Source organism: Ranitomeya variabilis, chromosome 6, assembly GCF_051348905.1.
Source record: "Ranitomeya variabilis isolate aRanVar5 chromosome 6, aRanVar5.hap1, whole genome shotgun sequence".
In the NCBI taxonomy this organism is placed as follows: domain Eukaryota; kingdom Metazoa; phylum Chordata; class Amphibia; order Anura; family Dendrobatidae; genus Ranitomeya; species Ranitomeya variabilis.
In genome coordinates this window covers 319,360,677-319,874,482 of record NC_135237.1, presented here as the reverse complement: position 1 = coordinate 319,874,482, position 513,806 = coordinate 319,360,677, and the positions used below count along the sequence as shown (strand labels likewise).

The following is a 513,806-nucleotide window of genomic DNA, read 5'->3' as shown; positions in this document are numbered from 1 at the left end:
TGGAATCGCAATCCGCCCGCGCCCAATAACTAGTTAAATGCCGCTGTCAAACTTGACAGCGGTATTTAACAAGCCGCGCGGCCGGAAGTGCACGCACCGCTGACACCCCCCGTCACGTGATCGGGGGTCAGCGGTGCATTGCCATCACAACCAGATGTCTCCTCAAAACCTCTATGGTTGTTGATGGCAGATTGCTATGAGCGCCACCCTCTGGTCGGCGCTCATAGCAAGCCTGTAATTCTGCTGCATAGAGGTGATCTGAGCATCACCTCTATGTAGCAGAGGCGATCGAGTAGTGCATGCTTCTAGTCTCCTATGGAGGCTATAGAAGCATGCCAAAATTTAAAAAAAGACTGTTTAAAGGGAACCTGTCACCCCCAAAATCGAAGGTGAGCTAAGCCCACCAGCATCAGGGGCTTATCTACAGCATTCTGGAATGCTGTAGATAAGCCCCCGATGTATCCTAAAAGATGAGAAAAACAGGTTAGATTATACTCATCCAGGGGCGGTCCTGGTACGATGGGCGTCGCGGTCCGGGGCCTCCCATCTTCTTGCGATGACGTCCTCTTCTTGTCTTCACGCTCCGGCGCAGGCGTACAGAGCAAAGTACTGCAGTGTGCAGGCTCCGGGAAAGGTCAGAGAGGCCCAGCGCCTGCGCACTGCAGTACTTTGCTCTGCCCTCAACAGGGCAGACAAAGTACGCCGGAGCCGCAGCGTAAAGAAAAGAAGAGGACGTCATCTGATGAAAATAGGAGGCGCCGGACCGCGACACCCATCGGACCGGGACCGCCCCTGGGAGAGTATAATCTAACCTCTTTCTCATCTTTTAGGATACATCGGGGGCTTATCTACAGCATTACAGAATGCTGTAGATAAGCCCCTGATGCTGGTGGGTTTAGCTCATCTTTGATTTTGGGGGTGACAAGTTCCCTTTAAAAATATAAAAAAATATAAAGGTTCAAATCACTCCACTTTCGCCCCAATCAAAATAAAACAAAAAAAATTAAAAAAAACACATATTTGGTACAGCCGCTTTCAGAATCGCCCGATCTATCAATAAAAAAAGGATTAACCTGATCTCTAAATGGCGTAACGAGAAAAAAAATCAAAACGCCAAAATTACGTTTTTTTCGGTCGCAACGACATTGCATTAAAATGCAATAACGGGCGATCAAAAGAACGCATCTGCACAAAAGTGGTATAATTAAAAATGTCAGCTCGGCACGCAAAAAGTAAGCCCTCACCCGACCCCAGATCACAAAAAATAGACACTACGGGTATCGGAAAATTGCACAATTTTTTTTTAATTTTTTTTTTAAGCAAACATTGGAATTTTTCTTTTACCACTTGAATAAAAGAGAACCTAGACATTTTTTGTGTCTATGAACTTGTAATGACCTGGAAAATCATAATGGCAGGTCAGTTTTAGCATTTAGTAAACCTAGCAAAGAAGCCAAGCAAAAAATCAGTGTGGGATTGCACTCTCTTTGCAATTTCATCGCACTTGGAATTCTTTTTCCCTTTTTCTGTTACACGAGATGCAAAAACCAATGATGTTGTTCAAAATTACAACTTTTCCCGCAAAAAATAAGCCCTCACATGGCCATATTGACGGAAAAATAAAAGTTATGGCTCTGGAAAGGAGAGCGAAAAACAAAAACGAAAAAAGCTTCGGGGGTTAATGAGCTTGCAGTAATCAAAATACAGCTCCTTGCCCAATAATGCAGTCCCTGAGAATCTGCTTGGGGGGGCCTGATAAACGGTCATCGAGGGCTGTAAATGGCCTTGGGGTCTGAGGTTCCCCACCCCTGGCCTAAAAGATGTGAGTGAAGCGGCTGCTGATTGGTTGCAAGGCTCATGTGTCCTAATATCCTGCGCACCCTAGAAGACCGGGTGCTGACATTGCTGGAACGGCTTTGGCACCAGACTGGAGTGGTTTTACGCTGGGAAACATATAGCAATTGACAAGGGGTTGACCAATTAGTCCAATTTTGTGTAGTTGAAATGTTTTGGACATGGCTTTCTCTTTTACAGACTTTCACATATGTCATTATTATGCAATAGTATTAATCTATTAGGGTATGTTGACACTACTTTCTTTTTATTTAGTTTATTTTTCTCCGGTGGTCAAAAATGCCCTTTTTATTTATTTTTTTATTTATTTATTTTTTTTCCCAAGCTGAAGACACTGCAGAAATTGCTCCTATTCAGCTTCAGCTTTTTTTATGCTTTTTTTTTTAAATCCATTAACCAATGAAAAAAAATATAATAACTTTTAAAGATTCCTGACAAAACGTCTGGGTGTCTTTTTAGCCTTACCATTGACTTCTGTAACAAAGAATTGAACGTCGACTAAGTGTAAAATTCCAGAATAATGTGCGTGTTGCTTTATTTTAAACACTGGACGTCTTTGAAAGTCTGAAGCATTTAAAAGATGTTTTAAAAGCCTAAACTCATTATTTTTTTTAATCTTTTTGTTAGTGTTTATCCCGTTTGTTGTGTTTTGGGTTTTTTTCAGCATGCGTCCGCTTAAAAAAATGACAGAACGAGATGCAGTTTGAACATACCCTTAGATACTGTAGCTTTCTACCTCTATGCACCCTCCAAATACCAAAGTGGTACCCCAGTCAGACTTATAACATTGATGACTATAGAGTACGTTTTAAATGTTATTTGTTTTTTAACGATTCGTAGAGGAGTTGGATAATTCAGGAAATTTCAACTACAATCATTATTTTAAAAGTTTGATAGTATAGCATAATACATGACTAGTGTTTGATAGTTTTCCTTACTGATATGTCTCGTGTAGTGTAATAACAAAGCGCAAATGCCTTTTTAAAAAGTTTGTAATTACCTAAAAGAGAATATTGCTTGGTTGAAATGAAGGGTTTTTTTTTTAATTTTGTTTAGTAATCTATAGTATATTGATGAATTCTGCATCTGCACAATATTTGCATATTGACTTTATTCAGGGACATTTCATACTGTCTGAAATCTGAAGTTGTTCAGGAATGCCAAGAGCGCATGCTTTGTTGGAGATTCTGCTATCTGTATTAAAATTTCCCCATTTTGACTCATTGCAACATTTATACTGGTGGCTATGATGAATTGGCCTGCTAGGTATTCCAAATTAGACCTGACCCTGATGGGCTGTTTTTCTCACATAAGAGAAAAATTGACTGCTTATTTTGATTAGTGCGTGGCCTAAGTGTTATCAGCCAACTACAGTCCAATGGAAGGTAATGCGATTTTAACCAGAATAATTTGCAAATGATGCAAGCAATCTGCTGCAGATACTAGACATGCTATACATTTTTCAAATTTAACCAAAACCTAGAGTAAAAGCAATGAGTAAATACCCTGCAGTAAGTAAATAGCTAGTAGTAGTACATGTAAATAACGGGGTACTTTTTGACATTTTTGATCAAAAGAGCGTGAAGGCCACCCTAACGAGATAAGGTTTACCCTATCAGACTGGTCCCTAACCTTCACATCACACCTCACCTCATCAGGCCTCAAAATAGACAGGGACAGAGCAGGACTTTAACATGACTCATGGAAAGCCAAATTGACGAGATGCACAGCCATAAAAAAGATCACATTTGTAACAGGCTAGGCTAGGGCTACAAAGCAACCTTCGCTGCAACACATGTCTCACTGCAAAAGCTTGCTAGGTGTTGCTAAACTGCAGTGTAAAACAAGTGAATGTAGCCCTAGCCTAATATGGGCTTAAAAAAAAACAGCAGTTAATTACGGCACAATAGGTAACATAAACCCAGACATATGTTATATGTGAGCCAAGCTTTGGCATATAGTCATACTTTGTCATTAATCTTGGGTGATCTATTGGGGTTCTCTGACTGCATTAATAGCTGTTGTCTGTGTGCTCCTTATATTGTCAGAGTTGATGGCAGTAGCTCAGAACAATAGTATGGACCTGGTGCATTTGTTTTTCCTTGTGAAAATTTTGCACTCATTATGTAGAATTATTCCCAGTAACAAGTGCTGTGGATTCGGTATAAAATGGAAAGACTCCTAAAATGATATAATACATTGGGTACAGTAGTTGAATGCAGGAGGTGCTGAATATTTTTGCATAATAATTTGGTAAAGTTATAAAATGTCCTATAAATGTCTGTTCTGTTCCTGTTCCAAGGATCTCTGCTTTTAGTTGAGATGAATCTGTGCTGCACTTTATGTCCATGCTCAGTAGTGAAGCTCCTCCTCTACAGACCAGAGGAAAAAGACTCTGGGAAGGAATGCCTGCACTCATCTCAGAACTGTTGTACTCCAATAAATATATTTTATGTTCTATCTAAATAGCTTGATTATTGTATCATAATAGTGATGCAAAGCCCGATGTTACCATTTCACTACAGTAAATGTGTCACCTAAACATGAGCCATGTATGAGGGAGTTGGAGTCGGGGAAACAGAGTCTGAGTGGGATGTTTGGTTTACCGACTCCATAGCCCTGCCAGTAACCACACAAATTGTTGCTGAAAGGTAGTTTGTCAGCACAAAATGACTGTTCATACTCAGCCAAGATGCTTGCTCTCTTGGTATGGCCAAGTAGTTTAGTTCATCTACCCAACTACTTGCTTTAAATGAATCTCTGCTCTTTCTTCCTTAATTGATTGACAGTTTTAGCTTTACATGAGCCAGAGGAAGGTGACATAGGTGGGAAGTTGGAACTACACCCACTGTACAGAGCACCTGTGCTTTGTTTGAACAGTGCCAAGACTCCCTTGAAGGATTAAGGGACAATGTGAAGTACATAAATCTAACTCCTTCCAGGTTTCATTCTTTTATCGTATACTTTATTAACCTGTATTAGATGTTTTCTATGTTTTTTTTTTTTTAATGCTCATTAGATTTTGGGAAGTCCGCTCATAACCACTTCCAGCATTCCTCTATAGAGTTGCCATTACTATACTGTCTTACTGTGACTGTAAACGGAAGCCTTTTTTAATTGTCACTATAAATTTTGTTGTTGAGTTCATTTGCCGTTTATTGCCTAAAGTCTCTGCAGCTTCAGTTCATTCCTCCCAAGGTCACAAAATGGAATAAATTAAATAAATTAAAATTTAAAAAAAACATACGTTTAGGTTTGAATATATTAGTATTTGCATTGATTACCATAATACAGAAAGGCTTTTTTTTTTTCTTGTTCGATGAGCCTGACAGAACTGATTAGCTCAGCATTTGGTACATGCAGTAGAAAAAAAATGATCTGTATCTCTAGAGAATTGACCTTTTACTGATATTGTTGAAATGCAGATTGAAACCAATAGTAAGTATTACATTGAATAGCTGTACTAAGTGATATAAGGCAAATTTAATTTTACAACAATGACTGAGTAAAAAAAGGGTTCACGTAATGTCATAAATATACATAGCACCGCAAGCTACATATAGTAATTGTTTTTTGTGTGGACACATTTTCATATGACAGCTACATCTAGTTTATTGGGTAGTTGTACGTTAATGCTGCTCCCTCTTACGATATTGATGCAGTATACCCAAGTCATACATTTCTGGCATATCCATGGGACTAAGTTTCTATGGCCACATACAGAAGAAGACTGTCGATATGGCTGCATGTCTTCGATATGTGGCTGACATTCACTGCGTATCCTGTGAATTTCCATAAACTTTTAATGTAAGAATATCCGAGAATGCCATCTCTTCTTCTTTCATTGTTTTGTACATTTTTCTCATGCCAAAGGTCATGTTAAATGCTTTTGCACCTTACTTTTGATATGTGATTCACTGATATTATGGATACACTTTTTTTTGGGGGGGGGGGGGGGGCAGGTAAAATACATCATCCCTGTGATAGAATCACCTTTTGTAATTATGGGGGAAAATGCTATGTGATTTTACTTTAACTGATTTGATATATGGAACATTGTAATCTGAAAATAAAATGGTCTTCGTGTCATCCATACTAAAGGAACAACATTATAATTATCATTCACATTTTTTTTTTTTTGCGCTACCCCATGTTCCAAATCCTCTTTTATTACCCCACCGTCCACATAGAACACATATCCATTGTGTTTTTCATGGACTTGTGCAAGGAGAAGCTTAGGAAACCTCCATTTCAGAAATGGATGACACCAAGATGTTTAAAAAGACACCTGAACCAAACAATAATATAACTGGTCCATTATCATTATTTTTGTAAGTGAGCGAAAAATTGTGTGAATCGGCCCTCAGGGGGTCTGTATACGAGTTGGAATTTTTTTTAAAAAAGTGCGAGTTTGCAGAGAATTTGGCCATGTCCCTGAGACATAGTAGTTCACTTTTTCTTTGTGATACGTTTTCAGGCTGCATATTTTTAGTCCGTGTGCAGTGCCGGTGAACAATATATTGCATGCAAACAGCACATTGAGCAGTGTTTAGTAAATGTGCAACTGCACAGGGATTTATTGGCAAAGATCTAATGTGTGTATGGATAAGAACTGAGCATCCATTGGTCCATGATGCGTCCGAGCGCATTGAGCTACAAGCTGACTGTCTTGTTCACACTTGGTAAATGCAGTCTTAAAGGGAATCTGTCACCATGTTGAGGCTATGTAATCTTACAAGACCATGGTGTAGTGGAAGAGAGACTGATCACAGTGATGTCACTTACTGGGCTGTGTTTTTCGGTTTCAATCAATGTTTTATCACTAGGAGACTATCGCTACAGGACAACTGGCCTCATGCCTCCTAGTCCAACCATGTATACCCCACTGCTTAGCATCTCTCTCTGTCGCTATACAATGTACACAGAGCTGTGATGTGTGCGGGGTTATACAGTTTAACAACTGAGCTAAATTTTGGGCAGAGAAAACTATGATTGTATCATAATTGCTGCACCCAGTAAATTAAGTGATATGTTCCTGGAATCAAAGTCTATCACTACCTCATGCTGCTGTCAGATTTCATAGCAAAAACATGCTGATTCCATTTAAGATTACTGCTGTGTTAGTATTGTAATATTGGTGTACCTGTGAGAGAAATGAGCTGATGTCATGATTATTTAATTACCGTATTTAACCCCTTCACCCCCGGAGCTTTTTTCGTTTTTTGCTCCCCTCCTTCCCAGAGCCATAACTTTTTTTATTTTTCCGTCAATATGGCCATGTGAGGGCTTATTTTTTGTGGTACGAGATGTACTTTTGAACGATACCATTGGTTTTACCATGCCATGTAACAGAAAACGGGAAAAAAATTCCAAGTGTGACAAAAAAAGTGCAATCGCACACTTGTTTTTTGTTTGGCTTTTTTGCTAGGTTAACCAAATGCTAAAACTGACCTGCCACTATGATTCTCCAGGTCATTACAAGTTCATAGACACCTAACATGTCTAGGTTATTTTTTATCTAAGTGGTGAAAAAAAATTCCAAAGTTTGCTAAAAAAAAATAAATAAAAAAATTGCGTGATTTTCCGATACCCGTAGCGTCTCCAATTTTCATGATCTGGGGTCGGGTGAGGGCTTATTTTTTGCGTGCCGAGCTGGCGTTTTTAATGATACCATTTTGGTGTAGATACATTCTTTTCATCGCCCGTTATTGCATTTTAATGCAATGTCGCGGCGACCAAAAAAACGTAATTTTGGCGTTTTGATTTTTTTTCTCGCTACGCTATTTAGCGGTCTGGTTAATCCTTTGTTTTTATTGATAGATCGGGCGATTCTGAACGCGGCGATACCAAATATGTGTATGTTTAATTTTTTTTTAATTGTTTTATTTTGATTGGGGCGAAAGGGGGATGATTTAAACTTTTAGATATTTTTTATTTTTTTTATATTTTTAAACACTTTTTTTTTTTTAATTTTGGCATGCTTCAATAGCCTCCATAGGAGGCTAGAAGCATGCACTACACGATCGGCTCTGCTACATAGAGGTGAAATACAGATCACCTCTACGTAGCAGAAAGGCAGGTGTACTTTGAGCGCCGACCACAGGGTGGCGCTCAAAGCAATCGGCCATCAACAAACATAGAGGTCTCAAGGAGACCTCTGGTTGTTATGGCAATGCACCGCTGACCCCCGATCATGTGACGGGGGTCAGCGGTGCGAGCATTTCCGGCCGCGCGCCCGGGAGCGCTAGTTAAATGACGGCGGCATTTAACTAGTTAATGGGCGCGGGCGGATCGCGATTCCGCTCGCGCTCATTGCGCGCATATGTCAGCTGTACAAAACAGCTGACATGTCGCAGCTTTAAGGTGGGCTCACCGCCGGAGCCCACCTTAAAGCAGGGGATCTGCCAGCTGACGTACTATTCCGTCAGCTGGCAGAAAGGGGTTAAATACATTTTGACAAACATTAGTTCATGGTCTAAAAATGTGTATAATATATCTTGGAATCACCTTCTTAATGCACTAAAGTTGCAGTTGATGTCAAATTGTAGACATGTATAAAGCTATATAGATATTGGCATTAAATGGAACCTGTCAGCAGGATTGTGCACAGTAACCTACAGTGTTAGGTCGGCGCCATTATACTGATTAAAATGATGCCTGGGGTGATGAAATCCATCTTGTGGTTGTTGTATACTCTTTATTTTCTGTTTTTAGTTAATGATATGCCCGTGCCCCAGGGTGGGCCTGTGTAGGGGAGATCCTCATGTCGTGCGCTGATTAGGTATTCATAATGCAAACTGCTGACAGGTCGCTGATCCCTCACTGACCTGCCCTCTAGTTTACATAATGAATATCTGTACATAATCGCATGTTTCATGTGCCAATAATTCATGTTCTTCATGCTAATCAGCTAGGAAAAAAAATAATAAATCAATTTGAAAATGGCGCCCGCACAGTAGCGGGTATCAGTGTATATAGCTGTGATCCGATAGCTGCTACTGCACATGCGCACCATCTTACTGGTGAAAAAAAAATCCTCCAATATGGTGCCGCTTGTGCAGTAGCAGCTCTCGGAGATATTGGATCACAGCTATATGCACTGATGGCTGCTACTGCGCAGGCACGGCGGGCGCCATTTTCAGATTGACTTTTTTTTTTTTTTTTTTTCTAGCTGAATGAGATGAAGAACATGAATTATTGGCACATGAAACATGCGATTATGCTGCAGAGCACCTGCCTGCAGAAGGTTTTTGTTTTTTAAAGTATGTACATATATTCAGTACTCAAACTAGGGGGCAGGTCACAGAGGGATCAGCGACCTGTCTGCATTATGAATAATCAGAGCACCATATTAAGGCCATCCCCCCCACAGGCTGCCCCCGAAGCACGAGCATATCATTAAACCACAAGATGGATTTAATCGACCAAGGTATCATTTTAATCAGTATAATGGCACCAACCTGATAGTGTCTGTAGGTTACTGAGCACAATCCTGCTGACAGGTTCCCTTTAAGTTTGGCAGATTATATGTATTTGGGATTATACAGACCTCTTTAACCCCTTAAGCCCCGAGGGTGGTTTGCACGTTAATGACCGGGCCAATTTTTACAATTCTGACCACTGTCCCTTTATGAGGTTATAACTCTGGAACGCTTCAACGGATCTTGGCGATTCTGACATTGTTTTCTCGTGACATATTGTACTTCATGTTAGTGGTAAAATTTCTTCGATATAACTTGCGTTTATTTGTGAAAAAAACGAATATTTGGCGAAAATTTTGAAAATTTCGCAATTTTCCAACTTTGAATTTTTATGCCCTTAAATCACAGACATATGTCACACAAAATACTTAATAAATAACATTTCCCACATGTCTACTTTACATCAGCACAATTTTGGAACCAAATTTTTTTTTTGTGACGGAGTTATAAGGGTTAGAAGTTGACCAGCAATTTCTCATTTTTACAACACCATTTTTTTTAGGGACCACATCTCATTTGAAGTCATTTTGACGGGTCTATATGATAGAAAATACCCAAGTGTGACACCATTCTAAAAACTGCACCCCTCAAGGTACTCAAAACCACTTTCAAGAAGTTTATTAACCCTTCAGGTGTTTCACAGGAATTTTTGGAATGTTTAAATAAAAATGAACATTTAACTTTTTTTCACACAAAATTTATTTCAGCTCCAATTTGTTTTATTTTACCAAGGGTAACAGGAGAAAATAGACCCCAAAAGTTGTTGTACAATTTGTCCTGAGTACGCTGATACCCCATATGTGGGGGTAAACCACAGTTTGGGCGCATGGCAGAGCTTGGAAGCAAAGGAGCGCCATTTGACTTTTCAATGCAAAATTGACTGGAATTGAGATGGGACGCCATGTTGCATTTGGAGAGCCCCTGATGTGCCTAAACATTGAAACCCCCCACAAGTGACACCATTTTGGAAAGTAGACCCCCTAAGGAACTTATCTAGATGTGTGGTGAGCACTTTGACCCAACAAGTGCTTTACAGAAGTTTATAATGCAGAGCCGTAAAAATAAAAAATCATATTTTTTCACAAAAATGATCTTTTCACCCCCAATTTTTTATTTTCCCAAGGGTAAGAGAAGAAATTGGACCCCAAAAATTGTTGTGCAATTTGTCCTGAGTACACTGATACCCCATATGTGGGTGTAAACCATTGTTTGGGCGCAGGGCAGAGCTCAGAAGGGAAGGAGCGCCATTTGACTTTTCAATGCAAAATTGACTGGAATTGAGATGGGACGCCATGTTGCGTTTGGAGAGCCCCTAATGTGCCTAAACATTGAAACCCCCCACGAGTGACACCATTTTGGAAAGTAGACCCCTTAAGGAACTTATCTAGATGTGTGTTGAGCACTTTGACCCAACAAGTGCTTCACAGAAGTTTATAATGCAGAGCCGTAAAAATAAAAAATCATATTTTTTCACAAAAATGATCTTTTCACCCCCATTTTTTTATTTCCCCAAGGGTAAGAGAAGAAATTAGACCACAAAAGTTGTTGTGCAATTTGTCCTGAGTACGACGATACCCCATATGTGGGTGTAAACCATTGTTTGGGCGCATAGCAGAGCTCAGAAGGGAAGAAGCGCTATTTTACTTTTCAATGCAAAATTGACTGGAATTAAGATGGGATGCCATGTTGCGTTTGGAGAGCCCCTGATGTGCCTAAACATTAAACCCCCCCACAAGTGACACCATTTTGGAAAGTAGACCCCCTAAGGAACTTATCTAGATGTGTTTTGAGAGCTTTGAACCCCCAAGTGTTTCACTACAGTTTATAACGCAGAGCCGTGAAAATAAAAATTATTTTTTTTTTTCACAAAAATGATTTTTTAGCCCCCAGTTTTGTATTTTCACAAGGGTATCAGGATAAATTGGACCCCAAAAGTTGTTGTCCAATTTGTCTGGAGTACGCTGATACCCCATTTGTGGGGAGGGACCACTGTTTGGGCGCATGACAGAGCTCGGAAGGGAAGGAGCGCCATTTGGAATGCAGACTTAAATGGATTGGTCTGCAGGCGTCACGTTGCATTTGCAGAGCCCCTGATGTACCCAAACAGTACAAACCCCCCACAAGTGACCCCATATTGGAAACTAGACCCCCCAAGGAACTTATCTAGATGTGTTGTGAGAACTTTGAACCCCAAGTGTTTCACTACAGTTTATAACGCAGAGCCGTGAAAATAAAAATTATTTTTCTTTTTCACAAAAATGATTTTTTAGCCCCCAGTTTTGTATTTTCACAAGGGTATCAGGATAAATTGGACCCTAAAAGTTGTTGTCCAATTTGTCCTGAGTACGCTGATACCCCCTATGTGGGGGGGAACCACTGTTTGGGCGCATGACAGAGCTCGGAAGGGAAGGAGCGCCATTTGGAATGCAGACTTAAATGGATTGGTCTGCAGGCGTCACGTTGCATTTGCAGAGCCCCTGATGTACCCAAACAGTACAAACCCCCCACAAGTGACCCCATATTGGAAACTAGACCTCCCAAGGAACTTATCTAGATGTGTTGTGAGAACTTTGAACCCCCAAGTGTTTCACTACAGTTTACAACGCAGAGCCGTGAAAATAAAACATATTTTTTTTTCCCACAAAAATGATTTTTAGCCCCCCAAATTTTTATTTTCCCAAGGATAACAAGAGAACTTGGACCCCAGAAGTTGTTGTTCAATTTGTCCCTAGTACGCTGATACCCCATATGTAAACCCCTTTTTGGACGCACGGGAGAGCTCGGAAGGGAAGGAGCACTGTTTTACTTTTTCAACGCAGAATTGGCTGGAATTGAGATTGGACGCCATGTCGCGTTTGGAGAGCCCCTGATGTGCCTGAACAGTGGAAACTCCCCAATTCTACCTGAAACCCTACCCCTAACCGTTTACTGAACATTTTCTGACAGTCATAAGTGCCACGTATATAAGTGCCACGTATTTAAGTGCCACGTATTTAAGTGCCACGTATTTAAGTGCCACGTATTTAAGTGCCACGTATTTAAGTGCCACGTATTTAAGTGCCACGATATTTCAGTGCCACGATATTTCAGTGCCACGATATTTCAGTGCCACGATATTTCAGTGCCACAATATTTCAGTGCCACGTATTTCAGTGCCACGTATTTCAGTGCCACGTATTTCAGGCACTGAAAAATACGTGGCACGTAAATACGTGGCACGTAAATACGTGGCACTTAAATACGTGGCACTTAAATACGTGGCACTTAAATACGTGGCACTTATATACGTGGCCACTGAAATATCGTGGCACTTATATACGTATATACGTATATAAACGTATATTTCAGTGCCACGTATTTCAGTGCCACGTATTTCAGTGCCACGTATTTCAGGCACTGAAAAATACGTGGCACGTAAATACTTCAGTGCCACGATATTTCAGTGCCACGATATTTCAGTGCCACGTATTTCAGGCACTGAAAAATACGTGGCACGTAAATACGTGGCACTGAAATACGTGGCACTGAAATACGTGGCACTGAAATACGTGGCACTTAAATACGTGGCACTTTTATACGTGGCCACTGAAATATCGTGGCACTTATATACGTATATAAACGTATATTTCAGTGCCACGTATTTCAGTGCCACGTATTTCAGGTTAGGGGTAGGGTTAGGGTTTTTTGTTTTTTTCTTGTTTTCTTGTGTTTTTTCTATAAAAACGCATGCGTTTTACCGCGTTTACATGCATTTTTTCACACATGCGGTTTTTTTTAAAAACGCATGCAGATAAAAAACGCAAGTGTGAAACCAGACTAAAAGACGCTTTTTATAGCAAAAAAGTTTTTGCGTCTCCACATTTTGAGACCTATAATTTTTCCACATTTTGGTCCACAGAGTCATGTGAGGTCTTGTTTTTTGCGGGACGAGTTGACGTTTTTATTGGTAACATTTTCGGACACGTGACCATTTTTTATCACTTTTTATTCCGATTTTTGTGAGGCAGAATAACCAAAAACCAGCTATTCATGAATTTCTTTTGGGAGAGGCGTTTATACCGTTCTGCGCTTGGTAAAATTGATAAAGCAGTTTTATTCTTCGGGTCAGTACGATTACAGCGATACCTCATTTATATCATTTTTTTATGTTTTGACGCTTTTATACGATAAAAACTATTTTATAGAAAAAATAATTATTTTGGCATCGCTTTATTCTGAGGACTATAACTTTTATTTTTTTGCTGATGATGCTGCATGGCGGCTCGTTTTTTGCGGGACAAGATGACGTTTTCAGCGGTAACATGGTTATTTATATCCGTCTTTTTGATCGCGTGTTATTCCACTTTTTGTTCGGCGGTATGGTAATAAAGCGTTGTTTTTTGCCTCGTTTTTTTTTTTTTTTTCTTACGGTGTTTACTGAAGGGGTTAACTAGTGGGCCAGTTTTATAGGTTGGGTCGTTACGGACGCGGCGATACTAAATATGTGTACTTTTATTGTTTTTGTTTGTTTTTTTTAGATAAAGAAATGTATTTATGGGAATAATATTTTTTTTTTTATTATTATTTATTTAGGAATTATAATTTTTTTTTTTTACACATGTGGAAATTTTTTTTTTTTACTTTTTTACTTTGTCCCAGGGGGGGACATCACAGATCGCAGATCTGATAGTGTGCACAGCACTCTATCAGATCCGTGATCATACTTTCATCGGAGCAGGCTGCAGCTTTCATCTGCAGCCTGCTCCGACCCGGAAGTGCTCCCTGCAGGACCCGGATACAGCCCCTCGGCCATTTTGGATCCGGAGCCTGCAGGGAGAAGACGTTCGGTACGAGGTGAGTACATCACCTTGTACCGATCGTCTCAGGGAAGCCCGCAGGGAGCCCCCTCCCTGCGCGATGCTTCCCTGTACCGCCGGTACACCGCGATCATGTTTGATCGCGGTGTGCCGGGGGTTAATGTGCCGGGGGCGGTCCGTGACCGCTCCTGGCACATAGTGCCGGATGTCAGCTGCGATATGCAGCCGACACCCGTCCGCGATCGGCCGCGCTCCCCCCGTGAGCGCGGCCGATCGCGTATGACGTACTATACCGTCACCGGGAATTAAGGCCCACCCCACCTCGACGGTATAGTACGTCATATGGGATTAAGGGGTTAATCTCTCTGTAGCCTATTCTTTATGTAGGTGTTTGCTTGAGTTTCCCATAGCATTATACTGAGGTATGATTCAGTCCTATAGAAATGCTGTTCGTATGAAGTGTGGAAATTACAAATTTTTGCTCTGAACAAAGGTGAAGGTTTTATACATTGTTTGATTATTCCTATACAGTGGGGCAAAAAAGTATTTAGTCAGTCAGCAATAGTGCAAGTTCCACCACTTAAAAAGATGAGAGGCGTCTGTAATTTACATCATAGGTAGACCTCAACTATGGGAGACAAACTGAGAAAAAAAAATCCAGAAAATCACTTTGTCTGTTTTTTTATCATTTTATTTGTATATTATGGTTGAAAATAAGTATTTGGTCAGAAACAAACAATCAAGATTTCTGGCTCTCACAGACCTGTAACTTCTTCTTTAAGAGTCTTCTCTTTCCTCCACTCATTACCTGTAGTAATGGCACCTGTTTAAACTTGTTATCAGTATAAAAAGACACCTGTGCACACCCTCAAACAGTCTGACTCCAAACTCCACTATGGTGAAGACCAAAGAGTTGTCAAAGGACACTAGAAACAAAATTGTAGCCCTGCACCAGGCTGGGAAGACTGAATCTGCAATAGCCAACCAGCTTGGAGTGAAGAAATCAACAGTGGGAGCAATAATTAGAAAATGGAAGACATTCAAGACCACTGATAATCTCCCTCGATCTGGGGCTCCACGCAAAACCCCACCCTGTGGGGTCAGAATGATCACAAGAACGGTGAGCAAAAATCCCAGAACCACGTGGGGGGACCTAGTGAATGAACTGCAGAGAGCTGGGACCAATGTAACAAGGCCTACCATAAGTAACACACTACGCCACCATGGACTCAGATCCTGCAGTGCCAGACGTGTCCCACTGCTTAAGCCAGTACATGTCCGTGCCCGTCTGAAGTTTGCTAGAGAGCATTTGGATGATCCAGAGGAGTTTTGGGAGAATGTCCTATGGTCTTATGAAACCAAACTGGAACTGTTTGGTAGAAACACAACTTGTCGTGTTTGGAGGAAAAAGAATACTGAGTTGCATCCATCAAACACCATACCTACTGTAAAGCATGGTGGTGGAAACATCATTCTTTGGGGCTGTTTCTCTGCAAAGGGGCCAGGACGACTGATCCGGGTACATGAAAGAATGAATGGGGCCATGTATCGTGAGATTTTGAGTGCAAACCTCCTTCCATCAGCAAGGGCATTGAAGATGAAACGTGGCTGGGTCTTTCAACATGACAATGATCCAAAGCACACCGCCAGGGCAACGAAGGAGTGGCTTCGTAAGAAGCATTTCAAGGTCCTGGAGTGGCCTAGCCAGTCTCCAGATCTCAACCCTATAGAAAACCTTTGGAGGGAGTTGAAAGTCCGTGTTGCCAAGCGAAAAGCCAAAAACATCACTGCTCTAGAGGAGATCTGCATGGAGGAATGGGCCAACATACCAACAACAGTGTGTGGCAACCTTGTGAAGACTTACAGAAAACGTTTGACCTCTGTCATTGCCAACAAAGGATATATTACAAAGTATTGAGATGAAATTTTGTTTCTGACCAAATACTTATTTTCCACCATAATATGCAAATAAAATGATAAAAAAACAGACAATGTGATTTTCTGGATTTTTTTTTCTCAGTTTGTCTCCCATAGTTGAGGTCTACCTATGATGTAAATTACAGATGCCTCTCATCTTTTTAAGTGGTGGAACTTGCACTATTGCTGAATGACTAAATACTTTTTTGCCCCACTGTATATAGTCCATTAAAATTAAAACCCCTTTATTAAACTGCCTGCTTATTCTCCTCCTCTAAATATAAAGGCAGAAAGAGAAACATTACAAAAATAAGACAAGTAATTCTTTCTCAAAAGGGTCAGCTTCACATCCCATTCTCTGAATACGCTGCTACAGATGTATTACTGCATAGGAAGCAGAGACTTCAATGTGTAAATAATGTTTCTGCTACACCCCAGTTCCCAAGATCAGATCTTAGGGGCCAAATGTTGAATTAGATATTATGCGAGTATGTTCAATGTGTTTAGTACAATTTTTAAGTTTTTTTTTTGTTGTTTAACCCCTTCACTCCCAAGCCTGTTTTCACCTTCCTGCCCAGGCCAAACTTGACAATTTTGACAAGCGTCACTTTACGTGGTGATAACTCTGGAATGCTTCAACATATCCCAGCAGTTTTGAGAGTTTTTTTTGTGTGTGACATGTTGTATTTCATGTTGGTGGTAAATTTTGGTCAATATGATTGGTGTTTTAATAAAATATTGAAAATCTGATTAAAAGTTGAACATGTCACAATTTTCAAGCTTTTAAGTATGCCCTTAAACCGGATAGTTAGACCACACAAATTAGATAATGCATATCAGTACAATTTTTTTTAAAAACTTTTTGTTGTTCGAAGGGTTAAAAATGAATAGCCAATTTTTTTTCAACAAGATTTAGAAAACTAAGTTTTAAGGGACCACATCACATTTGAAGTAAGTTAGAGGCCTTTGTAACAAAATTCCCAAAAGTCACACCATTTTAAAAACTGGACCCCTCAAAACCACATTCAAGAAGTGTATTAACCCTTTAGGAGCTTCAGAAAAATTTAAAGAAACCTGAAGGAAAACATAATATTAGTTTTTCCCACATTAATGTTGCTTTGGCTCCAAATTTTTCATAAGAGTAACAGGAGAAAATGGACCATAACATTTGTTGTGCAATTGCTCCTGAGTACGATGATGCCCCATATGTGGTAGAAAATTACTGTTTGTGCTCACTGCAAGGCTTGGAAGGAAAGGCGCAGCATTTAATTTTTGGAACTCAAAATTAGCTGTAATAAATAACAACAGACGCCATGTTGCAGAGCCTTGATGTGCCTAAACATTGGGTCCCCCACCGACAGTGACCCCCATTTTGGAAACCACACCTCTCAAGGTACTTATCTAGAGGTTCCATTGTTACAAGCTTTTCACTGTTTACTAATGTATTTCATTTTTCTTTATTGCTACAATGCTTCTCTGTCCAAACCCCTTAGTTTACAGTAAACAGTATTTTGCTCAGTAAAAATACTTAAACCAAATGGGGGCAGTAAGAGGCTGGAGGGCTTACATTATTTAATTTTCATTTATAGTTTTCCCAGAGGACTTAAAGGGAACCTGGCACCATGTTGTAGAGCATGGGAAGCTGAGTAGATACTGTATATAGTTTTTTCTCATTTAAGCCTCTGCTTTTTCTGGGATTTTCAAACAGTGGCTAACAGCTTTCCTTGGGTAAGTGTGCATACAGAACATCTGATGTGCCTAAACATTGGAAACCCCTCTCTCCCCACCAAAAGTGACCCCATTTTGGAAACTATAGCTCCCAAGGAACTTGTCTAGAGGTGTGGTAAGCACCTTGAACACACAGATGCTTCACAGGATTTTATAACGTTGTTATGAAAATAAAAAAAAAAATTCTTTTAAAAATGTTGCATCAGCCCCAAATATTTAATTTTCAAAAAGGTAACAAAACACCCAAATGACCCTGATCAAAAGTTTGCATACCCTGGTGATTTTGGCCTGATAACATGCACAGAAGTTGACACAAATGGGTTTGAATTGCTACTAAAAGTAACTTCCTCACATGTGACCTGTTTGCTTGTTATCAGTGTGTGCATAAAAGCTGAGTGAGTTTCTGGGATCCAGACAGACTCTTGCATCTTTAATCCAGCCACTGACATTTCTGGATTGCGAGTTATGGGGAAAGCAAAAGAATTGATAACGGATCTACGGGAAAGGGTAGTTGAACTGTATAAAACAGGAAAAGGATTCAAAAAGGTATGATGGAAAACCATTTTTTTGCCACTTTTTTAATTAATTTTTTTGCAGGGTTCACTGAAAGGGTTAAATATTGTGTGACTGTTTTATAAATCAGGTAATTCTGGACATAACAACAAATGAGTACTTTTTTTTTTACATAAATTGCGTCGTGTGGTTGCTAACCAGGTTAGAGAGACCCTCTCCTAGCCTTTTAAAAGCTGCAATTGATGGCGTCATTTAAGTGGTTAAACAGTTGGGTGTGGGGCGGGCATTGCTCTGGGTGTGACAGACGGGGCTTAGGCTGGGTTCACACTGCGTTAAATAGCGTCCGTTAGATGGACTACGTTACACCGCCGCCATTAATTCCTATGACAGACGCATCGCTAGCGAACTCCCACAATGGGCGTGCACTAGCTATGTGCCATCATTGAGTGACGGACCCTGAGACGCGGGCTGCAGCGTTTCCGGGTCCGACACTGCTAGCGCAGATAGAGCTACCAGATGCTCTATCTGCGCTAGCGCAATGACAAATTGGCACTTGGGTTAACAGCAGCCCGTTAACGCATGTGTTGAACGGGCTGCTGTTAACGCAATGTGAACCTAGCCTTAGCTATCACTTAAGCTGAACTCCAAATGCCGCTTATGATGAGGGCAATCTGAACACGAGCTCCCCATGGAGCCTCACCCCCATTATCTGGCAACAGGCCAGATTGCCCCCATTGTTACTGTCCTGCAAAATACAGTGACCCAGAGCAAGAGTTTTTATTGCGCCCCACACACACACACACACCTCTACAAAATACATACTTTTATATTTTTTTTACTTAGATGGTGATAAATATATCTGTTAGGATGTGTTCTGCTGGTTCCAGTGCAGCCATACTTGCAGACCAGTTAAGGGCTTTGGTGAGTTGCTTGTTGTATTGTCCCACGTAAATCTTCCCAATGGAAAGACCCCAGCGTGTAGTTTTCCCTCCAAAGACAGGAAACTGATGCATTGGATAGGCTTCTCCCTTTTACTCCGTAGGTTTCCTGTCCTTGAAGAGCAAATCCTCTCTCTGTGGGTGCTGTCATAAGCAATAGGAACATATTTATACAATACCAAAGCCACAAAGTTCAGAGCACTGGACTATAAAATGCAAACAAAAAAAATGCTGCACCACACCAAACATCTCACTGTAAAATTATGCAGGGGGCTGTTTTCTGTAACAGTCATTGTAAGGCATGTAGAAGGTAAAATTAATTTGGGGTATTATTGGAGGAAAGTATGAGAGGACAGTATTAAAACACATAGCAACAGTTTAAAAACCCTAAACTTCTCAGCTAATGAACCAGACAGAACATGGAAGGCCCGCGGTTGTGTAACGCCTATGCTTATGCTACATTTAGATCATAAGTACTGTACAATTGTTAATTGCAATTGAACAATGCCTTGTCATATCTTGCTGCCTAATTTATAGTTCAGCACGCCGTCACTTGCCCAAGCTACTATTGGATTTGTTTTGCTGATGAGGTGGGACTGTATAATTACTGTCATTGCATATAATTTTTGTTTTTCTATGAAGAAATGTCTACTACACTCATTTTCGATCATTAATATAGGAAGGCTCCTTGGGAAATGTGTTAATTTCATGTACTGTCACGACACAGCAGTCGGGTGACTCGGGACCAGTTGCTCTTTTCCTGTCCCTCATACTAACTAGGGGGTTCCCTAGCCCGCTCTGCTCCCTGGGATACTTCAGATGGCAAAGAGGCCGGGGCCTCTGCCCTTGCCTTATCTCCTAAGTTAGCCCTCCGTTTGTTCTCTTCCCCCACTCAGGGAAGAGGGGGCGCTACTGTGCACCACAGTACACCAACCCGACAAACAGGGCAACACACAAAGGTTAACTGAAAACTGCAAATGTACAAAATATTCACTCACAAAAAACAGGAATCCACTGGGGTGTGCAGGAAGGGAAAATAAACAAAATAGAGAAGAATAAGGAATTACCATGTGTACAAACCAAGCAACAGTCACTAATAAAGAGAACACCTGAGTACAGGGATTTCCAACATGACCGATTAACCCCTGTTCTGCCAGAAGAAATAAACACATTTAATATGATGGAGAAGTGCTTCTTCTCTGCGCCGTAGTAGGAGTAATCAAACGCTGCAGTCTTCTGGCTCCACACTGTTTCGGTAACCCCATCACAGTACCCCCTCTTCTACGAGGGACCTCCAGAATGTCAGGACCAGGCTTATTAGAGTGTGCCACGTGAACATCAGATGCTGGTGCCCACACCCTCTCCTCAGGACAGTACCCCTTCCAATGTACCAGATACTGAAGCGACCAACGAACAAGACGAGTCCAAGATCTTCTCAATCTGAAAATCCAGATTACCATCGACAGTGACAGTACTAAAGATGCAACGAGAGGAGAGAACGATGAAATACATTATGGATCCTAAACCTAGACTGTTAAGCAAGGCAGAATGCTACATTATTGATGATGGCTATGATCTTTTAAGGACCAATAAACCAAGGACCCAGTTTCCAAAACGGAACCTTCAGCCTAATGTTCCTAGAGGACATCCACACCAAATCACCAACACACGGGTCCGGACCCACCAAACGTCTCCGATCAGTCACACTCTTATATTTGGATCCCATCTTTCTCAAATTATCCATAACCCCCTGCCATATGTTAGTAATTGAAGATGACAACAGTTCTTCCTCCGGTAATCTAGAATGACGATTACCATTAAAAAAACTAAACTGAGAATGGAACCCATATGCCCCGAAAAATGGGGACTTACCGGTTGATTCCTGACAACAATTATTTACAGCGAATTTGGCGAACGGTAAATAGGTTACCCAGTCCTCCTGATTTTCAGAAGCAAAACATCTGAGACACGCCTCTAGATTCTGGTTAACCCGTTCAGTCTGCCTATTAGACTGCAGGTGAATAGCAGAAGAAAATGACAAATGGATCTCCAGACAGGTGCAAAATGCCCTCCAAAACTTGGAGACAAACTGCACCACCCGATCAGAAACAATATCGGTTGGGATCCTATGAAATCTAATTATTTCCCTGCAGAAAACTTTCGCCAAGGATTTGGCGTTTGGTAACGCTGGTAAAGCGACTACATGAGACATTTTACTGAATCTATCCACCACAAGAATTACAGTATTCCCCACAGACAGGTCTGTAATAAAATCGACCAACAAGTGAGTCCGAGGTCTGCTGAGAATCTCCAATGGTTGGAGAGCCCCTGACATGAGTACATACTCCTGGACATCCTTATGAGCACCTGGCCAAAAACGCAGAGTAAGCAGATCCGCCGTGGTTTTATTACCAGAATGTCCGGCCAACACTGAATCATGATGTTCACTGAGGACTCTAAGATGGAGATTAACAAGAACGAACAGTTTACCAAGTGGACAGGCAGCAGGGGCGTCCCCCTGAGCATCAACAAACTCTCTTTCCAGATCGGAGCATATAGACGCCTGTCATGATCTCCATGGCCAGAGAACTAGCATAAGCCTCTATAGGAACAAGCTCTTGGAAGATGTAACTGTACTGACCATGAACTAAACCTACCGCATCATCTAGAAGTAGCCAGGTAGCATGTCCTACTTTTTATCCCTATATGCCCAGCGCCGGCCGGAGAACTAAATAATGCTAGCAGAGGGAAATATAAGACCTGACTCACCTCTAGAGAAATGCCCAAAAGGAGACAGAAGCCCCCCACATATATTGGCGGTGATATGAGAAGAAACAACAAACGCAGCAGGAAAATAGTTTTAGCAAATTTGAGGTCCGCTTTCTAGATAGCAGAAGACAGAAAGCATACTTTCATGGTCAGTAGAAAACCCTAACAAAACACATCCAGAAATTACTTTAGGACTCTGGCATTAACTCATAATACCAGAGTGGCAATTCCTGATCAACAAGAGCTTTCCAGACACAGTAACGAAACTGCAGCTGTGAACTGGAACCAAAATACAAAAACAAAACATGGACGAATGTCCAACTTATCTAGTAGATGTCTGGGAGCAGGAACAAGCACAGAGAGGCTTCTGATAACATTGTTGACCGGCAAGCATCTAACAGAGAAGCCAGGTTATATAGCGACACCCAGATCTAATCAGAACAGGTGAACAGGGAAGATGATGTCACAAGTTCAATTCCACCAGTAGCCACCGGGGGAGCCCAGAATCCAAATTCACAACAGTACCCCCCCCTCAAGGAGGGGGCACCGAACCCTCACCAGAACCACCAGGGCGATCAGGATGGGCCCTATGAAAGGCACGAACCAGATCAGAGGCATGAACATCAGATGCAGTGACCCAAGAATTATCCTCCTGGCCGTATCCCTTCCACTTGACCAGATACTGGAGTCTCCGTCTGGAAACACGGGAGTCCAGGATTTTTTCCACAACGTACTCCAACTCACCCTCAACCAACACCGGAGCAGGAGGCTCAACGGAAGGCACAACCGGTGCCTCATACCTGCGCAATAACGACCGATGAAAAACGTTATGAATAGAAAAGGATGCAGGGAGGTCCAAACGGAAGGAAACAGGGTTAAGAATCTCCAATATTTTATACGGACCGATGAACCGAGGCTTAAACTTAGGAGATGAGACCCTCATAGGGACAAAACGAGAAGACAACCACACCAAATCTCCAACACAAAGCCGAGGACCAACACGACGGTGACGGTTGGCAAAAAGCTGAGTCTTCTCCTGGGACAACTTTAAATTGTCCATCACCTGCCCCCAGATATGATGCAATCTCTCCACCACCGCATCCACTCCAGGACAATCCGAGGATTCCACCTGACCGGAGGAAAATCGAGGATGGAACCCCGAATTACAGAAAAACGGGGACACCAAGGTGGCAGAGCTGGCCCGATTATTGAGGGCGAACTCCGCCAATGGCAAAAAAGCAACCCAATCATCCTGGTCAGCAGACACAAAACACCTCAGATATGTCTCCAGGGTCTGATTAGTCCGCTCGGTCTGGCCATTAGTCTGAGGGTGAAAAGCAGACGAAAAAGACAAATCTATGCCCATCCTAGCACAGAATGCCCGCCAAAATCTAGACACAAATTGGGTTCCTCTGTCAGAAACGATATTCTCAGGAATACCATGCAAACGAACAACATTTTGAAAAAACAGGGGCACCAACTCGGAAGAAGAAGGCAATTTGGGCAGGGGAACCAAATGAACCATCTTAGAAAAACGGTCACACACCACCCAGATGACAGACATCTTCTGAGAAACAGGCAGATCTGAAATAAAATCCATCGAGATGTGTGTCCAAGGCCTCTTAGGAATAGGCAAGGGCAACAATAATCCACTAGCCCGAGAACAACAAGGCTTGGCCCGAGCACAAACGTCACAAGACTGCACAAAGCCTCGCACATCTCGTGACAGGGAAGGCCACCAGAAGGATCTTGCCACCAAATCCCTGGTACCAAAAATTCCAGGATGACCTGCCAACGCAGAAGAATGCACCTCAGAGATGACTTTACTGGTCCAATCATCAGGAACAAACAGCCTATCAGGCGGACAACGATCCGGTCTATCCGCCTGAAACTCCTGCAAGGCCCGCCGCAGGTCTGGAGAAACAGCTGACAAGATAACTCCCTCCTTAAGAATACCTGTGGGGTCAGAGTTGCCAGGTGAATCAGGCTCAAAACTCCTAGAAAGGGCATCCGCCTTAACATTCTTAGAACCTGGTAGGTACGATACCACAAAATTAAACCGAGAAAAAAATAATGACCAGCGCGCCTGTCTAGGATTCAGGCGCCTGGCGGTCTCAAGATAAATCAAATTTTTGTGGTCAGTCAATACCACCACCTGATGTCTGGCCCCCTCGAGCCAATGGCGCCACTCCTCAAACGCCCACTTCATGGCCAAAAGCTCCCGATTCCCAACATCATAATTCCGCTCAGCGGGCGAAAATTTACGGGAAAAGAAGGCACAAGGCCTCATCACGGCGCAGTCAGAACTTTTCTGCGACAACACTGCCCCAGCTCCGATCTCAGAAGCGTCGACCTCAACCTGAAAAGGAAGAGTCACATCAGGCTGACGCAACACAGGGGCAGAAGAAAAACGGCGCTTAAGCTCCTGAAAGGCCTCCACAGCATCAGGGGACCAATTAGCAACATCAGCACCCTGTCTAGTCAAATCGGTCAATGGCTTAACGACATCCGAAAAACCAGAAATAAATCGACGATAAAAGTTGGCAAAGCCCAAAAATTTCTGAAGACTTTTAAGAGAAGAGGGCTGCGTCCAATCACAAATAGCTTGAACCTTGACAGGATCCATCTCAATGGAAGAGGGAGAAAAAATATATCCCAAAAAGGAAATTCTCTGAACCCCAAAAACGCACTTAGAACCCTTGACACACAGAGAATTAGACCGCAAAACCTGAAAAACCCTCTTAACTTGCCGGACATGAGAGTCCCAGTCATCCGAAAAAATCAGAATATCATCCAGATACACTATCATAAATTTATCCAAAAAATCGCGGAAAATATCATGCATAAAGGACTGGAAGACTGAAGGGGCATTAGAAAGACCAAAAGGCATCACCAAATACTCAAAGTGGCCCTCGGGCGTATTAAATGCGGTTTTCCACTCATCCCCCTGCCTGATCCGCACCAAATTATACGCCCCACGGAGATCAATCTTAGAGAACCACTTGGCCCCCTTTATGCGAGCAAACAAATCAGTCAGCAACGGCAATGGGTATTGATATTTAACCGTGATTTTATTCAAAAGCCGATAATCAATACATGGTCTCAAAGAGCCGTCTTTTTTTGACACAAAGAAAAAACCGGCTCCTAAGGGAGATGACGATGGACGAATATGTCCCTTTTCCAAGGACTCCTTTATATATTCTCGCATAGCAGTATGTTCAGGCACAGACAGATTAAATAAACGACCCTTTGGGTATTTACTACCCGGAATTAAATCTATAGCACAATCGCACTCACGGTGCGGAGGTAGTGAACCCAGCTTGGGTTCTTCAAAGACGTCACGATAATCAGACAGGAACTCAGGGATTTCAGAGGGAATAGATGATGAAATGGACACCAAAGGTACGTCCCCATGAGTCCCCTTACATCCCCAGCTCAACACAGACATAGCTCTCCAGTCAAGGACTGGGTTGTGAGACTGCAGCCATGGCAATCCCAGCACCAAATCCTCATGTAGATTATACAGCACTAGAAAACGAATAGTCTCCTGGTGATCCGGATTAATACACATAGTCACTTGTGTCCAGTATTGTGGTTTATTATTAGCCAATGGGGTGGAGTCAATCCCCTTCAGAGGAATAAGAGTTTCCAAAGGCTCTAAATCATACCCACAACGATTGGCAAAGGACCAATCCATAAGACTCAAAGCGGCGCCAGAGTCGATATAGGCGTCAGTAGTAATAGATGACAAAGAGCAAATCAGGGTCACAGACAAAATAAATTTAGACTGTAAAGTGCCAATGGAAACGGATTTATCAAGCTTTTTAGTACGCTTAGAGCACGCTGATATAACATGAGTAGAATCCCCACAATAGAAACACAACCCATTTTTCCGTCTAAAATTCTGCCGCTCGCTTCTGGACAGAATTCTATCACACTGCATGCTTTCTGGCGTCTTCTCAGTGGATACCGCCAGATGGTGCACAGGTTTGCGCTCCCGCAGACGCCTATCGATCTGAATGGCCATTGTCATGGACTCATTCAGACCTGCAGGCACAGGGAACCCCACCATAACATCCTTAATGGCATCAGAGAGACCCTCTCTGAAAGTAGCCGCCAAGGCACACTCATTCCACTGAGTAAGCACAGACCATTTACGGAATCTTTGGCAGTAAATTTCAGCTTCATCTTGCCCCTGCGATAGGGACATCAAAGTTTTTTCTGCCTGAAGTTCCAAATGAGGTTCCTCATACAGCAAGCCCAAGGCCAAAAAAAACGCATCCACATTGCGCAACGCAGGATCCCCTGGTGCCAATGCAAAAGCCCAGTCTTGAGGGTCGCCGCGGAGCAAGGAAATCACAATCCCAACCTGCTGTGCAGAGTCTCCAGCAGAACGAGATTTCAGGGACAAAAATAGCTTACAATTATTTCTAAAATTCTGAAAGCTAGATCTATTCCCTGAGAAGAATTCCGGCAAAGGAATTCTCGGCTCAGATACCGGAGCATGAATAATAAAATCTTGCAAATTTTGTACTTTCGTGGTGAGATTATTCAAACCTGCAGTTACACTCTGAAGATCCATTATTAACAGGTGAACACAAAGCCATTCAAAGATTATAAGGAGAGAGAAAAAAAAGAAAGACTGCAGCATAGACAGACTGGCAAGTGATCCAATTAAGAGCACAGAGGAAAAAAAAAAAAAAAAACTCTCAGCAGACTTCTTATTTCTCTCCTTTCTCAGCCAAGGATTTTAACCCTTTAGTGGGCCGGTCAAACTGTCATGATCTCCATGGCCAGAGAACTAGCATAAGCCTCTATAGGAACAAGCTCTTGGAAGATGTAACTGTACTGACCATGAACTAAACCTACCGCATCATCTAGAAGTAGCCAGGTAGCATGTCCTACTTTTTATCCCTATATGCCCAGCGCCGGCCGGAGAACTAAATAATGCTAGCAGAGGGAAATATAAGACCTGACTCACCTCTAGAGAAATGCCCAAAAGGAGACAGAAGCCCCCCACATATATTGGCGGTGATATGAGAAGAAACAACAAACGCAGCAGGAAAATAGTTTTAGCAAATTTGAGGTCCGCTTTCTAGATAGCAGAAGACAGAAAGCATACTTTCATGGTCAGTAGAAAACCCTAACAAAACACATCCAGAAATTACTTTAGGACTCTGGCATTAACTCATAATACCAGAGTGGCAATTCCTGATCAACAAGAGCTTTCCAGACACAGTAACGAAACTGCAGCTGTGAACTGGAACCAAAATACAAAAACAAAACATGGACGAATGTCCAACTTATCTAGTAGATGTCTGGGAGCAGGAACAAGCACAGAGAGGCTTCTGATAACATTGTTGACCGGCAAGCATCTAACAGAGAAGCCAGGTTATATAGCGACACCCAGATCTAATCAGAACAGGTGAACAGGGAAGATGATGTCACAAGTTCAATTCCACCAGTAGCCACCGGGGGAGCCCAGAATCCAAATTCACAACAGACGCCATAACCACTCCTTTTTGAAGAATAATTACTGGTTCACACTTATTTCCTCCCCCAGGAAAGCAACGGGATAAGGCATATGCCTTAACGTTTTTGTTCCCCGGCCTATAAGTGACAAAAAAGTTAAACCTGGTAAAGAACAATGCCCATCTTGCCCATCGAGGTGCTACATGTTTCTCTGATTCCAAGTATACCAGATTCTTATGATCTGTGTTTACCATCACTGGGTGAACCGCTCCCTCAAAAAAATGACACCACTCCTCAAAAGCCCATATGATTGCCAAGAGTTCTTTGTTACCAATGTCATAATTTATCTCAGCCGGTGACAGCTTTTAGAAAAACACGCACATGTTGCCATTTACCAGAGAGACACACCGTGTGATAATACATCCCCCACTTCCACCTCAGATGCCTCGACCTCAACGATAAAAGACTGAGAGAGTCAGGCTGATTAAGAATCAGCGCAGAAGCAAAACACCTTTTCAACGTATGCCTCACTGGCAGAATTGGACCACATGGAGAAGTCTGTCCCTTTCCTGGTCATATCTGTAAGAGGTTTGACTACTACTAAAAAGTTTTTTATGAACTTACAGTAGTAGTTGGCGACACCTAAAAATCATTGTTACACCTTCAAATCCTTTGGACGATCCTAATCCAGTACCGCCGGACTTTCACTGGATCAATGCAAAAACTGGTGGAAGACAACACATATCCTAGGAAAGGGATCTCCGTAACCGAGAACCTACATTTCTCGGGTTTGACATATAATTTATTGTCTTGGAGTATATGTAAGACCTGCCTGCCATATACCTGGTGTGACTTAAGGTCAGGTGAATAAATTAGTATATTGCACAAACAAGAAGAAATGGAGCACTCACCCAGTCTTTATTTTTGAAATTCCTTTAATCCATCTTAGATGATATCAACATCTCAATAAAGTGCATGGTGCGGTGTGCAGGAGACAGAGGAGTGAGCAGGTGAACAAGCTTGATGGATGACGGCCGTTTCGCAAAATTACTGCACTTCTACGGGTCTGTGCAGGAGATGGGAGTGCGCAGCTGAACAAGCCAGATGGACAACGGCCGTTTCGCGCTATTACTGCGCTTCCATGGACCCATAAAAAAGCAGTAATAGCGCGAAACGGCCATGGTCCGTCAAGCTTGTTCGCCTGCTCTCTCCCCTGTCTCCTGCACCATGCACTTTATTGAGATGTTGATATAATCTAAGATGGATTAAATTAATTTCAACAAGAAAGACCGGGTGAGTGCTCCATTTCTTTTCTTCTTGTTTGTGCAATATACCATTACTCTATGTGTAAGCACCACCCAGAAGAGGACTTTAACACTAAAAGTGTGAGATATCACTTGAAGTGAAAGAAGTAATCAGCTGATATAATTGGTGCCTAATCTTCCAAGTGGGAATAAATTAGTATGTCGCCCACATAAATCACAACGAATCTGCCTACCAAGTGACTAAAGATGTCATTTATAAAGTGTTGAAAGACGACGGGCGCGTTCGTCAACCCAAAAGGCATCACCAAATTCTCATAGTGTCCCTCAGGCGTATTGAATGCAGTCTTGCATTCATCCCCTTCTTTAATGCGGATGAGATTATATGCCCCCTGAGGTCCATCTTAGAGAACCTTTTTGCCCCTTCAATTTGATTAAAGAGGTCAGGGATGAGAGGGAGCGGATACGGATCACGGACAGTGATTGTACTGAGTTCCCGGAAATCCAGGCAAGGGCGTAACCCCCCTTTTTTTCTTTACAAAAAACCCCAATGGCAATGGGCGATGAGCATGGTCTGATATGACCCTTAGCCAGGCTTTCCATGATGTAGTCCTTCATGGCCTGTCTCTAGACTAGAGATATTATAGAGTCTGCTCTTGGGCAGCTTGGCACCAGGAACAAGATTAATGGCGCAATCATAAGGACGATGGGGAGGGAGTTCTTGGCTCCCCTGCTCAGAGAACACATACCCAAAATCCAACAGGTAACTAGGCACAGACTGGTATCCACTCCAGACAACCAGGTACCCAAGCAGTTGCCTTGACAGTGCATACTCCATTTAACTACTTCCTGAGTCTGCCAATCTATTACAGGATTGTGCAGAGCCAGCCAAGGAAGTCCCAGTACCACAGGTGAAGGCAGACCCTCTAGCACATAACAGTCCAACACCTCAGTGTGCATGGCCCCCACCTGAAGCTGCAACTTTCGGACAACTTGAGTAAAGTGCCCCTGTCTTAAGGGGGTGGAGTTGATGGCAATTATGGGTATTGGTCTGGATAGAGTATGTGGGATGACGCCTTAGACCTGGACGAACCTAGGTCGATCAAATTAAACCCAACCTCACTGTCCAGAAATGCATACATGTCCACCATAATTCCACCCACGTGTATTACGGCTGGTAGAAAAAAACTGTCCTACACACAGAGATGATATGTACACCTAGGTTGCTAACCTCCCCACAACCTGGGCCCTCTAATTTTCCAGCGGTTTGTTTACTAAGTGGTCGGGAAGAACACGTGCCCACAAAGTGTCCCTTTTTACCACAAAAGAAACACATAGCCCCTTACGCCGGACAACACACAATTTACCAGAATGTGACACTGCACCCACCTGAATGGGTTCCTCAGTAGGCTCAGTGCTGACCTCCCACGATCCCAAACCTCCCGCACCCAGAGGTGACTCCCTATGTTTCTGGCGAAGACGGCGATCAACTCTGATCACCATAGACATGGCTGCCTCAAGGGGTCTCATATAGAGGCATATATCACTGATACTGTAAGCCCCTCACAGAAATGACAACGGAGTTCAAGGTCATTCCAATTGGTATCCATGGCCCACCTCCAGAACTCAGAGCAATATTTCTCCACTGAGCGGTCTCCTTGCTGAAGTTGGCACAGTGTGGACTCAGCTAAGGAGACGCGATCGAGGTCGAGATTGGATCCATCATGGATCAGAGAAAATGGTAGCGGTCAGAGCTAATGTCACTGCATGTAGAAAAGCCGCGGAGACGCATCCTTATGTTTATAGTCTTTTCACTAGGCACTGCTCCTAATAGCCAGTTTCCTACTCCACACTGATGAGGGGCAAATACCCCGAAACAGCTGTCTGTGGATGGATACCATGTTTCGGCATAGGTGGTTTTCCTTTCTTGGATGCTGCCCTTCCCGTGGTTGTTCCTTCCCGGTGAAAGACCTGGCTATTCATTGCTTGCATTGAGAAACACGTGATGGTGTCTCCGCGGCTTTTCTACATGCATTTGCATATTTCCCCTTAGGGATGGGGGCAGTGTTCTGGATCACTGCGTTGAGAAACACGTGATGGTGTCTCCGCGGTGTTGGATGTTTTCATCTCCCCGAGGTCATTCATCCTTATGTTTATAGAGCTAATGTCACGACACAGCTGTCGAGTGACCCAGGACCAGGAGCTCCTTTCTTATCCCTAATACTAGGGGGTGTCCTAGCTTGCCCTGCTCCCCGGGATACTTCAGATGGTGAAGATGCTGGGACCTCCGCTCTTGCCTTATCTCCTAAGTTAGCCCTCCATCTGTTCTCTTCCCCCACCCAGGGAAGAGGGGCGCTACTGTGCACTGCAGTACACCAATCTGACAAACGGCAACACAGACAAAGGTTAACAGAAAACTCCAGACATACAAAATATTCACTCACATATAACAGAGGAATCCACTGGGGTGTGCAGGAAAGGGAAAAAACAAAATAGAGAATGATAAGGAATTACCACACATACAAACCAAGCAACAGTCACTAATAACTCCTCCAACTCTCCTTCTAATACCAACTCCTTTCCCTCAGTTAGCCATGCAGCAATAAAGCTAGCTCTGACAAAGATTAGCAACAGAGCCCAGATTATAAAGGGAAAAGGAGTGGCTAACCGAGCACACCTGAGCAAAGGAATTTCCAACATGGCCGATTAACCCCAGCTCTGAAAGAAGAAATAAACACAGTTAATATGACGGTGAAGTGCTTCTTCTCAGCACTGGAGTAGGAGAAATCAGATGCTGCAGTCTTCTGGCTCCACACTGTCATGGTAACCCCTTGACATGTACTATAAGGATTCCATTGGTATTGTCATTAAGATTTTGGGCAAATATTGAAACTGCAAAGAAACTGTTTCTATGTCACTAATAGCTCCGACATGACAAGATTTTCCACCAACACGGAAACTTTACAAAGTGCAGTTTTGAAACATTCCAATATTATAACTTCCCTCTAATGTGCTGCTTTTGATATAAATACTTTGTGGCTTTTTTTTATGTTTTCACCATACAGTATTTGCGAGGGTTTCCTATGAGTACTCCGGTTTCCTCCCACACTCCAAAGAGTGTGAACTCTAAGGGGACAGTAATGATAATGTTTGTAAAGTGCCAATGAATTAATGGAGCTACAGTGGGTACAGAAAGTATTCAGACCCCTTTAAATTTTTCACTCTTTGCTTCATTGCAGCCATTTGGTAATTTTTTTTTCTCATTAATGTACACTCTGCACCCAATCTTGACTGAAATAAAAACAGAAATGTAGAAATTTTTGCAAATTTAAAAAAAAACTGAAATATCACATGGTCATAAGTATTCAGACCCTTTGCTCAGACACTCATATTTAAGTCACATGCTATTTCCTTCTGATCCTCCGTGAGATGTTTCTACTCCTTCATTGGAGTCCAGCTGTGTTTAATTAAACTAATAGGATTTGATTTGGAATGGCACACACCTGTCTATATAAGACCTCCCAGCTCACAGTGCATGTCAGATGAAATGAGAATCATGAGGGCAAAGGAACTGACCAAGGAGCTTAGAGACAGAATTGTGGCAAGGTACAGATCTGGCCAAGATTACAAAAGAATTTCTGCAGTACTCAAGGTTCCTAAGAGCACAGTGGCCTCCACAATCCTTAAATGGAAAAAGTTTGGGACCACCAGAAGTCTTCCTAGACCTGGCCATCCAGTCAAACTGAGCAATTATGGGAGAAGATCCTTGGTGAGAGAGGTAAGGAAGAACCTCAAGAACACTGTGGCTGAGCTCCAGAGTTGCAGTAGGGAGATGAGAGAAGTTCCACAAAGTCAACTATCACTGCAGCCCTCCACCAGTCAGGCCTTTATGGCAGAGTGGCCCAACAGAAGCCTCTCCTCAGTTCAAGACAAATTAAAGTCCTCATAGAGTTTGCTAAAAAAAACTACATGAAGGACTCCCGGACTATGATAAATAAAATTCTCTGGTCTGATGAGACAAAGATAGACCTTTTTGGTGATAATTCTAAGTGGTATGTGTGGAGAAAACCAGGTACTGTTCATCATCTGCCCAATACAATCCCAACAGTGAAGCATGGTGGTGGCAGCATCATGCTATGAGGGTGTTTTTCAGATGCAGGAACAGGATGACTGGTTGCCTTTGAAGGAAACAAGAATGCGGCCAAGTAAAGAGATATCCTGGATGAAAACCTCTTCCAGAGTGCTCTGGACCTCACACTTGGCCGAAGGTTCACCTTCCAACAAGACAATGACCCTAAGCACACAGCTAAAATAACAAAGGAGTGGCTTCAGAACAACTCTGTGACCATTCTTGACTGGCCCAAACAAGACCCCTGACCTAAACCCAATTGAGCATCTCTGGAGAGACCTGAAAATGGCTGTCCACCGACTGGAGAGGATCTGCAAGGAAGAATGGCAGAGGATCCTCACATCCAGGGGTCAAAAAGTTGTTGCATCATTCCCAAGAAGACTCATGGCTGTACTAGCTCAAAAGGTTGCTTCTACTCAATACTGAGCAAAGGGTCGGAATACTTATGACCATGTGATATATCAGTTGTTTTTTTTATAAATTTGCAAAATTTTATACATTTCTGTTTTTTTTTTCCAGTCAAGATGGGGTGCAGAGTATACATTAATGAGAAAAAAAATGAACTTTTTTGAATTTAACAAATGGCTGTAATGAAGCAAAGAGTGAAAAATTTAAAGGGGTCTGTATACTTTCCGTACCCACTGTATATAAGCGAGTAAAATTAATAAAAAGTAAAAATATATATAATTTTTATGATGTAAAGCCGGTTGTGTCTCCTAATAAAATGGTGCTCTCAAAATAAATAATAATAATATATTCAAGCAAAAACTATTAGGAAAAAAGATAAATTATTTTAAACCCAGTGTACTAAAAGTCTGGTGAGAATATAGCTTAAGATTCTAAGCGTTGTGATGGTATAGAAAGCTCACAAATTGGTTATGTTGATTTTCTTAACTTTTCTAATACTTCTAAATTTATTCACAGAATTATACACTTTTTACAAAATACCCAGCTGTACAATAAAATTCTCAAACCCAAGGACTATGGCTTCTTTACCAACACATAAAGTGACTGTTCCACTTGTCATGGCACATCAGTGTTGAAAGAGTTAGACTGTGCAGAAACACATACCTTTGACAATAGGAATGCTAACGCCCAGTTGTAATTTTATTTATACATTTCTAGGAAGTATAACAGAGGAATGCAACAATACAGATTAGGGCTCATACTTGGGTGAAATACAACCGACTCTCGCATGGTAACACCCGGCTCTGCCGCCGACACTTGGGAGCGGAGCGTGCAGCTCCATGTATTGCTATGCGGCCGCTCTGGAGAGCCGGCAGCAGAGCCGGGTTTTAACATGCAAGACTCGGCCGTATTTCACGCAAGTGAGTATGAGCACTTACTGAGAAAACATGATTCAGAATGATTTCTTGGGGAACACAATATGTACTAAAACAGAAGTGTCAGTAATGCTCTGTGATTGGATATTGTCTCATTTGGGTTTATGTTTGGTTCTATTAAGGTGCTTGAATGTTGTTGCTCTCACAGATGCTTTTCAGGTGAACAATTTATCACATTAAAAGGAACTGTTTTTGTGTTGCCGTGCATCACAGTTGCCGAATGATACAACAAGAGATTTGGCACGCTGGCGTCTAACACGTCTTCTCCGCACCGCCCTAATAACTGCATTCACCACTCTGTTTCCCCAGCATCAGACCATCTTCTTGAGCTGCCTTGTGCTCACAGCCAGCTCTGCTCCTAGAGAATCTCCACCTGCCTTTAGAGGGGTACAGCCAGACCCTACAGGAATTTAACCCTGCTGTGTCCTGCATGGTATAGCTTCCCCAGCCTATCCCTACGCAGCAGCGGATTTAATAAAAAGCTCTTCCCACCACTCTTGGCTCCATCGTTGGTTCCCAGTTGCTTGTGGAGCACCCGCCAGGGACTAGGGGATACTCGGGCTGGGTGGAGTAGTCATTAAAGGGGTGGTCACGATGGCAGCAACCCTGTCCATGGCCCTGGGGGTCCAAGTAAAAGAGAAGGTCTTTAAAGGGGTTATTTGAAATTAAGTTTGTTCGTGACATCTGGTGATGTTACTTCTGGTGTTAGGACTCCCATATCAAGGTCAACAGGTAATTTGCTAGGTCTTCCTCTAATTAGGTAAGCAGGAGTACAGTTGGTGGAATTCACCGGGATATGGTTATACAGATCTACCAAGTCCGGCAACTTCTCTGGCCATAAGTTTCTCTCTTCCAGGGGCAAGTGTTGTGAATTCTGCTTTTGGGTTCCCTCCGGTGGTAGTAGGTGGTAATGCAGTTGTCCCTGGGTTGCAGTCCTGGTCAGGTGTGTCTGCTGATTGCAGTTCTGACTGGGGTATTTAGGTGTGCAGGATTCATTAGTCCTTGCCAGTTGTCAATTGTTGTTGGGAGGTGTTGGACCTCTGCTTGGTTCCTCCTGCCTTTCTGCCAAAGCAGCAAAGATAAGTGTCTGGTTTCTTTTTCTGTGGCACACATGCAGTGTGCTTCACAATTCAGGGCTATTCTTGCGTTTTCTTGTCCAGCTTAGATTGTGTCAGTATTTTCTCAGTCTTGTTGGATTCTCTGGAATGGCAGATATACATTCCATGTCTTTAGTTAGATTGTGGAACTTTTTGTATTATCTGCTGTGGATATTTTTGGAAGGATTTTAATACTGACCGCCTAGTAAGCTGTCCTATCCTTTCCTATTTAGCTAGAGTGGCCTCTTTTGCTAAATCCTGTTTTCTACCTGCGTGTGTCTATTCTTCTCCTACTCACAGTCATTATTTGTGGGGGGCTGCCTATCCTTTGGGGGTCTGCTCTGAGGCGAGGTAGCATTCCTATTTCCATCTATAGGGGTATTTAGTCCTCCGGCTGTGTCGAGGTGTCTAGGGTTTGTTAGGCACACCCCACAGCTACTTCTAGTTGCGGTGTTAGTTCAGGATTTGCGGTCAGTACAGGTTCCACCGACTCCAGAGAAAGTTTCATGCGGCTCCAAGGTCACCGGATCATAACAGTACAACTGGCCAATAATGAGTTAAATGCATCTCAGAAGAAGGGAAGAAAGGTGTTGAGCCATTTTTTTTCTGCAGTCTGTTTTGTCTTTTCTTCCCTCTTTATCTATGGGTGGCTGAGGAGTCTTGTGCCAGCATGGATGTTCAGGAATTAGCTTCTCGTGTAGACCAGCTTGCTGCTAGGGTACAGGGTATTTCTGATTATATTGTTCAGACTCCTGCTTTAGAGCCGAAGATTCCTACTCCTGATTTGTTTTTTGGTGATAGGTCCAAATTTTGGGGTTTTAAAAACAATTGTAAACTGTTTTTTGCTCTGAGACTGCGATCCTCCGGTGATTTCGTTCAGCAGGTTAAAATTGTCATCTCCCTGCTGCGTGGCGATCCTCAGGATTGGGCATTTTCCCTGGAATCTGGGAATCCGGCCTTGCTTAATGTAGATTCCTTTTTTCAGGCTTTAGGATTATTATATGATGAACCGAATTCTGTGCATCAAGCGGAGAAAACCTTGTTGGCCCTGTCTCAGGGTCAAGAGGTGGCAGAATTGTATTGTCAGAAATTTAGAAAATGGTCTGTGTTGACTAAATGGAATGATGATGCTTTGGCGGCAATTTTCAGAAAGGGTCTTTCTGAATCCGTTAAAGATGTTATGGTGGGGTTTCCCACGCCTTCCGGTCTGAGTGATTCTATGTCTCTGGCCATTCAGATTGATCGGCGCTTGCGGGAGCGTCAACCTGTGCGCGCTGTGGCGTCGTCCTTAGAGCAAAGTCCTGAGCCAATGCAGTGTGATAGGATTTTGTCTAGAACGGAACGACAAAGATTCAGACGTCAGAATAGGTTGTGTTATTATTGTGGTGACGCTTCTCATGTCATTTCAGTCTGCCCTAAGCGGACAAAAAGGATCGCTAGTTCATTTACTATCAGTACTGTACAACCTAAATTTCTGTTATCGGTGTCCTTGATCTGCTCATTGTCATCATTTTCTGTCATGGCGTTTGTGGATTCAGGCGCCGCCTTGAACTTAATGGATTTTGAGTTTGCCATGCGTTGTGGTTTTCCCTTGCAGCCTTTGCAGAACCCTATTCCTTTAAGGGGGATTGATGCTACACCTTTGGCTAAAAATAAGCCCCAGTTTTGACACAGGTGACCATGCACATGGCGCCAGCCCATCAGGAAGATTGTCGATTTCTGGTGTTGCATAATTTGCATGATGTTATCGTGCTGGGTTTCCTGTGGTTGCAGGTACATAATCCTGTGTTGGATTGGAAATCTATGTCTGTGACTAGTTGGGGTTGTCAGGGGGTTCATAATGATGTTCCTTTGATGTCAATCTCCTCTTCTTCCTCTTCTGAAATTCCAGAGTTTTTGTCTGATTTTCAGGATGTATTCGATGAGCCCAAGTCCAGTTCCCTTCCACTGCACAGGGACTGTGATTGTGCGATTGACTTGATTCCAGGCAGTAAGTTTCCTAAGGGCCGACTTTTCAACTTGTCGGTGCCTGAACATACCGCCATGCGGAGTTATGTTAAGGAGTCTTTGGAGAAAGGGCATATTCGCCCATCTTCTTCACCGTTGGGAGCAGGTTTTTTTTTTTGTTGCTAAGAAGGATGGCTCATTGAGACCTTATATTGATTATCGCCGCTTGAATAAGATCACGGTCAAGTTTCAATACCCTTTACCTTTGCTTTCCGATTTGTTTGCTAGGATTAAGGGGGCTAGTTGGTTTACGAAGATTGACCTTCGGGGGGCATATAATCTTGTTCGTATTAAGCAGGGTGATGAATGGAAAACTGCGTTTAATACGCCCGAAGGCCATTTTGAATACCTTGTGATGCCATTCGGGCTCACTAACGCTCCATCTGTTTTTCAATCCTTCATGCATGATATCTTCCGGACTTATATTGATAAATTCTTGATTGTATATTTGGACGATATTTTGATTTTTTCCGATGATTGGGAGTCTCATGTGGAACAGGTCAGGATGGTATTTCAGATCCTTCGTGACAATGCTTTGTTTGTGAAGGGGTCTAAGTGTCTGGGGTGCAGAAGGTTTCTTTTTTGGGCTTTATTTTTTCTCCCTCATCTATGGAGATGGATCCGGTTAAGGTTCAGGCCATTCATGATTGGATTCAACCCACATCTGTGAAGAGCATTCAGAAATTTTTGGGTTTCGCAAATTTTTATCGCCGTTTCATTGCTAACTTCTCCAGCGTGGTTAAACCCTTGACTGATTTGACGAAAAAAGGCGCTGATGTGGCGAATTGGTCCTCTGCGGCTGTCTCTGCCTTTCAGGAGCTTAAACGCCGATTTACTTCTGCTCCGGTGTTGCGCCAACCAGATGTTTCTCTTCCGTTTCAGGTTGAGGTTGATGCTTCTGAGATTGGGGCAGGGGCCGTTTTGTCTCAGAGGGATTCTGTTGGTTCTTTGATGAAACCGTGTGCCTTCTTCTCCCGCAAGTTTTCGCCTGCTGAACGCAATTATGATTGTTATGATCCGGTGGTAGGATCACCAAACTGACCTGATAGGTAAACCAGAATATTAGGACGAGCTTTGGGGATGTGGAAACTATACTGACCGCAACACTGAACCTATCCAAAACACACTAAAGGCAGCCGTGGAGCGTGACCTAAAAACCTAGACGCCTCGTCACAGCCTGAGGAACTAACTACCCCTAGAGAGAAAGCCAAGCCTCACTTGCCTCAGAGAAATGACCCCAAAGTTTAGACAGCCCCCACAAATAATAACGGTGAGTTAAGGGGAAAATACAAACGTAGTAATGAAAAACAGGTTTAAGCAAATGAGGCCCGCTAACGCTAAATAGACTGAAGATAGCAAGGGATCTGTGCGGTCAGTACAAAAACTATCAAAAACTATCCACGCAGAAAATACAAGAACCCCCACACCGACTCACGATGTGAGGGGTGCACTCTGCACCCCAGAACTTCCAGCAAGCAAAAAATCACATATAAGCAAGCTGGACTGAACTCATCATATAATGAAACATATTTTCAAGAGAAAAATGAGCAAACATGAACTAGCAAGACTTAGCTTCTCCGGATGGAGACAGGTCACAAGGAAGTCCAGAGAGATCAGAACCAGTACTGAATACAACGACAGCAGGCAACAAACAAAGGTGCAGGTGGAGTTAAATAGGAACCAGCATAGCAGGAAATGAGGCAGCTGAGCCCAGCTCCAGACCCGCAGTATCGCTAAAGGCCACCAGAGGGAGCCCAGACGGAATTCACAACATATGATGTCGGAAATCGGGAGTTGTTGGCTATGAAGTGGGCGTTTGAGGAGTGGCGACATTGGCTTGAGGGAGCTAAGCACCGTATTGTGGTCCTGACCGATCATAAGAATTTGATTTACCTCGAGTCTGCCAAGCGGCTGAGTCCTAGACAGGCTCGATGGTCCTTGTTTTTTTTCCCGTTTTGATTTCGTGGTTTCGTATCTTCCGGGTTCTAAGAATATTAAGGCTGATGCCCTTTCTAGGAGTTTTTTGCCTGATTCTCCTGAGGTTCTTGAACCGGTTGGCATTCTGAAAGAAGGGGTGGTCCTTTCTGCCATTTCCCCTGATTTACGGCGGGTTCTTCAGGAATTTCAGGCTGATAGACCTGACCGCTGTCCTGTGGGGAAGTTGTTTGTTCCTGACACATGGACTAGTAGAGTGATTTCTGAGGTTCACTGTTCTGTGTTGGCTGGTCATCCTGGTAGTTTTGGTACCAGAGATTTGGTTGGTAGGTCCTTATGGTGGCCTTCGTTGTCACGTGATGTGCGTTCTTTTGTGCAGTCCTGTGGGACTTGTGCGCGGGCCAAGCCTTGTTGTTCCTGTGCTAGTGGGTTACTTTTGCCATTGCCGGTCCCTGAGAGGCCCTGGACGCATATTTCTATGGATTTTATTTCTGATCTTCCGGTTTCCCAGAGGATGTCGGTTATCTGGGTTGTTTGTGACCGGTTTTCTAAGATGGTTCATTTGGTGCCTTTGCCTAAATTGCCTTCCTCTTCAGAGTTGGTTCCGTTGTTTTTTCAGCATGTGGTTCGTTTGCATGGTATTCCGGAGAATATTGTGTCTGACAAAGGTTCCCAGTTTGTTTCTAGGTTTTGGCGGGCCTTTTGTGCTAGGCTGGGCATTGATTTGTCTTTTTCTTCTGCATTTCATCCTCAGACAAATGGCCAGACCGAGCGAACTAATCAGACTTTGGAGACTTATTTGAGATGCTTTGTGTCTGCCGATCAGGATGATTGGGTGGCCTTTTTGCCATTGGCCGAGTTTGCCCTTAATAATCGGGCTAGTTCGGCTACTTTGGTTTCGCCTTTTTTTTGTAATTTTGGTTTTCATCCTCGTTTTTCTTCTGGGCAGGTTGAGCCTTCTGACTGTCCTGGTGTGGATTCTGTGGTTGACAGGTTGCAGCAGATTTGGGCTCATGTGGTGGACAATTTGGTGTTGTCTCAGGAGGAGGCTCAACGTTTAGCTAACCGTCGGCGGTGTGTTGGTTCCCGGCTTCGGGTTGGGGATTTGGTTTGGTTGTCTTCCCGTCATGTTCCTATGAATGTCTCTTCTCCTAAGTTTAAGCCTCGGTTTATTGGTCCTTATAGGATTTCTGGGATTATTAATCCGGTGTCTTTTCGATTGGCGCTTCCGGCCTTTTTTGCTATCCATAATGTCTTCCATAGATCTTTATTGCAGAAATATGTGGTGCCCGTTGTTCCCTCTGTTGATCCTCCGGCCCCTGTTTTGGTTGATGGGGAGTTGGAGTATGTGGTTGAGAAGATTTTGGATTCTCGTTTTTCGAGGCGGAGGCTTCAGTACCTTGTCAAATGGAAGGGTTATGGCCAGGAGGATAATTCTTGGGTTTTTGCTTCTGATGTCCATGCTGCTGATTTGGTCCGTGCCTTTCATCTGGCTCGTCCTGATCGGCCTGGGGGCGCTGGTGAGGGTTCGGTGACCCCTCCTCAAGGGGAGGGTACTGTTGTGAATTCTGCTTTTGGGTTCCCTCCGGTGGTAGTAGGTGGTAATGCAGTTGTCCCTGGGTTGCAGTCCTGGTCAGGTGTGTCTGCTGATTGCAGTTCTGACTGGGGTATTTGTTGTGATCCTAATGGCAGAGGATCTCAGGGTCTTCAGCAAAGTCTGCAAACATAAAAACTAGCTCTTAGGGAGGTGGTAACTGAGCTGACCACATACCTGATCCTAGCCCACAACTAATAGCAGCCGGGGAACGTACCTACGTTGGTTCTAGACGTCTCGCGCCAGCCGGAGATCTAACTAACCCTTTCAGAGAAAATACAGACCTCACTTGCCTCCAGAGAAAGGTACCCCAAAGTAGATACAGGCCCCCAACAAATAATAACGGTGAGGTAAGAGGAAAGGACAAATGTAAGTATGAACTAGATTCAGCAAAGAGAGGCCCACTAAATAATAGCAGAAATATAGAAAGCGGACTTATGTGGTCAGCGAAAAACCCTACAAAAATATCCACGCTGAATATCCAAGAACCCCCGTACCGACTAACGGTATGGGGGGAGAATATCAGCCCCCTTAGAGCTTCCAGCAAAATCAGGAATCACATTATGAACAAGCTGGACAAAAACAGAATAATACAAATAAACAAAAAACAAGAAAGCAGGACTTAGCTTATGTTGCAAAAATCAGGACCAGTAGACAAGAGCAACCAGACAAGGACTGATTACATGGATGCCAGGCAATGGACTAAGACTCCGGGAAGTTTAAATAGGAACACCCAGAGTCTTAACGAACCAGGTGACTACCAACCTGGGGAAAGAGTATCCAAGAGCCATACCGCGAGTGACCACCAGAGGGAGCCAAAAAATATAGTTCATAACAGTACCCCCCCTTTAAGGAGGGGTCACCGAACCCTCACTACGACCACCAGGGCGATCAGGATGGGCAGCGTGAAAGGCACGAACCAAATCGGCCGCATGAACATCAGAGGCGACCACCCAGGATTTATCCTCCTGACCATAGCCCTTCCATTTGACCAGATACTGAAGCCTCCGTCTAGAGAGACGAGAATCTAAGATCTTCTCCACCACATACTCCAACTCGCCCTCAACCAAGACCGGAGCAGGAGGGTCAACAGCAGGAACCACAGGCACAATGTACCGCCGCAACAAAGACCTATGGAACACATTGTGAATGGCAAACGACACAGGAAGATCCAAACGAAAAGACACCGGATTAAGGACCTCCAAAATTCTATAAGGACCAATAAAGCAAGGCTTAAACTTAGGAGAGGAAACCTTCAGAGGGACAAACCGAGAAGACAACCAAACCAAATCCCCAACACGAAGTCGGGGACCCACACCGCGGCGGCGGTTGGCAAAACGCTGAGCCTTCTCCTGTGACAACTTCAAATTGTCCACCACATGATTCCAAGTCCGCTGCAAACTATCAACCACGGAATCCACCCCAGGACAGTCAGAAGGCTCAACATGACCCGAGGAGAAACAAGGATGAAAACCAGAGTTGCAGAAAAATGGCGAAACCAAAGTAGCGGAACTAGCCCGATTATTGAGGGCAAACTCAGCCAATGGCAAGAAGGTCACCCAATCATCCTGATCATGAAACAAATCATCTCAAATAAGCCTCCAGCGTCTGATTAGTTCGCTCCGTTTGGCCATTAGTCTGAGGATGAAAGGCAGACGAGAACGACAGATCAATGCCCATCTTAGCACAAAAAGATCGCCAGAATCTGGACACAAACTGGGATCCTCTGTCAGACACGATATTCTCAGGAATGCCGTGTAAACGAACCACATTCTGAAAAAACAAAGGAACCAGATCGGAAGAGGAAGGCAACTTAGGCAAGGGCACCAAATGGACCATCTTGGAAAAACGATCACACACCACCCAGATGACAGACATTCCCTGAGACACCGGAAGATCTGAAATGAAATCCATGGAAATGTGTGTCCAAGGCCTCTTCGGGATGGGCAAGGGCAAAAGCAACCCGCTGGCACGAGAACAGCAAGGCTTAGCCCGAGCACAAGTCCCACAGGACTGCACAAAAGAACGCACATCCCGTGACAAGGAAGGCCACCAAAAGGACCTAGCCACCAAATCTCTGGTACCAAAAATCCCAGGATGCCCTGCCAACACCGAGGAATGAACCTCGGAAATAACTCTGCTGGTCCATTTATCAGGAACAAACAGTCTATCAGGTGGACAAGAGTCAGGTCTACCAGCCTGAAATCTCTGCAACATACGTCGCAAATCAGGAGAAATGGCCGACAAAATCACTCCCTCTTTAAGAATACCAGCCGGCTCTGAGACTCCAGGAGAGTCAGGCACAAAGCTCCTAGAGAGAGCATCAGCCTTCACATTTTTCGAACCAGGCAGGTATGAGACCACAATGTCAAAACGGGAGAAAAACAATGACCAACGAGCCTGTCTAGGATTCAGGCGTTTAGCAGACTCGAGGTACATCAGATTTTTGTGATCAGTCAAGACCACCACACGATGCTTAGCTCCCTCGAGCCAATGACGCCACTCCTCAAATGCCCACTTCATGGCCAACAACTCCCGATTACCAACATCATAGTTCCGCTCAGCCGGCGAAAACTTCCTGGAAAAGAAAGCACATGGTTTCATCACAGAGCAACCAGAGCCTCTCTGCGACAAAACAGCTCCTGCACCGATCTCAGAAGCATCCACTTCAACCTGAAAGGGAAGTGAGACATCAGGCTGGCACAAAACAGGCGCCGAAGTAAACCGGCGCTTCAGCTCCCGGAAGGCCTCAATGGCCGCAGGAGCCCAATTAGCGACATCAGAACCTTTCTTGGTCATATCCGTCAGAGGTTTAACAACGCTAGAAAAGTTAGCAATAAAACGACGGTAGAAATTAGCAAAACCCAAAAACTTCTGAAGACTCTTAACAGACGTGGGTTGAGTCCAATCATGAATAGCTCGGACCTTGACTGGGTCCATCTCCACAGCAGAAGGGGAAAAAATAAAACCCAAAAAAGAAACCTTCTGCACTCCAAAGAGACACTTTGAGCCCTTCACAAACAAAGCATTATCACGCAAAACCTGAAACACCATCCTGACCTGCTTTACATGAGAATCCCAATCATCAGAAAAAACTAAAATGTCATCCAGATAAACAATCACAAATTTATCTAGATACTTCCGGAAGATGTCATGCATAAAGGATTGAAACACTGAAGGAGCATTAGAGAGCCCAAAAGGCATCACCAAGTACTCAAAATGACCTTCGGGCGTATTAAATGCAGTTTTCCATTCATCTCCCTGCCTAATGCGCACAAGGTTGTACGCACCACGAAGATCTATCTTGGTGAACCAACAGGCACCCTTAATCCGAGCAAACAAGTCCGACAATAGTGGCAGAGGGTATTGAAATTTAACCGTGATTTTATTCAGAAGCCGATAGTCTATACAAGGTCTCAAAGATCCGTCTTTCTTGGCCACAAAAAAGAATCCCGCACCAAGAGGGGAAGAGGATGGACGAATATGTCCTTTCTCCAAAGACTCCTTTATATAAGAACGCATCGCGGCATGCTCAGGTACCGACAGATTAAATAATCGTCCCTTAGGAAACTTACTACCAGGAATCAAATCTATAGCGCAGTCACAGTCCCTATGAGGAGGAAGAGCACTGGACCTGGACTCACTGAACACATCCTGATAGTCAAGCAAATACTCAGGAACTTCTGAAGGAGTGGAGGAAGCAATAGACACCGACGGGGAATCGCAATGAATTCCCTGACAACCCCAACTTGACACAGACATAGCCCTCCAATCCAGAACAGGATTATGAGCCTGTAACCATGGCAGACCCAAAACGACCAAATCATGCATCTTATGCAGAACAAGAAAACGAATCACCTCCCGATGTTCAGGAGTCATGCACATGGTCACTTGTGTCCAATACTGTGGTTTATTCTCCGCCAATGGCGTAGCATCAATTCCTCTAAGAGGAATAGGATTTTCCAAAGGCTCCAGGACAAAACCACAGCGCCTGGCAAACGACAGGTCCATAAGACTCAGGGCAGCGCCTGAATCCACAAACGCCATAACAGGGTAGGAAGACAATGAGCAAATTAAAGTCACAGACAAAATAAATTTAGGCTGCAAGTTACCAACGGCGACAGGACTAACAAACTTTGTTAGGCGTTTAGAGCATGCTGATATAACATGTGTAGAATCACCACAGTAAAAACACAACCCATTCTGACGTCTATGATTTTGCCGTTCAGTTCTAGTCTGAATTCTATCACATTGCATTAAATCAGGCGTCTGTTCAGACAACACCGCCAAAGGATTAGCGGATTTGCGCTCCCGCAAACGCCGATCAATCTGAATGGCCAGCGTCATAGAATCATTCAGACTTGTAGGAATGGGAAAGCCCACCATCACATTCTTAATGGTTTCAGAAAGGCCATTTCTGAAATTTGCGGCCAGAGCACACTCATTCCACTGAGTAAGCACGGACCATTTCCGAAATTTTTGGCAATACACTTCGGCTTCATCCTGGCCCTGAGAAATAGCCAGCAAAGCCTTCTCTGCCTGAATTTCAAGATTGGGCTCCTCATAAAGCAATCCGAGCGCCAAAAAAAACGCATCAATATTCGCCAATGCCGGATCTCCTGGCGCCAATGAGAAAGCCCAATCCTGAGGGTCGCCCCGCAAGAAGGAGATAACAATTTTAACTTGCTGAGCTGAGTCTCCAGACGAACGAGGTCTCAAAGATAGAAACAATTTACAATTATTCCTAAAATTCCTAAATTTAAATCGATCTCCAGAGAACAGCTCAGGAATAGGAATCTTAGGCTCTGACATAGGACTGCTAGTAACAAAATCCTGAATGCCCTGCACACGAGCAGCAAGCTGATCCACACTAGTAATCAGAGTTTGCACATTCATGTCTGCAGCAGAGTTTCAAGCCATTCAGAGATAAAGGGGAAGGAAGAAAAAAACAAAAAAAAAAACTCAGAACTTCTTTTCTTTTAATCCCACTTCTGCAATGCATTAACTATTCACTGGCCTGGCATACTGTTGTGATCCTAATGGCAGAGGATCTCAGGGTCTTCAGCAAAGTCTGCAAACATAAAAACTAGCTCTTAGGGAGGTGGTAACTGAGCTGACCACATACCTGATCCTAGCCCACAACTAATAGCAGCCGGGGAACGTACCTACGTTGGTTCTAGACGTCTCGCGCCAGCCGGAGATCTAACTAACCCTTTCAGAGAAAATACAGACCTCACTTGCCTCCAGAGAAAGGTACCCCAAAGTAGATACAGGCCCCCAACAAATAATAACGGTGAGGTAAGAGGAAAGGACAAATGTAAGTATGAACTAGATTCAGCAAAGAGAGGCCCACTAAATAATAGCAGAAATATAGAAAGCGGACTTATGTGGTCAGCGAAAAACCCTACAAAAATATCCACGCTGAATATCCAAGAACCCCCGTACCGACTAACGGTATGGGGGGAGAATATCAGCCCCCTTAGAGCTTCCAGCAAAATCAGGAATCACATTATGAACAAGCTGGACAAAAAACAGAATAATACAAATAACAAAAAACAAGAAAGCAGGACTTAGCTTATGTTGCAAAAATCAGGACCAGTAGACAAGAGCAACCAGACAAGGACTGATTACATGGATGCCAGGCAATGGACTAAGACTCCAGGAAGTTTAAATAGAAACACCCAGAGTCTTAACGAACCAGGTGACTACCAACCTGGGGAAAGAGTATCCAAGAGCCATACCTGTTGTGAATTTGGATTCTGGGCTCCCCCGGTGGCTACTGGTGGAATTGAACTGGTGTCTTCATCTTCTCTGTTCACCTGTTCCCATCAAGATGTGGGAGTCGCTATATAACCTTGCTGCTCTGTTAGTTGCTTGCCGGTCAACAATGTTATCAGAAGCCTCTCTGTGCTTGTTCCTGCTCCTAGACAACTACTAGATAAGTTGGACTCTTGTCCATGTTTGTGTTTGCATTTTTGTTCCAGTTCACAGCTGTAGTTTCGTTACTGTGTCTGGGAAGCTCTTGTGAACAGGAATTGCCACTCTGGTGTTATGAGTTAATGCCAGAGTTTTAAAGTAATTTCTGGATGGTGTTTTGATAGGGTTTTTAGCTGACCATGAAAGTGTCCTTCCTGTCTTCTGCTATGTAGTAAGTGGACCTCAAATTTGCTAAACCTATTTTCATACTACGTTTGTTATTTCATCTTGATTCACCGCCAATACATGTGGGGGGCCTCTGTCTCCTTTCGGGGTATTTCTCTAGAGGTGAGCTAGGACTAATATTTTCCTCTGCTAGTTTTATTTAGTCCTCCGGCTGGTGCTGGGCATCTAGAATCAACGTAGGCATGCTACCCGGCCACTGCTAGTTGTGCGTTAGGTTTAGTTCATGGTCAGCTCAGTTTCCATCTTCCAAGAGCTAGTTCCTATATATGCTGATGCTATGATCTCTTGCCATTGAGATCATGACAGTTTGACCGGCCCACTAAAGGGTTAAAATCCTTGGCTGAGAAAGGAGAGAAATAAGTAGTCTGCTGAAATTTTTTTTTTTTTTTTTTTTTTCTCTCCTTTGAATGGCTCTGTGTTCACCTGTTTGCAATGGATCTTCAGAGTGTAACTGCAGGTTTGAATAATCTCGCCACGAAGGTACAAAATTTGCAAGATTTTGTTTGTCATGCACCTGTATCTGAGCCGAGAATTCCTTTGCCGGAATTTTTCTCGGGGAATAGATCTGGGTTTCAGAATTTTCGAAATAATTGCAAATTATTTTTGTCCCTGAAATCTCGCTCTGCCGGAGATCCTGCACAGCAGGTCAGGATTGTGATTTCCTTGCTCCGGGGCGACCCTCAAGACTGGGCTTTTTCATTGACACCAGGGGATCCTGCGTTGCTCAATGTGGATGCGTTTTTTCTGGCCTTGGGGTTGCTTTATGACGAACCTCATTTGGAGCTTCAGGCAGAAAAAACTTTGATGTCCCTATCTCAGGGGCAAGATGAAGCGGAAATTTACTGCCAAAGATTCCGTAAATGGTCTGTGCTTACTCAGTGGAATGAGTGCGCCCTGGCGGCGACTTTCAGAGAGGGTCTCTCTGATGCCATTAAGGATGTTATGGTGGGGTTCCCTGTGCCTGCGGGTCTGAATGAGTCCATGACAATGGCTATTCAGATCGATAGGCGTTTGCGGGAGCGCAAACCAGTGCACCATCTGGCGGTGTCCACTGAGAAATCGCCAGAGAGTATGCAGTGTGATAGAATTCTGTCCCGAAGCGAGCGGCAGAATTTTAGACGGAAAAATGGGTTGTGTTTCTATTGTGGTGATTCTACTCATGTTATATCAGCATGCTCTAAGCGCACTAAAAAGCTTGGTAAATCTGTTTCCATTTGCACCTTACCGTCTAAGTTTATTCTATCTGTGACCCTGATTTGCTCTTTGTCATCTATTACCACGGACGCCTATGTCGACTCTGGCGCCGCTTTGAGTCTTATGGATTGGTCCTTTGCCAAACGCTGTGGGTATGATTTAGAGCCTTTGGAGACTCCTATTCCTCTGAAGGGGATTGACTCCACCCCATTGGCTAATAATAAACCACAATACTGGACACAAGTAACTATGCGTATTAATCCGGATCACCAGGAGATTATTCGCTTTCTGGTGCTGTATAATCTACATGATGATTTGGTGCTAGGATTGCCTTGGCTGCAATCTCACAACCCAGTCCTCGACTGGAAAGCTATGTCTGTGTTGAGCTGGGGATGTAAGGGGGCTCATGGGGATGTACCTGTGGTTTCCATTTCATCATCTATTCCCTCTGAAATTCCTGAGTTCCTGTCTGACTATCGTGACGTCTTTGAAGAATCCAAGCTTGGTTCGTTACCTCCGCACCGAGAGTGCGATTGTGCCATAGATTTAATCCCGGGTAGTAAATACCCAAAGGGTCGTTTATTTAATCTGTCTGTGCCTGAACATGCTGCTATGCGTGAATATATAAAGGAGTCCTTGGAAAAGGGACATATTCGTCCATCGTCATCTCCCTTAGGAGCCGGTTTTTTCTTTGTGTCAAAAAAAGACGGCTCTTTGAGACCATGTATTGATTATCGGCTTTTGAATAAAATCACTGTTAAATATCAATACCCATTGCCGTTGCTGACTGATTTGTTTGCTCGCATAAAGGGGGCCAAGTGGTTCTCTAAGATTGACCTTCGTGGGGCGTATAATTTGGTGCGAATCAGGCAGGGGGATGAGTGGAAAACCGCATTTAATACGCCCGAGGGCCACTTTGAGTATTTAGTGATGCCTTTTGGTCTTTCAAATGCTCCGTCAGTTTTCCAGTCCTTTATGCATGATATTTTTCGCGATTATTTGGATAGATTTATGATTGTGTATCTGGATGATATTCTGATTTTTTCGGATGACTGGGACTCTCATGTCCAGCAAGTCAGGAGGGTTTTTCAGGTTTTGCGGTCTAATTCTTTGTGTGTGAAGGGTTCTAAGTGTGTTTTTGGGGTACAGAGGATTTCCTTTTTGGGATATATTTTTTCCCCCTCTTCCATTGAAATGGATCCTGTCAAGGTTCAAGCTATTTGTGATTGGACGCAGCCCTCTTCTCTTAAGAGTCTTCAGAAATTTTTGGGCTTTGCTAACTTTTATCGTCGATTTATTGCTGGTTTTTCTGATATTGCTAAGCCATTGACCGATTTGACTAAGAAGGGTGCTGATGTTGCTGATTGGTCCCCTGATGCTGTGGAGGCCTTTCGGGAGCTTAAGCGCCGTTTTTCCTCTGCCCCTGTGTTGCGTCAGCCTGATGTTGCTCTACCTTTTCACGTTGAGGTCGACGCTTCTGAGATCGGAGCTGGGGCAGTGTTGTCGCAGAAAAGTTCTGACTGCTCCGTGATGAGGCCTTGTGCCTTCTTTTCCCGTAAATTTTCGCCGGCTGAGCGGAATTATGATGTTGGGAATCGGGAGCTTTTGGCCATGAAGTGGGCTTTTGAGGAGTGGCGCCATTGGCTTGAGGGGGCCAGACATCAGGTGGTGGTATTGACTGACCACAAAAATTTGGTTTATCTTGAGACCGCCAGGCGCCTGAATCCTAGACAGGCGCGCTGGTCATTATTTTTCTCTCGGTTTAATTTTGTGGTGTCATACCTACCGGGTTCTAAGAATGTTAAGGCGGATGCCCTTTCTAGGAGTTTTGAGCCTGACTCGCCTGGTAACTCTGAGCCCACAGGTATCCTTAAGGATGGAGTGGTATTGTCAGCCGTTTCTCCAGACCTGCGGCGGGCCTTGCAGGAGTTTCAGGCGGATAGACCTGATCGTTGCCCACCTGATAAACTGTTTGTTCCTGATGATTGGACCAGTAGAGTCATCTCTGAGGTTCATTCTTCTGCGTTGGCAGGTCATCCTGGCATTTTTGGTACCAGGGATTTGGTGGCAAGGTCCTTCTGGTGGCCTTCCCTGTCACGAGATGTGCGAGGCTTTGTGCAGTCTTGTGACGTTTGTGCTCGGGCCAAGCCTTGTTGTTCTCGGGCTAGTGGATTGTTGTTGCCCTTGCCTATTCCTAAGAGGCCTTGGACGCACATCTCGATGGATTTTATTTCAGATCTGCCTGTTTCTCAGAAGATGTCTGTCATCTGGGTGGTGTGTGACCGTTTCTCTAAGATGGTCCATTTGGTTCCTCTGCCCAAGTTGCCTTCTTCTTCCGAGTTGGTTCCTCTGTTTTTTCAAAATGTTGTTCGTTTGCATGGTATTCCTGAGAATATCGTTTCTGACAGAGGGACCCAATTCGTGTCTAGATTTTGGCGGGCATTCTGTGCTAGGATGGGCATAGATTTATCTTTTTCGTCCGCTTTCCATCCTCAGACGAATGGCCAGACTGAGCGGATTAATCAGACCCTGGAGACATATCTGAGGTGTTTTGTGTCTGCTGACCAGGATGATTGGGTTGCTTTTTTGCCATTGGCGGAGTTCGCTCTCAATAATCGGGCCAGCTCTGCCACTTTGGTGTCCCCGTTTTTCTGTAATTCGGGGTTTCATCCTCGATTTTCCTCTGGTCAGGTGGAATCTTCGGATTGTCCTGGAGTGGATGCTGTGGTGGAGAGATTGCATCAGATCTGGGGGCAGGTGGTGGACAATTTGAGGTTGTCCCAGGAGAAGACTCAGCTTTTTGCTAACCGCCGTCGTCGTGTTGGTCCTCGTCTTCGTGTTGGGGACTTGGTGTGGTTGTCTTCTCGTTTTGTCCCTATGAGGGTCTCTTCTCCTAAGTTTAAGCCTCGGTTCATCGGCCCGTATAAGATATTGGAGATTCTTAACCCTGTTTCCTTCCGTTTGGACCTCCCTGCATCCTTTTCTATTCATAACGTTTTTCATCGGTCATTATTGCGCAGGTATGAGGTACCGGTTGTGCCTTCCGTTGAGCCTCCTGCTCCGGTGTTGGTTGAGGGTGAGTTGGAGTACGTTGTGGAGAAAATCTTAGACTCTCGTGTTTCCAGACGGAGACTCCAGTATCTGGTCAAGTGGAAGGGATACGGCCAGGAGGATAATTCTTGGGTGAATGCATCTGATGTTCATGCCTCTGATCTGGTTCGTGCCTTTCATAGGGCCCATCCTGATCGCCCTGGTGGTTCTGGTGAGGGTTCGGTGCCCCCTCCTTGAGGGGGGGGTACTGTTGTGAATTTGGATTCTGGGCTCCCCCGGTGGCTACTGGTGGAATTGAACTGGTGTCTTCATCTTCTCTGTTCACCTGTTCCCATCAAGATGTGGGAGTCGCTATATAACCTTGCTGCTCTGTTAGTTGCTTGCCGGTCAACAATGTTATCAGAAGCCTCTCTGTGCTTGTTCCTGCTCCTAGACAACTACTAGATAAGTTGGACTCTTGTCCATGTTTGTGTTTGCATTTTTGTTCCAGTTCACAGCTGTAGTTTCGTTACTGTGTCTGGGAAGCTCTTGTGAACAGGAATTGCCACTCTGGTGTTATGAGTTAATGCCAGAGTTTTAAAGTAATTTCTGGATGGTGTTTTGATAGGGTTTTTAGCTGACCATGAAAGTGTCCTTCCTGTCTTCTGCTATGTAGTAAGTGGACCTCAAATTTGCTAAACCTATTTTCATACTACGTTTGTTATTTCATCTTGATTCACCGCCAATACATGTGGGGGGCCTCTGTCTCCTTTCGGGGTATTTCTCTAGAGGTGAGCTAGGACTAATATTTTCCTCTGCTAGTTTTATTTAGTCCTCCGGCTGGTGCTGGGCATCTAGAATCAACGTAGGCATGCTACCCGGCCACTGCTAGTTGTGCGTTAGGTTTAGTTCATGGTCAGCTCAGTTTCCATCTTCCAAGAGCTAGTTCCTATATATGCTGATGCTATGATCTCTTGCCATTGAGATCATGACACATACCGCTAGTGACCACAAGAGGGAGCCAAAAAGTATAGTTCATAACAGTTCCCCCCCCCCCACATATGGGGTATCAGTGTACTCAGGACAAACTGGACAACAACTTTTGCAGTCCAATTTCTCCTGTTACACTTGTGAAAATAAAAATTTGGGGGCTAAAATATCATTTTCGTGGAAAAAAATATATTTTTTATTTTCACGGCTCTGCGTTATAAACTTTAGTGAAACACATGGGGGTTCAAAGTTCTCACAACACATCTAGAAAAGTTCCTTGGGGGTCTAGTTTCCAATATGGGGTCACTTGTGGGGGTTTCTACTGTTTAGGTGCATCAGGGGCTCTGCAAACCCAACGTGATGCCCGCAGACCTTTCCATCAAAGTCTGCATTCCAAAACAGTGCTCCTTCCCTAACGAGCTCTGCCATGCGCCCAAACGGTGGTTCCCCCGCACATATTGGGTATCAGCGTACTCAGGACAAATTGGACAACAAATTTTGCAGTCCAATTTCACCTGTTACCCTTGGGAAAATAGATGATTTTTAAATTTTCACGGCTCTACATTCTAAACTTTAGTGAAACAATTGGGGGTTCAAGGTGCTCACCACACATCTAGATAAGTTCCTTAGGGGGTCTACTTTCCAAAATGGGGTCACTTGTGGGGGTTTTCACTGTTTAGGCGCATCAGGGGCTCTCCAAACGCGACATGGTGTTCGATCTCAATTCCAGCCAATTTTGCATTGAAAAGTCAAACGGCGCTCCTTCCTTTCCGAGAACTGCCATGCGCCCAAACAGTGGTTTACCCCCACATAGGGGGTATCAGTGTACTCAGGACAAATTGCACAACAACTTTTGGGGTCCAATTTCTCCTGTTACCCTTGGGAAAATAAAAAATTTGGGGCGAAAAGATTATTTTTGTGAAAAAAATATGATTTTTTTTTTACGGCTCTATATAATAAACTTCTGTGAAGCACTTGGGGGTTCAAAGTGCTCACTACACATCTAGATTAGTTCCTTAGGGGGTCTACTTTCCAAAATGGTGTCACTTGTGGGGGGTTTCCACTGTTTAGGCATATCAGAGGCTCTCCAAACGCGACATGGTGTACGCTCTCGATTCCTGCAAATTTTACATTGAAAAGTCAAGTGGCGCACCTTCACCTTCCGTAAACTGCCCTGTGCCCAAACAGTCGTTTACCCCCAAATATAGGGTATCGGCGTACTCAGGACAAATTGTACAACGACTTTTGTGGTCCAATTTCTCCTGTTACCCTTAGTAAAATAAAACAAATTGGATCTGAAGTAAAAATAAGTTAAATGTTCAATTTTTTTTAAACATTCCAAAAATTCCTGTGAAGCACCTGAAGGGTTAATAAACTTCTTTAATGTGGTTTTGAGTACCTTGAGAGGCGCAGTTTTTAGAATGGTGTCATTTTGGGGCATTTTCTGTCATATAGGCCCCTCAAAGTCACTTCAAGTGTGAGGTGGTCCCTAAAAAAAATGGTTTTGCAAATATTGTAAAAATGAGAAATCGCTGGTCAACTTTTAACCCTTATACCGTATATACTCGAGTATAAGCCGACCCGAGTATAAGCCGAGCCCCCTAATTTTGCCACAAAAAACTGGGAAAACTTATTGACTCGAGTATAAGCCTAGGGTGGAAAATGCAGCAGCTACCGGTGAATTTCAAAAATAAAAATAGATGCTCCATACCATTCATTATTGCCCCATAGATGCTCCATATAAAGCTGTGCCATATATAATGCTCCATACCATTGATTATTGCCCCATATATTATCCATATATAGCTGTGCCATATAGAATGCTCTGCACCGTTCATTATGGCCCCATAGATGCTCCATATAAAGCTGTACCCCATATACAATGCTCTGCACCGTTCATTATGGCCCTATAGATGCTCCATATAAAGCTGTGCCATATATGCTCTGCACCGTTCAGTTTGGCCCCATAGATGCTCATTATAAAGCTGTGCTCTATATGCTCTGCACTGTTCAGTTTGGCCCCATAGATGCTCATTATAAATCTGTTCCCTATATGCTCTGCACTGTTCAGTTTGGCCCCATAGATGCTCATTATAAATCTGTTCCCTATATGCTCTGCACTGTTCAGTTTGGCCCATAGATGCTCCTTATATAGCTGTGCCCTATATGCACTGCACCGTTCATTTTGGCCCCATAGATGCTCCTTATATAGCTGTGCCCTATATGCTCTGCACTGTTCAGTTTGGCCCCATAGATGCTCCTTATATAGCTGTGCCCTATATGCTCTGCACCGTTCAGTTTGGCCCCATAGATGCTCCTTATATAGCTGTGCCCTATATGCTCTGCACCGTTCAGTTTGGCCCCATAGATGCTCCTTATATAGCTGTGCCCTATATGCTCTGCACCGTTCAGTTTGGCCCCATAGATGCTCCTTATATAGCTGTGCCCTATATGCTCTGCACTGTTCAGTTTGGCCCCATAGATGCTCATTATAAAGCTGCCCCATATATAATGCTCTGCAGCGTTCAGTTTGGCCCCATAGATGCTCCACATAAATCTGTGCCATATATAACGCTGCTGCTGCTGCAATAAAAAAAACAAAACACATACTCACCTCTCTTGCTTGCAGCTCCCCAGCGTCCGGTCCCGGCATCTCTCCGCACTGACTGATCAGGCAGAGGGCGGCGTGCACACTATATGCGTCATCGCGCCCTCTGACCTGAACAGTCAGAGCGGAGAGATGCCGGGAAGATGGAGCGGCACCCGGCGTGTGGATCGTGGACAGGTAAATATGCGATACTTACCTGCTCCCGGCGTCCCGCTCCTTCCCCCTTACAGCTGGTCTCCGGGTGCCGCAGCCTCTTCCTCTATCAGCGGTCACCGGCACCGCTGATTAGAGAAATGAATATGCGGCTCCACCCCTATGGGAGTGGAGTCCATATTCATTTCTCTAATGAGCGGTCCCACGTGACCGCTGAACAGGGGAAGAGCTGCGGCACCCGGAGACCGTGTGATGGGCAGGGGGAGCGTCAGGAGCGCCGGGACTAGGTGAGTATGCCTCAGCGCCCTCTCTCCCTCACCCGCCGACCCTGCCACAGACCGTGACTCGAGTATAAGCCGAGAGGGGCACTTTCAGCCCAAAAATTTGGGCTGAAAATCTCGGCTTATACTCGAGTATATACGGTAACTTCCTAACAAAAAAAATATGTTTCCAAAATTGTGCTAATGTAAAGCAGACATGTGGGTAATGTTATTTATTAACTATTTTGTATGATAATAGGGCATAAAAATTAAAAGTTTAAAAATAGCAAAATTTTCAATATTTTCGCCAAATTTCCATTTTTTTCACAAATAAACGCAAGTTATATCGAAGAAATTTTACCACTATCATAAAGTGCAATATGTCACGAGAAAACATTCTCAGAGTCACCAGGATCCTTTGAAGCGTTTCAAAGTTATGACCTCATAAAGTGACAGTGGTCAGAATTGAAAAAAATGGCCTGGTCAGGAAGTTGAAAACAGGCTTCGGGGTGAAGGGGTTAAAAAGATACTTATCAGAACAAAACAAAGTTGTTGCCTATTAAAACACAAAAAAACTGTTTATTTCTCATTCTATAAAATATTAAAAAAGCTGAATGTGAATAATCTTGAACACACAAAGCAACTACACTTCCATTTCAGCTCATGCCTGTGCCTACTTGTATGCCTCCTTACTGTATAGCGATTGTTTCTTGGTGCTTGATCTGGAATGACCTTGAAGACCGAAGGGTAGAGTGGGTAGTGAAAGAATTGTTAGCATGTCATTCCTCCATCAAACACACATGCTGAGTGGGTAGCTTTGTTGCAGGATTCTATCACAACATGATTTGACACTACCCACATGTAAAATGATCAGCCACCCATGCTTGTCGTTCTCTGTTTACATCAAGAAGTGTGAGAGGCACCGAACATTCTGTCAGTTTATTCCGTTAGAGTCTCTGCCAAGAGCACTCACATCAGGCAGACTTTGCAGGTCATAACTCTTCCTCCTCCATGAAATCTTTAGCTGGGGGCTCTCTGGGAATTACCGCTCATTCATAAGTGCTGGATAGATTTTCTACACTGATCCTGCACATACCCACACAACAAATCACAGATCTGTGCTTGGTGTTCAGACTTGAACTGTATCCTCTTTATTTTCTTTAATGAATGCTGAACTAAGATTGATGGAATGTTCTGCAATGAATGCAAGGATCCTGTGTCTTCTAGTTGCCAAGTGACCATAATTCCCAGGGACGGCCCTGTTCTAGAAATGTTTCTGTAGTTAAAACTGAACATCTGTCAGTTTCTGTTTCTGTTATCTCAAATAGAAGATGCAATTACATTTGTTCTCTGTTAGTTGGAGTTAATATTTATCAGATGGATTATTGTTTAGGGTATGTCAGGAAAATCATTTTTCCTTACTAGATTTTTATTTTTTTTTACTATACAAATAGAACATTAGTTCAAAAAGAAATGTACATGTATAGTTTACAAGTGTAGTTAGTAACAAAGTTACGGTGAGATATGGTGAACAGAACGTTTGGTTAATAAATATCAAGTACTTGGGTACAGGGACATAATATTGAGGTCCTGAAGGCCTGCCCAAAGTCCGCAGTGAGATATTACATATCAAAGTATTTAGGGCAGTCCCTTTGAAGTATAGGGTAGGAGGAACAGAATGCTACTAGCAAACATTTGTTGCTGTAGTAAGACTAAATATTCAAAGTCCTAGGTACAAAGTTTTTGCAGTTGACGTAGGCACTATGGGGTGTATTGGTACATGGAATAAGATTACTGAGAATGCAGGAAACATCTTGGCATTAACATTGCAATACAAATATTCTGTAGGATGTTGGCTGTATAGAAAAATGGACATATCCCAGGCAGGATACCTTAACTATTACTAGTTAGGATGCCACAGGGAATTTGTGTAGCTTTAGATTATTTCCCAAAATGAATACAAAATATAGGACAATTAAAATGAAAATAGAAACAAGAAAACCCTATGACATAGTCAGGTGCAAGCTTACACTTACTCTTTTAGGCCGGTTTCACACATCAGTGGCTCCGGTACGTGTAGTGACAGTTTTCTCACGTACCGGAGACACTGACACACGTAGACAAATTAAAATGAATGTGTCTCTGCAGATATCAGTGATTTTTCCCGGACCGTGTGTACGTTTGCAAAACACGGAGACATGTCAGTGTTCGTGGGAGCGCACGGATCACATGGACCCATTAAAGTCAATAGGTCCGTGTAAACACGTACCGCACACGGATGCTGTCCGTGTGACATCCGTGTGCTGTCCGTGTGCTGTCCGAGTGCGTTTTTCCTGTCATAGGGTTAAAATTGTAAAAATTGTTGCAATACACGGACACGGACACAAGGACAGCACACGGACAGCACACGGACCTTAAAAACGTACTCACGGACATCACACGGATCCCACACGGATGGCCTACATAAGCACACAGACACACGGACACGGATAACTCCGGTACCGTTTTCTCCAGTACCGGAATTATCTGGACGTGTGAGACTGGCCTTAGTCAGAGGCAAGCGTATACTATTTCTATACAAAGACTAATTATTATCACCATATAGTGGTCATATAACAGTCCTGCACTACAGGTCTGTAAAGTATAATCAGATTGCAAAATATACCAGGGATTACAGTACTTATAAGTCAGCCCAGACCACCATGAAGGCTTCTTCGAAGGTTTATTACAGAGATTGTTGGCCAGACTTCTTTGGTATCTCTCTTCTGAAGCATACCCATACTCTATACATCTACTGCATACTTCCATAAATATATACTGTGAGGCAATGAGGGGGATCATATGCGAGGATTGATATGTATCCCCCAGGATGCGCATAGAAATGGATTAAACCCGCTGGAGTGCATAGCAGTCACAGATATAGCTGTGGCTGCAGTGCAAAATAAAAGTAAGTGTGGACCTGGTCAAGTTATTTGACCAAGGCAAAGTTTAGGAAAACCCATTAAGTGCTTTTATTTTTGAAGCGGACTACAGGATGGTAGAGATGTGGTCCACTCCCTCCAGACCGGATCTTACAAGTGGCCCATGGCCACAGATTCCATTTAAAAACCCTGCAGCAAAGAGTTGGGTGTGTCAGAGTTTGTTTGCAAACTGCAGAGCAGGTGGCTCTGCAACATCCAGCTTAAGTGTGCAGTAACAAAGAGCCAAGAGCAGCAAACGCCTGGCACCCCTCAACGTGACACGGTGGTGCAATCGCCCCCGGCAATCGGTCTCGAATACGGACTGTGGTGACGTCCCAGCTGCAATCCGGAGAAAACCGTGTGCTGTTCATTTTGTGAGTTTTTTTGAACATTAAAAGACATTTGCTTTCAACTTTCCTGAGTCTCTGCCTGTCTGTCACACTACACCAACCCTGCTGCACTACAATACATATTCCCAACCCCATACATCCATAAATGTCCATGTTTTTGCACATAAGTTCAAACTCTGATTCTCTTGGGTGAAGAGTAGATGTAGAAGGAAAAATGTCATTGGAGTGCAGTCCAATGTTTTCCACACACTCATTGATAAGGAAAAACCTGGCATCTCTGGTCAGTAGGTGCCAAAGTGGAATTTTTCCCAGTAACAATGTGCATATAAAACATGGCACTCAGATGTGATGAAAAGATGAAAAATGTATGGAAAAACAGCTATCCAAAATGTTTGACCTTTTGGTCTATACAATAAACCTTCATCAGTACACGGATTACCCAGTAAGAATGCTTGATCCAAAGAAACAGCGGTGGATACAGCTTATCTGCCTTTGCATAGTTTCTCTGGATCAAGCATCATTACTGGGCAATCTGTATACTGCTGAAGGTCTATTCTATAGACCGAAACGTAGAAAGTTTTGGATTGCAGCTTCAGCATTGCTTACATACAATAAGGACTAAATACATGTATTTGGAATGAGAGGACAATGTAAAAAGCATGACTACTGAATCATGATTGGTTGATAATTATTTATTTTTCAAACCCCATTTAAAGAGGACTTGTTTGCTCTTTGGACATGTTTGTTTTTCTTCATAATTGTATTTCCCATAAAATATTATTCTGAAGTCCTTTCTTAGTACTCTTCATTGGACAGCCAGTGTGTGCAGGTACAGACACTTTTCTTTCAAATAATTTTTATTGATTTTATAAATTTAATAGAGGTGAAGGGTAAAGGGTAAGGAAAAACACGGTGGAAGGGACAAAAGGAAAAGAAAAGACAGGCATACATATATATACTACTGTAGCTTACTCAAACATAAAAAGACTGTAGCTTACTCAAACAGATTACCGTATTTTTTGGAATATAAGACGCACTTTTTCCCCCCAAAAATTGTGAGGAAAATGGGGGGTGCGTCTTATATTTGGAACGCAGGCTTACCGGCATTGTGGCGGCGACAGAGGTGCGGGGATGATGTGGCGCGGTGAGCTGTATGGCGTGAGCAGGGTCTTGTGCACATTTGAGGTGAATCCGTGGCCCGGTATTGATGGAGAGCAGCAGCGCTGGTGAGTTACGGTATTTTCCGGTGGCGGCGGCCATCTTGCTGAGGCCACGCGTGCGCAGATTCACTACTCTGCGTCCCAGGGCTTCAGGAAAATGGCCGCGGGAGGCTGCGCCACCGGAAAATACCGTAACTCACCAGCGCTGCTGCTCTCCATCAATACCGGGCCGCGGATTCACCTCAAATATGGAAGGGACCCTGCTCACGCCATACAGCTCACCGCGCCACATCATGCCCGCACCTCTGTCGCCGCCACAATGCCGGTAAGCCCGCCGCCACCAGGAAAACCACCCAGCTCTGCAGCTCTCCTTCACTACTGCTGTGGCGTCACCTCAAATGTGGAAGGGACCCTGGCCGCTGCCACCTGAGGAAGTGACCGCACATCTGCCGCCGCCACAGCAACCTCCCCATGGACACCAGGCCATGGCATCGCCCACCTAAGCAGGATGGGACCCTGCTCAGGTGCACGCCGTTCCGCCCACCGCACCTCAGCATCACCTCACCTCTGCCACCACCATGCCTCCTGTGACCCTGCTCTGCCACTGCCTGCCCTCAGGTAAGAGATCTTAAATTGGGACAATAAGACGGACCCCCATCTTATAAAAAATCTTTTTTTCTGCAATTTTCACCCCAAATTTGGGTTGCGTCTTATAGTATGGTGCGTCTTATAGTCCGAAAAATACGGTAAATGTAGCTCAGTATTAAACCTAACACAACTGTCGCTTCTTAATAACAAAAAAGTAAGTATGATGTATATAAGGGCCTGTCCTGTCTGGAATCACCTACGGTGACCCTAGGACTTTGTGGGGGCAAAGTACGGTTCATTTACAAGCTACAATTGAGGAACAAGTGGAAAACAGCTTTTCCGGGCCTTTGGATATTAAAGTTACTATTTTCAGTAAAATGTTGATTGTAGAACTATTTCACTTGGGATGAAAGTTTAGGTACAGACACTTTTAACAAGAGGACCCAGTTGCGAAATTATTCATAATTTTCTAGGAGAAATAACAGAAGAGCATAGATTTAAGAAGAGATGCTCCAGAATTAGAAATGATTGCGAATAAAATTATTTCTAAAAACAGGCATGTCATGGGAGCTGACAGGACATCTTTAAATAATACTTGGGATGCACTCACATAATATGACCAAAAATAACGCTTAATTCTCACAAATTAACAGTGCCAACAGACTTAACTATGTCCTATCTCTAATCTAATTTAGGAATAGTACATAAACGTTGTAAAGTAGTAGACATTACCTGTCAGGTGATTATTTTGTCCCAAAAGCGGTGTGAAACAGCAGTAGCAGAGCTCTGTGATATGTGGTTATACATCATGTAGAACAGGATTGCAGAGCGGTGCAGAGTAAATCCTGATCGGACTCCTTTAAAAGCACAGTGTTTTGAGTCTTAGGACGTGGACCACCACAGATCTGCTGGATGTTAGGGACATACCTTAAATTATAAATAAAAGATATAAAATGTAGGTACAGTCAGGGCCGTCGTTAGGGGCAGGCAGACTAGGCAGCTGCCTAGGGCCCCCACTGCCCTAGGGGCCCCCAGCCAGGGGCGGACATACTGCTGGTGCCACTGCTCTGGGGCCGGGAGGTGGAGGGTGGTCTCTGCAGGCAGGCCCCGTATCATGTAGCATCGGCCCCTCTCACTCCCTCCTGTAATCATGCTAACACCCTGTGCCATGGAGAGAGCGGCGCACGGAGTGCAGGAGTTCAAAAGGGGGGCATGTCATGCAGGGAGAGAGGCTGGCCAATGAACGCTTTCCTCACCAGACTGAGCAGAGAGAGTCTCTCTGCTCTCCTACATGGCGCGTCCCAATGGTGACTGGTTAGTACTCACCTACAGTCAGGGGCCCCGCCGCACAGCACACAGGGAGTCAGGGACAGCAGTGGAGGAAGAGCAGGACTTAAGTTGTATATCTGCTCCCTCCACTGTTCTGTTTAAATCACCCCCCTTTTGCCCCATTCAAAATAAAACAATAAAAATTAAATCAAATATACACATATTTGGTATCGCTGCGTTCAGAATCGCCCGATCTATCAATAAAAAAAAGAATTGACCTGATTGCTAAACAGCGTAGCGAGAAAAAAAATCAAAATGCCCGAATTACGCTTTTTTGGTTGCCGCGACATTGCATTGAAATGCAATAACGGGCGATCAAAAGAACGTATCTGCACCAAAATTGTATCACTAAAAAGTCAGCTCGGCACGCAAAAAATAAGCCCTCAGCCGACCCCAGATCACGAAAAATGGAGACGCTACGGGTATCGGAGTATGGCGCAATTTTTTTTTTTTTACCAAAGTTTGGAATTTTTTTTCACCACTTAGATAAAAAAATAACCTAGACGTGTTTGGTGTCTATCAACTCGTAATGACCCGATGAATCATAATGTCAATTTTAGCATTTAGTGAACCTAGCACAAAAGCCAAACAAAAAACACGCATTGGATTGCACTTTTTTTGCAATTTCACCGCACCACTTGGAATTTTTTTCCCATTTTCTAGTACATGACATGGTAAAACCAATAATGTCGTTCTAAAGTACAACTCGTCCCGCAAAAAATAAGCCCTCACATGGACATATTGACGGAAAAATATAAAAGTTATGGCTCTGGGAAGGAGGGGAGCGAAAAAAGAACACGGAAAAACGGAAAATCCCAAGGTCATGAAGGGGTTAAATAAGCACTCCCATTAATATTTTTTTACATTAAATTTCTGTATATGCGTGTTGTGTGTAGCGTGAGTTTGTTAATAAACTCTTCAGGATCTATCACTGTTCTGCTCCTCTTCTGAGTGACGTCACCACTCTTCAGACTCTCTGGGACACACTGCCCTCTGCATGAATGGAAAGTGACTTTTACAATGTAAGCTTTGGTGTGTCAGAACGAGACTACATAAACTACTTCCATTTCACACATAGAGCACATAGTGAGCCGGCTAATCTGAATTGCAATGACATCAATGAGAAAAGGAACGGGACCACACTGTATCCCAGAGAGAGCAGCGGTAGGCGAGTATTTTAATACACTCACACTACATTACATGTATATATGCACACATTTAATGAAAAAAATAGCAATGCTGGGTTTGCCAAAGGTCGGCCTCCACTAATAGTCAAGTATTTGGTATAGTTGAAACCAGAAGTTTACATATACTGCACTGCTCAAAAAAATAAAGGGAACACTAAACTCCCTGTCAAGTACTGCCTTGGTCACAACTGGTGTATTCACAGATCATGGCCGTTTAACCCCTTTCCGACATTGAGCGTAATAGTACGCCCATGTCAAACTCTCCCTATTTGGTTCGGGCTCCGGCGCTGAGCCTGCACCTTTCCGGGCACATGAAAGGTGATCTATACAGCTGACATGTGCCCGCAACAGCCGATCTACCCACTGCTGTTAAGTAGTTGAATGACACTGACAGTGACGTTTAACTTGCGTTTATTGGAAGTGCATCGCTAATCCCGCCCATCGGTGACCCCGTCACTGTAGCAGACCTCTATGGTTGCAGACCTCTATGGTTGTCATTGCCATGGGGCCATGGCTGCCCCATGGTCGGCGCTCATAGCAAGTGAGCATTTCTGCTACACACAAGTGATCTGATCATTGCCGTGTGTAGCAGAGGCGATCAAAGTATTGCAGCTTCTAGTATCATATAGACACTATTGAAGCATGCAAAAAAAAAAAAAATTTTTTTTAAATATTTAAAAAAAAAAAGTTCAAACCACCCCCTTTCGCCCTATTCAAAATAAAACAATAAAAATATCAATATACACAAATTTGGTATCGCCGCATTCAGAATCACCCGATCTATCAATATAAAAAAATAATTAACCCAATCGCTAAATAGCGTAATGAGAAAATAATTCAAAATGCTAGAATTACGTTTTTTTGGTCGCCACTACATTGCAATAAAATGCAATAACGGGCGAGCAAAAGATCATTTCTACACCAAAATTGTATCAATAAAAATGGCAGCTCGGTGCTCAAAAAATAAGCCCTCACCCAGCCCCAGATCACGAAAAATGGAGATGCTACAGGTCTTGGAAAATTGCACCTTTATTTACAATTTTTGGACTTTTTTTCACCACTTAAATTAAAAAGAAACTAGACATGTTTGGTGTCTATGAACTAGTAATTACCTGGAGAATCATAGTGGCAGGTCAGTTTTAGCATTTAGCGGACATGGTTAAAAACAAACAAAAAACAACTGTGGAATTGCATTTTTTTTGCAATTTCACCGCACTTGGATTTTTTTCCCCATTTTCCAATGATGCTGTTGAAAAGTACAACTTGTCCCACAAAAAACAATCCCTCACATGGCCATATTGACCAGAAAATAAAAAAGTTATGGCTCTGAGAAGGAGAGCAAAAAACGGAAATTAAAAAACTGAAATACTGCTGGTCGTTAAGGGGTAAACTCCTTGATGCCACTGTCAATAATGCCAACACTATCAGGAGGCTTAGCCCCATTGTAAACCCATGATCATGGGGTCATGATGGTTACTATGGTAACCCCAAGGCTCTATAATGGTTTTGGGGTGTGCCTGCTGTGGTGGTCAGTTGCATTAGGTCACATTCACACATTCAGTATTTAGTCAGTATTTTACATCAGTTTTTATAAGCCAAAATCACGAGTGGAACAAATAGAAACACGTGCACCACTTATGCATTTTTTACCCACTCCTAGTTTATTTACAGATTTGTAAATAAAAAAAATATGGCTCTCAGAATATGGTGAAAAATCAAAGAAAAAGTCCAAGAATCAGCACGCCATCATTTTAGTGCAGAAAAAGCTATTTTATTAGCCCATTTGTGCATGACGTTTCGGCTCTGTGTGTGCGCCTTTTTTCTTTATATACGTATATAAATAAAAGCAATTCTTATATTTCTGTTCTGAATATGGACCACAATGCACAGAGACCGTCCCCAGGTCTCCTTACCTAAGCTGCACAATCCTCTAAGTTCTGGTTGAAAGATCAGCGGACAGTCTATGTATTGCTATCAGAGCTCATACCGAGTATCACGGATCACTGCATGAGCCTTAATGCACAGTTCAAATTTATCACGTGTTCAACACTGACATAACGGTTTCTGTCATAATATCCACAAATAAACATGATTCAGAGCAAATCCCCAACAGAACCACTCACTGTGATTAGGTTGATGGAGTCACTTTGGTCTCCATCTGACTTTTGTTCCTGTGGTGTCGTCTTACTTTATACATCTTTTTTTATCACATTTATGGCATTACTGTAGAGAGAAGAACTCCAAGATTTTTCACGTGCTGCGCCAATTCTTTGGAGTGCCCTACCCAGGTTAATTTGATTAATCCCCAATACCCTCAGTTTTAAGCGTGCCCCAAAACCGCATTTGTTTAGCCTGGCCTACCGCCTAAACGCATTAACCTAACCATCCCTGTGTGGCCCATTCAATATTTTTACCATAACCAGGTTCCTCGCATCATGTTCTCACATGCTTTCTGCATTTAATAGCCCTCTGTGTCTGTACTGCTACATACTTAGGCTGATGACTGGTTCATGAACACCCGAGCCTTACACTATGGCTGGTCCGAATAACTAAAGCAATTGTTACCATCCACCTCTCGTGTCTCTCCTTTTCCTCATAGATTCTAAGCTTGCGAGCAGCAGGGCCCTCATTCCTCCTGGTATCTATTTTGAACTGTGTTTATTGTTATGCTGTAATGTCTATTGTCTGTACAAGTCCCCTCTAAAATGTAAATTGCTGCGGAATATGTTGGCGCCATATAGATAAAATTATTATTATTATTTAACAATCTACAGGATGCGTGTTTCCAGGACAAGCTGGCACAATGCATTGGAAGTAAGCTGGTATATTTTAAATTTTCCCTCTGCAACATCTAGTCCATGTGAAACAATTGTGAGACCAAAATAATCACTGCATCCATAGATGAATTCACTGAGGGGTGTAAATTCCAAAATGGGGTCACTTTGTGGTTGTCTTCCATTTTGGCATGTAGGGGACTCTGCAAATGTAATTTGCAATCTATTCCAGCCAAATCTGCACTCCAAAAGTCAGTTAGCGCCCCTACCCTGCCGAGCCCTTCCATGTGTCCAAACAGTAGTTTCCGAGTACTTATGGGGGTACCACTGCATTCAGCAGAAATTGTGCATCAAATTGTGGGTTCATCAAATTCTGTGAGGCACATGTGAGTTCAAAATAGTCACTATAACCCTGGATGAACTTCTTGACTGGTATAGTCTCCAAAATGTGGTCAGTTATGCTTGTTTTCTCACCATTGTGTCACCATTGGGGCTCTGCAAAGCAACATGGTGTCAGCAATCTATTCCAGACAAAATTGCATTCCATCAGCCAAATAGCACTCTTATCCATCCAAGCCCTGCCAAAAGACCAAAAATATTAACCAGCCACTTATGGGGTATCACGGTGTTCAAGAGAAACTACATAAAAAATGATGCGGTCCACTTTCTTCTCTTACCTCCTGTGAGAATGAAATACTTGAGGCTGAAGGAACATTTTAGAGGAAATAAGTTAAGCTTTAATTTTTATGGCTCAATGTTATAAAATGCTGTGAAGCACCTGTGGTTAAAAATGCTCATCACACCTCTACATGAATTTCTTGAGTGTTTTTCTTCGAAAATGGGGTCACTTGTGAGGTGTTTCTGCTGTCTTGGCACCTCGGAGATTCAGACAAATGTGACATTACGAGCGCTGCCATGTGCCTAAACAGCCATTTTTGACTACATATAGGATATTGCTATGTTCAGGAGAAACTGCGTAACCAATTATGTGGTTCATCTTCTTCTATTACCTTTTGTGAAAATTACAAATTTAAGGCTAAAGCAACATTTTTGCATCCCAATGTTATAACCTTTTATGAAGCACCTGTGGGTCCAAAATAGTTACTTCACCACTAAAAGAATTTCTTGAGTGGTATAGATTCCAAAATTAGGTCAATTTTGGGGGGTTTATAATGTTTTGGCACCTCATGGACTCTTCAAAAGTAACACAGAGTCTGTAATTTATTGTAGCTAAAATTTCTCTCCAAAAATAAAATGTTGCTTCTTCTGTATCGAGCCCTGCCACATACCAAAACAGTAGTTTTCAATCACATACTGTAAGTGTATTACTTCATTTGGGAGAAATTGCGTAATAAACTGTGGAGTTAATTAAGTCCTATTACCTCCAGTGAAAATTAAAAATGCATGAGTGAAGCAATATTTTAGTGGAAAATATATATTTTTTCATTATTTTATTCCAATTTGCATTAATTCCTGTGTAGCACCTAGAGGGTTTTGTCATGGGTTTACCGCGACAGAGAGGAGCCAGAAGACTGCAGCATCTGATTTCTGCTACTCCTGCAGTGATTAGAAGCACTTCACCTTCATAGTAAATGGTGTAAATTTCTTTTAGCAGTGCAGTTAATCTGCTCAGTTGAAAGCTCCTAGAAGCTTTCCTGAGTTAAGGCTTTCAGCTGTGCACTGTTAGCCACTCCCATCTCCTATATAATCTGGGCTCTGGCTAGCACTCATTGTCAGAGCTAGGTTTTGCTGCATAGATGGTGGTTGTTAGTGGTTATTATTGGAGAAGGCATTTGGTGGATTTACTGTGACCGTTGCTAGTTTTTGAGTGTGTGGTAATTCCCTTTCTTTTCCTACATTGGTTTAACCCCATCTTCCACTCCCCGATGCATTCCTCTGTTGTATGTGTGAGTATATTTGTATGTTTGGTATTTTTGGTTACCCCTGTTCTTATTACCTTGCGAGTCTTATTGGTGTATTACAGTACACTACTACTCCCCTCTTCCCTGGGTGGGGGAAGGGCACATTCCAAGAGTGGATTCAGGAGCTAAGGCAAGGTACGTGGCCCTGGCGTCTTCACCATCAGAAGTAATCCGGGGAACAGGGTGAGCTAGGGCGCCCCTAGCGTTAGGGACAGGGAAGGAGCCCCTGGTCCTGGGACACCCAACAACAGAGTCGTGACATGTTTACAATCTTTCTGACAGTAGCCTTGGATACAATGAGAGGTACATTTTTAAAACAGTATCACTTCTGGGGTTTTTCAATAAATAGACCCCTCAATGTCAATTCAAACATTAATAGATTGGTAAACAAAAAAGATTTTTTTAATTTTCTTGAAAAATTTAAATTTGCTGATAAATTTTACCCCTTCTAACATCCTAACAAAATAAAAAAAATTCCTGCAAAAATTATGCTGACGTGAAGAATACATATCGAAAATGTTATTTCTTAACTATTTTGTTTGGCATGACTATCTGTCATAAGGGCATAAACATTCAAATTTTGAAAATTAAGAAACATTAAAATTTTTCACCAAATATCTGATAATTCATAAATATTTGAAAACTTTATTAACCTGAATTTACCAATAATACATTGTATTTTATATGTCATGGAAAAATATTCTCAGTTATGTAGAAGCAGTTATTAGCAAATAAAATAACACATCTCAGAATTGTAAAATGGGGCTTGGTCATTAAGGGGTTAATAACCTCATTGATAAAATGCTGAAGCGTATAAGTGCGTGTATTTCTATGCATGGTGCTCATACGCGATATTGAATAAATCGACATGTTTAGAAAATTTCATTTCCATTTTTTCATCGTTAGCATATCATTAAAATGTCTATCAATCATGTGGTATCCATCATTTCACTATTTCTCCTTCTTGGTGTTGCAATTTCAATGTTGAGGAGTGTAGAAAGTTTGAAATGGGTAATTAGTGGGGGGGGTTTTGTGCTTACTTTTGTTTTTTTATTTAACGGAGACCTTGCATCAGTTTCACCAGTTAAACTGATCACACGATGGGGTAGTGGCTGCTAAACTGAATAATAGGGAGATTTGATGGTGCAGCATGAGAGAAGTCTTGGAGACAGGAGTGGAAGATTCGGATTATACAGGATGGTAATCTTAGGTTGTAGATACAGAGAGGGTGAGTAGGATGGTAGACAAAGATGAGAGAGGAGATGTAGGGCACGCAAGGACTGTGGAGAACTTTGTGGGTTAGAGTGGTAAGTATAAATGGTATTATGTAGTGGATGGGCAACTAGTGCAATGACTGGTACAGGAGTGGTGGCATCAGTGTAGCAATTGTGCAGAAATATGGTCCTGGTTGCTGAATTCAAGATAGGTTGGAGAAGGGAGAGTTCAGTAAAAGGTTGGCCGATTAGTAGAGTTGCAGCAGTTAAGAGGAGAATGCATCAAAGAAACAGTAAAAGTTTTTTGCAGAACCAAAGGTGAGAAAAGGTCAAATTCTAGAGATGTTTTTGAGGTGCAGGTGACATGAGCGAGCAATCGAATATTGGAAATGAATGAAAGATCTGAATTAGAAATAACCCCAAGACAGCAAGTTTGCTTCTGGGAAGTTATAGTAGAACCACAGAAATTGCCTTTTCAGTTTTAGGTAGGTTAATGGAGGAGACAATCACCAGGAGTTCAGTTTTTGACAGATTCAGCTTTCAATAAAGGGAAGACATAATGTTAGAGACAGCGGACAGACAATCCCTGGCATTTTATAGTAGGATGATGTCAGGAGAAGAAGAGTTTAATTGGGTGTCATTAGCATAGAGATGGTATTAAAAAACAAATCTGCTGGTGATTTATCTAGAATGGGCAGTACACAGAGAAAGGAGGAGGGGACCTAGAACTGAACCCTGAGGAACCTTGATTGAAAGGGGAAGAGGAAGGGAAGAACAGTCTGCAACTGACACACGGAAAGAGCAGTCAGAGAGATCGGAGCAGACTCAGGAGAGAATCGATAGCGCATTGCATAATGATGAGGAGCTGGTGGTCTACAGTGTCAAATGCTGCAGAGAGATCGAGGAGAATCAGCAGGGTGTAGTGACCAATAGATTTTGCTTTTAGTAGATTATTAGAAACTTCATAACGGCAGTTTCTGTAAAGTATAAAGTGTGGAAGCCAAATTGTAAAGGGTCAAGATGGAGTTATGGCAAAGACAGGGGATTAGATGAGAGTGGACAGAGCATTCCAGGGGTTTAGAGATAAAGGGGAGATTAGAGACAGGTCTGTAGTTGGCAACAAAGTTCTGGTCGAGGGATGCTTTTGTTTAATAAAGCGTTTATGAAGGCGTGATTGAAGAAGGAGGGAAAGATTGTGTAACAAAGAGAGAGGTTAAATATTTTAATTTGGTGGGTGGCAACAGATGGGGAGAGGGACTGAGGAAGATGAAAGGGAATAGGGTCTCTGTTGCATGTAGCAGGATGAGAAGAAGCGACAAGCCTGGTAACATCTTATTCTGTATCTGGTTCAAAGACGGAAAGTGAACTTGGTGAAGTGCAGGAGGGAAGGGGAGTCATGATATTGGGGGATTGGGAGACAATTTCTTGTCTCATATGATCAATTTTTTCTTTGAAATAATTGGCCAAATTGTCAGTACTGAGGTTGGTGATTGAGGCCTGCACTTTAGGACTAAGGAGGGAGTGAAAAATGTGAAATAGTCATTTAGGATTGGTGGTTAGTGAGATGATAAGGGTGTTAAAGTAGGCTTGTTTGGAGAGGTGAATGGCAGAGTTATATGTTTTAAGCATAAACTTAGAATAAATGAAATCTTGGGCAAAAATACATTTTCTCCACAAACTTTCGGCATACCTGGAGCACTGTTGGAGAAAGGGAGAAAATGTGCTTGCAGTGTGTGCCACTGTTGCCACTATCTGTGCCAAGTGGTTCTGGGTGTAGGGAGTGCAGCTTTATTAAGCGCACTTTCCAGTGTTTTATTGTGATGTTTCAAAGCTGAATTGGGACATAAGAGGGAGGAGATTGGGGCCAAGGATGAATGCACATTCTTTATAAGTTGCTGGGTATTGATAGCATGTAAATTTTGGTAAGTGTGGTAAATATGGGTTTCCAGAGCGGGGCTACAGGTCTTGACAGAGAAGGAGAGAAGGTTCTGGTCAGAAAGTGGGAGAGGGACAAGCTGGTAAGATTATGCACTGGGCAGAGCTGGAAGAAGACAAGGTCCCATGTATTCCCGTCCTCATGTGTAGGAGAGTTAGGCTTCTGTCACATTTCCGTCTTCTGGGGGCTGTCGCAATCCGTGGTTATGGCAAAAAAATGGATCCTGCAAATGTGCCCTCAGGATCCGTTTTTTTTGCCATTGACTTGAACTAACGACGGATTGCGACGGATGGACACACGTCGCATCTGTCGCGTGTCGTGTTTTTGCGGTCCGTCGAGACGAAAAAACGTTCAATGTAACATTTTTTCGTCCGTCGAATCCGCCAGTTCCGACCGCGCATGCGCAGCCAGAACTCCGCCCCCTCCCCCCCGGAACTCACAATGGGCAGCGGATGCGTCGTAAGACTGCATCTGCTGCCCACATTGTGCACAACGTCCGTCGGTACATCGGGCCGACTGTTTGTGACCCCCTGTTTGTGACTGTTTGTGGCCCCGTACCGACGGGAATGTGAAAGAAGCCTTAGTAACCATTCCTAGAACCACTTCTTTAAGGAGGACCTGTCACCTGGCCAAAAAAGGACAGTTTGGGCTCTTATTTCTTTCCCGCTGCTCCCGAGTGTTCCATGTTTTGTTTTTATGAATCCACCATACAGGTCCAGAGATTTGGTTATTATGGCCGTTCCAAGGAGGCCGGGCTCACAGGGTAATAACAGGTCAAATACACGCCCACAAAGAATCCAATGAGTCACACCCCCTTCTAAAAATCATTAAAAAAGCAATAAATAAAAAGTGTCATATCTCTGGAACTGTCAGATTCCTAAAAAAAAAAACCAAACATGGGAGAAGCAGGAATCTGATAAGAGCACAAACTGCCCGTATGCGACCTGGTGAGCGGTGTCAGCCGCTATGGAATCGGAAATAATCGGTGCTGCCAGCAGTTTCTGCGGGAAGACTGCAGAGAACACACTGCCCACTAGAGGGCAGTCATCGCCATCATGCGCATAAGAATACAGAAGGAAATCAAATCCAGTCCGCCCAGCACTAGCTTGTCCCTCACACTGCACACAATTCAGCGGGCGAGCTGCGTCCCGCCTCCGGCTAGCCTCTGGGAGTCAACATGACTGCAGGAAGCACAACGTAGGGAGACTGAATGACACACGGCGGCAGACAGTGCAGCCTGCAGCGGATACCGAGCCGAGGCTAGTGCGGCGGCTGCAGCCTGTGTGTGCGGGGATCACACGAGTGCACGGGGAGCGGGCTGCGCTGGTGGCCTCCACAGAGATGCTGCCGCCGCCGCTGCCGCTGTGACATTCACTGATGCGCTCAGCTGCCCCTCAGGAGGTGAGTGCTGGACGGAGCCCGCAGGTCCCTGGAACTTCTTACATGGAGGCAAATGAACGGGGAAGTCCGACATCATCACCGCCTTATTTGGGGAAGCCAGTGAGTAGGTTACATAATTCATGGCTGTGTGCGGAGTGTCAGGACTGCTGTGCTGTCTAGGTAGGGAAGCGTGTGTGTGTGTGTGTGTGTGTGTGTGTGTGTGTGTGTGTGTGTGTGTGTGTGTGTGTGTGTGTGTGTGTGTGTGTTATATACATGTATATCTGTACAATGTTGGGGGGTGCGTTATATGTATCTGTATGTCTGTTGTGTGCGTGTATTATGTATGTAAGTGTGTATGTGCAATGTTGTGTGTATTATGTATGTGCAATGTTGTGTGTGTGTGTGTGTGTAATGTATGTATGTGCAATGCTTGTGTGTGTATTATGTATGTATGTGCAATGTTGTGTGTATTATGTACAGTATGTATGTGCAATGTGTTTGTATATATTATGTATGTATGTGCAATGTTTTGTGTGTATTATGAATGTGCATTGTGTGTATGTATATATTATGTATGTGCAATGTTCTGTGTGTGTATTATGTACAGTATGTATGTGCAATGTGTATGTATATATTATGTATGTGCAATGTTTTGTGTATTATGAATGTGCATTGTGTATGTATATATCATGTATGTGCAATGTTTTGTGTGTGTATTATACATGTGCATTATGTGTATGTTTATATTATGTATGTATGTGCAATGTGTGTCTGTATGTATATAAGATGTATATGTGCAGTGTGTGTGTGTGTGTATGTGCAATGTTGTGTGTGTATGTATAATGTATATATGCACAATGCTGGTGTGTTTATGTATATATTATGTATGCATGTGCAATGTTGCGTTTGTGTATATATATCATGTATGTGCAAAGTTGAGTGTGCATTGTGTCTCTGTACATTGTGAATGTATGTACAATGTTGTGTGGGTGTGTATATTACATATAATGTACATTCGATTGTGTGTATGCATATGTAGAGATATGTATATATGTATGTGTGTATATATATATATATATATATATATATATATATATATATATATATATATATATATATATATATATATATATATATATATATATATATAAATTTTACACATACACATATTATAGCCTTTATTTTATAGTGTATTGGGCTGGGGCAGCAGTAAGTTGCCACTTGATGTAATTATTTTTGGAAATGTTCCAACAGGAGCAATAATCCTATAAATTTTAAGTGCCATTTCTGGACTAGGCAAAGTAATTTTTTGGAAAACTATATTTGTATAGCAAATAACCGTTGCATTCCATATTACTTATCCATTAGTCTCCTGGCCGGCATGCAGTGGGCCACTTAGTTGGTATACAAGGCTTTATTTCTCTGCTACTCATACCTCTATAATTTGTATCTCTTCACATTCTCTCCTCTTTTTATTCTTACTTGTAAAGTTTTGCATTGCACACGGGAAACCCACATGTGTTTGTGTTGCAGCGTGAAGAAGGGAATGTCCCTTGAAATCTGATAATGAAAACACCTATAGGAGGGAAATTACAGTAAATGTACAGAACTCCACTGAAAGAAGAGGAGGGGGATCCACAGCTTGAAGAATGAGAGAGCATCTCAGAGACCCAGCGCTCACAACTAAAGTATAACGCTTGCCGACGGTTTCTGAGACCTGGGTAGGGTTAGATTTATTATATTTTTATATTTTATATTTCTTTTTGGCCACTGTTTTCATCATTGGGTGATATGGCTCATCATAGGAGAGGAGGCTATGACCATCGGGACATTGTGGTGAAATACATCCATTATAAGCTGTCACAGAGGGGCTATGAATGGGAAGAAGGAAGACAGGTATCTTCTGGTCACCCAGCTGCTTCTGCTGCTAACAATAATCTTACTGATGATGGAGAGGTGTCTGCCGTACCTGGTGGTCCAGCTGGACAACCTCTTGCTTCAGATTTGCCTGCTGCTTCCTCTTCAGATATTGAATCTCCAAGTAATTCTCCATTACCACTTCTCGACAATGCACCTGCTGCTCCCAGAAGCTGTACATCTGCTGCGTCCCCCATCCCTTCACCACAGGCAGACCTGGATGTTGCCCAGAGAGAAGGAGATGTTGAAGAAGATGCTGTTCAACCACTAGATGAAGATAATGCTGAAGATGGTCCATTACAACCTGTTCCCCCGGCATTATTCCAGACACTGAGTCGAGCGGGAGATGAGTTCTCCAATTTGTACCAGCAAGACTTCAGACATATCTCAGGGCTCCTCCACCTAACCCCATCCACAGTCCGTCTTCGTTTTGCCGCAGTGGTGGAGGAGCTATTTCATGATGGGGTTAATTGGGGCAGAATTGTGGCTTTCTTTGAGTTTGGAGGAGTCATGTGTGTAGAGAGTGTGAATCGTGAGATGTCTCCTTTGGTGGATTCCATAGCTGGATGGATGACGGAGTACCTGAATAGACATCTACAGAACTGGATCCAAGAGCAGGGAGGATGGGTATGTTAGCCATTTTGTCTGTCTCATGCGGCATGTCCTCTTGGTGTTTTTACTGTTTGTTTTGCCTGAGTAAAATATTTTGCTTAATGTAAATAGGATTTGAAAAGCGTAGATTTTAAGTCTGATTGTACGTCATGTAACTGAGGAAATAAAGCATGGAAAGTTTGTGGTCCACATCCGCGCTGCCAGCTTGTGAAGAAACGTCAGACGCCAGAAGTATTATAAAATAATGTTTTGGTTTTTTTTCTACGCTTTTCAAAGTGTAATCCACTTCGTCAGGTAATTTAAAAAAAAATGTTTTTTTATGGTCAGAGTGGATATTGACCACAAACTTTCCATGTTTTATGTGGTCTTCTGGTGAAATCACCTGTGGATCTGCAGCAGCTTATCAACCCTGGATCAGGTCCGCATATAACGATACAATTTCTGATATTTATCTACCAGATAAGACCCTATCCTTACCCTATTTTTTTCTTCTCTGCTTTTTTTGCATGCAATTGAGGAGTTAGCATCGATGATAATACAAGAGTTTTCTCCTTGTGTGGTCCAAGTCCTGAGTAATGCAGTGATCATAAAAGCGTGTACAGAAGAGCGCAGCGCCGCTCAGCAGGCAGAGGCGATCAGAGCAGTGAGTGAAGTCTGGAGTATCTTTTCTCCTAACTCTATGATGTGGGGTTCTTCTATATCCACTCCTTTTAGAAACTTATGAATAAATTGACAACTGGGTGTTACCAGTTAGGGATGGGTCCCTATACAGTTTTACACAGTCCCAGCGGTAATGACCCACTGTGTAGGGACACGCCAAATCCGTCTGTCAGTTTATTCATACATTCCTAGGAGGAAAAATAAAGGAATGACACAGAATTCTGGTTCAATTTGTGCCATAAATTTTTTTCATGAATTGCACTATGTTTGTTGTAAAGAGATGTGGCTTACTGGAAAGGGGCATAGTATAAAATGTGACACCTTGTACTATTTTTTTTTGCAAAATCTATGGCACAAAGTAAGCCAACCTTAAACTTAGACTAGACTGTCTAAAGTTGTGCCACATTTATCAAACAGTGCAAACTACTATGATAAATCTGGTGAATTTTAAGTTTTAGACCGTATAGTAATTATGTCCCAAAGTTCTGTGAAAAGATACTCCAGAATTGGTTGTTATGGGGAATACAGGTATTTTCTATAAAACAAATTATAGTAGTTATGACTAGGGTTGAGCGACCTTTACATTTATAGGATCGGGTCGGGTTTCACGAAACGCGACTTTTTCAAAAGTCGGGTCGAGTGAAATCGGCCGATCCTATAAAAAAGTCGGGGTCGGCCGAAACTCGAAACCCAATGCAGTGCATTGGGTTTCCAATGGTTCCCAGGGTCTGAAGGAGCGGAAACTCTCCTTCAGGCCCTGGGATCCATATTTAAGTGTAAAATAAAGAATTAAAATAAAAAATATCGCCATACTTACCATCTGATGTGCCCTGGTACTAAGCGGGAACCTTCCTTCCTTAGAATCGGCCTTCCGGGACCTAGCGGTGACGTCGCGGCTTGTGATTGGTCGCGCGGCCGCCCATGTGACCGCTCGCGCGACCAATCACAAGCCGCGACGTCACCGTGACGTCACCGTGACGTCACCGAAGGTCCTGGAAGGGCTGATTCTTAGGAAGGAAGGCTGCCGGAAAGAAGCCGAGGGTGAGTATATTCCTATTAGGTATATACTCACCCTCGGACGCGCCCTGCTTCTTTCCGGCAGCCTTCCTTCCTAAGAATCAGCCCTTCCAGGACCTTCGGTGACGTCGCGGCTTGTGATTGGTCGCGTGAGCGGTCACATGGGCGGCCGCGCGACCAATCACAAGCCGCGACGTCCCCGCGACGTCACCGCTAGGTCCTGGAAGGCTGATTCTAAGGAAGGAAGGTTCCCGCTTAGTACCAGGGCGCATCAGATGGTAAGTATGGCGATATTTTTTATTTTAATTCTTTATTTTACACTTAAATCTGAATTCCGATACCAATTCCCGATATCTTAAACATATCGGGAATCGGTATCGGAATTCCGATTCCAGATTCAGAAGATCGCCGACTTCATGGCCGACCCTACACAGGGGTCGGGTCGGGTTTCATGAAACCCGACTTTGCCAAAAGTCGGTGGCTTCTGAAAATTGCCGACCCGTTTCGCTCAACCCTAGTTATGACACTTAGACCCAGATCAAAAGGGCATACAAAAATCATCTGTTCTTCAGAAAGAATTGTCAATTTTTTTTCATCAGTTATTTGAAATTCATGTTGGTTTTTAACATCCTTATATCTGTTTAAAACACCAACACTTGATTTATTTATTTTTTTAATATGGACTATTGGTTTGCATGTGAAAATGTTCTACTGTACTCTCCGTTTGATTTGCACAGGTGTATGTGGTCCATTTGGCCCCAGATGGCAGACAGTCAACTTGTCTGAATGAGTCCGTACTGTTTTTTAAATGTTATACTAAATACCATCAAGTTCGTTTTTTTTATCCCTAACACCAGGGCTCTGTAGTCAATTTCCCGGTCTCCGACTCCCCAGCACTGGTCACTGCTGAGCATGGGTATAAAGTGCAGCACAGATTCATCTCAACTAAAAGCCCAGATCCTTAGATCAGGAACAGAACAGACATCTATAGGACATTTTATAACTTTCCCAAATTATTATGAAATTGTACTACTGTCCAATTTATAATACAGGGTGGTCCAAAAGTAGGTGGACACTATGTGTAATAGGGTTTTGAAGGGGGAGATTTATCAAACATGGTGTAAAGTGAAACTTTTCTGATTGTTTGCCCTTAGCAACCAATCAGATTCCACTTTTCATTCTTCACAGACTCTTTGGAAAATGAAAGGTGGAATCTGATTGGTTGCTAAGGGCAACTGAGTCAGTTTCACAGATCCAGTTTTCACAGATAAATCTCCCCCAAATCTGTTTTCTTTTCAGATAATTCAGATAACCCATAATGGCAAATAATTTTAAATAGAGATCAAAGAAAATGGATTTTAAAAGAGTATTGGAAATCTCAAAATGCTGAAAGAGTTAGAGCAAATTAGGTTGAAACATTTGGTACTCAAGCTCCAAAGAGACAAACCATTTACCGCATTCGTGACAAATTCGATGCCACTGCCTCAATCCTTAATGCTCCAAAAACTGGTTGACCCAAAGCAGCCTGTACAGAAAATAATAAACTTGTTGCTGAAACATTTGTTCAGAGTCCAAAAAAGTCCACCAGAAGAGTCTCTTTAGAATTGTGAATTTCACGAGCTTCTACCATGCGAATCCTGAAATCTATTGGGTGGAAAGCTTATCATCCACGTTTAATTCATGGTTTATTGGAGGATGATCCAGACAGGCCCGTTCACCAGACTTGACCCCAATGGATTTTTTCTTTTGGGGAGTAATCAAGGACAAAGTTTATAGTCGAAAACCTAAAAGTGTCAGTGATTTGAAAAAGTACATAAGAGATGCATTTCAAGAAATTAACACCCAAAGAGACTTGTGCAAAAATGTTTGTCGAAGCGTAAGAGGCAGACTTCAAAGCTGCACAAATTGTGATGGAAAACAGTTTGAGCACTTGTGTTGATAACATTTAAGGGCTTTTGTATTATTGTTCAGAATAAAATTTAATTGTCAATGTTATGCTTGTGTTAGTAAATATAAGTTTATATATAAATCAAAATAAATGTTATTTTCTGTCCACCTACTTTTGGACCACCCTGTATATTGTCCGATTCGGTCCATTTGATACCGACTCCACCAAAATGGACACCGACTTCGACTCCACAGGCCTGCCTAAAACTCTATTTGGTTTGTGAATTTGACTATACTGGTTTTTGCAGATTATTGATCCAACAATAAATATGAATTTTAATGCTCACTATCACCACTTTTATCAGTAACATAATTGTGTCAATTTACAAAAAAAAATGGGATTCAAATTACCCCAAATAATCAAAGCATAATACATATAGGCTAAGTGTGACATACTACAAACAGTGGCCCTACCATCTATATTCAAAATGTTGTGTAAAAAAAAATTGAAACTCATGAAGAAATTTGGCATACTTGGCAACTTGTTGTCAAAACACTCCCTCTCTGACCGCCCACTTTACAGAAAATACTGTTTTAAGGGAACCTGTTGCCAGGTTTTTGCCACCTAATCTGGGAGCAGCATAATGTAGAGACAAAGACACTAATTCCAGCGATGGGTCACTTACTGGTGTATTTGCTGTAGTTTTGATAAAATAAGTTTTATCAGCCAGGGATTATTACTAGATGACTAGTAAACCTGCTGCCATGTAGTCCCCCATATTAATGAGCTCTGTATAACCCCGCCCTCACGACTGACTAGCAGCTTTCTGTGTGCACTGTGCAATCGGCGGTGTGGGCAGGGTTATAGAAAGCACCGCTATACAGAGCTCAGCATTCAGAGAACTGGTGGATCTGCAAAAAGCAGCCCGGTAAGTGACACATCACTGGAATCGCAATTTGTACTCCTACATTATGTTGCTTCCCGATTGGGAGGTAGCAAAACCTAGTGACGAATCCACTTTTAACATTTCGCTAATGTATATTACGCCGCCTTTTTTTGTGCTTATAATTTGATGGGTTTGTTCCATAGTCCTAGAGTTGGAAAATTATGGGACATCGTAGACATTTACTGATAATATGAGTGAAGAAATAGTCTTACAAGATAATAAGATGCCAGAAAACGCTACCAATACTAAGTCGTCCTTGCTGTTATGATTTATTAGAGGGCGCCTCCTAGATTTGGCAGGAGGAGTTTGTTTTGTTGCGTAAAAATCCTTTTTTTTTTGTAATGGGCTTAGATCACTCTGTGTATGACTGAAAGAATAGAGATATTTACTCGCTTTTGTCTCGTTTTTGATGTTCTTTGCCTGTGTTATATTTGCGCCTTATTCTTTTAAATTACGTTTATTTCAATCTATTTTATGTGTTTGCCTGTTTTGTTTTTGTTGCTTTTTCAATGTTCGCCATTTTGGTCAGGGTTTGAGGTGTGTAGATATTTTCGACTTATTCATCAATTGTGTCTTTTTAAAAAGTCTCAAAATATATGCGACAATGTACTCTCCTGGAGTGATTTTATGCATGCTTTGTATTTTTGTGCAAATTTTGCATAGTTTTAGCACAAAATGCGACTACAAAGTTGCAAAAAAAGTTAAAGACAATAATAAAGTGCATTTTTTTTCTGTTTAGTGTAAAATTCTTTACATGTGCCATTTTGAGGAATTTGGTGCTCAAAAAAAAGAAAAAGAAAAAGATCAATGATTACCAAAGAAAACCTATTGCATTGGGCTTTAAGTGTTCCATTTGTTAGATTATTATATGCACTGATCTTATATCTGATGAAGCTCATCTGTTAGATGGCAGCTGACTCTCACAATATTCGCTTACCGCTTGTGTTTCGGAAGGAAGTCACAACACCTTACATATTTGTCTCCTGAGATTTTTAGCACTAGTAATATTTATATAAAAGTTATGTGTTAACCATTTTATAAAAGTTTGCAATAAGGTAAATTTCAGGCTTGGGGGACCATTTTTAGCAGATGCTTTATTTTTTCCGGTTGCTGCATACACATGTTTTTGGTGCTGGGCAATTAAAGCATTAGATTATTAAATATACCGGCACTAAACACAACATTCATACCTTAATGGTTCCACGAGAGCCTGGCAGCACGTTGCTTCACGGATATAGCTGCAACACCTTAGGCATGCGGTGTCGTGTAGAATTCAAACGAAGAAGTGAAGAGGTGTCACTGTCATCCAGTAAGAAATCTTATTTACTGTAGTTCATTATGATTAAAAATGTGGATGCGGGGTAGTCGGTTCTATGGTAGACGACGGCCGTTTTGCGTAATCCTTATTCTTCAGCGGGTCCAAGTGAAGCCTAAGGAGTACGCAAAACGGCCGTCGTCCACCATAGAACCAACTCCCCCGCATCTACTTTTTAATCTTAATGAATTAAATAAGTATTAGTTTTTACCACATAACCGAGTGCCGCCTCTTCACTTCTTCATTTGGATTCTTCACAACAAAGCATTTAGGTTGGTCCTTCAACTTCTCTACTTGGCTCACAAATTCCACAAGTTCTTTTTGTCCATCTTTGAACTTCATCTCAACAGTGACAATAGAGAAATTGAAAATCTTTTTATGGTAAAGCAATACTTTGATAAGGGGACAATTAGGCACGTGCCACACACTAACTTTATCATAAAAGTAATTTAGAAAAATCTACTCTATAATTTTCACTGCAGTTTTGAGGACCCGCAGCTTTTGGATTACCTGTTCTTTCCTAGCCATTCTGCTGTGAAAGATATCTCCAGGAACACGCGTTAGTTCTAGGTAGTCACTGTCTACGGTCAACACTTACTAAAATCTGAGATCCCTTAAACGGGTCTTTTCAAGTTGTCTCTTGGGCAGAAAGATGAGATTAGCAGACCTGCGGGTTGGTGATTTATAGCTGCATCGCTTCAGTGATGACAGGATGGATGGGAGTGAGATGAGCAGCTTACTGCTGTTTCAGTGGGCCGCAGAGCTTACTGGGATGTTAAGAGTTAACCTTTCTCTTGTAATGTAACTACTGTGCACTTTGGGTCAGGGTTTGGAGGCCAAGCTCCATGGAAACTAGCTGTACACTATAAAAGATAAAAACTCATTGCTGAATGAATGACAGCAGAAAAAGCAAGTTAATTGCAAACGCGCTTATTTTCCTGCTGTTAAACTAATTAAACCAATTTAATAACTTGAGAATACCCCTTTAAATGGGAAACTCCATTTTTAACAATTTCCCTTCAGGGAATATTTATTTGCTTTTGCTATGTTATGTTTTGGATGTGTGCAGTATAGTTTTAGGGCATTTATCCACCTACATTTTTTTCTGAAGGTTACAAAAAGTGCTTTGTTCTTCCGTCATCATAGACATTTCTCCTGTTAGCAAAGAAAACTCTCATTGATTATTCTTTCCTCACAAGGGAACAGCTTGCCATTCTGAATGTCAAAATAATGTAGACAATTGCCGAATTGCTTCCTCCTCTTTCCAATAATGTGCATTAGAACAAGCTTGATATGTGGCTCTTCTATTCCAGTCAGATCGGTTGGATGTTAATAGGGACAAGCTGTGCTGAAATAAATCTTATTAACCTGTCAATTCTCTAAGAAGAAATACCTTTCTAAAATCTAATTGTACCATCTGAGCAGGCATGCAGTGTCGTCATGTTGTCAGGAGATCCTCCAGGTTTAATCTATATACAGATGTTTCCAAACCAGTCTCTGTTACCTCTACAACTAGACCACTTGTGAAAACTGAGATTTATTTTTCTATGTTGAGAACATTTGCTGACCTAGGTTTGCTCTCTAATTTACGGTACTTTCTCCTGTAAATTAAAGTAGATTTACTGATCTGTGGGGGTCACTTTCTCTTCCATTAATCCTGCCTCCTTTTTGGTCATGTGACTTGTCAGGAGGGGAGAAAAATATAAAGCATTCATGATTTTACACACGTGACATTTAAGAAATATGACTAGGGCTGGGCGAACCCGAATTGTAAAATTTGGGCTCCGTACTGAACACCTAGTTTCCGAGAACGGACCCCGAACACTGACTTCTCCCTGAAGTCCGTGTTCCTGTTCGGGTTCGGCAGCCCAAATATTTTCTATGCTGTAAATGTGTGACGGCATGAGAAATACCGGGTTTCATCGGTGGTAAGTTCGTTACCAGCAGCCAGAGTGCTGCCGTTCCCATGTACAGATGACAGCTTGTGAGCTAGCAGCTGTGACTGGCGGTAAAAAGGTTACCGCCGGTCACAGGCGTCAGCTGATGAGTACTACTCTCATCATCGTAAGCCCTATCTCAATGATAGCAGTGAGAGCAGGCATAAGAAGATAAGAGTATTTATCAGTCGGTGCCTGTGCAATACATAAAATAAAAAAATTTGCATGGGATCCCCTCAATTTTTGTTAACCTTCGCAGGCAAAACTGACAGCTGCGGGCTGCATCCCACAGCTGTCAGCGCTATCTTGGCTGACTATCAAAAATAGAGCTGTTCCCATGCCGTTTTTTTTTTTTTTTTTTTAAATAATTCTGGTACCCGAAACAATCTTGGGTTCGCCCATCACTATATATGATGCACGTTATGTCATATTCCAGCTCCGTGACTTTGATGCAAGCTCGCACCCCAAGCCCGCATTTTTCCCACCCACATGACTGCTTCTTTAAGAGGCATCATGTGCGTCTAACAGCTGTGGGGACTATTAACTCCAGTAAAAAGTTATTAAAAATATGAAAAAAACCACACACAAGTTCAAATTATTCCCCATTTTTCCTGTGATGTAGTTTGAGGACTGAAATAAACCCGCTGAACTTTAAATAGAAATGGTTCCTGTGATACCTCAGATTGCTCCCAAGTGAGTGGCATTGTTAATTGTTAAAATAACAGTTCACTGCAGGCCCAGTGGTAAATGATGTAGGTAGCACAGAGGCACTGATGCACATCAGCTTAGTATTCTAAATGTACCCAAATAATGCTCATACAAAGTGTCAGTCATTAATTCACCATGCTGGCTAACACACTATTGGTCATGCCCATACTAATAGATCAGGCAGGCTGTCATGCACGTCTGTAAGTATACTCCACAAGCAGGTACGGACTGGGGCTGAAATTGAGCCCTGGCATTTGAAATCGCACTAGATGAATTCCATCAGGTGATGTGAGTTGAAGGGCAGCGCAAACGGTGCATGCCCGAAAAAGAAAAGCACAGCACAGGCGCCGGGTACGTTACTGAAGACAGAGGAGGTGGCGCCAGGCGCACGAAGGGGCTGAGTGATGGCTGGGAGGCGGTTGTGTCCGGGGGAGAAGACGTGCCCCCTGGACAGATTAAAGGTATGGCCCCAAAATTATAAAAATAATATTGCTGCTTTGGAATGGAGCACAAAAAGAAGAGCCACCTTCACAGAATGCAGCATTAGTGCTGCACAGGGTGGCTCTTTTAGTTAAAAACGCCAGAGGGGGGGGTGACAGGTTCCCTTTAAGCAAGCTTAAGGAAGTTGTCCATTACTGGACAACTTCAGCTTAATAAATCAAGAACCCTAATTAAAATAAAATCAGTGTATTCTTGCCTCCTGCAGTGGCGTTGCTTCAGCAATGTCAGCACCACTGTTCCCAGAGAATGATGTGACATGTGCAGGCTGCGGCAGCCTTTTACTATTTCATCAGAGAGGACGTCCAACCTGCCGGAATATTGATGAGCTTCAGCCAAACAGTGGGTTCTCATTTGCTGAAGTCTACATGTGACACAAGTCACGTCACTTTCCGGGAACAGTGGTGCCGACATCGCTAGAACGACAGGAGGTGAGTGTAAAAACCATGGACATGTCAACCACATCATAGGGTATAATGGGTACATGTTTTATCTGCAAAATCACAGAACATTTATGTGAAAATAGACATCTGAATGTGGACTAAGACTCGCCTCCAAATGTGAACAAGGAATACAGGGGAATCATGATGGCACATGCATTGCACACCGTCAGTTTGGCAGTCTGCCTCACATAGCGTTTGCAGAATTTTCTTTTTAGAGCGGACAAGACTTAAAATGTTTAATCGTAGTGATACAGGAAAAATATATATCTTGGTACCATGTTAGCCAGTAGATAGAAAAATATTTAGAATTCAGAGTCCTCAGTGGTTGATACCTTTTAATGGCTAACTGAAAAGATAGTAACAAATTGCAAGCTTTCGAGACTACACAGGTCTCTTCATCAGGCAAAGACTAAAATAAATTCTGAAGAATCACATATGTATGCACAACATAGCACAGAAAAAAAACAAAAAAAAACATGGATAAGACAGGTGACATGAAGCAGAATTACCATGAGTGATAAACAGTTATGTCCATAAATATTGGACCAGTTCTTAGATAAGGAATGTTTTATTGTCCTCTGATTGGGGTCTGGTTCTATTGTGATGACCCCTCATAGTCTGAGGGGCAAGTTCCTTAGTTGATGTAAAAGACATAAATCCATGCGACACATTCATTCCTGCACTAAGACTGTCAAAGGTCGTCATCAGTTTATATTCCCAGACTCTTCTGTCTCTCTTAGATTTGAAGCTACCTTTTAACACAAGTAATTTCATGTCCATAATGCTATGATTTGGGAGAAAAAAATGTATTGCCACAGGTAGATCCATTCTTTTTTCTCTTGTTGCGTGGCAGTTAGAATTCATTCTTGTTCTAAGCTTTTGCCCTGTCTCCCCCACATACAAACCCCCAGTTGGACATTTAGTACAAATAATTAGGTACACCACATTAGAAGTGTCGCAGCTGAAAGTACCTGGTATCTTGTAGTCCTGATGTGAAATGGGGATCTTTATCTTGTCCGTGGTCATTATAAATGGACAGGTTTTACATTTTTTCTGATTGCAAGGAAAGGTACCTGCAGCTGTTGGAGAGGACAGGGAGCTCTTGACAATGATGCTTCCTAGATTTGGGGGCTGCCTAATCGTAGTGAGCAACCCCTTTAACCATCGCATGTTGGTATCAGCTCTTCTTATTGACATTGAATGATGTTTGCGCTTTGTTTTGTTTTTTTTACTTCCATAAGTAGCCATTAAAAACAGAAATGATCGCAAATCGTGATTTTCCAGGGAGCTGACACACACGATGTCCAGACAAAGTACATGTGGGCTCAATAAACAGGGAACATTTGGTGATCACGCAGATTACACGTTTTTCTGGCATCTCTCATCTATGACAGGTGGAATTGGTCAGTGTTGTTTTCTTTCCCTCCAGGCCAAACCGTCATACACCTTCATTAGCTAATCTGTCATCTGCACAGTGATGGGACAGCACGCACTTTAGGGTGTCTTTAGAAACGATGCTCTTCTCTGTTTTATTGTTTGGTTACTCAGCGTCGCCTCTGGCCTGTTATTGTAAATAATTTTTATTTTTTGCCGAGGCTTCTCTGCTTTTTAATATGAACCTATGTGGAATACTATGATAGGAGTGACTTCCGTTATTTCTCAAGATCAATTAATGAGCATTAATCTCCAGGTGTTCAGGCACGCAGATATGGCGGTGCGATACTGTTCGGTGGATTTAGTTATAACAGTCGAATTGTTCAACACACAAAGTAAAAATATGATGGAAAAGTATTCTAGGGAATTACATCGATTGCATGCAAAATCTTCAATATTAGAGAGATGTTTCTGTCTTAGTAACGTTCCTTTCAATGCTGGGGTCACATCTACATTATTAATTTTATTTCTGTTTATTGAAAAGCAATAATCCTGAAGGAGACCGATTCATCACATGGTGGACACAAATAACGACCAACAAACAATTATTAATTATTGGATACATTGAGTTTCGGTGTTAGTGTCATTTTTTTTTTCAGAAAAATAGTGCAGCACTATGTTGTTTTTTTTTGTTTTTTTTTAACTGTTACTAATCCTTAAGGTGGCTGTACACATCAGACCAAACTCATTTTATGATTGAACAATCATTAGCTAAACAATTGTCTGATGAGCGATTGTTCTGCTTGTGTGGCTTTATGCATTTTAGTCCAGTTTGGTTGTTATGTCGTTCATCTTGATTATTCATATTTAAAAGGGACTTTTTCAGGGGATTTTTTTTTTTTTACATTTACCTTAAACAAAGTGCCTCTTTAATTGTCACTGCTCCACTGATTTTGGAACAGTTTTCTTTTTCTTCTGTGCCCCTCAGTGCCAAAAAAAATGCAACTTGCCATATGCCACAGAATTTTACTCTGGGTGGCTGTTTTCTTTTTTCTCTCCTCTGACGCTAACCAATCGAAACCCCTTAACGTCCAATGACGGATATCTTCGACATTGGACTCCTCCCCCTGTTTAGTGCCGGCTCCTGCGATGAGTCCGTACCTTTTCCAGCACATGACAGCTCATCTAATCAGCTGTCATGTGCCCCTAACAGCCGCCGGTGTAATTGCGATTCATTCGAGGCTGTTAACATGTTAAATGCTGCTGTCATACTCTGACCTGCATTTTACATGCACACGCAGGAAGCCCGTCATTACCTCCTCCCATCGGTGCCCGTGTCACATGACCGCGGGTCACCGATGGGTTGGCCTGACAACTCTGGGTCAGCAGGAAACCCCTGTGGTTGTCATAGCCGGATAGCTATGAGCACCCAGCGGTCGACACTCATAGCAAGTGAGCATATCTGCTATATAGAGCAGGGCTGCAGCCCTGCTCTGTGTAGCACAAGCGATCAGACGATCGCATCTTCTAGTGTCCCATGGGGACTACTGAAGCAAGTAAAAAGTAATAATAAAAAAAAGTTTTGAAAAATATTAAAGTTAAAAAAAGTTCAAATTACCCTCCTTTCGCCCCATTCAGAATAAAACAATAAAAAAACAAACATACACATATTTGATATCGCCGCGTTCAGAATCACCTGATCTATCAATATGTAAAAAGAATTAATCTGATCAGTAAATGGCGTAGCAAGAAAAAAATCAAAACGTCAGAATTATGTTTTTTTGGTCGCTGCAACATTGCATTAAAATGCAATAAAAGGCATTCAAAAGATCATATATGCACCGAAATGGTATCATTAAAAACGTCAGTTTGTTAGGCAAAAAATAAGCCCTCACCCAGCTCCAGATTATGAAAAATGGAGACGCTAGGGATCTCGGAATATGGCAACATTTTTTTTTTATCTTACAAACTTTGTATTTTTTTCACCACTTAAATAAAAAAGAATCTAGACATGTTTGGTGTCTGTGAACGCGTAATGACCTGGATAATCATAATGGCAGTCTTAGCATTTAGTGAACATGGTAAAAAAATCCAAAAAACAATTGTGAAATTGCACTTTTTTTGCAATTTCACCACATTTGTAATTTTTTTCCGGTTTTCCAGTACACAATATGGTAAAATCATTGGTGCCATTCAAAAGAACAACTCCTCGCACAAAAAAAACAAGCCCTCACATGGCCAAATTGACCAAAAAATTAAAAAGTTATGGCTATAGGTAGAAGGGGAGTAAAAAATTAAATACCCCTGGTCCTTAACCCCTTCCCGACCTGTGACACAGCGTATGCGTCATGAAAGTCGGTGCCAATCCGACCTGTGACGCATATGCTGTGTCACAGAATGATCGCGTCCCTGCAGATCGGGTGAAGGGGTTAACTCCCATTTTACCCGATCTGCAGAGACAGGGGGAGTGGTACTTCAGCCCAGGGGGGGTGGCTTCACCCCCCCCGTGGCTACGATCGCTCTGATTGGCTGTTGAAAGTGAAACAGCCAATAAGAGCGATTTGTAATATTTCACCTATGAAAATGGTGAAATATTACAATCCAGCCATGGCCGATGCTGCAATAGCATCTGCCATGGCTGGAGACCCCGATCTGCCCCCACCCCACCGATCACCTCCCCAGTCGTCCTTTTTGCCCCGATCTCCGTTCCGCTCCCCTCCTCCCTCCTGTCCGCTCCCCAGGTCCTCCGAACCCCCCCCCCCCCCCGTGTTCCAATCCCACCCCCCTATACTTACCTAGCTCCGATGTCCCTCCCGGTGTCCGGCCGTCTTCTTCATGGGCGCCGCCATCTTGGAAAATGGCGGGTGCATGCGCAGTGCGCCCGCCGAATCTGCCAGCCGGCAGATTCGTTCCTGCACATTTTGGTCGCTGTGATAAGTTCTATCACAGCGATCAAAATAAAAAAAATAGTAAATAAATCCCCCCCCTTTATCACCCCCATAATAAAATATAGAAAATATAATTATTTTTGTTTTTCCATTAGGGTTAGGGGTAGGGTTAGGGGTACGGTTAGGGGTAGGGTTAGGGGTAGGGTTGCACTTGGGGTTGCACTTAGGGCTAGGGTTGCACTTAGTGTTGCACTTAGGGCTAGGGTTGCACTTAGGGTTGCACTTAGGGCTAGGGTTGCACTTAGGGTTGCACTTAGGGTTGCACTTAGGGCTAGGGTTGCACTTAGGGTTGCACTTAGGGTTAGGGTTGCACTTAGGGTTGCACTTAGGGTTAGGGTTGCACTTAGGGTTGCACTTAGGGCTAGGGTTGCACTTAGGGCTAGGGTTGCACTTAGGGCTAGGGTTGCACTTAGGGCTAGGGTTGCACTTAGGGCTAGGGTTGCACTTAGGGCTGCACTTAGGGCTAGGGTTGCACTTAGGGTTGCACTTAGGACTAGGGTTGCACTTAGGGTTGCACTTAGGGCTAGGGTTGCACTTAGGGCTAGGGTTGCACTTAGGGCTAGGGATGCACTTAGGGCTAGGGTTGCACTTAGGGCTAGGGTTGCACTTAGGGCTAGGGTTGCACTTAGGGCTAGGGTTGCACTTAGGGCTAGGGTTGCACTTAGGGCTAGGGTTGCACTTAGGGCTAGGGTTGCACTTAGGGCTAGGGTTGCACTTAGGGCTAGGGTTGCACTTAGGGCTAGGGTTGCACTTAGGGCTAGGGTTGCACTTAGGGCTAGGGTTGCACTTAGGGCTAGGGTTGCACTTAGGGCTAGGGTTAGAATTAGGGTTAGGGTTGGAATTAGGGTTAGAATTAGGCTATGTGCACACGGTGCGGATTTGGCTGCGGATCCGCAGCGGATTGGTCGCTGCGGATTCGTATCAGTTTTCCATCACGTTTACAGTACCACGTAAACCTATGGAAAACCAAATCCGCTGTGCCCATGGTGCGGAAAATACAGCGCGGAAACGCTGCGTTGTATTTTCCGCAGCATGTCAATTCTTTGTGCAATTCCGCAGCGTTTTACACCGGCTCCATAATAGGAATCCGCAAGTGAAATCCACACAAAAAACACTGGAAATCCGCGGTAAATCCGCAGGTAAAGCGCAGTGCGTTTTACCTGCAGATTTTTCAAAAACTGCGGAAAAATCCACACAAATCCGCAACGTGAGCACATAGCCTTAGGGTTAGGGTTGGAATTAGGGGTAAGACTAGGGTTAGGGGTGTGTTGGGGTTAGGGTTGGGATTAGAGTTAGGGGTGTGTTGGGGTTAGTGTTGGAGTTAGAATTGAGGGGTTTCCACTTTTTAGGCACATCAGGGGGTCTCCAAACGCGACAAGGCGCCACCATTGATTCCAGCCAATCTTGCATTGAAAAAGTAAAATGGTGCTCTCTCCCTTCCGAGCCCCGATGTGTGCCCAAACAGTGGTTTACCCCCACATATGGGGTACCAGCGTACTCAGGAGAAACTGATCAACAACTTTTGGGGTCCAATTTCTCCTGTAACCCTTGGGAAAATAAAAAATTGCGGGCTAAAATATTATTTTTGAGGAAAGAAAAATGATTTTTTATTTTCACGGCTCTGCGTTATAAACTTCTGTGAAGCACTTGGGGGTTCAAAGTGCTCACCACACATCTAGATTAGTTCCTTGGGAGGTCTAGTTTCCAAAATGGGGTCACTTATGGGGAAGCTCCAATGTTTAGGCACACAGGGGCTCTCCAAACGCGACATGGTGTCCGCTAATGATTGGAGCTAATTTTCCATTCAAAAAGCCAAATGGCGTGCCTTCCCTTCCAAGCCCTGCCGTGCACCCAAACAGTAGTTTACCCCCACATATGGGGTATCACCGTACTCAGGACAAACTGGACAACAAAATTTGGGGTCCAATTTCTCCTGTTACCCTTGGGAAAATAAAAAATTCTGGGCTAAAAATCATTTTTGAGGAAAGAAAAATTATTTTTTATTTTCACGGCTCTGCGTTATAAACTTCTGTGAAGCACTTGTTGGTTTAAAGTGCTCACTATGCATCTAGATAAGTTCCTTGGGGGGTCTAGTTTCCAAAATGGGGTCACTTGTGGGGGAGCTCCAATGTTTAGGCACACAGGGGCTCTCCAAACTCGACATGGTGTCCGCTAACGATTGGAGCTCATTTTCCATTCAAAAAGTCAAATGGCGCGCCTTCCCTTCCGAGCCTTGCCATGCGCCCAAACAGTGGTTTACCCCCACATATGAGGTATCGGCGTACTCAGGAGAAATTGCCCAACAAATTTTAGGATCCATTTTATCCTGTCGCCCATGTGAAAATTAAAAAATTGAGGCTAAAATAATTTTTTTTGTGAAAAAAAAGTACTTTTTCATTTTTACGGATCAATTTGTGAAGCACCTGGGGGTTTAAAGTGCTCACTATGCATCTAGATAAGTTCCTTGGGGCGTCTAGTTTCCAAAATGGGGTCACTTGTGGGGGAGCTCCAATGTTTAGGCACACGGGGGCTCTCCAAACGCGACATGGTGTCCGCTAAAGATTGGAGCCAATTTTTCATTCAAAAAGTCAAATGGCGCTCCTTCCCTTCCGAGTTCTGCCGTGTGCCCAAACAGTGGTTTACCCCCACATATGAGGTATCAGCGTACTCAGAACAAATTGGACAACAACGTTCGTGGTCCAGTTTCTCCTTTTACCCTTGGGAAAATAAAAAAATTGTTGCTAAAAGATCATTTTTGTGACTAAAAAGTTAAATGTTCATTTTTTCCTTCCATGTTGCTTCTGCTGCTGTGAAACACCTGAAGGGTTAATAAACTTCTTGAATGTGGTTTTGAGCACCTTGAGGGGTGCAGTTTTTAGAATGGTGTCACTTTTGGGTATTTTCAGCCATATAGAACCCTCAAATTGACTTCAAATGTGAGGTGGTCCCTAAAAAAAATGGTTTTGTAAATTTTGTTGTAAAAATGAGAAATCACTGGTCAAATTTTAACCCTTATAACTTCCTAGCAAAAAAAAATGTTGTTTCCAAAATTGTGCTGATGTAAAGTAGACATGTGGGAAATGTTATTTATTAACTATTTTGTGTCACATAACTCTCTGGTTTAACAGAATAAAAATTCAAAATGTGAAAATTGCTAAATTTTTAAAATTTTCACCAAATTTCCATTTTTTTCACAAATAAACGCAGAAATTATCAACCTAAATTTACCACTAACATGAAGCCCAATATGTCACGAAAAAACAATCTCAGAATCGCTAGGATCCGTTGAAGCGTTCCCGAGTTATTACATCATAAAGGGACACTGGTCAGAATTGCAAAAAACGGCAAGGTCATTAAGGCCAAAATAGGCTGGGTCATGAAGGGGTTAAGGGTATGTGCACTAGTTGCGGATTTGCCTTCGGATCCGCAGCGGATTGGCCACTGCAGATTCGCAGCAGTTTTCCATCAGGTTTACAGAACCATGTAAACCTATGGAAAATCAAATCAGCTGTGCCCATGGTGCGGAAAATACCACTCAAACGCTGCGTTGTATTTTCTGCAGCATGTCAATTCTTTGTGCGAATTCTACAGCGTTTTACACCTGCTCCTCAATAGGAATCCACAGGTGTAAAACTGCAGATGAAATCCACACAAAAAAACCCAGTAAATCTGCGGGTAATCCTGCAGATTTTTCAAAAACGGTGCGAAAAATCCGCACACGAATCCGCAACGTGGGCACATAGCCTAAGGGGTTATTGACACCGGTTAAGAAGAAACTATCTTTCTGGAAATATACTTTGAACAAAGATCTTTTAAATGACCAAAATATATTTTGTCCAGATTTCGGTGCAAAAAAAAAAAAAACACTGCTAACTTAATTTTAGACAATTGGCTAAGGCTGGTTTCACACTTGCGTTTTGATCTGCAGCGTTTTAGTGCTAAAAAACGCATGCGTTTTTTTTCTATACTTAACATTAAAAAACGCATGCGTTTTTTAGTGTGCGTTTTGACGCATTTTCGGCAACGCATGCGTTTTTTGACGCGTGCGTTCATTTGCAGAAATGCAACCTGTAGTAATTTCTAGCGGCGTTTTTTTGCTGCAAAAAAAGCATGCGTTATTCGCGGCAAAAAAATGCATTGCTGTCTATGTAAACGCATGCGTTTTTAAGCACGTGCGTTTGCTTGCGTTAAAAATGCATGCGTTTTTATAGAAAAACACAAGAAAAAACAAAAAAAACCTAACCCTAAACACAAGAAAAAACAAGAAAACCCTAACCCTAGGGTTACTAGGGATCCTAACCGTAACCCTAAGGTTAGGATCCCTAGTAACCCTAGGGATCCTAACCCTAGGGATCCTAACCCTAACCCTTAGGTTAGGGTTAGGATCCCTAGGGTTATTAGGGATCCTAACCCTAACCCTAGCTATTTCTGTTTTTAGCGGGTTTTCTAGTTGATTTTGATTTTTGATTTAAGGAAAGGGTGAATCAAACACCTGAAAACCCCGCCCATATGACCCAAAACTGGTCCCGCCAAATTCAGGTGACAGGTTCCCTTTAAGTTTTACCCCAAAACAATTGTTTTGATTGGTTTTAGTTAATTTTCATCTTGTGGCGTCTTTGGGCACGTTTTTAAAATCCAAACAATTCAACTGAAAAAGCTCAGAAATAAACTATTGTGTTAGTAGGTGAAATCCTAGATGTATCCCACATCAGAAAGTCACATTTTCATACAGCAGCCCATTGCGATTCATTTTGGCCAAATTTACAAGGGACTTTTCTAGAGCTCGACATTATATAATGCGTTGTACAAAGTATTTATTTTTAGTATTTGGTTTACAGTGTGCTTAGATGAGGAGAGGAAGGGTACATGATAATATAAGAAATACAATTTAGAGGCTGATTCATCAAAGAGTTGGCACCAGAAATCTAGCATAAAATTTTGTGGAATGTCCCAGTTTTTCCGCAGCTCACAGTAGGGAGCAAAAATTTTAGGACTTTTGCTGGTTTTAAGATGTCTTTGTTAGCCTTTTAAAAAGAGGAGAGAGTTTAGCAGGAGAGGACGTGGCCAAGCACAGCCTGTCAAATTAATCTTAATTTACACCATTCATGCCTGTTAATGAATTGGATGCATCTTATTCTAGTGGATCCTTCATCAAGAATGGAGTGCAAGACATCAGTCTTAATGAAATGGCCCCTTAGACTTGAGAGTTGGAGCATGCATTAAGTGGTTGTCTTTATGTTATTAGTTCTTTCCAGGGTTGGCAAGATTTAAAGTAGTTGTCCATTACTTTTAATTGAATAACATATCTTCAGAGCAGGTCATCGGCACTGCCACCGATCAGCTGTTCCTGGTGCCGGCTGGATGTTATAACTTGTAGAGCTGCTTATTACAGTCTCGTTAACTGTATAAGAGTGGTGGCCTCATACTACACATCCACCTCTATTCAAATGAAGATTAGTGGATCTGAAATACCCCACTGTGGCCAAACGAGGCTGCACGGTGAGGCATTCCTACAAACATGTATGAGAATATTAATTTACTGAAGCTTTATTTCCATACAACTGGGAACTGCTTTCCTAACTTGGTTGGTCCATCTTGTACACTTATGGCATATAGATAGCATTTGTAAGACAGTCATATCATTGGGGGTCCAACAGTTGACTCTCCACTTCTATAGCAGATCCAAAAAATACCTACATTATCATAATCTGGTTATGCAAATTGCCTCTTCTGAGAAAAAAAGGACTTAACTCTATAGCGCCACCTGTTGGAAGTAGCGATCCTACAAGTCACAATCGCAGACACTGCGAATTGAGATACTGATTTGGCTTTTATCCTAAGTCATATTGCACGACTCGTTAGAGGGTTGATTGTGACTTGTAGGATCGCTACTTCCAACAGGTGGCGCTATAGAGTTAAGTCCTCTTTTTCTCAGAAGAGGCAATTTGCATATTTAATTTCCCAGAGGAGCATTGTACGGCAAATAAGCCTCCTTACCTTGACAAGCCAGAGATGGTATGTTACTCTCCATAAGGAGAAACGATACCCCTTAGACCATAATCTGGTTAAAAGATAAATACATTTTTAGATTACTTTAAAAAAAATGTTTTCTTTTTCGTTAAAAGAAAAACTAGTGCAAGAGTTTGTAAGTTTCCTAGAAATGATGCACGTGATCCTCTGAACAGATGGTCAGATTTGAAGCTGTATACATGTGCAGAAATCTGAATATGTATAAGGGTAAAGAACTCTTTGCTGGATGGTAGAATTACATATATTCCTGGTATGCTTTGTACAATGACGGTGCGGCTCAGCATGAGATTTACTATTTATACGAAAACACTATGTAGTTGTGGACAGTTTTGAAGTCTTTTGAGGTCATCATGGAAGACTAGCATTAATCCCTATTAACTCCTGGGATTCAATCCATACTGTGGAGCTGGGACAGTTGCAACCAGGTCAGCAAGGTTGGTGGCTGAGAAGAGTGCAACTAGAGCGAAGGAACTATTCATTATATTCAAAGTACATTTCAGCTTCCTCTTAGGAAATGATGCTTCATATTGAAGAAGTATTCATTTAACCTATATTACACAACAATGACAGAGTTGTGTGTGGTTATTTTAAGGAGCATCTGTCAGCTGCACAATAAACACCATAGACAAGATTTATCAAGTTAAACGAATCAGAAATCGGTCTTTAATGTCATGTGCAATATTTATGTTGAGTTTGGCATTTCCGTGATATATGTTCAACAAGGAATATGGCTTTTTTTGAAAAGTGGAAAGGGGTTTAGCTTGTCATGCAACACTGTGCGCCAAAATTGTGGTGCAAATTCTTGGCACAAAGCAAGCTAGCGAGTGGTTAAACTTAGACTAGGCAGTCTGAAAATGTCAGATTTATCAAATGGCATGAGCCACTATATTAAGTCTGATGCATTTTATGACTGTCTAGTATAAAACTGGCCCATATATTTTAGATGGCTGTCAGCTGAATGATCCTTGGGCTGATGGTTTGTCTGACTCTCCTATATGCAAGGGTGCTGCATCGGCCGATCACACCTTTGTTTTATTACAATGCGATTGGCAGTCCAAAATGCGATATGCCCGAGCGACATCTCTCCCAACCATCAGTCAGCCAACATCCCCATAAACATTAGACCATCGATATTGGCAGGTTTAGCCCACATTAGTCTAATATATATGTCAGACTTTAGTTTGCAATGTCTAAGCATTGCACAATATTTATAAATATGTCCCTGTGTGGTAGCAAACCTCCATATAAATCTTCTTGTCACTGATTTTGTTGCTCCAGCCTTGCCTTTTATTTTCCCCCTATAACATGCAACTATATTGTTTTATCTTTATTTTCCCCTCCAAAATCATTTCAGTGTATTTCTCAATTAATTTGTCCAGATTATGGGAGAAATTGAATCTTGTGAAAAGTTCTGAAATCATTTTTCTTGGTATGATTTTTTTTTTAACATGACTAAAACCTGGCATTTTAACAGGGGTGTGAAAAAAGTTGTGTTTTTTTTCTTATTTTTGGTAGACTGTATGCTATCCTTTCATGACGTCTTTTCTGTATTTACTTTTATTCCACTGAGTCACAGGTAAGGGCTCTCTTCTGGGCATTATGAAATATTCATCAATGTTAATGTCTTGAGAGCTCCGTCCATGTACAACTTGAAGTCCTTGTAGTACAGGAAGTGGTTTGTTTCCAGAACAAGCACATGGTTTTATGAATGATTACTGCAGATTACGCACTCTTCCGATAATAAATTTGTCCTTTGGTGAAGAAGGATGAGGAAGTGAATGCATTTACAGATACTTCTCCTATTAGAATTTACAACCAGTCTTTACTGTTAATGTCTCTGTGTTCAAATATCTTATTTTCCCACTTTACCAGTTACATTTGCAGGTAACCTTTCTGTCTACAAGTAATAGGTACAATATCCATGGTCACCAGTAGTTGAGCACTTTCTATATAAATTAGTGGGGAGATGAGATCAGTGGTGATCAGTTGCCATAGCTAGCTCGGCCGCACCTGCTATCTAGGACCGAACATAAGAGGGGTTTCCGACTAACCTTGCCCAGGCAAATCAACTTTTTCTTTTGAGTAGAGTTCTGTAAGTCTGGCCAAAAGCTACATTTATCATTTTTTTTGCCCTGATTTAGATCGTAAAATATTTATGTTTGTTGGCAGGATAGAGGTGTGTATGTGCGTGTTGTATTATATATGTGTTACAGCATATATATTAAGCCCACTTGCCTATTATCATATTAAGATCTGACAAATTTTTACTTTTTAATATTCTTCAAACCATTCCTTAATAATAGTCATTTATAGAGTGACAAAGCTCCTTATTCTGTTAAAATGAGACCACTGTGAATAGGAAATACTGTTGCCTGAAGGGGTATATTTGGTTTGCAACAATGTTTAGGTAGGTGGAATATGTCAAAGTGACATAAATGTCAGGACCTAAAGTTTCCTAGCAGAACACTGCCTAGACCATTACGCTGCCTTCCCCAGATTGCCTTTACATACTGCATCCTGGTGGCATGGCATCTGATCTCCAGGAAACTGATGCATACAAACTTTGCCGCCCACGATATGTCAGACAACCTTTTCTATTGCTCCATTGTCTAGTTCTTGTGCTCATTGTAGTGACTTTTGGCTGTGGATGGGTGACAGTATGAACATTCTGACTAATCAAAACATTTAGCACTGCATCCCTTCTATGCTCTGTATCAATATGGGTCCCAGAGGTCAGACCCCCTCCAACCACCATGACCATAAATTGATGGCTTATCCTAGCAATGTGTCATTACTTTAAAAGATAGGAAAAGTCCTTTAACTCTGACCTCATGGGAAAGCAAATGTCAGAGAGGAAAGAATAATAAACTTGTTTGTTGGGAGCTTTACTATTTCTCCTTGGGCATATGTTCTTATGAGGAAAATCATGATCAAAACACTGAATTTGAGTGAAAAATACAAGCTATTGTCCCTTCTCTATAATGTCTTATCCACCAAGACAGTTTGGACGGAGTGCTCACTGATGTGGTGGGTTTATATCCAATTAGTACAGACATATTGCATTGTCTAAAACAATTCATTATTGCCTGCAGACCTCTAATTCCGCAACATTTTCCTCACTGACTTAACATGTTGGAAGTTCTAGTCCAGCATATGTTTGAATGTGTTTTACTTTATTTTTTTAAATGGATTTTTTAATGCATACATGTGAACATTTGCTCGTTTCAAGGGCTGCTGTTATATATATATATATATATATATATATATATATATATATATATATATATATATATATATATATATATATATATATATATATACAAATATTTTGTTTCCATTACCATGTCACAACCTTAAGATCTTAAAGGGCACATTTAGGGTGTTTCTGTGCATATCGAGCCATCAGCCAGTCAGGGACTCATCCCTCATTGCAGACAGCAATGAATTACTCTGAATTGCAGTATTACAGAATTAAACATAGTGTACGAACTTGTCAGCAATATCGAGACTTGTCATTTGGGCAGGTACCTTGACTGATGGGTCTTTCCCATTACACACATATTGGTAGATACCCGTCAATCAAGCTAAGCCTGCAGAAGAAAAGCCAGTAGTGACTGGCCCAGTTGACTAGTCTCCCCATGATACCTTTTTGATAACTCCTTTAGGACCGCCGATTCATCCTTTTACATCTTTGAGCAAAAAGTAAATAGCTTCCCGATGGTTAAAAAGGCAGCGACTGTTGCTGTATATTATAGCTGACACCCACCTGCAATAGCCATGACTGGTGTTGGCATTGATCATGGCTGTTAAACCCACTGACTTGGCTTCCACTTTCAGTAGACTCAACGGAATCTAGATAGTTTTAGAGGGAGTCTATTTGCAAAATATTTGCAATAACTAAACGTTTCTCAGGATATTTTTTTTTTTCAACTTTTTTTTTTCATTAAACCTGAAAGTTCCCACTTCAATTGCATCTCAGTTGTTTCATTAGAAATATTTTAAATAAAAAATAGTGGCATACAGATCGCATGCAAATCACAGAGATTCGGTTACTGTCCTAATATTTCTGAACCTGAGCTGTTAAAATCGCCATGTCTTTTTTCACAGACCGTGGCTTCGATTTGTCATGGTGTTTATGTAAACACTTTAAAAAGTCACTATTTTTTGGCTCCACACGAAGTTGCCCAAAAATGTTACGACTTTTGGCTCGCCAGTTTCGGACAACATTGTGAAATTTGGGTGAAACTGGGGAGAAGCGGGGACAGATTGTGGCTACTCTCGCCTGTCAAAGTAATCAGAAGAATCACCAGATATGTTCTGTAGACTTGAGTAACATTTTTGGTAAGGCACACAGAGACAGAAGCCTCTAATAAGATGTGATAAATTCATTAAGTGAATAAGTTAATGAATCTGGTGCATCCTATTCCTGCTCTGTCCTCTTAATGAATTTGGCACATCTAATTACTGCATACCTCACGAAGAATGGCGTACGAGATGTCAGTCTTAATGAATTGGGGTCTGTGTGTCCATTTTTTTTTTTATTTATACAAAATTACCTATTTGTTAAAAATGCTCACTACAGCTCTAGATGAATTACCTTTAGGGGTCTAGTTTCCAAAATGTAGTCACTTGTGGGGTGGTTTCTGCAGTTTTTAGTACCTAAGGAACATTGTGAATGGTGTCCGCAATCTGTTCCAGACAAATTTGTCTCCAAAAAGGAAAAAGTGCTCCGTGCCATCCGTTCTTGTCGTGTACATACAGTTATTTTTGACCATCTATAAGTTATTGCCGCATTCACGCGAAGTTACATAGCAAATTACAGTGCTCATTTTTTCCTGTTACCCCTTGTACAACTGAAACATTTGTGCTAAAGTAATATTTTAGTGAGAAAAAAAAGTTAATTTTCATTTTTTCAGACCACTTTCTTTAATTCCTGTGATGCACCTGAAGTACTAACAAATTTGCTGACAGCAGTATTGAATAGTTTGAGGGGTGCAGTTTTTAAATATCACTTTTGTTGGATTTCTAATCTAATTCTAATTACTGCTAAACGTGACTCCTAGTAAAAGGACATTTGAAAAATGATGCCAATGTAAAGTAGACGTTGTTTTTTTATGCGATGTGACTATCTGGTTTAAGGGTATAAACAGTCAAAGAGTACAAATTGCTAATTTTTCTAAATTTGTTAAATTTCAGATATTTCCATAAAAAAAGACATCTTGAAATTATTTCATCACTAAGAAAGTAAAATTTTTCATGAAAAAGAATTCTGGGATATGTGGAAACATTCTAAAGTTACTTCCACATAGTGACGCATGCATTTAGGTAATATTTGGCTCCTGCTACAAAATGTGATAAACTGTAAAACACAAATGCCTGCAATGAGGGGTCCTGTCCCTGATTCATGCTGCCTATTGATCAGGTAGCATTAAAGAATTTGTCTGGTCAAAACCTTGATGACTTATCCATAGGAAAGGTCATCATCTATTTGAGATTGGTGGCAGTTAGATACACAGCACCCCCACCAATGGGCTGTTTATTGCTTCGGGTGTAAGGACTTGGAGTGTAGCTGCTTTGCAGTATGGGGCTTACTAAGGCTGCTACCCACTAAGTGGAGCTGCCTTTTGTATCTCTGTTCAAAGTTTTTACATCCGGTGTCTGCAAAGAGGAAACAACTACTTATGGATGAGGTCCGACAAGCAGCACCCCACTAATCTGATATTCATAACATATTAGTCTTCAATATTTTGTTATTGAAAAATCACTTGACAAGTTCCCGTGAAGGGTTTATTTCATCTTCCTACTGTAGGAGCATACCGCTACCCAGTCTCCCAGTTTCCTGATTGATTGGACACTGACTCTTCTGCATGGTTAACAGTTCAGGCCAGAAGTTTTGTCACATTGATGGCCTGAGCTGTGTGTGCTCCGATGGTGCTATGAGACACCTATCCTTCAGTATGGGAAGCTCAGTATGACCAGCAGGATAGGGCATTCTATCTAGCAAGATGAGTTGCTGGAGATGGGGTCCATGCTTGTTGGGTATGCCTTGTTGCAGTGGGATGCTTTTGTTTTTTTTTTTGAGCATGGTAATGTCGGCTAAGTACCTACCCCGTTTTTTTTTTGCTTATGTTACCCTGCAATAAGTAAATAGATAGTAGTATCTATTCATTGTTTTTTTTATATTTTATTTTAGGTTATATTATGCTAAAAAAAAAGTAAAAAACTCTTTAGACTGGGACTAAATTGTAATCAGAAAAATGTAAAGTAAAATGCCGAATTGCAATCCTTGATTTCGATATCCTAACCCTAACTCTCAAAGCCAGAGTACACAAAGCAATATTGGAGTTTGGCACCATCTTTCATGACCAAAATTATTGACTCTGGTTAATTTTTGTGATCTAATTACTCCTTTATTGTAGTTCCAAAAAAATAAATCCCAAGGCCGTGATCCAGCATCCAAATCGTAAACTGCAGCTGACCTGCAGAGACCTGTGAACCGCTTCTTTTTGTCAACATAGAATCATAGAGTTGGAAGGGACGTCCTGGGTCATCTGGTCCAACCCCCTGCTCAAAGCAGGATTCACTAAATCATCCCAGACAGATGTCTGTCCAGCCTCTGTTTGAAAACTTCCATGGAAGGAGAACTCGCCACCTCTCGTGGCAGCTTGTTCCACTCATTGATCACCCTAACTGTCAAAAAGTTTTTTGTAATATCTGTGTCTCCTCCCATTCAGTTTCATCCCATTACTTCTAGTCTTTCCTTGTGCAAATGAGAATAAAGATGATCCTTCTACAATGTGACAACCATTGAGATATTTGTAGACTACTATTAAGTCTCCGATCTGGCTTTTTTTTTGCAAGCTAAACATTCCCAAATCCTGCAACTGTTCCTCATAAGACATGGTTTGCAGACCGGTCACCATTCTGGTTGCTCTTCTCTGAACTTGCTCCAGTTTGTTGATGTCTTTTTTAAAATGTGGTGCCCAAAACTGGACATAGTATTCCAGGTGAGGTCTAACCAAATAGGAGTAGAGGGCAATAATGACTTTGCGTGATCTAGACTGTATGCTTCTGTTAATACATCGCAGAATTTCATTTGCCTTTTTTGCTGCTGCATCACACTGTTGACTCAGGTTCAGTTTATGATCTCTTAGTATAGCCAAGTCTTTTTCACATGTGCTGTTGCTTAGCCCTATGCCTCCCATTCTGTAAATGTTTTTTTCATTTTTGTTGCCCAGATGTAGGACTTTGCATTTTTCCTTGTTAAAAACCATTCTGTTAGTTGCTGCCCACTGCTCCAGTTTATTTATATCTTTTTGAATCCTCTCTCTTCTCTAGTATTAGCTATCCCTCCTAGCTTTGTGTCATCAGCAAATTTAACCCCTTCATGACCCAGCCTATTTGACCTTAATGACCTGGCAGTTTTTTGCAATTCTGACCAGTGTCCCTTTATGAGGTAATAACTCAGGAAAGCTTCAACGGATCCTAGCGGTTCTGAGATTGTTTTTTTTCGTGACATATTGGGCTTCATGTTAGTGTTAAATTTAGGTCGATAATTTCTGAGTTTATTTGTGAAAAAAATGGAAATTTGGCAAAAAATTTGAAAATTTCGCAATTTTCACATTTTTCATTTTTATTCTGTTAAACCAGAGAGTTATGTGACACAAAATAGTTAATAAATAACATTTCCCACATGTCTACTTTACATCAGCACAATTTTGGAAACAAAATTTTTTTTTGCTAGGAAGTTATAAGGGTTAAAATTTGACCAGTGATTTCTCATTTTTACAACAAAATTTACAAAACCATGTTTTGTAGGGACCACCTCACATTTGAAGTCAGTTTGAGGGTTCTATATGGCTGAAAATACCCAAAAGTGACACCATTCTAAAAACTGCACCCCTCAAGGTGCTCAAAACCACATTCAAGAAGTTTATTAACCCTTCAGGTGTTTCACAGCAGCAGAAGCAACATGGAAGGAAAAAATGAACATTTAACTTTTTAGTCACAAAAATGATCTTTTAGCAACAATTTTTTTTATTTTCCCAAGGGTAAAAGGAGAAACTGGACCACGAACGTTATTGTCCAATTTGTCCTGAGTACGCTGATACCTCATATGTGGGGGTAAACCACTGTTTGGGCGCACGGCAGGGCTTGGAAGGGAAGGAGCGCCATTTGACTTTTTGAATGAAAAATTGGCTCAAACCTTTAGCGGACACCATGTTGCATTTGGAGAGCCCCCGTGTGCCTAAACATTGGAGCTCCCCCACAAGTGACCCCATTTTGGAAACTAAGACCCCCCAAGGAACTTATCTAGAAGCATAGTGAGCACTTTAAACCCCCAGGTGCTTCACAAATTGATCCGTAAAAATGAAAAAGTACTTTTTTTTCACAAAAAAATTATTTTAGCCTAAATTTTTTCATTTTCACATGGGCAACAGGATAAAATGGATCCTAAAATTTGTTGGGCAATTTCTCCTGAGTACGCCGATACCTCACCACTGTTTGGGTGCACGGCAAGGCTCGGAAGGGAAGGCGCGCCATTTGACTTTTTGAATGGAAAATTAGCTCCAATCGTTAGCGGACACCATGTCCCGTTTGGAGAGCCCCAGTGTGCCTAAACATTGGAGCTCCCCTACAAGTGACCCCATTTTGGAAACTAGACCCCCTAAGGAACTTATCTAGATGCATAGTGAGCACTTTAAACCCCCCAGGTGCTTCACAGAAGTTTATAACACAGAGCCGTGAAAACAAAAAATTTTCTTTCCTCAAAAATGATTTTTAGCCCGGAATTTTTTATTTTCCCAAGGGTAACAGGAGAAATTGGACCCCAAATATTGTTGTCCAGTTTGTCCTGAGTACGATGATACCCCATATATGGGGGTAAACCACTGTTTGGGCGCACGGCAGGGCTCGGAAGGGAAGGAACGCCATTTGGCTTTTTGAATGGAAAATTAGCTCCAATCATTAGCGGACACCATGTCGCGTTTGGAGAGCCCCTGTGTGCCTAAACATTGGAGCTCCCCCACAAGTGACCCCATTTTGGAAACTAGACCTCCCAAGGAACTAATCTAGATGTGTGGTGAGCACTTTGAACCCACAAGTGCTTCACAGAAGTTTATAACGCAGAGCCATGAAAATAAAAAATATTTATTTTCTCAAAAATGATTTTTTTAGCCCACAATTTTTTATTTTCCCAAGGGTAACAGGAGAAATTGGACCTCAAAATTTGTTGTCCACTTTCTCCTGAGTACGCTGATACCCCATATGTGGGGGTAAACCACTGTTTGGGCACAAGTCGGGGCTCGGAAGGGAAGTAGTGACGTTTTGAAATGCAGACTTTGATGGCGTGGTCTGCGGGCATCATGTTCCATTTGCAGAGCCCCTGATGTGCCTAAACAGTAGAAACCCCCCACAAGTGACCTCATTTTGGAAACTAGACCCCTAAGGAACTTATTTAGATGTGTAGTGAGCACTTAGACCCCCAAGTGCTTCATAGAAGTTTACAACGCAGAGCCGTGAAAATAAAAAATAATTTTTAATTCCTCTAAAATTATGTTTTAGCAAGCAATTTTTTATTTTTGCAAGAGTAACAGGAGAAATTGAACCCCAATAGTTGTTGTCCAGTTTGTCCTGAGTACACTGGTACCCCATATGTGGGGGTAAACCACTGTTTGGGCACACGTCGGGGCTCGGAAGGGAAGCAGTGACGTTTTGAAATGCAGATTTTGATGAAATGGTCTGCGAGTGTCACGTTGCATTTGCAGAGACCCTGATGTGCCTAAACAGTAGAAACCCCCCACAAGTGACCCCATTTTGGAAACTAGACTCCCAAGGAACTTAGATCTGTGGTGAGCACTTTGAACCCCCGAGTGCTTCACAGAAGTTTATAACGCAGAGCCGTGAAAATAAAAAATAATTTTTCATTCCTCTAAAATTATGTTTTAGCAAGCAATTTTTTATTTTCGCAAGGGTAACAGGAGAAATGGGACCCCTATAATTGTTGCCCAGTTTGTCCTGAGTATGCTGGTACCCCATATGTGGGGGTAAACCACTGTTTGGGCGCACGTCAGGGCTCGGAAGGGAGGGCGCACCATTTGACTTTTTGAACGCAAGATTGGCTGGAATCAATGGTGGCGCCATGCTGCGTTTGGAGACCCCTGATGTGCCTAAACAGTGGAAACCCCTCAATTCTAACTTCAACACTAACCCCAACACACCCCAAACCCTAATCCCAACTCTAGATATAACCCTAACCCCAACACACCCCTAACCACAAGCCTAATCTTAACCCTATTTCCAACCCCAGCCCTAATTCCAACCCTAACCCTAAGGCTATGTGCCCACATTGCGGATTCGTGTGAGATTTTTCCGCACCATTTTTGAAAAATCCGCAGGTAAAAGGCACTGCGTTTTACCTGCGCATTTACCGCGGATTTCCAGTGTTTTTGTGCTGATTTCACCTGCGGATTCCTATTGAGGAGCAGGTGTAAAACGGAATCCGCACAAAGAATTGACATGCTGCGGAAAATACAACACAGCGTTTCGACGCGGTATTTTCCGCACCATGGGCACAGCAGATTTGGTTTTCAGTAGGTTTACATGGTACTGTAAACCTGATAGAAAACTGCTACGAATCCACAGCGGCCAATCCGCTGCGGATCCACAGCCAAATCAGCACCATGTGTGCACATAGTCTAATCTAACCCTAACTCTAGTTCTAACCCTAATTCTAACCCTAATCCTAACCCTAACCCTAGCCCTAACCCTAACCCTAGTGGGGGAAGAAAAAAAAAAAATATTTTCTTTATTTTCATTATTGTCCCTACCTATGGGGGTGATAAAGGGGGGGTTCATTTACTATTTTTTTTATTTTGATCACTGTGATAGGTTTTATCACAGTGATCAAAATGTACCTGGAACGAATCTGCCGGCTGGCAGATTCGGCGGGCGCACTGCGCATGCGCCCGCCATTTTGGAAGATGGCGGCGCCCATGAAGAAGACGGACGGACACTACGAGGCTCGGTAAGTATGAGGGGGGGGGGGAGATCGGAGCACGGGGGGGGGATTGGAGCACGGGGGGTGGATCGAAGCACGGGGGGAGCTGACAGGAGGAAGGGGGAGCAGACCACAGTACAGGGCAGAAAGGAGGACTGGGGAGGCGATCGGTGGCGGTGGGGGGGACAGATTAGGTTTTCCAGCCATGGCCGATGATATTGCAGCATCGGCCATGGCTGGATTGTAATATTTCACCATTTTCATAGGTGAAATATTACAAATCGCTCTGATTTGCTGTTGAAAGTGAAACAGCCAATCAGAGCGATCGTAGCCACGGGGGGTTGAAGCCACCCCCCCTGGGCTGAAGTACCACTCCCCCTGTCCCTGCAGATAAGGTGAAATTGGAGTTAACCCTTTCACCCGATCTGCAGGGACGCGATCATTCCATGACGCCACATAGGCGTCACAGGTCGGATTGGCACCGACTTTCATGACGCCTACGTGGCGTCAAAGGTCAGGAAGGGGTTAATTAGTGTACCCTCAATTTCTTAATCTAAATCATTGATAATGTTGAACAATACAGGGCCCAGGACCGAACCCTGTGGTACCCCACTTGAGACATTCTTCCAACTGGATGTGCAGCCATTTACGACCACTCTTTGGGTCCAATCACTAAGCCAGTTATGAATCCACTAACAGTTGCCTTGTCCATTCCATACTTAGTCATTTTTTCAATAAGGATGGTGTGAGATGCTTTGTCAAATGGTTTGCTGAAGTCAAGATATACTATATCTACAGCATTTCTCTGATCCACCCAGTCAGTTATCCTGTCACAGAAGGAAATTAAGTTAGTCTGACATGACTTATTAGTTACAAACCCATGCTGACTCTGGTTAATCACTTCATTCTTATCCAGGTACTTAAATATATGTTGTTTAATAATTTGTTCAAAGATCTTTCCTGGTATGGAAGTCAGACTCACAGGCCTATAGTTCCCTGGGTCCACCTTCTTCCCCTTTTTGAAGATAGGAACTACATTTGCTCTTCTCCAGTCTTCTGGGACTTCTTCTGTTCTCCAAGAATTTTCAAAGATTATGGAGAGTGGTTCAAAAATTTCTTCTGATATCTCCTTCAGTACTCTGGGGTGTAATTCATCTGGACCTGGAAACTTGAATTCATTTATGTTAGCTAAGTGTTTCCTCACTATCTTTCTGTTTATAGATATCCTGGATTCTTCTACTCCTTTAATAGGACAGTGAAGATCAGTTGATGTTACATTTCCTTTCTGAGAGAAAACAGATGCAAAATAGGAATTTAAAAGTTTGGCCTTCTCAACATCCTTTCTTACCATTTCATCATTTTCATCCTGTAAAAATCCTATAGCATCTTTTGACTTTTCTTTTACTTTTGATATGTCCCCAAAATCCTTTTTTACTGCTTTTGACGTCTCTTGCAAGCCTTAATTCATTGTCAGCTTTAGTTAATCTGATTCGTGCCCTGCAGGTTCTGCAGACAGCATTATATTCTTCTTTAGATATGCCTCCTTCTTTCCATTTGATAAACATGTCTTTCTTCCTTTTTAGCATGTGTTTAAGTTCTGTGTTCATCCATCCTGGTTTCCTTAAATGCTTTGTATTCTTCCCTCTTTTTGGAATTAACGATTGTGCATTGAGAATCTCATTTTTCAAGATTTCCCATCCTTCCTGGACATTTTGTCCTTAAGGATATCCAGCCATTGGATCGCTCCGATTCTCTTTCTGAGTCACTTAAAATCTGCGTTTATGAAATCTAACCTTGACGTCTGAGTCTTCACAGGTCTTCCTCTTCTAGTTATCCAAAATTCTAAAATAGCATGGTTGCTACCTCCTAGGGTCCCAGCCACTCTTGCCTCCCCAACCATTTCCTCCTTGTTTATAAGGATTTGATCCAAGATAGCAGATCCCCTTGTTTTCTCCTCTACCTTTTGGAAGATAAAGTTGTCAGCAAGAGAAGATAAGAATTTGCTTGACCTGTTAGTTTTACCTGAGAGAGATTCCCAACAAATGTCTGGATAGTTGAAATCTCCCATGATCACTATGTCATATTTTTTGGAGAACTTAGCATTTGATGCATAGAGTTCATCCATATCTTCAGCTTGCACAGGCGGCCTGTAGTAAATGCCTACAATGGTGTCCTTTCCGTTGTTCTCTCCTTGTATTCTTACCCAAACAGTTTCCACAGAACTCCCAGTCTCTGAAGCCTCAATCTCTGTGGAGATATACGCTTTTCTAACATACAATGCAACACCTCCTCCTCGTTTATCAAGTCTGTTTCTTGCAAATAAGTTATATCCTTCTAGTCTTGTATTCCAATTATGTGTATCGTCCCACTAAGTTTCAGTGATTGCAATGACATCATACTTCTTTTTCTTTGTTAGTAGTTCCAATTCTCCTTGTTTGTTGCCAATGCTTTGTGCATTTGTATAGAAACATTTTAGTTTGTGATTGGTTTCTCTTCCTACAATATTTTTATTATTTAGATTTTTTTTGTCTTTGTTCTTCCGTTCCACTTCTAATAGCTGAGTTCTCAATAGTAGTTGTCAGGTGTATGGCTTTCTCTGGCCTTTTGCTTCCCTTCCCACATTGTTCGAGTTTAAAGCTCTCCTGATGAGTGTAGCAAGGCAACTTCCAAATATATGTTTTCCAGTCTTCGTAAGAGTCCTGATATCCTGTCAGACAGGATTCTCTGAATAATAGGACAAATGAGAAAATGACGTACGGGTCACACTGCAATGATGATATTATGCAGTATTGATTAATCAGAAGAGATGTTGGAGATGCCAACAGATAGTACGTATATAGTAGGCCTTTGGTCCAGTGTCTACCAGCATGGCCGTTGGATCGAGGTCCTGAAAATCTTTTTGGTCTTCGCTTTATTTACTCCTAGTTAACAGGCATGAGGCCCATTTGAAAAAGGTATAATTATTTTCCAAGCAGTACCTTAGATCCTGTGCAGGAATAATTTTGTCGTTATTGACAGATTAGGGCTTCCTGTAGACATACTGCAGTTTCCAGACTTTTGAGTATAATTATTCTTATGGTAATTTCAGAAGTAGAGCATCATGTCTGGGTAGACAAGGTCATGTTGGATGGCCTATATGCATCACATGGGTCACTCAGCACAAAATTCTTGTAAACACATGGCACAGATATTATTTGTTAAATTACACAGACATATACTTGTATCTGGCATTTGTTAAATGTCGGTTGACCATTAGATGAGAAGCTAATTTCATTGTGTTTTGGCAGGAATTGCTATAGAATAGGAAAAAAACTACAGAGAGCAATTAAGATTAGTTTTTTACTCCTATAAATCCTGATTCTTTACATCTGTGTTTGCAACAAGATGATTTGGCCGAATCCACAATTTAGGGGGTTTCTTCCTTTTTAGCAGTTCCTCAAAGAGCTAGCTAATATGTGAAATCCTCAATCTGTGCTTCTCTGATCTGGGAGTGAGGGCTCCCTACAATTCTTATAGATTGTAATAGCCTTAGCAAAAAAGAAACTTGAGAAAGTTAAAAGCTGTGAAAAGTAAAATCATCCATGTTATTGTTTACTGGTTCAGAAAACTGGTACACTAATTAAACTGGGTACCGTACTAATTACCAACAAATAGCTAAACTGCTTGACTGGCTCTACGACTACTGCCTTGTAATATCACCTTTTACTGCAGGAAAGGAATGTTCCAACTACAGATGAGAATCTTATAAATCTCACTTTACCACTGATTTCACAAATTGACCTTTAAATGTGTCCTGCGCCAATTCACATCAGTGACTTGTAATAACGTGAATAATCTAAAGGTCGTTCACTGCACATATTAATTCTGCCCTAAATGTCTGGGGGTTACCTTTGGCTGTCACATCATGTAAGTAGTAGCATAGCTTGAAGTTACCTGGTAATAACCCCTGGTCATTCGTGGAATGCTAATAACCAAGTGTAAGGCTAGGGTCACACGAGTGTTTATTCTCTCATCAGAGAGAATCTAGTCGATTATGCAAATTACACACTGATCAAACTCTTATCAGAGTGTGATCTGATTTTCTCTGATGAGGACAAGATGATGAAGAAAAAAAATCTTAATCTTCTCCAATCTGTCAGTCCATGTAAATGCGGAATGCACACGTGTCATCTGAATTCAGTCCGATGTTTTCCACTGTCTCAATGACTTCTCAATCCGATAATCTGATTAAGCTCGGGTATGTTTTTTTTTTCTGACTTAAGACATGTGCATGGCCCCATAGAATAACATCGATTCAGGAGCAATACAATGTCTCACCAGTTCCCACTTGGACAGAAAATACAATCGTGTGCACGAGCCCTTACCATGGGTTGGTTCTTGCAGTGGGACCGATGGTCATTGTTGCACTTTTTTCTCATTAGTCAAATTCTATGTGATCTATAGTTCTGAATTCATGGATACATTATTGTTTCCCATGACTCAGTCCAATATTTAATATTATACTTGCATTCTGTTACCACTGTCATACGATTGTAATTTTGTCAAATGCTAATCCTAAAAGTTAGTCTTTTTGTTTAATTCTTCATAGCTTTGTAAATTCTCTGCTCCTTTTACTACTTATGGTCTTAGAACTTGTAACCATATAAAATGGCACACCATGGATAATAAACACACCATTAGTTGTAGGGCTTTACAACCCATTTTAACAAAAACATATGATAAAATCATATATATCATGAGAATTGTTAACTTTCTGAGGCTTGCATAAAAACTTGATTATTCTTATGCGCCAAAACACATCTTCTCAACATCTGTATTACTTCATTATATCTATATGTTTATGTTCTTGTAAGGCTTCAGTGTACAAATGGAAGCTGCTATGAAATTAGTGCAGAATTACCAGCTGTGGATCCAGAACCTCTCCTGTTGGATGATGCCTTGGTTTATACTACAACACTTAGTTTCTGCTGTCTCGGCCAAGGAGTGCACATGGGGACACCTAGAACATACTGTGTGATCATTCTGGGTTTCTACTTTTATGGATTATTTCGGAATTCAAAATATAAACAATTTCTAACAGGCTAGACCCATAGATAGGGCTTCTTGCTGGATGTTAATGCTGAAGTTGCATAATTTGATGAGCTTTTCAACCATCTTATGTCTGTTGTCATGATACATTGCAACCACTGGAAAGTCGCCATGTAAACTGTATACGAATATTTTACAGCCTTTTAAAAAAAAAAAAAAATTTTAAAAAAAATTTACTATTGTGTTAGAAATATGCCGAGAGTAGTTGATGATGCAGAAAACCTCCTTGCCTGCTGCTATTCAACATTTGTATTGTAGGACCTCTAAATACATTTTGGTTTATTTTCCCCTCTAGTTTTATTCTTCTATACAAAATATGTCTATTTAAAGATGTATATGGTAATATATTCAGGTAAGTAATTTGTAACCTCTGCAAGTAATGAATGGTTTGTTTTTCTTGCTCTGTAAAATATTGAATCTTCGTGTCAACAAGTGAAGAATAATCTTGATAATTGAGACTCTATTGTGACTCCAGACTATAAATTCCTTGGAAAGTCACCAAAATCTCCTATACCTAATTTTCTTGTAAAGTACCTATTTTTTATGACCATATTTCCTTTATATAAATGGAACACAATTGTGAAATGTTACTTGATATTAATTTCTAGTATGATTTAGTAAAACAAAACCTCAATTAAGTGTTTGTTTTCCTTATTTTTTCATAGTAGGACTCTGAGAACATTCACGATGTCCATTAGTGATATGTTTTCCTTTTTCCTTTGAAATATACTAGCTAATTTGTGATCTTTGGTGCAAAATATGTGACATATGGGATCCCTGCTTATCAACAATCTACCAGCATGGTTAGCCATCATGGAGTATCCTGTGCCCTGGACTGTGTAAATATGTCACTTCCTTTTCTTTGATTGAAATGTGATCTCCATCTGGTAGATATCAAATGTTTTATGGTACGTTCTGAACAAATTTGTAATGAGCTGCCTTATCATCTGTTCTAGAATTAAATTATTGGGCAGGTGCCAAAGAGGTGCATGGCTGCAAAGGAGTCCGCACATCTCTGAATTGGCTTGAAGTAACCAAAGTTCTAGATTCTAAATAAATCTTTTAAGTATCTTGCTATGAAGTTTAAAGAGTACCTAGCACCATCCTGGGGCATAATAAAATAATGGGCAGCCTCAGATTGGTGAGTTCTATAATATCATCTGTTAACAAAAGTGTTTAGAATGGTCCCTAATGTCCTTCAAAAGGGATCGACTTCATCAAAAGTCTTGCTTGAACTTCTGGGTTGTGGGATCTCGTTTGTCCATGGACACTTGTGGCCGTTTATCCATTTGGTAATGGCAATCAGGCAATGGTTTGTTGTTTTCGAAGGTTTCTTTACACGGTGGTTGTAATTTTAAGATGTGAACAGTGTGAAATTATGGTTTCTAACATAAACCTAGCTAAATCTAGAAGCGCAAATAGGTCATATGAGCTTGCAGTGTAATATTGAGTCTCTTAATCAGAAAATGTATGTTAATGGTCGATCTTGGAGAATGAAAGTTTGATGGTAATTGTGTAATGCAGATATTTCAGCAGCTAGTCCATGCAGCAAAGCACTGATCATTGCCCATCTTCATGTGCCACTCATCCCTTTCTCCCGGGAAAATGCTCACATCTCGCATGGGCACAAAATCATGCTGATTTCTTGTCTCCTTAGTTGTTGTGACTTGTTCCAGAGCTGGATGGTAATCGAGTTACATAACCACATGTATGGTACATTCACTCCTAGTATTATATAGTGGGGACACCTGGAAGATGCTAAAGGATTGAATGTACAAGCTGCTCCACTAAGCCGTGCTGCCTGCGTGGAATGCTGCCATGTTACCATGGATATGACTTTCACACCAGAAGGACGTTAAGTCAAGCACTTGATTTGTTGTGAAGCAGAAGAAGAGGTGTATGGAGAAACACAATACGTACGGTTTTGGTCTGATGATTCTAGGGCTCCAAAACACAGTCCAGATAATGTTGCCTGGAAAGTTATAGCTTGCTGCTTTATAATACACAAGACATTCTGCTGGAAGGGCTTGTTTTCTAATTGAGTCAAAAATTCCATCAGATGAACTGACATCCACAACTATTTCTATCTGCTTAATGAGCGTCGAGCTACACACCTGCAAGGAAATAGATCACCCAATGATTTGGCTCAGGATCTGCCTAAAATATCACTCGTTTCCTAAAGATAAAAATGCTTGCAGGATGAGAACAAGACGCTGTTACTTTTCCTGTCTGTTTTCTGCGTTACAGCAAGCTCCTGGCTGGGGTTGTCTGACTGTACGCAATAAAGTTAGACGAGGGTCACTATACTGATTTGGGGTGGGGGAGGCAAACAATGAAGAAGAGCTACAAAAACTAGAGCAACAGTAGAGCAGATGTCAAAAGCAACTTTTTTTATCACCTTCTAAGCCCATAAGATGCGTCATTTGATTTTCTGGTGTGGGATAACCTCCACTATTGCTTTGTATTACTTTTGATAAATCACTTCTGATTGTACTAAAATCTGTTTTTTAAAGAGGGTATTTTAAAGTTTGGAAGTTGTCCCCTATTCGTGGGATAGAAGAGAGAGGGGTGACAAATGTGTGACTGAAAATGGCAATTCTTGCGTTCCAAATTTCTTTCTTTATTGCTTTTACTGCATGATCAATCTACATGCATGGTGAATGGTGACATTTAAATGCTGCTGTCAGAAATCCACAGTGGCAATTAAATGCTTAAACTCCAGCGACAGGCTCAAACTCCAGTCGCTGAAGTTCCAAGCAGGTGATGGCTACTTAACACAGCCGGCATCTGCCTGGTATGAAACGGATTCAGCACCTCAGCCGACTTCATACTTTCCTTCACTACCTGTGGTGAAAATGTCCATCATATTTATTAAGGAGTTATTGCACATGGGAAAAGATTAACACACTAAGGCCAGATTCACATGTCCTAATACATGACGTGATGAACAGACTGTCCGCAGGTCTCTTGACCCCCAACTTGACAGCCTCATATGTGTCCAGTTTCCAAGGGTATGTGAAGATCAGCTCATAGATCAATAGCAGAAGGTGGCCTTTGCCCGGGAGAAAGATAGCATCAGGGCGCACTCTGAGAGGAAGGAAAGCCAGTGGAAGCGGTGTGATACTCTGGGCAGCTTTTGCTGGGACTCTTGAGTCCTGGCATTCATATAAACATGTTTTCTTTTATATTCCTATCGATCCTATGACAATAGCAGAGGAAATCTCATTGGTTCCCTTTTTCTTACATTTTCATAAACTAATTTGTGTTGTGTTATATGCTAGTGAAAACTGCTCTTAGTTGTCAACCTTGCTGTACATGAGCAAAGTGGAATGGAAACCGTACCATTACTCTGCTCTCCTCATGTGTATTTCACTTATTATTTATTTATAAAGCATCACTTCTTCCTCTGTGCTACAAGAAAGTAATTATAGCTCATTCCTTTGACCACTTACCGTATATATTTTTACTTATATTCTTTACATACAGTGTATCCTTATGTTGTACAATAATATTTTTGCATGAAAGTGGTTTGACACTGCTGTTTTGTGCACTCACATAATTTTCACTGACTCACCGCACACGTGCATTTTTTTTTTTATGCTGTATTCACAGTCTTTGGCATATTTAAAGGGAAATTGTCACCTAAAAAACTCTTATTAATCTGCAGGTTATTACCGTTCTGAACCTGCCCTTCGCTGGCACTTAGACCCCCACTGCTGGTAGGAAATTAACTTTATTACTCCTGGTAGCATTCGAGTTTGTCATGGGGGGGGCTCCTGCATGAGTTCAGTCACTGCTCTGTGTATGGAGAGCGGTAGCTGTAACCACGCCCCCAACACTGACTGGCAGCAGCTCATCGTAAGGGTTGGCTGTCAGTCAGTGCCAGGGGCACAGTTACAGCCACTGCTCTCTATACACAGAGTGGTGTCTGAACCCGAATGCTGCCGGGGTGGAATAAAGTTAATTTCCTCCCTGCGACGTGGGTTTAAGTGCTGGCGCCGGGCAGGTTCATAATGCTATCAACCTGCATGTTTACCCTCATATCTGCAGGTTAAGCGTTTTTTCAATTGACAGGTCCCGTTATAATATGTTCAAAAAGACTCATAAAAATGTTTTAGTGTGCCACTTCATATTTATTGAATATTCCAGATTTAGGATTAGGGGAATTGGATTTTTTTCATTATATTTTCTAGCCCTAGTGCCCGATCTTAAACTATATAATTTATTTGCATTTAAATATTGGATTGTCTTTTATTATCTGCAGACTGGCATTGAGCAATGCTAATTAACTTAGCGATAACTAGTAGGGATGAGCAAAAAGAACTACCCTGGTCCAGCATTGTGTACTTCTGCACAGGTAATTCTCTGGCCAGCATCCTGGGTGCCTCTGCTGATTACTAGGCCTCCATGGGGTAACGTATGTCATAATGTTGCATGAGGCCTAGGAGCTAGCCATCAATTAATGTGATGACCTTGCAAAACATTTTAAGCTAAAGTGGCACCCTGTAAAACAGGCTGAAAATTGTGGATGAAAAAGCGGTTCAGGCTGCCGTGGCGGACCAAACTGGACACCCATCCAGGTTAGTTTTAATCTTTATGCTCATCACTAGTAAATTATATGCCAAGTTCTTTTTCCTGTTGTGTTTAAAACCCTATTTGCAGGGAATCTTGTCAGCAGGTTTTTGCTGCCTCATCCGAGAGCTGCGCGATGTAGGCAAACAGAAGCTGTATCCAACGATGTATCACTTAGATTACTGAGTGCAGCCGTTCTGACACAATCAGAGCTTTTAGATTTAGAATGAAGCAGAGCTGAGAAAGCTAACCCCGCCCACACCAGCCAAGCCATTTATAACATCTATAGACCATGAGCTGGTTATCACGGGAGTGGCGCAGCCGGACTAGTCCAGCAATTCTAATCTCTCAGTGATAAATCCTTCACAGTTAGTAAACTACATAACACACTTTGACAAGTGACACATCCCTGAATTCTGTGTTTTAGCCTTTATCTCCTGATGTCCTGTGATTACATAGCAAAAAAAAGGCTGACAGATTCCTTTTAAGCTGACACAGTGTAGATGCTCACTACATCTTGTCTCATCCTTACAATGCCTCTGCTAATTCGACCATTACTTCTCATACTGTGAGACTGGCCCCACCAATGATCTATTAAGCTAGCTGTAGTTGAAGTGTAGCCAGGGAGGCAGTTTTTATATAAGTGGCCAAATTTTCAACATGAACAATATGTTGGACTCATTTTGTGCTTATTATATTACGTTGTGTTCCGGAGTAAAAAAAAATATTTTATTTTTCTAATTTTATTATGGATTTTCACTAAAGATGGTGAGACCCAAACGTTATTGTAGTCAGATAAGGTCCCAACGTTGTATGGGGGGGGGGGGGGGGGGCACAAGTAGAAAACAAATGGATCAATCCATAGAGTACTGTAGTAGAGAGCTGTATTTTTTTTGTAGGTAACTAGAACAAAATGTTCATGTCATTGTAATAGACGACTATAGCCGAAGTTCAGAGATCCTAGTGCAATCTATAAATGGTGCTTCAGTGATTAAAGTTCCTGCGTTTAACCTCTTAATTTAATGGTCAGAGACTGAATGCTACATGAGCAGCAATGCTGTAAACTATTCTTATTTGCTGTGAGATCATAAGGTCTGTGCCCTATTTGACAGAAAGGCCAAGTGCCACAGTGTGAATTTGTCTTTTATTTACAAGATTAAGAAAATGAGCACCTGCTTTGCCAATGCATCAGAAGAATGACCTTCTCTGAGCCCAGTTGCCACCACTATGCTCATGAGTAGCGTAGTGAGAAGTATGAGAGTAATGCAGGACTATGGGGTTAAACTACACCTAGTTTATTGTTCATCCATAGCCATATCATAGCAGCTGCCTCAGCCTGGTACAAATAGGTCTGCCCAGGAGCTGTATACACATATAAGGACTGTTTACATATATATAGTTACATAAATTGAAAAAAGGCCTAGATTCATCAAGTTCAACTTTTCTTCATCACTTATACAATTTGTCACTAAATGATCTATAACCCACAATGTCATTTGTACTGAGGAGTTGGTAATCCAATCCTCAGACTCCTAAATTTCCCGGACTCCGACTCCACAGCACTGGTCACTACTGAGCATGGCCATAAAGTGCAGCACAGATTCATCTCCACTAAAAGCCCAGATCCTTAGATCAGGAACAAAACAGACCTTTATAAGATATTTCATAACTTTCCCAAATTCTTATGGAAACATTTACAGCACATCCTGCATTGTACTGTACCCAATTTATTATATATTGCTGGAGTCAGAGTTGGTCCTTTTTATACCGACTCCAACTTCAAAGCCGTGTGAGGAAAAGATTAAGCCTTTTTTAAAAGCTGTTATAGTGTCTGTCATTACTACCTCTTGTGGTAGGGCATTCCACAGTCTGACTGCTCTAACTGTAAAGAACCCTTTCCTATTTAGCTTCCAGAATCGCCTTTCTTCCACCTCTGATGAGCGCGCCCTGTTTCTTTAAGTATGCTCTTTGGAAGGAATAAGTCGTGTGCCAGTCTTTTTTTGTATTGACCAAACATACTTATATGTATGTATAAATAAATATATCTCCTCTGAGATGTCTTTTTTCTAAACTAAACATCTACGGTAATTATGTAGTTGCATGGAATCCCACAATCCTGAAAATGAAGGTGACAGTGGGAGCACCACAACCCTTTAACATGAGAATACATGGATCTTATCTACTTGGTGTAATTGTCAGTTTGTAAAAGTTTTTCTATATTTAGTGTTTCTGGTCGGTGGGTGTCCAGGTCCTGAAACCCCCATCGACCAGTCAAAACACCGCTTTCCTGTTTGGGCTACATACACTGAGCAATGTACAGGATCATTAGTAAGTCTATGGGTCTGTGGTGTAAGGTGTTCCGAATGGAAACGGAGGCACAGAAGTTGAAGTTCACATTCGTTTTTATTAGGTTTTAACGTGGAACCTCGGGACCATGGTCCAGGGGGCTCTGAAGGGGGCATGACTATGTGAGCCCCAGACACCCGTGGTAAGTCCCCTCGAACAGGGTCAGAATGGAATGCCTGGGGGACACGGGTGCTACCTCCAGTTAGACCCCGAACTCGTAGCAGCTGTCCCAGCGGGACAAACTGACAAAAAGGGTTAGCGGGAGATGTGGAGCTAACCAGGTGATACCGGGTGGACGGGTAGAAGCAGGTTCCAGCGGTACTGGCATCCGGAGATGAGGATGGCAGATTGGCGGGACAAGACTGATCTGGCGTAGACAGATAGCTGGATAACCGGTAGCTGATGATCTGTGGAGACAGAGTATAAGCAGAGCACTGGCAGAGAACTTCAGAAACAGAAGTACATGCTGACAGGAACCGGAAGAAGCAACAGTGGATACTTGTTCCTCCGGCGCACTCCTTATGGTGGAGGAGCTAGAAATAGCAATGAACAACACGCCATTGACCAGAAGCATCTTTTGAAAAATGTGCGCTGTCTCTTTAAGAGACCGGGAGTGAGCGTGCGCGTGACCTAAGCACTCTGCCTGAGAACCTGTTGGCAGCACGCCAGGAAGCAGGAGAGGAGTCAGAGGCTGCAACCTGACAGCGTGGAGCCAGCACAGAGCGGGAGTCCCGACGGGGACCCCGCAAAGGTACAGAAACCGATCCGGGTGTAACATAAGGTCCCATAGATGTAATATTGAACCTATACACCTCTCTGTGCATACAGCTCATGGAAGATCTGTGGATTTCAGAGTGATATTTTGACCAATCGAGATCTCAGGAATTGGACCTCCACCAATCAGGAACACTGACTACGTAGCTCCTATAATATGTAAAAACTTACAAGCAGACAGTCACACTTTAAATGGAGTCATGCTGATGTTCCCTGCACAGTAGGGGTCTAAAGTGCCACTCCATAACGAAGAACTAAGAAGTGGCCGCAGGACTAAACGAGCACTGTAACCCCTTCATTTTTGGATCACACCAAAAAATATTTCATAGGTGCACTTTTTAAACCTTTTACATATGACACTACAATGAAGAAAATGTGAGTTTTTTTTAAATTTCCAAAGGATTGACCCTGTACTACTCACTGCTTTATGTGAAGCACAGCTGGTAAAAGCTCTGATGCAATTTAAATTATTAGAATTTAGAATAATTGGGAAATCGAGCACGTGATCACGGCTAGAATGGTTTACATGTAAAATTAATTATAGCTCAGACTTCTTAAAATAAATTAGAATGTCTAGACTGTAAATGTGTTTAGCTGTTCATTGTATAACAGCAAAATACAAGATATTTGCTCTTGGATGAGTCACTATTTTTATTCTTTCCAGTTTTTGCTGTATGAAATAGTCCTAATATTTACCACAGTTAACTAGTTTTGATATAATATTTAGTCTTTGTCCAACATGGTGCGTCACCTCGACTTCCTTTGTTATGGAAAGTGTGCACAACATTTAATCAAAAGAAGCACATTGTTTGAATGGTTCCACTGACCGTTTACATACCATAAAACAGGTACAACTGCTGTGGAATTTAGTTGCAAAAACTAAAATTAAATATTTTTTTATGCCTAGTTAGTGGGATATGACCATTCTCCATGCTCATATTTGTCCCTTATAGAGATATTGTGTTCAAATCATTGAGTGTCTACAGAAAAATATTTTTTCTGGTGGAAGAAGGTGAGGTGAGTATAAAATAAAAGCCTAAAAACAACAAAAATTAATTAATCTTTAAAGGAATAATATTGTTTTTACCTATTCCATTTCACTTGATGAATAAACTTGATAAAATAGATATTGTGGCTAGATTAATAAATTAAATTACAATTAAATTTTATCAAGACAAATTGTTTTGAAAGATGGAAGACATTTAGAGATTACCATGTTGAAGTTTTATGATCTATGTACTATCCAATAACCTGATGCTTTGTTTTACTGGATATTCTTTACTTTTTCCCATTTTTATCATGCATGTTACCATATGACTAATTTCATGATCACAACTGATGTTCTTCTCGTCTCCCTACAAAACATGGCCTTTATGTAATACATTTATGCTTTGCTAAAAGTCCCAAGATTGATCCAAGGCTATCACCAGGCAATTCATCAACATACCAGCATCCTTTGGCACAGTTTCAAATAGATTGTTGCTGCTTTATTAGTTTAGCTGAATTGAATTTACAAGGTATAAATTACAAAATTTAGTGCATTTAAAGAAGCACAAGAATTAATCAAAGGCACGCTAATTGTCAGAATGATACATATTGAGTCTCGTTAATATATGACCCTGCACATTGAATGGCACTGCTTACACATACAGTGGCATGTAAAAGTTTGGGCACCCCTGCTCAAAGTTACTGTTATTGTGATCAGTTAAGCAAGTTGAAGATGAAATGATCTCTAAAAGGGTTATAGTTAAAGTTGACATACTTTTTCCCCCTAAAATACAAAGTCAGTGTAAATTTTTACATTTTAAAAGTTATAAAAAGAAAAATGGGCCAATGCAAAAGGTTGGGCACCCTTGGCAATTTGTGCTCAGATAATTTTGACCAAGGTTTCAGACCTGAGTTAGCCTGTTAGGGTTATGGCTTGTTCACTATCATCTTAAGGAAAGGCCACGTAATGCAAATTTACAGGCTTTATAAAAAAACAACCTCCTAAGGCTACGTTCACATTTGCGTTGTGCGCCGCAGCACCAATTTTTTTGGTTGATTTTGGACGCAGCAAAAATGCAACTTGCTGCGTCCTCTGCGCCCGGACGCGTGCGCCGCAGTGACGCATGCGTCGCAAAACGCAAGTGCAACGCATGTCCATGCGCCCCCATGTTAAATATAGGGGCGCATGACGCATGCGGCGACGCTGCGGCGCCCGACGCTGCGGCGCAGACCGCAAATGTGAACGTAGAGTAAGCTTGTGCCAAAAAACAGCACCCATGGGTTCTTCTAAGCAGCTGCCTAGCACTCTAAAAATGGTGGGACCACGAAGCAAAAGAAGGCTATAAGACTATAACAAAGCATTTTCAAGTTGCCCTTTACTCAATTCAAAATGTAGTTACAAAATGGCAGTTAACAGGAACAATGGAAGTCAAGATACTGTCTGGAAAACCAAGCTGAATTTCAGTGAGAGCTGCTCATAGGATTCCTAGAGAGCCAAATCAGAACCCCCACTTGACTACAAAAAAACCTTCTGAACGATTTAGCAGACTCTGGACTAGTGGTACATTGTTCTACTGTTCAGAGACACCTGCACAAATATGGCCTTCATGGAAGAATAATCAGAAAACCTCTCCTGCATCCTCACTATAAAATTCAGCATCACAAGTATGCAAAAGAACATCTAAACTAGCCTAATGCATTCTGGAAAGAAGTCCTGTGGACCAATGAGGTTAAAATAGAACTCTGGCGACAATGATCAAAGCTATGTGTGGAGGAAAAAAAGCACAGAAGTTCAGGAAAAGAACATCCCGCCAACCATTAAGCGGGGGGGTAAATCAACCAAGCATTGGGGTTGTGTTGCAGTCAATGGTAGAGTGGAGAATGTATAGCAAATTCTTGATACAAACATAACACCATCTGTAAAAAAGCTGAAGTTGAAAAGAGGATGCTTCTACAAAAGGAAAATTTAAACCCAAATAGATGTCAAAATTCACAATAGACTACCTCCAAAAAGCGCAAGCCGAAGGTTTTTTCAATAGATCTCACAGTCCCCTGATATGAACAACATTAAATATCTTTGGCTATACCTCAAAATAGCAGTGCATGCAAGATGACCCAGGAATCTCACAGAACTGGAAGAATATTCCAAAGAAAAATGGATGAAAATCCCTCAAACGAGAATTGAAAGACTCTTGGCAGGCCAATGAAAGCATTTTTAAGTTTTGATACTTGCAAAACGGGGTGCTTCTAGGTAGTAACCATGTTGAGTGCCCACATTTTTGCATCAGACCTATCTGTAATTTTTAAAATGTAAAAAATGACATACTTGGGGTTTGTTTTTTTACCAAAAATACGAAGGAAATGTGTCCTCTTCCACTTTAGCCCTTTTAGAGATCATTTCATCTTCAACTTGCTCAAATGTTCACAATTTAACCAGAGGAGCCCAAAGTTTTACATGCCACTATTGGTGGCATAGTTTTGGGATTCTTTGTTCTTTTAGGCCTGATAATGCTGGATGACAACACTGCTGCTATTGACTGCTCTTCATCATACGTGTTACTGACTCCATTGTCTGAGAATGTGTAATGCTGATATCTCTGCATGCATCGCACATTTACTGCATTCTTACATGGAGCATTTTATATCACAAATACAATATGTAAACATGGAGATCTCAAATAGTTTTCTGATGGTCCGGGTTTCCTATTTACAGCCTTGATATTGCAACATCAGCTGTGAAGAGTGTGATATTGTTGATGTAGCTTCCCATCATTCATCAGGTTGATGCTATTGTGATATGTTTATACTTTGATACAATTCGATGTATCTTAGCATCCTGTAATCAGTTTTACAACTGGAGAAAAGGTCATGCTAAAAATATATAAATATATTCACGCACAAATCAGGTGGTGTAGATCATAGTGGTTGTTTATTTGCACTCTCTGGTTTCTCATGACTACTCTTGGTGTATCCTCATATACAAAAAGGAGATCTCCGAGGTGATGCTGATCAGCAAGTTTCTGTACATGTAATGCTAATTTTTTTTTTCTAAACTGTAATTTTGTTGAAAAATGTTCATAGTTAACAAGAATTAGACTGGGGGGAGGAATATAAATTAACAGGTAATAGTGAAAATAGACTGAACCAGTTTTGTGTTAGAGATGTAATAGGTTATAGTGATATTCAAATTTGCTATATGTATATAACACTAAAAAGAAGGGGGTACACATGAGACAGACAATAGACAGAGGGAAGGGTATAAGTAAAGTTGTTAGGGTTTGAAAAGAGAAAAGAAATATGACCTAGTGATCAAGATTCTTAAATATTTAAAAGTGCCTAAAAGGTGTCCCAAGGAGACCAAATAAGGTTGAATATTTCGACTTCCATCATTCAAAATTGTGTCACATCATAAATTTTGAATATCTTTGATCCTAGTATATACGTCCTATAAAGACGGAGAAGTTTGTTTCCAGTGAGAAGTGTTATGGACTGGTAATTTAGGAGCGACATGCGACTAGCTCTGAGCAGGTGGTAACTATACAGACCGCAGTTCCTGATCTTAACACAACACTAGCAGTAGCCGTGGGATGTTCCTGTCACTCCCTGGACACGTCACAGCCGGAGAACTAGCTACCCCTAAAGGTAGAAACAGGAAAGCTATCTTGCCTCAGAGAAAATCCCCAAAGGATAGGACAGCCCCCCCACAAATATTGACTGTGAGAGGAGAAGGAAATGACATACGTAGTATGAAACAAGATTTAGCAAAGGAGGCCACTTCTAGCTAGATAGACAGTAAGGAAAGAAACACTGTGCGGTCAGTAATAAAAACTAGAAAAAGTCCACCGCAGAGATATGCAAAAATCTCCACACCTGACTAAAGGTGTGGAGGGCAAAAACTGCAGCCCAGAGCTTCCAGCTTAGCTGAATAGATCCACACTGATAAGCTGGACAAATGAGCAAAACATAGAATGTGCTGAACCATAAAGTCCACAACAAGTGGACTACAAAAGGACTTATCTTTGCTGAACTGGACAGAGTATCAGGGAAATCCAAAAGAGCAGTGGCTCCAAGCAGGAACAATTGACAACTGGCATTGATTGAGGAATAAGGCCAGACTAAAATAGCCGAGCCAGAAAGACGATCAGTGGGAGCAGCTGCTGATGCTAAATCCAAGAAGCAGCTATACCACTCAAAACCACAGGAGGGAGCCCAAGAGCAGAATTCACAAAAGTGCTACTTACAACCACCAGAGGGAGCCCAAGAGCGGAATTCACAACAGAGAAGCTATCAGACATTTGTGCAGCTGTCAATATGTGTAGAAGAAGTCTAATAGTTCTCTTAGACATGTTCTACGGGAAGATACAGTATTATATAGGAAGGGCTGATGCTCTGAGATGTCTAAATCAATGGCCTGTTTAATCAGAGTTTATACATTTGTCCAGAGCGGTATTATTAGGGAGCAATCCCTAAATAGTTGAAATCTAGACCTTCTCAACACGGTACACAAGGGAGGGATAGATGGGTCTGATTTATGTAGACGCTCAGTAATGTGGTTCCATGAAGTAGAGGATTTTGTATTTGTTCTCTTTATAAGTAATACAAGAAGCCGAAATGGCTGCTCTCAACTGTAGAAATCTACAATCGTTGTCTGTGATAGTAATTTAAATTGATTCTGAATGAATTTACAAGGTGCAGCACACTCCTAAATTATATGGTTATATTGTCAAGTTACCAAAACTAGAGATGCAGGTAATACACTTCTACCCAAATAATTTTCAAAGAAAGAAAACATTTCTTCAGGAATTACTTTAATGTATGTTTTTATTTTAAACAGTTTTAAAATTACACCTGTATTACCTGTAAAAACTTGCGCTTATAATAACACATTAATATAGATGTGCCACTGCCAAAGAAGTGTTTACTATGTAATAAAATCTGAATGTAATGTTATTATCAAACACCCTTATTCACTTGTCTTAATATCTCTTTAAGTGACCACATATAGTCAAGGCCATTTATGTAATCATTCAGTGGCTTGCAGTTAGATCAATAAGCCAATATCAGATTTATATAGTAATAAGTTCACGTTTTAGATTAATGCACACATAATGTAAGTCTAATTCTTCATGAAGCTGTAGCACATTTTCTGCCTTCCTTGCCTGATTGACAGCTGATCATTGCCCCTCCTGATACTGAGGTCTCCCTACAAGGTGAACTGTCAGTCAGGCTGGATGGGTGAAGACTGGATACTCTGGAACTCGTTAGCCATTTCATTCTATAGCTGGGCTAATAAAATGCTCATCTTAAAAGGTGAGCAATTTTAACATGAATTTTCCAAGTAAATTCACCAATCTCATCAGGTCTAGTAGATCTGTTTAATAATGTATAAAGTTTGTATCGTGAATTCTGGTGACTCACTTTAAAAAGAAGTTGGGTAACCAGATCATCCCCCTACCCTTTCTTAACATCCTCTACCTATCTTATGGTAATGTAGCCAATGTGAAGGATCCAAAAAGTTATTCCACTTTAGCATAGTTTTTTCATCCATAGTTCGCCTGCTATTTGAGGTTTCCTTTAGCTGGGCTGGCCACCACTTTATAATACCTTTCATGTGCATTTCCTGCCATAAATAAGCTCTTTTGTAAATGCCTCACTTTTACAAATCTTTCTATAACCTGAGCTGTTCTTGTATTCACATTACCTTTTTCTGAGAATCAGTTGACTTCCTGTGATGTCACATCAGTGTCCCTGACTTCCTGAGTCTGGACTCTGACATGACATCAGTCATTTGCCTTTCATACTGTATTTGGGCCTGAACTCTATTCAGCTGAGTTCACTTCTGTACATATGGCTACAGACACAGATCTCCCATCTCCGCACACATTTCTCCCTCCAAAGCTCTGCTTTGTATATGTATGTATACAACAGGGGGTATATACGTGTGTGTGTGTGTGTGTGTGTGTGATATATATACACTGTACTGTATTCCCTCTGTTAAATACATTCATCTTTCTCTCCCCATCCATCCATCCATCCTGTTACAGTCGAACATTACTAATCAGTGAGGGGCAGCAGGGAATAGTCTTTATTGCCAGAACTGGTGTAATGGTGCTTTGTGCTTCTATGCACTGTACCAATGACCTGCCTACTGCAGTGTCCAGGACAGGATGTTATGGTGAAGCTATGTTTGATGTTGGGGTTTGTGGACGAAGTTTAGGTGTAGTTACGGGTGGATAGGGGGGTTCTAATGGATGGAAAGGAAGGCGATGGAGTGCTAACAACTGACTTGTAGCCCAGCACAAGGGTTGATGGGAAATATAGCTGGAAGAGAACAGAGGATCCCTAAGAGAAAGTGATGGCTGTGACAGTAGAGCTGTTGTTGGGGTACAGGAAATAAAGCAGAAATGTATAAAACATCATAAAAGTTGGCACAAAATGTATCTGGGTTACTTTATGGGCATTATCCTTAGGCGTTCATGGCAAACCAGTAACTGACTTGGGGTAGGTCTTTAAATAGCAGCTATATTCTTATTTATTTTTTCATAATTCTAATTCACTAGTACAAGTGAAGATAAGCAACATTGTGATGTCTTATTATAGAAATGCCTCTTTTTGGCTATCTCTCTGCAGTGCGCATTCTTTCTCAAAACATGCTCAAATCTATCTACAGGTCTGTCTTCAGTTCAAGATCAAAATTCTATTGCTCCTATAAAACTGTTTGGAGAGGGGAGGTTAGCTGGAGGGAGAAAATGTAAAAAGGCAAGTACTAACTACTTAGGCTTTTAGTGCAGATGTGAAACATGGCGTATATAAATCAATGACTTTTCTATTTTATTATTGGTTCTTCATGATGGGAAACATTCTTGAATTCCTTCCTAGTAGTTTTGTTTAGTAGTTTGTTCTATGTAATCAATAACAAGTTTAAGAGTTTAGATTACCATTCCTACTGTTGGATCATACATCTGATCCACTTCAAGGTCCGGAACTGAACAATTTTGTACTTAAGGATAACTCCATCAAGAATATTCTTCTAATCCATAGAATTCTTGAAGGATTAATCCAGTGCGAAAGCAGAATTTTAACTTTTACACACCAAGCTCCTTTCATATTTAGCCTTTTGCTTTTGGCCTCTACATCACTGATTTCAATATGAACCTTGCCCATTCTCATGTTTTCTGTTGTATTGTTTTTTTTCAATTGTAAAGGGTTAGGTAAACTCCCTTTACTAGTTTATCGTCTATATAATTTTTGCTGTTCTTGACCTTACTGTATATCCTGACCCAAATTTATGGTTGCCAAAGCATCCATAATTGTTCTCTGTCGCGAGAGAAGAACAAAAACTAAACACTGCAATGCTGGATCCATCATGTGCTGAACAGGAGCCCAATAGATCCAACTAACCATAATGGAGTCCATTGGTTTTCTGTCATGGTCACAATCCTTTTTTGAGATTTGTAGTTGAACCTACAATTAAAGATGCAAATAGAGACTTAACACAAATGTAAACAAAGCCCATTAATTAAAAGCCCCCAAAATACTAATGACCACTTCATACAAATCCATTTTTACCACTAGGTGGCAGTGTATACAACTCTTGTATAAGAAAAATATTAGGTTTTAAAATTTGTAAACTATAGTAAGGAATGATTCGTGTAATTACATGTCTTGCAGAAAAATGGATAGATCTTGACGGGGGAATTTCTTATCCCCTCTATTTTAGATTTCTTGCGCCATAAAATTTGCTGCAAATGATATTTGTGCAAAATTGTACAACTTTTTGCTTTTTTTTGTCCGCCCCTGGCACTTTGTAAAGAGTGGGTATGATTTGTAATAGGAGTCATGGGGTTTAAGCTTGTGACAAATTCACAATAATGTATTTAAGTCTACATCTCAAAGCTATAGAAAATTGTGGGTGAAATCTTCACCAGCTCATATCAACCACTATGAAAAAATGGTCACAGTATCTAAGAATGTGCACAACGTTGAGTGTGTATTACCAGCCAGAATGATTTATTCCTTCTCTTTTTTTCAGTAATTAAAATATAACTACCGTATATACTCGAGTATAAGCCGAGATTTTCAGCCCAGTTTTTTAAACCGAAATTGCCCCTCTCGGCTTATACTTGAGTCATTGTCCCATGGGGGTCGGCGGGGGAAGGGGAGCAGCGGCTGTGACATACCTGCTCCTGGTGAGGTCCCAGCATCTCTGGTCTCCGGGCGCTGACAGCTTCCAGCGTTGAGCGGTCACGTGGTACCCCTCATTACAGTAATGAATATGGACCCGACTCCACTCCCATAGGGGTGGAGACGCATATTGATTACTGTAATGAGCGGTAACCATGACCACTCAACGCTGGAAGAAGCTGTCAGCGCCCGGAGACCGGAGATGCAGGGACCGCTCCACGAGCAGATGAGTATAATGGGGAGGGGGAGCACTGTGCAATATTCACCTTTCCTCTGCAGTGACGCTCAGGTCAGAGGGTGCGATGACATGGTTAGTCCGCACCCTCTGCCTGAATGTTAGTGCAGAAGATGCGGAAGACACAGCGGTGCAGGAACGAGGACCGGTGTGTATTGCAAGTGCCGGGGGCCTGACCTGCCGTCACTCTTCTCTTCAGGGGTGATGGTCGCCGCCCCCTGAGCGCTGTTTCTTCTTAAATCCGGCGCCTGCGCTGTGCGTGCCTGCCTGGGGCAGGCGCAGTCTTCATTGTCCGTCATAGGTCAGATGCAGGGTGCCTGACTGCGCCTGTGCGGGCAGTGCGGCCACCCTGTTGCTGAATCCCTGCCCCGCACTGTGTTATTCATTATGCACAGTGCGGGGCTGGGGTTCCTGGGCATGCGCACTGCGCTGTTTAGACGCTCCCCAGCTCAGACGCTCCCCAGCTCAGACGCTCCCCAGCTCAGACGCTCCCCAGCTCAGATGCTCCCCCAGCTCAGACGCTCCCCCAGCTCAGATGCTCCCCAGCTCAGACGCTCCCCCGCCTTCCCAGGAACCCCAGCCCCGCACTGTGCATAATGAATAACACAGTGCGGGGCGGGGATTCAGCAACAGGGTGGCCGCACTGCCCGCACAGGCGCAGTCAGGCACCCGGCATCTGAGCTGTGACTGACAATGAAGACTGCGCAGGCCCCAGGCAGGCACGCACAGCGCAGGCGCCGGATTTAAGAAGAAACAGCGCTCAGGGGGCGACGACCATCGCCCCTGAAGAGAAGAGTGACGGCAGTTGGGAGATTCATAGAGGACGATTCGGACCGCCTCCAGGTACAAAATCTGGTATTTGTGGCCAATTTTTAAAACGCTTTATTGAGGTAATAACTGAATCAAAAACTAAAAGAGTCACCTTGTTAGACTGCAGCATTACTGCTGCACAAGGTGGCTCTTTTAGTTTAGAAAGGCTGGAGGGGGTGACAGTGGCCCTTTAACCTTTATGCAGTACTGTATGGGGCAAATGTGTCTATGGAGCATCCTATGGGGCCATTATTAACCTTTGTGCAGCACTATATGGGGCATATTTTATTATGGAGCATCTTATGGGGCCATCATGAACTGTATGGAGCATAATATGGGACTCCTGATTCAATATGGATATTCAAAAACACTTAACCTACTGATATCTCAATTAATTTTACTTTTATTGGTATCTATTTTTACTTTTGACATTTACCGGTAGCTGCTGCATTTTCCACTTTAGGCTTATACTCGAGTCATTAAGTTTTCCGAGTTTTTTGTGGCAAAATTAGGGGGGTCGGCTTTTACTCGAGTATATACGGTAAGTATAAAAATATGTAAATTGTTTGAAAATGAAATATGTTTTCTAAAAGTAAACCGTCAGAGCAGATAGACATTATAATTACTTGGATAACAAGAGTTCTTCTGTTACTTATACACCATCTAAGGTGTGTTCATTCAAAAAAAAAAAAAACTTGAAAAATCTCATGAAAGCCTCATTCTATTTATTTCTCTTGTAACCACTTTGTTGTTCATATGTTCAGTGTCTTAGGTTGGGTTTTTTCTGCTTCAGTTCTGGAGAAATAAATGTTTTTTAAAATCTTTGCTAGACATTGTCCATTGAAAACGCTACAGAGAAAGCCTCAGAAAAGAAGTCTTCAAGAAACTAAAAGAAGGATTTCCTGGGGTGATTTCTACTTAAACTCTAGTTTTTTTAATGCCTCAAAAATATTACCATATTTAGAGATTTTGAAGTACATTTTACTTTAGTATAAGGCAGGATTTTATTGCTGAATTCCATGTCCAGTATGAGAGATTAATAGTTTTTTTCCTGATTTTAGGTGATCTGCAATCCAACCAGGGACAAAAACCTATTAGGCTACAGTTGTGGCCAGAAGTATTGACACCCCTGCAATTCTGTCAGATAATACTCAGTTTCTTCCTGAAAATGATTGCAATCACAAATTCTTTGGTATTATTATCTTCATTTAATTTGTCTTAAATGAAAAAACAAAAAAGAGAATGAAGCAAAACATTGATCATTTCACACAAAACTCCAAAAATGGGCCAGACAAAAGTATTGGCACCCTCAGCCTAATACTTGGTTGCACAACCTTTAGCCAAAATAACTGCGACCAACCGCTTCCGGTAACCATCAATGAGTTTCTTACAATGCTCTGCTGGAATTTTAGACCATTCTTCTTTGGCAAACTGCTCCAGGTCCCTGATATTTGAAGGGTGCCTTCTCCAAACTGCCATTTTTAGATCTCTCCACAGGTGTTCTATGGGATTCAGGTCTGGACTCATTGCTGGCCACCTTAGAAGTCTCCAGTGCTTTCTCTCAAACCATTTTCTAGTGCTTTTTGAATTGTGTTTTGGATCATTGTCCTGCTGGAAGACCCATGACCTCTGAGGGAGACCCAGCTTTCTCACACTGGGCCCTACATTATGCTGCAAAATATGTTGGTAGTCTTCAGACTTCATAATGCCATGCACACAGTCAAGCAGTCCAGTGCCAGAGGCAGCAAAGCAACCCCAAAACATCAGGGAACCTCCGCCATGTTTGACTGTAGGGACCGTGTTCTTTTCTTTGAATGCCTCTTTTTTTCTTCTGTAAACTATGTTGATGCCTTTGCCCAAAAAGCTCTACTTTTGTCTCATCCGACCAGAGAACATTCTTCCAAAACGTTTTAGGCTTTTTCAGGTAAGTTTTCGCAAACTCCAGCCTGGCTTTTTTTATGTCTCGGGTAAGAAGTGGGGTCTTCCTGGGTCTCCTACCATACAGTCCCTTTTCATTCAGACGCCGACGGATAGTACGGGTTGACACTGTTGTACCCTCGGACTGCAGGGCAGCTTGAACTTGTTTGGATGTTAGTCGAGGTTCTTTATCCAACATCCGCACAATCTTGCGTTGAAATCTCTTGTCAATTTTTCTTTTCCGTCCACATCTAGGGAGGTTAGCCACAGTGCCATGGGCTTTAAACTTCTTGACGACACTGCACAGTAGACACAGGAACATTCAGGTCTTTGGAGATGGACTTGTAGCCTTGAGAAAACAAATTGTGAGGAAGCATGAGCAATCTCAAGTCCTCAGACAGTTCTTTGGTCTTCTTTCTTTTCTCCATGCTCAATGTGATACACACAAGGACACAGGACAGAGGTTGAGTCAACTTTAATCCATATCAACTGGCTGCAAGTGTGATTTAGTTATTGCCAACACCTGTTAGGTGCCACAGGTAAGTAACAGGTGCTGTTAATTACACAAATTAGAGAAGCATCACATGATTTTTCGAACAGTGCCAATACTTTTGTCCACCCCCTTTTTTATGTTTGGAGTGGAATTATATCCAATTTGGCTTTAGGACAATTCTTCGTGTTTTTTCATTTAAGACAAATTAAATGAAGATAATAATACCAAAATTTGTGTTTGCAATCATTTTCAGGAAGAAACTGGGTATTATCTGACAGAATTGCAGGGCTGTCAATACTTTTGGCCACAACTGTATGTGCACACCGTTTTTCAAGGAATTTTAGACTATGTGCACACGGCATCTTTTTTTTGAGCTTTTGGAGCGTAAACTGAGCAGAAACTAAAATTTGTGAGGATTTATGCCTTTTTAAGGATGATTTGGAGAGTTTCTGATCAGTTTCTGCTCCAAAGATTCCTTGTAAAACTACACATTGTCTTTGGAGCAGAAATTGAGTGGAAACTTCCCAAATCCTTTTCCAAATATCAAAACTCCTATATAAAAAAGTTATGTTTCTGCTCCCAAAACTCCATTCCACTGATCTAACATCAGCTGCAGGGATGTTTGCTCGTACATCATAGTCTATTTGGTCTCCAATGCTCAATAGCACAATGCATTACACCTACTAACTTGTATATGCAAAGGACAAACCGTTTCCTGATGCAAACAGCATTTCAGAATGCACAATTCTTTGTCCTGTGAGGTCACATGTGTCATTGAACGATAGTCCCTGTCTTTCCTCCTACATAAATTTGGCTTGGTCGAGCATGCATGTCTGCGAGTAGGTCAGAGGAAATAGCTGTCTGCTGAATGAGTATTGGCTGACGGCTATCTGATTTGCATTGCTTGCCTAAAACAATCCGGCCTATGGACTTTTTTAAAAGAGAAAAATCTTGAAAATTCCTTAGAATAAGAGGTAATAAAATATTCTTGCATATGGTCTGGTTGTTCTCTGCATCGTGGTCATTCTGCTGTGTATCAGTTACAGCATTTACAGATGTACATGTCCTTCTGTCATTCTACAACCTGCTTGCTGAAGATGCTGGGGAGTGTTCTCCTTCCTTCCCTAAAGATCCATGTGTTTAAGAGCTTTGAGCTGATGCAATGAAACATCAACACCTAAACCCGGTGAATTCCAGTTCCTGATTCTGTGTCATTTTTGTGTAAGCGACATGCCTCATTTAGGTCAGATCGCTAAATGTACTGCTGATGCAGCTCTGAATCATTGCTGTAAATCACGTGCCGATTTCCCAGCTCAGATTTCTAAACTATATCTCACATGAGCTGGGAGAAAAAGGCTTTGATCATTCCATTAGTCCTCTGAGATTGAAGTCTGATCTGTTTTCTAACTGATTCTTTTACACCGGCCATATTCCGTGCTGAGAGAACAATCATAGGAGTTGATAGGTTTCCATTGTAATTTTTTTATTTGAGATCCACCTGATTCAAATGTTATTGAGTAAGGATCCATGTACGCTTGCACAGTAATCTTGCAGTGTAAAATGCTGCCAATCACCTGAAATGATCTTTTTGTTCTGCACAGCGAACAATGGCAGCCTATGCACATCAGTATGAACAGACTATTAATTGTCCACTAGTCCTCAGTTACTTCTACTCCTCTCTGAATGCTCTTAGAGGTAATATGTCAGCATTTGTTTGCTATGTAATCAGAGCAGCATGATTTTGCAGCAGAAATCCTGATTCCAGCGATGTATCCCTTGCTGTCATTTTGATGTAATCACTGTTTTCTCTGCTGCAGATCTTAGGGCTCTGAATGCTGAGCCTTTTATATTCCCACCTATACCTTTAATTGGCAGCTTTCTATGTATAACTGTACATTGATAGAAAGCTGCTAATCAGTGGTGGGGGTGAGGTTAAATAGAGTGGTTGACTAGGAGGCACCAAATGCCTAGTGATGTGGTGATAATCTCCAGCTGTTTTCTTTTAAATGGCAAACACAGCCTAGTAAGTAACCCATCACTGGAATCCGGGTCTATACCCCTACATCATGGTGTTCTTAGATTACATAGCAAAAATCTGCTGACATATTTCTTTTAATACGCATCTCTTTTTATCATTCACTTACAGTAAGACAGCAAACGCCTGTGTCATTTCTGAGATTTTCTAAAATTAGAAATCAGGGAAGGAAGCATAATAATCAAAAGATAAAAACACAAGGACATATCCTGACAAGCTTCATATTGTACTTCATTACGTGAGCTTTTACACCATAGGCAAAGCGTTTTACTCAGTGGTGTAACTACAAAGTTATGGGCTCCGGTGCGAACTTTCAAATGCCCCAACACCATGCCAAAATGTTTTCCACCCAAATTCATATTTTCCCTATTCATTTTTTACACTATAGCTTTATTGCAAAGTTGTATAGTGTGACCTCAGTGGTGTAACTATCCGGTGCCCCATCCTAGTATATATTTGTCCCCCGTATACTGCCGTTGTTACGTAATGTATAAAAGAAAATAAACCATTATACTCATCAGGGGCTTACATAGAAGTCATGGGTATCCATATAAGAAGTATAATGCACCCCCATAGTCCTCATTATAATATAATGCACCCCCATAGTCCTCTATATAATATACTGCACGGTTCATAGTCATCCATATAGTATAATAAACTCCCCATAGTCCTCCATATAGTATAATACACTCCCCATAGTCCTCCATATAGTATAATATACTCCCCATAGTCTTCCATATAGTATTATACCCTCCTCAGTCCTCCATATGGTATAATACACTCCTCATAGTCCTCCATATATTAAAATACACTGCTTAGTCCTCCATATAGTATAATACACTCCTCATAGTGCTCCATATAGTATAATATACTCCCCATAGTCTTCCATATAGTATTATACCCTCCTCAGTCCTCCATATGGTATAATACACTCCTCATAGTCCTCCATATATTAAAATACACTGCTTAGTCCTCCATATAGTATAATACACTCCCCATAGTCCTCCATATAGTATAATATACTCCCCATAGTCTTCCATATAGTATTATACCCTCCTCAGTCCTCCATATGGTATAATACACTCCTCATAGTCCTCCATATATTAAAATACACTGCTTAGTCCTCCATATAGTATAATACACTCCTCATAGTGCTCCATATAGTATAATGCACCATCATCATCCATGTCATACAATTCACTTCCCATAGTATAATGCACCTCATAGTTCTTCATATAGTATAATGTATTCCCCATAGTCTTCGATACAGTATAATGCAGCCCACATATAGTATAATGCAGACCACCCCACAAACGTACAATACTGCCCTGCTATACAATATAATGTAATCCTCCTAGAATATAATGCAGCCCCCCTCATAGTATAATGCAGCCCCTCCATACAGGGGCAGTGAGAACGACATGGGCAAATGGTGACTACGGGGTGGGGAGAAAGACACAAGGGGGCTAGGGGAGACAGGCACAAGGATGACACAGGGGGGCTAGGGAGCAAGGAAGACAGGCACAAGGGGACATACGGAGGCTAGAAGGCAGGGGAGAAGGGGACTAGTGGGCAAGGGAGACTGACACAAGGGTACAAGGGAGACTGACACAGGGGGGGCAGGGAGACTGACAAGGGGACACACGGGGACTAGTGGGCCATGGAGACTGAATAGAGGACACACAGGGACTAGTGGGCAAGGGAGATTGACACAAGGGGCCTAGTGGGCGAGGGAGACTGACAAGGGAGCTAGCGGGCAAGGGAGACTGACACAAGGGGATACACGGGGACAAGGGACACAAGCACAAGGGGACACAGGGACCAGTGGGCAAGGGAGACTGACACAACGGGACACAAGCACAAGGGGACAAGGGCGACAGGCACAAGGGGATACATGGGGACTAGGAGGACGGGGAGAAGGGCACAAGGGGGCAAGGGAGACAGGCACAAGAGGAAATAAGAGGACTCCTAGGGCAGAGTAGATGGGGACACACGGGGAGACGGAGCTGCAAGTGGACAGGGGAAAAAGGGGGGAGACATGGGAGCAAGGAAGAAGGGGGGCACATGGATTATGAGGACAGGGTAGATGGGGAACACACAGTGAGAAAGGGGACAGGGGAGACTTAAGAAGAGGGCAGACAGGTCACACGGGGACAAGGGGTAGGGAATGCATGGGGGTGCAGGAGGACTCAGGGCATGGGAGATGGGGAGCATTGGGGACCAGGGGAGGAGGGACAAGGTGTGTACAGGGGTACAGAGTAGCACAATGACCTGAATCTGGGGACCTACGAGGACATGTGGCGTGGGAGAGCAGGGAGGTAAAAGGGCTGGTGTCACAGGGCAGCAGACACACCTCACTGCCGCCGGTCCAGTACACCTCCATGTTCTGATCCTCCACATGGCTGAGCCGCTGCGGCATCCCCCTCCTGGGCGGTTTGGTCCACACACCCCCCGCCAGCACTGGAGCTGCCTGTTCCCGGTCCCAGCAGCCTCCACATGCTCCACCAATATGGCGGCCGAATATGGCGGACGCCATAACCTGTGCAGATGCTGCACTGCCTGGACCCCGCACACTGCGGGTGCGAGATGAAGTGATGTCATCGCGCACCCGCAGTGTAAGAGGGGAGTGATGGGAGAGGGAGCATCAGCTGACGCGCTCTCCTCCATCATTGCTTTCAACTGTACCTTTGTCATAGACGCCGGTATAGTTCAATGCGGCGGCAGCGGCGGGGGGAGTTGGGTGCCTCTGACCTGCCGGGCCCCTGACCTGCCAGGCCCAGTACCAGCGGCGACTGCTGCGACCATGGTAGTTACACCCCTGCCCCTTCTGTTTTCTCACATGTGTGTGGCACAGCCCAAAATCTGATCCAGTGCAATTCACTATTGAATAAGCTGAACCATAAGGTTTTTACATGACTATATCCAATAAGATAAAGGGTCAATCACTATAGAACTAATTTGTGCTGAAAAAGGTGATTTGACAGATGCGTATCATAAGGGCAGCAGAGCAGGGAATGACTGAAAGCAATGCGGAAGCCTCCTGCCACTTCTCACATACAATGTCTGTGCGCAGCTCCTGGGACCGAGCGGCCTTTTAGGTTTAGACACTCAGCCACTCAAGCATTAAGAGACCACCACATCAAAACCCTGTCATGGGCAGCCCAATCTCCAGACCTGAACCCCATTGAAAACCTCTGGAATGTAATCAAGAGGATGATGGATAGTCACAAGCCATCAAACAAAGAGCTGTTTACATTTTTGCACCAGAAGCAGTGTGAAAGACTGGTGGAAAGCATGCCGAGACGCATGAAAGCTGTGATTCGAAATCATGGTTATTCCACAAAATATTGATTTCTGAACTCTTCCTGAGTTACAACATTAGTATTGCTGTTTCTAAATGATTATGAACTTGTTTTTTTGCATTTTTTGAGGTCTGAAAGCACTGGGGTTTTTTTTAATTTGACCATTTTTCTTTGTCAGGAAAAAATACAAAATTTATTGCTTGGAAATTCGGAGACATGTTGTCAGAAGTTTATAGAATAAAAGAACAATTTACATTTTACTCAAAAATATAAAGCGAAAAATCAAACAAACTGAAAATTTTGCAGTGGTCTCTTAATTTTTGCCAGAGCTGTATATTTGAAAAAAGTTGAAGTTTTTGCACTATTATTATTGTTATTTATATAGCACCATTAATTCCATGGTGCTGTACATGAGAAAAGGGGTTACATACAGGGTTATAGATATCGTTAACAGTAGATAAATTTAAAATGACAGACTGGTACGGAGGGGAGAGGACCCTGTCCTTGCGGACTTACATTCTTCGGGATAATGGGGAAAAGACAGGAGGTCGGGGTGCTGCAGCACTGGTGGTGGTGAAGCGGCAGCTCAGGTGGTTGGTGAGGCAGTAGCTCTGGTGGTGGCGACGTGGCAGCTCGGGTGGTTGGTGACATGGCAGCAGCTCGGGTGGTTGGTGAGGCACTAAATGGCTATGCCATCAGAAGATTGGTGCAGATGGTGGGATATCTGCCCCATGCTGAATTTGAAAAGAACTTTGAATTTCTGCAAAGAAAAGATAAAATAACCATACAGTAAAGTTACAGTATACCAATGCGAAGTGCCAGCAGCCATCTAATTAAGATGACATGTATGCCTTGTTAAATCTTCCCTACAAATTTAATTAATCATTTATGAACCGATTGGTATCCGACCTGGGTATTCAGTATTCTCATTAGGTAGCATCTGTTATGTCTACCATAAGGATCTGCAACATGGCTAGATTGGAACTTTCATGGCAAAAAATTCCAGTAAAATGCAAGCCGGTCTTGGTAAAAGTCATACTAATGGTTTTCCATTTGTAAAATACACTTATGTTGTAACGCCGACCTCGTTCGACCTCCTAATTTAAGAACTGTGGTCATTCATTCGGCTGTGTTATTCGGTCATCAGAATGGGTCTAGTCAACCCGTGGCAATGGATATTTCATAATCCCAGATTTCAGGGCTTTGAGTACTAAATAGACAAGGTGTTCTTTATTATCTGAAGAAAAAAATCCATATTTGCATGTGGCCATAATGCATTCTGTTATACTGAATTTTGTAATCGTGAAGCTACAGTGGTGTGTGGATGAAATGGAAAGCTTGAACAATATGGTTTAATAAACGCTGATGTGATGGCACATTATTTTTTTCTGTCCCACTAGTAAAATTGTCTTGACAGGTTTCCTTTAAAGGAATTGTGTCCTAATTTAAAAGGTCATCCTTAATAGTCCCTCCTCACTAGGTATTCTGTCCCCCCCCCCCCCACTTCAATAACAGAGGTCTGTTTGCTTTAATCCAGCGGTGGATAGCTGCGGCTGATCAGTTGCAGCCTTTTCATTTCATCTAAAGAGGAAAAAAATATCTCTTTCCATTTTAGATAAATGCAATGGCTTTGGTTCCCTTTTTATCATTCGATGTTGATGCCAAGAGACCATTGGGAGACACAACACCAAGTGCAAAGGACTGCCACCTGCCCGAGAAATAAGTATTGCTTTTTCTTTTTTCTTTCTTATACCTCTCTGGCCTTTTTAACCTTTAACTTGGGGGACAAACCATTTAAGACCAACCAGAGAACATATTTGGCTTTTAAAAAGCAAAATGCAACTTGGAATAGGATCTATAATCAACTTGGCATGATGACATCCTCGAGAAGAACTCCTTCACTTGCTATGACATTGTCACAGTTCGTGACCAGCGTGCAACTGTTGATCCACAATGTAGGCAGAATTAGGAAGCCACTGAGAGCAGAGGTCCGCTGTGTTCGAATTGTGTATGAGCCCCCAAGTTATGTAGGCAAAGTGCATACATCAGACATGTTGTGTAAGCACAATACTCTACCAGACATCTGACACACCACGCTAGCATAAAATTTATCATATGAGCACAGCACACACTTTGCACATGATTATGTGAGCACATCGCACAAGAACTTTAGTGCACACAGTCATGTCATCAACCGCACGCTTGGTCACACAAGCATATGTCAAGTCCAGTTTACATATTAAACATATCAGACAAGCAATGCAAGGCAGACAAGTGCAGGACAAACCAAGGAAATATACATCCAGTGCAGATATCCAAGAATGCCAATCCCGCAAATTGAAAGCCCTGCCCCCACATAAAAAGATTTCATCGGCGTCACTGCTAAGCCAAACCTCCAAAGTTGAAACCTCCCCATCGGAAAAGTGGCAAGAGCGCAGTCCAGAGAGCGGAAGTAATGTATCTGGGTGGAACGCTGTTATGGGGTCTGTCACATGTTAAGCACATCTGTGTTCGGGCATTCAACAGGATGAATCCCTACCCATGTCTAACTTTTGTGACACCCTACCCATGTCTAACTTTTGTGACCACTTGGTGGTCTGCAGCAATGAGCCGCTGTATTCCAAGACGACCCACACTAGACTTCCACCACATATTGATGTCCGTGTTCCCACTGCCCCAACTTTTCCCTGTTTCCAAATAAAAAAAGCACAGTGCAGTGCAATAAATGAATACACTGGAATTGCTCCCTTCTTGTGGCTTCTCTTCCTCTTGGTGCTAGCTCGGTGATGTATCCAGAAATTTCCATAGCTATGTGGGTTCCAAGTGCAGATGCATCAGCTGTATATCCACCCCTGACTACTAATACAGTGATGTTAACGTATGCATTTACTATAATTTATAAAGAATTAAAGATTTCTGCCATGCCTCAGTAATAGACAAACATTCCTACATAAGCAAGTCTCACTTTTTAATAAACTACTTGAATATTTCCACTAAAAAGCATCAAATGTACAATGAAGATCTTCAGGAACTGCTCCATTTGACCAGTTAAACCATTATGATCCCATTTCGGTAAGACTGGCTAATCTTGATGTATGTTGCACTGGGAAGATCGGCCAAATTCTTAGAGGCGAGCATGTCTTAATGATTTTGGTGTATCTTACAGCTGCCGTGTGCCGCTGCATTATATGTACTCCCATCAGGGACTAGTGTACCTTTTTCTTTGTGGTGTAAATTATAGTATTTGTCGGGGGGATGTCAGCCATGCCCCCTACAGGCTCACTTCACCATACTTATCAGAGTTAGCGGAGCTGGCTAATAAAATGAAAAGTACCAAAAGTTGCAATTTGTTTTTTTTTGCAATTTCAAGCAGTTTTATAACTGAAAACTATTTGAATCGACCCCCTATGTGCCTAAAAGGGAAACTTTAGAATAAAAACTACAGTATCATCATCCAGGGGTCTTGGTATTTTTCTGTAAGATGATGTTTTTACATGGTGAATAATACGTGATGAAGTAAATTGCAGCCTTCTAGAGTCTTCCAATAGTCCAGTAAATGATTTTTTCCGTATATTGCATTGGAATGTAAATTGAGTAGTAAGTCAGAAGAAAGGGACACAGTAAAGGACACACATTCACAAGTCACATTAAATTTCCATGGTACAATTTTCATAATGAGAAATTTCTAAAACCGCTGCTTTGGTTTGTAAAGCTTTTACTGAAAATTGGCAGGTTACCAGGCTTCAGTAAGAGCCAGGGAGATGCTACAGTGTATCAGGCTACCTGGAAGAAGAAAAATGGATGTCTGAAATGTTGGGGCTTTCTTGTACTGCAGGAAACTTGAGAATGCAGCTACATGGTTCAGTGAGCGAAAAAGAGGATTTGCTCCAGTTTTACCAGTCTTCCTTTTAGATGGTCCTTAGGAATGTTGTGTTTCTTCAGTGAATGCTGCTATGTTAAGTGTTTCATTCACTTTACGTAAATCTATTGTTTAACCCTCCTTTTTTATGTTCGCTTGCAGTACATGACGCATGTTTCCATTCCCACTAGTGTCAGGTTGTCAAATGTTTTCTTCTTATCACAGATTTACAGTGCAAAATCCACACTAATTATCTGTGACATCATTAATATCTATATCGTGTGAGACATCTCCACAGATTCTGGACCCATGTCCATTTTCAGATGCATTTCGAGGTAGTAGTTCATTGCATTAGAAGGTCTTCATATTGCAGTCGTCCAAGCATGGTCCACTAATACAGGGACTGGCTAAGGGTCTCCTGACCCGAGCGAGAGTGCTTTTTGTATTTCTGAGGCTGTCGTGCTTGGGTTGGGAGAGCCGCAACCAGTCTGTGCAGTACGGGCCAATCTTGGACCAACTTGCACGGACGTCTGCAAAAGCCTTTAAGGGAATGGAACACATACCCAATTCAGTGTATGGATATGTGTGCATGTCAGGGTTTCTTTATATGTGGATTGGTGTCCATAAAAATACAGATGTGTCCGATCTTGATCTGATTTGCAGATCAAACTCGCCCATTGACGTCAACAGGTTTGTAAAAAAAAAAAAAACACAGACGACATACGGATGTCATCCATATGTCATCCTGGTGCTGTCTGTTCTCACTGTCTAATGGGTAGGAGAAATGCGGAAAGTGTTTTACTTAAACCTCCTGCTTATAATTGTTCAGTGATAGTCAACATCCCCAAACGACAAATCTCTGCTAATGTTGCCTTAGTCTTTACAAAAAGTATTTTATTTAGATCCGCAGTCACTGTTCCATGATGTGGCCTGATTTAACATGCCAAAATCATAAGTTTCGTTGAGCGGGGGCGCCAATACGTTCCCCCCTAGGGCGTCTACCTCCGCAGCCAGGTAGGGGCGATATAGGTGCCTTCAACAGGGTGAACTAGATATCCCCATCAGTTTTTGGTATGTTTGGTTTTTGAGCACTCGTTTTTGTTTGTCACATTAGGTGGTTATAGTTTGCCTTTTAATAATAAAATTGTTTTTAGTTTTAAGGGAGTTACTTATGATTTTGGCTTGTTTACTCTCTGATTTATATTGATTTTTTGAGGACAAGCCTGATTTAACATGCTCAAAGTGGTGAAGGGTCTTATTTCGGCAATTTATATACAATGTCAAGCCATAATATATTTATTTATTTGACTCACTTGTATAGCACCATTAATTCCACAGCACTTTAGAGACATTATCATTTCTTTAATTTGCTCTCAATCTACAGTAGTTTTCCTATCGGTATGTCTTTGGAGTGTGGGGGGAATCCGGAGAACCCTTGGTTGGATTTGGACTCTGGACCTCAGTGCTGCAAGGCTGTAGTGCTATATGTCAGTGCTATATACAATGTGTCAAAGTTTTGAGTAATTATTTAAGATCATCCGTAAGAGGCGATTTTGTTTTATCGGAGTATCTGAAAAATTGCGTGTTAAGTGGTCCAGACTACTTGTCTCAGCAGTAAATGTAAAATATGTATACTCCAGACAGTGTTTTCATATTTTCAGTTATGTTGCTAAGAAACCACTGCTACAACATAAGTGAAGAAAAGACAAACGATACGGAAAACCTGTCAAATCATATGAACAAATAGAATAATCTGCCAAACTATTCAATCCGCTCAGGAAAGCAATTCCCGCTAGTATAAATTCATTAGCCATATATAAACCTGAAGGATTTTGTGATATTTGCTTAGTTTGAATTTCTTAGATACGTTTTCCGCTAAAACCTGGAATAAAAGAAATCAATATATTTTTAAATAAAAACACATGAATGCAGACTTGTGATTATTCCCCTAATTTTTGATTTACGAATAAGGCTGGCTTTGCGTTTCATACATGCCATGTGGTGCCAATTCATAACTTAAGATAATATGCTAAATATAAGGGAATGTGCACACAATGTCTTTTCAAGGCGGTTACGCTCGAACCCAGTTGAATACGCGCTAAATAAATGCTAGCATTTTTCTCCACAAATACTCGGTGGGTTTGTCAACGTCATGTCGTTTGGGAGTGGAATATTCGTGAAAAAAGGCTATATCCTTTCTAGTACAAATTTCACACATTTGAAGAATAAAGCTTACCACAGTATAAGTCTCATCAATCTTTAAAAAAGGATATCTTTACTGATAACCATTCAGCTCTGGTAAAGTAAGGTAGAGATTTCCTCTACTGGTCCAATCAGAAGGGCTAGTCCTTGGCCAATAACAGCAAACTGCTCCCTATTGATATCTGCACTTCCCCATTCTCATTGCCAGGTTCTGTATATTCTGTGCTGCTCTGGTGCACTCTATATAGGATTGACCTGTTATTGACCCAGCTTTGTTCCTGTTTATTTTGCTGATTAACCTCTAAAGGTACCGTCACACTGACCAACTTTCCAACGAGAACGACAGCGATCCATGACGTTGCAGCGTCCTGGATAGCGATCTCGTTGTGTTTGACACGCAGCAGCGATCTGGATCCTGCTGTGATATCGCTGGTCGGAGCTAGAAGTCCAGAACTTTATTTCGTCGTCAGGTCGGCGTGTATCTTTGTGTTTGACAGCAAAAGCAACGATGCCAGCAATGTTTTACAATGGTAACCAGGGTAAATATCGGGTTACTAAGCACAGGGCCGCGCTTAGTAACCCGATATTTACCCTGGTTACCATTGTAAAAGTTAAAAAAAAACAAAAACACTACATACTCACATTCTGATGTCTGTCACGTCCACAGGGTTAAAACTGCTTTCGGCAGGAGCGTTGCTAATGCTGCGCTGCTGCTGAGAGCTTCCCTGCACTGACTGTCAGTGCCGGCCATAAAGCAGAGCACAGCGGTGACGTCACCGCTGTCTGCCGGCGCTGACACATTCAGCGCAGGGAAGCTCTCGCAGCAGCGCAGCATTAGCAAGCGCTCCTGCCGAAAGCAGTTTAATCCTGTGGATGCCGGCGGGGGACGTGACAGACATCAGAATGTGAGTATGTACTGTTTGTTTTTGTTTTTTTTACTTTTACAATGGTAACCAGGGTAAATATCGGGTTACTAAGCACGGCCCTGCGCTTAGTAACCCGATGTTTACCCTGGTTACCCGGGTGCTGCAGGGGGACTTCGGCATCGTTGAAGACAGTTTCAACGATGCCGAAGTCTTTACCCTGATCGTTGGTCGCTGGAGAGAACTGCCCAGCGACCACACAACGACTTACCAACGATCACGGCCAGGTCGTATCGCTGGTCGTGATCGTTGGTAAGTCGTTTAGTGTAACGGTATCCTTAATGTTGCTCAGAAATTAACCATTAGACTGTCTCCCTTCTCTCTTTTGGACTTGCATTAGTGTCTGGGATGCTGTACTTGTTGCAAAAAAGTAAAACTCTAATGGAAAAACTGTCCCGTTGACCAAGGACTGCTGAAAATCTTATCCTAAACTGATGAAATTTGGTCCGTTTTGTGCATACATGAAAGATCATGAAGTCTGGATGCGCCCCTTTGCCTTTGAATTTGTCATTATCCTCATCTTTTGGTTCTGACTGACGTTTATAAGGTTTTCCCTCAATTAACTCCATATGCTAGCAGCTAATTCATTCAGATTCCTGTATATCAGGGAGAATTGTTGGATATCTGGGGGCTCATGGGATTTCCTAAATGGACTTGCATACAGTCTGCACATGGACATCTATTTTGAGTTAAAAAATTCCTGACATACAGCTCTGGCAAAAATTAAGAGACCACTGCAAAATATTCAGTTTGTCTGATTTTTCTCTTTATATAGGTATATTTTAGAGTAAAATGTAAATTGTTCTTTTATTCTATAAACGTCTGACAACATGTCTCCGAATTTCCAAGCAATAATTTTTGTATTTTTTTTCTGACGAAGAAAAATGGTCAAAATTTAACAAAAAACAGTGCTTTCAGACCTCAAACAATGAAAAGAAAACAAGTTCATAATCATTTAGAAACAACAATATTAATGTTTTAACTCAGAAAGAGTTCAGAAATCAATATTTTGTGGAATAACCATGATTTCTATTCACAGCTTTCATCCGTCTTGGCATCCTTTCCACCAGTCTTTCACACTGCTTCTGGGGCAAAAATGTAAGCAGTTCTTCTTTGTTTGATGGCTTGTGACTATCCATCATTTCTTGGTTACATTCCAGAGGTTTTCAATGGGGTTCAGGTCTGGAGATTGGGCTGCCCATGACAGGGTTTTGATGTAGTGGTCTCTTAATTTTTACCAGAGCTGTATATGCTTTCAATAAAGTGTTGCCATTGTTAGTTTAACATTTTTTAACAATTTTACAAAGTTTACAACCCAATGACTGGTATTTAGAACTGTACTTTCTATACTTTTTGTTGTAACAAATATGGTTCCTTATATATTAAAGGGGTACTCTGGGTAGATAAAACATTTTTTGAACCCTCAAAATCTATAAAGATTAGATGTCTAGTGCACTTTTTTTTATGTTTAGAACACTTGTAATTCAGTATGATAGCAGCTGCTTCTCACTGCTCCCACCTCCCGTCTGGGAAATTACGTCCCACACCAGTGTTCAGCTCCCTGCTGTGAGTACCAACCAGTTCAAAGCGAGAGGGCATAGCCACACCCCCTGTTCTATGCAGAGAAACATCTATTATCAGGAGACTGACTGATGGTAACAGTGGGGGAGCTGCACATTGCTGTTATGTATCAGATAGAGGGGAGAGCAGTGTGGAGCAGTTGCTGTCACACCAGCCTCCTGATAATGTCTCACTGTCTGCAGTCCAAGTTGAGGGAGCGTGATGGGGGCATGGCCTGCTTCCTGCTAGCAGCACTGTAATGAAGGAAACATCAGGGGACTGGCTGCTGCTAGAAGCCACGCCCCACGACGCCCACTCACCTCGGACTGCGGACAGGAAGACATTATCAGGTGACTGCTGTGACAGAAGCTGCTCCTCACTGCACTGCTCACCCTTCCATCTGGACTCATTACATTAGTGTGCAGCTTCATGCTGTTACTATCAGCCAGTCTCCTGATAATAAATGTTTCCATGTAAAGAACAGGGAGTGTGGCCACACCCCCTCTTCTCAGGCTGGCTGTTACTCACAGGGGTGAGCTGAACACTAGTGTGACGCGTTGTCCCAGATGGGAGGGGGGAGCAGTGAGGAGCAGCTCCTGTCGCATGGAATTACAAGGGTTATAAGGATAATAGAAGTGCACTGTGCATCTCATCTTTATAGTTTGAGGACAGGGACAGTATATATATATTTTTTTTAATTTCCCCAGAGTACTCCTTTAATGAGAATCATTTTGCAGAATGTGTGACTCTCCAACGGCACTCAAGTATATGAAACTGTTGGGGAAATGCCTGCAACAGTTACTTCATGTGTAAGGGTATGTGTCCACGTTCAGGATTGCATCAGGAATTGGTCAGGATTTTCAATCAGTATTTGTAAGCCAAAACCAGGAGTGGGTGATAAATGCTTAAGTGCTGCATATGTTTCTATTATACTTTTCCTCTAATTGTTCCACTCCTGGTTTTGGCTTACAAATACTGATGGAAAATCCTGACCAAATCCTGATGCAATCCTGAACGTGGACACATACCCTAAATATATCCAAGGAGTACGTTACCGCCCATAAATACAAAAGTTAAATGTATTGTTAATTCTCAATTAGTATTTCCAATATTATATAAGTCTGGGATATACAGTACCTGTCAGTAAACCTAGTCAGAAAATGTTTCAAAAATATGAATTCTAAAAATGACAGCTTGTTTGTGGAAATACTTTAAGACCTCACAGTCCTTATTTGCTGGAAAATGTATAAAGAAAGATTTAGAACTGTATAGCAGTAGTTTCTCAACCTTTTGAAGCCAAATGCCCTTTAGTGACTACAAGTTCCAACCATGAACCTGAAGGAAGTAATCAACGCCATCCCGAGCCTCTATCAACAGTCCTGCTAAACTTGACTAGAAGAATAGCATAGCATGAAGCACTGTTCTTCCTGTCAAAGCTACAGAAACCTCAATAAAATTTTGACAGGCTGCCTTGTAACTCAGTGGTGTCTACTTGGACGCTGTTGATGTCCTTCATATGACAGATCCAGTACTGTGATATAGCTTCAAGCCCAGTAAACCTTTTTCCTACTGCCCCATCCATTTATATACAAGCCCCCATCCTTTGGTATAAGTTCACATTCTTTCAACAAACCCAAAAAATAATACCATGCATGAAACTTCTAAAAATAAAGACCCGAAGCGAAAGATCTGTGTACACAAACCCCAGATAGTGACTCCAAACTTGTGGCCTCTGGTGAGAGAGGGTCCTTATAGTAGCAGTGTTTTCTGTACTGCAGATCTCCTTGAAGCCTTTGCTGTCTGACCAAACAAGCTGAATCCTTCACAGCTCCCTCTATTTGTAAGTGGATGCAAGTTTTCTTATCCTGCTTGCCTGCAAACACTTCAGCATCTTCCTCTATGAACTGACACCTTTGCAGTAGCTTCTCTGCTTCTCACAACACTCCACTCTTTCTTTCCAGCCACTGCCTCTACACTTCCTCTACTCCTGCAAACACTTACACTGCTCATCATGGATTGTCATGGGAGATCAAGGGAATCAGTCCTTAGTAATAGACTATGGTTTTTGTGCCTGAAAAATGTATGAACACGCTGGGCACAATAAAAGTTGGTTGACCGGGCAAAATAAAACCTGGGGCCTGGATGCAGGAAAAATTAACAAACTCAATCATACCTATTTGCATCCTCCTGGATCTAGGACACTCTGTTGTCTGTGCAGAGACTGGAAGTGGTGGTATCACCATTTTACCAGCCACCAGACCACTGCAGCTGTTATTGACCGCTGCAATCAGGTGATTTGAGCTGGGCATCATAACAGAGGTCTGGCGACTGGTGAAACTGTGTCATCACAACTTCCTGCATCTGCGCGGACCACAAAACTGCCTAGATCCAGGTGGGTGCTGGTGAGTATGAGTTTATTTTTTTCTACATATGCTTTTGCCGTTGAGCAAATTTACTAAACTTAGACAAATGTTTATAAAGAGCAAACTAGACAGTCTAAAAATACTTCAAACTTATTATCAAATTGGCTCATGCTGTTCAATATGATACATTTTTAGACTATCTAGCCTAGGTTTACACACCCAGTGTCTTATGTTGCGCCAATATTTTTGTGACAGATTTTAAGTCTCTGCTGAAAGAATAAAAAAGTGTCTAGTCTAACTTCTACTCTAATTGTGCCACATTTACATTTTTAAATGGTCACGAAGTTTGTGCCAAAATCCTACCTCAATTTATGGTCAGAACTTAGTGTAAATACAGTAGTGAATGTCCCACATCCACTAATTACAGTCTAGTCTCCATTGATCCATTGTCCTTTCGAACTTTCAGTGCCTGCAGTGAATCTCAACTGTATTTTGCCTCCTGTATATGTTCTTCATGGGGTCTCCATGTATGGCCTCAATAAGAGGCCACCACATGTATCCATGATTTGGCCGAAAACTCTGCTGTCTTGCAGTTACAGTGAGCTTTAACTTGTTAGTGGCCTCAAAAAGTGACTAAAACTGCGGATTGCCTGAAGAATCATGCTGCTATTAACAATCAGTTTAAATACCTTGCCCACCTCAAGACAGCACAGTAGTCATAGATAACTGGACTGGTCCCTAAAATGAGTCTCTGCAGAGTCCTAAGGCATTGGTTGAGCATGAACATTTTATTCTTTATTGGACTGCTACAGAAAGCCAATGATTAGCAGCATGATTTTTCAGATACAGTGGATTGTGAAAGTATGTATCCCCCTTGGCTTTTTACCTGTTTTGTTACATCACATTACAAAATATTTCAACACAGGTTGTAATGTATCAGCACTAAATTGTCTTAGTGAGGTGAGAAAAATATAGACAAATTTATGGGATGACATAACTAAAAATTGGCATGTGCGTATGTATTCACACTCTTCTATGAAACCCCTAAAAAAAAATTCTGGTGCAATTACTTTCATAAGTCATATGCTTAGTGAAAGGAAGTCTCCCTGTGTACAATCTAAGTGTCACATGGTCTGTCAGTATATATACCAAAAACAAAACAAGAGTCTGCCGCGCTCCAACACAGATGGGTGAACAAATGTCTACGTAACACTGCTCACCTGATTATGCTAGTGTTCAACCGTGTTAGCACAGTCCCGGAGCTGAAGTAGCAACACCAGATCGGTGTGCCCAAAGTCACCGGTGTATCCGCTGCCTTGGCTGGGTCTGCAGATGGGGAGCGTCCTCCCTGAACACCGGAAGTAGCTCCTGGAGAGCTGGAGTGTGCTGATCGGCGGTGTGCCTCGGCCGAAGGCGCCGCCGTGTGTGAGCAAGGTGTACGAGGGGCGTGGTAGAGCGGTGACGTCACCTGTCCGTAGAAGACGGGCATGTACAGGGGCCAATGACCGACGCGTTTCGAGGGAGACGTCCCTCTTCCTCAAGGTTGTGGTCCCTGTACTAACGCTAAACCTATATACCCCTCGTCATCCTCCCTGCTCCTGAGCCAATTTTCCTAATGACCTCGCCAGCACCCTGCAATTAGTGGCATGCAGTATATGACACATGAAAACACCTATACTGAATTGCGCATGACCGCTAATCCCTATTATTCCACGGATAAAACGACCTCCTGTTTTCCAAATTAAAATTAAAATTTATTTATTATTTATTGATCCCCAACTAATATATAAAAAAATATAACATGTATAAATATGTATAAATAAGTAAAATTTTTTATTCAAATGCTAAAATGACCCCACCTTACCCTTTGATAAACTTGATCCTAAAAAATTATTATTGCCCGAACAGAGCTATATTTAAAAAGAATTATCAGTGTGCAGTATGTAATTGCATCGATAAAAACATACCTCCATTCGTATTGAAATAAAAATACCACTCTGAAATCATACACTGAAATGGTGGTACCCACTGTTAATATATTAAAGGGCATACAGTTCAATTTCATAATTGAGTCCCTTTGGGGCCAGACTGTTGAGTGTAAAAATCCAATTGGACTCAACCCTAGACATGCTCCTCAGATAATCCCCCCCTCTGGGGTTTTTTTGTACGATCTGGATGCCACAAAAAGATGTCCCATTGCACGTTCGTCCATGTTTTTCTGCATAATGGCGTGACAAAGGGTGGCCACCAAACCCCTTAGTGATATTATCCAGGTGTTCCTTTATCCTGTCTTTCAATCTCCTTTTTGTGCGGCCTACATATATCTTCTCGCAGGGGCATCTAATAATATAGATGACCCCCGTTGAATGACAGGAAATATTATCCTTAATGCTGAACATTTCGGTCCTATCTGTATTCCAAAAACTCGTTTGTACCGACTTTTTGCATTTTACCCGTATACAGCAGGAGCAAGTTCCACACGTGGTGAACCCCCCTTTAAGATTCGGCCATACTGTGCTTGTTGGTTTAGTGTGTCCATGAATCATTCCCATCCTGGCTGTTGGAGCTATCATATTTCCAATATTCTTAGCCTTTCTAAAGACAAATCTTGGTTCGTCAGCAATAAGTTCTCCCACCACCTTATCCTTTTTTAAAATGGGCCAATGTTTATAGATTATATTAGTGAATCTTTTACGATTCGCATGGTATTGCGTAATAAATGGTATTTTCCCAATTTCGTGTGCTATGCTCAAGAGTTGTGGTCGTTTTTCGATTGCATGAATCAAATTCCCTCTTGGCACAATCCTGACATCCTGCCTGATCTTTTCCAAGGATCTCAGGTGGGGTCATTTTAGCATTTGAATAAAAAATTTTACTTATTTATACATATTTATACATGTTATATTTTTTTATATATTAGTTGGGGATCAATAAATAATAAATAAATTTTAATTTTAATTTGGAAAACAGGAGGTCGTTTTATCCGTGGAATAATAGGGATTAGCGGTCATGCGCAATTCAGTATAGGTGTTTTCATGTGTCATATACTGCATGCCACTAATTGCAGGGTGCTGGCGAGGTCATTAGGAAAATTGGCTCAGGAGCAGGGAGGATGACGAGGGGTATATAGGTTTAGCGTTAGTACAGGGACCACAACCTTGAGGAAGAGGGACGTCTCCCTCGAAACGCGTCGGTCATTGGCCCCTGTACATGCCCGTCTTCTACGGACAGGTGACGTCACCGCTCTACCACGCCCCTCGTACACCTTGCTCACACACGGCGGCGCCTTCGGCCGAGGCACACCGCCGATCAGCACACTCCAGCTCTCCAGGAGCTACTTCCGGTGTTCAGGGAGGACGCTCCCCATCTGCAGACCCAGCCAAGGCAGCGGATACACCGGTGACTTTGGGCACACCGATCTGGTGTTGCTACTTCAGCTCCGGGACTGTGCTAACACGGTTGAACACTAGCATAATCAGGTGAGCAGTGTTACGTAGACATTTGTTCACCCATCTGTGTTGGAGCGCGGCAGACTCTTGTTTTGTTTTTGGTTGGTTATTTGGGCAGGTCCGCACATCCCACCTGCCAGGGTGCCAGCAGCTCACACAGTACAGTATTTTAGGACAGCGCCGGTGTACCTTTGTTGTTTTTAGCAGTATATATACATCTTTTCTGAAAGGCCACTGAGGCTGCAACATCATTAGGCAAGAGGCACCACTACTGCAACAACACCATGAAGACCAAGGAGATCTCCAAACAAGTCAGGGACAAAGTTGTTGAGAAGTACAAGTCAGATTTTGGTTATAGAAAAAATATAACAATGTCTGATGATCCCTCTCAGCCTGGGCAAGGAGGTCTAATTAGTGATGAACGAGTGTACTCGTTGCTCGACTTTTCCAGAGCACGCTCTGGTGATCTGTGTATTTGTAAGTGTTCGGATTTAGTTTTTATCACAGCTTAATGATTTATGGCTACTAGCCAGGCTGAGTACATGTGGGGGTTGCCTGGTTGCTAGGGAATCCCCACATGTGTTCAGCCTGTCTAGCAGCCGTAAATCATTCAGCTGAGGTTACGAAAATGAAATCTCCGAACACTTACAAATACTCGGAGATCACCCGAGCGTGCTCGGTAAAACCCGAACGAGTATATTCGCTCATTACTAGTCATTATTCATATAGGCAGCACAGAGACCAAAGGTAACCCTGAAGGAGCTGCATAGTTCCCAAGCAGAGATCTGTCCATATGACCACAATAAGCAGTACACTACATAAAGGCCATCTCATTTTGAGTTTGCCAAGAGACATGTGGGAGGCTCTTCAAGTGTATGGAGGAAGGTGCTGTGGTCAGATGAGACCAAAATTAAACTTTTTGGCCACCAAGATAAACACTATGTTTGGCACCAAACCAACACAGCTCATCAGCCCAAGAACACCATCCCCACAGTGAAGCATGGTGGTAGCATAATGCTGTGGGGATGTTTTTCAGCAGCAGCGACAGGGAAAATGGTCTGAGTTGAGGGGAAGATGAATAGTGCAAAATACAGGATTATTTTTAGCAAAACCTGTTTGTTAGTGATTTAAGACTGGGAAATTCGCCATTCAACAAGGTAATGACCCAAAGTATACAGCTTAAGCAACACTAGTGGTTTAAGGGGAAACATGTAAATGTTTTGGAGTGGCCTAGTCAAACCCCAAACCTTAATCCAATTGAGAATCTCGTCAGACTTGAAAATTGCTGTTCGTTAGAGGAAACCATCTAATTTGAAGGAGCTGAGCAGTTTTGCCTTGAGAAATGGGCAAAAATGCCAGTGGCAAGATGTGGAAAGCGCAGAAACTTATGAAAAGCGACTTGCAGCTGTAATTGTCTCAAAAGGAGGCTCTTTAAAGTACTGACTTTAGGGGGTGAATAGTTATGCACACTGAAGTTTTCAGTAATTTTGTCATATTTGTTGTACATGAACAGATGCAAACCCTCAAAAAAAAAAAAAAACAGTGAACAGGTTGTGAGGTAGCAAAATGCGAAAAATACTAAGGGGGTTGAATATTTTTGCAAGCCAGTGTAAACAAGTACATCTGCTGCACCATTCAGATGGGTTCCTGTAGAGCTCTTTCTTGAGATCACAGGGGGTCCCAGTCGGTCAGTCCCCCCCCTTAGCGATCAGCAACTATAACAACCCTTTTAAGAAAGAATATGATGTAGGGAAGTAGCAAAGGTTTTACCCAGTGTTTTTGATTAACATTTGTGGTACCTTGGCGCATTGCTTCAAGAGCTAATTGTGAGTGGGATGCTGTTTTGTTTCTGGTGAGCATCTCTTTCTAGTGTGTTTCATCATTGGGATGTAAAAAGAGAGGATAAGCAGCTGGAAAACGAGCAGAACCAATAATGATGCTGTTGTGTGGGAGGCAGCACGGCTGCGGTAACTGGATCCAGACTTTCTTTCTAATTAAATTAAATGGCCAATAACTTTCTGTAAGCTCTTAAAGCATGAGCTCCGAGATAATTCTGGAAAGATTGCAAACCTGAGCTAAAAGTAGACTATGTATCTGTTGTCTGTACATAAATGTTCTGTGCTCTGTATCTGAGGCGAACATTTACCCTTTTTACCTAGTATCTTTTATCTTGGCAAAACCAAATATACAGTGCAAAACCATAAATTTGTGTGATTTCCTATACAGGTACAACACGACTGGCTCACAGGTGCAAGATTGTGAATATCACACCATAATTTAGACGTGTGACATACAAAGGAAATGTCAGCACAATCTTCCCACACAAACTGTTTTATGTGGTCCTAATGCTGTCCTAATTCACATGCAAATGAGGCTTAAAGGGAACCTGTCAGCAGGATTTTGCTCAGTAACCTACAGACAGAGTTAGGTTGGCGCCGTTATACTGATTAAAATGATACCTGGGGTGATGAAATCCGTCTTGTGGTTGTTGAATCTTTATTTTCAGTTTTCAGTTAATGATATGCTCGTGCTGCAGGTTGGCCTGTGGGGAGTCTTTACGTGTTGCTCTGCTTACATACACAGTGTTCCAAATTATTATGCAAATTGGATTTAAGTGTCATAAAGATTTAATTGTTCTGTTTTTCAAATAAACTCGTGGATGGTATTGTGTCTCAGGGCTCACTGAAATTAATCTTAAACACATGTGATAATTAGTTTTACAGGTGATTCTAATTAAAGGAAAACTACTTAAAAATGATGTTCCACATTATTAAGCAGGCCACAGGTTTCAAGCAATATGGGAAATAAAAAGGATCTCTCTGCTGCTGAAAAGCGTTAAATAGTGCAATGCCTTGGACAAGGTATGAAAACATTAGATATTTCACGAAAACTTAAGAGTGATCATCATACCTTAAAGAGATTTGTGACTGAAACAGAGCACAGAGAGAGTTCATGCAGATAAAGGCATAATTAGGAGGTTTCTGCCAGACAAATTCATTGGATTAAATGGAACCTGTCACCTCAAATTGGCGGGATATTTAAATGAGTTTTTACTGTTCCGCAACACAGCGAAATACTCCCGGGACATAGTGCGCGGACGCATGCGCAGTAATGCTTTTCGGCTTTGCCCGCAGTTGGGCAAAGCATACTGCGCATGCACCACCAAAGATTGCATTACGCACGCGCCAACTATGGCGCATACGAACTCTAATTCACTAACGTATTGCGGACAACAGGGGTGTTGAAATGAAGGGGAAGCGCCACCCATCGGACCAGTAAATACTCATTTAAGTATCCGCCAATTTGAGGTGACAGGTTCCCTTTAAGAGAGAAGCTGCCAAAATACCATTACAAAGCAGCAAACACTTATTTGAAGCTGCTGGTGCCTCTGGAGTCCCTCGAACCTCAAGGTGTAGGATCCTTCAAAGGCTTGCAGAGGTGCATAAACCTACTATTTGGCCACCCCTAAACAGTGTTCACAAGAAGAAACTGTTGCAGTGGGCCCACACATACATGAAGACTAATTTTCAAACAGTCTTGTTTACTGATGAGTGTTGAGCAACCCTGGATGGTTCAGATGGATGGAGTAGTGGATGGCCACCATGTCCCAACAAGGCTGCGACGTCAGCAAGCAGGTGGAGGAGTCATGTTTTGGGCCGGAATCATGGGGTAACAGCTGGTAGGGCCCTTTTAAGGTTCCTGAAGGTGTGAAAATGACCTCTGCAAAGAAGAGTTTCTGACTGACAACTTTCTTCCATGGTCTAAAAAGCAGAAACGTGCCTTCAGGAGCAAAATCATCTTCATGCATGACAATGTGCCATCTCATGCTGCAAAGAATACCTCTGAGTCATTGGCTGCTATGGGCATAAAAGGATATAAACTCATGGTGTGGCCACCATCTTCCCCTGACCTCAACCCTATAGAGAACCTTTGGAGTATCATCAAGCAAAAGATCTATGAGGGTGGGAGGCAGTTCAATCAAAACAGCAGCTCTTGGAGTCTATTCTGACTAAAGGTACCTTCACACTGAACAACTTAACGATATCGCTAGCGATCCGTGACGTTGCTGTGTGACAGCTCTCCAGCGACCAAACAGCCATGCTGCAGCGATCGGCATCGTTGTCTAGATCGCTGCAGCGTCGCTTAATGTGACGGTACCTTTAATGCAAAGAAATACAAGCAGAAACTCTCCAAAAACTCACAAGTTCAATGGATGCAAGAATTGTGAAGGTGATATCAAAGAAGGGGTCCTATATTAACATGTAACTTGGCCTGTTAGGATGTTTTGGAGTAAAATAGCTTTTTTGTTCAGTGAATGTGACCTCCTAATGCTGTAAATTTCACAAATGAGCATTTTCAGTTCTTTAAAACATATCAAATGTTTAGAAATTCTACTGTGCCTAATAATTTGGTACAGTGCATTTTGAGTTTTCATTCATTTTGGAGATTATACTGTTATCATTGGGAGGTTTCTTCAATTAAATTCGATGTATACTCTAACGGGTGATGACTTTTATTAGACTGACTGTCATTTTCACCGACCATTTAGGAAAATCCGAGAAAAATATAATTTGCATAATAATTTGGAATACGGTGTATTCATCTGTATGGCTTATGACAGGTCACTGATCCCTCAGTGACCTGTCCCTAGTTTACATAATGAATATTATATATGCGTAGAGAAAAAAAAACTGCAGGCAGGTGCCAGCCGTGGCACCTGTGCTACAGCATAATCGCAAATGTACTGTATATGTAAATGTACTGTGTATATAAATCCCGTGCGGTCCGGTTTGACGGGTGTCGCATGTCCGGGTTCGGCGCCTCCCATCTTCTTTCAACGCCACCCTCCTGATCTTCATTGCTCCCCGGCATCGGCGATCCTGTTCAGACGTACTTCTCTGACCTATTGAGGGCAGAGTAAAGTACTGCAGTGTGCAGGCATTGGGAAAGGTCAGAGAGGCCCATCGCCTGCGCACTGCAGTACTTTGGTCTGCCCTCAACAGGGCAGAGTATGCCTGCACAGGAACGCCGATGCCGGGGAGCGAAGAAGAAGCAGGAGGGCGGCGTCGCAAGAAGATGGGAGGCGCCGGACCTGCGACACCCATCAAACCGGACCGCCCCCCGGTGAGTATGATATAACTTATAACTTATTTTTCTTCACTTGCAGGTCAGACTAGGGGCTTATCTATAGCATTATAGAATGCTGTAGATAAGCCCTGAAAGGCAGTGGCCGCATCTTATAGCGGCAAAATCTGCTGACAGGTTCCCTTTAATTGACAGATTAGTTATTGGACTGATCTGTCAGTCAAGCCGAATGAGATAGTGTGGGCTGGCAGAGGTGATGTCCGACACCGACTTGTGGTATCTCTGCTTCGGGTGCCGGAAACATGAGCTATAAACACATCCGCCACTGATTGGTGAGAGTTGCTATGAATAATCAATGCTGACACCCTCACATCACCCCTCCGAGGAAGCACTATGCGAAACGCACATCAGGGTAGCTCCTTTGGCTGTCACACAGGTTGTATATACCTTCTATTATTTTATACCCATTGCAGTCCTATTTTTTTTCAGCTTTAGTACATATCCACTGTTATATAGGGTTTTGCCCATATTAGGTCTGTAGTATCGCCAATTGTTGGTTTGACTTGAGCAGTAATCTGACTTTGTTTGCTGGACATAGACAACATATGACCTAACTAACGGCATCAGTATCCATATGCCTGTGAATATTGCACATCTTTCTATTTGATCTCTCTTTTTGAGATTATGATATTACTATTTTGTATGTGAGATTTTATTCCACAATATATATGTAATAATTTCCGTAATCCATATTCTTGGGTATGAATTGCTGATTGTATTTCACCTTTAGATATTCTTTTGTGCATGTATTTACAGTATATAAACTGGCTGTATATTTGGAGCTACCCTGTGTGGCTTATGCCTTTGTTTGACACTCTCCTTTTTATATTTTTTATTTGTGTCTTGATAATTGTTTAATAAAGCAAAAACTTTCTATGCATTCTTGGCTACTATTCCTATGTGTTTATGAGTTTTCTCAAGCCAAGCGAGATGTTGCTGAATGGGGCAGAGGCTTAAGAAGTTCTTTTACACTCTAAGGGTACTGTCACACAGTGGCACTTTGATCGCTCCGACGGCACGATCCGTGACGTTGCAGCGTCGCTTGATTATCGCTCCAGCGTCGTAGACTGCGGTCACACTTTGCGATGCACGGCGCTGGAGCGATAATTTCATGACGTATTTGCGATGTAGAAGCCGTTGGTTACTGTGCGCACATCGTATACAACCTGTGTCACACGATGCGATCATGCCGCCACAGCGGGACACTTGACGACGAAAGAAAGTTTCAAACAATCTGCTACGACGTACGATTCTCAGCGGGGTCCCTGATCGCAGTAGCGTGTCAGACACAGCGATATCGTAACTATATCTCTGGAACGTCACGGATCGTGCCGTTGTAGCGACCAAAGTGCCACTGTGTGACAGTACCCTTAGAGCCCTAAAGTCTCGTTTGCATATAAATTAAAAGATAAGTTTCAGTCAAGAAGCAAAATATTTAGAATTGATAGTCCTCAGTAGTTGATACCTTTTATTTTTTGGCTAACATAGTACAAAGATATATATCTTTCCTGAGTCAAAAAGCAATGAGGGGATGACTTCTTTTAGGCTGGTTTCACATTTGTGAATGGAGGTGCTGCGGAGGGCTGCGTACGTTCTCTGTGAAGCTCCGCCCACCACCGCACCTCCTCCGGTCAGCTCTGCCTACGTCGGCATGCAGCGTGCTTACCCTATCTTTACCATTTGGTATGCAGGCTATGCGGATGCCTCCGCATGCCTTGTTTTGACGGTGCGGCGACCTGCACTGAACGCAACGAGTTCACCTGTGTGGACTTGGATCTATTACATTGTTAACCAGCAGCACAGATCAGCCACAAATCTTCCTTTTCTGTTTTTATTAAAAGCCATGACACTTTAAGAGAGTGACACTTATCGGCACTGTCCCCATAGGGGCACACAATCTAAATTCCTCATCAGTATGTCTTTGGAGTATGGGAGGAAACCGAAGAACCCGGAGGAAACCCATACAAACTCCTTGCAGATGTTGTGCTTGGTGGGATTTGAACCCAGGACCCCAGCGTTGCAAAGCAACAGTGCTTACCACTGAGCCACAATGTATAGTGGTTACTTAGAGTTCTCCCAATTGTTGCTGGGAGAGGCGGATGCTGGCTGTTGAACACAGCAGGCACCATCCGTATACAAATTCCGCTTTGCTCCTGTACATCATTTGTTAATTCTGCAGCCAGTTTATGAAACCGTCTTAAAGAAAGCCACCTTTGTTGCCCCTAGCAACCAAATACAGTAGAACTTTTGAAATTTCAAGAGCAGAATAAGAAATAAAAGCTGTGCTTTAGTTGATATGCCTAAACTTGTGTTTTGTTTTTTTTAATTGCTTCTATCCCAGGAAAATGCATGTGTGCTATAACTTGCCAGAACAATCTACTTTGGGTTTAACACTCAACGTGCTTTAAAAATATATAAATCAATTATCCAATGAGATTAAATATAATTGCATGCCACATTTTACATCCCCAGCCATGACCACAGTTGCTATAATTGTAGCAGACAGCCACTTGACCACAAGGAGTCAGTTTTACAGAAATACTCCAATGAAGCAATGAGTTAAATATGAATCAGGAGGATTGCTTCTAAAACCCCAGAACCTTTTCTGTAAGGCCGGAGTCACACACTAAACGTATGAAAAATCTGTCCGAGTCTCCATGCCGAGAGTCGCATGAGTGTAATGCAAGTGTCATTAGAATACAATCCGATTTTTCACACTTAGCATCCAATTTACATCTGAATGCAGTGCGACTGCTATATGATTGCAATGCGATTTTAACATGAGCTTTTACATAGAGAAATTCTCTGTCATTTACATATTGTTTTCAAAGGAAATATTTGTCAAAACATAAACACATATATATGTATGTATATATAATAGAAAAAAAGCCGGCAATTAATGTGCCATGTACAGTAGAATCACAGAGTGACAGGTTAGAATAGAATATATACATAGAAAAAAAAAAAATATATATATATAATATATATATATATATATATATATATATATATATATATATATATATATATATATATATATATATATATATATATACATACATACATATACACATACACTCACCGGCCACTTTATTAGGTACACCATGCTAGTAACGGGTTGGACCCCCTTTTGCCTTCCGAACTGCCTCAATTCTTCGTGGCATAGATTCAACAAGGTGCTGGAAGCGTTCCTCAGAGATTTTGGTCCATATTGACATGATGGCATCACACAGTTGCCGCAGATTTGTCGGCTCAAAGTTCGACGCACTGTGCGTTCAGAGATGCTCTTAGGCCTACCTTGGTTGTAACGGGTGGCGATTTGAGTCACTGTTGCCTTTCTATCAGCTCGAACCAGTCTGCCCATTCTCCTCTGACCTCTGGCATCAACAAGGCATTTCCGCCCACAGAACTGCCGCTCACTGGATTTTTTTTCTTTTTCGGACCATTCTCTGTAAACCCTAGAGATGGTTGTGCGTGAAAATCCCAGTAGATCAGCAGTTTCTGAAATACTCAGACCAGCCCTTCTGGCACCAACAACCATGCCACGTTCAAAGGCGCTCAAATCACCTTTCTTCCCCATACTGATGCTCGGTTTGAACTGCAGGAGATTGTCTTGACCATGTCTACATGCCTAAATGCACTGAGTTGCCGCCATGTGATTGGCTGATTAGAAATTAAGTGTTAACAAGAAGTTGGACAGGTGTACCTAATAAAGTGGCCGGTGAGTGTATGTATGTATGTATATATATATATATATATATATATATATATATATATATATATATATATATATATATATATATATATATTCAATCTAAGAGACACAGCTGACCGCACCACCGCTTCTTGAAATAGCCGAGCCTGCTCACCTGCAGTGGAAGCTAGCCGCCGGATCACGGGTGCTGTAGCCGAAAACACATGCTGAACATTCCAGTGGCGAAGAACAAATAGGCAGCAGTCAAACTGACCCGTAGAAGCGCCCGATTGGCGCGAAACGGCAGTTGTCTGGCTTTGCGCACTCTGAACATTAACACCCCCGGCCGTGAAGATTTTACTGTAAGCTAATAAAGTTACCTGACTCGGAGGATCGGTGAGTGCTGCCTATTTGTTCTTTGCCACTGAAATATATAAATATATATATATATATATATATATATATATATATATATATATATATATATATATATATATATATAATGTCAGTGACACACACATAGATATATGTATATATGTATTACATAGAAGAAAAGCCAGCAATTCAGCATCCGCGTAGTGTAAAATCACAGCCGGAGCCAACAGCATAGAATAGATGTATTATATACAGCAAATACACATAGAATAGGTAGCTATAGTACTTTCAGCTGTGACAAAGATCTGTATAGATCGAAACGCGTTGCTTAGTTCTCTTTTGCTTGCATTACATTTACAAGGATTTTTCACCTATACTACCAAGTTTTAAAGGATCAATATAGCCTGTACATTTTGAGGAGCTAGAACAACCTCTTTTTTTCCTTTTCTCAATAGGTAGCTATACAGATGTTAGTGAAAAATACAATTAGTACAGTGTATGTCCAACTTACTGTAAAATTGGGGTGGGCTCCCGTGTAATTTTCATAGCCAGCAGAGGGAAAGCTGACAGCTGGTGCAGATGTTTCTAGCCTGGGAAGGGAGTAATACCCATGGAGCTTCCAAGGCTATTAATATCAGCTCACAATTGTATACTTAACCTTTACTGGCTATTAAAATGGGGGACCCTAAAAAAATGACATAGGGTCCCCCTATAATTAATAACCAGAAAAGGCTATGCAGTCAGCTGCGGGCTGATATTAATAGCCTAGAAAGAGGCCATGAATACTGACCCCCTCAGGCTAACAACATCAGTTCTCAGCCTCCCCAGAAAAGGGGCATCTCTAAGATGTGCCAATTCTGGCACTTAGCCTCTCTCTTCCCACTTGCCCTGTAGTGGTGGCAAGTGGGGTATTGGCTGGGGGAGTTGATGTCACTTTTGTATTGCAGGTGACATCAAGCCCCGAGGTTAGTAATGGAGAGGCATCAATAAGACGCCCCCATTACTAACCCCATAATAATATCGTATGAAAACAGACACCCAGAATAAAGTCCTTTATTTGAAAGAATGACAGTCTCCTTTTATGAATCTTAATTAAACCATACTTGACCTCGCCCATTCCACTGACGCCATTGTCGTCTGCAAAAAAGTTAAATAAAAAAACAACAATATTCCTCACCTTTCCGTAGAGATGATGATAATCCATTTGTCCCAAGATGGGTCTAGGGCTGCTACATATAGATGGCAGGCTTCCTGGTTGCATGATGCGATCATACAGCCTGTCATCCACCAGAGACACTGAGCGGCGTGTGCTCAGTGTCTCCCTGTGAACTCCTATTCCCTGTCTGATGGCACCGCGAACGTAAGAAAGTTCTCTTGCTTGTGGTGTCGGCAGACAGGTCCTGTGAGTTCACGGTCAATGAACTCACTTGTTTGTTTTTTAACTCTTTTGCAGACAACAATGGCATTGGTGGAATAGGCGAGGTCGTAAGTATGGTTTAATTAAGAGTTATTAAAGGAATCTGTGCCATTCTTTCAATTAAAGGACTTTATTCTGGGTGTCTGTGTTTTAATACGATATTACTATGGGGTTAGCAATGGGGGCGTCTTATTCACGCCTCTCCATTACTAACCTCAGGGCTTGATGTCACCTGACAATACAAAGGTGACATCAACCCCCCAACCATCACCCCACTTGCCACCGCTACAGGGCGAGTGGGAAGAGCGAAGCTAAGTGCCAGAATTAGCACATCTTAGAGATGCTCCTTTTCTGGGGAGGCTGTGAACTGATGTTTTTAGCCTTGGGTGGGGGGGAAGTTTCCATGGCCTCTTCCTAGGCTATTAATATCAGCCCGCAGCTGTCTGCATAGCCTTTTCTGGTTATTAATTATAAGGGGACCCTACTTTATTTTTTTAGGGTCCCTCATTTTAATAGCCAGTAGAGGCTAAGTATACAGTTTTGAGCTGATATTAATAGCCTAGGAAGCTCCATGGATATTACCCCCTTCCCAGGCTATAAACATCTGCACCAGCCGTCGGCTTTCCCTCGGCTGGCTATGAAAATTACGCGGGAGCCCACTCCATTTTTTTCTGATAAATAATCTTTTATTAATTAGATACATGTACGTAAGTAAGCTGCACACACTGTACTAATTGTATGTCACTGACGTCTGTATATCTTCCTATTCGATGTGTATTTACTGTATGTAATCCATCTATCCTACGCTGTCAGCTCCTGCTGTGATTTTACACTATGTGGCTGCTGAATTGCCAGCTTTTCTTCTATCTATGTAATATATATATATATATATATATATATATATATATATATATATATATATATATATATATATATATATATATATATATATATATATATATATATATATATATATATATATATATATACACACTCACCGGCCACTTTATTAGGTACACCATGCTAGTAACGGGTTGGACCCCCTTTTGCCTTCAGAACTGCCTCAATTCTTCATGGCATAGATTCAACAAGGTGCTGGAAGCATTCCTCAGAGATTTTGGTCCATATTGACATGATGGCATCACACAGTTGCCGCAGATTTGTCGGCTGCACATCCCAAAGATGCTCCATACAAGGCAGGATGGATCCATGCTTTCATGTTGTTTACGCCAAATTCTGACCCTACCATCCGAATGTCGCAGCAGAAATCGAGACTCATCAGACCAAGCAACGTTTTTCCAATCTTCTACTGTCCAATTTCGATGAGCTTGTACAAATTGTAGCCTCAGTTTCCTGTTCTTAGCTGAAAGGAGTGGTACCCGGTGTGGTCTTCTGCTGCTGTAGCCCATCTGCCTCAAAGTTCGACGCACTGTGCGTTCAGAGATGCTCTTAGGCCTACCTTGGTTGTAACGGGTGGCGATTTGAGTCACTGTTGCCTTTCTATCAGCTCGAACCAGTCTGCCCATTCTCCTCTGACCTCTGGCATCAACAAGGCATTTCCGCCCACAGAACTGCCGCTCACTGGATTTTTTTTCTTTTTCGGACCATTCTCTGTAAACCCTAGAGATGGTTGTGCGTGAAAATCCCAGTAGATCAGCAGTTTCTGAAATACTCAGACCAGCCCTTCTGGCACCAACAACCATGCCACGTTCAAAGGCGCTCAAATCACCTTTCTTCCCCATACTGATGCTCGGTTTGAACTGCAGGAGATTGTCTTGACCATGTCTACATGCCTAAATGCACTGAGTTGCCGCCATGTGATTGGCTGATTAGAAATTAAGTGTTAACAAGAAGTTGGACAGGTGTACCTAATAAAGTGGCCGGTGAGTGTATGTGTGTGTTTGTGTCTCTGACAACTTTATATCTATGTATTCTATATGTATATATCTATTCTATCTATTCTATTCTAACCTGTCAGTTTGTGATTTTACTAAGTGCGGCAGATGAATTGCCAGCTTTTCAAAGGACATCGGTACATAAAAGTCAGACAGCACTCGCATGGTGCTGTGCGATTATATTTATTTATGTATTTTTCTTACACCCATATTCTTGCATTGGTGAGTCTCTGCCTTGTCTCGGTGACAATTGCAGCATGCTGCGACTTTACATGCACACCGAATATAGCTGAGAAAATAAACATTGATGTGAGCTGCCCCAGAGATTAACACTGGGCCGAGTGCTATGTCATGTTTTCTCGCATAGTACTCGGCTATATTCTATGGTAGTGTGACTCCGGCCTAATCCTGAGGCCGTTGTAGCTGTGTAAATTGCTGAGTACATTGCATCTGTTGACTTATTCTTTGGTCATAGTTCCAATGCATGTGGATGTCTGTATATACCGTACAGTTGATAAATCCAGGTTGCTATGGCGAATTAAAAATACGATACCCTTCTTCCAGTCTTCGGATTTTATAACTGCAACCTGGGAAACAACAAAATCAGGTTGTATCACCGTGTAAAGTTCTGCAGAAGTGATGGCAAATTCTCCATCAGTTCTAACCACAGTAAATTGTTTCTTTTACAAGGTATCTACCAGTTCCACACGTGCATTGTATCATACAGGTGTAATGTAGATTCGGTTACAAAAGAAAGTAATATGTGTGGGTTTTAGCATTTGTACTTAAAATATAACCAGTTTTAGAGTAAGTTATGCAAGCAACACAATTGATGTAGTGATGCGCCTATCTCTCAGGAGTTTCCACATTACCTATGAAATTCATACTTACTACTAGAGAAAGCTGACTGACAATCGCATGTAATCATCTAATAGGAATGGAAACGATTCTGAAGATTTGATAACCGCTGACTGCACTGGTTGCTTACTGCTTTCTTGGACGGTTGCTAGGAAATGGCATCAGACATCATGTAGGTTACAATTCACACATGAAACAAGTTTTCATCTGAAGACTCCCGTGCACGTTACATTAAAGTTGACCAATTTTACCAATTTCAATGGGATTAGTTTGAAGACCTTTGAGGATTGGTTTCTGTGTTTTGTTTTTTTTTAATTGTAATTTTCTGGTCTGCAATTACTAAAAAACTTAGTATATTCATTGACTAAAGAGAACATTTATTGTAATCAGCATTATTTCTTTCCCCGTCGATTATATTAGTGTTGTTCCGCAAATAATGGAACCATACTAATTGTATTCTTGAAATGGCTCTTTTGGCACAAGATATGCTTTGAGCTGGACTCTGCTATACATCCAAAGATGGCGTAAAAAACAGTGATGTGCACAGTGTCCTGTGTACACAGATGCACACTGGGTGGAGGCTTACTTAAGATCATTTTCTCAATAACATTGTTGGAGGAAATTAACAAAATCCATTCCAGTTTTGACAAAGCTATGAAACAATTTCAGAACCGCAAAGTAGCAGGACTTCATTCAGCCATACTCGCTCTTTCATCCCTTATTACAAATTGTTCATTAGATTAATTGAATTAGTGTGTAGCTGTCTTCGTAAATCAATGTCTTGTAGGGTCAGAATGGCATAGGTTATCAACCTTGTGAAATCATTCTCCAGACATGCAATGCTATTGGGACATAGCATCTAAAGCTCGGTTCATATTTCCATTAGGAAATTCAATTTTTTTTTCATTCTAGGGACAGACAAACTGAATTCATGCTATGTACAGTGGTTCTTGAAAGTTAGTGAACCTTTCAGACGTTTCAATATATCTGCATTTATTTTACTTTAAAACTGCATCCGATTTTTACACCTGTCCAAAGAGTTGATAGTCAAAAATGTTAGACTTTGCCATTTTTTTTTTTTTTTTTTTTTGAGGAAAATGATCCAGTGTCCCATGTCTGTGAGTAGCAAAAGTATGTGAACCATTTCATTTCAGTATCTGGTGACCCCTTTGTGCATCAATAACTGCATCTAAATGTTGTCGGTTATTGTTGATTAGTTCTGCGTAGCGTCTTAAAGCATTTTTGCCCATTTCTCCTTACAAAACAGCTTCAGCTCTGATATGTTGGTGGATTTTCTCCACAAAAGAAAAAAAGCCAGTGCATATGAATCGTGCACACCTGAAGAACAAGGTACAAAAAATTACTTTACCACCAAAGCACAAACATGACTAAAAAACATTTCAAAACAACATTGCCAACACCACCATCTCTAGATAATGTAATGTCTATATAACTCTAGGACATGACACTATGGTAAATGAGCACCGACAGATGAAGTGCCATATGAACATACAATGCAGTCAGTAAAAAAATATATACCACAGAACAGTAACAATGCAGCAGCAAATGGTGTGAGAATAAACATATACAGTGCCTTGCGAAAGTATTCGGCTCCCTGGAACTTTTCAACCTTTTCCCACATATCATGCTTCAAACATAAAGATACCAAATGTAAATTTTTGGTGAAGAATCAACAAGTGGAACACAATTGTGAAGTTGAACGAAATTTATTGGTTATTTTAAATTTTTGTGGAAAATCAAAAACTGAAAAGTGGAGCGTGCAGTATTATTCGGCCCCTTTAACTTAATACTTTGTTGCGCCACCTTTTGCTGCGATTACAGCTGCAAGTCACTTGGGGTAAGTCTCTATCAGTTTTGTACATCGAGAGACTGAAATTCTTGCCCATTCCTCCTTGGCAAACAGCTCACGCTCAGTGAGGTTTGATGGAGATCGTTTGTGAACAGCAGTTTTCAGCTCTTTCCACAGATTCTCGATTGGATTGAGGTCTGGACTTTGACTTGGCCATTCTAACACCTAGATACGTTTATTTGTGAACCATTCCATTGTAGATTTTGCTTTATGTTTGGGATCATTGTCTTGTTGGAAGACAAATCTCCGTCCCAGTCTCAGGTCTTTTGCACACTCCAACAGGTTTTCTTCAAGAATGGTCCTGTATTTGGCTCCATGCATCTTCCCATCAATTTTAGCCATCTTCCTTGTCTCTGCTGAAGAAAAGCAGGCCCAAACCATGATGCTGCCACCACCATGTTTGACAGTGGGGATGGTGTGTTCAGGGTGATGAGCTGTGTTTCCTTTACGCCAAACATATCGTCTGGCATTGTAATTAAAAAGTTCGATTTTGGTTTCATCTAACCAGAGCACTTTCTTCCACATGTTTGGTGTGTCTCCCAGGTGGCTTGTTGCAAACTTTAAACAACACTTTTTATGGATATCTTTGCGAAATGGCTTTCTTCTTGCCACTCTTCCATAAAGGCCAGATTTGTGCAGTGTATGACTGATTGTTGTCCTATGGACAGACTGTCCCACCTCAGCTGTAGATCTTTGCAGTTCATCCAGAGTGATCATGGGCCTCTGGGCTGCATCTCTGATCAGTCTTCTCCTTGTTTGAAATGAAAGTTTAGAGGGACGACCGGGTCATGGTAGATTTGCAGTGGTATGATACTCTTTCCATTTCAATATGATTGCTTGCACAGTGCTCCTTGGAATGTTTAACGTTTTGGAAATCATTTTGCATCCAAATCCGGCTTTAAAGTTCTCCACAACAGTATCATGGACCTGCCTGTTGTGTTCCTTGGTCTTCATGATGATCTCTCTGCTTCAAACAGAACCCTGAGACTATCACAGAGCAGGTGCATTTATACGGAGACTTGATGACACACAGGTGGATTATATTTATCATTAGGCATTTAGGACAACATTGGATCATTCAGAAATCCACAATGAACTTCTGGAGCGAGTTTGCTGCAGTGAAAGTAAAGGGGCCAAATAATATTGCACCCCCACTTTACAGTTTTTGATTTTCCACAAAAATTTAAAATAACCAATAAATTTCGTTCAGCTTCACAACTGTGTTCCACTTGTTGTTGATTCTTCACCAAAAATTTACATTTGGTATCTTTGTTTGAAGCATGATATGTGGGAAAAGGTTGAAAAGTTCCAGGGAGCCGAATCATTTCGCAAGGCACTGTGTGTATATATGACTGGTTAAATTCATGAACAATAAACCAAAAAGTGGGCGTCCCCACAAGAGTAAGACAGTGTCAAGCAAAATAGCAAACGTCCTGATAAATAGCCAATGGCTATAAAAGCAAAACCATCCTAGTCCTCTAACGTGTGCAAAGTGGCACACCAAAAGATTGAGAAGGTGCAGATGGGAAGTATTGAGGTGATTGTGGTAAGGGGCTCACAGGATACTTACATGGGTTTCCCCTGTGACCACCTTCCTGCTTTTGTGGAGTGCAGTGTGTCGATCTGGTATTGAAGGTATTAGATATTTTCTCATTCTGGCTATCTTACCACATTCACCTCAATACTTCCCATCTGTGCCTTCACCTCAATCTCTTGGTGTGCCACTTTGCACACGTTAGGGGACTAGAATGGTTTTGCTTTTATAGCCTTTGGCTATTTATCAGGACGTTTGCTATTTTGCTTGACACTATCTTACTCTTTTTTTTTTTTTATTGTTCATGCATTTAACCAGATAGATAGATAGATATTCTCACACCATTTGCTGCTGCATTGTTACTGTTCTGTGGTATATATTTTTTTACTGACTGTATTGTATGTTCATATGACACTTCATCTGTCGGTGCTCATTTAACATAGTGTCATGTCGTAGAGTTACATAGACATTACATTATCTAGAGATGGTGGTGTTGGCCATGTTGTTTTTAAATGTTTTTAGTCATGTTTGTGCTATGGTGACAATAAAGTAGTTTTTTGTACCTTGTTCTTCAGGTGTTCACGATTCATAGGCTTTGGCTTTTTTTTCTTTTGTACTGTATCCCCCTTTTCCATGCATTTGTAGCACCCTGATTTCTACCGTATTTTACATTTAATTATATTTTGTGATGCACTCTGTTTTGCTGCTCCTGTGGATTTTCTCCGAATGAACTGCTAGCTTTAGGTCCTTTCACAACATTTCTATAGTATTAAGATCAGGACTTTGATTTGTCTATTCCAAAAACGTTATCTTTATGCTTCCTTAAGGGAATCTGTCGGTAGGATGGTCCCTGATGAGCCATTTATATGGGCATGCAGGTCATAGGAAACTGTATACATTGATACATTGATATCTGTGATCTGATATCATTCGCAATAATCCATATTTTCTTAATATCTTGATAAGCTGTTAAAAAGTAAAGGTACCGTCACATTAAGCGACGCTGCAGCGATATAGACAACGATGCCGATCACTGCAGCGTCGCTGTTTCGTCGTTGTGTGGTCTCTGGAGAGCTGTCACACAGACAGCTTTCCAGCGACCAACGATGCCGAAGTCCCCGGGTAACCAGGGTAAACATCGGGTTACTAAGCGCAGAGCCGCGCTTAGTAACCCGATGTTTACCCTGGTTACCAGTGTAAATGTAAAAAAAACCAAACAGTACATACTTACATTCCGGTGTCTGTCGCATTCCCCGGTGTCCTCTTCCCTGCACTGTGTAAGCGCCGGCCCTAAAGCAGAGCAGTGACGTCACCGCTGTGCTCTGCTTTACGGCCGGCCGGCGCTGACACAGTGCAGAGAAGCGGACGCCGGGGGACCCGACAGACACCGGAATGTAAGTATGTAGTGTTTGTTTTTTTTTACATTTACACTGGTAACCAGGGTAAACATCGGGTTACTAAGCGCGGCCCTGCGCTTAGTAACCCGATGTTTACCCTGGTTACCAGTGAAGACATCGCTGAATTCGCGTCACCCACACCGATTCAGTGATGTCAGCGGGTCATCCAGCGACGAAATAAGGTGCTGGCCTTCTAGCTCCGACCAACGATGTCACAGCAGGATCCTGATCGCTGCTGCGTGTCAAACACAACGATATCGCTATCCAGGATGCTGCAACGTCACGGATCGCTATCGTTATCGTTAAGTTGTTCAGTGTGAAGGTACCCTTAGAGTCTGCCTCCAGAGTTATTTTTAAACTATAAGGGGCATAGCCAGTGTGATGTGTAATGACTGACAGTCTGATCTCCTGATCTTCACATCTCACACTGGTAATGTCCCCTTTCATTTCACATAAGCTCTGAAGAAAGAGCCAATTTGCATATTGAAGAAAAATGTATATTTCTCTGGAATAAGACATCAGATCACAGATATCAAGGTATCATTTTATTCAACTTTCTATGACCTACATGCCCATGTAGTAGGGTTGCTTCTACTGACAGATTCCCTTTAAATATCAATTTGCACAACATTACTGTGCTTTGGGTCGTTGTCTTGATGCATTATCCATGTTTTGAGATTTAGCTCATGGACAGATGTCCTGACATTTACCTTAGATTTTTTTGAAAAAATTCAGGATTCATTGTTACATCAATGACGACAAGTTCTCTTGGCCTAGATGCAGCAAAACGGACAAAAACCATGAAAATACTACCGGGTCTATGGAGTCGGTAAGTAACACCTCCAACTCCTCAATTTTCCTGACTCTCCAACTCCATAGCACTGCCTCACTACTGAGAATGCACATAAAGTGTAGCACATATTCATCTCAACTAAAAGATTAGGTCAAGAATAGAATAGACCTTTATAGGACATTTCATAATTTTCCCAAATTCTTATGAAAAAATTTACAGCACATACTGCATTTAACTACTGTACCCAATTTATTTGTTATATTACATATAATTTTATCCCGACTCCATCAAAATGGACAGACTCCCACTTTACGACTCCACAGCCCTGAGTACTACCATCATGTTTCACAGATAGTACGCGGTTTTTATGCTGTAATGCAGTGTATTTCTTTCTCCAAAGATAATACTTCTCAATTAAACAAAAAGTGTTTGTCTCATCTATTCACACTTCATTGATCCAATAGCCTTCTGGCTTGTCCAGTTGATCTTTATTAAACTGTAGACAGGCAACAATGTTTTTGGCGAGCATTGTCTTTCTCCTTTCAACTCTGCCATGCGCACCATTGTTGTTCGGTGTCCTCTTGATGGTGTCCTCATGAACATTAACATCAGCTAATGTGAGAAGCCTTTAGACGGTAACTGTTTACCTTAGGTTCCTTTGTGACTTTGTGGTTGAATATTAACACCTTGACCTAAAAGTGATCTTTGTTGGTTTACTACTCCTATGGAGAATAATAGTGGCCTTGAATTTCTTCCACTTGTGCAAAATCTGTCTGGATGTGGATTGTTGAAGTCCAAACTTTGTTAGATATTTGTTTTGTATCCTGATACAGCCTGATCAGCATCAACAACTCTTCATCTGATGTCCTCAGAAACCTCATTTGTTTGTGACATGATAAACTTCCACAAACGTGTTGTGAAGTTCAGACTTTGATAGGTCTCTGCTCTTTATATAAATCAGGTTGTCCACTCATACCTGATTGCCATAGCATTAATTGAAAAGGTCAGACTCGACCCTAATTTCACTTTCAAATTATCTGCTATTTCTAAATGATCACAAACTTTTGCCACTAAAGCACATGCACATATGAAAGTAAATCGTTGACCTCAATAAAATGGTGAGTGTAATGTTTTTGACTCATTTTGATTTAGTCCTCTTCATCTACTTTTAGGACTGGTGTGAAAATCTAATGTAGTTTAGGTCAAATTTATGCAGAATTATCAAAATTCTGAAGGGTTAACAAAACTTTCAAACACTGTGTAGTTCCATCAAATGAAAAAAGCAAATGACTTCTGGAGCCAGACTCTATAATTTGAGTCAGTTTCCTTCATCATTTTCACAATTGAAAAGATAGTATAGCTGTATGATTTTTCTGTTATGATGACAGCATTTATAGCTGACCTAATTTTTCGGACTGTTTGTGTCAGTCATTTGATTGATGTCTACTGCTTCCTTTCAAATTTTCTGTTTCTAGTACTGGAACTTCGTAACACAAATGTGAATGTCCAATTTGTATGGGTACCCCTGACGGCTGATTCTTGAGAAAGATAAGGATCCATCATGTCAGATTTGGGACTGCTGATACTTTTGTTCTCGAAGAGATTTGACACTGTTAGAGATTTTGCACTTTCATAGAGGACACAGAAGCACTCGGCTGACTGAGCGCTCCTGTGTGTGGCGGAGTTGGGCAAGATACCTGCCATCTGAAAGATTGTTCAGAAAACAGTTATCTAAAGTCTATGGAGGCATTTAGAGTGTGCTAAAAATATAGATCTTTTGCCCCAAGCAGACTACTAACAGATCTGACATTTTGGATTTCAACAAGCCAAGTTCAATCCATTGTTCTCAAAAGGGAAAGCCCATTGCCAGAGGTGCTTGGCAGTAGCTTATTCACGTGTCGGCACTGTGAACACCTGCTTGCTCGGTGGAGTGTGTGTTGTGTGTGTGTTTGTGTGTTCTGTATGGGAGTAAGTTATGGATAAGAAATATGGGGGGAGGTTCAGCTGACTGATATCAAAGGAGTATTGCTAGCTTAATAAGAATTGTGTATTCCCCGTGACACATGCTTTTTTTTTTTTTTTTTTAAGAAAGCAGCAATGTTTTTCGAATTTGGGGCAATCCCTTTAAAATAAGATTATCGAGATTACAGGAATTTTTGTTATACTGCATATATTTTTATTGCTTATAGTAACCGCTATTAATTGTAAATAGTAGTTAACTACTAATATAAGACTAGACAATGACTGATTACTATTTATAAACTTTTACCTAATATCGAACTTAATAGTTTGCAAGAGAAAATATATCTACCATTATTAAAATATATTCACTCTAGTTATGTAAGTGTTCTAGTTCCTCAGTACGACGGCCTTGGGGTTTTGCTTATGTAATAGATAACGGAGAATTTCTCATGCATAAATTGTGTTAATTGGTGCTGCAGAAACCATTTAAACATTTCCTAGGTCATTTTTTTTGTTACTTCAAGGGCACCAAATAAAAAAAAAAAATGGCATTTTACATTAGATTATTGAAATAAAAGTAATTTATATAAATGATGGTAAAAGCACGTTTGTCTGTAAGAACAGCAGTATCTGGGGTAGTAGTCTTCACCAACGTAAAGTGAATATCCATCTTTTAACATTGTCATTTTAGGTCCAACATTCTGACTGATTGGAGCATGGATGACCGTTTTAGAACTGAGACTTCTGAATTTTTACAGCACACACACCACTCAGTGTCAGGATTCTCCAGTAATGTGGGCAAGAACAGGTTGTCACATATCCGCAAGTATGTGATTTGCATGCTTCCGGCCACATTGCGATGAGACGTGCTCGGCCTTGCTCATTACAAGTGAATTGTCTAGTCTGCATGTGACTGCAGCTATGCAAATTGTCACATGACCTCCCTCTCACACTGGCAACTCCGGAGTGTCCTGACTGCGTGCACTGTGCACACTGTAAGGATTCAGAAGTCTACAGATACATAGAGTAACTGCAGACTTTTAGCAAAAGACCGGACAATATTTTAAAGTGCAAACTGTTTCATTTTCTGTATTTATAAATCTCTGGCAGTAAGCTCCCCAGTGGAGGTTGCAATCAATCAGAATGAAATATATGAGAAACATGGGGCTCTAAATGCTCTAATGAATCACATGATTTGGATTAGTTGAAAAACCTTTTATTTATCATTAATAAAGTGTGTGTGTATGTATGTATGTATATGTGTGTGTGTGTATATATATATATATATATATATATATATATATATATATATATATATATATATATATATATATATATATATACGCTCCAAAAAGCATGTGATACAGATTTTTGTAACGCTTGGGCCATTTGTTATTCTATTTCTTTTGTGCACATTCTTAGTAAAGGGGTTAATCCCAAAACCACATTTTTCACAAAACACAGTAAATAAATAATTATTGGTAATGACTAAGCCTAACATAAATGTTCTTTCTTGTACCTTTTGGGTCTTTTTTCAACTCTATCTGTCCCACGATTCATCCAGCTTCACATAGCAGAATAGGTAATCCTATTCTTATCTGCTAAAACTACATTTTCCAGTACATTCTTACTTCTAAGAGTAGCAGACTCCTCCCCCCTTCTATTATGTGTACCTGACTAACCACAGCTTTCAACGTTACTATCAAGCTAAACAAAGTGAAACATTTACCTTATGCTTCTGTACCCTCTTTGGTCCTGTACAGTAATTTTCCTGGCCTATCTTATCATCTGCCACCTACATCAGAATAGCTGACTGTGGGGTTTTAGATCGTTAGTAGTTTCTTGCAGAGCTCACCTCACTTCTTCACAACGGCAGTGCAGAGCTGTGTTTCTTTCCTGATGCAGGCACTTCAGTGATGTGAAACTGCAAATGCTGCTCTATTGATACATGTGGCAGAAGATAATCTTCTGTCATATGTGTCAATGAAGCAGCATTTGTAGTTTCACACCACTGAACTCTCAGGAACAGGCAACAAAAACGAGCTCAATTAATCTCAGTCACTCTATACAGAGACTAATCCTGCAGTGGTTGATATGTGCAAAATTGGACATATTTAAAAATGAATTATATTGGCACAAATGATTAAATATTTGTGTACTTTGTTATAGGACAACATTGTGATTTTTTAGGAATAACTCTTTAAGATGATATTTGAAATTATCAGTTACCCTTCTCTGCACTTAAGTAGGGCCCATAATTGGTTTCATACCTATAATAGTTGGCTGCATCACATTAAGTTTTCTTTAGTAGACTACTTGCTGTTGTTAATTTTACACTGTTCTGTTCTAAAAGCTAATATCTTTATTTTTCACAGAACCATTTTGTATGTACTTGACAGTCAGACATATAAATAGAGGATGAACTGAGGTAGCTAACTTATTTACTCTGAATGCTATTAATGTAATAACGCCATGCATCATCAGGTTTGGCGCTAAGTAGGTGGAATGCTTATTTTCCTTTATTTTGACCTTGTGGTCTTTTGTGGTTCTTTTTAAATTGCATGTGAATTTGCTTTGTGACAGTAGCTATTTCATAGGATTGTCCTGGGATGTAGAGTATTCTATTAGTTTACAAAGGTAAGTTAATAAAATTACTAATATAGTTTAATTATGAAAGCTGCAATGTTTTCCGGATTTCAGTGCTGATCTAGGAACATTTACTGTCCTGCATTATCTCAGAAATGGACAGAGATCTTCCAGTTTCTTCCATTCTCTTGTGTCATGACATGCTTGAAGGGGAATGGCTATCCGACTTGGTTCATTAGCTAAGTCAGCCCCCCTTCTGTCTCTACATAACAGATAAGTGGATTGGTTTGGTTAAGGAATTGAGCTAGACAGTCCGTCGTCTTCATCATCAAGTGGCTATATACAGAGAAGAGCAGGAAATTTGTTAATGTTTTCAAACCAACCAATGATCTTTTTATTTTCCTCGGCACCCCTTTTGTGACTTACCGTAATCCCTTCACCCCCGGAGCTTTTTTCGTTTTCGTTTTTCGCTCCCCTCCTTCCCAGAGCCATAACTTTTTTATTTTTCCGTCAATATGGCCATGTGAGGGCTTATTTTTTGCGGGACGAGATGTACATTTGAACGATACCATTGGTTTTACCGTGCCGTGTAACAGAAAATGGGAAAAAAATTCCAAGTGTGATGAAATTGCAAAAAAAGTGCAATCTCACACTTGTTTTTTGTTTGGCCTTTTTGCTAGGTTCACCAAATGCTAAAACTAACCTGCCATTATGATTCTCCAGGTCATTACAAGTTCATAGACACCGAACATGTCTAGGTTATTTTTTTTATCTAAGTGGTGAAAAAAAAATCCAAAGTTTGCTAAAAAAATAAAATTGCGCGATTTTCCGATACCCGTAGCGTCTCCAATTTTCATGATTTGGGGTCGGGTGAGGGCTTATTTTTTGCGTGCCAAGCTGGCGTTTTTAATGATACCATTTTGGTGTAGATACATTCTTTTGATCGCCCGTTATTGCATTTTAATGTCGCGGCGACCAAAAAAACATAATTTTGGCGTTTTGATTTTTTTTCTCGCTACGCCATTTAGCGGTCAGGTTAATCCTTTGTTTTTATTGATAGATCAGGCAATTCTGAATGCAGCGATACCAAATATGTGTATGTTTAATTTTTTTTAATTGTTTTATTTTGATTGGGGCGAAAGGGGGGTGATTTGAACTTTTATATATATTTTATTTTTTTTATATTTTTAAACTATTTTTTTTTCTTAATTTTGGCATGCTTCAATAGCCTCCATAGGAGGCTAGAAGCATGCACTACACGATCGGCTCTGCTACATAGAGGTGAAATACAGATCACCTCTATGTAGCAGAAAGGCAGGTGTACTTTGAGCGCTGACCACATGGTGGCGCTCAAAGTAATCGGCCATCAACAACCATAGAGGTCTCAAGGAGACCTCTGGTTGTTATGGCAATACACCGCTGACCCCCGATCATGTGACGGGGGTCAGCGGTGCGAGCACACCCGGCCGCGCAGCCGGGAGCGCTAGTTAAATGCCGCTGTCAGCGCTTGACGGCGGCATTTAACTAGTTAATGGGCGCGGGCGGATCGCGATTCCGCTCGCGCTCATTGCGCGCACATGTCAGCTGTACAAAACAGCTGACATGTCGTGGCTTTAAGGTGGGCTCACGGCCGGAGCCCACCTTAAAGCAGGGGATCTGCCAGCTGACGTACTATTCCGTCAGCTGGCAGAAAGGGGTTAAAGAAAGCTTGTTCAGAACTTGCAGTCTTATGTAAAATCCCAGATCAGAAACTTATGAAAATAACATGTGAAAAGACAAACAGAACCTTAGTACATCTGTATGTAGCATAGACCTAAAATGGAGCCTACTAAAATCAACTGAACCCATGCGAATCTTCTGACTAGTGAATGACTTTCTATACTTTCACTTGTGCTGGCACATAAAACATATCCACAAGGAAGCATCAGTTTACAGATAATCTTATCATAGATATTACTGTCGGACGTGTACCATAGACACTGAACGTACATTTTCAGACTGTCAAGGACGTTTAACTGTCTCTGTGTGACACAATATATCTCACTGATGGTAAAGCTTAAAGGGAACCTGTCATGTTGAAAATGGTATCTGATCGGCAGGCAGGATGTTTTAGAGCAAGAGGAGCTGATAAGATTAATATAAGTTATTGTAGGTAAAGTGTCTGTAAACCTTGAGTTTTATTTATTGAAGTTCCTGGTGTTTTTTCATGTGTATGAGTCCTGTGGGCAGTCCTATCCAGTGATTGGCAGTCTTCTCTGTATGACTGTGCATGCAGAGGTAGCTGTCAATCAATGAGTAGGACCTCCTACAGACTCATACATGTGAACAGCAGGGATGTCAGTGAATAAAATACAATTTATACCAAATCTTTTCCATCAAACCTATATAATTCTGCTCCGCTTCTCCTCAGATTGGACTGCATGTTCAACATGATAGGTTTACTTTAACATCATTAAAAATGGAAGCCTGGAATAGCAGGACCAACTTGTGCTATAAGCAAAATAAAATGAGAATTTAGATTCCACTTAAAATGTTCATTTTCCTTTTTACTAACTTACTATGGTAGTTTGCCAGATGCCCATCATTGGGTTGCAGGTCAACTTTGCTTCCAATTCTCTGCTTGTAAGAGCATCTGACCAGAGCAGTGTTGGGAGGGATGGTGGACTGCCTATTTAAATTGCTAATCCAGCCCCTCCTATATGTCCATTGGCTATGACAGGCAAAGGTGCTAGTTTAGCTATTGAAATAAGAAGTGATCAAAAGTGCTCAGCTTCTGCTCCAGCATGAGCAGATCAATGAACTGTGACAGTAAAAAAAAATCTAAGGGTCATAGACTGCTATGCTTGTGTTCCTGCTGAGTGATTTTACTTTTTGTTTTACTAATCAGTGGGGCACATGACCTGGATTCCCTCCAATAAAGAGTACTGAGCAGGGATTCCAACTTCCAAAAATATATAAAAGTTAGGTTTCCTTTAAAGAGTAAACAAGTGATACACGCTGCCCAAACCATGGACAGCATGGATCAGACACTGCCTGTACAATCACAGCCATGTATGTTTGGCTTTAGAACGCTGTGGCATTCAAGCAAAACACCTACTTTTGATAGGTGCCATGGACTGAGCTGCACTGTGCACTAGTCATACAGGCTGGTCCCCGGAGGCTCCTCCCCCCCCCCCCCCCCTGACAGTGACCAAAAAGTGTCTGCCTTATATGTGTTTTGTCCCCGGGAGCTATTAAAAGTATGTAGGTTTCTGAAACACTACAGAGTTTGAGAGTCAAACATACATAGCCGTGATCGTACAGCTAGTGGCTGATACACGCTGCTGATAGTTTGGGCATTATGCAGCACCTGTCAAGTTCCCTTTCAATCTTTCTTCATACAGTTGAGAAATGGCAGTTTGAGAAATTAAATTGGCCGAATCTTTAATTTGATGCAAGAACTTTTAGTCATGTGTTCTTTATCTTCAAGGGAAGCGATCATCAGGAAACAAGTTATTACTTAAAAGGAACCTGTCATGTCCTTCAGTCATGGTCAATCAAATGCATTTTAAGCCACTGAGCATCAATGTGGCGAGCGGGAACGCACTGACGCTCAGCGCCTCTGGAGCATGTGCACATAAGATTTGAAGCTGGAACTTACACCCTGATTCAGTGCGCATGCACAGAAAGCTGAGCGTCCTTGTGCAGGTGCGGGATCTGCTGGGAGGTTGTGGTGATGTAGGGAGCAGTGATGGGATGGAATGCTAATACGATGGGCGTGGAATATTTTGAAACACATTTGATTGACCGTGACTGAAAAACTAGGGTTGCCCACCCCTATGCCTGAAACAGAATGTATATGGGACAATCATCCAAGTATAAAAAGTGATTTTTGCTCTAAATACTGGGATGTTTTGCTTGAGGCAAACCTGTTAGTGATGTTTCTTAGGCAATCCCTGCATGTGTTGTGGCTGACGAACAGCCGTGAGACGTGCAGCCCCAGCGCGACTTGAGCGTTAGTATTCAAGCACGCAGAAGATTCGCTATTCGGACACAAGCATGCTCAGATTTCGCCTTATCCAAGCACGCACACTCATCACTAATATTTAACACAAAATCTTATTTAGGGCTTGTTCACATGTTGCATTTTTCCCCACACAAGAAGTTTAGTGTTTTACAGTGCAAAAAAAGGGAATGTAATTTCTGAAATCTCATGCACACATTGATTACTTTTTCCTTGCAAATTTGAAGCTGTTTCAAATATGCGGCATGTCAGTACTTTGTGTTTTGGCCACGTCTTCCACCCATTGAAAAACATGGGGAAAAAAAATCCTAAAAAAAAGTCCTTATTTTACATAGCGTTTTACATGCCAACACTCCAGTATTTGCAGCAAAAGAAAATCTGCTACAAATATAGCTTCCCTTTCTGGATGTTTTTGGAGTTAGGAAAAAGAAAAAGTATTGAATCTTCCCTCACTTGCTGGGTAGGATGGGCGTTCTTTGCTGCACATGCTGTTGACAATGGAAACCTCTGTAATCAAATAATAGCACTTGATCAGGATGTGTGTTGTCTGCGACATGAATGAAATTAATTTTGAAGTTAGTGGATATTGGAAACGGATATGATCACATCTTTTCTTTTTTTTTCTAGACAGAAAATGTTAGCATATGAGTAATGGAGTCATTTTATAAATTCTAATTTACGTTAAGTTGATGATGGTCTGTGTCCAATCATTGATAGTCATCATTTTGTGCCTCCTTTAAAAGGAGGTTAAACAGATAAAGCCCTTCCTAACAAGACCAGAGGAAATGCAATACTGACGTTGCTATGTGAACAGACAGCGGACTGATAATGTCATGGACAAAATAAGTGGCCGTACTGTTCGCTTGCCGCTAAAGTGACTTTAAAAAGCTGCTTATAGCCATGTGTTTAACTTCCTTAAAGGTTACCTGAGAAGAGTGCACATTTGATGCAAAACAGTAACTGTCTTACTGAAATGATTGTTCCTGTCTAATACTATTTCTGGAGAGTAATTCGCTTTACTAAGAAACAGAACATCTTACAGTTCTAACGAAGCTTATAGAGGAACCTCCTCAACCGTAGACACTTGTCTCAATGTCTGAACCTCTTGCCTGAAAATCTTCATTACATCATGGTGGTTTAGTTGCTTTAGTTTCTAATCATTTAATCTTGGCTTCTGGCTGGGATTTTGGGAAGGTTTAGACAGTGATGTGACAGTCATTTCTATATATAATATCCGTGTCGGACAAGGGTACCAAGGGCCCACCAGTAAGATTGACTCTGGGGCCACTATTCATTTACATGTAAATATTACCTGACCTTCATTCAAAATTTACAATTGCTTCTATATAATAATAATAAACTGTGCAGTTTATTAAATACTTGTGCCAACTTCTACTCAAATAGTGGGGTTGGGAACCACTCCTGCACAGGGGCCCACCGGGGGATTCAACTGTTCCCTTGTGGGCCAGTCTGAGCCTTTATGACAGTCAGTTTGAATATGGGAGCTAATCTGCTGAAGCACCGCTTACTGCAGAGCTGCGTGAAACATGCCGAAGGACATGTATGTGACCCCATTACACCATATAAAGCAAAGCCGCTATGTTGGAAAAGCATAGTAGGAAAGTAAATAGCTGGTACACTGAAAAGGTTTGTTCACTACTCGAACAACCCCTTCTCAAATACTGTGAAATAAAAATAAGATATCCATCTTCCGTGCTGGCACTATTGCAGCTATGTCTGCCCCAAGTCACCCGGCACTCGCGTTACATTACCCACATCAGCACTGAAGCCAATCAGTGGCCACTAATGGGCCGCCGTTCTCTCACTTCCCTCAGGATGTTCTAGTTTTGTCCGAGAACTGATAATCAGGAGCAAGCTCTTCCTTTCTCTTTTTATTGGGTCATCTGATTGGACCATAATATTATCCATCAATATAGGAAACGATTTTAGAATAGCTAAATACAGAAACATACAGCAATTGTTAAAGGGAACCTGTCATGTTGAAAATGGCACCTTATCTGCAGGCGGATGTTATAGAGCAAGAGGAGCTGAGAGCAGAGGAGATTGACAAACATTTCCTACAAAAATGTATATAAAAGTTACATTTTCGTAATTGAAAATCTGGTGGTTATATGGATATGAGTTGAGTGGGTGGTCCTACTCATTGATTGACATTCTTCCCTACTTAACTGCATGCGGATAGAGCTGCCAATCATTGAGTAGGACCGCCCACTGGATTTATATGCACAGAGATTTAAATTAATAAATTACAAGTTATACTGAGTCTTTTCCATCAAATTTATATATCATTTTGCTCAACGTCTCTTTTTCTGTAACATGCTGCCCACAGATTGGACCGCATGTACAACGCAACAGGTTCCCTTTAACCATTTTGGATATTTAGGATAGCGGTCTTTTGTCATCTAGTCAGTTTACTTACCTTTCTCTGCGTGTCTGTTTCTCTTGAGCTTGTATTAGCAGACGTGAGGAACAGCTGCACCTTGAGAGTCAGAAATGCAAACTTATTCTATTGGGTTTCCTGCAAGTGTAATACGAGGGAATTTTGGTGTCTATATTACACTTGTATGAAGAGAGTCTAAGGTTTTCGTCGAATTTCAAGGAAGATGTCAACAGAAAGGAAAGGCATAAGACCAGTAAAAAAATGTGCAAGTTTGTATAGGAAAACAAACATTACCAATATTAGGCACATCTCAAGAAATTATGAGCTATCAGTTAGCCAGTGGGCAAGGCTAGGGTTTATGTTTAGGGTTTTGTTTGGAACTATGCAACCAGTGAAAAATAAACGTCACATTGTGTTGATGCAAAAAATCCAGTGCCTGTGTGAACGCTACCTACTGCCTACCTGAGTGTGAAACTCTACAGCAGGAAGAATTGTAATATTGGACTGGTGGGCAGAGGACATGTCTTCAGGCTTTATTACTGTATATCTAGGGATGCACAGTGTGTGGTGCGGTTATACTTAGGGACTCAATGTGTGGCTACCATATTTAGGGCACATACTGTATGGTACAATGGCAACATCTGTAATGTCACAGCTATATTATGGGGCTCTATGGAAAGAGTGAAAATGGCAAAATATAACGAATGTTTTAAAATATAGAAAGTGAAAATTAGAAAACAAAATTCACAAAGTTTGACAAACAGACTTGGTTTCAATAATGGGTCATTTCTGATTAATGACTACTTTTAAGACTGTGTGCCCACGTTGCGTTTTTTAAGCGTTTCTGCCGCTTTTTCGCCGCAGCAGAAACGCATAAAAATGCTTAAAAACCGCATTCCCATGCTATCCTATGGGATTCCACAGTTGCTGTGCCCATGCTGCGGATTTTCCACTGCGGAATCGCATAGCTGTAAAATCTGCAGCATGTTAATTATTTCTGCAGAATCGCGGCAATTCACCTCCATATGATTGCATTGAAACGCTCACTTTACACATGTGGCTATGTTCACTATGCGTAAAGTGAGCACTTCATGTGTGGATGGTACCCAGGGTCTGCAGGAGAGTAGACTCTCCTTCAGGCCCTGGGATCCATATTTCTGTAAAAAAAGAGTTAAAATAAAAATACTTACCTTCTGATGACCCCCGGAGTCCTCCCGCCTCTCAGCGGTGCACGCGACCGTGACGTCTCAAAGGTTCTTCTTGCAAAGCATCCCTGGGAATGGAACGTACCAGGAGCACCGCTGAGGCTTTCGGGGGCTGTTGGAAGGTGAGAATAACCAAATTTTTTATTTTTTTATTATTTTTAACATTCGATCTTTCACTATTGATGCTGCATAGGCAGCATCAATAGTAAAAAGTTGGTCACACTTGTCAAGCACTATGCTTGACAAGTGCTTTCAACCTGTCAATCACTTTTCCAAGCAATGCTTCAAATTGCTTGGAAAACGCAAGCATTCTGCAAGCAAAAAATGCTTGCAAAATGCTTGTGTTGTGCAGGAAACGCATGTGAATTCCGCATGCATTTTACCCACGGCAGGGAGTTGCGGAAATGTTACGGACATTTCCGCAGGATTTCTGCAACGTGGGCACATAGCCTAAAAGTTAAGACTTTTTGTAAATATGGTTACTTAACAAAGAGGTATAATTTGGGAGTAGAGTGCCCACTGCTAAAACGAAAGTGAAACTAACTCCCAGAGATGACTTCTGCTCCTGTCAGAACTTCAGCTGTGACAAGGGGCATCGTTTCTGAAACGCTGTCTTCAAAGTAGATAATTAACAACAATCCTCATTTAAGCTGCAAAAAATACATCTATGTATTACACAACCCAACTGGAGAAATAGGAAAACTGCTTGTACGGGAGTAAGGCCCTTTTACGTGGATCAATGATTAGCTGAAGGAAAATTCATAGGAATGTTCATAGACACATGTAAACACACCCACACAAATGATATCTTATACAAACCCTTCTCCCGATTATCAATGTGAATATGGGCTATACTGATGATGAATCGACTTCTGTGCTGACGATCGGCACTCGTATTGCATGTAAAGAAAATCTTACCAGTCTCCTCCTGCATCCTGGGCCCTTGTGCTTATGAGTAAAAATGTGGTGATCAGAAAAAAAATACTCTGTATAATAGTTTTATCTGGTGACCGCATCCACTCGAATTGTCCAGTGATAAAAGGGGCTACTGCTGTACAGAAAGGCCCCCTGCAAAATCCACATCACACCAGAGCGGTCCAGTAATGCCAGGTGTTATTGCTGTACAAAGAGGCCACCTATACAGTCCATATTACAACGAAGGGTTCAGCGATGGAAGGGGCTACTGCCGTACAGAAAGGCCACCTGCACAGTCCACATCACACCAGAGCAGTCCAGTAATGACAGAGATTACTTACTGCTGTACAGAAGGTCCCTTATGAAGTCCACATAACACTGATGGGTCCAGTGATGGCAGTGGTTCTGCTGCACAGAAAGGCCCACTGCACTATGCACATGACCACAAAGGGTCCAATGGTGGAAGGGGCTACTGACATACAGAAAGGCCACTCACACAGTCCACATCACACCACAGCGGTCCAGTAATGGCAGGTGTTACAGCTGTACAGATAGGCCACCTATACAGTCCATATTACAATGAAGGGTCCAGCGATGGATGGGGCTACTGCTGTACAGAAAGGCCACCTGCACAGTCCACATCACACCACAGTGGTCCAGTAATGTCAGGTGCTACTGCTATACAGAAAGGTCCCCTATGAAGTCCACATCACACTGACAGGCCCAGTGATGGTAGGGGTTACTGCTGCACAGAAAGGCCCATTGCAATATGCACATGACAGCAAAGGGTCCAGTGATGGCAGGGGCTACTGCCGTACAGAAAGGCCCCCTGCACAATCCACATCACACCAGAGCGGTTCAGTAATGGCAGGTGTTACAGCTGTACAGAGAGGCCACCTATGCAGTCCATTTTACAATGAAGGGTCCAGCGATGGATGGGGCTACTGCTATACAGAAAGATCCCCTATGAAGTCCACATCACACTGACAGGCCCAGTGATGGCAGGGGTTACTGCTGCACAGAAAGGCCCCCTGCACAATCCACATCACACCAGAGCGGTCCAGTAATGTCAGGTGTTACAGCTGTACAGAGAGGCCACCTATACAGTCCATATTACAACAAAGGGTCCAGCGATGGCAGGGGCTACTAAAAGGCCCAAATGCACAATCCAACTAACACTAGAAGGGTCCATTGTTGTCAAGGCAGCTGCTGTACAGAAGGCCCTATTGTACAGTCTCCTCTTACAACTCTGAGGGTGGATGCAGAAAAACATGCTGATGCTGACTCTTACATCTAGTTGGATCGAGACAGAGTACTTGGCGCTGTATTAAAAGGGTAAACCCTTCATTTTCTTAATAACGTGTTTGAGAAGCTGCTTATGTCATTTTCTATCACTTCCTAAGGTTTCTTCTCAAGTGATAGGTACTCTTTAAATGGCATCTGAAAGTGTCTATAGGTTTTTTATGCTTTAGAAACAGTAGGCTATCATTTATCTAGCATTAGCAGACTTTGATTCTTAAACTTTATACATGGCCTTATAGACTTGCTGAGCTGCTCTGCTGGGTAATCTATAGCAGCGAGAATCCCCCTTTAGCAGGGAGTATCACTCTTTTTACTGCCATTCTGAAGTAATTAAAACTCTCCAGTCAGCTCATAGATGCTTGGCAGACTTTTAGCCAGAGGAGAAATACAGCATATGCTTCAAAGAACAGTCTTTTATTTTCTCGTCTTTGATCAGTGCCTCACCAGTGCATCACTGCAGTCATGGTCCTCACGAGTGTCCTTTATTTTTAGGATGGATGATTAAATCATTGTTTTAGTCATTTGTGACAATCACTGGTTGATGGGAAGTGATGATGAGTAAATTATGTAATAACCAACTTCTCAGAAGTTGAAGCACTGGTAATTATATGTATTAACCATTGATTGCAGTACAGCTAAACACGCTCTTCAGTATGTACTGAATGCTCAATGTTTGCGTGGGGTGGGTCATAAGCATAGTCATATGCTAAACCCACATACATCACAATAAAAAAAATCATAATTAGATGACCTACCATGACATGTAAAAGTTTGGCACCCCTGGCCAAAATTACTGTTATTGTGAACAGTTAAGCAAGTTAAAGGGAACCTATCACCCCGTTTTTTTCGGTATGAGATAAAAATACCGTTAAATAGGGCCTGAGCTGAGCATTACAATAGTGTAGTTTGTGGACCCCGATTCCCCACCTATGCTGCCGAAATACGTTACCAAAGTAGTCATTTTCGCCTGTCAATCAGGCTGGTCAGGTCGGATGGGCGTGGCTTCTTCCCCCAGATATTGCGTAGTTTTCCGTTGGTGGCGTAGTGGTGTGCGCATGTCCAAGGTCCCCAATCCTGCACGGGGGGGTGAAAATAGCAGCGATGTCCGTTATTCCATTGGTGGTCGGTGGGCGCGGCCATCTTCCTTTGGCCGCGCGTGCGCAGAAGCGGCGCTCTGCTGGCCGCAGCTTCAGGAAAATGGCCGCGGGATGCCGCGCGTGCGCAGATGGAGATCGCGGCGGCCATTTTCCTGAAGCCGCGGCCAGCAGAGCGCCGCTTCTGCGCACGCGCGGCCAAAGGAAGATGGCCGCGCCCACCGACCACCAATGGAATAACGGACATCGCTGCTATTTTCACCCCCCCGTGCAGGATTGGGGACGTTGGACATGCGCACACCACTACGCCACCAACGGAAAACTACGCAATATCTGGGGGAAGAAGCCACGCCCATCCGACCTGACCAGCCTGATTGACAGGCGAAAATGACTACTTTGGTAACGTATTTCGGCAGCATAGGTGGGGAATCGGGGTCCACAAACTACACTATTGTAATGCACAGCTCAGGCCCTATTTAACAGTATTTTTATCTCATACCGAAAAAAACGGGGTGATAGGTTCCCTTTAAAGATGAAATGATCTCTAAAAGACCTAAAGTTAAAGGTGGCACATTTCCTTTGTATTTTAGGCAATAAAATATATACCATATGTTTTCATCTTTTACATTCTACAATTTACAAAAATGAAAATGGGTCGATGCAAAAGCTTGAACACCCTTCATTGTTAGTTTCTAGTATCACCCTGTTTTGCAAGTATCTTAGCTTGTAAACACTTTTTGTAGCCAGCAAATGGTCTTTCAATTATTGTTTTCTTTGTTTTTCAGCTTTTTTAGATATGGTGTTATGTTTGCATCAAGAATTTGTTAAAATTTCATTGAATCCGTTCTTCCTGCTACCCATGAAATGTTCCCCTTGCCATTGGCTGCAACAGAAACCCAAAGCAAGATTGATCCAATGTCATGCTTAATGGTTAGCAAGATGGTCTTTTCCTGATATTCTGTGCCCTTTTTTCTCCATACACACCATTGATCATTGTGGCCAAAGACTTCTAGTTTAACCTCATTGGTCTTGTTTCCAAAATGCACCAGGTTTCTTTAGATGTTGTTTTGCATACTTATGATACACAATTTTATGTGAGGAAGCAGGAGTGGTTTTCTAGTGATGACTCTTCCATGAAGGCCATATTTGTGCAGGTGTCTCTAAAGCAGTGTTTCTCAACTCCAGTCCTCAAGACCCACCAACAGGTCATGTTTTCAGGATTTCCTTAGTATTGCACAGGTGATAGTTTCATCACCTGCTCAAGCATTAATTCCATCACCTATGCAGTAGTAAGGAAATCCTGAAAATATGACCTGTTGGTGGGTCTTGAGGACTGGAGTTGAGAAACACTGCTCTAAAGAGTTGAACAATGAACCACAACCCCAGAGTCTGCTAAATCTTTCTGAAGGTGTTTTGCAGTAAAGTGGGGGTTATGATTTGCCTCTCTAGCAATCCTATGACCAGCTCTCACTGAAATTTTGCTTGGTCTTCCAGACCTTATCTTGACCTGCACTGTTCCTGTAAACTGCCATTTCTTAATTACATTTTGAACTAAGAAAGGGCAACTTGAAAATGTTTTTATATCTTCTTATTACCTTCTCCTGCTTTGTGGGCCTCCACCATTTTCATTTTCAGAGTGCTTGCCAGCTGCTTAGAAGAACCAGTGGCTGCTGTTTTTTGGCACAGGGTTAGAGGAGGCTGGGTTTCTATAAAGCTTTGAAATTTGCATCACCTTGCGTATCCGAACGATAATAGTGAACAAGCTATAACCCTAACAGGCTATTTAAGGTCTGAAACCTTGGTCAAGGTATCTGAGCACACAAATCTCTAAGGGTGCCCAAACTTCTGCATCGTCCCATTTCCCTTTTTGTAATTTTTTAAATATAAAACATGAAACAATATAAATATACAGCTCTGGCAAAAATTAAGAGATCACCACATCAAAACCCTGTCATAGGCAGCCCAATCTCCAGACCTGAACCCCATTGAAAACCTCTGGAATGTAATCAAGAGGAAGATGGATAGTCACAAGCCATCAAACAAAGAAGAACTGCTTACATATTTGTGCCAGAAGCAGTTTGTAAGACTGGTGGAAAGCATGCCAAGACGCATGAAAGCTGTGATTAAAAATCATGGTTATTCCACAAAATACTGATTTCTGAACTCTTTCTGAGTTTAAACATTAGTATTGTTGTTTCTAGATGATTATGAACTTGTTTTCTTTGCATTATTTGAGGTCTGCAAGCACTGTTTTGTTTTTTTTTTATTTTGATCATTTTTCTTGTCAGAAAAAAATACAAAATTGATTGCTTGGAAATTTGGAGACTTGTTGTCAGTAGTTTATAGAATAAATGAACAATTTACATTTTATTCAAAAATATACCTATAAAGAGAAAAATCAGACAAACTGAACATTTTTTAGTGGTCTCTTAATTTTTGCCAGAGTTGTATATTTTGCCCAAAATACAAAGGAATTGTGTCATCTATAACTTTAGGCCTTTTAGAGATCATTTCATCTTCAACTTGCTTATCCGTTCACAATAAGGCTAGGTTCACATTGCGTTAGGGCAATCCGTTAAGCGCATAGCGCTAGCGGATTGCGCTAACGCAATGTTTCTTTAGGGTTCGCGTTCATCGTTCCCGCTAGCGCAGATCCCCGATCTGTGCTAGCGAGGACCGGACCTCGGACGCTGCAAGCAGCGTCCGAGGTCCGTCACAAAAGAACGGCACATCGCTAGCGCGTGCCGAAAATGGCATGCGCTAGCGATGCACTACAGAGACGAATCACATTGCTGTCAATGGGTGCGCCAACGGACCCGTTGCACGGCGTTAATTGCGACAATTTCGCCGTGCAACGCAGTCCGTTAGCGTTAACCCATTAACGCAATGTGAACCTAGCCTAACAGTACTTTTGACCAGGGGTGTCCAAACTTTTACATGTCACTGTACTCTCATTTTCTTGAGATGTATTGTCCGCTTTGACACAGACTTTCAAAATCTGGACTCATTGTTTCTAAAGAATCATGGTTGACAGTATATTTACAATAAAATTGCTTGTTGGATTTATTGTATATTTTGGGGATGTGTGGGATATGGGGTGCTATTTTCGCAAATTTTGATTTGGACTATAATGTGGTATGTTTAGAGAGTGAATACACCATTACCTGTGTAACACAAACGAACTGTTCGATCCAATCACAAAATCTCCGTGCATCATTGCTGTTGCCAGACTGTTCATTGCAACTTCCCACCTCCTTATTTTCCATCCATCTCCCCCCTTCTCTGGCTCCTGTAAAGCCAGAGCTGGCAATCAAAGAAGATGGGGGTGGAGTTGGAGGAAAAGACTATTTGGCCATGCCAAGGCTGCTGCGAGTGCCTGTGCTTGGTTTAAATAGTAATAATAGGGCTGACAGACGCCATTTAAAAGGACTCTGTCAGCAAAGAATGACACTTCAAACTAAGTCTCGGTTCTCAGTCCTTTGCAGTTTTGCCGATCGTTTATATACACACTCCCCTCATTGATTGACAGCTCTGACGTAGAGCAGAGAAAGGGGGAGATGGATCTAAAAAAAACATCTAAAGTCACTGTAGTAAGACTATTTAATTAGAGTAGTATTTACATCTAATATATTGGCATATAGCTAGTATATGTTGAAAGAGGCCTACCAGTCCCAAAAAATCAAGGAACTTGGACCCCTTTGACACTATCCCTGCATAGAGGTGTTCCTGGCTCCTTCATTCTGAGAATAAGACATTCATTGATTAGGAAGAGTGCCACAAGTCTCAAATGGGCTCATCAGGAGTTACATACTGTGCAAGTTCATTGGAATGGTTAAGGCAGTGAATAAAAATAGATAATTAGCTCATGGAAATAGTGATGGCCCCATTGGTAAAGTGCCTCGTGCATACAAAGGCTATAGTGTTCAGATAGGTGGAAGTCCCGCTCAGTAGCACTGAAAAAATATGGTTTCCACCATGCAGCATGCCCTGAGCGGGACTTCCACCTATCTGGACACTTCATCCATTGTATGCACGAGGCACCTTACCAATGGGACCATCACTATTTCCATGAGCTAAGTGGTCTATTTTTATTCACTGCCTTAACCATTCCAATGAACTTGCACAGTATGTACTCCTGATGAGCCTACGGTATTTCTAAGAGAAATGCGTTGTCTAGCATACTATGTACGTTATTGAGAGTTGAGCATACTCAGCACATCATTAGGTGAAGCTCATGATGTACCAACACTTTTTAATGTCTCCAGTACACTATACAATTTTGTGAGTTCCTTTATGTAAAGTGATATCAATCTATTCTGTTTGCATTAGTATGGGTGTATCTTACCTTTTAGCCATGCAGACATTTTGGGGTGGTTTGGTAAGGCATTTGGCTGAAAATAAGTTTGGTTTGTCATGACGATTGTCCATGATACATTTATGACCATTGAGCATGTGTTTTTCCCTGTGTAACAGTTTTGTATATAGGGAATGCTAGTCCTATGTTTTTCGCAGCAGACTGCACGTATAGACTACTTGCTATCATTGCATATAGGTGTATTGGAGTCTAATTCTAGTCCTCATCTATGGAATTGAATTCTGAGTTTCGTGGATATGTCATCCGTGTAGGGTCTTGTAGGGACCTTTAGGGCTATTTGACTGGGAGCGGGGGCAGCATTTGCGTTTCAAGAGGGTTCCAATCTCTGCTGGCAGGCAGGGATGTAGACAGGACAGGGTGACTGTCCCTTTATTCCTGGCCACCTGATAAATAGGTTTTATTTGGTCTCTTTGGGTAGTATCACCTGTTTTTTGTGGGGGGGGGGGGGATGAGTTCACATTTGAACATTTTAGTTTTTTAATGAATATCAATAGTGTTTTTAATGTGTATGGCCTGTAAACCTATTATACTTTTCCTCACCCTGTTCCACTCCTAGTTTTGGCTTACAAATACTAATGTAAAATACTGACCAAATGCTCAATGTGTGCACATGGCCTAAGGCCTATTTCTTTCTTGGAAAAACTGTAGTTAAATTGTAGTGATCGATTATCAGTGCATGCTCGGGTGTTATCCGAATATCTTGGGCATGCTCGAATAATACGTTCCAGTCCCTAAGACTGCAGGTTTTGTGGCTGTTAGACAGCCTCAACACATGAGGGGATTGCCTGTTTGTTAGGTAATACCTGCATGTGTTACTGCTGTCTAACAGCTGCAAAACCTGCATCTGCATGGAGTCGAACATATTATTTGAGCATGCCCAAGATATTCGGATAACACCGGAGCATGTTTGCTCATCACTATTAAATTGACATCAATTTTGTAAGATGACAATGTATTTTTCATCCTCAAAAACATTTAAAATATGTCTCCGCAAGATAAATTGACATGCTGCTGTCTGGAATGACGCGCCACATGTTTGTCTCCATGGGTGATCCGCAGGCGTCGGTGCACACATAGTGGACATGGGATTTCTTGAAATCCCATCCACTGTGCTGTAACATCTGGACGCTGCAGGTTGGAAGCTGCGGATGTACACAGCGTCCAACCCGCAGCATTTACTGACTGTGAGAACATACCCTAAAGGTTCTATGCCTTTACCTTAACAGCTTAATGCACTGAGCATAACGTTGTATATAAGCCAGCATCACCTCTACGCCATGGAGCCATGTTTTTCTTTTCTGATACAGAGAATAGTTATATCTATAGACGGTCAGGAAACCTAAAGATTGGCATTAGCAGTGCTGGCAGTAAAATAGCACTGAGCATGAGCTAGATCGGGAGTGTTAGACTATGTTGCTCTTCCCTTGGGGAGATGTTTTGGAAGCTCTTCATTATAATTTTATCAAGACTTCGCTGTTCTGGCCATCGGCTCTCACAGATCTGATGCTGGGAGATTACAAAGCATTCCAGTGACGCTCACATTAATGGGCGATATCAAGACCTACATCTTTTTAATCACTTTGCAGTTCACCAAATAAAATGCATAAACATATTAGATGAGAAGTGCTTTGATTTCCTAAGCCAATTTTTTTTTTTGATGGATGTTCTCGATGTGAAAACGTTTGAGCTTTAATGGAGAAATATTAATGGAGAACGGTAACGTTTCTGATCCTTAAGTCCCTTGGTTAGTCAAGGAAAATAGAAATCGCAGCTCATTAAGAAGAACGGCCATAAAAGTCCTCATTTATATTCGTAAGGTCAGGCCATCTTTCTTCTGCAGAGAGGAAAACGCAAACCATATACGATTTGGTGCATTTGAAAGCCGGCGCATAGATGATCGCTGCCAGTCATCACGAGGTTAACCTGAAGAAAACAAATGTAAGCGCCTAAAAATAAATGTTCTCTATTCGGCTGCAAAATAAGCCTTAAACATGGTTACCTCATACAATCACATGCAAGCTCCCAGAAGTGTTTTGGAATTTTTCAGGGGAAGTTGTGTGTGGGTTGTAATGATCACCTTTCAGTGAGGTGGGTTTAACCCCTCGATGACTGGACGGCCCTAGCATCCCAGCTCCTTGGCCTTCTGTTTGGGATGTGTGCTGGTTTGGTTGTAATCCGTGCACTTTGTGACACTGTTGATTCCTACACCACTACATTCCAGGCATTCTTTATGCAGCCTCCCTCTAATCATTTGACAGCGGTCTGTGAGGCCAGCGCACCCTACAGCTCACAGGAAGGCTTTTCATAAAGAGATGCAGCAAATGAAAGTTTACCTAGAAACACATAAACAAGGCCAAATCCCGAGATGCACATCCCATGCTGATGACTTGTATGATACAAAATGCATTTCTCGCCTAATGATTTAGAGCTGTGCGCAGTCTGAATGTGATCACAGCCTTTACTGGGGCCCCACAGAGCAGTCACCACCCACACTGTTTGTTCAGACTCGGAGCTCTGCCATTCAGGAATTGGGCCAGAGAAGAAGTTTGAAAAAAAAATGAGAGAAAGAAAAAGACCACTTTTAAAATGGCCTGCGACAATCTTAATGATTTTTCATAGTGGTTTATCCATCCTGAAGAAAAAATGTCTCTATTCTGTGCCGTGAAATCATTTCATTCAGTATGCTGAAAGTTTTTATTTTTTTTACGTATCTTGTTCCTTCTTCTATCTGCATTGTTTGTACATCTTTAGTGATGTGGCTTGTTCTCTAGTGGTCATGTCCCATCTTGCTCCACATAATTGTTATACACTATAAATGGAGTAAAATATTTTACTTTGGGGCAATACCATATTAACACCACACCTGACTGATGTAATATCGCCTGTCATAACAGAATTAATCTTTTCCAGGCCAAGCAACTCATTATCCTCATATATAAAGGCCTAATATAAGCATCTCCTCCTCCCATATAAAGGCCTAATATAAGCATATCCTCGTCCCATATAAAGACCTAATATAGGCATCTCCTATATAAAGGACTAATATAAGCATCTCCTATATAAAGGCCTAATATAGGCATAACCTCCTCCTATATAAAGGAAGGCCTGATATAAGCATCTCCTCCTATATAAAGGCCTAATATAAGCATCTCCTCCTCCTATATAAAGGCCTAATATAGGCATAACCTCCTCCCATATAAAGGCCTAATATAAGCATATCCTCGTCCCATATAAAGACCTAATATAGGCATCTCCTATATAAAGGCCTAATATAGGCATAACCTCCTCCTATATAAAGGACTAATATAAGCATCTCCTATATAAAGGCCTAATATAAGCATAACCTCCTCCTATATAAAGGAAGGCCTGATATAAGCATCTCCTCCTCCTATATAAAGGCCTAAGGCTACGTTCACATTTGCGGTCGGCGCCGCAGCGTCGCCGCATGCGTCATGCGCCCCTATATTTAACATGGGGGCGCATGGACATGCGTCGCACTTGCGTTTTGCGCCGCATGCGTCCCTGCGGCGCCCGCGTCCGGGCGCAGAGGACGCAGCAAGTTGCATTTTTGCTGCGTCCAAAATCAATGAAAAAAAGGACGCATGTGGCGCAAAACGCAGCGTTGTGCATGCGTTTTGCTGCGTTTTTGTTTGCGTTGTGCGTTGCGGCGCCGACGCTGCGGCGCACAACGCAAATGTGAACGTAGCCTAATATAAGCATCTCCTCCTCCTATATAAAGGCCTAATATAGGCATAACCTCCTCCTATATAAAGGACTAATATAATCATCTCCTATATAAAGGCCTAATATAGGCATAACCTCCTCCTATATAAAGGCCTGATATAAGCATCTCCTCATATATAAAGGCATAATATAAGCATCTCCTCCTCCTATATAAAGGCCTGATATAAGCATCTCCTCATATATAAAGGCATAATATAAGCATCTCCTCCTCCTATATAAAGGCCTAATATAGGCATAACCTCCTCCTATATAAAGGCCTGATATAAGCATCTCATATATAAAGGCATAATATAAGCATCTCCTCCTCCTATATAAAGGCCTGATATAAGCATCTCCTCATATATAAAGGCATAATATAAGCATCTCCTCCTCCTATATAAAGGCCTAATATAGGCATAACCTCCTCCTATATAAAGGCCTAATATAAGCATCTCCTCCTATATAAAAGCCTAATATAAGCATCTCCTCCTCCTATATAAAAGCCTGATATAAGCATCTCCTCCTCCTATATAAAGGCCTAATATAGGCATAACCTCCTCCTATAAAAGGACTAATATAAGCATCTCCTCCTATATTCCTACATAAAAGCCTAATATAAGCATCTCCTCCTCCTATATAAAGGCCTAATATAAGCATCTCCTCCTCCTATATAAAGGCCTAATATAAGCATCTCCTATATAAAGGCCTAATATAGGCATAACCTCCTCCTATATACAGGACTAATATAAGCATCTCCTATATAAAAGCCTAATATAAGCATCTCCTCCTATATAAAGGCCTAATATAAGCATCTCCTCCTATATAAAGGCCTAATATAGGCATAACCTCCACCTATATAAAGGCCTAATATAAGCATCTCCTCCTCCTATATAATGGCCTAATATAAGCATCTCCTCCTCCTATATAAAAGCCTAATATAAGCATCTCCTCCTATATAAAGGCCTAATATAAGCATCTCCTCCTCCTATATAAAAGCCTAATATAAGCATCTCCTCCTCCTATATAATGGCCTAATATAAGCATCTCCTCGTCCTATATAAAGGCCTAATATAGGCATAACCTCCTCCTATATAAAGGCCTGATATAAGCATCTCATATATAAAGGCATAATATAAGCATCTCCTCCTCCTATATAAAGGCCTGATATAAGCATCTCCTCATATATAAAGGCATAATATAAGCATCTCCTCCTATATAAAGGCCTAATATAGGCATAACCTCCTCCTATATAAAGGCCTAATATAAGCATCTCCTCCTCCTATATAAAAGCCTAATATAAGCATCTCCTCCTCCTATATAAAAGCCTGATATAAGCATCTCCTCCTCCTATATAAAGGCCTAATATAGGCATAACCTCCTCCTATAAAAGGACTAATATAAGCATCTCCTCCTATATTCCTACATAAAAGCCTAATATAAGCATCTCCTCCTCCTATATAAAGGCCTAATATAAGCATCTCCTCCTCCTATATAAAGGCCTAATATAAGCATCTCCTATATAAAGGCCTAATATAGGCATAACCTCCTCCTATATACAGGACTAATATAAGCATCTCCTATATAAAAGCCTAATATAAGCATCTCCTCCTATATAAAGGCCTAATATAAGCATCTCCTCCTATATAAAGGCCTAATATAGGCATAACCTCCACCTATATAAAGGCCTAATATAAGCATCTCCTCCTATATAAAAGCCTAATATAAGCATCTCCTCCTCCTATATAAAAGCCTAATATAAGCATCTCCTCCACCTATATAAAGGCCTAATATAAGCATCTCCTATATAAAAGCCTAATATAAGCATCTCCTCCTATATAAAGGCCTAATATAAGCATCTCCTCCTCCTATATAAAAGCCTAATATAAGCATCTCCTCCACCTATATAAAGGCCTAATATAAGCATCTCCTCCTCCTATATAAAAGCCTAATATAAGCATCTCCTCATATATAAAGGCCTAATATAAGCATCTCCTCCTCCTATATAAAAGCCTAATATAAGCATCTCCTCCTCCTATATAATGGCCTAATATAAGCATCTCCTCGTCCTATATAAAAGCCTAATATAAGCATCTCCTCCTATATAAAGGCCTAATATAAGCATCTCCTCCTCCTATATAAAGGCCTAATATAAGCATCTCCTCCTTTATAAAGGCCTAATATAAGCATCTCCTCCTCCTATATAAAGGCCTAATATAAGCATCTCATCCTCATATATAAAGGCCTTGTAATAACATCACCCCCTCCTCCTATATAAAGGCCTAATATAAGCATCTCCTCCTCCTAAATAAAAGCCTAATATAAGCATCTCCAACTCCTATATAAAGGCCTAATATAAGAATTTCATCCTCCCTATATAAAGGCCTAATAGAAGTATCTTATCCTCATATGTAAAGGCCTAATATAAGCATCTCCTACTCCTTCATAAAGGCCTAATATCAGTATCACCTCCTGTGCCGGCACTGTTCCCGCAGTATCGGTACTCGCTGTCCCCTGGGCTGTGATGCGGTGTTGTGACATCGGCGTCCAATCAGAAGTCTACCTTTTCAGGCTGCAGCTCATCCCTGACTTCCTCTTCATGTTCTATTTGTCCAAAGGCGGAGACATTGACGCCAATGCTGATTGCGTGCCAGAATCATGTGTCATTCCACCGCATCACAGCCCCGAAACCATGAGTGCAGACACCGCTAGAATGGAGCCGGCACGGAAGGAGAATGGGCTTTATTTTATCAGGCCGAACATTTAGATAAAGAAGGGGTTGTCCAAGTAGTGGACAACCCCGTTAAGACTGCTTTATGAAATTCCAGTCTTTGTCAGTTTCCTCTATCATTGCTAGTGCTATATAGTCAGCAGAATACTAGTCTTCACTGTTTCTGGAACATCAGCTCTGTTATCTTAGTTTTTAAAGTGCGTATATGGAGCGGGGTGGTTAAAGTGAGAGCATTTTATTAAAATACCACTTGGTCCTTATTCATATATGGTTTTTGTAGGCGCACATACATGAGCATGGAAATAATAATTAGAATTTAATGTGTATTATTTATTCAGTATTGTAGCATTAATACATGTAGTGCAGTGTGTCTTTAATATTGAAAATTGCACACATTTGTCAAAAGCATTACAGGTGGATCAATGCTTGTCTCCCTTAGAGCAGATACACCTGGCTCTTTGACTCAATGACTGATGAGTGATGTTAAAAATATGTGGTATAGGGCATCTCTGGCATGCAAGGTCACATTCCCTACTCGGCTCCTCTGTGTGACATTTACAGTAAATGATGTGAACCAGATTCTGATCATTCTGAGCCTCATTTATTAAGTATCAAAAAACCCTTCTTATCTCCCGTGGAACCCAATCAAACTTCAATTTTTATTTTTTAAACTATACCAGTAAAACAAATGGTGATCTGTGGTTGATTGTTATGGACAACAAAAGACAGTTTTTCTGTTCGACAAATTTAGATATTTAATATAGAATTATCAGAGAAACTATTTGCTTACTAATGGTTTTTAAAGAGGATCTGTCACCAGGTCGAAAGTGGCCAGTTTTTGTTCTTATTTTATTCTTGCTGTTTTCCTGAGTATGCAGTGCATTGCCTCAGATCAGTGAAAGATCAAGTCCCATAGTAAAAGTCACATACTGGTACTAATTATTATTATTATTTTTTTTTACAAAGTACAATAACATTTGTAAAAAAATCAAATAAGCAAAATAAAGTGCAAATAAAAAGAAATGTTTCACCACTGAAAATGCTGTTTCCGGGTAGGACACAGCAGCCCCGTATATTGCTTATTGGCCACTGCCCTTTGCTGCCTTTTATCGTCCATTCTAGTGAATGTACTGCAGTACTCGGAGCAGCCACTGAGCGCTGTAATGGGCAGCTGTGTTCCGCCCATACAACGCTTAGTAGTGGTCACTGAGCAGATAGGTGGTCCGTATGCGTCTGAAACCCCCACCGATCTCATATTGATAACCTATCCTACTAATAGGTCATCAATTGTTAATTCTTGGACAACACCTTTAACAAGTTATGGGGTGCGAAACTTCAGAAGCACAAGGAGGGCACATTTTGTTGGGCATTAAAATGGCACATTTGCAATCTTCACTTTACAATATCCACTGTCGGCTAATTTCTGGAAAACACCTTTCAAAATGGTCACCACACCTGTGGATCAATTCCGCATGGGGTGTATTTTCAAAATATGAGGAACTTTTGGAGGATTTCTGCTGTCCATCTTAGGTCTCGGCAATGGGTACCAGCAAACTATTCCAGGAACATCTGCCCTCCATATATCAAATTAAGTTCCTTTTCTCCTGAGCCCTGCCGTGTGCCCAAGCAGCAGTATATGACTACATATAGGCGATTGCTGCACCCAGTAGAAATTATGTACTAATTTACATGTTATTTTTTTCTTATTAACCATGGTAAAAATATGATTTGGAGATAAATCTTCTTATTGTAACAAATTAAATTTTTTCTTTTAACCCAGTCCAATGGTAAGAGTTGTTGAAACACCTGTGTGTTAAAAATGATTACACCTTTTAGATTAATTTCCTGAGTAGTGTAATTTCCAAAATGGGGTATAGTCTGTGGCTTTTCTTCTTTAATGTCACATTGCGAGCTCTGCAAATGGTGGCCGCATACTATCTCAGTAAATTTTTCACTTAAAAAGGCAAATAGCGCTTGTTACAGTCTGAGCCCTGCCGTGTGCCCAAACAGTAGTTTCCAGCCACATATGGGGTAATGTCACAATATGTGGAGTCCATTTTCTCCTATTGCCCCTTGTGAAAATGAAAAATGTAGGCACCTTGTGTTCTCTGCAAATGTAACATGGCATGGCAAAGTGAAATAGCGGTTCTTCATTTCTAAGCCCTGCCGTGTGTACAAACAGTAGTTACCAACCATATCTGCGGTATTGCTGAGTTTGGGAGAGTTCCATAAAAAGTGTAGGGTCTATTTTCTCTCATTTGCCTTTAATTTAATTAACTTTAATTCTTTTGAAGGATTAAGAAACTTCCTAATTTGTGGTTTTGAATACTATGAGGGGTGTAGGTTTAAAAATGGAGTCTTGTTCAGAGGCATAAGTAACATAGGTACAAGGGTTACAGTATCATCTGTGCTTTTGATCCTAGTGGGCCCAGAAGAACCCTTTGGACCATATGAGGCCCTGTTGGAATTCTGCAATGAGGACCATAAGTTTCAAGCTACACCAATTGTCTTGATTGAGAGTATTCTGACATAATTGTCCCCCCAAATCACATGTGAAATGGTCTTTAAATCACTAGGTTTTTTACATTTCATGTAAGGAAGAGAAAATGCTGCTAAACTTTAAACCCTTCTAATACCACTTGAGAAATGATGCTGACAAAAAGTAGACATGGGGAATGTTATTTATTAACTGTTTGTGTAGTATGACTGTCTAATTTAAGTACATACAAATTAGTTTGAAATTTGCTAATTTAAATAGTATTACTCAATTTCTGATTGTTCCATTAATAAATGCAAATCTTATTGATCTGAATTTACCATTAACATTTGCAGAATCCCCCTTTTCATCAATTCCGAGTCAACCAAATGTTAGTGCATACCCTCATCATCTTCTGCTATGACTACTGGGATATTCACCTGTGTGGTCTCCCAAGCAACACTCACACCCTTCCAATCTACCCTCAACTCCATTACCCAATTATTTCACTTCTCCCCTCGATATTTCTTTGCCTTTAGCCAATACCTTCACTAGTTTCCAATTTCCCAGCAAATTCAGTTTAAAATACTAACACTCATTTAAAAGCTGTTCATAATCTGTTTCCACCACACAACTCCGAACTAATATCGCAACATGTAATTTCCAGTCCTCACAAAATCTCTTTTGCTACTCCTCCCTCTTACGTTCCTCACCCAACCGCCGCAAAGATTCCTCTGAAATTCAGTGTTTCAGGATATCTAATTGTCTCACATTTGAAACCTTCAGACACAACCTGAAAACACATTCCTTCATGAAGGTCTACAACCTGCAAAAAAAATATTTAAAGGGAATCTGTTAGTAAGATCAACTTTTCTAAGCCCTCTATATGTGCATGTAGATCGTAGAAAGTTGAATAAAATGACACCTTGATATCTGCAATCAAGTACCAAGAGAAATCCACATTTTTCTTAATATGTAAAGATATGTTAAGATCTATGAGCAAGCCACAGAGCTCCCTGAGAATTTGCCTCTAGAGAACATTTTAAAGGAAAAGGGGTTACCAGTGTGAAACATGTAGATCAGGAGCCAACAGTCAGTATATATATATATGTGTGGGTATATACACTGCTCAACAAAAATGAAGGGAACACTAAAATACCATGTCATAGATATCACTAAATGAAATATTCCAATTGCAAATCTTTATTCATTACATAGTGGAATGCGTTGAGAACAATAAAATATAAAAATGATCAATGTAAATAAATATTAATTTTCCATGGAGGTCTGGATTTGGACTTAAAATCAAAGTGTAAAATCAATTTACAGGCTAATCCAACTTCAGTGGAAATGCCTCAAGACAAGAAAATGATTCTCTGTATTGTGTTTGGCCTCCACGTGCCTGTATGACCTCCCTACAACAAATGGGCATGCTCCTGATGAGGTGGCAGATGTTCTCTGAGGGATCTCCTCAGACCTGGATTAAAGCATCAGTCAACTCCTGTACAGTCTGTGGTGCAATGTGGCATTTTTGGATGGAATGAGACATGATGGCCCAGATGTGCTCGATTCAGGTCTGGGGAACTGGCGGGCCAGTCCATAGCTTCAATGCCTTCATCTTGCAGGAACTGCTGACATACTCCAGCCACACGAGGTCTGCATTGTCATACATCACAAGGCACACAGGGCCCAGTGTACCTGTATATGATCTCACAATGGGTCTGAGGATATCATCTCGGTACCTATTGGCAGTCAGGGTACCTCTGGCTAGCACATGGAGGGCTGTGCAGCCTTCAAAAGAAATGCCTCCCACACAATTACTGACCCACTGCCAAACTGGTCATGATGGAGGATGTTGCAGGCATCCTCTGTTTCCTCTGGCAAATGCCAATCGTCTGCATGTTGCTAAGTTGTAAGCACAGCACCCACTTGTGGATGTCGGGCCCTCTTACCACCTTCCTGGAGTCCGTTTCTGACAGTTTGAGCAGACACATGAATGTTAGTGGCCTGCTTGAGTTATTTTTCCAGGGCTCTAGCAGCACTTCTCCTTTTCTTCCTTCCACAAAGGAGGAGGTAGCAGTCCTGCTGCTGGGTTGTTGTCCTCCTATGGCCCCCTCCACGTCTCCAGACACAGGTACCCTTCTTGCCACAGCTTGAATTGATGTGCCATCCTGGATGAGCTGCACTACCTGAACAACGTCTGTTGGTTGTACTGAAGACACCACCTCATGCTACTGTACCTCTAGGGTTGAGAGCAATGACAAAATGCAAAAGTGACCAGAATAGAGAAATGGTCTGTGGTCACCTCCTGCAAAACCACTCCATTATAGGAGTTGTCTTGCTAATTGCCTATCATTTCTACCTGTTGTCTGTTCCATTTGCACAACAGCAGGAAAAATCGATTCACAATCGGTGTTGCTTCATAAGTGGACAGGTTGATTTCACAGAAGTGTGATTGCCTTGAAGTTACATTGTTTGTGTTACCTTCATCTTTTTGAGCAGTGTGTGTATGTATGTGTGTGTGTGTGTGTGTATATATATATATATATATATATATATATATATATATATATATATATATATATATATATATACACATATATACACACACACAGAGTGTGTGGGTGTATTTGTAGAGCTGAGAACAGGAAATGCATTACAATAATAAAATAAGGATTGCTTAGCTATTCAAATCCTCCTGCCTATCATTGATGACATCACGTCCACAGCCATTCACTTTGCTAAGCCATACCTGCACGTGTCACTGGTGAGATTAATGATTGGCTGCTGTGCCCAGGTGACAGAAGTATGTCACATTACTGCTGCAGGACTAGTGGGGACCACTGGAGCAGCATGTTAGTAAATAATTGAATATGTATATTAGATCAGCTCATTTTATTTTAAATCAAGGATGACCCCTTTAAACTTTTGTGCAGAGCAGAACTAAAGAGCATAAATAACAGAGCAGCACCTCCTTCAGCCCTGGTAAAGGAATGTAGAGAATTTACTGGTATATGCTTGAGATCTCAGATTGTTTAAAAAGAAATCTAGTTCTGAATAACTGAGTGATGTAATCGTGCAACGTGTCCTGCTCATTACCCACCATTGTATTTCTGATACGGTTCTCACAGCAGCACTCAGCAAGCTTTTTTTGTCTATATATTGCCGTTGCATTAAGTCAGTAATAGAGCTCTTGCAGCACCTGTCACTTTTTTTGCACTGTGATATCCCATAAAGCTGCTATATTTCCATATGAAAAATCCCAAGCAGCACATGTAATATCAGGCCAAATGAGACCACAACATGGAGCCAACATTTCTTCCCTGACAGTCATTTGGGTCTCCTAGTCCATTTCTAACAAGAGATTGGTTTATCATATTAAATTCTGTGAAAACTTGATCACAATCAACTTGGCTGCCATTAATGCATCCATAAAAATACTGAGATGTCCACTTTGAACAGCAAAAATTAGGGTGAAATTATCTAATAGATGCCTAATGTACTTGAGACCCAAGGACAAACTTTTTACTTTCCCAGCTCTCACTTTGTGCATCACACACATAGTCATTCCGAATTTCAAGTTCTGATAGACGGCATGCCACTTTTCTGCACCTTCAGGCTTTTGCCGATGAAGAACACTAACAACCTCAGAGCCGTTCATTTTTGTAATGCGATCCCGCACGATGATCTGCAATCGGGTATCAGAAGTAGAAAGTTTCTACCTTCACCCTTCAGTGACAGGCACTGCTGCTCTGGGTCATTGCCTGAGCCCTCCATGTGACTTTTCTACCTGCCCTCTCATGTGTAATGGGGGTCTGCCACTCTTTACCTGCACTCCATCAATGTGTTAGTGGCAAATGTCACTCTCAACTCTGCCTCCCTCCATTTGTAGTGCGGACTTTCACTCTCTACCTGCTCCTCCCGCTTTCTCCATGTGCAGTGCAGGGTTTAACACTCTACCTGCCTTCCATGTGTAAGGCAGGGTCTGTCACTCTGTCCTTCCATGTGTAGTTCTGCATGTGTTTCTCTCTATCAGCCTTCCTTGTGTACTGTGGGGTCTTTCACATTCTACCTGCCGTCCATGTGTAGTGCTTGGTCTGTCACTATTTGTCCTCCCATGTGTAGTGCTGGATATGTTACTCTCTACCTGCCCTTCCATGTGTAGTGCGGAGTCTGTCGCTATTTGGCATTCCATGTGTGGTGCAGGGTCAGACACAATATACCTGTTCTCCATGTGCAATGCAGGGTCTGACACTAGCTGACCTTCATGTATAGTGCTGGATATGTTACTCTTTATCTGCCTGTCCCCCATTTGTAGTGCACCTGTTCTCAATATGTAGTGAAGGGTTTGTCACTCTCTACCTGCCCTCCATGTGTAGTGAAATGTCTGATACTCTGTATATGCCCTGTATGTGTAGTTGCCCAAACAACCTGGGAGAAGTATATAAGATTAAATATTTTCCCTGACCGTCTTCTATTTATCACAGGATGCTGAAACTGCACCTGTGTAATGATATAAGTCTCTATAGGTTCAATTTGCAACTAAGAACTGATAACGGTCTTGATTTTACAGGTGCTGAAGTGGTGTGAGGTCTGATAATGGACCCAGTGGAATACAGAGCAGTCATCAAGTTCCTTTACTTGAAAGGCCGCACACCAAAGGAGACGTTCGATGAGATGGAAAAGGTTTATGGCGATGATTCCCCATCATATGATGTAGTCAAGAACTGGCATCGTCAATTCAAATGTGGTCGGACTTCGATGCAAACAGCTCCAATTCCAGTGCAACCCATTCTGCTATTAATGAACAAACCATCCCTCAAGTGGAGGACGCCATTTTGGAAAATTACCGTGTAACCATTTGTTACCTAGCTCAAAATGCCAAGATTAGTGTGCGGTCCTTGGAAAAAATCATCCAAGACCATCTTCACATGCACAAGGTATCCGCTCACTGGCTTCCCCGGGCTGCTCTCCCCTTTCCAGAAGCAGGGACGAGTCGAATGCTCTCAGGCTCTATTGACGATGTGACACCAAGAAATCTCAAAATTAAGTATAATTTTGATAATGTGCCATGGAGACCAGGAGGACTTTTTCAACAGACTGATCACACAGGATGAAATCTGGGTCCATCACTATGATCCTGAGACTAAAGTCCAGCAGATGCAATGGAAGCATCATGACTCATCGCCTCCAAAGAAGGCACGTGCCCAACCCTCGGCAGTCAAGGTCATGCTCACAGTATTATGGGACCAGCTTTAAGTAGTATTGATGGATTTCCTAGCAAAGTGTACCATGATCACTGGGGTATACTATACTTCACTGCTGCGGAAATTGCGGGAGGCCATCAAAGCCAAGAGACGTAGCATACTCACCAAAGGTATCCGCCTTCTGCAAGGCAATGCACCAGTTCACAACTCACATGTTGCCCAAATCGAAGCATGCTCCTATGGCTTTGAAATTCTACCACATCCCCCTTATTCCCCCGATCTCGCACCACCGGACTTCCACCTCCACCAATGAAGTTATTTTTGAAGGGCAAGCATTTTCCAGATGAGGAGACTCTGATTTCCGAAGTCACAACGTGGCTTTTGGAGCAACGTGTCCACTTCTGCAAGCGAGGTGTTTACAGTTGCTTAAAGAGATGGGATAAGTGTGTGTTCCTAGTTGGCACCTATCTAGAGAAGAACTAATAATTGTGCCAAGTTTCATTGCTCTCACTGCACAGGAAGTGGGTCAGGGGACATTTTTAATGAACGCCCCTTGTATATCCCGGGATAGAAGAGAATCAAGCAATAGTAAATTAAAAAATTACATTTTTTATTGAATTCATACATATAACCAAATACTAAATTTAAAATCAAAGGGAAAACCTCCACAAGGACAGAAATCTACATATAGGAAAAACCAAGGGTATTAGATCCTAAAGTGCCAGTGCTGAAGCAAAGGATACACTTATCCGCACCCAAATGGTTAACCTAAGGTGAAGGTGATGCTAGGTTCCAGAATACCTCAGAGTGGATGTCAGACATGTAAAACATGAAATGGGTAAATTATGTATATTAAATGCCCCACGTAAGAGGTCTTAAGTTCAGTGTCCTACTACCCCGACTCTTTCACCTCACGTCTTCCGAGGATATAAGTATATTACTCCCAGGTTTTTTGGGAAATACAAATTTGGTGAAGTGTCTAACATTATATTTTTTTGGAAAATATTGTGATTTTCTGACACTCTGTACCTGACCTCCATGCGTAGGGCAGGGTCTGACACTGTTTACCTGATCTCCATGCGTAGGGCAGGGTCTGACACTGTTTACCTGACCTCCATGCATAGCAAAGGGTCTGACACTCTGCCTGACCTCCATGTGTAGTGCAGGGTCCGACACACTCTACCTGACCTCCATGCGGATTGTAGGGTCTGACACTCTGTACCTGGCCTCCATGCATAGCGCAGGGTCTGACACTCTCTATCTGACTTCCATGCGGAGTCCAGGGCCTGACACTCTTTACCTGACCTCCATGCGTAGTGCAGGGTCTGACACACTTTACCTGACCTCCATGCGTAGTGTAGGGTCTGACACTCTATCTGCCCTCCATATGTATTGCGGGCTTTGTCACGCTTTACCTATCTTCCCGGCCTTCAAATTGCAAACAGAGTTCTACAGCTAAAACCGTTCCACCATTTACGTTTAGCACACTGCAGTGCCAGATATTATTACCTTTACTTGTGTATGTAGAGATATATATAATGTTTCATTTTTTTTTTTCTTTTGACCGTGGGACTAGAATTCACAAGCTGATTGGTTGAAGGAGGCTGAAAACTGGGTGTCTTCTGAAAAACAGAGTATTAGGCTGCCGTCACGCTAGCAGTATTTGGTCAGTATTTTACATCCGTATTTGTAAGCCAAAACCAGGAGTGGGTGATAAATACAGAAGTGGTGCATATGTTTCTATTATACTTTTCCTCTAATTGTCCCACTCCTGGTTTTGGCTACAAGTACTGATGTAAAATACTGACCAAATACTGGTAGTGTGACGGCAGCCTTATTGTGTCTTTAAATATGCAGCGATGTATCCCACCCCAAATCACATAAAATTGGACACATATTATGACAATATCTGCAAGGAGTTTGTATGTTCTCCCCATATTTGTGTGGGTTTAATCCGGGTTCTACGGTTTCCTCTCGCACGCCAAAGACATACTGATAGGGAATTTAGATTGTGAGCCCCATTGGGGACAGCGATGATAATGTCTGTAAAGCGCTGCGGAATATGTTAGCGCTATATAAAAATAAAGATTATTATTATTAGATTATTAAGTAAAATAAATACAGAATTTCTAAATATTTCTGGTTATATGCTCTATTTTGTTATTTATGGGGAAATGGCCTTTAATTTTTGGTATTGTGTTTTAATATCTTCGCCTGTTAATGTTAATGTCACATCCTACACTTATAACCCATGTAAATAAGATACAGTAAGACGACAAGTAGCAGGAAACCAATGTTGTTCTCCTCACAGATGATCTGTGGTTTGCTAAGAATCACTAGTTTATACTTTTCTAAGAACCTTTATTCCTTGTAAACTATTATAGGCTATGAGCCAATATTTTTATCTGGTATTTCTAGTGGGACTTTGCCTAAACACTAAACTTTTTTTCTGTCAGCACTTACAGGATTGTTTTTGTTTGTTTTTTCTTCTGCTATTGTAATTAACACCCCTCATTTTCCGTATGTGATTTGCTAATTGTGCTTTGTGGTTGTCAGTGTTAAGTAATGCCTATTTTCCCATCATCTAATTTTCAATGTATCTATGCTGTATATTATTACTATTTATTTATATAGCACCATTGATTCCATGGTGCTGTACATGAGACGGGGGTTACATACAAATTACAGATATCACTTACAGAAAGCAAACTAACAATCACAGACTGATACAGAGGTGAGGACCCTGCCCCTGCGGGCTTACATTCTACAGGATGGTGGGGGAAGGAGATAATAGGTTGCAGGAGCTCCAGTGTTGGTGAGGCGGTAGCTTCGGTAGTGCTGAGAAGGCAGCGGGGTCAGTGCAGGCTGTAGGCTTTCCTGAAGAGGTGGGTTTTCAGGTTCTGTCTGAAGGATCCGAATGTGGTTGATAGTCGGACTTGTTGGGGCAAAGAATTCCAGAGGATGGGGGATATTCGGGAGAAGTCTTGGAGGCGGTTGGGTGAGGAGCAAATAAGTGTGGAGGAGAGAAGGAGGTCTTGGGAGGACCGGAGATTATGTGAGGGAAGATATCAGGAGATTAGTTCAGAGATATATGGAGGAGACAGGTTATGGATGGATTTGTAGGATAGTCTTAAGAAGTTAAACTGGATACGCTGAGGGAATGGGAGCAGTGAAGAGATTTGCAGAGGAGGGAAGCGGAGGAGTAGCGAGGAGAGAAATGAATTAGTCGGGCAGCAGAGTTAAGGATGGACAGGAGAGGTGCAAGGGTTTTAGCAGGGAGGCTACAGAAAAGGATGTTGCAGTAGTCGAGGCGGGAAATGATGAGGGCATGCACAAGCATTTTAGTTTATTGACGGTTGGGGAAAGGACGGATTCTGGAGATATTTTTGAGCTGGAGGCAACAGGAGGTGGAAAGAGCTTGGGTGTGCGGTTTGAAGGACAGGGCAGAGTCCAGGGTTAGACTATGACTGTATATATCATACAGCCATAGCTTAATTTTTGGCATCCTTTAAATTGTTCCAGAAAATTATTGCAATTGCACGTTTTGTTATACACATGTTTATTTCCATTGTGTGGGTTGAAACAACGCAAAAAACCCCAGAAAAAATGGAAAATTGGACATAATTTAACACACAGCCCCAAAATGAGCCGGACAAAATTGTTGGCACCCTCAACTTAATATTTGGTTGTACACCCTTTGGAATAAATACCATATATACTCGAGTATAAGCCGACCCGAGTATAAGCCGAGGCACCTACCTTTGCCACGAAAAACTGGGTAAGCTTATTGATTCGAGTATAAGCCGGGTATGCATTGTCCCCTAATCCCTATCGTGGTATGCATGGCTCACCAGTCCCTGTCATTGTATGCATGGCTCACCAGTCCCTGTCATTGTATGCATGGCTCCCCAGTCCCTCTGGTGGTGTGCATGGCTCCTTATCCATAAATATGATTCCTGTTATTAAAAAAACAAACAAAAAAAAAACATCCAATTTACCTGCCTGCTCTCCCTTAGTGGCACTGCATCTTGTTCCGGCTTCCAGCAGCTCTTCCTGCCGAGCAATCACGTGGCCCCGCTCATTAAGGTACTGAATATGCGCACCACGCCTATGGGAGTGGAGAGGTGTGCATATTCATTATCTTAATGAGCGGGGCCACGTGATCTCTCTGGAAGAGCTGCAGGCATCGGCGGCCAGAACGAGATGCAGTGCCAGCACTGAGCGCGCACCAGTAGGTGAGTATGATGAGTGCTGGCAGCCAGCGGCTGCGACTGGCACTGTGCGCTATTAAAGCAGCGGCACAGGCTTTAGCCACAGCCGTCGGCTCCGGCTTCTGTGACCCGCTACTCCGCCACTCCCCCCTTCCCTTCCGGCTTTCTGGGACCATTACTCATGTATATGCCGAGGGGGGCGTTTTCAGCACAAAAAAAGTGCTGAAAAACTCGTCTTATACATGAGTATATGCAGTACCTGCAATCAATCACTTCCTATAACCATCAAGCTTCTTAGAGCTCCCATTTGGAATTTTGGACCACTCTTTTGCAAACTGCTCCAGGTTTCTCATATGTCTCCCAACAGCAATTTTAATGCAAATCTGTGACCCCTGGGATGTACACTCACTGGCCACTTTATTAGGTACACCATGCTAGTAACGGGTTGGACCCCTTTTGCCTTCAGAACTGCCTCAATTCTTCGTGGCATAGATTCAACAAGGTGCTGGAAGCATTCCTCAGAGATTTTGGTCCATATTGACATGATGGCATCACACAGTTGCCGCAGATTTGTCGGCTGCACATCCCTGATGCGAATCTCCCGTTCCACCACATCCCAAAGATTTCATGTTGTTTACGCCAAATTCTGACCCTACCATCCGAATGTCGCAGCAGAAATCGAGACTCATCAGACCAAGCAACGTTTTTCCAATCTTCTACTGTCCAATTTCGATGAGCTTGTGCAAATTGTAGCCTCAGTTTCCTGTTCTTAGCTGAAAGGAGTGGTACCCGGTGTGGTCTTCTGCTGCTGTAGCCCATCTGCCTCAAAGTTCGACGCACTGTGCGTTCAGAGATGCTCTTAGGCCTACCTTGGTTGTAACGGGTGGCGATTTGAGTCACTGTTGCCTTTCTATCAGCTCGAACCAGTCTGCCCATTCTCCTCTGACCTCTGGCATCAACAAGGCATTTCCGCCCACAGAACTGCCGCTCACTGGATTTTTTTTCTTTTTCGGACCATTCTCTGTAAACCCTAGAGATGGTTGTGCGTGAAAATCCCAGTAGATCAGCAGTTTCTGAAATACTCAGACCAGCCCTTCTGGCACCAACAACCATGCCACGTTCAAAGGCACTCAAATCACCTTTCTTCCCCATACTGATGCTCGGTTTGAACTGCAGGAGATTGTCTTGACCATGTCTACATGCCTAAATGCACTGAGTTGCCGCCATGTGATTGGCTGATTAGAAATTAAGTGTTAACAAGAAGTTGGACAGGTGTACCTAATAAAGTGGCCAGTGAGTGTATATGACTTATTAATATGGGCATACAGGTAATAGAAATGTTACACTAGTCCTGCCTCTATGCCTCATATTAATGGTCTTATTACTGAGAAATGTTATATTCTGTATTTATGATAATGATTTCTTCCAGGGTCGAGGGCTTGCGGTGCCTGGGAGAAATCCCTGCCTCCTGTCTTCATTGTAATACTACCCCCCTCCCATCAGCGTCAGCTATGGCCCTAGAATCCTGCGTCTGCACCCTTCACTCCCTCAGAAAGACATACCTCATCCTCCCTTTTGTGGGTGCTGCACTCAGGGATCTTCTCTGCAGGTGCTGGTGAGTCAATGTGACCTCCAATGTGCCCGCCTATAATAAATGCTCTCCCCACTTCTTCCATGCATAGTCATAGACTGCAGGGAGGAAGTGGGGAGAGTATTTTATGGGTGCGCACACCGGAAGTCACTGGAGGGGAAGTCGCCTGCCAGAATATCTCTAATGCAATGCCAACAGAAGGGAGGATCAGGTATGTATTTCCGAGGGAGTGCAGGGCACTGGGTGCAGGATTCTGGGGCCATAACTGACACTGATGGGAGGGGGTAAGTATTACAATGAAGACAGGAGGTAGGGATTTCTTCCAAGCACCGCATGTCGTGGAGCCTGGAAGAAATCATTAACATAAAGAAAGAATATAACATTTCCCAGCAACAAGACCATTAATATGAGTTATACAGGTAGGACTAGTGTAACATTTCTATTACCTGTATGCCTATATTAATAGGTCATGTGTGGCCTGGGGGGTGACAGATTCCCTTTAAGATCTCTCCACAGGTGTTCAATGGGATTTATATCCAGACTCATTGCTGGCTACTTCAGAGCTCTCCAGCGCTTTGTTTCCATCCATTTCTGGGTGCTTCTTGAAGTACATTTGGGGTCATTGTCCTGCTATAAGACCCATGACCTAGGACACAAACTCAGTTTTCTGACACTGGAAACTACATTGTGACCCAAATTCCTTTGATAATCTCCAGATTTCACGATGCCTTGCACAGTCAAGGCACCCAGTGTTAGATGCAACACAATAACCCCAAAACATCTTTAAATTTCCATCATGTTCGACTGTAGGTAATGTGTTCTTTTCTTTGTAGGCCTGGATCTCCCGCCATAGCGTTTCATTTCATTAAAATATAAACGGATAGTTCACCAGATAGTCTACCGTGGACAAATGAACATCCAAATCTCTGGAGATGGACTTGTAACCTTGAGATTGTTGATATTTTTCAACAATTTTGGTTCTCAAGTCCTCACAGTTTGCGTCTCCTATTTCTGTTCTCCATGCTTAGTGTGGCACACATAGACACACAATGCAAAGATTGAATAAACTTCTCCCCTTTTTCATCAAGTGCAATTTTTATATTGCCCACACCTGTTACTTGCCACAGGTGAGTTTGAATGAGCATCATATGCTTGAAACAAAGTTGTTTAGCCACAAGACTTCCATCAATGATTGTATATTTCATGATTAGATAGACTGCTTTTTCTGGTTTATTTGGTACTTATCCTTAAAAGGAATGCCCAATAACCTATACCTCTCTATATAAGTATTATGCTTTTCAGTGACTTATAGGGGTATTCCCATCTCCAAGATTCTACCCCAATATGTAGTAGGTGTAATACTAATAATATTAGCAAATACCTCCCATTAGAGATGGAGTATAGTTCTTCTGATTCACTGTGTCGCTTACCCCATGTGCAGGGCATTGCAGTACCTTAAAGTATCCATGGTTATGACCATTCACATAGTGACACGTGCTTGTTACTGGGTCGTAACCTTGGATACCTAAGCTACAGCAGTGCCCTGCAAATGAGGTAAACCACATAGTTAATCAGAAGAACTGTACTCCATTTCTAATTCGAGATATTTGCTAATATTATTGTTATTACACATACTACATATTGGGATAGGATCTTGTAGATGGTAATAGCCCTTTAAGGCTCCCTTCAGATTAAATGTGGCTGAATACACTGATAAACTATCAAAGGTTATGGATTGCATTAGAAAAACATGGCTGCTCTTAGGTGGTGTCTAATATTGCACTTCAGTTTTAATGAAGTGAATAGTCCTGAGCTGCAGTAACAGACTTTATCTATACACAGGTGGGGCACTGCAGGGCCGCGCTAAGTAACCCGATATTTACCCTGGTTACCATTGTAAAAGTTAAAAAAAAAAAAACAGTACATACTCACATTCTGATGTTTGTCACGTCCCCCGTGGAGATGTTCCAGAATGATTAAATTATGGGAAACTCAACTCTTTACCAAAACGGATGTGTCAATCCTATTTCTGAAAATTAGGATGCAGACCCGAGTAATGTTTTATTGGCAGGGACTTTATTTCATAATGAGATTTTCAGAGAACGTGAATCCCTGCAAAATCTCTATCAATGTCACAAATCATATCAACAGCTTGACCATCCAAGGAATGTTTTCTCTGGAGCTAGCATGCCTCATAACAAGGGATCTGCAAAATGTAAATGTAATATAAGGCTGGCCGATCATAAATCAGGTTAGAGAAGGGCAGACTATGGGGGTCTTGTAATAGATTACGATTGTCTCTTCATTCACTACCTTAGGCCACATTCACACGTTCAGTATTTGGTCAGTATTTACCTCAGTATTTGTAAGCCAAAACCAGGAGTGGATGATAAATACAGAAGTGGTGCATATGTTTCTATTACACTTTTCCTTCGATTGTTCCACTCCTGGTTTTGGCTTACAAATACTGAGGTAAAATACTGAACATGTGACCTTAGTACATTTTTCAAACATTTTACTAATAAAAGTATATATGAAGGCTTGTTTTTTTGTGGGGGTAATTGTGTTTTTAAATTACACCATTCACTTTACAATATAATGTACTAAAAAATGGAGAAAAAAAAAGTCAAAGAAATGCGTAAAAGTAAATGTGGTTTGTATCGCCATTTTCCAAGATCCATATCTCTTTTTTTATATTTCTGGCTATGGAGCAATATGAGAGTTAGTTTAATGATGTTGTGAGCTATCATATTCCTGGTATCATGGTACCATTTTGGAGTGCATATGACTTTTTGATTTGCATATATATAAAAAAAAATTTATTTTATTTTTTGGAGAAATGAGATGATACAAAAACATAGTTCTGGTATCTCGTGTTTTTATTTTTTTGTTTGTTTTTTTATAATGATATTTACCATGTTGGTTAGCTGTTATATTTTGAAAGATCAGACATTTATGGAACCAGTAATACTAAATAAACTTTTTTTTTTTTTCTTGAATGTTGGATTAGGAAAAGGAGTGTTTTGAACATTTTTGTTTTTACATTTTTTTATTTAAACTCCAACATTTTTTATTGCTCTTCTAGGGAACTTAATCCTGATTGTGAAATACACTACTAGTATTGCAGTGTATTGTCAGATTAGCAGTGATTGCCATGGCGATATATTGGCACCCCCATGAGTGCTAATTTTGGAAAGGGTTAAAAAAAATCACCTGTAGAGCAATTAGCTGATATACTATATCAGACCATAAGGCCATCATGCCCAATGGACAAACATCAGTCACACCTGCCAATATTGACTGGTTCAGTCAACATTCTGATGTATATGGAAGCCCCAACAGATCAGGGGAGTTAATGATCCAACACGTCTGATTTCAGACTGCCCATCCTTTTGTTCTCTCTGAGATAAAGGAGTTTGACAACATCTTTCATAGAGAACACAGGAGTGTTCGGCAGTGTATAGGAGAGTCAGGCGAGATCACTGGTGATCGATCGGCCAGACCATTCTTTGCCTGACACACCAGGACCCGTTGAAGCGCAGCTGGCGCAAAACAGCCGTCATCCAACCTCGTCACAGTGCACTCTCGTCTGTACCTGCCGCCTCTGAATAATGTCCTCACCCCATGATATGGGAAAATAAAGGACTTTGATTGAAACACTACTTGGTGAGTGCCACATCTTCATTTTTTCTTCTATAAGCATTGCAACATTATTTGACACATGATGTTGAGCACCATGTTATTAGAGTGAACCACCACCAACAAGCGGTCAAACAGACAAAATATTCAAGATATACAAACTGCTACTTGACCTAGTGCCGTTCTATCTGCTCTTTTACTGAAAGATAACTGACTTGGCATGCATAAAAATCTCTTTCAGTCAAAATGATGCTACCATCAGACAGACAACTCTATTGTAGATGGTAGGATGATCATGAAGGCCTCCATGCACATTAGATGTCTGTCTGAATGATGACGCCTCTCCCCCAACTCTCCCATATACATCTGTCTTGACGATATTTCAAATCTAATATATAAAGCTGAATGTGTGTATGTATGTGTGTATGTATGTCCGGGATTGGCATCTGAACCGTCGCAGCTACAGCCACAAAATTTTGCACAGTCACACGTCTGGACCCCGAGAGCGTCAAAGCTATGTTGTGAGGTGAAATTTTAACCCCGCACTTTCCAATTCACCAAACAATTTTGCCCCTATCTACATAATGGGGAAAAAATGAAAGGAAAAGTGTTGGAGGCAAATTAACAGCTGCCAGATGTGAACAAGGGAGACTTAAAGAATGAGAGCGATGGCGCCAAAGAGTATATACTGTACAGTTGCTAAGGTGGGGCCCCGACATGGGATAATCACCACACCACCACGGGGATATGAACACACACACAAAATGCGCCACACACTACCACGTGCTTGAACACATATACCACCCTCAGCGCACATTTCACCACACATACACCAACCTTGCCACATCAAAGTAGAAACACAAAAGTCGCCGCTCAAAACTCGCCACGCGCAAAACTCTCCACATGCAAAACTCGCCACACGTGCAAAACTCACCTCATGGAAAACTCGCCACATGCAAAACTTGCACACGCGGAAAAATTGCCACATGCACAAAAGTTGCAACACATGCAAAAGTTGCCTCACACAAAACTTGCACATACTCAAAAGGCACCACACATAAAACTCGCCACGCGCAAAACTTGCTGCACACAACTTGCTACACTAACCTGTCACATGCAACTCGACACACAAAAAGTTGCTACACGCATGTCGCCACACAAAACTCATCTCACAAAAGTCGCTACATGCATGTCGCCACACGCAACTCAACACACACAACTTGACACACGAAACTCGCCCTAAAACACACACAAGTCTGGTATTCTCCTTCAAAAATAAAAATCTGATTAATAAGCTGACAAACTACAAGAGCAACAAATGTACCATATAGGAATCCGGCAGCTGTCAGTCACATGACCAGTCTATTATGTGTATGTGTGAGCTAATATATACTGCCAGGGGGTGGGCTTACTGTTGGCTGGGGATTTATCAGGCTGCCAATTTAGCTTAAAAATACTGAGGTAAAAATACTGACCAAATAACGTGTGAATGAGGTCTAATACAGGAGGAGATGACATACAGATATATACTATATACAGGAGGAGATGACACACAGGTATATACTATTTACAGGGGAGATGACACACATGTATATACTATATGCAGGAGGAGATGACACACAGATACAGGTCCTTCTCAAAAAATTAGCATATAGTGTTAAATTTCATTATTTACCATAATGTAATGATTACAATTAAACTTTCATATATTATAGATTCATTATCCACCAACTGAAATTTGTCAGGTCTTTTATTGTTTTAATACTGATGATTTTGGCCTACAACTCCTGATAACCCAAAAAACCTGTCTCAATAAATTAGCATATCAAGAAAAGGTTCTCTAAACGACCTATTACCCTAATCTTCTGAATCAACTAATTAACTCTAAACACATGCAAAAGATACCTGAGGCTTTTAAAAACTCCCTGCCTGGTTCATTACTCAAAACCCCCATCATGGGTAAGACTAGCGACCTGACAGATGTCAAGAAGGCCATCATTGACACCCTCAAGCAAGAGGGTAAGACCCAGAAAGAAATTTCTCAACAAATAGGCTGTTCCCAGAGTGCTGTATCAAGGCACCTCAATGGTAAGTCTGTTGGAAGGAAACAATGTGGCAGAAAATGCTGTACAACGAGAAGAGGTGACCGGACCCTGAGGAAGATTGTGGAGAAGGACCGATTCCAGACCTTGGGGAACCTGAGGAAGCAGTGGACTGAGTCTGGTGTGGAAACATCCAGAGCCACCGTGCACAGGCGTGTGCAGGAAATGGGCTACAGGTGCCGCATTCCCCAGGTAAAGCCACTTTTGAACCATAAACAGCGGCAGAAGCGCCTGACCTGGTACTTTTTTCTGATGAAAGCAAATTTTGCATGTCATTCAGAAATCAAGGTGCCAGAGTCTGGAGGAAGACTGGGGAGAAGGAAATGCCAAAATGCCTGAAGTCCAGTGTTCAGTACCCACAGTCAGTGATGGTGTGGGGTGCCATGTCAGCTGCTGGTGTTGGTCCACTGTGTTTCATCAAGGGAAGGGTCAATGCAGCTAGCTATCAGGAGATTTTGGAGCACTTCATGCTTCCATCGGCTGAAATGCTTTATGGAGATGAAGATTTCATTTTTCAGCACGACCTGGCACCTGCTCACAGTGCCAAAACCACTGGTAAATGGTTTACTGACCATGGTATTACTGTGCTCAATTGGCCTGCCAACTCTCCTGACCTGAACCCCATAGAGAATCTGTGGGATATTGTGAAGAGAAAGTTGAGAGACGCAAGACCCAACACTCTGGATGAGCTTAAGGCCGCTATTGAAGCATCCTGGGCCTCCATAACATCTCAGCAGTGTCACAGGCTGATTGCCTCCATGCCACGCCGCATTGAAGCAGTCATTTCTGCCAAAGGATTCCCGACCAAGTATTGAGTGCATAACTGAACATTATTATTTGATGGTTTTTTTGTTTGTTATTAAAAAACACTTTTATTTGATTGGACGGGTGAAATATGCTAATTTATTGAGACAGGTTTTTTGGGTTATCAGGAGTTGTAGGCCAAAATCATCAGTATTAAAACAATAAAAGACCTGACAAATTTCAGTTGGTGGATAATGAATCTATAATATATGAAAGTTTAATTGTAATCATTACATTATGGTAAATAATGAAATTTAACACTATATGCTAATTTTTTGAGAAGGACCTGTATATACTATATACAGGAGAAATGACACACAGGTATATACTATATAGAGGAGGAGATGACATACAGGTACATACTACATACAGCAGGAGGTGACATACAGGTATATACTATATACAGAAGGAGATGACACACAACTATATATACTATATACAGGAGCAGATTACCTACAGGTATATAGTATATACAGGAGGAGATGACATACAGGTATATGCTATGTATAGGAGGAGATGACATACAGGTATATACTATATACAGGAGGAGATGACACACAGATATATACTATATATATAGGTGAAATGACACACAGGTATATACTATATACAGGAGGAGATTACATACAGGTATATACTATATATAGGAGGAGATGACATACAGGTATATACTATATACAGGGGAGATGACACACAGCAGGTATATACTATATACAGGGGAGATGACATACAGGTATATACTATATACAGGAGATGACATACAGGTGTATACTATATAAGGGAGATGACAAACATGTATATACTGAGGTGAAAATGAGAGGTGTGGGGTGAAAATGAAAAGGTGTGAGTGCAAAATGAGAGGAGTGAGGAAAAATAGTGGAGTGATGGGAAAATGACAGATGTGAGGTCGAAATGACAAGTGTTAGGGGGGAATGAGAGGAGTGAGGGGGAAAATGAGAGGTGTGAGGGAGAAAATGAGAGATGTGAGGGGGAAAATGAAAGATGTGATGGGGAAAATGAGAGGCGTGATGGGAAAATAAGAGAAGTGAGGTGCTATAACTAACCACAGATATTTACTATGCCCAGGCAACGCCGGGCTCTTCAGCTAGCTTAGATTTACAATCTCCATGCTTTTCTCATAGTCAACTTTATGTGGCCTGTTCAAGAGTTGGAACAGCCAAAAATCTGTTTGTCTTTGCACCTGAAGGAAAAACTAAGAATGTCGTTTATCAAAAGGCTCTCGAATAAGTAGTAGAAGATTACTTCACAATACTTGGCCAATTTAGTTAAATCTGTGTGGAATATCTCTGGTGTTGAAATATATGTTGTAAAATGCTTCTATTAGCTTAGTTTTTGCCTTTTAATAATTACATTTCTATCTATTTGTTTTGTGGTTTTTTAGGGCAGAATAAATTTTTGTTAACACATTCTATTTTGCTAACAGCAGTTATTACCCCGGGCGAAGCTGGGTAGTACAGCTAGTATTTATATAAAACACAATATTTTTTGTCTATGGACTGGAAAAAATAAGGGCTAGATGGAAAATATCTCCAGAAAGTTTTCAGTTCATGCTTCACATTAGGATTTCCCATTTTAAAACTTCTCAATGAGTATTCTTACAGACCTCAAATGAGCGCTCACTACAACTTTCTAAATTTGCAGGACCACAGAACACTTCTATTTCTAGTGCCTTAAATGAAGTTAATTTTGTTTCAGGCGTTTCACAGAATCCATTTTATTTAAGTGTTAACAATCAAGATAAGCGTGTTTTGACGGTGTTTGGTAAGCCTATGTTCAGCCTCTGAGAATACCGGTTGTGGTATACACATATATTTCTACTTTCTAAGAAATCGTAAGCTGATAGAACGAGTTGACTTTTACCACTATCAGGCTTCCTGCAAAGAACTTAAATACAAAGTTGGTCTTCATTAAAGGAAATGTATTCTGATTCATAGCAGGGTTTACTTTAATTTTGTCTCTATTAAACGAAGATATGTTTTCTATCTAAACGGGCACAGCCATACTGGGTTTTTGAGTTTCCACAACTCCTCATGATATGGTTGTATTATCTGTGGTTTTCCAGACCTCTGGTGACCCTACCACATCATACAGTGTAAAGAAGAATTATTACAGCCTATGCAGCCCAGGTGATATATACTAGTTGGATGTGCATCTTCGTATTAAATCTTGAGATCCCAAATAGGGATGAGCGGACCCGTGTCCGATCGAGCTTTAGTCTCTCACTTCCCCTGGAATTCCGAACATTAGAACGGACTTTCGTGCGAAGTCCATGTGCTTCACCTGTACGAACCCAAAACTTTTAAGTTTTGCATATCTTTAATCACAACTTACAGATCTACCTCCACAAGACAAATTGGGGGAGATTTCATTAAAATTCTATTTTTGCACAAGTAGATAAACAGAGTCCTAAAATTGGCCAAGTGTGTCACAGTAGTTTTAGTCTTTCTTCTCTGTCCCTCCTTCTCTCTCTTCTTTCTTTTCTTCCTTCCTTCCTTCCCTTTCCTTCCTCCCTTTCCTCTGCATGTGGGACACAGGAAAGATAGAGGAGGTATGCACTAGACAGTGTGAACAATCGGTGTGGATGCCAAGGTATCTGTCCACCATAGGCACCCACAGTAAAGAAACATTTCTTTGCAGTGGCCCCATGTGTAGGAAAGTGCAGTCTGCTGCACCCTATCGGCCTCTGTGGTGGATCGTTGCCTATGGTGACGTTACTGTATATGTAGTTAAAAGCTCCTAACCTATACTGTAGGCTAGGAGCATGGACATGATGTGCAACTTGTCTAAATGTCTAAAAATAGGGTACACTCCCTCGGAATGAATCAAAAACTGCCCTTGATAGGTTTCTCAATTAACAATGGGGACAAAAAGACAACCGGATAATCTGCTGTGCATTATAGTGGACAGATGAGAATATATTCTGTATTGCACATTTGCCATGCCTTCTCGCATCACCCTGTGTACAGTGGGCACAGTAATTCATGTGCATTACCAGATTGCTGGGAGGCAGTACCTTATTAAATAGTAGCTGAGATGAAGCGTCACTTCTTGACAACACTGGAATTTTGACATTTTATTTGGTAAAATATTGATTTAGTCCTGTTGCATTAGCTTAGAGCTGTTACACATTTGTTTTCTTTCCAAGTAATGTTTGCTAAAATGGAGGAAGAAGTAATTTATATTTTAGCCATTAATACAGAAGTAAAGCTTAATTTCCTCATATTGTACTTGCTGACATTTTCGTAAGCACATTCATTCATTTTGCATGTTCTTTCTTAAAGGGCAAGTATAGTAACTTTTTGACACTGGACTACTTTTTATGAAACAGAACCTATGAGCATCTGAGCTGATTTTAATAAAAAATGGTAGTGCTAAAGGCTCAGCTTCATTTTCAAGGATTTTTATTAACATTCCTGAATAACGTTATAGAAGGAACAAAGAAAAGTATGATCATTAACCTAAAATAAAAAATTATTACACATGTCAAAACACCATCTAATCTACAGCTTAAACTTAAATGATATAACAAACAATGTACATGTGAATTGCATGTGTCACCAGGTCAAAAGTTTCCATTTTTAGCTCTCACTTTATTCCTTCATTCCCACTGCTCCACTGAGTATTCATTTTTATTTTTTTATATTCAGTATATGGTTCTAGAGATTTTGTACTTTTTATTTAGTACTCATTTTTATGTCCTTTTTCAAGGGAGTGTTGCTCACATGTTCCAAATGCAGAACACCCTGTAGAAACACCCCCAGAGGATCCTGTGAGACATGCCCCCAGAGGATCCTGTGAGACATGCCCCCAGAGGATCCTGTGAGACATGCCCCCAGAGGATCCTGTGAAACATTGCCCCAGAGGATCCTGTGAGACATGCCCCCAGAGGATCCTGTGAGACATGCCCCCAGAGGATCCTGTGAGACATGCCCCCAGAGGATCCTGTGAGACATTCCCCCAGAGGATTCTGTGAGGCACACCCTCGGTGGATCCTGTGAGACACGCCCTCGGTGGATCCTGTGAGACACGCCCTCGGTGGATCCTGTGAGACACGCCCTCGGTGGATCCTGTGAGACACGCCCTCGGTGGATCCTGGGAGACACGCCCTCGGTGGATTCTGGGAGACACGCCCTCGGTGGATCCTGTGAGACACGCCCTCGGTGGATCCTGGGAGACACGCCCTCGGTGGATCCTGTGAGACACGCCCTCGGTGGATCCTAGGAGACACGCCCTCGGTGGATTCTGGGAGACACGCCCTCGGTGGATCCTGTGAGACACACCCTTGGTGATCTTCAACTTTAATTGGTTATAATGTGGACCGAAAGGTTATATATAGTAAATATAGATGAGGGAAAGCAAGCAATAGACAATGAAGCAACTACATTTAGAAGAAGAGCAAAGGGAGAAAAAGGGATATTCTGCAGCAAATCATAAAACCAAATAGTGGCTGAACCCTCCAAATATGATGTCCAGGGAGCTAATACCTTATCAATCATGTATTGGGCATTATAGAATAAGTTTCAGTTTGCAGTTAGTCATTGTCCTAGATCTTAGGGACAAATAGCACTGATTCGTGCAATGAAGATTGTAGCCAAGGAAGTAGAGCTAGGTGCTGACCATTTGAGTACAGCATGCGGCACAAACCTCAGCCGGTCAAAGGTTGGTGGTAGTTAAAACAAAAATTCTCTAATTCAGGGATTTTAAAAAAATATAAATATATATATATATATATATATATATATATATATATATATATATATATATATATGTATATACAGTCCATTAGAGAAATGTATGGCCGCCTTCTATCAGAAGTAACCGCTGATTGCAACCTGATGCATTGTGATCAGTTGATTATCCCTTTCTCCTCTTTTTTTTTGTGTGAAATGAAATAATTAAGGCTCATGTTACCCGTGGTCGATAATTTTTAGACAGATGAATTATAGACAGGTGGGTGTCTGGAATAAAAAATTAAGACTTGAAATTATAGTTTGTCAAAAACAAAAATCTAATTTTCAGTTGCTAATTGAAATGTCTGCCATGTGCCATCTTCCTAACAGGATTCATAACAAGAATGTTGTGTGAAAATGTATTTTTGGTCATTGAAAAGGAAATCTTTTGAGGATTGGTGTTTTAACTTTTTAATTGGTTCAGGAGATTGTTTATTCACGTGAATATTAATGTGACTGATAGATATAACCAAACATGGGTTTTTCTGTTTGTCTTGCATTCTAGACTCTGGAGATCTAACAACTTTGTTCTTAGCCTTTAGAGGATATTGTGAGATTTCTACTTCTAATTGAAAAGTTTGCACATATTTATTCCAAGGATTATACTGTAAATGTAATTTGCAGTTTCTGTAAAATAATATTTTTTGTGATTATACCTCTAACTAAGGTGAAAGCCTGACTACCAGTGTTTAAATTAACATTTTAGCATATTTTATATACTAAGTTAAGAAATGGGGAAAGTTGTGTCCTCACAATGAAGGATCAATTTTCTTTCCCCATGTAAAACAAATGCTCTAAGTAAATTTAGACTTTTTAAAGTCAAAGCTATTATTAGAAAATTGCATATTGTTAAATCAGGTTTTTGTGTTACATGTTTACTTTAAAAGTTTTTTGAGTATTGTGGCAATACATATTATATATTGCATATACATATTGCATATATTATATCCCCACACAGGCTGGCTACTGGGGCTTATTTAAACTCCAACCTCCTGTCCTTTCAGGAAGTTTGCATGAATATATATACAGTGTGTACGTAAATAAATATATATATATATATATATATATATATATATATATATATATATATATATATATATATATATATATATATATATATATATATATATATATCCAGCTCTGGCAAAAATCAATAGGCCACTGCAAAATTTTCAGTCTGTCTGATTTTTCTTTTTATAGGTATATTTTTGAGTAAAATGTGAATTGTTCTTTTATTCTATAAACTACTGACAACATGTTTCCGAAGTTTCAAGAATACATTTTGTATTTGTTTTCTGAAAATGAGAAATGGTCAAAATAGCAAAAAAAATGCATTGCTTGCAGACCTCAAATAATGCAAAAAAACAAGTTCATAATAATTTATAAACAACAATACTAATGTTTCAACTCAGGAACAGTTCAGAAATCAATATTTTGTGGAATAACCATGATTTTTATTCACAGCTTTCATGCGTCTTGGCATGCCTTCCACCAGTCTTTCACACTGCTTTTGGGTTACCTTATGCCACTCCTGGTACAAAAATGTAAGCAGTTCTTCTTTGTTTGATGGCTTGTGACTATCCATCTTCCTCTTGATTACATTCCAGAGGTTTTCAATGGGGTTCAGGTCTGGAGATTGGGCTGGCCATGACAGGGATTCGATGTGGTGGTCCTTCATCCACACCTTGATTGACCTAGCTGTGTGGCATGGTGCATTGTCCTGCTGGAAAAAACAGTCCTCAGAGTTGGGGAACATTGCCTAAGCAGAAGGAATCAACTGTTTTTCCAGGATAACCTTGTATGTGGCTTGATTCATACGTCCTTTGCAAAGATTAACCTGCCTAATTCCTGCCTTGCTGAAGCATCCCCAGATCATCACCGATCCTCCACCAAATTTCACAGTGGGTGCAAGACACTGTGGCTTGTACACCTCTCCAGGTCTCCATCTAACCATTAGATGACCAGGTGATGGGCAAAGCTGAAAATTAGACTCATCAGAGAAGATTACCTTACTCTAGTCCTCTATGGTCCAATCCTTATGGTTTTTGGCAAACTTCAGCCTGGCTCTCCTTTGCTTCTCATTGATGAAAGGCTTTTTTCTAGCTTTACATGACTTGAGTCCTGCCTCTAGGAGCCTGTTACGAACTGTTCTTGCCGTGCACTTCACCCCAGCTGCCATTTGCCATTCCTTTTGTAGGTCACTTGATGTCATCCTGCGGTTGTTGAGTGACATTCAAATAAGATGACGGTTATCCTGGTCAGTGGAGATTCGGTTTTCACCCTCTGTCAGTCTGCAGCTTTGTTGTCCCCAATGTCTGCTGCTTGACCTTGTTGTAATGGACTGTCGTCTTAGAAATTGTAAGGATGGAGGCAACATGACGCTCACTGTGTCCCTCTGCTATTCAAGCCATAATTGAGCTCTTCTTTTCCTCTCTCAATACTTTTCTTTTCAACTCCTTTGGTATGGTTAAAAGTTATTTTTTAATTCCTATTACTTTTGCGATATTACTAGCACTTGTTTTGCCATCCAGCTTGTCCTACTGCAAGAGGATTGTGAACACCACAGCAGTGTTTCCTCTCGTTAAATAAGATTTGGTTCAGATGATCACATAATCAGACTGACACTGGAATGGAATGGCTGTCAGATATGTAGAGAAGCTGATTTTTATTAAACTGTGCAGTGGTCTCTTAATTTTCGCCAGAGCTGTGTGTATATATATATATATATATATATATATATATATATATATATATATATATATATATATATATATATATATATATATATATATATATGTATAGTGATGCAGTGACCCCTGTAACAGGTAGGGGGCGCTGCATGGTCTCTCCAGCATATGCACGGAGGGATATTGAGGCCATGGGTATGCATGGCTGTCGTAGTGAGACAGTGTCCGGCATTGTGGTTAATGGGAGGTATGTGTCACAGGGATGGATGCTCCCTGCGATGCAACCCGGTGTATCTTGTCATTAGAGCACGTAAGCACTGAAGATGTCATTTAGTGCACCTGGGTCCGGGTTGCAGGTAGCTATGAGAGATGGGAGGGTCTGGCTAGCCACATACCTCACCACTGGGTGAGGGCACTCACTGTACCTTTTTCCCTGCAGGAGTATGAGGACCTGTAGTGATGTCATGATCACGTGATCAGCCCATGTGATATATCTCACCTATGGGGTGTGGTTACAAGGTACATAATGTGACCAGGGTGTGGGTCACAGGTCCCTGTGTATGTTCCTGTTTGGTTCCTGTAGGTCTGAGTGTGTAGACCTGAAATGTACAGGTGTAAGGTCCGGAGAGAAACCTCGGTGTTGGGTGTACTAGCCCTGAAGAGCACGTGGTTGGACTTTGCTACTGTTGGCCTGGGTGTTGGACGGTCCCAGCCGGGGATGGACGTCCTGAATAGTACCCGGACAGGCCATCTGTGTGATTCTGAGTAACCTGGGTGTTGGGAAGTCCTGGTAGGACTGGATCCCTGAACAGCACGAGGTGAGGACAGGGATCTGCAGAGCCAGAAACAGGTCCGTGTGGTACTGCCAGTGGAAAGCCTGCAGCACGGACAAGCAGGTAATACCAGGCTGTGTGTTTGGCTCCAGAACGAGCCTGAATATTGGTCTCGACCAAGAGTGTATGGTCACAGACCTGATGGAACAGAGTCACGCTGTGAACATTGTTACTTTGTTTTGCCGTGATATGAAGATTGTTGTTTTGTGTTTTCTGCCACTGGGGTTTATGGAATAATAAACCCAGTTGAACTTTTGAAGAAAACGTCTTGCTGTGTGTTATATCGCTGCCAAGCGAGTATTCCCCAACCTGTAAGTAAATGCAATCTTACAATATATATATATATATATATACCGTATATACATGAGTATAAGCTGAGATTTTCAGCCCATTTTCTTAGACTGAAAGTGACCCTCTCGGCTTATACTCGAGTCATTGTCCCAAGGGGGCGGCGGGGGAGGGGGAGTGGCAGGAGTTCGGCGACTGTCACATCATACTCACTCACTCCTCGCGCGATCACTGCAAGTCCTCCCTGCATCAGCTCTTCTTGTGCTCAGCGGTCACGTGGTACCGCCCATTAAAGTAATGAATATGGACACGTCTCCACCCCCATAGGCGTGGAGCGCATATTCATTACTTTAATGAGCGGTACCATGCGGAGACTCCCTGAAGTGCAGAGAGTGCACCAGGAGGGTGAGTATGACGGGGGAGGGTGAGCCATGCGATATTCACCTGTCCCCGTTCCACCACCGGGCTGTGTCTTCCGTGTCCTCTGGCTGTGACATTCAGGTCAGAGGGTGCGATGACGTGTTTAGTGCACGCCCTCTGCCTGCCTTACTGTGGATACCCTCAAATCAAAGCTGAAAGTCTAAAATTCAACTGCATCTGAATTGTTTTGTTTAAAATTCATTGTGGTAATGTCTATAACCAAAATTAGAAAAATGTTGTCTCTGTCCAAATATATGTGGACTTAACTGTATATGACTTTGTACAGAATATTCTATTATTCACTATGCAGCACTTTATTCAGCAATATTAACATTGGGCCAGTATTATAAATCATGTTCTTTAAAAGGGTTGTACTTTACCAACAGATTGATATCAGATTGGTTGGAATCTGATACCCGTCACTCCCAGCTATAAGCTGTTATCTGCTCCAGATCAGCCTAATCAGCGTGACTCTGTGCACTTATTATTGGCTGGACCCCTACTGCTCCTTATCACCTATTCACTAAACAAGGTAGGGTGCCATACTATTCCAACTCCATGCAGTGATTGTGTCTGGCCACCAACGGAGCAGATAACAGCTGATCGGTGGAGTGCCGAGTGTTGGACATCCAGTAATCTGATGACCTACATTGTTGGTCCCTGAAAACTCCTTAAATATAAAAGAAGGTTCCTCGAAAAATACACCTGGTTTCTGAAAAGTTAAAAAATATTAGTCTTTCCTGTGTTATCTCAATCTAATAAGTGCAAAATTTCCAAAAGCACAAGCTGTAGATTATGGGCTTTAGGCTGGTGTCTCATATTTAAGCTTAATATACGGTAGTTTTTTCACCAAAGCAAAAAGTAGATGCAAAAGAGAATTATCAGTCCTTATATAATTTTCCAGAAAGCTCAGGATGAACATTGCTGTAGGGCCACATTCACACATCTGTGTCAGTCAGAGTACGAACTGTCATTTATGGACATCCCGTGTTTTTCATGCCCTAATTTGACAGTCTCAAGGCCCCGTCTCACATAGCGATTTACCAACGATCACGACCAGCGATACGACCTGGCCGTGATCGTTGGTAAGTCGTTGTGTGGTCGCTGGGGAGCTGTCACACAGACAGCTCTCTCCAGCGACCAACGATCAGGGGAACGACTTCGGCATCGTTGAAACTGTCTTCAACGATGCCGAAGTCCCCCTGCAGCACCCGGGTAACCAGGGTAAACATCGGGTTACTAAGCGCAGGGCCGCGCTTAGTAACCCGATGTTTACCCTGGTTACCAAAAAAACAAACACTACATACTCTCCTTTCGGTGTCCGTCAGGTCCCTCGCCGTCTGCTTCCTGCTCTGACTGAGTGCCGCCGTACAGTGAGAGCAGAGCGCAGCGGTGACGTCACTGCTGTGCTCTCACTTCTCACTGTACGGCCGGATCTCAGTCAGAGCAGGAAGCAGACGGCAAGGGACCTGACGGACATCAGAATGTGAGTATGTACTGTTTGTTTTTTTTTACATTTACGCTGGTAACCAGGGTAAACATCGGGTTACTAAGCGCGGCCCTGCGCTTAGTAACCCAATGTTTACCCTGGTTACCAGTGAAGACATCGCTGGATCGGTGTCACACACACCGATTCAGCGATGTCAGCGGGACCTCAACGACCAAAAAAAGGTCCAGGCCATTCCGACACGACCAGCGATCTCGCAGCAGGGGCCTGATCGCTGGTATGTGTCACACATAGCGAGATCGCTACTGAGGTCGCTGTTGCGTCACAAAACTAGTGACTCAGCAGCGATCTCGCTAGCGATCTCGCTATGTGAGACGGGGCCTTTATAAGGATACTGTATATGAGGCTTTCAGATATGGGTCAGGAGACTAGTGGCTGGTCTGAGAATCGTGGTCCACACTTGACACACAGATGTCTGAATGCAGCCTAGGTTTGTACTACAGTGAATAGTTTGTTGAAGGGCACCAAAATCCTAATAAGAGTAAAGGCCCCGTCTCACATATTTTAAGATAGAATAATAAAATGTAATTCGCATTTAAGACATTTACGTTATATTCACATGATATACCAAAAATCTCTGATACGTGTGGTTGTGAAGAAGAACCAACATCTATCTCTAGACCTGTGACTCCCCATTCTACAGTTGTTTGGGAATGGATAGGTATCCGCGCAAGCCAAGCCCTCCAGTCACGTCTATGAGATTGGCTGACAAGAAGACAGGAGAGCACAGGACAATACATCGGTCCCAGAGGTGGGACCTGCAACTATCACTCTTTATTGCCATACATATCCAGGATGGGCACACTCCTGGGTCCCACCATAGCACATATAGCTGTATCTGTGACTGCACCAAGAATTGTACAACTATTATTTTTTAAATCTATATTATTGCAGTAAAGATTAGACATTTGAGGCTGAATTTTTGATGTTCTCTTGTTAAGGTACTGTGAATAGCAAAGGATTTAATAAGGTTTGTTGCATTAGAGAATAGCGTTATTCTGCTTTAAAAGCCTTGCATCAGTTGTAAATCCTAAGTTTTGACGCTGATCATCTTTCACAAAATCACCCATGCTGTTCCACTGAATGTAATGACGAGCAAATAATTATGTGTGTTTTGCCAGCTCTATTCATATTACAGTATTCTCTCCAACCGCACACATTGCCGTGATCTTCAGTGACTCAGCGGTGGGCTACTATGCACAGCGAAGACCAAAGCTGCCATTTCTACTCTTCACGTATTCACGACTCCTTTGAACTATGGACAATTTCTGGCTGGTTTTTCACGTAATGATGTGACCCGCAATCAGATGTTCGCACGCGTCATTAAAATAATGATCAACGAGGCTTTGTATAGATCTATTCGCCAGCTATATAATGATTTACTGGCTACATCTCTAGTCAAAATTTGATCATTAGAAAAAGATTTTAAAAGCCAAAATCTTATTTTTTATGTATTGTTCTAGTTTTTGAAGTCTAGAATGATTATTTTTTGTCTTCCTTTTGGTGGGATTCTGCGTAGACAAGGCAGCCAGTCTGAACAGGAAGAGCTACAGTGTAAAGCGCCGGGATTGGGCAGAATTGCAAATTGCACCAGTTTACTCTGACGGCCGATTCCTTATATCTCTGTTCCTCTGTTTTACCCCACAGATGTGCTTTTATTTCAGATTATATAAATGCAAGCCCGGCACATAGAAAGCTCACAAGCAAAATTACTTTTACGTGCAAGCAGTAATACTATAAGGTGGGATTTCTATGTATCTGTGCCATCCAGATGAGGTTTCAAATGGTCACAACTTATGTCAAAAGGGCATCAGTCATCATCAGGCTTTTTCACTAATTACTGCTATAAGGCTATGTTTCCACGGTCAGGAAACATTCAGGATTTGCCGCAGCATCCAATCCGCAGCGTCCAGATGTTACAGCATAGTGGAGGGGATGTTATGAAATATCATCTCCACTATGCGTGCAGGGCCGCATCCGGTGGCCCTGCGTAACCGTACATGCGGCGCGTCTTTCCAGACCACAGCATGTCTATTTATCTTGCGGAGACGCTCCATCTCCACAAGATAAATAACAGTCTATCTATAGGATAAGGTGATTTCGCATGTGTTCAATGAACATGTGCGGAATCACAGTGCGTACAACAGGGGGTGGTGCTTTGGGCTGAGCAGGGTATCAACTTTTTCCAAAGTGCTGCCAATACGCCCCATGGACACATACCCTAAGGGTATGTGCCCACAATATCTTTTTCAAGCTGATTCCACTCCGAAAACCACCTGAAAAAGCTACCTAAAAGTACAGCTCTCCACAGTTAAAGCTAGACCCCAGGGCAACTGAATAAATGATGAGATGATGGTGGTTGTGGTAGGCCGGGCAGGTGTTGTAGAAATAATGCAAAGACACAGTAAGGTGCAGTTTCCACTTTTACTCACAGTTCTCCAGTCCACAAACGCTAGCCAGATGCTGTGTTCTCCAGGTCAATGGTCCAGCATCTCCCAGGTAGATTGGGATACACCTTTGCAGGACTCCTTTCATATGCCTTTCTCTGGCCGTCTCACTACACTGGCTGTCTACTTCTCCTGCCCAGCGCCTTATCCAGTGTCCCAAGCCAGCAGCCATGAACCTTGTCTGGCGACGTTCTCTGAGTCATCTGGATTCTATAAGGCTGCCTTTTTGGCGAAGTGTGGGTGGATGTGGCTGTGCTTCTTGCAAAAGCCACAGCCTCTGTTTTTTTAGCTGAACTTGAAGAATTCCACTAAGTTGGGGCCCATCCCCTCACTGTGACCTGGTCCCTCCACATCTGGATACGGGCCCCATGGGTGGCTTCTGCACTTCCTGTGCCCCAAGGACCCCTTCTGTCCTTCTGGGAGCTTTCTTCAATCTCTCTCTCAATTCTCTGTTTCGTCTGTCAGGAGCTGCAGAACCCCACGTCTGCTCAGCTCCACTTCTATCACAATCTGACTAACTTTCCCTCCTAATAAGCTCCTCCCCTACTCTACTTTCCACACCCACTCCCCAACACCCTTTCCTGTCCAGCTTGGGATGAGGCCTTCCTCCCTATGGGTACACTCAGATGCCCCTACTGAACTGATGTGTGTTGGATGTGAGTGTTAGAGTTCTGGGTAGTGCTCCCTCTTTACCTGAGAGTGGGATACCATACCTCTGGTTGAGGTGCAGTAGCTCTGTGGTGACTGGACCCCAGGGGCACCACAATTATGTGTATTATTTGCTTGCAGAGCAACCTCAGAATCTATGAAGTCATATTTATCATGTCCCAAAAAGGACTAGCTACCATTCCTCCTCTGGATAATTATCTATGAGATCTTACCAAAGAGCACTAAATCTTTTAGCTGAACAACTTATTAAATAACCAAATTCTCTTATTGATCTCCAGTATTATGGGAAAATATTGACCACCACATTATATGTAATTTTAATAGTGCACCTTGAACCTTGTATATATTAAAATAATGAATAAATAAAATTATTATTTCTCATTTTTGTGTGACATTTAGCCAGTACTTTGCAGATTTTACAATATCCCGGCCTTTAAATTTAATCAAATAACTTTTCAAATTGGTTAATGTAATTATGTTGTATACAATGGAACATTTATGATGTCAAAGAAAGATGACCCCTGTCCCATTGTTACTCCTAATGGCAGTGACACTAGTTTCTGCATATTTGTATAAAATACTGTAGTGCACTGTACGCTATTGTTTTGAAATCCAATGCATATGGTTTTGTATGCGGATAAGTTAATTTGAAGAAAATTAGATTTTTGCTTCAACCCTCATCAATCTTCTGACATTTGATCTATCAACAATTAGATTACAGTAGACTTAGCTTTGCTATTGCAGCCTGGCCATTTAAGGACAGAAGGTAAACCAGCAAAAGCCACCCATTCAGATGTCTGCTTAGTTTAGGAAATACAGAAGTATAGAAATACTTTTTACTGCATGAAATCAGAAAGCTTGTGTGTCTCAGGCTTGCAGTGCATACGAAATGACACTAATAGACAATGTGGATCACTATTTCATTATGACATATGTATGATGATCATCAAGGAACATGAGAAGTCCTTGGGGATGTTTAAATGAGATCTCCAGAAGGACAATGTATAGCTGAAAAAAACTAAGTATCCAATAGGTTTTAAATTTCCACTATAGTCTCTTTTAAAATTCTGCTCCAGGTGCTGTTTAGTGACCATCATTGCAATATTTTTGAGTTTGCGTTCATTTGTTCCATGGCACTCTAAAGGGGTACTCCGGAGAAATAAAAATGTATTGCAATCTACAGGGGTTGGACAAAATAATGGAAACACCTAACATTTTGGCATAATAATCTTCGAACATGTTATAAACATGCAAACCATGACATATGGTAATATTTTGTAGTTGAGTATTTGTGTTATTAATATTATTATTATTATTATTATTATTATTTATTGTTATAGCGCCATTTATTCCATGGCGCTTTACATGTGAGGAGGGGTATACACAATAAAAACAAGTACAATAATCTTAAACAATACAAGTCATAACTGGTACAGGAGGAGTGAGGACCCTGCCCGCGAAGGCTCACAATCTACAAGGGATGGGTGAGAATACAGTAGGTGAGGATAGAGCTGGTCATGCAGCGGTTTGGTTGATCGGTGGTTACTGCAGGTTGTAGGCTTGACGGAAGAGGTGGGTCTTCAGGTTCTTTTTGAAGATTTCAATGGTAGGTGAGAGTCTGATGTGTTGTGGTAGAGGGTTCCAGAGTAGGGGTGATATGCGAGAGAAATCTTGTATGCGATTGTGGGAAGAGGAGATAAGAGGGGAGTAGAGAAGGATATCTTGTGAGGATCGGAGGTTGCGTGTAGGTAAGTACCGGGAGACGAGGTCACAGATGTATGGAGGAGACAGGTTGTGGATGGCTTTGTATGTCATGGTTAGGGTTTTGTACTGGAGTCTCTGAGCAATGGGGAGCCAGTGGAGGGATTGACAGAGGGGAGAGGCCGGGGAATAGCGGGGGGACAGGTGGATTAGTCGGGCAGCAGAGTTTAGAATAGATTGGAGGGGTGCGAGAGTTTTCGAGGGGAGGCCACAGAGCAGGAAGTTGCAGTAGTCAAGGCGAGAGATGATGAGGGCATGGACTAGGGTTTTTGCAGATTCTTGGTTGAGGAATGAACGGATTCGTGAAATATTTTTGAGTTGAAGTCGGCAGGAAGTGGAAAGGGCTTGGATATGTGGTTTGAAGGAGAGATCCGCGTCAAGGATTACCCCGAGGCAGCGAGCTTGTGGGACTGGGGAGAGTGGGCAGCCGTTTACTGTAATGGTTAGGTTCGTTGGGGGGGTCACGTGAGATGGGGGAAAGATGATGAATTCTGTTTTGTCCATGTTAAGTTTCAGAAATCTAGCGGAGAAGAAGGATGAAATAGTGGACAGACATTGAGGGATTCTGGTTAGTAGGGAGGTGATATCTGGTCCAGAGATGTAGATCTGTGTGTTATCAGCATAGAGGTGATACTGAAAGCCATGAGATTCTATGAGCTGTCCCAGGCCAAAGGTGTAAATGGAGAAGAGCAGGGGCCCAAGGACTGAACCTTGCGGGACTCCGACAGATAGGGGGCGAGGTGAGGAGGTGGTGTGTGAGTGGGAGACGCTCAATGTTCGGTCTGTTAGGTATGATGAGATCCAGGATAGGGCCAAGTCTGTGATGCCAAGGGATGAGAGGGTCTGTAATAATAGGGAATGGTCCACTGTGTCAAAGGCAGCCGACAGGTCGAGGAGGAGGAGAACAGAGTAGTGTCGCTTGCTCTTGGCGGTTAAGAGGTCGTTGGTGACCTTAGTTAGGGCAGTTTCAGTGGAGTGGTGTGACCGGAAGCCAGATTGTAAGCGGTCAAAGAGGGAGTAAGAAGAGAGATGGGAGGACAGTTCAAGGTAGACGTGTTCCAGTAGTTTGGAGGCATAAGGGAGAAGTGATATAGGGCGATAGCTAGATACAGAGGATGGGTCAAGAGAGGGCTTTTTGAGGATAGGTGTGATGGAGGCATGTTTACAGCTTGAGGGGAAAACACCAGTTGTTAGTGATAGGTTGAAGAGATGGGTTAGGGTTGGGATGAAGACTGTGGTGAGGTTTGGGATGAGGTGGGATGGAAGTGGGTCAAGTGCACAGGTGGTGAGATGCGATCTTGAGAGTAGAGTGGAGAGTTGATCTTCTGTAATGGTGGAGAAGTTGGTTTTGGAGGTGGAGGGCTGGGAAGTCGGGAGGAAGGGCTCTGGGGCTTGTTGACCAAAACTGTCTCTGATGCTATCAATCTTCTGCTTGAAAAATGAGGCAAAGTCTTCAGCTGAGATAAGTGGGGAGGGAGGAGGTGCTGGGGGACGGAGGAGAGAATTGAAGGTGTTGAATAACTGTTTAGGGTTGTGAGACAGGGAGGATATGAGAGCTGAGAAGTAGGTTTGTTTAGCTGTGGCGAGTGTGGTCTTGAAAGTAGTGAGGGACTGTTTGAATGCGATGAAGTGGTCGTTGGAGTGGGATCTTTTCCATCTGCGCTCAGTAGCCCTGGAAGCTCGCCTCAGTTCTTTGGTCAGGCTGGTGTGCCAGGGTAGTCTGTTGATTTTGCGAGCTTTGGTATGTGTACGTGGGGCAGCAGATTCCAAAGCTACAGCTATTGTGGTGTTATATAGAGCTGCAGCATCATACGCATTGTGTATGGAACTTATGTCTGTGAGAGGGATTCCGAGAATGAATGTAGGTCAAGATGTTTAAGATTTCTGCGAGGATGTGAAAGTTTGTGGGGTGGGGATTGTAGACATGGAGTGGAGAGAGATGAGAATGTGAGAAGGTTGTGGTCAGAGAGTGGAAGAGGTGAGTTAGAGAGGTTAGATAGGGAGCAGAGGCGGGTGAAGATGAGGTCCAGTGTGTGACCATCTTTGTGAGTGGCTGCAGAAGACCATTGAGTGAGGCCGAAGGAGGAAGTGAGAGATAGAAGTTTAGTGGCAGCTGAGAGGGAAGTGTCAATGGGGATGTTGAAATCGCCCATGATGATAGTGGGGATGTCCGCAGAAAGGAAATGAAGTAGCCAGGTGGTGAAGTGGTCAAAGAAGGTGGTGGCTGGCCCTGGGGGGCGGTAAATGGCAGCCAGTTGGAGGTTGGAGGGGGAGTAGATGCGCACAGAGTGCACCTCAAAGGAAGGGAGGGTAACAGAGGGTGGCAGTGGGATTGGGGTGAAGGAGCAGTTAACTGACAGGAGAAAACCAACTCCTCCGCCATGCTTGCTGCTGGGGCGGGGTGTGTGAGAAAGGTGGAAGCCACCGCAAGAGAGTGCAGCAGGGGAGGCTGTGTCAGAAGGGGTGAGCCAGGTTTCGGTGATGGCGAGGAAGGAAAGTTTGGTAGTAACAAAGAGATCATGGATGTAGGAAAGCTCGTTACAGACAGAGCGAGCATTCCACAGAGCTCCTGTGAGTGGGACTGGGGAAGTGGGGGCTGGGCGAATGGGTATAAGGTTAGAGAGGTTACGGAAGTTTGTGATGGAGTGTGGATGGGAGGTAGAAATGACTGTGGGAATATGGTGAGGAGGACCAGGATTTGTAGAGATATCACCAGCAGTGAGAAGGAGCAGAGATAGTGTTAGCAGGTGGGAGCAGGAGAGGGCATGAGGGGGCTGCCTGTGCTTTGAGACAGAGGATTGTATGTTAAGGAACAGTTCTGAGGAGGAGGTGAGATGGATGGGGAGGATTGAAGAGTAGATGAACAGTTCCTTACTTGGTGTGGGGATTGGGGGAGGTAGCAGAAAGTGAAAGATTATAGGGGTGAAAGTGAAAATAAACAGAAACATTGTTTGCAGTGACTGGCCAGATACCTTCAGTTTCCTTCAGGTTCAATTCAGGTTTTAATTCTAATGTAATCCACACTTTTAGAACACACTTCTAGAAATCACACTGCAGACTGAAGTCATGCAGACTTGTGCTATGCAATATATGGAAAACTAAGTGCGTTCAGGTGTGAAGCAGAGAGGAGTGGTCTCTGCTCATGTGATATGTGTATGTAAATTAACTGTTTGCTTTGCTGAATTGTAAGTACATTGATGAAAACCTGATACCAATGGCAGACCTCTCAGATTTTCAAAGAGGCCAAATTGTTGGTGCTCGTATGGCAGGCGCTAGTGTAACAGAAAGTGCCCGAATGCTTGGCTTGTCAAGAGGTACTGTCTCCAAAGTAATGACTGCGTTTGAAGGAGAAGGAAAAACGTCCGCAGCAAAGCACAGGTCCGGCCGAAAGTCGAAGTTGACTGAGAGAGACCGTCAGACTCTAAAGTGAATTGTGAGAGAGGATCGCAAGACCACGGCTCCGAAAATCACTGCTGAGCTCAATGAACACCTACAGAATCCAGTTTCCACGAAAACTGTTCGTCGGGAGCTGCACAAATCTGGATTCCACGGAAGAGCTGCAATTAGAAAACCGCTGCTCTCAATGACAAATGTTTCCAAGCGTTTAGAGTGGTGTAGAAACCTCCAGAATTGGTCCCTCGAGCAGTGGAAACATGTGATATTCTCAGACGAATCATCATTTACCCTATTTCTGACCTCCGGCCGAGTGTACGCTTGGAGACAGCTGAAAGAAGCATTCCATCCAGACTGCCTTCTCCCAACCATAAATCATGGCAGAGGTTCTGTGATGATCTGGGGTGCTATTTCATGGTGATCCGCCGGGCCAATGATATCCCTTCATGGAAGAATTAACAGCCGAGATTATTTAGGCATTTTGGGCAACCAAGTGCAACCAGTGGTTCAAGCACTGTTCCCAGAGGGGAACGCCATCTTTCAGGATGATAATGCACCAATTCATACAGCTAGAATCATTAAAGCATGGCACGAGGAACATTCTAATGAAGTTGAGCATCTCCTCTGGCCCCCACAATCCCCAGACCTCAACATTATTGAGCATTTATGGTCGATTTTAGAGATTCAAGTTAGACGTTGATTTCCGCCGCCATCGTCGCTCAAAGAACTGGAGGGTGTTTTAACTGCAGAATGGGCTAAAATTCCTTCGGAAACAATTCACACCTTGTATGAATCCATACCTCAGAGAATTGAGGCTATAATTGACGCAAAAGGTGGACCTATACCAAATTAAACTTTTGTTGATATTTCCAGGTGTTTCCATTATTTTGTCCAACCCCTGTACATTCTGTTTAAAACTATAAGTTCCTTCTGCCTGTTGTTATATATATTTCCATATGATATTACTACTTCATCACAGCACTGCTGCTGCTGATGGAGATCTCCACCTGTATTCTGGGATACTATGGCAGAGATCAAGGGGCATGGCTTGCATCTTTCTACTTATGTAACCCAGCCCTCTAGCCAATGGTTATCATAGACTGTGTAGGAGTATAATATCACCTCCCTTCCTAACTCTTATCCTGAGCTGTCTGCCTGCATCCTCGCAGCTTGTATATGACCTGTCGAGGAGCATGGTGTGAATGCTAGAGAAGCAGAGAGCGGGAAATGACTGGTCATATACAAGCTGTGAAGGTGGAGGCAGACCGTGCGGAATGAAAGAGGGACGGGAGCATCAAACTCGTGCACAGACTATGATGAGCCTTGGTCAGGGGGCTGGCTTGCATAAGCAGCAAGATGCAAGCTATGCCCCTTGATTTCTGATGCAGCCTCCCAGAAAGGAGGATGGAGTACTCAGGAGCAGCAGCAGTGCTGTGATGTGAGGTTAAAGTAGTAGTATTAAAATCACATAAAGTTACATATACCTTAATAACAGGCATTAATATAATACGCCTTTATAATTTTAAATAGAATGCGGATTGAAGTACATTTTTATCTCCCTGGAGTACCCCTTTAAATATAAGTAGTTTGTAAAATGTAGGCGTTCTGGATCTGTTGAGGTATAAGAAGCCTTAAAGACCTAAGAAATGTAACTATGTCCCTAAGGAATGGCCCTAATCAACAAAATGTACTGTATATAGAATTGATGTTATGCTATATGAAAAATCCAGCACATATTAAGCAAATAGATGTGAAGTGCAATAGAGAACTGTCACTCCTGTTACGACAAACCACACTCTGACACATACCAACAGAAGCAGAATGTCACGGCTTTGGGTGCTTTCAGGCACCCGTTCAGTGGCTCTCATCTGGGCTTACGCCCAAACTGAATTTGAAAATGATAACCTGGCAGAGCACATGTTCTGTCTGCCAGCACCATTATAGTCTATGGCCCCTTGGCGCATGCGTCTGAATCTCGTCTTGCAGGGGGTTCGGACATAAGTCCTGTCAGTCCACCGAACTGGTGCCTGAACGCAATGTGAAAGCACACTTAGGGACCATACTAGTTTGATGACTAAATGTGGACCACGGCAGGGATTTCACCACATACAAATGAACAAAATATGACTCAAAATATCCTCTGTACTTTCAACGTGGTGATGATGGGAGGGAGAGAGGAGATTGTTTCTTGTTGACCTCTTCACCCTATTAAAGAGGACCTTTGTTTTGGTTATCGCCCATTGAAGGTTAAATATAGAATCTCTTTACTTAAGCGTTGCTAAATTTAATGCAAATTGTAGTAACCATTGTCTCAACTTCCCTTGATGTAACATTATGATTTAAACATGGGAACCACTGTTTCATGTCTTTAAAAAGCTACCTTTTACTGCTTTTGCATTAGGACTTGTTAACATCACATTATTGGGAGCATTTTACTCCAAGAAAGCTCCCATTGTACAAAACTCCAAATGTGTCTGTAGGGCAGAATCATAAGGCAAAAGCAAAAAATGTCCTTATGACATCTCTTTGGCCAGGACCAGAGATGGTAGATAAGGCGCAAAATCTGAATGTGCAGGTTTGTAGATTTTTCTAGGAAATTAGATCAATTGCCCTTATTATAGTCTGAAGTCTCTTCAGACCACAAAGCATAATAAACTTAAGATATACTGTATATATATTAGGGTGCCAAGGAAAAATGAGCTTTGCAAATTGGTAAGTCTTACCCCTCAAATTTGTTCCTTTTAGCATAAGGATTCACCATGTAACAATTTAGATTTACCACTTGCTCAAGGCATGTGAATTATTCCATATTTCTCATTTTCCACAATATTGTACACACAATAACCACTCAGTTTGTCATCATATCTTTAACTGGATATACTATTTATAATTCAGAAAACATAGAATGGCAGTAAGCATTCTATTACAGTAAAATATGCATTACACAATTATGTACATTGTACATGTATCAGTACTTAGTAGCAGTCAGTTGAGTTTTTCACGTAAATATAATTAATCTGATTGGTAAACGGCATAACATGCCATACATAATGCGGGATATGCATGACGATAAATACTAAACAAACATTTAAAACTGCAATATGATGTGCCATTGAGCAATCAGTAATTGATAACTAACTAATCTTAAAAAGAGAAAATTATAAAATATCTATGACCAAAAAGGAACAAAATTAGGAGGTAAGACCTTCAAAAACTTGCTACTTAATTTTTACCATGCATTTCCTTGGCACCCTAATATGTGTGTGTATATATATATATATATATATATATATATATATATATATATATATATATATATATATATATATATATATATATATATATATAACAAAGGAGACTACTCATACTCGCCTCTGTGGCCTCTCTGCTCCTCACAATCCTCGTTTGGTCCTCACCACATCTTGCACTGAAATTCCCGTGACTTATGGCTCTAATGAGGCCAAGTTCTACACATGAGTGTGCAAGGTCATGACGCATGCTGTGATGTCATGACTCTGTGGTCATGACTCTGTGACCTCCACAGGATTGCAACGAGGAACGGACAAGTAACGCAGAGGGGCTGGAAAGGTGAATGGTTAGGCAAGTTTTTTTCCATTTTTCAACATTTTGATGTCCTTTTACGGTAAAACAAAATTGATCACCATTTTGCTGAATTTGTGCTTAAGAAAATTGCAAAGAATCTGCATTTGACAACTCAAATGTATTTGCTCAGCTTTATCTAGTAGTAGTAATGAAGAAGTGTAGCAGACTGTGCTCTTCCCCCAACTCTACTTCCCGAGGAGAATAAATACATAAAAATTTAGACCTGGACCCATTTTGTGTGCTGTTATAGACAGACATTCTATGCACACTGCCTTAGGTCCTTTAAAATTTTGTCACAAAGCAGACTTATGCAAGTAAAGGTACCTTCACACGAAACGACATTATAACGATATCGCTAGCAATCCGTGACGTTGCAGCGTCCTCGCTAGCGATATCGTTTCGTTTGACACGCAGCAGCGATCAGGATCCTGCTGTGATGTCGCTGGTCGCTGAATAAAGTCCAGAACTTTATTTGGTCGTCCGATCGCTGTGTATCGTTGTGTTTGAAAGCAAAAGCAACGATACCAGCGATATTTTACACTGGTAACCAGGGTAAACATCGGGTTACTAAGCGCAGGGCCGCGCTTAGTTACCCGATGTTTACCCTGGTTACTAGCGTAAAATGTAAAAAAAACAAACAGCACATACTCACATTGCGTCCCCTGCAGTCTGCTTCCTCCTCTGACTCAGCGCCGCAAAGTGAAAGTGAAAGCAGCACAGCGGTGACGTCACCGCTCTGCTCTCACTGTACGGCGCTCAGTCAGTCAGGAAGTGGACGCAGGGGGACGTGAATGTAAGTATGTGCTGTTTGTTTTTTTTAGATTTTACGCTGGTAACCAGGGTAAACATCGGGTTACTAAGCGCGGCCCTGCGCTTAGTTACCCGATGTTTACCCTGGTTACCAGGGGACCTCGGCATAGTTGATCGCTGGAGAGCGGTCTGTGTGACAGCTCTCCAGCGACCAAACAGCGACGCTGCAGCGATCGACATCGATGTCGCTATCGCTGCAGCGTCGCTTCGTGTGAAGGTACCTTAAGACTTCTAGCTAAAAATAAATATCTTTGTGGGTTGTTTTCATTAACTTCTAGACTGAAATGGTCTTGACCAGGCCTATTTATCAACTGCAATTACAGATTTGTAAAGTTTAAGACTCAAAACGTTTTTATTGGGCGCCAATAATAATATTACTGTTATTATGATCTTTATTATTCCATTACATTCCAGAGCAAGGTTGGGAACTCCAGCTTCAGTGCATGAATTTTGTGAACGAGCTTCTCCATATTAAAACCACACAGCGAGGGTCTAAAGAATGGTGATGACACCAGTAAAGTGCATTCTGAACAGTTAGGTTATTCTTTGGATAGTAGTTCCATAAATTTGTCAAGAAAGGTTGTACTTATACCCCTTCCCTTATCTTTTCCGATCCCTTTATTGAATATGTGTCTTTTTAAAGCCATAATAACCATGTATATGTCTTCCATACAGAGTAAAATCGTCCATACACATTAGATGGCTGTCAGACAAACGATGCTTTTGGCGATGGTTATCTCAATCACTTGTTCCGCAAACATAAGTGATCAGAGCCAAGCTCATATGTCCTCTGTGTGAAAGCCACCAACAGACAAGCCTGGAGGCAGCTGATCACCAGGAGAGCAAAGCGATCAGCAATCCTAAATCAGATATGCACAATCAACATCTCCTCTGATGATTAGTTGGCCAGGATTTCCTTAGTATTGCCTAGTAGATGGAATTATTGCCTGGGCAATACTAAGGAAATCCTGAAACCATGACCTGATGGTGGCGCTTGAGGACTGGAGTTGGGGAACACTGTATTAGTGTCAGAACCATTGATACTGGTGGGTTCGGCCGACATTAGTCAGTGTAATGGAGGCCTAAATAAGTTTCAACTAATCACTTGTCTGTACATGAGGCACAAATTAATTACAGTATACTACTCTTGTCAGTAACCATGAATTCATATATTTATTGTAATATCAACTTTATATTTAGCACCATTCCATTCATTAACTGCACAGAAAGGCTGACAGTAGTACCCTCCATGTCATATTGGGCAGCCTCAACGGAAAAGCTAATTGGTTTCCTTTCCAGTGACCTTTTTTCTGTCAATTAAATTACTTCTGGCTAAGTAGTGTAGTGAATTGATAAAATCGCTTTATATTCAACATGGTCATGAGTTTGGCAGTTGTCGCTAATGCTGCCTGTTTTCCATATATATATCATAAACATACAGTCATTTGTATCAGTTTGCGGCTGGAATTCCCCTATGTTAGTTATTCATTTTGTTCATTTGTTTTGTATTTTTTTTTTCTGATAAATCAGCTTTTTTCATTTGTGTCATCTTGAAACTAGAAAGAGAGTAATAAAATTAGCGGTTGGGTTTGGCTGGAAAGTCCCTCATCTATCTGAATTTCTTTAATAGTTACTGGATATTCTTTGTGTATACGTTTATGGCACTTAAAAATGTAAATGACAGTATAAAACAGTAAAAAAAAAAATAAAAATTAAACATTAGTTTTAAAATTCCCTAACAATGAATATCAAAATTAAAATATACTCATAAAGAAGTGGATGCGTGAGTAAATTGTAACTGCCCCCTTGTCTATTCATCTCTCTGTACTTGAACTAATGCACCTGAAAATGTACAAATATGCCATCTTACCTGAAAAAGGTCATATCAGATCTATCAGGCTACATCCATGTGTTTGTTATTTCATGTACCACTATTTCATAGAGCACGTAAGGTGGAAAAACAGTTGACAAAAAATCTACTAGAGAAGCAGTCATTTCAGCTCCTAATTTTTCTATATGAACTGCCAGTGTAATTGGGTTCCCAGGTTGTAGTGATCATGTCCATTGTTATTGATCAGTGTGATATTCCTCACTGCATTGTGGCTATTTAAAGAAAAAAACTTTCTACAGGTCTCAGGTCTGGGCACTCCTGATTGATGGTTCAGACCTTAGGCTACGTTCACATTAGCGTTGTGCGACGCAGCGTCGGGCGCCGCTGCGGCGACACATGCGTCATGCGCCCCTATATTTAACATGGGGGCGCATGGACATGCGTTGCACTTGCGTTTTGTGACGCATGCGTCACTGCGGCGCACGCGTCAGGGCGCAGAGGACGCAGCAAGTTGCATTTTTTGTGCGTCCAAAATCAAGCAAAAAAAGGACGCATGCGTCACAAAACAATGCGTTTTGCATGCGTTGTGCGTTGCGTCGCCGATGCGTCACCGACGCAACACACAACAACGCAAATGTGAACGTAGCCTTACTGACCTGAACAGTGTGCGTTCCTGACGATCCTAGAAGATGCAGCATTGGAAATTACTAAAGCTAGCCAGGATAGGTAGCCAACGGTACTCTCCAAGGATCCAATCCAGCTTAATTGTGTAAGCGATGCACATGCTTGATCACTGCTGTATACTGGCAGTGGATGGTGGTAACCTAGGCAACGAGGAGTAAACAATGACAAAAAATCAACAATCTCAAGACTAGAGCAGAATCTAAATTAATAGTAAATGACATAACTGCTTCTATTTTCAAGCCCTATCCAATGATACATATCAATGCAAATAGGATAATAGTTGGATATAAGGCAGTTACAGTGGGGCAAATAAGTATTTAGTCAGTCAGCAATAGTGCAAGTTCCACCACTTAAAAAGATGAGTGGCGTCTGTAATTTACATCATAGGTAGACCTCAACTATGGGAGACAAACTGAGAAAAAAAAATCCAGAAAATCACATTGTCTGTTTTTTTATCATTTTATTTGCATATTATGGTGGAAAATAAGTATTTGGTCAGAAACAAACAATCAAGATTTCTGGCTCTCCCAGACCTGTAACTTCTTCTTTAAGATTCTCCTCTTTCCTCCACTCATTACCTGTAGTAATGGCACCTGTTTAAACTTGTTATCAGTATAAAAAGACACCTGTGCACACCCTCAAACAGTCTGACTCCAAACTCCACTATGGTGAAGACCAAAGAGCTGTCAAAGGACACCAGAAACAAAATTGTAGCCCTGCACCAGGCTGGGAAGACTGAATCTGCAATAGCCAACCAGCTTGGAGTGAAGAAATCAACAGTGGGAGCAATAATTAGAAAATGGAAGACATACAAGACCACTGATAATCTCCCTCGATCTGGGGCTCCATGCAAAATCCCACCCCGTGGGGTCAGAATGATCACAGAACGGTGAGCAAAAATCCCAGAACCATGCGGGGGGACCTAGTGAATGAACTGCAGAGAGCTGGGACCAATGTAACAAGGCCTACCATAAGTAACACACTACGCCACCATGGACTCAGATCCTGCAGTGCCAGACGTGTCCCACTGCTTAAGCCAGTACATGTCCGGGCCCGTCTGAAGTTTGCTAGAGAGCATTTGGATGATCCAGAGGAGTTTTGGGAGAATGTCCTATGGTCTGATGAAACCAAACTGGAACTGTTTGGTAGAAACACAACTTGTCGTGTTTGGAGGAAAAAGAATACTGAGTTGCATCCATCAAACACCATACCTACTGTAAAGCATGTTGGTGGGAACATCATGCTTTGGGGCTGTTTCTCTGCAAAGGGGCCAGGACGACTGATCCGGGTACATGAAAGAATGAATGGGGCCATGTTTCGTGAGATTTTGAGTGCAAACCTCCTTCCATCAGCAAGGGCATTGAAGATGAAACGTGGCTGGGTCTTTCAACATGACAATGATCCAAAGCACACCGCCAGGGCAACGAAGGAGTGGCTTCGTAAGAAGCATTTCAAGGTCCTGGAGTGGCCTAGCCAGTCTCCAGATCTCAACCCTATAGAAAACCTTTGGAGGAAGTTGAAAGTCCATGTTGCCCAATGACAGGCCCAAAACATCACTGCTCTAGAGGAGATCTGCATGGAGGAATGGGCCAACATACCAACAACAGTGTGTGGCAACCTTGTGAAGACTTACAGAAAACGTTTGACCTCTGTCATTGCCAACAAGGATATATTACAAAGTATTGAGATGAAATTTTGTTTCTGACCAAATACTTATTTTCCACCATAATATGCAAATAAAATGATAAAAAAACAGACAATGTGATTTTCTGGATTTTTTTTTCTCAGTTTGTCTCCCATAGTTGAGGTCTACCTATGATGTAAATTACAGACGCCTCTCATCTTTTTAAGTGGTGGAACTTGCACTATTGCTGACTGACTAAATACTTTTTTGCCCCACTGTATCATTGGTTGCATTAAAAAAAATAAATTAGAATATGCATGAAAATGAGGTATATATTGTGAAAATGAAATTTATACAATGTAGCTTAAGTCATATCCTTGATTGAGTATGCCTAAAGATTTCCTCTTATAAATTATTCTCTGTTTTCAAGGATGTATATGTCTAAACATTTCCGCTCACAAAATATATTGATGATCCCAAAGTGGTTGAAAACATAGGCCATTAAAAGCATTAAAGACTACTGTGGTCTATAAGTGCTCTGGAAGGAGGATAATCTCTCCGCCGAGCAATCTGTTGAAAGCATATTTGCTTGAATTTAGACGTCCGTCATTTAGTTTGAATGTGTATGTAATTTGGGTGTAACACCAACCAGAATTATCTGCTCCGACAAACTAGACGAGAAGGCCTGTATCCGAACAGCTTAGTGCAACATTAGTAAAAACGCCAAAACACAGAGATGAAAGGACTAAAAATGTAAGCCGATGGTTTAAAACTGACAAACAAAACACTTAAGATGGGTTTACGCTGGCCGTCTTGTGGCTTTAAAGAGTAATCGTCGCCTTAATTTTTATTTCGTAAATCAATTATACACATGAATAAGCAACTTTGTGATATATCTTATCAGATAAATCTTTCTCATTGATCCTTCATTATCAAAATTCTGAATTCTAAGGTAATATCTGTATTCAGTGAACACCGACTTTCTCATTACTGAGATAGGAGATGGAGGTTACTACTGATGAGATTTTATGTAGATACAGAGCTCCTCCCTCCTGCTCTTCCCGCCTGCTCCTCCCGCCTGCTCCTCCCTCCTGCTCTTCCCTCCTGCTCTTCCCTCCTGCTCCTCCCTCCTGTTCCTCCCTCCTGCTCCTCCCTCCTGTTCTTCCCTCCTGCTCTTCCCTCCTGCTCCTCCCTCCTGCTCTTGCCTCCTGCTCTTGCCTCCTGCTCTTCCCTCCTGCTCTTCCCTCCTGCTCTTCCCTCCTGCTCTTCCCTCCTGCTCCTTCCTCCTGCCCCTCCCTCCTGCCCCTCCCTCCTGCTCTTCCCTCCTGCTCTTCCCTCCTGCTCCTCCCTCCTGCTCTTCCATCCTGCTCCTCCCTCCTGCCCTTCCCACCTGCTCCTCCCTCCTGCTCTTCCCGCCTGCTCTTCCCGCCTGCTCCTCCCTCCTGATCCTCCTCCTACCTACATAAAATCTCATCAGTAGCAGCTCTCATCTCCTATCTCAGTAATGGGATAGTCAGTCTTCACTGAATACAGATATTACCTTAGAATTGAGAATTTTGTTAATAACTGATCAATTTTGGCAGAGAAAGAAGCAATTGTTTTCTATAAGACATATTTCAAATTTGATTTTTTGTTCATGTGTACTATTGATTTATGAAATAAAAATTAAAATGACTGTTATGCTTTAAACAACCACCGATCAGCTACATATTTGCTTTTTTGTTTTTATAGCCTATTTACACAGGCAGACCAAATCTCACATGCACTCAGAATGATCAGTAATAAACTGTGATTTTTTTCGGCAGCACATTGTGCTGTTTAAACACGAGAATTAGCTGCCAAGAACACCGATTTTTGAATCCAGGCAAAAGATCATTTTGCTCAAATAATAAGTGTACTTTGCTTGTATGTTGGGTTATCAAGAGCCTTTTTACACTTCACAACTAGAGTGAAAGAGCATTCTGATCCTGATTATCATGCAGTATATGTGCACCATTAGGGTATTTCACTACAGCTTTGTTGAGTTTGAAACCATATTATATTATATGATGTTATAAATCATACACCGGTAATTGATTTCAAGTTTTGTACGTGTTAATTTTTTTAATCCAATAGCATATAATGACATTTAGGTGAGTAATTGTAGGATGATCGCGAATGGATAGTGCTCAGGAGCGGAGTTCTCTCTCTACACATTTATGGTGATGACTTTGTTTAAACAGAACACTCACTGGCTTCTTGCCACCAACACCCCCCCCCCCCCCCCCCGCTCTGGCGAAGTGATCGCGGGGCCCAATAGGATGGGCTATCATGGCAGTTGGGGGCCGGCTTAAGGCTCCTGTCGCTGCAATCTTGGTACTCCTGTGAAGCTCAGCCACAAGCTGCACTTCCTAGGAGATGGAGATTTTTGCTACATATTGCTGTATATAGTATAATTGATCTGATGATCACAGATTCAAGTCCCCAAGGAGACTAAAAAAAAAAAATAACATAAAAATGTGATTCATCCTACCTATTTCTCCATTAAAATAAAAGAAATAAAGAAAAAATAAATACATTTGGTATCCACTCGTTTATAAAAGTCCAGGCTTTCAAAATGATGAACTAATTAAACCATATGGTAAAAGCCGTAATGAGAAAAGTTAAAACTGCAGAATTGCATTTTTTTGGTTTCATTTTTTTTTTCATCTCTCCCCTCCCCCTAAAAAAACAATCAACATGTGATATGTACCCTACCCCATATGGTATTACTGAAGCTGTCAGCTTGCGATACAAAAACCAAGCTCTCACATGGCTCAGTTGACATAAAAATGTCAGTTACAGCTCTCGAAATATGGTGACAAACCAAAGATTTTATTTTTCCAAACGTCTAAATATTTTTTTTACAACTTTTCAAACGTGCAGATTTTCTTTTATCTCCACAATCGTATTGACCCGAAGAATTGCACTTTAATGTAATTTTTACCACAGAATGAATGCCGTTATAAAAATAAAAAAATGGCAGAATTCCATTTTATTCACCATTTCATCCTGCTTGGGATTGTTTTGATGATTGCAGAAGATCAAATTGCCCAGGCAGGGTACTGTACAGGAGCAGAGAGTGCACAGAATTATGGTGAATTTGGAAGGTAGACTACACGCAATGTCTGTACTTGAAGCACAGCACAGCAGAGCTTTCGCTGGCAGCAAGCCACTGGAGAGAGACTGCAGTGTACATGATCAACCGGGAGCACTGGAATACAGCAGGGAGGTTACTGAAATATGTGCCCAACAGGGCAGATTTAAAAAGAAATCGTTTTATTGTAAGACCACATTGTGATTTTGGCAATAACCATTTCATATGCGTAAGTTTAGGTGTGCCATAGGTGAAAGTACCATTGAATATGGTTGATATAGGGTGATGGGTCTAGTTGGAGTTGCACTTTTCTATGGGGCAGATATCTAGACTTTTCAAATACTCGTACTTTATGCAGAATAAATGTAACATCGTTATCTCAGTCCTCACTTGGGGAGGCTCATCTTGCATCTGGAATTGTGACCAAGCATACAGAAAACACAGGCACGTTATCCTAGCTCAGGTATACGTCATTGAGTCCCATGTGTCAGCAGATGACGCATCCCAGGATTCTGGGAATCCCAGATTAAGGAGAGATGTGCGTTATATTTTACCGGAAGCTGTCACTTTAGATGAGCAGCTGCTTGTTATGTGCAGAACAAACCGGTATAGCCTTCAGAATGGCGGCAGCTGAAAGTGAGTCATCTGTCCATGTAATCATAGTAATGGAGATATAACATTACAGTAAATTGAATAGCATCGGTTATTTTTCTAGTTAGAAATGTTATCAAAGTCTTCAATCTTGGTTATCTACAATTTTCATTTCTGCAAATTTACATATAATCAAGTCAAACAATCATTTGCAGTATATTCAAAAGTATTCCAAATAAAGCCATGTTTTACTATACATCCTTCTGAGGTAATTATGGCAATTATCCAATAAAACCAATCTGGAACTACAACTGAATCCCTTTTCTCCGGAGCTAATGTGACCTTTAATTTAACGGCATGCTTAGTAGCCGTTTATTTCATTGTAACCTCCAATAGGTTCCATTTCCTGAATGCTGAATGACATATGACCCGAATTGCCACAGTAAAAGTAAGGTGTGCAGACAAGTGCTGGCACTGCAGTAAGATTTTTTTCAGCAGGGTACTTTATTCTAATGGTTTTGAAAGTTTATTTCCTTCCTAATTACCATTCTCTATGATTAACATTATTAACCTTATTACCGTATATTGAGAAAACATTCATATGAATTGCTTGCTTTAAATAAGCAAGTCTATGCTTGCTCATTTTTCTAGGTCTTGTAAAGTGATGGCCCTGATTCATCATTACTGACATTTTGTACACCAATCTTGATAAACGATGAGCAGGAGTAAGAAGCGGCACATTCATTGAGAAGTACAGTACATCTTTTGAATCTGACACATCTTTTAGCTGTCATATGCCACCACACAAAATGTACTACAGCTGTGGACTGTTGTATATTTCTGTCGTAATTTATGCCACTTTTTCTCCCATAAATTATGATGAATTTGGGGACCATGCTTGACTATGTTCACTGTTAAATACTCCACTCTTGCTGGAGTAGAAGCACCAAATTCATTAAGGAGCACATGCCACTTAATGAATTCGGCGCCTCTTCAAAGTGGTTTGCGCTACGCCAGAAATGCTACTTTTGTCATGGACTGCAGTAGCATTTTTGGCATACAAAACGCTGACACTTTTGTTATAACTTGTGGGTGTGACTATGCCCCTGTCCTTCCTTGGCTCCACCCAAAAGTCACAAAGTTTTAATTTAATTCCAGGCTTATGTTTTCTGGGGCCTTTGTCAGAGCAGAGACTTAAAGCACCTGATTCCCAATTAAACATCTCCAATAGGGTTCTCCGTTATGATACCTCATTCATAATACTGATCATCTCATTGTCACGCTACTGCCAGAAACAAGATGGCACACAATGAGACGGAAGGAAAGGGGAACTCTGCCACTAGGGAAAGATTAAAGGGGGGCACACCTGACACTTGCACTGCACTGCGCAGTCCTAATCTCCTTAGCGTCCCTAGATGGGTTCTTTCTCCCCATGCGACGATCACGTTCCTATCTCTGTGTTACCCTGAGAATGACCCTCACTAATGCATAGGGCAACATGAACACTGGTACAGCTACAACATAAAGAAACAAAGAGAAACGGACAGGGATAAAATAAATATCACTCAATGGGCACCCAGACTACAGAAAGGTGAATGGGGAGGATTAGGTGAGGCCAATCGAAAGGGAAATAAGGTAAGGAAAAAACACTCAAACTTCCAAACAGATATCTCTGAGACGACTCCTAGACTATTTCTCTTTACAAATCTCATCCCCCCAGCCTCAAACCAGGTTATAGCAAGCTATCATTGACAACTACTCAAGCTAATATAAGCATTTATGCCAGATTTGAGTGACAAACTGAGTACAGGGAGCTCTGGGAGACAAACAGGACTGTTTAGCCCTTGCAACAACAGCACAAAGAAAATTTGCACAACTTAACCCTTAGCTAATAATAGCTAAGCTAAATAGCTAATTGGAAGGCAAAGCGGATCCATCCAGTGCAGGCGCACGTGTAAACAGAAGCTGCAATCTTCTGACCCCTCTCTGTCGCAGTATCCCCATGTCACTCATACTGGACAAGGGGAACATTGGACCCCCTCATGAGTGCAGTTTAATAACTCAGTTAATGGGTATCTCAACCAGAGACAGAGGATTTCTGAAGAAGAGCAGATATATTAGAGGTTGTTTCTGAGCTCTTCTATATTTAGATTTGAAACCATGGAAGAATATGTTTAATCTGAGTTTTCAAAATGTTTGGTGCATATAAAAGATATTATGATTGTGCAAGGTCTTGGAAAAACATGTAAATTTAAGTGATATGGGTTTTTTCTATAGGGTATTTTTTTGCTTTGGACTTGAAATATTGTCACTTAACAAAATTACATAGTGTTCCCTGCAGAAAAGGCCATCTGTAAGTGGTAATCTAAGGGAAAACGTGACAATAAGTGTTTAACTTTCCTACAGCAACCCGGCAGCAGAAATTTTTGTATCACATTGTGCTTGTTCAAACCAATTAATGTTTGTGACTGAGAACAGGACAGGTCTTTTCATAATTAGAACTTCGCTTTTACACCTTCATGACATTTGACGTACCTATAAGCCATGGCCGGGTAGGGGGTTCCCGACCATTGATGTATAGGTACTTCATGGCATTCATGTGCTACAGGAGCTGTGGCCACACGATCACCTCCGGGAGCTTGACTTATGTGATAGCTGAGCCTTGGCTCTCACACCCCAGAGTGGTGCCGTAACGCCCCCTGCTGTTTAACACCCTAAATGCTGCGATCAAGATAACAACATTTATGATGCTGGGAGAAGGAGGGGGCTCCCTCTCCTGTCCAACCGGCTCTCGCCACAAGGTTATTGTGAGGGCCCAATCGTAGTCATGGCAACCCGAGGTAGTCATGATTACCTCTGGGTCTGTCAACTATGGCAAGCATGTTAGATCATGCTGAGAGGATGGTCTAAGCAGCTTCTGTCAGTGTAAGGACACATTCAGTGTTTGGTCAGTATCTTACATCTGTATTTGTAAAACAAAACCAAGAATGGAACAGTCATACACGTCACCACTTCTGCATTTTTCACTCACTCTTGGTTTTGGCTTACAAATACTGATGTAAAATACTGAACTCATGAATGTGGTCTGACACTGACAGGTATGCATTATAGCAGCGATCAGAGTGATCCAGTTAAAGTCCCATAGAGGGACTAAAAAAAAAGTAAAAAATTATTTAAAAAAAAACCTGATAAATACGGTACATATTTTTGTGTAAAAACAAAGCTATGCAAAATAAAGTACATATATTTGGTATCGCTGCATCTGTAACGACCTGATTTATAAACCTCTCACACTAGTTAAGCCCTTCAGTAAAAGTAAAATAAATTTAAAAAAAGACAAAAAAAAATGCTTTTTCATTATGCCACCGAACAAAAAGTGAAATAAAAGCGATCAAAAAGACGAATGTAAATAAAAACAATATAGCTGAAAATGCCATATTGCTCTTAAAAAAAGAAGCTGCCATACAGCTCTATCAGTGGAAAAATAAAAAGGCTATAGTGCTCAGAATAAAGTAATGCAAAAAAGAAATGCAAAAACAACAAGCCCTCACATAACCATCTGCAGAAGTATCAAAAAATTATAGGTCTTAAAGTATGGCAATGCAAAAACTTGTTTTGCAAAAAAAATTGCTTGAGGGGTGCAGTTTGCTCAATGTGGTCACTTGTGGGGGTTTCCACTGTTTAAGCAGATCAGGGGCTCTGCAGACGCGGCATGAAGTACGCCATCGATTCCTGTCAATTTTGAATTTTTAAAAGTACGTTGGCTTTCCTTCCCTTCTGAGTAGTGATGGGAAAGTCCAGACCTCAATCCAATCGAGAATCTGTGGAAAGAGCTGAAAACTGCTGTTCTCAAACGATCTCCATCCAACCTCACTGAGCTCGAGCTGTTTGCCAAGGAAGAATGGGCAAGAATTTCAGTCTCTCGATGTACAAAACTGATAGAGACATACCCCAAGAGACTTGTAGCTGTAATCGCAGCAAAAGGTGGCGCAACAAAGTATTAAGTTAAAGAGGCCGAATAATATTGCACGCTCCACTTTTCAGTTTTTGAATTTCCACAAAAGTTTAAAATAACCAATAAATTTCGCTCAACTTCACAATTGTGTTCCACTTGTTGTTGGTTCTTCACCAAAAATTTACAATTGGTATCTTTATGTTTGAAGCATGATATGTGGGAAAAGGTTGAAAAGTTCCAGGGAGCCGAATACTTTCGCAAGGCCCTATATATTAAAATTTTACATATTTTGTCCATTGTGAGGCTTGTTACAAATGATTGTTCCTGTGAGTGATTGTTCGAACAAAACCCTTCATATTATTATTTGCAGCAAATCCTCTGTTTACATTTTTAAACTAGTTATATTGACATCTGAATACATTACAGATAGCAGGACAATTGACAATAAATGGGAGGATCAATCTTGAAGGCATATTACAATTAGAAGAACTCTGCTCTTCAAAATAAATTTTCAAAATGGCAAAAAGAGTAACCTAACACAAACGAACAATGCGAAACAAGCTACCAGGGCAAAAATATAAATTACAATGTTTCAAGGATGAAAAGGTATAGATCTTCACTTATGAGTGAAATCACACCAGGAGAAAGGAAGGATGTAGTCTAATGTGGGTAGTTCTCAAGTGTGACAAATTCCAAAAGTCACAAACTCTCGAAAATTTCTGTGGGAAACCTCTTTTGTGGTATACAATTTACATGATGGTTTAAGCTGCCAAATGATGATTTTTATGTTATCATAAAAGATCTAATTAATGACAAAGTAATTATCATATAGCGCTGAATCACTGATCATGTTTACAGTGGGTAATGATTAGGATGGTACTGCAGAATAAAGCAAAATCTATCCTAAGGTGAAGTGCGCTAGGGCAGCTCTTAGCAGATGCGCTATGCTATGGATCATAGTAGTGGGTACTGAGTGATTTTCATTGTAAAATCAACAAAGACCCCCATTAAATATTACGTTTATTATATCCATTCATTCTAGTCAGACTCCTTTTAATTGAAAACGTCTTTTTTTTCATAGTTTTGTGTACATGAATTATTTTATTGAAAATCTATTACTGTGACGATGAGCGTTTAGCATGACCTACATGCTTCTTATGGCCCTATTACTGATTATGTTCAGCACAGACTTTGAATGGTATTAATCATACTTGGACTTTGAAGATTAAATTGAAATGTCGGATTATCATAATCTTTTTATTCATTAGTACTCTTTCTTCAGTTTCTATATCAGCTATGAGTTTGCAGTATTATTTTTGACCCTTCACTTACCATGGCATGTCTTAGCAAGAAGATTTATAACAAAACGTTGGTGCATGGTGATGTTCAAGATTTTTGTGCAAAATCAAAAATGTTTTTTATTTTTGTCTTTTCCATTTTTTTGCATGTTTCGCAAAAATTCTAGGCATACATAAAACATAAAATCAATCCAAAAGTGACTGGAGTAGATTTGTTCAAAAATAAGCAACCATTTACAAAGTTGCTACTGATGACTTGGCTGCAAAACATTTGGAAAACAAAAGCCGCACCCACATTAAAGAACATAACAAACAGACAAACACATAAAATAGACTTCAAAAAAGGCTTAAATTAAAAAAAAAAAAAAGGATTTGATGCCAAAGGCCAAAAATGAAACAGGCTCCATAAACATAAAAATGTCATAATGTGTGAAGCAAAATATTAGGGCTCTTGTACTGGACAACCAAGGATCATCTTTTTATAATATTGCAGTTAACCCCTTTATGGGAAAGGGGCTGAGCTTCATTACCAGGAACACCTGAAGAATGATGTTATTTTTTCAAAATAAAGTAGACCTTTTCTGTCTAATCTCATATAGCTCCTTCTAGGAGTCAAAGAAAGCTTGTTAGCTCTATTCTCGGGATAGGAAGAAAATGCAAAGAACAGCACTTTAGGCTTCCAAACTAATAATTGGGCTCGCAACCCACAGGATTAACATCCCAGTAAACCTCAAGCAATAGAATACTGGACTAGAAGTTGAGCAGTGCTACAAATTGGTGGAAAACATTGTGATGTATCACATTTTTGGATTACAATAAATTGGTTTTCAACCAATTTTGGAGTGCTTCTTTTCTACAATAGTTCTCTTCTCATGTCTCTATTAATAAATAATTGTATTTCTCATAAACATTCTAGAGCATCTTCTCCTAGCTTAATGTGTTGTCCAGTTCCTTGATTACTTCTTCAGAGACGTATAAACTGACAACTGGGTGTTGCTGGTTGAAGTTGTGTCCTTATACACACTCGACAGACAGCTGTCAAGACTATGTAGAGCAGAAGTGTCAAACTGCATTCCTCGAGGGCCGCCAACAGGTCATGTTTTCAGGATTTCCTTAGCATTCCACAAGGTGCTGGAATCATTCTGTGCAGGTAATTAAATTATCACCTGTGCAATACAAGGAAATCCTGAAAACATGACCTGTTGGCGGCCCTCGAGGAATGCAGTTTGACACCTCTGATGTAGAGATTCCATTTCCTTTGCAAATGGGAGTAACATCGAGTTGACAATTACTTCAGTTCATGAAGGCACCCTTTTCTGATGATTTGAGTGGTGTCCTGGGTTCCATTCGCTCCAGTTTTGGCTTGAGTTTGAAACTGTAGAATGTCTCCTGTCTGGACATCTTTAGTGCTGTATGTGATGGGGCTGGATCCTGGCACTTTTCGATTGCTTGTGGTAACAATCTTCTTTGTCATAAACAGTGATAACATGCCAACACTGGAAGCTCTCTGCTGTGCTGAACACAAGCTGGAAATAGGCCTGTCAGAACCTAGGGCCATGGCAATTTTTTTTTTTTATTTTTTAGGTTGGGCTACATCTGTAAATTAAAGTATAGGCTGCATAACTTGCTACTTTGAGGTGGACTACCCTCCATAACATTGCCAGTGGGCACTATCGTCATCAGAAAACCTTATACTGGTTCCTGTTGTATCGTAAGATAAGTCAGATAAATGTAAGAAAAATAACTTTGGTTAAAACAGTTGTTGCTTTGTGTATTTATATGTGTCTGGTATCCAAATATAGTTTATTGCAATGGGCTAAGGAGGAAAAACAAAAGACCAGTTTCCAAAAACATTCAAATTAAAAATTTTGCAGCGTTGCCTTCAAGGCCTTTAGAAAGGACTTTGTATTCTTTTGTATTCAGCAAGATATTTTCATTATCCTTTTTATCCTTTATATAATTAATATTATTTTTCCAGTGTTATTAATAACAACATAGGGCTCAAAAAAAGTGTGTGCAGTATGTGTTCACCTTATCTTTTGTTTTTGCAAAATTTATTCCTTGTATTAGGATTGTCTGATCATATGCATAAAGGTTATTACCCGTTAAAACCATTACTTTTTATGTTGGAGGTAGTCCGACCTGCTGAGATGATTGCTGTGATTTTAGCAGATGAATCGACTGGGAACAGCCATCCAGGGGACTTTGTGCCGTTTAGGTCACAGGAGAATATATAGTCTGACTCATTTCTGAAAATTTAGATTAATGTTGGCTGAACGCACCGATGACAGGTTTGGCTGACAGTCAAATGTGTATTGGTGCCTTATACAATCGATCGTCCGGGTATTTAGGTATCCAGCATGTGTAATTTCAGATTCTCGATCCTTTGTATCCTCTGAGATAAGCTGGCTGTAAGGCAGAGGCTCTCCCACAGAGGACACTGGAGAACTTGGCATAGCGAGCCCTCTTGTGTATGGGAGAGTCGTCTGGGATTCTGCAGTCCTAACGATTGGCCAAACCATCCTTCAGCTGACAGCCATCTCATGTGTATGAGGGGCTTTACTATGCTCTGCCCTTATCCACATTGACGTCGTTTGACACATGGCAAGGTTTTAATAGTAGAGACAGGTTAGGACTGTCCCGATAGGTTCACCTTGTTGTGGTGGAATGGTTTTCATGTTTCTTTGATTAAAGTAGCATTAGCTAAGAACCCTATGTTTTTTAAATGTAATATTACTATTTATTTGCCGTAAGGTATATGTTTATTTTGTTTGTTTTGTCTTGCTTTTGTTCCTATTGTAGGGGAAGCTTGCATATTGTGCTACTAATATAGGGGAAAATATTTTTATTGCAAGGGTTATCCTGTTTGTATGAGCATCTGCCAGATTTCTTTCCAGTTGTACCAATACAAATCTAAATTGTATACAAAAGACCAATTGATTGTATTGCAGTTACTGGTCTTGCTGACCATAGAAACTTCTTCCATTGGAAACTTAGTAATTACCTTCTTTTTTCCCTACTTCTCCTTCCCCCCCATCTGTGCTTCTCTACATGCTGTGACGTGGTCGATCCTATAGAACCCACATGATCTCTGTTTGCTTGTGGGAAACTACATTTTTCACTTCCCACGGATGCCAGTTTGTGGCTCTCTACATGTTGCCGAGACCACCACACTATTGGTTATACACAGTGAATGCAGGTGCACATTGATGGCTCAAAACAATTTTCTACATACTCAAATAATGTACCGAGCAGGTTGGTCTCTTGTTTTTATGGACAACATTTGCATTTTTTATTAGCATAGTTTTCATGCATGAGTATTATTGTGTGCTACATTTCACCCACCAATGACATTTTATGGATCAGATGCTCCTAATTCCTAGCAGGCCAATGTGAAGCTGCTGTAATTTAATGGACTTTGTCACTTTAAAACAAACCGATCAGCTGATTCTTAGCAAATGTGATCACTTTAGCTTCAGGCATCTTCCTGCCAAGCCAGATCATTATGTAATTCTCTAATAGCAGACAAAACAAATACAAGTAAGCAGAGAAAAACAAACATTCTCAACGTGCAAGTAAATTCACATCGGACATTACTTCATTGCTACACATGTATGAAGAGTACATTGCACCACTATTTCATTGCTGGCCGACTTCTCCTGGGTCTCCTCCTATCAGGTGACTGTGACGCAGAAGTGTTTGTGATATATTACCTGCTACTACAGCCCCTATCAGAGTCTATAGTCATTCAAAAGAACGGTGACTTGTTTGTTGGAACCTTGATAAAACTTCAGAACCACGTCTTTTTCTATGTATCCTGTTTTGCGAGGTGTTAGGACGTAAGCCCCAGCCGGCAAATAGGCAGTGTGAAAGCACCCTAAGTGTGGCCTTGAAGTGCATTTTTGGGTAGAAATTTGCTTTAAAGGGAATCTGTCTGAGAGTATCATGATGTAGGAGAAGAGAGCCTGATTCTAGTGATGTGTCACTTACTGGGCTGTCAGTAGTTGTTTCAATAAAATCAATGTTTTAACAGCAGTAGTTTATCACTAGAGGACTAGCTGTTTCCTGCTTTCTAGTCCTCTTGTTCTCTGTAACCCCACCCCTCATTACTGATTAGCAGCTTTCTGCCTATGGATGGTGTACACAGAAAGCTGCCAATCAGTGGCGTGGGTGGCGTTATACAGAGCTCAGTATTCAGAGAACTGCTTGATCTGCAGCAGAGGAAGCAAGGATTTTATCAAAATGGTAGCCAAGTAGATGATACAAAGCTGGAATCAGGGTCTCTGCCCCTACAGTATACTGCTCTTAGATTATATAGCAAATTACTTTGAAACCTGTCACATAGAATGTATTTACAATTTGCTAGGACAGATAAACTGCTATAACTATAGAAATTGATATATATTTGTAGGGAAAACTTTAGTGTACATTGTATTTCTATTAATTTAACTCTTTTAATGCTTATGAGTCCAGTAGGGTCATCCTGTTTTGTGATTGACAGTTATCTATGCACAGAAATATACCCAGTGGACTCCATAAAAACAAAAATGAATAAAATAAAGGTTATACTGAATCATTCCTATAAATCTATATATCAATCAGCTAAGTTCCTTCTAAAATTCTGCCTGCAGATCAGAAGCCATGTTCAATGTGGCAGGTTTCTTTAAGGTGTAACTGCTCTTTCAGGTAATTTCTTAGTATAACCTTTTGTGTGAGTATAGAAGAAATAACGCTATTTCTGCTCGTTATATTACTTGTATCTTGCATTTTAACAGGATTTCACTCTGTACTAAAAACCCCAGCAGTTTGTGTCTCTCTGCTCATCTTCCTCCAGCTTTTCCCCCTCTCCATAGATATAACTTGATCCCTTACTGAAGACAAATTTGTAGACAGATTTGAGCACTTCGTCAGAATGAATGATCAGTTGAGGGGACAACAATTAATTGAGAAGTGCGGAAAGGTTTTTTTTTTATTTTCACTTGTGTGTTAAAGTATTGAAGACTTTGAACCATGTCTCAGCAGACTCCTAGCCTGATTCCAGACTATTTCACATGCTCGAAACTCACGCTGTATATTGTAGTTAAGCACTTTGAGAGGTTCATATTTCCGTGTTTAAAAACAAAAAAAAAAAATTATGCAAGTTGGATGGTGGTTAACCAAGAAAATTATTACTTAACCTTCAGACTCTGTGACTGCCTGACCTACACATTCATGCCAGAAAATGTGATGAATCAGATGTATGTTTCTAGGAAGTAAACTGGACTTGTCAATGAGTTTTCTAATCTCACACTGAATGAGAAGTGCTTTTTATTCATTGTTCGTACACGTACTAAAAGCTGTTTCCTTTGTACAGGATAACCCACAGACTTGTTCTGCCATATCAATGATTGCGTAAGGCAGAAGTACCAGATAAGGAGTATGGGCTATCCAATGGCGGCCCACAACAGTAATTCATTATTGTAGAATTGCAGCCTTATGTCTAATTTGTCAAATTGTTGCTGAATTGGGGAATTGTTAATGCTGTTAATGTTATGTTCACCTATAATGTTTACGATGGGGTCAGTAAATGTTCTAATTCTTTCCCATCACCATCGATTGGGGGGAAATGACACTTTACAGTTTAAGAAGAAAGAAAAGCAACATGTTCTGGAAAAATGATATATATATTGAGTGTACCTTTATACACGTGCTTTTTTAAAAAAGAACTGTGGAGCCAATTCATCAAAGGTGGCATTTCTTCTACCAGCTTTGACATTCGCCCCTGAATGTGCATCTTTTAGTGTGGCTGTTTGCCAGAATGACAAATTTACTCCATCTCACCTGTCATAGGTTTTGGCATAATTTATAATGATCCGCCGGGCCACACCTGATGAGGCGCGCTCACTGACGCAAAATACTGGCAGGAAAATGGCAAATATCTTTTTTTCTTTTTTTTCTTTTTTTTTTTTTGCCTTGACTCGCAGGATGTTTTCCCTTAAGAGATGTGAACTTAGGTTTTTTTGTGCAGCATTTGACTTTTGACCCTATAGATCATATGATTCTTAGAGAAATCTGGTAATCACATGATGTGTGTGTCAGCTTGTTGCTAATGTTAAAAACAGAACAAAAACTACATTAAGAAAATAAAAAATACTGAAAAAAACTTGGGTTTTCCCACAAACAAAAGTTCCTTTTTAATCAATAGATCTTAGAGTAATAATAATAACTTCCACAATTGGATGTGTATAAATAAAATGTTCCTGTGCTGAGATAATCTTATAAACGTGCACCTGTTATATACTGTGTAATGGCCATGTCTGACCGTGCAGGAACATATGTTTTTAGCAGCCATAACTGGCTACATGGTATTGAATTGCCCAGTTACCCAATTATGTGCCAATTCAGCATATTCAGCTACAGTTTTTTACTAAATATTAGAAAATTGGTTTATAGCCTTAATCCTAGTTGTAGCAGGGGAGCTAAGGCTATGTTCACACTTTGCGGTTTTTGCTGCGGATCCGCTGCGGATTTGACGCTGTGGATCCGCAGCAGTTTTCCATGCAGGGTACAGTACAATGTTACCCTATGGAAAACAAAATCCGCTGTTCCCACTTTGCAGAAAATCCCTTTAAAAACCGCAGCGGTTTTCAACATGCACCAATAGGAAAGTGCTGTTGAAAACCCGCAGAGGAATCCGCAGAGGAATCCGCAGAAGAAACCGCAGGAAAATCCGCAGCGAAAACCGCAGCGGTTTTTCAATGCAGTTTTTCCAAATCCGCTGCGGAAAAATCCGCAGCAAAATCTGCAAAGTGTGAACATGCCCTAATGGAGCAAAAACGGCAAGTAGCATTATATCAGCCAACATATTGTCTGACTCTCTAGCAATAGCAGACTGCTCTTTGTGTGATTGCCATCCGTGTATTTATTCTTGACATCTAAATTCAGGTAGGATTTCTTTCCAATAGGGCACGTTTCATCCAAAAAACGTACAATATGGATGACGATTTTTGTCCATATAGCTATCCGTGTGGCATCCATTTTTATACATCAACATTTTAAATGGTGCATGATCACATCCAGTTTTTCTGTGTTATTAATGGCAATTAGTGATGAGCGAGTGTACTCGTTGCTCGGGTGACCTCCGAGTATTTGTTAGTGTTCGGAGATTTTCATCGCAAAGCTGAATGATTTACAGCTATTGATTACATGTGGAAATTACCTAGCAACCAGGCAACCCCCACATGTACTCAGCCTGGCTAATAGCTGTAAATCATTCAGCTGAGGTGATGAAAACTAAGTCTCCGAACACTAACAAATACTCGGAGTCAACCCGAGCAACGAGTACACTCGCTCATCACTAATGGCAATCCATTCATAAGAATCAGACAGTACAGAAAGAGGATCCATTTTATTTTTTGGGGGCATCCGTAGACTTGTATAGGCAATTTGACACCGATACTCGAAAGACAATAGTGCCTGCTCTGAACGAGCCCTTACAGTGATTTAGTGAAATATTCTCAACCAGTTGCCTTAAGGACCCTTCTTATATGTAGTATTAGGCTTTGAGTTCATTTTGAAACAATTGTACTATACTATTTTGTCGCTCACTGTCCAGTTATACATCGGTACATGTTGAAATGATAATGTAGAGGCTATCGAGAGCTCCTCACGATGATCTTGGGGTTTAACCTACCCTGAGGAAGCATTTCGAGTGATACTCTTCATTCGTGGAAAACAAAATAGACAAGATTAATTGCACCTTGTGATCTAAGAAACAATAATGGTAAATTGCAAAAATAAGGCAGGCACACCTTTTCTGAGAAGCCAGACACAGTATGACTGAGACCTTGTGCTCCTCAGCTGATCGGGCAGCACACACTGACTTCGTCTGGTTACATGGCCACCTTCAGCAGGTTCTTTTTGGAAGTGACTTCTCCGAGTGTAGTATGTGTCAGTAACGGCCTTTCTGAATATTCACCTTCTGCAGAAAATCCAAATGAAGTTCTTATTCTGCCTCCCCATTATCTTAGTGCAGAAGAGACCGAACACAAAAGCTCGGCTGAATTTTTCTTCATAATAAATTATCTGCCAGGATTTTTGCTCTAAGCTGAAATACATTAGAATTATCCTCATCTTATATAAATAAAGGAAAGATTAAGGTCAGATTATAGAAATGCATTTGCAGCTCTGATCTCCTTATTTTGTCTGCTTTTTGCTTTAGGCATTTTGATTTCTTGTTTGCTTTTTCCTTTTCTTTAACGAGCTCCATTGTTGGATGGTAAATATCGGCATTCTACGTCTTTCCGACTGCTCATGACACCGAACACATTAGTAATGTGTCATTGTCATGATTAGCGTACAGTTGATGGTGATCTAAACATTTATGGGTTTCTGGATTACGATAGAAAAGAAAAATAAAGGCCTATAAAGATAGTTATTTGGTATGGCCGCATCAGATATTTGAGTTGCTTGTTTAGACTTCATCTAGTTATTTCTGTTTCCATAAAGGACATCGCCCAGGTTTTGTTTTTTTTAATTGTCTGGAGGGCAGACCCAAAAAGGGCAACGCAATAATTTCCATGGAAGGCAGCACAGGAAGCCATTTACAGTGAAATCTAGGCGGTGTTTCCTTTTCTAACTGTAATCCTTGGAGTACGCCCCTGCCCATTATTGTCAAATTTAGTCTGTCACTTTTCTTGATAAAGCTGGTGACCTTCCATTCCACTGCTAGCCAATGATGGTATCATTGTAATTAGAAGGGATTGGCTTTATAGGTGTTTTCATATGTGCCTTCTATATGGCGTTTTTATAGCACAGGTTTTAAGTCATTGTGGATTAAAAGAAATTAAGTAGAATATATTCTTACAAAATGTTTTTTTTCGTTCCCTATCCGCTCATTGCTTTGGCTTAAAATCAATCTGTTGCTATGTTTTTTGCCATCTTATCTGAGAGACAAAGACCCTCATTCCAGTGATGTCAGTTACTGGACGGCTTGTTGTAGCTTGGATACAATTGCAGTTTTTTATTCAGCAAGAGATTATCACTGGGAGCGGGATCCGGAAAATGACGGATTCCAGCGCTGAATTCCATTTTTTTAAACTGAGCCTTCTCCAATTTTTTTTATTCCGATTATCTGGATATGCTAGTCGGAAAAACGGATCAGTCGCATCAGTTTTCACAATCTGCGACGGATCCGTTTTTTTCAACATTCGACGGATTGTGCCTTACAGCAAAAACCTGATGTGTGAAAGTAGCCTAAGTCCATGCTAATGTCCTTGGATTTTCAGCAGGAAAAAAGCAGCAAATAATGATACCTGCGTTTTTTGCTGCGTTTTTTTCAACACTCATTCAAATCAATGGGTGAAAAAACGCAGCAAAAACGCTGAAAGAAGTGACATGCTCTATGTCCAAAAAACGCAGCAAAGCACAAAATACTGATCAAACAAAAAACCAACGTGTGTGTATGAGATTTCTGAAATCTCATAGGCTTTGCTGGTATTGTAAAAAGCAGCTGAAAATTAGCATAAAAAAGCAGCAAAAAACTCAGCAAAAACGCCTTTTGTGAACTTACCCTAAACCTGCTGCCACGTAGTCCGCCATATTGATGAGCTCTGTGTAACCCCGCACCCACCACTGTTTGGCAGCTTTCTGCCTATGCACAGTGTACACAGAAAGCGGTCAATAAGTGAAGTGGATGGTTTTATGCAAATCTACACATTCAGAGAGACAGCTAGAAATGCATCAGATAAACCTGATTTTATCAAAACTTCAGCAAGCAGCCCAGTAAGTGATACATAGCTGGAATCAAGGTATCTGCCCCTACATCATGCTGCTCTGAGATGGGGTAGGAAAAACTTAGCTTAATTAAAATGGCACATTTAAAAGCACCCAAGAATCAGTGGGGTTTCTTGGCAAATCAAAACTATGCTCACATTTGCGGCATGGGCTTCTGTAATTCCAATTGCGATGTATGGTGTGCACGGAAAGTGATAATGTTGCTCCACATTAAGCAATCTGCACAGACTCAGCATGCTCTGTATTACCTACTATTGGTGTTATGTTACACTTTCCATTTCTAGCACAATGATATGTCTTCACGTTCAATAATGCAAGAGGACACAGAACCAACATCCATCACTTGTATGACGTGTTGCATTTGCATCAACCTGTCACAGAAATTTATATACAGGAGAAAGGATTGTGCTGAAAATGACGTTAAGATGTGTAGTTTAGCCCCCACTGTGTCGCCATCTGCCCAGCACAATATGGAAATGAAGCCGTCTCTGATGTTGCTATGAATTTGCATACTATGACTGGTTACAAATGTTAAATAAAGTCTTTAAGAGTGAACCCGTCACCCAGCTAGTCACTTAATTACATTGATTTATTTCAGATGATCAGTTATTAATTACTTTTTAGTTGCTTAATAACGCTCCCTCCTCAAACCCTTTCATGGAGGATTGCTGAGCAGCATGCCTATTTGTTATTCATCCAGGGCCAGATTCTCCGGCACAGACATTGCATGCTTTTTCCCATATGTGGGCTTGGGGATAGAAGCCTTCTAATGGGAAAGTTCACATGTAGACTCACTGAATAGTATATATGTGTGTGTGTGTGTGTGTGTGTGTGTGTGTGTGTGTGTGTGTGTGTGTGTGTGTATAATTATATACAGCTCTGGCAAAAATTAAGAGACCACTGCAAAATCTTCCGTTTGTCTGATTTTTCTCCTTATATAGGTATATTTTTGAGTAAAGTGTAAATTTTTCTTTTTTTCTATAAACTTCTGACAACATGTCTCCGACGTTCCAAGCAATAAATTTTGTATTTATTTTCTGAAAATGAGAAATGGTCAAAATAAAAAAACAGTGCTTTATGACCTCAAATAATGCAAAGACAACAAGTTCATAAACATTCAGAAACAACAATACTAATGTTTTTTAATTCAGGAAGAGTTCAGAAATCAATATTTAGTGGAATAACCATGATTTTTAATCACAGCTTTCATGTGTCTTGGCATGCTTTCCACCAGTCTTTCACACTGCTTCCTGCACAGAAATGTAAGCAATTCTTCTTTGATGGCTTGTGACTATCCATCATCCTCTTGATTACATTCCAGAGGTTTTCAATGGAGTTCAGGTCTGGAGTTTGGGCTGCCTATGACAGAGTTTTGATGTGGTGGTCTCTTAAATTATTGCCGAAGCTGTATATATTTACTGTACCTAAAAAAAAATAAAAAAATAAAAAAATGGGGGTAGCACTCACCGTTAATATGTAAATTGTTTCTTCACAATGCTGTGGGAGAGGAGATTCCAAATGACCAAGGAAGATTGACCAAGAAACTAGATGATGTACGAAATGTTGTAATGTTCTTCTTTATTTTGTAAGACCATTTTAAAGCCATGAATTAACTATTTAACGCTGGTTTCACATTTGGGGTCGAGAGGGCTACGGATAGCCTGCTTGATGCTCTGCCTATGCTCTGCCTACTTCTGTATGCGTCCTGTGTTTCCCTGCTTACCTATCTTTAACATTGGGTATGCAGGGAAGTGCGTTGGATGTGGATGCGTCCGTATGTGGCGATTTGACACGTGCGGCGACCGCACGGAAACGCAAAATTTTGTGTTTCCGTGCGGTCGTCACACACCTCAAATCACCGCATGCAGACGGATCCGCATACAACACACATCCCTGCGTACCCAATGTTAAAGATAGGTACGCAGAGAAAAGCAGGACGTATGGAGAAGTAAGCAGGGCTTCAAGCAGGAAGAAGGGAGGAAGTACACTGCCATCCGCAGTCCTCCCGACCTCAAATGTGAAACTAGCCTAAGATGTAGCCTACTTGTTGCATGAAGTCTATGGGCCCCCATACAAATTTGATTAAAGTAGGCTGAACAAGCCAATCTTGGAATGGCCAGACAACCATCTTATTAAACCAACAGATTAATAATCTTTTGGGGAAGAAAAGTACTTAGTAGATGAATTTACTCCTGTCACAAGAGGCAGGAGCTGGCAGCTGCGACTAACTCATTTGTCCGCTGCTAAAGAGAAATGAATACTCACTGCATTCCACGCCCATATGGAATTCAGTTAATAGCGGACACAGTTAGCCGCAGCTGCCGGGTATTCGCCTGTGACCGCTACTTAAGACAATGAATATTCACTGCTCTCAACTCCCATAGTTGTGGAGTACAGTGAATATTCATTCCCTTTAGTAGCAGGAACACATGAACGCCCAGCAGCTGAAGGAAGCCGGCGGCTGCGGTTAACACTGTGCCTGCTATTAAAGAGCAATGAATATTCACTGCCCTCCACGCCCATGGGCGTGGAATGCATTGAATATTCATTTATCTTTAGCAGCGGGCACAGGGTTAGTCACTGCCGCCATCTCCTGCCTCTTGTGACCCGCTTCTCCACTGCTGCCACTGCCCACCTCAGCCAGAGCAGGTACATCTGGACTATGAGACATCCCCCCATTATCCTCCACATTTTTGGAGGAAAAAAGTGCATCTTACAGTCCGAAAAATACAGTATGTATAAATTGCTTCTGACTTCATTCCATGCAATACATTTCAAGATTACCAAATTGTCCTATCTACATCATTGTTGAGAACATGGAGATGCGAGTTCAAGTCTTAAAAAGGCCTGATCACATAGCCCTGTTGTGGAGAGCAGTGAGTATTCTGGCTGTTGTCCTTGGCTTGTAAGTAGCACATGATGTCCCTGCCTTGTGCTGCTTACAAGCAAAAATCAGCTGTTGGCTTTGGAACAAGACGCTGAGAGGGAGCACAGGAAGGTAAGTATAATGTTTTGGTTTTTTTAATGTTGTTCTGATGGAGGCCATGCATACCAGGATGGGGATGAGGGCCAATCATACCAGGATAAGGATGGGGTCATGCATACTAGGACGGAGGTGGGGGCCCTGCACACCAGCATAGGGATCAGGGGGCCATGCATATCAGGATATGGATGAGGGGGACTCTTCCTACCAGGAAAGGGATGAGGGGCCATGCCCACCAGGCTAGGGATGAGGGAGCCATGCCTACCAGGATAAGGATGAGGGAGCCATGCACACCATGATGGGGATGTGGGGCTATGCATACCAGGATGGGGATGAGTGGGCCGTGCATATCAGGATGGGGATGAGGGGACCATACCAGGATAAGGGGATATTAGTACAGAATTGACCAAATTTTTTGTTTCAATTTTTTTTTCTAATTTCCTCCTCTAAGACCTAGGTGCATCTTATGGTCCGGTGCGTCTTTAGTCCAATAAATATGGTATACATTGTATGCAGCAAAGTATTTCTTTGTATTGTATACTGAGGTGAAGGAAAGTCAGATTTTTTTTTTGTTTCTATAAAACTACTGAAAAATAATAAAAAGCAATTCCAAACATGTAATTTTCTTCTGTTTTGTGAGTCTCCCCATGTCTCTAACCTACAACCTTCAACATTACAGGCAGGAGCTAAAGATACAGAGACACAGGCTCTGGTGATGTCACTGGCTGAATTTTGTATACTTGATCTATATTGCAGGCTCTAACTTTGTAAATAGCAGTGTATTTTTATGTCTGTATTCTAGAGGAAGATTATTTTTTTTCTTCCTATAAAATTACTAAAAAAAATCAATAAAAATGTCAGTTTTAATTAGCTTTTTAAAAAAATTATAAACATCACAAATCAGCAAATAACATTGACATATTGCGATCAGATAATTTACAGGAACCGGTAAATGGCGTAAAAAAATGGTGTGAGTGATACCTTTTTATGGGTTTAATAGAGAAAAAATAATAAAAATGTAACACTGAGGCCATGTTCACTCGTAGCATAAATGTTGCTTTTTTTCCTGTATGTTTTCTGAATGTGTCCGCACCACATGACGCAATAACAATCCTCTCTGACTATTGCGTTTGCTTCATTTCTTTTATGCATATTTCCCCATATGTGATGCGTTTTTGGTGCAGATGTGAAAGTGTGTTTTTAATGCTTTTCTAATACTACAGAAAAGCTTTGATTCTGCAACAATGTTTTTTTTCCTTGCATACTTTTTCAGGCTGCAGATAAAAACCTATAGAGAAAAAAAGCAGTAAAACCCGCAGAGCACAACAACATCTGTAGACACACCAACAGCATAGATTTCATGAGATCACATCCATTTTGCTTGTAAATCTAGACCATGTTCACACATAGTATAAAAGCTGCAGGTTTTCTGATGCTTTTTTTTTTGGGGGGGGGGGGGGGCTACTTTAACTGTCCAAGCAATGTGGATGTGATTTCATGAAAACTGTGCCCCCTCTGCATTTAAAAAAGACACTGCTGAACTGTGCGGTTTTGGAGCTATTTTTTCCCTGGAGGCTTATATGTGGAGCCTAAAAACCGCATGTAAAAAGCGGCAATTAATTTTTTAATTGCAGAATCAAAACTTTTCTGTACTATAAAAAGCATGTAAAATTGCGGCTTTACTTAAATACTGCAGCTGTCACGACACAGCTGTCAGATGACCGAGGACCAGGGCTCCTTCCCTGTCCCTAACACTAGGGGGCGCCCTATCTTGTCCTACTTCCTGGGATACTTCTGAAGGTGAAGATACTGGGGCTGCCAACCTTGCCTTATCTCCTGAGTTAGCCCTCTGTCTGTTCTCTTCCCCCACCCAGGGAAGAGGGGCGCTTCTGTGCACCATAGTACACCAACCCGACAAACAAGGCAACACAAGCAAGGGTTAACAGAAAACTCCATGCATCGGGGGTTGGAGGTAGGGGAATAAACCAGAATAGAAAAGTATAGGGAACTACCAGACAACCAAGCAACAGTCACTAATAACTTCCTCCAACACTCCTTCTCAAATGAACACCTCTCCCTCCTTAAGCCATACAGCAAAGGCTAGCTCTGACAAGGATTTGTATCAAAGCCCAGATTACAAAAGGGAGAGGAGTGACTAACTGAGCTCAGCTGCGAGCACAGAGATTTCCAACATGGCCAAATAACCCCTGTTTTGCTATAAGGAATAAACACCATTAAAATGAAGAAGTACTTCTTCTCAGCGCCGGAGTAGGAGCAATCAGATGCTGCGGTGTTCTGGCTCCACACTGTCTAGGTAACCCTGTGACAAAAGCGCACCAGATAACTACAGGTACAAATCAAAAACAATTGTGCCATGAAGTCTCATAAATTTATTTTAGTAAAGTAAATATAAAAAGACAATACAAATAGACAATGCTGAGTAACACAAAGAGGGAACACTACAAGCAAATGTACACAAGGTAATATACTGTAAGTTTTTAATGAAATGGTGAATATCTCAATGCCTATAAGGTATATCCCTATGTAAGACTATCCAAGACTACACTTACATCAAGTGATAATAATAATGTTTTTTTATTTATATAGTGCTAACATATTCCACAGCACTTTACATTAAGGGGGACTTGTACAGACAAAGTGATGAAAGATTGGGATAGTTGTTGTGTGGTCCAGGTGCCCAAACGCACGTTTCACTTTAGCTTTGTCTGGTTGAATTTGGTGCATTATACTGCAATGAGCGTGCACATCGCCAATCTTGATGAATGGCTGTCACATGACTCAGATGAGGGCTGAATCATTGCTGGAAATTGGGTAAAACGACAATCGTGATAATGGTAACGCATCTGCACTAACCTTTACACAGGTTTAGAGAGACGCATATAAGCTTTTGAAATTTATATGCAAATTTCTTGAATCAAAAAGGCTGTTAACAGATTCTTATATGGGTGGCATTTATTTTGTGGCCAATAATAAGAAAGCAATGTTATACAGGTGGAAAGAAGCAAATGCCCCACATAGAATGTCAGAACAGACTTTCTGCTTGATCTGGTGGGACTAAATCTACATTAATCAGATGCAGGGCCGGCATCAGCACCCGGCGTACCCGGGCAAGTGCCAGGGTCCTAAGCAGGCGGGGGCCCACTCGCCATCGGGGACACCTGCGCACTATGGGGGCCCGCTGTCTGTGCTAGTGCAGACACCCACGAGTGGGCCCCTCGTCTTGATCATGGTCCCGGCACTTCTGATACTTACCTGTTATGACCCCAATGGCGAGGGTCTCAGAGGTACGTGGAAGTCTGCAGAATACAAAAATCCATCTCATAGGGCAGTGGTAACTGGGTTGACCATATATCTACTCCTAACGCCAACACTAGAAGTAGCCGGGGATCATTCCTACGTTGATTCTAGATGACACGCTCCAGCCGGAGAATCTAGCTACCCCTAGTAGAGGAAAACAAAAGACCTTTCTTGCCTCCAGAGAAGGGGACCCCAAAGCTGGATAGAAGCCCCCCACAAATAATAACGGTGAGGTAAGAGGAAATGACAAACACAGAAATGAACCAGGTTTAGCACAGAGAGGCCCGCTTACTGATAGCAGAATAAAGAAAGGTAACTTATATGGTCAACAAAAACCCTATCAAAATCCACACTGGAAATTCAAGAACCCCCGAACCGTCTAACGGTCCGGGGGGAGAACACCAGCCCCCTAGAGCTTCCAGCAAAGGTCAGGATATAGATTTGGAACAAGCTGGACAAAAATACAAAACCAAAACAAATAGCAAAAAGCAAAAGGCAGACTTAGCTGATATAACTGGAACCAGGATCAGTAGACAAGAGCACAGCAGACTAGCTCTGATAACTACGTTGCCAGGCATTGAACTGAAGGTCTAGGGAGCTTATATAGCAACACCCCTAACTAACGACCCAGGTGCGGATAAAAGGAATGACAGAAAAACCAGAGTCAAAAAACTAGTAACCACTAGAGGGAGCAAAAAGCAAATTCACAACAGTACCCCCCCCTTAGTGAGGGGTCACCGAACCCTCACCACGACCACCAGGGCGATCAGGATGAGCGGCATGAAAGGCACGAACTAAATCGGCCGCATGAACATCAGAGGCGACCACCCAGGAATTATCCTCCTGACCATAGCCCTTCCACTTGACCAGGTACTGAAGCCTCCGCCTGGAGAGGCGAGAATCCAAGATCTTCTCCACCACGTACTCCAACTCGCCCTCAACCAACACCGGAGCAGGAGGCTCAGCAGAAGGAACTACAGGCACAATGTACCGCCGCAACAAGGACCTATGAAATACATTGTGAATAGCAAACGACACAGGAAGATCCAGACGAAAAGATACAGGATTAAGGATTTCCAATATCTTGTAAGGCCCAATAAAACGAGGTTTAAATTTGGGAGAGGAGACCTTCATAGGAACAAAGCGGGAAGAAAGCCATACCAAATCCCCAACGCGTAGTCGGGGACCCACACCGCGGCGGCGGTTGGCAAAGCGCTGAGCCCTCTCCTGTGACAACTTCAAGTTGTCCACCACATGATTCCAGATCCGCTGCAACCTATCTACCACAGAATCCACCCCAGGACAGTCAGAAGGCTCCACATGACCCGAAGAAAAGCGAGGATGGAAACCAGAGTTGCAGAAAAAAGGCGAAACCAAGGTGGCGGAACTAGCCCGATTATTAAGGGCAAACTCAGCCAACGGCAAGAATGTCACCCAATCGTCCTGATCAGCAGAGACAAAACACCTCAAATAAGCCTCCAAAGTCTGATTGGTTCGCTCCGTCTGTCCATTAGTCTGAGGATGGAAAGCAGACGAAAACGACAAATCAATGCCCATCCTACTACAAAAGGATCGCCAGAACCTAGAAACGAACTGGGATCCTCTGTCTGACACAATATTCTCAGGGATGCCGTGCAAACGAACCACGTTCTGGAAAAACACAGGAACCAGATCGGAAGAGGAAGGCAGCTTAGGCAAAGGAACCAAATGGACCATCTTGGAGAAGCGATCACATATCACCCAGATAACGGACATGCCCTGAGATAGCGGAAGATCAGAAATGAAATCCATGGAGATATGTGTCCAAGGTCTCTTCGGGACAGGCAAGGGCAAGAGCAAACCGCTGGCACGAGAACAGCAAGGCTTAGCTCGAGCACAAGTCCCACAGGACTGCACAAATGACCGCACATCCCTTGACAAGGAAGGCCACCAAAAGGACCTGGCCACCAGATCTCTGGTGCCAAAAATTCCCGGGTGACCTGCCAACACCGAGGAATGAACCTCGGAAATGACTCTGCTGGTCCATTTATCCGGGACAAACAGTCTGTCAGGTGGACAAGACTCAGGCCTATCAGCCTGAAATCTCTGCAACACACGTCGCAGATCCGGAGAAATAGCTGACAAGATAACTCCATCTTTAAGAATACCAACAGGATCAGCGACTCCAGGAGCATCAGGCACAAAGCTCCTAGAAAGAGCATCGGCCTTCACATTCTTTGAACCTGGTAAATACGAGACAACAAAATCAAAGCGGGAGAAAAACAATGACCAGCGGGCCTGTCTCGGATTAAGGCGTTTAGCAGACTCGAGATACATCAGATTTTTGTGATCAGTCAAGACCACCACACGATGCTTAGCACCCTCGAGCCAATGACGCCACTCCTCAAATGCCCATTTCATGGCCAACAACTCCCGATTGCCCACATCATAATTTCGCTCGGCAGGCGAAAACTTCCTGGAGAAAAAGGCACAAGGTTTCATAACAGAGCAACCAGGGCCTCTCTGCGACAAAACGGCCCCTGCTCCAATCTCTGAAGCATCCACCTCAACCTGAAAGGGAAGTGAGACATCGGGCTGGCACAAAACAGGCGCCGAAGTAAACCGGCGCTTCAACTCCTGGAAAGCCTCCACGGCAGCAGGAGCCCAGTTAGCTACATCGGAGCCCTTCTTGGTCATATCCGTCAACGGTTTCACAATGCTAGAAAAATTAGCGATAAAACGACGGTAGAAGTTAGCGAAACCCAAGAACTTCTGAAGACTCTTAACCGACGAGGGCTGAGTCCAATCAAGAATAGCTCGGACCTTGACTGGGTCCATCTCCACAGCAGAAGGGGAAAAAATGAACCCCAAAAAGGGAACCTTCTGTACACCAAAGAGACACTTTGAGCCCTTGACAAACAAAGAATTTTCACGCAAAATTTTAAAGACCAACCTGACCTGCTCCACATGCGAATCCCAATCATCAGAAAAAACCAAAATATCATCCAGATAAACAATCAAAAATTTATCCAGATACTTCCGGAAAATGTCATGCATAAAGGACTGAAAAACTGAAGGCGCATTGGAGAGCCCAAAAGGCATCACCAAGTACTCAAAATGACCTTCGGGCGTATTGAATGCGGTTTTCCATTCATCACCTTGCTTAATGCGCACAAGGTTGTACGCACCACGAAGGTCTATCTTGGTGAACCACTTGGCACCTTTAATCCGGGCAAACAAGTCAGACAACAGCGGTAAAGGATACTGAAATTTGACAGTGATCTTATTTAAAAGCCGATAATCAATACAAGGTCTCAAAGATCCGTCCTTTTTTGCCACAAAAAAGAATCCCGCACCAAGGGGGGAAGAAGACGGACGAATATGTCCTTTCTCCAGAGACTCCCTGATATATGAACGCATAGCGGTATGTTCAGGTACCGACAGATTAAACAGTCTTCCCTTAGGAAACTTACTGCCTGGGATCAAATCTATAGCACAGTCACAGTCCCTATGAGGAGGCAGTGCACTGGACTCAGACTCACTGAAGACATCCTGATAATCAGACAAATACTCCGGAACTTCCGAAGGCGTAGAAGAAGCAATAGACACAGGCAGGGAATCCCCATGAATACCACGACAGCCCCAACTTGAGACTGACATAGCCTTCCAGTCCAGGACTGGATTATGGGTCTGTAACCATGGCAGCCCTAAAACAACCAAATCATGCATTTTATGTAAAACCAGGAAACGTATCACCTCGCGGTGTTCAGGAGTCATGCACATGATAACCTGTGTCCAATACTGCGGTTTATTTGCTGCCAATGGCGTAGCATCAATACCCCTAAGAGGAATAGGATTTTCTAATGGTTCAAGAGTAAAACCACAGTGCTTAGCAAATGACAGATCCATAAGACTCAGGGCAGCACCTGAATCTACAAACGCCATGACAGGATAAGACGACAGTGAGCAAATCAAAGTTACAGACAGAATAAATTTAGGTTGCAAATTACCAACGGTGACAGGACTAACAACCTTAGCTATACGTTTAGAGCATGCTGAGATAACATGTGTAGAATCACCACAGTAGTAGCACAAGCCATTCCGGCGTCTATGAATTTTCCGCTCATTTCTAGTCAGGATTCTATCACATTGCATTAAATCAGGTGTCTGTTCAGACAACACCATGAGGGAATTTGCGGTTTTTCTATCACATTGCACCGAATTAGGTGTCTGTTCAGACAACACCATGAGGGAATTTGCGGTTTTGCGCTCCCGCAACCGCCGGTCAATTTGAATAGCCAGTGCCATAGTATCATTGAGACCTGTGGGAATGGGAAAACCCACCATAACATTCTTAATGGCTTCAGATAGGCCATTTCTAAAATTAGCGGCCAGTGCACACTCGTTCCAATGTGTCAGCACGGACCATTTCCGAAATTTTTGGCAATACACTTCAGCCTCGTCCTGCCCCTGAGACATAGCCAGCAAGGCCTTTTCTGCCTGAATCTCAAGATTGGGTTCCTCATAAAGTAAACCGAGCGCCAGAAAAAACGCATCAATATCAGCCAATGCCGGATCTCCTGGCGCCAGCGAAAAAGCCCAATCCTGAGGGTCGCCCCGTAAGAACGAAATAACTATTTTTACTTGCTGAGCAGAGTCTCCAGATGAACAGGGTCTCAGGGACAAAAATAATTTACAATTATTCACAAAATTCCTAAACTTAAACCTGTCTCCGGAAAACAGTTCAGGAATCGGTATTTTAGGTTCTGACCTAGGATTTCTGATAACATAGTCTTGTATGCCCTGCACACGAGTAGCCAGCTGGTCCACACTTGTAATCAAGGTCTGGACATTCATGTCTGCAGCAAGCATAGCCACTCTGAGGTAAAGGGGAAGAAGAAAGAAAAAAAAAAAAACTCAGAATCTTCTTTCTTATAATCCCTCTTCTGCAACGCATTAAACATTTAATACTGGCCTGGCAAACTGTTATGACCCCAATGGCGAGGGTCTCAGAGGTACGTGGAAGTCTGCAGAATACAAAAATCCAGCTCATAGGGCAGTGGTAACTGGGTTGACCATATATCTACTCCTAACGCCAACACTAGAAGTAGCCGGGGATCATTCCTACGTTGATTCTAGATGACACGCTCCAGCCGGAGAATCTAGCTACCCCTAGTAGAGGAAAACAAAAGACCTTTCTTGCCTCCAGAGAAGGGGACCCCAAAGCTGGATAGAAGCCCCCCACAAATAATAACGGTGAGGTAAGAGGAAATGACAAACACAGAAATGAACCAGGTTTAGCACAGAGAGGCCCGCTTACTGATAGCAGAATAAAGAAAGGTAACTTATATGGTCAACAAAAACCCTATCAAAATCCACACTGGAAATTCAAGAACCCCCGAACCGTCTAACGGTCCGGGGGGAGAACACCAGCCCCCTAGAGCTTCCAGCAAAGGTCAGGATATAGATTTGGAACAAGCTGGACAAAAATACAAAACCAAAACAAATAGCAAAAAGCAAAAGGCAGACTTAGCTGATATAACTGGAACCAGGATCAGTAGACAAGAGCACAGCAGACTAGCTCTGATAACTACGTTGCCAGGCATTGAACTGAAGGTCTAGGGAGCTTATATAGCAACACCCCTAACTAACGACCCAGGTGCGGATAAAAGGAATGACAGAAAAACCAGAGTCAAAAAACTAGTAACCACTAGAGGGAGCAAAAAGCAAATTCACAACACTTACCTCTCCCAGCTCCACCGCTGCAGCGTTTGATGACTGTGACGTTCAGGTCAGAGGGCGCGATGACATCACGTCTGTGCGCCCTCTGCCTGATCAGTCACAGTTCAGAGAGCTGGAAGACGATGACACTGAAGTCCGGAGCAGAGCAGCAGCCAGCGATGAGAGGTGACTATTTAATGTTTTTATGTTTGAAGCATTATATATGGGGACCATCATACACTGGAGCATCATATATGGGGCCCATCATGTATGGGGCTCATTATAAACTGGAGCATTATATATGGGCCCATCATACTCTGGAGCATCATATATGGGGCCAATTATATATGGAGCATGATATGGGCACATCATACACTGGAGCAGCATATGGAACTGAACTATACTGTATGGAACATTATATGGGACCCATTATGTATGGAGCAATATATGGGGCCCATTATACAGTACAAAGTAATACATGGGGCTCATACTGTATGGAGCAATATATGGGGCCTATTATATACTGTATGGACCAATATATTGGGCTCATTATTCTGTATGGCGCATTATATTTGGCCTATTATTCTGAATGGAGCAGTATATGGTACCCATAATCCTGTACGGAGCAATATATGTGGCTCATCGTACTGTATGGAGCATTGCATGGGGTCAATTATTCTGTATGGAGTAATATATGTTGCTCATTATTCTGTTTGGAGCCATATGTGGGGCACTTTATTCTGTATGGAGCACTATGTGGTGCCCATAATACTGTAAGGAGCAATATATGGGGCACATTATTCTGCATGGAGCATTATGTGATGCCCATAATACTGTATGGAGGACTATACTTTCCGGTTTCTGACCTATTGAAGAATAGGTCATGTAATGTAAGAAATGAAATCTTTGGCAATGTACTATACCTATATTTCTCTGCTGTAACTGAGCATTATGAATTGTGGTATGTGTAAAAGGGGCCACTGAGACTCTTTTGCCTGGGGCCCACGAAAACCTGGAGCTGGCCCTGATCAGATGCTCTACCCTTTTTTACTGATATATACAGTTTAAAATAAAAACAAATGCCCTCTTTAGTAGCCAAGATAAGTTTACCAAACATAGAACACTGAAGACTGATTTTAATTGGAAAATCATTTTTAAGTAATTTCTATAATATATATCAATTTTTTCAGTCACTCTTACATAATAAGAATAAATGTTATTCTAAGTATTATATGTGTCTGAAAATTCATTATCTCATAGGCTATTGTAAAGCTAGGAATTTATAACAAATTTCACTGTGGGGCTTTCTATAGTATCTAAGATAATGTTGGCATTTTTGTTTGCATAACCCGTTGTCTGGGGCAGGATCATCGCACTTCTCACGATCTCATTGTCTTTTGTGAGAGCTTCACAGTCAGTCTTGTTGAGGTTGAGTAATCTTCTCACGATACAGTTGCTATGGTTTGGCATATTAAGGAGAGCAATGAGTAACATAAATTAAGTCACCAAAGTGAAGCTTTGAACTTGCAGTCAGCTATACTGTGTCAGAATGTTATTTTTTGAGGTGTGTGGTTGATGTCAGAGTCTGGTTTCACCAACTTAATGTAATTGCAGTAGTAAAAAAAAAAAAAATCAGTATTTGTTCCTTTTGGATTATTCTTGTGAACTACTAATACACAGAGCAAAATGTTATATATAGACATATGTGTATGTATGTGTATGTGTGTGTATGTATGTATGTATGTATGTATGTATATATACACTCACCGGCCACTTTATTAGGTACACCTGTCCAACTTCTTGTTAACACTTAATTTCTAATCAGCCAATCACATGGCGGCAACTCAGTGCATTTAGGCATGTAGACATGGTCAAGACAATCTCCTGCAGTTCAAACCGAGCATCAGTATGGGGAAGAAAGGTGATTTGAGTGCCTTTGAACGTGGCATGGTTGTTGGTGCCAGAAGGGCTGGTCTGAGTATTTCAGAAACTGCTGATCTACTGGGATTTTCACGCACAACCATCTCTAGGGTTTACAGAGAATGGTCCGAAAAAGAAAAAAAATCCAGTGAGCGGCAGTTCTGTGGGCGGAAATGCCTTGTTGATGCCAGAGGTCAGAGGAGAATGGGCAGACTGGTTCGAGCTGATAGAAAGGCAACAGTGACTCAAATCGCCACCCGTTACAACCAAGGTAGGCCTAAGAGCATCTCTGAACGCACAGTGCGTCGAACTTTGAGGCAGATGGGCTACAGCAGCAGAAGACCACACCGGGTACCACTCCTTTCAGCTAAGAACAGGAAACTGAGGCTACAATTTGTACAAGCTCATCGAAATTGGACAGAAGATTGGAAAAACGTTGCTTGGTCTGATGAGTCTCGATTTCTGCTGCGACATTCGGATGGTAGGGTCAGAATTTGGCGTAAACAACATGAAAGCATGGATCCATCCTGCCTTGTATGGAGCATCTTTGGGATGTGCAGCCGACAAATCTGCGGCAACTGTGTGATGCCATCATGTCAATATGGACCAAAATCTCTGAGGAATGCTTCCAGCACCTTGTTGAATCTATGCCACGAAGAATTGAGGCAGTTCTGAAGGCAAAAGGGGGTCCAACCCGTTACTAGCATGGTGTACCTAATAAAGTGGCCGGTGAGTGTATATATATATATATATATAATAGTAATTATAGATTCATGTTCCATTAGAGCCCAAGAGTACAGGTAAAGTCAAATGCATCACTGCTGGGGGTCATTTTCCGTCCTGGGCCGGTTTACCCCTCTTTCATATCCTGGTAGCTCTGAGACCCCAGCAGCAGCCACACTCATGAATTCAATATATTTCTATGATACACACATTGTCCATGTTGTCTTCCAACAATCACAGTTATTGCAGACCATTTAGAAAAGAAGGAACTGTGGCTACATATTGTGATCCAGACTATGGAAATACATTAATTCCATGTTATCTCACCACCTGCCTACACCTAAAAATGGTTAGCTTAAGGAAGTCTGAATGTGTCCTGTTATTTACCAAGATCTCCTACTGGACTACTAGGGTTCGGGCAGCATGAATTTAATGCCGAGCTCCCGCTTAATAGTTTTCTTCTTCTAGAGTGTCATTATTTCTTTGTTGAACACTGTCATAGAAACACATTTTAATTAATGGGACATCTCCGGAGAAGGGATATATGGGATTAATTTTGGATTCCTACACATGGACTAGTACAGGTGCTTCTCACAAAATTAGAATGTCATCAAAAAGTTAAATTATTTCAGTTCTTCAATACAAAAAATGAAACTCATATATTACATAGTCATTACAAACAGAGTGATCTATTTAAAGTGTATATTTCTGTTTGTTGATTATGGCTTACAGCCAATGAAAACCCATTAGTCATTATCTCAGTAAAATAGAATAATTAACAAAAGACACCTGCAAAGGCTTCCTAAGTGTTTAAAAAGGTTCCTTAGTCTGTTTCAGTAGGCTCCACAATCATGGGGAAGACTATTGACTTGACAGATGTCCAGAAGGCAGTCTTTGACACACTCCAGAATGAGGGTAAACCACAAAAGGTAATTTCTAAAGAAGCTTCCTGTTCACAGAGTATATTGACAAGAGGAAGATGAGACACCAGACCCAACAGACTAGCTGAAGGCTACTATCAAATCAACTGTTGGGTTTTCACTGGCTGTAAGCCATAATCGTCAACATTGACAGAAATAAAGACTTGAAATAGATCACTCTGCACTGCTTACAAGCATAATAAAGAAGCTGCTGGCATCGGAACAAGATGCTGCAAGAGAGCGCAGGAAGGTAAGTGTAATTTTTTTTAATGTTTTTCTGATGGGTCCCTGTATACCAGGATGGGGATGGGGGCCCTGCAACCAGGATGGACATGGGGCCAATCATGCCAGGATAAGGATGGGGGTCATGCATATCAGGACTGAGATGGGAGCCAAGCATACGAGGACTGAGATGGGGCCAAGTATACCAGGATAGGGATAAGGTGGAAATGCCTAACAGGATAGGGATGAGGGGGCCATGTATACCAAGATGGGGATGAGGAGGCCAGGCAGACCAGGATAGGTATGAGGGGGCCATACACACCAGTATGGGAATGAGAGGAACCAAGCACACCAGGATAGGGATGAAGGGGCCATGCACACCAGAATGGGGATGAGGGGGCCATGCACACTAGGATGGAGATAAAGGGGCCATGCATACCAGGATGGGGGGGCATGCTTACAAGGGTAGGGATGAGGGGGCCATGCATGCCAGGATAGAGATGATAGGGACATGTGTATCTGGATAGGGATGAGGGGGCCATGCATACTAGGATGGGGATGAGGGAGCCATATATGCCAGTATAGGGGATATTAAGTACAGAATTGGCCAAATTTTCTACTTCAATGCTTAATTTTTTTCCAATTTCCTCTAAAACCTACGTGCGTCTTATGGTTCTGTGCATCTTATTGGCTGAAAAATACGGTATATATATATTTTCATCTTTTACATTTTAAAAATTATATATATATATACATATATATATATATATATATATATATATACATATATATATATATATATATATATATATATATATAATTTGTTCATCTTTTACATTTTAAAAAGTACAAAAAATAGTGCCAATGCAAAAGTTTTTCAATTCTTGTTTGAGGGATTTCCAACCATTCTTCCTTGCAAAATTCTTCCAGTTCTGTGAAATTCCTGAGTCGTCTTGCATGCACTGCTATTTTCAGGTCTAGCCATAGATTTTCAATGATGTTCAGATCAGGGGACTGCAAGGGCCATTGTAAAACCTTCTGCTTGCTCCTTTTGAGGTAGTCTATTGTGGATTTTGACGTGTGTTTACGATCATTATCCATTTGTACAAGCCATCCTCTTTTCAACATCAGCTTTTTTTTTACAGTTGGTGTTATGTTTGCATCAAGAATTTGTTGAAATTTCATTGAATGCATTCTTCCCTCTACCTGTGAAATGTTCCCCGTGCCATTGGCTGCAACACAACCCGAAAGCATCATTGATCCACCCCATGCATAATGGTTGGCGAGATGTTCTTTTCCTGAAATTCTGTGCCCTTTTTTCTCCACACATACGTTTGATCACTGTGACTAAAGAGTTCTATTGTAACCTCATCGGTCCACAAGACTTGTGTCCAAAATACATCAGACTTGTTTAGATGTTCTTTTGGATACTTCTGATACTGAATTTTATGGTGAAGCAGGAGAGGTTTGCTATGATGACTCTTCCATGAAGGCCATGTTTGTGCAGGTGTCTCTGAACAGTAGAACAATGTACCACAGCTCCAGGGTCTGCTAAATCTTTCTGAAGGTCTTTTGCAGTCAAGCGGTGGTTCTGATTTGCCTCTTTAGCAATCCTACGAGCAGCTCTCACTGAAATTTAGCTTGGTCTTCCAGACCTTCTCTTGACCTCCACTGTTCCTTTTAACTGACAATTCTTATTTACATTGCAAACTGAGGAAAGGGCAACTTGAAAATGCTTTGCAATCTTCTTATAGCCTTTACCTGCTTTGTGGGCCTCCACCATTTTCATTTTCAGAGTGCTAGACAGCTGCTTAGAAGACTCCAAGCTTAGAGTAGACTGGGTTTTTATAAATCTGTGAACTTTGCATCACCTGGCCCTTCTTAACAATGATCATGAACAAGCAATAACCCTGGCAGGCTTATTAAGGTCTGAAACCGTGGTCAAAATAATCTGAACACCGGAGCTACTTTTGAGAAGTTTGGGTTTATCTCCAGTAGATGTAAGATGGACGGAGGCAGCTGCGGTGCTGGTAGATTCTGTATCTGTTGGGTTTATTCTATATCCTTTGCTGATCCTGTATTCCTGAATGATGTCGATCATTGCGTCTGGCCCCTAGATCTTCAGTCTCTGGCTCGCTTTTAATTCACATTTTCCATAATTTAATTCCTCAAAGTTGGATATGCAGGGGCCGCATTTTTGGCTGCCTGGAGGGCACATTTCTCTGTTCTTCATAACACAATCCAGGTTCGAAAGACAGCGACTTTGCCTGCAACATCCAAATCCACTGAAGTCAATGCCTCCTCATAGACGACGGAGAATATTCGCGACTGGAGATAAACCCAAACTTCTCAAAAGTCGCTCCAATGCTCGAGCCCATCACTGCTCACCTCCACACTCCCACCCCAGATGAAAGATGGGAAACTGGGCAGGAGGAGGAAGATCTAGATGAACCAATGTCGCTAACTCTGATAGTTATCTGCAGCCTGACCGCTTTATCTGGTATACTTGTTGTGGCAATGTGTTGGTACAGGCTACAAAAAGAAGTCAGGCTGGCACAAGAAATGGCCTATACAGCCTGTAAAGGCAGCAGGCAGCTCCTGTGCTAGAGGTCACCGGATCAGATGTCTCATTATAAGCAGCATTATAGTGCTCAGAAGAAGTCCTTCAAGGCGCAGGAGATCTCAGAGAAGAAGCCCTGCTATCAACTGTCCAATGACTCGGAGGCAGAGGGGGAAGAATTTGCCATCTTTGAGTATCCTGGACTTGCCCCGACAGGAGGCATGGAAGTCCACAATCCTCTGTTTGATCCATCACGGACCAAGCAGTGAAAAAGTGAAATACAGACATCATATATCTTACGGGCTACATTTATAAAGTGTATCGGCGAGCTTCCCCCAATTATGTGCATTAAACTCTCAGTATAGTGGGGGAAAAAAATAATCTGAACACAAAAATCTCCAAAGGTGCTCAAACTTTTGTATCTGCCCATTTTCCTTTGTAATTTTTAAAATGTAAAAAATTACACACTGTGTGTATATATAATATAATTTTGCCTAAAATACAAAGAAAATGTTTCAGCTTTTAACTTTATGCCTCATTTCAACTTGCTTAAAGATTTTTGCCACTACAACCTGTTTAAGAATGTATGACAGAGGTGGGAGTCACACCTATGAGACATTAATGGAATGCACTGTGGGCACAACCATAAATGTTTAAAATGATAATTAACTCGGAAACCACCGGAGGTATTTTTGTTTTTGCGTTTTCGTTTTTTGCTCACCTTCTTCCCAGAGTCATAACTTTTTTATTTTTTGGTCAGTATAGCCATGTGAGGGTTTGATTTTTGCAAGACGAGTTGTACTTTTGAGCAACCATTGGTTTTAACATATCCTGTACTGGAAAACAGGGGAAAAATATTAAATGTGGTGAAATTGCAAAAAAAAGTGCAATCCCACAGTTGTTTTTAGATTGTTTTTTTTTTACCATTTTCACTAAATGCTAAAACTGACCTGCCATTATGATTCTCCAGGTCATTACGAGTTTATAGAAAAAGAGAAAAAAAGCCAGCTCACCAGTCCTCGAGAGAAGCACGGAACTCAGCCTTGATGCGCCGTGAAAACCATGAAAGAAAAAGCCAATGTTCCAGCTTCATGTAGATAAAATATAAATCTTTAATCCAAAAATGTAAAAAGTTACATGCTCCTCGGACCTCACCATGACCCATTACGAGTTTATACACACCAAACATGTGTAGGTTCTTTTTTTTATCTAAGTGGTGAAAAAAAAATTCCAAAGTTTGTTTAAAAACATTTTTTTTTTAAATTGAGTCATTTTCTGATATCCATAGTGCCTCCATTTTTGTGATCTCGGGTTGGGTGAGGGCTTTTTTTGCATGCCGAGCTGACATTTTTAATGGTACCATTTTGGTGCAGATACGATCTTTTGATCACCTGTTATTGCTTTTTAACGCAATGTTGCGGCAAAAATAAAAACGTAATTCTGGCGTTTTGACTTTTTTTCTCTTTACGCCATTTAGCGATCAGGTTAATTCTTTTTCTATATTGATAGGTCAGGTGATTCTGAACGCGGCGATATCAAATATGTGTATGTTTGATTTTTTTCTATTGTTTTATTTTGAATGAGGCGAAAGGGGGGTGATTTAAACTTCTAGATTTAAATTTTTTTATATTTTTAAAAACTTTTTTTTTTACTTTTGGCATGCTTCAATAGTCTCCATGGGAGACTAGAAGCTGCCATAACCCGATCGATTTTGCTACATACAGGCGATGAGCAGATTGCCTGTATGTAGCAGAATTACTCACTTGCTGTTAGCACCGACCACCGGGCAGTGCTCATAGTGATCCGGCAGTGACAACCATAGAGGTCTGCTGGAGAACTCTGATTGTCCTGCCAACCCATCTGCGACCCACAGTCATGTGATACGGGCGCCGATGGGCGGGATTTCCGGCTATCAGCATACAGAAGCGCGTGTTAAATGCCACTGTCCTAGTTTGACAGCTGCATTTAACAGTTAACAGCCGCTGATGGATCGCATCAGACATGTGCCGGAAAAGATGTGGGCTCAGCGCCGGAGCCCACATGAAAGGGAGGGAGTCCAACATCGGCATATACTATTTCGCCCAACGTCAAAAAGGGGTTAAAGAGGTTGTTCACTACAATATGAGTGAGCAGATCGATTTAAACCGTGGAAATAAGGCTTTGTTGAAATACCTTGCGTTTCCAAACGTGCCTGTGGGTGTGCTATTGCTGTCTGCTCATCCCCATCACATGATACCCGGCTGCAACTGCCTCTGATGTATGGTGATCTCGGAATTCTGGAATTGGAAGCTGACTCGGCATCACCGAGTGGGACCCAGTCTCCCAGAGTGACTGGGCTGTGGACGGAGTTTCATTGCACATCACAGCCTAGCATCATACTGGTGCGCTCCTTCTCTGCTTTCGTTAACAGAGCACAGCAAGCCCGCGTGAAGCTGGGCTGTGATGTGCCATTAAGCTCCCCCCACAGCCCAGTCACTCAGGGAGACTGGGCCCCACCTCAGTGATGCTGAGTCAGGCTTCAATTCTGGAAGTTGACGTGACATCACCGGACATCAGAGGCAGGTACAGCCGGGGGTCATGTGATCGGGATACGCGGGCAGCAATAACGCCGCTAACAGGCACATTTGGAAATGCAAGTTATTTGAAGAAAGCTTTATTTCCAAGGATTATATCGATCTGCCCACTACACATTGTAGTGGACCACCTATTTATCTGTTCAGGAAAACAGTAATTTTGACCAGGGGTGCTCAAATTTTTATGCACAACTGTATGACATGCCAGTCTTTAACTGGTTGCCACCTATTGCTCACCTGTTATGCCTTCTATGCTAATCAGAACAAAATGAAAGGTCTGCATAAGTTATACGTTAAATAACTATCACACATGCTTGATTTATGGAATAAAAAGTAAGATATATGCAAAGCCTTTGTATAGCATATACACCTATATAAGTTCATATGCCAATGTAGGTCCCTTCATGTATTGTCACCATATTTTCTCCTACAATGGTTTTTCTTTTCTCACATATTCATACAGAATACTTTTTGTTCTTCCGAACAACATTGAAGATGCAAAAAAGGAGTCATAAAATAGATCCATACAACACAGATCTCTACATGTGTTTTTTTTTATTATTATTTTACCAGCTTTATACTGCAAGCCTTCATATATACTAAAATCAGAGCATCACAGACCATTTTAAGACTCTGCTTTTGATTTTGGGAAGCTAGTTTTAAGTTTTATGAAAAAAGCTTATATTTATTATATGAGTATTTCTGGGCTTTTTTTTCATTGAAAAAAAATTGAATCAATAACTTTGCCCTCAGGATGTTCCTGTTCCTCATTGTTAGTGCAAATCAAATACCTTTCTTGGTGCCAGGCAGAAGTATTCAATCCTGAAAATAATAAACTACAGGTCTCTGAGTAAAGAGTGCAATGTTCCAGCAGCAGATGCAGCCTTCCTTTCTTCAATTTTAACACCACTGAACCCTCCATAAAATGGTTCTTCAAGTAATTTAAATGACCACTCATCCTAGTCACTTGCCGTGGATAGGCAGCTCTCTGAAGAAGCACAACTCCGTAGACCTGTGACTCAACTGACAGAGGAGCTGTATACTAAGCACACATACCGGTGAGCTGCCAGTGAAGAGCTGTGACATGAGAAGAGATCTTCTCGGCTGACTGCATATGGACGACCGAGGCTGGAGAGAAAAAAATCATATGTGCTCGGTCAGCCTTGGAAAGACATCTTCTGATGCTACAGCTTTTCTCCTTTGCTCATAGAAGTAAGTGTGCTTACAATAAAGCTCTTCTGTCATTGAGACACAGGTCTTGGGAGCTATGTTTCTTCAGACTCCAGCCTATCCTGACATGTGATTAGGACAGGCTTCCATTTGAAATACATGACACAGGACAATTTATTACATCCATAGAGAACACTCTCTAAAGCTACAAGTGATTCACAGTCTAGCGCTGGGTCGCATCGTGTACCTTAATCTGTCAATTGGGAACAGAAATGGAGTCTCATCTTTTGCTATTAAATAGTCAAAAGCTATTAAAATCAGCTCAAAGGTATTACAATAGAAATCTGTCTTTTTGATGTTTTTCCAATGAAACCTGAACGGTCAGAATGCTTATATAGATATAACCAGCTGCCCAATATGTCAACGTTTCAATAACAGATGTACACTATAATAACAGTCCGTACAAAATATAAATATTATTACCGCTTACTTGCAGAGTTTCATAACCGGTAATGAGTAAAACTAACACTCCAGTTTAGAAGCAGGTATATTTACACCCGTACGCACACAACATTGCTTTTAGCTGAGGCGACCTCAATTGGATGCGGTTAAGTCTGTGTACAATGGGTGAGAAGAATGGTCTTCATTGATTAGAAGAAAAGGGGAAATGTGTCTTCCTGCACTTGTGAAAGTTGTGTGTGGGTGTTAGGCAGGGCTCGGAGGAGGAAGTTAGGACTTCCTCTCAATACCTGAGGAGTACAGCTGCTAGGAAGAATCATTACTTCCCCCACTGTCACTGGACAGGATATCCTCATGGGTAAGAATGTGCTGACTGAAGCATTGCAAGGACTCCGCATGCTGAATGGGAATTCCTCACTACATATCTGCTCACTAACCTCAGGACTAACAGATAATCATCTCAATGTGTCAGTGATGGTCACTATGATTCAAAACTGATGACATGGGGAAGAAAGTTGACCTACAAATACTTTAAATTGTAATGTCGCTTTCTTTCAGAATCTATTCTTCTACACCACATTCATAGTCTGTTCTTAAAACAGTGGTCCATCTCGCAATATAGAATTGTTCCTTATATCAGCGCATGAAATAGGTCATCTTTACACATTATATAAGATTATAGAGGTTGATAAAGGAAGCGAATAAACAACCCTGAAACGCTGGCCTCTGGACTGGTTAGAATTAAAAATGTATTTTATAGATATTGCATAGTGTTAATTTATTGTCTGAATGTTTACAATAGTGCTTCCAAATATCGTGAGCTTGAGATACCAGAGTGTCAGAGTGCCGGTTACACATCCCTACAACCAATCTGGCAGTGCCGGCAGCCGGAATTTCCTGGCCTGCTTTAGCCATTACCGTCTGACTGTACACAGGTGAGGGTGTTACCGCATGATGCCGCCTGCGTTGGTACTACCTGGAGGAAAGAGATCTGTTTGGGATTCACCAGATTACTTGTCCTGAGAGCCAGTTGTGATTTTTTTTTACCAACTGAACTGGGAGAATGTTTCCATCTCAAGATCTGTCTTTGTTTTCAGTGAATATAGAGAGCCACCTATCTATTCAATATACAATAAAAGAAAACCGTCATTATTGCGCTTTCTCGTTGTTTTCCCCACATACTTCCTCCGAAGAAGCAAATCACAGTGCTCACCCAAGAAAACCCCGAAGGAGCCGATTCATCAAGATTGGACGCCATCAAGAATTTGACGCCTTTTTTTGAGTAACCTGCACCATAGTGTGCCACCCCAAAAGTGCTACTTAATTCAGGGACTGGAGAAGCATTTCTGGCTTACAAAATGCTGTCTTTTTTTTTAAATTGACGCACAGGCGTAGCTACGCCCTGTGCCATCACAGCTCCCTCCATTTTGGTGGAGCCGATTCATGTTGGCATGAAAAACATCAAAAGTTGTGATGTTTTGCAACTCTCCATTGCTCGAAAAATTGTGACTTTTCAAGGCTTTTATGCCAGTTTTCTGGCTTAAAGGGAACCTGTCACCCCCCCAGGCATTTTTAACTAAAAGAGCCACCTTGTGCAGCAGTAATGCTGCATTCTGACAAGGTGGGTCTTTTAGTTATTGGTGCTGTAACTGCAGAAATAATCCGTTTTGTAATTTGTCCTAAATACCTTTCTTCAGTCCTGGAGGGGGGGGGGGGGGACAGGTTCCCTTTAAAACATTGAATCGTCCCCTAAGTACCTGGCATAAAAGCCACAACAGTACCTAACCCACACTACAATCAAAGCAATTACTTTACTCTGTCCACAATTATGTAAAATTATCTGAAAATGTAAAATATATTTCATGTAATTAAATGAGTTATGAAAATGATGTGTACAGGCAGCGCTCTGAAATCCTCTCTGCATGCCAACAAAGATATAATAATGAGAAAGCAGATAAATCGGTGTGATAGATGTGGTCTCATAGGTGCCTACATTTTCGTGCAGTTCTTCCAGCCTTGCTTCTTGCAGAGTCTGGGGTTTCTGTAGTTCTTCCTCCGGCTACATGTTCTCTTTCTAGTGTGCCCTTTCCTTTTTGTTGGTATGGTAAATGAAATCCATATGTTGCGCACACTGTATAGATTAGGTCATCTGTATGCGCGATTCTACTTCAATATATACAATTGTTTAAAGGCAAGGTCTGTTTCTCAGAGGAGTTCCTGCTCGTTCACTAATTGGGCAAGCCCAGATAGCACTTGTTCCCCTTATAATCCAGAAAACCTGTCTACTTTTCAGTTCCCCTGTGTTTTCTTACAATTACTTCTTTTTTAATTCTCATATGTACATTAAAAATAGCCAGGTGTTCACTAATCTGATATGTAATGTAAAATCCATGCATTTTTTTAATAGTTTTTATATCTCTAAATTTAGTTATAATATTACCGAAAAGAAACCTGGGAATGATTGATGTTGTGACCCAATATCACTGTATTTGTTTAAGCATTATACATGGCAGATTCGGCATGATTCCACCAGATTGGCTCATTTACGAGCACAGACCACATCAAAGTTGAATGTGTAGGCAAACAAAGAACCGTTAACATTATAATTTGTAAAGAAATTCAGGCGCAAATATGATTTTCAGCCCAAAATACATGCATTTGGGTATAAAAAAAACTTTAATAGAACAACTGATGTGATTGAAAAAAGTATTTGCTTGTCAGCTTGTCCTGACATTCGCGCAAATGTTTTTTTTCAATCACATCAGTTGTTCTGTTGAAGGGTTTTTTTTGTTTGTTTTTTTATACCTAAATGCATGTATTTTGGGCTGAAAATCATATTTGCGCCTGAATTTCACTACAAATTATGCTGTTAACTGTTTATTGTTTGCCTACACGTTCAACTTTGATGTGGTCTGTGCTATAAATGAGTTGAGAGGAGCTCACAAAAAGACACATGTATAATAGTTTAAAACAGTCCCATCAGACCCTCATAGCGGACTCACAGCCAGATTCTCAATTAACTCATTCTTTAAGCAGCAATATGCAGTACAACACAAACGTGCAATATGTTTAATGAAACCCAAGTGCAAAAATGAATTTTAGCCCACACCACATGCATTTAAGTTCTGTCATTCACGTGTCCCCCATTTTTCTCCTATTTGAAAAATAAAAAAATTATGCTTTATCAAGCTTCTCTTAGAAAATCAAACAAACATGTCAGTGGAAAACAAAAACAGCCTACTGTATCTCCATGCAGCTTTTGTACACTACATATGGTATACATCTTACCCCTTCTTTTTCAACTTTTCTTTTCTCCACCTTTCTCTCCTGTTCATTCAGCAAATTTAATTCCTTGGGACCACTAATGTGCTAGACAAAATAGCTGCAGGTAATCCTTCGTTTATTGGTTTCATAGACCCAGTGATCTAATAAAGTAATTTCAAGTTTTGTATGAGATGAATTAAAGAGGTCTAATACAGGCTCCACTCTTTTATATTTTGCCTTATATTGAAGCTCGGCCCTGTTCAAGTAGAGGTATAATACACATTCATGCTGAGATACACTTACAAGCTCCTATAGGTAGCAGCACTGGCAGACACAGACAGAAGAGGGTCCCTGTGCAAGAACAGTATATGGGCCCTTAGCAGTCCAATAGTTTATCATAATGTGCAATTTCACCTGCTTTGGAGAGGAGAGTGGCCCCCTTACCTCTTGGGCTCCTGTGCGACTACATAGGTTGCATCAGTGATATATCCGCCCCTGTGTTAGACGTGGTACAATTGGAGGGGTCAAGTGACATACTCTAATGTAGGCATATATTTTGTGATAGTCATGACCTAAAGTGTTGGCACCCATGTTCTAGAAAATTAAGTATTTCTCCCATAAAGTTAGTGCAATTAAACAGTTTTGTTATTTCCTTTGTGTGTATTGGAACAAGTATGTGATGCTCATTCAAACTCACCTATGGCAAGTGACTGATGTGGGCAATATGAAAATCACACCTGAAACTAGAAAGAAGGGGAGAAGTTGACTCAATTTTTGCATTGTGTGCCACACTAATCATGGGTAACAGAAAGAGGAGAAAAGAACTTTCTGAGGACTTGAGAACCAACAATTTTGAAAAATATCAATAATCTCAAGGTTACAAGTCCATCTCTAGAGGTCGTGATGTTCCTTTGTTTATGGTGCGCTACATAATCAAGAAGTTTACAACATATGACACTGTAGCTAATCTCCATGGATGTGGACAGCACAGAAAAATTGAAGAAAGGGTCTAACACAGTATAGTCCAAATAATGGATATGCAACCCCAGTCAAGTTCCAAAGAAATTCAAGCTGTCCTGCATCCTCAGGGTGCATCACTATAAGCTTGAACTATCTGTCAACATTTGAATGAAATGCTATGGCAGGAGACCTGCTGACACAGAGATGTAAAGAAGCAAGACTGCAGTTTGCCAAAATGTAAGTGAATAAGGCTACTTTCACATTAGTGTCGTGTGACGCACGTCTCAATGCATCGTTTTGGAGAAAAATTGCATCCTGCAAAGTTGCCCACAGGATGCGTTTTTTCTCCATAGACTTTCATTAGCGATGCATTGCGATGGATTGCCACATGTTGCATCCGTCGTGTGACGGATGTGTCGTGTTTTGGCAGACCATCGGCACAAAAAAAGTTCCATGTAATGTTTTTTTGTGCGTCGAGTCCGCCATTTTCGACCGCGCATGCGCGGCCGAAAGTCCGCCCCCTCCTCCCCGGAACTCACAATGGGCAGCGGATGCATTGTAAAACTGCATCTGCTGCCCACGTTGTACTACATTAAGGCCGGAGACACACTGGTGCGAGATACGGCCGAGTCTCGCTGGTTAAAAGCAAGCTGTGGCACCGGCACTCCGGAGCGGAGCGTGCAGCTGCATAGCAATACATGGAGCCGCACACTCCGCTCCGGAATGCAGGTGCCACAGCTTGCTTTTAACCAGCGAGACTCGGCCGTCTCTCGCACCAGTGTGTCTCCGGCCTAACACTGTCTGTTGGGCTGACGGTTTGCGACGGCCCATACCGACGGACTAGTGTGAAAGTAGCCTAAGCAAAAATCTTTCTTGGAAAGATAGAACTTTTTGGTACAGTACATCATTCTACTGTTTACCGAAAATGGCATGAGGTGTACAAAGAAAAGAACACAGGTGCTACAGTCAAACATGGTGGAGTTTTGAAGATGTTTTGAGGTTGGTTTGCTGCCTCTGGCACTGGGTGCCTTGACTTTGTAAATCTTCAGATTTCATGATGCTTTGCACAAAGAATTTTGGGTTGCTATGTAGTGCCCAGTTTCAGAAAGCTGGGTTGGCGTCCTAGGTCATAGGTCTTCCAGCAGGACAAATATGAAAGACCTGGAGCAGTTTGCAAAAGAAGAGTGGTCTAAATTCCAGTTGAGAGGTGTAAGAGGCTGGTTGATGTTTATAGGAAGCGATTGATTGCAGTTATTTATTCCAAAGGGTGTGCAACCAAATATTAATTTGAGAGTGCCAACAATTTTGTCCGGCCCATTTTGGGGGTTTTGTGTGAAATTATCAACAATTTGCCTTTTTTTCAGGTTTTTTTTGTGTTGTTTCACTACACACAAAGGAAATAAATGTGTAACAACACACGTGTAATTGCAATAATTTTCTGAGATAAATACTAGTGATGAGCAAGTGTACTCGTTGCTCGGGTTTTCCCAAGCACGCTACGGTGATCTCTGAGTATTTGTTAGTGTTCGGAGATTAAGTTTTCATCGCCTCAGCTGAATGATTTACAGCTATTAGCCTGCTTGATTACATGTGGGGATTCCCTAGCAACCAGGCAACCCCCACATGTACTCAGCCTGGCTAATAGCTGTAAATCATGCAGCTGAGGCGATGAAAACTTAATCTCCGAACACTAACAAATACTCAGAGATCACCGTAGCGTGCTTGGGAAAACCCGAGGAAAGAGTATCCTCGCTCATCACTAATAAATACTTCATTTTCTGGAACAATTTAAAGGGTGCCAACATTTTTGGCCATGACTGTTGTTGTTTGCAGGAAGCAAATTTTGAATCACTCTGTTATACCTAGACATAATGTAATATATATGAGTATAAGACCAATTAATGTATTTGGTGTGTAGCATTAGTGCAGGCTGTTCATCTTATACCTACTGTCCTTTAATTGCTATAGTGGAGTTTTCTTCTTCTTTTGAACTAATTTCCCGAAGCTACATATAGATAATTAATATTTCCTTATGTTATGGTCATTATTATTCATATATGTTAATGACTTGATTTCAAAGTTTAGAATAAAATATATAATGTTATCAGTTCTGGATCAAAGTCGACTCCAAGAGCATTATGTTACAAGTCACGCACAGCCATTCGCATGAAGCCAAAGTAAGAATTGTCCTCCGTGATATTTACAGTAAATAATTCCATATTAACCAGCTGAGAACAGTGATGGATTTCAGAATAGATGGCAACAATAGAGCATTATAAATATCAGGGTATTAGAAAAAAATGACTTTTTTGTGATCATTAATGTAGAAGGAAAAGTTGGACATTGCCATGTAATATTTTTAGTACTCAGGGTACAAGATATTGAGGTATTTTCTGTGAATAAAACTAAAACATTGCATTTTATATGTCAGAATTACGCATGTGTTAATGAGATTCAGTCAGTAGGATCAACCCTCCTAAACTGTCTATATTGGCATGTAGGTCATAGAAAGCTGAATAAAACAATAGCAGATATCAAGGTGTCTTATTCCAGAGAAATCCACGCAAAAGAGCTCTTAAGATCTATGGGTGGGAGAATCTGCCTTCAGAGCTTATTTTAAATGAAAGGGGGTGTTACCAGTGTGAGATACGTAATGACTGACAGTCTGCTCTCCTGGTCCATGTCTCACACTGGTATTCCTCCTTTCAATTAAAATAAGCTCTGGAGGCCGATTCTTGTGAAGATCTACGTCCAGCCCATAGATCTTTAACAACTTATTTACATGCTAAGGAAAATGAGGATTTCTCTGGAATAAGACATCGGATCACAGATATCAAGATATCATTTTATTCAGCTTCCTATGACCTATATGACCATGTAGACATCTTAGGAGGGCTGATCCTAATGGCAGATTCCCTTTAACCCCTTACCGACCTCTACCATACTATTACTGCGGAGGTCGGATCCCCAGCTTTGATGTGGGCTCCGGCGCTGTTTTGAACAGCTGACATGTGCCCGCAATATCGGCGGGTGAAATCACGATTCACCCGCCGCTATTAACGAGTTAAATACCGCTGTCAAATGCTGACAGCAGCATTTAACCAGCGCTTCCGGCCGTGCGGCCGGAAGTGAGCGCATCGCTGACCCCCTTCACATGATCAGCGATGCATCGGCATAGCAACCAGAGGTCTCCTTGAGACCTCTATGGTTGCTGATGACGGATTGCTGTGAGCGCCACCCTGTGGTCGGCGCTGATAGCAAGCCTGCAAATCAGCTACATAGGAGCGATGTGATGATCGCTGCTATGTAGCAGAGCCGATCAGGCTATGCCAGCTTCTAGCCTCCCATGGAGGCTATTGAAGCATGGCAAATGGGGAAAAAAAGTTAAAAAAAAATATAAAAGTTTAAATCACACCCCTTTCGCCCCATTCAAAATAAAACAATGAAAAAAAAATCAAACCTACACATAGTTGGAATCGCCCAATCTATCAATAAAAAAAAGGATTAGCCTGATCGCTAAATGGCCTAGTGAGAAAAAAATTAAAAACGCCAGAATTACGTTTTTTTGGTCACGGGGACATTGCATTGAAATGTAATAATGGGCGATCAAAAGAACGTATCTGCACCAAAATGGTATCACTAAAACGTCAGCTCGGCACGCAAAAAATAAGTCCTCACCTGGTCCCAGATCACGAAAAATCGAGACACTACGGGTATTGGAAATTTTTTTTTTTTTTTTTTTGCAAAGTTTGGAAAAAATTTTTACCACTTAGATAAAACAACCCATTGGTGTCTATGAACATGTAATGACCTGGAGAATCAAAATGGCAGGTCAGTTTTAGCATTTAGTGAACCTAGCAAAAAAGCCAAACAAAACAAGTGTGGGATTGCACTTTTTTTTGGAATTTCACCGCACTTGGAATTTTTTTCCCGTTTTCTAGTACATGACATGCTAAAACCAATGATGTCGTTGAAAAGTGCAACTTGTCCCGCAAAAAATAAGCCCTCACATGGCCATATTCATGGAAAAATAAAAAAGTTATGGCTTTGGGAAGGAGGGGAGCGAAAAACGAGAATGCAAAAATGGAAAAGGGCAAGGTTGTGAGAGGGTTAAAGCCAAGAGAGGATATATCTTTGATTTAGACTGCGTCAATTCACATCTGCTTAGAATTACTGTCTGGTATCCTTTTTTAGTTTAGTAAATGTGAAGATTATGAGGATGCATTGCTCTCAGTGATGCTTCACATAAAACCAATGGTACTTTCAATTCTAAGGCACTTCTCCTGTAGATGTCTCTTGTCAACTTTAATGTTAACCACCAAATAATTTCATGTTCCTGTGCAGAATGTTCTAGAACTATAAGTATGTTTGATTTACCTGCCTCTTCTCACATTGTTGCCTATACACATACAAATATGGCATACTTGTTGGCTTTTTGTCACTTGAAGCTGAGACCGTTTTCTTACACCATGTGCTGGTTTTGCCAGGGTTTGGTCTGTAGAATTCAAAATTTGAACAAATATTCTAAAAACGAAATTATTTTCAATGATTTGTTATAAAGAACCATTTACTCTGCTGGAAAAAAATTCCCTGAATTCTACACTTAAAATGTGCTAAGCTGTAATAAAAATCTAAAATATGTCATCTGGTTAGGGAATGTATTTTTATTCCTAGTGAAGTGTCAAATTAGCACATTATAAATGTTTTTGAACACATTTTCAGTATTCTGCTGTATATTAGCTGACGATTATTAATTGGCAATTTTTTAATGCTGTCTCCTTGCCTTGGTACATTCAATGTGTTACTGGCAAATACTTATGATTGGTTTTTTTCTTTTGTTGATCTCTCTTGTTATGTTACTCTACAAAAATCGGCTTATAAAATGTATATTTAATTTTGTAAAAATCCATTCCGGGTGACGAATGACCCCATAATATGTTAATCATATTTGGCTCCTTATATAAAATATTTATGTGATAAACTTTTATAAAACGCCTAATGCTGATTATCTGATGGAAGGAAATAATGAACGAGAGAAATGATTTCCATTGTGATAGTGACATCTGGTACAACCATTAAATTGCATTCTAGAAAAGACGAATAGCACTATGCTTTACTCATAACACATCGTCTACAAGGTTTTACCTTGTCCCGAGCTATTATTTATATCCTGGCCCCTAAATTAACTTATATTTCACCTTTCTCCTTACCCTTTCATAAAAAGTTATTTGAGTTTGCAAAATCATATGTGACTACTTCACTATGTATCTGTTTTACACCAGAAGCCCCTACCCTGACAAGCAATTATAGTGTCATTAACCCAACCCTTGGTGCATCAACTATTTCTATATGGCCATTTGTTTTTGTTACTTTAGTTTTTGAAAATCTTCTAAAATATAGATAATTTATTATGAATAAAATGTTTGTTGATGATGTAATTGACCAGCCATACTTACAACTGCCTTCATGGATGGTTTATTGTTCCTCTATGAAAGTGTAAAGTGCAGTGGTATCTCTAGTTTACAGTAACTTAGTGGCCATTGTTTTGAAGTCTAGCAAATCTGTTTGATTTTGTAGCTAAATGAAATTGCTAAAAAAAAAAATCAATTGAAATATTTAATTTGAGGCACAGAGCAGATTTTTCTGCTGCAGTTATGTTACGTGCAAATTATGGTATGGATTTATTGTATATTTCTGATAACATTTTTGGTGTTTTTTTCCGCTACTTCTTAACTTATTGTAATAGCCCAGAGCTGAAATCACAGTTCGTCTCCTTGTCACTGCTAACTGTCCACAATTTGTCAATGAACACAGCATTTACCTTAATTTGGAACAATTGGCTAATTACATCATAGATATTAAGACCCTACCTATCAGAATGAACATATTCAATAATGCTGTGAGATTTTAGTTCTGAAAGGGATTTATTTACAAAGTTATTCAACTTTTTACATTGATTCATTCTGTAACTATACTTTAGAATGTTGTTGACATCAACTTTAAGGTAATAAATTTGCGTAACTGTGTAAATGAGTGATTAACTTCCTATTATTCCGAGATGTAGGGTTTAAAGAAGTCAGCTAGTTAATACTTTTATGTAATTCTTTGCATTAATTCCTTTTCATTTGCTTATTTTTCAGGAGGCTTTTGTTGAACTATATGGCAACAGTGTCCGACCTCCATTTGACCCAATGTGGCCCTCCATCAAGACCATCCTAAGTATTGCTGTAATTGGAGCCTGCATCACATTAGGAGCCTACCTGGGAAATAAGTGATCATCCACGAAGGCGCTTCATCTGGCAAGATCACTTAAAAGAAAAGAAAAAAAAAGAGAGACTGATCTGTATGGCTAATGGACCAACTGTCATATCAGCTATAACTGCCAAAGGAGGTTTATTTCTTTATTCTAGAGTGATTTCCTTTTTATAGAAGATTTATTTATTAAAGTTCTTTCGATTTCAAGCTATGCCTCACCACCCTGACCATTATATGTAGCGCTTTAAGATTATTTTTTACTATTTCTTTCATCTCTATAGTCTCTCTAGTTAACTTTAACGCCCACTTTCCCATTGTCAGCTCCATGTATAATGTTTGGTTGCCTGATTATTGGTTCACTTGCCACCATTAAATGATCATATTTTGTATTATTAGCACATCTAACTTATTTTAAATCTTTTTTCCAGTATTTATATTTAGCTATGTAGATAATTGTGGCTTCCAAGTTTCCATATATTAATATTTCCTCCAGTAGTAAAGAGTTTGGCAGCCATCATTGAGAAGAGAGAATCAGAAATGACCTCTATGCCCTTATATTCATTTAGTATTCTCTCCGGACTGGGTTGGTTCTCTGGAAAAGAATATACTGCCATCTTGGTCATCGCTTAGCACCATGTGCCTAACTAATTAGAATTTCCAATAACTTAGTAAGTAAATCTGGCACCACCAAGGGAGTAGATAGTACTTAACTATTACTATGTAAATCACTGGCTTTCTTACACATCTTCAGTGTATGTGCATGCAAGGGTCTTCCTGAGCACGTGAAAGCGATATCGGCAAGTTGGTCTGATATTACTATTCATGTGCCTAAAAGACCACATTATGGAAATAACTTGATAATTCTAGATGACAGAAAGACCCTTGTCATCAGTCAGTGTGTGTCACTCCTAGGGGAGAACCTAACCGATGCTTCCTGTTCAGTGGGCCAGCCGAGCGTGTGGCAAAATTAGTCAGTGACCTTATTGCTTGTCTCTCAGGCAACGGTGAGAAATACTACGTGGGACTTGTATTTTGCCTAACCACGTTTGATCTGGCAACCAAACAATAATAAGCCTCCCTCGCTCACTCTGTCTTATATAAAATGTCGTTTCAGCTTACCTTACGCTATAAAAGTGACTAATTTCCTCTTTATAATTGCTTGGTTAGAACTACTGTTACTTTCAATTCTAAGTTGCTAAAATAACCGAATGTTGCAACTAAAATGCAATATATTGTAGTGGAGACCGAGGTGAAGTCTCCAGGTGTCACGGTTCTGACTTAGACTAGCTAGCTATACATACAGTAACTGCACCTTATGCATTAAAGGGGCATTATCATAAAGACCTGTAAATGGCTGACCTTAATTAGAACATATAGCACTTATCAATTTTTACACTGATTACCAATGCACAAGTAGGGATTTTACTGTCTAGATGCAGCTTCAAGATCTGGGATATTCAGTATCTCACTTTTAATGGCTTATGGTTAATGCAGAGCAGCTAGAGATCTTTATATACTTGCACATAAATTCAGATGAAAATTGACCAAAAAAAATATTGGAAAGATGTAGCTTTAGTGTTTTTGCAAATAGTGAAGTCCATACTTCCAATATATAAAACAAAAAACCCATTACCTTAATAATCTTCTCTTTTAATAATATCCTGTTCTATAAAAAAAATGTCTTCTGTATGTTAATCATGAAGAATCTATTTTGTCTTCTCGCCAACGTAAAATTTAACCAAACCAGGCTTTAATGCACAAGTGAAGGTAAGCCTCACTTTTTTACCAAACGCTACCTATTAAGTTGGATTAAGTCAATACATATATATTTTTCTCCTTTCTTTCCAAGTATAGTATCCATTTATAGGGGTTGTCTAATTTAGACACCACATGAGCTTATAAATAATGAAAGGGTAGTTCTTTGTTCAGACTTGGAAATGTTACTTAACCCCATATTAGTCATGATAGTGCCCCTTTAACGAGAAGCTTAATAGTGCAATTTGTATGTTTCCTTTATACTACGGTACAGTACATTTAAAGGCTTGTTCTCTGCATTATGCCTATAGATCTCAGTGCATGCAAGCCTTGAACATTAGTTTTCTTGAAATAACTTAATTCTATGCTCCACAGTACACATACGGAATACATGTTTTGAAAGTAGACTGTATGTATTCATGTGGTTTCTAAGGATTAACGTGAACTAGATCACAACGAAGTCTGAATTTTAAATGTTGATGAAGAAATAATATGGCTCATTTAACGGCATTGTATATAGAAGAAAAAGTTCAACTAAACCATTTCGACCAATCAGATCTAGTCCTGGCGGGTTTAAATGCCGGACTTGCACTGGACAGGTCAATGCTACTGCTGGCTGGTTGTACTGGTTCGCTGCAAACTTTGTAACCCAATGTAATGCTGTTACATTTGCTGTACGGTCTTTTCTTCTGTTCTGATATTTGTAACTTGTAGAGAAACAATTGTGCAATGGGACAAACTAGATATGTAGACAATAGTTGCCTCTATACAGTAACCCTTACAATTTAGAGACAACGATTGAGTCTTTGAATATCGTGTCCTTTTTAGAGTCTTGTCCTAATAGAAGCCCTTACTTATTTTACTCTGAAGCATACTATTTTTTATTTCCAAAACTAGTATACATATATATTTTTTTAAGAAAAGAAACATATTTTTGTTATATGTCTTTAGTTGTGACCTTCTTAGTAGTAGGGTCTAAATAGCTTTCATTTATTGAATCCTGAAGTCAAACGTTGACGTTAGAGCACTCACAGTAATCATATTACTATATTTTAAGCCTAATTCCATCTCTTATACGAATAGAATGTATTCACCTGCAAGAGAGAATTAACCAAAAAACTGAAAACAAAGCAATAAGGACGAGTAACTAAAATATGTACTTGGATAAGTTAACTATGTACATTTCATTTCTTGTTACTCCTAATACTAGGTAAGCCAGTAGTTGCCGGTTACCTATCTCATGTTCTTTTCTGTGTACTACGAAGAACATGTTAACCACCAATGGTTCATTCTAAAAAGATGTTGTGTGATCTATCTGATTGAATAATAGATCCGTGCAGATTTACGTGTGCATGACCAAACACCTCTAAAAGTTTCCTTGTTGTATCTTTATGTTATACTAACGGTAACCACAGGTAAGAATGGGGCTGTTGATTCAATGTTTGTGCATGCAATCTCTGTACTATGTAGTAGCCAAAAGTTGCGATGTTCTCAAGGTTCTGATCGAAAAGAAACATTGGCATGCAGTAGTGAAGAGAGCACTATAACTTTATGTACCACACAGCCCCTATCAAGCATGTACTAATGTTGTAATGGTGTTGGCATTGTAAGTATAACAAACTAGAAATGTAATGGACCTTGTTTTAGCCGTGTAGAAGAAATGCTGCTTCCTACCAGTGTGCATCTCAGCGTTTTATATTGCTTTGAATTGTTCCATCAATTTGTGTATTACATTTGTTTGTTTTTTTATTGTAACTTTTCAATTTGATTTTTTAAGTTTCTATATTGTAATGAACATGGTGTGTCGAGAAGGTATGAAAATTAAGTGTAAATACTGTTGGTTCAGGTCAATGTGTTTTTAGTTTTTATTGTTAGGTGGAAGACAGAAAAGATAGTAATCATTTTGATTGTAGTTTTCTACAGGTCTTACATATCGAGAGATCTGACATGCTCCTGATATGTAACCACAACCCACACACTGATTCTTACTCCTTAACTGTGCTACATTGAGTATCAACCCATTCACTGTGTTGGTATGAAAGATCTAGTGGTTCGTCTCCATATTGGCAAGCTGTTGAGGTGTGCCATGGTTATCTGGCTGGCTTTGAGTATTTTGTAAATGCATTGGTATTGTGTGGACTGTTACATTAGGATTTAAACTATTTTGTGTGTAAAGTCAGCTTCTTGGGGTTTTTTTTGCAATTAATAGTACTGCAGATGTCTACCGTAATTCATGGATCCCATCTTAAGGGGGTTTCTAATTGATGACTGCTTTTTAGATCAGATCAGTGGTATCTGACTCCCAGCAACTCCCACCAATCAGCTGATTAAAGGGGATTTGTTGCTGTGGTGAGCACTGAAGCCTCTTCATTCATTGTTGCAGGCACAGCTCCGTACATGGTGCAGTGGCTGCTCCTAGTCTTTTAGCTCAGCCTTATTAACACAATTTGGACTGAGCTGCAGGGAGTCATAGTACCAGGCTCAGCCACTGGAAAAATGTGCGAAACTGTGCTTAGCAAACATTGAAGAGGTTGCAATGCTTGCCACTGATTAAGTGGAAATCTTGGAGTTAGGCTCCCATCGATCTGATATTGATGACCTATCCGGATAGGTCATCAATGTTAAAGTTTAGAAAACCACCTTAATTTGTCTAAAGACAAAAGCCACTGTCACTTATCTCTGGATCCTACTTCCATGAAAAGAAAATGGTTTAGCTGAATATGTATGGAGGTAAAGGGAGGTTTAGGTGAAGACAACATTTGTCCACTCAACTGCCATCCTATGTCTATTGTATACCTGTACAGACAAGACCAACTACCATATCCGATGTTGGGGTGTTAAGTTTAGGAGGAGGATAAGAATACATTAAAATATCCATTTATATACTTTTTTGTTTGTAAAGATAGATTTTAAGTTGAATTGCATAAATAATGGTCTTCTTTTTTGGCAACATGAAGTGGCATAGTGATCTGTGCATCCTTTCATTGCTCATCATGTTACTCCAATTTAAGTTGCAATTTTTAGAAGACATCGGTGAGAAACAAATGTTATCTTTCTTTCCAGTGATGCTACAGTGCACTCTGACCAGAAACCAATTAGCTGTCTCTCACTTGGCTGGCAAACCCCGTCTGAGGCTGTGGGCCATGTTTACGACATTCTTGAGGGACCGAAACCTTGACAGCTCGCTCACGTCAGTGTCTATTAACTTAAGAGTTATTTATCTTTCAGTGATTTCAGAGTATTCTTTATTTTATTACATTTTATATAATGTAGCTACGAGTTAGTAAACTGTGCTGCTAAACTGCCAATATGATTTGAGGTTATAATGATGTATATTTTTGGAGGACAGCGTAATATGGCTGTCTGCATTGGTTAATATGAAGTATATGACTTTGTTGTCACACATGCTTGATAGCCATCTTGTTCAGGAGTTATCCTGGTCATTATCTCAGTAACAATTTCTTCATCAGCTATAAATACATGGCATACGATCATTTTCCAGCACTCCATTGAATATTTTTAAAGCAGGTATCCATGAATATCTGACTATATGCCCCCTGATCTCCACATTACCACACAAATGGCAATACAAATGTTAATTAGTGAAAGGCTGATTGGAAAAACAATCACTATTCTTGTTTTCAACTAATGAAACATATGTATTTCAGTAGACCTTAGAGTTGTGATATGCAGATTGAACCCATTGATGCAACCCTCTTATTAAGTAAACATGCCCTAATAGACCATTAGTAATGGGGTCATCTTGTCTAAATGTAGCATGCAAGGACTAGTCAAATTTTTGTGCAGGTATTTATGTAATAGTACAATGTGCCATTTATTTGAAGCCATTTAAATTATAAAATTTATTTAAAGGAAGCCTTCGTCAGAAAATAATAACCATTGTTTAAATCAGGTATTTGTGTTACTTGTATTTTTTAATATGACAATTTTTTTTCCATATCGCAGTATGTAAGAAAAAAAAATAGTAATTGTGCAATTTTCACATTAGCCACTGGGATGCTAGATACGTGAATACAAAAGATAGGGTTTGAGTCTGACCATTGTGACAATTTACATGTGTTGTTTCCTGAAACACCGGTAGGTATGAGACTGAAAAGTCTGTGCCCAGGATGAAATATTTCAAGCTTTCTAATTTTTATTTTGAATACATATTGTGATATAAAAAATAATCTCAATTTGTTTTAATGCGTTTAAAATAAAAATCTAATTTAAGCAATATGTTATTTTCTGATGATGCATTCCCTTTAAATATATGCTTATGATGAGTAAGTCTCTTAACGGACGGAGTTCCTACTGGCAAGTCATTCTCTAACAGATTTTTTTTTTAACACTATATTTCTTAAAAGTTAAATATCTTGCCAGCTGCCTAGAAATAATTCTGGAATAATCATTAACATAGAGGCAGTATTAAAAAAAAAAGTGCTTCTGGCAGCTTATATATGATTCATACATAGAGCAGATGCACACACTTCGGAATAACTGCGTACAAGTCACCTGAGTCTATGGTGGCCATATGCGAAGTGTAGGGTATATAGAAGCTTCCCTAGTAACATTTATATGATTTTTTTGCTGAAATTAGACTCTAGCAACCGGCACTCTAACGCTGAATAAGATCAAAGTGACATTATACACTGCCAGGCTCTCTCCATCGCCACGTCAGCCGACAAGCACGCTCTCTGATCACATTCTCTCAGCATCCATACTGTACAATGAGATAATGACATCCAGGTGGGCTGTTAAGCCTGGACAAGCAATGTTTTCTGTGCAGCCATACGCCTCGCCGTGTGGGCCGGTTGCATTTCTTAACATATTGTGGTTCATTCAGTCATAAGACATATGTATATTATATGATGATATTATCACTGTCTAATAGTCTATATCCATACTCACTGCTTTTATTAATCACTCACTTACCTTTCCTCGCTTTGAAGTATGAAGGTGTGTAGTGTATTATATTGTCCACAGTTTTTGTAAAATATCCATGTTATATCATGTGAGCAATGTTTTTCATTGTATCTTCATTGATACGTCATAGACTACCTGCTATTGAAACTATTCTGTCAATGAACCATGATATTGAACTTTAATTTTTAACTGACAAAGGTACAGTGGTGGCTGAACGTGGCATTGATGTATCTCCACTATACATCATGCCAACCTTACCATACGCGAACACCCAACACTGGCTCTCAATCTGGGAGATGGTGAATTTGTATGATTGTTTTCATTTTGTAGACAATGAAGCAGAAATGTGCAAACAAGTCCTCTTCCCTGCATACAATTAATGACTAATTGAGAAGTGGAGAATATTCTTTGTAGCATAGACTGAGACCAACAGGATACCCTTTATTATGATTATTATTATTAATCAGTCCAAGCCAGCCAAGGGGCGGCACCAGACTAGTCTCATATCCGGCTATGGTCCCTGGCTGGATCTTCAAAGTATATTCCTAATGTAGCTGGCTGTAATTGTGCATCTGGGCTGCAATTCATGCTGCCCATGGTTTGGTCGTGTGAATCTCCTGCCTAAATTCCCTTTTAAGGGTGAACATAAAAGCGAATGCTATCCCTAAGGTATTTTTGGTAGATCCATACCATCAAATGGCTAGTATGTATTCATTAGCGGCTATATCTTTTCAAACATGTTAAAAAGGTCACTTCATAAAATCTATTATTGCCTTAATGATCTCTCTTTAAATTTGGACATCTTAAATCTGAGCCTGAAAATAGAGACAACAATTGAAAGAACTCATCCAATATTTTTCCATCCAATTTTGGAAACTTTAAGCTTTGACTATATCAGCTCGGCATGGTATTTTCATTTAACACTTACTGTCCTTGAACCAATTTTCCCACTAAATGTTTCTAAATGTATAATCTTCTGGGATGTTATTACTGGGACTCTCTCACTAATCTAAGGAACAGGGTCTCAAAGTCTTTTGTGGGACTATATGTTGCACGTAAGTGATCAGCAATCCATACACATCTGTTTACTGACAGACATAGCCATTCCTTCTGTTCCATAGAAGTAAATGGAGCAGTAGTGCTCAGTACTGCTCTTTTCACACTGAGGACATTGTAATACTCATTCTTAGGTACAATGGGGGGTGCCAGCGGTAGGAGCCACACCAATGGTTCCAATAACAACAATAACTGACTCTCTAGTTGTAACTTTAATCATTTTATCATTAGAGTATGGGTGGACAATTAATTTTCACAAGGGGCCACATGTGAAACAGTCATGGAAGTGGAGGGCTGAACTAATAGGTGGAGACTGTCATGCTAGGGAGGGCCAAAGCAATAGGCTGAAATTAATTCTGCTCAATATTAATATTAACATATTAATAACTATTTTATACTAATATTGTATCACTTAATATTGAGCATGACTAAGTATACTGACATCTCCCGATATACTATATGAACCCCCACATAGCCTCTCTATATACAGTGTGAATTCCCACATAGCCTCTCTAATTACAGTGAGCCATCACATAGCGCCTAACTACAGTGAGCCCACACATAGCTCTCTATAAATAGTATGGGGCCCCACATAGCCTCCCATATACAGTATGAGTCCCCACATAGCCTCCCATATACAGAATGCATTCCCACATAACCCCCTAAATACAGTATGAGCCCCCACATAGCCTCCTAAATACTGTATAAGGGGAGCTGTGTGTGGCTCATACTGTATGAAGGAGGCTATGTTGAGGTTCATACTGTATGAGCCAACACATAGCCTCCCACATATAGTATGAGCCCGCACATTGCCCCACATATACATGCAAACATCCCGTACACATATGAAAAAAAATTTAGCTTTTACTCACCTCACTCCTGCTCCACCCATGATCTGCTCCTTTCTTCAATACACTGACTCTCTGCCCAGCTGACTTTGTTGCACACGCTGATTGGTGGATGAAGGAACCAGCGTTGCCATCCTCCACCACATTCACCAATATCTGCATCCCGAGAATGCGGACAGTGAGCAGCAGACAGATGGTGGGCAGGGTTGCAGTCACTGTTTCAGCCCTTTGGTTATCTCCGACAGAGGGCCGGACTGGAACAGCCAGAAGGCCGGATGTGGCCCATGGTCTGTAGCTTGTCCAGCTTTGCATTAGAGCATGATTAATTGAGGGTTCAACTGCTGACTACTCTTGACTTCGAGTACTGTCAAAAGTGAACTAAAAATGTAGCAATACTTCAGATATGTATTTTATAATTTAGGCTATCTCTCCAATAGTTATTGGACATCTTCCGAATAGGCAAATAAGTATATAATAATTTAGATATGTATCCCAACTGCTTGTATTTCCAGCACTACCCAGTATTCACATTGAATCTTTCTCGTGTGTGTACTATTCGTATTCTGTTTTAACCAAGAATACATACGAGCAGCTGTCCAGGCGATTTCCCTCCAGAGCTTGTGCATGTTTCAGCCTGTGCAGAAATCCTGTTCATTATGATCTAAGCATGTGTACAAAGCCAAGACCGTTCTTACAAAGTAACATCAGTGACATGATTTGCCTTTCTGCTTCATTGTCCCCTATGTTGAGTACCCCTCTTTAATATGTTCATGACAGCGGAACTGGCTGTATGTTTGCAGGGGGAAGCGAGATCACATTTAATTTTAGCCATGATGATTATAAGTTAAAAGGATAACATTTGCAATGCAAACTATAAAGCAGGTGGAGAACTAACTAAATAAATATCCCACTCCCCTTTCAAAGCCAGTGCCTTTATTAGGTTGTGTGCCTTACATGAACAGTCTTAAAGAAAGGAATAAAACTGTCACACTTTACAGGGGAAGGAATATGCAGGTTCAAGTGTATGCGAAGTAACCAGATCTGTGGTCACGGTATATTGTATTGTCGTCGCTAACATACTGTAACATTGTATTATCACTTGTATCTCTATTTGTGTGTGTACATATTTATATTTTTTGTAATGTTTGTGCAATGTAGCTTTCGTTTGCATCTTAAGTGTAAAGCCAGATTTTGCTTTATAGAAATGGATGACATTATGAGCTTTGCGACTTTTAAGTAGCAATATGTAGATTTTGTTTTGAGTACACTGTCGGTTTAAAAGTGAGAAATATTTCATTAAAATTGTGTTTGATCACATCACGGCGTGAGACATTTCTTTTTATCTTTTCAGAAAGATTACAGTGTTAACCAAACATTCCTAATGTTTTCATGTAATGCGTTATCATCCTAGGCATAGCCCTGATTTTCTTGGTTTTTCTCAAGAAAAGTAGATAACTGGAAAAGCCCTCTACTTTCACACTTATATTTAGACATGGTGATTCTCTGTCCCCCTTTTTTTTTCTGGAAAAAAATATCTAAAATGGATTCATCTATTCTAAAATTGGACACACAACTGAACTCATATTTGCTCCTTAAAGACATATTCTCAGATGTGGAAGTTCCCCCCTATCATGGGACCGTCTCAACTGGTCTTCGGCACTGCCATAAGAATAAATGAATGTGTGAAGCGGCAGTGTGCATGATTGAGCACCATCTCATTCACATGGGACTCCCAGGAGGACCATCATTGGCAGTTATGTGGGCCCCCAGTTCCCATGCCCCAGCAATCAGGCTGGTATGAAGCAGGCTCCTCACTCGTGATGAAAATCTACGTCATAGGTCACTAAGCAGTTAAAGAAGCACTTCCACAACTTTCTTTTATTCTTTAAACCTTTTTAAATACCGGTATGTATGTAATCTAGGTTCAGTGCATTAATATAGTTACCGAGCGCAGTATTCATTAGTTTCCAGCTCCACTTTTGGCCTCTTCTCGCTCACGAGAATGACATTCTGACTTACTGGATCACACTAGGGTTTGTGTGAACCAGAAGTTTCTTCTACAGTGTAAGTGTATGAAGGTTTTTTCTGTTGCTCCATAGACTTACATTGTAACGGCAACTTCCGATTCACACACACCGTTCAATGTGAGGCAGCCAGTCTGCAGTCACGTGAGAGAATGGGACCCCAGAATGGAGCTGAAAACTTTGGACAATGGCTGTAGGTAACTATATCATTGCACTAACACTACATGAGAGATCCATTTAGAGCCGGTACTACCTTTAGTGAGAATGTGTCTTCAATGAATTCTCCCCACTTATGTTTAATTCTACTGATGCCTTTGGTCATTCAGTTTTTCTGTTCCTAAAAATGGAAAATACAAACTGAATGCCTACAAGTAAATGTGAGCATAAATACTAAGAGAGTGCAACAATAACTAAAAGCTGGATTTGCTCGCTAGAAAACTATTGAACAAAAAGTTTGAAATTAATACACATCATTTTTGCTGTGCACTTCAAAAACTGCTTTTAAAGGCCCTTTTTGCAACTACATTTCTTGTCCACTTAGCAACAAAGAGAATCTGTGCCCACTTAAGAGGAGAAAACTTTGGTGGGAGTTCTTCAATATATTGCAGTCATCATATCGTATAGCACTGTGTACTTATAATTGCTCATTTTGCCTTTCTACCCAGCTACTTCTTCTGCTTTCCAATGGTCCCCATATAGTTTCTACACTGAAGATGGCACATCCCCTGTCTACAGGGAAACGAGCTGCTGAAAATCGTCATATATCAATTAAATGATGTGCTCAGTGAATGGGCTCATTCATCATCTGATCGCGGCAGGTTGACTTGGTCAGATGATCAGGTACTTGCATTCTTGCCAACGCTCCTTTTATTCAATGTAATAAAAATGCTTTAAGAAATATAATTGTCATTGCCTTTAAAAATACATTTTTAAAAAGCAAAACAGATTCACAGGACAGCTTCTGTGACCTTGTTCTTTGACAATGGTTATTGGACCAAAGCTCTGCTAACTTCCGATCTGCTGGCATCCCTGGTGACTCTTCTGATTAGCACGTCTGGCGCAGTGTCCTCATTGCAGTGCTATTATGGTAACCGCAGACTATCATCATGGCTAGTCCAGGGTCCAGCAGATCATTTTTGCTCATATCTAATTTTTAAATCCCTATTAGTCAATGTGTACCTCATTTGGGACCGGAGTCGATAAGCCAGAGCAGACAGCAGCTTCATAGAGTGTGTGTCTAAGGAGGACCTGGCGTGTGTGAATTACAACTACAGTTGATTACATTAAGCACTGTGTAATACTTCATTCATTCTGCAATGCCCTTGTGGTGGCACCGCAGGGGGACTGAACATTACTTGGCAGGAGAGTAACTGACTGCTGAGGGTGCCATTAGTAAGAGTCCCTGCGATCAGCTAATTATATTAGGACCCTGCAAATAAAAAAAGAAATTTGAGCCCAGAAGACTCGAAGGATATCAAAGCCTATCTCATGACGAACCATTTTCTGGGAATTTTTGACACAATAATCTTTAACGAGTCCCTTGTTCTTGTTTTTCGAATTGTAATGTTTTGTATTCATGCAAAAATCTCTCCCTGAGCATTATCTTACTATTTAACAACCCTCATATCCTTTTCTTGAACTGCATAATATGCTCCGAAAGCAAACTAAATTAATGGGAGAAAACATTCTATTAAATTGCCAAAGATACAGTGACAGAGTGATTAGATTTTTTTAATAGTGTGGGATAATTTGACCAATGTTTCCAAAATCATTTTATTTTTTAGTTTAGAAACTCGAATTTTTAGGTACGGTATGTTAGAAAACAAGACAATTTAGTTCTATATTGATTCCTTTTTCAAACCAGTCCCACACCAAACCACAAAAACTGCTCCGTAACTGCTCTGTGAGAACACGACCAAAGTACTTTTTTGTTAACAAAGAGTTAAAGTCTTTCTACCTTCTGCCAGAAGTCTATCCTATGATTAAAGGTAATATGTTCTTCAGAAATGTGACTGATATTCACACTTAAGAAGATATGTGCTGTTGGTTTGTATTGACATAAAATGTCAAGACCAGAATATTTAGGCTTTCATTAGGCTTTAAACACATTGCCATTCCATTAACACCAATCACAGCAGCGCCGCTGTAGAGCTTTTCCACTTTATTAAAGTATGCACAGGAGGACATGTCAAATCATTGTCAAAATGATTTTTTTTTCACCCCATAAATGAAAAGATGAAATCATCGCTTGACAAGGATTGGAGCTGTAGAGAGGAGAAAGGCTAAGCGAGGGTTGATGGGTATTCAGTAGTGACTATGGGAAGCTCATTATGACTGCAAAGACAGCTGCCCAGCATGATAAGTTTGTGCTTACTCTGTACTGAATGGTCCAATTAAATAAGAAAAGGAGTCCCTGGGCTCCAACTCATCAAACACATGCTGTCACAAGCTTTAAATTACTCAACAATTCTCTAAATTTCAAGGGCAAATACTTTTTTTTGTTCTATATTTGGGACTTTAATATTTACTGTTTTTGCAAGTTTAATGTTCATTAGCTTGGCAAAGACTTTTTAGCGTTATCTGAATAGATGGATGTTTCAAGCTAGTGAGACATGGATGTGATTCATCAAGGTCCATTAATGTCAATGTGGCTGCACCAGCCATAACTCCCATTCAAATTAATGGGATACGCTGTGTAACCACTAATGGACCTCAATGGATCATCCTCACAGGCTCTTTAGGAATAGTGCTGTTCATGCCAAGGATGATTAATTGATGTGGCCGATACTGCAAGATAATTATTTAGTGATGTGAATACATTTTAACGTTTGAGAAACACTGTAAGGCTAATAGCAACCAACAATTATTATTTGGATTCATTAGATGCTAGACAAAAACAAATTTAGAAAACATAAGGATGGGAGTAAGAAGTTCATGAAGAATAAAGATCTGATGCTCGAGTGAGAAAACACTGGAGTACAACGGACCACACAGAGTGAAACAAGACACCAGACAATGCTTTCTATTCTCTAATGGCTGATATTACGATTGGCTTTGTTGTTATTCCCTTTGACATGTAGAGGGCATATGCCAAATGGTCATTTATCCCAGCGTTTCTCAGCATATGGTGCACATGTTCCAGCAAGAAGGTCCCTACTGTTGGACACTAATGACGTGAAACTATTAGAACTGTCATTTCAGGTATTTTTATTTAAAAAACAAACATATCAAACTAAACTTACCATATAATTTAAAGTACAATGTGTCATGTAGTAAACATTAGTCAAGATGGCTCTAATATGTATCTATATAGATAAATAGATAGTTATGTAGCTAACAAGCAATAGGCATAAGCAGGGCTATCACACTTAATGAGCACTACTACAGAAGTCCCCATTTGGGCTCACAATCTAACCTTCCTATCAGTATGTCTTTGGAGTGTCGTGGAAATAGGAGTACCCGGATGAATCCTACGCAAACACGGGGAGAACATAGAAACTCATGTAGATGTTGTCCTTTGTGGGATGTATTGATGTAAACTGCTTTAAACCCCCTACGGACCAAGCCAAGTCCTAATGTCCATTTTTCAAACCCGACCGCTCTTTTTGTGATGATGATGCAGTGATTCTGAGATTGTTTTCATGACTCATTGTACTTTGTATTAGTGGTAAGTTTAGGTTGATATGTTTTGCTATTTTTTTAATGAACACATCGGTAATTATAGCTTTAAACCAGATAACCATACCACACAAACTAAATAATAAACATTTTGACTTAATGTCAGTATACGTTTTTTTAACGTCCTTTCATTTTGTTATATTAGGTTAAAATTTACCAGCACTTTTTCATTTTTTCAAGGAAATTTACCAATTTTTTTACAAACCTATTCAGCTTTGACGGGCCTATGATTTGACCCTTTCTCACCCCACCGTACAAAATGATTCTATTTTAAAAGCTGCACTACTTAAAATATTATAAAACTGCAGACAGGAAATTAGGTATCCCTTCAGTTGCTTCACAAAAACTAATGTAAGCTGTAATGAACAATGAAAAAATACAATTTTCTCCACTAAAATATTGATTGACCCATTTTTTCTTTTTCACAAGGACTAATAGGAGAAAACTGACCCCATGATTTAAGTTTCTTACGAAATTTCTACAACATGGCAATATTTTATTAATATTATTATACATTTTTTATAGCGCCATTTATTCTATGGCGCTTTACATGTGAAAAAGGGGGCAAATATAGACAAATACAATAAACATGAGCAAAAAACAAGGCACTAGGGGTCCTAGAACAGAGCCTTCAGGAACACCGACAGACAAGGGGTGAAGTGAGGAGGTGGTGTGGGGGGAGGGAGACACTGAATGTTCTGTCTGTCAGATATGACGAGATCCAGGATAGGGCCAAATCTGTGATGCCAAGAGATGAGAGAATCTGTAGCAGGAGGGAGTGGTCCACAGTGTCAAAGGCAGAAGACCGGTCCAGGAGAAGGAGGACAGAGTAGTGTTGCTTGCTCTTAGCGGTTAGTAGGTCATTGGTGACTTTAGTTAGGCCAGTTTCAGTTGAGTGATGCGATCAGAAGCCAGATTGTAACTGGTGAAAGAGGGAGCAGGAGGAGAGGTAGGAGGACAGTTCAAGATGGAGTTGCTTTTCCAGTAGTTTTGAGGTGTAAGTGAGAAGAGATATTGGGCGATAGCTAGACACAGGATGGGTCGAGGGAGGGCTTTTTGAGGATGGGTGTGATCGAGGCATGCTTGAAGGATGAAGGGAAGACCCCAGTTGTGAGTGAGAGGTTGAAGAGGTGTGTTAGGGTTGGGATGAAGACTGTGGCAAGGTTAGGGATGAGGTGGGACAGGAGCGGCTCAAGCGTGCAAGTGGTGAGATGTGATCTTGACAGGAGGGTGGAGAACTGATCTTCTGTCATGGTGGAGAAGTTAGTTTTGGAGGAAGAGGATTGAGCAGCTAAGAGGGGCATTGGGTGCTGTGGGCCAAAGCTTTCTCTGCCTCTTTCTTTAAACAGAAGATTGATATGATCAAAGTCTTCAGCAGAAATGAGAGGGGAGGGAGGAGGTGCTGGGGGACGGAATAGCGAATTGAAAGTGTTGAAAAGCTGTTTAGGGTTGTGAGACAGGGAGGATATGAGAGATGAGAAGTAAGTTTGTTTTGCGGCAGTGAGCGTGGACTTGAAGCTGTCGAGGGACTGCTTGTATGCGATGAAGTGCTCGGCAGAGTGGGATCTCTTCCAACTCCGCTCAGCCATCTCATTTGGTTAAACACTGCTGATTGTGTTGAGCCTTTTCAACCCACATGTAATTCACATTATATTATTACTAGTGAGGAGCAAGTATTATACTCGTTGCTAGGATTTTCCCGAGCATGCTCGGGTGGTCTCCGAGTATTTTGCCGTGCTCGGAGATTTCGTTTTTGTCCATGCAACTGCATGATGTACAGATGCTAGCCAGCTTGAGTACATGTGGGGGTTGCCTGGTTGCTAGGAATCCCCATATGTATTCAAGCTGTCTAGCAGCCGCAAATCATGCAGCTGCATCAACAAAAACTAAATCTCCGAGCACTCACAAATACTCGGAGACCACCCGAGCATGCTCGGGAAAACCCAAGCGACGAGTATACTCGCTCATCACTGATTATTGGCTTAATGAAGAAATATGAAACATAGAGGGAACATTAAACTTGATATAGGCAAAGCAATAGGAAAAAATGTCACATATAAACACACTGTAATGAATGCTTCATTTATTTAAAAAAAAAATTGCCTGTTTCTCCATTTTCTCATGTTGCTGGACTATGGAATATATTGGGGGAATCCATTTACGCATTTTCCTCAAAAATTTGCCCAAATCAAATCATAAATGTGGTGAATTCATTTTCAATGTATCCCAAAGGGCATCAAATCAATTACATTTACTAAATAAATTAAATACTATAGCAGTATGGGGTGCAGATATCCTTAATGTGCCAACGTCTTTTATGTGCCCTATTGCCGCTGAAGCGTTTGAAGAATGAGTTTTTATTTTGTAGTGTCGCATATGCTAGTGAGGCAGGACTGGTCTTCTGAAGCGTCTTTCTGCCTCAGATCTTTTGATCCCACCTCCCTGGGCATTATTTACAGATTGCATAGTGGTGCCACCACAGTCAGCATTGTATATGATGTCAATCACAGAGAGATGTGAGTAGTAGATTAATTGAGGGATTAAATCATTTTTCAAATACTGCAGCATTAGTATGGCATATAAAACACCTTGTCAAATTAAAGAAATGCCCACCACTATAGCAACGGTCAACATCGGACTTGTAGTTCCTCATAGCCATCATGTTTATAACATGGTACTATCTGCTGAGTCTTCTGCAAGAAATCCGCATGCGTTTTTTACCGCATTTTTGGTGCTTTTTTTTGCAGATTTTTCCGGCGGTTCCCAATGCAATAATATAGTGGGAAATCCGCAAAAAAATCCACAAAATTAATGAACATGCTGCGTTTTTTACCGCAATGCGTTTTTTTTCGCGGAAAAAAACGCATCATGTGCACAAAAATTGCGGAATGCATTCTAAATGATGGGATGCATAATGTATGCATTTTGTTTGCGTTTTTATAGCGAAAAATCTGCAACGTGTGCACACAGCTTTAGACAAGCTGATAATCTGGGAACGAAAGAAGGTAACAATGCTCAGTATCAAATATCTTCCCACCTAAACAGTCCTGCAATCAAAGCTTGCTTTAAAATGATTGTTCTCAGCAGCACATCATCCTGTGTAACCAGGATATGTGCTGCTGATAACAGATGATTGTTCTATTCTCATAGCATAATAGTAATTGCTCTTGTATACATAGAATGTTTGTTGACTTTTCTAAAGTGTCCATTATAAAATCACTGATCGGCTTGCATGTAGCAGATCATCAGTTGTTCTGGCTGGCGCATCAAAGTGTGCCATTACCGTGACCCCCACTTATATCTAAAGTACCACTCGAGCATATTTTTTTTATTGCTGAGCAGGACAGGTGCTATTAATCTAAGTTCCCTGCCACTAGTCTCATACTTACCAACTGCCTTCTTCACCTTTTATCAGGGACGCTCTGGTCAGTCTTCTGCAGGTTGTGTCCTGCCGGATCACTCCAGTGTTTGCTGGGCGAGTTGGAAGTTACAACTCAATGTAAGTCTATGAGAGCCCGAACGATGCCAAACAAGGTTCTCATAAACTTATATTGAAAGCTTCCGGTCAGTCAGAGGTTGCAGACAAAAGATGGCAGTGCAGAACCAGAGCAACGCCAGAGAGTTGACGAAGACAACTGGTAAGTATAAGACTAGGGTCAAGGAACTTGCATATAAGTAGCACCAGTCCAGTACTGAAATAAAAAAACAAAAACAAACAAACACTGGAGTGGTGCTTTAAGTGAGCTCTCCATAGTACCTGAGCTAGTGAGGAGATCCCCGCCCCCATATTGGCTGTGTATTTTCCTTGTGAATACTGTATATGCCCAAGAAACCTGGAATGCAATACTATCAGGTAAGTAGATGACATTTCAATAAATCTCAACTACCTATTGCAGAAGATTTCGGTGTGGAAATTCCACAGTGTGTAATTTCTTTATGTGGACTTAATCACAGACTTCACTATATGAAATGAAATTTGTGACACATCCGCAACAAAGTCTATAGCAAAATTCTCAGGTAACAAAGGATTCTCCAGTGAGCCAGTTTGAAGCTTGACAGATTCCTTTTAAAAAGTTGTCCAAGCATATGGTAACCTATCCATTAGATAGGTCATCCGTGTCCGATTGGGCCCTACACCTGGCACAACTACCAATCATCTGCTATTATCTCTGGAAGTAGACAGATATAAAAATGTAATGGAGCTGTTCAATGTCCGTGAGGTCAAAACCCACCAAGGAAAACATCCAATAGGTAATCAGCATTAGCTGCTACTCATTGCTGTGCTGTTTTGACCGAATTGGCACAATTTGCCTACAGTCCAACCAGATGTGAGGAGTACTCCCCTCTGTCCAAGCATACAGCATGTAATTGTGCACATTAATGCCCCCAATACACATTAGATTAATTTTAGCCAAACCTGTCCATCTCTATCAACAAAGTCAACACAATGTCCTATATAGGGAAAGACACATCAATCACACACAATAAGACACCAAAATCCCATATGCCAATAAATATGGGAAGGCAAGAAGACATCCAAAAAATTATTTAAAAATATAATAAATTGTATTCAATAATATTAAAAACATAATACGTAAAGAAGCAGAAGAGCAAAAGGTGAAAGTGAGGGACAATGGGGCTATCACATATGGTTCAGAATGGGTAACGGAAATTTGTAAATAAAAGTACAGTAACTCCCCTAAAACAGATAACAGACCACAATATATAAATATATATAAATCAACCACAAAGACTTATACTATGGTGGCAATAATACAGGAACATAAGTTAAATAACCTTATGGAATGAACAGGGGCTGGCTAAGGCTACTTTCACACATCCGTCTTTTTGTTTCAGGCTAAATCTGTCTCTTTAGAGAAAAACCGGAACCGGAAAAAATAAAACCCAAAACGGTTTTTCCCCCCACTGACTTGTATTAGCGCCGTATCGCGCCGCATGGCCCAGCGTTCCTTCCGTTTTTTTCAGGATCCGGCTAAAATTCCGATTCCGGCATCTGAAAAAAACATCTACTGCAACGTTTCTTGTCTCCAGCGAAAAAGCCTGAAGCGCCGGATCCGGCGCTTCCGGCTGTTTGCTACAATGAAAGCCGGAAGGTGCCGGATCTGGAAAAAGGCAGATACGGCGGCCTGATCCGGTTTTTTAAACTGAGCATGCTCCAAAATTTCTTTTTAACCAATAATCTAGATAGGCTAGCCGGATCCGTCGCATCAGTTTTTCACAATCTGCGCCGGATCCAGTTTTTCCAACATTCGCCGGATTTAGCCTGACACTGAAAACCTGATGTGTGAAAGTAGCCTAAGTCAGAAGATTGGTTCTAACAATAGCCACAGCATGTTGTATTTATAGGCCTGGCGCTAAAAATATGAGTACTTATGATGGAATGTATGTTGCCTGTATGGAAAGAATCAGCCAAGGAAATGTGTTCTAGGCGTCCCCTCACCTTAATGTGCGTTTTGCCGTTGGCTTCTCCCGGGGGCCTGTCAGAGTGAGGGGCGGCCATGTATTTAAATAGACGCTATCCAATCAACGCTACCTAGGGGGAGACTGGCCTGTCTCTTCAGCGCAGAACACTTCTGCCCTCCTCCTAATGACATGCTTCCTGGTAAAGCTCAATGACACGCAAGCCTCAAAGCTACGTGTCAGTGTATGAGCGTCATCAGAAGTGTCCGAGGTAGGGAAAGCCATGCATGCGTACAGACAGGAAGACTCCAGGACTCAAAGGAATGAAGGTAAGAGAGGACAATGGAAAAGCTAAATTATTAGTTACGAGATCATGGATATGATATAACCAAGGGAGTCAGTGTATGGAAATGTGCTGACATTAATATCAACCCCTATAGTACTCAAATAATATGTAAAATTGGAGATACTGTATGTAATATCACAAGGATGGTCCATGTTGAACCATAGGTTTAAGGAGACTGTGCATGTAGAAAAACGGGAGTGCTATAGGGAGATAAGGTGCTTCTAAAAGGATCACATAAATAAACTTAAGTAGTAATATAATTCATATATAGGAATATATACTAAAGGATGAAAGTTAACTCAGGTGAACAAAATAATGAAATGCCAGTCATTAACATAAACAGCCAATATGAAGAAAAAGAGGGAGACAATTTTTTATTGAAGTGACTGAGCTAAACACAATAAATATAGACAAAGTGACAGCACATAGGAATATTACATACATAATACAAGAAATATCTAAGTCTACAAGGTGTCACAAAAAAGGGGGAAAGAAGGGGGGGGGAATTACTAAGAAGATGAACGGAATCCCCAGACTATATAAAATGTATTAACCCTATATATACAGTACAGACCAAAAGTTTGGACACACCTTTTCATTTAAAGGTTTTTCTGCATTTTCATGACTATGAAAATTGTACATTCACACTGAAGGCATCAAAACTATGAATTATCACATGTGGAATTATATAGTTAACAAAAAAGTGTGAAACAACTGAAATTATGACTTATATTCTAGGTTCTTCAAAGTAGCCACCTTTTGCTTTGATGACTGCTTTGCACACTCTTGGCATTCTCTTGATGAGCTTCAAGAGGTAGTCACCAGGAATGGTTTTCACTTCACAGGTGTGCCCTGTCAGGTTTAATAAGTGGGATTTCTTGCCTTATAAATGGGGTTGGGACCATCAGTTGCGTTGTGCAGAAGTCTGGTGGATACACAGCTGATAGTCCTACTGAATAGACTGTTACAATTTGTATTATGGCAAGAAAAAGCAGCTAAATAAAGAAAAACGAGAGGCCATCATTACTTTAAGAAATGAAGGTCAGTCGGTCCAAAAAATTGGGAAAACTTTGAACGTGTCCCCAAGTGCAGTGGCAAAAACCCTCAAGCTCTACAAAGAAACTGGCTCACATGAAGACCGCCCCAGGAAAGGACGACCAAGAGTCACCTCTGCTTCTGAGGATAAGTTCATCTGAGTCAGCAGCCTCAGAAATCGCAGGTTAACAGCAGCTCAGATTAGAGACCAGGTCAATGCCACACAGAGTTCTAGCAGCAGACACATCTCTACAACAACTGTTAAGAGGAGACTTTGTGCAGAAGGCCTTCATGGAAAAAATAGCCACTGCTAAGGACAGGCAACAAGCAGAAGAGACTTGTTTGGCTAAAGAACACAAGGAATGGACATTAGACCAGTGGAAATCTGTGCTTTGGTCTGGTGAGTCCAAGTTTGAGATCTTTGGTTCCAACCACCGTGTCTTTGTGCGACGCAGAAAAGGTGAACGGATGGACTCTACATGCCTGGTTCCCACCGTGAAGCATGGAGGAGAAGGAGTGATGGTGTGGGGGTGCTTCGCTGGTGACACTGTTGGGGATTTATTCCAAATTGAAGGCATACTGAACCAGCATGGCTACCACAGCATCTTGCAGCGGCATGCTATTCCATCCGGTTTGCGTTTAGTTGGACCATCATTTATTTTTCAATAGGACAATTACCCCAAACACACCTCCAGGCTGTGTAAGGGCTATTTGACCAAGAAGGATAGTGATGGGGTGCTACCCAGATGATCTGGCCTCCACAGTCACCAGACCTAAACCCAATCGAGATGGTTTGGGGTGAGCTGGACCGCAGAGTGAAGGCAAAAGGGCCAACAAGTGCTATGCATCTCTGGGAACTCCTTCAAGATTGTTGGAAGACCATTCCTGGTGACTACCTCTTGAAGCTCATCAAGAGAATGCCAAGAGTGTGCAAAGCAGTCATTAAAGCAAAAGGTGGCTACTTTGAAGAACCTAGAATATAAGACATAATTTCAGTTGTTTCACACTGTTTTTGTTAAGTATATAATTCCACATGTGTTAATTCATAGTTTTGATGCCTTAGTTTTGATACAGAAAAATCTTTAAATGAGAAGGTGTGTCCAAACTTTCGGTCTGTACTGTATATATATATCCAGCAATAAAAAGATTTACATATCCTAAAGTGACAGTGCATATCAATGTAAAGATGAAAGTGCATATAGAGGAAAAAACTTTAATAGGCTCAGTGAAAAGAGCACATCTACAATATGTAGCAGAAGTATCTCTATTAAAGTGTGTATGTTTATGTGTATAAAAATATATAAAGTGACAATGTGTTTATAAAGTGCTAACAAACTTGCTATTACAAAAATAATTCCTGGATAGTGGAATATAAAGAAAGAACTAACCATAGTACTCAAAAACCCGACCTACAATCAAGGTCTAGAGGGTATGTAGATATATTAAGACTGATGTATGTAGCACCCTTTAGGGGACAAACCAAAGGGCTAGAAAATGAAGAATTAAAAAATCACATCAAAAATAAAAATTCTGAGATGGAATCATCAGAGCCATTATATCACTTGAGAGTCCCAGGACAAATTCGTGCTGGAGTACCCTCTGGTAAAACATGAATAGCTTCTTTATTCCCTCCTGCCAGTGTACTATTCTTAGAACCATCATAGAGCAAATCATCCATGTCCGTGTCCTCTTCCTATGAGCCAAAGCATGATAGGCAGTATACTGGAATAAAGAGGAAAGATGTTAAAAACATGATAAAACAAAAAAGAACAAAACAGATACCCACCCACCTGCAAAAAATACGCCTATTTTAGGAATTATTATTATTATTATACATTTTTATAGCGCCATTTATTCCATGGCGCTTTACATGTGAACAGGTCAAATATAGACAAGTACAATAAACAGGAGTAAAACAAGGCACATACAAGTACAGGAGGAGAGAGGACCCTGCCCGCAAGGGCTCACAGTCTACTGGGGATGGGTGAGGATCAAGGCACATACAAGTACAGGAGGAGAGAGGACCCTGCCCGCAAGGGCTCACAGTCTACTGGGGATGGGTGAGGATACACTAGGAGAGGGTAGAGCTGGTCATGCGGCGGTTCAGTAGACTGGGGATCACTGCAGGTTGTAGGTTTGTCAGAAAAGGTGGGCCGTCAGGTTCCTTTTGAAGGTTTCCATGGTAGGCGAGAGTCTGATGTGTTGGGGTAGATAGTTCCAGAGTAAAGGAATGCTGGAAAACCCATGTTTTTATTAAGGCCTCAAGGACTAAGGGTACCTAGACTGTAGATCTAGCAGCATTCAAGTTGTGCCAAGGCTCTGCCTACGCTGTACCATGAATGGTACTCTTGAGATAGGCCGAATCAGCCATAAAATACGAATTCGTCGCTGTCAGTTTTCTGTACACGTCAGTATGCAGAACACCGTCATCTGACGCTTCAATCCACACATCCAGGAATTCAAAACTCCTGCCAGATTTGAAAGTGAGTTTCACATTAAGGTAATTGACATTAAGTTTACATATCAGTACCCCAAGTTCTTTTTCCGTGCCCTCCCAGACAAACAGGATGTCGTCAATGCATCTCATCCATTTGTGGACTTTTCCCATCTCCACAATTTCACCCCCATAAGTATACTTCTCTCCCAGGCTCCCATTAACAAATTCACATACGAGGGGGCACAAGATGCCCTCATAGCTGTACCTTGGAGTTGAAGATAAGCATTTCAATTGAAGATGAAAGTATTGTGCATCAATATAAATTCAAGTAGAGTCAGGATGAAGTCAACCAGGGGACCCTCCAAATTGCTGGAACGTAGGAACCATGATGTTGTGGCCAGACCATCACTGTGCTTGACTGAAGTGTATAAGGCCTCTACGTCAGCTGTCATCAACAGCATATTGTCCTCTAGCTATCCGTTGTAGGGCTTGGTTGGTGTCCCTGAAGAATGGAGAGTGGAGACAATGGAAGTAATCCACAACATCTGAGATAATCTCACATAAGCTCCCATTCCCAGCCACTATCGGTCACCCTGGAGAGTCCAAATAATTTTTGTGTACATTGGGAATGAGGTAAAATGTGGATAATTTGGGGCGATAATCTCGAAATCTGTCCAGAAAAGTTTCAGATGAGTCCATCATTAAATGCCTTGTCCAGGATAGTAATCAGTGTCTGTTGAAAAGAAAATAGGGGGTTATATGTCAGTCTTTTGTAACATTGTCATTGAGTAATTTGCACGCCTGTCATTCATACATATCAATAGACCATATTGCCAGATTTCCCTCTCCCCCTATCAGCTGGCTTGAACACCACATCTTCCCAGGATCTAAGGTCTTTCTATGCCCTTTGTTCCTCAGAAGATAAATTATCATGGTTTCTCTGGTTGGATGTCAGTTGTTCACCCCGCACTTCTCAAGTGAAAGGCTCTAGTATACCCGGAGCCACCTGCTGAAGTGCTGCTTTTGCTCTCAGAAATGCTAGAGGTGCCTGATCTATCCCTAGATGTCATATGTATGATGTCCGTCTTCTTCTGTTGTTGCAAACGATATACCTTATGCGTGTCATAATCCTTAGTGTCATGTATATATTTCTTTAATTTCTCTTGGCTAATGTCCTCCTCCCATTTGTCCACCTCTTTACCAAGATATTTAAGCCAGGTGTTGAGCTGTTCCTCAGACATGCCAGTATGCAATGACTTATATACAGATTCCAGTTCAATGTCAATAGTTTTCAAAGAAGATGTATTTTGTTCAATAATTATTTTAATGAAATCCAAGGAACAGGTGGAAGCTGTGTCTATTCACCTGCTGGTTAACTAATCATTTTGCAGGTCAAAAGTAAGGTACAGCTGGAGACAGACCATGTGGAATGTTTTTTGCCTAAATAATTCTCTAGTGAAGCCCGATTCGACCAGATTTTGTTTTTCTGTGAAGTGCATTCCTATATTTAAACATTAGCTCCCTAATAGGAATAGAAGCATCTTGTGAAACACTGATGGCATTCTGCTTGAAAATGTCAACATCTTTTGAAAGCCAAGTCAATTCCTTGGCTTTGAAATCCATATTTAATTGGACAATCTGTTATAGAAACAGCATAAAAGATAATTAAGTCAACACAATGTCCTATATAGGGAAAGGAGTGTAAATTTAATTAAAAGAGTACATACAGTATACGTTTCGGTCAAAACTCGACCTTCATCAATGTACCTCATCAAGTCAGTCTTAGGTGAGGCCGTGTCCGGCACAGGCGAGACTTTGGACTTAAGGTACCTTCACACTAAGCGACTTTGCAGCGAGAACGATGACAATCCGTGACGTTGCAGCGTCCTGTATAGCGATCTCGTTGTGTTTGACACGCAGCAGCGATCTAGATCCCGCTGTGATATCGCTGGTCGGAGCTAGAAGTCCAGAACTTTATTTCGTCGCTTGATCACCTGCTGTCATCGCTGGATCGGCGTGTGTGACGCCGATCCAGCGATGTGTTTACTTGTAACCAGGGTAAACATCGGGTTACTAAGTGCAGGGCCGCTGTTGTGAAATTGGATTTTGGGCTCCCCCGGTGGCCACTGGTGGAATTGAACTTGTGTGCATCATCCCCTCTGTTCACCTGTTCCCATCAGGATGTGGGAGTCGCTATTTAACCTTGCTCCTCTGTCACTTCCATGCCGGTCAACATTGTAATCAGAAGCCTTTCTGTGCATGTTCCTGCTACCAGACAACTTCCAGCTAAGTCGGACTTTTGTCCTTGTTTGTTTTTTGCATTTTGTTCCAGTTCACAGCTGCAGTTTCGTTTCTGTGTCTGGAAAGCTCTTGTGATCTGAAATTGCCACTCTGATGTTATGAGTTAATACTAGAGTCTTAAAGTAATTTCAGGATGTTGTTTTGATAGGGTTTTCAGCTGACCATGAAAGTACCCTTTCTGTCTTCCTGCTATCTAGTAAGCGGACCTCGATTTTGCTAGACCTATTTTCATACTACGTTTGTCATTTTCATCTAAAATCACCGCCAATATATGTGGGGGCCTCTGTCTGCCTTTCGGGGAAATTTCTCTAGAGGTGAGCCAGGACTGTATTTTCCTCTGCCAGGATTAGTTAGTCCTCCGGCTGGCGCTGAGCGTCTAGGGATAAAACGCAGGCACGCTACCCGGCTACTGTTAGTTGTGCGGCAGGTTTAGTTCATGGTCAGTTTAAGTTTCCATCCTTCCAAGAGCTAGTTCTTATTTATGCTGGGCTATGTTCTCTTGCCATTGAGAACCATAACAGGCCGCGCTTAGTAACCCGATATTTACCCTGGTTACCATTGTAAAAGTAAAAAAAAAAACAGTACATACTCACCTTCTGATGTCTGTGACGTCCCCTGGCATCCACAGGGTTACGCGCTGCTGCTGAGAACTTCCTGCATTCAGTGCAGGAAGCTCTGAGCAGCAGCGCGTAACCCTTTGGATGCCGGGGGACGTGACAGACATCAGAAGGTGAGTATGTACTGTTTTTTTTTTTTTACTTTTACAATGGTAACCAGGGTAAATATCGGGTTACTAAGCGCGGCCCTGCACTTAGTAACCCGATGTTTACCCTGGTTACCCGGGTGCTGCAGGGGGACTTCGGCATCGTTGAAGGCAGTTTCAGCGATGCTGAAGTCGTTCCCCTGATCGTTGGTCGCTGGAGAGAGCTGTCTGTGTGACAGCTCCCCAGCGACCTAAACAGCGATGCTGCAGCGATCGGCTCGTTGTCTATATCGCTGCAGCGTCGCTGAGTGTGACGGTACCTTAACGGTGGACACCGCGTCCGTTACCCCTCTCGCCTGTGCCAGACACGGCACCTCCTAAGACTGACTTCTTACTACCAATGCGGCTTAATTTACCCTTGGTGACCCTAGAAAATTCCATAAGCTCTATAAGAGGTACATTGATGAAGGTCGAGTTTTGACCGAAACATCTACTGTATGTACTCTTTTCATTAAATTTACACTGCATCCTACCACATGTGAGCCAAGTTTATTTCTACTATTGTACGGCTTGGGCACCTACTTGAGCACCACATTACATAGTAGTGCCTACGGACCTATTTCTAACTATATAGGGAAAGGCACTTCAATCACGATAAGACAACAAAATCCCATATGCAAATATAGGAAGGCAAGAAGAGATCCAAAAAATTATTTAAAAATATAATATTTTATTCAACAATATTAAAAACATAATACATAAGGAAGCAGAAATGCCATTAGGAAATGTGCCGGCGAGACTGGCTAGTCTTCCTCTTTCACTTAGTGAGCGCTGAATGGATGGTGTCTATTTAAATACATGGCCACGCCTCACCCTGACATGCCCTCAGAAGAAGCTGGTGGCGAAACGTGCGTCGGGGTGAGAGGACACCTAGAGCACTTTTCCATGACTGATTCTTTCCATACAGGTAACATACATTCCATCATAAGTACTCATATTTTTTGCACCAGGCCTATAAATACGACATGCTGTGGCTATAATTAGCACCCATCTTCTGACTTTTCCAGCCCCTGTTCATTCCATTTAGAGGGATCTTATACACTATGCATGTACCAGCCTAGTTACTAGCTTAGGTTCCTGTATTATTGCCACCATAGTGAGGGTCTTTGTGGTTGATTTATTTATATATATAAAAACAATTTTATTATATTTTATTTTATAAATTTTATTTATAAATATATATAAAAACAATGTTTTTAATATTGTTGAATAAAATGTATTATATTTTTAAATAATTTTTTGAATCTCTATCAACCGTCTAATGTGTACACGGCCTGTGTCACTTCCATGATATCATATGTAAAGATCATATAAGGATCCGGCGTGCTTCTTTTCTCTAAGACATAAGCCGCCAGAGATGTCCGGTAGAGGCTCTATCATAGAGAGTTCTTATGTAAGGGAGAGTTGATAGCTGCTGGCTGAACCATCGTTCTGCCAACAGTTGTCCAACGGTTATCTGGTTAGATCCCACATGTCAAAAACATACATATAAGTTAATTCGCTTCCTCGGAAATTGGCTGTAGTGCGTGCTTATAATACTGTCAGCCTCATTGGGGACAGGAACTGATGAGAGTGCAGCATGGTGCAATCTTGCCATAAGTATGCCTGAGACACAGGTCTGTTGTACATAGCTGTGTATTATATCGTATACTAGATGGTGGCCCGATTCTAACGCATCAGGTATTCTAGAATATGTATGCGTAATGTATAGCACAGCCCACGTATTATATTGCACAGCCCACACAGTACATTGCGCAGCCCACACAGTACATTGCGCAGCCCACGCAGTACATTGCGCAGCCCACGCAGTACATTGCGCAGCCCACATTGTATATTGCGCAGCCCACATAGTATATTGCGCAGCCCACGTAGTATATTGCGCAGCCCACGTAGTATATTGCGCAGCCCACATTGTATATTGCGCAGCCCACGTAGTATATTGCGCAGCCAACGTAGTATATTGCGCAGCTCACGTTGTATATTGCGCAGGCCACGTAGTATATTGCGCAGCCCATGTACTTTATTGCCCAGCCACGTAGTAAATTGTGCAGCCCACGTAGTATATAGCACAGCCATGTAGTATATTGCCCAGCCCATGTAGTATATTGCCCAGCCCATGTAGTATATAGCAATGTGGGCATCATATTCCTGTTAAAAAAAGAAATAAAATAAAAAATAATTATATACTCACCTTCTGGAGCCTCCGGATCCAGAACCGGCCTTTCACGCTTGCGACGCTCCGGTGACTGCTGCATGCTGCGGTCTCGCGAGATGACGATGTAGCGGTCTCGCGAGACCGCAACGTCATCATCTCGCGAGATCACAGCATGGAGCAGTCACCGGAGCGTCGCAAGCAGGAAAGGTCGGTTTTGGATCCGAGGGGCCCATGGACGGTGAGTGTATAACTTTTTTTATTTATTTTTTTTATTATTTTTAACATTCGTTTTACTATTCATGCCGCATAGGCAGCATGAATAGTAAAAAGTTGGTCACACAGGGTTAATAGCAGCGGTAACGGACTGCATTACACCGCGGCATAACGCGGTCCGTTACCGCTGCCATTAACCCTGTGTGAGCGGTGAGCGGAGGGGTGTATGCGGGCGCCGGGCACTGAGTGCGGGGAGTAAGGAGCGGCCATTGTCTTCCGGACTGTGCGAGTCGCTGATTGGTCGCGGCAGCCATGACAGGCAGCTGCCGAGACCAATCAGCGAACGAATAACCGCGACAGACAGACAGACAGACAGAAGGACAGACAGAAAGACGGAAGTACCCTTAGACAATTATATAGTAGATATGGCTGATGAAGTAGGGTGAGAAGTGGTTTTGTATTTAAACTTGGACTAAATATGAAAAACAAAACAAAGCATGTTTTCATGTATATCAAATGTAAGCACTTTATTGTATTATTTCTGACACACGGTCATATTCAGTTGACTATTTCCACTGATTCTTCTCATAGTCCCAGTTGGAGGAGAAGCCTGTGACAGGATTTACCCTCATGTCAATCATTCTTTTGGTTTGCATCGCTATCCATTCATCGGAGAGGGTGTGAGGAACTGGACCAAACACTGAGAAGAAAAATAAGCCATTAGCAAACATTTGGAGCTCGATAAGTTTTTACAACCACACAGACAGAAGCTGATCTCTGGGCACCTGCTAGACAAACTCATTATCAACAAGTTGCTGCAGTTCATAATGCCATACCTATTCATCCATACATGTTAATGTGACATAAGGAGCAATGCAAAATGATAAATGTTACTTTATTCCTCAAAGAAGTATTGCCATCATTTAATGTTGTAGCGTATCACTAATATATGCCATAAAATTATGATCACTAGGTGTCCAAACTCTGCCACTTCCACTGATCTCCAGAATGAAGGAACAGAAGTTGGTTCATTATATCTTCTGTAATCCTGGCAACCTGCTGTGAATGGAGCCATGTAAGTATTTTCCAGCACTGCAGGCGGCTTGGAGCATTACTGTGCAAGCAAAGGCTCTATAGGGGAATAGACAGTAAACCCCATCATTCAATAAGTGAAAGTATAGTACGCCATCACGGACACTACTAACATACTATTAAAACTTTTATCAATGATTAGTTTACCTGCTTTAAAACATAAACTCATATGCAAAGTGTTTTCAAGTGGATCTGTCAGCATATTTCACTATACAAACAGAATACATTGTTAAATAGATCTCCGACCTGGTGAGGCTGGTGTATTTACTTTGACAGAGCATGTCAGAATGGAAGTATAATCTGGATATTAAAATAAGCATTTTATGAGTTCAACAAAAATAAAATATATCAGGAGTCCAAATATATTCAGTCTATCCCTACCCAGACAACGGTGTATGCAGGATTTGTAAGGTTATGGTCAAGATACATATGGAATACATATGGAAGTCTACCCCTAATCATAAATGATGCCACAATATTGCCCTTAAAATCAAGACACTAATCTCTATTTTTGGCACAAACTGGGACGGAGCACAGTACAGGTAAGAAGTTTAGAGCTTTGTGTCTTGTATATGGTGTGATGTCCTCATACACACACATACATAGGCTGTGTAGCCAGAACATTAAACCATCTGCCTAATTGTTTGTCCTCTTGTGTTCCTAAAAATGTTCTGATACCTTCAGATGACTCTATACAACTTCTGAAGGTGTAATATTTGGCACCAAGACATTACCAGCAATCCCCATACGTCTTATAATGTGGGGCAGACCTGGTTTTCCAACACATCAAGAACTGTTCATGGTATTGAGATCTGAGGAATTTGGCAGTCTAGTCAACACTATATACTCTCATATTCTTCAACTTTAGGAAAAGTGGGTCCCCAAATCCTTGTCTACTTGTAAAATGATAGATATTAAGTACCAGTTTTTCACCGCTCCTCCATTTTCTGTTTTGACTGAAGAGGTGATCTTGCGTTGACCACACACATGAACCGCTGCAGCCATTCTCTGAGCCCAACTCCTCTGCCGATGTAGCTGCTCCGAGCCATCTACATCTATGTCTTTCCTCCACTTCCTTTGCAATATCATTCATTTTTATTTCCTTTCACTTTCCGCCAACTGAAAATCACTTATTTTTCAGCCATTTATCAAGTCTGCTTCTAGCTTATTGCTAAATATGTCGGAAAATGTCCCTTAATTAAAGAGTGGAATCCTCACTTTGCAGTCTGTTATTCTGTTATTCCACAGTAACGTCTGACTTCTAGATCTTATTTTTTTATTTCTAATATTGTTTGCGATTCTTTTCATTCAGCAACAAAACCAGATGGTGTTTTCAACAACACTAATGAGGTGGATCAGATTTTCCCAGTACTAAGCTTAGTAGGCACATAGCAGTATTAATAAATTTAAGAAGATCAACATACCTACCAATCGGGGCCTTCAAAGTACAAATTTCACTTTACATGTAAATATCAACTTATTGCCTTGTTTTTGATACTTTATCTGCTATTACTTGCTTCCAGGCACTCCTTAGTGTATCAGTGCCACTTTTAAAAGGTTGGCATGTCACGCTGCTTTCTGGCACCTGTAGTCTACAGTGGGATCGTCTCTATTGTTCTAAACAAAGCCCTGTGCACAAAACCCTGGTGTCTACACATATCTTTGAAAGCGTTACTGGACATCTTTAAAGGGACTTTTTATACTCCAAACTCTATGCAAAGCAGTATTTGTCTACTTCTATCACAGCCGAGCCTAGATTAATATTTCTCTAAAACTTTAATTCCGCATCGAGAAAAAAACTCCCCTTTGTTTGTGTGTAGGAGATGCAACATGTCCAATGATGTATTGTTAGTTTTGACGTTATTGACTTATGCAGTTTAAAAGTACATTCACTTCATAAAGGAGAGTTTCACTAAGTATTAAGAGTATTTAACCGTTGATTTATTTCCCAGTACACCATTATACAAGACTCTAACATTTAGCTGTTACTCTATAACAGAGAGGTAGTTATCAGCCAAGTTGTGAGCACTGTTCGGGTGAAGTTGTAGCTAGATGATTGCTCCATATGGTTAGGAAATGAAGACAGAGGAAGGGTTTACATTGGTTAATAGGTGGTGAAAGATGTCTAGACAGATATAGGAAAAAAGGGGCATTACCTTATATAAAGGGGATGTCTGGGGAAAAAAAGGGATTGCAACACTATAGACAGTGAAGAGAAAAAGGGTAACAATGTTTTGAACTTTTGACTTTCAGGCTCCATATCTCAGTAACCACATCTGCTTTGAACTTGAGACTACAATCATTTTATAGACGATCATCTTGGATATCTCATACTTACATTTGACTTGCAACTGTTTAGCATATGATTAGTTTTGCAGATTCTTGTCATGTCACTGCATTGTTGCTGTTTTGTTGCTTAAGATCTAAATTTAAATTTGTATTATTTTGTAAATCCACCTTTTGCCTTTCAACACTGCCTGAATCCTTCTGGGCATGCTCTCAATCAGATTCAAACATGTGTCGACCAAAATTTGATCTTAGGTCTCTTCTACACGTTCCCAAAGATGATGCATACTGGTCGACTCACTTGGGTATGTATACAGCTTTTTCTTCAACTTTACCCATAAGTGTATGATTGGGTTGAGGTCTGGGGATTGTCGGGAGCAATCCGGCACGTCTACTTTATTGTCATTGAACAATTTCTTCACCAATCTTGACATATGCTTCATGTTATTGTCCTGTTGGAACACTATGTTGTCATTTTCATACCAATAGTACTTGAGTGTACAAAGTAAATCATGTTGTAGGATACTCACATATACAGTAGCTCAGCATTGAGACCACCATCGATATTCTGGTCAAGTATCCAATGCCTTTGGTTGTGAAACAACCCCATATCATCAGGCTTGCTCCACCTAACTTTTTCAATCCGTTAGTCACTTTTTCCCTTGTTTCTTTCAGACCCAATTGCACCCATCAGAGCCTAGTCTATTGACCTTCATGTCATCGCTCTAAATCACCCGATTAAAATCTTAAAAATTTAATGTCCACTTTTCATACTTATTTGCAAACTTGAACTGACTATTCTTATAACAATATTGAAGTTGAGGCTTCTTCACATTTTTTTCGGGCCACCATTCCAGACTTGTGTAATGTGCGTCGCATGGTGCTTGCATCGATATCTCTGATCTCACTATTATGACGCATAGAAGGCACCTCCACTGCCGTGTTTGTCACGCCAGAACTGATACACCTTGGGATGAGCCTACTTGTTGACTCCGATATTTTGCCTGGATGTTCACCTTTTGGCTTCTGAATGGATGGACGGACATAATTTCATATTCTTCCAACTGTCATGGCACTCACATGATGCCGTTTAATAATTTTCTTGGCCAAGAGACCGCTATCGATGAGTTGGGTGATGCTGTTTCTCTTTTCTTGGGAAACGGTCTTCATGGCTACACCTTGATTCAAACCAATGACATTTCACTTGTCACTTGAATCAACCTAATAATACACTGAACTATTAGGGAATATGAGAACACATTGTAATTTGTAGTATACAGGAAGAAAAATATTTTTCCACCACCAGAAGCAAAACTGTAACAATGCAGTGACATGACAAGAATCTGCATAACTAATCACATTCTAAATAGTTGCAAGTCAAATTTATGTATGAGATAGCCAAGATGATGGTAGTCTCAGGATCAAAGCAGTAGTGGATGGTGAGATATGGAGCCTAAAAGTCAAAAGTACAAAGCATTGTTACCCTTTGGAGCTTCACTGTATATTCCTAAATACCCTTAATTAGCAAATCACTTGTTTTATCTTGGGAGGTAAGTTCTATAGAATTTACATGGCAGCCACTTTGTTACACAAACAGAAATCTGTCTTAAAATATTAATAGGACAGGTGTCTTTGAGCATGTGCAGTAAAAGCTCTTCCCCCTTCATTCATGTGTTGGATGATGTTCATCATGTCTTTCTGATATAATACTGGAGATACCAGGGGGCTGTTTTAAGAAAAGGCTGCTCACACTGATGTCCATGTCCGCCTGATATCATCTGGAGATACCACGATGCTGAGGTGAGAAGAGGCTGCTCACGTTGCTGTCCATCAAGTCTGTCTGTCATACTGGAGATACCAGGGTGTGAGGTAAGGCTTCTTTCACACTTGCGTCGTTTGGCATTCGACGCAATGCGTCGTTTTGGGGAAAAAATGGATGCTGCAAATGTGCCCGCAGGATGCGTTTTTTGCCCATAAACTTGTATTGCCGACGGATCGCGACGTATCGCCATACGTCGCATCCGTCGTGCACTGGATGCGTTGTATTTTGGCGGACCGTTGGCATGAAAAAACGTTCAAGGGAATGTTTTTTCATACGTCGGGTCTGCCATTTCCTACTGCGCATACATGGCCGGAACTCCGCCCCCTCCTTCCCAGGACTTTACAGTGGGCAGCGGATGCATTGAAAAACTGCATCCGCTGCCCACGTTGTGCCAAATTTTCACAACGTGCGTCAGTACGTCGCGCTGATGCTTAGCGACGGACCCGTACCGACGCAAGTGTGAAAGAAGCCTAAGAAGAGGCTGCTCACTGCTGTCCACCCTGTCTTTCCCATCCAATACTGGAGATATGAAGCGTGCTAAGATAAGAAGAGGCTGCTCACACTGCTGTCCACCACTAGCAGTGCTGAGGTAAGAAAAGACTGCTCATACAGCTGTCCATTCTGTCTTCCTGACCTAATACTGGAAATACCAGGGGTGCTGAGGTAAGAAGAAACTGCTTACATATCCACATTGTCTTTCTAAATGTTGAGTGTCTGCAGATGACCAGCAGATAAACTATGCAACATACCTTTAAGCTACCTTTAGGTTACAGCAGCCAATTAACATTCAGAAACACTAAACCGCAGTGTGAACAGCCTCTTCTTACCTCAGCACCCCTGGTATCTCTCTAATTAGAATATGCACTGGGAGTACATATTCTTACAGACAACGTCGGACTGGAGCACCTTGGGCCCACCAGAGAAAATCATTCTTGGGGCCCACTATGTAGCTACATAAAAATAGATACAAGACCACCAATTGTGCGGTAAAAAGCGCTAATATCAGGGTATAATATAAGGTAGTTCACGTCTTAATTATGTAGCAAGGGTTGGGGTAGCCCCCTCAAAGAATATAATGCAGTCCCCTCTCATAGAATATAATGCAGCACCCCAGAAAATATAATGCAACCCCCTCAGGTATAACGCAGTCCCCACCATAGAATATAATGTAGCCCCCCTCATATAGTATAATGCAGCCCACCACAGAATATAATAATGTCCCCTGAGAGGATGCAGCCCCACCACAGAGTATAATGCAGCCCCCCATAGAGTATACTGTAGCCCCCTCATATAGAATGATGTAGCCCCCATAATATAATGTAGTACCTTGAGAATAATGCAGTCCCCCACAGAATATAATGTAGCCCCTCTCCACCCTATCATTGTCCTCATCACCACCTCCATCATTGCCTTCTCCCCCACCAATATCATTGTCCTTCACCACCACACACACCTCACCACAGCAGCAGCTCATCACACACACACACACACACACACACACAAACACGCAGGCACACAGCACAGCTCACCTCCCCGCAGCAGCAGCTCATCCCAGCAGCCTCTTCCTCGCTGGAAGCTTTCTGATTGAGACAGCATGCTGGATGATGACGTCATCCAGCTGGGCTGTCTCAGACAGGAAGCAGGACGCCGGGAGTTGAGCTGCTCTATGTGAGTCTGTGTGCCTGCATGTGTGTGTATGTGTGTGGTGCTGTGCGTGTGTGTATGGTGGTGGGGCTTTACATGCGGGCAGTGTTAGCTGCACCCTGCAGGTAACACTTCCCGCTATTAAAGAGAAATGGTATTCACGCCTCTCCACGCCAATAGGGGCATGGGGAAGCGTGAATATTCATTTTGCTTTAGCAGCGGGGACAGGATCCTGTCTCCAGCTGCTGCTACTGGCACATGGTGGGCCCCCTTGACTCAGGGGCCCCATAGCCACTGGTTGTGGGCCCCTGGAGCAGTGGGGGCCCTAGGCAGCTGCTAGCCAGTATGCCAGCAGGTCAGTGCCTGGGCCCACCGGAGAATCCTCCGGTTCTCCAGTGGGCCAGTCCGAGCCTGCGTACAGAGGAAGGGAGAACCAAAGCATCCTACTGCACATGCTCACAGGAACCTTTCCTATTAACATTCTATGACAGGTTTCTGTCAGTTTAACAAAAGCAATTCTATAGACAAATTGAGAGTGATTTGCTTATTAATAGTGTTTAGAAATCACATGTCACTATGATATAAATCAAATAGTTGACATCCAGTGCCTCTTTCTGTTTCTATGCCTTTTTTTAAATCATGAGTGTATCCAAACTGCCTGAATTTTTTGTTACCTGTTTTTAATATGAAGAACTAAATAGATGTTTTAAGAAACCTTAGATTTCCTGGGATCATTCGTCCAAAGAGGCGCTGGATGTCAACTATTTGATGTATATCAACCTTCATCCAGTGGATCTGTGCAGCCTATTTATACCGTCCTTCAGGCAGTACAAACTCTGCCCACAATGTACATCCTGACTCTAGCACTGGTGTCAGGACGTAATCTTTCATTGCATGCCCTTCAGTGTTCAGTAGTGAACAGTGTGTGTGTGTGCGCTAACAGAGCAAGAAGAAATTAATTAGTTAGTTGTAATCAAAATACATCTCCCTGCCCAAGGATGCGGTCCCTGAGAATCTGCCCGGGGGCCTGATAGAAGGTCATCGAGGGCCGTAAATGGCCCTGGGGCCTGAGGTTCCCCAGGAACACAATAAAGACATGAAGTGAGTACTGGAGCCTCCTGTGTTAGCTGTCTTTCCTGTTTGCCCAACACAATTGCACTATCCTGCACCCAGTAAGTCAGTAATTCAGGCATTAAAAAGCATAAATAATAGTAAAGCGCCACAAAAAAAACTCTTTCAAATGTCAAAATACATGTACCTAACTGCCATTTTTAAATGCAAAATTAATATATCTATAATGTTATTTATAGCAAAAATATAATGGAAAGTAAAAAAAAATTCCCACATTCCCACCCCCCAAAGAACATAATAAAAGTAAATCATTAATCCCCTTCCCGACATATGACGTACAGTTACATCATAGGCTAGAACCTTGACTTTGATGGGGGTTCGCACACCGATCCCGCATCTTTCCTGGCATATGATGGCATGTGTTATTCAGCCATCACCTGCCTCCAACAGCCGTGGGTGGAGGAGAGCTCCGCCCACCGCTGTAAGCCAGTTAAGTGCTGCTGTCAATCTCTGACAACAGCATTTAACACGTGCCAGCAGGGAGGCGCACATCTGTGCGTTTGTGACATGATCGTCTGGAAAGATGCGCCGCATGTCAGCCTCTGTGGGTGATTCGTGGGTGTCTGTGGATGCATAGTGGACACAAGAGTTCTTGAAATCCCTTCCACTATGCTGTAACATTTGGCCGCTGTGGGTTTGACACTGAATAAATATGATATAATATAATTAAATAAGTAGAGGCGAAAGTGAAAAAAAATCTCTAAAATTATATGAAGTTTTATTTTTTTGGAGAGTGGTGGAGGGAGTAAACAGATTCCATAGAATATGTCCAGCTTCACAAACATTTTGTTCATATGCATTTTCCAACATCCCCTAAAGATGTTTCCAACAGGCTTGAGAAGAGTCACCTTGTCACCTCATCCAAACCTGAGCTTTCACTTTTGAGTGGTTGTCATTTAAAAGAATTATCTGTAATACATTCATAGAGAGAAATGACAGAGAGCAGAGTGAAAGAGGAGCGTGCAGTATCGCAATGTAACACATGAGATCACATTGCCTAGCAACCGGCTTCCCTACCCGCAGTAATCAGTTATAAGTTAACAGTTTGTGCTCATTTAGATGCAGGGTTGTTAAGCATTTAATAAGAATTCTGTGTAAGTTATCTCATATAACATGCAAATATTCTTCGGAGTGTGGCTGGCAAACACCTCATTCAACAGGAATGATAACATGGGCAAAATATACACAAGAGCTCAATAGCCATTTTGCTAAATATTTCCTTATATTCTTAGAGGATCAGACTACCCAGATTATTTTACCATCAGTCTATTCCCTTCACAGGTGATGGAACATAGGGAATAGACGGTAAGATGCAAGATCCGACTACACAAGGCTTATTTGTAGTCTGCTACCATGGAGACAGGTAGATGTGTGTAGTAGCTGGACACAATGAATAGTATGATATTTGTAAGCATAGTATGTATCTGTAAGGCCTTACACTTACCATGACGGAAAAAAAAAATCACAAATCTAATGCAAGAAGTGACTTTGTATACATGTTTATGATAGATCAACATGTCTATATACTTGAAAAGTAACAAAAAGGGCCAAATTTCTTCAAGGGGATCTCCAGTCTCAAACTGACCCTGGCAATACTTGGTCAAAAGATGCTGATTCAGTTTATTAGTCTTCGGTGATGTCGATGTTTATGTTACTTTCTATTCGCCCATCAAAGGCATGTTTATTCTCTCTGTTTTGCTCATTATGCTTATAAGCATAAATGGTATAGTTACAAAGTTTAAACTGTTAGGGGGATGGGGGAGAGGGTCTCTGCGTGCACAAACATAATACTTTTGATTCGGGAGCTCTCGCGCCCACTCGCTGGGATGGGTGGGAGTCTCACTCACAGCTTATGAATACTGGTCAAATGTTTAAACGTATGGGTGTGGGTTGATGACAGATCAGGTTAATTCGGAGGATGCCACGATTCACTCTTTACACTGGTGCTCGTGGAATGTTAACGGGTTTAATACCCCAATTAAGAGGAAAAAGGTACTAAATTTTTTACATAAAAAATTTCCATATTATTTTTCTACAGGAAACACACTGGATAAAAAATAATCCGTCTCTGTATAGTAGAAAGTACACCCTGTGTGCCGAAGCTTCATATTCAAAAAAGCAGCAGGGAGTGGCCATACTAATTCGTAATAGTCTTAATTTTGAAATTCTTGATATGTTGGAAGATCCACAGGGGAGATTTCTCTTGGTTAAAATTGTGATAGAGGGGATGAGCTTTAATCTAGTTAATATCTACGCCCCTAATACTCCTGACGCACAATTTCAAGCTAAAAAATATTGGAGAGTATGGCGGGGTGGGACACATCTCGGGTAGTTATGGGAGGCGACTTCAATGAGGTATGTAATGCCTCTATGGATAGATCCAGACTGCGGACTACACAACAAACATTACAGAGAAACTGTATTCAATCATTGTTGGAACAACTAGACTTGGTACTGCAGCACCCAATAGAAAGGGACTACTCTCATTACTCCCATGTGCATGACTCTCACGCCAGGATTGATTGTTGACTATTACACTCGTCACTAGTGTTGAGCATTCCGATACCGCAAGTATCGGGTATCGGCCGATACTTGCGGGTATCGGAATTCCGATACCGAGATCCAATACTTTTGTGGTATCGGGTATCGGTATCGAAACAACATTAATGTAAAAATGTGTAAAAGAGAGAATTAAAATAAAAAATATTGCTATACTCACCTCTCCGACGCAGCCTGGACCTCACCGAGGGAACCGGCAGCGTTGTTTGCTTAAAATTCGCGCGTTTACTTCCTTACGTGAAGTCCCGGCTTGTGATTGGTCGCGTGCCGCCCATGTGGCCGCGACGCGACCAATCACAGCAAGCCTTGACGTAATTTCAGGTCCTTCAGGATTTTAAAATTACGTTCTGGCTTATGATTGGTCGCGTCGCGGTCATATGGGCGACGCGACCAATCACAAGCCGTGACGTCACGGGAGGCTGGACACGCGCGCATTTTAAAATGCGCGCGTGTCCTGCCTCCCGTGACATCCCGGCTTGTGATTGGTCGCGTCGCCCATGTGGCCGCGACGCGACCAATCACAGCAAGCCGTGACGTAATTTTAGGTCCTTCAGGATTTTAAAATTACGTTCTGGCTTATGATTGGTCGCGACGCGACCAATCACAAGCCGTGACGTCACGGCAGGCTGGACACGCGCGCATTTTAAAATGCGCGCGTGTCCAGCCTCCCGTGACGTCACGGCTTGTGATTGGTCGCGTCGCCCATGTGACCGCGACGCGACCAATCATAAGCCAGAACGTAATTTTAAAATCCTGAAGGACCTGAAATTACGTCACGGCTTGCTGTGATTGGTCGCGTCGCGGCCACATGGGCGGCACGCGACCAATCACAAGCCGGGACTTCACGTAAGGAAGTAAACGCGCGAATTTTAAGCAAACAACGCTGCCGGTTCCCTCGGTGAGGTCCAGGCTGCGTCGGAGAGGTGAGTATAGCAATATTTTTTATTTTAATTCTTTCTTTTACACATTAATATGGATCCCAGGGCCTGAAGGAGACCCTGGGAACCATCAGGGATACCGTCCGATACTTTAGTCCCATTGACTTGTATTGGTATCGGGTATCGGTATCGGATTGGATCCGATACTTTGCCGGTATCGGCCGATACTTTCCGATACCGATACTTTCAAGTATCGGACGGTATCGCTCAACACTACTCGTCACTACTATCATTAATACTGCAGACAGACATACAAAATATTCATATATCAGATCATGCCCCAGTAACATTTACATCAAGCTTAACGACCCCGATACAACGAGAGAGGAGATGGCGTTTCCCCTCATACCTAGATCAATCGGACGATTTAAAAAAATATCTCCAACTGTCGTGGGAGGTTTACAAGAATGACAACCGCAATCATTGCGACGATGCACATTTATTTTGGATGGCTTCTAAGGCCGTGTTAAGGGGTCAGATTATTTCCTATGTTAGTCATAAAAGAAAAGAATTAATGAAATGAACGTTGGAAACACAAAAATTACTAACCCAAGCATATAAAGAATTCAAATTAAACAATACATCACTAACAAAGCAGAAATTTTTAGAGGCCAAAGAGGAAGCAGACGCTCTGGCACATGAGACGGCCATGCATAATTTAGACTACCAAAAACATAAATATTTTAAATGGGGAAACAAACCAGGGAGGGTGCTAGCATCCCTTACGCGACCGTATAGGACGGCCGTGAGAATACATAAAATACAGCAACGTAAAGGTCCCATATTAACAGGAAATGAGGAAATAATGAATGAATTTAGGTCATTATTCGGTGAGTTGTATAAATTAGAGCCAAAAGAGGATGGGGAAAATGGGAACTTTTTAAAAAGCCATTTAGCACCAACACTTGCGGAGGAAGAGAGGGAGGCCATTAGCTCTCCCATTGCCCCCACGGAAATCCTACAGGTCATCAACAAACTAAAAATCTCCAAGGCACCTGGCCCGGATGGGTTCAGCAATGAACATTCTAAAATTTTGGGGACTTCCTTGGCGTCTCATCTCAGTGTTTTGTACAATAATATAGTCAAAAGTGGTCATCTGCCTGATCGGTTTAACGAAGCTGTTATTATTGTTCTTCCAAAACCAGGCAAGGACCACATGCAAGTTGAGGGTTATAGACCAATATCATTACTCAATTCCGATTTTAAGATATTTACGAAAATTTTAGCCGACAGACTCCAAAAAATAATTCCAAATCTGATCATGCCCCAGCAAATTGGATTTGTACATGGAAAATCGATTACATATAACATTAGAACGGCTTTGGGAGCTATATCTTACAGTAGAGCGCATAAACACATGAAAACTATTGTGGTTAGCCAGGATGCCGATAAGGCATTCGATAGGGTGGCATGGGATTATTTATATGATCTGCTAACATTTTGAAATTTTGGCCCTTGGTTCTGTGCTGCCGTTAAAACAATTTATAAACACCCGATATCTAGGATCTCTGTAAATAATACTCTATCTAGGCCTTTTGAAATCCAGCGAGGAACGTGTCAGGGTTGCCCATTGTCTCCCCTGTTATTTAATTTGGCGCTAGACTCGCTCCTGAGAACGCTGCAGACTGAGATGGCATTCGAAGGCGTTAAGGTAGGAGCCACCTCAATAAAAATCTCAGCTTTTGCTGACGCTATACTTTTATTTATTGCTAATCCAACCCACGCAGTTCCGGCCATCATGAAAATTTTGGAGGAGTTTGGCAGATGCTCTGGCTTCAAAGTCAACTACAACAAATCTGAGGCTTTGGCGATATTCAGGACTGGGAGATTGCGAGATCACTTATTCCCATTTCATTGGAGCCAGGAGTCTATTGAATATTTGGGGATACGGCTACCGGCAGATCCGTTCATTTTATATAGAGTCAATTATAAACCTCTAATATCCTCAATAGTTAATCTCCTTCATTCGTGGAAACATTTTACATTATCTTTTTCAGGCCAATGTCACTTGATAAAAATGATAGCCTTTCCTAAGTTGCTGTATGCTTTTCAGACTCTGCCTCTTTTGCTGTCTAGGGCAGATCTTAGTCTACTAAATTCAATATTTCGGAAGTTTATCTGGGGTGTTGGGGGCAGATCGCGTATAGGTCTCATAAAACTGCAGGCATCTAGAGCAGAGGGCGGAATTAACTTCCCTGACATAGGAAGGTATAACCTGGTGGCCAACTTTAGGTATGCCATCGATTGGATACGAGGTGTCTCATTTCGCTAATGTTGGTTTAGAGCAACAAATTTGTCCACATATCACATTGTCGGCAATGCTACATCTGGGTGGGGAGGGGCTTCCGACGGAGATACAGGAACACCCGACGATGTGGCAAACGATACTGACTTGGAGACGTTGTAGAAGGCTTTGTAATTTACGAGCTGGTTTTTCCCCGTTCCAACCATTTCTCGGTAACCCTGGGTTTCTAAGGGGCACTCCACCATTACTCTATAAGCTTCTGGCTGGTCAGGGATGTCGGCAGGCAATAGATTTGATGGACCTTAATTTCTCTGTGTTCTCATTTGACGTAGCATCACAGCGTTTTCCATTATTTGATAATAATCCCTTTCTTTTCCTTCAGGCACGTAGCTTGGTACAAAAATGCCTGCAGAGTGGGGGGATGGGGGAGGGGAGGAACAATTTAGACAGCTTTATCAGAAATACAAGATCACAACCGGCATCTATAAGTAGTATTTATTCTCTATTACGTAAAAGATGGTCATGGGAGGGGAGAGATACGGGATTAGCAAAATGGTCAAAATACCTTCCAGGCCTAGGGGCAGGGGATTTCATCGATGCCACCACAGCGCAGAGGAAAACCTTGACATATAGCAGCTACACCGACATGGCTCTTTTAATTCTACACAGGGCTTATATCACCCCACATTTGCAGTCTCGGATGTCTCCTTCTACTATATATTTTTGCTCCAAATGCAAAACACGCAACACTGACATATATAATCACTTATGGAGCTGTTCAAAGATCCAGGAGCTGTGGGGTACTATACATGATGATTTGCAGAGATTGTGTGGGATTAGCTTCACACTCACACCACAGTGGGCCATTTTCAACATTTTGGAGGAAGCACATCATGGGCTGCCTAAACATATCAAAGCAACACTCATGATTTTGGCCTCGGCAACTAAGAAGAGCATATTGCAACACTGGCTGAGCCTGATTGTCCCACCACACTCCCTTATACATGCCAAGGTTATGTTCCTTTTTAAAATGGAGTGGTTGGACGCGCTATTCAATAGGGAGAAGATGTCCGGAAAATTTTTAACCACATGGTCTCTCTTTATTCCGTTTCTTCCTTTGGGGGTCAGGGAAAAATTACGAGCTCAGTTTGAAAATACCCGATGGTATCTAATACAGCGGATAAGTGGTCATACACCAATTCCATAACGTAACTAGGTTGTTGAGTGCACGCAGAGTAGGGGATTTGGGGAGGGATTGGGGAGGGTTTGGGTTCTTGTGATTGCTGTTTATTTGTCTTGTTATTCTAAAAATTTAATAAACAGATTTATAAAAAAAAGAATAGGGCCCACACAGCTTCAGTATTAAATTAATGTGCAGATGCACAAATATGCTATGTGGCCAATATACAAACATATACACACACAATGTGTTAGCACATTATGACGAATGAATACATGAACTCCTCTATTGCTGTAAAACGTTAAAAACGTAAGGTACTTAGCGTGTTTTGATTAAAAAGCCATCCAACCACGTCAAGGTGTACTAAATATGGATGGTCCCTAAACACTAATGTCCCACCTCTCCATGTGCCAAGCCAGGCCTCATCTAAATGGGGAGTGAAAAGTAAACCAGGCATAGCTGGCAATTAAAACTCTGTGTGGGAAAGATGGGTAAATAAGAGTACTGAGCCCTGGAGGGGTCACCCCACCCCCACACTTATGCATACAAGGCCTTCATTTAACCTCTTTTCACACAAGGTTTTAATTGCCAGCTATGCTTGATCTCTTTTTCCTCCCCATTTAGATGAGGCCTGGCTTGGCACATGAAGAGGGAGGACAGTAGTGTTTTGGAACCAACCATATTTAGTACACCTTGACGTGGTTGGATGGCTTTTGTGCTCTTTGATAAAAAAAAAATGCTAAGTAAGTACCTTATATTTTTAACATTTAGAGCACTAGTGTAGTTCGTGTATTCATTAGTTACGGTGTGCTGATGCATTGTGTATGTACAGTATATGTCACTATATACTGGGATTAAGACTGTATACAGTTGTATACATATGAATTTCATATATTACAATGCCGAATATGTTCTATTATCACAAGCTTTTGTAGCGCCCCCACTGCCGCAGGGCCGAGGGGTACCCGGTACCGGGCCTCTGAGTCTCTGCTCTGGGGTTGTCGCGGTGGCTAGGCCCAGTCCGTGACCCTGCCGTGGGGCGTACAGTGATAGATATGATGGATGAAGGTGGTGGTGAGGCTGTGGTGCGGTGCAGTAAATAACGAGGACACCAGGTTGCAGTCTCTTTACCTCTTTACTGAAGATCTCTGGGTCCTCAGTCCGGAATCCGGATAACCAGGCTACGCAAGTCCGGCCGGTCCAATGGCACCTCCAGAGTTCTCTTAGCAGGTGGAAATCTGTGCCTTCCTTCTAGCGCTATGTGTTGCGGTCCTTCCCTGCTGTGCTTACAGAAAGTCCCCACAACTGTTGTGTCTGTTTCTTAAGTTCCCTCACAACTCGATTAGATGATGTTCTGCTAATCCTCCGTCCCTCCCTGGTGTTCTGGTTGGGACGGCACCCGTTTGACGGGTAGGCTCGGAGCTCTTCCGGGACCCTAGAGTCGCCCCTCTCCACAAGTTGCCCCCCAAGACTGCATAGGTGATTTAAGTTAGACAGCCCGCCTTAGACTGACTGTCCTGCCGCTGTTTAGAGTATTGCTTGAAGCTGGATGTTGAAATACCCTCTCGGCGTTCCGGCCACCGGTAGTGCGCCTCAGTAGGGTGTTGCTTCGGTCTTACAGCACGACCCCTACTGGTATTTCTCCTATTGCTTGATCTCGTTTCTCACTCAGCACAATCTATCTCGCTTCTGGTCCTTCCTTGGGCACCGCCGCTATCCTGAGCAGGCACGGTCCCGTTACATTCGTTCAAGTTGCCAAGCCTCTGTCAGGATCCCACCCCTGACAGAGACCCTACTGTATCTTCCCCCACAACACCCTCTGCCACAAGGTGTTGCCTGGTTCCAACCCAGTCAGCTTTCTGATCTAACTTCCTGCCTGACCCCCAGTTTACCCACTATGGTGGGGAGTGGCCTAGTAAATAGAACCCTTAGCTCCCCCCGGAGGCCCGGCTGTGAAATGTATTGGTGTCTGTGATACCTGATCCGATGAACTCCTTCAGTGCCATCAGACGCACCATAGCTCCCCATAGTGGCGGAGCCACAGTACTGCAACGACCAGGACTCTGGGGCGCTGCACTTTTAACTCAGTATCTTCATCCATACATTGAATATCTTCCTTTACCTTTGTCCTCTGACCAGTGAGGGAAGTCATAGCTCATTATTGTAAACTAAATCCCTCTATCTCCTCTACGGAGATAAGCCCAACTAATTGTTAATGTCTAATAACTATGCAGACCTCATATTCTCAATCATACATTAAATTTTACACTCATCCAATCTACACATACAGTATATTCTTCAAGCCAGACGAAGTATCTCCAACCCAAGACAACCAAGCTTTTGCTAGACATCACAACATATACTCACTACTGTTTCTACCAGAATTCTCCAGATATGACAATTCAGTGCAGTGTAGTACATAATTTATTTTTTTTCATTCCACCACCAAATGAAAGCCTGGAAACACAATGCCAAGTGTTAATCCATGACCATCCACCATTGAGCATATTCCATTATCCATTGTTAAAATCCTGTCTGAATTATGGATCTGGTGTGAATCTCTATGACCCATTGTTATTGCTATCTGATATCTAGCTGCCAACTCAGCTCTGTCCAGGGTGAGATACTTGTAGAAAATCAATCCTGTAGTTTATTGTAACCCATTTCCATTATTTTGGTCTAAAGATGAATTCAACCATATAAAACAAAGGGTTAGAGCTAATGCTTTGTCTCGTTAACTAATTTATTTCTCACCATCTACTGTATAGAGACTATTGTAATCCAGTTTAATCTGCCTGAGACAGAAGACCAGCAGCACATATCCCATCCCTCATATATTCATTGGAAATCAATGAAAAGAAACAAAAATAGGTTACTGTTCCTTTGAAGTTTGCATATAAAAGGAGATTTTCAATACCAGGAAATAAAATGTAATCATTCTATAAGGAAAGGTTTGCAACTTACTAATACATCTATTCCTCACTATTTTAAAGAGAATCTGTCTGTTAGGCTGATGTCACACTTACGTGTGTGATGCGAGTCTCTCGCATCAATACCCGGCACTGCCGCCGGCCCGCGGGACTGGAGCGCGAGGCTGTATAGAAATACATGCAGCCGCACGCTCCGGTCCGAGTGCCGGCGGCAGTGCTGGGTATCGATGCCCGAGTTTCTCACATGGCACTCGCAAGTGTGAATCCGGCCTAAGGTCCACCCTCCTAAGCCATCTACATGGGCACATGAAGCTGAATAAAATTATACCTTGATATCTGTGATCTGATGTCTTAACCCGGGAACTCCACATTTTTCTTATATGAAAAAATGAACTGTTAAGATTTATGGGCCGGACACTGATCTCCCTGAGAATCTGCCTCCAGAGTTTATTTTAAATGAAAGTGGGAGACATATAACGACTGACACTTTACTTTCATAATCGTACACAGCTCTGCAGTGAGATTAGAATTAACACAGTTTAATAGGTTAACAGTCGCAGGCGGTACTCCGCCCCAACCGCAACTTTTAGAGGCAGGGATTGGCTGTAACAAACAGCCATTATCTGTTAGGTATGGGGGAAGCCCATGAGCCAGTGCCATCGACTCACTACCTACAGGCATTGTAAATGTACGGTGGATGTCGATAAAAGTTTAAGATTTTTGCTATCACTAAGTGAAAACATTCTTACATACACACCATCATACAATTGATTATATTAAAGGGTAGTACTGAAATATATGTGCAATTTGTTTCCCATACAATTATTTCAAGGGAATCTGCTGTGTCCTCAAATGCTATTAACCTGCAGATATAGGGTTAAACTGAAGGTTATTAGCATTGCCATGCTGTCCAGCCACCTTACTGAAAATGTGGCTACCAGGAAAAAATGAACTTTATTTCTCCCAGGAGCTTTCAGATTTCAGTCATAAAGGCGTGCTGAGATTGGTTACTCTGAGTGACAGCATGCTCTGCAGCGCATCTGTACAGAGCGAGCTGTCAAACTGCCAGGGCATGCTTACAGCCTCATTTGCTCCATGCCTGCCTCTATAACTCAAAGGTGTCGTCTCCAAGAAAAAATAAAGTTTTTCCAAGTAGCCGAGCTTTCAATATAATGCTATTTACCTGCAGATTAACTCAATATCTGCAGATTAATAAAGTTTGGCGACATGACAAGTTCCCTTTACATAATACTATACAGTGTTGCCACAACCATGCACTGCAAAAATAAAATACTATTTAGTACCTAGCGGCCATACAATGCTACTAATTGGTGCTCAAACAGTACCTTCAGCAGTTAGCAGTGTAGCATTGCAGCTCTGGGGTCCTATGGTTACATTCAACTAAGAACAGCATCAGGGGCATACATGGAAATCATGGGGCCCCAAAGCAGATGTCCTAATTGGTCACCCTTGCAAAAAAATATTTACTATTCAGCTGGGTCACAAGAGCATTTCTCACAATTGTGCAGCCCTTACAAATACATGTTGCTCATATTTAATCCCCAAAGTGTTCCCACACAGTAAAATACTCATTTCATTGCCCCATAAAATTTGATAAAATTGCACCCTCAAACACAGTATGATACATCCACACACACAATATGTTGACCCTACAGTACCACCCCTTCAAAGTATGATACCTCTACAGTAATCCAAACACAGTATGATGGCCCCACAGTGACCCTAACACAGTATGATGGCCTCACAGTCCCCCTCACACAGTATGATGGCCCCACAGTGACCCTAACACAATATGATGGCCTCACAGTCCCCCTCACACAGTATGATGGCCCCACAGTGACCCTAACACAGTATGATGGCCTCACAGTCCCCCTCACACAGTATGATGGCCCCACAGTGACCCTAACACAATATGGTGGCCTCACAGTCCCCCTCACACAGTATGATGGCCCCACAGTGACCCTAACACAGTATGATGGCCTCACAGTCCCCCTCACACAGTATGATGGCCCCACAGTGACCCTAACAGTATGATGGCCTCACAGTCCCCCTCACACAGTATGATGGCTGCACAGTGACCCTAATACAGTATGATGGCCTCACAGTCCCCTCACACAGTATGAAGGCCGCACAGTGACCCTAACACAATATGATGGCCCCACAGTCCCCCTCACACAGTATGAAGGCTCCCATACACAGTAGAATGGACCAGACACAGTCCTGCCACACAGTATGATGACCTGCACACAATATAATGGCCCACACATAGACCTCCAAACAGTAAAGTGTGGAATGTTTTTTCTTTAATAAAAGATACTCACCTCTCCCTAGTCCCTTCTGCTTCGATCTCTTCTGAATGCGTTCTGAAGCTGTGCACAGTGGGCACAATGTAGTGACGTCATTTTGCCTGCTGCTCTGAGACGTCAGACACAGGGAGAATGCTGGAGGAGAGAGCTATTGGCTTCCTGTTCTATCATTTCCTTCAATTGTATCTCAATCTTGGATGCAGATATAGTTGAAAATGTGATGCTGGATGGGGTGGTCCTGAAGCTGGTGCTGGCACCAGCCCCTCCAACTCTCTGGCCCATCCGTGGCCGCGTGGTCTGCCGCTATTATCAGTATTACACCATGGGGACAGTGAGTGATGATGTGTAATACATGCTTCGGAATATATTGGTGCTACATAATCATGAATAACTAAAACTGAGTGAATAAATAATAGCTCCATGTATTAATTATACATGACTTGGGCAGGTTCGGCCAAAGGTACTCTAATGTGTAAGGAAAATCTAGTCCATTTATTTCACAGTTGATTGTTTTAGGTTCTGTGTGTAGACAAAAATTCATTTAACTGACAGCAAGCAGATGTCTTGAAAATAAATTGCAATTGAAACCATATTAGAAAGTTGCTAATCTTTTCATTATGCAATAATTTATCTTTGCACTGGAAAAGACATTTAAAGCATTGATGCAGTATTTTTTATATATTGATATATTGATGACCTATCCTTTAGATACACCCCCAGTAATCCGAAATTGATAATCTGACATTCACTAAGCCACCTCAGACAGATGTCCGATCAAATTGTGTTCGAAGACTTCCATTGAAGGAGAACTCGCCACCTCTCGTGGCAGCCCATTCCATTCATTGATCACCCTCACTGTAAACTACCTAGTGGTCAATGCAGGGAACTGCAGAGCCATTCCTATTTATTCTGATAAGGTTGGATCTGTAGTACCCAACAATGAACATTACACAGTTGACAGACCTGTGCTATTCAGCTTGGCAACTGCTAACATTTCAGCAGAGGCAGCGGCTAGAACAAGAAATTAGTGGGAGTGCTGGGTGTTGGACCCCCACCAATCTGATATTGATGACCTATCTTAATGAAAGGTCATCAATATAAAAGTAGTGGCACAGGTTTTTAAGGCAGACAAAATATTGCTTAGTTGTCTTAGCCCAGACGGATGCCTTTAAACTAAGGTGACGACTGCACTGGAAAGACAGAAAGGGATGCCGATTATTTTATATAAAGTTCTCAACTGGCAGTTGTAGAGGAAATTCGTTGAAGGAAAAATCTGGTTGTCAGGCATTAAGTCTTTCATCAGCAAAAAGGTGGTTTCTTGTGCAACACAAACTCTAACACCAGCCCTTTTTATCTCTGCTGGCAGTTTAACTGACAGAACGCGGCTTGCATTTACAAGAATAATGTAGAATTCATAGAACAAGCCCTTCTAATTCATCATCTCTCGAATGCAAAAGCCAATTCAGCTATTCAGGCCCCTCAGCTGACCTCTCTGCAGCAAACACTGATCTGATAACCCCGAAACAGCAAACCGATGATGAATTATAGATACCGCAGCGAGATTGTAATACACTAACTATACAGCAATTACATAACAGGAGGATTAAAGGGATCATGCTGGCAAACCTACTAAAGGACTAGTGTGCGTGCGCTCTGATACCATGCAAAAATGTGTTTATAGCTCGGTCATAGGAGATTGCAATCTACAATCCATTCAGGCTGTATAATTAGACTGCAGACATGCTGTAAAGGGAACCTGCGATGTCGTGCATGCATTGCTGTCTGTATATCGTGGAGCAAGAGAAGCTGAGCAGACTGATAAATGGAAATAGATTTGTAAAAAAAAGATTTATTATAACGCATATATTGAAATGCACTTATTTAATCCTTGCTTTTTCTATGCTTAGGAGTCCAGTAGGCTGTCCTTTCAAAGAGAACCTGTCAGCAGGTTTTTTTCTGTTTAATCTGATAATATAGGGCAAGTGAGCCTGATTCCAGCGATGCATCGCTTAGTTTACTGGGTGCAGCACAATCAGAGTTTTTAGATGTAGAGTGCAGCAGAGCTGAGAAAGCCAACCCCGTCCATACCAGGCTTTGTATGTGCATAATCTATTGACAGCTGCTCATCACAGGAGGGGGCATGACCAGACCAAGGTTCAAGTGCTGCTGTAGTCCAGCAGTGATTATCTCCTACTGATAAACCTTCATTGTAAGTTAAACAACACATAGCCAAAAAAAGTGACATATCGTTAAATTCCGTGTGTTTGCTGCTTCCTCATGCTGTCCTCAGATAACATAGCAAAAACCTGCTGACAGATTCCCTTTAAGTGATTGGAGATTGACACTCTTCCATTTATACCTGTCAATTGCTAGTTGCACCGCCCACTGGACTCCTAAGCATACACTCCCTGACAGAAGTTATGTCGCTTAACCATGTTATGTAAATAAAAGCTTAAAACTTGACGTTAAATTCATCCATTTGTTCTATAAATTATTCTTTTGACAGCTGAAACCCTCCGAAATGTGGTTTAGGTTAAGAAAATAAATTGGCATCAATGCAGAAATATTGATCAGTTAATGGACACAGAATGGTCAGATTTTGGCAAGACAAAAGTTTTGTCGCCTGGTCATATAATGCACCCAATCCTAGTTTACATCCTCACCTGTGCTCAGTAAATGATCGATTAATTAGTGTGCATGTATATAAAGAAACTCAGCACCCCAGACTGCAACTTGAGCTCTGACAACATGCCAAAAATCCACCCTGCGACCAAAGCCTGGATTATCAAGAGGCTGAAGACCAGATCCACTGCAGAGGTGGCTGGCACCTTTAATGTGTCTCAGCATCAAGTACAATGAATTAAAAAAAATTTGAAGAGACTGGAGATGTGTTTGACAAGCCCAGGTCCTGCAGACCCCACAAGACAACTGCTCAGGAGGAACGTTTGTTGGTTAGAAAATCCAAAGCAAGCCCCTCTTCCACTGCAGCAGAGCTCCAACAGGCCTGGTCACCTCAAGTCCTTGTGGCAACTAGAACAGTTTGTACGATTCTGTCTCGAAATGGCCTCCATGGTCGAATCAGTGCCCAGAAGCCAGCACTAAACAAAAGGCAAATAAAAAACCGTGTGGCATTTGCAAAGTTCCACAGCCTGCTAAACAGATGGACTCTGGAAAAGTGGCAGAAGGTGGATTTCTCTGTTGAATCTTCAGTAGAATTTCACCTCAGCTGCCGCAAATACTGCAGGAGACCTACTGGAGCCCGTATGGATCCAAAATACACCCAGAAAACAGTTACATTTGGTGGTGGAAAGATCATGGCCTGGGGTTACATTCAGTATGGGGGTGTTGCAAACATTTGCAAGGTGGAGGGCAATATCAATAGCCTAAAATATCAAAAAGTATTCGCTACCTCTTATATTCCAAATCATAAAAGGGGTCAAACTCTGCAGCAGGATGGTGCTCCATCTCATACATCCATCTCTACAACAAAGTTCCTCCAGGCAAAAAAGATCAAGGTGCTCAAGGACTGGCCAGCCCAGTCACCAGACATGAACATCATTGAGCATGTTTGGGGTAGGAGGAAAGAGGAAGCTTGGAAGACAAAACCAAAGAATCTAGATGAACTCTGGGAGGCTTGTAATCAGGGACGGTTTTAGGCAAAGTGGGGCCCTAGGCAAAGTTTAAAATGTGGCCCCAAATGCTAACATATTGCACATCATACAGAAGCATTTCTGCTGTATTTACATGTGCTGATCTCAGGCCGCTAAACGAGTGTGATCGACAATACTGAAGTCGTTGGACGCTTGTTTCCTGGCCTCTTTCCACCATCTGAGAAAGAATGAAGGGGACAGAACGATCACTAATAGATCACTAACAGATCACCATACAGTATCATGTTATCAACAGCACATCTACAGTTTATACCGGCGATGTGCTGCTGAGAACAAGGATTTTTATTCCGGCATAAACAATCCAATCACCCAATGAATATGCAGCATTTTGCTTGTTTAGTATAATACACCCCATAGTCCTCCATATAATATAATGTGCCCCATAGTCCTCCATATAGTATAATACACTCCTCATAGTCCTCCATATAGTATTATACACTTCCAATATTCCTCCGTATAGTATAATACACTCCTCATAGTCTTCCATATATTAAATTATACTCCTCAGTCCTCCATATAGCATAATACACTCCTCACAGTGCTCCATATAGTATAATGCACCGCCATAGTCATCCATGTAGTACAATTCACTTCCCATAGTATAATGCATCCTATAGTTCTTCATATAGTATAATGTATTCCTCATAGTCCTCGATACAGTATAATTCAGCCCACATATAGTATAATGCAGCCACCACCCCAGAGTATAATGCAGCCACCCCAGAGTATAATGTAACCCCTCCACAGAGTATAATGTAACCTCCCCATAGAATATAATGCAGCCCCCCATATAGTATAATGTAGCCCCCTCAGAGTATGATGCAATCACCCCTCATAGAATATAAATATAATACAGCCCCCCCCCCATAGAATATAATGTAGCCCCGAACAGGATATAATACAGCCCACCTCCCCATAGAATATAATGTAGCCCCATCAAAGGGTATGATGCAATCATCCCTCATAAAATCTAATAAAGCCCCCTACAGAATATAATGCAGCCCTCTCCATAGAATATAATGTATAATGTCCCCCCCAAATATACAACACAGCCACATAGTATATAACACAGCCTCCCCATAGAATATAATGTACCCCTATAGTATATAGCACAGCCCACATAGTATATAGCACAGCCCACACAGTAGTATACAGCACAGCCCACACAGTAGTATACAGCACAGCCCACAGTAGTATGCAGCACTGCCCACAGTAGTATACAGCATTGCCCACAGTAGTATACAGCACTGCCCACAGTAGTATACAGCACTGCCCACAGTAGTATACAGCACTGCCCACAGTAGTATACAGCACTGCCCACAGTAGTATACAGCACTGCCCACAGTAGTATACAGCAGAGCCCACACAGTAGTATACAGCACAGCTCACATCCCCCCTTCCCTCCCTGCCTCTCTCCTCCCGAGAATGGCCGCACAGTCCAGTAAAAAAAAACAAAAAAAACACAAGCTCCTTACCTCTCCCCGAGCCCGCACTGCTCCCTGCTCCTGTGTCGGCGGCTGCCGCTGCACTGCCTGGGACACAGTGAGTACGCGATGATGCGCACCCGCTGTGTCAGAGGCAGATTGGGGAATGATGGGAGAGGGAGCGTCAGGTGACGCTCTCTCCATCATTGCTTTGAACTGTATCGGCAGACGCCGGTATAGTTAAATGCGGCGGGGGAGTCGGTGCTGGCGACAGGCGGGCCCCCCTGCCTCACAAGGGCCCCATAGCGGCTGCGTGACTTGCCGCTAGCTGGGGGCCCCTGGGGGAGCGGGGGCCCCAGGCAGCTGCCTGGTCTGCCTGCCCCTAACGCCGACCCTGCTTGTAAGACTGCATTCTTTGCTATTCCTGATTACTTCATTAATAAATTGTATGAATCATTGTTGAACCGCATGGATGCAGTCCTTCAAGCTCATGGAAGTCACACAAAATATTAAATATGGCTATAATAGCACCACAACTTCATTCACCAATGTTATGCAACATATATTTGTATTTTAAGTTAATTAATTGCTTGAATATCACATTACTTTCTGTGGGCGACAAAACTTTTGTCTTGCCAAAATCTGACCATTCTGTGTCCATTAACTGATCAATATTTCTGCATTGATGCCAATTTATTTTCTTAACCTAAACCACATTTCAGAGAGTCTGAGCTTTCAAAAGAATAATTTATACAACCAATGGATGAATTTAACGTCAGGTTATAAGCTTTTATTTACATAACATGGATAAGTGACATAACTTCTGTCAGGGTGTGTAGAAAGAGCAGTGATTGATGAATAGAATACCAGTTAGACTGAATCTATACTAGATGGACAGCCACTACTAGTTAAATACTATGATGGCATGATTTATTCATCTGATATATTAGGGTACATATACTTCAGTGATCGAACTGCTGCAAATAATAAAGTCATATATGGATCTATGTAGCAAAAGCCCTAGAATTGCAGCACATTTTTACACCTTGCAATGAACGGGGTCAAAAATCCTCAGCAATTCTGCATAATTCCCAAAGCATAATCCACTCCAAATTTCATATGTAGGAAATGTGGATTTCACAGTGCATGTATCACTTCCTTCACATTACAGCCCGTGTACATCCATCCTTAGAAGTGTCAAACAAATGAATACCGGTATGGTCATGTAAGGATAGGTTTGCACCAAGCAAATTTTCTGTTGAGATCGCTTCTGCTAAAAATCAGTTCCATGAAACGAATGGCAGCATGTCGATGAGTTTCGGCACGCCTCCTTCAGATGAATAAAACAATTGCAGGAATTTCTACAACTAAATTGCCAAAAGTGAGTTCACCTTTTTGGCTCTGTTTACAGTTTGTAACAAATACTGACAGTTGCTATTGATTTCTAAAGGGTCTTTTAGGTTCACTTTTTAGCTTTACTCTATAGAATATTGCCCAAACTGCGCATTGGAAGCCTGTTGTAAAAGAATCAAGCTCATCCCCCCTCCAAATAAACAGAGGATAAGCTGGTAACAAAAATCAGCATACAAAATAGAAGACACACAAAAGATGATCAAAAAGTCAACTGCGATAATGTGCCAAGACATGAGATATTTTTGCTTTCTTAGCCTTTTTTCAGAGAATATGACTGATAAATACCAAAACATTTTCTCCACTCATGGTTAGTGGTTGGGTGAAGCCACTTATTGTCAAACTACTGTGTTTTCTCTTTTTAAATCATAAGGACAACCCAAAACATCCAAATGACCCTGATCAATAGTTCACATACCCTGGTGATTTTGGCCTGATAACATGTACAGAGGTTGACACAAATGGGTTTGAATGGCTACTAATGGTAACATCCTCACCTGTGACCTGTTTGCTTGTAATCAGTGTGTGCATAAAAGCTGAGTGAGTTCTGGGATCCAGACAGACTCTTGCATCTTTCATCCAGCCACTGACATTTCTGGATTGTGAAGTCCAGTAAAGAACAAGGACAGCGCCTCACACGTTGGTGAAATTAAATCACCTTTATTCTGCCTTCTGTTGCAACAGAAGGCAGAATAAAGGTGATTTAATTTCACCAACGTGTGAAGCGCTGTCCTTATTCTTTACTGGACTTTTGAATGTTTTCCAAGTAGGACTTCTTCAATTTGACGTGCGCTTTCAAATGTGGGTTTCCTGAGGCATCTTAAAGGGAACCTGTCACCAGGAAATACTCTATTAACCTGCAGATATGGAGTTAATCTGCAGGTTAAAAGCGTTATTAACCTGGCCCTGCACTTAGCTGAACGCTGTGGGGAGAAAATGAACTTTATTCCCCCTGGCAGTGTTCTGGTTTCAGTCACGGGGGCGGTGCTGGCTCTGGTTCATTCACTGCTCTGAGTATACAAAGTGACTGCTGTAACTGTGCCCCCTGACTGACAGCCAACCCTAATACAGAGCCAGGGTCAGTCAGAGAGGGAACGCAGTTATAGCCGCCACTCTCTATACTCAGAGCAGTGAATGAACCAGAGCCAGCACCGCCCCCATGACTGAAGCCGGAACACTGCCAGGGGGAATAAAGTTCATTTTCTCTCCACAGCATGCAGGGAAGTGCAGGCATCGGGCAGGTTAATAACATTATTAACCTGCATATTAACCCAATATCTGCAGGTTAATCACGTTTTTTTCTGGTGACAGGTTCCTTTTAAAGGGAATCTGTCAGTAATATCAACTTTCCTAAGCCACCTATATGGGCATGTAGGCCATAGAAAGTTGAATGAAATAATACTTTGATATCTGTAATCAGATGTCTTCTCCAGAGAAATCCATGTTTTTCTTATATGTGCTGTTAGGATCTATGGGCCAAACATAGATCTCCCTCAGAATCTGCCTCCAGAGACTATTTTATATGAAAGGGGAGGTACCAGTGTGAGCAGACTGTTAGTCATTACATGACTCACATTAGTAATGGCATCTTTTTGTACAAAATCTTCATGGTAATTGCACCATGTAAATATTAGTAAATGACCGCTGATTGATTTGTCATATTGCTGATTAGAGCTTGTTACAGGGAAATCATCTTGTGTAAAATAACCTTTACACTTATGGAGCCGTTTTCTGGACTCACGGCTATTACATTTTAAGTAATTTAGCAGTAAACGTCACCAAGCTATTAGGCCACATTCACCCATGCCTATGAGCATTATAGAGTTTGGGTCAGTGCATCATGCAGTGCTTACCTGTCCAGGTGTCTGAACTAGTGCACTCCCAGGATGCAACAAGCCCATATGATAAAGATGGCGGCAACACAGGTGCAAAATACTGATGAGGCAGCCACTCACAGCCTACCAACTCACGGAGGGGGTTGATCTAATAGTGTGGGCGTCACTAATAGGCTGCAAGCCAGACACTGTGCATTACCTGTGTGTGACCAGTGCCCTATACAAGCCTCTTTTGTGCAATTGTATACTAAGCTGTCACCCCCTCCATGAGTCGGTAGGCTGTGAGTGGTTGCCTCATGTATTTTGCACCTGTATTGCCGCCATCTTTATCATGGGCTTGCTGCATCCTGAGTGCACTAGTTCAGATACCTGGACAGGTAAGCACTGCAATCCCTTTGTGCTGTCTTAACTCTCAAATTTTTGGAGGATTTTTCGTCCTCTTTTTGTGCTTTTTTTTCTAAGTCAGTGTAAGTTTTACACATTAACAACTAGAATTGCCGCACACCCTCATCCCATCTACCTTTTGTTTCTGTGATAACCTCTGCAACTAAACAATGCAATCGCTCAATAATAAGCCAAATCTTCAAAAAAAAAAAAACCCTGTCAATTAAAATTAATACTGCACAATTTGTAGGTTCCACAGTTGTACTTCATTGAAAGGGTTAATCCACGTAGTTTACACTGTTTTAATGAGAGGGCACTCTGCCATTAAGCCTACCAAAAACAAGGCAACATTTTCATGGATAATTGTGCCAAGATTTTTGCTTTGTTCTTCAAAACAATCGCCCTCTCTTTTCTTGATGTTGCGCTCCACCTCTTCACAGAACCTGCATCACGCTTACATCAGAGCAAGCTGTTTTGTAAATCTTTCTTATGCTTTGTGTGGTAATTGAAATCAAGGCTTTTGGCAGTACTTTGCAGGTATTCCCATGATGCCAGCACTTATGTCAGACCAGCCGGTCCTTTGAGACAATCATGGGAAAACTGACCAAACTGCTTTACTTGGCATGAGAAGGAGAGAATGAGACTGTGCTAGAAACGCAGCGCGGCCTGGTATTCCCGATATAGGATCATCATTCTCCCGTGCCTGGAATGCAGGCGATATCTGCTGATGGATGACAGTTAGAAGATCTTAGCAATATGAGGTGTTTTCTCATACTTATATTGTCATTTTCGTTACATACATTACTTATTATTAATTGCTTTACCATTAAGCTCATTATTTTCCTCAGCTGTTCTGGCAATAATCCTAGTAAATCCACAGCATGTTAGCAAAATATTAGCTTTACAGAAATGGCTGGCAGTACCTAGCAACTGCAAATTGAACTCATTCTTTATATGGGATCATTATTGGTGTTTATAGATTTTTTTTTCTTCTTCTTTGGTCCAACAATGGTTTAAATTGACAATAGAAAAACGAATTAAGATATTCTCTTCACTATCACGGAAGATACGGAAAATGTTCTGTCTCTATTAATAGGTGCTTAAAACCTGCATTTTTACCAAGTATTTCTCTATTGTTCAGATGCAAATAATCCGCAGTGCCAAGTAGATGAGTAAACCTTCCAGCAGACATAGACAAAGTGCGGTCCAAGGGTCGCATCCAGTTCTTTGGTTGTGTGAAGGGACAAATTAAGAAAGATTCTCCATTTTGTGCTTTTCGACTCCATTTTGCTGTTTTAAGATAAATTTTGTTACTAGGCTAAAGTTTACAGCTGTTATGAGACCTTGATTGTTGCAATCTAAACAGAACATGAGACTGAGGGTATATTGTTCTACGAGACTTTGACGTACAGACTGTTCCTGCATTCTTATAGGTTAAGAACTGTGAGCGTGTTCTTATGCTGATTGGTTGAAGTATAATTTCTATGACCATGAAAAGTCATACACAATAAACGGAGGGCCCAGAGATCTGCTTGATCCCCCCAAACAGAGACACACGTCTCCGTCTGGTCATTTTCAGTTGCCGGCAACGCCCTGTAGATTAATTTGGAAATCACTGAGTTAACCGTGAAGGATCACTTTAGATCCTCCCTCAACAGTTGTTCCTGTCCAGCCCTGGGATCAGGACAGGTATAAGGCTTGTAATCAAATCCAACTTGGCAGTGAAATGCCGGCAGTGTGCTTTTGACCTGCATAGAACTGCTCCTTCAGAAGCCCATTTTTTATGTATAAGTACTATCTGTGCTTTTCATGGATAGAACACATACCTATATTAATGGGGCTGTTCATATACTTTTTTGTTTTGTTGGACCAAGTGATCAGTGCAAAATCGCAGAATCTTGCCCAATATTCATCTGATAGTCAGCACTAAGAGGACATCCTCGGACTGGTTGATCGGAGAAGCTGGGGAAACATTTTTTTTCTCTTTCGAGGAACACTGATATCCAAGAAGTATCATTTCTCCTTGCGGAGATTGACATGCTAAGCATGCCAAGATGAGAAGACTTAAAGCCGCAATGCTCCTCTGGGAAATATGCTAATTATGCAAATTGTCTCTTTAGAGAAGAAGAGAACTAGAACTCTAGTGCCACCTATTGGAAGTAGCAATCCTACAAGTCAATGTTGACCCTTTAACGAGCCTTGTCACATGACTTAGGATAATAGCCAATCCAGAATCTTAATTTGCAGACACTGTTTCGAGGTAGAGGAACGCTGATGAAACTCGAACAAAGCTTTAATAACACTATACTGAAACTTGGATGAAACTCGGCCCATTTTTTTCTCACGTGATAGTTTGAATGAACTCTTAGACACATGGTTTGGAGTTTAGGGAGGGCTAGCTGTGAGAAAGAGAGCGCTGTCAATTATGATCAAGAACAATGCTAAATTTTGAAATTGGAGCGCGTAACAATGCACAGAGCTCTTGGCATCGCCAAAGTGGCACCGAACCGCGCCTCATTTGCATATGAACTAACTGTAAATGTATCTGCAATTAGAACACTAAAATGTATATGTATGATGTTATTTTAATTTATTAAGGCTAAATCCCCTAAATAAGCTAAATTTACTTTTTGGTGGTGAGCGATGCCCCTGAATATTTACATAAATGACTGAATAGTGCTATAAAACGCAAACACTTAAACAATCATTTATTATGAGTGTATAATATTGCTTATTTAACTGTAAGTATGTCTTCTAGAAATCCTTACAGGAAAGAAAGAGATAAAATGATTGTATAAAAAATAATTCACTTTGTGCATAAAAATGAAGTTATAAGGTTAGGGTTTTATGCACAGAAAGTGAAGGACAGTTCTATGATCTCATGCTGTTGTCCTGATAAGCCAGCATTCGTTATGAAATAAGATGGCAGAGAAATGAGATGTGTTGCAAGGTAAAGGTCGCAGTAAAGAGAAAGTTCCTGCAACCATCTGGCAGGAAAATGGCATAACTTAAAAGTTCTGGTATTCTGAAATTTGCTCATAAACTGATGTGCTCTGTGTTTGAAGGTTTGGGACCACAATGACACCTCATGAGTCATGACATTTGACCACAAGGAGTAAGGACCTTAAAAGAAGTGGACATGTTTGGGACTTTTTTTTCCACTTGAATGAATGTATTTTTCTCTGTAAAGCATTTTTCCAATAGGTTTTATTACAAAAATATTGACCAATTTGTTTCTACAGCCTCTATATATTACTGTACATCTGATGGATATATCTTACACATTTCATTTGTGGACTAATGAAACTGACAAGTAGACAGCTTAGAAGATTGTTTAGGAGAGAAGAGGTAAGAGTTACAAACCATACAATCAGATGAGCTCACTCATGAATCTGACTGTTAACTCATTCTGTCGCCTGCTAAGCACATTGAGTATTCCAAAGGCTGCAGAAGCTATATAGTCCAACATTTTAAATAAAAAAAAAAATCAGAAGAGCTTTTTAACCCCAAGTATTAATTTAAAGCTTTACTCTCATTGTTATCAAACTTTTAAGTAAAAATATAATGTCCCCAAAGATTGGCATATCCTTTAGGTCAACCAAGCTAAATTAATGATGCTGTTTTGCAAAACTTCACCTGATTATGTTATTAATGAATCCAATAAGCTTGCTCAAAATCGTTACCTGGGACCAAATCGAATAGCTCAGCCACAGGAAGAGGAAAAAAATGAGGTTAAAATAGAACTCTTTGGTCACAATGATCAAAAGGTATATGTGGGGAAAAAATGCACAGAATTTCAGGAAGATAGTATCTCACCAACTGTTATACATGGGGGTGGATCCATCATGCTTTGGGGTTGTGTTACAACCGATAGCAAGGGGAACATTTCACAGGTAGAGGAAAGAATGGATTCAATGAAATTTCAAAAAATTCTTGATACAAACATAACACCATCTGTAAGAAAGCTGAAGTTGAAAAGAGGATGGCTTCTACAAATGGATGATGATCCTAAACAAACATCAAACTCTACAATATACAAGCTGAAGGTTTTACAATGGCCTCACAGTCACCTGATCTGAACACCATTGAAAATCTGTGACTAGACCTAAAAATAGCAGTGCATGCAAGACGACCCAGGAATCTCACAGAAGTGGAAGAATTTCCAAGGAAGAATGGATGAAAATCCCTCAAACAAGAATTGAAAGACTCTTTACTGGCTACAAAAAGCATTTACAAGCAGTGAAACGTGCAAAGGGTGCTAACCATGCAGGGTGCCCAAACATTTGCATCGACCCATCTTCCTTGTAGTAATTCTTAAGATGTAAAAAGATGAAAATATATATATAATTTTTTTGCCTAAAATAGAAATGAAATGTGTCATTTTTAACTTTAGGCCTTTTAAAAATTGTTACAAAGTGAACAAATGTAAAAAAAAAATCCCTAAATAAAGAACAAAAAAAAGAAAAATATTAATCCAATAAATACATCTATGTAAAAAAAAAAAAGTAAACAAAAAAGTACATATTTGGTATCGCTGTGTCCATAATGACTCTCTATAAAACTTTCCCACTACTCAACCCCTTCAGTGAACACCATGTAAAAAATAAAAACAAGTCAAAAACAATGCTTTATCATCATACCGCCAAACAAAAAGTGTAATTACACGTGATCAAAAAGACTGATGTAAGTAAAAATGGTATCACTGTAAATATCATCTTGTCCTGCAAAAAACAAGCCACCATAACGTTCCATCAGCGGAAAAATAAAAAACTTATATCTCTCAGAATAAACTGATGCAAAAGTAATTATTTTTTCTATAAAATAGTTTTTCTTGTGTAAAAGCGCCAAAACATAAAAATCCCAATATAAATGGGGTATCGCTGTAATCGTACTGACCCAGAGAATAAAGTTTCCTTATCAATTTTACCACATGCGGAACAGTATTAAATAAAACAAAAAAAAATTCCTGAATTGCTGTTTTTTGTTCATTCTACCTCACAAAAATCGGAATAGAAAGCAATCAAAAAATGTCATGTGCCAGAAAATGGTACCAATAAAAATGCAAAAAAAACAAGCCATCACGACTCTGTCAATTTAAATATGAAAAAATTATAGATGTCTAAATATGGGGATGCAAAAACTAGTTTTTGCAATAAAAGGCCTCTTAGTGTGTGACAGCAGCCAAACATAAAAACCTCATATAAATCTGGTATTGCTGTAATCGCACCAACCCAAAACAATAAAGTCGTCTAATCAATTATACCGCACGAAGAACGGCATAAGAAATAAATGAAACCAATTCTTCACCTGCTATTGATTTTTTCATTCCCAAAGAGTGCAGTAAGGCTCGGCGCACATTTATCCTGTACTCTGTGCTGAGCGCTTACACGCTCATGTAAATCTCTGAAATACGTGATTCAGACGGAACCCCCTTTGGGAGATACCCTACAGGCAGATGGAGACACTGTGGGCATCATAGAACCTGTGATCCAGCAGTGTCTGTCTTTTTAGGCGAGTATAAAAGCGCTGTCAACGACCGTTTTGTGTACTTATGAAAAGGACACCACTAAACAGAGGCCAGATGGAGTCTAGAGTAACTCTGCTGCCTCATTATAAGGAATGGATCCCTCAGGGGTTTCATCTGAATCACGTCACTCAGAGATTTAGATGGAAACCCCAAAGTAAGTGCCCAGCTTAGAGCGCAGGATAAATGTGATCGTAAATGTTATGTAAAATGTTCCTATCTAAAGCTTCAATTCCATCCGCAAGAAAAGGAAGTCCCCACTTAGGTCTGTCATCAGTTAACAGAAATATAGGCGGCTTCCACGTAGCTGGCTGTCTTACACACACGCATCTCTCCAACATACACACAGCTCAGCTACTTAGAAACACGCAACTCTCCTATGTTCTCACACATAGCTTTCCTAAATAACACTCAATATTTACCCATACACAGCTTCCCCACATATACATACAGCTCTCCTACTTACACAAACGCAGCTATCCAAGAAGCAAACACGGCTTTGAAACATACACACACACACACACACATCTGCTACATACACTGTTTGCTACACACACGCACATAGCTTTCCTCCATACACACACAAAAATCTCATATATTCAAAGGCTCTAGAAAAGTGAAATGGCTCCTCTCCCTCCAAAACAAATTCAGCAAATTCTTCGCTCCTAAATCCAAATACCCTCTCCCGTCTGAGCCTCAGTGTGTCTAAATCACATATAGCGTTCACATGTTTGGCATTTCTGTAGTGTGCCCTGCCTAATTTATGGGTGCATGTCTCCAGAAGCATGAGCTGGGCATAATCTACTGGTCACTACAACGTACTGGTCACTTCAACATACTGGTCACTACAATGGCAGTTTGCAATTTTCACTCAGCAACATTCCCTGCTGCTTGTTTCTGGAAAACACCCATGGAGTCAAAGTGAATTCTCACTACACCTATAGATAAATTCCCAAAGGGGTATAATTTCCAAAATGGAGTCACTTGATGAGAGATTTTGCTTTTCTAGCACTTAGGGGCTTTTTATATGGAGTCTGCAAAATATTCTAGTAAAATTTGTGCTCCAGCAGGCAAATAGCGCTCCATCCCTTCTGAGTCTCACCGTATGGCTAAGTAGTACTGTACAGCCACATATGGGGTATTTCTACATTCAGCAGAAATAGTGGGACAAGTTTTGGTACCATTTACCCATTTCCCAGTATGAAAATGTAAAACTTGGGGCTAACACACAATCTTGGTGGTAAAAATGTAAAATATTTTTTCTTTACTGCCCAGTGGTGTGAAAGTGGTGTAAATATAATCACTGCACCCCCAGATGAATTCATTAAGATGTTTAGTTTGTAAAATGGGGTCACTTATGGGGGTTCCGCTGTTCTGGCACGTCAGTGCAAGCAAAATCTGCACTGGCACTCCTTCGCTTCTGAGCTTTGCACTGTGCCTCAAACAGTTATTTCCTCCACATATTGGGTATTGGCGTATTCAGAAGAAATTGCACAACAAATTGTATGGAGCAATTTCTCCTGTTGCCCTTATGAAAATGCAAAATTTGGAGCTTAAAAAGATTTTTGTGGGAATTTTTTTTTTATTTTATTTTCATTGCTCAAAGTTATAAACTTCTGTGAAGCACCTGGGGGTTCAAGGTTCTCAATACCCATTTAGATAAGTTCCTTAATTGATCTAGTTTCCAAAATGGTGTCACTTGTGGGGGTTTCCACTGTTTAGGCACATCAGTGGCTCTCCAAATGCGTCATGGCATCAGCTAATTATTCCAGCAAATTTTGCATTCAAAATGTCAAATGGCGCTCCTTCCCTTCCACGCCCTACCGTACGCCCAAACAGTTGTTTTCCTCCACATGTTGGGTATTGGCGTACTCAGGGGAAATTGCATAACAAATCGTATGGTGCAATTTCTCCTGTTATCCTTATTAAAATGCAAAATTTGATTTGATGTGATTTTTTTTTTATTTTCACGGCTCAACGTTATAAACTTCTGTGAAGCACCTGGGGGTTCAAGGTGCTCAATACACATCTAGATCAGTTCCCTGAGGGGTCTAGTTTTCAAAATGGTGTCACTTGTGGGGGGTTTCCACTGTTTAGAGAAATTGCACAACAAATTGTAAGGTCCATTTTCTCCTGTTACCTTTGCGAAAGTAACAAAAATTGGGTGTAAAGGAAAATTTTTGTGAAACAAAGTTACCGTATTTTTCGCTTTGTAAGACGCTCCGGATTATAAGACGCACTCCAAATTTTGAGGAGAAAAATAGGAAAAAAACTTTTTTTAATAAATTGGTGGGGCTTCTTATAATCCATGCGTCTTATTGCTTACCAGGGGTTGTGGCTGCGGTGGATCAGGGTCCCAGGGTTGTTGCTGGAGGCAGGAGTGGAGCATTGCTGCAGGCTGGGATGAGGGGGTCTGCAGGGGGGCTTCTGTGCTTCAGGCTGGGATGAGGGAGTCTTCAGGGGGGCTCCTGTGCTGCAGGCTGGGATGAGGGGGTCTTCAGGGGGGCTCCTGTGCTGCAGGGGGCTCCTGTGCTGCAGGCTGGGATGAGGGGGTCTGCAGGGGGGCTCCTGTGCTGCAGGGGGGCTCCGGTGCTCCAGGGGTGTCTCCGGTGCTGCGGGGGTGTCTGGCGACATTTTGTGAAAGGCCAGAGCCCCCAGCAGTTCGTCCATGCTTTCCTGTGGGGTGGACTTCGGGAAAATGGCCACCGGGAGGCGGCGCATGCGCAGATGGAGATCTTGGGACCAAGATCTCGAGAGATGAGATCTCAGCGCTGAAATCTCATCTCCCGAGATTCCGGCAGCCATTTTCCCGGAGTCCATCACAGAGGAAAGCATGGACAAACTGCCGAGGGGCTCTAGCCTTTCACAAAATGTAGCCAGAGCCCCCCGCAGCACCGGAGCCTCCAGCATCACCCTGGGCAGCAGCGGGCAACCACGGCAGCGGTGGCGAGCGGCAGCGGTGGCGGACAACTGCGGCGGCGGACACCCCCTCATCCCAGCCTGTAACTGTAAGCGGTATATCCGGTTTGTAAGACGCACCCCCATTTCCACCCCAAATTTGGGGGAAATAAAGTGCGTCTTACAAAGTGAAAAATACGGTAAATGTTTATATTTTTCTTCCATATTCCATTAATTCCTGTGAAGCACCTGAAGGGTTAATAAACTTCTTGAATATGGTTTTGAGCACCTTGAGGCTATGTGGCCACTTTTTTATGCGTTTCCGCCGCGTTTTTTGTCGCAGCGGAAACGCTTAAAAAACGCATTCCCATTTAATCCTATGGGATTCCGCAGTTGCTGTGCCCATGCTGCAGATTTTCCTGCTGCAGAATCACATAGCGGTAAAATCCGCAGCATGTTCATTAGTTCTGCGGAATCGCGGCGATTCCGCAGCCATAGGATTGCATTGAAACGCTCACTTTACGCATGTGGCTATGCCCACCATGCGTAAAGTGAGCACTTCATGTGTGGATGGTACCCAGGATCTGGAGGAGAGGAGACTCTCCTCCAGGCCCTAGGTACAATATTCCTGTAAAAAAGAAAAGAATTAAAGTAAAAAATAGGGATATACTTACCCTCTGATGGCCCCCAGAGTCCTCCCGCCTCTCAGCGGTGCACACTGCAGCTTCCGTTCCCAGGGATGCATTGCGTGAATCACCTGAGATGACGTTACGGTCACGCGATCATGACATCACAAAGGTCCTTCGTGCAAATCATCCCTGGGAACGGAATGTACCGGGAGCGCCGCTGAGGAGATCGGGGGCCGTTGGAAGGTGAGAATAACCATATTTTTTAATTTTTTTATTATTTTTAACATTCTATCTTTTACTATTGATGCTGCATAGGCAGCATCAATAGTAAAAAGTTGGTCACGCTTGTCAAGCACTATTCTTGACAAGTGTGACCAACCTGTCCATCACTTTTCCAAGCGATGCTTCAAATCGCTTAGAAAAACCCCAAGCATTCTGCAAGCTAAAAACGCTTGCAAAACGCTTGTGTTTTGCGGGAAAATGCATGCGAATTCCGCATGCGTTTTACCCGCCACAGTGAGTTGCGAAAATGCTGCGGACATTTCCGCAGCATTTCAGCAATGTGGGCACATAGCTTGAGGGGTGCAGTTCTTAGAATGGTGTCACTTATGGGTATTTTCTGTCATATAGTTAAAGTCACTGCAAATGTGAGGTCGACTCTAAAAATAATGGTGTTGCCAATTTTGTAAAAATGACAAATTGCTGATCAACTGGTCAACAGCTGCATACCCTATGTTTTAATTTTTCATTAAAGAATAAACCTTTTACTGGACGGTGAGTGCATTTTTTTCTTATATTTTTTCCTGCAATGCTGTTTATGCTATTTTACATACACCTGTGTTCCTTGCAAGGTCTGGTTCCATGCTTATCCCCTGCATTAAAGGGAGTATCTGTGGATGGTGCCAGCACACATCTTTGCCACTTAGAAACAGCTTTTATAGCCCTACAACCCAGGGACAGCTCTCCTAGCTCTACTACCCAGGAACAGCCCTTCAGCTCTACTGTGCAGGTACAGCTCTCTTAGGCCTACTTCCCAGGGACAACTCTCCTAGCCCTACTTCCCAGGGACAACTCTCCTAGCCCTACTTCCCAGGGACTACTCTCCTAGCCCTACTTCCCAGGGACAACTCTCCTAGCCCTACTTCCCAGGGACAACTCTCCTAGCCCTACTACCCAGGAACAACTCTCCTAGCCCTACTTCCCAGGGACAACTCTCCTAGCCCTACTTCCCGGGGTCAACTCTCCTAGCCCTACTTCCCAGGAACAGTTCTCTAATAGCCCCAGGCCAGTCTGTGCATTTCAGTCCATGCTCGTACCATGTAGCACAGACGTCTACAAGAGCCTTTACAGTTACAAGCGGCCCTTTGAAGGCAACCGTAATGTGGATGTGGCCCTCGTATGCTTTATATAGTGTTTGCTTTCCATAATTAATTAGTAAATATTTTTTTGTCAATTTTTAACCAAATTAATAATAAAGTACGCAAAGATGCGTTTTTCACGTGTACATGTTTTGAACATTGACAACCCATATCTGCAACATAAAAGGCTTTGGTGGCAAATTTTCATTCTGAAAGCAGAGGAGAAAGTGGGTGGAATGTGTTGCAGAAGGCAATAATGTAAATGAAGTGTATGCTAGGAAAGGAGGCATAAAAGCCATGCCATTCACAACACATGCTCACTTGGAGGAAGGGATCTGCTGCCATCTGTTGGTCATGACAGGGGTCATGGTTTATGTAGCTGACTGTTGTACTCTGACAACCTCACTAGACTATAGATGCAATTTCAGAGATTTAAGGAGAGAATTTTGGAACAGAACCAAACTTGATGCTTACAGGCCTTTAAAATATTTTCTGCCTGGAAATTCCAGTAACACGAAAGCTTTTTTTTCTGAAATGGGTATTGAAAGAGTAAAGGTGATTGCAATTATTCACGTTTGCACAGGAAAGCTTTCTGATGTTTCAGTTAGAATACAAAGTTATATTTTATGTTTATATAGCTCTAACATATACTGTATGTAAGTGATGTAAAGAGACTGTCATCATGTCCATCAATCATTGTGGACTGATTGATCTTCTGTTTGTCTTTTTTTCACGGGCCCTGGGTAAAAGAGTCTCAGTGGCCCCTTTAACACATACCACTATTCATGATGCACAGATACGGCAGAGAAATATAGGTATAGTACAATGCCAAAGATTTCACTTCTTACATTACATGAGTGATTGTAAATTCTACAATAGCTCAGAAAGTGGCGAATCCTCACAGAGCACTGTGCATGCGCTGGGGGAATTCAATAGCCTGCAGTCACACACTGCAGACTTTTCATTTTAGACTGAACAGTATAGTCCTCCATACAGTGTCATTGGCACCACATAGTCCTCCATACAGTATTATGGGCACAACATAGTTTTCAACACAGTACTATGGGCACCAGATAGTCCTTCACACAGCATTATGGTCACCACATAGTCCTCCATATAGTATTATGGGCACCACATAGTCATCCATACAATAATATGGGCCCTATATATTGCTCCATACAGAATTATGGGCCCCATATAATGCTCCATAAAGAATAATGGGTCCCATGTACTGCTACACACGGAATAATGGGTCCCATGTATTGCTACATACAGAATAATGGCCCCCATGTAATGCTCCATACAGAATAATGGTCCCCATATATTGCTCCATACAGTATAATGGGCCATATTTAGAGCTCCATAAAAAATAATGGGCCCCATTTAGTGCTCCATGCAGAATAATGGACCACATATAGTGCTCCATACATAAAAAATAAATAATCAGATACTCACCTCTCCCTGTTTTCCCGCTCCTCCGGTCTCTTCAGCTTTTTCTGACTATCTGACCTGCACTGAGGGGTCACTGTAGTGATGTCATCGCGCCCTCTGAGCTCAAATGTCACAGAGTGTCAAAAGAAGGTGACTGGAGCAGCGATGGAACAAGTGAAGGTGAGTATTTCAAACAGTTTAAAGAACAATGCGGGTTGGCCCCATAACATGCCATTGTCCCTGATGGCAAGTGGGCCCCCAGGTTAGCTCAGGGACCCAGCACTTGCACAGGTGCGCCGGGTGGTGATGCTGGCCCTGCTTATCACATAATACACCAGCAGGCCCTCAATAAGATGTATTGTGGAACACAGCTGCCAGTAGCAGCAGGGTCATTTTGGTACTTAAATGGGCACGATATTTTCAACCGTACAATTCAATACTACAAATAAATATGAGAAACTTTTGTAATATATCTTATCATAGAAATCTACTTTCTCCACTTATGAACCACTTCTTTCACTCATCATTCACTTTGAAAAAAACATCTCAAATCCAGATAAAGTGTCAGCACATTAACGTGTCAGGCTGTACAGCGGATAATACTGTGGTGAGAGAGGAGTAGGAGAGCAGAGCAGAGTGAGAGGACAAGCAAATCCAGATGACATGGTAGTTTCATTTAGCTTATTGCAGTGTAGGATTCACAGCTACACTGAAGAGTACATCAGTAGCATGTTATTCATACCTTTGCTACTTCTGTCTGCATGTTAACTAAGGAAAGACTAGGAATCCTTCTCTATCAGTGTGTGATGTGTATTGGCTATATCATAGCATCTAGCCTCCTTCCATCAGCTCAGAGTCAATTGTAAATTAGACATAGAGCATGAAGAAGTGAAAAATAGTGAAAAAATCCAGTATATGTCATATAATCCACAACTGGATGAGATTTATAGATGATATATGGTTCACCTGGGAGGGTACACAACAGGAATTGAAAGATTTTCTGAGTCATTTAAACACCAATAACATCAACATTAAGCTTACCTTTTAGCAGCTGCAGATAGTTAGACTTCCTGGACATCAATATAGAGGCGGATGATAATGGCATTATTACCACAGACATATATCTTAAATCTACAGCCGTAAACTCACTCCTACATGCAGGCTCTTCTCATTTACCCTCTACAATAAAGGGTATAACTCTAGGCAAATTTGTATGGATCATGAGAATTTTCTCTACAAAGAAAGCGTTTGAAAGGAAAGCACAGGATCTTAAAGATCAATTTCAGACAAGGGGTTATAGTAACCGTCATCAAGAAGGAATACAATAGAGCCAAATGTACACCTAGGGAAGTACTTCTTCACCCCAAGCAGGATCATGGTGGAAAAAAAACATCAGGTACATTTTGTTACCACTTACAGCAATCAGTGAAACCAGATACGAAGAATTTTGGAAAAACATTGAGTTATACTGCAAAGTGACTTGACGCTGAAACAAACTTTATTAGAGCACCCAACAATGACAGCACGAAGGAGTGAAAAATTAAGAGATATTATAGTGCATAGTCACTATGTACCACCTACCACAAATTTCTTCAGTACCCAAGGTCCACCATGGGGTTGAGTTTTGAGGATGCCCCATAATCTAGAGCATAAGATTTCCGACATCACATTACTTATAACACTAAAGTGCTTATATACCATGGGGAGTGTCTTTGTGGCAAAATATATGTGGGAATAACAATGACAACAAGAGAGCTAAAGGTAAGGACAAGAGAACATGCCAGCGATATGGAAAAATGTAAAACAAGTATGGAACCAAGTGCCTTTAACACTATGCCCAGACACTTCTTCATCCATCATTAGATCCAAGAGGCCTCAAGGTAAAAGGTATTGATACACTTCACTTAACCAACAGAGGGGTTGATATTAGTGATGAGCGAGTATACTCGTTGCTCGGGTGGTCTCCGAGTATTTGTAAGTGCTCGGAGATTTAGTTTTATACTCGCTCATCACTAGTTGATATATGTAAAAAGTAGGCGAAACTTGAAAGTAAATGGATATATCGGTTGGGCACAGTAGTTCGGCTTCAATGCTTTTTTAGGGATTCTCTTATGGGTGGAGTTTTACCTACTTTCTAGTATTCATTCTATGTTTTAGTTGTATAATTAAAATTGGCCTATTTATATTTTATTTTTTCCTCTTTTTTTATTCTTTTGTACTAACCATTGGCAATGAACATGGGGGGTATCACAGCAATAATGATTATTACGTAACATATCTTAAAGGCTTTCGCCGTATCTACCATGAAGGAGTATTTACCCTTTTCCAAGAGAAAGCACCTGCAGGGGATACGCCTCTGGGACCTTTTGCAGTCTACTGTGCAGCACATAGAGGCTTACCGTTTGACCTTGAGGGACGATTTCGAGCTTAAAAATAACGGCAAGTGAGCCAGAAAGGCCGTACTGGGGGGCCCACGGCACTTAAGGGGAGGCCGCCATGACGGGGTTACGTGGGACCTGGGGAGCTGGAGCAGTTTTTGATGGGTGTATATAGTTAAGGGTTAATTGGAATATGAGGAGGTGGCTTAATGGCATTTTTTGAATGTAGTGGGCGGAACTGGGGGTCTGCGGGGAGGGGGCACATAAAAGGGGGCACACTCCTCACGCAGGCATCCATTTTAGGTACCTGCGTGACAAGTGAGGAATCTCCGTTACACTAACCGGCATGGATATTGAAGCGATCCTTCAGCGTCTCCGGACGGCAGCCAGCTCTCAGGGGACCGACTGGCTGAATGCTTCGGTGACCAGTCTCCTCCAGAATACATCTGAGGCACCTTCCCAGGTTCAGCAGGACGGGCGCCGGCCGCGGAGGACCAGACCTCCGGCGCGCCTAAGTCCCGATGTGATCCCCAGGGCCCGGCGCCGAAACAGGAGCCCCTCCAGGGACCCTCCGGTAAGCAGCGCTGCCCCCTCCACCGTGCAGCGCAGCGCCGGGAGGAATCCTATTGAACGGCGGGGCCTACACCGGGGGGCGGAACCTTCCTCCCCTCCTTCAGTGACCGGTCGGCGTGGGGCGTCTGGTGCAGGAGCAGGGTCTGCGGCCGCCAGCACGTCTGCTGGCACCGCTCGGCGTGGGAGGCAGCGTGAGCCGAGGAGACGGGGGTCAGTTGCGGCGGCCCCTCAGCAGCGGAGACCATGCGAGCGGCAGTCGGTCGGCTCTGCCAGCAGCGTGCGGCCCTTAGCAGCGCACAGCTCCAGCAATAACAACGCAGCAGCGCCCTCTGCTGGTGATGGCCAGGGTTTTCAGGTTTCTGGTCACAGCTCCAGCAATATCAGCGCAGCAGCGCCCTCTGCTGGTGGTGGCCAGGATTTTACAGTTTCTGACAGGCGTCAATCGATGGCTTCGGGAGGCGATGACAGGGACGTATCAGCACCAAGAAGCTACTCATCTTCCAGCGGGCGGCAGGATGCTGGCTCGGCCTATTCCACATCTGCAGCGCCAGGGCAGTCAGCGTCTTCACCAGGTCGCCAGTCTCCAGTTACGGTTGGCAGGAGTTCGGCGGCCAACATCGCGGATCAGTCCGGCATGGAATACGGACACCTTCGGCTGGGAGCTGGACCTTCGGCTGCTGGGCTCACAGCACCCAGGCAGCTAGGTGAGAACATTTTTCCTTTGCTTAATATGCCAGGCATAGTTTCCCCTGAGGCTAGGAGTACTGATGTAACTTCGGGAGTTGCTAGTGGGGGTATGGGTTTAATTCTGAGAGGTCTAGGTGAGCTAGCAGGCTTGTGGGGGTCCGGGATTAGCAGGGGGGCTTTGCCGTCAGCAGCTTGGTTGGGACATACGGGGTCGTTTGAGGGGTCTAGACAGTTACCGGATTTTTCGGGTTTATCCAGCAGTGCGGGTCCTGCGTCAAACACTGGGGGCTCATCGAGAGAGACTGGCGGAGCTACACCGGCGTTATCAGTAGGGCCTGGGTCAGGGATTGATGCGTCAAGTGAAGGAGCTTCGCGGGATAAGGAGAAGGAGGACGTCCCGCAACTGGACGATGCGGCTAAGGGGGAGGTTTACGTCTGTTTTGAGGGCCCTTTAGGGGCGCACTTAAAACAAGAAGTTAGGGAAAAAATCTGGAAAGGGGAGTACATAGAAATTTTTTCTCTTTTACCCCTAGAGAGATTTAACTTGGACAGACCTAGAAAGGAGGACTCTAAGAAAGAGGATGAGGAGAAACGGAGATATAGATTGATTCCCAGATCATTTTCAAATTGGCTACAGGCTTTTGCTATTATGGCTAGCATAATTGGGGAGAAGGCCCCAGAAAATTGCTCGGCGCTATTTTGTTATTTAGATGCCATAGGGGAGGCCTACAGGACCTACGGGGGACAAGGTTGGTTACGCTATGACGAACAATTTCGTCAGCGGAAGGCTTTTAGACCGAACATTAGGTGGGATCACAAGGACATAGCGTTGTGGATGAGAGTTATGGTCCCGGCCCGTTTAGGTCAGACCAGCCAGCCTTTTCATGGGAGCGCCGGGAGTTCGGGACAGTCAGGACACTCGGCGGCTGTACAAAAAGGACTGTGTTTCGCCTTCAATGATGGGGTATGCAGATTCGGGAGCAAGTGTAAATTTAGACACGAGTGTTCTTCATGTGGGGGGGCGCATAGCGCCTCAAAATGTTTCAGAGGTAACAGGCAAAAAGGCGGAGACTCTGCTGAAAAAAGGGGTGAGTCCGGTACAGTGGGTCGTGATGGAGGCATTTCTAAGTAGATACCCAGATAGGTCAGCTGCGGCGTTATTACGTGATGGTTTTAAGGAAGGTTTCAGAATTCCTTATGTTGAGCAAGTCGTTAGTTTGAAAAGAAAGAATTTGAAATCGGCGTTACAATTCCCGGAAGTTGTGTCGGATAAGTTGAAGAAGGAAGTTGCTTTGGGAAGAATGGCAGGCCCGTATGTTGCTCCTCCGTTTGCAAATTTGAGGGTGTCACCTCTTGGCGTGGTCCCTAAGAAGGAACCTAATAAGTATAGGTTGATCCATCACCTATCATTTCCGAAGGGATCTTCGGTTAATGATGGTATCGACCCCAAGTTAAGTTCGGTGTCGTACTTATCATTCGATTCAGCGATGGAGTGGGTTCGAACATGCGGAAAGGGGGCTAAGCTGGCGAAGACCGACATCGAAGCGGCCTTTCGTTTGTTGCCAGTTCATCCCGACTGTTTGCATCTATTGGGTTGTTTTTGGGATGGCGGCTATTTTGTTGATCGTTGCCTTCCCATGGGTTGCTCAATTTCTTGCGCTTATTTTGAGGCCTTCAGCACGTTCCTGGAATGGGTGGTGAAGGACATGTCTGGGATTCGTTCATGTTCACACTATCTAGACGACTTTCTGTTTATAGGGCCAGCGGAATCAGCAGATTGCTCGATCTTGTTGCACACAATGGAGAGTGTGGCAAAAAACTTCGGTGTGCCTTTGGCAGAGGAAAAAACAGTTGGTCCGGTGACAGTGTTGAGCTTCCTAGGCATTGAAATTGATACGGTAGCAATGGAGTGTAGGCTACCCGCAGATAAGCTCATCGCATTATGTCAGGATGTGGTTAATGCGATTGGTTTGAAAAAGATAAATTTGCGCGGTTTGCAATCCCTGTTAGGGAAACTGAACTTTGCCTGCAGGATAATGCCGATGGGTCGTGCGTTCTGCCGCCGCCTATCGTTGGCAACAGTTGGGGTAAAGTCCCCTTTGCATTTTATCAGGATAAAGAAAGAATTTCGTGATGATTTGAAGGTGTGGGCAGATTTTCTTGACGAGTACAACGGTAGATCTCTGTGGATTCAGCCTGTTGCATATGCCGCTTCCTTGGGCATTTTGGTTCATGTTGTCGAAAAGAGTGGCTTTGGTCTTTTCTTTCGTGGTAGCTGGTCTGCAGCGGCGTGGCCTGAAGAATGGAAGGAGGAAGGGTTGACGAACAATCGGCTACTACTGCATTTGTTCCCCAGGGTAGTGGCGTTGGCCCTGTGGGGCGACAAATTGAGGAACTTGAAGATTTCTTTTTGTTGTGAGCATGATGGAACAGTGACGGCGGTGAACTCGTTATCAGCGGCTACGCCGGCGGTAGTGAAGGTCTTGCAGCACTTGGTTTTTCTGGGCCTTAAGTTCAATTTATGGATTGTATTTGAAGTTGGCTTGTCAGCGCCAGATCCAATAGTTGTCGCTCTTTCTCAATTTCAGGGGCAGCTTTTCCGGGATTTGGCACCCCAGGCGGAGAGCGCGGGTCTGGATTGTCCAGTCAAATTGTGGAACCTGCCGCGAGGGCCGTAGCGGAGTTGTTTACCAAATCGCTCGCGGACTCATCTTGGTCTCATTATAATCAGGCTTGGAGCCTGTGGGAATCCTGGATGTCAAGTTTGGATCCAGATATAGAGGAGGAGTATGGTTTGTTGTTGTTCCTCGGTCATCATTGGGAGGCAGGTTGGTCTGTTTCGCGTTTGAATAAGTTTTTGGCGGGGCTAGCATTCAACCTTAAATGCAGAGGGCGTAGGAATATAACGAAATCCTTTTTGGTTCGGCAAGTTGCTCGGGGTTGGAAAAAAGGGTGGAAGGCCTCAGACGGACGGCGTCCTGTGTCGTATGAGGTGCTTTCAGCTATTGGTCGGCAGTTACAGGGGGTGTGTTTTTTCCGAATGGGAAGTGGTTCTGTTCCGGGCAGCCTTTTCGTTGGCCTTCTTCGGGGCATTTCGGTTAGGAGAGTTGGTTAGCCCGTCCGTTAGTAAAAGAGGTACTTTATTAAGAGAAAACGTTGATGTGGAAGGGAACAGGGTGGTGGTGTTTGTTAAGGCCTCAAAGACGGACGTGTATGGGAAAGGGTGCAAAGTGGTGCTGTTCAGTGTTGAGGGATCCCCTTTATGCCCTGTGGCTTCAGTGAAGGAGTACTTGGCAAAGGGCGGTGCGTTGGATGAGCCATTGTTGGTGCATGAAAATGGGGCTTTCTTGTCCCGTTTTCAGTTTGTTTCGGTATTTAGGAAATGTTTGGTTGCAGCTGGCTTACCTGCAACTCAATATAGCGGGCATTCCTTCAGGATCGGGGCAGCGACTGAAGCCGCTAGGTTGGGCCTTGGAGAAGATGTGGTTAGGAGAATTGGGAGGTGGGAATCTTCAAGATTCCGGTCGTATGTTCGCCCAAACCTATTGTGAATTAGGGGCGGCTGTGGTGAGTTAATTGTTTGTTGCCTTTCTTTCTTTATTGCAGGGGCTGATCCGGTGCTCGTCTGGATCATGGGGCACTCGTATGTTGTGTGGGCTGCATTGCGTGCTGCAGTTCGCCCGGACGGTCGCCAATTGGGTCTTTCCCGAGACACAGTGACTTTACGATGGATCGGTAAAAGGGGTATGCTGTGGAAGGAATGGTTACCTGAATTCCATCGCTTTGTTAGACTGGATAGAGTACCAGAGATTGTGGTGATTCATCTAGGGGGTAATGATTTGGCTAAACGGTCTTGTAGGGAGCTGATTAAGGATATTAAATTTGATATCCTGCGGTTCTGGGTCATGTTTCCAAAAGTGTTGTTGGTGTGGTCTGAAATCATTCCGCGTAAAAATTGGCGAGGTGCTAGATCTCTTGAAGGGGTGAATAGGGCCCGGATCAAAATAAACAGGGCTATATCTCGGTTCATGGTGAGGAATAGTGCGTTGGCCGTGAGACATGTGGACTTGGAATCGGGGCAAGGAGCTTACTGGAGAGCCGATGGCGTGCACCTGAACGCGGTGGGAAATGACATGTGGTGTTTGGCTATCCGCAGTGGCATTGAATTAAGCCTGAAGGTGTGGAGGGACATGAATGGCTAAGGTGTCAGGCCATTCGTGTTTTTGGCGGGGGTGGAGGTCCTCGAGGTCGGTGGAAATGGTAAATGGTGGTTTAATGGGGGGGGGATCTTGAGAGGTCCTGGACCCCCCATGAGAGAATTTAACAAGGCGCGGTCCGGTTATCCCGCGTGAGGTGGATTTATGGGCCCCTGGCATGGGGGTGGGTTCGGTGGACCAGGATTGGTTATCTGTCCCTGAGCTGGTGCTTTACGGCTGGGGGTAAGACTTATCCTGGGCTGGACATTGTGGAATTTGGGATGCTGAGTTTTATAACTTTAGGGCCTCGAGGACCGCCCCTCCTATTCTGGGTTGTTATAAAAGTTCTGTTATATTTTATTTTAATAAAATGGCTGCTGTGGCCAATTAAATCCAACATTTGTCTCAGTCTATTAATTTGCGTGCGATCTAATTTTTATTCTTTAGGCTGTTTTTGGGGCCTATTTAAGGGAATTGGGTGAATTTTCCAGATCACGGAACTCACGTATACCCTATGTCAAGAAAGGCCGTACTGGGGGGCCCACGGCACTTAAGGGGAGGCCGCCATGACGGGGTTACGTGGGACCTGGGGAGCTGGAGCAGTTTTTGATGGGTGTATATAGTTAAGGGTTAATTGGAATATGAGGAGGTGGCTTAATGGCATTTTTTGAATGTAGTGGGCGGAACTGGGGGTCTGCGGGGAGGGGGCACATAAAAGGGGGCACACTCCTCACGCAGGCATCCATTTTAGGTACCTGCGTGACAAGTGAGGAATCTCCCACCCGCCCTCCCTTGTTTGGTTAGAGTAATGGGGGAGAAGTCGACCCGCGAGGGTTTTTTGTGTACTCTTTAAAGAGGTGCCTAAATGTATTTGTTGTTTTGTGAATGTTGTCACGGCAGTTTGGCGGGGGTGGAGGTCCTCGAGGTCGGTGGAAATGGTAAATGGTGGTTTAATGGGGGGGGGATCTTGAGAGGTCCTGGACCCCCATGAGAGAATTTAACAAGGCGCGGTCCGGTTATCCCGCGTGAGGTGGATTTATGGGCCCCTGGCATGGGGGTGGGTTCGGTGGACCAGGATTGGTTATCTGTCCCTGAGCTGGTGCTTTACGGCTGGGGGTAAGACTTATCCTGGGCTGGACATTGTGGAATTTGGGATGCTGAGTTTTATAACTTTAGGGCCTCGAGGACCGCCCCTCCTATTCTGGGTTGTTATAAAAGTTCTGTTATATTTTATTTTAATAAAATGGCTGCTGTGGCCAATTAAATCCAACATTTGTCTCAGTCTATTAATTTGCGTGCGATCTAATTTTTATTCTTTAGGCTGTTTTTGGGGCCTATTTAAGGGAATTGGGTGAATTTTCCAGATCACGGAACTCACGTATACCCTATGTCATGTGACTGGCGAACACCACAGCATTTCTGCTTGGATCTTGTAAGTCATGTTAATGGAAAAAGAACCCATCTCATTTTTCTTCGGCTAATGACTTCTCCTAATAAAGCTTTTTTATTCTTCATAGAATATACATATGACCTAAATATATGTGATTTTCACCACAGAGAGAGTATCTAGTTCTATATACTTTGGAATGTGGTATACCTAAGTGGCAAATAAATAAATATATGAGATTTCAATGGGTCTGGTGAACACTGGCACTTTTTTATATAATGAGACTGGTATTTATGTACCTGGTATATTCTTTGCACTTTTAGAACATACACTTTAAGGTGTTTTTTTATGTATTCACTAATGCACTTTACAATACTGTTTTTTTACTTATATAATGGAATGTGCATTAAATCATTGCCATATTGTATATCATGAACACTGTTAATGTGTACATTTGTTTCACTGTGATATATAAATAAGTATATTTGGTGCTGGCATCTTTTGCACAATATATTACACCGCATTACCACATTTTATCAGTGCAGTTCATCATCAATTGTCAGCCCAAGTGGTTTGGGGCACTTTAATAGAGCATTCCCCATCTAGTTTATTCACATTTTACTTTTCATTATTTATCTCCTTTATGTACGTATCACTAACACTCATGGAGTCCCTTAACACCGTTCCATTTGGGTATTTTACAGCAGGGTCAATTTCTGCATACATAATAGCAACAATCAGATATTCTTGAGGGCCCCCAATATTTATATCAGGTGATTTCACGTAGCTGGTTCAGGATTTGTAAATTATAGCACGAGTCCCTGCTAGTCGCGATTTCATTTTTACCATGGATTTCCCAGTGCGCGTGCACAGTTCATTATTCCCTCATGATCTGCTTCTCAGGCGGGCAGCACAGCTGTTGTGTGCTTGCGTCTACATAGAAACAGTTTCCGGGGACGCCACTTATGTCAGATGCAGTCCTGGCGGGTGGTGGATCCATTGCAGGAGGGATTTTCATTGGTTTGATGCGGTGGTCATGCCATGACTCTGCGCCCTGTGGGTGGTGACTTAGGGTATTTTCACACTAGCGTTGTACTCGGCCCGTCGCAGTGTGTCGGGCCGACGTACCGACGCTAGCGTTGTTTGCGCTGCACAACGGGTGCAGCGGATGCTGTTTTTCAGCGCATCCGCTGCCCTATTGTGAGGTGCGGGGAGGAGGGGGCGGAGTTCCGGCCGCGCATGCGCGGTCGGAAAAGATGTTCTCGATGCAGCAAAAAACGTTGCAAGCAACGTTTTTTGCTGCCGACGGTCCGCCACAACACGACGCAACCGTCGCACGTCGTGTCAATGCGTCGCAATGCGTCGCTAATGTTAGTCTATGGAGAAAAAACGCATCCTGCAAGCACTTTTGCAGGATGCGTTTTTTCGCCAAAACGACGCATTGCGACGTATGCACAAAAACGCTAGTGTGAAAGTACCCTTAGGTGGTGTTTTCCCACTACATATACATAGCGTGGTGTTGTTACTATTCTACGATGGTGGTGGCAGGGGGTTTCCAAACTCTTTGTAGACACTTAATCTCATACATCGCGCACCCACGCTCTCTTGTTACAGGAAGCAATATAGGATGCCAAACAAAGGGCAGGGCATTCATGCCACATATTATGGGCACTACCATGGGCTGATTGCATGTATAATATAGATCCATCCTATGTGATTTGCTGAAGTCAGAGGACATCATGAATAGGTCTCTTGACATTGGTGTAATTGACAAACATATTTAAAATAGGACAGCTCTATTGGTTAATCAAGACATATACCTTCCTATATACCATTTGCTCCTTTTTCAATACGCCTCCTGATGAAGCAAGGGTGAAATTTACATCTGGGCAACAGGACCACATTCCCTACCAGTCTATTTGACATGTAAGTTATTTCTTAGCTATCTTCCTGCACACAGGTCACCCTACATTATTGGCTAGACATATCGTAAAACTTGTACTATGTAGTAAGTACTAAGGCTTTGTTTCGGGTGTCGTCAATTTTAATAGTTCAAATAATTTCCTAGACTGTTTATGATTCAATACCAGTGATATGTGATACAACCATGCAAATGTATTACGTGGTCCTCCATTGTGTTACTTTGTTGAACTGCTATTGTTTTTATATTGGTATTTTCAATAAAGCTAACTTTTTTAGAGTCTTTAGGCACCGATTGATTCTTTTGTTGGTATTTGGACGTTATATATAATGACTGGAAATATTGTTATTCCTTATGTACACACACAGTGGTGATTAAAAGTTTGTGAACTCCTAGGAGTTTTCTATATTTTTGAATAAATTTTACCGAAGACTACATGAGATATTTACCCAAGTCCTAAAAGTTGGTAATAAAGATAACCAAATAAAACAAATAAGTAAAAAATATTATACTTTGTAATTTTTCAAATGAGGAAAATTATCCAATATCAGGGGTCTATGAGTGCAAAATTATGCAGCCTTTATAATTAGATAATTTGAAGGTGAAATTAGAGTCTGGTGTTTTCAATCAATGGGCTGACAATTAGATGTGAGTGGGTGACCTGCATTTATTATGAAGGACAAGGATCAAAGTCTGATCTTAATAAAACGTTTGTGTTAGTGTTTTATGGCAGAATCATAGGAGATTTCTGAGGACTTCAAAAGAAGAGTTGTTGATGCTGGAAAAGGTTACAAAACTACCTTGTAATCCACCAAGCTGCAGCCAGATTGTATAGAAATTGAGGAAATTCCATTATTACTCTCCCCAGGAGTAGTTGATCAACAAGGATAATTCTGAGAGCAAGATGTATATTAAGGTACCTTCACACGAAACGACATCGCTAGCGATCCGTGACGTTGCAGCGTCCTGGCTAGCGATATCGTTTCGTTTGACACGCAGCAGCGATCAGGATCCTGCTGTGATGTCGCTGGTCGCTGAATAAAGTCCAGAACTTTATTTGGTCGTCCGATCGCTGTGTATCGTTGTGTTTGAAAGCAAAAGCAACGATACCAGCGATGTTTTACACTGGTAACCAGGGTAAACATCGGGTTACCAAGCGCAGGGCCGCGCTTAGTAACCCGATGTTTACCCTGGTTACCAGCGTAAAAGTAAAAAAAACAAACAGTACATGCTCACCTTCGCATCCCCCAGCGTCTGCTTCCTGATCTGACTGAGCGCCGGCCCTAAAGTGAAAGTGAAAGCACAGCGGTGACGTCACCGCTGTGCTGTTAGGGCCGGAGCTCAGTCAGTGTCAGGAAGCAGACGCTGGGGGACGCGCAGGTGAGTATGTACTGTTTGTTTTTTTTACTTTTACGCTGGTAACCAGGGTAAACATCGGGTTACTAAGCGTGGCCCTGCGCTTAGCAACCCGATGTTTACCCTGGTTACCCGGGGACCTCGGCATCGTTGGTCGCTGGAGAGCGGTCTGTGTGACAGCTCTCCAGCGATCAAACAGCGACGCTGCAGCGATCGGCATCGTTGTCGCTATCGCTGCAGCGTCGCTTCGTGTGAAGGTACCTTTAGTCCATGAGGTCACAAAGGAACCCAAGGTAACCTCTAACCAACATAGCTTTCACATTAGCTAGTATTAATATTCATGAGTCCACTATCAGAAGAATACTGAACAAGGGTGTGCATGACAAGATTCCAAAAACAATGCAACTGCTCTCCAAAAACAATATTGCTACCTGTCTGCAGTTTGCTAAAGATCATCTGGACAATCCAGAAGTGTATTGGAACAAAGTTTTGTGTATGGATGAGTCCAAACATATAGCTTTTTGTTTTAAATGAGAAGTATTATTATTATTAAGAAAGAAAAAACTACATTACAGCATAAAACCCTCATGCTATCTGTGAAACATGGTGGTGGTATCATGGTTTGGGCCTGTTTTGCTGCATAATGGCCATGACAACTTGCCATTATTGATGGAACAATGAATTCTGAATTATACCTGCAAATTCTATAAGAAAAATATCAATAGTGTAGATGGAGATGGAGAGCAGGGGGCAGTTGCCGGGGCCCCATGCTCAGAGGGCACCCAGAGATGCGAACACTAATATAAATAAGCTCTGCAGTACAGTGCAGCGCCCCAGAGTTCTGGTCGTTGCAGTACTGTGGCTTCGCCGCTAAGGGGAGCCATGGTACGTTCGATGGCACTGAAGGAGTTCCTCCAATCAGGTATCACAGACACCAATATGTTTCACAGCTGGGCCTCCGGGGGGAGCTAAGGGTGCTATTCATTAGGCCACTCCCCACCATAGTGGGTAAACTGGGGGTCAGGCAGGAAGTTAGAAGAGAACGCTGACGGGATTGAACGGAGCAACACCCTGTGGCAGGGGGTGTTGTGAAGGGAGAGACTGTAGGGTCTCTGCCAGGGGTGGGATCCTGGCAGAGGCTTGGCATTGAAAGAACGTAACGGGTCCGCGCAGGCTCCTGGAAGCGGCGGGACTCAGGAAAGGACTAGAAGCGAGATAGATTGTGCTGAGTGAGAAACGAGATCAAGCAGAAGGAGAATACCAGCAGGGGTTGTGCTGAAAGAGGCAGCACCCTGCTGAGGCGCAATACCGGTGGCCGGAACGCCGAGGGAGTGGATTAGAATACAGCTTCAAGCCATACTCCAAACAGCGGCAGGACAGTCGGTCTCAGGCGGGCTGTCTACCACATATCACCTATGAAGTCTTGGGGGGCAATTGCGGGAGAGGGGCGACTCTAGGGTCCCGGAAGAACTCCAGGCCTACCTGACAAACGGGTGCCATTCCAACCTGAATACAGGGAAGGGGTGGATTATAGAGGAACATCAAATCGAGTTGTGAGGGAACTTAAGAAACAGACACAACCGTTGTGGGGTTACTTTCCGTGAGCACAGCAGGGAAGGACTACAACACATAGCGCTAGAAGGAAGGCACAGATTTCCACCTGAGAGGAGAACTCTGGAGGTGCCATTGGACCGGCCGGACTTGCGTAGCCTGGTGAACCGTATTCTGGACTGAGGACTCAGAGATCTCCAGTAAAGAGGTAAAGAGACTGCAACCTGGTGTCCTCGTTATTTACTGCGACTTACACCCCACAACCGTACCGCTCCAACGCTACCATTACTACCACTTATTACACCGGACGTCCCCCACTGACGGACAGGGCCACGGACCGGGTCTAGCCACCGTGACAACCCCGAGACTGAGAACTAGAGGCCCGGCTCCGGGTATCCCCTCGGCCCTGCGGTGGTGTGGGGGCGCTCCAACTTGGCATCACGAACAGGATCTACTTAAGCCTGAAGAATCAGGTCATGTGTGCCTAGAGACTGTGATTTGTTGTGCTTGGACTGTACTTTATTGTAAGACTGTGCTGCGCCATTAGCCGCCAAAAGTTCCCGCCAAAAGGCGCCGCCATTGCTACACCCAAGGGGAAGGAGGGCGTGTTATGGGCGGAGACTCCCAGTGTGGCGCGAGAAATGGCTACCGCCCCCTGCACTTCTGGCTGCAGAGGAATGACCTGCCCCAAAGCAGAAGAGAAACACCCCTTGATATGCAACGGCGGGAAGCGGGTGATGGAGAAGCCCGACCTCGGAGAAATGGCGGAGCTAGGTGCATGCACTGCCACCGACTATCAGGCAGCGATGATGAACGGCGAGTGCCTGAGCGAGGAAGAAGCAGTTCCGGCCTGCCTTTCTTCACCGGAGATGGACCGGAAGCCTGCGGATCCGACAGCGAAGCTACGTCCACCAATCCCGACCTTGGAGTTAGAGGAGGAGGAACCACAGCCAGCGGAGCGGAGTCCGAGCATCCCATTGGAGGAGCCCCGGTCCGGGCTGCAGCTGACTCCAGCGTCCTCGTTAACGGACCAGAGCGACACCGATGGAACCACATTAGGCGCAGGTATGGCCGACGTCCCTGCTCCCCTTCACGAGCCCGCTTCTATGACCCACCTCCATCTCAGTAGGGAGCGACTTATCTCGGCAGGGCTAATGGTGCTATCCCCCGATGACCTGGGGAGGATGGTGCCACCGCTGTCGACTGGAGTGGGGGAGCCTGTGGATGTGAGCTTAGATGGAGTAGTTCTTCGGTGGGACACCCCCTGGTTTAGAGCAGATGGATCCCGGGAGAACGGGTCCACTCTTGCGGTGCTTACATGGGAACAATATAGACAGTGCTTGATTCTGCAGTGGAAAGGACGGAAAGGAGCTGAGTCGATGGGCCCATCGAAAGTACAACAACCCCTCCCCGGCATGGGATGACAGAGACGCGGTAAGGCGGGGCACTGTGTTGGCCTACCATGTAAAAAGGGGGTGGGGCCTCATACACGAGCCGGGGCTGGATACTGATGTTTTCGTTGCGCATTGTAACGTGAGGGCTCCCTGTTGTGGCCGAAGCGGAGAACCGTTACAAAAGGGGGATCCAGTGACCTACAGCCGCCACCAGAACCCGCTCGGGTGGTATGCACGGAATGTTCGGCGGTGTATGTCTGGAGCCGCGACCCTTACCGCCTCGGACCTGGTCCCAGGAGCACCCGATCTTGTCACCATCGCAACGGTGCGCCTGGTTGCGGCCACCGAGTTGGCCAGTCGAGTTCATCTGCACGTTCGAACCGCGGACACTGGCACCACAGCGGCTGGGGGGCAGGAGCCCGAGCCACCAGAAGAAGAATAAACCTCGATACCATGAAAATGTAAATAGTTACTGTTTGTTCTTTTAAGTTGCTGCTAAACCTGTCCAGGGTTAATGGATCCCTTTGTTGACCCGGGATCCCTGTGTTTGTTCTGAGTTTTTCTAAAATTTTGCACAAGTTTAAAGAACTGCAGAAATCATGGACTGTGCATGATTCAAACTTTTTGTAAATAGTTTGCACCTTCTTAAAGGTGCTCCCTACTGGTTTTAGCCAAAGACACTTTGCGAAGATATTTGCCCTACTGGTTTGAGCCAAAGACACTTTGTGAAGATACCTTTCCTACCGGTTCTAGTTAAAGACACTTTGCGAAGATACCATACCGGAACCTTTGCGTGGGCTGGTAGGCTGAGAAGACGAGCTACCTCGGAAAGACTTGGTCCCCTCTTAAAGGGGATGTGTGAAATTGAACTTGAGAAAGATACTGTTGCAGAACAGTAATGTGATAATGAAGCTTGAAAAAGAAATGTAACTGTTTTACATGCTAAGTTATATGTGTTGAATTTGTTAAAATGTGAAACCTAAATAATGTTGTGCAGAAAGAAAAGATGCAGAGAGCCCGTAGGGGTAGAGATAGAGATCTGCATAGCTGAAAGTAAGGAAGTAATGATGAAGGTGAGGATAGAAGGTCAACCCTGCGTCCCCATAAGAAAGTTACTTTGTTACTAAGGACAGAAGGCGAACCCGTAGGGGTTAGAGAGTGAGTCCTTAAAGGAGCCGAGTAGAGCGGGCTCAGAGTTCTTTAAATGAAAGGAATGTTATGTCTATACTATGTATAGTAGCGAAAGGCAGTAGGCCCTGGCTGAACGGGGCGGTCCTGTAAAAGAAAGGAGAGGCAGTAGGTCTGGTGCCATAGGGACAGGCGGTCCTGCAGGTTCAAAGTAGGAGAATGTGAAGTTACCTTGCCCTGTAATGTGATTATAGGAAGGCCTTTGATAAACTAAGAGTGTATGTTTCTTAAAGGCAATGTTAATTTATTGTTCCAGAATTTGCACTAAGTAGAATACCCGGTTGGGTAACAGGAGTTATGCATAGCCTGTAATTTATAATGTTGACCATGTTTGTAACGTTAAAAGTGTCCTCACCTCCCATAAAGGGAAGCCTGTTCAAGTATACTTATTGTTTTGCACTCAACAAAATTGTATGTCTGTTTACTAATCTGTATTGTTGTTTTTCTTCCCAGTCCCGGAGTACTGTGTTTAACCAGGGGGGAGTGCAGCGCCCCAGAGTTCTGGTCGTTGCAGTACTGTGGCTTCGCCGCTAAGGGGAGCCATGGTACGTTCGATGGCACTGAAGGAGTTCCTCCAATCAGGTATCACAGACACCAATATGTTTCACAGCTGGGCCTCCGGGGGGAGCTAAGGGTGCTATTCATTAGGCCACTCCCCACCATAGTGGGTAAACTGGGGGTCAGGCAGGAAGTTAGAAGAGAACGCTGACGGGATTGAACGGAGCAACACCCTGTGGCAGGGGGTGTTGTGAAGGGAGAGACTGTAGGGTCTCTGCCAGGGGTGGGATCCTGGCAGAGGCTTGGCATTGAAAGAACGTAACGGGTCCGCGCAGGCTCCTGGAAGCGGCGGGACTCAGGAAAGGACTAGAAGCAAGATAGATTGTGCTGAGTGAGAAACGAGATCAAGCAGAAGGAGAATACCAGCAGGGGTTGTGCTGAAAGAGGCAGCACCCTGCTGAGGCGCAATACCGGTGGCCGGAACGCCGAGGGAGTGGATTAGAATACAGCTTCAAGCCATACTCCAAACAGCGGCAGGACAGTCGGTCTCAGGCGGGCTGTCTACCACATATCACCTATGAAGTCTTGGGGGGCAATTGCGGGAGAGGGGCGACTCTAGGGTCCCGGAAGAACTCCAGGCCTACCTGACAAACGGGTGCCATTCCAACCTGAATACAGGGAAGGGGTGGATTATAGAGGAACATCAAATCGAGTTGTGAGGGAACTTAAGAAACAGACACAACCGTTGTGGGGTTACTTTCCGTGAGCACAGCAGGGAAGGACTACAACACATAGCGCTAGAAGGAAGGCACAGATTTCCACCTGAGAGGAGAACTCTGGAGGTGCCATTGGACCGGCCGGACTTGCGTAGCCTGGTGAACCGTATTCTGGACTGAGGACTCAGAGATCTCCAGTAAAGAGGTAAAGAGACTGCAACCTGGTGTCCTCGTTATTTACCGCGACTTACACCCCACAACCGTACCGCTCCAACGCTACCATTACTACCACTTATTACACCGGACGTCCCCCACTGACGGACAGGGCCACGGACCGGGTCTAGCCACCGTGACAACCCCGAGACTGAGAACTAGAGGCCCGGCTCCGGGTATCCCCTCGGCCCTGCGGTGGTGTGGGGGCGCTCCAACAGCACGGAGATTATGTCTCCCTGCACTTCCAGTCAGGAATGGCAGGATGATGCCAAGGTGCTGCCGCATACACCGAACATTAGAGTACTATTGAGACCATCGCGCCACGCCGGGACTCTGACATCCTGTGTGTGCACCGGCACAGCCACTGCATCACATTGCAGTGGCTGAGAGGCTAAGGAGTAGTGCAGGGACAACAATTCATTAGTCACCTGGTGAACTCATCGGAATCCTGGATTAGCTGAGTATATGATGTTTTTTATTTTACTTAAAACTTTTTGCATGGAAGGGGGGCTGTCATACATTTTATGGGCTATTGTGGGGGGCCTCAAAGTGTGGGGGACATTATAGAGCATGGGAGTTAATTTGGAGATCCTCATACAGTATGGGGGCTAATCTGGAGGCCATCATATGGTGTGGAGAATATTGTGGGGGCCATCATACATTATGTGGGCTATTGTGGGGGCACTTAAAGTGGGGAAACTACCGAGAGGGCCATCATACAATGTAGGGGTCATTGTACAGTTTGGAAGCTAATGTGAGAGCCATTATACAGTGTGAGGACCTCTTTGAGGGGCATTATAGTGAGTTTTGTGGAAGCAGTGAGGACCTCAAACTACATATAGAGGAACAGTTGGCCCATCATACTGTGCATAGTGGAGTTTTGGACCCATCATAGTGTGTATAGGGGAGCTGTGGACCCATTATACTGTGTATAGGGAGCTGTAGGGGCATACTATATATGGGGAAGCTGTACATGAGGGGACTCGGGGGACACAATTGTTAAAAGGGGACTTAATCATTTTTGTTATATGAGCACTCAAAGTATAGTGACTGTCAAAGGTGCACATGGGGCATTATTACATGACTGCGTATCGCCAATATAGGATCCTTTCCGTAGGTAATCTTCTGCCCCAAATACCCTGTTCCCCTTAAACAACTCCATTTACCCACCATAGAAATTCACACGACACCTTAATTTCTTTTGGATAATTTGTCCACAGCGGCCATTTTATTAAACAAACAATTACATGAATAACAACATGTATACCATTGTAAATGTAAAAAACCTTGAGGGGAGGGTTCTTGGAGCTAAAAAATCTGGCTCATAATAGGCAGAAAGCCACCACAAAAATTAACCAAAAACACTTATTTACCCTCAGCCGTACCCACCAGCTCGAGGGCACCATGTAACCCATTTTCGGGCAAACAAACCCCAAAGCTCCCGAGGTAATCTCCCCGTCCAGAGCCCGTAACAAAAGCCAGATCAACCCTCTAAGCATCATCACCAACTCCAAGAATCCCACCCCCCACCACACACGAACAGCCCTGACCACCTCAGGCTCGAGAGTGCCCCACCACCGCCATAGCCCTTTCGACTCCTTCCTGTAAACTGAGCGCCCACAAATCCAAACCAATGTCGTTGAGATGCACTCTCTCCTCCCTCCAAAAATTACCGATCCCGGACTCCAGTTCAAAATGTCTCACGGCAATACCCCCGTTCCGAGACACAAAGCTCACCACCGCCGTATTCAGCTTCACCCTGGCCCTATTAATCCCTTTGTGAGAACGGGCCTCCCGCCACATCCGCCGTGGCACAATGTCCGATCAAACAGTCATTACACCAGGAAAAGATACCCACAGTCTCAACAAATCGAACCGGATATCCCGAATCAGTTCCCTCACTGGTTTTGCTCCTAAATCATTACCTCCAAGATGAACAACCACGATGTCCGGTGGGCGATCCAAACGGGCGGCGCAGGAAAATTCCGACAACAACCTACGCCACAACATACCCCAAAAACCCATCCATCGAATAACCACGGCATCCCTACCAAAACCCAATTGCCTACCATTCGGCCTAGCATCAGCCCGGAGGGCACCCCAGTAAACGAAAGAGTGTCCAACAATCCAAGCCAAGAAGGGGGTCCGTCCTGGAAAAACAGAACAACAATTAACACTACACCAAAACTTGCCCCAGCATCCTTGACTCAATGCCGAACATAAGACATATAACGATTCGAAGTCCATCTGCCTATTCTCTTAATCACATCCGGCACCAAGCCCAAACCATCGGCTTCGGACGCGGCCCCAATTCTAAATGAGTGCGACCCGAAATTATCCGGGTTAACACCCAGGAATCCCAGACCTTTCTTCAATATGGCTATAAATTGGAAACGCGACAAAAAAATTCCCTTTTTGGTGTCGTAACAAAGGGCCTGACCTAACCGGGCACAGACTCCAATACGCTTCCAAACAGTGTTGCGGGCACATCCCGCTACCAGCAACTCTTCCCAACACTACCTTCTTCCCCCTACCCAGCTGATCAGTCTTTGAATGCCTGATCCAGAAAATGATACCGCCATCCCAAAAATCAACATCTTCCGCTAGAAGACCACCCGCCTTGTCTTTGCTTGGGGAAACCAACTCCCCCAAGCGCAAAACGCCAAAAAATGCTAAAGAAAAGGCCAACCGAAACAGTACCGCCTCGAACTGAGAACAACAAATGTTCCCTAAGGCCTCACCCAACCGATGCAACATCCCAAAAGAAATGGGCCTATGCTTATCAAAAGTCACATTGCCTTTCCTAAAACCCTTCAATGCTTGCCTTATCACGAAATCCTTCGTAACATCCCTTAACCCTTGCAGCTGAAAACCGAAAGCCAAACCTGCAATAAACTTGGTCAACCTTGACACAGACCAACCCCACCCCACCACCTTACCTATCAGGGACAACAACGCCAGTGTCCTATTGCCGTCGGACTCAACCGAGCCGCATTGGGCCAACCAACTTTCCCACATACCCCATGCTGCTGTATAATCTGACCATGTCCTGCTCGACACGGAAGCTTGGATCAACTGGCCTCCCCATCCGCAACAATCTGCCACAAATGCGAAGGACATCCTGCTTCTGTAGCCTCCGAATCTGGTGCCAACTCCCGGAATCGTTCCCACTGCAAACGAGACAAAGCATTGGCTATAGAGTTTTGAACGCCTGGCACGTGCACCGCCGAAATCCATGTATTCAAATCCAAGCACTTCAACACCAATTCCCTGACCAGCCTGATTACCAGGGGGGAGGAAGAAGATAAGCTGTTAATCACAGACACCACGTTCGAGTTATCACAATGAAAACGAACGCGCCGGTCCCTAAAAATGTTGCCCCAAATAAACACCGACACCACAATTGGGAACAGCTCCAACAACGCCAGATTCTTGGTAAGCCCATTTTTTCGCCAGTCTTCCGGCCACACCCCCACACTCCATTTTCCTCCACAATAGGCACCATAACCAACTCCACCCGCTGCGTCCGTGTAGATCTCGCAGTCAAAGGCATTCAGATCCTCCTGCTGAATCAGGGACCTGGCGTTATAATTTTCCAAGAAACGCTGCCAAACGAGCAGGTCGTCCTTATGTTCTCTACTCAAACGGATAAAATGATGAACCGACCGGGCGCCCGCCGTAGCCCTGGACAATCTGTGGCAAAAAATCTTGCCAATCCGCATAATACGGCACGCAAAATTCAGGCGGCCAATCAACGACTGCAACTCTTTCAAAGTTATTTTCCGCAATTTTCCGATCCTACACACCTCCTGCTTAAGCAACAACAACTTGTCGTCCGGCAACCTGCACTCCATTTTACCGGAATGAATCAAAATCCCTAGAAAACTCAAAACCGTCAGGGGCCCTCCGTTTTATCCTGCGCCAAAGGAACACCGAACTGTCCGGCCCCCCTTTCCATGGTAGCCAGTAGATGTCTAAAAAAATCACCATAAGAGGAAAGATCTCCACTATTCTAAACAAAAAAAAACACCAGTATACAGGCAGAGATGCTTACCTGTTCAAGGCCTCCAACAATTGCACTAACCAAGGTACAGCGGACCCAAGTTAAGATGGCAAATACACAGGTGCAATAATACCGATAATGCAGCCACCCTACAATCAGGAATTGGCCGCTTGGTGCACCTGTGCAAACAAATAGTCTGTATGTGGCGTGTTCACACAGGAATGCAAAGTATATGGCTAAGAGCCTATTAATGACGCCATGCAGCGGGCTCACCATAATGCATCTGTAGCGCCCCCACAGTCGCAGGGCCGAGGGGTACCCGGTACCGGGCCTCTGAGTCTCAGTTCTGGGGTTGTCACGGTGGCTAGACCCGGTCCGTGACCCTGCGTACAATGAAAGTGGAGGGATGGTGTGATGATGGTGATGATGTTGTGGTGGTGCGGTGCAGGTTGCAGTAAATAACGAGGACACCAGGTTGCAGTCTCTTTACCTCTTTACTGAAGGCTTCAGGGTCCTCAATCCGGAATACGGTTAACCGGGCTGCGCAAGCCTGGTCGGTCCGATGGCACCTCCAGAGTTCCCTTTGCAGGTGGAAATCTGTGCCTACCCGCTAGCGCTTGTGTGTTGTAGTCCTTCCCTGCTGAGCACCACGGGATAGTCCTCACAACTGTTGTGTCTGTTTCTCGTGTTCCCTCACAACTCGATTCTGATGTTCTTCCACGTCCCCCAGATCTTATGGTCAGGACGCACCCGTATGACGGGGAGGCTCGGAGCTCTTCCGGGACTCTAGCGTCGCCCCACTCCTGTTGTTACCCCCTGTGTCTTCCTAGGTCAATTGGGTGAGACAGCCCGCCTATAACTAACTGTCCTGCCGTAGGTTTGAAGTTTGGCTTGGAGCTCTATACTTCCTCGGCGTTCCGGCCACCGGTTATGCGCCTCAATAGGATGTTGCCTCGTCTTACAGCACGACTCCTACTGGTATTCTCCTTGTTGCGTTGATCTCGTTTCTCACTCAGCACAATATACCTCGCTTCCTATCCTTTCTTGGGGTACCACCGCTATATCGTGCAGGCGCGGTCCCGTAACGTTCTCTCTGGTTGCTAGGCCTCTGTCAGGATCCCACCCCTGACAGGGACCCCTCTGAATCTTCCCCCTACAACACCCTCTGCCACAAGGTGTTGCCTGGTTCCAACCCAGTCAGCTTTCTCTCTAACTTCCTGCCTAACCCCCAGTTTTACCAGATTGTGAGGAGTGGCCTAATGAATAGAACCCTTAGCTCCCCCTGGAGGCCAGACTGTGAAATGTATTGGTGTCTGTGATACCTTCAGTGCCATCAGACGTACCATAGCCCCCCTTAGCGGCGGAGCATCAGTACTGCAACGACCAGGACTCTGGGGCGCTGCACATCCTGTGTGAACAGAGGCCACAGTGTACAGAGCCATCTAGGGCCCAGCCGCACCCCGGAAAAATATACAGTGCACCAAAAACATAACAATGTATGCAAGGTATTGGTCGATATTATGGCCACAATATTTAAGCTGCCAACCCGCGTCAAGGGTCTTATGGTGTTTTTTTAGATTAGGACTGCCAATATGTAAGGACCCTTGATGCGGGTTGGAAGCTTAAATATTGTGGCCATAATATCGACCAATACCTTGCATACATTGTTATGTTTTTGGTGCACTGTATATTTTTCCGGGGTGCGGCTGGGCCCTAGATGGCTCTGTACACTGTGGCCTCTGTTCACACAGGATGCATTATGGTGAGCCCGCTACATGGCGTCATTAATAGGCTCTTAGCCATATACTTTGCATTCCTGTGTGAACACGCCACATACAGACTATTTGTTTGCACAGGTGCACCAAGCGGCCAATTCCTGATTGTAGGGTGGCTGCATTATCGGTATTATTGCACCTGTGTATTTGCCATCTTAACTTGGGTCCGCTGTACCTTGGTTAGTGCAATTGTTGGAGGCCTTGAACAGGTAAGCATCTCTGCCTGTATACTGGTGTTTTTTTTAGCCAGTAGATGTCCACATACCGCAGAATCCGGTGGACCAACAAACAAAAAATCATCCAAGTAATGAATGACCGAAGGAACATCCGAAATGTCTTTAACTACCCATTCCAAAAAAGTACTGAAAGTCTCAAACAACGAGCAAGAAATCGAACATCCCATAGGCAAACACCTGTCTAAATAAAAAACCCCATCCCACCAACAACCTAACAAAGGAATGTTCTGCGGGTGTAGCGGCAAAAGCCTAAACGCTGATTCAATGTCTGTCTTCGCCAACAAGGCCCCTGCCCCATACCTTCGCACCCACTGCACCGCCGTATCGAATGACGTGTACACAACGGAGCACAATTCCTCTGTGATCCCATCATTAACAGAGGATCCTTTGGGATATGACAGATGCTGAATTAGCCAAAACTTATCGGCTCCTTCTTGGGTACCACCCCCAGCGGGGAAACAATTACCCCTGCCATGGGCAACGAACTAAACGGCCCCGCCATTCTTCCCAATTCAACCTCTTTTGCCAACTTAGCCGTAACAACCTCCGTATGCAAACTTGCCGACCTCAAATTTTTTTGTAGAAAAGGGGACCACATGCATCGGGTGAGGAATCTTAAAACCTTCAAGAAAACTATCCCTAATAACCTCCGCCTTTTGACGGTCCGGGTATCTATTTAGATAGGGGGCCATCTTTTGAAGCCTCACTGGCATCACCCCCTTGACCTCCACCCACTGGTGGCTTGCCCCTTGATTTTTTTTAAACACTTAGATGCCCCGTGCGAGGCCCTGTTACAATGGGAGCACACGTGTTTAAACTTGCAGGTAGCGCCATAATTGCACTGGCCGTCATTAAATTGCCAACACGTCCCTGTTCGTTCCTTTGCCCCCTGTGAACCCTGTCCTCCTCCACCTTGTCCTGACGGCTGACTGCTACCCCCCACCCCCCTGAAAGGACTGCCCATATCGCACCGGGGCCATCACCTTCAACCACAATCCAATGTCCTTTTGATCCCATTTTATCTCGGGCCTCACTGCCTTCCGCTGCCTAAACTGTTCATCGTAGCGCAGCCAGGCCTGGCCCCCATAGGTACGATGTGCTTCTCCAGTGGCATAAAAATAACAAAACAGACCCGAGCAATTCTCTGGGGATTTCTCTCCTATAACACTCGCCATAATGGCAAAAGCCTGCTGCCAATTTACGAACGTCTGAGGAATCAGGTGCCAACGTCTCTTTTCCTCCTCTTCCTTTTTGCTATCATCTTTCTTTCCTTTGTCCAAGTTAAATTTTTCCAAAGGAAGTAGAGAGAAAATCTCCACGTATTCATCTTTCCAAATTTTCTCTTTCACCTCTTTCTTCAAATGGGCCCCCAGCAGACCCTCGAAACACACGTAGACCTCTCCTTTTGCCCTATCATCCAACTTCCCCGCATCGGTCTTCCCTGTTTCAGTTTGCACCGACACCCCAGCCACTGGAGCCGGCGACCCACTACCAGAGCTCACTATCTCGCTAGCCCCCCTGCTCCGCGACCAGGATCTGTCAACCAAGCCCCTGCGGGCGACGCGCCCACGCTATCCACCACCCCACCATCCAATCTCCTCAAAATCCGCAACATACCCGCTAAAAGCTCTCTAATGCCCGGAACTCCTGAACTACCACCCCCACCCCGCTCTGCTAACCCCGCCACACCCGGCACCGCAAAAAGACTAGACATATACTCACGGGGCTGCGCAGGTGCTGTGTTTCCACCAGCCGTGCCTCCTGAATCCTGCCGCTCACCCTTGTCACGATGATCGCTCCCGGATTCGTCTCTGCCACTCAGCTGCCCCAGGCCTGCGCCCCTGGCCTCCATGTCACCAGGGGGGACCGAGACTGGCGAAACCGACCGGTCCCTCGACCTCCTGCTGGATCTCGACCTGGCAGCCTCCGGAGATCCTCTGTGCCCTTCAGCCGGACAGGCGCCTCTGGCCACCGCTCCCATGGCACAACCGCGTCCCGAGCCCTGCCGAAACACTGCAGTCGGCCTGCCCGTCACCCTGCTCTGTCGACCTGCTCGCGAGCCAGGTGCACTGTGCGGCCGTGCGCCCGCCACTGTACCATCCGCCTCCAAGCTCCTTGTTGCTGCTGCCCCCGCTGGGCTCCTTCCTCACCCCGTCGCTGATGCCGCCGCCACTTGCGCTGCTCCCTGGCGGGTCCTGGATATGCTCCCTGGCGCTGCGGCGCCCTCGCACCCGATGCTAGGCCGCACTTCCGGTGCGGCCCTGTCTTCCGGTGCGGCCCTGGCGTCTGGCCGCGCCTGCACCGACCTCGCAGCGCCTCGCTGCCTCGCGCCGGCAGAGCCGCCGGGTGGATTCCTGCCGGAGGAGGGGGTGGGCGAGGTTGTTGCGCCATGTCCCCCAGCCCCCGCAGGGTCCCGGGAGGGGCTCTGCGGCCTGCGTCTGCCGCGCGGTGTCACGTCGGGGGACAGTCTCTCCCTGGCTCCCGCTGTCTCCTAGCAGCCCGGTGAGCTGCTCCTCGAGCCATCCGGCCCTCCTGGACCGTGCCTCCCTACGAAGCTGCGCGACCAAGCTGTCCACTGTGGCCATGGTAAGTAACACTGTGGCAGCAGGTCCACTCTCTTCGCTTATCACTGCAAGAATGATCCCTTCCCACACTTTTCCCCAGCCCCCGCCTGCTAATCCCAACAAAGCCCCTCCCCATTCCTAAACCCACCAATCCCGGGACAAACCTATTTATCTTTTAAAAAATTCTCCACTTCTCCCCTTGGCAACGAAGTCATGTGGGGGCTTCCTTTTAGCTGCACCCAATACAGCCCCCCCTCTTTCTTGGGGCAAAATGTGGACATTTTTCTAGGGGTCTTGCACAGGGCATTAATATTTTGTGCAGGTTTGGAATAAATCGGGGAAGTGCTGGAAATGTGAGAATTAAAATGCGTCTGTTGTAATCTCTGTAGACAAGTCCTGGCTGGAGAAGTTGTCATTTCGGTCTGGGCCAGATGGAAAAGACTGGAAAGGTGGACGACTATCAGGAAGAATGTCAGCTGTAAGGCTACTTTCACACTAGCGTCGGGAACAACCCGTCGCTGTGCGTCGGGCCGACGTTCCCGACGCTAGCGTGGTCTCCGCCGCACAACGGGGGCAGCGGATGCATTTTTCCCACGCATCCGCTGCCCCATTGTGAGGTGCGGGGAAGTGCGGGGAGGTGGGGGCGGAGTTCCGGCCGCGCATGCGCGGTCGGAAAAAGCGGACCGTCGGGAGCAAAAAACGTTACATGTAACGTTTTTTTCTCCCGACGGTCCGCTACCACACGCCCAAGCGTCGCAAAACGGACGCGACGTTTGGCAATGCGTCGCTAATGTTAGTCTATGACGAAAAAACGTGTCCAGCAAGAACTTTTGCTGGATGCGTATTTTCGGCAAAACGACGCATTTGCGACGTATTGCAGTTAACGCTAGTGTGAAAGTAGCCTAAGTCGCTATCTGTAACTTAAACTGTTCTGTACTTTTTTTTTACATGTTCTGCAGAACTGATATCGACTACCACTACATGGCGATAATATCAGTGTTAGTCTTTCTATAGAAATTTATTTTCAGTAACGACATAATCATCTGCTGAGGTCCCCTATACCCACTATTAGGGTCTGCGACCGTAGTTGTAATTAGGGTTACCTGGTTAGGAGCCCACTCAGAGGTTTAGCTCCACCTGCACTAAACTCTTAGCTACCCCTCTGTATCAGGACATCTGACCACAAGCTGAATCTCAAAGAATGTGTCACTGGCATCAAGACAATTTCCCAAAACATAGTTCTTAGTGTTGAGCGATACCTTCCGATATGCAAAGGTATCGGTATCGGATTGGATCGGCCGATACCCAAAAAATATCGGATATCGCCGATACCGATACCCGATACCAATGCATATCAATGGGACACAAAATATCGGAATGGTTCCCAGGGTCTGAAGGAGAGGAAACTCTCCTTCAGGCCCTGGGATCCATATTCATGTATAAAATAAAGAATACAAATAAAAAATATTGATATACTCACCCCTCGGACGGCCCCTGGCTCTCACCGGTCCAAAGCGTCTGCCTCCGTTCCTAAGAATGCAGAGTGAAGGACCTTCGATGACGGCGCGGCTTGTGATTGGTCGCGTGACCGCTCATGTGACTGCTCACGCGACCAATCACAAGCCGCGACGTCATCGCAGGTCCTATACTCACTGCATTCTTAGGAACGGAGGCTGCCGGTTACATCGCTAAGGTCCAGGGTCCGCCGGAGGGGTGAGTATATCCATATTTTTTATTTTTATTCTTTATTTTTTACATGAATATGGATCCCAGGGCCTGAAGGAGAGTCTCCTCTCCTCCAGACCCTGGGAACCATACACTGGGAACTTCCGATTCCGATTTCCGATATCACAAAAATATCGGAACTCGGTATCGGAATTCCGATACAGCAAATATCGGCCGATACCCGATACTTGCGGTATCGGAATGCTCAACACTAATAGTTCTACAAAAGAATGGAACTTGAAGAATAAAGTTTTGGAATGGCCAAGTCAAAGTACTGACCTTAATCCTCTACAAGTAAATTGAACGGACTTGAAGTGAGCAGTTCATGAGAGAAAACCCACCAACATAAATGAGTTGAAGTTGTTTTGTGGGAAAAGTGGGCTAAAATGTCTTCAATCCAATGTGCAGGATTAATCAAAAACTACTAGAAATGTTTATTTAGATGCAGTTATTACCGCACAAGGGCTCACTTCAAATACTGAAAGCAAAGATCCACATACTTTTACTACTCACATACTCGAGATATTTGATCATTTTTCTCATTTAAAAAATTACAAAGTCTAATATTTATATTCATTTGTTTGATTTAGTTCTCTAAATGTACTTAAACATTGTGTTTAATTTTGATGTAGCTTCATTTCAAATATATGTATAAACATGAAAAATTCTGAAGTTTAATTTACGAAAGTATAGATATCCTTCCTGGGTTTATTAGTGTGTGTGGATTCTGCAGCTAAAAGCAGGTGAAATCCACATTCTATGCTTGTAAAGTATTTATCCATAACCTCATTGACATGCATTGGAAAATTTCAATGAGGATTTTGGGGGAAAATATATTTGCCACAGAAATAGGTGGCATGTCAAATATTTTAGTTAAAGGGAATCTGTCACCAAGGTTTTGCTACCTCGTCCGAGAGCAGCATGATGTAGTGGCCCCCAACCTTTCTGACCTAGACAGCCACATTCAGCTCTGAGAGAGAGTCGCAAGCCACATTCAGCACTCGCCCAATCACACTAGTGGTAGCCAAAGCTTTTCCATAGAAATCACCCCAAAGCAGTATACCAAGATCGAAGGGTTCCCACAATACACTCATTCAGTATTCTCCCATCAAGCACTCCCACCACACTGTCACATCGAGCATCAAGCTCCTCCTCTCACAAGTAGTATCATCCTGTCTCCAGCTTACAATACTTAAATTATCTCTAAACCCCTAAGAGCAGTATATGTGTATCGAGATCTGCTCCTGTGCAGGGCTACTCACAAAATTCTTTCTATTTGTTTGCTAGACCTGGAGATAATGCACCAAGCTGGCAGACAGCCTTGAGCCACAACTCCTGGGACTGTGAGCTACATGTGGCTCTCGAGGTACAGGTTGGGGACCTCTGGTGTAGGCAAAGAGACACGGAATAAAACAATATATCACTTAGTTTACTGGGTGCAACAGTTGTGACACAATCAGAATTCTTCGATATATCATGAAGCAGAGTTGAGAAACTGACCCGACCACACCAGGCTCTCTATGTACATTGTCTATTGACAGTAAAGGCCCCGTCTCACATAGCGAGATCGCTAGCGAGATCGCTGCTGAGTCACAAGTTTTGTCACGCAACAGCGACCTCAGTAGCGATCTCGCTATGTGTGACACGTACCAGCGATCAGGCCCCTGCTTCGAGATCGCTGGTCGTGTTGGAATGGCCTGGACCTTTTTTTGGTCGTTGAGGTCCCGCTGGGTAGCACACATCGCTGTGTTTGACACCTTACCAACGACCTCGTTGACGACTCACACACCGACAATAGGCGTGCATATGCGGTGCCTTTTCCGCGCCCATTCAGTTCCGATTGGTGGTCGCTACTGCGTTCTGATTGGTTTGCGGCCTTGCCATATGAGATGACACGATAGCTAATTTGTCCTTTGTTCCTGAGCGCGTGGTGGATTGCAGATCGCTGTAGAGTTCTCCGGCCTGCGACTTCTATTCGTTTGTATTCTTCACCGATTCTTCGGATATCTATACTTTGTGCACGGTAAGTATCTTTGGGGTCTCAAATGCGTTTTCATTTTTCCCTAAATTTTTAAAGGGCACCTACTAATTACCTGCTATTATTGCTCTGGAGGGAGGGAGTGAGGGCTTGGCTGCTATCTGTGTACATATACTTTTTACACGGGCTGCTATTTTTGGGGTGTCTTCTGCGTGCACACCCGTACAGCATGTTTTCGGCCATGCATGGTAACGGAATGGAGTGCATTTATTTTTTTATTATTTTATTTATTTATATATTTTTTTTTAATAACTTTCTCATCTTTTATACTTTTATGTGTTTCAGTTTGCAGCATCATGAACAATGCGCAGTGTGCTGTTGTGTTTGATGCATTGCTGGTTGAGGAAGCTCGGCGTCAAGATGAGGCACGGATGCTAGAGAGGCGTTCCAAACGAAAGCGTCGCATGTGGACCAGAGAGTGGCTGCAGAAGAGATCTGATTTGTCCCACATGCAACTTGTAAGAGAGCTTCAGGATAACAATCCTCATGATTTCCGCAACTATCTGCGGATGTCTGAGGAATCCTTCAAACATTTACTGGAAAGAATTACTCCACTGATTAAACGGAAGGATACAGCGATGCGTGCTGCCATCCCGGCAGATGAAAGATTGGCAGTCACGCTGCGATTCCTGGCCACCGGGCGCTCGCTACAAGACTTGCATTTTTCTTCAGCCATTTCAAGGCCCCTGCTCAGCGTTCTAATTCCAGAGACATGTAATGCGATTTTCCACAGTCTACGTAGCTACATGCAGTTTCCCAACACGGAGGAGGAATGGAAAAAGATTGCCTCCGATTTTGAGGCGCTTTGGCAGTTCCGTAACTGTGGTAGGGCTTTGGACGGGAAACATGTCCGGATCACTCAACCACCTAACAGCGGATCCTATTTCTATAATTATAAGGGCTATTTCAGCATCATCCTGATGGCCCTTGTTAACGCGAATTACGAATTTATAAATGTAGATGTTGGCATGAACGGAAGGGTTTCCGATGGTGGTGTTTTAGAGCACACACTCTTTGGAGAGCGTTTGAACAACTGTGACCTTCACTTGCCTCCCAACTCTGAGACTAGAGGCAACCTTAATTTTGTTTTTGTCGGTGATGAGGCCTTCCCGCTTCATCCCAATCTTATCAAACCGTTCCCCCAAAAAAGTCTAACAGAGGAAAGAAGAATTTTCAATTACCGCTTGTCAAGGGCACGTCGGGTTGTAGAAAATGCCTTCGGTATCATGGCTAATCGCTTCAGAGTTTTCCACACGCCTATTAACATGAAGCTTGAATCGATAGACTCCGTTGTTTTGGCTTGTTGTGTGCTTCACAACTTCCTTCGCCGTCGCGATGCTTTGGCGTACAGTCCACCTGGCTTCGTGGACTCTGTGGGCCTAGGAAATGGGGAAGTGCAGCTAGGTGAATGGCGCGCAGACAATCCCGCAATTGCAGGCCTTCAACCATTGGGACCTGGCAGAAACACGCACGATGCGAAGACCTGCTGAGACAACTACAGCCAATATTTTAACGGTCCTGGTGCTGTTACTTGGCAGCATCAGAACTTATAGTGGGCTACTACTGACATTTATACACTGTTTTACTTATTGTACTGATTTGTCTAATAAACTGTGTGTTTTACTTTGCAAAAGCTTTGTTTCTCATTCTTTCTGCAGTAAGGGCCTGTATATACATATGTGTATTCCTATGTATACATATACATCCATATACATCAACTTTGAAATCTACACATATACCTACATATACACATACATACTCACAGACAGGCTCGGACTGGCCCACCGGAGAACCGGAGGATCCTCCGGTGGGCCCAGGCACTGACACCTGCTGGCAGGGCCCCCACTGCTCCAGGGGCCCCCACTGCTCCGGGGGCCACCCTGGCCGCCCCCCACCCACCCTCCTTGAAGACGATACTCACCCTGCTCCAGCGATGGTCTCGGCGTCTGCTCTGCACTGCATCTTCTTCCTGCTTGTGCGGTCACGTGGTACCGCTTCATTAAGGCCATGAATATGCGCATATTCATGACTTTAATCAGTATCACATGACCGCACAAGCACAAGCAGGAAGAAGATGCAGTGCAGAGCAGACGCCGAGACCATCGCTGGAGCAGGCAGCAGGGTGAGTATCGTCTTCAAGGAGGGTGGTGGCCGGGGGGCCCCCGGAGCAGTGGGGGGCAGTGGGGGACACTGGGGGGGGGGGGGAGACACACTGGGGCAGAATGCTGGAGACACACTGAGGGCAGATTGCTGGACACACACTGGGGCAGAATGCTGGAGACACACTGGGGCAGAATGCTGGAGACACACTGGGGCAGAATGCTGGAGACACACTGGGGCAGAAATCCCACCTGCCGCTGCATTTTAAAATAGTGATAAAAGTGTCCTGTCAGGGATAAAACTTCCCCAGTTTCTAATGGTCGGATCTAAGCGACCACCTATCCTGTGGAGCCCATGGATCTATCACTGATCCATGGGCTCCACAGGATAGGTGGTCGCTTAGATCCGACCATTAGAAACTGGGGAAGTTTTATCCCTGACAGGACACTTTTATCACTATTTAAAAATGCAGCGGCAGGTGGGATTTCACTACTTGTTTTACCAAGAACCACATTAATGTAAACTACCGTAATTATACATCCCAGTTATTGGGGCACACGGTAGATGTGCAGCAGCCGCCGGTGTTTTACAGCCGATGCTCCACTATAATGACAGATATTTGCATATAGCTGTAGGGTGGGCCCCTAGAATCCATTCCTCTGGTGGGCCCCAGACACCCCAGTCCAACGCTGCTCACAGACATACAAATATAAATACCTATCTAAACATTCATACATATCCAGACATGAAACCACCAACACTCCAGTCTTCCAGTGCAACCGGAGACGCTATATTGCTTATGCGTTAAATTAGAACGCAGTAGCGTCGTCATGAGATAACAATACAGGCCGCAGTAGCGTCCTCTAATAACCGCGGTGACGATGATGCGTCGTGGGCGTGGTTTACGGCGCTGATGCGTTGTGGGCGTGTCAAAGGACAGTGCTGCGGCCTTGCTTTTACCTAGTGGCGGCAAAATGGCGGCCAGGCGACGTGCCACACCTTGGGGTGACGCAGAAGTGCGTTACCTGATAGCTGAGGTAGATGCCCGTGATTATGCATGTCATAATCACCAACAACATCCCGTCCTCCATAAGCAGGCTGTGCTGCGGAGGATCAGTCGGGGCCTAGCACAGAGATTTGGAGTGCAGTGCTCCAGTACCCAGATCCGGAAGAAGCTGGCGGATCTGCAGTACAGGTCCAGTGAATGCCTAGCCAGCATCCGGTCACAGAGCCTTCCACATCGTGGTGAGTGTTGTTAAGATAGGTTAGCATAGTATATGGCCACGACCGTTTTGAGTGTTTCTGCTGCCCTTGGCAATTTTTGTGCTGCCTCCCCAGTTGATGAGTATGCACAGACTGTCAGCACATTCATGGCAGATCCAACAGTTTTTGGGTGGCGTGCACCCAACGTCAGACACACCGTTGTAAAATGAGGGGCATGTATACACACATATACACCCCACAGTGCTCCATCTTGTATATTGGCAGCACATAATGCTCGGCTCCGCACGCCCCGTACGTACACACCCGGCTCGGCTCTGCACGCCTTGTACACGCCCGGCTGTAAAATGAGGGGCATGTATACACACATATACGTATACACCTCACAGTGCTCCATCTTGTATATTGGCAGCACATAATGCTCGGCTCCGCACGCCCCGTACGTACACACCCGGCTCAGCTCGGCACGCCTTGTACACGCCCGGCTGTAAAATGAGGGGCATGTATACACACATATACCATACCTCCCAACTTTTGAAAATGGAAAAGAGGGACAAAGTTTGCGGCGCGCTTTGCGCACACAGCTCACACACACGGCATACACACACGCAGCACACACAGCTCACACACGCACGCAGCTCACACACATGCAGCATCACACACACAGTATCACACATACACACGCAGCATCACAAACGCAGCTCACAAACACATGCAGCTTTGACACAAATGCATCACACACGCAGCCATCACACACACACACACAGTCATCACACACACACACACAGCCATCACACACACGCAACCATCACACACACACCCAGCCATCACACACACGCAGCCATCACACACACACACGCAGCCATCACACACACACACGCAGCCATCACACACACACGCAGCCATCACACACACACACACAGCCATCACACACACACGCAGCCATCACACACACACACACGCAGCCATCACACACACACAGCCATCACACACACACGCAGCCATCACACACACACACGCAGCCATCACACACACACACACAGCCATCACACACACACCCAGCCATCACACACACACACCCAGCCATCACACACACACCCAGCCATCACACACACACACAGCCATCACACACACACACAGCCATCACACACACACACAGCCATCACACACACACCCAGCCATCACACACACCAGATACCTCATACACACATGACACACACACAAATGCAGCATCAAACACACACACACATCTCACACACACACACACATCACACACTCATCACACACACATCACACACACACAATCTCCTCTGTGGTGCAGGGGCGGCTGATCTGTCCATGTGCAGCTCTTCAGTTTCTCCGGCTGCTCACAGCTCTGCACTGTCCCGGCACCTCCCCCGTCTCTCCTTCTCTGCCGGGATAGCAGCTAAGAGCAGGAGAAGCCGGAGCTCCGTGCACACAGGAGGTAGTGAGTCGCTGACCTCTCATCTTGATCGCTGCTGGCTCTCTGCCTCAGCGTGGCAGCGCAGCGCCGCACACACAGGGGGCGGGGGGGGGCGGGATCGGTCGGGAGGAGACCCAGCATGTATAAGAAAAAAAAAAACAGCCACAAACCTAAGCTACTCAGGTGCCGCCCCCTGCATTGTCCCCGCCCTAGGCACGTAGTGCGGGACATTAGTGTCCCGCCCGGGATCCCGGGGCTGACTGTCAAAATCAGGACAGTCCCGCGGGATTCGGGACGGTTGGGAGGTATGATATACGTATACACCTCACAGTGCTCCATCTTGTATATTGGCAGCACATAATGCTCGGCTCCGCACGCCTCATACGTACACACCCGGCTCGGCTCGGCTCGGCACGCCTCGGACACACCCGACAACGCTCTGAGTTTCTCGTGCACACCCGGCACTGCACAGTCCTGCATACAATGAGGCCCCTGATCATATGACCAAAAATACGGCCCAGTATATGGCGGCACATTTGTTACAACAGTAATTACAGTGCAGCACCTCAGGTATTTTATTAATGTTATAATTTATTTTTTCTCCAGCCCCAGCTGACCCAGAGCCCCAGCAGGAGTCAACGACAGGCTCGTCAACAACAGGGTCACCAGCATCACTCCGTGACATGGGTGAAGCCTTTTCCCCCGGTAATTCTTGCACTTCAAAAAAAGGTCCATACAGCTCGTAAAGGATAGGATTGTCGTGTACTATAAAGTGTTGTATCTTTCACTAGGCGGTGATGCCAGAGGATCCGGGTGGTCCCTTAGTTCTTCATCACCCGATTTACCCAGAAACCGTAAGTGTTAAATAACAAACACGTCCATGATAGTTAATAAAGGCCCCGTCTCACATAGCGAGGTCGCTAGCGAGATCGCTGCTGAGTCACAAGTTTTGTGACGCAACAGTGACCTCAGTAGCGATCTCGCTATGTGTGACACGTACCAGCGACCAGGCCCCTGCTGTGAGATCGCTGTTCGTGTCGGAATGGCCTGGACCTTTTTTTGGTTGTTGAGGTCCCGCTGACATCGCTGAATCGGTGTGTGTGACACCGATCCAGCGATGTCTTCACTGGTAACCAGGGTAAACATCGGGTTACTAAGCGCAGGGCCGCGCTTAGTAACCCGATGTTTACCCTGGTTACCAGCGTAAATGTTAAAAAAAAAAAAACTACATACTCACCATTAGGGTTGAGCGACTTTCATTTTTTTAAGATCGAGTAGGGTTTTGGGAAACCCGATTTTGTCCAGAGTCGAGTCGAGTGCAGTCGGCCGATTATCGCTAAAAGTCGGGGATCGACCGAAACACGAAACCCAATGCAAGTCAATGGGGAAGCATAGTCGGCAGTGAGTGGAGGCCAGGAAAACACCTACAGTGCCCATTTTAATGCCAAAAACATCCATTCTTGTTTCTGAAGCTTGCCAATCTTAATTAACTGTATAATAATAGTTGGGCATAGGGAATTGGGGGAAAGTTGTGGGGGGAGTAGGGCTGGCTCAAGTTTTTCGTGGGCCCAGGAAATGCGGACTACGTCACGGCGGTGTTGCAGGGAAAGGTAAGTATTTAAAAGTTGCAAGTGCTGTGATCCTGAGCAAGCAGGGGGGGCCCACTCGTTCGCATTGCCACTGGCACAGGGCCCCTCAAAGTACGGCGGTGTGTTTGCATGGCGGGGGCGCCTCCCACCAGCAGCGACACTTTTGCGTACTCTGAGGGGCCCTGTGCCAGTGACGTCGCCAACGAGTATGCCCCCCCACCTGATGAAGGAACCTGCACTTTCATCTGCACCTTCCTCTTTGTCCCTGTGTAAGGTGGTATAACATGCGGGAAGGGGAACCTTACTTTCAGCAGGGACAGATTCTGGCTGTGTAGAGTACAAGGGGAATGTAGTGGTCTAGGTCAATGTACCAGCAGACTCATTTAGCAGTGGCTGGGCAATGGGCAGGATGAGGAGGAAACAGATATAGGGCCAAAGAATAAAGTAGGCTACATGCAGTTCAAAATTGGTAACAGGACTAAACAGGCGGCATTGCTTTGTTCAGTGGAGTAGCAAACCCAAGAGCAGCAGACACTGTTTCAAGGGCCTAACCACACTAGTAGGCCAAATGCAGTTTAATATCTGATAGTATAGGGCGAAAGCCAGAATGTGGAAGCTCAGCTTTGTTCAGTTGAGGACAACACCAGGGAGGGGCAGACACCTTTAGTAGGCCGGAAAAGCCTATTGCATTTTTTAAAATGGTAATTTGGAGCAGAAGGTTGAAGCTCAGCTTTATTTAGTTGAGGGCAACACCAGGGAGGGGCAGAAGCCGTTAGTAGGCCCTAACCACCATTTTTTTTTTTTTTAAAACCACTTAATGAGAGCCGGAAGGTTGAAGCTCAGCTTTATTTAGTTGAGGACAACACCAGGGAGGGGCAGAAGCCGTTAGTAGGCCCTAACCACCATTTTTTTTTTAAAACCACATAATGAGAGCCGGAAGGTTGAAGCTCAGCTTTATTTAGTTGAGGACAACACCAGGGAGGGGCAGAAGCCGTTAGTAGGCCCTAACCACCATTTTTTTTTTAAAACCACTTAATGAGAGCCGGAAGGTTGAAGCTCAGCTTTATTTAGTTGAGGACAACACCAGGGAGGGGCAGAAGCCGTTAGTAGGCCCTAACCACCATTTTTTTTTTTTTTAAAACCACATAATGAGAGCCGGAAGGTTGAAGCTCAGCTTTATTTAGTTGAGGACAACACCAGGGAGGGGCAGAAGCCGTTAGTAGGCCCTAACCACCATTTTTTTTTTTAAAACCACATAATGAGAGCCGGAAGGTTGAAGCTCAGCTTTATTTAGTTGAGGACAACACCAGGGAGGGGCAGAAGCCGTTAGTAGGCCCTAACCACCATTTTTTTTTTTAAAACCACATAATGAGAGCCGGAAGGTTGAAGCTCAGCTTTATTTAGTTGAGGACAACACCAGGGAGGGGCAGAAGCCGTTAGTAGGCCCTAACCACCATTTTTTTTTTTTTTAAAACCACTTAATGAGAGCCGGAAGGTTGAAGCTCAGCTTTATTTAGTTGAGGACAACACCAGGGAGGGGCAGAAGCCGTTAGTAGGCCCTAACCACCATTTTTTTTTTAAAACCACTTAATGAGAGCCGGAAGGTTGAAGCTCAGCTTTATTTAGTTGAGGACAACACCAGGGAGGGGCAGAAGCCGTTAGTAGGCCCTAACCACCATTTTTTTTTAAAAACCACTTAATGAGAGCCGGAAGGTTGAAGCTCAGCTTTATTTAGTTGAGGACAACACCAGGGAGGGGCAGAAGCCGTTAGTAGGCCCTAACCACCATTTTTTTTTTTAAAACCACATAATGAGAGCCGGAAGGTTGAAGCTCAGCTTTATTTAGTTGAGGACAACACCAGGGAGGGGCAGAAGCCGTTAGTAGGCCCTAACCACCATTTTTTTTTTTAAAACCACATAATGAGAGCCGGAAGGTTGAAGCTCAGCTTTATTTAGTTGAGGGCAACACCAGGGAGGGGCAGAAGCCGTTAGTAGGCCCTAACCACCATTTTTTTTTTAAAACCACTTAATGAGAGCCGGAAGGTTGAAGCTCAGCTTTATTTAGTTGAGGACAACACCAGGGAGGGGCAGAAGCCGTTAGTAGGCCCTAACCACCATTTTTTTTTAAAAACCACTTAATGAGAGCCGGAAGGTTGAAGCTCAGCTTTATTTAGTTGAGGACAACACCAGGGAGGGGCAGAAGCCGTTAGTAGGCCCTAACCACCATTTTTTTTTTTAAAACCACATAATGAGAGCCGGAAGGTTGAAGCTCAGCTTTATTTAGTTGAGGACAACACCAGGGAGGGGCAGAAGCCGTTAGTAGGCCCTAACCACCATTTTTTTTTTTAAAACCACATAATGAGAGCCGGAAGGTTGAAGCTCAGCTTTATTTAGTTGAGGGCAACACCAGGGAGGGGCAGAAGCCGTTAGTAGGCCCTAACCACCATTTTTTTTTTTTTAAAAACCACTTAATGAGAGCCGGAAGGTTGAAGCTCAGCTTTATTTAGTTGAGGACAACACCAGGGAGGGGCAGAAGCCGTTAGTAGGCCCTAACCACCATTTTTTTTTTTTTTAAAACCACTTAATGAGAGCCGGAAGGTTGAAGCTCAGCTTTATTTAGTTGAGGACAACACCAGGGAGGGGCAGAAGCCGTTAGTAGGCCCTAACCACCATTTTTTTTTTTAAAACCACATAATGAGAGCCGGAAGGTTGAAGCTCAGCTTTATTTAGTTGAGGACAACACCAGGGAGGGGCAGAAGCCGTTAGTAGGCCCTAACCACCATTTTTTTTTTTTTAAAACCACTTAATGAGAGCCGGAAGGTTGAAGCTCAGCTTTATTTAGTTGAGGACAACACCAGGGAGGGGCAGAAGCCGTTAGTAGGCCCTAACCACCATTTTTTTTTTTTAAACCACATAATGAGAGCCGGAAGGTTGAAGCTCAGCTTTATTTAGTTGAGGACAACACCAGGGAGGGGCAGAAGCCGTTAGTAGGCCCTAACCACCATTTTTTTTTTTAAAACCACATAATGAGAGCCGGAAGGTTGAAGCTCAGCTTTATTTAGTTGAGGACAACACCAGGGAGGGGCAGAAGCCGTTAGTAGGCCCTAACCACCATTTTTTTTTTTAAAACCACATAATGAGAGCCGGAAGGTTGAAGCTCAGCTTTATTTAGTTGAGGACAACACCAGGGAGGGGCAGAAGCCGTTAGTAGGCCCTAACCACCATTTTTTTTTTTAAAACCACATAATGAGAGCCGGAAGGTTGAAGCTCAGCTTTATTTAGTTGAGGGCAACACCAGGGAGGGGCAGAAGCCGTTAGTAGGCCCTAACCAAAGTTGAAGGCCAAATGCAGTTTAATTTCTGATACTATAGGCCGAAAGCCAGAAGGTGGAAGTTCCGATTTAGACAGTGGAGGACAATTTGAATTAGGGACTGCAGACAGACTTAGTAGGCTGTCCCCTGTGGACCATGCATCCACCACATTAACCCATTGCGCCGTAATGGACACGTAATCTTCCGTGGCCATGCCTACAGGTCCATGCGTCTGTTGTCAGGTGCACCTTTGTACTCACAGATTGCCAGAGTGCATGGACAATGCGGTCTTCTACATGCTGGTGGAGGGTTGGGATGGCTTTTCTCGCAAAAGAAGTGTCGACTGGTTAGCTTGTAGCGTGGTACAGCGTAGTCCATCATGGCCTTATTAATAGTAAATAAAATATATAACTAGGCTCTATGAACTTTTAAATAGGTTCCAGGGGTACACGGGCAGCATTGGTGTGGTCAGTGGAGGAGTATTGCAAGTAGGGGCTGCAGACAGGCTATCAAAGGCCTAAAATAACAAACAGTAGGCAGTCATGGCAGTTTTACATCGGTTACATGGATACACAGGCAGGCACTCCAGGCAGCATTGTGCTCAGTGGAGGAGTATTGCAAGTAGGGGCCGCAGACAGGCTATCAAAGGCCTAAAATAACAAACAGTAGGCAGTCATGGCAGTTTTACATCGGTTACATGGATACACAGGCAGGCACTCCAGGCAGCATTGTGGTCAGTGGAGGAGTATTGCAAGTAGGGGCCGCAGACAGGCTATCAAAGGCCTAAAATAACAAACAGTAGGCAGTCATGGCAGTTTTACATCGGTTACATGGATACACAGGCAGCTAGGTGGTGAGTGGAGGAGTATTTAAAGTAAGGACCGCAGACAGGCTATCAAAGGCCTAACATAACAAACAATAGGCTCATGGCAGTTTTACAGCGGTTACATGGATACACGGGCAGGCAGCTTGGTGGTGAGTGGAGGAGTATTTAAAGTATGGACCGCAGACAGGCTTCGAAGGCCTAACACAATAAAATGGGCTGGCTGTAGGCACTTTAAAATTGGTTCCAGGGGTACACGGGCAGCAGTGGTCTGGTCAGTGGAGGCCTAGTGGAAGTATGGACCGCAGACAGGCTTCGAAGGCCTAACACAATAAAATGGGCTGGCTGTAGGCACTTTAAAATTGGTTCCAGGGGTACACGGGCAGCAGTGGTCTGGTCAGTGGAGGCCTAGTGGAAGTATGGACCGCAGACAGGCTTCGAAGGCCTAACACAATAAAATGGGCTGGCTGTAGGCACTTTAAAATTGGTTCCAGGGGTACACGGGCAGCAGTGGTCTGGTCAGTGGAGGACTAGTGGAAGTATGGACCGCAGACAGGCTTCGAAGGCCTAACACAATAAAATGGGCTGGCTGTAGGCACTTTAAAATTGGTTCCAGGGGTACACGGGCAGCAGTGGTCTGGTCAGTGGAGGCCTAGTGGAAGTATGGACCGCAGACAGGCTTCGAAGGCCTAACACAATAAAATGGGCTGACTGTAGGCACTTTAAAATTGGTTCCAGGGGTACACGGGCAGCAGTGGTCTGGTCAGTGGAGGACTAGTGGAAGTATGGACCGCAGACAGGCTTCGAAGGCCTAACACAATAAAATGGGCTGGCTGTAGGCACTTTAAAATTGGTTCCAGGGGTACACGGGCAGCAGTGGTCTGGTCAGTGGAGGACTAGTGGAAGGAGGGAGCGCAGAAAGGCTTCAAAGGCCTAACATAACAAACAATAGGCTCATGGCAGTTTTACAGCGGTTACATGGATACACGGGCAGGCAGCTTGGTGGTCAGTGGAGGAGTAGGGACCGCAGACAGGCTATCAAAGGCCTAAAATAACAAACAATAGGCTCATGGCAGTTTTACAGCGGTTACATGGATACACGGGCAGGCAGCTTGGTGCTGAGTGGAGGAGTAGTGCAAGGAGTGTCTGTCCCAGTACTCCCAAAATATAAATAGATGTTAATGTCTCGCAAAACAACCAAAACAAAAAAAAAGATGGCATACTTAGGTACAGGGGTGGGCTCATCTGCTGTGTTTCTGACATAGTAATTTGGCAGTAACTATTTAATGGTGCCAATATAGGACACAGACACAGACTACTTTAAGTTGCATCATAGATGTCTACAAATTTGTATTGTCAGTGCCAGACATTGAATGATGTCAGCGAATAGACTAAAGATTGGTGGAGCTGTGCGACATAATTTTGCACGTAGTAGAGCCCAGTTTGAGCTGGGGTAGGGGGGAACTCTCTTGAGGCCGGCGGGACCGCCCCAGGGCCACTCATGTTACAACGGTGTGTCTGACGTTGGGTGCGCACCACCACCGCCAGAGACACTACATTGTACTATGAGGGACCCAGTAGCAATGCCGTCAACCAAAAGCGAGCACACCCACCTCTTCAGACAAACAGCAGTCTCACGGGTGCTTGCGCCAAGTCGCGATACCACGGCCCCGTGTGGGGAGTTTGGCCATTTAGGGAGGTGTAAACATGTCGTATGCTGTACAATCTGCAGCAGCAAATTAGACATTAGAAAAGTAATTCACAGGCAAGAGCTTTTCATAGGAAAGCTAGGTGTCGGCCGGGCAAGGTGGGGCAAAAGATTTTGAAATCCAGTTGTGGTTCATTTTAATGAATGTTAGATCGTCAACATTTTGGGTAGCCAGACGAGTCCTTTTTTCGGTTAATATTGACCCTGCAGCACTGAATACTCTTTCTGATAGGACACTTGCTGCCGGGCAAGCAAGCTCCTGCAATGCATATTCTGCCAATTCTGGCCAGGTGTCTAATTTGGAGGCCCAGTAATCAAATGGGAATGACGGTTGAGGGAGAACATCGATAAGGGATGAAAAATAGTTAGTAACCATACTGGACAAATGTTGTCTCCTGTCACTTTCAATTGATGCAGCAGTACCTGTCCTGTCTGCGGTCATAGCAAAATCACTCCACAACCTGGTCAGAAAACCCCTCTGTCCAACGCCACTTCTGATGTGTGCACCCCTAACACTCCTAGTCTGCTGCCCCCTGGAGCTCGTGTGAGAACGATCACGTGCGCTGTGTGCTGGGAATGCCTGAAGCAAACGGTCAACAAGAGTTGATTGTTTGGTTGCTAATATTAGTTCCAAGTTCTCATGTGGCATAATATTTTGCAATTTGCCTTTATAGCGTGGATCAAGGAGGCAGGCCAACCAGTAATCGTCATCGTTCATCATTTTCGTAATGCGTGTGTCCCTTTGTAGGATACGTAAGGCATAATCCGCCATGTGGGCCAAAGTTCCACTTGTCAAATCTCCGGTTGTGATTGGTTGAGGGGCAGTTGCAGGCAAATCTACGTCACTTGTGTCCCTCAAAAAACCAGAACCCGGCCGTGACACGCAACCAATTTCCTGTGCCCCCGTGAAAGTTTCCGCATTAAAAATATACTCATCCCCATCATCCTCCTCGTCCTCCACCTCCTCTTCGCCCGCTACCTCGTCCTGTACACTGCCCTGACCAGACAATGGCTGACTGTCATCAAGGCTTCCCTCTTCCTCTGGTGCAGACGCCTGCTCCTTTATGTGCGTCAAACTTTGCATCAGCAGACGCATTAGGGGGATGCTCATGCTTATTACGGCGTTGTCTGCACTAACCAGCCGTGTGCATTCCTCAAAACACTGAAGGACTTGACACATGTCTTGTATCTTCGACCACTGCACACCTGACAACTCCATGTCTGCCATCCTACTGCCTGCCCGTGTATCCTCCCACAAATAAATAACAGCACGCCTCTGTTCGCACAGTCTCTGAAGCATGTGCAGTGTTGAGTTCCACCTTGTTGCAACGTCTATGATTAGGCGATGCTGGGGAAGGTTCAAAGACCGCTGATAGGTCTGCATACGGCTGGCGTGTACAGGCGAACGTCGGATATGTGAGCAAAGTGCACGCACTTTGAGGAGCAGGTCGGAGAACCCAGGATAAGTTTTCAATAAGCACTGCACCACCAGGTTTAAGGTGTGAGCCAGGCAAGGAATGTGTTTCAGTTGGGAAAGGGAGATGGCAGCCATGAAATTCCTTCCGTTATCACTCACTACCTTGCCTGCCTCAAGATCTACTGTGCCCAGCCACGACTGCGTTTCTTGTTGCAAGAACTCGGACAGAACTTCCGCGGTGTGTCTGTTGTCGCCCAAACACTTCATAGCCAATACAGCCTGCTGACGCTTGGCAGTAGCTGGCCCATAATGGGACAACTGGTGTGCAACAGTGTCATCTGCCGATGGAGTGGTTGGCCGACTGCGTTCTGTGGAAGAGCTGTAGCTTCTGCAGGAGGACGAGGAGGAGGAGGAGGGGGTGCGAACGCCTACAGCCAACTGTTTCCTAGACCGTGGGCTAGGCACAACTGTCCCTAAATTGATGTCGCCTGTGGACCCTGCATCCACCACATTCACCCAGTGTGCCGTGATGGACACATAACGTCCCTGGCCATGCCTACTGGTCCATGCATCTGTAGTCAGGTGCACCTTTGTACTCACAGATTGCCTGAGTGCATGGACGATGCGCTGTTTAACATGCTGGTGCAGGGCTGGGATGGCTTTTCTGGAAAAAAAGTGTCGACTGGGTAGCTCGTATCGTGGTTCAGCGTACTCCATCAGGGCTTTGAAAGCTTCGCTTTCAACTAACCGGTAGGGCATCATCTCTAACGAGATTAGTCTAGCTATGTGGGCGTTAAAACCCTGTGTACGCGGATGCGAGGATAAGTACTTCCTTTTTCTAACCAGAGTCTCATGTAGGGTGAGCTGGACTGGAGAGCTGTAGATCGTGGAACTTTCGGGTGTGCCGGTGGACATGGCAGACTGAGAGACGGTTGGAGACGGTATTGTTTCCGCCGGTGCCCTACATGCAATATTTCCTCCTACAAAACTGGTGATTCCCTGACCCTGACTGCTTTTGGCTGGCAAAGAAACCTGCACAGATACTGCCGGTGGTGCGGAAAATGGTGGCCTTACAGTGACGGAAGGGATGTTGCGTTGCTGACTAGCTTCATTGGCCGAGGGTGCTACAACCTTGAGGGACGTTTGGTAGTTAGTCCAGGCTTGAGAATGCATGGTGGTTAAGTGTCTATGCATGCAACTAGTATTTAGACTTTTCAGATTCTGACCTCTGCTTAAGCTAGTTGAACATTTTTGACAGATGACTTTGCGCTGATCAGTTGGATGTTGTTTAAAAAAATGCCAGACTGCACTCTTCCTAGACTCTGATCCCTTTTCAGGGATTGCAGACTGAGCTTTAACCGGATGGCAACGCTGTGCTCCAACAGGTTTTGGCTTTGACACGCGTTTTGGTCCAGATACGGGCCCGGCAGATGGAACCTGTTGCGATGTTGATGCCTGCTGCGGCCCCTCCTCCACCTCCGCTTCTGAACTACTGCCGCCTGCACCCTGTTCCCCCAATGGCTGCCAATCGGGGTCAATAACTGGGTCATCTATTACCTCCTCTTCGAGCTCGTGTGCAACTTCGTCTGTGTCACTGTGTCGGTCGGTGGTATAGCGTTCGTGGCGGGGCAACATAGTCTCATCAGGGTCTGATTGTGGATCTGTACCCTGAGAGGGCAATGTGGTGGTCTGAGTCAAAGGAGCAGCATAGTACTCTGGCTGTGGCTGTGCATCAGTGCACTCCATGTCAGAATATACTTGTAATGGGCATGGCCTGTTAAATGTTTCACTTTCTAAGCCAGGGACGGTATGTGTAAAGAGCTCCATGGAGTGACCCGTTGTGTCGCCTGCTGCATCCTTCTCTCTTGTTGTAGTTTTTGCTGAGGAGGACAAGGAAGCGACTTGTCCCTGACCGTGAACATCCACAAGCGACGCGCTGCTTTTACATTTACCAGTTTCGGAAGAGGAGGCAAAAGAGCTAGAGGCTGAGTCTGCAATGTAAGCCAAAACTTGCTGTTGCTGCTCCGCCTTTAAAAGCGGTTTTCCTACTCCCAGAAAAGAGAGCGTTCGAGGCCTTGTGTAGCCTGACGACGAAACTGGCTCCACAGCTCCAGACTTAGGTGGAATATTTTTATCCCCACGACCACCTGATGCTCCACTACCACTACCATCATTACCAGCTGACAATGAACGCCCACGACGACCTCTTGCACCAGACTTCCTCATTGTTTTAAAATCTTAACCAAAGTAACTTTATTTGTTGCTATCAAACAACTTACACGGTGAGCTATAACTTCAGTATGATTTCAATATCCCTTAACAGGTTGGTGAGACCACAAGGAAAATCAGGCACAATGTTACACACTCTGTTTTCTGTGGCACAAAATCACAGAGATGACACACACGCAGGACTGTCACTCAAGCACTAATGTCAATATTAATCTCCCACCTAATTTATTTATTTTTTTTTCTCAGGGAGACTTTAGAAACCAAATAATATTAAAAAAAAAAAAAAAAAAGGCTTTCTATGGCCCACAATTAGAGAGAGAGAGGTGGCACAACCAGGAGTCAAGACTGGCGCACAAGCTGAAAGGGCAATATTACTCTCCCACTGTTTTTTATGTTTTTTTTGTTTTTTTCAGGGAGACTTTAGAAACCAAATAATATTAAAAAAACCAAAAAAAAAAAAGGCTTTCTATGGCCCACTGAATGAGAGGGAGAGAGGTGGCACACCCAGGAGTCAAGACTGGCACACAAGCTGAAAGGGCAATATTACTCTCCCACTGTTTTTTTATGTATTTTTTGTTTTTTCAGGGAGACTTTAGAAACCCAATAATATTTAAAAAAAAAAATAAATAGGCTTTCTATGGCCCACTGAATGAGAGGGAGAGAGGTGACACACCCAGGAGTCAAGACTGGCACACAAGCTGAAAGGGCAATATTACTCTCCCACTGTTTTTTTAGGTTTTTTTTTGTTTTTTCAGGGAGAATTAGAAACCAAATAATATTAAAAAAAAAAAAAAAATAGGCTTTCTATGGCCCACTGAATGAAAGGGAGAGAGGTGGCACACCCAGGAGTCAAGACTGGCACACAAGCTGAAAGGGCAATATTACTCTCCCACTGTTTTTTTATGTATTTTTTGTTTTTTCAGGGAGACTTTAGAAACCCAATAATATTTAAAAAAAAAAATAAATAGGCTTTCTATGGCCCACTGAATGAGAGGGAGAGAGGTGGCACACCCAGGAGTCAAGACTGGCACACAAGCTGAAAGGGCAATATTACTCTCCCACTGTTTTTTTAGGTTTTTTTTTTTTTTTCAGGGAGAATTAGAAACCAAATAATATTAAAAAAAAAAAAAATAGGCTTTCTATGGCCCACTGAATGAAAGGGAGAGAGGTGGCACACCCAGGAGTCAAGACTGGCACACAAGCTGAAAGGGCAATATTACTCTCCCACTGTTTTTTTATGTATTTTTTGTTTTTTCAGGGAGACTTTAGAAACCCAATAATATTTAAAAAAAAAAATAAATAGGCTTTCTATGGCCCACTGAATGAGAGGGAGAGAGGTGGCACACCCAGGAGTCAAGACTGGCACACAAGCTGAAAGGGCAATATTACTCTCCCACTGTTTTTTTAGTTTTTTTTTTTTTTTCAGGGAGACTTTAGAAACCAAATAATATTAAAAAAAAAAAAAAAAAAAAAAAAATAGGCTTGCTATAGCCCACTGAATGAGAGATAGCACACACAGCAGTGGCACACAAGCCCTGACTGAGGCCAATATTTTTCTCCCACTGATTGATGTAGTGTTTTTGTGTTGAGGTAGAATTTAGAACACAAATCACGGAAAAAATAAATAGGCTTTCTATGGCCCACTGAATGAAAGGGAGAGAGGTGGCACACCCAGGAGTCAAGACTGGCACACAAGCTGAAAGGGCAATATTACTCTCCCACTGTTTTTTTATGTATTTTTTGTTTTTTCAGGGAGACTTTAGAAACCCAATAATATTTAAAAAAAAAAAAAAGGCTTTCTATGGCCCACAATTAGAGAGAGAGAGGTGGCACAACCAGGAGTCAAGACTGGCGCACAAGCTGAAAGGGCAATATTACTCTCCCACTGTTTTTTATGTTTTTTTTGTTTTTTTCAGGGAGACTTTAGAAACCAAATAATATTAAAAAAACCAAAAAAAAAAAAGGCTTTCTATGGCCCACTGAATGAGAGGGAGAGAGGTGGCACACCCAGGAGTCAAGACTGGCACACAAGCTGAAAGGGCAATATTACTCTCCCACTGTTTTTTTATGTATTTTTTGTTTTTTTCAGGGAGACTTTAGAAACCCAATAATATTTAAAAAAAAAAATAAATAGGCTTTCTATGGCCCACTGAATGAGAGGGAGAGAGGTGGCACACCCAGGAGTCAAGACTGGCACACAAGCTGAAAGGGCAATATTACTCTCCCACTGTTTTTTTATGTTTTTTTTGTTTTTTCAGGGAGACTTTAGAAACCCAATAATATTTAAAAAAAAAAATAAATAGGCTTTCTATGGCCCACTGAATGAAAGGGAGAGAGGTGGCACACCCAGGAGTCAAGACTGGCACACAAGCTGAAAGGGCAATATTACTCTCCCACTGTTTTTTTATGTATTTTTTGTTTTTTTCAGGGAGACTTTAGAAACCCAATAATATTTAAAAAAATAAATAAATAGGCTTTCTATGGCCCACTGAATGAGAGGGAGAGAGGTGGCACACCCAGGAGTCAAGACTGGCACACAAGCTGAAAGGGCAATATTACTCTCCCACTGTTTTTTTAGGTTTTTTTTTTTTTTCAGGGAGACTTTTGAAACCAAATAATATTAAAAAAAAAAAAAAAAAAAAAATATAGGCTTGCTATAGCCCACTGAATGAGAGATAGCGCACACACAGCAGTGGCACACAAGCCCTGACTGAGGCCAATATTTTTCTCCCACTGATTGATGTAGTGTTTCTGTGTTGAGGTAGATTTTAGAACACAAATCACGGAAAAAATAAATAGGCTTTCTATGGCCCACTCAGTGAGAGATGGCACACACAGGGATGGCACTGTAGCAGAAATGCCAATCTTAATCTCCCACAAAAAAAAAACAAAAAAAAAAAAAAAACTGTCCTACAATTACTATCTCCCTGCAGTAATGTAAGCCAGGTATGGCAGGCAGCAATAGGAGTGGACTGATGCACAAATTAAATAAAAAGTGTGGACAAACAAAAAAGATAGCTGTGCAGAAAGGAAGGAACAAGAGGATATGTGCTTTGAAAAAAGCAGTTGGTTTCCACAGTGGCGTACACACAGCAATACAGCTATCACGGAGCCTTCTAGGGCAGCCCAATGAGCTACAGCGCTGAGGGGAAAAAAAAAAAAAAATAGCTTCCACTGTTCCTGCACACCGAAGGTGGTGTTGGACAGTGGAAATCGCTGCAGCACAAGCGGTTTGGTGGTTAGTGGACCCTGCCTAACGCTCTCCCTGCTTCTGATGAAGCGGCAGCAACCTGTCCCTAAGCTCAGATCAGCAGCAGTAAGATGGCGGTCGGCGGGAACGCCCCTTTATAGCCCCTGTGACGCCGCAGACAGCAAGCCAATCACTGCAATGCCCTTCTCTAAGATGGTGGGGACCAGGATCTATGTCATCACGCTGCCCACACTCTGCGTTCACCTTCATTGGCTGAGAAATGGCGCTTTTCGCGTCATTGAAACGCGACTTTGGCGCGAAAGTCGCGTACCGCATGGCCGACAAGCACAGGGGTCGGATCGGGTTTCATGAGACGCCGACTTAGCCAAAAGTCGGCGACTTTTGAAAATGATCGACCCGTTTCGCTCAACCCTACTCACCATCTGATGTCCGTCAGGTCCCTTGCCGTCTGCTCTGAATGACTGCCGGCCGTACAGTGAGAGCACAGCACAGCAGTGACGTCACCGCTGCGCTCTGCTCTCACTGTACGGCGGCACTGTCAGAGCAGGAAGCAGACGGCAAGGGACCTGACGGGCATCAGATGGTGAGTATGTACTGTTTGTTTTTTTTGGTAACCAGGGTAAAGATCGGGTTACTAAGTGCGGCCCTGCACTTAGTAACCCGATGTTTACCCTGGTTACCTGGGTGCTGCAGGGGGACTTCGTCATCGTTGAAGACAGTTTCAACGATGCCGAAGTCGTTTCCCTGATCGTTGGTCGCTGGAGAGAGCTGTCTGTGTGACAGCTCCCCAGCGACCACACAACGGCTTACCAACGATCACGGCCAGGTCGTATCGCTGGTCGTGATCGTTGGTAAATCGCTATGTGAGACGGGGCCTTTAGATGCAAGTACAAACTAAGTTTTACCATTCCCTCCATAGAAATCCCAACATTAGATTAATAGGTACCCAGTGTACCATAGGGAATGGAAAGGAAATGGAAACGCATTTGAGACCCCAAACGATACTTACCGTGCACAAATAATAGATATCCGAAGAACCGTTGAAGAATATAAACGAATAGAAGTCGCAGGCCGGAGAACTCTACAACGATCTGCAATCCACCACGCGCTCAGGAACAAAGGACGGAAGAGTGCAGGCCGGAGAACTCTACAACGATCTGCAATCCACCACGCGCTCAGGAACAATCGACGGAAGAGCTATCGTGTCGCCTCATATGGCAAGGCCGCCGACCAATCAGAACGCAGTAGCGACCACCAATCATCACCGAATGGGGGTGGTACAGACAACGCAAAGGCACGCCTGTGTGACTACAACATCACACAAGACGTCCCTCATCGAGGTCTGTATCGTTATAATAGCAGCCATGTGACAGGGACACAACGACCAACGACATCGTTGTACAGGTCGCTACAGGTCGCCGCATCGCTGCTGCGTCGTTGTGAAGATCGCACTGTTTGACATCTCACCAGCGACCTCACAGCGATGCAGCAACGATCCCGGACAGGTCGTATCGTTGTCGGGATCGTTTAAGCGTCGTTATGTGAGACGGGGCCTTAAGCGGCTTATCACAGCAGGGGGCGTGGTGAGTCTAGCAAGCGCATGTCAAGTAGTTCAAGCAATGATAATCACCAGGTGATAAAATCTTCATTGCGAGTAAACAGCAGCACACAGCTTGTTAATTGATACATGTGTCTCAGCCCCTACATCATGCTGTATTCAGATTACATAGAAAAACCCTGCTGACAGATTCTCTTGAATTAACATTAGGGCTAATCCAAAAGAAAATCTGCTGTGGATCTGCGGCACAACCCCAGCAAGTCTAAAAGTTAAAAGCTCTGATTTCCACTGTGGAAATACATGTCAAGTTATAATTCACAGTTCAAAATGTTTGTTGCGCAGATCCTCTACGTACGCGTAGGCATCATCCTCTACATCGGCACTGTGCATCTTCCATACATTGGAGCAGTATAACTGGACTGTTCGGGTGGACTCATCGCTAATGCTGGTATAACAGGGCTTAGTAACACAGAAAATACAGTACGCAGAAACTGGTATCCATGTTTGTACGAAGGATTCGCATGATGGAGTGGACACTAGACCCTCTCTCTCTACCAACACAACCTTGTACATTTTTACTTTATGTAACAGCAAGGAAAAATTTTTTTCTTGCAAACTGCAGTTGACAGGAGATTACATTTTGGCCAATTTTGCTAAATAAACACATTTTCTTCTTCTCTAGATGCTTTCATTGTAAAGCAGATAAATCTTATGGCTCTGCACACATTTGCGTAGCAGTATAAGCAGGGCCAGATATTCTCTGCATTGAAGTATTTTTATGCACTGTACTTGTCACAAATGTCCATTGGTTCAATATCACAGTATCCGTCCCTGGTGTCGATTCATTAAATAGACTCACTGGATACTTTTCTAGAGCAGTAATTAAAGTCCCATCACTTGCTGTACATATGTGTTGACCGCTGTCCTTAGGGTCCTTTAATTTAATGTCCCAATTCCTGACTTCTTGTGTGTTTTTTGGACTTAAAAGGGCTGTCCACTACTGAAATACTGATTATCTATCCTCCCGATAGGAAATCAGTGTCAGAGCACTGGAGGTCCAACATATGGCACTCCTACCAATCAGCTGTTTTTACCTATGGCAACGACGGGATTTGAACAATCTACTGCACGGCTCCAAACACTGTGTAGTGGCTGTGAAGCATGGCACATAAATGTAGCTTGCGGCTACATTCCCACATCTGTGCAGGCTCGGACTGGCCAACAGCAGAACAGAAAATCCTCCGATAGGCCCCTGGGAAGGAGTGCTAATGAGTAGTGCTATTACACTTGACCAGAATAGGACATGCTTTGAGTTGCACGGATCGCGCACTCAGATTCTTGACTTTTACAGATGTGTGTGCTAACTGTGTGCCCATGTGCCATCAAATAAAAAATTGGGCAACACATGAGCACACTGATGTGTGAGTGCAGCCTTACACTGTAGCGCAGTTTCTTCAGACTCATTTCTTTGGATTAGTAACAAATCTTAGGAGCACCGACAAGTTCAGGTAACAGAGGGAGGCTTTTCATTAGAACAGAATGATTAACCTATTAGTATTCATGTGCCTTTTTCTATTAGTAATTAAGCTATATGTGAGAAAAACACTATCGTTAGGTAATTGTCACAGATACACAGAGGCAAAATGAGAATCGATAAGTACGGTAATAAGAGATTAGTAGCTTCTGTTTTCCCAAACTATTCGCAAGCATTTTAGAAGAGCAGCTACCCAGTCATTAAACAACAAAATAACCATATGATTTTCTACTTTTAATTTATATCATCATTAATATAAGTCAGGGAAAGCAAAACTGTGTCATTCATATACTCCAAAAAGAAGCAAAACTCAACAGTAGCCAGAACAAAAATGTGAAAAGTCTAAAAAAGAACAAGAAACTGCCAGGTAGGCATCGCAGGCATTACGTGTCAAAAAATCCCACGTATCTTTCTAATCATAGAAATTCACAAGTGGAGTCAATTGAATGAAACCTTTGCTTCAAGGTAGGTTTCCTGCGGTAGGTGAGGAAAATGCAAAATATACCATATGTTCACAGACAAAATGTGAAATCTAAATTACAACACTTACTCTAAAAATAGTTCACATGTGAAAGGCTTTGGAGTTACACGTACTATCTTTCTGGGAAGACTGAAACCCCGAGTGAAACAACAAGTTGTCAAACTTCTCTATCGGTAAGTCCTGTAAGGCAGAACTCTACAGCCCCTGTTCATTAAGGGTGTGTGGACTTTTGGGGCAGGTCCTCTCAAAAAAACACCTAAAATAAATTGCTCAAAGAATTTTCCCATTTATTTCTATTGTAAAATGACTTTCTGTCTATATGTTCAGGCTTTCCAGTGTTTTTCTTCCACTTCAACTTTGAAAAACACTCAGTGACAGAAAGGAAAGTGCATGAAGTCATTGAAGTTTCTAATGATGAAAATGTTTCAAAGTAAGCATGGTCCAATCACAAGACTGCTAAAAACCTCTGTTTGCACATATGCTTAGAGGACATATGTGAATCTTAGGCCCGCGGGCCAAATCTGGCCTACACAGTGAGTATATTTGGCCCACAACGCCGGGCAGATTCCCCGAGTATATTTGACCTGCGATGCGGATGGGTCAGCATCACACTTTCACCTAACATCCCACTTTCAACTATATCAGCATCCTAGATGTTGATACAGTTGACAGCAAAGATGGAGGAGGGTGCATCTCCCATCATTCCCCTTCTGACATCTCAGCGCAGCAGGCACAATGACATCATTATAATGCGCCCACTGTTCCAAGATGTGCAGAGGATCTGAAGACTCCATGAAGAGACCAGAGCAGTGGGGAATGGGCAGAGGTGAGCATATAGTTTTTTAAATGTGGGGTCTATTATAATTTATGGAGTACTATGTGGGGACCATTATACTCTATGGAGACTTATGTGGGAGCCATTATACTGTATGGAGCACTATATGGCACCATTTTATTGTATGGAGCACTATGTAGGGCCATTATACTATATGGAGCACTATGTGGGGCCACTACACTGTATGGAGGATTATCTGGGGCTATTATACCATATGGAGCACTATGTGGGACCATTATTCTGTATGGAACACTATATGGGGCCATTATACTGTATGGAGCACTATGTGGGGTGATCATACTGTATGGAGCACTATATGAGGCCCATTATACTGTATGCAGCACTATATGGGGCACATTATACTGTAGGGAGCACTGTGAGGCACCAATTGTACTGTAAGGAGCACTTTTTGGGACCATTATACTGTATGGAGGACCATGTGGGGCAATTATACTGTATGGAGCACTATGTGGGGGCCATTATACAGTATGGAGGACTTTTTGCAGCCATTATACTGTATCGATGGCTGTATGATTACAGTTGGAGAATCCTACTGTGATGAGTTCACCATTCTTTATCGAATGGATTGAGGGATGGGGGTACAGTAGGGTCATCATACTGTGCGTGTAGAGGGTACTGTGGAGGAATTCACTGTAGGGGTATCATACTGTGTTTAGGGACACTTTTTTTCCATAATACTTTATTAGATCTGTATTACTCAAGGTTTTTTATCCTTTGTTATTACATATGTAAATCAGGCCGTTGGGCCTTATGATTTTTTACTGCTCTTACATAACATATTAAATTCAAATATTTGTAGACATCTTTTAATAAATATCAAGGTAGGCCTGCGACTTTGTCCAAGCTTTTAAATTTTGACCATCTGTGTATTTGAGTTTGAAATCTCTGGCTCAGAATATGTGCAAACTAAGTATTTATGTTTAATTTTTGGAGGGAAAACAGCAGAAACTCACCAAAAATCCTCAAAAACATGAATTTACGGCTCAATTTCCACTTCAAAAACTCAACAAAAACACCCCAAAGACTATGTTTACTTTGAGTTTTTTTCAAACGTTTTTGGAGCGGAGATTCCAAACTCATCCTATGGATATGTGCAAATGACTCATTTAATCCACTGGTGGACCCTCCAAGGTTTCGATATATGGAGCCATATCAGGAAAAAGCCATCAGTCTTATTTCCTGAAGCAGCTTTGTTGGTGGTTTTGATGGTACTTTTGTGGTGTTTACTATCTTTTTCCTATAATTTTAGCTGTACCTAATGGGCAGCTTTTTAGCCAAGCAAAGAATTAACTTGCTTCTTCTTTTTTTAACCGCTTCATGGTTTCCGAACCCTGAGACCTTTAAAAGAAGTTGCAAAAGACTGAACATGTGCACAGCAATGTTGTTTTTAAATTAAAGTGCATTATGTGTACTTTTAGGAGGTTTTATGGTGCTTTTTCAGGTTGACTGAAGGCGAAATGCACCTGAAAAAGATGTCATGTGCACATACACTCAAACTGCTTCAAATTCTCTTAGAAAATTTTTCCAATTCATTTCAGTAGGAAATCCATTTTAATATGAATATAAGGAGTTTTCTAAAGACGTTTAACAATAAAACCTTGAGTAAAGAAGAAAGAGAAGGTTACTACTGTGAAGTGCGGATACCTAAGGCTCTGAAGGCTCTTCAAAATCTGTTCAAAACAGCATCAGGAAAAGAAAAACATCAAAACTCGAGAGTATAATGCAACCCCACATGGAATATAATGGACAGGCAACCGGCTTCTGCCTCCTGTCACCCACTGTTGCTCCGCAGGCCCTCCTGCTTCACAGGCCCATAGCAGCTGCATTGTGTGCCGCTATTAGCGCCACGCCACTGGCTGGGGTCCCTGGAGCAGCGGGAGCCCTAGGCAGCTGCCGGCTCTGTATGCCAGCAGGTGTCAGTGCCTGGGCCCACCAGAGAATCCTCCGGTTCTCCAGTGGGCCAGTCCAACCCTCTCCTCAGGTATAAGCTGAGTTTTTCAGCACATTTTTTGTGCTGAAAATGCACCCCCCCTCGGCTTATACTCGAGTGAGGGTCCCAGAAGACAGAGGGGGAGCAGCAGCAGCAGAGCAGCGAGTCACATGAGGTAGGAGTCGACTGCTGCAGCTAAAGCCTGTGCCCACTGCTAAAAAGAAATTAATATTCATTGTGCTGGCAGTGAATATTCATTTCTGTGTAATAGCGTGCACAGTGTCAGCTGCCGCCGCCAGCTTCTTGCAGTGGCTGGGCGATCACTTGTGTCCGCTACTTAAGAGAAATTAATATTCACTTCTCTCCACTCCAATTAGCATGGAGTGCAGTGAATATTCATTCCCTTAAGTACGGGCACACATGATTGCCTGGCCGCTGCAGCTGTTGGCACCGGAACAAGACGCTGAAAGGGAGCGCGGGTATGGTAAGTAGGATGGGTTCTTTTTAATGTTTTTCTGATGGGGACCATGCATACCAGGCTAGTGATGAGGGGGCCATGCACTCCAGGATAGGTATGAGGAGGCTATGCATACCAGGATAGGGATGAGGAGCCAAGCATACCAGGATAGGGATGGGGGCCATGCATATCAGGATGGGGATGAGTAATCAGTTTTCCCAGTTTTTTGTGGTAAAATTAGGTGCCTCGGCTTATACTTGTGTTGGCTTATACTCGAGTATATATATGGTATTTCTTATTTAGAAGAAATCAACTAATTAAATTTTCAATTGCCTCCCTCTATCAACTGTTTCTGGAGTCTAGGACATCTCCACTGATGGGTACTGGTCATCTAAAAAAAATGTAGTTTGTTGAGGTGATAAAGCGCACTTTATAGTCAGCACTTAAAGGGAACCTGTCACCCCCAAAATCGAAGGTGAGCGAAGCCCACTGGCATCAGTGGCTTATCTACAGCATTCTGTAATGCTGTAGATAAGCCCCTGATGTATCCTGAAAGACGAGAAAAAGAGGTTAGATTATACTCACCCAGGGGCGTTCCCGCTGCAGTCCGGTCCGATGGTCGTCGCGGTCCGGTCCGGAGCCTCCCATCTTCATAGGATGGCGTCCTCTTTTTCTCTTCATGCTGCGGCTCCGGCGCAGGCGTACTTTGTCTGTCCTGTTGTGGGTAGAGCAAAGTACTGCAGTGCGCAGGCGCCGGGAAAGGTCAGAGAGGCCCGGCGCCTGCACACTGCAGTACTTTGCTTTGCCCTCAACAGGGCAGACAAAGTATGCCTGCACCGGAGCCGCAGCGTGAAGAGAAGAGGACGTCATCCTATGAAGATGGGAGGCCCCGGACTGGACCGCCACGCCATCGGATCGGACCGCCCCCCCAGGTGAGCATAATCTAACCTCTTTTTCTCATCTTTCAGGATACATCGGGGGCTTATACAGTGAGTGTGCTGTAATACATAAGCATGCCGTAATCACTCCACCTGTATCTTTACTGACAGCCTTCTCTGCACTCATATGCTGCAGAGCTGGCTGTAAGTCAAGAAGAAGGGGAAATGATCAGTGTATGCTCAATATGTAATGAGTTGTGACTGTAACATTTTCTTCCACCCCACCGATGACTGGTAGAAGAGAGCGACTACAGGGAGAATATAACTAAATTTTTCCCTGTAGTGGCACTTCCAGTAAACCAAACAGGCATGTGATTTAAATGTTGGTGACATTGAGATTACTACCATATCTGCAGGTAAACCGTGGTTCTATAGGTGACAAGTTTGCTTTACAAGCGGATCACAAGCAAGACTAATGCGAAAGACAAACAAAAATCAGTCGCTCACTTAAATTGATTTTGACAAAATTAAAAAAGCTATTCACCTATCCATTGTTATAACTAGCATTCTCAAGAACAGGGCTCTGGATTTTGAAAATGGCCCTGCCTTGTAAGAAACAGAAGTGCGCATGCTTGTCTTTGTTCCATTCATTTATAAAGTGCCCAAGCGAGGTAGTCATAGGTGAGTTGCTGCTCCTAATCGCTCTGGCACTCTACAGACAACCCGTGTCCTGTCCCAGTGTACAGTTGTGTGTGGGATGCATCATACTTACTTCTGGCCTGCAGGTCACCATTGGCTCCAGTCCAGGTTTTCTTCTTCAGGAACCTTGTCAGCAATCATCATTACTGCTGGGGGCGCTGGTCCCTGAGCCACACCTGTTGCCCAGTGACTTCCTGCTGTGGCCCCAGGAGGGGTGATGATTTCCAGTATCTCCTCCTCATCGCTGACACCCATGGGGCAGTACCATTTGCCATGCGCCATTCTCACTGGAGGCTCACCTCTACTCTCCTCACTCCTCGTGGGCAGGGAAAATGGCACAGGACTCTTCCTGGTGATGCACTTCCTGCACATCCCACTCCGCCTCTTTATAAACCGAGCTCCTGATGTGACTGCTGCATCATACTTCACTCTTGGTGGCTCCATCTTCAGCTGTGCCTCCTTCCATTGCCATCTTCCACTTGATGGGCTGTGCCTCGCACTGCGCCATGCTCTCCTTGGGAACGTGCTTCTCATTCTGTGCTGAACCCTGGCTGCTTGGTTAATCCATATTTGGACCTACATTCGTCACGGCTGGACACATTTTTGCGCTGTCATGATAGGCTGTTCTTCTCCTTCTTTTTACCGCCGCCATCATCTTAGACTCCACGCAGGTTTTGTAAAAACAAACAAACTTTTACTGGACACTAAGCAGGCATATAGAATAAGGCCTATGGGTTGCCATCTTTTCTACAGGTTCCGGGGCATAACTTCAGCACTGGTATTCGGTATAGGTAGAGGGTCCCTTTTGATATCTTCAATAGCAGAGGAAGTCTTCTCCTCTTCTAAAGGTGCACCTGGATTGCAACACCTCCCACCTCATAGAGTCTGAGTCCATCTTTCCATGTAGCTTCATCTCAAGGTTCCCCAGGCAGAATCACACGGAAGGGGTTTTTTTTAGCAATCCACTGCCTCAAATATTAGGCACACATTGTACCTAGCAGCCCAATGTGTGAGACTGCTGTTGTCACTTCACACTACTGTCCTGCACTGAACTGTCACTTCCTGAACTTGGCATCAACTCTCAGTTCCCCCTCCCCAATCTGGGCTGGCTATTACCGTTAACCCTGCCCTGGCTAGACTGCAGCCCCAGTGGTTGTTACCCTTGAGAATATGCATGAATATGAAGTACATTTAACTCCTTAGAGTGTCAGGCAGCAGACCATCAGCTCCATCACTCCTACACGTTCTTTACTGGACTACGGGAAATAGGGGAGTGATGTGCGGAAATGAGACATGAGTTTAATTTATAAACCATATCCAGCAATCTGACATTGCAATACATTTTTCTTTAGTTGTGTCAGTAGGAATGGTTGATATAATTTTTTAATTAACTTTTTTATTTGGTTACCAATCCGAAAGCTCTCTCTTAACCAAGCACATATATATGCTAATTTAAGTGCTGATACACCTATGTTGTTTGTTCAGACAGCATCATCAAGGAGCATATTACTTCAATCTCCCAGTGTATAAAAAATAATTTCATTTATCAGAAGCACTTGGCTTACAGTCTGCACCTAGCTTAAAGTCTAGTTACAAAAGTTTTGTAAATCATACTAACCATATACACGATGCCACCAAAGGTATAGTCCGCTAAATGCCAGAAAGTAAAGTACACCACCCAAAACAGTTTTCCACTCTGATGGTTTTCCCTTCTTCATCTCTGTGAAGGACTGTTGGAAGCTGATCCGATACACTGCATAGGAGAGATGCACAATCATTATTAATTGAGGTCCTCATTCCATGTAGCTATAAATGGTTTTAATAGATTAATTAAAAACTGATAAAAGCATGAAGATACAATGAATGCAAGAAAAAAATCAAGATGATACATTATTCCAAGTAAAAAATTGGATATACAGGTCCAAATTTATTAGCACCTGTATTTCCTGCAGTGGTAATTTTCAGTTTTGCCCTTTTGTTTTAGATTTTTTTCTCCCCTTATTTAGAGATAACTTTGTTGTTGTTCTGTATTACACCATTTATTTCACCATACAATGTATTGAAAGGCTACGTTCCCACGATGAGCTTTTGTTGAGTTTTTGATGTTGCCCATGTTTTGCACCATTTCTGCACCCATTAAGTAAAATAGGTTACTTGAATTTTTTCTAAATACTCACCAAAATCTCATCTTGGGAACGTAGTTTAAAACAGGAAAACATTCCGAGTGTGATGAAATGGTTAAAAATTCCACCAATTTTCTTTAGGTTTTGTTTTAGGGTGTTCATTATCCAGTAAAAAATACCTATTAGGCTGAGGTCACGTGGCTGTCGATTCACTCATGCAAGAAAATTGGGCCAATTATGCTAATGCCACTCGGATCAAACTCTGTCAGAGTTTGATCCTAGTGTCGCCTTAGTGTGATCCGATTTACTTGCATGAGAGAATGGTATTACAGGTATGGAGAAGACTGAGAACTTAATTTCTCCATCTTCTCTGTGTCCAAGGTAATTGAACTGCACTCCGGTGACATCCGAGTGCAGTCCGATGTTTCACACACATCCATAGATTTGTATAGGTGTGCGTCATCCGATCATAAGAAGCACCCAAAGCATGCTGCAATTCTTTTCTCATGCCGCATGCTAGCACCCACCCAATTCAGGCAACACTAATTTTGCAGGATGTGCCACTTATCTGTTTGATGACTCCAGGGAGAATCTAACGTCAGTTTTTATTTGTAGCCATGCCAGGCACAATTTTAACACTTCTTGGTCCCAACTAAGACTATATCTGCAGGTAATTTTTTTTCCTTTTTTCCTTTAAGATAATTGAATCCAAGGAGTTTACTGGCTCCTAATTCAAATTATTTTACTATTCCTTAACAGCAGATTATTGCTCTTCTTCCCATGAACCATTTGAATTGGCAGATTGTGAGTGCCTCAGATTATATTATATTATTACCATTAAGATAATGAATAAAATCAGCTCTCCTGCCCCACATGTAATATATCCCAAAGAAAAGAATTAACAGACTTTGCGCTCCCTGGTAATGTGAAAGTAAAACCTGCATCCCTAATGATGTATATTTAAGAAAAGTCTGATTTCATCTACTGGCCTTTTTATGTTTTTCTCATTACCATTCGGTCCACTTTAACCTTTCATATGCTGCTGAATATTAGGACATAACATACATGCCAGCTTTTCTTCCGGCGTTAGCTTAGTCCAGGGTCCTACTTCCTTTTCTTTTAGTGATTTTTGCTGTGGGTTCAGCTCAGATACAAAGGGTACGTCAGGCAGAGGTAATGCGCGGGAATCATAGTAACTTGGTTTGGTGTAGAATGGCACTTTGTCAACATCTGTGAAAGGAAAAATACAATTTTAGGGCTTGATAACATTTCAGAGTTAACCTATTAACCATATCTAAAGCTAATTTTGGAAACCATAAGCTTTTCAAAGGGATTCCATTCAATTTTGGTTGATACCTCGGCTGTGAAAATTATCAGTGGTACGCTGGAAAAGTAAATACGGCTCCTAGCAACACGTCCATTTACACCAGGAACGGTTGCATAGCACATAGACTTAGCAGCATCTCCTGCTGGGCAACAATAGTATGCCACACTGGTAGCAAGGTTCTTGATGATCGAAACTTTCATCAGATCCTTGACAATCACTTTTCAAACCACTTTACCAATTGTCGGTGGATTAAAAATTTGTTGTGTGTAAGGCCGGGGTCACACTTGCGAGTGCAATGTGAGAAACTCACGCGAGTCTCTAGCATCAATACCCGCCATTGCACTCGGGACTCGGGTATTTCTATGTAGCTGAACGCTCCGGTCCGAATCACCGGCGGCAGTGCCGGGTAATGATGAGAGTTTCTCACATTGCACTCCCAAGTGTGACCTCAGCTGTGAATTTTATGCAAGCAAAACATCTAGAACATATCCACCACAACGGCAAACATGTTGTGTAGCATTGAGCTCACTTCATTGTATTCATTAAACATATGTAGTAGCAGATTTACTATGAATGACTTGAAATTAATAATTACAGGGGAAAATTAAGCTTTTACCTGAACCTTCCATTTTAAAATCAAAATCCAGTAAAATGGTAATCTGACATCTCCAAGAGGATCCTTTGATAGCTTTAACGGTTAAACTGACCCTGAAGATGGATGTTCTCAGGGTTATTACATTTTAGAATAGTCCCTGCTACAAGATCATAAAATCTTTCACTATGTCAAAGCCATTCTTTGTATAATTGACCTTTGTAATCTGTGAGCCACTAAAGATGACTTTTATGGGAAACCTTGAGGTTATCGTACTTTACAGGTAGTAAACATTACAATCCATTGTAAATAGTACTAGACAGCTTTACACAGGGTCAAAGCTCAACGTCAATGACCAATAATGCCGGAAAATATGAAATTGTACAACACTTTAAGAAATACCTGAAAACTGAGTGAGTAAAGGTAATGACTGTTTACGGGTGTGTTCACACAGGGACATTAGGCAGGTCTACTGTGGATTTTGGGTCAGAAATTCAACATCAGGAAAGTGCTTGTTGGCTCTTATAGATTAGAAACAGTGTTGCTTTGTGGTAGGGGATGTCACTCCAAATTGTAACACGAAATATAAGGGCACACACTTAGACATGCACTTAAGATTTACGTTTTATTCATAGGTCATCACATTGAAATAGGACAAAAGTTAAAAACTTGGATTTTTTCAATGGTAGAAATTATCTTTGTTTAGGGAATGTGCTGGGAACAATATTTTCTGGCACGTGCTACATATAAATAATGCAGTTTCTCCCCCTGCATTGTTAGTGCTGTTTTACTCACATATTGCAAAGCTCTTCTGTCTACAAAATGGTTGCTGTAGAAGGAGCATGTGACAATCCATATCTGGCCATCTGCCTCCTCCAACTAAAAGATAGTTTTCCCATGTAAATTGTTGAATTGGAGTATGGTAATGGACTCCATTCAATTTAATAGGAACTACTCTGCAGTATCTGAGAGCAGCCACAATACACTATGACCGATGGTGGTGTTCCACTGTCTTTATTGGCCTGTTGCCAAAGCTGTTAGCATCTGATCAGTAGGGTGGGATTTTATATTGAACTGCATAGATCTGGTAGGTTATCTATATCAGTGAAGAGGAAAACATCTTTAAGTCGTGTTTGAGATCAGCTACTGGGGACAATGTGTATATTCAGTTTTTTAAATGGGAATCTGCAAGCGCCCACCTCTCACAAACTGGTTACATGGACCTGCAGGTAATTGAAAAGTCAATCAATATGTAATTTTACTCGAACAATCCTCTATAACTGAAAAAACAATGCTTTGCTCCATATGCAAATAAAGCGCTCTGGGTGTGGTCGGAGAACTTCCCAGGTTCTATTGCCTGCCTAGTGACATCTTCTTTTGTTTGACAGCTCACTAGTTTGGCTACATAATCAGTGAACTGTCAAGCAGAAGAAGGTGGCACTAGGCTGGGAGATAAGGATATATTAACAAATTTGATCCCCAACAATAAGGGCACAAATAACGAAGATATCCATGCTATTAAAATATACAATTTTTATTTCAATCATAAATACGTAAAAATTAAGCAGAAAAAGCAGAAATGCCTCGTAAGGGATGTGAGGTGTGATAGTAATAACAGTATCTTAAAAAAAATTCATAAAACATATAAGTTGCATACTGAAACCGGTATGTGGGTAAAATATATAAATCAGAAGTGTAATGGCAGACCCCACTTTATATAAAATGATTTCCAAAACTTGCCAAGGAGCACTGTGCAAGCGATCATATTGAAATGGAAGGAGTATCATACCACTGCAAATCTACCAAGACCTGGCCGTCCCTCTAAACTTTCATCTCAAACAAGGAGAAGACTGATCAGAGATGCAGCCAAGAGGCCCATGATCACTCTGGATGAACTGCAGAGATCTACAGCTGAGGTGGGAAAGTCTGTCTATAGGACAACAATGAGTCGTACACTGCACAAATGTCACCTTTATGGAAGAGTGGCAAGAAGAAAGCCATTTCTCAAAGATAAATAAAAAGTGTCGTATAAAGTTTGCAACAAGTCACCTGGGAGACACACCAAACATGTGGAAGAAGGTGCTCTGGTCAGATGAAACCAAAATCGAACATTTTGGCAACAATGCCAAATGATATGTTTGGCGTAAAGGCAACACAGCTCATCACCCTGAACACACCATCCCCACTGTCAAACATGGTGGGGGCAGCATCATGGTTTGGCCTTCTTTTCTTCAGCAGGGACAGGGAAGATGGTTAAAATTGATGGGAAGATGGATGGAGCCAAATACAGGACCATTCTTGAAGAAAACCTGTTGGAGTCTGCAAAAGACCTGAGACAGGGATGGAGATTTGTCTTCCAACAAGACAATGATTGCAAACATAAAGCACAATCTACAATGGAATGGTTCACAAATAAACGTATCCAGGTGTTAGAATGGCCAATTCAATGTCCAGACCTCAATCCAATCGAGAATCTGTGGAAAGAGCTGAAAACTGCTGTTCACAAACGATCTCCATCAAACCTCACTGAGCTCGAGCTGTTTGCCAAGGAAGAATGGGCAAGAATTTCAGTCTCTCGATGTACAAAACTGATAGAGACATACCCCAAGCGACATGCAGCTATAATCACAGCAAAAGGTGGCGCAACAAAGTATTAAGTTAAAGGGGCCTAATAATATTGCACGCCCCACTTTTCAGTTTTTGAATTTCCACAAAACTTTAAAATAACCAATAAATTTCGTTCAAGTTCACAATTGTGTTCCACTTGTTGTTGATTCTTCACCAAAAATTTACATTTGGTATCTTTATGTTTGAAGCATGATATGTGGGAAAGGTTGAAAAGTTCCAGGGGGCCGTATACTTTTGCAAGGCACTGTATATATATATATATATATATATATATATATATATATATATATATATATATATATACAGCTCTGGCAATAATTATGAGACCACCACATCACAACCCTGTCATGAGCAGCCCAATCTACAGACCTGAACCCCATTGAAAACCTCTGGAATGTAATCAAGAGAAAGATGGATAGTCACAAGCCATCAAAAAAAGAAGAACTGCTTAAATTTTTGTGCCAGAAGCAGTGTGAAATACTGGTGGAAAGCATGCCAAGACACATGAAAGCTGTGATTAAAAATCATGGTTATTCCACAGAATATTGATTTCTGAACTTAAAACATTAGTATTGCTGTTTCTAAATGATTATGAACTGGTTTTCTTTGGATTATTTGAGGTCTGAAAGCACTGTTGTTTTGTTTTTTAATTTTGACCATTTCTCCTTTTCAGAAAAAAAAATACAAAATGTATTGCTTGGAAATTCGGAGACATGATGTCAGAAGTTTATAGAATAAAAGAACAATTTACATTTCACTCAAAAATATAACTGTAAAGAGAAAAATTAGACAAACTGAACATTTTGCAGTGGTCTCTCAATTTTTGCCAGAGCTGTATATTTATATGATATCTCAGGTGCACACAGTGGAGGGATCTGGTTGATCCTTATTTGGTCTTCCAGTTGGTACTTATATATGCCCTTATGGCTTTTTAATTGTTTTTAAAAATATTTCTTTCTTGTCTTGTATACATATGTGTATCATAATAAAATTATTGATGTTATTTAGAGTGGTGATCCTAGCCCTTATATACACACTTCATTTCCTTTCATGTTCAGATGACAGTGTGAGCCTAGAGCTGTGATTGGAGGTAAAAAGTTCACCTCCGGTCACTGGTGTCGGCTGATGGGATTACTACTGCCATCTGCCTACTCCTGCTGCCGCTAATAATAGCAAGAGCAGGTGGCGGCTGATGGGAGTATTCATCAGCCAGCACCTGCACTTTAAATAAATTTAAAAAAAACGGCGTGTGTTCTCCTGTATTTTCCAATCCTCAGCTGTCAATGTTAGCATGGCTGATTATCAATAATAGAGGTGTCCCCACACAGTTTTTTTAAATAATTAAAAAAAGACATGGGATCCCCCACATTTTTGATAACCAGCCAAGCTAAAGGAGACAGCTGGGGGATGGTGTTCTCAGGCTGGTAAGAGGCCATTGATATTGACCCCCCAGCCTAAAAATAGCAGCCCACAGCCACCCAGAAAAGGGCCATCTATTAGGTGCGCCAATTCTAGCGTTTTACCCGACTCTTCCCACTTTCCCTGTAATGGTGGCAAGTGGAGTTGATATTTGTGGGGTTCGTGTCACCTTTGTGTTTTCCAGTGACATCAAGCCCACTGCTCAGTAATGGAGAGGTGTCTACCTATCCATTACTAATCCTAAAGTTATATTGTAAATAAACACAGCAAGAATAAAGTCCTTTATTTGAAATAACAAATACACGCCTTTTATTTAAAAATAACAAACACAGTTTGTGTAATGGCTGTGTCTGACTGTGCAGAGACATGGACTGATCATGCCACAGCTCCTGGGCAGGGGAAGAATCAAAGGAAAGTATACAGACATTACAGCAGGGGATCACAGCTGATTCTTTCTGTGAGGTAAAACATTTCCCTGCCTGCTTTAAAACAATGTTTTACTGTGCTGTAATGTCTGTATCCTCTTTTGTGTCCTACCCTTGCCTGGAGCTGTGGTATGATCAGACCATGTTCCGGCATGGTCAGACACAGCCATTACACAGCAGGGACACATTTATAAGATTATCTCAGCACAGGAACATTTTATATAAACGCATCTAATTGTGGCACTTATTATTCCAAGATCTATTGATTCAAATGAACTTTTATTCGTGGGAAAACCCCTTTAACACAATTAACCTTTGGCGCACAGAATCGTTAGTGAGAAATTACAGGATATTATAACGGCTGTTAAAAGAATTAAAATAAATGTAAAAAAATTGTTTTTTCATCACTAACTGTAATATCCAAGGCACTGTTCTTGCATTAGAAATTAGCTTATGGTAACCTCAGCATTTCAGCAGTAAATCCTATGACTTTTAACCCCTTTCTGACCTCGGACGTGATAGTACGTCCGAGGTCAGATCCCCTGCTTTGATGTGGCCTCCGGCGGTGAGCCCACATCAAAGCCGCGACATGTCCGCTGTTTTGAACAGCTGACATGTGCGCGCAATAGTGACGAGTGGAATCGCCATCCACCCGTCGCTATTAACTAGTTAAATGCTGCTGTCAAACGCTGACAAAAGTAAAAAAAAGTTTAAAAAAATATGAAATAAATAAAAAAATATAAAAGTTTAAATCACCCCCCTTTCGCCCCATTCAAAATAAAACAATAAAAATAAAATCAAACATACACATATTTGGTATTGCAGCGTTCAGAATCGCACAATCTATCAATAAAAAATAAAGGATTAACTTGATTGCTAAACAGCGTAGCGAGAAAAAAATTCAAAACGCCAAAATTACGGGTTTTTTGTCGCCCCGACATTGCATTAAAATGAACAAGAACAAGAATTGCATTAAAATGAACAAGAAGTTTCACAAGAAATAAACAGTTAGGCTACTTTCAGACATAGCGCATTTTTGAGCGCTATTTTGCGGGCGCTTTTCAAAAATGCGCAATGTCATTTTCGTCTGCCGGCAAAGTGAATGAGAAATTCACTTTGCCGTTCAGACACACCGCAAAAAAACGCGGCGCTTTTGTCTGCAAACACGCCGGCGTAAAAAGAATTGACATGTCAATTCTTTACGCAGCGGCGTGTCTGCGTATCCCCCTAGGGCCCCATATTACCGTCCACACACAGCGCCTTTGTCCTGGGTGTCGGCGTCTTTGTACGGAGGGGTTGACACCCAGGACCGGACGTGACGTCGGACAGGAAGAGGGAAGCCCCCGCCCCCCAGTGAAGCAGCATGGAGTGTGTGTGTGTGTGTGTGTGTGTGTGTGTGCGTGTGTGTCCCCATGCGACGCTAGTGCCACCATTGTGCTAAGTCGCCGTATGGGACTACTACTCCCATCCGGTATTAGGATGGGAGAGTTGTCCCTGTGTCCGGCGACTTAGCACAATTGTAAAGTTACACAAAACACCTACACACAATACACATACATGACACACAGTACAGTACATACAACACATAACACAGAGTATATACTCACCAACAGCACACTTGTAGGCGAAACCCTCGATCCTCCAGGAAAAAATCACAAAATAATAAACCAAATTCATACTCCCTGTCCGCAGAATCCATAAAACGAGTGTCCCACGCCGATCGGCTGCTCTCCGGCGATACACTGCCAGGAGCGAAGCTCCTAGCAGTGTATCGCGTACTGTTCCGGAGTTCAATGACTCCGGCGTCTCGGTTAACAGCAGTACAGCTGCGTTGAACTTTCCCACGCAGCACTGCCGTTAAGCGAGAGTGCCGGGGTCAATGACCGCCGGTAAACTCGCTCGCGCATGCGCAGTGACACACCGACAGGAACTATGGCTCCTGTCAGTGTGTTGCTGCAGCCGTGGAGAGCAGACATATCTCTGGATGTGTCTGTTCTCCATGGAAAATCTTGATACGTGGCACTTAAATATGTGGCAATTAAATACGTGACACGTGGCACTTATACGTGATACGTGTCACTTAAATACGTGGCACTGAAATACGTGATACGTGGCACTGAAATACATGGCACGTGTCACTTAAATACGTGGCACGTGGCACTGAAATATTTGGCACGTGGCACGTGTCACTTAGATACGTGGCACTGAAATATGTGGCACGTGGCACTTTGATACGTGGCACGTGGCACTTTGATACGTGGCACGTGGCACTGAAATATGTGGCACGTGGCACTTTGATACGTGGCACGTGGCACTTTGATACGTGGCACTGAAATATGTGGCACGTGGCACTTTGATACGTGGCACGTGGCACTTTGATACGTGGCACTGAAATACGTGATACGTGGCACTGAAATACGTGGCACTGAAATACGTGATACGTGGCACTTAAATACGTGGCACGTGGCACTGAAATACGTGGCACGTGGCACTGAAATACGTGGCACTGAAATACGTGGCACGTGGCACTGAAATACGTGATACGTGGCACTTAAATACGTGGCACGTGGCACTGAAATACGTGGCACGTGGCACTGAAATACGTGGCACTGAAATACGTGGCACTGAAATATGTGGCACTGAAATACGTGGCACTGAAATACGTGATACGTGGCAAAGAAATACGTGGCACTTAAATACGTGGCACTTAAATACGTGGCACTTAGGCTATGTTCACATTTGCGTTGTGCGCCGCATGCGTCCTTTTTTTGATTGATTTTGGACGCAGCAAAAATGCAACTTGCTGCGTCCTCTGCGGCCGGATGCGTGCGCTGCAGTGACGCATGCGGCGCAAAACGCAAGTGCGACGCATGTCCATGCGCCCCCATGTTAAATATAGGGGCGCATGACGCATGCGGCGCCCGACGCTGCGGCGCAGACCACAAATGTGAACGTAGACTTAAATAGCTGGATAGAGCTGGATCCGCGGGCTGTGATCTGGCCTACGCTCAGCACTCTGCGGAGCGCTGTCATTCAAAACACGTCCACTCATTTTGGTGTTTAGTCCCAAAATGGAGGATGGAAGAAGAAAAGGGTTGGACAAGGAAATGACATCATTTCTTTTTTTTTTCCCCCACTGCAGTTAAAGCTTTATTTGTGTCAAACACAGACAATCTGCAGAGAAAACTGCATAAAAAAACGCACTAAAAACCGCGCCAAAAACGCACCAAAAACGCACCTGCGTTTTCTGCCAAGAGCTGCGGTTTTTGTCCTGAAAAAAAAGGATTGAAATCAGGATCGTGTGAACATACCCTTACCGTACAGGGTTACGAGGGGGGCGTCTGACTGACGCCTGCCCTAGTAACCTGGGGTTAGTGACAGTGGGGTTAGTAAACCCCAGCTGATGTCTGTTCCGCTTGCTGAGGCGTCTTTGGCTCAAGGCCATTGCAGCTGGCAGAATCGACATGATGTTAACTCCAGTGTGTATTGTATTCCGAGTCATAAAGACAGGAAATGACCTCAATTACTCTTTTTTTTTTTCCCCTTTTTTTTTTTTTCAAACAAACTTTATTTTCAGTACACAATGCTGAAAAAAACGCAGCTGCAAAAAACGCAGTGTGTGAAAGCAGCTGCGTTTTTTGCCTGCGTAAAAAAACGCAGGTAAAGCAGCAGCAAAATACGCGCGCGTAAAAATACGCAGCAAATATGCTGTGTGTGAAAGTAGCCTTATACAAATGTGTTGAATCTATCAACTAGATCTTTGACTGCAGATCAGACTCAAGTCTTATTTTTAGGCTTGAATTTTGTGCCAGATCAGAACTTTGATTTATTTACAGCTATTATGGACACAAATAAGTTTATTAGAAATTTGACTATTAAAAAACATTTTCTACAAGGAGAAAGTCTAGAAGATGCAAAACAACAAATGGACAACATTACCTCTGATAGAGTAAAAAATGAATTTTCCAATATGGATTTTAAAGATCAGATGATATTAACTGTCTTGCAGGATCTTGGATCTGATGCGGTATCTGATTTAGATAAAGTGAATTGTTCACAGGCTTTTGATAAAAAAAATCCATACTATTATCCAGTACAGGACAGATCCGAATGCATGGATCGCTTTCAAGAGAGTATAGAGAGGGAATTCAGACAATTGTATAGTGAAAATAAATATAATTCTAACAGGAATCAAAAAAATATACCCAGGAGATTTCAAAAAGCACTAAAGGAACTCAAAGGTATGACGGATATCGTCATTAAAATGTCAGACAAAGGGGGGGTAGTAGTAGTGTTAAATACAATAGACTACCAAAATAAAATGCTAGAACTTCTGTCTGATCAAAATACATATGAAAAATTAAAATCAAATCCGTCTAGTGCAATTGTACAAAAAAGGGACCTAATTATAAAGGAGGGACAGAATCTAGGAGTACTAACTAAAAAACAAACAGATTATATCATGGTAGAAAATCCGATTCTCCCAATTATATATGGGGTACCCAAAATTCACAAAAGAGAAGGGATTCCTCCTATGCGACCAATAGTGTCGGGAGTAGGTTCATGTAATGAAAAACTCTGTCAGTGGGTTGATTCTCTCCTCCAACCATTAGTGAAACGAACTCCGGGATATATACAAGACTCTAAGGAGGTATTGAGAGTTATGGACACGAAGATATGGCAGGCAGAATATTCATGGGTATGTTGCGATGTTATCTCTCTATACACATGTATTCCTCACAGTGTGGCACTCAGAGCAATACAATACCATCTTGCCAAATTTAGTGACTTTTCTGTGGATCTAACTAATTATCTGTTGATGGTAATTCAATTTTTATTATCCAATAATTTTTTCTCTTTTGATGGCCAATTTTATTTACAAAAAACGGGAGTGGCCATGGGTGCTAAATACTCACCCTCCCTAGCAAATTTGGTCATGTCATTTTGGGAATTGGAATACGTGTTTTCGGTGGCCAATCCGTTTCTGGAGCAGTTGGTGTGGTATGGCAGATACATAGATGATACCCTCATCATATGGAGGAGGGATGTATCTGCCATACCACACCTAGTGAGTTATCTTAATGACAACCAGTACAATATAAGATTTACATATAAGTTTGATAGAAATAGCATTTTGTTTCTGGATTTGGAACTTAGAGGATCCACAGATGTAAACATCATTACAAAAACCCATCACAAACCAGTAAGTGGCAATACCATTCTACATGCAGACAGTAGCCATAGCAAACACACAATCAAGGCAATCCCGGTGGGAGAATTCACTAGAATCAAGAGAAATTGCTCTCTGAGTGAGGACCTTCAGGGGGAAATTAGGCAGATCGAAAATAAACTAAAAAATCATAAATATCCAAATTGGGTAATAAATAGGGCTAAAAAAATAGTGGAAAAAAAAGATCGGAAAGATCTAATAACGTCAGAGAGGAGGATAGATTGCAATCAAGTGAAAAAACCGTATATATGTTTCCAATATAGTCCACAGTTCAACGAAATCAAAAATATTATCCATAGATATTTGCCTATCCTCTATGAGGACCAACAATTACATGATATACTAAAATCGGGTATTAGTGTGGTATCAAGAAGGGCGCCAACCATAGGAAGCCAAATATCCCCTAGCCTATTTCCATCGCAAATAATGGGACACAAAAGAACGTGGTTAAATTACCCAGGTTTTTTCAGATGCGGTACAAATAATTGCAGCACGTGTAAATATGCCCTAGTGGCTAAAACCTTTCAAAATGCGGAGGGCACAATAAATTTTAACATCAAACAGTATATCAATTGTAATTCTGTCAATTTGGTATATAAAATTAATTGCAGGGAATGCAATCTGTCATATGTCGGATGCACATCAAGAAAGCTGAAAACCCGTGTCCGGGAACATCTATATGATATCAACAATATTACAGGTGGCAATAGAAATATGTCGGCGGCATCCAGACACTTTGTTACCTGTCATGCACGTAAAACTGAAAGCTTTCAAATCCAAGCTATAGAGCAAGTAAATGTTCCTCGGCGGGGTGGGGATATGAGAAGATGTCTCCTAACACGAGAGGCGTATTGGATATTCCATTTAAATACCAGACACCCAATGGGATTAAACAAACGTACTGAGACCATGCTGCACTATTGTTGAATATAAAGTGAATATTTTATGTATATTTATTTTTGGATAATGTTTTTACTAGGACCTTAAAGAAATGTCATGTGACTAAACAAATGAATGTGATTGGTTGACCTCTATATATAGAGAAACTCAATCCGTTACAGGTATGGCTTTGAGAAAGATCCTCGGATCGAAACGCGTCGCCATTAGCTCCTCACACGTGGGGATGTATACCGGAGGGAGCACAGTCATTTGTCTGTATTTTAATATTGGACTTCATTAAAAGTTTTGAATTTTATGGAGCTGGAACTCACATTTTTCCTTTACATTAAAATGCAATAACGGGCGATCCAAAGAACGTATCTGCACCAAAATGGTATCACTAAAAACGTCAGCTCAGCACACAAAAAGTAAGCCCTCACCCAACCCCAGATCACAAAAAATGGAGACGCTACGGGTATTGGAATATGGCGCAATTTATTTTTTTTTTTAGCAAAGTTTGGATTTTTTTTTACCACTTAGATAAAAAATAACCTAGACATGTTTGGTGCCTATGACCTCGACATGACCTGGAGAATCATAATGGCAGCTCAGTTTTAGCATTTAGTGAACCTAGCAAGAAAGCCAAACAAAAAACACGCATGGGATTGCACTTTTTTTTGCAATTTCACCGCACTTGGATTTTTGTTTTACATTTTCTAGTACACGTCATGGTAAAATCAATGATGTTGTTCAAAAGTGCAACTCTTCCCGCAAAAAATAAGCCCTAACATGGCCATATTGACAGAAAAATAAAAAAGTTATGGCTCTGGGAAGGAGGGGAGCGAAAAAAACAAACACAGAAAAACAGAAAATCCCAAGGTCATGAAGGGGTTAATGTGAGTTTAAATAGAGGTGCTTCTCACAAAATTAGAATATCATCAAAAACTTAATTTATTTCAGTTCTTCAATACAAAAAGTTAAACTCATATGTTACATAGAGTCATTACAAACAGAGTGATCTATTTCATGTGTTTATTTCTGTTAATGTTGATGATTATGGCTTACAGTATGAAAAACCCATAAAAACCGAAAGTCATTATCTCAGTAAATTAGAATAATTAAGAAAAAAACACCTGCAAAGGCTTCCTAAGCATTTAAAAAGGTCCCTCATTCTGTTTCAGTAAGGGGAAAGACTGCTGACTTGACAGAAGTCCAGAAGGCAGTCACTGACACACTTCACAAAGAGGGTAAGCCACAAAAGATTATTGCTAAAGAAGCTGGCTGTTCACAGAGTGCTGTAGCCAAGCATATTAGTGAAAAGTTGAGTGGAAGGAAAAAGTGTGGTAGAAAAAAGTGCACAAGCAACCGGGATCACTGCAGCCTTGAAAGTATTGTTAAGAGAAGGCCATTCAAAAAATTTGGGGGAGATTCACAAGGAGTGGACTGCTGCTGCTGGAGTCATTGCTTCAAGAGCCACCACATGTGGAGGTATCCAGGACATGGGCTACAAGTGTCGCATTCTGTGTGTCAAGCCACTCATGACCAATAGACCACACCAGAAGCGTCTTACCTGGGCCAAGGATAAAGAGAACTGGACTCTTGTTCAGTGGTCCAAGGTGTTGTTTTCAGATTAAAGTAAATTTTGCATTTAATTTGGAAATCAAGGTCCCAGAGTCTGGAGGAAGAATGGAGAGGCACACAATCCAAGATGCTTGAGGTCTAGTGGGAAGTTTTCGCAAGCAGTTATGGTTTGTCGTCTGCTGGTGTAGGTCCACTGTGTTTTATGTAGACCAAAGTCAGCATAGCTGTCTATCAGGAAATTTTAGATCACTTCATGCTTCCCTCTGCCGACAAGCTTTTTGGAGATGGAAATTTCATTCTCCAGCAGGACTAGGCACATGTCCACACTGACAAACGTATCAATAACTGGTTAAAAAATAACAGTATCACTGTGCTTGATTGGCCAGCAAACTAGCCTGACCTTAACCCCATAGAGAATCTATCGGATATTGTCAAGAGGAACATGAGAGACACCAGACCCAACAATCCAGACGAGCTGAAGGCTGTTATCAAAGCAACCTGGGCTGCTATAACACCTCAGCAGAGCCATAGGCTGATCGCCTCCATGCCACGCCACATTGATGCAGCAATTGTTGCAAAAGGAGCCTCAACCAAGTATTGGGTGCATTTACTGAACATACATTTCAGTAGGCCAACATTTTACTGAGATAATGACTTTGGGGTTTTCATTGGCTGTAAGCCATAATCATCAATATTAACAGAAACAAACACTTGAAATAGATCACTCTGTTTGTAATGACTCTATATAATATATGAGTTTCACTTTTAGCTTTGAAGAACTGAAATAAATTAACTTTTTGATGATATTCTAATTTTGTGAGAAGCACCTGTATTTTCAGGAAAGCAGTATCTTTCATAACCTAAAAGTCAGCAGTAAGGATACACCAGACCCCAATCCAGATCTTATTTAGGACATCAAAATTGTGAATGAAAGTAATCCAGCCATTGAAAGATGATACAAAAAGAGGATAACTGTACTCACCATGTGCAGACAAATAACTGCTGGTGGAGATACTCCGCCATGTAATGGCTTTTGATCCACGGAGGGCACGTGCAACAGTTGTTAACATCTATTAAGGATAAGAACACAATGAAATGCTGTTCAGCAAAGTATTTCAAAACAAAATTATCCATTAGAAATGTAGTGACCTTTAGTACTTGGAAGATTTTCAGACTAATAGTCAGAATTAGGCCAGCGTCATACTACCATAGAACACGGGCGAGTGCCATGCAAGAAAACATCGCATAGCACTCAGACCAGTGTTAATCTATGGGGCAGCTCACATCAACATTTATTTTCTCAGCCGTATTCGGTGTGCATGTAAAAGCGCAGCATGCTGCGATTGTCACCAAGACTCGGCCAAGACTCGCCAATGCAAGCCTATGGGTGCGAGAAAAAAATCGACCTTACGAGTACAAAAGCCAGCAATTCATGTGTCACATACAGTAAAATCACAGAGTGACACATGGGCTTACCCACTGAGGCGCAGGGGGGGCAGCTGACCCCCTAGAAGCAGGGGCGTGCACCTATCATGATGAGGCCACCGACTGCCACCTGTCTGAGTAAGTAATGGTAACGATTACCTCAGGCACCGCCAGCGGTAAGCAGAGGGCAGGGTGCCTGGGCAGCATGATGCATCGGAGGAGCGGAGGGCACCTGCAGCTGCTAGTAGGGGCTTTAATCCCAGCCTCAGTGTCTGACAGCTGCTCTGCACTGTAGATCAGCACAGAGGGGACTGGAGTCAGTGATGACATCAACACTGAGTGCCCCGAGTCCTGCAGTGCGGCACCGGCACACAAGCTGGTTAGACTGCCGGAGCTTCTAGGAGGAGAGGAGACGAAGTAAATAAAATGTAAATACTTGTTATATCAGTCAGTGACTTGATGGGAGATAATGTGGGGAGCTGTTGTATATGATATGGAACTGGGAGCCCTATGGGGGGCTGTATGGCAGCCCTATGGGGGGCTGTATATGAGATGGACTCCCATATCATATACAGCCCCCCCACAGGGCTCTCATATCCTACATGATTATGGTGACAGATGGGGCAAGATAGAGACAGATGGGGCAGGATCATGGGGTAGGATGGAGAAACATGGGGTAGGATGGAGAAACATGCGGCAGGATGGAGACACATGGTGCAGGATCATGGGGCACGAGGGAGTCAGATGGGGCAGAATGGAGACAGATGGGGCAGAATGGAGACAGATGGGGCAGGATGGGACATCACATGGAGGCCGAATGGATATTCATGAGGGCAGGATAGGAGAACATATGACTGGAGCCAGAAATGAGACACAAGGGGGCTAGGATGGGGGATATTATTACTGTAGGGACTAATTAAGGGATATTATTACTGCAGTGATGTGCTGTGCAGAGCAACACTATGTTGTCCTTTTTTCTTCCTCTGGTGTAGTGCAGAAGTTGGGAAAAGATTAAAGGTACCTTCACACTCAGCAACTTTACAACGAGAACGACAACGATCCGTGACCTTGCAGCGTCCTGGTTAGCAATCTCGTGTTTGACACGCAGCAGCGATCTGGATCCCGCTGTGATATCGCTGGTCGGAGCTAGAAGTCCAGAACTTTATTTGGTCGTCAGGTCGGCGTGTATCGTCGTGTTTGACAGCAAAAGCAACGATGCCAGCAATGTTTTACATGGAGCTAACGACCTGTGAGAACGATAAGTGAGTCACCGTTACGTCACAGGATCGCTCCTGCATCGTTCTGGAGCTGCTGTGTTTGACATCTCTACAGCGACCTAAACAGCGACGCTGCAGCGATCGGCTCGTTGTCTATATCGCTGCAGCGTCGCTGAGTGTGACGGTACCTTAAGTAATGTGCTAGATAATTATGTTATTTCCTGCAGAGACGAGTCCTGGCTGAAAGAAATGATGGCGGTCTGTACTGGATGAAGATGAAAAGTGAAGATGAAGGACTTTATGTTAAAATCGCATTGCAATTGGATAGCAATTGCACTGCTTTCGGATGTAAATCGTATTTTAGGTGTGAAAAATCGGATTGTACTCGCATACCACTTGCATTACACTCGTGCGACTCTCAGCAGGGAAACTCGGACCAATTTTTCATACGTTTAGTGTGACTCCGGCTTTACTGTTGGCCCCAGTGGGCTTGATAGGTAAAGGAGATCTGGATAAACATGCTCTATGCTAATCCATCCCAGGTAAACCAGGGGCTGTAAATTACCAGCCAAGGGCATAACATTTTCAGCAGCTGGCAAAAGGTTGTAAAATTTATGTTAACACCAGTTTGCATCAGATTGAAAACCTTTTTATCAGCAAAATCTAAAACTCTGACTCCAAGCTCCTCCAACAATCATTAGGGCGTACTTTGTGCTCTCTTCATTGTTAATCAGGCACAACTTCATATAATTGGTAATAGCTGTGCCTGGCGTTTCTATTCAGTCCTATTCATGTTCATAGTTAGTTCAGAAGGAAAAAAAGACACATGACCATTAAGTTCAACTGAGGGATAGGAGAGGATAACCGGAAGGCGAATAGGCACAATATGCAGAAACCAATCTGATCTATATCTTCAATAGGAGTGAGCTGCAGTACCATGCACAGCAATTACAGAAAGTATGGCAAACAATTATAAGGTGGTGAAGCATCCAAATCCATTTAACTGTCACGGTACTGACTTTTCAAGTCCTAACAACATACCACTTTCCATTAGGGCTTTTGCTGATGACTGTAATTTCAGGCCGAGTTTGATCCATCAAAACAATGGATTGCGTTCAGACCAATGTTTTTCAATGAGGCAGTGCACGTCTGATTTTCTCCTAGGACCAAGTGGTCCAAAGAAAAAAATGTAAAAAAAAATTGCAGCATGCACGATTTGTCTCACATAATCATTCAAGTCTATGGGCCTGAGGAAAACATCAGACCATACTTTGATTGCATCCGAGTGGAGTCCGATTTTCATAGACAGAATGAATGGAGGAGACAGAGAAACTTTTTTTTCAATTCTCCACGTAAGAGAATGGATCCAACTCTGATCACCCTAATCAGAGTCTTATCAAAGTGTGATTAGCATAATCAGACCGTTTTTCTTAGATGGAGACCATACAGTCGCCTGCACCTGACCTTAGGACATGAATCACCAGTGAAATTTTCACTCTGGGACTGTGATCCCAGGTCTCCCTTTGCCTAATTCCACTTTCATATGTTTAGTATTTGATCAGTATTTTACATCAGTATTTTTAAGCCAAAACCAGGAGAAAGTGATAAATACAGAATTGGTGACGTGTTTCTATTATACTTTTCCTCTGTTTCACTCCTGAATTTGGCTTTCAAATATTGTTGTAAAACACTGACCAAATACGGAACATGACCCTACAGTACTCATTCCCTGCTAATAGCATAAACATGACCAAATGCTGAGTTGCTGAATGAGTCCTGTCAGTGTTTGCAGTGGCTCCATTACATACCACAGTCCATAGAGGGAGATTGTCAATCTACCAGTTCCCTGCAACACAATCACAGGAAATGCATACCTCCCAACTTTTGAAGATGGGAAAGAGGGACAAAGTTTGCGGCGCGCTTCGCGCGCCGCGGCAAATTTTAGGCCACTCCTCTGACCACACCCATTCATAATTAGTCACACCCATATCCACGTCCCAACCACACCCATTTAGCACTGCTGATCACACTGTTTCATATACAATAGTTATAAATAAAAAAATATGGCCACACAGTGCTCCATACCGTATAATGACCACACATGATGCCCCATACTGTATAATGGCCACACATGACGCTCCATACTGTATAATGGCCACACATGACACTCCATACTGTATAATGGCCACACATGACGCTCCATACTGTATAATGGCCACACATGATGCTCCATACTGTATAATGGCCACACATGATGCTCCATATTGTATAATGACCGCACATGATGCTCCATACTGTATACTGGCTGCACATGATGCTCCATATTGTATAATGACTGCACATGATGCTCCATACTGTATAATGGCCGCACATGATGCTCCATACTGTATAATGACCGCACATGATGCTCCATACTGTATAATGACCGCACATGATGCCCCATACTGTATAATGGGCACACATGACGCTCCATACTGTATAATGAACACACATGACGCTCCATACTGTATAATGACGGCATGCATACCGTATAATGGCCGCACATGATGCTCCATACTGTATAATGACTGCACATGATGCTCCATACTGTATAATGGCCGCACATGATGCTCCATACTGTATAATGACGGCATGCATACCGTATAATGGCCGCACATGATGCTCCATACTGTATAATGACTGCACATGATGCTCCATACCGTATAATGACCACACATGATGCCCCATACTGTATAATGGCCACACATGACGCTCCATACTGTATAATGGCCACACATGATGCTCCATACTGTATAATGACCGCACATGATGCTCCATATTGTATAATGACCGCACATGATGCTCCATACTGTATACTGGCTGCACATGATGCTCCATATTGTATAATGACTGCACATGATGCTCCATACTGTATAATGGCCGCACATGATGCTCCATACTGTATAATGACCGCACATGATGCTCCATACTGTATAATGACCGCACATGATGCCCCATACTGTATAATGGCCACACATGACGCTCCATACTGTATAATGAACACACATGACGCTCCATACTGTATAATGACGGCATGCATACCGTATAATGGCCGCACATGATGCTCCATACTGTATAATGACTGCACATGATGCTCCATACCGTATAATGGCCGCACATGACGCTCCATACTGTATGACTGCACATGATGCTCCATACTGTATGATGACCACACATGATGCTCCATACTGTATGCTGGCTGCACATGATGCTTCATACTGTATAATGACCGCACATGATGCTCCATACTGTATAATGGCCACAGTTCTCCATACTGTATAATGACATACAGGCACGCAGCTCACACACACGCTCACACACATGCACACGCACACAGCTCACACACACGCAGCACACACACAGCTCACACACGCACGCAGCTCACACACATGCAGCATCACACACACAGTATCACACATACACACGCAGCATCACATACGCAGCTCACAAACACATGCAGCTTTGACACAAATGCATCACATACGCAGCCATCACACACACACACGCAGCCATCACACACACACACGCAGCCATCACACACACACACGCAGCCATCACACACACACGCAGCCATCACACACACACACAGCCATCACACACACACACAGCCATCACACACACACACACAGCCATCACACACACACAGCCAGCCATCACACACACACACCCAGCCATCACACACACTAGATACACACATCATCTCCTCTGTGTTGCAGGGGCGGCTGTTATGACCCCAATGGCAGAGGGTCTCAAAAGTACATACCAAGTCTGCAAACACAAAAAACCAGCTCATAGGGCAGTGGTAACTGGGCTGACCATATATCTAATCCTAGCACCACAAATAGCAGCAGCCGGGGAACGTGCCTACATTGGTTCTAGACGTCTCGCGCCAGCCGGAGAACTAACTAACCCTAGAAGGGAAAAGATAGACCTTTCTTGCCTCCAGAGAAAAGACCCCAAAAGTTGGATACAAGCCCCCAACAAATAATAACGGTGAGGTAAGGAGAAAAGACAAACGTAAGAATGAACTAGATATTTAGCAAAGAGAGGCCCACTGACTAATAGCAGAATATAGTAAGATGACTTATATGGTCAGCAAAAACCCTATCAAAATTTCCACGCTGGATATTCAAGAACCCCCGAACCGTCTAATGGCCCAGGGGGAGAACACCAGCCCCCTAGAGCTTCCAGCAAAATCAGGAATCACATTTAGTACAAGCTGGACAAAAAGTATGAGCAATGCAAATAACCAAAAAACAAGGAAGCAGAACTTAGCTTAATTTTGCAAGATCCAAGACCAGCAGACAGGAGCAAACAGAAAGGAACTGATTACAACGCTGCCAGCACGGGACTGATAATCCAGGAAGTTTATATAGCAACACCCCTGGACTAACGACCCAGGTGGGTGCCAAACTGAGGAAAGACAATCCCAGAGTGATATCACTAGTGACCACAAGAGGGAGCCAAAAAAGTCTAATTCACAACAGTACCCCCCCTTTAAGGAGGGGTCACCGAACCCTCACCAAGACCACCAGGGCGATCAGGATGAGCAGCGTGAAAGGCACGAACTAAATCGGCCGCATGCACATCAGAGGCAACCACCCAGGAATTATCCTCCTGACCATAGCCCTTCCACTTGACCAGATACTGAAGCCTCCGCCTGGAGAGACGAGAATCCAAGATCTTCTCCACCACGTACTCCAACTCGCCCTCAACCAACACCGGAGCAGGAGGCTCAACAGAAGGAACCACAGGTACAACGTACCGCCGCAACAAAGACCTATGGAACACGTTGTGAATGGCAAACGACACCGGAAGATCCAAGCGAAGGGACACAGGATTAAGGATTTCCAATATCTTGTAAGGACCGATGAAGCGAGGCTTAAATTTAGGAGAGGAGACCTTCATAGGAACAAATCGAGAAGACAGCCATACCAAATCCCCAACACGAAGTCGGGGACCCACACGGCGGCGGCGGTTGGCAAAACGCTGAGCCTTCTCCTGTGACAACTTCAAGTTGTCCACCACATGATTCCAGATCCGCTGCAACCTATCCACCACGGAATCTACCCCAGGACAGTCAGAAGGCTCCACATGTCCCGAGGAAAAACGAGGATGGAAACCAGAGTTGCAAAAAAAAGGCGAAACCAAAGTAGCGGAACTAGCCCGATTATTAAGGGCAAACACAGCCAACGGCAAGAAGGTCACCCAATCATCCTGATCTGCAGAAACAAAACACCTCAAATAAACCTCCAGAGTCTGATTAGTTCGCTCCATTTGTCCATTAGTCTGAGGATGAAAGGCAGACGAAAACGACAAATCAATGCCCATCTTAGCACAAAAGGATCGCCAGAACCTGAAAACAAACTGGGATCCTCTGTCAGATACAATATTCTCAGGAATGCCGTGTAAACGAACCACATTCTGAAAGAACAAAGGAACCAGATCGGAAGAGGAAGGCAGCTTAGGCAAAGATACCAAATGGACCATCTTGGAAAAGCGATCACATACCACCCAGATGACAGATATGCCCTGAGACACCGGAAGATCTGAAATGAAATCCATGGAAATGTGTGTCCAAGGCCTCTTCGGGACAGGCAAGGGCAAGAGCAACCCGCTGGCACGAGAACAGCAAGGCTTAGCTCGAGCACAAGTCCCACAGGACTGCACAAATGACCGCACATCCCGTGACAAGGAAGGCCACCAAAAGGACCTAGCCACCAGATCTCTGGTGCCAAAAATTCCCGGATGCCCTGCCAACACCGAGGAATGAACCTCGGAAATGACTCTGCTGGTCCACTTATCAGGAACAAACAGTCTGTCAGGTGGACAAGAGTCAGGTCTACCAGCCTGAAATCTCTGCAACACACGTCGCAAATCCGGAGAAATGGCTGACAGGATAACTCCCTCTTTGAGAATACTAACTGGTTCTGCGACTCCAGGAGAGTCAGGCACAAAGCTCCTTGAAAGAGCATCAGCCTTCACATTCTTTGAACCTGGGAAATACGAGACCACAAAGTCAAAACGGGAGAAAAACAATGACCAGCGGGCCTGTCTAGGATTCAGGCGTTTAGCAGACTCGAGATACATCAGATTTTTGTGATCAGTCAAGACCACCACACGATGCTTAGCACCCTCGAGCCAATGACGCCACTCCTCAAATGCCCACTTCATGGCTAACAACTCCCGATTGCCAACATCATAATTCCGCTCAGCAGGCGAAAACTTCCTAGAGAAAAAAGCACATGGTCTCATTACAGAGCAACCAGGGCCTCTCTGCGACAAAACGGCCCCTGCCCCAATCTCAGAAGCATCCACTTCAACCTGAAAGGGAAGTGAGACATCAGGCTGGCACAAAACAGGCGCCGAAGTAAACCGGCGCTTCAACTCTTGAAAAGCTTCCACGGCTGCAGGAGCCCAGTTAGCAACATCAGAACCTTTCTTGGTCATATCCGTCAAAGGTTTAACAACGCTAGAAAAATTAGCGATAAAACGACGGTAGAAGTTCGCAAAACCCAAGAACTTCTGAAGACTCTTAACTGACGTGGGTTGAGTCCAATCATGAATAGCTCGGACCTTGACTGGGTCCATCTCCACCGCAGAAGGGGAAAAAATAAAACCCAAAAAGGGAACCTTCTGTACTCCAAAGAGACACTTTGAGCCCTTAACAAACAAAGCATTCTCACGCAAAACCTGAAACACCATCCTGATCTGCTCTACATGCGAGTCCCAATCATCAGAAAAAAACAGAATATCATCCAGATAAACAATCATAAATTTATCCAGATACTTCCGGAAAATATCATGCATAAAGGACTGAAACACTGAAGGAGCATTAGAGAGCCCGAAAGGCATCACCAAGTACTCAAAATGACCTTCGGGCGTATTAAATGCAGTTTTCCATTCATCTCCTTGCTTAATGCGCACAAGGTTGTACGCACCACGAAGATCTATCTTGGTGAACCACTTGGCATCTTTAATCCGGGCAAACAAGTCCGACAACAGAGGCAAAGGATACTGAAATTTAACAGTGATTTTATTCAGAAGCCGATAGTCAATACAAGGTCTCAAAGATCCGTCCTTCTTGGCCACAAAAAAGAATCCTGCACCAAGAGGGGAAGAGGATGGACGGATATGCCCCTTCTCCAGAGATTCCTTGATATACGAACGCATTGCGGTATGCTCAGGTACAGACAGATTAAATAATCTTCCCTTAGGAAATTTACTACCTGGAATCAAATCTATAGCGCAGTCACAGTCCCTATGAGGAGGAAGAGCACTGGACCTGGACTCGCTGAATACATCCTGGTAATCAGACAAATACTCAGGAACTTCCGAAGGAGTAGAGGAAGCAATAGACACCGGCGGGGATTCACCATGAATTCCCTGACAGCCCCAACTTGACACAGACATTGCCTTCCAATCCAAGACTGGATTATGGGTCTGTAACCATGGCAGACCCAAAACGACCAAATCATGCATTTTATGCAGAACAAGAAAACGAATCACCTCCCGATGTTCAGGAGTCATGCACATGGTTACCTGTGTCCAAAACTGCGGTTTATTTTCCGCCAATGGCGTAGCATCAATACCTCTAAGAGGGATAGGATTTACCAACGGCTCAAGAACAAAACCACAGCGCTTGGCAAACGACAGATCCATAAGACTCAGGGCAGCACCTGAATCCACAAACGCCATAACAGGGTAGGAGGACAATGAGCAAATTAAAGTCACAGACAAAATAAATTTAGGTTGCAAATTACCAATGGCGACAGGACTAACAACCCTAGTTAGGCGTTTAGAGCATGCTGATATAACATGTGTAGAATCACCACAGTAAAAACACAACCCATTCTGACGTCTATGATTTTTCCGTTAATTTCTAGTCTGAATTCTACCACATTGCATTAAATCAGGTGTTTGTTCAGACAACACCACCAGAGGATTCGCGGCTTTGCGCTCCCGCAAACGCCGGTCAATTTGAATAGCCAGCGCCATGGAATCATTCAGACCTGTAGGAATGGAGAAACCCACCATCACATTCTTAATGGCTTCAGAAAGGCCATTTCTGAAATTTGCGGCCAGAGCACACTCATTCCACTGAGTAAGCACGGACCATTTCCGAAATTTTTGGCAATACACTTCAGCTTCATCCTGACCCTGAGAAATAGGCAGCAAGGCTTTTTCTGCCTGAATTTCAAGATTGGGTTCCTCGTAAAGCAATCCGAGCGCCAGAAAAAACGCATCAATATTTGCCAATACCGGATCTCCTGGCGCTAGCGAGAAGGCCCAATCCTGAGGGTCGCCCCGTAAGAAAGAGATAACAATTTTTACTTGCTGAGCTGAGTCTCCAGATGAACGGGGTCTCAGAGATAGAAACAATTTACAATTATTCCTGAAATTCCTAAACTTAAATAGGTCTCCAGAGAACAGTTCAGGAATAGGTATTTTAGGTTCAGACATTGGACTACTGGTAACAAAATCTTGTATGCCCTGCACACGAGCAGCAAGCTGATCCACACTTGTAATCAAAGTCTGGACATTCATGTCTGCAGCAAGCACAAGCCACTCAGAGGTAAAGGGGAGGAAAAAAGAGAGGAAAGAAAAAAAAAAAAAAACTCAGACTTTCCTTTCTTGTAATCCCACTTCTGCAATGCATTAAACATTCAACCTTGGCCTGGCATACTGTTATGACCCCAATGGCAGAGGGTCTCAAAAGTACATACCAAGTCTGCAAACACAAAAAACCAGCTCATAGGGTAACTGGGCTGACCATATATCTAATCCTAGCACCACAAATAGCAGCAGCCGGGGAACGTGCCTACGTTGGTTCTAGACGTCTCGCGCCAGCCGGAGAACTAACTAACCCTAGAAGGGAAAAGATAGACCTTTCTTGCCTCCAGAGAAAAGACCCCAAAAGTTGGATACAAGCCCCCAACAAATAATAACGGTGAGGTAAGGAGAAAAGACAAACGTAAGAATGAACTAGATATTTAGCAAAGAGAGGCCCACTGACTAATAGCAGAATATAGTAAGATGACTTATATGGTCAGCAAAAACCCTATCAAAATTTCCACGCTGGATATTCAAGAACCCCCGAACCGTCTAACGGACCGGGGGGAGAACACCAGCCCCCTAGAGCTTCCAGCAAAATCAAGAATCACATTTAGTACAAGCTGGACAAAAAATATGAGCAATGCAAATAACCAAAAAACAAGGAAGCAGAACTTAGCTTAATTTTGCAAGATCCAAGACCAGCAGACAGGAGCAAACAGAAAGGAACTGATTACAACGCTACCAGGCACGGGACTGAGAATCCAGGAAGTTTATATAGCAACACCCCTGGACTAACGACCCAGGTGGGTGCCAAACTGAGGAAAGACAATCCCAGAGTGATATCACTAGTGACCACAAGAGGGAGCCCAAAAAGTCTAATTCACAACAGGCGGCTGATCTGTCCATGTGCAGCTCTTCAGTTTCTCCGGCTGCTCACAGCTCTGCACTGTCCCCGCACCTCCCCCGTCTCTCCTTCTCTGCCGGGATAGCAGCTAAGAGCAGGAGAAGCCGGAGCTCCGTGCACACACAGGAGGAAGTGAGTCGCTGACCTCTCATCTTGATCGCTGCTGGCTCTCTGCCTCAGCTTGGCAGCGCCGCACACACAGGAGGCGGGGGGCGGGATCGGTCGGGAGGAGACCCAGCATGTATAAGAAAAAAAAAACAGCCACAAACCTAAGCTACTCAGGTGCCGCCCCCTGCATTGTCCCCGCCCTAGGCACGTAGTGCGGGACATTAGTGTCCCGCCCGGGATCCCGGGGCTGACTGTCAAAATCAGGACAGTCCCGCGGGATCCGGGACGGTTGGGAGGTATGAAATGTAGTCATTGGTTGTTATGGTAAGCAGATGCTCAATAATGACCTCTGGATCTGCCATAGATCAAAACCAGAGGCATAATCTATTAGGCTCCATGTTAGTATGACCCTGAGAGCAGGGTCGTCATCACCACCTGGTTCACCCAGGCAAGTGCCGGGGCCGTAGGCAAACGGGGGAACTCACTCACTGTTGGGGACACCAGTACACTATGGGGGCCGGACGTCAGAGGAGCTCCGTGCCAGTGATAGCACCGGGACCCCCTGCATCCCACTTTCAACTGTTTTGGCATCCTGGATGGCATGATGACATCACTACAGAGTGCCCTCTGATGAGCAGTACAGAGGTCCAGACGACGCTGAAGAGACTGGAGCAGTTTGGGAATGGGAAGAGCTTTTTTTATGTATTGAGCATTATATGGACCCCATTATACTGTAAGAAGTAATACATGTGGTCTATTATACTGCATGGAACACTCTATGGTGCCTATAATACTGTATGGAGCACTATGTGGAGCCTATAATACTTTTTTTTTTTTTTTTTCAATAATGTTTTTATTAAACTTTTTTAACAATACAAATATAAAAGTAGACAAAAAAGGGGGGGGGGGGGGGGTCAAGGAAAAACTGAAACAAGATATAACTTGCACATTCTCATATCAGTCAATGCTACGTCACATCTCGAGCAATACGGTGTGAGTAAATAAAATAATTTGCATAAACATAACAAATAAGCAAAATGACTAATTTGGGGAAAAAGGGAGTGGGGGGAGGGGTGGAGGGGGAAGGGGGGAGAGCACACGGCTTCCACCTCTACATCCTCAGGTTTGCATGCCCCAATCCGCGAATCATCCTCACAAAGGCGGACGACCTGCTATTGTCTGTTCCAAGAACCAAGTAGTCATCTCAAAACAATCTCTGATTCCCTGCTTAGTGTGAGCCGGAAGAATCGCTATAAATGGTTCCCATGTGTCAAAGAATGTCTGAGTCCGTCTCTCTTTCTGAAGGGAAGCGTCTATCCAGTCCATTCTAAACAGAAAAGCAAGTTTCTCTAGGAAAAGTCGCAATGTGGGCACTTTAGGCGCCAACCAGTTTTGTAGAATTGTTTTACGAGCTGCAGCTGAGATAATAAAAAGGAATTTTTTACCATGGTATGGTACATGGACATCATTATCTGTAATATGACCAAAGAGAGCCCAGGCTGGAGTAAGTGTGATGTTATATAAAGTGTGCGTCAACACAAAGGTATGTATACGCTGCCAGAACAATTGAATTTGTGGACAAGCCCAGAAGCAATGATAGTGGTCCGCTTCAGGTTCCCCACATCTAGAACAGGCCGGGCTCGCCAGATTCCCCATCAGATAACTACGTTTTGGTGAAACATAGGTCTTGTGTAGGATCTGTAATGCCATTTCCCAATAAGAGACAGAAGGTATATATTTAAGTGCTTTCTGTAATGCCCGCAAGAGAAGAGATGGCGTAAAGGAGACATCATCCACCTGCCATTTTGTAATTCCCACCTCTACGGTATCATATTGTAGCAAAGGACGAAGGAATGTATAGTACTCCGAGACCAGGCCCCTATTCTGAGTGCATGTATTCAACTTGTTCAGTAATTTGTCCTGCCAGTCATCGTCATTGAAAGTGTGTATGACACTATGTGCGTAGCTTTGCAGCTGCATGTAGTGGAAAGGGTGTGCGCGTATATAATCAAACAAAGTGCATGCCTGAGCAAATGAAATTACGGTCCTTGTCTGTATGTCAACTATGTCTCCAATGGACCGTAAACCCTCCCTCTGCCATCTAGAGAAGATGGGGTGTGCCTTTCCATCATGGAAATTAGGATTATTGGAAAATGATTGTGCAAGTGAAACACCACTGGATAAATGCAGCCTCCTACGCACCATCACCCACGTCCTCCACATTGACATGAATAAGGGGTTATTTTTATGGTCTGATGTTAGTGAGGGATAAGGGGAATGTAACAAGTTTACCAGGGACCCACTACCTATCAGAGGTGATTCTACGGCATTGGAAGAATAAGTGGATGTACCGTTCAGCCAGTCCTTAAGGATCCGCATATTGGCTGCCAAATTATATAATTTAACATCTGGGAAATTGATTCCCCCATTAGTCTTAGGCTGTTGGAGGATGTACAGTCCAATTCTAGGTCTCTTTCCCTGCCATATGAAATTGCGGAATAGTCGATTGATGTTGCGTTCATCTACAGGTCTTAGATAGAACGGCAAGACATTAAACAGGTATAGCAGCCGCGGGAAGGAGATCATTTTTATTAGGTTTGCCCGACCTATAAAAGAGAGGGTGAATTTACTCCACGCATTTAAGTCGTCCTGTAATGATTTGATAAATGCCTGCAGGTTAGTCCGCTGCAGTTCTGTTGGAGATCTAGTAATTTGAACACCCAAGTATGTAATAGATTGGGTTTTCCACTGGATAGGGTAATTTTGAGTCCACATAGGTTTTGCGGGTCCCGTGAGCATCAGAGCTTCAGATTTTGTCACATTTATTGAGAAACCTATTATTGCTCCCTTTTGCTCTACTATTGAAAGCAAAGGGCCCAGATTGACCCGAGGTCTTGACATAAAGATTAAAAGGTCATCTGCGAAAGCCATCGTTTTAATTTCAGTATTCCCAAATTGTAATCCCTGAAGACCTGGCCACTTCTGCAAGTACCTTAATAGAGGGTCCAGTGCCAGATTAAAAAGTATCGGTGAGATTGGGCATCCCTGTCTTGCTCCCCTTTCCAAAGTGATTGGAGGAGATAGTAAATTATTTATGGATAGTTTAGTGGTTGCGTTATGTTGTATGGTATGTAGAAATCTAAGAAAAATATCGCCAAAGCCTCTGTGCCTTAAAACCGTGCTCAGAAAGCTCCATGATATTGAGTCAAATGCCTTCTCAGCATCAAGGCTGAGTAGCAGTAAGGGAGGACAGTTTTGTTGTTTAGCAAGAATTGTTGCGGCCACAGCCGTCCTAACTCCCAGGGCAGAGTGGCGGCCTCTTGTAAAACCCAGTTGTGAGGGTATGAGTAAACCTGGTAAAAACTCTTGCAAGCGATCTGCCAGGATTTTAGTGAGTATTTTGTAGTCTACATTTAGTAGGGATATCGGGCGATATGAGCCTACCTCAAGAGGGTCTTTATTTGGTTTGGGTAGAAGAATTGTATGGGCTTCATGAAAGCCTTCCACTTGTTCCCCCTGTGTGTATATGGTATTGAGTAGATCCACCATCATGGGGGTGATATCTGGCTGCAGCATCTTGTAATACTCAGCAGTTAGACCATCAGGTCCTGGTGACTTGTTATTGTGTAGGGACTTGATCGTCGACTGCACCTCCTCAATAGTTATTGGAGCTGACAACTGTTCCCTTTGGTCTCCCGTTATTTTTGGTAGTGCAGTCGAGGATATAAGATCCCACGTGTCCTGTGAGCTATATGGTCGTTCCCTGTATAATTCAGTGTAGTACCTCAGGAAGGCCTGTTGTTTGTCCTTTTCTGATGTGACCACTTGATGGTTCTCTGGGTGTCTCACCTGTACAACTGTGCGTCTAGAGTGGAACGGCTTAGTCAGGCGTGCCAGTAAGCTGCCCGTCTTTCCGCCCCACCTATAATAATGGTTCTTTGTGAAATCTATACTTCTTGTAGCTTGGGTAATAGTGAAAGTATCAATGAGTCGTTTGGCTTCTAGGTAATTTTGTTTTTTAAGTATGTCTGTGGGATCAGTCAGATAGGTCTGGTGGGTAGTCAATAAGTCCGTATGCAAAAGTTGGTATTTTGCCCTTTTTTCCCTCTTTTGATGTATCAGGTAGGAAGTAATATGGCCTCTCATCACTGCCTTAGAGGTGCGCCACAATAAGGACGTGTCTGAGGAAGATGACATGTTATCGTCTAGGAAGTTGTTCCAGTGTGTCTGAAGAAATCTCCTAAAATCCTCTGAATTAAACAAATATGATGGAAATCTCCAATGCCTCAAGGGATATCTTGGCGGGTTCAGAAAGAGCCGTAATGTAATTGGCGCATGATCCGACACCTCAATGGTTTCTATTGTTGTGTTTTCCACCTTTTCAAACAAGGTATCAGTAAGTAGAAAATAATCTATTCTTGAATGCACATCATGCACCCGCGAATAGAACGTATAGTCTTTCTCCGTGGTGTGGAGCACGCGCCAAGGATCGCACAAACCAGTGTGCTGCATTATTTTTACAATAATTTGAGCAGTCTGATTATCATGGGGTGAGTTGGAAGACCTGTCTAGATGTGGGGAAAGAGCAGCATTAAAATCTCCGCCCAGAATAAGGTTGTCTATACGTTTAGATAATAAAAACTGATATAGATTAGAGAAAAAAGTGCTGTTAGGGCTGTTTGGAGCATAGATATTGAGCAGTGTATAAACAGTGTCTCCAATCTGGAGCAGGAGATATAGAAATCTTCCCTCTGCGTCAGAGTGTTCCTCTAGCATCGTGTAAGATAATGAAGTCCCCAGTAGAATGGCCACGCCCCTTGATTTAGTGGTATGTGTGGCCGTGTAGCACTTTTGAATCCAAGGAGCTCGTAGAGAATTATCGTCTCCCTGCTTCCAGTGGGTTTCCTGAAGGAAAACAACATCGGGTTTAAATCTATTCAAATGGGTTAGAACACGCCTGCGCTTCACTGGGGAGTTCAATCCCGCCACGTTCCAAGAAATAAATGTATGTGGTTGTGCATGTATTGGTGTAATTTGTGTGGATGCGGTACTCATCCTACTCCAGCTCTGGGCATCTCGAGTATCGGAAATATTTGCTTCTGGATCTTTCGGGTCCTGTCCCAGCGAGCAGGTCCCTCAAGGTAGGCCGGATAGGGTAAGAAGCCGTGTGCCCTCAGGGGGAAGGGGGTGGGTTGAAGCTGGTGGGAAAAAAGCAACTGGTTAACTTTCCCAGGATGGGAGACATAAACCTTTAAACATATAAACATTAACATGGATAATTGACAGGCAAAGTAACGTTCTGCCATAACACAAATCAGGGAATCAGTATCATCCTAATTGACTCTCCTAGTCAGCATCATTTTGAGGAAGGAAGTGCGCTTTTGCTGCATCCGGGTCTGTATATACGGTTGTTCGGCCATTCTCTGTCACCTTGAGTTTGGCCGGAAATAACAGCTGGAACCTGATGTTCTTCTCTACCAGTTGACTGCAGATTGGAGTAAACAGCTTTCTCCTGGCAGTTACTGTTGGTGAGAAGTCCTGAAATATTAGGACCTGAAAGTCTCTGACGACAAGTGAACGCCGCTGCCTATATGCTTTAAGAATGGCCTCTTTAGCCGTGTAGTATAGAAATTTAGCGATCGCTGGTCTTGGTCTCCTTTTCTCATCAGGGATCTGGTCTCCCAATCGGTGTGCTCTTTCGATCAAAGGAGGATTTTGTGGGAAGGATAAGTCCAGGGCCTTAGGCAGGTCCTTGGTTAACAAAGTGATGAGATCCTCTCCCTTGATCGATTCGGGTATGCCCACAAACCGCAAGTTGCTCCTTCGGCTCCGGTTCTCTAAGTCGTCGACCTTGTCCTTCAAGTAATCAATGGTGGTTTGTTGGCGTGTAAGGATTGAGCGGATATCCGAGGTGGAGGTCTCGCAGTCCACCACACGATTCTCCAGTTCCCCTATTTTTTGTGTTAGGGTGGTAACTTGCGTGAGCACTGAATTAATAGAGGTTTGCAGTTGGTTAAATTTTGAGTCAAACAGTGGCATGAGGATCTTAGAGACCTTTATTGCTAGTGCCTCCACCTGGGTATCATCAAAGTCCCACTGGGTAGCTGAGTCATCAGACTTATTCGGAGACGGTGAGCCTTTCCCGGCCTGTATTGTTGGTGCCGAAGGGGTCTTATTTATATTTTTATCTTTATTTGCTCCCGTTGTCTTTCTGGGAGGATTTTTGTTGGCCATATTTGTTTCAGGTGTGATGAGATATTTTTTCATCAGAATGTCTGTAAAAATGGATGCAGCAGAAATAGTAACTAGAGAGTCATGCAGTGAGGAAGGTTACATTTTTTTTTTTTTTTTTTTTTTAGAATTATTTTGCAGTTATTTTAAATGGTGGAGTGTTGGCTCCCTCTGGTGGTCAATTTTGGAAGTGCAGCCTGTATTAACGGCTTGTAAAGTTCAGACTCCTGGCGGGGATTCTGTGGAAGGAAACCTGAGAAGATATTGATCTTTCCCCAAGTGCTTCACAAACGTTGAAGCAGCTGCGGTCTTCCAGGAGCTCCTTCTCCTATATTAACCCTGTACTCTCCAGTAAGTTTCCAGGGAAACACCGCCCGTTATGTGAAGGGCCAGACCAGGTCACACAGCTGTCCCCCACCTCCCCCGTGCCTGGGTAATAGATGTCTTTTGTGCCGCACACTCTGTCCCAGCGGCGACAGTTACAGCCTTACACACCTCTCCCTTCCAGCGGTGTGTGACATGCAGCAGGGGGCTGCACGCTGTCTGGCAAGATGGCGCCGGCTCACCTCCTCTTCCCGCGCAGATCTTCCTGCACGCCTGTGACTCTGCTTACCCTCCGGGGGCGCCTCAGATCTTCACCAGTGATTCCTGCTTTCTTTCTCTTGTCGGTGATCAAAACCGTTGTGCGCAGATCGCCCCCTCTCCTCCGGTTTCTTCACCACCTCCTGCGTCTGGACACTGGATGGAGCGGTGCTGCGTGCTGTGAGGTATGGGGTATGCGGTGCCGATTGCACCCGGTGACTCCCAGGGATTCCGGAGAGCCGGGATTTCAATAAGTGTCCCTTGTCCGGTCCCTATCCTGGACTTAGTGAAATAATCTGGCGCTATAATAGCTGTTTTGCGCCCTCAGTCTAGGAGCTCTAATAAAAAGCGGCCATGCACAAGCTCCGCCTCCCGGAAGTCGAGCCTATAATACTTAATAATGCATGGAGGACTATTTGGTGTTCATAATACTGTATGAAGGACTATGTGGTGCCCATAATACTGTATGGAGCACTCTATGGTGCCTATAATACTGTATGGAGGACTATGTGGACCCCATAATTGTATGGAGGACTATGTGGAGCCTATAATACTGTATGGAGGACTATGTGGTGCCCATGATACTGTATGGAGGACTATGAGGAGCCCATAATAATGCATGGAGGACTATTTGGTGTTCATAATACTGTATGAAGGACTATGTGATGCCCCTAATCCTGTATGGAGGACTATGTGGTTTCCATAATACTGTATGGAGGACTATACTGTACGGTCTAAAATCAAAAGTCTACAGTCACTCTGTGTGACTGCAGACTATTGAATCCTGCAGCATATGCACTGTGAGGATTCGCCGGTTTCTGAGCTATTGTAGAATTAACAATGCATATCACTTATGTAATGTAAGAAATAAGTGAAATTTTTGGTATTGCACTATGCCATGGGCGGACATACCACATGTGCAGCCTGTGCGGCTGCACCGGGGCCCTGAGGTGGAAGGGGGCCCCTGCAGGGTGGCTAACAATGAGGGCAATCTGGCCCCTGGCAAACAGGGAGAGATCCCTGCAGCTCCGCTGCCTACAAGAGAAAATAGCAGCGGAGCTGCAGCGATCCATCCCACTTCCTCTCACACAGACAGCAGCGCTGCTGGATGATGTCATCATTCAGCGGCCGGCTATGCCAGAGAGAGGAAGGTGACAGTGATGCTGTGGCAGAGCGTGCGGAGAGGTGAGAGGTGCTGTGTGTGTGTGTGCGTGCATGCATAGCGCTTGCGGGGGAATATGCAGAGAGGTGAATGGTGCTGTGTGTGTCTGTGTATGTAGGAGGAGGAGAGGGCAATGATGGGGTGATGGAGAGGGCAATGATGGGGATGGTGAGGGAGGAGGAAATGATGGAAGTGGTGGAATGGGCAAGGATGGGGATGTGGGGGAGGAGGAAATGATGGAGGTGGTGGAAAAGGCAATGATGGGGTGGTGGGGGAGGATGAAATGATGGAGGTGGTGGAAAGGGCAATAATGGGGGGTGGATGGGGAGGAAATGATGGAGGTGGAGGAATGGGCAAGGATGGTTGTGGTGGAAAGGACAATGATGGTGGTGGAGGAGGGAGGAAATGATGGAGGTGGCGGAATGGGCAAGGATGATGGTGGTGGAAAGGACAATGATGTTGGTGGAGGGGGAGGAAATGATGGAGGTGGTGGAAAGGGCGATAATGGGGATGGCGGGGGAGGAGGAAATGACAGAGCCGGTGGAATGGGCAATGATGTGGGTAGTGAGGGAGAAGGCAATGATGGTGGTAGTGGAAAAGACAATGATGTGAGTGGTGGGGAAGGAGGCAATGATGGGGTGGTTGAGGAGAAGGCTGTGATGGAGGTGGTGGAAAGGGCAATGATGGGAGTGATGGAGAGGACAATGATGGGGTGGTGGGGGAAAAGCAATGATGGAGGTGCTGGAAAGAACAATGATGAGGGTGGTGGGGGAGAATGCAATGATGGTGGTGGTGGAAAGGACCATGATGGTGGTGGTGGAAAGGGCAATAATGGTGGTGGTGGAAAGGGCAATAATGGTGGTGGTGGAAAGGGCAATAATGGGGGTGGTGGAAAGGGCAATGATGGAGGTGGGCCCAGACACATTTCTTGCACAGGGGCCCCAAGCTGTCAGTGTCCGACCCTGTACTATACCTATATTTCTCTGCCATATTTGTGCATCATGAATCTTGTTATGTGTTAAAGGAGCCTACTGAGACTTTTGACAGGGGCCCCTGAAGACCTAGAGCCGGCCCTAACTTAGAGGCTGGATAACGAATTACACTACATGAGTAGTGCAGTGTATTATCTATCTATGTTCTCAAATGATCACATGTTCAAGTCCCCTTGTGAAGGTATGTGCAGACATTCAGTAATAAACAGCGCTTTGGACGCAGCACATGTCCGCTGTATCCAAAGTGCTGCTGGCTTTTTAGCGCAGGTGATTCCGCATGTGTTCATTGAACTGTGCAGAATCACTGCGTCCAATACATTTTATGGGTGAAATTTAACTTGCAGAAACTCACGTCTCCACAAGGTAAATTAACATGCTGCGGTCTGGAGAGACACACCACATGTCCGTCTCCGCAGGGAAGCTGTGGGCATCGGTGCACGCATAGTTGACATGGGATTTCTTGAAATCCCATCCACTATGCTGTAACAGCTGGCTGCTGCGGGTGGACGCTATGGATGTACGCAGCGTCCAACCCGCAGTGTTTACTGACCGTGGGAACGTCCCCTCAGACTAAAATATTGCAAATATAATAATCTTATCCAATAAAAGACAAAACACACATATCTGGAATCATCACATCCTATAAGACCAGTGCAATAGAAGTTCATCATTATTTATCCTACATGATGAATATACCAAACAAAAATAAAAAAATAAAAATTTTGTCTCACCTCTCATAAAAAAAATAAAAATCAAGGACTTATGTATCTAAAAATGGTACCAACAAAGACTCAAGCTTGTTAAGCAAAAAACAAGACCTCACTGCTTTGTAAATAAAATTGAAATAAAAGTTATGGCTCTCAGAATGTGATGCAGAAAATGTTTTTTTTATTTAAAGTAATTTTCTTGTATAAAAGTAGTAAACCATAACAAAAATGGAATTGTTGTTTTTGTCAATGTGTCCTACAAAAAAAAAATTGCAAAAAATATCAATATCAATAAATTATATACACAAAAATGACACCAGTGAAAACTACAGCTTGTCTGGCAGAAAGTAAGCCCTCATACAACTCTATCTACCTAAAAGTAAAAAAAAGTTATGGGTCTCAAGTCCGCTTTTTTATTATCGTCTCTCTGCTCTGGCTAATGACTCCTCAGTCACATAGAGGGGAACATCTGTATTTGATATCCTTAGGCCATGTGCACACGTTGCGGATTTGCCTGCGGATCAGCAGCGGATTGGCCACTGCGGATTCGCAGTAGTTTTCCATCAGGTTTACAGTACCATGTAAACCTATGGAAAACGAAATCCGCTGTGCCCATGGTGCGGAAAATACCGCGTGGAAATGCAGCGTTGTATTTTCCACAGCATGTCAATTCTTTGTGCGGATTCCGCAGCGTTTTACACCTGCTCCTGAATAGGAATCTGCAGGTGTAAAACTGCAGGTGAAATCCGCACAAAAAACGCAGGAAAACAGTGGTAAATCCACAGGTAAAACGCAGTGCATTTTATCTGCGGAGTTTTCAAAAACGGTGCGGAGAAATCCGCACACGAATCCGCAACGTGGGCACATTGCCTAACAGCTTAATACAGCATATGGACTGTGGTTGTCTGACTGCGACAAGCCCTTTAACCAATGCCACTTTAAGGGGCAGCTAATCAGATTCTAGTATTGAACTCCATGTATCCAGGATTTTGAATAAAATTAATTAAAACAAATGCAGTCCTGGGGTCCGAAATTCATAAAATGTTTAGTTCTGTGTATACTCAATCCTGGACTACGGATTCTCTCATTTACAGCAGGGGACAGTGGGTTCTCTCCTCCATTGTATATAGATTTATTCTTTGCTAATACAATTCACTTACAACTATATGAAAAAAGGACAAACAAAAGGGGCAACAAAAGAAAAGCTTTAAACTATAAAAGTTAGAAGACCAATATGTATAATGATATCTATACCCTAAAGCCCCTGTCTCACTAAGCGAGATCGCTAGCGAGATTGCTGCTGAGTCACAAGCTTTGTGACGCAACAGCGACCTCAGTAGCGCTCTCGCTATGTGTGACACGTAGCAGCGACCAGGCCCCTGCTGTGAGATCGCTGGTCGTGTCGGAATGGCCTGGACTTTTTTTTGATTGTTGAGGTCCCGCTGGGTAGCACACATCGCTGTGTTTGACACCTTACCAACGACCTCGTTGAGGACTCAGACACTGAATCGTCATAATAACTCCCATGTGATATCGTTGTACAGGTCGCTACAGGTCGCTGGTGAGATGTCAAACAGTGAGATTGCAGCTGCGATCGTTGGGAGATCTCACTGTTTGACATCTCACCAGCGACCACATAGCGACGCAGCAACGATCCCTGACAGGTCGTATCGTTGTCGGGATCGCTTTAGCGTCGCTAAGTGAGACGGGGCCTTAAGTTGTGTATTAGGTATTGACAAAACCACTTATATTGGAAAGAGGTAGACAGGGCCACCATCAGGATATTACTGCCCTTACTGGCTTATGGGGCCCGATGAGCAGAGGGGGCTCGCAGCGGGCCCCCTCTCCTCTGCTCAGCAGGCCCCAGCAGCTCAGTAATCTCCCGTGTGCTCATCTAAGCAGATTGCGGGATGCAGTGACAGACAGGAGGCAGAGCAAGGGTTAACAATCTTAACAGTTTTAATTAAACAGGGGGTTAACTCCTCGCAGGGAGATGAATGGTTAAATGAGGGAATAAGCAATTCAGGTGTAAATAATATGCAGAGTTAATGAGCAAGATAATGGCAGTTCTTTTGTACACTTATTGTGTCAGAAGTTTCTCATATTGTAGATGCTGCTTGAAAGTCAGTAGCTCTGACAACAGCTGGCGTGGTGCTTGTTCAAGAAGGTCCTGCTGGTAACGATGGTCTGTCCTCTGGCGGCAGTGGTCGGTGTCTGGTACCTTCCATTGGGCCGCTAGTCCATATACTGATGAGGCCGGAGGAGCGTGGGCCACAGCACTGTCTGAGCCCGACGTGGCCCGGCAGATATACCCTGGTGAATCGGGGTGCAGATGGCAGTCCTGCACCCGGTCTCTCTCTAGCAGCACGCACGCAGTACTCACTAGCCCGGAACGTTCAACACCTCGCTCCATGGTGACCAACGGGCACACTGAATGTCTCTCCTCACAGTCTCAGTCAGTGGTGGTGGGGAAGGTTGAGTGCGGGCCTGCGCTATATTGATACTCGAGGGCCGGAGCACTCACGTCACCTGCTGTGCACTGTCTCTTCACGCCAAGTCTCTCTCTAGGCCACCGGGTCTTTCTGCTGCAGTCCATCGTAACGCCGGCGGGTCGGGTGCCTGACCTGCTGCTCGCACGCTGATGTCGCTGGTGTTTGATGTCATTGTCATACACTGGAACGAAGGTCCGCGCCTCAGATGTATCACGCGGAGGACTCCGCTGGATCTCGGCCAGGTAAGGAGAAACTTTTTTTATTTTTTGTAAAGCCATGGTATGGGGTCTGCATTATATATATGCATTATACTATGGGGGTGTATTATACCCCTAAGTGGGTGCAGTATACCACTGTGGGGGTGCATTATACTACTATGGGGTGCATTATATCCCTATAGGGCTGCATTATACCCCTATTGGGCTGCATTATACCCCTATGGGGGTGAATTACCATATACCACTATGGGGCCGCATTATATTATGGGTTGCATTATGCTACTATGGGGCTGCATTATACTACTATGGAGTGCAATATACATCTATAGGGGAGCATTATACCACTATGGTGATGCATTATACCACTATTGTGGTGCATTATACCACTGCGGGGGTGCATTACATTATAGGGTGCATTATACTACTATACCCGATGTTCCAAATTATTATGCTAATTATATTTTTCTCGGATTTTCCTAAATGGTCGGTGCAAATGACAGTCAGTCTAATAAAAGTCATTACCCATTAGAGTATACATCGAATTTTATTGAAGAAACCTCTCAATGATAACAGCATAATCTGGAAAATGAATAAAAAACTCAAAATGCACTGTTCCAAATTATTAGGCACAGTAGAATTTCTAAACATTTGATACGTTTGAAAGAACTGAAAATGCTCACTTGTTGAATTTGCAGCATTAGGAGATCACATTCACTGAACAAAAAAGCTATTTAACTCCAAAACATCCTAACAGGCCAAGTTACATGTTAACATAGGAACCTTTCTTTGATATCACCTTCACAATTCTTGCATCCATTGAACTTGTGGGTTTTTGGAGAGTTTCTGCTTGTATTTCTTTGCATGAAGTCAGAATAGCCTCCCAGAGCTGCTGTTTTGATGTGAACTGCCTCCCACCCTCATAGATCTTTTGCTTGATGATACTCCAAAGGTTCTCTATAGGGTTGAGGTCAGGGGAAGATGGTGGCCACACGATGAGTTTATTTCCTTTTATGCCCATAGCAGCCAATGACTCAGAGGTATTCTTTGCAGCATGAGATGGTGCATTGTCATGCATGAAAGTGATTTTGCTCCTGAAGGTATGTTTCTGCTTTTTATACCATGGAAGAAAGTTGTCAGTCAGAAACTCTATATACTTTGCAGAGGTCATTTTCACACCTTCAGGAACCGTAAAGGGCCCTACCAGCAGTTTCCCCATGATTCCGGCCCAAAACATGACTCCTCCACCTCCTTGCTGACTTCTCAGCCTTGTTGGGACATGGTGGCCATCCACCAACCATCCACTACTCTATCCATCTGGACCATCCAGGGTCGCTCGGCACTCATCATTAAACAAGACTGTTTGGAAATTAGTCTTCATGTATGTCTGGGCCCACTGCAACCATTTCTGCTTGTGAACACTGTTTAGGGGTGGCAGAATAGTAGGTTTATGAACCAAAGCAAGCCTTTGAAGGCTCCTACACCTTGAGGTTCGAGGGACTCCAGAGGCACCAGCAGCTTCAAATATCTGTTTGCTGGTTTGTAATGGCTGTTTAGCAGCTGCTCTCTTAATCCGATGAACTTGCCTGGCAGAAACCTTTCTCATTATGTCTTTATCAGCACGAACACGTATGTGCTCAGATTCAGTCACAAATCTCTTAACAGTACGATGATCACGCTTAAGTTTTTTGGGAAATATCTAATGTTTTCATCCTACGACCAAGGCAGTGCACTATTTGATGCTTTTCGGCAGCAGAGAGGTCCTTATTCTTTCCCATGTTACTTAAAAACTGTGGCCTGCTTAATAATGTGGAACCTCATTTTAAGTAGTTTAGTTTTCCTTTAATTAGAATCATCTGGAAAACTAATTATCACATGTGTTTAAGATTGATTTCAGTGATCCATTGAGCTCTGAGATACAATACCATCCATGAGTTTATTTGAACAACAAAACAAATCTTTATGACACTCAAATCTAATTTGCATATTAATTTGGAACATGGTGTAGGGCTGCATTATACCCCTATGGGGCTGCATTATAAGCCTATTGGGGTGCATTATATTATGGGGTGCATAATACTATAGGGTGCATTATAACACTATGGGGTGCATTATACCCCTATGGGGGGTGCATTACACCCCTATGGTGGTGCATTATTCCACTACGGGGGTGCATTATATTATGGGGCGCATTATACTACTATGGACATTTCATGGACATTTCAATGGTATAAGTTGAATAGAGCAGGTCAGATATGACCTTGGTCAGATGTGACATCATTTGAAGTGACATCTTTTAGGCGTAACATCAGAAATATACCAGAATGGAAACCCATGGTATATTCTCCTTCAAGCTGTCATATCCTGATCCATCTGCTTCCATCCACAAGTACGTCTGAACTATCTCTTAATCCAGAATACCCACTGCACCCCAGAATCCCATGTGCTCCTCTTCCTCTGTTTTAACTGGTATGTCTGAACTATCTCTTAATCCAGAATACCCACTGGACCCCAGAATCCCATGTGCTCCTCTTCCTCTGTTTTAACTGGTACGCTCCTGCTTTTTCCCTGATTTTAATTCCATGTACCATACTTCAAATTCTCAAATATCCTTCCATCTTATTCTGTCTTTCTTCAGCTTTGATGCTAGTCAAATGTTCTATTAACTGCAATCTGTTAATTGCTTCCTGCTGTGAACTGTTCTCCTGCTCCCTCCTCCTCCCCCCTCTCTCTCACCTGACTTCATTTCATGGACATTTGAATGGTATAAGTTGAATGGAGCGCGTCAGATATAACCTTGGTCAGATGTGACATAATTTGAAGTGACCTCTTTTAAGTGTAACATCAGAAATATACCAGAAATAGTCCAGAAATCGGTCAGAAGGTAAGACTAATCACTGTCTTCTAATTTTTCTTACCTTTTCTTTTCTTACCCTGCTCTTTAACCATGCTCACATTTGCCCTTACCATTTTTGCTCCACTAATCCTCACTCTCCTTCGTTATCCCCAAACCCCTGCAGAAAACCGGCTAGAATATTGAAAGGATATATTAAATTGAAAAACCAGAAAAACGTACTATCCTTAAAACGATATTTTATTAAATTGTCTAAAATTCCAATAAAGAAGACTCAAATGTATGCAATCAACATCAGCCAACTGGGTTGGGTAAGCTAGAAAAATAGGGAAGAGATAGCAGATATGCCTGACACAGTCCCTGTAGGTGGCCCTAAAGTATCTTAGACCTACCTACCAGCGGAGGTTGGCACCCTAGATTTCGATATGGCGCCCCCGCTCAACGTCGACTGTCCCTTCTCACCCTAGTAGGGTCCTACTTGCTACCCACACCCAGGTACCCACAGACATACACACACAAATTGACCACTAGGTCACACTAACCAAAAAAAACGTGAAAAAGTGAAAAAAGAAAAAAGTGAACGAAAAATTCTAAAAACACTGCAGACATTGCTGCATAAATGCACTAAATAGCATGTACCCCACAATTACCTCAAACATTTTTTTTTAAGAAATATATAAATAGTGCAGAGCTATGGGGTACAGCAGGGCACAGTTGGAGTTTGAATATTCAGAGGTCATGAATAGTGAAGCCTCTAATAGATGTAACAATAGGTCACTATCTTTGTTAGTGGTTGATGACCTAGAAATCATAGACAGACCAATAAGACTAATGTACAGAATGGATCCCTAAGCAAAATTGCACCCCTCCGAAAAAGGTTAGCAGATATATGAGTACACTCAATGGATGTAAATATGTTGTTGGGTGATATATATATATTACACCCTAAGTTGTCCAAAAAATAAACGGAACAAAATATTCAACAAAAACCAAAAAACAAAATAAACCCAAATGAAAAAATTATCTGCCTTATAGGGTATCACATATAGTATTTCTCATTTAGTTTAAGGGCTAAATGCACATCAGAATACAGAAACGACTGAGAACCATCCCTCATTACTCTCTCTATATTGGATAATCTGATAAACTTTTATTACTATGAGTAGCATATTAGTCTGCACTCTAGATGCCATACGAGTTCCGCATCTTATACCATAGAAAAAATTAGCAAAACATTAAACAAAATCAGAAAAAAGAAAGAAACACAAAACAAATTGGTATCACATATAGTGTCTCTCAATTGCGTTAGATTAGTGCATCTAGAAGCCCAAAATATCTGAGGCCAATCCCTTATAGGATATCACATATAGTATTTCTCATTTAGTTTAAGGGCTAATGCACATCAGAGTACAGAAACGGCTAGGAACCATCCCTCATTACCCTCTCTATAATGAATAATCTGATACACTTTTGTTAGTATAAGTAGCATATTAGTCTGCACTCTAGATGCCATACGAGTTCCGCATCTTATACCAGAGAAAAAATTAGCAAAATATTAAACAAAATCAGAAAAAAGAAAGAAACACAAAACAAATTGGTATAGTGTCTCTCAATAACGTTAGATTAGTGCATCTACAAGCCCAAAATGTCTGAGGCCAATCCCTCATTGCTGTCCTATAAGCAAGTACTGTACTTGGTCTGTCTTGACAGAGAAACATAAGGAAAAAAAACTTATCTGAGTAGGTGACATATTCAGTCCCATCTCGCCATCCCCAAACCCCTGCACCCTTGAACCAAAAAACTATCTCCCCCTCTCTCATACCTCCCTACCTTGCTTCATCTGCAGACCTGCTCCTTAACCTCAGACCTCTCCTAGTAAAATATAATATAACCCTGTCACTCTCCTTCACCCACCTGCTTTCCCTTTCTCTGCTCCTTCTAACTGCTGACGGCATATCCCACAATCCTGCCCCCCGCCTCATACATCCCACTAATCCTCACCCCTACATATCTCACACCAAGAGAAACTTCGGCAATCCCTCACACTTAAAATCTGTGCCACTGACTCCCACCCCCCTGCTTCCTCTCTCTCAAACACTTTGGAATGCCCGCTCCATCTGCAACAAGCTCCATGTGATCCATGATCTCTTTACTGCCCTCAACCTTTCCTTCCTGGTCCTCACTGAGACCTGGTTGACGCCCCCGACATGGCCTCCCCTGCTGCACTGAGTTACGGTGGCCTCCACTTTACCCACACTCCTCGCTCTGGCAACAGACATGGTGGAGGAGTGGGTTTCCTTCTTTCAAGCTACTGCTCCTTCAACCATATCCAACCCCCACCCTCCCTTATCCTCTCTTCTTTCAAGGTCCACTCTGTCTGTATCTACTCTCCCTCTAATCTCCAAATGGCGGTCATATACCGACCACCGGGCTCAGCCACTGCCTTCATCGACCAATTCTCCACCTGGCTTCTTCACTTTCTCTCTCCTGACATCCCCACCATCATCATGGGTATCTTTAATATCCCTACTGACACCCGCCAGCCAGCAGCCTCCAAACTCCTATAACTTACTTCATCCTTTGGACATACTCAGTGGTCCTCCACAGCCACCCACACAGATGGACATACATTAGACCTCATCTTCACCCACCTCTATTCCCTATCTAATCTCACAACATCTCCCCTCCCCTATCTGACCATTACCTACTCACCTTCTCATCCTTGTCCTCCTCACCTGCCCCCCATGTCCAGCCACTAGCACATCCTCGCAGAAACCTCGCACACCTAGACATTCACAGACTCTCATACTCTCTTCTACCTCTGTCCTCCATATCTTCAATCCACGACACGAACAGCACCACCGCTTTCTATAATGCCACCCTCACATCAGCCATAGACTCAGTCGCCCCTCTTACGTATGGCAAAGTGCAACAAATCAATAGACAACCCTGGCACAACAATCTCACCAAAAATCTTCAACAAACACCCAGGGTCACGGAGCGGCGTTGGAAGAAAACACGCCTACCAGACGACTTCACTACTTTCAAACCAACTACACTTACCTTCAAATTAGCCCTCACCTCTGCTAAACAGACCTATTTCACAAACCTTGCATCTTCATTACCATACAACCCAAAACAACTGTTCAGCACATTCAACTCTCTCCTCTGCCCACGACTGCCACCTCCAACTCCCCTCATCTCTACTGAGGACTTTGCCACCTACTTCAAAAATAAGATCGACCAAACAAGGCAAACCTTTACTGTTCCACCTCCTCAACCACTCCTTATACCAGCCCTCTGCCCTTCCCTAATAACCTCCCTCTCCAATATCACTGAAAGAGAGCTTACTCATCTCCTTTCCAAATCACACCTCACCACCTGTGCATTTGACCCTATCCCTTCCCACTTGCTCAACAACCTCCCTAACACGCTCAATCCAGCCCTAACCCATCTCTTTAACCTATCGCTATCTTCTGATACCTTCCCTTCTCCCTTCAAACATGCCATTATCACACCCATCCTCAAAAAAATAAACCTTGACCCAACTGCTATGCCTAGCTATCACCCCATATCACTGCTCCCGTTTGCTTCCAAACTCCTTGAGCAGCATGTCCATGCTCAAGTTTCCTCCCACCTCTCATCTAACTCTCTCCTTGACAACCTTCAACCTGGCTTCTGCCCCACCACTCCACCAAAACTGCCCTGATCAAAATTACTAATGACTTACTCACAGCCAAAGCTAACAGATACTTCTCTATCCTCCACCTTCTCAACCTGTCCTCTGCCTTTGACACAGTCAACCACTGCCTACTGCTACAGATTCTTTCTTCCCTTGGCATCAAAGACCTTGCCCTGTCCTGGATCATCTCCTACCTTTCCTACTGCACATTTAGTGTTTCCCACCCCCACACTACCTCCTGATCCTGACCTCTCTCTGTTGGAGACCCTCAAGGCTCTGCCGTGGGGCCCCTACTTTTTTCCATCTATACCCTTGGCCTAGGACAACTCATAAAGAGCCATGGCTTCCAGTACCACTTGTATGCGGACGACACTCATATCTACCTCTCTGGCCCAGATGCCACCTCATGCTGTCCAGAATCCCAGAGTGTCTATCAGCCATATCCTCCTTCTTCACCTCTCGCTTCCTAAAACTTAATGTAGACAAAACCGAACTCATAATTTTTCCTCCATCTCACGTATCTTTGCTGACCGAACTATATATTATGGTAAACAGCATCACGCTCTCTCCCGCACCTGAAATCCGTTGCCTCGGAGTAACTCTCGACTCTGCCCTGTCCTTCAAACCACAAGTCCAAACTCTTGCCACCTCCTGTGACCTCCAACTCAAAAATATTTGCAGAATCCATCCCTTCCTCAGCCCTCAATCTACTAAAACTCTTGTGCATGCCCTCATCATCTCCCGCCTCGATTACTGCAACACTCTCCTCTGTGGCCTTCCCACCAACTCTCTTGCACCACTCCAGTCTGTCCTCAACTCTGCTGCCAAACTAATCCACCTCTCTCCTTGCTACTCCCCTGTTTCTCCCCTCTGAAAATACCTCCACTGGCTCCCAATTCCCCAACAAATCCACTTCAAACTACTAACACTGACCTACAAAGCCATCCACAACCTGTCCCCTCCCTATATATCTGAACTAATCTCCCAATATCTCCCCTCACTTAATCTTCGATCCTCCCAAGACCTCCTACTCTCCTCCACACTTATTAATTCCTCACACAACCGTCTCCAAGATTTCTCGATTTCTCCCGAATATCCCTCATCCTCTGGAATTCCATGCCTCAACACGTCCGATTATCCACCACCCTCAGACCCTTCAGACGGAACCTGAAAACCCATCTCTTCAGGAAAGCTTACAGCCTGCAATAACCATTCTGCCGCCTCACCACCACCCAAGCTGCTGCCTCACCACCACCAGAGCTGCTGCACTACCGACCTTCTGTCTCTTCCCCATTATCTCATAGAATGTAAGTCAGCAAGGACAGGGTCCTCTCCCCTCTGTACCAGTCTTTCACTGTAAATTTGTTTACTGTAAACAATATCTATAACTTTGTATGTAATCACTTCTCATGTACAGCACCATGGAATTAATGGTGCTATATACATAAATAATAATAATGGGGCTGCATTATACTATAGGGTGCATTATAAAGCTGTGGGGCTGCATTATACTATGTGGTGCATTAAACTACTATGGGGTGCATTATTCCACTATGGGGTGCATTATACAACTATGGGGGTGCATTATACCCCTATGGTGATGCATTATACTATGGGGTGCAATATACCCCTATGGGGGTGCATTATACTCCTATGGGGGTGCATTATACCACAATGGGGGTGCATTATACCGCTATGGGGCTGCATTATACAGCTATGGGGCTGCATTATACTATTATGGATGACTATGGGGGCAGTATGGAGACACATGAGGCAGAATTGGAGGACACATGGCGTCCAGAATGTGGGATATTATTATTGTTGGGCCAATTAAAGGATATTATTTTTGAGGATACTGTTTTCAGTGTGGGGGAGGAGAGGTACTATTACCGTGCAGGGCGACATGGTCACTTTTTATCTTCATCTGAAGTAGTGTAGAAGTTGGGGAAAAATTGGGGAATATGCTCTAGATTTCTGTGTTATTTTCTGTAGAGACGAGTCCTGGCTGGAAGAAGTGATGGCGGGATGAAGTGGTTGAAGTAGAAAAGTGAAGATGAAGGACTTCAACTAGAGACGTCACTGATAAGTCAGTGTGCTACCTGCACACTGACACTATATTGTCATGATCTGGTGGCTTAGGAGCAGCATCAGACGTGCTCTGGAGGAGGTGGTACCTATACTGACCGCAGACCCTGAACTTAACACCGCAACTAGCAGTAGCCGTGGGATGTACCTACCAGTCCTAGACACCTCAACACAGCCGGAGAACTAATTACCCCTATAGATAGAAACGGAAAACTATCTTACCTCAGAGAAAATCCCCAAAGGATAGACAGCCCCCCACATATATTGACTGTGAGAGAAGAGGGAAAAAACATACGCAGACTGAAAACAGAACCCAGCAAAGGAGGCCAATCTAGCTAAATAGACAGAATAGGACAGAGTACTATGCGGTCAGTATTAAAAAACACTAGAAAAATCCACCACAGATAATACAAAAATCTCCACACCTAACTAAAGGCATGGAGGGAAAATCTGCTTCTCCAGAGCTTCCAGCTTGACTGAATAAATCCACACTGACAAGCTGGACAAGAAAAACATAGAAATGCACTGAACAATAAAGTCCACAGTATGTGGACTGCAAAAACCAAGCCAGGACTTATCTTTGATGATTTGAACTGATAAGCAGGAGAATCCAGGAAGAGATGTGAATCCACCCAGGAACAATGAACAACTGGCACTAACCAAAGGATCTGGCCAGACTAAATAGCCCAGTCAGAATTGGTAATAAGTGGAAGCACCTGATGACTGCTGAAATCCAAAGGAGCAGCAGTACCACTTATAACCACCGGAGGGAGCCCAAGAGCAGAACTCCTAACATTACCACTTATAACCACCGGAGGGAACCCAAGAGCAGAATTCACAACAGTACCCCCCCCCCCTTGAGGAGGGGTCACCGAACCCTCACCAGAGCCCCCAGGCCGATCAGGATGAGCCAAATGAAAAGCACGAACCAAATCGGCTGCATGAACATCGGAGGCAACAACCCAAGAATTATCCTCCTGGCCATAACTCATCCACTTGACAAGATACTGAAGCCTCCGCCTCGAAAAACGAGAATCCAAAATTTTCTCAACCACATACTCCAACTCCCCATCAACCAACACCGGGGCAGGAGGATCAACAGAGGGAACAACAGGCACCACATATCTCCGCAACAAAGATCTATGGAAAACATTATGGATGGCAAAAGAGGCTGGAAGTGCCAAACGAAAAGACACAGGATTGATAATCTCAGAAATCTTATACGGACCAATAAACCGAGGCTTGAACTTAGGGGAAGAAACCTTCATAGGAACATGACGGGAAGACAGCCAGACCAAATCCCCAACCCGAAACCGGGGACCAACACACCGATGACGGTTAGCAAAACGTTGAGCCTTCTCCTGAGACAACGTCAAATTGTCTACCACATGAGTCCAAATCTGCTGCAACCTGTCCACCACAGAATCCACACCAGGACAATCAGAAGGCTCAACCTGCCCTGAAGAAAAACGAGGATGGAAACCAAAATTACAAAAGAAGGGCGAAACCAAAGTAGCCGAACTAGCCCGATTATTAAGGGCAAACTCGGCCAATGGCAAGAAAGCCCCCAATCATCCTGATCAGCAGACACAAAGCATCTCAAATAAGTTTCCAAAGTCTGATTAGTTCGCTCGGTTTGGCCATTTGTCTGAGGATGAAATGCGGAAGAAAAAGACAAATCAATGCCCATCCTAGCACAAAAGGACCGCCAAAACCTAGAAACAAACTGGGAACCTCTGTCAGACACAATATTCTCAGGAATGCCATGTAAACGAACCGCATGCTGAAAAAACAACGGGGCCAAATCAGAAGAGGAAGGCAACTTAGGCAAGGGTACCAAATGAACCATCTTAGAAAACCGATCACAAACCACCCAGATAACAGATATCTTCTGGGAAACAGGGAGATCTGAAATAAAATCCATAGAAATATGCGTCCAAGGCCTCTCAGGGACCGGCAAAGGCAAAAGCAAGCCACTAGCGCGGGAACAGCAGGGCTTGGCCCGTGCAGAAGTCCCACAGGACTGCACAAAAGAACGCACATCCCGTGACAAAGAAGGCCACCAAAAGGACCTACCAACCAAATCTCTGGTACCAAAAATCCCAGGATGACCAGCCAACACAGAACAATGAACCTCAGAAATCACCTTACTAGTCCATCTATCAGGAACAAACAGTTTCCCCGCTGGACAGCGATCAGGTTTATCAGCCTGAAATTCCTGAAGCACCCGTCGTAAATCAGGGGAGATAGCAGAAAGAATCACCCCTTCCTTGAGAATACCAACCGGCTCAAGGAGTCCAGGAGAATCAGGCAAAAAGCTCCTAGAGAGGGCATCAGCCTTAACATTCTTAGAACCCGGAAGATACGAGACCACAAAATCAAAACGGGAGAAAAACAAGGACCATCGAGCCTGTCTAGGATTCAACCACTTGGCAGACTCGAGGTAAATCAGATTCTTATGATCGGTCAAGACCACAACACGATGCTTGGCCCCCTCAAGCCAATGTCGCCACTCCTCAAATGCCCACTTCATAGCCAACAACTCCCGATTGCCGACATCATAATTGCGTTCCGCAGGCGAAAACTTTTGGGAAAAGAAGGCACACGGTTTCATCAAGGAACCATCAGAATTTCTCTGAGACAAAACGGCCCCTGCCCCAATCTCAGAAGCGTCAACCTCTACCTGAAAAGGAAGAGAAACATCCGGCTGACGCAACACAGGGGCAGAAGTAAATCGGCGTTTAAGCTCCTGAAAGGCAGAAACAGCCGCAGAGGACCAATTCGTAACATCAGCGCCTTTCTTCGTCAAATCGGTCAGGGGTTTAACCACACTGGAGAAGTTGGCAATGAAACGGCGATAAAAATTAGCAAAGCCCAAAAATTTCTGAAGGCTCTTCACAGATGTGGGCTGAACCCAATCATGAATGGCCTGAACCTTAACCGGATCCATTTCAATAGATGAAGGAGAAAAAATGAAACCCAAAAAAGAAACCTTCTGAACTCCAAAGAGGCACTTAGACCCCTTCACAAATAAAGCGTTATCACGAAGGATCTGAAATACCATTCTGACCTGTTTCACATGAGACTCCCAATCATCGGAAAAAATAAAAATATCATCCAAATATACAATCATGAATTTATCAAGATAATTCCAAAATATATCATGCATGAAGGACTGAAACACAGATGGAGCATTAGAAAGCCCGAATGGCATCACAAGGTATTCAAAATGGCCTTCGGGCGTATTAAATGCAGTTTTCCATTCGTCACCCTGTTTAATACGAACAAGATTATACACCCCTCGAAGGTCAATCTTAGTAAATGAACTAGCCCCCTTAATCCTAGCAAACAAATCAGAAAGCAAAGGCAAAGGGTATTGAAATTTGACCGTGATCTTATTCAAGAGGCAATAATCAATACAGGGTCTCAAGGAGCCATCCTTCTTGGTAACAAAAAAGAATCCCGCTCCCAATGGTGACGAAGATGGCCGAATATGCCCTTTCTCCAAGGACTCCTTAACATAACTCCGCATGGCGGTATGTTCTGGCACAGAAAAGTTGAAAAGTCGGCCCTTAGGGAACTTACATCCTGGAATCAAGTCAATAGCACAATCACAGTCCCTATGCGGTGGAAGGGAACTGGACTTGGGCTCATTGAATACATCCTGACAAAAACTCAGGAACTTCAGAAGAGGGGGAAGAGGAAATTGACATCAAAGGAACGTCATTATGAACCCCCTGACAACCCCAACTAGTCACAGACATAGATTTCCAATTCAGCACCGGATTATGTACCTGTAACCAATGAAAACCCAGTACAATAACATCATGCAAATTATGCAACACCAGAAAACGACAATCTTCCTGATGTGCTGGCGCCATGCACATGGTTAGCTGTGTCCAAAACTGAGGTTTATTTTTAGCCAAAGGTGTAGCATCAATACCCCTCAAAGGAATAGGGGTCTGCAAAGGCTGCAAGGGGAAACCACAACGCTTGGCGAATTCTAAGTCCATCAAGTTCAAAGCGGCGCCTGAATCCACAAACGCCATGACAGAAAATGACAACAATGAGCAGATCAAGGTCACAGATAAGAGAAATTTGGGCTGTACAGTACTGATGGTAACAGACCTAGCGACTCTCTTAGTACGCTTAGGACAATCAGAAATTACATGAGCAGAATCGCCGTAGTAAAAACACAACCCATTCTGATGTCTGAATCCTTGCTGTTAAGCTCTAGTCAAAATCCTATCACACTGCATTGGCTCAGGACTCCGCTCAGAGGATAATGCCATCGTGTGCACATCTCTGCGCTCGCACAAGCGCCGATCAATTTGAATGGCCAGAGACATAGAATCATTCAGACCAGCAGGCGTGGGGAACCCCACCATAACATCCTTAACAGATTCAGAAAGACCCATTCTGAAAATTGCCGCTAAAGCATCCTCATTCCATTTAGTGAGCACAGACCATTTTCTAAATTTCTGGCAGTATGATTCTGCCGCTTCCTTGGCCTGACACAGGGTCAACAAGGTTTTTTCTGCATGATCCACTGAATTAGGTTCATCATACAATAACCCTAGCGCCTGAAAAAATGTGTCTACATTAAGCAAGGCCGGATTCCCTGATTCAAGGGAGAATGCCCAGTCCTGAGGGTCACCACGCAGCAGAGAAATGACAATTTTAACTTGCTGAATGGGATCACCAGAGGAACGGGGTTTCAGAGCAAAAAACAGTTTGCAGTTATTTTTAAAGCTCAAAAACTTGGACCTATCCCCAAAAAACAAATCCGGAGTTGGAATTTTGGGCTCTAGAACCGGAGTCTGGACAACATAATCAAAAATACCCTGTACTCTTGCAGCAAGTTGATCCACACGCGAAGCCAAAGCCTGAACATCCATGTCAGCGCCAAACTCCTGAACCACCCAGAGATTAAGAGGGAAGAGAAGACAAAGTAGACTACAGAAAAAAAATGGCTCAGCACTTTTCTTCCCTTCTTTGCATTTAACTAATTCTTGGCCAGTTGTACTGTTATGATCTGGTGGCTTAGGAGCAGCATCAGACGTGCTCTGGAGGAGGTGGTACCTATACTGACCGCAGACCCTGAACTTAACACCGCAACTAGCAGTAGCCGTGGGATGTACCTACCAGTCCTAGACACCTCAACACAGCCGGAGAACTAATTACCCCTATAGATAGAAACGGGAAACTATCTTACCTCAGAGAAAATCCCCAAAGGATAGACAGCCCCCCACATATATTGACTGAGAGAAGAGGGAAAAAACATACGCAGACTGAAAACAGAACCCAGCAAAGGAGGCCAATCTAGCTAAATAGACAGAATAGGACAGAGTACTATGCGGTCAGTATTAAAAAACACTAGAAAAATCCACCACAGATAATACAAAAATCTCCACACCTAACTAAAGGCATGGAGGGAAAATCTGCTTCTCCAGAGCTTCCAGCTTGACTGAATAAATCCACACTGACAAGCTGGACAAGAAAAACATAGAAATGCACTGAACAATAAAGTCCACAGTATGTGGACTGCAAAAACCAAGCCAGGACTTATCTTTGATGATTTGAACTGATAAGCAGGAGAATCCAGGAAGAGATGTGAATCCACCCAGGAACAATGAACAACTGGCACTAACCAAAGGATCTGGCCAGACTAAATAGCCCAGTCAGAATTGGTAATAAGTGGAAGCACCTGATGACTGCTGAAATCCAAAGGAGCAGCAGTACCACTTATAATCACCGGAGGGAGCCCAAGAGCAGAATTCACAACACTATATACTGCATATACAGAGCTCCTGTGTATAATCTCACTAGTGATCACTGTATTACCTGTACACTGACGCTGTATACAGAGCTCCTGTGTATAATGTCACTGGTAATCATTGTATTACCTGTGCACTATATACAGCATTCATGTGTATAATGTCACTGGTAATCACTGTATTACCTGTACACTGACACTATACACTATATGCGGTATATAGACCTCGTGTAATGTAATTTCACCGGTGATTACTGTATTACCTGTACAGGGACACTGTATACTAAGTACAGATCTCCTGTCATGGCATTAGTATTGTGTTTTTTTTATTATTATTCGGTCACTGTGGTGGTAATATGTGGTCTGGTCATGGTGTGGCGGTATTTGCTCCTTGTATGTGGTATTATTCGGTCACTATGTGGTGGTAATATGTAGTCTGGCAATGGTGTGGTGGTATTAGTTCCTTGTATATGGTATTATTGGTTACCACGTGGTGGTAATATGTGATTCGGTCATGGTGTGGTGGTATTTTTTCCTTGTATGTCATGCTATTCGTCATTTTAAAAATTGAAAAATAAATAAAAATATAACTAAAATTGTATTGGATATTATAACAAATGTTTAATAATTTACAGTAGTGTAGAGCCCAGCCAAAAGAGTCTACCTTGTCATGGTAGCGGATTAAAAATCTTTTAGCCAAAATAAAAGCTGCTGGATATGTATGAGATCTGGTGATGGGAAGTGTTATTGTGTGATTGGTGAGGATGTGGTGCAGGAGTGCAGTTTTTCTAAGACAGGGTGTAGGACGGTGGAAGGTTTGAGGGGGGAAGCGGGGCTAGGGTGGAGCCTGGGCGGAGTTTCAAGGGGGCCCCAAAATTCCAAATGGCAGCCCTGTTTGGAACTCCAGCAAACTGCAGTGAGAGCCATTATCCACAAATGGCAAAAACATGAAACAGTGGTGAACCTTCCCAGGGATGGCTGGCCGACCTAAGACAGAAACCACTGCTGAGCAATAAGAACATAAAGGCCCATCTCATTTTTGTCAGAAAACATCTTGATGAACCCAAAGCCTTTTGGGAGAATACTTTGTGGACTAATGAGACAAAAGTTTGGAAGGTGTATGTCCCATTACATCTGGCGTAGAAGTAACAGAGCATTTCAGTAAAGGAACATCATAGCAACAGTAAAATATGGTGGTGGTAGTGTGATGGTCTGGGGCTGCTTTGCTGCTTCAGGACCTGGAAGATTTGATGTGGTAAATGAAACCATGAATTCTGCTGTCTACCAAAAAATCCTGAAGGAGAATGTATGGCCACCTGTTCATGACCTCAAGCTGAAGCGCACTTGGGTTATGCAGTAGGACAATAATCAAAAACACACCAGCAAGTTCATCTCTGAATGGGTTAATAAAAGCAAAATTAAGACTTTAGAGTGGCCTAGTGAAAGTCCTGACCTTAATCAGATTGATATTCTGTGGTATGAACTTAAAAAGGCAGTTCATGCTTGGAAACTCTCCAATGTGGCTGAATTACAACAATTCTGCAACGATGAATGGGCCAAAATTCATCCAAGGTGTTGTAAAAGACTCATTTCCAGTTATCACAAATGCTTGATTGCAGTTGTTGCTACTAAGGGTGGCCCAAACAGTTATTAGGCTTACTGGGCAATCAATTTTTCACACAGGGCCCTGTAGGTTTAGATTTCTTTTCCCCTTAATAATAAAGACCTTCATTTAAAAACTGCATTTTGAGATTACTTGTGCTATCTTTGTCTAATGTTTAAATTTGTTTGGTAATCTCAAACATTTAAAGTGTGACAAACATGCAAAAGAATAGGAAATGAGGAAAGGAGCAAATACTTTTTCACACAACTGTAATATATACGTACATATACGCACACACAGGAGAGTAAAAAATGTTGAAACTTTGGTTGGCCATACTGTCTTATCAGCACTTTGTGTATTAAGTGGCTGTATCCCCTGTCATTGTTGTGCAGGTTCGAATGTGTTACATTAGTTAATTTGTGACTGTGATGCAAGAAACAATGGTTGCCCTACTTGTGATTTCTAGGAAAGAAGAGCAGCGTGCAGTGATTTGTGTTCAGTGGTCTGATAATGTGTCTGTTGCTGATATTTATCGAAGACCTTGTGCACTGTATGGAGAAAATGTCTTGTCACAAAGAAGTGTATATGAATGGATAGAGAACTTTAAAGAAAGTCACAGAAGTATCAGCCCTGACGCTCAGTCTCCGCAAGATAAATGTCCTCATACAATGTATTGGGCATGGTGATTCCACACGGTTCAATGAACACATGCAGAATCACCTGCGTTCAAAAGCCGGCAGCGCTTTTGATGGAACAGACATGTGCTGCGTCCAAAGCGCTGCCGGTTCCTAACCGTGGGAACATACCCTTTGCGTGGGTTTCCTCCAGATTCTCCGGTTTCATCCCACACTCCCTTCTGATAGGGAATTTAGATTGTGAGACCCAATGGGGACAGTGATGACAATGTCTGTAAAGTGCTGTGGAATTAATGGCGCTATATAAGCATGTAAAATAAATAAATATGTAATAGTATCTCCTGAATACAGTTGGTATCCATATAATATTTGGATCATCATACTCAGACTCTTAGTAGCAGCTCTCCTTCATGGCAAAGTAAGAAAAGTCACAGGTGAAAATGACTAAAAAAAAGTAACTGAACAACCCATTTAAGAACTACTGACACTATAATGAATTCTGCAAGGTGAATGTTGGTATTAGCTGGGAGTTCTATAGTGAACATATGGTATATACATACTGAAGACAGAAACATGATATTCACATCTCATACCCCAAGGAAGGACAGCCATCATTAGAAGAGGCTTTCCATTCAAGCAGATTACACCAAGCTTGTAGGGTATGTACGTAAATCAAAACAACCTTTGGGCCAGTTCTGCTTAGCATTCTATAAGTTCTTTATAGAGTGTGTAAAACCTAACATGTTTTACTATGCAGCAGCCCTTATTATGCAATCCTTTTGTTGATAATTAACTTCAAGTTAACATTCACAAACGACTTACCGTACAGTTTTATTACACTTTTAGCTGGAAGATTGAATGACTTGTCACTATTGTTGGCTGAGTGTATCAAGTCTCCAGAGAGATGAAAAGCAAAGCAATATGTACACCTGTCTCTGCATTAAGAATAGCAAATAGCAGTCTGCACCTTGCAGTCAGTTAATGATAATCACAGCCGCCTGCTGTCTTGTGTGTCTGTGCGCACATACTCTTGGGCGCTATACTCAAAGTGGAAAGAATAATTATGATGTTTAAAAAGAATTAGAATGGCATGTTTGGGTGGTATTACCAATTTATTACTAGATTAATGATGCGGTTGCCAAAAATAAAGGAGCTGAGGAAAATTATGGTAAAAGTATAGCTTACATGTAATCCTATAGCAATTAAAAAAAAAAACACATTTAGTTTATATCAAATACAACAAGGGGAAAAAAGAAAAAAATGTTAGCAATACATCCACATAATCAAATCGCATTGTTCACCGTTTGTGATTAGCACCTTTGCATGTTTCTACTTCTGGGAACTGGAATGGGTGAGGCTTTTGATATATTGTATGTCAAGGAGGGGACACCACAAGGGTCACTCAGATTCCCCCTGCTGCCCTCAATTTTTGTAAGGAGAGAACACTGGAAGGGTTACTCAGAATCTGACCCCAGCCCCCAAGTTGTCAAAGATCGCAGCCAAGGGGCGTTGTATCTCAGATCCACCCACAGTTATCTTTGGAACAAACAGATCTCTGCTGCCCCCTAATGACGGGACAATTACGCAATTGACCGACGATTAACGGAGGAGGCCGCAGGCTGTTTCCATTAATAAGCCGGTGATCGGGAAACTAAGAGTGAGAGTATGGTATATACACCTCCGATTCCAACGTATGGAATATATGTATATACAGTAGCTGTGAACTCCACAATAACCCCAGACTACTCGCTGCCAGCACTAGTCGTTTATACAGGCTGACTGGAGGCCTGATTCTGGTAATGTATGGCTTGGGGCGTGGCTTACAGAGCAAGAGGAATAGAACTATTGCACTTTATATTTAATACAAAATGAGGTAGTGTTTATAAAAAATATACTAAAGATTTTCCAAAGGGGGCAAAACTATATTACATATACAGTACATAAAAAAAGGAATAATGGAGGAAACTTACTACGCTGTTCACAGAGATGAGTCAACTTAGCAAAAAGAAAGCACTTTCATTGGGGACATTCAGCGAATGGGATTCATGTATGCATGATGTGTATCTCTCCACAGGAACCAAGATCATAATGTGGCTTGACCTTTTATCAGTACCTGAGTTACACCCACACACCCCTCTTTATGACCTCATGTGGGCCAGATTGTGGGTGGATCTCAGCTCCTTTGGTTTTTATGAAATTTTCAAGTTATGCAACAACTTCTCTCCAGATGATCGCAGAAGTTCAAGATCACCACCATATTTTTTATCGGGATTTTATGGATACCCAAGAGAACAAACAGGACATGGCCATTGTCAGCTATCTGGCCACAATGGATTTGGGGCTTATAGGCAGGTTTTAAGGTTATGAAAAAACATGCATCTTCTTCCCTAATTAGCGCTGAAGCTGAAGATGTATGTCCCATTACCATCAGATCCAATAGTCATAATTTTCTTTAGGAGACATATGTCTGGGCTGGTTATTATAGCATTTCCCTTGCAGTGAACCACAATTTCACTTGAATTCAAACTGCATTTCCTGGGGACAAAGACCCTTCCAATTTGCTATTTATGTGTAAACACAGGTACACTATTGTTGTCCAACTCTCTGTAAAGAGTTGTCAGGACTTGAACCCAGCAGCTCTGTGCACCAGGCAGCAGTTCTGTGCTAACTTCAGATACTTGTACCTGTGTTATTCCTAATCGACTCCACCCTGAGTTCCTGATTTGCTCCACCCTGATTAAATACCCTATATAAACCTGGCATTGCACTTCCTTCCTTGTGAGATTATTGAGCTACCAGCCTCTAGTCAAGCTTCATTTTAGATATAGCGCTAGCAGTAATATCCTTTATTATACCACTTTACTTGATTATATTGTCTACTATCCATCTCCTATCAAACCTACTGTGGAACGCTACTTCCTACTGCTGGCACGCAAGCTATACAGGTTTTCACTACACGGCCAGATAAGACTTTTTCCCGTCATACGTAACTTCACTTCCGGTCAAGTGCCCAACCTCCGATTGATCAGAACCATGGCTAACCCCGCCCCTGGTCCTTTGAGTCTGATGTATCACACCAAACATTAGCATGCACATGAACAAGCAGTGGATAACACGTTCACGCCGCCTCACCGACGCCAAATTCTTTAAGGACCCTTGGTATGTTTATTTATTACCTGTTTATATTGCACTTTGCACAATCTGCCGCATTTTCAATCCATGTCCTATTTGATCTCGTTTACAGAGGTTATACCACCAGACATTGTGTCCATTTCACTTCTACCTTAACAGTGTGGTATAAAAATTATTTTTGTTTTCAGTTTTTCTTTTCTTTTACTTTTATAAAAATGGCACTTTGATCCGTAGTTTCTTTCCTCCTATTTTGTATATGATTTGTTTCCTAATATGGTTATAAAATATGTGACCCTCTGATATTTTCTTGCTATAATTCCTAGTCATGAGCGAATATACTCGTTACTAGTGTTGAGCGATACCGTCCGATACTTGAAAGTATCGGTATCGGAAAGTATCGGCCGATACCGGCAAAGTATCGGATCTAATCCGATACCGATACCCTATACCAATACAAGTCAATGGGACACCAAGTATCGGACGGTATCCTGTATGGTTCCCAGGGTCTGAAGGAGAGGAAACTCTCCTTCAGGCCCTGGGATCCATATCAATGTGTAAAAGAAAGAATTAAAATAAAAAATAGGGATATACTCACCCTCCGGCGCAGCCTGGACTTTACCGCCATAACCGGGAGCCGTTGTACCTAAGAATGCGCGCTTGAAGGGCCTTAGATGAGGTCACTGCGCTCTGATTGGTCCGTAGCTGTCGTGTGACCGCTACGCGACAAATCACAAAGCAGTGACGTCACCTAAGGTCTTTCAAGCGCTTGAAATACCTTAGAAGACGTCCGCAGCTTCTGATTGGTCGCGTAGCGGTCGCGTGACCGCTACGCGACCAATCACAAAACCGTGACGTCACCTAAGGTCTTTCAAGCGTTTGAAATACCTTAGGTGACGTCACGGCTTTGTGATTGGTCGCGTAGCGGTCACGCGTCCGCTACGGACCAATCAGAGCGCAGTGACCTCATCTAAGGCCCTTCAAGCGCGCATTCTTAGGTACAACGGCTCCCGGTTACGGCGGTAAAGTCCAGGCTGCGTCGGAGAGGTGAGTATATCCCTATTTTTTATTTTAATTTTTTCTTTTACACATTGATATTAATCCCGATAGCGATTCCCGATACAACAAAAGTATCGGATCTCGGTATCGGAATTCCGATACCGGCAAGTATCGGCCGATACCCGATACTTGCGGTATCGGAATTTACATCTGTTAGCCAGCTTGATTACATGTGGGGATTCCCTAGCAACCAGGCAACCCCCACATGTACTTATGCTGGCTAACAGATGTAAATCATTCAGCTGCGGTGATGAAAACTAAATCTCCGAGCACTAAAAAATACTCGGAGGTCACCCGAGCGTGCTCAGGAAATCTCGAGTAACGAGTATATTCGCTCATCACTAATAATTACATTTTATTAGTACTCTGATAAAAATCCTTGTCGACTGAAACGTCAAATACTGTACTACTACACTGTAAACAAAATCTTTACGTTTTCACTTATCACCTGGCTGCCAAGTCTTTCTGCAGTACAATACAATGACTGATAGTCTGTGCTCATCATCTACATTTCTCACACTGGTAACTGCCCCTTCATTTAATACAAGCTCTAGAGGAAGATTCTGAGAGATATCTATGTGCCGCCCATAGTTATTCCAAAGAAATTTATGTTTTTCTGTGACATGAAGTCACAGATATGAAGGTATTTTATTTAGCTTCCTATGACCTGCATCCCCATATAGATGGCTAAGGAGGGTTGATCTGACTGACAGATTCCCTTTAAATTTAAAGCGAACCTGTCATTAGATTTGGCCGATATAAGATATGGCCACTGCCTTTCAGGGCTTATCTACAGCATTGTATAATGCTGTCGATAAGCCCCCGATCTGACCTGAAAGATAAGAAAAATAATTTTCATTATATTCATCCGGGGGGCGGTCCGGTCCAATGGGTGTCGCAGGTCCGGGTCTGGTGCCTCCCATCTTCTTATGATCACCGCCCTCCTGCTTGCTTCATGGGTCTCGGCATCGAGCTGCTGCGCAGGCATACTTATCTGCTCTGTTGAGAGCATAGGAATGTACTGCAGTGAGCAGGTGCCGGGAAAGGTCAGAGAGGCCCAGCACCTGCGCACTGCAATACTTTGCACCTGCCCTAAGCAGGGCAGATAAGTACGCCTGTGCTTAAGCGTGATTTCAGGAGCCATGAATCAAGTAGGAGGGCGGCGATCATAAGAAAATGGGAGGCGCTGGAACCCGGACCTGCGACACCCATCGGACCAGACCGCCCCTGGGTGAGTATAATAAAACATATTTTTCTCATCTTTCAGGTCGGATCAGGGGCTTATCAACAGCATTATACAATGCTATAGATAAGCCCTGAAAGGTGATGGCCAAACCTGGTGACAGGTTCGCTCTAACTCTTTATTTTTTGTAGCTTGTGTCAATGTCTATAAACTGTCTTCTTAGTATCAATGCTTAAAAACTTTACAAGTAGGTCTTTATTCACATGGTCATATTTAATGGTTTAATAGGCAGCTGCAAATATCAGGACTACGCATTATCACTACTGTCTTGTATTCATCCAGACAATGAAAAATGGTAGCCTTACTCTAAATCAATGGTCCCTCGTTAGTGGCTAATGAGCCACATGAGGCTCCGTTCTGTTCACAGATACTGCTGTGCACTAGTGGCCCAAGGGATGATATATTATTACTAGAACTAGGTGCTGGGGTCAAAACCATATCAGTGGCAGTTAACACAGGCATATCTGTAAAGTTGTTCTGTCTCCTCTCCTGAATTAGTTTTTTTGTTAAATATTTGTGTTCCATATAACAATTTTTGAGCATCTTTTCCTCCAAGTCAGCATTGTGTTGTTCCTGTTTTACTCTTACTAGAATGTATGGATAAATTAATAACTGGGCGTTAACAGTTGGGGGGTGTCCCTGCACACTGCCCAATCAGAGCTGACTATTCAGAGACACACCCTTCACTAGGGGAATGGGAACGCGCAATTGACAATGTACTTATCAATTCCTAGGAGGAATAACAGGAATTACTTAGCGTAGCTTTCTGAAAAAGGACGAACTATTACTTCATGGGGGAATCCAAGTGTTTATTAAAGCAGACTTTTACAATAGCTTAAGTGTCCTCTTCATTAGTCTTTTAATCTTTTAATAACTGGTGGGGCTCAACATAATATCTTTAAAAAGATCAGCAATTTACAAGATACTATGGTTAGATATTGCTGCTGTAAATGGTCACCAAATCAAATCCATGTAAAGAATACTTTGAGGTAGTATTCTGGTATATTCAAGCAGACTGTAAAACAAATTATGGAGTCATCTTATTGTACATACAATACAACAACATCCACACAGCACAAGGAATATCTCGACTAGTCTTAGAAGTCTTCTCAGTTTCACTCCAACATTGTGACCGATCTTAAAACCTCGGATTCTGGAAAGGTCAAACTCCTGAATCCCCCATCACTTAGGCGGTTATTTGAAGGGAAATCGTAATGCTTGTATTCTCAGCTGGACCTCAACAGGTAGAACAAAAGCATAGCAGAAACATCTGACCTTGATACCTTTTTGGGGGTAACCATATAGTCCTCCAGTGTGAACTGGTCAAATCTCTGATACTGAAAAGGCAATGAGGAGCTTTTGTTGTTTTTTTTTTCACACTGCAGAATTTGTGCACCTATTATTTAAATTAGGTTACTTTTGGTTTTTTTTATTGCATTTTGTCTCTTTTTGGAGTGTCATTCTTTAAATAAAGCTGTTTTGTTTTTGATACTTCCTGGTGCTTGGATTTGACAAAACTTTATTGACAGCTTAGTTGCTGATTACATGCTTTTTTCATGCATTTCCACTTAAAATGCAATGCAAGTCTATCGGGAGAATCTGCACAATAAACTCGGCATACCCGCAAGAAAAATTGACATGTTGTGGATTTGAAACACGCACCGTGGGTCAGTTTACGCTGCATTAAAAAGAAGCACAGTGGGCTTGACATTTCTACAAATCCCATCTATTTTGCAGGAACTGTAAGATGCTGTGTTTTTGACACAGCAAAAAAAATCACCAAAAGTTCATCAAATGAATGTAGTCTTATCATAGATCTCCTGAGCCAACTTGGAATCTGTATTTCCTACCTTCTTGGGGCTCACTCAAAGTTTTTAAGCAGGAAAACTGATGTAAAAGCTTTGAAAAGTCAAACATTTTTACATAACAGGGAGCTGCAGAAGAATGTTGCTACTTTTGGCATTTTCATGCCAGTTTGAGTCAGCTCCGCCGAAATGGATGGAGTTGGGGAAGAGAGGTGGTAGGGCATGAGGGTGGCCATGCCTCTCCATCAAACTTATTTAAAAAAATACAGGTTTTGTACACCAGAAATGCTACTGCCGTCTGACCTTACTGGAGAAGCATTTCTGGCGTGGCATATGGAGCTGCAATACACAGAGGACATGCGTCAAATAAATACATTCAGCCATGTGTACACTTCACTACACCAATCTTGATGAATTGATTCCCTTGTATCTTACCATTAAAAAAGTGAAACAAACTGGATAACGTGTATATAGTTGGAGTGAAGAAGGATATAATTTTGGAGTCTCTATGCTAATGCTACATGGCAGGTCGAAGAGATACATCCAGCTGCACACTTCTTATGTTCTTCTAGAAACCCTCCTATGGTTCAATGACAGTTATGAATATGATTATTTATAGGCAATTATTACAGAGACACAACAGACAACGTAGTGTTTTTTCCATCTTCCATGTGATTTACATTTACAATGGAAGCCAAGATTCTCTGCCACATCCATTACACAATACCAAAGACGCCTTCTGGACCCTCTGGTGTTGCCATATAGTCCGTTGATTTGATGGGAAAAAGTACACAGACTCTACGACAGAGGAATGAGCCTGCTACACAAATGTGAACAGAGACCTAAAGGCCCCTTACAAGCTAATGTCGGTGGAACCAGCAAAAAATTTGTCAAGCATGGGGATCTCCAGTCTTTCCCTCCAAACACATGGTGATGTGGGAGAAAAAGATCAAGCAGTTCAAATTTGCCCAATCCCTTTGTTCTCAGAGGAGATGAGCTGCTGCCTAGTGGTGTCTGGCAGCGACTTTTTCTCTATTGGAACCACACGAACTCTCGGTCAAGATGAGTGTTCATGTGTATAGGGAAATCAGGATAGCCCACAACTACATCATGTGTATGGACACTAAGTGTCATTTAAAAAATCTGTAATTAGGCTTTTTGTACATGTAAAGACTTAGTGCCCTAGCCTAGTACCTTAGTATCTGGTCATGACATAGTTACTCCTTGGCAACATACCTGGCACCAAGCACCTGTGGCATATGCCTGGTTATTTCCCATCTGCACTGCAGCAAAAAACAGATGTATTTTACACAGTTCAGATAAGGCAAGGTGTGCATGTATCCTGCGTTCTCCACTGAGCACGTCAGTGATTCCATCTAAATCCCCCCCAAAAAGAGATTCAGTTAGAACCTCGGACAGAACCATTCAGGATAAAGGGGATGGCAGAGTATTCTTTTATTCCGTTTGGCCTGTATTCTGGCAGTGTCCTTTATTAGGTGGAGACAATACTGCAGAATGGTATACGCCTAAAAAGGAGGCCAAAGTCCAAAGTGACTTCGTCTGCACCTTTCACTCGTTGTGGAAAATTTCCACTGTGGATTTGGTAACGAATCTGCATTGAATCTGCAGAAAGATTTCGCCATACTCGATTACTAATCTTTGAATAGGGTGAAATCCGCACGATGCTTTCATTTTCATGCAGCTTTTTTTTCTGTTTATGTGCATCTGAATCCTGGTTTGGGGGGATTTACATGGAAACCCCAATGTGGTTCTCAATGTAAAGCACAGAATAAGGTTCTAGTAAAATCTATGTGTCTGTGAATGATCTTTTGCTCAATGATAATAAAATATCTGTTGCCATACCGAAAAAAAAGCATTGAGCGCACGTAAAGAAGACAAAGTATTACTAGGCCATTGTCAGTCGGCTTTGTTCTATGCATGCAACCACGATGCCTCAAGGCTTCTCCTTATATTGTACCACAAGTTTCAGAATCGCTCTCTATATGAGAAGCGATGTATATGAGCCCAGTAGTGCTGTGCTCAGAGTCACGTACAATAGTCCCTCATCTTACCCAGGAATGACCCTTACTTCTGCTTATCAATATCCTATGTGACAAAGATTACCACGCTTTATCTCCTATGTGTGTGTACGGCAAACACTGTCCCGCTGCTGTGTAGCGGCCATTACTCATCCGCAGTCGAAGAAAAGTTGAGATTTTATTTCTCCCATTGAAATAAAAATGTGCATTATGGAAAAAAATGAATCCATTAGGAATACAAAATAAATCTACACTATAAATGACAAAATGAACAATATCTACGATATAATTTGGTAATACAATTTCTATTTACAGACATTAAATACTCCACTTTGTTAGAAGGAGCAGAATTAGCCTTGGAATTTCACAGCTCTAATTGTGATATTGGCATTTTTCGTCTTTTACACAGGACTTCTGGTACAACCCACATGAAATAGGCGTCAGCTCTGCATGGTCATTTAATTTTTAGAAAAAAACAAATTTTATCTTTATTATATATTAGATCACTATTAGTGATGAGCGAGCAGGCTCAGATAAAGTGTTATCCGACTATGCTCGGGTGCTAACAGAGTGTCTTCGGCGTGTCACGGTCTGCAAGTGTTATGTTTTAAAACCATAACCAGGAAATTGTAAGGTATGAGTTACTCTCATATTCATGGTTTGATCTGCCATCTACATCATATTATACATTTTATTTCACTTTTGTTACATTTTATATTAACCTTACTGATTACAATATAGCAAGGGATTTATTATGCATTTTGTTGATTCTTTGAACTATTCCCTTATGACACAATCATTTATACAGAACATAAAAACAGACAATATAAAATAAGCTTGTAACTGATTCTCAATACGAGCTGCGGCAACTAATTGCTGAAATGTAACACAAGCTCCATTGCTACATTGTCCTGTGAAAGAGAGCAGAAGCTCATCTTACCTTGTCTCCCTTTGTATCAGACTTTAAGAGTGAACTTGTGTTGTGTCTCCGCTCAGATAGGCAGGTCCCTCTATATATAAGGCACCCAAACAGAAAGTAGGTGTTCTTGGCCGGTAGCCAAGCCAATCTGCTTATAATAGGAAGTCACAGGCAGAAACGCAGCACGTACTGCAGGAGAATGAAACATTAGACGTGGTCCAGGCTCACACACACACGTCATATCTGCAGACTTCAATTGTTATGGAACAGAAACATCTGTAATAACGTGGCTTCAACATGGTTGTTAGCCTCATTAGAATTTTAAACCTGTCATCAGGGTTTTTCCACCTAATCTGAGAGCAGCAGAATGTAGTGTCAGAGACCCCGATTCCAGCTATAAGTCACTTATTGGTGTGCTTGTTGTAGTTTTGCTAAAATCGCTGTTTTATCAACAGGAGATTATCACTGTAGGACTAGTAAACCTGTCGCCATGAAGTCCTCCATAGTTATGAGTTCTCCATAATCCCGTCCCCACCACTGATTGGAAGCTTTCTGCCTATGCATAGTGTACATAGAAAGCTGCCAATCACTGATGTAGGCGGGGTTATACAGAGCTCAGCATTCAGAGAACTGGTAGATGTACAGCAGATAAAGCACTGATTTTATAAAAACTGCAGTAAGCAACCCTGTAAATGATACATCACTAGAATAAGGGTCTTTGCTGCTCTCAAATCGGGTAGCAAGAACCTGCTGACAGATTCGCTTTAAAGAGGGATTGGTGATCAATGTCTGATTGGTGGGGGTGCAACACCCTGCGCGCACTGATCAACTGTTCTTGGTGTCGGTGGCACCCGGTGTAACAGGCCAGATTAACCCCCCCACCCAGAATATACCCAGGGTTAAAGTGGACTAGGCCAGTTTGTTCCCCGGGTATATTCTGGGCAGGGGGTTAATCTGGCCTGTTACACCGGTACTGCTCAGTTACGGAGGTGCACAGCGCTACTCTGTCTAGTAACGTCTAGTACTGCATATTTAAATCAATAGGGGTGCACCCCCACCAATCAGACATCGACATCGATAACCTATCCTAAAGCATAGTTCATCAATGTTAAAGTAGTGGACAACCTCTCTAAGGTTGCACTATACATAACATATTTACACCTGCATAAGGAGAAATCAGGATTTTTTTTAGCCAAGTGTGAATCCTATGCACAGTATAAACTTCCATAAACAAGTCTCACTAAGTATTTCTAGCAGTAGTAAGAGCCACCCAAATATGGTTACCAGACACACAAAAAGTTATGAGTACTGTGAAATACAGAGCACTCATTATATATACATCACATGCACAGTAACATTCCATGATAGGGGATTAACCCAAGGATACCATATCTACAGTTCATCACAATTTATAGATTTTCAGCCAAAGTGATTTCAGGATGAAAAAAGGTTACTGTAATATATCCACAAATGGATAGACAAAAGCCTAATTCACCATTTTTTATTGCCTTGTATCTGTATCCATTTTTGTGCCAAATTCTTCAAAATGGCACATGCAGTACATCTGCAGAAAATTATTCGAGATTTACAAAACTCGAGTCACAAATGATGAATTAGGCAAAAATAGTCAGAAATCCTAACCTCCACCTACAACACCAAATATAAAAAAAACAACAGGTGAACGCTTCTAAGAGACTTAATATAAACAGCAACAAAAATGGAAATATTAATTACACTTGAAACAAATAAAAAAGGAATAATAAATTGGGCCCAAAAAGCGCAGAAAATGTCTATCCTAGTGATCATTATGTTATCTAACACATCTTCACTTCCATAATTGAACATGACATACAGGTGCATCTCTCAAAATTAGAATATCATCAAAAAGTTAATTTATTTCAGTTCTTCAATACAAAAAGTGAATCTCATATATTATATAGAGTCATTACACACAGAGTGCTCTATTTCAAGTGTTTATTTCTGTTAATGTTGATGATTATGGCTTACAGCCAATGAAAACCCAAAAGTCATTATCTCAGTAAATTAGAATACTTTATAACACCAGCTTGAAAAATGATATTAAAATCCGAAATGTTGTCCTACTGAAAAGCATGTTCAGTAATAAATGATCTCAATACTTGGTCGGGGCTCCTTTTGCATCAATTACTGCATCAATGGGGTGTGGCATATTATAGGCAATCAGCCTGTGGCACTGCTGAAATGCTATGGAAGCCCAGGTTGTGTAATAACTCTGTCGGCATCACTGCATTGTCTCCCATCCCCCACCTGCCTTACACACCAAGTTACTCTCTACTTCCGGCCATGCTGTGAGTTCTGTCTTCTGCCGGCTCCATGCAGGGTGCCTCTTGTCTCCTGCCTGCTCTCTGCATACTTCCTGGCTGTGTGCATAGGAGGGTGGCGCCGGCATTCCCTGGCTCTTATAGAGACTGTGTGCACCTTCCCAAGGTGTCCCCTGCCAATTGCCAAGAGGCATCAGGTACTTAAAGCATTCCCACCCCTAGAGGGATGCCTGAGCAACTTACTTCTTCAGTGCCTTGCTGCTGAGGTGCCAGGTCCTGTTTTGCTATTTTTCTTGTGTCAGCCACCCAGAGGGGCTTCGCACCCTGGCCTGTACCTGTGTCTCTTGTTTCAGCCACCCAGTGGGGCTTTGTACCCTGGTCTGAGTCCTTGTTTCGGGGGCTTGTCCCGTTTCTGACCCTGTCTGAGCCTAGTCCTATACCTGTGTCTGTTTGTATCCCTGTCTGTAGCTTTTCCTATTCCGCTGTGTGTTTCTTTGTGTTCACTTGTTCAGCTCTTAGCTCCGCCTCCTACGTTTCTGCTCTTTGCTCCCTTTCCTGTGGTTCTGCTCTTTGCTCTACCTCTGGTGGTTCTGCTCTTAGCTCCACCTCCTGTGCTCTGCTCTTTGCCCCGCCTTCAGTGGTTCTGCTCTTGGCTCCACCTCCAGCGGTTCTGCTCTTGGCTCCACCTCCTGTGGTTCTGGTCTTTGTTCCGCCTCCTGCGGTTCTGGTCTTTGCATCTGCTCCTTGCGGTTCAGCCTTGCATCTGCTCCTTACAGTCCTGCTCACTGCACTGCAACCAGCGTCTCTGTTGTACTTCCAATTCTGCAACCTGCGGGTCAGGTCCCTACCTGTTCCCATGTACCTGCCTATATTACTGTCCCTACCAAGTCTGTACCTGTCCCGCCAGTGTCTCAGCCGTGCCCACTTGCCAGTGTCTCAGCCGTGCCCGCCTGCCAGTGTCTCAGCCATGCCTGCCTGCCAGTGTCTCACCGTGTCCGCTGTTGTGAATTTGCTTTTTGCTCCCTCTAGTGGTTACTAGTTTTTTGACTCTGGTTTTTCTGCCATTCCTTTTATCCGCACCTGGGTCGTTAGTTAGGGGTGTTGCTATATAAGCTCCCTGGACCTTCAGTTCAATGCCTGGCAACGTAGTTATCAGAGCTAGTCTGCTGTGCTCTTGTCTACTGATCCTGGTTCCAGTTATATCAGCTAAGTCTGCCTTTTGCTTTTTGCTATTTGTTTTGGTTTTGTATTTTTGTCCAGCTTGTTCCAAATCTATATCCTGACCTTTGCTGGAAGCTCTAGGGGGCTGGTGTTCTCCCCCCGGACCGTTAGACGGTTCGGGGGTTCTTGAATTTCCAGTGTGGATTTTGATAGGGTTTTTGTTGACCATATAAGTTACCTTTCTTTATTCTGCTATCAGTAAGCGGGCCTCTCTGTGCTAAACCTGGTTCATTTCTGTGTTTGTCATTTCCTCTTACCTCACCGTCATTATTTGTGGGGGGCTTCTATCCAGCTTTGGGGTCCCCTTCTCTGGAGGCAAGAAAGGTCTTTGTTTTCCTCTACTAGGGGTAGCTAGATTCTCCGGCTGGCGCGTGTCATCTAGAATCAACGTAGGAATGATCCCCGGCTACTTCTAGTGTTGGCGTTAGGAGTAGATATATGGTCAACCCAGTTACCACTGCCCTATGAGCTGGATTTTTGTATTCTGCAGACTTCCACGTTCCTCTGAGACCCTCGCCATTGGGGTCATAACAGTTTGCCAGGCCAATATTAAATGTTTAATGCATTGCAGAAGAGGGATTATAAGAAAGAAGATTCTGAGTTTTTTTTTTTCTTCTTCCCCTTTACCTCAGAGTGGCTATGCTTGCTGCAGACATGAATGTCCAGACCTTGATTACAAGTGTGGAGCAGGTCAGGTTGGTCTTTAAAATTTTGCGTGAAAATTCTTTGTTTGTCAAGGGCTCAAAGTGTCTCTTTGGTGTACAGAAGGTTCCCTTTTTGGGGTTCATTTTTTCCCCTTCTGCTGTGGAGATGGACCCAGTCAAGGTCCGAGCTATTCTTGATTGGACTCAGCCCTCGTCAGTTAAGAGTCTTCAGAAGTTCTTGGGCTTCGCTAACTTCTACCGTCGTTTTATCGCTAATTTTTCTAGCATTGTGAAACCTTTGACGGATATGACCAAGAAGGGCTCCGATGTAGCTAACTGGGCTCCTGCTGCCGTGGAGGCTTTCCAGGAGTTGAAACGCCGGTTTACTTCGGCGCCTGTTTTGTGCCAGCCTGACGTCTCACTTCCCTTTCAGGTTGAGGTGGATGCTTCGGAGATTGGGGCAGGGGCCATTTTGTCGCAGAGAGGCCCTGGTTGCTCTGTTATGAAACCTTGTGCCTTTTTCTCTAGGAAGTTTTCGCCTGCCGAGCGAAATTATGATGTGGGCAATCGGGAGTTGTTGGCCATGAAATGGGCATTTGAGGAGTGGCGTCATTGGCTCGAGGGTGCTAAGCATCGTGTGGTGGTCTTGACTGATCACAAAAATCTGATGTATCTCGAGTCTGCTAAACGCCTTAATCCGAGACAGGCCCGCTGGTCATTGTTTTTCTCCCGCTTTGATTTTGTTGTCTCGTATTTACCAGGCTCAAAGAATGTGACATTCTTGCCGTTGGCTGAGTTTGCCCTTAATAATCGGGCTAGTTCCGCCACCTTGGTTTCGCCTTTTTTCTGCAACTCTGGTTTCCATCCTCGCTTTTCTTCGGGTCATGTGGAGCCTTCTGACTGTCCTGGGGTGGATTCTGTGGTGGATAGGTTGCAGCAGATCTGGAATCATGTGGTGGACAACTTGAAGTTGTCACAGGAGAAGGCTCAGCGCTTTGCCAACCGCCGCCGCGGTGTGGGTCCCCGACTACGCGTTGGGGATTTGGTATGGCTTTCTTCCCGCTTTGTTCCTATGAAGGTCTCCTCTCCCAAATTTAAACCTCGTTTTATTGGGCCTTACAAGATATTGGAAATCCTTAATCCTGTATCTTTTCGTCTGGATCTTCCTGTGTCGTTTGCTATTCACAATGTATTTCATAGGTCCTTGTTGCGGCGGTACATTGTGCCTGTAGTTCCTTCTGCTGAGCCTCCTGCTCCGGTGTTGGTTGAGGGCGAGTTGGAGTACGTGGTGGAGAAGATCTTGGATTCTCGCCTCTCCAGGCGGAGGCTTCAGTACCTGGTCAAGTGGAAGGGCTATGGTCAGGAGGATAATTCCTGGGTGGTCGCCTCTGATGTTCATGCGGCCGATTTAGTTCGTGCCTTTCATGCCGCTCATCCTGATCGCCCTGGTGGTCGTGGTGAGGGTTCGGTGACCCCTCACTAAGGGGGGGGGTACTGTTGTGAATTTGCTTTTTGCTCCCTCTAGTGGTTACTAGTTTTTTGACTCTGGTTTTTCTGCCATTCCTTTTATCCGCACCTGGGTCGTTAGTTAGGGGTGTTGCTATATAAGCTCCCTGGACCTTCAGTTCAATGCCTGGCAACGTAGTTATCAGAGCTAGTCTGCTGTGCTCTTGTCTACTGATCCTGGTTCCAGTTATATCAGCTAAGTCTGCCTTTTGCTTTTTGCTATTTGTTTTGGTTTTGTATTTTTGTCCAGCTTGTTCCAAATCTATATCCTGACCTTTGCTGGAAGCTCTAGGGGGCTGGTGTTCTCCCCCCGGACCGTTAGACGGTTCGGGGGTTCTTGAATTTCCAGTGTGGATTTTGATAGGGTTTTTGTTGACCATATAAGTTACCTTTCTTTATTCTGCTATCAGTAAGCGGGCCTCTCTGTGCTAAACCTGGTTCATTTCTGTGTTTGTCATTTCCTCTTACCTCACCGTCATTATTTGTGGGGGGCTTCTATCCAGCTTTGGGGTCCCCTTCTCTGGAGGCAAGAAAGGTCTTTGTTTTCCTCTACTAGGGGTAGCTAGATTCTCCGGCTGGCGCGTGTCATCTAGAATCAACGTAGGAATGATCCCCGGCTACTTCTAGTGTTGGCGTTAGGAGTAGATATATGGTCAACCCAGTTACCACTGCCCTATGAGCTGGATTTTTGTATTCTGCAGACTTCCACGTTCCTCTGAGACCCTCGCCATTGGGGTCATAACAGTCCGCCTGCCAGTGTCTCAGCCATGCCCTTCTGCTAGTCGAGACCGTTGCCTGCTTCTGTCCTAGCGTTCCGTCCCCAATGGGATCAGCAGCCACAGCCAGATACCACCCTGGAGTGGTACTTGGCAGCTACCTGCCGCACATGCTTGACCTCACCATCAGAGGCTTCAGTGAACACCAAGGAAGCTGCTTAGTTACACCCCTTCTAGAGCAGTCGGGTTTGTGGCACAGTGGGGTCACAATCCCCTCGCTTACGTCACCCAGTCAGGGCGTGAGCATTACAGGTTGCTTTGATAGCAGCCTTCAGCTTGTCTGCATTTTTGGGTCTGGTGTCTCTCATCTTCCTCTTGACAATAACCCTTAGATTCTCTATGGGGTTAAGGTCAGGCGAGTTTGCTGGCCAATCAAGCACAATGATACTGTTGTTTGTAAACCTGGTATTGGTAGTTTTGGTAGTGTGGACAGGTGCCAAGTCCTCCTGGAGAATGAAATTTCCATCTCAAAAAAGCTTGTCGGCAGAGGGAAGCATGAAGTGCTCTAAAATTTCCTGGTAGACAGCTGCGCTGACTTTGGTCTTGATAAAACACAGTGAACCTACACCAGCAGATGACATGGATCCCCAAACCATCACTGATTGTGAAAACTTCACACTAGACCTCAAGCAGCTTGGATTGTGTGCCTCTCCACTCTTCCTCCAGACTCTGGGACCTTAATTTCTGTTTGAGGTTTGTGAACAGGTGTCTTTTATACTGATAAGAAGTTCAAACAGGTGCCATTACAACAGGTAAGGAGTGGAGGACAGAGAAGCCTCTTAAAGAAGAAGTTACAGGTCTGTGAGAGCCAGAAATCTTGCACGTTTTTAAGTGACCAAATGCTTATTTTCCACCATAATTTGCAAAATAAATCTTGCCAAATCAGATATGGTGATTTTCTGGATTTGTTTACTCATTTTGACTTTCATAGTTGTGGTCTATCTATGATGCCAATTACAGGCCTCTCTTCATCTTTTTAAGTGGGAGAACTTACACAATTGGTGACTGACTAAGGCTGGTTTCACATTTGCGTTTAAAAACGCAGCTTTAAAAAAAAAAATGCAGGTGGTGTAAAACGCATGTAAACGCGTGCAAACGCTGTGTTTTTTGGACGCATGCGTTTTTGCATGCGGTAAAAAAAAGGGGCGTTTTGACGCGTTTACATGCGTTTTTTCATGCGTTTGCGTTTTTGAAACGCATGCTGAGAAGTGTGTGACAGCTGCCAATCATCAAAATCAACTAGAAAACCCACTATAAATAGAAATAGCTAGGGTTAGGGTGAGGATCCCTAGGGTTAGGGTTAGGGTTAGGGTTTGGATCCCTAGGGTTTGGGTTAGGGGTAGCTTTTTATTAGAAGAATGTCCTGGTCACCAGGTCACTGATAAGCCACCCCCCACCATCAAGGTGATAAAGGGATCCAAACCCTAACCCTACCCCTAACCCTAGGAATCCTAGGGATCCATAGGGATGTTGACCTGGTGACCAGGACATTCTTCTAATAAAAAGCTTTGTTCAAAGTGGACACCCCAAGATATACGGTATTGCTATAGAGTACTAAAAATATTAACTTGGAGAGTATTCACTATCATATTGTTAGGGTTAGGGTTAGGGGTAGGGTTAGAGTTAGGATCCCTTTATCACCTTGATGGTGGGGGGTGGCTTATCAGGGTGTATTCTTGTTTTTTTCTATAAAAACGCATGCATTTTTAACGCAAGCAAACGCATGTGCTTAAAAACGCATGCGTTTACATAGACAACAATACGTTTTTTTGCGGCAAAAAAACACATGCGTTTTTTTGCGGCAAAAAAATGCCTCTAGAAATTACTACATGTTGCATTTCTGCGACAGAACGCATGCAGCAAAAAAACGCATGCGTCGTTAAACGAGGCCAAACGCGTGCGTTTTTAATGTTAAACATCTGTGTGGTGCAATCCCCATTAGGAAATGTGCTCCACTATTGTTTATGCGATCCAGTGTACATCTTGCCACATATATGCAGTCCTTGACCAGCCGGTCGAGGGTGCATACTGCTGTGCGAGATGTGAGCACATTGTGCATTTGGAAACCCAGATACTGGATCTAAATGTGCAGCTGGCAACACTGAGATCCATAGACAATATGGAGAGGAGTCTTCTGCTCACAGAGCAGACGCTCAATGGGATAGATGAGGAGGGGGATGGTAGGATGGAGCTGCAGGACAGTGTGGCAGTTAGCTGGGTGACAGATAGAAGGCGGGGTAGAGGGAAGAGTGCCAGGGAGGCTAGTCCTGATCTGGCACACCCCAATAAGTTTGCTAAGTTGGCAGATGAGGGGGGTGCCAGTACAGGGGTAGCACTGCTGCAGCCAGGCATGTCCTCTGAAAGCCGGAGGAGTGACTGCTCCAGTAAGGAGGGAAAAAGGAGAGCAGGGCAGGCCAGACAGGTGCTGGTAGTGGGGGACTCAATTATTAGGGGAACAGATAGGGCAATCTGTCACAAAGACAGGGATCGTCGGACGGTGTGCTGCCTACCTGGCGCTCGAGTCCGACACATCGCTGATCGGGTGGACAGATTACTGGGAGGGGCTGGTGAGGACCCAGCGGTCATGGTGCACATTGGCACAAATGACAAAGTTAGAGGAAGGTGGAAGGTCCTTAAAGATGATTTCAGGGAATTAGGCTGCAAGCTGAAAGCAAGGACCTCCAACGTGGTATTTTCCGAAATACTGCCTGTACCACGTGCCACGCCAGAGAGGCAACGGGAGATTAGGGAGGTTAATAAGTGGCTCAAGAATTGGTGTAGGAAGGAGGGGTTTGGGTTCCTGCAGAACTGGGCCGACTTCTCAGTTGGCTACAGGCTCTACGCTAGGGACGGGCTGCACCTCAATGGGGAAGGTGCAGCTGTGCTGGGGGAGAAAATGGTTAGAAGGTTGGAGGAGTGTTTAAACTAGGGATTGGGGGGGAGGGTATTCATTTTATAGGAGGGGAAGATAGTGCAGATAGAGACCTGGGCACAAATAAGGAAGTTGGGGGTGGCGGTGGCATGGGGGGTGGGGTTAGAACAGTTAGTAATTTAAGAAAGAATAGAGGTACAGAGAGTAACATCAAGTGCATGTATACTAATGCCAGAAGCCTCGCCAACAAAATGGATGAATTAGAACTAATGTTGTTGGAGCATAATTATGACATGGTGGGGATATCTGAGACGTGGCTGGATGAGAGCCATGACTGGGCTGTTAACTTGCAGGGCTATAGCCTGTTCAGAAATGACCGTACAGATAAGCGAGGGGGTGGGGTGTGTCTGTATGTAAAATCGACCTTAAAACCCATCCTGCGTGATAATATAGGTGAATCTAATGAAAATGTAGAGTCTCTGTGGGTGGAGATAAGGGGAGGGGGAAAAAATAATAAATTACTGATAGGGGTTTGTTATAAATCTCCAAAACTAATGGAAGCAATGGAGAATATCCTCGTAAAGCAAATAGATGAAGCTGCGACTCAAGGAGAAGTCATTATTATGGGGGACTTCAACTACCCTGAAATAGATTGGGGAACAGAAACCTGCAGTTCCAGCAAAGGTAATCGGTTTTTGACAACTATGAGAGACAATTACCTTTCACAACTGGTTCAGGACCCAACAAGGAGGGGGGCACTGCTAGACCTAATATTAACCAACAGGCCAGACCGCATATCAAATATAAGGGTTGGGGGTCACTTGGGGAATAGTGATCACAAAATAATAAGTTTTCATGTAACCTTTAATAAGATGGGTAGTAGGGGGGTGACAAGGACACTAAACTTCAGGAGGGCAAATTTCCAACGGATGAGAGAGGATCTTGGTGCAATTAACTGGGACGATATCCTGAGACACAAAAATACACAAAGAAAATGGGAGACATTTATTAGCATCCTGGATAGGACCTGTGCACAGTATATACCGTATGGGAATAAACATACTAGAAATAGGAGGAAACCAATATGGCTAAATAGAGCTGTAAGGGGCGCAATAAGGGACAAAAAGAAAGCATTTAGAGAATTAAAGGAAGTAGGTAGTGAGGAGGCATTAAATAAATACAGAAAATTAAATACATTCTGTAAAAAGCAAATCAAGGCAGCAAAGATTGAGACCGAGAGACTCATTGCCAGAGAGAGTAAAAATAATCCCAAAATATTCTTTAACTATATAAATAGTAAGAAACTAAAAAATGACAGTGTTGGCCCCCTTAAAAATAGTCTGGGTGAAATGGTGGATGAGGATGAGGAAAAAGCCAATATGCTAAATGACTTTTTTTCATCAGTATTTACAAAAGAAAATCCCATGGCAGACAAAATGACTAGTGATAAAAATTCCCCATTAAATGTCACCTGCTTAACCCAGCAGGAAGTACAGCGGCGTCTAAAAATAACTAAAATTGACAAATCTCCGGGCCCGGATGGGATACACCCCCGAGTACTGCAGGAACTAAGTACAGTCATTGATAGACCATTATTTTTAATCTTTAAAGACTCCATAATAACAGGGTCTGTACCACAGGACTGGCGTATAGCAAATGTGGTGCCAATATTCAAAAAAGGGGCAAAAACTGAACTCGGTAATTATAGGCCAGTAAGTTTAACCTCTACTGTGGGTAAAATCCTGGAGGGCATTCTAAGGGATGCTATGCTGGAGTATCTGAAGAGGAATAACCTCATGACCCAGTATCAGCACGGGTTTACTAGGGACCGTTCATGTCAGACTAATTTGATCAGCTTCTATGAAGAGGTAAGTTCAGGACTGGACCAAGGGAACCCAGTGGACGTAGTATATATGGACTTTTCCAAAGCTTTTGATACGGTGCCACACAAAAGGTTGTTACATAAAATGAGAGTAATGGGGATAGGGGAAAATATGTGTAAGTGGGTTGAGAGCTGGCTCAGGGATAGGAAACAAAGGGTGGTTATTAATGGAGCACACTCGGACTGGGTCACGGTTAGCAGTGGGGTACCACAGGGGTCAGTATTGGGCCCTCTTCTTTTTAACATATTTATTAATGACCTTGTAGGGGGCATTCAGAGTAGAATTTCAATATTTGCAGATGACACTAAACTCTGCAGGGTAATCAATACAGGGGAGGACAATTTTATATTACAGGATGATTTATGTAAACTAGAAGCTTGGGCTGATAAATGGCAAATGAGCTTTAATGGGGATAAATGTAAGGTCATGCACTTGGGTAGAAGTAATAAGATGTATAACTATGTGCTTAATTCTAAAACTCTGGGCAAAACCGTCAATGAAAAAGACCTGGGTGTATGGGTGGATGACAAACTCATATTCAGTGGCCAGTGTCAGGCAGCTGCTACAAAGGCAAATAAAATAATGGGATGTATTAAAAGAGGCATAGATGCTCATGAGGAGAACATAATTTTACCTCTATACAAGTCACTAGTTCGACCACACTTAGAATACTGTGCACAGTTCTGGTCTCCGGTGTATAAGAAAGACATAGCTGAACTGGAGCGGGTGCAGAGAAGAGCGACCAAGGTTATTAGAGGACTGAGGGGTCTGCAATACCAAGATAGATTATTACACTTGGGGCTATTTAGTTTGGAAAAACGAAGACTAAGGGGTGATCTTATGTTAATGTATAAATATATGAGGGGACAGTACAAAGACCTTTCTGATGATCTTTTTAATCATAGACCTGAGACAGGGACAAGGGGGCATCCTCTACGTCTGGAGGAAAGAAGGTTTAAGCATAATAACAGACGCGGATTCTTTACTGTAAGAGCAGTGAGACTATGGAACTCTCTGCCGTATGATGTTGCAATGAGTGATTCATTAATTAAATTTAAGAGGGGACTGGATACCTTTCTGGAAAAGTATAATGTTACAGGGTATATACACTAGATTCCTTGATAAGGCGTTGATCCAGGGAACTAGTCTGATTGCCGTATGTGGAGTCGGGAAGGAATTTTTTTCCCCATGGTGGAGTTACTCTTTGCCACATGGGTTTTTTTGCCTTCCCCTGGATCAACATGTTAGGGCATGTTAGGTTAGGCTATGGGTTGAACTAGATGGACTTACAGTCTTCCTTCAACCTTAATAACTATGTAACTATGTAACTATGTAACATAGGGGAAAAAAACGCATGCGTTTTTTTCTGTACAAACGCTGCAGATCAAAACGCAAGTGTGAAACCAGCCTAAATCCTTTTTTCCCACTGTATAAATAAATATTTGAATGAAAAAGTATATAATATACAATAAAAGTACACATATTTGGTATTGCTGCATCCACAACGACCCGACCTATAAAAGTATCCTGCTAGTTAACCCCTTTAGTGAACACCATAAAAAATAAATAAAAAACAAGGCAAAAAACAATGCTTTATCATCATACCACCGAACAAAAAGTGGTATAAAACCCAATCAAAAAGACGGAAATAAATATAATAATGGTACCACTGAAAATGTCATACAGCTCCAACAGCGGAATAAATAAAAAAGTTATAACTCTCAGAATAAAGCGATGCAAAAATAATTATTTTGTTTATAAAATAGTTTTTTTTGTGTAAAAGCGCCACAACTATGGACAGGTATGGTATATTGTTGGTTTACTATTTTATTTTTATTACAGGAGATCGAGAGTGTCGCATAGATTAGGAGTAACAATAAAATGGTCAAACTGTGTTGTGTTTTATTTCATTAAAAGACTTTATTCTGGCTGTGTCTTTATTTAACGCTAGATGGAGGCCTGATGCTATCGCATCGGGAGGGCGGTAATGTCACGATGGAGGCACGCATGCGGCGCTGTTGTTGCCTAATGACATCCTGTGATAATCTAATGACTTTTGCATCAGGGGACTCATGTGCGTGATGCCTACGCTTGTATGCATTGTTTTTGTCTCAGCGATGCTGTTGCTCTTCAAGGGTCTCATTTGCCCTTAGTTGCCTTCCACATTGTGCCTTTGCTGTTTTCTTTTCATTGTCATTGGCCTACTTTTTATGAGGAGCCATGTTGGCGTTGATATTTGCTTTTTAAAGGGGTGTCCCACGAACAAAAGTTCATTTTAAAAATTGTCTGTGTCTGACCGTGTACTGGACATACCACAGCTCCTGGGCAGGGAAGGAAGCAAAAGACAATACTGACATTACAGCAGGAGATCAGAGGATACACTTTGTGAGGTAAAATATTTCACTGACTGTTTTTAAAAAATATTTTACCTCACAAAATGAATCCACTGTGATCCCCTGCTGTAATGTCAGTATTATCTTTTGCTTCCTCCCCTGCCCAGGAGATGTGGTATGCTCCGTAAACAGTCAGACACAGTCAATTTTTAAAATGAACTTTCGCTCGTGGGAAAACCCCTTTAATGTGACCGGCTTCCTCTGCCTGTAGACACGTCGCACATCTGCCGCCGGGATCAGCCGAATGATTACCTGCTCGTAATTCGCGCAGGCGCAGTAAATCAGACCACCGCCTTCTTTGTGCAGATAGTGGTGGTCACATTAAAACTGCACATGCCCTCCTCCTGTACAAAGATGGCAGCAGTCAGGGAATCATTTGGCTGATCCCAGCGGCGGTGTGTTTGCGACAGTGTTCCGCTGGTGGTACCGCGTGAGAGTGAGTGTGTGTGTGTGAGTGGTGCATACGACATATAGAGTGTGTGTGTGTGGTGCGACGGTGTTCAGCTGGTGGTACCGCGCAATAGGTTGGTACCAGCAGCAGTTTCCATATTGAGACACCTATCACTTGGGTATGTAAAGTAAGCTGCGGAGACACCATCACATGTTTCTCAACGCAAGCAATGAATAGCCAGGCCTTTCTCCGGGAAGGAACAACCACGGGAAGGGCAGCATCCAATAAAGGAGAATATCCAATAAAGGAAGACCACCTATGCCAAGCATGGTATCCATCCACAAACAGCTGTTTCGGGGTATTTGCCCCTCATCAGTGTGGAGTAGGAAACTGGCTATTAGGAGCAGTGCCTGGTGAAAGGCTATGAAGGAACAGATGAATGACCTCGGGGAGACCAAAACATCCAACACTGCAGAGACACCATCACGTGTTTCTCAACGCAGTGATCCAGAACACTGCCCCATCCCTTATGGGAAATATGCAAAGGCATGTAAAGTAAGCTGCGGAGACACCATCACGTGTTTCTCAACGCAAGCAATGAACAGCCAGGCCTTTCTCCGGGAAGGAACAAACACGGGAAGGGCAGCATCCAATAAAGGAGAATATCCAATAAAGGAAGACCACCTATGCCAAGCATGGTATCCATCCACAAACAGCTGTTTCGGGGTATTTGCCCCTCATCAGTGTGGAGTAGGAAACTGGCTATTAGGAGCAGTGCCTGGTGAAAGGCTATGAAGGAACAGATGAATGACCTCGGGGAGACCAAAACATCCAACACTGCGGAGACACCATCACGTGTTTCTCAACGCAGTGATCCATTGCTTGCGTTGAGAAACACGTGATGGTGTCTCCGCAGCTTACTTTACATGCGTTTGCATATTTCCCATAAGGGATGGGGGCAGTGTTCTGGATCACTGCGTTGAGAAACACGTGATGGTGTCTCCGCAGTGTTGGATGTTTTGGTCTCCCCGAGCTCATTCATCTGTTCCTTCATAGCCTTTCACCAGGCACTGCTCCTAATAGCCAGTTTCCTACTCCACACTGATGAGGGGCAAATACCCCGAAACAGCTGTTTGTGGATGGATACCATGCTTGGTGTTGTGAACTCTGTTTTTGGGCTCCCTCTAGTGGTCACTAGCGGTACTGTGTAGTGTTGTCTTTCTGCAGGTTGGCAGCATCAGCTGGTTCGTTCCTTGCCTGCTCTCAATGTATTCAGTGCTCTTCAGATTCCTTGTGACTACCTTGCTCCCAGTCTCTCCAAGACGAGCTAAGTTTTTGTTTGATCATTTTTTGATTATCAGCATTCATTATGTTTTTAGTCCAGCTCGCTAAAATGTGATTTCCTCGCTTGCTGGTTGCTCTAGGGGACTGAGTTTCTCCCCCCACACCGTTAGTTGGTGCGGGGGTTCTTGAAATCTCAGTGTGGATATTTTGTAAGGGTTTTTACTGACCGCACAGACCCCTTTACTATTTTCTGCTATCTAGTATTAGTGGGCCTCATTTGCTGAATCTGCTTTCACCCCGGTGTATGTGCCTTCCTCTTACCTCACCGTTATTATATGTTGGGGGCTTCTATATCTTTGGGGATTATTTCTCTGGAGGCAAGAGAGGTCTTTCTTTCTCTCTAGGGATAGTTAGTTTCTCAGGCTGGCTAGAGACGTCTAGGATTTTTAGGCACGTTCACCGGCTACTTCTAGTGTGTTTGGATAGGTTCAGATTTGCGGTCAGTCCAGTTTGCCACCTCCCTAGAGCTTGTCCTATGTTTGTTACTAAGCTGGAGTACTTTGTGATCCTCAACCACTAAGGATCATAACAGCTTGGCATAGGTGGTCTTCCTTTATTGGATATTCTCCTTTATTGGATGCTGCCCTTCCCGTGTTTGTTCCTTCCCGGAGAAAGGCCTGGCTATTCATTGCTTGCGTTGAGAAACACGTGATGGTGTCTCCGCAGCTTACTTTACATGTGTTTGCATATTTCCCATAAGGGATGGGGGCAGTGTTCTGGATCACTGCGTTGAGAAACACGTGATGGTGTCTCCGCAGTGTTGGATGTTTTGGTCTCCCCGAGGTCATTCATCTGTTCCTTCATAGCCTTTCACCAGGCACTGCTCCTAATAGCCAGTTTCCTTCCACACTGATGAGGGGCAAATACCCCGAAACAGCTGTTTGTGGATGGATACCATGCTTGGCATAGGTGGTCTTCCTTTATTGGATATTCTCCTTTATTGGATGCTGCCCTTCCCGTGGTTGTTCCTTCCCGGAGAAAGGCCTGGCTGTTCATTGCTTGCGTTGAGAAACACGTGATGGTGTCTCTGCAGCTTACTTTACATGCCTTTGCATATTTCCCATAAGGGATGGGGCAGTGTTCTGGATCACTGCGTTGAGAAACACGTGATGGTGTCTCCGCAGTGTTGGATGTTTTGGTCTCCCCGAGGTCATTCATCTGTTCCTTCATAGCCTTTCACCAGGCACTGCTCCTAATAGCCAGTTTCCTACTCCACACTGATGAGGGGCAAATACCCCGAAACAGCTGTTTGTGGATGGATACCATGCTTGGCATAGGTGGTCTTCCTTTATTGGATATTCTCCTTTATTGGATGCTGCCCTTCCCGTGGTTGTTCCTTCCCGGAGAAAGGCCTGGCTGTTCATTGCTTGCGTTGAGAAACATGTGATGGTGTCTCCGCAGCTTACTTTACATGCGTTTGCATATTTCCCATAAGGGATGGGGGCAGTGTTCTGGATCACTGCGTTGAGAAACACGTGATGGTGTCTCCGCAGTGTTGGATGTTTTGGTCTCCCCGAGGTCATTCATCTGTTCCTTCATAGCCTTTCACCAGGCACTGCTCCCAATAGCCAGTTTCCTACTCCACACTGATGAGGGGCAAATACCCCGAAACAGCTGTTTGTGGATGGATATCATGTTTGGTGTTGTGAACTCTGTTTTGGGGCTCCCTCTAGTGGTCACTAGCGGTACTGTGTAGTGTTGTCTTTCTGCAGGTTGGCAGCATCAGCTGGTTCGTTCCTTGCCTGCTCTCAATGTATTCAGTGCTCTTCAGATTCCTTGTGACTACCTTGCTCCCAGTCTCTCCAAGACAAGCTAAGTTTTTGTTTGATCATTTTTTGATTATCAGCATTCATTATGTTTTTAGTCCAGCTCGCTAAAATGTGATTTCCTCGCTTGCTGGTTGCTCTAGGGGACTGAGTTTCTCCCCCCACACCGTTAGTTGGTGCGGGGGTTCTTGAAATCTCAGTGTGGATATTTTGTAAGGGTTTTTTACTGACCGCACAGACCCCTTTACTATTTTCTGCTATCTAGTATTAGTGGGCCTCATTTGCTGAATCTGCTTTCACCCCGGTGTATGTGCCTTCCTCTTACCTCACCGTTATTATATGTTGGGGGCTTCTATATCTTTGGGGATTATTTCTCTGGAGGCAAGAGAGGTCTTTCTTTCTCTCTAGGGGTAGTTAGTTTCTCAGGCTGGCTAGAGACGTCTAGGATTTTTAGGCACGTTCACCGGCTACTTCTAGTGTGTTTGGATAGGTTCAGATTTGCGGTCAGTCCAGGTTGCCACCTCCCTAGAGCTTGTCCTATGTTTGCTACTAAGCTGGAGTAATTTGTGATCCTCAACCACTAAGGACCATAACAGTAGAGCAGGCCAAAAGTGTTTAATGCATCGCAGAGAAGCTCTGATGGCTCTGTGATGAAGCCATGTGCTTTCTTTTCAAGAAAGTTTTCGCCTGCCGAGCGGAATTATGATGTTGGTAATCGGGAGTTGTTGGCTATGAAGTGGGCATTTGAGGAGTGGCGACATTGGCTCGAAGGAGCTAAACATCGTGTGGTGGTCTTGACTGATCACAAAAATCTGATTTACCTTGAATCTGCCAAGCGCCTGAATCCTAGACAGGCTCGTTGGTCGTTGTTTTTCTTCCGTTTCAACTTCGTGGTCTCATACCTTCCTGGTTCGAAGAACGTGAAAGCTGATGCACTTTCTAGGAGTTTTGTGCCTGACTCTCCGGGAGTTTCTGAGCCGGCTGGTATTCTCAGAGAGGGAGTGATTTTGTCTGCCATTTCCCCAGATTTGCGACAAGTGCTGCAGAAGTTTCAGGCGGATAGACCTGACCGTTGTCCACCAGAGAGACTGTTTGTCCCGGATAGATGGACCAGCAGAGTTATTTCCGAGGTTCATTCTTCGGTGTTGGCGGGTCATCCTGGGATTTTTGGTACCAGAGATTTGGTGGCTAGGTCCTTCTGGTGGCCTTCCTTGTCGCGGGATGTGCGTTCCTTTGTGCAGTCTTGTGGGATTTGTGCTCGGGCTAAGCCTTGCTGTTCTCGTGCCAGCGGTTTGCTTTTGCCTTTGCCTATTCCGAAAAGGCCTTGGACGCACATTTCCATGGATTTTATTTCGGATCTTCCGGTATCTCAGAAAATGTCTGTCATCTGGGTTGTGTGTGTTCGTTTTTCCAAGATGGTCCATTTGGTGCCCTTGCCTAAGTTGCCTTCTTCCTCCGATTTGGTTCCTCTATTTTTTCAGAATGTGGTTCGCTTGCACGGCATTCCTGAAAATATTGTGTCTGATAGAGGATCCCAGTTTGTGTCCAGGTTTTGGCGGACTTTTTGTGCTAAGATGGGCATTGATTTGTCTTTTTCATCGGCCTTCCATCCTCAGACTAATGGCCAAACCGAGCAAACTAATCAGACGTTGGAAACTTATTTGAGATGTTTTGTTTCTGCTGATCAGGATGATTGGGTGACTTTTTTGCCATTGGCCGAGTTTGCCCTTAATAATCGGGCTAGTTCTGCTACTTTGGTTTCGCCTTTTTTCTGCAATTCTGGTTTCCATCCTTGTTTTTCCTCGGGTCAGGTTGAGCCTTCTGACTGTCCTGGGGTGGATTCTGTGGTGGATAGGTTGCAGCAGATTTGGAACCATGTGGTGGACAATTTGAGGTTGTCACAGGAGAAGGCTCAGCGCTTTGCCAACCGCCGCCGCGGTGTGGGTCCCCGACTTCGTGTTGGGGATTTGGTGTGGCTGTCTTCTCGGTATGTTCCTATGAAGGTCTCCTCTCCTAAATTCAAGCCTCGCTTCATCGGTCCTTATAAGATCTTGGAAATCCTTAACCCGGTGTCTTTTCGCTTGGATCTCCCAGCATCGTTTGCCATTCATAATGTGTTCCATAGGTCTTTGTTGCGGAGGTATGTGGTACCTGTGGTTCCTTCTGTTGAGCCTCCTGCTCCGGTGCTGGTCGAGGGCGAATTGGAGTACGTGGTGGAGAAGATTTTGGATTCTCGTATCTCTAGACGGAGGCTTCAGTATTTGGTGAAGTGGAAGGGCTATGGTCAGGAGGATAATTCCTGGGTTGTCGCCTCTGATGTTCATGCGGCCGATTTGGTTCGTGCCTTCCACGCGGCTCGTCCTGATCGCCCTGGGGGTCTTGATGAGGGTTCGGTGACCCCTCCTCAAGGGGGGGGTACTGTTGTGAACTCTGTTTTTGGGCTCCCTCTAGTGGTCACTAGCGGTACTGTGTAGTGTTGTCTTTCTGCAGGTTGGCAGCATCAGCTGGTTCGTTATCCTTGGTTGGTTTCCTATTTAGCTCACCTGGATACTCAGTTCCTTGCCTGCTCTCAATGTATTCAGTGCTCTTCAGATTCCTTGTGACTACCTTGCTCCCAGTCTCTCCAAGACAAGCTAAGTTTTTGTTTGATCATTTTTTGATTATCAGCATTCATTATGTTTTTAGTCCAGCTCGCTAAAATGTGATTTCCTCGCTTGCTGGTTGCTCTAGGGGACTGAGTTTCTCCCCCCACACCGTTAGTTGGTGCGGGGGTTCTTGAAATCTCAGTGTGGATATTTTGTAAGGGTTTTTTACTGACCGCACAGACCCCTTTACTATTTTCTGCCATCTAGTATTAGTGGGCCTCATTTGCTGAATCTGCTTTCACCCCGGTGTATGTGCCTTCCTCTTACCTCACCGTTATTATATGTTGGGGGCTTCTATATCTTTGGGGATTATTTCTCTGGAGGCAAGAGAGGTCTTTCTTTCTCTCTAGGGATAGTTAGTTTCTCAGGCTGGCTAGAGACGTCTAGGATTTTTAGGCACGTTCACCGGCTACTTCTAGTGTGTTTGGATAGGTTCAGATTTGCGGTCAGTCCAGTTTGCCACCTCCCTAGAGCTTGTCCTATGTTTGTTACTAAGCTGGAGTAATTTGTGATCCTCAACCACTAAGGATCATAACAGCTTGGCATAGGTGGTCTTCCTTTATTGGATATTCTCCTTTATTGGATGCTGCCCTTCCCGTGTTTGTTCCTTCCCGGAGAAAGGCCTGGCTATTCATTGCTTGCATTGAGAAACACGTGATGGTGTCTCCGCAGCTTACTTTACATGTGTTTGCATATTTCCCATAAGGGATGGGGGCAGTGTTCTGGATCACTGCGTTGAGAAACACGTGATGGTGTCTCCGCAGTGTTGGATGTTTTGGTCTCCCCGAGGTCATTCATCTGTTCCTTCATAACCTATCACTTGGGTGTCACAATATGATGGTCGGTGAAGTTCCTCCACTTGGAATTCTGGGATAAGGTGACATCTGGACAGAACAGGAAATGAAAACATTACAAGGCTATAATACAAATTATTATATAAATAGAGGTACTATAGGATAATAATAGATAGGTGCCTTATTGACACCTCTCCATTCCTAAGCCGGGCTTGATGTCATCTTTCAATACAAAGGTGACATAAACCCCACAACTATTACCCCACTTGCCACTGCTACAGGGCAACTGGTAAGAGCAAGGCTAAGTGCCAGAATTGGCGCATCTTAGAGATGTGCCTTTTCTGGGGCGGCTGAGTTTTGATGTTTTTAGCCAGGGGGGGGGGGGCCAATATCCATGGCCCCTTCCTAGGCTATCAATATCAGCCCGCAGATGTCTGCGTATCTACATAGCCTTTTCTGGTTATTAATTATGGGGGGACCCCACACCATTTTTTGGGGGGCCCTCCATTTTAATAGCCAGTAAAGGCTAAGTGTACAGCTATGAGCTGATATTAGCAGCCTGGGAAGCTCCATAGGTAATATTCACAGGCTACAAACGTCTGCCTCAAGTCGCTGGCTTTCCCTCGGCTGGTTTTGAAAATTGCGCAGAGCCCACAACATTTTTTTCCAATAAATAATTGTTTATTAATGAAATACATGTCTATTAATTTGCACACACACTGTACTAACTGTATTTGTCACTGACATCTATATATCTACCTATTCTATATGTATTTACTGTATGTAATCCATCTCTTCTATCCTGTCTGCTCCTGCAGTGATTTTACAGAAGCTGGCAGATGAATTACCGGCTTTTATTCTATCTTTCAGTTCAATATAAATACATATACAGTATATATGTGTGTGTCTTACTGACATGTATATATATATATGTATTCTATGTGTATATTTCTATTTTATCTATTCTAATCTAACCTGTCAGTGTGATTTTACTGTACACCAGTGGTGCATAGTGCGAGTGCTGTGCATTTTTTTCTTGCATCCATTGACTTGTACTGGCGAGTCTCATCCGAGATACGCAGCAAATCGCAGCATGCTGCAATTTATTTCTCAGTCCGATTTCAGCTGAGAATGAGAAAAAAATCACAGATGACATGTCACCCATTGAATAACATTGGTCCGAGTGCAATCCGATTTTTTATCGGTTTGCCCTAGTCCGTTTTTTTTGCGCGAATGGGTATGAGCTCTTACCCGAAGAATAAAGTTGCCTTATCAATTTTACCACACACGGAACGGCATAAACTCCCCCCCAAAAAGAAATTCCTGAATTGCTGGTTTTTGTTTATTCTGCATCCCAACAGTCGGAATAGAAAGCGATCAAAAAATGTCATGTGCCCGAAAATGGTACAAATAAAAACATCAACTCGCCCCACAAAAAACAAGACCTCACATGACTCTGTGGGCCAAAACATGGAAAAATTATAGCTCTCAACAAGTGGTTATTCAAAAACTATTTTTTGCAATAAAAAGCATCTAGTGTGTGACAGCAGCCAAACATAAAAACCCGATAAAAATCCAGTATCACTGTAAACCGAGGAATAAAGCCGCCTAATCACTTATACCGCACGAGGAACGGGGTAAAAAATAAATAAAACAATTCTTCACCTGCTGTTGATTTTTTCATTCTGCCTTCCAAAGATCGCAGTAAGGCTCAGCGCACATTTATCCTGCGTTCTGCGCTAAGCGCTTGCATCGGGGTTTCCATGTAAATCTCTGAAATACGTGATTCATACAGAGGCTCTGGCGAAAGATTCCCTATAATGAGGCAGATGGAGACACTGTGGACACCATCTGACCTGTGATCTGGTGGTGTCTGTATTTTTAGGATTGCATAAAAGTGCCGTCGACCACAGTTTTGTGCACTTCTGAAAAGGACACCGCTGAACAGAGGCCAGGCGGAGTCCGGAGTAACTCTGCTGCCTCATTATAGTGAATGGATCCCTCAAGGGTTTCATCTGAATCACGTCACTCAGAGATTTAGATGGAAACCCCAAAGTAAGTGGTCAGCGTAGAGCGCCGGATAAATGTGATCTCAAATGTTATATAAAATGTTCCCAATTAAAACTTCAACTCAATCCACAAAAAAAGAAAGTCTTCACTCAGGTCTGTCATCTGTTAAATATAGGGGGCTTTCACGTTACTGGTAGTACAAAGACTCTGGAAAAGCAAAATGGCTCCTCTCCCGCCAAAAGAATTTCAGCAAATTCTACACTCTCAAATCCAAATGCCCCCTCCCTTCTGAGCACCACAGTGTACCTAAACCACATATAGCTGCATTTCTGAAGCGATGAGAGCCTGCCTAACTTACGGGTGCGTGTCTCCAGAAGCACGGGCTTTGCATAATGTACTGGTGATTGCAATGTACTGGGCACTACAGTGCACTGGTCACTACAACAGCAGTTTGCAATTTTCCCTTGGCAACATTCATTGCTACTTGTTTCTGAAAAATACCCATGAGGTCAAAATTGTCACTCAAGGGGTACAGTTTCCAGATGGGGTCAGAAGGGATTCTGCTCTTCTAGCAAATAGGGCCTCTGTATATGGAGTCTGCAAACTGTTCTAGGAACATCTGCGCTCCAGGAGGCAAATAGCGCTCCATTCCTCCCGAGTCTCTCCGTATGGCTGAGTAGTACTGTACAGCCACATATGGGGTATTGCCACGTTCAGTAGAAATTATGGGACAAATTTTGGTGCCATTTTCACCCATTTCTTGAGTGAAAATGTAAAATCTGGGGCTAAAACAAAACTTTGGTGGTAAAAATGTAGTTATTTTGTCTTCACTGCCCAATGTTATTTAATTCTGTGACACACCCGTAGCATCAATATGATCCATGCACCCCTAAATGAATTCATTGAGATTTGTAGCTTTTAAAATGGCGTCACTTATGGGGAGCTCTGCTGTTATTGCGCTTCATGGGCTTTCCCAGTGACTCATGGCACCTGCAAACCATAGTAGTAAAATCTTGCGCTCCTTGCCTTCTGAGCTTTGCACTGTGCCTGAAAAATATTTCCCAATTACATGTAGGGTATTGGCGCACTCAGGAAAAAGGTACCTCAGTTTGTGGTAAAAAAAAATCCTATTAGCCCTTAGGAAAATTAAAATCTTGGGTCCAAAACAACATTTTAGTGGTAAAAATGTAATTTATTCTTTCTTCACTGCTCAGTGATATAAAATTCTGTGAGGCATATGTATTGTAAATATGATCACTGTGTGAGCAGGTTGCGGGATGCAGTA

The 513,806-nt window shown here is 42.7% G+C and overlaps 2 protein-coding genes across 6 annotated transcripts; one reads left to right on the top strand and one right to left on the bottom strand.

Moving 5' to 3' along the window:
• Positions 1 to 71,440: 71,440 nt before the first annotated feature.
• Positions 71,441 to 304,695, top strand: BCL2 (BCL2 apoptosis regulator). Of its 2 annotated transcripts, none has more exons than XM_077269753.1 (3): positions 71,441 to 72,152; positions 73,566 to 74,576; positions 202,745 to 205,500. In XM_077269753.1, the coding sequence occupies exons 2-3, from the start codon at positions 73,824 to 73,826 to the stop codon at positions 202,766 to 202,768; spliced, it is 777 nt and encodes a 258-aa protein (XP_077125868.1). In that variant the 5' UTR covers positions 71,441 to 72,152; positions 73,566 to 73,823; the 3' UTR covers positions 202,769 to 205,500. The 2 variants fall into 2 exon arrangements, with proteins under 2 accessions (XP_077125868.1, XP_077125867.1); XM_077269752.1 differs by lacking the exon at positions 202,745 to 205,500 and adding an exon at positions 294,679 to 304,695 and having other exon boundaries at positions 71,712 to 72,152.
• A 19,556-nt stretch (positions 304,696 to 324,251) lies between these two features.
• LOC143782375 (cytochrome c oxidase subunit 4 isoform 1, mitochondrial-like) lies at positions 324,252 to 490,113 on the bottom strand. Of its 4 annotated transcripts, XM_077269755.1 has the most exons (6): positions 489,998 to 490,052; positions 440,964 to 441,189; positions 439,500 to 439,587; positions 425,502 to 425,666; positions 423,932 to 424,066; positions 324,252 to 324,451 (listed from the first exon to the last, which is right to left on the bottom strand). In XM_077269755.1, exons 3-6 carry the CDS (start codon positions 439,585 to 439,587, stop codon positions 324,318 to 324,320), a joined length of 522 nt encoding a protein of 173 aa, XP_077125870.1. In that variant the 5' UTR covers positions 440,964 to 441,189; positions 489,998 to 490,052; the 3' UTR covers positions 324,252 to 324,317. The 4 variants fall into 4 exon arrangements, with proteins under 4 accessions (XP_077125870.1, XP_077125869.1, XP_077125871.1 ...); XM_077269754.1 differs by lacking the exon at positions 440,964 to 441,189 and having other exon boundaries at positions 489,998 to 490,113; XM_077269756.1 differs by lacking the exons at positions 440,964 to 441,189; positions 489,998 to 490,052 and adding an exon at positions 481,753 to 481,775.
• Between the last annotated feature and the right edge of the window lie 23,693 nt (positions 490,114 to 513,806).

What these genes read in the sequence shown, in the direction of transcription:
- LOC143782375 (XM_077269754.1), bottom strand. Translation starts at nt 439,587, where the DNA reads ATGTTAACAACTGTTGCACGTGCCCTCCGTGGATCAAAAGCCATTACA. An exon ending in CAGTTATTTGTCTGCACATG is followed by an intron (nt 425,667 to 439,499) that starts GTGAGTACAGTT and finishes TTCCTTTCACAG; the next exon opens with ATGTTGACAAAGTGCCATTC. An exon ending in GCCGGAAGAAAAGCTGGCAT is followed by an intron (nt 424,067 to 425,501) that starts GTATGTTATGTC and finishes TCTCCTATGCAG; the next exon opens with TGTATCGGATCAGCTTCCAA.
- BCL2 (XM_077269752.1), top strand. Translation starts at nt 73,824, where the DNA reads ATGGCTCATCATAGGAGAGGAGGCTATGACCATCGGGACATTGTGGTG. An exon ending in TCCAAGAGCAGGGAGGATGG is followed by an intron (nt 74,577 to 294,678) that starts GTATGTTAGCCA and finishes CTTATTTTTCAG; the next exon opens with GAGGCTTTTGTTGAACTATA.